Genomic DNA, 509,998 nt, shown 5'->3' with positions numbered 1-509,998 from the left:
CTTGCACCAGACTCTAGCATCATGCCAAGCTCAGAATAAGTCCCTGCTAATACTTTGTGAAATGAATGAATAAATGAATGGATGACAGGTTTTGGAAATACAAATTAAGCAATATATTCAGTGTTCAATGGCATTTGCCTGAGTTTGCTTGCTTGAAAGAATTCTGTGGACCATGTTTAAAAACCACCATCTCTATCATCATCTAAGTTAATGTGACATATTACACAATACAAATCTTTTGAATGTTTTATTAATCAATAATGTTTTTTGCAAAAATACCCTTCAGAACTGTTATTCCTCTATGACAATGTTTTATGAGGTAATGTTGATTTTGACTGGTATAATTGAAAATGAAAATGCTCAACTTGGCAGTATTTATTGGAGATGCAGTACCCAGTTTATTAATAAAAATGCAATAAATAAATAATTGTGTTTACAATAATATGCTTTAGATGCTCTTTAGCATGACATCTTTTTTTGTTAGCCATGACTAGAGGCATGCAGGATCTTAGTTTCCGGCCAGGATGGAACCTGCGCCCCCTGCAGTGGAAGTCTTAACTGCTGGACCTCCAAGGAAGTCCCTAGTGTGACTTAAAATTGAAGTGCACATCTCCTATGCACTTTCTAGTTATTGGTTGGCTTTTATTTGTCTTGGAGGTAATTACCACATACCTGAAATGATAAAATGGTAATCCTCTCATTTATGGGTTTAAAACTGAGACCAGCATAGTTAAATGACTTATCCATGGCCATGAATTAAGCCAGAGCAGAGGCTAGAGCCTAATTCTCTTATCTCAGTCTCCAAAATGTGTCATTTTCAAATTAAAAATATTTTAGGTAAGAGGTTTTGAGGGCAGTGGTGATGGTCAAGACAATCCCAGCTTTGGGATTTGGGAATTCCATGGCGGTCCAGTGGTTACGACTCCACGCTTCCAGGGCAGGGAGCACTGGGTTGGACCCCTGATGTTCACTTCCCAACCCCACCTCCCACCCCCCCCGCCGAAGAAAAAGACAGTTACCACTAAAAACAGGACAAAGGCTTCTGTGCTGAACTGTGCTAGGAGCCACCCACCCACACGAGGACAGAGGAAGCATGGCGTCCTTTCCTCTCATCTCATGGAGTCCAGCTGCCCAGTGGAACAGGGGTGTCTCCCAAACTAGAAAGTTGACTTCATTCTAAACAGCTCTGGGCAGAATTGGGAAGTAGCTGGTTTCCTCTTCTGCTTTCCTTGATCACCCATTCATGCGCTTTCCTTCCTTCCTTCCCCTTCCTAGACAAGCTTCCTTAGAGGTGGTTCCTCCCATCAGATGCCAGAGCCCTGGCACTGAGGCTAACACATACCCAGTTCAGTTATTTCCTTTATTCCCATTGATGAGAACGCAATTGATTAGTTAAATTTGATTTGCATCCGCAGACACTTTTGGTTATAACTAGCTTCCACTTTCAAAAGAATTAAAGAGCTGTAGCCAGAGCAACAGAGCTGCTTCCTTTGGGCTTTGCACTCTCTTTTTCACGCCTAGGAAGAGGCAGTGATAAGGATTCCTGGGAAGTCTGTGCTCCTGACACAGCTGGTGGCGATGGGAAGAGAATGGCCCTTAATGCTTGCCCTGGGTTTGTTTAGTAACGGTCGTGCATTATGACTGTACTCTCAGGATATTAAACCACTTTTGTTTTAACTGCAGAAATTAATATTGACTTCCTTGTTGCAGTTCAGAAAGTCTCAAACTCATTTTCTCACAGTGAAATGACTGTTTTTAAAATTTGTCTTTCCAAAACTTGGAAGTTTCTTAGATACAACTATGATGACTCAGCAAAACACATAGTCCCCATGCTACTTCCCCGTTCTCTCTTTTTCCTTCTTTCTTCCTAATGAGCCCAGATTTTGCTGTCAGCAGATCTGGATTCTGTTGCTTACATAGTGTGTGACTTTAAGTACCTTACTTCTTTCATCCCCAGTTTCCTGAACTGCAAAAGGGATAAAAATACCCTCTGCATGGGTTTGTTGTGTGGGTTAAACTAGTTAGTGAGCTTGTAGGACTTAGCAGAATAAGCACTCAGGAAATATTAGTATAATTCTTGTTTCAGCCTTGAGTCAAAATGAGGTTGTCCTTGTGAGGAGGCTTCCCTGGAGGCTCAGTTGGTAAAGAATCTGTCTGCAATGCGGGAGACCTGGATTCAATCCCTGGGTCAGGAAGATCCCCTGGAGAAGGGCGTGGCAACCCACTCTGGTATTCTTGCCTGCAGAATCCCAAGGACAGAGGAGCCTGGCGGGCTACAGTCCGCAGGGTCGCAAAGAGTCGGACACGACTGAAGCAACTTCCTTTCATGTTGCAGTAGCTCAGAGCGCAGCTAAGAGGCAGGTCATGTGGCAAGAGAATGTTGCCTGCCCTTCCATTGAACAAGGAATGTTGCCACCATCAAGCCAGCAGCTGCTGCTCCCCACCACTCAGAGGTGCACCCTGAGGGGAATTCAGGATGGGGAACAACAGGAAGCAGTCTATGCTCTGGACACTGACCCGAGATAGTTAAGACACATATCTAAGGAATAATTTCAATGAGCCCAGACTGTTTTTAAAAAATTATTTATTGACTTATGGCCGGGCTGGGTCCTCACTGCTGTGCGAGCTCTTTTCTGGTTGTGGTGTGCAGGCTTCTCACTGCCGTGGCTGCTCTCCTTGCAGAGCGTGGGCTCCAGATGCTCGGGTCCCAGCAGTTGTGGTGCATGGGCTTAGTTGCTCTATGCCATGTGAAATCTTCCTGGGCCAGGGATCAAACCTGTGAACCCTGCGTTGGCAGGCGGATTCTCAATCATTGGACCACCAGGGAAGTCCAAGACCCAATTCATGCATTTTCCCATATATAGAAAAGCACTAAAATCATTAACTTAAGATGTCTGGTATTTGTGATTAGCAGTCATCTCCCCACCCCCTCAGTAATCTTTTGATGTTTAACTACACTTTTTCCAGCAAAACCTCATATATATCCTTGTTAAAAAACTCAAGCCCAGTTGCTTGCCACTCAAAAAATCAATACTTGAGGGGCACATGTTGGGAGAAAGGAAAGTTGTTTTTAATAAAAAAGCCGGCAACCTGGGGAGAAGGCAGACTCATATCTCCTCAAAAAACCAGCTCTGAAGATTCTGCTGAGCCATGAAAGTTTTTAAAGGGGAAAGTGAAGTGAAAGTGAAGGTGTGAGTCGCTCAGCCACGTCAGGCTCTTTGTGACCCAGTGAACTATAGCCTGCCAGGTTCCTCTGTCCATGAAATTCTCCAGGCAAGAATACTCGAGTGGCTTGCCATTTCCTCCTCCAGGGAATCTTCCTGACTCAGGGATTGAACCTGGGTCTCCTGAACTGCATGAATCACCAGAGAAACCCTTTTAAGCCCTTTTAAAGGGGAAGTAATCTTGATCACCAAGGTAGGGGATCAAGTGAAATGATTGTAGTCATCTCTCACTGCATGCTGGCTTGTGGATTTATGATCTTTAGATGCTATCTTGTTCCCACAATCTTTCTGAGAGATTACTGAAGGGGTAGCTAGGGGAGAGAACTGGTCATCTGTTAATTACTTATTCTTCATTTCTATTTCTTTGATCTACTGAAGGAACCAACAGGTTAGGCAAGTATTGTATGATCAAAAGATTTGAAAAGTGTGCTTAGGCTAGAGATGAGCAGAGCCCGGGGGTGCCTGGCTTAAGGTTAGTTATAGTATAGCTGTGGACTTAAAAAAAAAAAAATACTCAAAACCTAAACATTGAGAGTTATGTTTTATTCAGTGGGAAGTTTTAGGACATCAAGCCCCGGTGATAGCATCTTAAGTGACTTTGAGATTACCACCCTGAGAAGGTGAGGGGAAGAGAAAGGTTATACAGAAGTTTTACAACAAAGGCTGGTAGTCTAACATCAAAAGATTATTGTTAATTAAAAATATCAGATATCCCAAGTAAAGGAATTTAGCTCTTTCCTAGGTATGGGGAGATGGAATATTCTGGGCTCACTGAAATTTCATATACATCTCAGGTATCGGGGCCAGTATCCTGTGTTTTTTACATTCTGAGCTCCCGTGAGGCTCACTGTAGGGAGTGGCTACAGTCTCCTGGCTCCTAGATGGCAGGTATTCTCCTTCCTGAGTACCCTGAGGGCTCACCAGCTCACCGGTTCAGTTCAGTCGCTCAGTCATGTCCGACTCTTTGTGACCCCATGGACCACAGCATGCCAGACTTCCCTGTCCATCACCAACTCCCAGAGCTTACTCAAACTCATGTCCATCTAGTCGGTGATACCATCCAATCATCTCATCCTCTGTCGTCCCCTTCTCCTCCTGCTTTCAATCTTTCCCAGCAGCAGGGTCTTTTCCATTGAGTCAGTTCTTCACATCAGGTAGCTAAAGTATTGGAGTTTCAACTTCAGCATCTGTCCTTCTAGTGAATATTCAGGACTAATTTCCTTTAGGTTGGACTGGCTGGATCTCCTTGCTGTCCAAGGGACTCTCAAGAGTCTTCTCCAACACCACAGTTCAAAAGCATCAATTCTTTAGCGCTCAGCTTTCTTTATAGTCCAACTCTCACATCTACACATGACTACTGGAAAAAACATAGCTTTGACTAGCTGGACCTTTGTTGGCAAAGTAATATCTCTGCTTTTTAATATGCCATCTAAGTTGGTCAAAGCTTTTCTTTCAAGGAGCAAGCGCCTTTTAATTTCTTGGCTGAAGTCACCATCTGCAGTGATTTTGCAATTGTTAATGACTGTGACATCCTTGTTTACTGATATGGCAGGAAATATTCCATTTCTCATAGCGTTGTTGAAGTGACAAGAAAAGGGTTTCCTGTTGAGGGCTGCTGCTGCTGCTGCTGCTGCTGCTGCTAAGTTGCTTCAGTCGTGTCCAACTCTGTGCGACCCCATAGACGGCAGCCCATCAGGCTCCCCTGTCCCTGGAATTCTCCAGGCAAGAACACTGGAGTGGGTTGCCATTTCCTTCTCCAGTGCATGAAAGTGAAAAGTGAAAGTGAAGTTGCTCAGTTGTGTCCGACTCTTCACGACCCCATGGACTGCAGCCTACCAGGCTCCTCCGCCCATGGGATTTTCCAGACAAGAGTACTGGAGTGGGTTGCCATTGCCTTCTCCGTCCTGTTGAGGGCAGTTTCCTGCAAAAAGCTGCTTGCAAATCCCCCCTGTCAGATATCATTCTGTTTCTATAGAATCAGGGAGGAAGGTCAGTCTTCTGTAATTTCTTCATGCTGAGAAAGGGCATTGAGGTCTTAGAGTGAATGATACAGACATGGATTTGAAGCATCTCTTTGCTGACACTTTTAGTTGCCTGCTTGCTTACATACATGGGAAGAACAAGCTATAATTATTTTGATTTTCACAAAGATATCGATTATTATGAGCAACAATGTTAATCTCACTCTCTTGAGGCCAGTTCTTGGAATTTTGTTAGCCATAGACTCAGTTCTGCTTAACATGGAACAGTTTATGTCATGGATACAGTCTGGTTATCATGTAGTTAGTTTTTCCTCTATGGTGGCAGTTATAGGATCTGTAAAACAACACGGAGTCTGTGACTCTGTGATCCTAATCATTAACTGCTTGAGCCTGCTTTTTTGTGAGTCAAGGAAGCATGCAAGTTTTCAGCTTTTCTATAAATAAGAGGTAGGGGACAGGGAGGGCCTTTGTACTTTGGTGGGGGAGGAGCACAGGGGTCTGCTTGGTTCCATGCCGGCCCCTCCCTTACCTCATTGGAGCCATTCTTTGGATCTATCTGAGCTGTCTCCCAGGCTATAGTCCTCAGCAAGGTCTCCCAATAAAACTTAACTCACAACTTTTTGGTTGTGCATTTTTCTTCAGTTGGCAGTCGGCTAATGTGAAGCTAATGTGGGGATATGAAACTCTCAGAAGTAACGTGAACAAGATGAAAACACATGATGGTCACCTACCATACATGTTGGAGGATGGAAAAAGTGGAGAATAGCGTGGATCCCAGAGTCAGCCTGGGTCCAGCACACGGGTATACCATTTCCCACTGTATGAGTTAAATGAGGTTAAAGTGAATCTCAAAGGTGGCCTTGAAAATAAACAGCAAAAAGGGGTTAAACAGGTGCTTTTCCAGTCACAATAAGTGTATGAAGCCTTCATCTTGTGCCCAACACTGGGCACTGTTACAGGCACTGAGGACACAAGTCCCTGCTCCCTTAGAACTGACAATCTGCAGAGGGTGGAAAGAAATGATAAACTACGAATAAGGATACAAGTCAGGTGCTTTAGCAAGTCCTTGAAGGGAAATCAAGCCAGACAAGGGTATACGGAGAGGAGGGAGAGGTTATTTTATAGAAGAAGGCTTTTCTTTGGTGTTAGGATAGCTGACAATACATATGTAAATGTTTGGGTTTTTTATTTGTTTTGGCTGGTAGGCTAATTGGTTGGTTTTAATTTTTGTTTCATTGTGACTATGTCATTTCTCTCTCGACACTGTTTGGAAGACACAATCCATGTATAATAAAAGGAGTAGTGTCCAGAATTGAAGATTTAATAGGAATCTGATTCCTAGGATCTGAGCAGGCAGGAAGGAGTGGGAGGTAACGGTGGGAAGATGCTGGAGGTTGGTGAAGCTGCACAGATAGAACGGAGGCACCGGCAGCCAGGGTTGGGTCACAGCAGAGACTGTTTGCTCTGGATCCTGTAGAAGACTGCTGGTTCAGTTTGGGTAGCCCTGATTCCCCAAATCACTGCAGATGGTGACTGCAGCCATGCAATTAAAAGATGCTTGCTCTTTGGAAGCAAAGTCATGAACAACCTAGACAGCATATTAAAAAGCAGCGACATTACTTTGTCAACAAAGATCCAGCTAGTCAAAGCCATGGTTTTTCCAGTAGTCATGTGTAGATGTGAGAGTTGCACTATAAAGAAAGCTGAGGGCCAAAGAATTAATGCTTTTGAACTGTGGTGTTGGAGAAGACTCTTGAGAGTCCCTTGGACAGCAAGGAGATCCAACCAGTCCATCCCGAAGGAAATCAGTCCTGAATATTCATTGGAAGGACTGATGCTGAAGCTGAAACTCCAATACTTTGGCTACCTGATGTGAAGAACTAACTCATTGGAAAAGACCCTGCTGCTGGGAAAGCTTGAAAGCAGGAGGAGAAGGGGACAACAGAGAATGAGATGGTTGGATGGTATCACCGACTAGATGGACATGAGTTTGAGTAAGCTCTGGGAGTTGGTGATGGACAGGGAAGCCTGGTGTGCTGCAGTCCATGGGGTCACAAAGAGTCGAACTGAACTGAACTGACTCCCAGAGGATGGTTTGGACAGGAGATTGAAGTCAGGGTAGTGATGGTAGGATTGGCCAACCAGTTGGCTTGCCAAATGGGTTCCCAGCCTCCAGGATCACCAGTGTCCCCTAAAACTTTACCCTAGGATGTCGCCTGACTTTCTGACCTCTTGCGGACAGACTCGGATGTGAATGCTCAGATGTGTATTTATGCTCAGTGACTGGGCACGAAGTTGACAGCAGTGGGGGTAGGAGTAGTTGGGTGGTGGGACTTTCTTGGTGGTCCAGCGGCTGAGACTCCAAGCTCCCAATGCAGGGGGGCGCACCCGGGTCAGGGAGCTAGATCCCACAAATGCCACAACTGAGAGCTTACATGCCGTAGCTGAAGATCCTGCGTGCTGTGATGAAGATTTGAAGATCCACAACTGAGACTTGGCGCGGTCAAACAAATAAATAAATATATTTTTTCCTTTTTTAAAAAAGAAATAGTTGGGTGGCAAAGGACATTTTGCTGGTTCATGTGTCATTGCTCAAGTCGAAGACTATGCCGTTACTTTTAAAGACTGAGTCCCACTTAACATGCTAGCGCGCTCGCGCACACACACACACACACACACACACACACACACACACACTTCTATATTCCTTCTTTGTGAGAGGCAAGTCTAGTGACAGTGGTTGAGAGACACAAGTGCAAGACATTTGCCACTGCTGCCCTGATTTGGAGCTGGGTACTGTGGATTACAGCCTCTGTCTCTTAGAGTTCTGTCCTTTCCCATATTTTGATCAAGAAGACTGCGTGCTGCTGAGGCCTGAATGGTAAGCAGATGACCCTGGGCTTCGATAGTCCTTGGAGTGAAATTTATTTCTGCGGCTCACTAGATGTGTGAATATGAGCAGATTATTTAACCTTGATTCTGAATTTTCTCATTTATACTGATAATACCCTGAAGCTTTCTTAGAAGATTCTGTGAAATGGTTACCAATAACTACGCATTTGGTGAGCTTTATTCCTAGGTGTCAGTTTCTTATTGCAGATCTCAGATCTACAACAAATGTCCTAAAATGCTGGCCCACAATGATTACAGCCGTTTTATAGCTCACAACCAGTATCTTTTTTTTTTTTTTTTAATCCTCTGGGATTTCTGTCTCCTTTCCCTTCCTAGTCATTCATTTCTTTCTTCAACATCCTCTTTCTTCATCCTCACTGGGTTTCATTTAGTCACGTGATATAGTGAATCTCTTCCCTAATGCGTCTAGCATCTTTACCCTAGTTTCTCAAAACTTTTACAGGCACCACAGCAAGTTTTCTGCTTATTTAGATCATTAAAGCTTCGATTAAGTCAGAAAATGTCAAAGCGCAAAATATTCTGTAAGTAAATAAATGCACAGAAACTCACAATTCCTGTAAAGATAAGCTCTGCATTAATTTCAAAATGTATAACCAGTTTAATGTTATACTTTGTAGAAATGGAGGTGTTCCAAACTTAATTATTTTTAAATATTAAATAAAGGACTGTTGAGAAACACATCTAGTTCTCATAAACTCGCTATCTGCCAGTTACCTGTCCATGTCAACATCTATAAAGTAACGATGTGGTTTTCAGGGGACAATTGTCAGGTCATTGACTAGAGTAATGGCCATAAGGGACCTGACCCAGTGGGTGGCACACAGTAGGTGTTCAAGAAGCAGTGGCTCTTTTTAGAGCTAGTTTGGTCTGTTAGCTTCTTTTTATTTCATTCACAAATCATTCGTTGAGAGCTATGTCCAAAGAGCCATGGTAGATAAGCTCAAAGTCATGAAAAAAAGCATTTGGTGCTCCCCTAGAATTTGAAATACCACAAGGATACATCACAAGAAATATTGCCAATGCTACCAAACTCTGAGGCCCTAATACAGTCCCGACTGTCTATTTGGTCTTTGACTTTTTGACAAAAGTCCTTTACTCCTTCCTAGAAAGAAAACTCGCATGCGATTGCCATGAGAACTACTAGGAGAAATGCTTGTGTTTTAGAGAACCTGTGGTTTCAGAAGTAGAAGCAGGGGAGAAGTTGTGAAAAGCAGAACAATTTAGGGGAGTCAGTCAAAGACACACTGCTCCGACCTCAAACCCCAACACACTCACGCCAGGGCTGGTGTGCTTCGCAATCACCTCCTGCCTTAGTTGTCTGCCTCTGGGACAATGAGACTAACTCAGCATATTTTTTGAAAATGTAATTTTTTGGAGAGGGGATTTGGAGAAGGCAATGGCACCCCACTCCAGTACTTTTGCCTGGAGAATCCCATGGATGGAGGAGCCCGGTGGGCTGCAGCTCATGGGGTCGAGAAGAGTCAGACACGCCTGAGCGACTTCACTTTCACTTTTCACTTTCATGCACTGGAGAAGGAAATGGCAACCCACTCCAGTGTTCTTGCCTGGAGAATCCCAGGGACGGGGGAGCCTGGTAGGCCGCCATCTATGGGGTTGCACAGAGTCAGACACGACTGAAGCAACTTAGTAGCAGCAGCAGCAGGAGAGGGGATTAAAGAATTATTGGTAACTTGTGTAAAACCAACCTGATACATATTCAGTAGATAGAATTCATTTAAATGAAGGGGAAGTGAACACTTTTGTAACGCAGATACTAACTGTGTTAGAAATCAGATACCTGTACTCTGAGCAGGACTAGATCACCTAAAACAGGGATCCAAGTTCTTTCTCAGTGGGCAATGTTATCAGGCTTGGCTACATAATTTACAGGCCCAAGATCAAAAGGAAAATGTTCAAAAATGATTAAGGGGCTTCTCTGGTGGTCCAATGGAGAAGGCAATGGCACCCCATTCCAGTACTCTTGCCCTGGAAAATCCCATGGACGGAGGAGCCTGGTAGGCTGCAGTCCATGGGGTTGCAAAGAGTTGGACATGACTAAGCGACTTCTTTCACTTTTCACTTTCATGCATTGGAGAAGGAAGTGGCAACCCACTCCAGTGTTCTTGCCTGGAGAATCCCAGGGACGGCGGAGCCTGGTGGGCTGCCATCTCTGGGGTCGCACAGGGTCGGACACGACTGAAGTGACTTAGCAGCAGCAGCAGCAGCAGCTGGTGGTCCAATGGTTGAGAATCTGCCTTGCAATGTAGAGTGTTAGTCCATCAGTCATGTCCGACTCTGCAATCCCGTGGACTGTAGCCCACCAGGCTCCTCTGTCCGAAGGATTCTCCAGGCAAGAATACTGGAGTGGGTTGCATTACCTTCTCCAGATAGCATATGATTCAACCGTAAAAAAGAAGGAAACCCTGACATTTGCAACAATGTGGATGAACTTGGAAGATACTGTAAGATGTTACAGAAAAACCTGAATGAATTTTTTGGTCAATCCAATACTATGTAAAATATGTCAGATACAGAAAGACAAATATTGTATGATCTCACTTACATGTGGGATCTAACAAAGTTGAACTCATAGAATAATAGAGTAGAATGGTGGCTGCAAGGGGCTGAGGAGACAGAGGGTGAAGAATTGGGAAATGTTTTAGTTTTAAGATGAATATGTTCTTGTGATCTAATGTACAGAATGGTGACTATAGTTAATGATACTGTTTTGTATACTTGAAATTTGCTAATAGAGTAGATCACAAGTATTCTGATGACACACACAAAAATGGCAACTATGTGAGGTGATGTGTTAATTAACATAGTGTTAATACACAATGTGTACATATATTAAATCATTATGTTGTACATCCTAAATGCAAATATTTCCTATTTGTCAATTATATCTTAATAAAGCTGGATAATATTTTTAATTTAAAAATAAAGCTGAAAAGAGAGTAGATATCTCAAAAGAAGCACAGGGTAAATAATATCAGAAAATTTAGGACAGATTTAAAAGATAAATGGGACATGATCAAAAAGAGAGTAGAGAAATGGAGAGCAATTGATATTAGGAGTGAAAATCACAAGCATGGTCCAAATTGATAAAGACATCAATCCACAGATTCAAGTAACTCAGCATCCCCTAAGCAAAGTAAATACACTGAATATTTAGTGTAATGAGCTACATTATGGTCTAAAATCCAAAGATAACAAGATAGACTTCAGAGACTACAGAGGGCAAGTAAGCAAGACAATGGCTGATAGCTAAGTTCTCAATATAAACAAGACAGGTATCAGTGCAGTGCCATTTTTAAAGTGGTAAAGAAAGCTCCTGTTGAAACAGAATTCAGTACCCAGCAGCAATACTTATAGTATTTCCATTTTAACTATTTTTACTTGTACAGTGTCATCAATTACATTCACATGCTGCACCACAATCTCGGGTGTTTACAAAACTCTTTCGAAACCCCAAATAGAAATTTGGTACCCATTAAGCAATCTCCCCACATTTTCTCTCCCCTTCAGTCCCTTGTAAATGCTTATCCACGTTCTGTCTCTATAAATTTGGCTATTCTAGATATTTTGTATAAGTGCAGTTATACAATATTTGTGCTTTTGTGACTGGCTTATTTTACTCAGCATAATATTTTAAAGGTCTTCCCAGGTTATAGTATGTATGAGAATTTCATTCTTTTGTATGGTTGGATAGCATTGTATTGTATGTATATACCACCGTATCATTCCACTTTATATTTAGAATATACAGTGGATGCAGCTGCAGAACAATAAATATAGTTCTACAAGGATTGGTTTTTTGTTTTTTTTTTTTTGGCTTTTAAAAACACGAACTGTGTCAGCATGCAAAAGTGCATATAATATATATGCACATTTTAAATTAAAATATTTTAAAAACTTTAAGAGTTATGGAAATGGAGGATGATGGTGGTGGTTGTACAACAACGTAAAAGCATTTAATAGCACTGAACTGTACAATTAAAAATGGTTAAGACAGACTTCCCTGGTGGTTCAGTGGTTAAAACTCCATGCTCCCAATCCAGGGGGCCCAGGTTAGGTCCCTGGTCAGGGAACTAAGATCCCGCATGTAGCAATGAAAATCCCACACATAGCAACACAGATCCCCAGTGCTGCAACTAAGATCTGGTGCAGCCAAATAAATGAATATTTTAAAAATGGTTAAGAGAGCTAATCCTGTGTTTTGTGTATTTTACCACAATTAAAAAAAGAAAATAAAAAAATGTTTAAAAGCTAGCACCATGCAGCTTAAGAACAGAGGGTTTGCAGCTCCTCTGAAGCTATATGCTTCATTCCAAGTACATCCTCTGCTTTCGTTTCTGGAGTGATCACTCTCCTCAATTTTGTAAAAACATGTGTACTTTTTCTGCCTTACCCTATGTAGATATCTCTAAGCAATGTATTGTTTAGTTTTGCCTGATTTTTATATTTTAAATGAGTGAAATATAGGTTTTCTAATGTGACTTTGGTTTTTAACATGTTTTTGAGATTCGTTCATAGCTATATTTTATTCATTTTCACTACTATATAGTATCCCATTGAATATACACCACGATGTACTTGTTAACTTTACTGTGAATGGATGAGGTTTGTCTCTAGTTTTTGCAATAATACACAGTACTATTTTGAAGTTGTAGGTATATATATATGCTTAGGCCTGGTACTATTGGGTCACAGAATATTCATGTTTTCAATTTTACCAGAAACTATCAGTTTTTTCCCCAAAAGAATTGTTTAAGAGTTCTTATTGTTTCTGACACTTAGTATTGTCCAGTTACTTGATTTTTGTCAATCTGATAGGTATAATACAGTATCAGTTCAGTCACTTGGTTAGGTCCGACTCTTTGCAACCCCATGGACTGCAGCACACCAGGCTTCCCTGTCCATCATCAACTCCCAGAACTTGCTCAAACTCATGTCCATTGAGTCAGTGATGCCATCTAACCATCTCATCCTCTGTTGTCGCCTTCTCTTCCTGCCCTCAATCTTTCCCAGCATCAGGGTCTTTTCCAAGGGTCAGTTCTTCATATCAGGTGGCCAGAGTATTGGAGTTTCAGCTTCAGCATAAGTCCTTCAGCCTCAGACCTGAGTCCAGTGAATACTCAGGACTGATTTCCTTCAGGATATAACACAGTATATCACTGTGCTTTTAATTTTTCCCTAGTTCCAATCAGGATAAATATGTTTTTTGTTTGTTTGGGGGCCATTCATATTTTCTTTTCTGCGAAATTCTTGTTTATATCTTTTGCCCATTTTTCTGCTGGGATATTCGCTTATTTCTGACTGATTCAAAGGAGATCTTTTTTATTCTGGGAATCATGTCTTTGTCAACCATTCATGTTACAGATATCATCCCAAGATGGGCTTGTCTCTCTCTATCATACCTATGGGTGAATAAAAGTTCTTAATTTTAGTGTTCTTCAATTACTGTTTTATTCATTTACAGCTTATGATTTTTATGTCTTGTTTGAGGAATTCTTTCTTTTTCTGAGGTCATAACGTGTATGACCTCAGTTTTAAAGTTTTGCCTCTCACATTTATATCTGCCAGGGTAGTCTATGGTCTGCTCTAATAACAAATAAGCACCAATATTTTAGCCATATACCACAATAAAACTTTATATATTATTGCTCACACAAAACTCAGTGTGGAGCTCCTGACTGAGCAGTTCTCTAAGGCTTATCTGCTCCAAGTGTGACTCAGGGACCCAGATTGCTTTTACATTGTCGACTAAAAAGATGCGCAACATGAGAGCCGTGAGTTGAGTTTTATTTGGGGTAAAATGAGGGCTGCAGCCCGGGAGACAGCACCTCAGAGAGCTCTGAGAGACTGCTCTAAAGAGGCAATGGGAGAAGGTCAATTTATAAGATTTTGGTGAAAAAGGAGTTCAAAGCAATCAAGTGCGGACTTTACAAAAGGTTTTCTGCTAGTCATGAGGAGCTGATGGCACCATGAAGGGATTTAGGGCCTTTCTAGGTGTGAAGAGATGCAAGGATTGGGATCATGAAATCAGTTCCTGAAAATATCTAACTATCTAAAAGCCCACCTAGAGCCAGACATCCTAGAATGCAAAGTCAAGTGGGCCTTAGGAAGCATCACTACAAACAAAGCCAGTGGAGGTGATGGAATTCCATTTGAGCTATATCAAATATTAAAAGATGCAGCTGCTAAAGTGCTGCACTCAATATGCCAGCAAATCTGGAAAACTCAACAGTGGCCACAGGACTGGAAAAGGTCAGTCTTCATTCCAGTCCCAAAGAAAGGCAATGCCAAGAATGTTCAAACTACTGCACAATTGCACTCATCTCATAAGCCAGCAAAGTAATGCTCAAAATTCTCCAAGTCAGGCTTCAACAGTATGTGAACTGTGAACTTCCAGATGTTCAAGCTGGATTTAGAAAAGGCAGAGGAACCAGAGATCAAATTGAAACACCCACTGAATTATAGAAAAAGCAAGAGAGTTACAGAAAAATGTCTACTTCTGCTTTATTGACTATGCTAAAGCCTTTGATTCTGTGGATCACAAAAATTTGTGGACAATTCTTTAAGAGATGGGAATACCAGAACACCTTACCTGCCTCCTGAGAAATCTGTAGGCAGGTCAAGAAGCAACAGTAAGAACTGGACATGGAACAACAGACTGGTTCCAAATTGGGAAAGGAGTACATCAAGGCTGCATATTGTCACCCTGCTTATTTAACTTATATGCAGAGTACATCATGAGAAATGCCAGACTGGATGAAGCACAAGCTGGAATCAAGATTGCCCAGCTTCAAGACCAAAGAAAGAGCACAGAGTCAGCAAGAGACGTCAGTGGTCTAGTGGATGGGGGATCTTACGCGTTTGAAGTAGGTCCTGGAGTGACATCCCAATGTGTGCAGATCACGGCAGGCAGGACACGGCTGCAAGCAATCTTTGAAGGGGGGTGGGAATGGGAGGAGGGGAAGTTACCAGTTACAGGGGAAATGGACATCAAGTTGGCTCATTAGTGGCTGCCCCGGTGGCTCAGATGGTAAAGATTCTGCCTATAATGCAGGAGACCTGGGTTTGATCCTTGGGTTGGGAAGATCCCCAGGAGAAGGAAATGGCAATCCACTCTAGTGTTTCTTGCCTGGGGAATTCCTGGACAAAGGAGCCAGTCCATGGAGTTACAAAGAGTCGGACACGACTGAGTGTCTGATACACTGGCTCAATATTTACCAGGGAAACCAGTCCCTTATCCCCCCTCCCACCTTCGATAAGCTATCATAGTGGAGATATTCTGATCCAAAGCTAGAACAATCATTAGCTGGGGCCTGGAGCAAGTTTATAAGAAGTTTAGTCATGTGAGTAGGGTGTAAGTGAAGCAGGCACCAGTTGAGCAGGGGCATGAACAGAAAACCAGAAAACAGCTCTCCTTAGTGGCTTGACCATACAAGGAGGCAAGAGGGGACAGTGGAACATAGTTGGAACAACTGTAAAGGAACCCGATTGAAAAGGCTGTTTAATCCCTAAAGATATTCTCATGTGTAGGTGATTATTAACAGCATTTTTGCAAACACTGTACCAGTGCAGAAGCCAAAGAGGATGTTTTGTTTTAGATTAACATATGAAGGCAATTGGGTCCAAAAATGTAGCTGTCCCAGTTTTCAGATCATCCAAATGTTCTCTTGCCATGACAATTCTGAGCTAAAATTTCTGAAAGAAAATAAATATTTGGTAATAATTCAAATCATCCACTTCCGACTACATCAAAACAACGTGTTGGTGTGGTTGCTGCCAGCTACCATTTTTTACTTGATTTTAAGATTATTTAGTGGGATTGGTGGTTTCGTTTGCTTTATAGTTCAAAAAAGGAGATTGGTGGGTATTTAGACAGAAACTTTAGGATGTTTTTCTTTATTTTTCCCACTAAAAATCACATAGCCAAGATTATACCCATGGAATAATGTTTCACAATTGCATTTCACTCCACAATTATCAAATATTTTGGAGAGTTTGAGTAACTGCTACATCTGTTGAAGATAAGTGACTCAGTAACCTAGGGCATATGCAGAAATGGAGAAATGAAAATAAAGAGACAGAAAATCTCTAGATGATGGATTTACCACACTGAGCAGAAAAGGAAGCCAAGAGAAAGAGACATTTGTTTTCTTCTTCGGAAAATGATGAATAGTTATAGAGTAGCTCAATTTTAGGCCAATACTGTTTTGGCTGCTTATCTGTCTTCATAACCTGATGAAAAGATATAAACATGCCTTTATTAATTTTGTGTGTGTAGAGTTCCAATAAAATGTCCAAATCACAGATTTCAACTCACAGGCGGCCAGTGAGATGAGTGTTTCTTACTGCAGACACTTGATAGTATTATCCCAATACCAGGCCTACAGCCAGGAAGAACTGATTAGGTGCTAAAATAGGACAAATAGGACTTTTCTTACATACCTGCCACGGAGTCTGGTGGAGGGCAGACACTCGATAAGGCTTTGCTGATCCACCGAATGCATATGTAAATGAATGCATGAAAGGTAAGCTAGGATACCATGAACATATATTTAGATAATAAGGTCTACTACAGAGGCTGTAAACTGAATAAAAATTTTATTCAGAGAAACACTGAGTAAAGTGGAGTGAACTAAGCTTCATTTACTTCATCAGGTTAGAAAATCAGATTTATTAAAAATTCTGTCGTTTCCATCTTTCAATTGGTATCATGACTTCTGTTGTGAGTAGTCGGAGACAATGCATTCTAGCACCTCTATCTCTCATAAACCATGAGAAAAATTGTATCAAGAGTCCCCCACATCTAGGATTCCTTGGTGGTCAGTGGCTAAGACTCCACACTCCCAGTGCAGAGGGCCTGAGTTCAATCCCTGGTCAGGGAACTAGATCCCGCATGCTGCAACTAAAGCTCCTACATGCTGCAAATAAAGCTCCTACATGCTGCAAATAAAGATCCCATGTGCTGCAACTGAGACCCGATACAGACAAACAAATAAATAAATATTATTACAAAAGTATAGTCTCCTTATATGTCTGCCAAGTGGAAGTAGCTGCTGCCTGTCTCCACACTCTGGGAACCCACATGAAGGCAGGAAGAGGGGCAAGGCTCAGAACAGCAGGTGTATATTGGTTTTTAGAAACTCAACTCTGAAGGCACAGTGAGCATGGTTAGAGAGGGTAGAAGAAAAAATAAGAGAGACAAGACCAATTGGTTGTTGTTGTTCAATAGCTAAGTCATGTCTGACTCTGCGACCTTATGGACTGCAGCACGCACCAGGCGTCCCTGTCCTTCATCATCTCCTGGAGTTTGCTCCATGTCCACTGAGTTGGTGATGCCATCCAACCGTCTTCTCCTCTGCCATCCCTTTCTCCTCCTGCCTTCAGTCTTTCCCAGCATCAGGGTCTTTTCCAATGAGTTGGCTTTTCACATCAGGTGGCCGAAGTATTGGAGCTTCAGCTTTAGCATCAGTTCTTTCGGTGAATATTCAAATCACACTGGGAGAATCAGGAAACAGTCCCAGCGAGAGACAATAAGCACCTGCATCAGGATGGGAGCCAGCGGGACAGAGGGGAGGGACATTTGAGATGGTAGAGCTTGGTGACTGATTGGTTCTACGGAGTGAGATGGAGGGAGGGTCAGTGATGAAGCCCAGTTTCCTGGTGTGGGTGATTAGGTGGGCTCCCCTATACAGAAGAGGCAGGCAGTGAAAAGCATGAGGGAGGTGGGTGGGGAAATTGGTGCAGAGCTCGCAGGCAACTGAATGAGGTCACAGAACCCTGCTACTATGACTCATGGTCTCTAAATCTCACCAAAGATTTGCTGATGAACTTGTAATTTGTTCATAAGGAAAAACATATTATATTTGTTGTTTATAAACATAGCTGTGTCAAATGTTTGTCTTCTTAAAAAAGTGCTTTGCAACACCTAGCTCCCGGTCCTGTTACTGGGATACCCCCCACCATAGATCGTTTTGGTGGGACTCAGAGCACTGCTTCCCACTGTAGGAGTGAACCTGAGTTCCCTCCTTCCCCACACTCTGGCTGCCAGGACTCTGGTACATGGCCTGGGTTCAACCAGTTGGATGCCGTGATGGTTAATTGTACACATCAGCTTGGCTAGGGACCTCCCTGGTGGCTCAGCAGTAAAGAATTCACTTGCCAAAGCAGGAGACATGGGTATGATCGCTGGGTCAGGAAGATCCCCGGGTCAGGAAGATCCCCTGGAGAAGGACATGGCAACCCACTCCAATATTCTTGCCTGGAGAATTCCATGGACAGAGGAGCCTGATGGGCTATATAGTTCATGGGGTTGCCAAGAGTTGGAGAAGATTTAGCAATTAAACCACAACCACTTGGCTTGGCCACAGTACCCAGATATTTGGTTAAACACTAGTCTAGATGTTGCTGTGAAGGTATTTTTAGGTTAGATTAACATTTAAACCGGCAGACTTTGTGTACAGCAGATTACCCTCCATAATGTTGATGGGCCTCATGTAATCAGTTGAAAACCTTAAGAGGAAAAAAAAAAATACTGATGTCCCTCTGAAGCAGAGAGAATTCTGCTGGCTGCAATGTCAAGTTTTACCTGGGTTTCCAGCCTGCCTACTTGCCTTCCAAATTGAAGAAAGCCAAAGTCAGTTTCTGTTGCTTGCAATAATCAGCCTTGCCTAATATAGTAATACATGTTCATTGTTGCCAAATTCAAACACCAGAAAAGAACAAAGAAATGGAAGAAATTCAGATATACCCTGATGCAACTAATTTAAACATTCTTTCATTTTCCTTCTAGATTTTTCTATACATATTTTACACAGTTGCATTCATTTGTGTGAGCATTTTAGCCAGTTTGTTCCCTTAACATTCTATTATAAAACGTTTTGACATGTCATTAACGATATCTTAATAATATTAACATTAATGATATTAATATTAACAACATTAGCAATATTCTTTGTGCTTTTTCAGTCCTCTTGATATATGTTCTCTGTTCCTTATGCTCCCTTATTTTCTTTGTTTGCAACTCTTGTCATCTGGGACCTATACTGTATTTTATTTGCTTTCATATCTTAAAGTGATTTGGAAGTAGACAACCCGTTTAAAGCTGTTTGAGGTTATAGGTTTAAGAGCCACATGGTTAAAATCAATTTCTATGGCTATTAAAGTTAAAAACAACATTTGCTATTATGTACAGATCTCCTTTCTTCAGCCCCCCTCCCTGTTTTTTTGTGTTATAGTTTAACATATGTTAAGCATTTGCTCATATAAACATTTTTAAAGGGTTGTTTTTTGCTTAGTCAATTTTGAAACCATGTCCCCCACCGCTTCCAAAATATTAAGTGTACATTCAATTAGTTTCAAGGGTTTCCCAGATGGTGCTAGTGGTAAAGAACCAGCCTACCAATGCAGGAGACATAAGATATGTGGGTTCCATCCTGGGGTTGGGAAGATCCCCTGGCGAAGGAAATGGCAACCCATTCCAGTATTCTTGCCTGGAGAATCCCATGGACAGAGGAGCCTGGTGGGCTACTTTAGGGTCCATAGGGTCACAGAGCCGGACACGACTGAAGCAACTTAGCAGGCACGCACACCTTAGTTTCCATACTTACTGCATGGTGTTCTTATTCTTTGAATGACATTTACAGGAAGCTATACGATGGTGTGTTTTCTGAGCCCTTGCCTTAAGAACATCTTTGTCATTTTCACAGATGAATGACAAGCTGGCTTGCTCAGAGAGGTGTTCTCAAGTTAGTAATGGTAACTCCTAATGGAGGTGAGTCAGACCTCTCAAGTTTTCCCCCAGCCATCCATTACTGTGCTAGTTTACAGAACACAGAGGTATGATCAAAGGATAATTTTCAACCCAACCTCATCCATTTGGAAGATACTGGAAAGTCCCCTACATTCTGGCCCTTGGTTTTCTCTCACAGTGTCCAGTGGTGTTGACAGGTCACATATTTTTGAGTACTTATTTATTCATAAATGTTCTAGTGGGAAGTTCAGAGAGGGTCTCACAAGTAAGAACTGAGATCTGCCTCTGTATTGCCCCCCAATGCTGGCCCTGTGTTAGTCAGCTCTTCTGAATTTCTTAGCCATATTTTCAGAGACTATTTTAGGTTCTTAGACTTTCTTGATCTGTATTAGTCAAGCTTCTTTGGCTGCAGATAACTGAAACTAACTTACAGCATAAATAGAAAAAGTAACTATCACAGAATACAGGAAAATTTCATGGAACCCAAGAGTAAAAAGGAAAGTGGGCTTTAATAGGGAAGGGAAGAGCTCTTAGGACTCACCATTTCTCATCTCTGTTTCTTGATGCTGTGCTGTGCGGTTCTTAGTCGCTCAGTTTGTGTCCAACTCTTTCGACCCAATGGACCATAGCCCGCCAGGCTCCTCTGTCCATGGGGATTCTCCAGGCAATAATACTTGAGTGGGTTGCCATGCCCTCCTCCAGGGGAACTTCCCAACCCAGGGGTCAAACCCAGGTCTCCTGCATGGTAGGAGAATTCTTTACCACCTGAGCCAGCAGGGAAGTCCATTTCTTGATGCAGTGATTCATAAAGATTAATAGCATTCATTGATGTCTGCTGATTATTTAGTCTATGCTATGAAAGCTCTTGGAGAAAGGTTTTTTTTTTTAAACTCATCTGCACTAGATCTACCGAAAGAAAAAACTGCCAAAGAATGTTCAAACTACCACACAATTGCACTCATCTCACATGCCAGCAAAGTAATGCTCAAAATTCTCCAAGCTAGGCTTCAACAGTATGTGAACCAAGAACTTCCAGATGTTCAAGCTGGATTTAGAAATGGCAGAGGAACCAGAGATCAAATTGCCAACATCTGTTGAATCATACAAAAAGCAAGAAAATTCCAGAAAAACATCTACTTGAGCTTTATTGACTTGCCAAAGCCTTTGACTGTGCGGATTACAACAAACTGTGGAAAATTCTTAAAAAGATGGGAATACCAGACCACCTTACCTGCTTCCTGAGAAATCTGTATGCAGGTCAAGAAGCAACAGTTAGAACCAGACATGGAACAATGGAACTGGTTCCAAATTGGGAAAGGAGTCCATCAAGGCTGTATATTGTCATCCTGTTTATTTATCTTATATGCAGAGTATATTGTGCAAAATCCATTCCAGACTGGAATGAAGCACAAGATGGAATCAAGATTGAAGGGAGACATATCAATAACCCCAGATATGCAGATGACACCACCCTTATAGCAGAAAGTGAAGAGGAACTAAAGAGCCTTTTCATGAAAGTGAAAGAGGAGAGTAGAAACATTGGCTTAAAACTCAACATTCAAAAAATGAAGATCATGGCATCTAGTCCCATCACTTCATGGCAAATAGATGGGGAAACAATGGAAACAGAGACAGACTTTATTTTGAGGGGCTCCATAATTACTGCAGATGGTGGCTGCTGCCATGAACTTAAAAGATGCCTGCTCCTTGGAAGAAAAGCTGTGACAAACTTAGACAGCATATTAAAAAGCAGACATTACTTTGCAAGCAAAGGTCTGTCTAGTCCAAGCTATGGTTTTTCCAGTAGTCATGTATGTGAGAGTTGGACTATAAAGAAAGCTGAGGGCCGAAGAATTGGTGCTTTTGAACTGTGGTGTTGGAGAAGACTCTTGAGAGTCCCGTGGTCTGCAAGGAGATCCAACCAGTCCAACCTAAAGGAAATCAGTCCTGAATATTCATTGGAAGGACTGATGCTGAAGCTGCAACTCCAATAATTTGGCCACCTGATGCAGAGAATGGACTCATTGAAAAAGACCCTGATGCTGGGAAAGATTGAAGGCAGGAGGCAAAGGGGATGACAGAGGATGAGATGGTTGGATGGCATCACCAACTAGATGGACATGAGTTTGAGCAAGCTTTGGGAGCTGGTAATGGACTGGAAAGCCTGGCGTGCTGCAGTCCATGGGGTTGCAAAGAGTCAGACATGGCTGAGCAACTGAACTGAGCTGCACTAGACCTACGAGGAAACGGAGACAGAAATCAAGTTGCCGTACTGGGCTTCCCTGGTGGCTCAGAGGTTAAAGCGGCTGCCCGCAATGCGGAAGACCTGGGTTCGATCCCTGGGTCGGGAAGATCCCCTGGAGAGGGAAATGGCAACCCACTCCAGTATTCTTGCCTGGAGAATCCCATGGACGGAGGAGCCTGGTGGGCTACAGTCCACGGGGTCGCAAAGAGTCGGACACAACTGAGCAACTTCACTTGCCCTTGCCCTTACTGTCATCCTGTTTGGACGGTAAGTGAAGAAGAGCCAAAGAGCCTCTTGATTAAAGTGAAAGAGGAGAGTGAAAAAGTTAACTTAGAGGTCAACATTCAGAAAACAAAGATCATGGCATCCAGTCCCATCGCTTCATGGTAAATAGATGGAGAAACAGTGGAAACAGTGGCAGACTTTCTCTTTGGGGGCTCCAAAATCACTGCAGATGGTGATTGCAGCCATGAAATTAAAAGATGCTTATTCCTTGGGAGAAAAGTTATGACCAACCTAGACAGCATATTAAAAAGCAGAGATGTTATTTTGCCAACAAAGGTCCGTCTAGTCAAGGCTATGGTTTTTCCAGCAGTTATGTGAGAGTTGGACTGTGAAGAAAGCTGAGCACCGAAGAATTGATGCTTTTGAACTGCGGTGTTGGAGAAGACTCTAGAGAGTCCCTTGGACTGTAAGGAGATCCAACCAGTCAATCCTAAAGGAAATTAGTCTGGAATATTCATTGGAAGGACTGATGTTGAAGCTGAAACTCCAATATTTGGCCTCCTGATGCAAAGAGCTGACTCATTTGAAAAGACCCTGATGCTGGGAAAGATTGAAGACAGAAGGAGAAGGAGAAGACAGGATGAGGTGGTTGGATGGCATCACTAACTCAATGGACATGAGTTTGAGTAAACTCCAGGAGTTGGTGATGGACAGGGAGGCCTGGCGTGTTGCAGTTCATGGGGTCACAACGAGTCGGACATGACTGACCGACTGAACTCAACTGAACACTCTGTTTGGAGGTTGCAGTTACAGAATAAAAAGTATATACATGTACACATACACATATAGATGAACGTCTATGCAGCTACCTACTCACATAACTAAAGCAAATGTCCTAACTATAAAATTCAGAAGGAATAAGAGGAAAGTAATATATGAAAAAATAATATGTGCTCAGGCACAGCTACATTAGAAGACATAATTTAAAAATTATTTGTACCTGTTTATAATAACGCTGGGCTGGAAGAAGCACAAGCTGGAATCAAGATTGCCGGGAGAAATATCAATAACCTCAGATATGCAGATAACACCACCCTTATGGCAGAAAGTGAAGAGGACTAAAATGCCTTTTGAAGAAAGTGAAAGAAGAGAGTGAAAAAGTTGGCTTAAAGCTCAACATTTAGAAAATGAAGATCATGGAATCTGGTCTCATCACTTCATGGGAAATAGATGGGGAAATAGTGTCAGACTTTATTTTTGGGGGCTCCAAAATCACTGCAGATGGTGACTGCAGCCATGAAATTAAAAGACACTTACTCCTTGGAAGGAAAGTTATAACCAACCTAGATAGCATATTGAAAAGCAGAGACATTACTTTGTCAACAAAGGTCCATCTAGTCAAGGCTATGGTTTTTCCTGTGGTCATGTATGGATGTGAGAGTTGGACTGTGAAGAAAGCTGAGTGCTGAAGAATTGATTGATGCTTTTGAACTGTGGTGTTGGAGAAGACTCGAGAGTCCCTTGGACTGCAAGGAGATCCAACCAGTCCATTCTAAAGGAGATCAGTCCTGGGTGTTCTTTGGACGGACTAATGCTGAAGCTGAAACTCCAATACTTTGGCCACCTGATGGGAAGAGTTGACTCATTGGAAAAGACCCTGATGCTGGGAGGGATTGGGGGCAGGAGGAGAAGTGGACGACAGAGATGGCTGGATGGCATCACTGACTCAATGGACAGGAGTTTGAGTAAACTCTGGGAGTTGGTGATGGACAGGGAGGCCTGGCGTGCTGCAGTTCATGGGGTCGGAAAGAGTCAGACATGACTGACCAACTGAACTGAGCTGAACTGAATTGATATAAATGTTAGGGCTTGCCTGGTGGCTCAGATGGTAAAGTGTCTGCCTGCAGTGCAGGAGACCCGGGTTCAATCCCTGGGTTGGGAAGATCCCCTGGAGAAGGAAATGGAACCCCACTCCAGTACTCTTGCCTGGAAAATTCCATGGACTGAGGAGCCTGGTGGGCTACAGTCCATGGGGTTGCAAAAAGTTGGACATGACTGAGCAACTTCACTTCACTATAATAAATGCTTGTATTCACAAGAAGTGAGATTAGAAGGCCCTCTGCAGAACAAGTACAGAAAATGAAAAAGTAAAAGTATAAAAATGCACTGGACAAATAAAGGCCAAAATTATTTACATACAATGAAAAAAAGGGAAGAGCCTTATTTAGAGTCATGATATGTGCCATCAGTTCAGTTCAGTTCATTTCAGTTCAGTGGCTCAGTCGTGTCCGACTCTTTGTGACCCCATGAATCACAGCACACCAGGACTCCATGTCCATCACCAACTCCCAGAGTTCACCCAGAATCATGTCCATCGAGTCGGTGATGCCATCCAGCCATCTCATCCTCTGTCACCCAGCATCAGAGTCTTTTCCAATAAGTCAAATCTTCGCATGAGGTGGCCAAAGTACTGGAGTTTCAGCTTTAGAATCATTCCTTCCAAAGAACACCCAGGACTGATCTCCTTTAGAATGGACTCGTTGGATCTCCTTGCAGTCCAAGGGACTCTCAAGAGTCTTCTCCAACACCACAGTTCAAAAGCATCAATTCTTCAGCACTCAGCCTTCTTCACAGTCCAACTCTCACATCCATACATGACCACAGGAAAAACCATAGCCTTGACTAGACGGACCTTTGTTGGCAAAGTAATGTCTCTGCTTTTGAATATGCTATCTAGGTTGGTCAAAACTTTCCTTCCAAGGAGTCAGCGTCTTTTAATTTCATGGCTGCAGTCACCATCTGCAGTGATTCTGGAGCCCCCAAAAATAAAGTCTGACACTGTTTCTACTGTTTCCCCATCTATTTCCCATGAAATGATGGGACCAGATGCCATGATCTTCATTTTCTGAATGTTGAGCTTTAAGCCAACTTTTTCACTCTCTTCTTTCACTTTCATCAAGAGGCTTTTTAGCTCCTCTTCACTTTCTGCCATAAGGGTGGTGTCATCTGCATATCTGAGGTTATTGATATTTCTCCCGGCAATCTTGATTCCAGCTTGTGCTTCTTCCAGCCCAGAGTTTCTCATAATGTACTCTGCATATAAGTTGAATAAGCAGGGTGACAATATACAGCCTTGACGTACTCCTTTCCCGATTTGGAACCAGTCTGTTGTTCCATGTCCAGTTCTAACTGTTGCTTCCTGACCTGCATACAGGTTTCTCAAGAGGCAGGTCAGGTGGTCCGGTATTCCCATCTCTTGAAGAATTTTCCAGTTTATTGTGATCCACACAGTCAAAGGCTTTGGCATAGTCAATAAAGCAGAAATAGATGTTTTTCTGGAACTCTCTTGCTTTTTCCATGATCCAGCGGATGTTGGCAATTTGATCTCTTGTTCCTCAAATTATAAGTGGATGAAAATGAGGAAGTATGATATTCTCACAGGCAAACTGTGAATTCGCCTCTAAGGGTACTCTTAAAATAATTTGCTGCCTTTTGACATAGGAGAGTGAACTGCAAAAACATATCTCCTATTTTGATCTCCTTAAATTCACTCTGGAGAACACAGGAAAGAAAACTATGGTTACTAAAGGGGAAAGGAGTTGGGGAGGGATAATTTGGAGCTTGGGATTAACAGATATATCAGTTCAGTTCAGTTGAGTCTCTAAGTCATGTCCGACTCTTTGCGACCCCATGAATCGCAGCACACCAGGCCTCCCTGTCCATCACCAACTCCCGGAGTTCACTCAGACTCACGTCCATTGAGTCCGTGATGCCATCCAGCCATCTCATCCTGGGTCGTCCCCTTCTCCTCCTGCCCCCAATCCCTCCCAGCATCAGAGTCTTTTCCAATGAGTCAACTCTTCGCATGAGGTAGCCAGAGTACTGGAGCTTCAACTTTAGCATCATTCCTTCCAAAGAAATCCCAGGGTTGATCTCCTTCAGAATAGACTGGTTGGATCTCCTTGCAGTCCAAGGGACTCTCAAGAGTCTTCTCCAACACCACAGTTCAAAAGCATCAATTCTTCAGCACTCAGCCTTCTTCACAGTCCAACTCTCACATCCATACATGACCACAGGAAAAACCATAGCCTTGACTAGACGGACCTTAGTCGGCAAAGTAATGTCTCTGCTTTTGAATATACTATCTAGGTTGGTCATAACTTTTCTTCCAAGGAGTAAGTGTCTTTTAATTTCATGGCTGCAGTCACCATCTGCAGTGATTTTGGAGCCCCCGAAAATAAAGTCTGACACTGTTTCTACTGTTTCCCCATCTATTTCCTATGAATTGATGGGACCAGATGCCATGATCTTCATTTTCTGAATGTTGAGCTTTAAGCCAACTTTTTCGCTCTCCTCTTTCACTTTCATCAAGAGGCTTTTTAGCTCCTCTTCACTTTCTGCCATAAGGGTGGTGTTATCTGCATATGTGAGGTTATTGATATTTCTCCCGGCAATCTTGATTCCAGCTTGTGCTTCTTCCAGTCCAGAGTTTCTCATGATGTACTCTGCATATAAGTTAAATAAGCAGGGTGACGATATATAGCCTTGATGTACTCCTTTTCCTATTTGGAACCAATCTGTTGTTCCATGTCCAGTTCTAACTGTTGCTTCCTGACCTGCATACAGATTTCTCAAGAGTCAGATTAGGTGGTCTGGTGTTCCCATCTCTTTCAGAATTTTCCACAGTTTATTGTGATCCACACAGTCAAAGGCTTTGGCATAGTCAATAAAGCAGAAATAGATGTTTTTCTGGAACTCTCTTGCTTTTTCCATGATCCAGTGGATGTTGGCAATTTGATCTCTAGTTCCTCTGTCTTTTCTAAAACCAACTTGAACATCAGGGAGTTCACGGTTCACATATCGCTGAAGCCTGGCTTGGAGAATTTTGAGCATTACTTGACTAGCCTGTGAGATGAGTGCAATTGTGCGGTAGTTTGAGCATTCTTTGGCATTGCCTTTCTTTGGAATTGGAATGGAAACTGACCTTTTCCAGTCCTGTGGCCACTGCTGAGTTTTCCAAATTTGCTGTCATACTGAGTGCAGCACTTTCACAGCATCATCTTTCGGGATCTGAAACAGCTCAACTGGAATTCCATCTTCTTTATAAAAATGAGATAAATAACAAGGTCCTACTGTATAGCACAGGGAATAATAGTCACTATCTTGTAATAACCTATAATGGAAAAGAACTTGATAAAGAATATATGTATAGATATAGATACAACTGAATCCCTTTGCTGTACACCTGAAACTAGTACAACAGTATGAATCAACTACACTCCAATAAAAATTCACTGTTTAGTAACTGAACCTTGGAGAACTCGGGCTTCAGCAGTAACGGGTGGGGACACTGGGTTGTAAAGAGAAGCAGTAGGGTGCAGAGAGCATCTGCAGGAGGCCTCTGGGGACAGTTAGGGATGGAGACTAAAAAATTACAGGCTTCCCAGGTGGCGCAGTGGTAAAGTATCTGCCTGCCAATGCAGGAGACCCAGGTTCGATCCCTGGGTCAGGAAGATCCCCTGGAGCAGAAAACGGCCACTCACTCCAATATTCTCGCCTGTGAAATCCCACGGACAGAGGAGCCTGATGGGCTACAGTGCATGGGGTCATAAGGAGTTGGACACCACTGACTGAGCATAAGACAAAGAATAAATAATCTCAACATGCAAATTCACAAAGTGTTTCTCAACATTGAATGAAAAATTCAGTATACCTGTGATAACAATCATATGAAATATTTTGTTTTTAAAATTTATTTTTAATTGGAGAATACTTGCTTTACAATGTTGTGTTGGTTTCTGCTCTACTACAGCATGAACCAGCTGTAAGTATACAGATATCCCTTCCTTGAGTCTCCTTCCCCCTCCACCCACATGAAATATTTTAAAGGAATCATTTTAAAGAAATTAAACTAGATCTTTATATTCATATCTCTCCACTAATTTGATAATTTGGGGGTTGTAAAGCAGTTAAAAGAAGAATTCCACCAGCCCAGTGACATAGTTATATAATACATGAAAATTGCAAAAATGGAGTGACGGAGGTGTGTATATCGGCTACTCCAATTCCACAGGCAGGCGGTTTTGCCATTGGTGACCTCATTTTCCCCAAATAGTTAGCAGCTTCTTGGTAAAGTCTCAAATAAAACAAAGTAGAGTCTTCTTAATTTACACGGTAGTTGCATTCTTGGAAAATTCAGTGAATATGGAAACTGCGGGGAAAAAGTACTTTGTATTTATGTGCAAATGGAGTTCTAGGCTCAGAGAGTTATAAAAAGCTTTTTTCACCTTGCGAACATCTGGTGAGACATCTGAGATACACAGCAACATGGGGGCAATTCTTTATCTCCAGGTACAGCCCCCACAAGCAGGAAGTCCAGCATCTCCAGCTGAATTCATCTCCTGAATTCTGGTCGTGTACTCCTTCCCCAGGAATAGTGACAATAGAAGAAAAACGTTCCCACAAAATTCCAGAAGACCCTCAAGGTGATGCTGCCCCAAGGATGCCCACTGTGTAGGGTAATTGATTTAATTTCCTTTTGCAGGACACAGGAAGTGCCAGCCTGATCAAATCCCTCTCCACACATGGGTGCAATTTTGGTGTACAGGACAAAAATAGCTTCCAATGTGTGTCCCGAGCAGTCATTTCTTTCTCTATTCTTCGTTTTCCATTTTTCCTAGTTTTTAAAGAAACGTATCATAAAGTGTATCATAAAGTCCCTAGTTTGGGGACTTCTCTGGTGGTCCAGTGGCTAAGACTTCACACTCCCAAAGCAGGGGGCCCACATTCCATCCCTGGTCAGAGAACTAGATCCCAGTGCCACAACTAAAGATCCTGCGTGTTGCAAGGAAGACCAGACACAGCCAAATAAATAAATATAAATAAATATTGAAAAACTTACTAGTTTTGAGTGTACAGTTCAGCGGCATTAAGGACATTCACGTTATGCAACCATCACCAGCACTTGGCTTCTAGCCTTTTTATATATGGAATTTACTTAAATTTAGAGCAAGGTTGTAAAAATGGCACAAAGAACTTTTTCTCCTGAACCATTTAAGAGTAAGTTAAGTAAGTTGCTGCTATAATATCTTACCCCTGAATATTTTGGTATGAAATTCTGAAGAACAGGGACATTCTCCTAAATAGCCCCAGGAGAGTCATCAAAATCAGGAGACTGACTCTGCAATGTTCCACCATCTAGTCCTCGGACCCCATACGGGCTTCACCAGTGGTTTCAATAATGTTCTTTAGAGGAAAAGGTCCAGTCTAGGATGAGTCACTGCGGTTAGCTGGGCAGGGAGAGTGCAAGATGGACCTGGGACATAGTGCCAGAAAGCAGGAAAGGGCAACTTTCTCATCTGTCTGTTTAATCTTGCTCAATCAGTTTCTCAGTTTATCTTTGACTTCTGGGATCTTGACATTTTCACAGATCACAAGCCAGTTACTTTCTAAAATGTCCCTCAATTTGTTTGTCTGGGGTTGCCTCCCAATGAAATTTCAGTTCAGTTCAGTTCAGTCGCTCAGTTGTGTCCAACTCTTTGCAACCCCATGAATCGCAGCACTCCAGGCCTCCCTGTCCATGACCATCTCCCAGAGTTCACTCAAACTCATGTCCATCAAGTCGGTGATACCATCCAACCATGTCATCCTCTGTCGTCCCCTAGAGATAATTTCTTTATTCTAGATAATACAAAATAGAAGGGGAAAAGGGGGAAAGGTGGAAGCAGTGACAGATTGCCTCTTCTTGGGCTCTAAAAACACTGTGGATGGTGACTGCAGCCATGAAATTAGAAGGCAATTGGTTCTTGGTAGGAAAACTATGACAAACCTAGACAGTGTGTTAAAAAGCAAAGACATCACTTTACTGACAAAGGTCCATATAGTCAAGGCTATGGTCTTTCCAATAATCATGTATGGATGTGAGAGATGGACAATAAAGAAGGCAGAGTGCTGAAGAATTTATGTTTTCCAACTGTGGTGCTGGAGAAGACTCTTGAGAGTCCCTTCGAGAGCAAGGAGATCAAACCAGTCAATCTTACAGGAAGTCAACTCTGAATACTCTTTTGAAGGACTGATGCTGAAGCAGAAGCTCCAATACTTTGGCTACCTGATTCGAAGAGCCCACTCATTGGAAAAGACCCCGATGCTGCGAAAGATTGAGGGCAGTAGGAGAAGAGGCAACGGAGGATAAGATGGCTGGGTGGTATCACTGACTCAATGGACATGAACTTGGGCAAACTCTGGGAGATGGTAAGGGACACGGAAGCCTGGCATGCTGCAGGCCACGGGGTTGAGAAGAGTTGAATGCGATTTGGCAACTGAACAACAACAATAAAAATACAATATAAATCATGAGTTCATATGAATACTTCCAATTCCAGATCCAACACCCCAGGATTCATTCTAGTTTATTTTCTATATTTGTAACTTCCTACTTTGACAGTGTGAAGCCTGGCTCCCATTTTCTTCAAGATGTTTACTTATCACATGTTCTCTGTAAGTGACCAACTTGCTGCCCTCATCTTTCCTGGGCTCCGACACCCTGTACCCACAGTTCCTGGACGTGGGGGGGCGCTGCCTTGCTGGACCTCCACTTGGTGACTTTCAAACCAAGTCATGCAGGAAGGAAAGCTGGAATGAAACAGAAAAGGCTTCTTCACAAATTAAATTCCATTCTTTTGATTATTTTAACTTATTTCACTTTAATTAGAAATTACGTATGTGCTTCACACTACCGAGCACCTGCTGTGTGCCAGATACTGTGTGCACTTTAGAGGCATCAGCTCATCTAATCCTTGTAACAATTCTCTGAGGTACATGATATTGCTCTTTTGTTCATTTTACAAAGGAGATGATGGAGGCTTGGAGAGTTTCATGGTGGGAGGCACTGCTAGGAGAGAATCTAGTGTGTGGCACCCCAAAGGTCACTGTCAATATTAATGTGTGAAAGGTTAAGTATTTTCAATCTATAACACCTTCTAGGTATGTCGTGAAACACATTTTTAAAAAATCTCTGTTCTTTGAGTTTATATTCTGGTATCAATTAAAAAAAAAAAGAGCTTACGATCGTCTCAAGATAACAGAGCTCCGTTTGGAGTGCAGTCATTTAATGAAGTCTCTGGAAATCACCAATGCCTAGCATGGTGCCTGCACATAGCAGGTATTCAGGCAATAGTCTTTGCCTGGGTGGATGAACTATCTTTACGTCTACGAAGCACGCAGTGATAATGAGGCAGAAACAGTGTTCACCAAAACAGGGCCTCTTTTCCTTTGAGGACCTCTAGAAAGCCACCCTTTCCTGCCTCCTTGGAATCTCGTGACCTGTTCTGGTGAAAGCAATGTGAGCAGAAGTGATTGGTGAAAAGCCCTTGGGGTTTGCCCTGGTCACTCTCATCTTGCAGAGGCCAAGCTCCAGATGTGGCAGCTTCAGGGTGGGAAAGGTTCAGGTACCCAGTCTCTCTCCCCTTTGCCCCTCAAGTGCTTTGCTGACCCACAGGAGATCTTTTGTGAGAAATGAAGTTTTGAAGCCATTGAAATTTTTCTGCAGCATAACCTACCCTATCCTGACTTATAACTCTCTTTCCTAGTCTCAGAGTTACAAATTAAAAAAAAATTTTTAAATCTATTTTTAATTGAAGGATAATTGCTTTCCAATGGTGTGTTGGTTTCTGCCACGTAACAATGTGATTCAGCCATAACTGTACGTACATTTCCTCCATCTCAAGCCTCCCTCTCACCTCTCCAGCAGAGATACAATTTAAATAGAAAAAAATATTGTATCCCCAACAAATAGTTCAAACACAATTGAGGTGTCAGTGTAAGCAAATGCTAGTTGTGAGATATAGTAGTAGAGACACTGTTACAAGGATATTCAAGTGAAAAGGAAGCATTGAGGAACAAAGAAACGTTGGCTAAAAAAAAAAGAGCACCCAAATTCTTGAAATTCAAGGTGTACCAACAGAGCTGCTTGCCTTGAATCTCCTGTGAATCATTTCTGAGTGACTTCAGATCTAATTTCCTTTATTCCTACAGTACCAATTCTCTGCATCACATGTCCTCTTTAAAGAAAATACTGATTTTGTTCATAGTTTTATTTTTGTTGTTGCTGTTTTAAGTTCTAACGTCTCTTCCACTGAAAGGAAGGTAAGAAGTACGACGTTTGTCCAGCAACCAGGTAGCTTAGGACTTCCACATCAAAGATATTTTTCCAGTTATGCTAATATCAAGAGTTGTCCCAACACTGAAATAGTATTTAAGGCTGAGTTAGGAAGGCTATTTTCTTCATCTAATGTTCTTTTAAACATTATTCATATAAAAATTATTATAACAATTTTATGTGTAAAAGTAGAGAGAATAACAAATCCTCATAAAACTGTCATTTTGATTTTATAATTAACATTTTGTCATACTTGCTTTATTTTTTCCTTTTGCTAAAGTAGTTTGAAACTAGTCTCCCCCCCCCCAGAAAAAAAGAAAACTTTTTTGTTCCCCTAATATTTCACCCTGAAATACTTCACTGCACATTTCTTAAAAATGAGGATGCTTTCTTACATGACCATAATGTTACCCAACAATAAACCCCTTCATATTATCCAACAGCCAGCCCAAATTCAAATGATCCCAAATGTACCCAAGCTATATTTTGATATTTCATTTTACATTTAGTTTGACTTGTGGTCTAAACTGTGTCACATATTATATTTGATTGTTCAGTTTCTAATCTCTGCTCATCAACTTACTTTCCTTAAAAATCCATCGTTGGACTTGCCTAGTGGTCCAGTGGGTAGGGCTCCCAGCTTCCACTGTGGAGGGGTGGGTTTGATCTCTGGCTGGGGAACTAAGATCCCGCATGCTGAGTAGTGTAGCCAGAAAAAGAAAGTTATCTTGATTTGTTTCCTTTTACTTTTCTTCTATTTTTAAAATTCTACTTTATTTATTTTTTTGGTGGGGGAAGTTTGAGCAAGACAGTATTCTCATCTTGAGTGTGGGGCAATCTAATTCCTTGTTTATGTATCTCAATATCCCTGGTCTTTATATATGTATCAGTTCAGTCAGCTCAGTCGCTCAGTAGCGTAGGACTCTTTACGACCCCATGAATTGCAGCACGCCAGGCCTCCCTGTCCATCACCAACTCCCGGAGTTCACTCAAACTCACATCCATCGAGTCGATGATGCCATCCAACCATCTCAGCCTCTGTCGTCCCCTTCTCCTCCTGCCCCCAATCCCTCCCAGCATCAGAGTCTTTTCCAATGAGTCAACTCTTCGCATGTTATATATATATATAAATGTGTGAGTGTGTGTGTATATTAGCCAAACACTATTTTTCTAAAGTATATCTTTGAAAATAGCTACTAAGGAGCTAGGGATTAAAAGCAAAACTTTGGGGATGTATTACTTAGTTTTATATTTTTCATGTTTGCAAAATTCATCTGAGTCAGAAAAAGAAGCTCTTTTATCATAAATATTTAATTGTAAGGGCCCTCTCTCAGAATTAAGACTTTTCTCATTCATTCCTCAAAGAAGTTTTCTTGTTAAAAAAAAAAGAGAGAGAAAATCATATTGTTTGTTTTTAGCACTTTCTAGAGGCAATGTGATACAATAGTAGGAAGGAAAAATATTGGCAGAGATTTAGAATTAGAAGACTGAGGTTTGGTTCTACCTTTAAGATGAACTAATGATTTGAATAAGTACTATAAGTTGCCCGAGCCATGGTTAATTCATAAGAAAGTTTGTCTTGGTTGATAGACAATATATACAGGTAACATTATATAATTTTACAATAAAATGTGACTGAAAACAACAAAGCCTTTTGTCCCTCTGACAAATATCCCAGGTCTTAGGCTTCCCAGTGAGGACTGTCTTCAAAGCAGGCTCTTTGCAGCCATGAACTATTTCCCCCGATGCTGCCACACCACAAACATGTCTGTAACTATTTGCAGAATCAGTTTACAAGCCGCACAATAACTCTGCTATAAGTGCTTCTAGCACAATAAACACTACTTCCTGAGACACCGGTAAGTGGGCCAAGAAGTGACAGTTAGAACCAGACATGAAACAATTGACTGGTTCAAAATCAGGAAAGGAGCACATCAAGGTTGTATACTGTCACCCTGCTTATTTAACTTATATGCAGAGTACTTCATGTGAAATGCTGGGCTGGATGAATCCCAAGCTGGAGTCAAGATTGCTGAGAGAAATATCAACAACCTCAGATATGCAGATGACACCACCCTAATGGCAGAAAGTGAAGAGGAACTAACGAGGAGCCTCATCTCTTGATGAGGATGAAAGGAGAGTGAACAAGCTGCCTTGAATCTCAACATTTAAAAAACTGGGGTCATGGCATCTGGGTGCATCTCCTCATGGCAAATAGGAAGGAGAAAAGGGGAAGCAATGACAGACTTTATTTTCTTGGGCTCTGAAATCATTGCAGATGGTGACTGCAGCCATGGAATGAAAAGATGTTTGCTCCTTGGAAGAAAAGCTATGGTGAACCTAGATGGCATATTACAAAGCAGAGACATTACCTTGCTGACAAAGGTCCATCTAGTCAAAGATATGGTTTTTCCAGTAGTCATGTATGGTTGTGAGAGTTGGACCATAGAGAAGGCTGAGCGTCGAAGAACTGATGCTTTTAAATTGTGGTGCTGGAGAAGACTCCTGAGAATCCTTGGACAGCAAGGAGATCAAACCAGTCAATCCTAAAGGAAATCAACACTGAATATTCATTGAAGGGACTGATGCTGAAGCTGAAGCTCCAATACTTTGGCCACCTGATGCGAAGAGCTGACTCACTGGAAAAGATCTGGGAAAGATTGTGGGCGGCAGAGGATGAGATGGTTGGATGGCATCACCGACTCAACGGACATGAATTTGAGCAAACTTCAGGAGATAGTGAAGGACAGGGAGCCTGGTGTGCTGCAGTTCATGGGGTTGCAAAGAGTTGGATACGACTTAGTGACTGAATGACGACAAAAAGCTAACGGCCGTATTTTCTCTTTTATTTAGTGAACATTAATTGCAGATTTGCTGCTTACACAAAGAGCTCACCTGGGTGCTGGAGTTGCCAAGGAAGGGTGGGGACTAAGGTGAATAAAAGTTCCTGCCTGTTAAGTAACCAGCCATCTGGTTGTGGGGTCTGGGGGAGACGCAAGCACAAAACGATCAAAAGGAGTAAATGAGAACTTTAGGGAATGGAATTATCTCCACAACAGCATTAATATCCCCAAAGCCAAGATCCATGGGTTTGAAAAATGGACCTCTTTGGTGTATGGAGACCATAACTTATATTTTGAGACTGATAAAGCAACTCTTTGATATTAATCAAAAGTGATTTCTGTGTCATCAGTTTAGCGCTGGGTGGAGACATGAACAACAGCTGGAAGTTAAAACTTCAGAGCATCATTTTGGCAAGGTTGAAACCAAAGCAAACACATTTCACACTCAACTGTTGTTGTTCAGTTGCTGAGTCTGACTCTTTGCCACCCCATGGACTGCAGCATGCCAGGCTTCCCTGTCCTTCACCACCTCCCAGAGTTTGCTCAGACTCATTTCCGTTGAGTCGGTGATGCCGTCCAACCATCTCATCCTCTGTCACCTCCTTTTCCTCTTGCCCTCACTCTTTCCCAGCATCAGGGTCTTTTCAAATGAGTGAGCCCTTCACATCAGGTGGCCAAAGTACTGGAGTTCCAGCTTCAGCATCAGTCCTTCCAATGAATATTCAGGACTGATTTCCTTTAGGATGGACTGGTTGGATTGCCTTGCAGTCCAAGGGACTCTCAAGAGTCTCCTCCAACACCACAGTTCAAAAGCATCAATTCTTTGGCCCTCAGCTTTCTTTATAGTCCAACTCTCACATCCATACATTACCACTGGAAAAACCATAGCTTTGACTAGACAGACCTTTGTTGACAAAGTAATGTCTCTGCTTTTCAATATGCTGTCTAGGTTGGTCATAACTTTCCTTCCAAGGAGTAAGCGTCTTTTAATTTCATGACTGCAATCACTGTCTACAATGATTTTAGAGCCCAGAAAAATAAAGTCAGCCACTGTTTCCACTGTTTTTCCCCATCTATTTGCCAAGAAGTGATGGGACTAGATGCCATGATCTTAGTTTTCTGAATGTTGAGCTTTAAGCCAACTTTTTCACTCTCCACTTTCACTTTAATCAAGAGACTCTTTCCTTCTTCTTCACTTTCTGCCATAAGGGTGCTGTCATCTGCATATCTGAGGTTATTGATATTTCTCCCGGCAATTTTGATTCTAGCTTGTGCTTCCTCCAGCCCAGCATTTCTCATGATGTACTCTGCATATAAGTTAAATAAGCAGGGTAACAATATACAGCCTTGATGTTCTCCTTTCCCTATTTGGAACCAGGCTGTGGTTCCATGTCCAGTTCTAACTGTTGCTTCCTGACCTGCATACAGGCTTCTCAAGAGGCAGGTCAGGTGGTCTGGTATTCCCATCTCTTTCAGAATTGTCCACAGTTTATTGTGATCCACACAGTCAAAGGCTTTGGCATAGTTAATAAATCAGAAATAGATGTTTTTCTGGAACTCTCTTGAGTTTTTGATGACCCAGCAGATGTTGGCAATTTGATCTCTGGTTCCTCTGTCTTTTCTAAAACCAGCTTGAACATCTGGAAGTTCACGGTTCACGTATTGCTGAAGCCTGGCTTGGAAAATTTTGAGCATTACTTTACTAGCGTGTGAGATGAATATAGTTATGTGGTAGTTTGAGCATTCTTTGGCATTGCCTTTCTTTGGGATTGGAATGAAAACTGACCTTTTCCAGTCCCGTGGCCACTGTTGAGTTTTCCAAATTTGCTGGCATATTGAGTGCAGCCCTTTCACAGCATTATCTTTTAGGATTTGAAATAGCTCAACTGGAATTCTATCATTTCCACTAGTTTTGTTCGTAGTGATGCTTTCTAAGGCCCGTTTGCCTTCACATTCCAGGATGTCTGGCTCTAGGTGAGTGATCACACCATCATGATTATCTGGGTCGTGTGTCAGTAATAATTTTTTTTAAAAATTAGTAAATGCTCTTTTATGAATCAGGGACACTGAAGGGTTAATATTTAACCCAAATGAAATAACCTAGTTTCAGTTTTTTCGGTGGTGCTAGATATTTGCTGGTTTGTTTTTTCCTAAACCTTCTGTTAAATGATTCCTTCACAGTCATCTCAATAAATATCTTTTATGTTGACTAGAAATTTCTTTAAGTAGTTACTTAATGATGTTACTTGGTGCTGACTCCAAGCTAAGAAATGGGTAAGAGAAAAGCCATCACTACCTTATGCAGTGCAGGAGCTTGTCCTGCCGGTCACATCAAGTGCTCCCCTCAAGTGGGTTAATTAGTGATGGTTGTGGACTGATGCCCAGCTTGTCACCTTACTGATGTATCACCACAGTTTGTGCCAAGAGGAGAGGTGTTAAGCTGCCAAGTGTTGGAGAAATATTTTTTGAGGAAGACCGGCACAGCTTTTCAAAAGCGTTAGTAAGCATAATCATGATTCTCATTTATTTCCTCAAAAAGTTATTGAAAACCTACCAGGGACCAGGCCTAAGGGCTACGGTTTATGGTTATTTCAGGCATTTTCAGTCAATCCAAACAGGAGACGGACTGCACGGTCCCAGAGTGGACCAGCTGACATTCAAAGACAGAGGCTAAATTTATTCTCTGCTTCACGACTGGGGAAACTAATTACCATTGTGTGTATTAAGACTCATTTCTTCTCTGTAGAACAGACACTGGTCCTCTGAGATCCCAGTGTGTCCGACCCTCCGGGTCAACTGCACAACGAGCAGACTTACATGAACGAAATCCAAGAAACCACCTGGGCGACCTTACTCTGACTCTTCCTTTATTGGCCGTGCTCTGCTTGTTTCAAATTTCCCTTTCTTTCTCCATCAGCCACCCTTTTACAATGGCCGTTAGGACACTTTGCTAAATTAGGTGGTTTGATTTTAATTTAGCAGGTTTTGGAAAGCACTGCTGTGTTAGAGACTGCTGGTTTTCCCCATACCTCTTTTTTTCTCCTTGGTAATAGAACTCCTAGGGGAAACCCAGAGTCATGACTACACTTCCCAGCACCCCTTGCAGCTCCCTGTGGCCCTGAGACTAAGTCCCGGTCAATGGGAAATAAGTGGCAGGTTTGTGCAGCAACTTTTGGGAGGATCTCAACGGGAGAGAGCATCCCTTCCTCCCTGCCCTCATGCCTCTGCTGGTGGGAATGTGGAACACTGGCAAGATGCTAAAACTCAAGCACCAGCTGGGACCAGATGTTGATGCTGGTGAAGCAATAAGATTAAAAGAGCCTGGGGTCCTACCAGTAATGGAGCTCCTCTAGCGACTCTACCGTAACTGACCTGAGGGCCAAATAAGGTCTCTCTTATTCCAGCATTTGCCATTTTGGGTTTTCTGTTACTCAGACCTAAGCCCAACTGATACATGCGGTGTAACTGGATTTAAGTTAAAATAGCAGATAACGTTGTTTGAATACTTAGTCTGTTCCAGGTAGGGTTTTAAGAGTTTTAGGTTTATTAACTCATTTAATACAACAACCCTGTAAGAAGTACTATTATTGGATGGCATCACGGACTCAATGGACGTGAGTCTGAAGCAAGCTCCAGGAGATGGTGAAGGACAGGGAAGCCTGGTGTGCTGCAGTCCATGGGGTCGCAAAGAGTCAGACACAACTGAGCAACTGCACAACAATATAAGTACTATTTTTATTCTCATCCTATGGATGAGAGAACACTGTGAGGCTAAGTTACTTGCTCTGGGTCACACAGCTAGTGAATGGCAATGTTAGAACTTGAACCCAGGCAGTATGACTCCCAAGCATGTTCAATCTCATTTTCTACAACAGAAGTTGGTGAACTTCAGCCTGTGGTCAAATCCAGCCTGATATCTCATTATAAATACATTTATTAATTAGAACACAGACACGCACATCATGCACACACACACACACACACACACACACACACACACACGGTTGTACTGTTGATATCTATTGGGTTGGCCAAACAGTTTATTCAGGTTTTTCCATAAGATCATATCTATCTATCTCTATCTATGTTTCTATCTGTATAATATTATACGTTAACATAAACCCCCAATAACAGATATTTGTGATCCTTTGAAGGCAGGAGTTGATGACTGTGATGTCTAAATATTATGGTCCTGAGATGTTGCTACCAAAACACTCTGAACTCTAGGGTCTATAGCTGTATTTAGTCAAAACAAACAAACAAATTAATTAAAATAAGATGCTCAGTCAAATTTGAGTTTCAAACAAACATACTTTTTCTTTTAGTATAAGTGTTTTGCTTCTCTCACAACGATTGCATGAAGCATACTTATACTAAGAAAGTTATTTGCCATTGACCTGAAATTTAAGTGTACCTGGGAGTCCTGGCAAATTTAACTGCCAGCTCCTCGGTCCCCATTCAGTGCTGCCAAGGAGGACAGAATTCTGGGGAAACTGGCATCCAGTTGGATGTTCACAATCCTGTTCCTGGGAGGAAGAAGCACACCCAGCTGGGAGGCCAAGTTCATGAGCCACCCAGAGAGTCACCAGCAGGACATTAGTAAATAAAATATTCCTTTTGAGAGCTCCTATGAAAATAGTATTTAGCCTTATCAAAAGCTTTATATAGGAGGGCACTCTATAATTACTCATTTGTTAATTGACACAACATCCTGTTGTAGTTGGTAGATAATGCTGCTGTCCTCATTTTGCAATGAAGTCAGCAGGGGTAGAGGAGGAGGTGGCTGACTCACAGGGTAGCCCAGCCAGGCTGGAGAGGCCAGGCAGGGAGCTCAGGCGGGGGCCTGCAGTCCCAAGCTGTGGGTTCTCAGGTGGGGTCGCCCAGGGCCGGCCCTAGCGACAGGAAAGCCCCCCCAAAATCAGAGAAGAGTAAGAAAATAGATGCTCTGAAACCCGTGAAAATGCCACATTCTAAACAGCCCTATTGTTGTTAAATAAAACAGACCAGAACAAAAAAAAATATAGAAAGAGAACTGTCCAAGGCAGATTTTTTTTCCCCTAGAGGAGGAATAGTCTGCTGACCCTTTGTTTCTCCCCAAGCAACGGTGAATTCTCTTGTCAGTGCCTGGAAAAAAGACCATAAGAGAAGCAAAATTGTCCCACCTGTAAAACCTATGGGCATTAACTGAGTACCTCCTATATTGGGCAGTTTCATATTTGACTGAATCTTTGCAACAAGTCTGCATTTCCCCACTTTATGGATGTGTTATTCACTCAATCATGTCCACCTCTTTGCAATCCCACGGACAGTAGCCTACCAGACTCCTCTATCCATGAAATTCTCCAAGCAAGAATACTGGAATGGGGAGTCATTCCTTTCTCCAGGGGATCTTCCGGACCCAGGGATCAAACTCAGGTCTTCTGCATTGCAGGCAGATTCTTTACCATCTGAGCCACCAGGAGAGCCCGCTTTATGGATGGGAAGGTTTAGGTTCAGAGAGCCCAAGAGCCTTTAGAGACACACACTGCTGTGAAGCAGAGGGGCTGAGATTCAAGCCTAGGTCTTGCCTGACTGGAGTGCATGTACCATTTTCTGCGTAGATCTTTCCACCCAGATACGGGAAAAAAAATCAGCATTTTTTTCTGACCCACCCAAATCTAATTAAATTGTCTTTTCTAATACTGTTTAAATTACCTTTTGCCTGTTTGTCTCATGAATTCTAAAGCAATCGTAGGACAAGGGCCAGGCACAGCCACTCAGAGAGTTGTTCCAAGGCTCCAGGCTCTGTAATAATGCTCCCCCAAACACTATCCTGGCAGGTCTCCCCCACAAAATCAGCAAACAGAAGTAAGGGATTTTCCTGATATAAGGACCAAAGGTGGGACTAGAACATATCTTTCAACTCTTGCCATGTCCTTGCAAAAGGCTGAGAAAATTACAGTAATCATTCCTAATCTGCAACTTGATTAATGCCATTTTTCTTTATATGTTTTCTATGTCCTGTCCCACGACAGCTGGGGAGAAGACTCCCTGCAAATTCCCTTATAAGGGCTCTTTTGTTCTAGAGACTCTAGGTGTGATGTGGAATCCCCCCACCATTCTCCTCTGACCCACCCACCCAGCCTCCTTCCCTCCCTTCCCTTTAGGAACCTGCCCATTCAGGCCAGACAGGTGGTGTTCCTGCCCCGCAGGATGCCCACCTGACCACCTCCACACTATAGGGTAAGGGAGTTAGAGAAGGCGAGGTTCGGAAAAAGAACGAGACCAGCACTTTACAGGAACAGATCACCTTTCATGAGGCGAGAAGGGGTAGCAGTCAGATCAGTGTAAGAGTAAGTATATATAGGCATATATGTGGAAATCTACTGTCTTAGGGGGCCTGTTCTTCTCCAAGGTTGTTCTGGTTAGTTATCTCTTAAACGGGTGGGGCAAGGAATTCTGGAGATCTGGCCAGAGGCTGGGGGCTAGGCATAATCAACCTTAAAGTCCATTTTTTTTCTTTGGGTGAGAGAGTTCTTTGTTTTGCATAGAATGGTGGGGAGGACCTGGAGGGGAGTTTTAACTCCAGGTTATTTTGAACTGTGTAACCTTCCTTCACACACTCCCACCCTGCTGGTTCCTCCCAGGTGCTGGTACAGGGCAGTGGATGTGGCTTGAAGCCAGATTGCTTTTGTATTGCTTGGACCTGGATTCCAACTTTATTTACCACTGCCCAACTGTGTGACTTTGGGAAAGACACTACATCTGGAGAGTCCATTTTCTAATTCTAATTAATAGACCTCCGAACTGGGGGGTGAAACACGAGTGTGATCCCGACAGCTGGGTCCATCAGCACCTCCTCGGCTCCTAACCACTCTTGAGCCGGCCTTGGGAGCCCCTACTTCCGGAGGAGACACGGCATCGGCCCCCGAGTGCAGACTCAGAGGGGAGCGGGCCCAAGCCTCAGGACATTGGCCTGGCCTGGAGGAAGGAAGAACGGGGCCAGGGAAAGCCCGCTCTGGGTCCTGAGTTTTAAAAATGTCCAAGGTGCTGCATGAAGACACGGAGAGAAAGGCCCACCACAGGAAAGACTGTGTGACAAGGAAGGCTGGGATGGGAGGGGTATATCTAAAGGGCAAGAAGCACCAGAGGCTGGGAGAGCGACACGGGCCTCTAGAGAGGCCCAACTCTGCCGCTACCCCGGCTTCAGCCTTCCGGCCTCCAGAACCACGCAAGAATACATTGCTGCTGCTGTAAAGCCTGTAGTTTGGATCCCGTGCTGCAGAAACTCCAAGGCACCAATACAGGTGCTGAACTGGGCTTCCCAGTTGGCCCAGGGGTAAAGAATCCACCAGGAGATGCAAGAGACGGGGGTTTGATCCCCCGACCTGGAAGATCCCCTGGAGAAGGGAATGGCAACCCATTCCAGCATTCTTGCCTACAGAATCCTGTTGACAGAGGAGCCTGGTGGGCTACTGTCTATGGGTCACAAGGAGTTGGATATTACTGAGCAGCATACACCAATAGTATCACTTTATCTGTGGGGGTACACTTAGGGAAATACTGGCTGACATCAAAGAGTGGTCCCTAGAGACCCGCGGGCAGTCTGCTTCTCTGGATGCATCCTGGGCTGCTTCCTCCACGTGAACCCCTCAGAGTGTCCCAGCTCACTGACTCCTCTCTCTTCCCCACTTACCCTACCTCCGTCCCTCTCTAAACTTCAAACATCTGCCTACAGTGCGGTAGACCAGGTTCAATCCCTGGGTTGGGAAGATCTCCTGGAGAAGGGAATGGCAACCCACTCCAGTACTCTTGCCTGGAAAATTCCATGGATGGAGGAGCCTGGCAGGCTACAGTCCGTGGGGTCGCAAAGAGTCGGACACGACTGAGCGACTTCACTTTCACTTTCTTTTAATCTTGGTCATAGGCAGGGCAGTGTAGCCAACTCTTCTTAGCCCCCAGTCCTCAGAGTTACTTGAGTGACTTATCAGAAGAATAAAAGCTGTTTTTAAGGAAATACATGAAGACTCACACAGATAATCCTCTGTTAACAGCTGCTTACAAAAATACATATTGTTGAATGATTACAACATGTAAATTACAAACAGCAAGTAGGGATTAGCTTCATTTACATCTGGGGAAACTGAGGCTCCAGCAGGTTAAACAACTTGCCCAAGACAGATCTGAGGTTTAAACTGAAACTGTCTGACGGGCTACGGTCCATAGGGTCACAAAGGGTCGGACACAGCTGAGCGACTGAACACAACGACAACAATATGACTTCCAAGCCCTTCCTTTTAAGCACATAACTAAGTTGGTTTCAACAGATGTAGCCTTGTAAACATCTGGAGGGGCTTGCCAAATTTTCCCTATTTTTTTCTATAATATTAGTATTTTATAGACGCTTGCTGCTATAAGTGAATATAAGAAACTCATAACGGTGATCTGCAGCTCAGTTATTCTTAATAGTTTATTTTCTCATTTAATAGTGAAAGTAATAATTATTATTTTGTCCTGAGCCTACAAACCTGCATAACAATTCTGTCTGCTGATGGTTCCTTGAATAATCAGTTACAGGAGTTGTTATACCTTAGCTTTTGTAAAGGACAGTCTTTTTCTTTTTCCCGAAGTTCAAACATAGGAGTTTTCACAAATTTTCTTTTAAATCCTTACAATAATAATTTCCTTTCAAGTGAAAATTTTGTGTAACCTGAGATTTTTTAGCCAAATAAAATAATAAAGCACTGATTAAAATATATATATATTTTCTGCCAAATGGTATGCCCATTTGTGTGCTGTGCTAAGTTACTTCAGTCGTGTCCGACTCTGTGCAACCCTATGGACTGTAGCCCGCCAGGCTCCTGTGTCCATGGGATTCTCCAGCAAGAATACTGGAGTGGGTTTCCATGCCCTCCTCCAGGGAATTTTCTGACCCAGGGATCAAACCCACATCTCTTAGGTTTAACTTGCATTGGCAGGTGGGTTCTTTACCACTAGCGCCACCTGGGATACCCAATTACTAAACTAAATGAAACTTGGGTGAGGGAAATTCCTGTTTTACTCAAGTAACAAACTTAGAGCTAATGTTATTAAGATGCCCTCAATCTACTGACTGCCTCCAAGGCTCGTACACCGTAAATCTCTTGTCTTCTTCTTGCTCTCGGGAACTTTAATCACAGACCTTCCTTGATGCACTCACAGACACAAACTGTACTGACCAGAGCCCACTCAGCCTTCTTTAGACTCGCATCCTGCCTGACAGGGTAAATCAAGGATCACAAGGCCATGGATAGAGTCCATGAGCAAAGTTTCTGCATAAAAATGCAGCAGACAGTTGCATGTTCCTAGGGATGTAATTTGGGTTTCCCTTGTGGCTCAGCTGGTAAAGAATCGGCCTGCCATGCGGGAGACCTGGGTTGCATCCCTGGGTTGGGAAGATCCCCTGGAGAAGGGAAAGGCTACCCACTCCAGTATTCTGGCCTGGAGAATTCCATGGACTTTATAGTCCACGGGGGTCTCAAAAAGTCAGACAGGACTGAGTGACTTTCACGCAATTTGCAAGATGGAAAGGCAGGGGCCCGTGGTCAAAAATTGTTAAGTATTTCAAGACAGTGACAGCAGAGCCTTCAACCAAGCCCTGGACCCTTCCGAGCACATGCTTGTGCCACTGCACAGACCCCATGCCTAGAAGCTGGCCCTGCCCTGGGGGTCATCCTTCCAGCTTTCAGACTCCTCCTTCTGCAACCACTCTGGGGCCCTCACCACCATTCATTCAGTCACCAAGTTCCACTGGTCCTGTCACCTAGATCCTTGCAAACACACCCACGTTCCCATCTCCCTCTCCAGACGTCTCTCCCCTCCAGTTCCTCCCTTCTGAAGCGGCCTCCCCCACCGCCCCCCAACCTGCTCTCTGCTGCCCTCCCAGCTCATGGCAGGGGGCTTGTCCTGCGCCCGTGGACCAGCCTGGGGCAGCTTCTCATGGCTTTTGGTGGAAGCCCACAGACCAGAACAGGGACCTCCAGACCACGCCCTTTCTGTGCCCTGCACCCTTCCCCAGCATCCTTGGCTCCTGCCTCGCCCTCCCTGACCCCGGCTATTTTCATCACCTGACCCTCTCTCTGCTGCCCTTCAAAGAGGATGCTCCCACCTCCACGCCTTCCCCCGGGACGCTGCTTCTGCTTCCTTCCTGTGTCTCCACCTGCCTCACTTGTAGCCATCAGCAGGCTTTGGCTTAGGTATCACATCCTCCCCACTCAGTATTCTTGCCTGGAGAATCCCATGGACGGAGGAGCCTGGCGGGCTACAGTCCATGGGGTCGCAAAGAGTCGGACACGGCTGAAGTGACAGCATGGATGCACATAACTTCCTTAGGAGGCTTTCCCTGCCTCTCAGACAAGCATAGGTCCCCTGGCGAGCCACTCACCCAGCACGCTCTCTGTCAGGCAGTGTAACCCATTACACCTGCTGAGTGCATTTTTGTCCGTGAAGGTGGGGTCCTCCCTGGCCTTGTTCCCAGGGTACCTGCACCGTGGTAGAAACTTTACAGGTGTTTGTTGGTGGATGGGTTGGTTGAGTCAAGGCTCTCACAGATTCAGTATCCTGGAGGAGGAAGACAGTGTACTGTCATTTAGTCATGAGGGAAACGGGCTTGCCATTGCTGCTACTGTGTAAAAGCAGTGGGGTGGAGAGTGTTCTGAGAGCGGGTGGCTCTGCTTAGTGACAGTGTGACCCGTCCGAACAAGCCCTGCTAATTGAAGATGCCCACTGTTTGTGTTCAGTGTGTTTTCAAAGGTAGCTTTCTGGGATTATGTGTGACTGTGGTTTTTTTTTTTTTTTTTTAATTCCCCTCTATTTTTCTAGTTAGTGACAATATGCATGTATTATCAATACTTTGACAATCGTGATGAATCACCCCCCCCTAGCAAATTTTGCTTAAAAAAAAAAAAGTACCAGGCAAGAGGAATTTCCTTTGGGGTTTCATTTTCTTTGCAAATATGCTTCCTCTGGCTGGAAAGAGGAAACGTCCTTCCTCCTCTGCTCCACACACCACCAAAGAAATAGTCTGAAGAGGAAGTTAGCGCTAGTGTCAATGCTGCCAAGTAATAATCTTTTAACACGTGCATGCATGCTAAGTCATTTCAGTCGTGTCTGACTCTTTGCGACCCTATGGACTGTAGCCCACCAGGCTCCTCTGTCCATGGGATCCGCCAGGCAAGAATACAGGAGTGGGTTGCTGTGCCCTCCTCCAGGGAATCTTCCTGACCCAGGGACTGAGCCCATGTCTCTTACGTCTCCTGCATTGGCAGGCAGGTTCTTTACTTGGGAGGCCCGATATTCTTTTAACAAAGTTATCTAAAAGGAAGAAAGCAAACACAGCCATAAAGCTGGACCCTGAGCAGTGCTGATCCCCAGGGATGGTGTTTACTGCTTCTGAGGTTCTAAACTGAGAGAAAATTGAGGGCAGTCTCCTTCCAGTCCAAGGTCATGGCTGTATAAGCAATGGTTAATAGCCTTGCTGATAGTTGTCCTCAAACACAAACCCCCTGTCCTGTTATGTTTGTCTTCTGCTCTATAGATAAGAAAAGGAATATATATTTTAAAAAGTCTATGGAGTTGATTAGGCAGGGATCAGAAAGTCTAGGAACGCTTAAGGATTAGGTGCACATGGGGCAGGTCAGAGCAGCACCTGATGGGCTGACCCAGGACTAAGGAGTTATCTGACCCTGGCATTAAAGCTGAGGCGGTCTGGACCAAGCAGGGTGAGTTGATCACCCTGCCTGCCATCTGATGGTCTGTGGTTCCAGCAGCATCTCTCCCAGGCCCAGCCCCCAGCATGATGTCCCCACTGTGAAGCCACACGGCTCAGCATTTCTCCCCAGTCTTCATCTGAGCATGGCCATTTCCCAGGGCCTTTTTGCGAATCAACTCTGGCCGGAAGTGGGCAACCCAGACCACAATTTGATCTGCGGCATGCTATTTACTCTTTACTTTCTAGAATGAAACCCCTTTAACTTTGTCTCAAAATGTTTTGTGATTAAAGAGAAAACAGGATCCTGGTGTGAACTGAGCTTCTGATACATTTGAGCTGTCAAATCATTTCCTTTAAGTTGCGCTGAATGCAAATTTCAGTTCCTAAAACATCCGAATAATGCAACACGTCTTAAGGGAAGGAGGTTTGGTTTATCTCTTTTCCTAAAATGATGACCCAGTAGGAAAATTGCTGAAAAACATTTTGGGGGTTCCTGCCCAACACAGAGCCATACTGGCTGCCAGGATGATTTTGCTTTTTCCGTTGCAGGGAGTGGAAGACAGGAAAGTTCGGCTAAGTTCTAAGTGAGGACTGTTCAAAAACAATTTGTGTGAAGCAACACTTCATACCTACTACCTCCAATGTTTCCAGGGTTCCAAGAGTAGATGACATTGTCATCCTGGTTCTAGTGAGAAAAATCTCAGACTTAAGCGGCCCGAGGACAGGCGTCCAGGCTTGGTTGTATCCAGAGTCAGCAGTATTCCCACTATTGCCAGGCCAAAGCTCCTCTTCCTGAGAGCGGAAAGCATGTTTTCTTCCCATTTTCTAGCTCTCGTGCTAGATCACCCAATCAGAACTCGGAAGTTATGTTCAGTTCAGTTGCTCAGTCGTGTCCGACTCTTTGTGACCCCATGAATTGCGGCACACCAGGCCTCCCTGTCCGTCACCACCAGAGAGCTAAACACCACTGGCTGAGTATGAGAGTGTGTCAGGAACTGCTTTTTATTTCTCAAGAAAGATTCTCTAAATATATCCATTCTTTAGAGAATTGTTTTCTGTAGACTGCAGAGAACTTTTACATTTGTTGGGAAGAGGAAGATGAACAGGAGCACTAATAACAGTAACAGCGATAATAATAAAAGTGCCTGTTACATAGGGCTTGTAACGCATCAGGTGCATTTACCTTAATCTTTTTTCTAACTTTTAAAACAATCCAATGAGGACACCGAGGCTCCAAGAAGTGACAGAGCTGGGACTTTAATCCGAGAGTAACCCCAAAGTTCAAGTCTTCCCTGGTGACTCAGTGGTAAAGAATCCCACCTGCCAGTTCAGGAGATGTGGGTTCAATCCTTGGGTTGGGAAGATCCCCTTAAGAAGGAAATGGCAACACACTCCAGTGTTCTTGCCTGGGGAATCCTATTGTCGGAGGATCCTGGTGGGCTACAGTCCATGGGGTTGCAAAGGAGCTGGACATGACTTAGCAACTCAACAGCAACAACCCCAAAGTTCACGTTTTTTGTTTATCACACTATCGATCTTTAGTTCAGTTCAGTTCAGTTGCTCAGTCATGTCCGACTCTGTGACCCAATGAATTGCAGCACACCAGGCCTCCCTGTCCGTCACCAACTCCTGAAGTTCACTCAAACTCTCGTCCATCGAGCCAGCGATGCCATCCAGCCATCTCATCCTCTGTCATTAGTTTCCCTCATTTTACAGTTGAGGAAACTAAGATGCATTGAGGCTAAAAGACTTGCTGAGTTCACATCCTTAGAGGGAACAGGATCAGACCTCACACCTAAGTTGCCAGAAGCTTCTCCATAGGGAACTGAGTACCAGTGCCTGTGAGATGCTGCAAGGTTTTAGACGCAAATGTGCCTGGAGCCCAAAGCCCCATGGAAAGATGCGATTCTCAGGTAGGAGCTTGTTCCAGGTAGGCATCCTTTGGTTGTGTGGGACAAAAGTCCCCCAGAGTTAAACAAGCAGGAGAAATGCAAGCTTTCAGGAGTGTCACAGACAGGAATGGGCCTTGGGGAGGGGCCAGACACAATAAATCGGGGAAGAAATCAGGGCTTTCTCTCTGTTTTTTTGTAGACCAAAATCCCCTGCTCCTCAGTGCTAGGATGGGACAAGGTCCCTGGCTGCCTTTAGGTTTCTACATTTTTAAGTACAGCTAATGGGAAAGGTTTGTTTCATTTTCCAGAAGGGCCTGTGAGTGTGTAAGCCTGTGTGGGGAGGGTACCCCTAGTCACACTGCTGTGGACAGGAGGCAGGGGACACAGGACAAACAGGGCCAGCCCAACCCCTTGGAGGACGGGGACAAGAAATGGGCATCATTGTAAGCTGGATGGATGATCCAGAATGTGTCCAGGTGTCAGAATCCAAACTAAGTTAGGATGAAGCGTTATAATGAATCTAAATATTTACCATGGCACACTTGAACAGTGCCTGAATTAGAGAAAAGATACTTAACCAACTATTTATTTCATGCAAATCTTCCAGAAAATATGTATATAACGTGAATATTGTCTTTATTGTTGCTGTGAGCTGTTTCTAAAATTCCAGAAATTTTTGTATTGCTAACATAGTGGGCAAATGTGCTAAAGTAACTGGCAGCTGACTACAATGAGGGCCCAAGACCCTTTGTGAGTTTCTTGGTACAAAGGCATCTGGCACCATAGACCTCCTTTGATAATATCTGACTTGTTTCCAGATCTCTCTTGTGAATAAATATTATGGTCTTTTTGCAAGAGAATCAGGATGAAAGATGAACAGATGTGAAATTTTTGGCTTCTGATGGTGGATTATGAACTATCTACCTCAGATCTTTTCCCTCCAGGAAATTACCAAACTACATTCAAATGATAAATAAATTAAAAAGACAAACACCTCAAAGTCCCCCTCCCCCTCATTGTAGCTGTGCACCTCAGTTCATTTCTGCAATGGTGGGGCTAGGAATATGAGCAAAAATACTTGCCCTTAAGGATTTCAGATCTAATCCTTTGTGGAGAGCAGGGTCAGAGTCAGGCAGTCTCCTTCAGATCCGAAAAGGCTTATTAGCTCTTGGCTTGACTCTTGGTCCCTCTCAGAGAATCTCTGTCACAGGTTTAGAGTCAGCCTTAGTTACTATTTTGAGTTGAGTTGGGTCACGTCCATGCAAACTCTGAAAGCGCTGGTATCTGTAATGATATTTTGCAAGAGGTATTAGGCCCTGCCAGCACGTTGTACAGTTTAGTGTTGCAAGGCAGGAGTTGTAACTTTTGGACACATGGTTATTTAACTCCATACAGTACAGAGAAAGAGCCTTAGTCACGTTTGGCCTCCACAAGGAGGTGCCAGGGCCACTCCACTCCAGCAACATCACTGCTCCGCCAGGCACATTTATTCTCATTTTGTGTCTGCCTCGTGATGGCCCCACCGATGCCAACAAATGATTCACTGTCAGCTCGAAGGGAAAAACAGACTGTGTAGGAAAGTGCCATATGGTGATACATTGGGGTTTTTTCTGCTGTCTTTGCTGGGGAACCCTGACCTTATTATCACACATTTGAGGTGGAAATGTGACGTAATTAAACTGATTTACAAAAGCCACATACAGAAACCAGTGTCATGTTTTTTTAGCTTTAGTGTGGTTAAGGCTTCCTTCCTCTACACAATCATAGAGAAGGGTTTTAGGACATGGCTGGGGGAGAGAAGCAGGCTCCGATAGAAGGTCTGTTTTCTGGTTCCTGCTTCTGGAATTTATACTTTCCCCTTGGTACTACCCAGGAAAAGGCCTTCTTCACCTCAGTTAAATGTGAAGGCTGTGTTGCTCTGCCATCCACCAGCCATTCCTTAGGTTGAAAGCCAATGAGCATGAGCAAAATAATGGTTAGGAAATTGATTCAAAGAGGACCCAGGGATGGGAAATACCACAGCAGACCATGTTTGATCCAGGATATCAGAATTAAAACTGTCTTGATTCAGTGAAGCAACTGGCTCAAAAATAGACCCCAAGATGGACACACAAAGCAAGTATAAATTTGCATCATATACACACGGAGCTTTAAAAGGCAGCCTGGACACGTCAGTGTGTCAGTTTTTAGAAAGGGACTAGGGTGAGGTTAATGACCCTTGACATCTACTTTGCCTTCATCATCTGCTGTAAAAATCCTGCCCGGTGAGATTCTGGCGAGATTCTGGCATGCTGCACAGATACTGTATTTGGAGAACAAGAAGCAGCATGGCTGGGTGGTTTGCGTCTGCTCATCTGGATTTGCTAGTAATTAATTGGGATACTTGGTCATGTTTCTTAGTCTAAGTTTCCCAGGATAGAATTTCATACTACTCACCTCGGTGTTTTGAGGAATTGCCAGCAAGACAGAGTGTCAGGCCTGTGGGGAATGTAAGCTGTTAATTGGCACGGGGAGTTGGGCCACTGGCATCAGGCAGGTGTACAGAAAGAGGGGGTGACTCATGGAGAAGGCAGCTTCCACAGGGGAGGGAAGCTTACCTAGTGTCTCTCCAGGTAGGAAAAATGAGTCACTAGTGTCGGGGAGAGGAATGCCCCTTCTTCCCTCTTGAATTCTTGTGGCTGGACTAATAATAAAACTGACACAAGAAGGATTAACAGGAGAAAAAGGAAATAATTTAAATCACATACAAGGAGGTCTCAGAGAAATGAGCCCTAAGGGAACTCCCTGGCAATCCAGTGGTTAAGACTCGGTGCTTTCACTGCTGGGCCTGGGTTCAATCCCTGGTCAGGGAACTAAGATCCTGCAAGCTACGCAGCGAGGCAAAAAAAGCCCAAAAAACGGCGGGGGTGGGGGTGGGGGAGAGAAAAGACAAGACACGGGACCTAAGAAGTAACCAGAATAGGCAGTGTGCAGCTTTCATACTTTTCAGACAAACAATACATTTGTGAGTAATTGACATGAAAGAAAGAAATTTGGGCTTGGGGTGCTCAATCAAGGATCTAAACAGAGTTTGGGCTTGGGGTAGTAAATTAAAGAAGTAATTTACTTATTTCTACAGGCTTCTTGGCTGGATTTCTGGTCTTTGGTGACAAAGATGTCCTCTACCTCCAGAGGCAAGGAGAGCACCTTTCGCATGAGAGATTTATTTCCTGCTTTCAGGGCGACAGGAAAGGACAGCCAGAGCACCCCTCTTGGTTGGCCACGTCTTAAGTAACTCTAAGTAATCAATATGCTAAGGAGGCACTTTTGGGGGCTGCCTGCCCTGGACCTGGATTCACGGCTCCCTGCCTGCCTTGTTCCCAGGTGAGCCATCGGAACCCCAGGACCATCTCAAAGGCTAGTTTCTTCAAATCTGATTCATTCTGCTCCCTTCTCACCCTGTTTGTTAACCGCTCCTTAGGAAGGAGCAAGGGGCGTCCCAGGTGGCTCAGTGGTAAAGATGCTGCCTGCCAATGCAGGAGACACAGGTGATGTGGGTTCGATCCCTGAGTTGGGAAGATCCCCTGGAGAAGGAAATAGCAACCCACTCAAGTCTCCTTGCCTGGAAAATTCCATGGACAAAGAAGCCTGGCGGGCTACGGTCCATGGGGTCGCAAAGAGTCAGACACCATGTCACATGAGCTTGAGACGGGGGAGAGGGCCCTTTTCCATCTTTCCCTTTGCTTATTTAAATTCCACGGGAAAGTATTGGAACTGCATGTGGAAAGTTCTTTCACGCTGGGACGGTCTGGCCTGGGAGCCTGGGCAGCCTCCCCAGCCCTCTTCCTTCCCTGCCCTGTGACTAAAGACTAAAGACTCAGCATCAAAGAAGGCTGATGGACCGAGAGGAGTGGCCGTACATCGTCCGTCATCGGCGTGCCGATATCAGCGCCCTCTGGAAGTAACCGTCCACCCACTTTCAGGCAGGAAAGAAAAAGTCTGTGGTTTACTTTGCAGCACATAATCTGTGTAGAAGGAGCTGAAAAGAGGCCATGGGGCATTTTGTCTGTTTTCTTTTCCATTTGATTTGGGTGATTCAGTGGGGTTCATAGGATTTTTATAATCCTCCTTTATACAAGAAACATCCAGTCTTCAAAAATGCGGCCAAGAAGAGAGGAGAAGAGGCTTCTGGTTCATGTTGGACCTGCCCGTTGGCAATGGTGTTGGCACTGCTGCCAGAGCCGCCTCTGGAACCGACTTTTCCTTCCAGAATGGACATCACAGCTCGGAGTGGGTGGGGGTGCTGACCTACCACGTGATCGCAGCTGCCTCAGATCCTTTTCACTTTGTTCCCCGAGGTGAGCCCCACTCTGGCAGAGCCCCGACCTGGCTTCTTGCCCCACCGAGCTGTTTTCCCAGTTTCCGAGTTCCAGTTTTCACTTTGATGTTCCCAGACATGTCAGAGCACGCTGGGGTCTGCAGTGGAAATCAAAGTTCCAGGTGTAAAGGGCATTTAGTCTCCTCAGATTCACTTGCTCTGGGCTCCATGCCCCACTCTTCCTGGATTCTGAGGAACTGGTCCCAGGAAGAAGCTGGTTGAAAGTGGTTAGCCCCATTGTCTTTACAGTTGGGGAAACTGAGACTCAGGGCAATTGAGTAGAATACGTCTAGGGTCACACAACTGAAGTGCAACAGAACTTGCTTCTAGGCCAAACCTTCCACATCCTGTGTGCTTAGGTCTTTTTTTAAAAAACCTTTCTGATGCTTAAAACCCCTTTCTGCTCCACAGGGCACAGTGCTAGAATAATAGGAAAGTGGTGATTCATAACCAACTTCTGACTTATTTTTTTGCACATACAAGGCTCTTGTTTTGTATACCAATTCTTCCAAAGAATGTATTACATCTTTACAGATGCTCTTAATCTCTAACTGTAGCTGATAGCACCTCAGGGACTCTTGATACAGGAATGGAAAAACAAGACCTGCCCCCAGTACTCTAAAAATAAGTGATTCTATGAAACTAACAGTGCAAAAAGGAACTAAATACGTGTGTGTCAGCTGTTCTAATACAATCAACTGATTACCTAGAATGTTCTCAAAAATACACATGTGCTAGAGGGTGGCAGTGAGAGGAGTCTGCCCCGAAGGAGATGTATTTTATCACTGCTGTGGTTTAGAATTGCCACATCCGGTGATAATAAAAAGCGGGCTCATTAGCTTATTTCCCTTTTATTTGTTCATTCTCTACAGACAGTGCACCCCAGCTCCAACGCCCCCTCACCTTCCAGTACACCACCAAGTGTAACCAGTGATTCATTGCACCCATCAGATCAGATTGTTTTGGAATTATTTTAATTGGTCTCTCTCTTTTTTTTTTTTTTTTCTCTCCTAAATAAATACATCTCATTTCCCCCTGCTAGGTTGACAAATCCTGCCCTCTGTGGTCTGGTTTTCCCCAGCTGCCTGCAGGTTTTTGTCAGCCAGGCCTGAGGCACTGAACCCCCTTCCCCCCAGTTAGGGACTAGTGGCTGGGGTCATCCACACCTGAGCACAGTGTGGTGACCAGTTCACCATGTTGACCTCTGCCCTGAAATCCAGCTCTGAGTGTTGGGCCAGGCCACTGGTACCCCAGTCCCTGTTCCTGCCACCTATTTCCTCCCTGTCCCCAAATCCTCTGAATCCTCACTGGCTGGCCCTGACATCAACCTGGGGGCTTCCCTGGTGGCTCAGCAGTAAAGAATCTGTCAATGCAGGAGACATGGGTTTGATCCCTGGGTCGGGAAGATCCCCTGGAGGAGGAAATGGCAACCCACCCGAGTATTCTTGCTTAGGAAATCCCATGGACAGAGGAGCCTGGCGGGCTGCAGTCCAAAGGGTTGCAAAGAGTTGGACATGACTGAGCAACTTAACAGCGACATCATCAACCTGGAGAGAACTTTTTAGAAAAGTGACCTGAGCATCCCCCTGAAGCGAAGAACTATCCTTGTCTAATTCTTTCACAGTCAGCCCCTCTGCTTGGATCACTTGGATCCACAGTGGCTGTGCGGCGCTGGAGCAGCCAGAGGCTGAGAGGAGGTACCCTACATCCAAGGTCAGGAGCAGCAGCTATGCTTTCCTGGAGCAGCCGTGAAAAGATACCCCACATCCAAGATAAGAGAAACCGCACTAAGACAGTAGGTGCTGAGAGAGGGCATCAGAGGGCAGACAGACTGACACCACAATCACAGAAAACTAGCCAATATGATCACAGGGACCACAGCCGTGTCTTACTCAGTGAAACGAAGCCATGCCTGTGGGGCCACCCAAGACAGACGGGTCATGGTGGAGAGGTCTGACAGAATGTGGTCCACTGGAGAAGAGAATGGCAAACCACTTCAGTATTCTTGCCTTGAGAACCCCATGAACAGTATGAAAAGGCAGAAAGATAGAACACTGAAAGAGGGACTCCCCGGGTCGGTAGGTGCCCAATATGCTACTGGAGATCAGTGGAGAAATAACTCCAGAAAGAATGAAGGGATGGAGCCAAAGCAAAAACAATACACAGTTGTGGATGTGACTGGTGAGAGAAGCAAGGTCCGATGCTATAAAGAGTAATAACTGCATAGGAACCTGGAATGTTAGGTCCATGAGTCAAGGCAAATTGGAAGTGGTCAAACAGGAGATGGCAAGAGTGAACATTGACATTCTAGGAATCAGTGAACTAAAATGGACTGGAATGGGTGAATTTAACTCAGATAACTATTACATCTACTACTGTGGGCAGGAATTCCTTAGAAGAAATGGAGTAGCCATCATGGTCAACAAAAGAGTCTGAAATGCAGTACTTGCATGCAGTTTCAAAAACAACAGAATGATCTTGTTCGTTTCCAAGTCAGTTCAGTTGCTCAGTCTTTGCAACCCCATGAATCACAGCACGCCAGGCCTCCCTGTCCATCACCAACTCCCGGAGTTCACCCAGACTCACGTCCATCGAGTCTGTGATGCCATCCAGCCATCTCATCCTCTGTCGTCCCCTTCTCCTCCTGCCCCCAATCCCTCCCAGCATCAGAGTCTTTTCCAATGAGTCAACTCTTCGCATGAGGTGGCCAAAGTACTGGAGTTTCAGCTTTAGCATCATTCCTTCCAAAGAAATCCCAGAGTTGATCTCCTTCAGAATGGATTGGTTGGATCCTTGCAGTCCAAGGGACTCTCAAGAGTCTTCTCCAGCACCACAGTTCAAAAGCATCAATTCTTCGGTGCTCAGTCTTCTTCACAGTCCAACTCTCACATCCATACATGACCACAGGAAAAACCATAGCCTTGACTAGACGGACCTTAGTCAGCAAAGTAATGTCTCTGCCCTTGAATATGCTATCTAGGTTGGTCATAACTTTTCTTCCAAGGAGTAAGCGTCTTTTAATTTCATGGCTGCAGTCACCATCTGCAGTGATTCTGGAGCCCCAAGAAATAAAGTCTGACACCATTTCCACTGTTTCCCCATCTATTTCCCATGAAGTGATGGGACCGGATGCCATGATCTTCGTTTTCTGAATGTTGAGCTTTAGGCCAACTTTTTCACTCTCCTCTTTAGCTTTCAAGAGGCTTTTTAGCTCCTCTTCACTTTCTGCCATAAGGGTGGTGTCATCTGCATGTCTGAGGTGATTGATATTTCTCCCGGCAATCTTGATTCCAGCTTGTGCTTCTTCCAGTCCAGTGTTTCTCATCATGTACTCTGCATATAAGTTAAATAAGCAGAGTGACAATATACAGCCTTGATGTACTCCTTTTCCTATTGGGAACCAGTCTGTTGTTCCATGTCCAGTTCTAACTGTTGCTTCCTGACCTGCATACAGATTTCTCAAGAGGCAGGTCAGGTGGTCTGGTATTCCCATCTCTTGAAGAATTTTCCACAGTTTATTGTGATCCACACAGTCAAAGGATTTGGCATGGTCAATAAAGCAGAAGTAGATGTTTTTCTGGAACTCTCTTGCTTTTTCAATGATCCAGCGGATGTTGGCAATTTGATCTCTGGTTCCTCTGCCTTTTCTAAAACCAGCTTGAACATCAGGGAGTTCACGGTTCACGTATTGCTGAAGTCTGGCTTGGAGAATTTTGAGCATTCCTTTACTAGCATGTGAGATGAGTGCAATTGTGCGGTAGTTTGAGCATTCTTTGGCATTGCCTTTCTTTGGAATTGGAAGGAAAACTGACTTTTCCAAGTCAAACCATTCTATATCACTGTAATCCAAGTCTATGCCCCAACCAGTAATGCTGAAGAAGCTGAAGTTGAATGGTTCTATCAAGACCTACAAGACCTTCTAGAACTAACACTCAAAAAAGATGCCCTTTTCATTATAGGGGACTGAAATGTAAAAGTAGGAAGTTAAACACCTGGAGTAACAGGCAAATTTGGCCTTAGAGTACAGAATGAAGCAGGGCAAAGGCTAACAGGGTTTTGTCAGGAGAACGCACTGGTCATAGCAAACACCCTCTTCCAACAACACAAGAGAAGACTGTACACATGGACATCACTAGATAGCCAACACCAAAATCAGATTGATTATATTCTTTGTAGCCAAAGATGGAGGAGCTCTATACAGTCAGGAAAACAAGACCGGGAGCTGACTGTGGCTCAGATCATGAACTCCTTTATTGCCAAATGCAGACTTAAATTGAAGAAAGTAGGAAAACCACTAGACCATTCAGGTATGACCTAAATCAAATCCCTTACAACTATACAGTGGAAGTGAGAAATAGATTTAAGGGACTAGATCTGATAGACAGAGTGCCTGATGAACTATGGACTGGGGTTCATGACATTGTACAGGAGACAGGGATCAAGACTGTCCCCAAGAAAAATAAATTCAAAAAGGCAAAATGGTCATCTGAGGAGGCCTTACAAATAGATGTGAAAAGAAGAGAAGCAAAAAGCAAAGGAGAAAATGAAAGATATACCCATTTGAAGGCAGAGTTCCAAAGAATAGCAAGCAGAGATAAGAAAGCCTTCCTCAGTGATCAGTGCAAAGAAATAAAGGAAAACAACAGAATGGGAAAGACTAGACATTTCTTCAAGAAAATTAGAGATGCCAAGGGAACATTTCATGCAAAGATGGGCTCAATAAATGACAGAAATGGTATGGACATAACAGAAGCAGAAGATATTAAGAAGAGGTGGCAAGAAGACACAGGAGAACTGTACAGAAAATATCTTCACGACCCAGATAATCACAATGGTGCTATCACTCACCTAGAGCCAGACATCCTGGAATGTGAAGTCAAGTGGGCCTTAGGAAGCATCACTACGAACAAAGCTAGTGGAGGTGATGGAATTCCAGTTGAGCTGTTTCAAATCCTAAAAGACGATGCTGTGAAAGTGCTGCACTCAATATGCCAGCAAATTGGGAAAACTCAGCAGTGGCCACAGGACTGGGAAAGCTTAGTTTCCATTCCAATCCCAAAGAAAGGCAATGCCAAAGAATGCTCAAACTACTGCACAATTGCACTCATCTCACATGCTAGTAAAGTAATGCTCAAAATTCTCCAAGCCAGACTTCAGCAATATGTGAACCGTGAACTTCCAGATGTTCAAGCTGGTTTTAGAAAAGACAGAGGAACCAGAGATCAAATTGCCAACATCTGCTGGATCATTGAAAAAGCAAGAGAATTCCAGAAAAACATCTATTTCTGCTTTATTGACCATGCCAAATCCTTTGACTGTGTGGATCACAATAAACTATGGAAAATTCTTCAAGAGATGGGAATACAGACCACCTGACCTGCCTCTTGAGAAACCTATATGCAGGTCAGGAAGCAACAGTTAGAAACAACAGACTGGTTCCCATTAGGAAAAGGAGTACGTCAAGGCTGTATATTGTCACCCTCCTTATTTAACTTATATGCAGAGTACATCATGAGAAACACTGGGCTGGAGGAAGCACAAGCTGGAGTCAAGATTGCTGGAAGAAATATCAATAACCTCAGATATGCAGATGACACCACCCTTAAGGCAGAAAGTGAAGAGGAACTAAAAAGCCTCTTGATAAAAGTGAAAGAATAGAGTGAAAAAGTTGCCTTAAAGCTCAACGTTCAGAAAACCAAGATCCTGGCATCTAGTCCCATCACTTCATGGGAAATAGATCGGGAAACAGTGGAAACAGTGTCAGATTTTATTTTTGGGGGCTCCAGAATCACTGCAGATGGTGACTGCAACCATGAAATTAAAAGATGCTTACTCCTTGGAAGAAAAGTTATAACCAACCTAGACAGTATATTCGAAAGCAGAGACATTACTTTGGCAACAAAGGTCTGCCTAGTGAAGGCTATGATTTTTTCAGTAGTCATGTATGGATGTGAGAGTTGGACTGTGAAGAAGGCTGAGCACTGAAGAATTCATGCTTTTGAACTGTGGTGTTGGAGAAGACTCTTGAGAGTCCCTTGGTCTGCAAGGAGATCCAACCAGTCCATCCTAAGGGAAATCAGTCCTGGGTGTTCATTGGAAGGACTGATGCTGAAGCTGAAATTCTAATACTTTGGCCACCTATGGGAAGAGCTGACTCATTTGAAAAAACCCTGATGCTGGGAAAGTCTGAAGGTAGGAGAAGGGGACGACAGAGGATGAGATGGTTGGATGGCATCACCGACTCCAGACTCGACTTAGGGATTAAACAAGAGCCCTGACACATAACATTTGCACCTGGTATAAATACTCCCACTGTGGCCAGTTTCAGTCCATCACCCCGATGGCCCTGGATGTGGGGGTGGGAAGAGATCTCCAGTAGCACAGGGTTATAGAATATTTCTGCCACACAGAGAGATAATAGATGTTAACAACCTCGACAGCTGAGGATACACTAAAAAGTAAATAGGAAGTGAGTTGTAGGTGTTTATAACTGTTGTTCTTTGTATAATATATTCAAATTTTCACATTTATATAATAATTTATTTTTTAATAATGGCTACGTTGAACATCAGCTCTTAGAATTCCTGAAAGTGTAACAGTTGGTTCACTTGCTCCTCCCTGGGGCTGGCTCTGGCACAGCACTGCCCGGGATATCTCTCAGCCCCTCCCTTCCCACAGCTTCAGCTGTGTTTCATTTCGCCCCGCCAGCGGTCTGCAGGATCTCAGCGTTTCTTCTAGCCAGGGCCGTATGACTTCTGTTCCCTTGGTTGCTAAATTCAGTGCATAAATTCCAGCCTTTATTCTCCTTGGCCTTTCAGGGGCTTGTGACACCCCACCCGTCTTGAAACTCTGCAACACCATTCTTTCCTTTCTTGCCATTATTTTATTTTATTTTCTGGCCGTGCAGTGTGGGATCCCTGTTCCCCAGCCAGGGATTGAACCTGCACCCCCTGCAGTAGAACAGCAGAGCTTTAACCACTGGACCACCAGGAAAGGCCCTTCTGTTATTATTATTAATTTTTTTAAAATATCTTTAGTTTCTGCATGGGAACTCTTCGTTGCAGCATATGGGATCTAATTCTCTGACCAGGAATCAGTGCAGGCTCTCTGCATTGGGAGCTCGGAGTCTTAGCCATTGGATCACTGGGGAAGTCCCCTGCCTTTACTTTTGAACCTTTTCTGAGGGCTCCTGTTCCTCTGCTGGCCCTTTAACTGTGGATGCGCCCCAGGATCTGACCATGGTTTCTTTGGTCTTCCATCTCCTTCTTTTGAACGTGAATGTTTCCCACATCCATACCTTTGGTGACCCCATGGACTATAGAGCCTGTCAGACTCCTCTGTCCATGGGATTGCCCAGGCGAGAATACTGGAGTGGGTTGCCATTTCCTTCTCCAGGGGATCTTCCTGACCCAGGGATCAAATCCAGGTCTCCCACATTGCAGGCAGACTCTTTACCATCTGAGCCACCAGGGAAGCCACCTTTGGCTCAGATCTCTGCTTTGACCTCCAGACCTACAGGTGTGACTGTCTTCAGTACATCTTTATCTGACCATTTCATAAGCATCTCACACTCAACATGTACCATCATTCCAATCCCACCCCCAACCTCTTGTTCTTCCTTTATATTCCTCACCCAGGCATTCATGCCATCGTTCGTTCCATAAATATGTCCTGAACACCTACAACATCCTAGTCACCATGCCACGTGCTAATTAAGCCACAGTCCTCATGGAACTGACTCACAGGAAATGGCATCACCTCCACCCAGTGACCTAGGCCAGAACCCTGGAGTCATCTTTGAGCCCTGCCTCTCCCGCATGACTTATTTATAATCATTTGGTCAGTAAACTTGTCCCCCTCTACTTCCTAAACAAGCCTGGAACCTATCTTCCTCTTCCACCCCCCCCATGGCTGTCTTCTCAGGTCTTTATCATTTTCCTCCTGGATTATGCAGGAGGCCCTCCACTCTTTCCATCCAGAGACTCGCTGCATTGGAATCCATTCTCTACAATGCTGGTCTGACAATATTTCTGAAACCACATTTATGATACAGCCACATTCTGAAACCACATTTATGATACAGCCATCGATTGCCCAGTATAACATCCTCCCCGACTCCCTCTTAGTCTGCAGAATGAAACATTGCTCCTTGGCTTCATGGAAAGACCTTCTATGTGATCCGGGCCCTGTCCGCCTCTTGGTCTGCTTGTCCTCATTCCCCTTGGGACTACTCTCAGGCGATTCCTTCTGTCTAGAATCCCTTTGCTGGCCCGCACTACCCCATCCCCATTCCCTTCTTTGCCTGTCTGCTCCTCCCACTCATCCTTCAAAACTTGTCCTGCTGCGGAGGCTTCCCTGGTGGTCCAGGGGTTAAGACCTCGCCTTCCAATGGAGGGGTTGCAGGTCTGATCCTCTGGTTGGGGAACTAACACCCCACACGCTTCAGGGCCGAAAATCCAAACATAAACTACAAGCAACGTTGTAACAAATTCAATGAAGGCTTTTAAAATGGTCCACGTGAAAACATCTTTAAAACAAACCAAAAAATCTCGTGCTGATGCAAGTTTGCCACTGTGGCTGTGCCATAGGGCTGTCCCTGTCATGAACTCCTGGAGGTGGCTGCTGGCCCTCTCAGGCTGCCCTTAGGTGACTTGTCTCTCTGTCCAAGCGGTGTCATGCTATACAGCACTCATCTGCTTATCAGTCTCCGTGCAAGGTGGCGCAGTTGGTAGAGAATCCGCCTGCCAAAGCAGGAGACTCAAGAAACATGGGTTCAATCCCTGGGTCAGGAAGATCCCCTGGAATAGGAAACGGCAACCCACTCCAGTATTCTGGCCTGGAGAATCCCATGGACGGAGGAGCCTGGTTGGCTATAGTCCATGGGGTCACAAAGAGTTGGACACGACTGACAAGTAGGCGTTAATCATGCTTCTTTGGAAAACGAGCTTGTAAAGGAGGAGACTGTGTCTTTTATCCCTGACCACAAGGAGTGTGCAGGGCCCCAGAAAGCAGTCAATAAACTCTTGTTGAATGAATGATTGTGTCAGTGGTGGCCAGCTGAGGGGGGCCAAGGGCACCGGACCCCAAGTGAACCCTGGGGCTCCATGTAGAGTCGTGGGGCAACCACGCTGCACAAAGTCGCTACTTTAGACCATGAGTGCGTGACTTAGAGAGTGAAGTGGTGGCCAAGCTCTCCACACATAGGTCATAAGTGGTAACTATGGTAACGACTGAATATTTTTAGGCACTTAAAGTAGTTTCCATGTTGTGCTTCACAGATTACTTTTCTGGACTCCCTTCGTTAACATGATCATTACTATCTTAATCTTCCTGATTGTCACTAGGAAGGGGCGTAATTCTGATGGTATAGGTATTTGGGGGGCTTCCCAGGTGGCTCAGTGATAAAGAATCTGCCTGCCAACGCAGGAGATGCAGTTTCAATCCCTGCGTCAGGAAGATCTCCTGGAGGAGGAAAGGGCAAGCCACTCCAGTGTTCTTGCCTGAAAAATCCCATGGACAGAGGAGCCTGGCAGGCTACAGTTCACACGGTCACAAAGAGTCGGACCCGACTAAGCACAGATGGTATTACAGGTATTTCTAACTGCTGGCTCTTAGGATGTGGATGGGATGGCGGTGTGGATATGTGTGTGTGTGTAGGGGTGATTGGGTATAAAAGATCGAAGATTGTGGATCTTGTGTGGGGTAATGTGGCACACTTGCACACTCACCCTCCCCCCACCCCCGGCACACACAATAGCTAAAATCTGAGGGAAATCCTGTCAAACCACCTGAATGATTTGATTGTTCCCAAGCTTTAGGGCTAGGAGCCTGGCCTCATTTGCATATTGGCTCCAGTTCTCTGTTGCTGAGATGCTCAGCTTCGTTGCCACTGCCCTCTGCTGTCTGCAGCCAGACCTTCTCAATTCATTTGACTCTATTGCCAGGAGGAATCAGGTCCAAGTTTCCATAAATATTTCCTCACTGGCTGGAGTATCTCCTACCTGTGCGCTGTTAGAACCTGCGGGGATTGCATCCTGTCTTTAAGGAACGATGTCCATGTTCAGAGAGCTAGAAACTGATAACGTGGGAAAAGCATAACTCAGGACTGAAAACTGAAAGAACCTACCATACAATTAAGTTATTGTACCAAGTCAGAGATTGCATGAACCACACAAGGAATCATATTTATGTACAACTTTATAGTTAACAGAAAGAGTGAAAGAAAACAAAGTGAAAATGAGTCTCTCAGTCATGTCTGATTCTTTGAGACCCCATGGACTATACAGTCCACGGAATTCTCCAGGTCGGAATACTGGAGTGGGTAGCTGCTCCCTTCTCCAGGGGATCTTCTCGATCCAGGGATTGAACCCAGGTCTCCCACGTTGCAGGCAGATTCTTTACCAGCTGAGCCACAAGACCTGCAGCATACATTTTCTCATTTAAACCTGTCAACCGATACTAATAAGGATGATATTGATAAAATATCATAGACTGACATGTGGGCATCAGATATGGCTATTGACCACTGTCTTGTCAGTCAGCTGATGTTATGTCTCATCCCAAAGGTCACACATGAAACAAAGTCTAGCTTCAGAGGGGAAAAAAAAAAATCCCATGAGTATAACTCACCAGCGTTATCTCTCAGTAGCACCTGATCTTTCTATCCCAGCTCTACCAATAAACTCTGAGAAGATCAAAGCGTGGGATAGACAGATGCAATTACTGGAAAGGTTTCCTGGGGGTGGTGTTCAATTTCTGCTTTGCAACCAAGATTCTAGAAGTTATGAAAAGGGCTTTTTCAGGATGAAAAGCATTTAGCTTTGTTTTTCCCTAGGAATGAAAAATTAAGATCATCCTGAAGTTTTTGTTTTTTTTTTTAAGATGTGGCACAAACTTTTTCAAGCAAGTACTTTTGAATTCCTCACATTCAAGCTTAAATCACAGTGACATTCGTCATATTATTATCTATTTAAGTGAGTTAAATTGAATAATGGGAAAGGGTCCGTTCTTCCTTTAATCTTGGATGAAAAAGGGCAAACTCCAAAATTATGCCTGTCTATTTGTAGTCTCCAGTGCTCCACACATTCAGAGAGAAAGTTCTACAAACTCTGAGCTGGTGTTTTTCTTTCCCAAATGCACTCTCTTCCCCACCAGGAATGACTAACATTCAGGAATATGGTGCCAAGGAAGGCCCCTAGGAAAGAGAGAAAATAGAATGTTTCCTTGGATATTGTGAAATAGTTTTTTCCCTGGAGCCCCCAGTTTCCCTTACATCTCAGTGGTTAGGGCTGGGTCATATGTCTATCTCGTGTCTATTGCTAAACTACCCAGTAGTAGCCTGGGGAAATGGGTTACCATGAGCAGTTTGGACAATTCTTTTGGGGTAGAATCGATATTGGGGAGTTAACCACAATTTTGGATACTGTGTATGGAAACAGTGGTAGCCAGATCAGATGTTTTTTGTTTTTAGGCAGATCAAAGGGCTTGAAGGTCTTTGGGGATTAAGTGAAAGCCAAAAAAGAGAGACGTGATTACATTTGTACTCCAAATTTGAAGAGCAGGGCACATCTGTTATGTACTTGTGGACAATTCATGGTCTCATGGCTAAAATCTTCAATGCCAGGACTCTAAAAAAAAAATTTTTTTTTTATTTAGGCTGTGCCATGTCTTAATTGGGGGTTTCCCTGGTGACTCAAATGGTAAAAGAGTCCGCCTGCCATGTAGGAGACCCAGGTTCAATCCCTGGGTCAAAAATCCCCTGGAGAAGGGGAAAGATCCTCTTTGGGTTTCTGAGTGGCCCCTGGGGTTAATAATGACATTGTCTGAATAACTTCTTTAACTCAGATTTCAATTTACTTTTAGCCAAAATAAAAGTCCTCTGATGTGGGACCAGAAGCACCTTAGACGTAAAACGAAACTTTTGACCTTACTTTCCAAGGGGCAGCCACCGAATGCAGGACAATTGGAGTTTGTTTTCTCCAGGATCCATTTGCCTCATGAGACCAGCAGGGTCCCTGTGGTTCAGAAGAATCAGACCTAGGACAGCATTTCCTTTCCCTGAGAGTTTTCCCCTTTCTGGAGATGCCTTAGCTTCCTGAAATAGTTTCCCGGAAGTTGTAACTAAAGAACAGTCAGACCAGTGGAGGGCCAAAGTGAGGCTTGTCAGGAGTCTAGTTGGGAGATGGGGAAGAGATCCCCTGGGTCTTGCCTCTGGATCCTTTCAGTTCTGCTGGTCTTGGGTTTCAGTCTATCAAGGGATGAGCCTTTAAACCAGGTCTCTAGCAGTATGTCTATCTTCTCAGCTATGTCTCTGTTTGTCCCCTTGCACTCTTGTTCTGACTACAGCATTTGAAGTTTTGAGGTTCTGATGGCAGAGTTCTCATTTCGAAATTTTGCTACAGAAATTCAAAGGCATAGAGCAGAGTTACAACGTGCTAATGTCTAGGTATTTGCATGCCCATTTCACACAATGTGATGTATATATAGGCCTTGTTTCAAGAAAGCATTCCAGAAAAACATCTACTTCTGCTTCATTGATTACGCTAAAGCCTTTGACTGTGTGGAGCACAACAAACTGTGGAAAATTCTTAAAAGAGAGGGGAATACCAGACCACCTTACCTGCCTCCTTTGAAACCTATATGCAGGTCAAGAAGCAACAGTTAGAACTGGACATGGAATAACAGACTGGGAAAGAAGTACATCAAGGCTGTATATTGTCATCCTTCTTATTTATCTTATATGCAGAGTACATCATGTGAAATGGCAGGCTGGATGAAGCACAAACTGGAATCAAGATTGCTGGGAGAAATATCAATAACCTCAGATATGCAGATGACACCATCCTTATGGCAGAAAGCAAAAAAGAACTAAAAAGCCTCTTGATGAACGTGAAAGAGGAGAGTGAAAAAGTTGGCTTAAAACTCAGCATTCAAAAAATGAAGATCACAGTATCTGATCCCCTCACTTCATGGCAAATAGATGGGGAAACAATGGAAATAGTGACAGACTTTATTTTCTTGGGCTCCAAAATCATTGCAGATGGTGACTGTAGCCATGAAATTAAAAGAAAAGCTGTGACCAACAGCATGTTAAAAAGCAGAGACATTATTTTGTCAACAAAGGTCCATATAGTCAAAGCTATGGTTTTTCCAGTTGTCATGTATGAATGTGAGAGTTGGACCATAAAGAATGCTGAGCGCCGAAGGTCTAATGCTTTTGAACTGTGGTGTTGAAGAAGACTCTTGAGAGTCCCTTGGATTGCAAGGAGATCAAATCAGTCCAGCCTAAAGGAAATCAATCCTGAATATTCACTGGAAGGCCTGAAGCCGCAGCACCAATACTCTGGCCACCTGATGTGAAGAGCCGACTCATTTGAAAGAACCCTGATGCTGGGAAAGATTGAAGGCAGGAGGAGAAGGGGATGACAGAGAATGAGATGGTTGGGTGGCTTCACGGACTCAATGGACATGAGTTTGAGCAGGTTCTAGGAGATGGTGAAGGACAGGGAGGCCTGGCATGCTGCAGTCCATGGGGTTTCAAAAAGTTGGACATAACTGAGCCACTGAACAACAACAACAAGAAGAAAGCATTTTTAGGCTTCAAGTCTTAGTAGGCACCCAGTAAGTGCAGACGTTGTTAGCAAGTATCCTACCCAACTGCCAACCCGACTTCCTCCTTGCCAACAGAACTCTGATGTGTCCAGGTCTCTGTCCTTTGTTTCCCATTTCCAGCCCTAGAAGCAGCATCTTGATGACTCTGGGAGAATTGCAGTGATCTCAGTGACTGGGTTAGAGTGACTCTATGACCCGTTCTGGCAAGTGAGACATGGGGCAAAATCTGGAGGCTTTTGGGAAATGTTTCTTTGTTTCTTAAAAAATAGTCATAGAAAGAGATGGCTTCTCATCCTCTTCTGAATTTTGTCACACATCGGTTCTTTGTAATCTTAGGATGCGGCAATTGTCTGGTGAAGATAAAGGGAACCAGCCCGAGGGCAGAACCTATGAAATTTATATTTGGATATGAATTTATATTCAAATATAAGTCACTTGGATCCTTGAGAATTTTGAGTTGCTGAATTAACCAAGCAGTTCTACCTCTGAACCTCTTGTCATATGAGACTGTATCTCCTTGCTGAGACCAAATTGAGCTAAATCTGAAAGCATCTTAAAGTAATATTCATAACTAGCTCTCGTCTCTACTCATGGATTACTGTGTCCCTCTGCCCCATATCGGTTCTTCCACCCTCCACCTCAGCAGGAGTTCATGTAAGATGTTGGGGGGGGGGGGGTCTCGATGTCTGAAGCTCACCCTGAAGAACAGAAATACACATGGGCACAGTTATCACCACTGATGGTAACTACCCCCATTTCTTTAGCATATCCTTGGTGTGAGGCCAGCACCAAGCCCTTTGTACACACTATCTTTTTAAAATTAATTAATTAATTTTAATTGGAGGCTAATTACTTTACAATATTGTAGTGGTTTTTGACATACATTGACATGAATCAGCCGTGGGTGTGTACCCACTATCTTAATTATTGAAAGGGCTCCATGTTAGTAACTGTAAGGTAGGGACATAGTAGGGACTATAACTATTCTCATGTGATTGATGAGAAAACTGAAGGTCACAAAAGCTAAGTAGTTTTCTCCAGGTCTCAAAGCTAGTAAGTGGCAAAGTTAAGGGTCAAACCAGACTGGCCACATCCTAGTGCATCAACTCTGACCTCTCCCCACTCACTAATTGTGGGGACAGAAGACTCGCTGAGGGCAGGGACCTCTGCACCCAGTGGTTTCTTAGGATCAATACACAAGTTCCCCGAGAGATATGAAATCTAATTAGACTCTAAAGGTAACTGAGTAGACTTCACTGTTTCACCCATGTTCTCTTGTGAGTTTTATTTAACCTGTCTATAATTTAGAGCCTCTAATTTGTGAGGTTGTGACAGAGACTTTCCACTGCCTACTTCCCCAGGATATGAGAAGATAAATGTGATAGCATTTTATCTAAAAGCATTTTGTGATATTGAGAGGAAAAGTACTATGGAAAGTCAGGCCACTGTTAATGGGATTTTAATAGCTCCTCCCAACTCTTAGGCTATTCATAGTGTAATGGAACATCTTAATTTGTTGAAAATTTTCCATATGGCTCCTTAAACTCTCAAGAGAAAAGGCTCTGTGAAAATGAAAATGAGAAAGCAGATGTATTTTCAGCTTCTGGTCAAATATTCTTTAATGAATAAGATTTTGCACTGGACAGAAGATGAGGTTTGTGAGAAGAGGCCATTGTTCCTCTTGTACAGAGGTATTTGTAAAACAGGCAAAGGATGGACCCTTTCTTAGAGGAAATAGTTCTTACAGATATCCTATATCTGCACAAATTATTTTTATTATATTACTTAAATATGAGCAAAGTTACCCTAGGTACAGAGTCCTTATGCTGGAAGATCTAATATAAAACAGATAAATTTACAAATTAGATAAAAACAAAAAGGCCAAACCAAAAAACTTAGACTAATACCATTAATTTAATAGTTGGACAGTGTGTTTTGTTGAAATAAAAGAAGCTGGATTTGACAAAGGAAAACTCTTGTTTGATTCTAGAAGTTTCAGAGTTCTGGTTCTAGACTCAGACTGGGTTTAAATCTCAACTTTGCTTCTTAACAGCTGTGTGACTCTGGGTAAGTTATTTAATCTCCCCAAGACTCTGTCCCTTAACAGAAAAATGGAGATAATAGCAGTCATCTAAGAAAGACCCAATTTCCCCCCCGGTCAGTCTCTCCCATCAGGAAGCTTCCATAAGCCTCTTATCCTTCTCCATCAGAGGGCAGACAGACTGAAAACCATAATCACAGAAAACTAACCAATCTGATCACATGGATAACAGCCTTGTCTAACTCAATGAAACTTTGAGCAATGCCAGGTAGGGCCACACCAAGACAGATGGGTCATAGTGGAGAGTTCTGACAAAACATGGTCCACTAGAGAAGGGAATGGCAAGCCACTTCAGTATTCTTGCCTTGAGAACCCCATGAACAGTATGAAAAGGCAAAATGATAGGATACTGAAAGAGGAACTCCCCAGGTGAGTAGGTGCCCAATATGCTACTGGAGATCAGTGGAGAAATAACTCCAGAAAGAATGAAGAGCAAAAACACCACCCAGTTTTGGATGTGACTGGTGATAGAAGTTAAGTCCAATGCTATAAAGAGCAATATTGCATAGGAACCTGGAATATTAAGTCCATGAATCAAGGCAAATTGGAAGTGGTCAAACAGGAGAAGGCAAGAGTGAACATCGACATTCTAGAAATCAGCGAACTAAAATGGACTGGAATGGGTGAGTTTAACTTAGGTGACCATTCTATCTACTACTGTGGGCAAGAATCCCTTAGAAGAAATGGAGTAGCCATCATAGTCAACAAAAGAGTTTGAAATGCAGTTCTTGGATACAGTCTCAAAAATGACAGAATGATCTCTGTTCATTTCCAAGGTAAACTATTCATTTCACAGTAACCCAAGTCTATGCTCTGACCAGTAATGCTGAAGAAGCTGAAGTTGAATGGTTCTATGAAGACCTACAAGACCTTCTAGAACTAACACCCCCAAAAGATGTCCTTTTCATTATAGGAGACTGGAATGCAAAAATAGGAAGTCAAGAAATACCTGGAATAACAGCCAAATTTGGCTTTGGAGTACAGAATGAAGCAGGGCAAAGGCTAACAGGGTTTTGCCAAGAGAACACACTGTTAATAGCAAACACCCTCTTCCAACAACATGAGAGAAGACTCTACACATGGACATCACCAGATGGTCAACACAGAAATCAGATTGATTATATTCTTTGCAGCCAAAGATGAAAAAGCTCTATACGGTCAGCCAAAACAAGACCAGGAGCTGACTGTGGCTCAGATCCTGAACTCCTTATTGCCAAATTCAGAATAAAATTGAAGAAAGTAGGGAAAACCACTAGACCATTCAGGTATGAACTAAATCAAATCCCTCACGATTATACAGAGAAAGTGAGAAATAGATTAAAGGGATTAGATCTGATAGAGTGCCTGAAGAACTATGGACGGGGGTTCGTGACATTGTACAGGAGGCAGTGATCAAGACCATCCCCAAGAAAAACAAATTCAAAAAGGCAAAATGGTTGTCTGAGGAGGTCTTACAAAGAGCTATGGAAAGAAGAGGAGTGAACAGCAAAGGAGAAAATGAAAGATTTACCCATTTGAAGGCAGAGTTCCAAAGAAAAGCAAGAAGAGATAAGAAAGCCTTCCTCAGCAATCAGTGCAAAGAAATAGAGGAAAATAATAGCATGGGAAAGACTAGAGATCCCTTCAAGAAAATTAGAGATAACAAGGGAATATTTCATGCAAAGATGGGCTCAATAAAGAACAGAAATGGTATGGACAAAACAGAAGCAGAAGCTATCAAGAAGAGGTGGCAAAAATACACAGAAGAACTATACAAAAAAGATCTTCATGACCCAGATAATCATGATGGGGTGATCACTCACCTAGAGCCAGACATCCTGGAATGTGAAGTCAAGTGGGCCTTAGGAAGCATCACTACGAACAAAGCTAGCAGAGGTGATGGAATTCCAGTTGAGCTATTTCAAATCCTGAAAGATGATGCTGTGAAAGTGCCGCACTCAAGGTCGGTTTTCATTCTAATCCCAAAGAAAGGCAATGCCAAAGAATGCTCAAACTACCGCACAATTGCACTCATCTCACACGCTAGTAAAGGAATGCTCAAAATTCTCCAAGCCAGGCTTCAACAGTACGTGAACTATGAACTTCCAGATAGTCAAGATGGATTTAGAAAAGGCAGAGGAACCAGAGATCAAATTGCCAACATCCATTCGATCATTAAAACAGTAAGATAATTCCAGAAAAATATCTACTTCTACTTTATTGACTATGCCAAAGACTTTGACTGTGTGGATTACAACAAACTGTGGAAAATTCTTCAAGAGATGGGAATACCAGACCACCTGACCTGCCTCCTGAGAAATCTGTATGCAGGTCAAGAAGCAACAGTTAGAACTGGACATGGAACAACAGACTGGTTCCAAATCGGGAAAGGAATATGTCAAGGCTGTATATTGTCACCCTGCTTATTTAACTTCTATGCAGAGTACATCATGAGAAACGCTGGACTGGATGAAGCAGAAGCTGGAATCAAGATTGCCGGGAGAAATATCAATAACCTCAGATATGCAGATGACACCACCCTTATGGCAGAAAGTGAAGAAGTAAAGAGCCTCTTAATGAAAGTGAAAGTGGAGAGTGAAAAAGTTGGCTTAAAGCTCAACATTCAGAAAACTAAGATCATGGCATCCAGTCCCATCACTTCATGGCAAATAGATGCAGAAACAGTGGAAACAGTGACAGACTTTATTTTCGGGGGCTCCAAAATCACTACAGATGGTGACTGCAGCCATGAAATTGAAAAACGCTTGCTCCTTGGAAGAAAAGTTTTGACCAACCTAGACAGCTTATTAAAAAACAGAGACATTACTTTGTCAGTAAAGGTCCATCTAGTCAAAGCTATGTTTTTTCCAGTAGTCAGGTATGGATGTGAGAGTTGGACTATAAAGAAAGATGAGCATTGAAGAATTGATGCTTTTGAACTATGGTGTTGGAGAAGACTCTTGAGAGTCCCTTGGACTGCAAGGAGATCCAACCAGTTCATCCTAAAGAAAATCAGTCCTGAATATTCATTGGAAGGACTGATGCTAAAGCTGAAACTCCAGTATTCTGGCCACCTAATGCGAAGAGCTGACTCATTGGAAAAGACCCTGATATTGTGAAAGATTGAAGGCAGAAGGAGAAGGGGATGACAGAGGATGGCATCAGGATGACAGAGGATGAGATGGTTGGATGGCATCACCGACTCAATGGACATGAGTTTGAGTAAACTCCGGGAGTTGGTGATGGACAGGGAGGCCTGGCGTGCTATAGTCCATGGGGCGCAAAGAGTCGGACCCAACTGAGCAACTGAAATGAACTGAACTGAACTGAAGAAAGGTCTAGTGAAGATGAAAGACGATAATGTCGGGGAGGGGAAATTTCCCTCTTTATCCTTCTTGAGTTCTGTGGTTAGACTAAGAATAAAATAGACATCAGACTGATAACAGGAGAAAAAGAAACAAATGTTAATTTACACACACAGAGGTCTCACAGAAATGGAACTGCAGGAGTGACCAAAGCAGGCAGCTATTATAATTTTTAGACAAAGAAACAGTAAGTTTGAGAGGAACTGACCAGACAAAGAAGTTGAGTTTGGATGCTTAATTAGTAAAGAATTTAAGAAAATTTTGGGCTTGGGTAGAAAATTAGTAAAGAAGAAACAAGGTTTGTTTATACGGCGTTCCCAGCTTTAAATTCCCTATCTCTGTTAATAAGGATGTCTTTCTACCTCCTGGTACAGGGAGGGCACCTTTCATGTGGGACAAATACACGCTATTGAGGCATATTTGGGGTGTGCCTGCACTGGGCCCTAACAGTAAATCAATTACTTAGCACAGTGCCTAGTAAATAATAGGGGCTCAGTAAATGTTAGCTGTTATTATTACTAATGTTACTTGTTTTACTTCATTAATGCGAGTTAAGGAGGTTCCTATTTTCCATAAGTGTGCTTTGTATAGAGTTAATAACTTTGAGACTTTTCAAATTCAAGATGATCAGCTCTGATATTCAAGCAAGCTTTGTTAGCAAATGACCCTTGGATGCAAGTGCTAATGCTACTGCTGCTGTTGCTAAGTCGCTTCAGTCGTGTCTGACTCTGTGCGACCCCATAACGGCAGCCCACCAGGCTCCCCCATCCCTGGGATTCTCCAGGCAAGAACACTGGAGCGGGTTGCCATTTCCTTCTCCAATGCAGGAAAGTGAAAAGGGAAAGTGAAGTCGCTCAGTCGTGTCCGACTCTGTGCGACCCCATGGACTGCAGCCCACCAGGCTCCTCCGTCCATAGGATTTTCCAGGCAAGAGTACTGGAGTGAGGCGTCATCGCCTTCTCCAAGTGCTAATGAGGTGTCACTCAATAACAATATAAAACAGCCTTATCACTTGAAAATAAGCTGAAGTTGCTGCTGTATTGGGCTTCCCTGGTGGCTCAGACGGTATTAAAATTTGCCTCACCTGAGTAGTTAATATAGTTATTTCTGAAATGAATGAATGAAAAACTTTTCATTACCTAATTACTCTTGAACTTAGCGTAAGCTGATAAAAGAAGATGGAATGAAAAAAACCCCTTGGCTACTTTCAAGGTTAGGGGTACCAAGCACTGAATTCTACCCTGTGCTTATGAAGGCTCAATTTGTTGACCACTCTTTTAAAAAATGTGAACTATTCCTAAAAGGCATTATTTGGTCAGGTATGGCTAAGAAATAGATGCTTTTGTTAGGTAAAAGCATGTGTGTAGGTGTGTGTGCGTTTTGTCCAGTTCCCTCAGATGTTTTCTGTTCTGTGCTGGGACATCACTTTTTTGCAGGTTGGTCTTTATTTTGTGTTTTGGAGAATGTGCTTTCTCAGAGTTCAAATGTCAAGTGACGGTCTTTATCTGATCGCCAAGAAGCCTTTGGTTCCCTCCAGAAGCTCCATAGAAACGCTTGCTACTGTTAGGGGTCTACCTGGAAAGGCTCCCTTGTCTCACTCTTGAGTTTCACTCTGGGCCCGGGATGGCAGGGTGTTTTGCTGTTCTCCGTTTGGCAGGAAGAGTAGCTTCCTGAAAACAGGTTATCCCAATGGGCAGAAACACAGCCCCTGGGTATTCAATATTTGAGGACAATATTCTGCCTGAAGACAGAAGCCCAGGAGGGTGACTGTTAACTAGTTTATGCTGGAAATCTGTATGCAGGCAACTTAACTACCACAAATCACCTGTTTTACATACTAGCATCTCTAATACTTTCTTGTAGAAAGAGAAACAACCTGTGCCATAAATATATGCAAGTTCAATCTTAGAATACTTCAATTTGAGGTGAAATGCTCCTCACAGCTTTCAGGGTTTTACAGGCTTATGAGGAAAAAAAACCACACACATACAAGTAATTACAAATTAAAAAGTAACTCCTGGTACACTGAATTTCTGGATCCCATTTGTTAATTCTGACTTTGGTGTATTTTTTATTGATTCCTGTTTGGAATTCTGTATCTATGTTTTTGTGCTCATGTGTACAGGAAAACCAATATTCCAGGGCTAGTGGGTTTTCACAAAGAATAACGAAGTATTTATGTAGTGGTATATTTAAGCAGCAAGATTGAAAATTCTTCTCTAAATTGATTTCTGTTTCCATGCTTTCAAAGGCATAATTGAAGAAAGAAAAAGCAATTTTGGATGCAAATGGCAGCCCACTCCAGTACTCTTGCCTGGAAAATCCCATGGACGGAGGAGCCTGGTGGGTTGCACTCCATGGGGTCACTAGGAGTTGGATACAACTGAGTGACTTCACTTTCACTTTTCACTTTCATGCATTGGAGAAGGAAATGGCAACCCACTCCAGTATTTTTGCCTGGAGAATCCCAAGGACTGGGGAGCCTGGTGGGCTTCTGTCTATGGGGTCGCACAGAGTTGGACACGACTGAAGCGACTTAGCAGCAGCAGCAGCAGCAGCAGTACTTGAGAAACTGGTTAGGTTGGAATGGTTCAAAATGTAAAAACCCTTACTTACAATCCACCCAAGATATGCATCCGACCTGAGATACGCTCTCTCTCATACATTTGCTGCCCCCACTCTCTCCTCCTTGTAAGTAAATCTTTCATATTCTTGTTGAAAAGAAGAAAAACACGTGTTCTCTCAGGGACTTGCCCTTCCTCAGCTCAGGCAAGCAAAACGTCAGCTAAAACCACCGCAGGCAGAATGGAAATGCCAAACTTGCAAGTCAACTTTTCCAGAGTTAAAAATCAAGGGGCTGTGAAGGATTAAGTCCTCTTTTCTTGGCTCAGAGAATCCTAGAGGAATTAACATCAATGCCACTTAATGGCAAGGGGTCTCTGCCTGCAGAGTTTACTAGGTTTGCATGAGAGAGAAGAAAAGGAAGAAAAGATTCTGAAGCCAAAGATAAAAATCCAGGACTTTCAGGTTAGCCAAAAATGGCCTTTTTCACCTCTAGTGCCACAGCGTTCATTGGCATCTGGCTGTGCTGTAATAATTGCTGCCATTAGCTGAGCACTAACTGTATGCCAGGCTTTTGACATGTATAATTTCGCCTCCCCACAATAACCCAGCAAAAAAGGTAAAGTGAAAGTCGCTCAGTCGTGTCCAACTCTTTGTGCCCCCATGAACGATACAGTCCATGGAATTCTCCAGGCCAGAATACTGGAGTGGGTAGCCTTTCCCTTCTCCAGGGGATCTATCTTCCCAACCCAGGGATCCAACCCAAGTCTCCCGCATTGCAGGCAGATTCTTTACCAGCTGAGCCACAGGGAAGCCCAGCAAGAAAGGTAATCTTATCCTGATTTCATAGATGAAGGAAACAGAGGGTCAGAGAAGCTTGAAACTTGTCTAAGTCACATACCCAGTAAATAGTGAAATTGGGCTTTGACCTTAGCTCTGCTTGACTCAAAACTTGTTCTCTTTCTATTTTCTGCTCCATATTTGCTTATTGCAGAGACAGAGCCCAGATGGTGCCCAGAGAGTGACACTGGTACCAGGTAGTAAAGAAACTCTAAGAGGGTAGGCTAGAACGCAGCTTTCTCTGTGACACCACCCAGAAGAACATGGAGTCCGTGACCCTGGAGAGATGATATCAGTACTAATAACCTGCTGTTTACTGGACATCTCTCCAAGGCTGTCTCTTGGGACCTAAGTTGTTTAGTCGCTCAGTCGTGTCTGACTCCTTGTGATCCTATGGATTGCAGCACACCAGGCTTCCCTGTCCTTCACCATCTCCCGGAGTTTGCTCAAACTCATGTCCATCGAGTCAGGGATGCCAGCCAACCATCTCATCCTCTGTCATCCCCTTCTCTTCCTGCCCTCAGTCTTTCCCAGCATCAGGGTCTTTTCCAGTAAGTTGATTCTTTGCATCAGGTGGCCAAAGTATTGGAGCTTCAATTTCACCATCAGTTTTGCTAATGAGTAGGTCACCGATTCAGAACTCATGCTGCCTTCTGCCTGAGGGTGCCCTTTCTCTCAGGAGGACTCAGCTCGGGGAGAGTCTGACGTCTCTTCTGACCCCCTTACAGAGAATTTGACAATGCCCTCCTATATTCCCTCACACTGTCCCCTGTCCAGAGTCCTACCACCCGTATCTCATCCCTATCCAAGAAAGGGACAATATATCTCTCAAGTCGTGTTTTCTGCTTCCATTTCATCTTATTCTGTGTGTCTTGGTTAGATAGTAAGTTTCTTTCTAACAAACCTTCAGTCGTGCATGCCAATAGTTACAGATCCCATGAAATCAATGCCTGTTGTGAACATTCTATGACATGCTTTGAAAATATAATGAATCAATAGATGCTGGCCAAAACCACTTGTTCAGTGAGCTCCATCTGTTACTGCTTTCACTGAGTCTTGACCTCCTCCATTTTCAGGCCTATCTTTTGCCCAGGCTGTAGGCCTCTGATACCAACTCCCCCGAGTCTTGTGCAATATAGAAAGTAATAGCTGTCCAAGGAGGCATGTGTGCTCAGAAGCCATCTAGTGTATCCTCCTCGGGCAATGGAAAGAGTATGGAGTTCGGAATCACAAGATCTAGCTTAGTGGCCATGTGATTGTAGAGAAGTCACTTTGTGTGGTTTATCTCATCTCTAAAGCAGTATTACCTCATGGAGTTTTTGTTGGCTCATTAGACACTGCTGGAACAGGACCTAGGACTCAAACAGAGGCCCTTCAAAAGTAATTATCTGGCCCAGATAATTAGGCACAAATTATAAAAATAAAGTTTCAAAATGAAATTTAATAAGAAAACAACTAAACACCTAAAAAGATATAACATTAGATCCATTTTTTTAAGTAGTTTAGTGTTTTTGAAGCTCTCACTACATTAGAAAATTAGTTGTGCGTTAATTTTTTTTTTTTTTACTTTGCAAAAATTCCTGAGAATCTAGATGATCTCCAAGGAATGATTGCTGACCCTAAATTATATAACTTGAGCAAAGCAAGCAATTTTAAATTACTACGATAAAATTCTATTTAAAGTGAGTTATGGGTACATTTCAGTATGTTTGTTATGATGCAGGAAGCTCCAAAACTCAGTCTGAGGACCCAGGGTGATCTTCAAATAATGTGAGTTATGAGGCTTAAGGGCTTTACATACGTGTTTAGTGAACAGGCTTCCCAGGTGGCTCACTGGTAAAGAATCCGTCTGCCAATGTAGGAGACACAAGAGACATGAGTTTGATCTCTGGGTAGGGAAGATCCCCTGGAACAGGAAATGGCAACCCACTCCAGTATTCTTGCCTGGAAAATCCCATGGACAGAGGATCCTAGGGGGTGGGGATAGGGATGTGGGGGTTGGGGGGGCGCGGGTACAGTCCATAGGGTCACAAAGACTTGGACATGACTCAGCATGCATACATTTACCATCTGCATTTATCACCTGGAAAGGTCTACAGAAGAAGTGTCATTGCCCCCAAAGTCCTCCAGCCAGGAACCTCTGGGAGCCATTAACCCAGTGGTTCTCAAATCTACCCGATTATTCAAAACTACCCGATTATTCAAAACTGGAAGGGAGTCCGGGTGATGCCTGGGGATGGGTGTTTTAACCAGCACTGCAGATGATTCTAACAGACCGGATTTGGGAATGACTGGACTTTAATCAGAGTTCCTCCCGCATCTCAGTTCATTTCATTTTGTCCTAGGTTTGCCCTTTTGGAAAAGAACAGCTGATTGCTCTCATCTTCATGAACTTGACTGCTGCCAAGTCTTTCTCAGCCAGGCAGGATGAGCCCAATGCCGTTCATGACCCAGTGAAACATGGCTTTGTCTCCAGCCCTTTTCGACCTCAAGCCCTCCCAGTCCCTAATAACTTACTTCCCTAGGTGCCCTTCCCCTTCCAAATCTCATGCTTTGCACTGTCCTTAAATTTCCTCTACTCTCAGATGCTGGCTGGCCTGTCTCTACTCTTCCCTGCAATATGTCTTCTCTTCTCATTTTGCAATAATGGGCCGTAGCACAGACTTCGGGGTAAGAGCTCTATTGTTGTTGGAGGTCAAGAGAGTGGAAATAGGAAAGAAGCAGTGGTATATCCTGAGACTCAGCAGGGCCAGAGTTGCCGCGGGTGTGGGGATGGGAAGAGAGGGAGGGAGAGGTTGATCTTTGCCCTTACCAGGACTTTCCCCTTCCTGGGGCAGGAAGTGAATTGGACAACAGAATTTTAGAGCCGGGTGGGGCCTGACTCTACTAATCCAGACCAGAGTTTGGAAGGAGGTTGTCTGCTGGAAATGAGATGTTTGGTAATTTTAGTAAGAGTTTTATTTTGGCTGCAAAGGTCGAGGTGGTTGCCCTTCTCCCCTGGGAGAGGCCTTCCGTCCTTGAGGTCCCTGCGCACAGTTGATATGTGCAAGAAGAACACCACCAGAATTATTCAGCAGTTACCTACAGGCCCAGGGCATACCTCAAAAACTGCAGATTTAATTATTTTTAATGGGATGCAGCTAATTTAATGGCAGTATAGATAGATAATTAAAATTAAGATAAATTTTCTTATTGCATTAGCTCCTCAGCATGCTCAGATTTTGCCTTATAACTGTGCAGATAACACCACCAGCAACTGCTGTGTGCCAGTGATTCATTTACATCAGAATCCCCACCCCCGCCCCGGGGGAGGGTTCGGTGGGTTGCGGAAAATGCAGATTCCTGGGCCCAGGTGCCTGAAGTCAGAATATCTGAGGTGTGAGGCCCAGGATTCTGCATGCTTAGATAGACTTTCAGGTGACCCTTAAGAATTGCAGAGACTTCCCTGGCAGTCCAGTGGTTAAGACTTCACCTTCCAATGCAGGAGGTGTGGGTTTGATCCCTGGTCAGGCAGCCAAGATCCCACTTGCTGCATGGCCTAAAAATCAAAGCAGTGTTGTAACAGATTCAATAAAAACTTTAAAAATGGTCCAAAAGAAAATCTTGAAAAAAAAAAAAAAGAATTCCAAAGAGGCCTTTAATGAGTATCTATTATGGGTTAGAGACATTATCTTACTAGAAAAAAATTTTCTCAACCATCTTGTAAGGCTCAGTTCAGTTCAGTCGCTCAGTCGTGTCTAACTCTTTGCAACCCCATGAACTGCAGCACACCAGGCCTCCCTGTCCATCACCAACTCCCGGAGTCCACCCAAACCCATGTCCATTGAGTCGGTGATGCCATCCAGCCATCTCATCCTCTGTCGTCCCCTTCTCCTCATGCCTTCAATCTTTCCTAGCATCAGGGTTTTTTCAAATGAGTCAGCTCTTCACATCAGGTGGCCAAAGTATTGGAGTTTCAGCTTCAACATCAGTCCTACCAATGAACACCCAGGACTGGTCTCCATTAGGATGGACTGGTTGGATCTCCTTGCAGTCTAAGGGACTCTCAAGAGTCTTCTCCAACACCACAGTTCAAAAGCATCAATTCTTTGGCACTCAGCCTTCTTCACAGTCCAACTCTCACATCCATACATGACCACAGGAAAAACCATAGGCTTGACTAGACGGACCTTAGTAGGCAAAGTAATGTCTCTGCTTTTGAATATACTATCTAGGTTGGTCGTAACTTTTCTTCCAAGGAGTAAGTGTCTTTTAATTTCATGGCTGCAGTCACCATCTGCAGTGATTTTGGAGCCCCCCAAAATAAAGTCTGACACTGTCTCTACTGTTTTCCCAACTGTTTCCCATGAAGTGATGGGACCAGATGCCATGATCTTCGTTTTCTGAATGTTGGGCTTTAAGCCAACTTTTTCGCTCTCCTCTTTCACTTTCATCAAGAGGCTTTTTAGCTCCTCTTCACTTTCTGCCATAAGGGTGGTGTCATCTGCATATCTGAGGTTATTGAGATTTCTCCCTGCAATCTTGATTCCAGCTTGTGTTTCTTCCAGTCCAGCGTTTCTCATGATGTACTCTGCATAGAAGTTAAATAAGCAGGGTAACAATATACAGCCTTGACATACTCCTTTTCCTGTTTGGAACCAGTCTGTTGTTCCATGTCCAGTTCTAACTGTTGCTTCCTGACCTGCATACAGATTTCTCAAGAGGCAGATTAGGTGGTCTGGTATTCCCATCTGGGGTCACAAAGAGTCGGACATGACTGAGCGACTGAACTGAAAACATCTAAAGACCTGTCTCACCAGATTGCCTGGAGCACAGAGTGCCTTACTCCACCCTGAAATCCCTCAGGGGGTGTTGAAGGTCAACAGCTTTGACAGTGAAGGGTTTAGTCTCCACAGAGGAAAATGGCAAATGGCAAATGCCCTTGTTGTTCAGTCGCTGGCAACCATCTTGGCACGTGCCAATTTGTAGTTGACAAAACCAAAGCTTGGAAAATTGAATAATATCTCTAAAATCAAATAGCTAGTAAATGGCAAGGCCAAGATTCAAAGAAAGGTCCACCTAATTCTAAATTTCTGTCCCCTTTGCAAATTGCCTCCATATTCCGACAGAGGTCTCAGGGTGGCCAGGCCTTGGAAGATGCCCATATATCATCATGGAGACAGTAGGAATAGGGGCAGGACAGTCTCCCACCTTTGTGAGAGGTGGATGGCAATTGTGACCTCTCCCTTATATTATTTCGTATTTATCCTCCTTTTAACCATGGCGGGGGTCTCACACCTCTGGGGAGTCCATGCTCCCTACTGGACAGGGCACTTTAGCTGACCCTGGCACCCATCTTTTAGAAAATTCTGATGAGAAGCAATGGTGTGAGAGGCTGTTCGGAACCACCCAACCCCCATCTGCCCCCCTCCCAGGGCCGGAGGACTGTGTGCTGGCCAGAGGGACTGGGTCCCGCCACCCCCCGGGTGTGTGACTGCTCCTAATTAGCTCAATTATACTGGGAATGCCATCCTGCTTGTCAGTGATTCAGCCGTGGGCAAGTGACCCAGCTCTTGTTGATGAGAGAGAGAAAACCCCCCCGGCAGGTTCCTGAGAGGGATTTCTGGGGGTTCCCTTGCCAAGAGCCATCCCAGCAGCTCCCTCGGAAGAGGCTGGGCTGTCGCACAACACTAGCGGGGGCCAGCACACAGGCTTCTAGGTGGACAGAGCCCCTCGGGAAGGTGGGAAGGCTGCTACTGTTCAGGCCGAAAGGCGGGGAAGGGCGCCTCCCCCACCCCGCCCCCAGAGTCGGGAGCCTTGGCTGTGTACGGAGAGTGGGATTTCCTGAACCAGGGCACCGCCTGGTACCACCAGCCCCAGGTTTACTCGCTAGCACCAACCAAAAACAGATTTGGAAACACTGAACTGCCTAGGCACAGTCAGCAGGCTTTCTGGTTAAACTCCGCTGCTCTTTTTATTTAACAAAAGCCCGATTCTGGAGCCTCCTCTAGTTAGTTTAGTCCTGGTTAGTCCAACCAGTCCATCCTAAAGGAAATCAGTCCTGAATATTCATTGGAAGGACTGATGATAAAGCTGAAACTCCAATACTTTGGCCATCTGATGCGAAGAACTGACTCATTGGAAAAGACCCTGATGTTGGGAAAGATTGAAGGCAGGAGGAGAAGGGCACCCCACTCCAGTACTCTTGCCTGGAAAATCCCATAGATGGAGGAGCCTGGTGGTCTGCAGTCCATGGGGTCGTATAGAGTCGGACACGACTGAGCGACTTCACTTTCACTTTTCACTTTCATGCATTGGAGAAGGAAATGGCAACCCACTCCAGTGTTCTTGCCTGGAGAATCCCAGGGACGGGGGAGCCTGGTGGGCTGCCATCTATCGTGTTGCACAGAGTCGGACATGACTGAAGCGACTTAGCAGCAGCAGCAGCAGCAGCACGAGAAGGGGATGACAGAGGATGAGATGGTTGGATGGCATCACTGATGCAATGGACGTGAGTCTGAGCAAGCTCCCGGAGCTGGTGGTGGACAGGGAAGCCTGGCGTGCTGCAGTCCATGGGGTCGCAAAGAGTTGGACACGACTGAGCGGCTAAACTGAATTGAAGTTAGTTTACCCTGAAGCTCTCCTGAGAGGATAAACCTTGTAGGTTTGGAATCTTTGGGAGGATCGATCAGGCAGGACCTTGGCTGCCCAGAGAGGAGCAGTTTCAGCTGCAAGGCCCCAAGAGAGAGGCAGGGCCCAGATAATCGAGCCCCTGCTAGCAGCAAACTCGGCTCCCGCCCGCCCCCCAATCCCACCCCCACCCCTGGTCTTGCAAAGCCAAGGCTCCGAGCTTTCATTTCCCCTGGGCCTTTAACTGTCCGCTTCCTCAGGATGCTTGTCTGTCTAGAAACTTCCTGGTCTGACCTGAGTTCTGCTAGTCTCTGTCCCTCCACTTCGAGAACCTTCCCTGACCCCTGACCCTCCACTTCCTGGCAGGCCTCTGCCAAACTGCTCAGCTTGAATCCATGGTAGAAATTCTTTGCAAAATGCTGGTTGTTTTCCTTGAACATCTTACAATGGAGTAAATGATGTTTCAGTGGTTTTTAAAAATACAGACTTCCTCTCCCATGAGTGCAATTACCCATGCTCAGTACAGAGAACAAGCAGATCTTCAAAGAGGTCACACACTGCAAAGCAAGTCCCAAACAGAAGCAATCTTGACACCCAGAGGAGAGGGCGGCTGAGTGTTCATTTATTTTCCATCTCCTCGGTTTAATATTTTATCACCGTTAAAACTGTTACCACCTACGTCATGATGATCACATGACTGTTATTGCTGTTATTCATCATTATTTTTATTCTTGTTGTTCTTGTCATAGATGATAAAGTTGTTGTTATGCCACATTAGGCAGAGTTTCCCTGTGCCAAATTGGTATCTGATTTAACAAAGATGGCTAGGAGGGTTCACCTAAGATGTAGCTACATATTGCTCTACTGGCTGGTGTCTCTTTGAAAGCTGAGACTCCTCAAATATTCCAGATCCCTCTGGAGACAGGGACTATCTCGTGCTTACAGAAGAGACTTGGTGGATGCTCTGTCCCTTTCGGAACCTATGAACAAATTTAGAAGCACCCCTCCAGCTTTGTTCATGATCCTAGCTACTGTACTGTCAAACAACAACAGAAAACATTGGACCCGAATGGTATCGCTTGTGCTAAAACCCGTGACACCAAGCCTAGATTTAATATCTAACCCAACTGCAGTTTTGACCATCACCAGAAATGTCATCAGCTGGTCTGGAATTTTCTGGTCAGCACTGATAGAGGGAGAAGAGGCAAGTGTATGGTAAAATCCTCAATTTCCCCACCAATCCCCTCTGCCCCCCACCATCCTGAGCTAAAAACAATCCTTTTCCTTCAACAACAGCTCCCCTGCTCCTCCCTTCTTCCCATAAAAACCTTCCATTTTGTACAATCCCTTGGAGAGCCTTCTAGTTGCTAGATGGGATGACGTCCAATTGATTCATGAATCACCCTAATAAAGCCAATTAGAGCTTCAATTTTACTCGGTTGAATTTTTTTTTTTTTTTAACAGAATACACAGGGCCTCCCTGGTGGCTCAGTGGTAAAGAATCCGCCTGCCAATGCAGGAGACACAGGTTCCATCCCTGGTCCGGGAAGGTCCCACACGCTGCGGAGCAACCAGGCCCATATGCCACAGCTATTGAACCTGTGCTCTCGAGCCAGTAACCGCAACGCCTGAGCCCACGGGCCGCAACTAGTGAAGCCCAGGCACCCGAGAGCCGGTGCTCCGCAGAGAGAAGCCACCACACTGAGAGGGCCACTCGTTACAACTAGAGAAAGCCTGTGTGCAACGGTGAAGACCCAGTGAAACCAGAAATAAATAAAATTATAAAACAGAATATGCAGGCTTACAAGCCAAAGTGAGGGCCTCTAAAACGCAGAGACATTACTTTGTCAACAAAGGTCCATCTAGTCAAGGCTATGGTTTTTCCAGTGGTCATGTATGGATGTGAGAGTTGGACTATAAAGAAAGCTGAGTGCCGAAGAATTGATGCTTTTGAACTGTGGTGTTGGAGAAGACTCTTGAGAGTCCCTTGGACTGCAAGGAGATCCAACCAGTCCATTCAAAAGGAGATCAGTCCTGGGTATTCATTGGTAGGACTGATGTTGAAGCTGAAACTCCAATACTTTGGCCACCTGATGTGAAGAGCTGACTCATTTGAAAAAACCCTGATGCTGGGAAAGATTGAGGGCAGGAGGAGAAGGGGACGACAGAGGATGAGATGGTTGGATGGCATCACCGACTCAACGGACACGGGTTTGGGTGGACTCCGGGAGTTGGTGATGGACAGGGAGGCCTGGTGTGCTGTGGTTCATGGGGTTGCAAAGAGTCAGACACAACTGAGCCACTGAACTGAACTGAACTTGGGACAGATCTTCCCAACACAGATTTCCTAAGTGCACTGGACCTGCTGCCAAAGCTTTGGAGGGGGTGCCCTGAGCATGTTTATTTTGTAGCTAAGTAAGCCTGGCATAAGGAATATTACCCTTTGGCAGAGCCTTCAAATGTTTTTCCAAGTCAACTTAGAAGCCTGGGAGCAGTCATTGCCTGCAAAGGTGCACGGAGGCTGTCTGAAGACAACTTTGTCTTGGGAAACTTCCTAAGTCCCCTCAGGGGGCCACACAGGGCTGGAGCTGAACAAGGCAGAGGGAGGGCATTGCCCACTTGCCCAATCTCAGAATTTTTTAAGTCCTGGAATTTTAAAAATGTTTTATTTTTTAATTGGAGGATAATTGCTTTCCAATATTGTGATGATTTCTGCCATACATTGACATGAATCATGTCCCCTCCCTTTTAAACCTCCCTCCCACCTCCCCCTGCACCCCACCCCCCTAGGTTTTCAGCACCGCATTTGGGCAGCAAGGCCCTGACCCCCTCCTCTAGGAAGTAAGAGCCTCAGGCAAGCAGGTGGCGCAGGCCTACAGCCACTGACGGCGCTGTAAAGACAGTGCAGTATAGAATCTTCGGGGCTTCCCAGGTGGCCTGAAGTGCAGGAGCCTCAGGAGACGCCAGTTCAATCCCTGCGTTGGAAAGATCCCTCGGAAGAAGGCATGGCAACCCACTCCTGTATTCTTTCCTGGAGAATCCCATGGACAGAGGAGCCTGGTGGGCTACAGTCCATGGGGTCGCAAAGAGTCAGACACGACTGAGTGACTTAGCACACATACACAGAATCTTGGAAGGTGCTAAATGCTGTGAGAACTCCTTTGGGAAGTCTTCCTCGCTGCTAAAAGGAACTGGTGACCTGCAGCTGGTGAGTATGTGTTGCTTTCATAGCAATCTGACTTCAGTGCTGGAACTTCTAAGTGACCTCCCTCTCTCCCTGCCCTCCCTTGCCTCCAGGCTCACCTGACACCAATCCAACTCTCTACTCAGGAGTCAAGGAGGTCTTCTCAAACATAAACAGGATGTCTCTGCCTGAGACTCTTTGGGAGGGCCCTTCTAGTCTGGTTGACAAAGAATGACGTCCACATGTTCCCTTTGGTGCTTGCAGTTTTTGGTGATTGGGTTTCTGCCTCCCTAACCTGCTGTCTCCACCACACCATGAGTTCCTTGAGGATAAGGATCACAGCTGATTAGATTTCCACCCACAGGACCGAGGTTTCCACTAAGAAACCTAGTTGGGCTCCCAGCCAGAAGGGCCCAGGTAAACAGTGGGCAAAGGGAGCAAATAATCTCTGTGAGGGAAGGATATCCTTTCTAGAATTTAATAACAGATTGAGTAAAACCTTACACTTAGAAGCAGGGGAGGATTTTGCATTGTGTCTTCTGTGCTGGGATTCGAAACTATGTCCTACTTCAGCATTAAGGCGGCGAGAGGTACAGCTCCCTTGACTTTGTAGATTTTTCAAGGCTCAGTGAACACTGGAGTAACTGAACATTTTAACCTCAGGCCTCTCATAGAGCCTTGTAAAGAAATCAACTTTGGAAGAGGTGTGAAGATTAGTAGGCAAGAGGAGATGGCCTCAACACCCTTCATCTTTACCAGGGAAAATAACCAACCAGTTGAAAATGTGTTCCCAAGATCACTGAATGACAGGCAGGAAGGTCTTTAAAACCTGCCTGAAGCCCCGTATCAGCTGTCTTCCTTAGAGCAAGGGGCTGTGGGGAAGGTAAGGGAGATAGATCCCTTTTAGAAGAAACCATTCTGCCCTCTATAAACAGCCATGCAACATTCTCAGCGAATCCAAGAGTCGGACTGGAGTGAGGAATCACAGGAACAATCTAACCTTGTGGGGGAAAAGGTAATATTGCTGAGCAGATATCATACTTGCTGTGGAGAACAGATAACATCGTGAATTTATGTACTGTGAATGCTGGGAAACAGCTATTCTCAGGGCAGAAGCAAAGGCAAAGGCAGAATGTAGTTCAGACAGAAATTCAGGCAGCCAGACCATGTCACAGCGACAAACTCTGCTTTGAGCTTTGACCACTCCTTGTTGATGCCAGTAATTTGAGAATTAATTATGTTTAACTTACAGGTCAACTGGAAATGACTTTGTCCGTAAGGGTTTGCGTGAAATTGACTTGTACTTCCCATCACGTACTTGGAGACCTAGTAACCCTTTCAGGCTTTTTGAGGAATTCACAGGGTGAGGGCTGTAAGTATTATATTTCCCCTGGTCACCCTCCAACTTTGAGATCTCAATTCCACAAAATCAATTCAGTTTATGAAACATCTCTTCATTCCAACTTGCACCTCACTGCCTTAACTGGCCATGATTTGGGCAATTTTGTTTTTCAAAATGCCATTGACCAAGGCTGTATGTGTAGCTGACTTTTGCTGACAGTTTGAGGTCATTGAGAGGTTTATATCAGCCTTGAGGGTTTTATATCAGCATCTGAATCTGAGTCTGAAGTCAAATCTGAATTAAATCTCAGTTCAGTTCAGTTCAGTCGCTCAGTCGTGTCCAACTCTTTGCAACCCCATGAATCGCAGCATGCCAGGCCTCCCTGTCCATCACCATCTCCCGGAGTTCACTCAGACTCACGTCCATCGAGTCTGTGATGCCATCCAGCCATCTTATCCTGGGTCGTCCCCTTCTCCTCCTGCCCCCAATCCCTCCCAGCATCAGAGTCTTTTCCAATGAGTCAGCTCTTCGCATGAGGTGTCCAAAGTACTGGAGCTTCAGCTTTAGCATCATTCCTTCCAAAGAAATCCCAGGGTTGATCTCCTTGCAGTCCAAGGGACTCTCAAGAGTCTTCTCCAACACCACAGTTCAAAAGCATCAATTCTTCGGCACTCAGTCTTCTTCACAGTCCAACTCTCACATCCATACATGACCACAGGAAAAACCATAGCCTTGACTAGACGGACCTTAGTCAGCAAAGTAATGTTTCTGCTTTTGAATATACTATCTAGGTTGGTCATAACTTTTCTTCCAAGGGGTAAGCGTCTTTTAATTTCATGGCTGCAGTCACCATCTGCAGTGATTTTGGAGCCCTAAGAAATAAAGTCTGACACTGTCTCTACTGTTTCCCCAACTGTTTCCCATGAAGTGATGGGACCAGATGCCATGATCTTCGTTTTCTGAATATTGAGCTTTAGGCCAACTTTTTCACTCTCCTCTTTCACTTTCATCAAGAGGCTTTTTAGCTCCTCTTCACTTTCTGCCATAAAGGTGGTGTCATCTGCATATCTGAGGTGATTGATATTTCTCCCGGCAATCTTGATTCCAGCTTGTGTTTCTTCCAGTCCAGTGTTTCTCATCATGTGCTCTGCATATAAGTTAAATAAGCAGGGTGACAATATACAGCCTTGATGTACTCCTTTTCCTATTGGGAACCAGTCTGTTGTTCCATGTCCAGTTCTAACTGTTGCTTCCTGACCTGCATACAGATTTCTCAAGAGGCAGGTTAGGTGGTCTGGTATTCCCATCTCTTGAAGAATTTTCCACAGTTTATTGTGATCCACACAGTCAAAGGCTTTGGCATAGTTAATAAAGCAGAAATAGATGTTTTTCTGGAACTCTCTTGCTTTTTCCATGATCCAGCAGATATTGGCAATTTGATCTCTGGTTCCTCTGCCTTTTCTAACATCAGGGAGTTCACGGTTCACGTATTGCTGAAGTCTGGCTTGGAGAATTTTGAGCATTCCTTTACTAGCATGTGAGATGAGTGCAATTGTGCGGTAGTTTGAGCATTCTTTGGCATTGCCTTTCTTTGGGATTGGAATGAAAACTGACCTTTTCCAGTCCTGTGGCCACTGCTGAGTTTTCCAAACTTGCTGGCATTGGACATCCCAGCACTTGTATTTTGTCTGGTTCATCAAGAGTTCTATGGGCTGTCTTACCACCCTTATTTCTCCCCACTTCTGTGCCCTCACCCCTTTCTGACCTGTTGTTGCTTAGTCACGAAGTCGTGTCTGACTCTTTGCTACCCCATGGACTGTAGCCCGCCAGGCTCCTCTGTCCACGGGATTTCCTGGGCAAGAACACTGCAGTGGGTTCCCATTTCCTCCTCCAGGGGATCTTCCCGACCCAGGGATCAAACCCATGTCTCCGGTGTCTCCTGCATTGAAGGTGGGTTCTTTACCACTGAGCTACCTGGAAAGCCCTCCCTGACCTTTTCTCTGTGCTCAATTCAATTCTCTCCACTTTACCCAAATTTCCCCTAACCTCTTATACACAGCATTTTTGCTGTTTCTTTACACTGCCTCTTCCAGACAAACAACTGAAGCCTCACTTCCCAACTAGAGAAACCTATCAAAGTATTTTTTTAAAACAAAGGCAGTTTTTTTTTTTTCTGAGCCGAACACTGGTGTTAGTGGGTAAATATTGTTTTATTTTGGATACATGGACAATTCCTGGTGACAGCAACTTTATGGTATTTCTGAATTTTATTTAACTCCTGTGTTATATTTTTAAAAATATGGTAGTTAAACAGTGAGGTGGGGCCAGGAATATCATGTTGCTGTGAATGATAAAGAGATGAAACTTGTCTTCATAAAGCTGACAGTCCAGGGGGGCCAGAAGCGTGACAGTGATTATACGTCGCAGTACTGTATCATCAGTTTAAAGTTGGATGATAAAAAGCTCTGGCTGCGTCTGCCCCAACTTCTTTTGTCCCTGTTGCCTGATTATCCAACTACTGATTAAAAAATTCGAGGCAGCACTGCCGAGAATTGATGGGACGCAATGTGTATGGCATCTAAGACCAGCTGGAGACTGTCAGCATCCTGGCAGCATCCAGGGCTTTGATCAGTCAGGCAGGGACCTGGACCCTGTCCCCAAGGGGGATGTCCAATGGACACTTGTCCCTGATGAGGTCTGAGCCTCCTGAAGGCCACAGAAGTCCTTGCTATTGGTTTGTATTGGGAGTTAAATCTCCTTTCTCCATCGACTTTGAGTCCTTGGGCTCAGGGTATATAAGATGCTCAGAGGTTTTGTATGAAATATTCATTCAAACGCAAACAGGAATAGCCTGCCTGGCTCCCGGCAGCCTCTGGGAGGCTGGTTTTCTCGGTTCCTGGAGGACAACTGCCAGGCTGAACTGAATGAAAGATGAGGCTCGGGGGTGGGAATCCAGAGTGTGAGGAAATGAAATGACAAGAAACCAGGTTTGCTGCACAGCCGACCTGAAGTTAGGAGCTCACAGGGAGAGTTTCTCTCTCCTGGGGATTTTGTGAAAATGTGATTCTGAACCACTCTTTTAAGAGAATGTGGTTTTGTAAGATTAAGGAAACTTTTAATATTAAGGGAAAAAAGAATTTTTATCATTTATGCCCTGTCGACTTTAAAAAGGGTTTTTTGAGGTGGCTTAAAATATTAAAGCCAGTCTAAAGTAGGGCAGTGGAAGTAGAGATAAGAAGCAGCTCAGAAACCCGGGGCTAAGGGCGACGTGGATAAATTTAGTGCTTGTTCTAGAAGCTTCTAACTCAGGACATAAAGGTGGTCGTGACAGGTTGTGCAGTTCATGTAGCCTGGTTAGAGAAAACCTTCTAAAGAAATGGATATCTTTCCAGGTACTGAATTTTTCTGAGGTTATTCTTCACGTGTGTGTGTGTGTGTGTGTGTGTGTGTGTGTGTGTGTGTGCTAAGTCACTTCGGTCATGTCTGACTCTTTGTGATCCCATAGACTGTAGCCCACCAGGCTCCTCTGTCCATGGGGTTTCCCAGGCAAGAACAGGGGAGTAGGGTGCCATTTCCTCCTCCAGGGGATCTTCTAGAACCAGGGATCGACCCGGCATCTCTCACATCTCCTGCATTGGAAGGCGGGTTCTTTGCCACTAGCACCACCTGGGAAGCCCATTATTCCTCATAGGAGGGGCACTGGAGAGTAACTTGAATAATCTCTTTGCAGTGATTTGGTAAAAGGTATAAAACCAACAGGGCTTCCCTGGTGGCTCAGCAGTAAAGAATCTGCCTGCAATGCAGGAGACCTGGGTTTGGTCCCTGGGTTGGGAAGATCCCCTGGAGGAGGGCATGGCAACCCACTCCAGTATTCTTGCCTAGAGAATCCTGTGGACTTAGGAGCCTGGCGGGCTGCAGTCCATGGGGTTGCACAGAGTGGGACACGACCAAGCAGCAGCAGCAGCGTAAAAGCAACAATAAAGAGAAAAGACCAAGAAAACGTGAGTAAGGCTTGGTGTTCATTTGTAGGATGACCAGATTCTTGCCTTCTCTCCCCCCACCTGCCAATCTCACTAGGTAACTAAAGACAAAGAGAAAGCCTTTGCTAAAATTGCTGGAGGAGAGCAAAAAGACAAAAAAGGGGGCCATAGGAGGAGCTGCCGGTAACCGCTGGAGTTAAGAGAACAAGAAGAGAAGAGTGAATTTGCAACAAAAATAATTACAGAGGATGTGAAACCCTGTTACTCACAGAATACAGATTTAAGAAGGCGACCCCAGACTCAGGCAAGACTTCAAAGTCTTTGTCTAGAGCACCAATGCGGATTTCTCTAAAGGAATCCCGGTTAGGGAGCTCATTAGCCAACGGAGGTAACAAAAGAAATGATTTTACCTTCAGTTACACCAGCCAAAAATAGGAGGTAATTATTGGAGAAAGAGATTTGACCTTTGGATAAGGAAAAGTAGAAGAAAAAAATTGCCTCTTTGCAGCTTAGGTTATAGGAAGAAAACATCACGATACTTTAACTCTTGAGCCTCAAGCATCGCATCAGTTTGGATGGTTGTAAAGGATTTCCACTAGCACCCTGGTCGCTGCAGGTGAGGCTTTGAAAGTGTGCGCTTGTGGGCACTGCTTTCTGGGAGAGCGCCTGCAAATCTCAGCACCCAGAGTCACAGCCGTGATTGGGGAGAGCTGGTCTGTCCTCCTGGAGAACTCGGAAAGGCTCTGCTGACCAGGGCAAGGACCACTTTGAACTCTGAAGGTGAGTCTTTCAGGATTTCTGCCACTGCCTCAGTCTTTGCATTCCTGCTGCTGCTGCTGCTGCTGCTGCTAAGTCGCTTCAGTCGTGTCCGACTCTGTGCGACCCCATAGATGGCAGCCCACCAGGCTCCCCTGTGCCTGGGATTCTCCAGGCAAGAACACTGGAGTGGGTTGCCATTGCCTTCTCCAATGCATGAAAGTGAAAAGTGAAAGTGAAATCGCTCAGTCGTGTTCGACTCTTCGAGACCCCATGGTCTGCAGCCTACCAGGCTCCTCCATCCATGGGATTTTCCAGGCAAGTACTGGAGTGGGGTGCCATCACCTTCTCTGCTTTGCATTCCTAGGACTCCTTAATTCAATCAACACGTGTGTTTTGAGTAGCTCTTAGAGGCCAGCCATCGCTCAAGGGGCTTGCATCACACCAAGAACAGGAACAGACACATCCCTGCTCTCTGTAATGAAGTGAAGAGCCAAGAGAGGCACTAGAAAGGGTAAGAACGGTGTCCGCCAGGGTCTACAACAGAGGAACCTGAACTGGCTGGGCTGGGGCAGAGGCTGGAGGGTGATGGGCGGACTGCCCTAGGGATGAGGTGCTGGAGCAGGAGGGTGGCTGGTAAGTCAAGGGCAGGTGAGGGAGGGAGGGATGGCACTTCCTGCAGAGCAGAGGATGGAGCTGAAAGAGGCCCCACAGGCTCTAAGTCTTCATCCCAAGAGGAATGGGACACTGTAATAGTGTTGTAAGTCGGGAAGGGCATTGAGGGGATCACTTTGGCTAAGGCCTGGTGGCTCAGATGGTAAAGAATCTGCCTGCAGTGCAGGAGACCGGGTTTGATCCCTGGGTCGGGAAGATCCCCTGGAAGAGGGCATGGCAACCCACTCCAGTATTCTTGCCTGGAGAATCCCATGGACAGAGGAGTCTGGCCGGCTACAATCCATGGGGTCATAGTCGGACACGACTGAGTGACTAACTTGGAGGATGAATTAGAGAAGAGCCTGAGTCAAGTAGCTTTATTCCTTTGAATAACTCTTATTTTACTTCTTCAAGCTTAGGTGATTTATGTGGATAATGCTACAGCTTGGATTAGTTAAGGTTACAGGGACCCTGCATCCCAGTTTGCCTGGAGCAGCCCTCATTTAGATCTATGGTCCTGACATGATTATTAATAGTGCCCATCCACTCTCAAAAGTGGCTGAGTTTGGGCAACGAATTATACGCTTGCTTTTGCTAGAATATCTTTACTCGCTGTCACAGAACACCCAACAGACTGGCTTGTGGGCAAGGGTGACTCCTGACTGTCCTTCTGAGAGAGGCCAGAGTGAGGGCAGCCTCAGGGTTGGCTGTTTATCTGGTGCAGGGTGTCTTTACCAGCCTTGTTCTCTACTCGGCCTCCCAGGGTGTCAGCCCTGCCACAGCCTGGCTTCACACCGTGCAGAGAGACGTTCTCTTCCAGCAAGTCTCTGCTTGTGTCTCATTCGCCCAGACTGGGTCACAGGCCACCAGGGACCTGACGCCACGGCTGGCTGAATGCCGCTCTGCGCCTGAACCCACAACTGCAGGGCACGAGATAGAATTAGCCCCTTTTCTGTCTTAGACTGATCCAGGGCCTCCTGATTTGGGAGTCCACCTCCCCGCAAAGTCCATGGGCTGCATGAAGTAGGGGAGGGGACTTAGGTGAAAATCTGAATTCCTTTGGGAAAGCAACAAGGGAGGATGGATTCCAGATGCGGTGAATGAAGGTGGACAACACAGGACGCGAGGACAGGAGGATTCCTCTGTTGTTGAGGGGTGTCGGGGAGCTGTTTGGCAGTTCTAGCATATACCCTTCCCCCTCTTTGGGGGAAGATTGTCTTCTTCGACTGAGTGCTCAGCCTCAGGAGGAAGCACCTGGAGCAGTGGGGGAGCGAGGGGATCTGCTAACCAGCCAGTTCAGGGGACCCAAGCCTGGCGACCAACAGGGTGGCAGATGTGGTCAGATCACCCTCCAACCACTGTAACCTTTTAGAAGGGGAGAGACCTTTGCCTTTAAGGGACAACAAAATTCCTCACGACATACCTCAGTAGCAAATCTGCGACCGGACACACTCAAGGGAATTCGAGAACATCCAAGAAACCAGGAGACTTAAGAACTGACTCTTTCAGATTCATTTGGAAGCTGAAATTCACTTCTGTGTTTTCCTTTCTATTCGTTTTGGTGTCACTGAGCTCCTGATATGGTATATTATATACTTTATCCCTAGTACTGACTCAGCCTTCACAACTTTATCTTCCACAAATTACTTTTTCTCAGTCCCAGGAGTCACTGAGACTGGGTCAGGAAAAGACAAACCGGAATCAGCATCTGAATGTGTTTACCTCTGACTTGGAATCCTTAATTCAAATCTTTGAATTAAAATGTAAGCACTTTAAAACTGACCATTATTTTGTATTTTCTGACTTTTGGTGCTTGTGCATTAATACAGTAGCTAATGTCGTAATCTGGGGGACGACTTAGATGATTTTATCCTGAGCTTGGAGAAGAGTGAAGTTGATCTTTTTCTCTTGATCCTGGAGCCACTTCTGGAAAGCCAGGTCTAATCCTTCCAGCCATGCCCGCCTGACATGAACCGTGGAGGAGAGGTCAGCGATGGGGTCACTGCTCTCTAGCCAGTAGGTGAGCATTTTTGTTGGGTCAAGGGATACCAGGGGAGAGGCAGCCAGACGTGGGCCCTTTGGCTGTTGCCTCCCAAAGCTGGAAGCTGCAGGATGTGCCCTGGGGGTGGGGTCTGAGTGGGCCCCCCTGTGGGCCCGCGGGTGAGGAGGCCCTGAGGACAGAGGGAGCACCGTCTCCCAGTGGTACCAACAGTCAAGGTGGGTTGGGGGGCATGATGGCACCTCTGTTTCCTTCCCTTCACAGCACGTTGGAAGAAGACGGGCAAGGCAGGCAGGATGGAGAGAGTCAGCCCTGCCCGTCCTCACCTTGAATCTCTGAAGCGAGGGCCTTGTCATTGCTGGCAAAAGAGCAGGTGGTTGGCCGTGTACCCGACTCCTTGGCTATTACTGGTCAGTCTATAAAAACACACGGATGGGCCATGGGAGTGCTGAGCAAAATCACAAAGATATTGGACACTGACTGAGCTTTGTGTTGATGTTCTTTTTTTTCTCTCCTTCCAAAAAGAGGCAATAATGGAAGCATGGCATAAATCACTTACGGGCAAAACGAGATAAATTTCTAAAATGGGCGGCAGCACACAACCAATTTCACATCGAAAGCCGCTCCTTCTAAATGCTGAAAAGCTATAAATCAACAAGCTGAATGGATTTCGTCCGGTCTCTGCAGGATCTTCGAGGACATTGACTTGAAAAGGTAATACATCAGCCAGGGAAATCCCTCCCGCAAAGTGCACAAGCTTGAATATTTTTGAAGCAAAATGCTCCAAACTGAAAGCTCTCCTTCCTTCTCTTCAGGGGACCTTGAGAGGCTGGCTGGCCTCTCCACCAGACGCAGAGCTCACTTCCAAGTGTGGCGGAAAGGACACTCTTGGACCCAGCTCTGTCCCTCTGGCTGTGGGACCTCAGGCAAATAATACCAATTACGGAGCCTCAGTTTTCTCATCTGTTCAATGGACACATACAGTGCAATTGTGATTAGAAATGAGAAACCATTACAAAGGACTGAAAATAGCCCTTGCCTGAAAACTTGACAGCCAGCATTGAAGGAAAGTTACACAGCTCAAAATAACCTGGAGTTAAAACTCCCCTCCAGGTCCTCCCCACCATTCTATGCAAAACAAATAACTCACTCACCTTAAGAAGAGAAAAAAAAAGGACATTAAGGTTGATTACACCCAGTTCCCAGCTGGTCCACCCTCTGGCTTATCTCCAGAATTCCTTGCCTCAGCCGTTTAAGAGATAACTACTCCAAACAATCTTGGAGAACAGGCCCCCTTAAGACAGTAGATTCCCACATATATGCCTATACATACTTCCTCTTTTCTTGGGTTAGTACAGCAGCTCACTAATCTGACTGCTGCCCCTTCTTGCCTCATTAAAGGTGACCTGTTCCTCTAACGTGCTGGTCTCGTTCTTTTCCCTAACCTCGCCTTCTCTAACTCCTTTACCCTACAAGCATGATGCTTGTGGGGTGTTTTTTGGATAGTAAATAACCTGTTTACTCTTACCTTTGCCTGTGAACAATTTACTCTCGAAAGTACATTTAGTAGGAAACGAACAAACAATGCTTCTACAGCTTATGTGTTTTCTTTTGCAATAATGAACTTTAGAAAAAAGCAAAGCGCTATTATGCTGTTCTTTAGGCAAAATTCAGGAGTTTAGAAGCCAGTTGGTTTTTTTCCCCCCAGTTTTTACATGTAGTACTTGTTTTTGCCTTGAGGTCAAAGATGTATAGGTGTCAAGGAGAAAAATAACATTTTAGGGCAATAAAGTGATTACTGACTGACTGGTAATTTGTTGATCAATTTCGTCAAAGCACCAAGCTTATTTTTCCTCTTCCGGGGGAGTTTCCGAATATTTTCTGATGGTTTTCTCCTCCTTCCCTGCCATGACGGTTGTTTTAATTTTTTTTTAATTTTTATAATTTTATTTATTTTTGGCTGTGCTGGGATCTTCGTTGCTGTGTGTGAGCTGCTCATTGCATTTGTTGTTCCCACTGGGGAGCAGAGGCTCTAGGGCACACAGGCTTCAGTAACCGTGGCGTGTGGGCTCCGCAGTTGCAGTTCCTGGGCTCTAGAGCACAGACTCAGTAGCTGTGCTACACAGGCTTCGTTGTGCCTCTGCATGTGGGATCTTCCCGCACCAGGGATCGAACCTGTGTCTCCCGCATTGGCGAGTGGATTCTTTACCACTAAGCCACCAGGGCAGCCCCAAGAGTTGTTTTTAAATTTAGATTCCCTGTTTCCTTACCTGCTGCTCCCCTGACCTGGCTGAGACAACGGGGTGGACATGCTGCCTTACTCTCACCTTGCCTTCCCTCCTCTCTGTGAGAGGGGCAAAACCCATGAAGGAGTGTCTCTGCTTCATTAAATAACAAGACACATGATGACTTCCTGTCATTTGAGGAGATGTTCCTGGTGGGTGGGGTCCACTTCGCTCTGGTTTCAGTTAAGCTTTGGACAGGGGATGGGTTCCCAGCATTCCACTTTCCTTTTTTGGGAATAGCTGCCTGTTCCCCCTGCTGGGTGGGGTTACGGGTCGGGGCTGAGACAGCAGAGGTCAGCCCTTTGCTGCCCAGAGCCCAGGGTTCTCCCCCAAGTGCCTGGGGGCAGGTCAGCCAGGATTCCAGGGCCTGGGCCAGTTTGGTCATGAGGGTTGTTCTAATTCACAGTTTGGAAACTCAACTCTGGAAAACAAAGCTATGTTGCAAAATTTCTTCATTCCTTGGTCGCACACCATCAAGTTACTCATAAATTTAATGTAATTGGAGTTTTTCTCCGAGATGAGTCACATGGCAAGAACACATAAGAGTTGATCAAAACCGGCCAGGAGGCTTGTTTTTCAGACTATCTTTTTTTTTTTTTTCTGTATGTGGGTCATTTATCCCATAACCTTGACAAAGGAGGATAATAAAAACAGACACAGACAGGGTTGTTTTATATGGCAGTCGTACCTTAGGGCTTAGAAAGAGGTTTAATGCAGAAAAGCACTGGATGCAGACACTGAGCAGGAGAAAAGCATAGAAAAGTATGAGAAAAGAAAAGTTCTCTCCACTGCCCCAGTTCCTTCAGTTTGGGCCAGAGCGGTTTCAGCGGAAGCCTCCATCCAGCTATGACAGGATCACCCATTTCCTTTACCTTAGAATGTACAGTGAGGCCCACTGAGGGTGGCAGGCTAGACTAGGCATATCAGGTTCATGGTAAATACATTGTTCCTATGCTTTGCTCGCGGCACGCAGCCCTCTTCAGCCCTCTTCCTTGTGCAGCCTCAGCATCCTTCTCAACCTGATGCTCTGGACTGTCACCAACAATCTTTCCATGTAGACATCAGGGGTGAGTTTTAGTCACCATGCTGAAGGTCAGACCATCATGTGAATTTGGATTGATGAGATGTTTCAGCTACCTTGGGGTAGACAATGACCTATTCTCTTCCAAAACATAAACCACTGGCTGCTTCTCACATAGTAGTTGACCCAGAAAACCATTTTAGAGAGATGAGTCAATGAAATTGTTTTCTGAAGTTATGTATTCCCAATTAGTTAGGCCATGATAATTCCAAAGATAATGCAATCAAAGCAAGGCTCGTTCAGGTAAGAAGCAGGCATCTGCTGTCATTTGGGATGATGGTAGTTCAAGGCTCCCACATGTGGACACCTCTGTCCCCGGCACCTTTTTTTAGACTGAGTGGGATCTGATGGAGCCCTTGGCAGGCAGAAGTTCTCTTCTAGGGCTGAGCTATTGAAAGCAGTAAGAGGTGAAGAGGAGGTTAGAGGGGGCCTCGAGGATGAGAGACGGGGAAAGGTGAGCAGGTCCAGGGCACATCTGATTCTGTGCTCCTCCTGGCACACTAAGGATTTTGCACAGTGCAGGTGGTGATGAGCTTAGTCCCAAGAGCCTGCCAAACCAGTTCCTGATCTTGACATTGCATTCCCCACCATGAGTACAAATAACCCGGACCTGACTGCACTTCTGCATCCGGACCACCCTAGCACAAGGGGTCTCTTCTGGACACTACAAACCCCTGCCCATGGCAGGCAACTCCCTTCAGCTTTGAAGCGGCTTCCTTGATTGGGTGACAGACACTGTCATTTAATCTGCCCAGCAGCCAGGATCCCTCCCTCCTTCTTAACAGAATCCTGCCTTAGAGGAGGATTTTGATAGGCCTAACCAATCATGGTAACTCCAGCTGCTTGTCAGTGATTGGTTTATCAATCCATTAAGCCAATCAGAGTGCACCATCCAGTCCGATGCTCCTCTAGGGAAGGGATGGTTTCAGTTCAGTTGCTCACCCATGTCCGACTCTTTACGACCTCGTGGACTGCAGCATGCCAGGCTTTCCTGTCCATTACCAACTCCCAGAGCTTGCTCAAACTTATTTCCATTGAGTTGGTGATGCCATCCAACCATCTTATTCTCTGTCAAACCCCTTCTCCTCCTGCCTTCAATCTTCCCCAGCATCAGGGTCTTTTCCAATAAGTCAGTTTTTCACATCAGTTGCCCAAAGTATTGGAGCTTGGGCATCAGTTCTTCTCATGAACATTCAGGACTGATATCCTCTAGGATTTACTGGTTTGGTCTCCTTCCAGTCCAAGGGACTTTCAAGAGTCTTCTCCAACACTTTAGTTCAAAAACATCAATTCTTCGGTGCTCAGCTATACATCACTACTAGAAAAACCATAGCTTTGACTAGATGGAACTTTGCTGGTGAAGTAATGTCTCTGCTTTTTAATATGCTGGCTAGGTTGGTCAGAGCTTTTCTTCCAAGGAGGAAGCATCTTTTAATTTCTTGGCTGCAGTCACCATCTGCAGTGATTTTGGAGCCCAAGAAAATACAGTCTGTCACTATTTCCATTGTCTCCCCATCTATTTGCCATGAAGTGACAGTACTGGATGCAATTATCTTAGTTTTTTGAATGTTGAGTTTTAAGCCAGCTTTTCACTCTCCTCTTCGCTTTCTGCAGATGGTATCATCTGCATATCTGAGGTTATTGATATTTCTCCTGGCAATCTTGATTCCAGCCTGTGCTTCATCTCCCCAGCGTGTCTCATGATGTGCTCTGCATAGAAGTTAAATAAGCAGGGTGACAATACACAGCCTTGAGGTATTCCTTTTCCAATTTGAAACCAGTCTGTTATTCCATGTCCAGTTCAAACTGCTGCTTCCCGACCTGCATACAGATTTCTTGGGAAGCAGGTAAGGTGGTCTGGTATACCCGTCTCTTGAATTTTCCACAGTTTGTGGTGATCCACACAGTCAAAAGCTTTGCCATAGTCAATAAAGCAGAAGTAGATGTTTTTTTGGAATTTGGGGTGAGCTATTTTGAACAAGTTTTCCCCAATATGCCTGATACTTGCTTTGTCTTTCTTTCCCTCTCCATCAACGAGCAAGAAATGAATGGCCACTAGACAACCTCTTTCTGGTTGCCATGCTATGGGTAACCCCTTCTTGAAAGGTTGTTGCTGAATTAAAAGTCCCTGGGAGTCTCGGCCTCCGGAGGAGAAGAATTCAACCCAAGTTTAGAGACAAGGCTTGATCGCTCAGAGCTTTGTGTAATAAAGTTTTATTAAAGTATAAAGGAGATCGAGAAAGCTTCTGACATAAGCATCAGAAGGGGGCAGAAAGAGTACCCCCCTGCTAGCCTTCAGCTGGATATTATATAGTCACTAACAGTCTGGTAATGAAAGAAAGGAATGTCTTAAAACTCAGAATGGCACCAGAATGGCCCCTCACCCATAAGATGCATTTTGGGATAATCTTGGCACCAGACAATTCATCCTGGGCCGTAAAATGATTAACTTGAATCTTGTAGGACAGATTACCATACAAATAGTTTTGTTTACATAGATTAGGGAAACAATACCTGAGTATAACATACTGGTTTGTCAAGTATGTTCTGAGCCATTAGGCAGAACCGACTTGAAGACAGAGTCTGGGGTAAATGCATAGCACATAAGCATGCTCAGTTGCTTCAGTCGTGTCTGACTCTGTGCGACCCCATAGATGGCAGCCCACCAGGCTCCCCCGTCCCTGGGATTCTCCAGGCAAGAACACTGGAGTGGGTTGCCATGTCCTCCTCCAGGGGATCTTCCTGACCCAGGGATCAAACCTGCATCTCATGTCTCCTACATTGGCAGACGGGTTCTTTACCATTAGCACCACCTGGGAAGCCCCAGAGGTTTCTTTAGTCTTTTAACTCTAAAGTCATTAAGGAGAAATTGTGGAGCCCAGCAGAGGTCGAGAAGGGGTGAGTAAAAGAAACACCTCCTTACCTGGGTTACACCTCATGCACAACTGCTTGTTCTCTGGTGAGGAATCAGCAAAGGAACATTATGATGCTGAAAATTTCCATCTTCCCACTGAGGGAAACATACTAACCACAAAAGGGAAACCTTATCACAGAAGGGAAAGTCAGTGAGTTGCCTTGTTGACCTGTTCTGAGTCTGTGATCAGGAATCTCAGGATGAGGGTCCTCTGTTGGAGAGGACGCCATCCACAGGGGCTAGGAGATGCCAGCTCAGAGCGGCTATGGACCGGGCGTGCTGGTCCTCCTCTCTAGCCTGAAATCCTGCAGCATTCCCAGGGACCAGGCTTTAGTTATTTTCACACCTGGCAGCCAACCTTCTTATGAGATCACCTTTCTCTACTGATAAGCCTGAACATCAAATGCCTGGACCGCTCAGGTGAGTGTTATTCTACCTAGAAGGAGACACACAAAGCCTGGATGCTTCACCTGCCCCCAGGTGTTAGCTTTCAAGGGAATGCACGAAAAGTGCAATGATTTTTGCTATGAACTTAATTGTGTTCTTCAGATTCATATGTTGAAACCCCAAACCCCAATATGATAGCATTTGGAGAAAGGACCTTGAAGGAGGTAATCAAGGTTAAAAGAGGTCATCACGGCGGGCCTTAAACCTGTAGGACTGGTGTCCTTAGAAGAGAGAAAGATACCAGCTAGTTCCTATCTGTCTGTCTTTCACAACTTTGCACACACACAGAAGAGGCCATGTGAAGACACAGCAAGAAAGCAGCCATCTACATACCAGCCAAAGAGATCTTACCAGAAACCAGCCCAGGTGCCACCTTGATCTTGGACTTCTAGCCTCCAGAACTCTGAGAAAAGAAGTCTCTGTTCAGGCCGCCCAGCATTGTGGCACCGCAGCCTGAGCAGACTAATGCAGTTTTCTTTAGAGCCCCTCAAAACCTACATTCCAACACAGTGCTGGGGCTAGAGCACAGGCTCTGCAGTCAGGGCATCTGAGTTTCAGCTTGGCTTCCTATTTAGCAGGGACCTGGGTTTCACTGTACTTCCATGAGCCTGTTTCATATGATGGCTATGATATTTCACTGAGAAAAATGCATAGAAAATGCTTATCATGACGGATGGAACACATAGGGATATGATATTGTCCTTAAGAGGTTAACCTTAGTGGAGAGGAGCTATAGGTGTTATTTTTTTATTGGTCAAGGGATGTTTGGGTTGAATTGCTCTGGGTCTTTCCAGCTGTAGTCCATTGGTTCCCAAGTATGTGTTTCTCGACTCTAGGGCATCATTTGTGTAAATCCGCAGGAGGCCATGGCTTATTTTCAACATATCACAAAGTTTGTGGGAAATTACCTTCTTGCTCACAACCACGCCACACACGCTAACACGTGTTTTGTTTTTGGCTAGAATTAAACAAGCTCACTGTGGAAACACTGCTTCATGCTGGAAGCAAGATCTGTAGATACACACTTCCTTGATTTATAAGAAAATAGGAACATGAAATAATTATGATCTCATTATGGATCCCCACAGGATCCCTGGAGAGAAAATTAAGTAAAGCAGTCTTAGTGGGTGAAAAGGTGAGGGACCCTTGCTGAAACTGCTGCAGTAGTTTTGGGTACCTTCCCCAGACATTTTATAGCAATATTGTACTGCTGGATTGAGGGCACGTTTGCTCTTTAGTTACTAAATATGATTTAAATATATAATATTCTGTTGCTACACTGTTCAGATTGATCTAAACTCAAGGCACGTAAAGAACCCATGCAAGCCCCGAACACAGTCCTCATGGCTGCCACAGGCAGTCAGTCACACCTGGGCTCAAGGTCTGGTGTGGACACCACCTCTCACTCTCCAAGTGCTGACTCTGCCCTTCAAAGCTGAGCGCTGAAGAATTGATGGTTTCCAACTGTGGTGCTGGAGAAGACTCTTGAGAGTCCCTTGGACTGCAAGGAGGTCAAACCTGTCAATCCTAAAGGAAATCAACCCTGAGTATTCATTAGAAGGACTGATGCTGAATCTGAAGTTCCAATACTTTGGCCACCTGATGGGAAGAGCTGTCTCATTGGAAAAGCCCCTGATGCTGGGAAAGACCAAAGGCAAAAGGAGAAAAGGGCAGCGGAGGATGAGATGGTTTGATGGCATCACTGACTCAGTGGACATGAGTCTGAGCAAACTCTGGGAGATAGTGAAGGACAGGGAAGCCTGGCGTGTTGCAGTCCATGGGGTCACAAAGAGTCAGAGATGACTGACCGACTGAAGCACAGATGATGTAAACAGGGCCCTCAGATCAAGCTGGGGTGATGCTAGATAATCCTTGTGAAGCAGTAAAGCTTTTCATTTTGCTTAAGCAACTTTGACTTTGGTTTCTGTCATTTGCAACCAATGAGTCTTAACGTCCTGGTTAATGTGCTTACCTTGCTGGGTACTTGTACTCATAACTGGAGAAAGGAATTGAACATTCTGGAGCCACGGGGCTCCAGAATGCTCTTTCAGGTTCTTTCCCATCCCTCTGGTTGCCTCCTGCCCAGCCCTGGGGAAGGCGGGGTCCATCTTAAGGAATTTGCTAGAATGACAGTTCACTTTGTCGAGGCCTTGTTTCTTCCTCACAATTTTTCTGTTACTCTGCACAATCATTTAACCTTCTTTTGAAGTCAGAGACACTGAATTGGAAATTGAGGCACACAGAATGAACATCCCTCCACACTTGTGGGTGGTGGTGAACGCAAGGCTGGAACCCGGTGCCTGAGCCCCGCTCTGAGCGTGGTCTTTTCACCCTGCCTCCACCTCTGAGAAGCAGAGACTTTTAGGTAACGACGAGGGGAGCCCAGAGCACCCTAGGAAGTCTTACTCCCTTGCAGGGTCTTGGGAAAATCCAGTCGTTTGTAGAAGAGAATGCATGTTGGTAACTACAGAGGTTCTAGAAAAACTCTCATAAGGAGGTGAAAATTGCAAAGGGGCAGGAAGACACTCATTTCCTCAAAGTCTTCGGAGGTCAGCACACACATGGCTGAAGCCTCGGCTGAGTTCCTTCTTCCTCTCGCATCAGTAGAATCATTCTGTTTTTTCACACATTTCCTCTTAGGATGCCCTTAAGATCAGGCAGTTGGACGTGCGCAGGGCTGAACAGAGCTTTTACTCTGCAAAGGAAGCCAAGTGCCAGAGAGGGAGCCTAAAATAGCCTCAACCAGGGAAATCCTGAGCCGATTCTGCTGACTGCCGCTTATACTGCGAACACTCCCGGCTTCCCAGAGAGACAGATGGACTTCCACATCCCATCCAGCGTCCCGGCCAGGGAGGAGGGGCTGACCCATGCCAAAGCCAAGGGCATCTCATGGGACCCTCGTACCTGCTGTGACCTTGCCTGGAGGGACACTTGGGAATGTCCTCTGTTGATTTCATAATTTATCTACTACGCGTATATTTTCTTTGATCATTAGGATTCTATCATTATTTCCTTGAAGATACGGTCAGTGTTTATCCTTTGCATGTGTGTGTGTGTGTGTTTTTAATTACTAGACTGATTTTTAGAGGGCTTTTCAATTCATAGCCCAACTGAACAGAAAATACCGAAAGTTCTTGCATCCTTCCCCCCTTCCTCCCCGTTATCAACAGCTGCACTACGTGCTACCTTTGTTACAGCACGTGAATCTACACACTGCGTGCCTGAGAGCTCAGTCAAGTCTGACTCTTTGCGACCCCATGGACTGTATCCCGCCAGACTCCTCTAGCCATGGAATTCTCCAGGCAAGAATACTGGAGTGAGCTGCCATTTCCTTCTCCAGGGGATGTTCCTGACCCAGAGTCGAACCCTTGTCTCCTGCATCTCCTGCTTTGGCAGGCGGGTTCTTTACCTCTCTGCCACCGGGTAATTAATAACATCCAAAATCCATAGTTACCTTAGGGTTCATTCTTTGTGTTGTACCCTATGGGTTTGTACAAATGTATAATGTCACGAATCCATCATTATAATATTGTACAGAGTATTTTCACTGTGGGGACTTCCTTGGTTGTCCAGGGCTTAAGAATCCTCCTGCCAATGCAGAGGACACAGGTTCAGTCCCTGCCCAGGGAAGATGCCACGTGTCAGGGTATAACAGCTACTGAAACCTGCGCCCTAGAGCCTGTGTTCTGCAGCAAGAGAAGACTGCATGATGAGAAGCCCGTGCCCCACAGCTAGAGAGTCGCCCCTGCTTATCGCAACTAAGGAAAGCCCGCACGCAGCAGCGAGAACTCGGCACAGCCCATGATAAACAATCAAAATTTATAAAAATTAAAAAAAAAAAACCCCTCTGTGTTCTCCCTATTTATCCCTTCCTCTCTCAAACCCTTGGCAATCACTGATTTTTTTATTGTCTCCATAGTTTTGCCTTTTCCAGAACGTCATGTAGTTGAAATCATACAGCCTTTTCAGGTTAGCTTCTTTGGCTTAATGTGCATTGAAATTTCCTCTTTGTTTTTCATGGCTTGAGAGCTCGTGTGTTTTTAGTGCCAAATAACAATTTGGCAGGTGTGGATAAAGATGCTATCAGTGTATGTGTAAAGGTTTTTCTGCGGATGTAAGTTGTAAATTCATTCCTTGGTAAATCCCGAGGAGCGTAGTTGCTGAAATCCCATGGTAAGAGTATGTTTAGTTTTGTAAGAAATCACCAGACTGTCTCCGAGAGTGGCTGTACCATTTCGGCTTCTATCAGCGATGAACAAGAGTTCCTATTGTTCCACACCCTTTCCAGCCCTTGTTGGTGTCAGTGTTTTGGATATTGGCTATCTTAATAGGTATGAAGGGGAAGCCAGCGTTTCCTCTTAGTTACATTTGGGGCGATATTTCAAGTTCTGACTTTGGAGGCTGTAGTTAGATCCTCTTGAATAAAAGTGTAAGAGAACCAACTCAGACATTCTTCATTCATTTACTACTCAAATGTGGGAGTTTTTTTGTTGTTGCTGTTTTTTTTCTGTTTGTTTACCATATGTGTTGTTGCTTTTCAGACCTTAAGTTGTGTCTGACTCTTTGTGACCCCATGCACTGCAGCACGCCAGGCTTGCCTGTCCTTCACTATCTGCCGAAGTTTGCTCAGACTCATGTCCATTGAACCAGTGATGCCATCCAACCAACTCATCCTCTGTCGTCCCCTTCTCCTTTTGCTTTCAATCTTTCCCAGCATCAGGGCCTTTTCCAAAGAGTCAGCTCTTCACTTCAGGTGGCAAAGTATTGGAGATTCAGCTTCAGCCTCAGTCTTTGCAGTGAATATTCAGGTCTGATTTCCTTTAGGATTGACTGGTTTGATCTCCTTGCTGTCCCAGGGACTCTCAAGGGTCTTCTCCAGCACCACAATTTTTACTGTATAGATGTTACTAAAATCATTCTTTTAGAAAAATTTTTATTGTAGTTGCTTTATAATGTTATTTTTGGCTGTACATCAAAGCGAATCAGCTACACATGTACATATATTCCCTCTGTTTTGGGTTTTCTTCCCACTTAGGTCACCACAGAGTCCTGAGTAGAGTTCCCTGCGCCACCGAGCAGGTTCTCATTAGTCATCTACTTTACACAAAGAAGTGCATGTATATCAGTCTCCAGATCCCAGTTCATCCCAACGCCCCCTTCTCCCCTTGGTGTCCATACGTTTGTTCTCTGAGTCTGTGTCTGTTTTTGGCATGGGAATCCTCAAATAAAGGATGCTTTCTGGGTCCTCAAGGAGCTCACAGCCCAGTGGGGTAGAAAGACCAGAATGGAGTGACAGTTAGCACCTGAGAGGTATGTGGCATAGGGTGCTGTGCTGGAGGGAAGCCTCAAAAAGGGGCTGCAAGCTAAGATGGAGAGGGGATGGGCAGGCCGGCCCAGAAGGCGACCTAGAGCCTCGTCAGAGGGTAGGGGTTAGAGGCTAGAGGTTGCAGTTTGCTATTTCAGGGCTGTTGGAGTTTCCGCTTCAAGGATGAGGAAGCAAACAGGCAAGGGATGCGACGGGGTCTGCTTTTCCCGGGCCAGCAGGCAGGGAACTGCAAATGTGGGGGTGGGGTCTGCAGATCTCCACTGGCTGGTGTTCCTGCTCCAAATGCTTACGAAGCAGTGGTTCCTGCCCTGGGAGGGCCTCAGGTCTAGCAGCAAATTATCCAAACCCTGGCTTTAGGGAGAGTTTAGACCTCTCCTCTACTCCTCAGAGCGGGGCCCAGAGCTGCTGACAAGCTATTTCGGAAGAGGCTGGGTTCAGGTTATTGATTCCTCTCTGCTTGACTCACGCTCAGGTGGAGGCTCAATGAGTCATGAAATGGCCAGAAGCAGACGTCAGGTGGGACCCACACATGCTGCCACTGCCCTTGAGTCCCTTGAAGACAGCTGTTGTCACCCCCGGCTCTCTCCCCTGCCCACCCTAACCGCAGAACATCTCCCAGCTCAGCATCTCCATGAGTGTCTATGCAAAGTTCACCGACTGGGAGGCAAGGACGATGGGGGAAGCTTCGTCCTGCTTTAGGATAGGAGATGGCCCCCACAGCCTCCTTGTTTTTGTCTTTTAAACTAAAACCAGCAGCACTCACACACCATTAATCCCACCAATTAGGACGACTGTGCTAAAAATCCATAAAGGAGAGAAATGTAAAATCTTTTCCACAAATGCAGGATATTGGTATTTCTGAAGTCAGTAGGGGAATCACACTCCTTCTGAAGTCAGAGCCAAGGCCTGCAGAAAACACAGCAAGTGCAGCTTCTAAAGGACAGGCTTTTGGGGGTGGGGTGTGCTCCTGTGGCTGTGACGTGGAGTTTCCTCTGCGTGAAGACCCTTCATCCATTTAAAAACACTGAGTGCCTACTATGCATTAGGCACTACTCCAGGCAGTAGGTACACAGTAATGGGCAGGACAGTGCATGCTCAGTTGCTCAGCTGTGTCCGACTCCTTGTGACCCCATGGACTGTAGCCCACCAGGCTCCTCTGCCCATGGGATTTTCCAGGCAAGGATACTGGAGTGGGTTGCCATTTCCACTTCCAAGGGATCTTCCCAACTCAGGGATCAAACCTGTGTCTCCCCTGTCTTCTGCCTTGCAAGCAGATTCTTTGCTGCTGAGCCACCTGGGAAGCCTGTTTTTATGGAATTTATGTTCTATTGAGGGAAACAGGATGTAAACAACTTCAACATCACATATAATGTAATTTCAGGAAGCAAAAGCAGTGAAAAATTTATAGCAGGCTAAGGAGCTGGAGGTGGATGGAGGGGGTGAGTGTTTTAGAGACAGTGATTCGAACTATTGGAGTGGGGTTCCGAGCCCAGGGACCAAGCTTGGGAAACAGCGTGTGTGAAGGGCAGAGACTGGCATCACGGAAAACAACCAGGAGGCAGGGGGTGTGGATAGAGGGCCAATTCCATCCTGGGTTGCCCTGGAGACCAGTGAGGCAGACACTCCACGTGGGTGGGAAACCAAGCACCTGTCTGTGGTGGTACAAAAGCCACAGTCACACACCAGAGTGTAAAAGAGTGAATTTCTGACTTGAGCGCCCTCCCCCCACACCACCAGCTACAAAACTAAAAGCACTTGGGTCTTCTCTACAGCCCGCCTGGTTTCAGTCGAGGCGTCCTTTGGGACCAAGCTTCTGGTCCTGGATCATGCCTCAGAGCAGAGATGTGACCCCCTCTTGAGGTGTCTTCTGGGTCTCCATCAGCAGCAGTAAGGCTGTAGCTCTGGCGTCCAGCCACATCCACTCACGGCCATCCACCTGACTACATGGAGCACCACTCCAGCCTAGTGCCATTTTCACACCATAAACATGACAGATCTGCATGTTTGCTTAGAAAAATCTGTGGCATATGGTGGTAAAGTGCTGTCTTCCTATGATACCCAGGTTCTCAGGAATTCCCCCAACAGATGGAAGTCATGGGTCTTGAGGTCCTTTCCCTCGTCCATGCACAGGTGTTCCATCTGGCTGGGGGCGCTGGACACACCTGGCTGATCCAGTCTGCTCTTGTGGGGCTAGGGGGTGAGGGGATGGGCATTCTCTCTATCTTGCTGCTTTTACAGACCCACTGCTGAAGCTGAAACTCCAATACTTTGGCCAACTGATGTGAAAAACCGACTCATTGGAAAAGAGCATGATGCTAGGAAAGATTGAAGGTGGGAGGAGAAGGGGATGACAGAGGATGAGATGGTCAGATGGTATCACCGACGTGATGGACATGAGTTTGAGCAAGCTCTGGGAGTTGGTGATGGACAGGGAGGCCTGGCGTGCTGCAGACCATGGGGTCACAAAGAGTCAGACACAAGTGAGCGATTGAAACGAACTGGGATTTCTGCTCACTGCTCTAATGCCGGCTGGCAGAGACCAACTCTGTCCTTAGATGTGACCCGAAGAGCGAGGTCTCGTCACCTCTGCCCTCAGATTTCCTCCAAAAGCCACGGGCTGGGGCAAGCTTTCCATGCTGAGACCCCACCAAGGGTTGTCCTCCACTGCTCAAAAATCTCCTGCCTTTAGTCCAGACAGAATTCTAAACTCTTTTCATTGTGGTGGAAGAAAGTAGCCAGTTGATATCCTCCCAAACCTTTGTTTACACCCAGACTCACTTTTTCTTCAAGTGATTGTCTCTGCCTGGCCTTACAAAAGTCTGTGTAGAAGCTCCAGGGTAAGGTTTGACTTCTGTCTTCTGGGCTCTTCCAGGACCCCCTTAAGGGGCCACGGACTCAAGGTGTGGAGGGCGCTGGCACCACAAAGAATCAACAGGAAACCACTTTGTTTTCCACCCTGTAGATCATCTTTGATGTGGCTGTGAATTCTTCCCGGAATGAGTGGGGCACAAAGATGTGACTGCAAAGTCCTGCTCACCCAGCACGTGTTGATGCCTGATCCCTGAAGACGCCGTCTCAGCAAAGTGGCCCCTTGCTGGAAATTGCTTGGTGGTGGCTGTGAGTGCCGTAGGAGCCCGGCCTCTTTGGTCCCTTCTCTCCGGTGGACTCTTCATCACTCTGATTCCTGGCATCCCTCTCCCCTTCCCCAGAAACAGACCAACCAGCCAGACTTTTGCATCATGGTTCTAAAAGTGTGATCCTGAATCAGGGCATCAACATCACCTGGAAATTTACTGGAAATGCACAGCCTCCGGCCCCACACCAGACCCACTGAGTCGGAAACTCTGCAGTGGAGCCCAGCAAAATGTGTTCTTCCCAGCCCTCCAGGTGATTCTAGTGCTTCCGGAAATTTGAGATGTGTCTCTTTAAAAGGGCTCGAGCACCTAGACCATCAAGAAGCCCGAGGGCCAAAGAATTGATGTTTTTGAATGGTGGTGCTGAAGAAGATTCTTGAGAACCCCTTGGACATTAGGAGATCAAACCAGTCAATCCTAAAGGAAATCAACCCTGAATATTCATTGGCAGGACTGATGCTGAAACTCCAATACTTTGGCCACCTGATGTGAAAAGCCAACTCATTGGAAAAGATCCTGATGCTGGGAAAGATTGAGGGCAGGAGGAGAAGGGGATGACAGAGGACGAGATGGTTGGATGGCATCACTGACTCAGTGGACATGAGTTTGAGCAAATTCTGGAAGATAGTGAAGGACAGGGAGACCTGGTGTGCTGCAGTCCATGGAGTCGCAGAGAGTTGGACACAACTGAGCGACTGAACAACGGCAGCAGCATCTCTGGCTCGGCTGGCTGCCATTAGGGTTGGGCAGAGGGATGACGGGAGGCGGTTATACTGAACCAAGCTGAAGGAGGCTGCTTCCTCTCCTTCGTGGGGAGTTCCGAAAATGCCCGGTGCATTCCTGCCTCACCTGCCTTTACGCTCTGGGTGTCTCCTGTTCCTTGTTGGCAATGTGACCTTTATGACAGAAGTTTTCAGTTCTCAAAGGAGATCTTCAGAATTAGAGCAGTCCCCTATGGGAGCAGACCACACAGGTGACACATAGGTCTTCTCCACGTGCGTCCTGCGAGGTTCTGAGTCATCATCTACTGAGTGTGGCCCAGCCATAAGTTCACAGCCAAGCAAGCCGCCATGTTTCAGCAGCAGGAGGAAGACGGGTGTGATTCTCAAAAAAATGGCATCAAGGGAACCGACACGGGGCCCTGACTGCAGAGACTCCCTCTGCCCAAGCTCAGGGTCTGCCCGGATCCAGGCTCCTCTGCTTCTTCGTCTCAGCTGACATCTTAAAATGCCAAGGCCTGCAACACCTCTTGATATTTTAAGCAACAATTTTTTAAAGAGGATTTTTATTATTTACTTTAGAAAACTGGGAGAAAAAAACCCTAAATTACTGCCTTTATCTCCCCTTATCTTTATTCCTAAGTATGTTAAGCTTGACAGTTATTAAGAGCAAAACAAGGTGTATGTAATGTTTTTCTGCATGTTTTTTAACCTAACAAATTAGCCTAGCTGTATAAAGGCTTGTAGAGTCAGCATTATGCTATTTACATTTGCTCCAGATTTATTTATTAAATGTTTCCCTTCTGAAAACTCCCAAATCCCTAACACCTTATACCTCCAAAACAGTTTATCTTGCCAGGTTTTTCTGACTAAAACTTCCTTGCCCTCAGCATCTTGTTCTTTGCCAGTTAACGTAATTTAATGAAAGGTTTGCTAAAATGTCTGTGATCCCTATCATGGTCATAATTTTAATAGGTTCGCTCCATGAGAAAGGCCTTCAGTGTCCGCAACACAGACTTTGAGGTGCTGTGACCTGCGGGTGGGAGAGGTGGGGGATTTGCGGAGTCTTTATGGGGCCAATGGTAAGAAAATATTTATATCAATGTATAGACCCAGATCCAGTACAGTGTCTATTCTTGTTATAGGCAAAGCAATTTGACACTTCCTAGTCTACCCTTCTGGTCTCGTCTGTTCTACCTAAAAAGAACCTGAGTCTGGATCTCTTATTGAACCAGGTTTGTTTTGCCCCACCCACAGCAAGCTAAACCCCTGAGATGCCAAGGTTTGCCGCGAAGAGAGGGTTTATTCAAACGGCAGCCAAGTGCAGAGACAGGAAACAGACCTCAGATGAATGTCTCTGAAGACAAAGGGACGGGGATATTTATGTGATGGAGCATAAAGCAGCAGGGTGGTCTGAGGCGTGGGGAAGGTGGGGAGCGTTGGGAAAGCTGATTGGAAAAACATGCAGTAATTGTCATCCTGTGCAGGGGTGACCAATCTACGGGACCTCTGACGTCACAAGGTTATCAAGCGGACACTCGCGCATGCCCATTTGGAGGGTGGGTGGTCCTAACCAATCCTAACCAGCTCAGCTCGAACTAGACACAGCTGACTCCAAGTAACTGGGAAAGGACTCAGGCAAACATTATGTTGTTTAGGACCACGTGCTACTTGAAGAACATGCAAGCACATCTTTTGTAGCAACAATTGAAGTGACCTTGATCAGTGCAGGCAGGATACAGTTCGAATGGATTTTCCTAAGGCTTACCCACAGTTTCAGATCCACTAAACTTATTCCGTGACCTGCTCGTGGACCCCAACCTGCGGCGAGAAACACTCTGTTAGGTGGCTTTTAAAGTGACTTCCTGCCACCACAGGAACCTTTAACAAGATTCCCCTGAGTCTGAGCCTGGGACTGAGTGAGCCGAGAAGAAAGAAAGGGCTTCCTGGGGTGCAGCTGGGAAGTTCTGAGGACTAAGATGCTCATAGCCAATTACAAGCATTCTATGACCACACTGCTTGGGCATCTTTTTCCTTTATGCCTTACCTTAGAACAAAAGTTAAAAACCCAAATATTCATATGAGAGTTTTACTGCTCATCACCATGGTATGTGTGTCAGGGATGTCCCAGTTCTGTGAATTGAGAGAAACTGTCAACACTTAATTCTCTCCAAGTGTGCACCCGAGTTTCACTTAGAAAAGGGTTTTAAACTTGGGATGACTTGAGGCCCAGTCCTTGCTTTGTAGGTAACCCAGTCCCCTCAAATGCATTTTCTTCCTTCCTCACCACTGCAGATCATCTCAGAATCGAGTCTACTGTCAAATGACTTCTGACGGCTTCTTGTGGATTATCTGTATGCTCAATGGATTTTCTATAAAACACTGAGAATTGAATATAGTTCATCTGGTTACTGTGGATTACAAAAACATAGACTCTGTGTTTTTTCTTTTTTAAAGTTTTAGAAAAGAAAAAGATCTGCTCTCCTTTTAGAATAAAGCACTACTCTTCTACTCAGCTCAAAGTGGTTGGGTCTCCTTCCTGGCAGGGAAACGGTGCTCAGAAAAGGGTTTAAGGAATTTTTCTCAGCAACAGGTACCACCTGATACTGAACACATAAGGGCATGTTTGGCAGAAATGTATACCAGCCCCTTCCTTTGATGATATGGAACCTTAAAATGATCAGTTACAGAAGGTAGAAGTTTACAGGTGAATTCCTGCAAATGATAGAGGTCCACTGGCCACAAGGAGGGGCCAAGTCACAGGGAGCTGGAGTGTCCAGAGGTGACCAGGTCTGTTTTATGAGGCCTCTAGTTTATATCCTGTACGTGACAGATTCAAGTTGGTGTCCTTGTGAAGAGGAGAGGGCATGCGGGGAGCTTCAACCGGTATAACAGGTAAAGTTGCAGTGGTTCTGGGTTTCATAAATGGGCTCTCCCTTGAGTGTCTTTTAAACTTCAAATCTCTAGCCTAGACAAACTGAGAGTGGTAAAATGGGAGAATAGTGTATGCCTAGCCTGTAGCTTGATCATGAAAGAAACTACGAAACTAAACTTTCAGAAGGTCATTGCCATCCATAACATTGACCCCAGGAATGGGATGGGACTCCCTTGGTGGTCCAGCAGTTAAGATTCTGAGCTTCCACGGCAAGGGGTACAGGTTCAATCTCAGATCAGGAAACTAAGATCCCACATGCCATGCGGCAAATAATAATAATAATAAATTAAAACAAACCAAAATTTAGAAAAAGAGTGAGATGGAAGGATCTTACATTTCTAGTTACCTTCTATCATGTTCTAATTTAGGTTTTATAGTAGGAAGTTAATTTTTACTGAGGTCTTAGAAAGCTGACTTGCCTCAGGCAAGACATCCAGGATTTCAGGAAATAATAGAGCATCAGAGCACAGGCCCTTTCTGTGGCCTCAATACAGCTGATCCAAGGCTGTTATTTAGGGACATGGAGAACCCCTTTTGGCATTCCCATGAGAACAGTGGGTTTGGGCTCTGAAGCCATCTGTTTTCATTATCCCCAGAAATTGTGTTTTCCAGTGAAGCTTCCAGACTGACCTAACAAATGAATTACATTTAATTTTCAGACTAGATATCAATCAGAAAACACAGATGCCGCCAACAGATATGTTTTCTGGCCAGATTTCTCCAAAAAGGACATTAAGAAGAATTTTTGCATCTCCTTTGTACCTTTCCAGAGTGTGTTGATTAGGTCAAGGAAACCTTTTTAAAAGGCTTTACAAAATAATGTCTTTTTAAACATGATTTCAGTGTCAGCTAGACATTCCTCAAAGAACATTGTATGTTTTGATTCAGGATATCAGCAAAAAAATAAATTCTCAATCTCCGTGAGTTGTCCATGTTTGGTCAAGTTGGATTTAGCTAGAATTTTTGCCAGAAAATCATCTCAGCTGAAATTCCTGAAGGCTTTAAAGAAAAAGAAACAGCTTATTTTCAAGAGATACCTTGATGCATAACTTGTGAAGGTGAATTGAACTTTTTTGAATCTCTGGAAATAGAAAACTTAAGGATTTCTTCCAGTTTTTTAGGTTTGAGTTGCAATTTTTAAAGAAATCCAGCGAGTTCCCTTAAAATGGATTTGGATCTACTTGGTAGAAAGAGCAGCAGAGGGGAGTCCAGTCTCCAGGGGTGGGCAGGGTTCCCAGGGTTGTGGAGCCAGGCTCAGGGGCCAGAACTTGGAGAAGTTTGGGGTTCATAAGTGCCTTGGGGAGATTAGACTCTAGGATAGTCATTTGTATGACTTCAGATCAATTATGGACTGTTTCGTGGACTGACTGGGGGCCTAAATACTCTTTTAAAATTTTGTTTCCATGAAAAAATATATTCGGAGTTTCAAGCCAATTTATGGAATGACTTTTAACTCTATTGGTAAAAAGTGTATATGATATGTATTATAAGAAAAGTAGTATACACCAAAATGCATTAGTCTAGACAGCGTATTTAAAAGCAGAGACATCACTTGACCAACAAAGGTCCATCTAGTCAAAGCTATGACTTTTCCAGTAGTCATGTATGTATGTGAGAGCATAAATGAGGCTGAGCACTGAAGAATTGATGCTTTTGAACTGTGGTGCTGGAGAAGACTCTTGAGAGTCCCTTGGACATCAAGGAGATCAAACCAGTCCATCCTAAAGGAAATCAACCCTGATTATTCATTGGAAGGACTGATGCTGAAACTGAAACTTCAATACTTTGGCTACCTGATGTGAAGAGCCGACTCACTGGAAAAGACCCTGACGCTGGGAAAGACAGAGGGCAGGAGCAGAAGCGGGTAATGATAGTTGGATGGCATCACTAACTCAATGGACAAGAGTTCGAGCAAACTCTGGGAGATAGTGAAGGACAGGGAAGGCGTGCTGCAGTCCACGGGGTGGCAAAGAGTCAGACTCGACTTAGCCACCGAACATCACAGCACAGAAAGCGATGAGCACTGGTCAATGACTCACACTGCTGTGTGTCCAGTAAGTGTCAACAGAACTGGTTCATGGATTTTTATTTTAAAACTTTTTTTTAGAAATCATGCAATCCACAAATAATCCAAGTTAGTTTCCTATTGATCACAGATTTTATATTTTCAAAGTCCTTTCATTTTTTTCTGTTGGAATTATTTGAGACAATTGACTTAAGGCACCAATTTTATCCCAAATTAGAATAAATGCCTTGCTACAAAACATGAAGTAGGGGCCTTGGGTGTACTTGTGGAGGGGAGCTGGCGGTCTTCTGAGCACCCAGCAGGACTTGCTCCTAGTTCAAGCTGATCTCTGCGCAGGAACTTGCATTTTCCAACAATTCATTTCCTTACCACGGGGACACATAAGAGGGTAAAAAGGCAAAATGACTTTTCTCTGAGGCCCTCACATCTTAGGTTGGGGTCCCCTTAGGAGTTTGGTCTTCGTTTCTTGAACTGTTGTCACGTGTCCTCATCATTTCCACCTCTGCCTTCCTGAGCCTTCGAGTGCCACCTCGGGCTGAGGTATCCTGCCTGGAAAGGCCCCCATGTTTTACTGGGAGAGAGGACATTCACGTGAAAATAGAAATACCAGGAGGTCTGGAAGGAGCATCAAATATGTGATGGAAATGTGGAATTCATGGTGATGGTAGGAATGTACTTCCAAGTATACTTGAGACCCCCACATGAATTTCTCAAAGGATGCGTTCACGGTATGTGAGCTGTATCTCAGTTAAAGAAAATACGTGACAGACCTAGTATTTGAGGAATACAGAGGAATTCAGGAAAACAGGGGATCCCTCCAGCGGCCAGCTGTCTCATGGAGGTGTTGGTCCCTGAGCACAGCCTTGAAAGGAAGGAGTGAGGGAAGAGGAGAGATTCAGGAGGAGCAGAGTGAAGGTGGGGTGGGGGGAAGCACATGGGTCCTGCTAGAAGAGGAAGAGGCCAGGCGGTCAGAGAGGGACACCCAGGAAGGGAGGGACAGAAGGCAGGAACACCAATTGGGGCTAGATTACAGAGATCAAGCAGCATATGGGCAAGAAAAGCCTTGTAATCTTACACCTGGGATCTGACACACGCCTAGCAGTGGCTTGGGAAGATTAATTTCCCTGGGTTGTATGGGATGGACAAGCATAGGAAAAGATTTAAGAGGAGGAGATCTTGGCAGCCGTCACAACATTCTGGAGGTAGTCAGCAAAGGTGGCAATGCAGTGGGGGATGGATAGCAAAGGTAGCAATGCAGATTTGATGGATACTGTATGAGAAGAGCCAACAGGACTTGATACTTGACTGGATGGAGAAGGAAGCTCAAAGGCCACTCTAGAGTCTTCAGCTTAGGACTCCACGAGAAGAGCAGCAACTAAAATGAGCACTGGTTTGGGGCAAGGATGTTGAATTCAATCTTAGGCATGCTGGGTTTGGGGTGATGATGGGACGTGAAGAGGACATTGAGCCAGCAGTGACGTGATGACCCCAGAAGCAGCTCATTCACGGGCACAGAAACTGGGTGCAGAGACTCTCACCTTTGCCTGAGGTTACAGAGCATGCTGTTGACAAGCTGGAGCCAGAATCCTGGGTTCTGAGGTTCTTCCTCCTACCAGGCAGCTGTCAGATGTGGGGCTAGTGCTTGGAGAGGTGAGGAGACAAGGAGTTCAAATCCACAGGAGAGGTGAGAGTAGAAGGCGTGGGAATAGGGAAGGTTTTGCAGGGGGATGATAGGAGAAGAGCAAAGGGCAGAGGGCAAGGACCGAGCCTTGCCACGTGTCCTCGTGTAGGGGACACGCGAAGAAGCAGAGAGCAAGGAGATGCCAACTGAAATAACAGAGTCCTGCTACCAAGTGGGAGCCCCTTGGAAAAGCACAGAGGGCTTGTGAGAGAAGGACCCTCAGGACCACCCCCACCCCGTGTGCCTGCCTTTCTCCTGCTGTTCATCCCACTGATGGCCGCACCACAGTTCAGGGGCCTCTGAGGTGCTAGAGAACGCAGACTGAGGCCACTGGGTTTGACCACTGAAGACCCTGGAGAGACCATCCTAGAAATGTGCCAGGTGGGGAAACTGGGCATGAGGGACAAGGAAGAGCTTCTTGGGTGTTTTCATTTGTTTTAAAAAGGAGATGATTTTTTTTAAGGAAATTATTTGATGGCATAGAAAAAGCAACTAATGGAAAGACAAAAATAGAAGATGCAAGACAGAAGGGCCTGGATCCTAGAGGTCGTGGGAGAGAGGGGTCAAGCCTACTTTAGGAAATAGGAACTTTCTAAAGGGAGAGCAAAGTGGATAAAAGCAGAGCTTTGTTGTTGTTGTTGTTGTTTTTTGGTGGAGAAGGGTTGAGAGAGCTCATAAGAAGGAGGTGAAGTTATCTATTGTGATTATTTAGCAAATACTCATTTCCCCTTCTTCCATACTAATAGAACCCCGATATTATTTGGGACAGCAAAGTGCCCCACTGAAACACCGCATTCCCCAGCCTCTTTTGCACCCAGGGGTGGTCATGTGACTCAACTTTGGCCATGAAGAAATCAGAGTGAGTTTCTAGTAAAGTTCTCTAGAAGGAGCCATCTAAATTCTCATGTGTCCATCTTATTCCTCCCACTCTCTCCTTTCCAGCATCGAGGGCTGGAGCTGCAGCAGAAATTCTGACCATGAAGTGACCTTGAGGATGAAAGCCAGTGCTAGGAATGGCAAGACAGAAAGAGAAAGAAGTCTGAACATTGATGACCTTGTGGACTCTGGATTGCCTGTCTCTGGACTTACTTTGCATGACAGCAAAGACATCCTCTGGTCTAAGGCACTGTTTTGTTTTGGGGGGGAGGGGGTGTTGTTCCTAGTAGCCAAACACGATTCCTATATGGTGAGATTGCAAGTTGGTGTGCGTGTCTGTGTGTTAGAAAGTGGAACACAGAACAAGTGGATTAGGGGGGTTTGAAGTTCTGCGTTGTTCTAAAGCCTCCCGCATCGCAGGCAGGGCTTCCCATGTGGCGCTAATGGTAAGAATCTGCCTGTCACTGAAGGAGATGTATGCGATGCGTGTTTGATCCCTGGGTCAGGAAGAACCCCTGGAGGAGGGCGTGGCAACCCACTCCAGTATTCTTGCCTGGAGAATTCCATGGACAGAGGAGCCTAGTGGGCTGTGTTCCTTGGGGGTCACATAGAGTCGGACATAACTGAGCTACTAACACTTCCACTTCCCACTTCTTTACCATCTGAGCCACCAAGGAAGCTCTAAAGTCATTAGTAAACATAAAAAGTTAAGAATCGAAGCAGCAAGAAACCAGTCAGGCTATCCATGGTCGGAAAACCCTGTTATTATCCAGATGGGTATCTCCACAGTGCAAATTCAGTACTGCAAGTCACTTCTCCTCTCCTGTACACTTTTTAAAGAATATCATTCTGTTTATTTATTTTTGACTGTGCGAGGTCTTTGCTGCTGCTCGGGCTTTTCTCTAGTTACGGGGCACGGACTTCTCATTGCAGTGGCTTCTCTTGTTGCAGAACACGGTCTCCAGGGCCCACAGGCTTCTGTAGTCATAGCTCCCGGGCTCTAGAGCACAGGCTTAATTGTTGTGATGCACAGGCTTAGCTGCTCCATGGCATGTGGGATCTTCCTGGATCCGGGATCAAACCCATGTCTCCTGCATAGGTAGGTGGATTCTTTATCACTGAGCCACTAGGAAAGCCCCTGAACACCTTTTGAATTACCCAGTGTCTAGCCTATGAAGACTGAGCTTTATATTTGATGCCATTTGCATTTTTTATTAAAGGAGGAAAATACTTTCTTGTTTCATTTCAGATTTAAGATCAATTCTGCAAATATTGAGTAAAACATGAAAGGCATATAAATAAGCATAATTTCTCTGAAAACGTGCAATGCTATGTGTTGTTTGATCACCATGGTTCAGAGGTAGGGCTTTGAAACCTCTTAAATTTAAAATGCTTTTTTCCCCTTCTATGCCAAAATGTTTGACTATTGTGAAATACTAACCCAGGATGCCCCGCACAGTCAGCAAGGCTTCAACATTTTTCTCTTTTTTTTTTTTTTTTTTAGCTGCAGGCCAAAACTATCTCCATTCATGTAAACCTAGAAAATAGGTCTCTGGATATGCCATACAGCCTCTTGGTTTAACAATCCACCTTAAAAGACCAAGGGCAATTAGAGTTTTTCATTTACATCTTCAGAAGCAATACCAAGTATCTTTTTAAAAAATCAGCAATTGATGGAGGAAAAGTCTTTGCATTAGCACAAGATGCTCATTTCCAATCTATTCTGTATGTAATTCCTGGGGTTTTTGAGATTGAAAAAATAATTTCAGTGGAGGCCGTTTATTTAGTTTTGTGGCAGCTGCAAATTCGGTTGCTCCAGAAACAATCCACTCTCTGACCTCCCTATTATTTTGAATGGCTGGATTAATGTACTAACTACTTGTATTTGAAAATCCATCTTGGCTGTATTATCAGGACCACATACAAAGGGCAAGTAGACAGGATTTACTGATTTACGAAACTGTTAGCATCTTTGACATTTATTTGCAAGAAAACGGCGCTTCGGCTTATTTAATATTTCAATGATAACTTAATCTTGTAAGACAGAGTGAGACACATTTCAAGAGAACAAATGAGAGGCAGTTTCTTTTTTTTTTAAACGAGGTAACATGGGAAACAACATTCAGTGACACGTGCACGTCTCCGGGGCAGGTGCAGGGGCCAGAAGGATTAAGAATTCTTCTGAAAGGCTCTCTCCTTTGACACATGCAAGACAAATAGGTACTTAATACAAAATGTAAACATTGATTTGATTTCGGCTCAGCTTCAAAACAGTGGTAAGGCATTAATCAGAAATGTATATTTAACATTTATTCCCTTTATCCTCATCTCTTGCCTGTCAAGAACCAAGTGGGCTTAACCAGTGTGGAAAAATGAAAGGCAACTAACTTTGGAAATATCCTGTATACTATTATCCCCAACCCCTGATGCCTTTCAGCTAACTTAAAAAACTGTAAGCCAAGGCAGAGAAACACAGGGTTCCAGGTGAAGAGGGTGGTTTGTGGGCTGAGCTCTGGAACGGGGCAGTGATGTTACAGAGAATCATTTGTGGGGTGGAGGGCTGGGAGGCTCTGAGACCCACAGAGGGGCAGGTCACCAGCTCTGTACCCCCAAAAGGCTGCGCCAGGGACCCCAAGTAGCTTGAGTTCCAGTGCTTCCCTGGAGATGCCATCACCCACCTCAGCATCAAGGGCACCACTGCCAGTGTTGGCAAACCCATTTTTCTTGGGGTTGAATCAGGGCATGAAGAGTTAAGGTGCTTTCCAAGCCACAGAAAGGGCTTGAGCCACTCATGCCTCCTAACATGGGGTTTGCCTCTCGTTTTGAACCCCAGTCAGCATCCTAAATGCAGCAGGGGAAGATGGCAGTGCACTTGGAGGAGCTGGGAAGAGCTCTGAGGACATCCTTCCTTGGTGCTATTCCGGACCAGAACAGGTATCTGGCTTTTTTGCTGGCTCAGGGTGAGAATGTGCCATCCTTCCCACAGGCTGAAATGATTACATCTGAAAGCTGGAATGAGCATTTTTGAGTGAGCACAGCACAAGCACTGGGCTGATTCTCCCCAGGCACAGAGTGACATGTCACCATGCCCTTTCAGTTGCAGGCTGTTAGCTGCCCTGGTATTCCATCCCACGGCCTTCCTGGGAACGAGGGCATTCAGGCTAAATCCAGCCTTCACATGCCTGAGAAAGCCTGAAGCACCTGAGCCCTCCTGGAAGGATGGAAGCAGATGAATTTTTAAACAACAAAATGAGTGTGTACGTGAGTGTTTTTGAGAACGGTCCAAGCTTTAATAGCATGGTAAAATATTTATCCTATATTTTATAGCTAGTATGCAATCAATCCATAACCCACTGACAGACTGTAGAAAGATCAAGGTCTGTTCAGCCACAACTAGATGGAACTACTCAATATTAAATAGATTTATATGCAATCAGGTGATGGGAAATGCAGACCCATAACCGGGGAAATCAGTCTGCTAAAGATCAACCCTCCACCCACAGGGAAGAAGGCAGCTCCTGGGAGCACAACTGTTCAACCTGTAGACACTCCATTCTTTTTCAAGCCACAGAGTGAAGGACTAAGGGGATCCCTCTGGTTTGGGGGTTTAAGAGGTTAATTGTCTTAGCAAATCGGCCCACTCAAGTTCATCTTCCTCTTGGACCCTGAAGATCCTAGCTGGGTGTCACCAATACCCCCAATCCCCTCTTTGATAAGCGGTATCAAGCGTGTATAGGGGATGGACTTGAAGGTGGGATGGAGGATTGACATTAAATATTAAGCAAACATGCCTTATGTAGAGAAAAGTGAGTAAGGATCCTTGCTCCGTGGACTTTTTCCCAGTGAGGTGGGAAGAGGACTGGTCATGGGAAATTGCAATCACTGAATCAGAGGATGTTAGAGATAGACAGGCCATTGTATTTTCCTCCAGGTGAAGAAGCCGAGAATGGACTTGTCCACACAGGGAGCAGTGAGAACTGAGCCACCTTTCTCTTCTCACCTGGTCCAACTCTCTTCCGGGTCTCTGGGGAGCAGACAGAAGGAGGCAAGGAACAGAGAGAATTTGGGAAGTCAAGGAAGACACTTTGAGGGGCTGCCACGTTTTGCTCACAAGCAGCGTTTGCAAGGAGAATTTTGTGTGTGTATATGACAGTGGGTATGTGTGGCTGCGTAAGGAAGGACTCTCTCCCTGTGAGTATAAATTCCGACTGTGAAGTATAAATTCACAAGTGAAGCGGCCCAGAAAATAAAAAATGGCTGCACATAATTTACCTTTCCCACTGTCTATTCATGTACAGAGTATGAAACATAAGGGTGGTTCAAAGATTCGCTGCAGAAAATTACCGCTTCATTCGGGCTCATGTATCATCTAGAAGGGAACTCACTGACTGCAGCTATTTTCAGCACAGATTATTTTTTTACCTACGAACAAATGACCTTATTCCAAAGAAGACTTGAAATTGTGTTCTCTATTTCTTTCTTCTTTTCTGCTTTTCATCTATAAAAGGGCAACTCTTTCTCAGGAGAAACAGCCCTTTTCGATCAGTGCAAATCATTCAGGGCTTCTGGTGTCACCGACCAGTGCACCTTGCTTTCATGTGGCTGTGAGGAGCAAGCGCACAGCTTTGAACTTGAGTGGGTCTGCTTGCTGGGTTTATCATCTGGAAAGGACAGAAGGGGGTTTAGTCCCTGCAGCTGCCTCCAAAGTGGCTTCCCTCCTAAATGCAGAGCTGGTGAGTTCCCTTTTAGATGATACACAAACCTGAGTGAAGCGGTAATTTTCTTAATTCCATTCTGATTACTGTCTGGATAAGAATGGCAATCTACATGATCCCCGCCTAAAATAAGCCAGTTTCTCCTCCTCTCTGTTGACACCTTTACCAGGATCTCAAGTGACCCTTGAGCTCTGGCAACAGTCAAACACAGCCCAAGGCAGAGCAGACGCCCCCAGCCCACCTTCTCCCTGAGCCCTCTCCCCACAACTGGCCACAGATCCGCAATCATGGCCCAATCTGTAAAAAGGGAACAAAGTCCACTACAGCGTTAGTCACTCAGTCGTGTCCAACTCTTTGTGACCCCAACAACTGTAGCCCGCCAGGCTCCTCTGTCCATGGAATTCTCCAGGCAAGAATACTGGAGTGGGTTGCCATTTCCTCCTCCAGGGGATCTTTTCAACCCAGGGATCAAATCCAGGTATCCCTCATTGCAGGCAGATTCTTTACTGTCTGAGCCACCAGGGAAGCCCCATCATCCCATGAATCCCCCACAATTCAAAGAGCTGGTGTTTTGACTGGGGACCATTCTTCACTAGAGCTGCTTCAGTAAAACCGAACTCTCTGCAGGCCGTCTGGGTGGTGGTGGTGTCATGTCAGCTGAGAAGGATAACTGTACACAGATCTGAAACAACAGAGGACGTCATTTTATTGGCTGTCCACAGGAATTTGGTCACACAAGGAGGTGAAGATTGAGGCGATGGGTGTGTGCAACACACCACCTCAGGTTAACTACTAAACAGAAGGTTAACTGATACTGGATAGGATAAAACCCGCCCTTCCGCAGCCCAAGCGCCACCTACTCGTGTAGAATTAAGCTGAAGAAGCTGGCGAGGATGGCAAGGTCCGTTAGCCTTGGTCTGTTGCACCGTCTTCCCATAAAACAGCATTGAGAATTCACAAAATTTAAAAAAAAGAAGAAAGAAAAGCAGCAGCAGTTCCTTTCCAATACCATCACCACCGTGCACAGACTGGAGCGCGGCATGCAGTCCACATCTGGTTGTGTTTTTTTCCCTTTTTTAAATTAACAAATGGAATGGCATGTCTATTTCAAATATTAGTAGCGTAACACTTAAGTGCAACCTCAGTCCAGCCACAAGGGTCCTAAACCTTCTGTTACCTGGTCCAGAGCAGCAAGAGGAGCCCCCCAGGTGGCCCCCTCTCCTCCCAGATTCTGCTGGGGGGCCTCCCGAGGCTGTCTCCCTCCCCCACGGCCCACCCTTCATATTCCAAACACCTGAAAATAGTCGGGTCTCTATTTTCATTGTTAGCAAAGCCGGTCAGGGTGGGGAAGAAAATTCAAATGAAACCAAGCTGTCAGCCTTTGAGGTCCTGCCCGTCTGGGCCCTCCGATTTCTCTCCCAAGGAAGGGTCTTCCTACCCCAGGGTTTAGAGCTGTGCTGGCCACCCGCGCATGGGTCACACGGCGGGGGATCGAGGTGAGGGCACTGCGCCTGCCGCTCCCACGGTGGGCCGCACCCCCTGGGCGGGCCGGGGCCCCGCGATCACACGGAGCTGAGCTTCACCAGGCCACGCACCGAGTCCTCGTGCAGGGAGTCCTGGCTGGCGAGGCCCAGCACGTGCATGGTGCGGCTGTGAGCCAGCGGGCTGCCTGCTAGCATCGTGGGCGGTGAGGGCGCCTCATCTGGGGTCAGGAACTGGTGGCCCACGTGCTCGTCTTTCAGGGGCAGGATGTCCGTGAGCGCGGCCTCGGCGGCGAGGTTGGGCATGGAGGAGGGTGGCGTGGGCGGCCCGAGCGTCAGGCTGGCGCAGGGCGTGCCCAGGCCCGGTTTTCCGGGCAGGTGCAGCTCGTCACTGGTGAGGCTGGGCTCGCTCTGCAGCAGGGGCGTGGCCGCGGCCTGCAAAACGAATTTGGTGCTCTGAATGCACTGGTCTTGGTCGCACTGGAGAGTGGCAGGGAGCCAGCAAAGAGGAGGCGAGAGATGGCAAGGGGGTTGGCGGGAGGGGCGGGTAGGAAAGGGGACACAGAGGGCAGGAAGGGGCGGGATGCGAGAGAGAGAGAAACCCGTTAGTGACATCTGGGTCAGACAGGGTGGAGAGCGTGCGCGGTAGCCCAGCTCCACTTGGAGACACCTGGAGTCTGAATAGCTGCTCAAACTAACAGTCACCCATGGGGACCTGGGGTGGAGGGTCCCGGCCGCCGTAGGCTGGATGCTCCGGCCCCTGTTTGCAGACAGGCCTCAACTTAAAAACAATCCCGGGGACAGAGGCACAGGCTTTGGCACCTGCCCTGGGCAGAGGTCGATGCGGCTCCTGTGCTGAAAACCACGTTTACCCACACTATTTTACAAATACAGGCACCTGGGACTTCCCTCGTGGTCCAGTGCTTAAGACTCTGTGCTCGCTCACAATGTAGGGGGGGGCCTAGGTTCTATCCCTGGTCAGGAAACTAGATCCGGCATGCTGCAGTTAAACCCCAGCACAGCAAAAAAACAAACAAACCCAAAATAAAACACCAAAACACAACAGCAAAAAACCAAAAAACACAACAGTTAAAAAAAACAAAACCAAAACCAACCCCACCTGCCCCCGGGGCGTGTACACCCATGTTCCCAGCAGCATTATTCACAGTAGCCAAAAGGCGGAAGTAAGCATCCATCGACTGACCAACTGATACAGACATTTATCTGTAAAAAGGAAGGACATCCTGACACACGCTGTGACGTGGATGAACCTTGAAGACATCATGCTCAGTGACAAAAGCCAGACACAAAGGAAAACTACTGTATGAATCCACTTATAGGAGGCACCTCGAGGATTCCAGTAGGATGGGGGCTTCTGGGGTCCACAGGGAAAGGGTTGGGGAGTTACCCCTTGATGTATGGAGTGTTGCTTTGCAAGAAGAAAAGTGTTCTGGAGATGAATGGTAGTGAGGGTTGGGTAACAATGTGAATGTGCTTGATGCTGTGAATCGCACTTAAACGTGGTTAAAATGGTACATTTTATGTATGTGGGTTTCAGAAGTTCAAAGACCTCACTTCCAGACAAGAATAGGGCTCACGATGGAGCTTTAAGAATGGAAAGCAAATCTCAGGGAAGATCCTGGCATTTCTATCATGGCTTCATCCCAGCCAAGGGAACTTTCAGAAGAGGGGTGGAGGAGCCACTTGAATGAGACAGAAATACCACTAAAAAGTGCTAGAAAGGGGCTATCAGGCGTTGGGTCCTTTAGTGTCTGCATTTTCCAAATCATCACCTGAACCTTTTGCCACAGCAGTGCTTATGCAGTGGGTGCAGCTTTCTCCGCTCCTGCAGGGAGCTGCAGCTCGGAGCAGGGACCCTGGCCGCTGGGGAGTGCTGAGCCGTGGGGCTACTGAGGGAGGCAGGCAGCTCAGGGACCCTCACGGTCTCCAACACAGTCAGTTCTGTTCAGCACCTGGGCTCAGTCTTGACAGAACAGAGGTGGGGAAGGGCAACCTTCTTTATTTAACATTCATCTCCTGGAAACTATGCCAGGGTTCTGGATATATTGTGGTTTGCAAAGAACATGTTATGAAAATCCAATTAGTGTCCTGGCTGATGGTGGCTCAACTTCCGTGCTGCTTTCATTTCCTAGAGTTCAAACTTAGCCTCTGAGCTGGCCTGCGACCCCCGGGCTGAGATGCTGCTCGAGTCAGGCCACTTTCTGGATGATGAAATCTGGTTCTCAACTTTTCTTTCTGGAAAGCCCTCGTTCATCCTAAAACCTCTGTCCCCACAATACCCCCAATCTTGAGAAAGATGAAATTCCAACTAGATTTGCTCGTCTCTGCGGACCTGAAGAAAGCCTCTTATTAAAACATTGAAAACTGATTGGCAAATTCTGTTTTAGGGATCAGCCGAAGTACTTGTGACTACCTCTTCCAAACTCACAGGAAAATGTCAGAGGTCTGAGCTGGAGGAAATTTCCAAGGTCAAGTGGCACAAGGGGAGAAGATGGCTCCCCAATCTCTTTATCTCTTCCTTCCTGTCTCTCCCATCAGGCACCTTTTCCCTTCCCTGTTCATGCCTTTCCAGACATGCCGTGCAACAGAGCTCAGGGACATCCATCAGAAAACCCTGGGATAAAAGGGCTGCCAACCGTGGTCTATTAAGTTCTGGAGAGTTCATATGCACTGGGAAGTTGATGTGAAGTTTGAGGGGTCCTCTGAGAGTTTAACTAAAGCACCCCTGTGCTGACTTAGACGAGACACCTATGAAACAGCACCAACTTAAACTGGTTTTGCCTGCTTAGATTGTTGATTTAATCAAGGAAAATATTTACAGAGACAGCACTGTGCATATGCAAGATGGGAATCCATGTCTCCGGGATGACCCTGGAACCAGGAATCTTCAGTTTATGGAACCCACAGAAGTGTTGGCACTGGAGCCCTACAGGAATCGAGAAGTCCTTCAATAAGGAAAACCTGGTTTCTGGCAGCACTCGTGGTTTGTATGGGCTGACTCAAGACCAGTCGACCAGCTTCCAAGTTTGAAATTCCCCCAACCCCTTTCATTTTAGCCCCAAAACTGGATGGAGGAGACAGTTGAGTCCTGTCTCCTTGAGGGTCAACCTTTCAATAAAGTTCTTTCTTGCTTCAAAAACCGATGCTGCAGTCTTGGCTTCTTTCGTACCTTGGGCAGCGATCCCTTGCTAGGCAACGCCTGGAGGTGGTTTACTCCGAAGCTATGAGCTTAAGTTCAGGGCCTCTTGCTTGCTTGTTTTCCAAGGCCTTACTTGCTTTGTTTTGCAAGTTGGTTTCTTTTTCTTCCAAAGAGCTTCCGATTGCATGACTCAGGTACCTCCAAACCTGGGTCCCTTCCTGCATATGTCTATCGATGCTTTCCTGTGGCCAGACCCACAACATGCTACAGCTGTAGCCAGTCTGTGCTCAGCCTCATGCTGAACGTGCTCTCTGATTTCCCAGGGGTGAAGCTTAAGGACTTAAATATGTGAAAGAAAACATGTAGCCTAAACCATTTAATTTCTTTCAAAAATGAAAATGTTACAAGTCTTTTCAAAATGACTGTTTTGAATGCCGACATATTATCTGACATGATCATCTCTTCTACAGGGATTTCTTTAAATATTTTAAAAGATGACTGTCTCTCGGAGCCTGGCTGTGGCTACTTCCCTTGCTATGGGGACTGCTTTCATGTTGATGATGAACTTACCCTCTGGCCGCTCCCCCAGTTTCCCTTGTGGCCAGCTTCTATCAGTGAGCACACACACTCATTGCTGGGACCAGCTTGAACCTTAGTGTCTAAATCCTGCTGTAACCCATGACTTTGAAAACCGTTTGCCACATTCAAACTGATTTCTGTTTAGAAGACCAGCTCCCATTTGGGGATGCCCAGGGACCAGGCTTTCTTCCACAGGATATTGTCCTTAAAAATTTCCTACCAGCATGGAACAGGATACTAATGTGGGTTCCAACCAAGGAGAGCGTGATGCCTCTCCCCAGTGGAATTCATAATTCTCATGATATTAACTTTGCATGTTTTGAGTATCTTCTTAGAAGAAACTGGATGACTAGGGGATATCTGATTGAAAAAGGAAAAAGTCCAGCCTTTTCCTCATTTTGCACAGTGCTAGAATTCCAAGGAGAGTGGGCTGGTAAACCTTCCTGGCTGTAATTCCTGTGTGAGAACTTCCAGGGAGAAAATGGCCAATATTTTTAGGGTTATTGTGAAGATGACCCATGAAAAAATGTCCTTACACCTCTGCCTTTTTAAACCTTTGTTTAAAATTTGTTTTTAAATCCTTTGTTTAAATCCTTCTAATCCTTCTAATCCTTATTGGCCCATTTCTTGTTGATTTTTCTATTTAATTTTCTTTCTCTCTGATTTCACCAACTCTCTTCCTCCTCTTTCCTTCTCCATTTTTCCTTTGTTGACTTTCCTCCCACTTTATTCCCCCTCTTCTCTCTTTCTTCTGTTTTTCTTCCCCTCCCTCTGGCATTACCAACTGAACGGACATGAGTTTGAGCAAGCTCCAGGAGTTGGCTATGGACAGGGAGGCCTGGCATGCTGCAGTCCACGGGGTCACAAAGAATGGGACACGGCTGAGCCACTGAACTCAACAACCCTTCTCTGACCTTTTTACTCCACCAACCTGCCTTGCTGGCTGTTTATCTGAGGACTCTTATCCTCAACCAGTAGAGGGAGCCATCCCTGCTCACTTAGTTCTCTCACTCCTCGGAGAAGGGCTGATAGTCCAGCATTAACACCAAGAAGCCAGGAGGTATATTTCAATGTATCTAACCAGTTATATAATCTTAAGGAAAAACAACCAAGCAGCCAGAGATTGGACAGTGAGAATCCATCACTGAGAAGAGGAAATTGAGAAACTCCTGCTTTCATTCCAAAACAACATTTATGAAATACGAGGTTGAACCCTATGAAATCGCCTTTTTATTTTAGGCCAAAAATCATCCAAACGCTGACTACTAATAGATTAGAAACTGGACTGCTTGTGAGAATGTCTATGGGCAGACCCTTCTGTCGGCACCATAAAACTAATCCTGTCTGGAGTGCTGGAACATTTGCGGTGGTTGCAGGAAGTCCCTGACAGCTGGCTGACTTACTGTCTAAAGGAAGTGCTGGCATTTAACTTGCAAAGAACTGTATCATTTCAGATGTTCGGATGTCACACACATTATCACTTAATGTTACAGTTTAAAATGCCATAGAGATAAGTTATTTTTGTTTCTGCAGATTTTCAAATAAAATTGTTCTTGCTGGCATACATGTTATTTTTTTTTTCTTGTCTGAAATAAACCTAGCAAACAGATTAAATGCTGCCAAACCCAAAGCCAGAAGTTTTCTAGATGGTCTCCTATATGAATTAAGAATAAAGGAAATTATTTACTTCTTTTGCTCCAATTCTGTCAAAAGTATTAGCATCAGGCACTGGTTATCTCTGCTTGTCTGTGAAGCTGTGTTCTGGGGTCTTATGAATGCTCATTTACTTTAATAAAAACACTATCGGTTTCTAAAATTCACCTAAAATGTAGGTTAGAAGGCGTTCTTTGTTTTTATTCTCTTTTAAAACATTATCATTTAAGTTTGCTCAAGTTATTTTTCTCTATCATATTTGAACTTTCAGACTTTGCATGGAGAGGACTCCTGTGAGACCAGTTTAATAAATCTTGCAACTGCCAGCTTTAATTTGTTTTTCTATTGGATGGAGGGGATTTAACAATGACGTTAATTATGGCTGATTCATGCTGAGGTTTGACAGAAAAACAACAAAATTCTGTAAAGCAATTATCCTTCAATTAAAAAATAAATAAATTCATTTTAAAAAAATGAGTTTAAGTAAATATAGCAAATGATTTAAAAAAAAAAAGGCCCAACAGTTATGTACTGTTTCTATCTTCGTGTTTAGCACATGATCTGAAAGGATCTTTGTAGCTACACGAGCCAGCTTTAAACAAGCTATGACCCTGATGTAACACAGAACTTAAATTATTTGACAATCAAATGAGATATGCATAGTAAAATACGGTAATAATAAATGCCAATAATAAGGAAAGTAGGAATAATGAAAATATGATCTTCAGTTGGCCCTGGGGTTATGTGCACGAAATTCTAGTGTGGGCTCCTCAGAAATTCATAGGTATTTATACGACAAGGGCTATACTTGGGTCACATACATCATTTTAATACTTTTGATGTCACTTCATTACTTCTCTAATGTTTCTTCCTTGGGAATCTGTGGTAGAGGGAAGATCATTTAGGTACTAACTAACCATCTCCATTCCCCAATTATGTGAGATGGTAAGTTAACAGTGAATTGTCCCATTTTTGAGATGCTAAGTAAGACCTCAGTGGGTACTTTGATGACAGCTATCTATTAATATTTACCTGATTCTCTGGCCCTACAATATCAGTATGTTTTTCTAAGACTTAAAGCCTTTACCTTCACCTTCTGAAATAGTGCAACTTCCCTAGGAGCACTTTTCCTATCATTTGCGAAATGCCTTTCTGATCTAGACTTTAATCATAAAACAGCTGGCAAAAATTTGGCCTGAGATACCTAGACTCTCTCTGCAAAGGAACATGCCAAGTCTGGTGCTAAATATAAAGTCTCCAAATGTTCCTCCTTTCTAGGTGAGCACTAGAAATACTTCTAGGTCAGAGGAATCATGTTCCACAGCTAAATCAGTATTTACTGTTGATGGAGTGGGCAGCAAAATTGTGTGTCTGAGGAATATGGCAGTGTTGGTTGCAAAGTGTCCTCTGATCACAAAGATAAGGCTTCTATTCCCAGGAATGGTAACCTCTACTGGACTAGTATTCCCTCTGTGTACAGGACGTATACAAAACTGGCCAAAATATGTGAGGCAAACATTTTTAAATAGGGCACAACAGACAATGCAAGGCTGCGATCCCTGAAAGGGAAGAAACTCACAGGTGAGCCCCGTAGTCAAGCAGTCCTTTCCTTGGGGAGAATTTCCCCACCGTGGTATAGGCTGAACAGAATACAGAAGTTTTTCTGAGTAGAGAAAGCAGAGATCAGAGGATCAGAAGCTTAAGCGGCTGGATCTGTAGGGCAGGGCATTGCAGAAGAGGACGCTATGTAGAGAAGGGGGCCAGAGATCCTAATGAGGGCCAACGCCCCAAGTCTGTAGCCAACAGCTGTGCTGCCAACGTGCAGGATGAGTCCCCTCTCCTGTCCCCCTTCCCCTGAAGCCAATGAGACGGCAGCTGTAATAAGGCTGAGAGAGGCACACAGACAGTGGAAGTTGAGAAAAAGAGTGTTAGGGACGACTGATCACATTAACATCCCCCAAACCTTGTCAACATGCTTCTCATCCAGCTAGGGCATTCAGAAGGCTGAACCTTAGAGGAAAGACTCATGCCCTAAATGGAGACCCAGGACCACCCCTAATGATGGAGAAGTCAAACCCTGACCACGTATTTGGAAGAGACAGAATTTGGAGGCTGAGCTCCCTCAAACTAGAGGGCCTGAGAAACATCTTGGACTGCCCATAAATCTGCATTAACAAAATATAAATCACACCTGTACAAGTTCAAGATGATTAGCCACTAATTGAACTGCCTGCTAAAACAAGGATCAACACTCTTTAGAAGATAACAAAATCTAGTCTCTACAAATATACTATCCAAAATGTATTTAATAAAATATCAATACACATATAAATAAATACAAAAAAGTAATCTAGAGTTAAGGGGAAAAGTGGACACCAAACCCAAGGTAGCCTAGATATGTTTAGCAGATATAGACTTCAAGCAGTATAATAATGTTCAAATACTATACAAAAATATGGCTTCAATGAGTAAACAGATAAGGAATCTCAGTACAGAAATAAAATTCAGCAGAGAAATTAAAAGAACCAAAAGAAAATTCTAGAACTAAAAAGCATACTAACCAAAGTGAAAAATTCTCTGCATTCACTTAATAGTAGTTGGAGGGGGCAGGAAAAAGAATCAGTGAACATGAAGATAGATCAAAAGAAATGATCTAATTTGAAGAAATGAGATAGAAAGTTTGAAGAAAAATGCACAGAGCCTCAGGGACTTATCCTTTGGGGCAATGTCATCAAATGGTTTAACATACGAGTAATTGGAGTCCCAGGAGGAGAGAAAATGAGATATGGAAAAATAAATAAATTAATAAATTGAAGACATAATAGGCAAAATGTCCCAGTTTGATGAAAAACGGTAACTTTCAGATCCAAGAAACTGAATGAACTCTGAGCAGTTTAACAGTGGAGATCACCCTTGGACTAGGTCAATAACTCATTTGGTACTGATGTTTCTACCTGGACAAACCGTCAACACTTATACTAAAGTGCTGTGAAATGGTTCGTGCTTAGGGGAGCAAGTGAAGAGGGAAAAAAGAGCTAATGTGTCATTGGTTAAGACTCATTGTAACAGAGGAGAGGCTGAAGCTTCATAGATTTTTGCTTGGTCAAGGTTAGATTATGGAGAGGTTGCCTTCAGTCCCCCGCTGGTTTTGTGACAGACCACAGCAGATTTATCATCCTTCTGCACAGAAGGCCTGGGCGGAGTGGTTTCCCTGCCCTGGGAGAAGACTTCATGTCACTCTGTCCCATAAGACCACGCACCTGGGATACTTTGGAACACAGTTAAGAAGAGTACTTTCCTTAGAGTCGGACTTCTAAGGACGAAATAGTAGCTTAGCCACTGGTTAGCTATTTCACGAACTTAGCATCCCCGAATCTCAGTCTCTTCAAAGGGGCGATTAGAATACTCACATCAGGTGACTCTGTAAGGATTCAATGAGATGATAATGCATTGCAAAGCATTTAACCCAGTGCCTGGCACATAGCAATCCATCTCTCTCTCACTTTCCTTCTCTCATGTAACCAACACTTCTGAATTCAACTACCATAGGAACTAGTCTAGACAATGGGGATATAGCACTGAACAAACAGTATTAAACATTCAGTTATTATTATTGCTTGAAATGCTTTTAGTAAGTAAGTGTTTGTCGCTCAGTTGTATCCAACTCTTTGCAATCCCATGAATGGTAGCCTGCCAGGTTCCTCTGTCCATGGAATTCTCCAGGCAAGAATACTGGAGTGGGTTGCCATTCCCTTCTCCAGGGGATCTTCTTGACCCAGGGATCAAACCTGGGTCTCCTGCAGGCAGATTCTTTACTGTCTGAGCCACCAGGGAAGTCTATTAAAATGCTTTTGATAGAGGACAAAATCTTTCATCCACAATTAGAATTCATATATCCCTGAAAATTTGTCTTAAATTCCCTTCAATGCATAGATGATTGAAAAGAGATCTTTTCCTAGGAGTAGATATTGACAGAGGAGAGAGGGTGAGGGTAATGGGATGTGGAGAGGGTAAGCATATGGGGAGCATGAACTGTTGGGGTCAAAGTGTGGCGTCTGAATTGGGCAAGTTTACCGAAGTCCTCTGTGCCTCTGTTTATTGGTCTGTAAAATGGGGATAAAATCAGTAGTAGTCTCGGAGGGCCAGCGTGAGTTATATAAAAGCCTTGGAAGGGCGCATGGTAATACTCCGTGCCGCTGAGGTGTGCGGTTCGGTACACACTATGCCGTGTGAACATGAAGGAACTGGAGGGAGGAGGGCGGGGCAGAGACTCGTCAGCCTTCGTGTTCTGCTTGGTGCCAGCCCTGCCCATTCAGAGCTGTCTCCTCTCCCCTTACTCCCGTTAACACGGTCCATACACCACAGAAGCCATAAAGAAGAACGGAAATAATAAAAAGACTCATGCTCTAGTGCCTAAATGGCCTATAAATGCACAGAGGAATGGAAGGTTATCTGGCACAGTGAATGGCGGCAGCCGGGACGACAGGCTCTGCACCGGAAGGAACCCTGAGCCCTTCCACCAACGCTGAGTCCTCTGTTTCCCACCGCGGGGGTGTTGACTGCCCCAGCCTGAGCGCCTCCGGGGGGGGGGGGGTGTGCGGGGGTCCCTCCCGCCGGGAGCTCTGGGTGTTGGGCATTTCCCTCTTGGGCTAAGCACAGGTTGCCTCCTGGCCCACCTTCCGGTCCCAGTTTCCAACCTGTGGGGCCATGAACAGCATGTCTCATCTTAGTCCCCTAAAGACCTTTCAGATCCAGCCTCCCCCTGAACATGTTCTGACATACTGGGGGCACTCCCTGCAGCGGGTAGGAGCCTTAGGGGCCAAAAAGACTTCTCCCAGCCTTAAGCCCAGTGGAAGCCTGGGTTTCTCCGAACACAGGCGCCATGGAGAGACAGGAAGTGCAGGGGGCCCCAAGGCAGTTAATATTTAAATATATCTGTCTATAAGCAACTCGCTCTATAATTGGTAATGATTTCTCTGTAATTACATGTGTGCTGGGGAATTCTTATGAAGTGAGAAAAACCCAACCTACAAATCATTTCTAAGAGGTAATGAAATTTTAATGAAAGCTAGATTTAACAATTAATGAAGTTGACATATTCATGGGTCTTGCAGACATTAAACATTTATTAATTTTGATTTTGCTGTTTTCATGTTTCGGAGCTTATAAGTTCTTTCAGGTCTTAAGACTCTTCATAGTCCTCAGAGAAGTACACAGGTGCTTTGCTTACAGTGTCTAGTGGGCAAAATGCGCCTGTCCTGTCTCTTGGCCCTGTGGGTTACTTTGAGCCTACCGAAGCCATCACTGCATGAAGCCGTGTGGCCATGTCACGGCACCAAAGGGAACTCCTTTTCTCTTAGTTCCTGCTTCCACATTCTGGGTGGAGCCTTTTCTAGATATGATGGAATCGAGGGAAGGAAGGAATGAGGAAAAGAAGACAGGAAGAAACTAAATATTTGTTTAGAACTTCCCTTAAAGCAATCCCCTGCAGGGGAATGTTTAACCAGCCCCAACCTACTGCGTGCCAGGCCCTTTGTTATAAAGTGGTGATAGGAGGGAGGTGAACATCATTACCCGCCTCTTCATTGTATGGTTTGCTAACTTAAGGCTCTCTGGATAAATCGACTCACTGACATCACGCAGCCCTGACTCAGTCTCTGTGACCCCGGCTCTCTGATCCTACACCCCACACTCTTGCCTTTTCCCGCCGTGTCCAGTATTATTTAAATCTGCCTGTTTGCAAAGTTTTTCCTTCCACTGTCTTTCAGAATCATCCTATTCTATTATCCCCCCACCCCCGTGGTTATTTTTTTATAATTAAATTTATTTATTTTTTAATTGAAGGATAACTGTTTTTACAATATTGTGTTGGTTTCTGGGAAACTACTCTCTTATTCTATTAGATCAAGAAACTTGATTTGATCTGGTGGGGCCAGAATTGGCAGGGGCAGGTAGAGAGAAAGTTAGCAAAGGATAATAAATGTTGATTTAAAAAAATAATCTTCTAGTCTGTGAGATGAAATCAGATTAATAGCCTGATGATAAACATGGACACGTTATAATATTTTTTTCTCTTTAAATGTCAGATGGAGTACTTCTAGGATAAATAAAATAAAGTTGATTCACATTTCCACTACTTCAAAGTGAATTTCTACAAACCACGTCATTTCTTCCTAAGTATGGGGGAGCAGACCTCCCCCGAGCTTTCTGTACAGATGCCTGCAGGACAGCCCCCCTACCCCCAAGAATCCAAGGGGACCCCAAGTCCACATACTGACATCAGAGTTCCCCTAACTGGCACCTCCTTTGATATTTCCCACTGGGGACTTGTATGGTCATCTTGTCCCCAAGCTGACAGGCAGGGGGCATTCCTGGCTCCCCACTCCCAGGCCTCACATGGACTCCATGCCCAAGTCCTGGAGGGTCACTGCCTCTTTTCTGAACACACATCTGCGGTCCCAGTCTGTTTTCATGGCCTCTGTTGTGGGTGATTCAGGTCTACAGACAGCGCTGGGGGCCACACTGGGTCCCTTCCAGAAACACTTCTTTAGAGAGGTTTGCTCCTGATGGAGAGGCCGTGCCTGCCAGACCACTGAGGAATGTGAAGGCCCTGAGGGTCAAGACCACCAGGCTGTGAGTTCAGGTGCCCGTGGAAAGACCCACCCCAGCCCCACCTCCCAGGTGCAGATTGAAAACAAAGCATCCGTCCCCACCTTCACAGATGCATGACACGGGGACCTCTCCGGAGACCAGCCCAGTCTGTTTTTTGCTGTCAATGCCTGAACAGCTTGTCTGATTTTCTGCACTAAGGCGTGCAGGGCTGATTAAGATTTGGGCTGCAAGTGGGGAGAACTGGTGGCCAAGTACCCCCCCACCCAGCTGCACACTTAAAGAGGGGGTGGGGAAGTGGGTACAGACTGTGGCAAGGGGACAGCAGGGGACTCAGGGACTCTCCAGAGGTCCATCCTGCTTGGGCAGCTCTGTCTCGCTCTGGACAGCAGCCTGGTTCTGGCTGAGGGGGCTTTCCAGTCCAAGATGTTTCTGGAGGCAATGTTGTGTGAGTAGTCCTCCCACACAGCCCTGAACAAAATGACCCACCACCCACCCCTGTTGCAGGTGGGCTAACCCTTCAATGGACAAGGCCTTCACTTCAAGCTTCCCTTCCCTCCCTGAGCCATGCGCGTCCTAGGAAGCTAGGCGATTGGTTGTTACGGGTCAGTGAACACCGATGCGGGAAAGAGCCCTCGTGGGGCGCCCCGGGTCCTACCATGTCACTCTGGGACTGTGTGGCCCCATATGCGGCCATCCCGTTGGAGGGCGCGGCTGGCTGCGGGGTGTCGGGCTGAATGTACCCTCTTCGGTCGATAAGGCTACAAGAGAACACAGAACAACGCAGGAGACGAGTGGATCAAAAGCTGAAAATGCCAACAACACTCTTAATTTCCATCCCTGGGGGGTCCCCCTCTCTGTGATGCCCCCCGATCCTGAGCCCCTTTGAAAACACCTCTGCTCACCTTCACATATGGTCAGCCTCCAGAGTCGGAGACTTCTGTCCTTAAAAATGCCTGGAGCATCTGACTCCTCCCTGCCACCTGCTGTGACCCGCCCCCCCCCCACCGCTGTCCAGTCCCATCCTGATCTCATCATCCCTCCTGGCTGCACGGCCTCCATCACCTGCCAGCAGAGCCCAGACCCCTGTGCTTGGCCTTCCGGCTGCCCACAGCCTGTCCCCAGCCTTCCTCTCCAGGCTTAAATCCAGATCTTATTGCACACCGCATTCCCAGCGTCATTCCATAATCAGCGCGTCTGAGCATCGCTGTGCCCGCGTGGCCCAGACTAGAAACCACGCATCCACTGTGTGCTATCTGCTTCGCTGTCTCTGCATTTTTTTGTGCAGCCTCTGGCTTTTAACTGCCCAGACCCTCCACTCCCCTGCCCATCTGTGTTGGTCTTTAGAGGCCCCCAGCCTCGCTCCTGATGTTTTATCCACTTTCTTCCCACCTGGCTCCTCTCAGCCCTGCCTGCGACCCTCCCGATGGCCCACGTCACTATTGGCTGGGGTCACAGGGATCTCCACCCATGTCTTCTCCATCGAGCAGTCTGCAAGCTCCCGAGGGAGGGCAGGCTTCATCTTGTCTGCCCCAGGGCGCCCGCCCCAGAGCATCGGCCCCTCTCCTGCAGCCTCGGGCACCCTGGGCATCATACCACTGCACGCTGGCTCTGCCTGTGCCCATGTGCCTGCCATGCAGCGCAGGCTCTGCCACCAGTTCCGAGCAGACACTTGCTGATTGAACAGATAACACCGGGTCCTCGGTCTCCAGCAGACAAGTTTCCTGGGCAATGTCTGTCTTTACTCTATGGCCCAGTTGCCCAGGTGGGACGTAAGGGCGAAGGTTACTTTGCCATCAAAAGGGTTGCCTGTTTCTCTCCCTGACTGAAGACTCTGAGATGACCTTGGGTCTAAGGGCAGAACTGAAAAGGGCCACAGGCAGTTTGGTCAGTAAGTGGGGCTCCCGCTGAGGCCTCCCACGGTGTAGGGGGCACACTCCCGGCAGCCTCTGAGAGACGTCCCGAGCACACCCAGGTGCCCACCTACTCCCCTTCGTGGGGTAGGGGCTGGGCGGCTGAAAGCTGCTCCAGGTGGCAGGTCTACTCTCAGAAGACAGGGGTTGTTGTCACAGCCACCACCTCAGGTCAAGTGACAGACTAATGACCCCTTAAAAGATACCTGTGGCAGAATCTCAACTGGGATTCTGATCCAGTTTCAGTCAAATCCCCCGAAGGTTTAGAAAAAAAAATAAGAGGCAACAAGAACCTCCATCTGCCAAATGAGAGGTGCTGGACCCCACACAGGACCATCAGAGGGGTTCTCGTAGCAAGTGTGCAGCCATCTTCAAGGGTATCAAAGATCAAAGGTGAAAGGGCACAGAAGGACGTCTTGGGGAGAGGGGTCCCCAGCTCCTGCCAGTGATGAGTTCCAGGGTAGAGGCTGGTGAGGTGAGGGCAAGGGCTGGGCACAGCTCCTGGGGGAGAGCTGGTGGGAGGTGGCTGGAAGGGGCGTGTTGGGGGTCAAATTGTCTGCCCCCCAAAAGATATGTTGGAATCTCGCTGGCTCTGGTAGGGAGGAAGGGGAAGAAAGTGTTAACTCTCAGGGAACTTTGAAGTTCTGATTCACTGAAATGACACTATTTTGGAGGAAATGAAAGTGCCCTGAGTCCTTTTTTTTTTTTTTTCTCCAACTGACAGGAGAAATTAAAGGACATGCAGGGGATTTCATCCAGGAGAAGAAAAAGAACTAGGTCATCAAGAGAGTCAGAAGGGACGGGAGGGATTATAGAAAAAGTGGTTCTGGGCCCCCCTCTTGTGTGTTCAGCCTGTTTCAAGGCCCAGCCATGCCCCCAGGACTGTGACACTGCCCGCCCCCACCCCCAAGTCTCCTCCTGGGCCTCAGAAAGCCCTGAGAGCTTCCCTAAACTCATCTCATCTCTCTCTTTTCTAAAAGTTTGTTTTATTTATTTATTTTTGGCTGTGCTGGGTCTTTATTGCCACGGGGGTGTTCTCTAGTTGCGGCAAGGAGAGGCTACTCTTTGGGGTAGTGTGAGGGGGCTTCAGTGGTGGGTGTGGTGCTCGGGCTTAGCTGCTCCCTGGAATGTGGGAATCTTCCCAGACCAGGATCAGAGATCGAACTTGTGCCCCCTGCGTTGGCAGGTGGATTCTTAACCCCTGGGCCACCAGGGCAGTCCCTCATCTCATCTCTTGCCTTGCTTGCCCCCCGGGACCGCCCCCCCTCCCCATCACTCCCTCAGTTCCTCCTCTGACAAGCCGGGCTCTCCCCTCACCTGTGGGCCTTTGCACATGCCGCCCCCACTCTCCTCCCGTGATTCCTTTCCCCCAGCTCCTCCTGCTCCTTTAGCTCGCACCTTACAACCCCTCCTCTGGGAAGCCCTCCCACTTGTCCCAGGGGCCTGCACCCCGACCCCATCACAGCCCCTCCCACTGCTCAGACTTGTCCTTGATGGACCTTTATGTTGACATTCTCTAGAGGATATCCCCAGCCCAGGAACAGTGGCCAAGAGAATTCTTACAACCAACTGACCCACAGCACCAGCCTGTAGGGCCTGACCCTGAACACATCTTGGGACTTTCTGCTTTTCCAGTCTTCCATTCTTCCTGCGGTTACGAGAATCCCCTCCCCCAAACCTGGCTGTCTCCACCCTTCTGCCCCCACCTCCCCGGAGGCTCTGCAAGGAACCGATCGTGGGTCTTTGTCCTCGTGGTCTCTGGCTCTTGTGGGGAAACTTGAAGACACACTCTTCCTCCCTCGTGAGCACATTGTTGCACTGAGAATGCTTTAGAGACATCTGTCTGAGGATGCTGGGCACACGGGGGATCCTGGGCCCCTGTCTGAGGCAAGGATGCTGGGCACACGGGGGGTCCTGGGCCCCTGTCTGAGGCAAGGATGCTGGGCACATGGGGAGTCCTGGGCCCCTGTCTGAGGCAAGGATGCTGGGCACACGGGGGGTCCTGGGCCCCTGTCTGAGGCAAGGATGCTGGGCACACGGGGGGTCCTGGGCCCCTGTCTGAGGCAAGGATGCTGGGCACATGGGGAGTCCTGGGCTCCTGTCTGAGACAAGGATGCTGGGCACACGGGGGGGTCCTGGACCCCCGTCTGAGGTGAGGGACTCTGCTCATTCTACAGGCTTCTCGGGGATGCCAGTGAGATGCCCTGGCGCTCTTTGGGGCCCAGGGTTGGGTGAGGCAGGGCAGAGAGAAGCAAGGCCCACGGGAGGGAGCAGTGAAGACAAGCAGCACCCCCTCCTTTCATCAATGCCAGCTCTGGGAGCCCAGGGACCTGGGACAGAGGGCAATACCCAGCTTTCTGCACAGACCCTAGAGCGGCCAAGCTCTTCCGAGTGGAGGGCCAGTGCTGAGAAATGCCCCGCTCCAGAGGGGCTTGGAGTGTGGAAAGAATTCAGTCCCAACTCGGCCAAACCAGCAAATTTAATCCAGTTGTGGGAGTAATAATTTCAGCTACAACAAGATTTGATCTATAAACAACACAAAGCAGTGCCTGCCAAGTGCAAATCGAAGACTTGGGAACCAGAAAAGAGATCTGGATAAAACGGGAGACCTTTGAATTCTTCTCCTGGATGCGGATGTCTACTTTAGAGACGACGGGAGGTGCTTGTCCAGGTCTCTTTGGCCTCTTCTACCCTGTGTTTCACGGCCTATCCCCAGTGTCCACAAATAAACACACACCAGGAGGAAACAGTTCAACTGTGAAAATCCAAGCATCTCCGGAGGGTTTTTCTGGCCTGGAGAGCCCCAAGAGGGATTCCTGGGTGAGTCTAGTGCTCGCTTGGAGAGGGTGCCCTCCGGGCATGCCTGACTCTCTGGCCTGGGGCGGCCCTTCCATCTGAGCCCTTGGCTGTTCCTTCTGCCGTCACTCCCCAGAGGAGGCCTCGGAGGGACATGTTGGGGGGCTCCCTGACACCCCCAAATTCAGGTCAAGTGTGGCAAACTGGGCTCTCAGCTTTCTAGACACAAACTGGAAAATGGCCAATTTCCAATTACCCAATGACACCAGGAACTATAAGGTAGTGCCAATTAACAAGTGGCCTTGGAATCTATGCTTGATATTCTTTGGGGGGTGGGGTGGGGTGAGGATCACTCTTCCTTCCCTAATGAAGTTTCCCTGACGATCAAACCCAGTTTGCAATCCATGAGCACATGTCAGTGATGACTGGCCATGGAGCTATAGAGAAAAGTGAAAGTGAAAGTCGCTCCGTTGTGTCTGACTCTTTGCAATCCCATGGGCCATACAGTCATGGAATTCTCCAGGCCAGAATACTGGAGTAGGTAGCCTTTCCCTTCTCCATGGGATCTTTCCAACTCAGGTCTCCCATATCGCAGGCAGATTCTTTACCAGCTGAGCCACACAGGAAGCCCAAGAATACTGGAGTGGGTAGCCTATCCCTTCTCCAGCAGATCTTCCTGACCCAGGAATCGAACCAGGGTCTCCTGCATTGCAGGCGGATTCTTTACCAACTGAGCTATCAGGGAAGCCCAAAGTTGAGACAAACCAGCAGCTTTGTGGTTTCTCTCCATTTACACAGTTAGAGGTCAAAAGAGAGGAAGGCTTGGAAACTCACCCTAGAAACCTGGAAAACGTGCTCAGTAAATACTGTTGATGATTGTTTGGCTAATCAGTTGGAAATAGTCTATATACGTGGGTGTAACTCATGAAAAGTCTAGAGCTGACTGTGTTCTGCATGGTTCTGACTTGGAGGCAGCAGGTACTAGCTAACACACACAGGTTCTGATGTCAGATGCCTAGGTCTGGGTCCTGATGAGTCAGGACTTACTAGCTGTGTGATCTTGGGCGTGTTATTTAACCTCTCTGTGCTTCGGTTTCCTCTTCCATATAACGGGATGTAATAGTACCTCATAAGTACAGAAGGGCTTCCCAGGTGGTGCTAGTGATAAAGAATCTGCCTGCCAATGCAGGAGACTTAAGAGACACCACTTGGATCCCTGGGTTGGGAAGATCCCCTGGAGAAGGAAATGGCAACCAACTGTAGTATTCTTGCCTGGAGAATCCGATGGACAGAGAAGCCTGGAAGTTTACAGGGTTGCAGAGTCAGACACAACTGAAGCGACTTAGCACGTAAGTACAGAGTGAGGTTTTAAAAGTTCACCCATGTAAAGCACTTAGAGCATAATGCTCTTCTACAAACGTCAGCCACAGCCATTATTAATATGACTGCTGTCTTGCCATCACCAGAGTCTCAGCTCCTTCAGGCCACACGACTGCTCCCTCTGAACTATTCTAGCATGTCTATTCCGTACGACTCAGCTCTCACCACTTACCTCTACAGGCATTCTAATCACTTCCTCCACTGTGTCCCAGGCCCCGCCCTACAGTCCCCTGCGCATCACAGACATTCAACATCTTATAGTAATTCATGGGGGTCCCGTGCCTCAGTTTCCCTATTTTGATCTTGAGGGGATTTTCCCAAACTTGACACAAATTCAGTGGAATGTTATGCCAAGCATAACACAATAAGCATAACACAAGTCACATCTCTATTTCTTTAAGGCTGTGTCTCTGTAGTATGAGCAGAGAGCTGACTGGGCTGGCAGTCTCCACAGTGGCTGCCTCCTGCTGCTCCTGCTAAGTTGCGTCAGTTGTGTCCGACTCTGTGTGACCCTATAGATGGCAGCCCACCAGGCTCCCCCATCCCTGGGATTCTCCAGGCAGGCACACTGGAGTGGGTACAGTGGCCGCCTGAGCCCTCTGCTAATACACGAGGCTGTGCACTTCCCTGGGTCGACCCTGATGCTGGGAAAGATTGAAGGCAGGAGGAGAAAGGGATGACAGAGGATGAGATGGCTGGATGGCATCACCGACGCAGTGGACACAGTGAAAGTGAAAGTTGCTTAGTCGTGTCTGACTCTTTGCGACCCCATGAATTATACAGTCCATGGGACTCTCCAGGACAGAAGACTGGAGTGGGTAGTCATTCCCTTCTCCAGGGGAATCTTCCCAATCTAGAGCCTGAACCCAGATCTCCCGCATTGCAGGTGGATTCTTTACCAGCTGAGCCATGAGGGAAGCACATAAGTTTGAGCAAGCTCTGGGAGATGGTGAAGGACAGGGAAGCCCGGAGTGCTGAAGTCTATGGGGGTCACAAAGAGTCGGACACGACTGAGTGGCTGAACAATAACAAAAGCTGTCTGAATCTTACCTTGGAGAGATTGGTCCACACAGCGCGACACAGCAGTTTGTAAAGATGTTTCCGTAGCTGTAGGGGTTGTAATTTTCTTTACCTCTTTTATTTGACCAAGATCCTTTAATCTGAAAGAAAAGGGCAGTCAGTGACACAGTCTGCCTCGCACCAATGCCCCAGGTTGGGTCAATCGGACCATGAGAAGTCCATAAAGAGTGTGATGGTCTTTACTCATTTCTTCAGCAAGAAACCGAGGAACTTTTCTCAAGGACAACTTGCATTTAAACTTGGAAATATCCCCAAACAGCAGGTCAGACCAGGGGGAGAAGTATCATTCTCTGGGGAAAATAATCTCTTATTTCCACAACCTGGTATTAAAGGCCAGTTCACATAAGCCAGTGGAGATCTTTTTCTTTTAAACACCGTTTTTAAAGTCTTTATTGAATTTGTTACCATAGTGCTTCTGTTTTACGTTTTGTTTTTTTTGGCCATGAGGCTTATGGGATCTCAGCTCCCTGCGCAGGGTTCGAACCTGCATCCCTTGCATTGGAAGATGAAGTCCTAGCCACTGGACCACCAGGGATGTCCTACCAGTGGAGGATGTTTTCATACCACATTTAATGTGATAAATAGTAATGGAATTAATGGAGTAACGTGCCTCCTCCAATTGCCCATTGATAGCCTGGATTCAGCTCCTAAATACTCCTGCAGAGTACTTCTGATGTTTTTAGTTACCAACCATAAGTAACTGTCTTAATAGTCTCTGAACTCATGCATCTCATCAGCACTGATTTTTCAAGTCTTTAAGGCAACCTGACTAATTCTGAGACATTTAGTTCATGTACTGACAGAGACTTCTGTCAGAATCCAAATATTCGGAGCAAAAGGGACCAGAGTCATGACAAAACATTTTCCAACATTAGGTTTTCTGGTTTTATATCTCCTCTCTGTCATCATTAAATACAGGCAGATAATCCTAGATAAAATGTTAAACTTGGGGTCAAGGAAGTTGCCTCCCAAAATATGATGGAATCATTATCTGCGAGAAGCCAGCCTGCACTGTCTCTCTTCAGTGGGGCAGGGTGGCAAGTTGCTCCCAAAACATTGCAAAGGAACAGAGCAGAAGCCCACCTCAGGCCTCGAATTAGGGGTCAGCCGGCCGACCTGAGTATCTAAGTGGTATGGTCAGGACAATGTGATGATTTGCAATAGAGAAATTGGAGATGGGCGTCGGAAAATGCTTCTCCCGCAGGCTCTTTTCTCCCAGGGGCTCACATTTGGAAAGGGAACTCGGAAGACCTGGCGGCCTCCACCTCTTCTTTCTCTATTTCCCTCCAAAGAACACGCCCGTGCCCCACCCCACAGGAACTTACGTCTTCATTCGTGGTCTGGTTGGAGCTTATCAGGTAGGTGTGGAAACCCGAGAGCCCCACGATGGACCAGACGGAGAAGAAGCAGACCACGGCCTCCAGCACGGTGCCCGGAGTCAAGGAGGTGAACTGGCAGGACCGTGACATTCTCAGGGCCCCAGGGGAGACGGATGAATGAGATTTGGACAGGAGCCACCCGCAGGCCCTCACTCAGGCCCTGGCGTCCACCTAGCCTGGCGTCGGTGGTCTCCCAGCCAGGGAAGACCCTCCGGGGCAGACACGAAGGCCACATCCTCCTTCACGGTGCAGCGTTTATGCTCAGCAGGGGGTTGGTGGGCTTGCTGAACAGGCCTTGTTCCTTTCTCACGCCTGACCTTGGCACTTTCCTCGTGACCCACCGTGCAGCCACAGGCAGTGGCAGCAAAACCAGGGAGCATGCTGGTTGGCGTGGGCAGCGGCCTGGGTCTTCAATGAATGGACTCAATATTGAATCTCACTTCAATTGCCGCCTCTACCCTTGGCTTCTGAAAGCTGGGCTGGAGCACTGACAAGTTTCTCTCCCGACCTGATTTGAGGCTGTGACAGCCACTTGCAGGGCTGACCACAGGCGACTGGAACCCAGGCAGAGTTTATCTTCCTGGCTGTCTCCCTCCCTGGATGGCCCTTCTCCCCATGGGATGCCCACTCCCATTGTGGATGGGCTTCTGACACTGCGGGGGCATTTCTCAATGTGGCATCAGGGTGAGTGGGGTTTTTTCTTAGGGGACCTTATCCCAGCCCCTCAGCCAACCCTGACACATAGGGCTGTCCTCAGCTATTTGACAGGCAACTAGGAAACTTGGATCCACACCAGACATTGAGTGATGTGGAGCTGTGAGTTCCACAAGATATGCTAAAACCAAAGGGAAAAAAAAGCCTGGCATTCTTCAACAGATGAGATAAATCAACCAAGAGTGTGGCCATTTGAAAAGACTAGAGAATTTTTCTGTCCCACAAATATTGATAAGATTCTGTTTACAAGATACAGATGGATCTCAGGGAAAAAAAATTGTCAGAAGTCTGGGAGTTTAAATATACATCATGCATTTGCCATTGATAAATGACAGGCCAGAGAAAGTAAAATACTTGTGCTTTCCTCATGGTGCCAAGGACGGAAGCTAAGATCATGCTGTAATATATCACCATTGATTTTTTTCAGGTTTGGATATAATTTCTCTTTGGACCAGAGAAATGAATATATCAGCCAGGGCAATGCCACCATCTGCCATGTCATGATTAACAAATGCCACTGTCCGGCTGCACATGAAACGGGAGGCGTGAATGGGCTCCCGCCTGTTGACTGACATTCAACATCAGAATAAACCACTGGGTCTGCTCTTGGAAAAGTGGAAACATGCTTTGCTTTTCTTTCTAAGGTTTAAATTTCTAGAAACTGCAAGGTCTCAGAAGAGTCCTACTCAGAAATTAAAAGGACATTTCAAGAGAACAATGCCCAGCTGGCCAAGGTGCCAACAGTGTGAGCAGTTGGGCTCTTACGGATCCAACACACAGAGCTCCAGGGGTCCCACCCGGTCCTCACGGAGGAAGGAGGTGAATGGGATGGAGGAGGAGCTGCACATCCCAAGAAGAAGTCTATGGTGGATTCTGGAAAAGTGGGTAAGGACAGAGGGGTAGGGAGGATTGGAGTGAGAAGAGAGAGATGGAGAGAAGCAGACCCCTGCCACCAACCTGGGCAACCCTCTGATTTCTGCCAGGGTTACAGGGAAATGGTTACAGTGGAGGTCTCGCTGCACATGGGGGCATGGGGACGTTGGCTCAGATAGCAGATGATCCTGTTCTCAACTGCCTGCCTGCAGGTCAGGGCTCACAGACGCCCCTCCTCCCAGCCTCATCTCCCCACCCAAAAGGGCACAGATGGAGGGAGGCAGCAACACGGGAGCCTGGCTGGGAAACAGAGATGAAGTGCAGCCCAGGGCAACTGACAAGGAAGCCTGAGTTGGGAGAACTGGGTGGTGTGAGAGAAGCTGACGCTGGCACGGAGCTTGTGCAGGCGGGAAGGGAAAATCGAGAGGGCAGAGAGGTCAAAGAGGAAGTGACAAACGGAATGGAAACAGGGTAGGAAAGAGAATGAAGAATGAACCAAAAGATCTATTTACTGAATCGCACACAAAGAGCCTGGAATGGCACCCAACTCCAGTCTTCTTGCCTGGAGAATTCCACGGACAGAGGCATCTGGCTAGCTGCAGCCCATGGGATCGCAGAGTCAGAAACTACTGAGTGACTCACACACATACACGCACACACACACACACACACACACGAAGAGCCCATCTACGGTCTCAGAAATACTTATGCGTCATGAACAGTTTACAATCCAGGCAGAACGATGGGCCTGTCAAAACATATGTAATATCCATCTGTGAACATATGAAAGCTAGCATGTGAAGGTGGAAGGGGGTCATAGCACGTAGTGTGGCTACGGCTCGCTCCACAGCTGCTGTTCCTTTCGCAATGCCACTGACGGGATTACCTCCAAAAGGAGGCAGTGTTACCAGCAGACGCGGCGTTTTAAAGGTTTATAGCCACCCCTCCCCCAACAAATACGCAGTGTTCTATGTTAATGTCTCATGTGCTTTGGAAACATTTTACAAATAACAGAATGCAGCTCCACTGTTTGCTCACAGCTGGGTCAAAACGACACAGACTCCAGGTAGCATGCGAGATGCAGCCCCCTCTGACTACCCCCCTATAGCTGCCCCATCACCCACAGGACGTCTGGGGAAACAGTCATTGCCATTCCTAACAATGCTGGCATCACAGGCTGTGTGTCAGGCCCTGCTCCAAAGGCTTCACATGGAATAAGAGAACAACGCGGTGAGAAGTCTGATTCCCACTGGACCTGTAGGGAAACCGAGGCAGGAAGCAGTTACGCAATTTGCATAGGAAACAGCAGAGCAGGGATTTGAACCTTGAAAGTGTGGAAGGCTGGGTCCTTTCCTGATTCTTGCTGAGGGACAGGCAGCTCTAGGCTGTTCCCAACCTCGGCTGGGGGACATGGGGACCCTCTTCATCAGGGATTCTCAAATCCATGGCACCTTAAAGACTGCGCTCCCCTCAAATTCACTCTCAGACTGAATATCTGAAGAATGCATCCTCTCACTGACCCGACAGCTTCATGTTGAAAACATCTACACCATAATAAGATTAAGAAACATAAATTCTGCTTTAATGTATCAAAACCCATTTACTGATTAAAAAAAAAAAAAAGACATGAGTGGAAATAGGCCAACAGCAGTAGGAGCCAATTTAATAAGCAGCTGGATGTTTACTGCCTCAAAGATGTTTCAAAGCACAGCAGTGACCTCTGTCAGCCTCCATGTGTCTTCCCCAGCCCCCAGGAAGACAAGTGCCTCCTCTGTGGCCAAGAGTATGGTTTCAAATGCCCCTCAACCCCAGCTCAACCTGCTGCACGCCGAGGTGCTAGGGAATTGAAAAAGACTAAAAATGCCGGTGGGTGGGTGTCCCTCCTCGGGTTTCCACACGATCCCAGAAATGCCTGCTCTGTGCCTTTTGGGGCACCCAGCCCTGCACTCAGGACAGTGGGGGAAGGTAAGCTCCCCACCCTCAGGGAATAGGGGTCTGCTTGCCCGTGGGAAGGTAAATAAGAAGAGGCGGCCTGGCAAAGATGCAGAAATATTGCCGGGCACAATGGTGAGGGCACCTCAGTATTCGGGGAATTGTAAAAGGTGAGAGGTCATGGAACCAAAGGTTTTTAACCTTCATTTCAGTTCAGTTCAGTTCAGTCGTTCAGTCATGTCCGACTCTTTGAGACCCCGTGGACTGCAGCATACCAGGCCTCCCTGTCCATCTCCAACTCCCGGAGATTACTCAAAATCACATCCATTGAGTCGGTGATGCCATCCAACCACCTCATCCTGTCATCCCCTTCTCCTCCTGCCTTCACCGTTTCCCAGCATCAGGGTCTTTTCAAATGAATCGTTCTTTACTTCTGGTGGCCAAAGTGTTGGAGTTTCAGCTTCAGCATCAGTCCTTCCAAAGAATATTCAGGACTGATTTCCTTTAGGATGGACTGGTTGGATCTCCTTGCAGTCCAAGGGACTCTCAAGACTCTTCTCCAACACCACAGTTCAGAAGCATCAAATCTTTGGCACTCAGCTTTCTTTATGGTCCAACTCTCATATCCATACATGACTACTGGAAAAATCCTAGCTTTGACTAGACAGATCTTTGTTGGCAAAGTAAAAAAATGTCCACACAGACACTTTTTTTCCCTTAAATTTCAGGAGGCTTAAAAACGCCCCTGATGCCTCTCCATGGATAGTCATGAACTTTAAGTAAAGATGTCCTGATTTATTCTAATCCTTTCATTTGACAAAATAGTTATTTGTAAAATGAAGAGCTAAGGCCCAGAGAAGTCAAGCCACTTATAAAAACTCAGACAGCAATTTACAGCAGAACAGAACATGGTCTCCAGACTTGCAGGAGAGAAAGAGCTTCCTGAGGCCCCAGGCCATGGAGCATCCCATGACAGGCCCTAACTCTGAGGCCTCAGAGCTCCGACAGCACGGCTGAGACTGCCCACGATATCACACCCCGTTCACCAGTCCCGCAGCCTTAGCACCGCCCCGGGGGAAGAACTTGTCTCTGCTGACATGTCATCGCCCAGTTCCTCACATTCCAGCTGCCAGGCTGGCCACGGGATTTTTTTTTGCCAAGTGCCAAATCCAGATAACAGTTTATTTTGAAAAGCCTGTATTTCATGTGAATTTCCTCATTGACCAAAATCCCCAGATTCCAGAACGGCCAGGGAATGCTTGCCTTGGACCCTTTCTGCTCTGAGCACCCGTATGTGACTGGGGTGCCACTTAGTGCCAGGTGGCCTTTCTCAGTGGGCACTGGCCACCCACCCCTGGGTCTTCCTGTATCTTTTTCTGCTTCAGGTCTCTGTCTGAGGTTCTGATACTTAAAATACAAGGAACAGATGATATGGGTAATCTTTTTGTCCTTTAGTTTTTCTACAAATGATGGTAAGATAGGCCATGCTCACTTACAGGAAGGGCTGATGGATGAGCAGACATCAACAACAGACCCCTTTGTTCTCCAGATGGAATGGCTACATCAGCCTTTAATGCTCTTAGATATTTAGGTTCAGGAACTTGTCAGCCTATTTTTCTCATCAGTTAGATGATTCTCGAATCCTTAGACAGAGATAAGAAACTACAGCTTGTGTTCCTGTCACTTGAGGGCCTGTCACTGAGTCTGGGGTTGGGGGTGCTGACTTTCTGATGATTTACACGACAGACACATTGAAGATCAAGTTACCAGGACCCTTCAGACTGGATCACTGGGCCATCGTCTTTCCATCTTTCCAACTCTTTCTCTTAAATGCTTATATGCTGCTGCTGCCGCTGCTAAGTCGCGTCAGTTGTGTCTGACTCTGTGCGACCCCATAGATGGCAGCCCACCAGGCCTCCCCCCGCCATCCCTGGGATTCTCCAGGCAAGAGTACTGGGGTGGGGTGCCATTGCCTTCTCCGAAATGCTTATATAGAGGTGCATAAAAGTGAAAGTGAAGTAACTTAGTCGTGTCTGACTCCTTGTGACCCCATGGACTGCAGCCCACCAGGCTCCTCCATCCATGAGATTCTCCAGGCAAAAACATTGGAGTGGGTTGCCATTTTCTTCTCCATAGAGGTGCATGCTGCTGCTGCTGCTGCTGCTAAGTCGCTTCAGTCGTGTTTGACTCTGTGTGACCCCATAGACGGCAGCCCACCAGGCTCCCCCGTCCCTAGGATTCTCCAGGCAAGAACACTGGAGTGGGTTGCCATTTCCTTTTCCAGTGCATGAAAGTGAAAAGTGAAAGTTAAGTCGCTCAGTCGTGTCTGACTCTTAGCGACCCCATGGACTGCAGCCCGCCAGGCTCCTCCATCCATGGAATTTTCCAGGCAAGAGGACTGGAGTGGGTCGCCATGCCCTCCTCCAGGGGGTCTTCCCAACCCAGGGATCGAGCTCAAGTCCTTGCACTGGCAGGTGGGGTCTTCGCCACTGAGTCACCAGGGAAGCCCAGGAGCCATGTAGGATGAGATTTATAGATAAAACTTGTTAATAAATTATACTTTTGGGTTAAAAAGTTAAGTTAAAAGGCAGGTGACAGGTCGGGAGAAAAATATTGGGAAAAGCTAGTTATAAAATTATTACTGAGAATATACAAAAAACACGCTAATAGGAAAAGAACAAACAACGGAAATACGTTCAAAGAGTTTGAACTGGCACCAAGGTGAGAAAAAGGGTCAACAATCATGGAAATATGTGCAAGCTGAAACAACGATTTTTTTTCCCTTCCCATCAAATTGGCAAAATCACGGTCCTGACGAGATTGTCACCGACATGGGTGAAGGTGGGGAGAAATGGAGCACGAGCTGGCACACTCTCTTCAGGGGACAATATTCCCCAGTGGCTCAGTTGGTAAAGAATCTGCCTGCAGTGCAGGAGACTCAGGTTTGATCCCTGGGTCAGGAAGATCCCTTGGAGAGGGCAATGGTAACCCACTCCAGTATTCTTGCCTGGAAAAATCCCATGGACTGAGGAGCCTGGCGGGCCACAGTCCATGGAGTCACAAAGAGTTGGCCATGACTGAGCGACTCCACCACCACAAACAATATTTAAACTATGTTAGCTTCTAACCCAGTGACTCTACATCTAGTTGTCAATCCTAGAGAAATACTAACACTTGTGCACAAAGAGATACAAGAAAATCCACTATCTCATTTTCTGAGTAATAAAAAAAAGTCTAAACAGTCATTTATAGAAGAATACACTATGGTTCATCTATACTCTGGAATTCTATTAAGCAGTTGAAAGAAGAATGCCATCTTTGTGTTGACATGCCTTCAGAAAATATTTGAAAATCAAATTGTAGAACAATTCAAAGGGTACATATGATTCCCTTCAGGTAAAGCAGTCCCCCCCATCTGCTGTGTATGAACGCACACGTACAGTATACGTATTTGAACTCTGAGAAGATCGTACGGAAAGACTCACAAAACCCCACAAGCCCTCTACAGAATGATGAGGGGTCAAGGGCAAAACTTCCTTTTTATCCTGATGACTAAAATTCATTCTGTGAGAATATGTTCCTGTATCAGTTGGGTGGTTTAAAAAACCCAAAACTTCATGCCCGCTCTGCAATCTTCTGAGACATAATCTGTGCTTCTTCACAGAACTCCCTCCATCCGCCTGGTCACAGCAGCAGAGGAGAGTCTCAGTTCCCTGGGTGGAGGGGGCTGAGCTCTAGTTCTGGAAATGCCACTGAGCTTAAATGGGGGGTGGCCGGGAGCCACCACGGGAGATCCCACCCATGACAAAGGTCATGTGGAAGAGAACTGTTAAGCAAGGCTTCAGCACTCAAGGGGCTCCCTAGGCTTTCTCGAGCATCTACGCCAAAACCAGAATCTGTCTGTTTTACTATTTCATGACTTTCACCAACTCCTCTGACATTAACAGGGGGCTATCCCTGACCACCTTTCTCTGGAGAAAATTAACTTAAGGCTATAGCTAATAAGTGTCCTGGACATGAGAGGAATATTTCAAATCAAAACCCCTCTGTTAGCATTCTAGCTTGCTTGGCAGGTATATCCAGACTCTTGCAACTACACATACGATTATTTACAGCCTCCGAACTGTGAGACGCTCGGAAAGCCTAAAACATAGAGCCTTTCAAAGAGTTAAAAGTTATTAGAGTAGTGCTGGCGTAGGATTTCATTATTGGGCCAATGCTTGTTGCTAAGTTCCCATATCTCTTATCCACTGTGCACCTGGGAATGCATTAGTTAACATAGTTGAAAAGTAAGAAAAACAAGTGTAGCCTTGAAATTAACCACATCAGACTTTGAGCTAATTGGTTCTTTCTTGTAACTCACTGCAGCTTTGCTTCGTGCGAATGTAACTCTGTTTGTTATTTTATGAGGCTGACATAGATTAGAAATATAAGAAAAAACATTTCAAGGGAAAATAAGTTTTCTGGTTGAACAGCCTTTATCAAAAGAGGGTCATAAGATGTTCACAGGCCTCCAAGGCCAGAAGATAATGTACACAATATTGTTTATGGGAAAGGTTTACAGAAAAAATCCTGGTTTCGATAAAGACAAAACAGATGTAATGTTTGGGCTGACTCTGTATGACTTTGCATCTTTCATTTCCCTCTATGTATAAGACAAGGTATAAAAGTACCTTTAAATATAAAGCTATTTGGCCTCGCTCAAAGAAGCTTGGTCACCCCGTGTTTTTATTTTTTTCTCTTTTTTTTTTTTCTCGCTTACTTTCTTTTTCAGGCTGATCCCTTGGAGCATAGAGGCTCCCTGCTTTCACTTATCTGCCTGGGTTTCTAAGACCTGAACGGGAAGACGTTCTGCGTCTTTGCTCCCTCGGTAGACCGGGAAGGCACCTGTGGCCTCCGTGAACAGGGCAAACTTCATGTCTCAAAGTTTTATTGGCTTTCTATGTAAACCAAGGAATATCAGCCTCTTTCTCGCCTCTGTTTTCTTATCTACAATATTCTTTCCTTATCTCTTTCTAAATCATCCACCGACGCCGTTTTTCCTTCAGGTTCCCCTGGATCCTGTAGGGGCTGGACCCCGGCAATTAACCTCCCCATGAGATCCTGCTGGGAGACCTCAGGCACCTGTCCTATCTTTTCCTGGGCCCCGTGAGCAGCATCAGACTCTAGGATGGATGGGCCCTGAAAGCTGGGTGAGTGAAGACTGTCCTGCCTTCAAAGGTCCATCTAGTCAAAGCTATGGTTTTTCCAGTAGTCATGTATGCATGTGAGAGTTAGATCATAAAGAAAGCTGAGCACCGAAGAATTGATGCTTTTGAACTGTGGTGTTGGAGAAGACTCTTGAGAGTCCCTTGGACTGCAAGGAGATCCAACCAGTCCATCCTAAAGGAGATCAGTCCTGGGTGTTCATTGGAAGAACTGATGTTGAAGCTGAAACTCCAATACTTTGGCCACCTGATGCAAAGAACTAACTCATTGGAAAAGATTCTGAAGCTGGGAAAGATTGAAGGTCGGAGGAAAAGGGGACAACAGAGGATGAGATGGCTGGATGGCATCACCGACTTGATGGACATGAGTTTGAGTGAGCTCCTGGAGTTGGTGATGGTCAGGGAAGCCTGGCGTGCTGCAGTCCATGGGGTCGCAAAGAGTCAGACACGACAGCAACTGAACTGAACTGTCCTGCCTTCACAAATTTTCCATTGGCCCCAGGTGCCCCCTTTCTGACAGCCCCTGGGCCAACTCGAAGCCTTCCACCAAATTCCACTAAAATAGAATGGTGCCCATCAGGCCATGGATGCCTGTCAGACGGTGCTGTGAAATAAGCGCAATCTGGGCCCCCAGGCAGGGCTCAGCCATCACGGTGCCCTCCCCCAGCCCCACCGTGTGTGTGTGTGTGTGTGTGTGTGTGTGTGTGTGTGTGTGTGTGTGTGTCCATCTGTGAGAGCATCTGGGTGCTGACACTATTAGGGCTCCCAGCGCCCGCTTTGCTAACCGTGCTGAGTGAAGGAGTGAACCCAAGCCCGGCCCCAGCCCTGCAGACAGCCTCCTGCCTCCCCTACTCGCCCCACACTCATCCTGGTCAGAATTGCACCTTCTGTAGCCCTGTGCTCATGACACCTGCTGAAGCCTCTTGACTTCCCTGCAGGAGGTGCAGGCTCCTTCTGGAACTTCCCCCTCCTCTGGGCACACTCTGGCATTTTTATGCCACTGAAGACTTCCTCTGCTTTTCAGAAACCAGAGTCAGAGCTCAGATCTTGGCATCCGCAGACGTTCGTTGAGAAGAATGAGTCCCTCTGCCGCCCATGGCTGCTCTGGCCTCTGGTCGATGTGCCTCGAGGCTCAGGGCTGTCGGATTGTTCTAGACTTTATCACCCTGGCAGATGCTGCATGTGGTGGGTGTTCAGCACAATGACCGTGAAGGACGCAGATACAGGGAGGGCCTCCTTTCCCGTACCCACCTGGCTGGGGGGACTGAAGACCACTGCCCTGGAGATTCTCCTTTCGTCTCTTCCCCCAGGGGAGGTGGGGAAGGGGGCGCTGAAAGTCCGGGCAGCCGCCGCATGCCCGTGCTTCTCTGATGCAGACACCAAAGGGAGAAAATGGTCACAGGGAGCCAGGACAGGTAACGGGAGGTGGAGAGGGAGGAGGAAGAGGAGGACAGGGGATGCTCCAGGCTGGACGTGCTCCTACCAAGGGTGATTCTGGTGGTCCCTCCCTCCACACTGGCAGGGCAAGGTGCAGTCAGGGAAGGGCCTGTGCAGTGCCGGCCAATGAGTCAGAGCCAGGCACTCTTGCCCCAGCCACTGATGACGCTCCCTCTCTCTTTGCCCGTTTCTCACCTGCATCCCCTGCCCGCCTCCTTTCGGGCTTTGCACCCCTCTGGAACCAGACCCCACCCCCCGGACACCGGGCTCACTTCCTGAACAAGCTGGCTGATGCTCTTCTCCCAAAGGCCTTACCGGTTCCACGTGGGCCCGATGACAAGCTTTTAGTTTATCCACGTTCCCATCATTCATAGCAGTATTTTTCGAGTCCTGGCTACCTCGCCGTTTTGGTTTCTAATCTCTCGCTTCATCAATGACACTGTTTTGAGTTGGCTGTTTTGCAGATGACACCCACAGTGAGAAACCTTTGCCTGGTTTGTATCATGGTCAGGAGATCAGACCAGAGGCTACTGAAATGTTTTAAATTATTGCCTGAGATCACTTCTGCAGAGGTCACTTGCAGAGGCTGCCCTGGACACTCCTGGGTTGGGGCAGTTTAGCCGGAAAACCTCCTCTTGTTTAAGAACTTGGTGTTTTGCAGATTCCTATTCACACACAGACTGCAGGTCCGGTGAGGACACGCCGTGGGCAGTGCCGCTGTCATCAGAAGACAGCTTTTGTGGGCGTGAAACTTCACACATCAGTCTCACCCATCATAAATCAACCACCTCAAAAGAGACTCCCAAACTAGCGCCTCAGCAGAGGGAGGGAGCTAGAGCCACGGAGTTTAACATCTATCTGATGCTGGAATCTCCAAGCACCCTGATCAGCAGGATGCATCCTCTTTTTGAGGACCTCTGTCCCTGTGACCTGTCCTCCCCAGGCCATGCCATTCCTGAGCAGCCCTGGTGGTTTACGCGGCTTTCTCTGCACTAAAAGCTGCCCTTAGAAGCTTCCACCCAGCCACCTCCAGGCTGCTTCCAAAGTCATACAGGTGTCCAGAGGAACGGCAGGAGCCAGAAATACTGAACAAGCCACCTGAGGGGCTCCAGCTTTACTTATTACTCATGTTGTTCAGTTGCTAAGTCATGTCTGACTCTTTGCAACCCCATGGACTGTAGCCCGCCAGGCTCCTCTGTCCATGGGATTCTCCAGGCAGGATTACTGGAGTGGATTGCCATGCCCTCCTCCAGGGGATCTTCCTGACCCAGGGATTGAGCCACGTCTCCTGCATTGGCAGGTGGATTCTTTACCGCTGAGCCGCCAGGGAAGACATTTATCCCTTATAACCAGAGGTGTTTGTTTTTGTTTTTTCAAAAATACATCATAACCCAGTAAGACCCAAAGCATACTTTTTCTTCTGGAATATGAGTTTATGATAAAACATCAGAACTCAGCACTTCTTAAGAGACTCACTCAATTAGAGGAACTCTCCTTCAAAACATGTATTTCAAACAGCAAGTACCTGGTCAAGACAGAGCATTGATTGGGGAGGAGTGTGAGAGGCACACCTAAAAAGTGTCTGTGCTTTGTGAAGAAGAAACACCTCACTTTGACGTATGGATATGTCTGACATTCCCCAAATGCTCCACTACTTTTGAAAAAAATAAAGAAGATCCGGGTTGGGGGTGTTGCCCAGGCCTCTCAAGTCCCCTCCCTGCTCCTCCCTCCCTACTGGGCAGCTTTGCTTCACATTCCTCCTCAGCCTTGCTGTTGGTTCTGCTTTTCCCTGAGAGAGAAATGGAGTGGTTTGATTAGAGGGTCTGTAGCTTGGCTGGGCAGCTCCCTGGGATATTCAGGCTTCAGCTTTAGGTCGTCTTTCTCCAGGCAGGAGCCCAGAGTGACAGTGGGTCAGGAGGTCCCACAAAACCAAGTGGGGACCAAGTCAGTGGGAGTCAAGTTAGACAATAGTGGTCCCCACGCCCTGGGAAGGGCTGGCTAATTCAATGAGGACCTCCTGAGGCATTCTACTAACATTTTCAACCTGAACTCAGGGTGGAGATACATATGTGTGTGTGTGTACGGATTCTTCTATGTGTGTGTATACACACACACATGCACATATATACACAGGTATGTATATGTGTGTTAAATCATTTCAGTCGTGTCTGATTCTTTGCGATCCCATGGACCATAGCTCGCCAGGATCCTCACCAGGATTCTCCAGGCAAGAATACTAGAGCGGGTCGCCATGCCCTCTTCCGGGGGATCTTCCCAACCCAGGAATGCAACCTACATCTCTTATGTCTCCTGCATTGGCAGATGGGTTCTTTACCACTAGCCCCACCTGGCTTCCCTCACATATACACATATATACACATATGTGCATATATGTGAGTACAGATTTACATATGTATAAATGTATATATATTTATGTATGTATAATATATATATAAATTTTCAAAAGCCATTTTTGTCTCCCATCGCCTCTCTCCTAGATTAACAGAAGGACAGAAAAGGAAGGGAAGGAAGACACAGAAGTGACCTGGTGGGGACTTCCCTGGTGGTCCAGTGGCGAGGACTCTGGACCAGTGCAGGATGCCCAGGTTCAATCCCCGGCTGGGGAACCAAGATCCCACCTGCCACAGCTAAGAGTTCGCATGCCACATCTAAGGATTCTGCATGCTGCAACTAAGACTTGGAGCAACTAAATAAATAAATATTAAAAAGAAAAAAAGTGACTTGGTGACTTCTAGTGAGCTTCCCAAATGGGTTCAGAGAAAAATCCTCTCAAATCCACCTGCACATGAGTGCCTGATTCCTGGGGTACCCCTTACCTGAGGGCTTGTGGGGTAGACAGGATAGTGGCCTCCCCAAAGATGCCCTAATCCCTGGTATCTGTGAATACTTTATGCACATGGCAAAGGGGAGTTTGCAGACTGAAGGCCGCGAACCTAGAGACAGGGAGATTTTCCTGAGTGATCTGGGTGCGTCCTCTCCTTAAAACCAGATAGTCTTTCTGGCTGAGGTCAGAGACGCGAGTGGACGAGGCAGGAGAGATGCAGAGTGTGAGCTCCCCCGTTACTGGCCTTGAAGACAGAGGGAGTCTGGAGTCAGGGGACAGAGCCAGGAAAGGAGCCTCAGTCCTACACCGCATGATTTTAGTCAAGTACCCGAATGAGCCAGAAGAGGATGCTCCCCTGAGACCTCAGATCAGCATCCAGGCCAGCCTCATGGTGGTTTCAGCCTTGGATCTAGGGTACCAATCAGCCAAGCCTTCTGAACTTCTGGTCTGCAGAACTAGGCGATGGTACATTTCCGTTGCTTTAAGTCTCTACATTTGTGGCCATTTGTTACACAGCAGCTGGGAGCTGATAGAGCTGGCATGTGCAAGAGCAGGCCCCAGCCTGGATGTGCCAGGGGGCCTTGGACCTGTGTCTGGAGGCCAGAAGGGGTCGGTCATGCACTCAGAGCCCTTGTGCTATCACAGCTGTGGCTGCCAAGCTCCCGAATGTGGAGGACATGCCTGGGGAGCACCCACAAAAGGGGAATATGCCCGGTTGTTGCTGGAGAGGGTCAGCCCTGGATACGGCAATGCAGTTTGGAAAGTCAGTGGTTGAGATTTTCATGAGTTTTCTGGGCCACAGGAGAAACTCTTTACCTCTACCTGAGAATGATATTTCAAAGGAAAATCAGCTAAAATTTGCTCTAAACCAAATAAGAGCATTTCTCCCCTTCCTCCCCTTTCCATATGAACAGCGTGCCACTCAAATACACTGTTGCTCCTCTCGGCACCATTTTTCTGCTCCCCTTGCTGGGGAACACGGTGCTCTTGATGACACAGATGACAGGCACAGTCAACCATGAGAACAAGCAGACATGTGTGCTCTAGGAGGATGTTCCGGCAGAGCCTGCCCGTCGCAGACAGTGCCTGCCCGTCGCAGACAGTGCCACTGAAAGAAGCCTCTCTGAAACCACTCCTGCCTTGCACGGAAGCATTGCTCTGGCCTTCAGCATTCTCCCTTATGTTCCATGTCATTGCATTTGTCAGCTTAGCAGTGCTAAGTTCAGGGCAGTTCACGATTACAGGCCAAACAACAGATACAGAAGAGTTAAAAGAAAGGACCCCAGACCTTATTAATTGTGGCAGAGCGGAAATTAAAAGGCTTTTACTCCAGACTAGGACTTGCTTGCCTGTCTTTTGTGACTCCTTCTCTGGGATTATGATCTGAGTGAGGAGGTCTGGAGCAGATACCAGGAAGACTCAGCAACAACAAACCCAATCACCCAGCGCCTCTCTGCTCCAGCGGGAATTGCGGGACCCAAAGGAGAACGAACAGCTGAAATGCCCCAGGCTCGGGTCAGCCCTTCTCCACCCTCCCCGCTGAGAAAGGGAAAGTGTTAGTCGCTCAGTCGTGTCCGACTCTTTGCAACCCCACGTGGACTGTAGCCTGCCAGGCTCCTCTGTCCATGGGATTTTCCAGACAAGAATACTGGAGTGTGTAGCCGTTTCCTTCTCCAGGGGATCTTCCTGACCCAGGGACTGAACCCAGGTCTCCTGCATTGCAGGCAGATTCTTTACCATCTGAGCCACCAGGGAAACCCCACGGAGAGGAGTCCCTTCATTGACCGCTGCCATGGCCTGAAATGTTTCCTGGGCATCCAGCACAGACCCACGGTCTCAGGAGAGACACAGGGAGGGGAGGTGGCTGAGGCTGCCACGCTCCCGAGGCTTCAGGAGGCATTCCAGCTGACAGCCTAAAACATCAAGTCCGGTTCCGAGTTGCATTTATTAAACTTAACAAGACCAGCATGTTTTCATAACGGAACTGATTTCCTGAAAGACCGAGACGAGCCTCTTCTTCAGGAAAGAAAAGGCAAGGCTTGGCTATAAGATTTGCCAAAGCAATGTGCCTTGAAAACCAAAGGACACAGAGGGGTGATGATGGAGGAGGATGATCACCCCTGGCAGGGTTGGGGAGAGAAACAAAGATGGCATTTCCCAAAGGACCTGCTTTTAGCAGCCACAGAGGTCAAGAATTTCATTCTCAGCAGAACCTTGACTTCTGGCCAACTTCTAGCTAACTCTACCTTCTCAGATCATTAACAGAAGACAGGACAAACCTGTGAGATGTACTCGCCAAGAGCCTTCATATATCTTCATATGCCCCTGTCCCCTTTCTAAGAGACTAGCAACTGACTAGAGAGTCTGCACTCACTGCCAACATTCTGTGCTGCCCATAAACACAGAGATGCCAGAAAGGAGACACTTTGTACCATCTAAGTACACACACACACACACACACATACACACACAGAGGACATACAGATTTAACTAAATACCACCACCTCCACTACTGCTATTACCACACACATACATGCACACAACCAGCTTCTAGGCACACAAGCTGGTTCACCTTAACAGCTAAATGATGGTCATGACAGGTACATTTTAGCAGAGTTCTTCATTCTTTAAGAATTCTCTGCCACATGATGAAGCTTACTCCCAGGGGTAGCTTCTCAGTCACGTCCGACTCTTTACGACCCCATGACTATAGCCTGCCAGGCTCCTCTGTCCAGGAGATTATCCCAGCAAGAATACTGGAGTGGGTTGCCATTCTCTTCTCCAGAGGACTTTCCCAACCCAGGGATTGTACAGGTCTCCCATATCGCAGGCAGATCCTTCACCATCTGAGCCACTAGAGAGGCCCAAATCCAGTCTAACTGGTTATATGAAAAAGACAGACAGCTGGGTCTCAGATGGAGCCAGGTCAGTGCGTCCAGCTGGCTGACTCTACACCAATTAGTGTCAAACCCAGGAGGGCAGGGGAGGCTGTGGGAGACCATTCAAGCACTTCAGGGGTGAACGTTTTTCTTTCAAGCAGTTCAAAATACTATGCTACGTGCTTGTGTACACTGTTTGGGAGGATGGGATGACTCCAGATGACTTGAGACTGCCCATCTCTACTCAGGGCTATGAACGGATGTTCAGTTTCGAGAAGTAATTGCAGGGTTATCCATACTGCCCAGACACCAAACTGAACCCCTAAACAGAACCTACAGAGGGCCAGAGAATCTCCATGTGATTGCAACAAGAAGGGCCCCACACAGGGGTGCCCATAAATATTCTGCAGGGACCACCTGCTGATCAAAATGAAGTTAGCTGGAACTCAGCCTGGCTACTCCGTAAACCAATGTGACTTAACACAAATCAGTGTGGGTTTCTGGAGGTGGGCAAGAATTCACGCTTAGTTTCCCAGCGAAAGAGCACTTCAGTTTCAACGAGGCTAAATGAGTCACTTCAAGGTTTAAGCAATTCAAAGGCTGTTACTCACGCAGGTGAATATCAAGGAGCTCTTTGGATGCTTCACAGAAGGAGAAGGAATATGATTTATGAGAAGGAAAGCCAAGGCCCAAGATGAAGTTACTGAGGAGAAGGCCAATCCAATACTTAACATGTTAACGTGGTGAAAAACCACAGCCTGGAAAGGATATCTTGCAGGACTGTCCTTAAGAGCGTTGAGGAATCCCGCCTGCTGTGAACCTGGGGGAATGAAACAGAATTTAGTAACCAGACATCACTTCCAAGAAACAGCCTTCATGCTGAAAGCCCTCTCATCTACACAAAAATAATCGGTGCCTCGAGATCAATAAAATTACATTTGGTAGAGCTCCGATACTGATTGGACAGTGAGATTCCACCAAAGTTATTCAATAAGAAAATGGCAGATTTCATAAGCAGACCCAACATCTGGAGGATATTTGTTCAGTAAAAGCAGATGGATGTCTGCATACATTCCCATAAGTTACAGTTCTGATTACTCCTTTGTTTTCCTCATTTTAATAGGGAAATAGAATACTGTATGCTATTTTCTCTCTTCTTTTACCAAAGACTGTTTCCCCGAAGTTGGTTAACGTTTGACCCTGGGCATCCTGTAAACTAGACTAAGTATCAAAGACGCCTTTCTCTACACCCAGAGTAAACAAACTCATAAACCTGAAGTCTATATTGCCGACTGCTTTGGGGTTTGAGACATGTGAATACAGACTGTGCAAGAAAACATTTCTTCAGGGGCCGGAGGGACGATGCATCTGACAAAAAGCGGTTTTTATTTTGTGTATTGGCGTTAGAGGCTTATGAGAAAGAAAAGCCCATTTGGAGGAGCTCTTAGTGGCCCCACCTTGGGTTGGCAAGGCTGGGTCCCCGTGTTCTGGGGACATAAACTGGCCCTGGCTCGGCAGTGAAGTGACCAAACAGGACAGACGCCTCGGGACTGGTTCTAGCGCATCTCCCTGGCGTCGTCTGTTCCAGACCCTCGGTGGAACCGGAAGCCAGGCTGGCTGGGGGGAGGCTAATGGTGTGATGGCTCCAGTTCTTCCCCGAGTTCCCACCCCCTCTTGTCCACTGGCCACCTTGGAGCCCCGAGAATGTGCCGTGTGCTCTAAGGACGCCAACTGATTGAAGAACTGATGAGGAAAGCTTGAGGTGTTCCCGTCCCTCCCTGCTAGGCCGGGGTGGCGTGGACGTGCTGTGGGTCTTGGAGCAAATGCAATCTTGAGGCACAAGGAGGGACAAGAAGGGATGGTTTCTCTTTTCCTGCTTAACTCAGACCATATCGCTTTCTCAAGCTCTGCTTCCTCTAAGAGGAAATCCAGACGTCACCTTCCCGGTGATCTCTGGATGACAGGCTTCCTCCCTGGCCACCCCTGGCTATCCGGTGTCCCCTCTCAGAGTCCACTTCCTGACAGGGAGGACTCGGGGCACGGTCCTCAGCTGCTCTCAAACAGCCCTCTGTCTTTGCCAAGGCTTTCAGAATCATAGGGGGGATCACGGAGTCACGTAAAGCTTCTGCCCTTCTTGAGCACAAATCGGGGGTAGGGGTGGGGTTGTGGTGGGGGCTGGAGAACTGGGAGAGGAAAACCTCTATTTGCTTTTGTCCAAAATATTGCAGTAACTTGCAGGCGTTTTTTGGGAGGCTGGTGGTGGAAGATTGGGTTAACAATATATCAGAATAAGCTAGAGCAAACTCCATTTTGCTGAAACCAGAATGAGCAAAAATTTGTCGTTCAGTCATGTCTAACTCTTTTATGACCCCATGGACTGCAGCGGAAATGAAAATGCCAGTGTGGTGGAAAGTGACGGGCTTCACGGTGTGTGTGAGAGTGCCTGTGTGTTACCAGAGTTAATGTGTGAGGTAAAAACTGCCTGATACCCAGAATGTAGGGGCAAGGCCATAAATACAGTGTGATTATATATTATATATATGTGTAGGCATTTTGAAGTTGCTAAAGATGATATAAGAGGTAATGTTTAAAGACTATTTTTCAGTATCATAAATATGCTGGAATATCAGTACTTCTTCCTTCTCTAGTTGTATAAATAACTGCTTCTTCTGTCTGCTAATATATACATTTTCTTTGGAAGGACTGATGCTGAAGCTGAAACTCCAATACTTTGGCCACATGATGCGAAGAACTGACTCATTTGAAAAGATCCTGATGCTGGGAAAGATTGAAGGCGGGAAGAGAAGCGGACAACCGAGGATGAGATAGATGGTTGGATGGCATCACTGACTCAATGGACATGAGTTTGAACAAGCTCCAGGAGTTGGTGATGGACAGGGGGGCCTGGCATGCTGCAGTCCATGGGGCTGCAAAGAGTCGGACATGACTGAGCGACTGAACTGAACTGAACTGAGGACCCTAGTTACATTGTTGCCACTTTGAGACTCTGAAAATAAAACAGGTGCCCCAGAGAGCCCTCAGACCATCCTTCCCAGGTGGTGAGGAAGGGTAAAGGGGTCTCTGACCGGTGACAATCCTCTTCCTGTTGTCCCAGCAAGTTATGGCTCTCATACATATATTACAAATTTGTGTTACATTTAGATGAAAAGACTGGGAAGGAATGAATGGAAACTAGCATTTAAAATGCCTGTGAAAATTTGGAATAGTCCATGAAGGTCCAAAGTAAAAAACTAATATGAAACTTCCAATACCACCTGCTCCCCCCAACCCCCATTCAAACCCCACCAAGAGAGCAAGTAGAGAACGTGTCTATCTAAATTTGGTCTTAGCAGGCTGCAGTCTAATCGGTCTAACCACTGCTTCAGGGAAGAAAGTGAGGCGTGTGTCTAGATACTTCCAGAAACATTCCAGAGAGAGGCTCTGGACTTGCTAATGGATGGTTGTACTTCAGGAATATGGACAGAGGCGATGCTGGTCTTTAATGTTGCTAATGGAGCTGTAATGGAAGTTTAAAGGCTCACCTTTACAGGTCAAAGCCAAGTGGCTTCCTTCTCATCACACCCCTATTATAGGAAAGTGAGTTCAAAGTTATGACCTTTGAAAAGGGAGTGAAAAATGCCATCTGTTAAGGCAAATACATATTAAAATCACCTATATCCCAATTTCATTTTTAATAAAGTTGCTTCCTTCATAGCTTGCCAATGTTCTGGCAGATAATTAAACATCTTATCAAATGTGTATCTCACATTTATAGATTTGTGTGTAAGAAAGCTCAGTCTTTATCCCCCATTTTTTTTTTTTTTAGGGAGGGTAACAATTCCTGCTTAAGTAGATTCACATTTTAAAAAAAGGTTCTGTTTTTCAGTGGGTATCATGACAACACATTATCCTCTGGGAAAATGTGGGGATGGTTCCTCCTGGGGATCCCTCAAGTGGAAGAGAAAGTGAAGTTACAAGGTTGGAACAGGGACCACGTGTCAAGGAGAAAGTCTTGTAAGTGAAAGAGTCTGATCCCTTAGGAAGATGGGGGTAGGAGGGAAGGGGAGGGAGGGGAGAAACGGAAAGGGGGGGGGCGGCTGGAAGGGAGGAGGGGGCAGGGAGAAGGACAAAGAAAAGAGAGAGCCTGGAATGACCAAAAATCTTAAATCAAAATTAAATCAGAAAACTGAAGTCAGGTAAATGGTTACATACGTAATCTGATTTCGCCAGCATACTTACGAAGGATGACGTGGGTGATAACGAATGCAAATATAAAGACTGTCAGAAAAGACAGAGATAAAATAAACATATAAAAAAATCTGTAGTTTCTTTTCCCCACACAGTTGCCTACCCAGGGACAGTGGTGATCAAATCGTTCTGAAATGAGAGGCAGAAAGAAAAAAAACAAACAGAAAATCAATTAATAGAATGTTTTTTGACTTGAGGGAGCTCCCCCTCCCATTCTCTGATAACATAATAAAGCATTCTCTGCTTGTATTTCCAAATGCACTGCTCAGAGAAACGCGCAACGTTAAGACACATCAAGAAAGCAATAATTCTTTCAACGGAACTTAGCTGTTTTGAAAAAACAAAGGATGTGCATTCTATTTTTATTACAATAGAAAACTCAAAGATTTCCCTCTTTTGTACAAGAAAGCTCTTTGGTTCATAGAATAATCTTCCTTTAAGATGGTAACAACACTTCTGATGGTAACTGCTGGGCTGCGTGGGGCTGGGGCTCTGCCTTTCACGGTGTGTGGTGCTGAGCGACCATCTCTTATGGTAAGTGGCCGAGAGAGAGGTCACTAGGAGCCTAGGACAGGACAGAGGGACAATCCCGGTTCTCCCATTCCAGCTACTGCTGTTTTCCAAGAAATGTCTCTGCCATTTCACTAGTCATAAAAAAATTTATATCTATGATCTTCAAATAATGTAATACACCTGATCTTGTAGTCCCACAACTCCCGGCTTCCTTACCTGTCAAACAAGGATACCATATAGAGTCCTCTGGGGCCAAATACTCTCTGGGAAAGCATTTTTAAAAGAACCAGCATGTGGTGCTTTATAGCTTGTGAAGAGATGTCACATACACCCATCCATTTGACCCTGAAACATTCCTATGAGGATAATGATGCTGCTACCCTATTTTACAGATGAGCAAACTGCGGTTTAGGAGGGAAGCTGCCTGCAGGGTCTGTACAGCCCAGAGGCAGTGGAACTAGGGTTGAGGTCAGGTCTTTTTCAGGACTCATCCCGTCTTGCCAATGCCCAAGCTGCATCGAGCATTTGGAAAAGAGCGCTGCTTTGGGCGTTTTTATCCTGTTATCCCAAACCTGTGTCCTCCCACCTTGGGGATTTCACCAGTCTGTAAGGCGTTTTCGATTCGCTCTTCCTCTTCTAAATAATGGCTGAGTGCTGCTCTACTTTTCAGCTGATCTTCTACTCAAAAGGCCTATCCAGGGTGTCTGACGCAGCCACTCGCAGCAGACCACCTGCCACGGGAAAAATGCTAAGCTTTTCACTTGGACTCTTATCCAAGCTTAGCTTTTACCCAAATCTCACACCTCTCTACGTGTACTTTGAAAAGATACAGAGAAGGCTGTGAGGTGGGACTATGTAAATTAACATTATAAAGTTATGCGAGGCAGGGTTTCCTTCCTTTCCGGTCACCTATCATAAATCACTCATCTCATATTTTATGTTCAGTGCAAGCCTGTGTGTGTTAGTCACTCAATCCTGTCTGACTCTTTGCAACCCCACAGACTGTCTGTCTGTAGGATTTCCCAGGCAAGAATAGTGGAGTGGGTTGCCCTTCCCTTCTCCAGGGGATCTTCCCAACCCAGGGATCGAACCTGGGTCTCCTGCACTGCAGGCAGATTCTTTACTGCTGCGCCACCTGGGAAGCCCAGTGCAAGCTTACTTCTTGAAAAGGTCATGAAGATGCTTGGAGACCATGGTGGCAGAGGAACGGTAAGAGTCATCGTTGTCTGCACGCAAAAAAAGCAAGCAGCAGCTGGTCACCCCGAGAGAAATCTCAAAGCTCACCAGCCTGGTGACAACTCAATGGCCTGTAAGATGCTGACACTGAAAGGAAAGCAACTCCTACGGTGTGTCTGTGTGAGTCACAGGTCAACATGTAGTCAACCCCACACAGCTGGAAAAGTTACAGTGAAAAGTGAAAGTCACTCAATCATGTCCGACTCTTTGCAACCCCATGAAGTATATATGGTTCATGGAATTCTCCAGGACAGAAAACTGGAATGGGCAGCCTTTCCCTTCTCCAGGGGATCTTCCCAACCCAGGGATCAAACCCAGGTCTCCCGCATTGCAGGAAGATTCTTTACCAGCTGAGCCACAACGGAAGCCCAAACCTTGCATAAAACAACCTCATTTCCCCAAGTCAGTGATCTACATGGGCTATACACTGGAAAAGTCTATACAGAACATGCAGAAAGAGAAAAGAAATTGGGATCAACCAAATTTTCCTAAGACTCTGAGGCTGTCATTTGAGAAACCTCTTTTCTGCTTAATACACACCTATGGAAGATGAAACTAAGACGTGGAGGCTGGGGACACAGAAGGCCAGGTCAGGGTGGGACCTCTGGTTCCAGCTGTGAAAGCTGATCTCCAGATGCCAAGTGAGTGGTGGACGAGCCTGCCCACTATATCGAGAGTTGCCCACCAGCAGAGGAGACATCAGAGCTGGGGAGGCAGAATTAACACGATGGATGCCCCCACTCCAAGTACCAAGGTCTTAATGGGGCACCGTGATCATTTCTATGGGGGCAGGGGGTAGGTGTATTCTTAGCTTAGAAAGCTCACCGTGAGCTAAGCTAACGCACTTTCCTGAGGGAGGCAGAGCTGCTAGGGGAGGAAAGCAACAGATGATGCACACGAAACCCCTGGGCACCGGGTCTGGGGGCTTCGGAGGAGACGAGCAATCTCTCAGGGTGGGTGTGGCTCTCCAGCAGCCCTCAGTGGAAGCAATTTCCATTTGGAAACTTGCCTTATTGAAAACCCTTTTCTTGGCTGACAAAATCCTGCTAACAGTGTAGGCTTGCTGAGAAAGACTTTGATTTAATGCTTTTCATGGTCCCCTTTGTGACTGTTGGATACCTGGTGGTAAGCGAGCCTGGTGGGTCAGTCAGTAAAGCGTCTGCCTGCAAAGCGGGAGACTCGGGTTCCATCCCTGAGTCGGGAAGATCCCCTGGAGAAGGCAATGGCAACCCACTCCAGTGTTCTTGCCTGGAGAATTCCATGGACAGAGGAGCCTGGGTGGGCTACAATGCATGGGGTCACAAAGAGTCAGACACGACCGAGTGATGCACACACACACACACAAATGAGCCTGAGAGCTGGGCGTGCATCTCTGTGGAAGGAGGATGCTCAGAACCCAGGGCCACCTCCCAGTATCCTCTAACCCCGAACTCTGGTGCCCTCCTCCCTCCTCTTGATTTCAAGGGTGTCAGAGCCTCCCTCACCCCAGGCTATGCCTGCACCTCTTCTTTTCTTGCAGACTCTCTGTCTCACCCAGTAATCTCTTTATTCCCCCCCAGGTTCAAATGTCAGCTCTACACCGATGATGCCAAAACAGCCACTGCCGCCTTCACCCACCTTATCTAAAAATCACCTTATTTATTTTTACTTGCTTTTGTCCGCTGACTCTACTCTGAGCCTTTAGTAAATGTTTTTCAAGGACTGACTAAGCCCCCACGCTACCCCAAGGACATCCCCATGAGCAAGCACACTGCCCAGGGTGGCAGGGCTATCGGCAGCCAGGCTGGCGGGCTCTAGCTGCGTCCAGAACCCTCGCCCGCCAGCCCCCACTGCCTGGGGGAAGTGTCCCCGCGAGCCCCGCACTGTATCAGGCAACCTACAACAGCGTATCCAACACGCCCTGGCTTCTAGGGGTTCCTTGTCTCATTGGTGAGGATGCTTCAGCACCCAGACCCCAAGAACGAATGTCTAACAGAGGGACATCGAATACGGTGATTTCCGTCTGCTCGCGACGCTGGCCGCACACAGCATCCTTCCTGAGGGGCTGAGGGCAAGAAATGGAGCGGCAGGAGCTCAGCCTGGGTGGGCCGACACACGCTGACTCCCAGGGCCTGAGTGAGGCAGGGCTGGCCGGGCCAGGACACCTGGGGAGGGGGCACTGCTGGCAACGTGGTGGCGTGCAGCCACAGCATCTGAGACTCCTCAAGCAACCATCATTAGAGGGCAGACTGCCATTTTCCGTGTGGGAAGACTGACTGGTGTCCTATGCCCTGGGGGTGAGGTGGGCGTGTGTGATGTCCTAACCCATCGTGCCCGACTCTTTGCGACCCCATGGACAGTGGCCCGCCAGCCTCCTTTGTCCATTGGATTTCCCAGGCAAGAATAGGGGAGTGGGTTGCCATGCCCTTCTCCAGGGGATCTTCCCCCCCAGGGATCGAACTCGCATCTCCTTCATCTCCAGCACTGGCAGGTGGCTTCTTTACCCCTGAGCCACCAGGGCAGCTCCGTGGATGAGATGAAGGCTCTTTTTTTTATTTAAAAAACCAAAACAAAACAAAACAAAAAAAACACTTTAAATTTGTTACTCTGAGGTCTGGATCCTGCCAGAAGGGTGTGGTTTCTGCCCTTGCAGCCTCTCTGGAGGGTTCCCTTAATCGAATGAGGAGCCCTTCCCGAAGCCAGGCTGTTGCGGGTGGTGGGGGGTGTCTGTGCTCGGCTGTGCTGAATGGAGGGACAGAGCCTCAGGGCAAGAGGAAAGGAACATGGAGCACAGGGTGGCGTGGGCCAAACCTAGAAATTTCTCTAAAATAACGTGAGGTTGGAGGCAGCCAGCTGGAGCACCCTGCGCACACCTCAGTGGGCATCACGCTCCCTGGCGTGGTTTCTGGGCTTCTTTCCTCTCCTTTCCCAGGTGAAGCCTTGAGGTGAGAAGCCATGTCTAGTCCCCTAACAGCTCCAGTACCTGAGTGCCTGGCATGAAGCACACACCCGACAGACACGCGCTGAGCACAGGAAGAAATACCTTTAACTGCCTTTGGCAGTTTCCTCTGTGATCACTATTTCTGGCCGCCAGGTGCAGAGACTGGAATATTCTGATGGAAGATGAGATTTCCAGGTGGTGCCAGTAGTAGAGAATCCACCTGCCAATGCAGGAGCCTCAGGAGACCCAAGTTCGATCCCTGGGTGGGAAAGATCCCCTGGAGAAGGGAATGACAACCCACTCCAGTATTCTTGCCTGAAGAATCCCATGGACAGAGGAGCCTGGTGGGCTACAGTCCATGGGGTCGCAAAGAGTTGGACACGGCTAAGCACACATGCACACAGGCAACCACAGGAAAGGGCAGGGGACTAGGAAATCTGAAGATGTTCAGAGAAGTCTGAGAGCTGGAAGATGCTGATGGAAGCAGAAAAGAACTGATGGGACGGTTATTAGTGTGAATAAGCTCTCGCAGAAGCAGGCTCTGTCCGGTCTGGCAATGGTGGGAAGCAGAGGTGAGTTTATTAGAAACCTCTGTAGGGTGCTTGGGGCTATTGGGAGACTCTGAGGCTTCAGCTAGAATTCTAAGTCAGGAGGAATTCCAGGCAACTTCAGAGTTACCAGATCCTAAGTGGAGAAAGGAGATTCCATTAAAATGGCCAGTGGGAACATAGCTCAGGTGGAATTATGATCCTATCTTGGGAACCCCAAACTCTAAATACTAATACTAATGAACAGAACATTATCAATGATGATTAACCCTACCATTCACTGAGTGCCATTCATTTATCCAGCCCCACGAGGTAGGTGCTATCCCCACACTTTTCAGAGGAGGGCGCTATTGAGCCAACTGAGGACCAGCAGGGGCTGAGCTGAGGGACTAGGCCACTCTGACTAAAGGAAGATTTGATTTTCCAAAGAGATGGAACATGGAAAAGAGGCCTTAAAAATAAGGAGAAATGGAGACATATTAAAACTGGACAGAGGTAGAAAAATGCACTGAAGTATTAAGGGAAGCATATTTGCAAAAGCTGTGTTTGAAGGTTGCCAGTAAAAGGAATAAAAGTGTTTGAAAATGTTAAGAATTTGGAATCGCCCAGAAGTCAGGCCCCCAAGAGATAAATAAAGTCATATCCTCAGGCCAAGCAGTTCTGAGTTTTCCATAGTAGCGGTCCTGGGCTCCATGGACCGCATCTCGAGAATAGTCCTCCCAACTTCTCTCTCTGAGGGTGTCTTGAGAATCATGTGAAACCTGCGATGTAAAACTTCTCATTTAAATGTCAATTACATTTAAATTAAGTTAAATGTTTTTAAAGGTACGAAGTGGAAAATTACTTTTCCTTGAAACCTAGGATTTTTTTTTCCCTCCATAATTAGAAAAATGTTGTCTCATGAGGTACCTTTTTGGTCTTTTGTCTCATGAGGTATGCTTTTTGCATGATGAATGCTGAGATCTAGTGGTACATATTATTACCAGGCCTTTACGGTTCCCAGGTAATTCAAAGAATTATATAATAGAAACAGAAGGTAAAGTATTAGAGGAACACATTCTTAGACACGAAATAATTCACGCTGTTCTAAGTCTTTTGGTAAAATCTAATAATAGCCTTGCCACTGTGTTTAATGACTGGTGAGTTTTCTGGAAAGCAACCTCACCTGCTTACCCCATCTCCTCCTCCTCCTCTCACTTTTATCCAAACTTTCTTGAGTCCTTGCTACCTGCCAGGCACTGTGTTAAGTATTTCCCATGTATAGCATCACTTAATTCTCACAAAACCTGGTGAGGTCAGTTCTATTGTGCCCGTCGTACAGAAGAGGAACGTGCAGACGGAGGAGCTGGCGTGGGAACCCAGGTGAACACTTAACCACCTGTTCCTGCCTCCCATGCCAGTTCTCTGCGGGTCACTGTGCCAGGTGGGCCTGAGGACCCGGCCCCTTCCTCCTGGGGCAGCCCACTTGGGCCCCTGCAGCTCCAGGCACCGAACATCGGCAGGAATGCGAACACAAGTGGACCGCAGGCACGCCAGGACTGGTAGTTGTGCCAGGGGCCCCGTGGTCTTCTGGTTCAGGGCATCTATGCTTTGGGGGACATAAAGACCTAGCTCATATCTGGGGGGCCCACTCTCAACCGAGAAGTGCTCTAACGTGTGAAAAAATGACCTCATTCTCAGCAAATCGAACATCAGAAGAACTGAACTTCTTATGGAGATGTCCAGATTTGACAAACCTACTTGGCAAACATTGTTTATTGAGATGGTGGCCCTTGGGTGCTATCTGGGGCAAAGCGATGTATCAGGGAAGATTTCTTACCTCCTTCCCTCTCACTGCTTCTCAGCCCCTTTCCTGAAAACGAGTTCTATCTGTTTAACTTTACAGAGGAATAAAATCAAGGAATCATATTAGCTGCAACTTCTCACCAGCTATCCGTTATACACACGCACGCTCAGTCACTTCAGTTGTGCTCAACTCTTGGCAACCCTATGGAGTGCAGCCCGCCAGGCTCCTCTGTCTATGGGATTCTCCAGGCGTGAATACTTGAGTGCCCGCCTTCAGGGGATCATCCCAACCCAGGGATCTTTGGTCTCTTGCTTTGGCAGGCAGATCCTTTTCCACGAGCACCACCCAGGAAGCCCCATGCATTTCACATGAGGTCGTGTACACATATGGATGCGACCTCTTCCATTTGTCCCGCTCTTTCCCTCTCCACCGTGTCCACAAGTCCACCCTCTACACCTTCATCTCCATTGCTTCCCTGGGCCTCTGTGATGACCTAGAGAGGTGGGAGGAAGAAGCCTCATGAGGGAGGGGATGTAATTATGGTTGATTCGAGCTGTTGTACAGCAGAAAGCAACATGACATTGTAAAAATTAAAAAACAAGCAGATGAAAAAAAAAAGAAATTTTATTAACTAACTCTGTGGGGCTGAATGTATTAATACATCTCTTGTACATGAGGACTTAAGTTTCTTTACATGTAAAAAGTTGGATGAAATAAACTTCAAGACCCCTTTGAGATGTAAAATTAAATGTAAAGGGACTGTGTTTTATCTGTACCTGTATGGATTCTTCTGGTCCTGAGTCCTTACCAATGTCCCACAAATTAAGATTCTGCAGCTTTTAGCTCCATTTGTTTTTTTTTTTTAAAAAAAACCTCTAACTTTTCAGTGTAAAACCAGTTAGTAACTGCATAACTGTTGTAACCTTTACATTACAATTTAACATAACCTTGGACTGTACCCCCCCGCCCCATCCCAACCCACATGGTTTCATTTGCCTCCGCCCTGGCTTTGCCACAACCTGGCACAGTGCTGAGCATCTTTGGGCATCAAAAGAGGGGGCTTGACCAACAGACAATGCCTCAAAAGGGCAACTTTATACATTTACTTCCTCAAAATGTCTAGGTTTGTTTAACATGTGTTTTCAGCTCCTGCTTCCAGTGTCGAGGAAATTCTGGACTTCTAGGAAGAGAGACGAGCAGGCATGGGAGATGCACTTTGAAGCAACTTATACCCTGAGATAGATCTGCTGATCAGAAGACCCTCAGGTGCCCAGCCCTCCCAGAGTCAAGGATTCCTGCGGCTCAGGCTGGCTCTCTGTGGACAAGCTCTGGCTTCCCCACTGTGGATACAGAACAGAAGCTAGAGAGAACAGAGCTAGACACAGATGGGCAGAAGGGGAGTGTGATGCTCAGAAGTCATCCGTAGGGCTTTCCCAAACCCTTGGAGCAGGGTGACTCTGCCCAGGCCTTCCACCCTCTGGAATACCTGCTTCTCCAGCTGCCTGGGGGGCAATTCGGGACATGTGTCTGGGATTCCACAATCCCCGTGTCCTTTCGGTTCAAGCTTTGGTGATCCGCTGCACACATCCAGGTGTGGCAGGGCGCGGCTGGGAGTGGATAAACCCCAGTCCTTCCTCGAGCACACGGGCACTAGCTGAGGGTGCACCCTGGCGCCTTTACGCTTCTCACTGACGTATTTTCCGTGAGTGAGTTCACACCCTTTCCAGCTGCCCGCTGGACATTTCCACCTAATCGTCCATAGGCACCTCTCACTCAGCGGGCCCTCAGCTGTGTTCATTAAGCCTCCCTGCTCCTTGCTAACCAGCCTTTTCTTAGTAATCGGCGGCCCCATGCATCCAGCTGCCCAAGGTAGACAACGCATTCATTTCCGCCCTTGGCTCGCACCCCTCGCATCCGGCTGGTCAACAAGATAGTTCATTTTATCGTGTTATTCCTGCCACGTTTTCTGTGCTTCTGCTCCCTGACTCTGAAGGCCACTGCAGCCGTAGGCCCCGTCGCCTCTTTCATGAGCCACTGTGAAACCTTCCTGGGCCGCCCAGTCTGTCTGTCCTCCACGCTGCTGCTGGAGGGACCGCCAAGCAAATAAGATCAGGGCAGCCCTCTGCCTGTGTTCCAGGGCGGCTCCTGCAGCCCCAGGGGGCTGACGCATCTCCTAATTCAGCTCCTGGGTGCTGGGAGGTCCACCTTTCCTTCCCCTTCAACTAGAGCAGAGAGACCTGTATCGTATCTGCTTTCTGTATTGGCTTCCTCATTATATTCTATTTTCTTTTTACAAAATGTATTTGTTTTAATTGGAGGCTGATTACTTTATTGTGGTGGTTTCTGCCATACAGTGACATGAATCAGCCATGGGTGTACATGCGTCCCCATCCTGAACCCCCTCCCACCTCCCTCCCCATCCCACCCCTCTGGGCTGTCCCAGTGCGCTGGCTTTGAGTGTCCTGTTAAAACGTTCATTTATTATTTATTTATTTGGCTGCACTGGGTCTTAGTTGCAGCAGGTGAGATCTTAGTTCCCTGACCAGGCGTTGAACCCGGGCACCCTGTATTGGGAGCCACAGGACCCCCAGGGAAGTCCTCCATTTTCTAAAATGATCCACTATTTACAACCACTAAAAAAAAAAAAAAAGTAACAATCAGCTAGCAAATGGTTACTGAGTTGTTCTAAGCAGTCCCAAGTTAAGTTTCCAGTATTCCTGATATTGTATTCCAGGCCTCATGGTATCGTGCTGTTGGTGGTGTGCTGTGGAAAAGACATGGGATTCTTAAGCTAATGGACCTGAAACCCAGGCAGGTTTCTGGGCCTCTGCCATCAGATATGCCATTAAAGGTTCTTTTCCACTCAAACATTAGGGTTGTGTGGCTAAATAAAACCTGTCAAGAACTGAAGTCAGTTGTGCCCACTCTACACAAAATTAGGACATGCTGGCAGGCCTCTGCAGTAGAAACTCTACATGTAATTCATAAGAACTGGCCCTCTTATAGACCCAGCTTAGGCCCAGAGCTGACCGGTGACCCTACAACACTCAGAGACTTCGGAGTACCACATAATCACCCCCACCACCAGAACTGGGTCAGCAGACTTCTTAGACTCTAAATATTGTGCTGTTTTCTTGTTTGTTGCGGTTGTTTGTATAAACCATGCCAGCCCTTTACTGAGTCACCACCCTCTAGTCAGCGGGTCCTTAATTACCTTTCTAAACACAGGCACGCAAAAGAACAGGTCAAAGAGTCTAACTGCCAGGACTGGCTGTGGGGGTCCACTGCAACAGGAACTATAAGGCATTTTGTTGAAAAATTACTCAGAATTTCAAGACGGCAAGAGCAGAACATGAAATCCGCTTTGGATCCCCATACCAACCTGTTAACTATTAATATTTATGGCCTGGAAATGTGGCTTTTCTAATTTGTGACAGATGACTGTCTAGAGATTCCACTGGGTTGCCCGAAAGGACTTAGAGAGGGCTGCTAAGAGCCAAGTTCAGGGAGGAAGTTGTGATTAATGAGGAGTTAATGGACCTCCCTGGTGGTCCAGTGGTTAAGAATCCGCCTGCCAATGCAGGGGACACAGGTTCAATGCCTGCTCCAGGAAGCTCCCACCTGGGCCCATGTGCCACAGCTACTAAGCCTACACACAGAGCCTGCACTCCCCAACAAGAGAGAAGAGCAAGAAAGAAATTGAGAAAGTGAAGTCGCTCAGTCGTGTCTGACTCTTTGCGACCCCATGGACTGTAGCCTACCAGGCTCCTCCATCCGTATGATTTTCCAGGCAAGAGTACTGGAGTGGGGTGCCATGTCCTTCTCCAGGGGCTCTTCCCGAGCCAGGAATCGAGCCCAGGTCTCCTGCGCTGCAGGCGGACGCTTTACCGTCTGAGCTACGAGGGAAGCCCAACAAGAGGAGCCCCCACAATGAGAAGGCCAAGCGCCGCAACTGGAAGAGCAGCCCCTACTTGCTGCAACTCGAGAAAACCTTCGTGCATGAAGGAAGGCCCAGCACAGCCAAAAACAAAACAGAAAAACTTTAAATTAGGAGTCAAGCTTAGCAATAGGCTAATATCTCCGTTCCACATAGAGAAACGTAGGGGCAAGCAGCAAAAGCCTCCTGGCTGATACTCGCTAGAGCTACCAAGCTCCCATCCCCTGGTGGGGCGGGGAGGGGGCTCACAGTGTTCTGCCAGCCCGGGGGAGGTGCGATGGGATGAGACTGAGGAAGGGGGACCATGTGAAGGAGCACGCGTGGTGCGGAGCAGCAAGTGTTAACCCTGCCCATCCTCGCGTGTGCTGTCCCTCACAAATACCAGGAGCTCTGTTTTTAACCTCGAGAGCACCAATTCTTCTATTTTTTTATTTCCTAATGCTTTGAAAGATCTAATGAAAACCAGGGTCCCTGCCACCCTCATGGACTCACAGCCAGCCTTTTACATACAACTTCCTGCAGCCTATTCTTAGTTAATAGTGGACCTATTGGTTTAGTTTGCTGAGACTGAAGTGACTCATTTTGACAATCGATTTTCTAAGTTCAGTTGTTCTAAGAAGGCGGACAGGCAGGTACCTACCTTTGACTGGCTTTGCTAAAAGTGCCATTCTCAGGTCCTGAAGGGACACACCCAAAACCCCAGCCCTCTTGGGGATGGCACTCAGCTAGCCCCGGATAAGCACCACAGGCCATCGGGCACAGTTCAAGAGCTGCTTTACGTACAGGAAAGGCCTATGTTTATTTGGGGTTTTCCAAGCTAAGGGCTGTGATCAAGTAGTGGGTCATAACATTAATGCAGTTGGTCTAAATTTTTTTTAGCAATGAAAAAAGAATAAAACAGAAAATATCAAGGCATTTCATATACTCAAGTTCTGTTTCATTAAACTATCTGAGTATTTGTGTACATTGAGTTCCCATGTAAAATGCATTCCTCACTGTGAGTTGCAGGGGGTAACAAGTTTGAAAACTATTGATTTATTCAAATTTGTAGCTGGCACCTAACAGGCCCTCAAACATTTGTTGAGTAAATAAACACATATGTGTATTATACCACTTCCCTTGTGTGGCTCAGCTGGTAAAGAATCCGCCTGCAACATGGGAGACCTGAGTTCGATCCCTGGGTTGGGAAGATCTCTGGGAGAAGGGAAGGGCTACCCACTCCGGTATTCTGGCCTGGAGAATTCTATGGACTGTAGAGTCCACGGGGTCGCAGAGAGTCTGACATGACGGCGCCTTTCACTTCACTTCATATGTTATACCTGTAACGGAGCCTAAATACATCGCGAGTCATTTAAAACTGTCATTTCCACCCTCCCACAGGGGTATCAGGGTCCCTGATCGGACTTACATCTCTTTTTTCTTGGTGTTTAAAATTTTTCGTTTGTACTGCTGGGAGGTCTTGAGGGTATAAGAAATGAGTTTTGTTTAGCTTAGACTTGGGAGAAAGAAACTTTCTTGTTTCAGTGGAGAACAGTAGCCTAGTCATTGAGCTAAAAAAGTAACAGGCTTTTCTCTTTTTAAAGAGAGAATGGTACTGTGGAGAGGTGAAGCAGAAGGCAGGGGAGTATCCAGCTTTCCTTTCCTCCTTCCTCCCTCCCTTTTATCCTTCCCTCCTTCCTTCAGTTCGGTTCAATTCAGTTCAGTCCCTCAGTCATGGCTGACTCTTTGTGACCCGTGGACTGCGGCACACCAGGCTTCTCCGAGAGCTTGCTCAAATTCATGTCCCTCAAGTTGGTGATGCCATCCAACCATCTCATCCCTCTGTTGTCCCCTTCTCCTCCTGTCTTCAATCTTTCCCAGCATCAGGGTCTTTTCAAATGAGTCAGTTCTTTGCATCAGGTGGGCAAAGGATTGGAGCTTCAGCTTGAGCATCAGTCCTTCCAAAGAACATTTAGGACTGATTTCCTCTAGGATGGACTGGCTGGATCTCCTTGCAGTCCAAGGGATTCTGAAGAGTCTTCTTCAACACCAGTTCAAAAGCATCAATTCTTCAGTGCTCAGCTTTCTTTATGGTCCAACTCTCACATCCATACATGACTAGTGGAAAAACCATAGTTGACTAGATGGACCTTTGTTGGCAAAGGAATGTCTCTGCTTTTTAATATGCTATCTAGGTTGGTCATAGCTTTTCTTCCAAGGAGCATGTGTCTTTTAATTTCATGGCTGCAGTCACCATCTGCAGTGATTTTGGAGCCCAAGAAAATAACGTCTCTCACTGTTTCCATTGTTTCCCCATCTATTTGCCATGAAGTGACAGGACTGGATACCATGATCTTCGTTTTTTGAATGTTGAGTATGAAGCCAGCTTTTTCACTCTTCTCTTTTAGCTTCATCAAGAGGCTCTTTAGTTCTCCTTCACTTTCTGCCATAAGGGTGGTGTCATCTGCCTATCTGAGGTTATTGAGATTTCCTCCCAGCAATCTTGATTCCAGCTTGTGCTTTATCCAGCCCAGCATTTCTCATGATGTACTCTGCATAGAAGTTAAATAAGCAGGGTGACAATGTACAGCCTTGTTTTACTCCTTTCCCAATTTGGAACCAGTCCTTTGTTCCATGTTTGGTTCTAACTGTTGCTTCTTGACCTGCATACAGGTTTCGAAGGAGGCAGGTAAGGTGGTCTGGTATTCCCATCTCTTTAAGAACGTTCCACAGTTTGTTGTGATCCACACAGTCAAAGGCTTTGGCCTAGTCAATAAAGCAGAAGTAGGTGTTTTTCTGGAACTCTCTTGCTTTTTCTATGATCCAACAGATGCTGGCAACTTGATCTCTGGTTCCTCTGCCTTTTCTAAATCCATGTTGAATGTCAAGAAGTTCTGGGTTCATGTACTGTTGAAGCCTAGCTTGGAGAATTTTGAGCATTAGTTTGCTGGCATGTGAGATGAGTGCAATTGTGTGGTAGTTTGAACATTCTTTGGCATTGCCTTTCTTTGGGGTTGGAATAAAAACCCACCTTTTCCAGTCTTGTGGCCACTGCTGAGTTTTCCAAATTTGCTGGCATATTGAATGCAGCACATTCATAGCATCTTTTAGGATTTGAAATAGCTCAAATGGAATTCCATCACCTCCACTAGCTTTGTTCGTAGTGATGCTTCCTAAGCTCCACTTGACTTGTGTTCCAGGATATCTAGCTCTAGGTGAGTGATCACACGATCATGATTATCTGGGTCATGAAGATCTTTTTTGTACAGTTCTCCTGTGTATTTTTGCCACCTCTTCTTAATATCTTCTGCTTCTCTTAGGTCCATATCATTTCTGTCCTTTAGTGTCCATCTTTGCATGAAAAGTTCCCTTGGTATCTCTAATTTTCTTGAAGAGATCTCTAGTGTTTCCTGTTCTATTGTTTTCCTCTATTTCTTTGCATTGATCACTGAGGAAGGGTTTTTTTTTTTTTTTTTTAATCTCTTCTTGCTATTCTTTGGAACTCTGCATTCAGATGGATATATCTTTCCTTTTTTCCTTTGCCTTTTGCCTCTCTTTTCACAGCTATTTGTAAGGCCTCTTCAGACAACCATTTTGCCATTTTGCATTCCTTTTTCTTGGAGATAGTTTTAATCACCACCATACAATGTCACAAACCTCCACCCATAGTTCTTCAGGCACTCTGTCTATCAGATCTAATCCCTTGAATCTATTTGTCATGTCCACTGTAAGGGATTTGATTTAGGTCATACCTGAATGGTCTAGTGGTTTTCCCTACTTTCTTCAATTTCAGTCTGAATTTGGCAATAAGGAGTTCAGGATCTGAGCCACAGTCAGCTCCCGGTCTTATTTTTGCTGACTGTATAGAGCTTCTCCATCTTTGGCTGCAAAGAATATAATCAATCTGATTTCAGTATTGACCATCTGGTGATGTCCATAGTCATCTCTTATGTCGTTGGAAGAGGGTGTTTGCTATGACCAGTGCATTCTCTTGACAAAACTCTTAGCCTTTGACCTGCTTCGTTTTGTACTCCAAGGCCAAACTTGCCTGTTACTCCAAGCGTCTCCTGACCTCCTACTTTCGCATTCCAGTCCCCATATGATGAAAAGGACATATTTTTTGGCGTTAGTTAGGTCTTTATAGAACTGTTCAACTTCAGCTTCTTTGGCATTAGTGGTTGGCGCATATACTTCAATTACCGTGATATTGAATGGTTTGCCTTGGAAACAAACAGAGATCATACTGTCGTTTTTGAGATTGCATCCAAGTACTGCATTTCAGACTTTTTTGTTGATTATGAGAGCTACTCCATTTCTTCTAAGGATTCTTGCCCACAGTAGCAGATATAATGGTCATCTGAATTAAATTCACCCATTCCGATCCATTTTAGTTCACTGATTCCTAAAATGTCAATGTTCACTCTTACCATAGCCTGTTTAACCACTTCCATTTTACCTTGATTCACGGGCCTAACATTCCAGGTTCCTATGCATCATTGTTCCTATGTAAAACTGGAGAAGGGAATGGCAACCCACTTTAATATTCTTGTCTTGAGAACTCCTTCCTTCAGCAAATGTTAACTGAGCAGCCGCAGGCCAGGGATACACAGGTCGCTGAGAACTCTTGGTGGGGAACAGGCAGAGCTACGCTTAGGGAGCTTACTCATCTCCTGGGGGCAGAAGTGAAGTGAAATCGCTCAGTTGGGTCCAACTCTGCGACCCCATGGACTGTAGTCTACCAGGCTTCTTCGTCCATGGGATTTTCCAAGCAAGAGTACTGGAGTGGGTTACCATCTCCTTCTCCTGGGGGCAGAGACCATCAGAAATAACCAATCAGAGTGTTAAAGGAGCACAGAAAGCCCAGGGAGGAGTGCCTCCCTGGGAACCACCTCAAGCCCACCGTGAGGGGTGGCCAGGAGTCCACAGAGAGGATGTGGCTTTTTGCAGGAACTGAGAGGAGGCCCTTGAGGCTGGAGACCAGGCCGTGAGGCATGAGGCGGGCAGGCTCGGATCTGTGGGCCAGACAAAAAGGATGTTGGCTTCCTGCCTATGAGCCACCAGCAGCGGCTCTTCTAAGGAGAGAGGTGGTGTGATCAGATTCTGTTGGGGACGGGAGCAGGTGGACTGGATAGTGAGAGGAGTGGTTGGTGGGGGTCCACTAGGAGACCCCCGTCCAGGTGAGGTGAGAAGGTAGCTTGTGGTTGGCCCCACCAGTGGAGATGCATCCACCTAGGAAGAAACAGGGTGTGTTTGCCTTGTGCAACCAATGGCGGTGTGGGGACTCAGAGAGGTGGGGGTCCTGGGGGATGCTCATTTGGGGTGTCTCTAAACTCCCCAAGTGCCTGGGAAAGAGATGCATCTGCAAGTCTGAGGCTCTGAAGAGAGGTCTGAGCTGGAGACCCGAGAGCAAGACACAGCCTTCAGGAAGGCAAAAGGCAGCAAACGTGAGGTCAGAGATGAGCTCATGGACCCCCCAGAGACATGAAGCCAGGGGCCACACACAAACGGGCTCACAGGCACACGCATGGGGAGAGAGACCAACAGAAACAGGCTTGCCTGGAGTAACTGCTTGTGGCTTTTCCGGGTATCGAAGAAAAGTATTTTTAAAGCCGAGTTGCAGTTTGACAATTACGGGCAGAAATGAGGTGAGCATTCTTGGTCAGATAAAAATAAAACATGGCCCAAGATCCTCGCCTCTGGGTTAGGTCCAGTTTACCTTTGCATTAGAAGTAGACCCGAGTGCCGCTCAGAGGCCCTGTGGTTGAATTCCATGGCAGGGACCCAAGACAGGCTAAAAATATGCCCGAGTGCCCCAGAGGGCCTGCTGTTGAGACTTGCCTGTAGGTGAAGGACACATTTTCCAAAACATGGCACTGGACATACAGTCTCTTTCTTTTGTTGAAAACAGTTTTAAAATACATAAACAGATGCACAGAATAAGAAAAGACATGTTTTAAGATTTACTTTTAAATGCATTATTTAACATTACTACAGTCTTCTAGCAAAGCATTTTTCTAAAGTATACATGGACTTACAAGACAGAACCTGACCCAAAAACCCAGAAAGCACCCCCAGGACTAGCCCTGCAGGTTCTACTTCCCATGAGGGTTGTATTTCTCATCCTACAGGTACAAGTTAGCCTCTGACTATGACCTGGCTGCCCCTGTAGTCTGACCAGTCACAGAGTCATGTGCTGAAGATGAACACGTGGGCAACCTTGCTTCGCAGGTTCAGAGTGACAGCTTGGCTAATGGGGCCTTTCCCAAAGGGTGGCTCTGAACCTGAGAGGCCAGCAAGCCAGGACCCAACCCTGCAAAGAGCAGAGCTGCTCTGCAACGGCTCTGCGGGTGGCCCCTGCTTGCCAGGGTGTGAACCAACCTTGCCTGCTGTTTCTCCTTTGTGTCTGCGGACTTTCTCCCCATCTCTGCCTCCTGGGGCTGGTTATGAGGTTCCCATGGTGACAAGCATGCGCAAAATGAGCCTCTGAGAACCTCACGGGGGCAGGCAATTTACTTGATGGTGCCCACTCTAGGTCTGGATTCTTGACTCAGACAGGATCCACCCAGTTCAGCTGCCTACGAACAACATGAACGGAGGCGGGTGGGGTCATGCCTTGGGCCTCTATGATGCCAGTGAAGGACTCTGTCGGGAATGTCTGAAGCCTCCTCTGGTATGAGCACTTGAGGACTCATCCTACCAAGTCATGGGCAAGACTCCTACACACACCTGTTAGGGTGTTATCTGTGAGTCTTTCTCTCCAAGGAAATGCTGAAGACTTTCAGCCAGCCACTCAAGGAGACTGGACCGGCCCAGCCTGGATGCACCTCTGGGGTCCCCTTGCTCATTCCGACACCTTGAGGCTCTTCTTCCTCCAGGCTCGCTAAAGCACTCGCCCCAGACCCAGACTTTGTCCACAGATGTCCCTTGTTTTGTTATCTGTGGGCTCTTGCAGGGCTTGCTGCTGCTTCTCAACATTGCTTCCACCCTTTCTGTTCTCTGACCTGAGGCCCCAGGATAGGGGAGGAGACACTTTCTGCTTAGAGCAGGATTGACAATGGACTTATGAGCCGGAGACCAAACATCACGCACCACAAAGCTGACACTGCTCTTCACGACATCACTGTGTAAACAGCTGGACAGAAGGGAGAAGCGGTCACTGTGGCAGTGAGGGGCATTATGGATGACAGGGTTGAGTTCCTGTGAGTCTGCCCTGTGGGCACAGCAGGCAGCCTGGGCAGCTCTGGGCCAGCCCTGTGAGAGGTGAGGGACATCTCCCTCCCACATCTCCGCCCCAGATGGATGGCTCTGATTCAGCACCTTCATCGCCACATCCGTCTCACAAGGTTTCACTTCCTCTCCACGTTTGCCTCTCTTGCCCCCTCCCTTTTGTATTTCTCTTCCTACTACTTTCTAGCACTTCTTTTTCCCCCTCTCCCCACCCCTCTTTGTTTTACTTCTCTGTGTTTGACTTCAGACACCAGCCAACCACTCACAGCTGGACACACACAGTGCCCAGTTCCCTGAGGCTGACGTTGCTGACTCTGGGACCTCGTGTTTAAGTTTCTGCAGATCCCGTTCTGGATCGAGAGCCAGAGGATTCTGGTGCTTAAAGCGAGTTATGCACTCCTTGAAAGAAAAGCTACGACAAACCTAGAAAGAGTATTAAAAGGCAGAGACATCGCTTTGCTGACAAAGGTCTGTATAGTCGAAGCTATGGCTTTTCCAGTAGTCAAGTACAGATATATGAGTTGGATCATAAAGAAGGCTGAGCACTGAAGAATTGATGCTTTTGAACTATGGTGTTGGAGAAGACTCCTGAGAGTCCCTTGGTCTGCAAGGAGATCAAACCAGTCAATCCAAAAGGAAATCAACCCTGAATATTCACTGGAAGAACTGATGCTAAAGCTGAAGCTCCAATAATCTGGCTATCTTATGTGAAGAGCCAACTCACTGGAAAAGCCCTTGTTGCTGGGAAAGAATGAAGGTGGGAGAAGAAGGGGGTGACAGAGGATGAGATGGTTGGTTGGCATCACTGCCTCAATGGGCATGAGTTTGCGCTAACTCCAGAAGACGGTGAAGGACACGGAAACTTGGAGTCCATGGGGTCGCAAAGAGTCGGACACAACTTAGCAACTAAACAGCAGCAGCAACAACAGCAACAAAGTTCTTTATAGACTCAGGTCACTGTGTCATGATTCCCTGAAAATACGCGAACTCGATTTTTCTTTCAAAGCATTAATTCTCTAACATAGGGAGATAATCACATACTCAGGAGACAGAGGATCAAACACTCTTTTTTGCCCCAACTCCATGAGTTTAATGAAGCACCGAGTCCCATGGCTTTTTCCAGTATTCCTGGAATCCATCCATGACTGCGACCCTCGTGACAGGGTAGCAGCAGCCCTCATACCTGTCCTTGGCCTTATCACCAACCAGTACACTCTCTGCAATGGAGACAGAAGGCACTTTCTGGAACATGTGGCTGATACACCCACTCCACCTTGGGATAAGATTGAAACTCCTCAGCACGACCGGGAAGGCCAGTGCTCACGTCCTGCCCCTCCGCCTGCAGTCTCCACCTTCTCTAGTCCCTCTAGTCTTTTGCCGCCTGCTGCTCTGGATCTCCGCACAGCTCGTCCTCTTCTGATGTGTCCATCAGACGGGAGGAGCCTCTGAGGCTCCCACAGGTGTGCAGGCATGACCGTGTACCACAGGTGTTTGTGAATCTGCCCGGGTTCCCCAGTAGGGAAGCTCTGCAGGCAGGACTGGGCTGATCACTGTCACCATCGTCTCCCCAAAGCCTGCCTAGACAAAGCCTGGCACGCCAGCAACAGTCAAAAGATGCTCCTTCAGCAGGAGAGTGAAGGAAGTGCTGGCATGGCCCTGTGTACAGCTCTGAAGGACCATTAGCCTAGAAGTTCCCTGCCTCCCCGAGCACAGCATTATAGTAATTCCAGGCACACATGCTGGTGATTTCCTGTCCTCCAGCAAATATTCAGCATGATTAAAGATGGAAAAATGCATTTTTGGTTCATCAGACTGAAAAACAAACCCATAAATCAGTTAGTAATAGCCAACAGTTTTTTAGGCACAAACAGCTTGGTTAGAAAACTGGTTACTTCTATCACAGGATGAACGGCACAAGGGCAAGCCCTGCTACTGTGATGTTGTTGCGAACTGAATGTGTAAGAGCCAAGAGTCAACCCTGTAACACTTATTTTTGCTAACTTCCAGTGAAAAGGCATACGATCCAAACCATGACAAAACCCTTGTGGGACTTAGAAACAATCTTGGCTTCAAGTTTTAAGACAATATTATATTATCTTTTGTGGGAAAATTTAAATTTCTTTAACTATACCAAGGGTTCTTATCTTCCCAGTATTTCTCAGTAGCATAAAAGGCTTGAGGCAAGAACAATGGAAGGAATAAATTCTCAACAATTTTAAAGAAGGGGTCTATTGGCCTGAGAGTGCAGAGATGGGGAGGAAGGGTCCGGGAGGGGTCAGTGGCACAGCCCTTGTCCTGCCTGACCTCTCTGTGCTCCACTTTGTAACAAAAGGGTGACACAGATGTCCCCCCAAAACAACCAAGACTCTAGAGCAGGCGGGACACCAGGGCTGGCAGGAACCCTGGGTGGGTGGCCCAGGCCTGCCTGCCCAGTGCAGGAAGCTCTGTGTGTGTGTGTGTGTGTGTGTGTGTGTGTGTGTGTCTGCGTGTGTGTGTGCTGCACACCTGGGTTTGGGTTGAGAGTGAAAGAGGAAGAAAGAGAGGAAGGAAGAACAAGCCCAGTATAGTTATTCTTTTTTTTAAAAAAAGCAGCTTTTAAAAATGGTGGGACTTCCAGAATGGCTTCCACTGGACTTCCCTGGTGGTCCAGTGGCTAGAACTCCATGCTCCCAACACAGGGATCCCGGGTTCGACCCCTGGTCAGGGAGCTAGATCCCACGTGTGGCAACTAAAGATTCCACATGCCGCATCTAAGACCCAGTGCAGCCAAATGAATAAATAAATATTTGGGGGAAAACGGCACTCTTGAAATAAATGTTGCTGCCTACTACTTGAGAAAAATCAACAGCAATCCTCTGGGGTGGGGAGATACTACCTGCCACCTGAAGGAGTCTGTTTTCTAACAACTGCAGAATCGACACAAGATTTAACCTAGGTTCTTAACTTAGTTTGTGCACCATGAACCCTGTCAGCATCTCATGAAGCCACAGGCCTGTCTAAGAATGTTGATGGAATACATACGGTAACAAAAGAAACCAGTAAGAAACACCATTTTCAAAATAGTTTAAAAGTTGTGACACAGTAGAATACATGCTTGTTTATTCCGATATCAAATTACAAGAGCTACAGTTTATCAACGACTGTGGTTTCAAAGTAGGAGCAAATGTGAATGATCTATCGTCCGTGTCCGCAGTGTCATACGAAAATGTCTGTGGCTTCTAGGGGTCACTAAAACGACTGACGTGGTTGGTTATGCCTGTGTTCACCACAGGAGGAAATGGTAGATCTCCTTTAGATTTCAGTAAGATGGAAGACGTCAGTGTTTCTCCATCCAAGCTCGTGGACTCCCAGAGTCTCATCCATAGTGCCCAGAGCTGGGATCTCTGCTCTAAGTACCTGGAGAACCAAGAGTATCAGCCACTGCTCAGGTCCGTCCTTGGAAGGAGTTGGGTCCAGCAAGTGGCTGCACTTCTGCATAAGGCCTCTGCATAAGGCCACAGTCCCACTGTCTGTCCTCAGGGCATCTCACTCGGGGCCCCGCTTGGGGCCTTTTGGGGAACTTGTTCTGTCCAGGCCCCGGGGTAGATCAGTGCACTCTCCTCAGGTTTGGGGCTCACTGCTTCCACTCAAGTTGCTGTGTTCCCATCAGCTTTGCTTTATCTGATGATCTATTAAACTCTCCCCCGGGATCGTAAAGGACTCACAGGAACCCTGGGGAGGAGAAGGCCCGACTGGAGGCACAGAGAGCCTCTGTCATATAAAAACTAGGATACTCAGGCGGTAAAATTGTGGGAAGAGAGTATAATCTTCATATGCATCTGAGAGGTTTTTAAAAATCTGAAGTACTTCTGCACATATCTTGTCCTGATAACCCAATAATCCCAGGAAACAACTGGCATGCGGAGCTTACTTATGATTTTGCTCAGGCCCAACGAGGTTGTGCCAGACACCTGCCTTCCCTCCGCTGGTGACCATGTGTGATTCAGCTGGCCTATCTCACCCTGCAAGCGGCCCCAGCCCTGTATCCACAGAGCCTCACTCATGGCGGACACAAACTGCTGGATGACCAGCGTTGCTCCCAGGCTGGGGCAGAAATGATCACCTTTTCTCACCTGTTTAGGTCTTACTTGTCCACCTGCTGTGGACTTTCAGGCCCAGCTGGGTTTCTCTCTGCTCTACGTCTGTGGTTTATGAACTTTCACACAAGGGTCAGGAGGCTGTCTTCCGGTCCCAGCTGCTAGAGTCTTGCTGTGTGACCGTGGACAGTTCCTGCCCTCTCTGAATTTGAGTTCTGTCGCAAATGGGGGTGATACTTTCTCACTTGACGGAGGCCTAGGCTGCTTGTGAGCAGTGAAGAAGATAACGTAGTACATAGAACTTCCTCCAAAAGTCAAAAACCCAACATAAACACATGATGGCATCATAAAATGCAAGTTATTTTAGTATAATTGTTTCTATGTGTCCATTTCACTTCTTTAATCAAAAAAGATAATTACATTTTCATAGGTACTAGATGGATACCACTCTAATGCCACAGAGAGAAGAGAAACTAAAGAGCCTCTTGATGAGGGTGAAAGAGGAGAGTAAAAAAAAAGCTAGATTAAAACTCAACATTCAAAAAACCAAGATCATAGCACCCAGCCCCGTCACTTTGCCATCACTTCACGGCAAATAGAAGGGGAAAAGTGGAAGCAGTGATAGATTTTATTTTCTTGGGCTCCAAGATCACTGCAGATGGTAACTGCAGCCACGAAATTAAAAGACACTTGCTCCTTGGAAGAAAAGCTATTACAAATCTTGACAGCATATGAAAAAGCAGAGACACCACTTTGCTGACAAAGGTTCATATAGTCAAAGCTATGCTTTTTCCAGAAGTCATGTATGGATGTGAGAGTTGTACCATAAAGAAGGCTGAGTGCTGAAGAATTGATGCTTTTGAATTGTGGTGCTGGAGAAGACTCTTGAGAGTCCCTTGGACTGCAAGGAGATGAATCCAGTTAATCCTAAAGAAAATCAGCCCTAAATATTCATTGGAAGGGCTGATGCTGAAGCTGAAGCCCCAATACTTTGGCCACCTGATGCAAAGAGTCGACTCATTGGAAAAGACCCTGGTGCTGGGAAAGATTGAAGGCAAAAGGAGAAGGTGGCGGCAGAGGATGAGATGGTTAGACAGCATCACCGAATAAATGGACATGAACTTGAGTAAATTCTGGGAGATGGTGGAGGACAGAGGGGCCTGGCATGCTGTAGTCCATGGGGTTGCAAAGAGTTGGACATGACTTACCAACTGAACAACAAGGTACTAGGTTCTAAGGAAATGATTCTTCTTCCTTTATTCCAAATTTCAATTAGTCCTTTATTTAAAGTATTTTCAACCTTTAAAAAAATAAAACTTAATCTGTTCCAACAAACCAAATTATTTGTATAGCTTTTTAAAAACAATGTCCAAACATGTATTAAGCTTTCAAAACTAAGGCACACAGGTTATTTTTCACTATTCATTCTCCAGGCTTTTAACAGTTCAGTCCTGCCCAACTCCCACAAACAGTGGGTGGAATTTGGTGAAACATTTATTGTTTAACACCCAACAGAGAGCAGCTGGATCAGCTGCTTCCACAAATATCTTGAAAGAAGAAACTTCAGGGCTGGTAAAGTATGCTTCATCCTTAACCTCCCTAACTCCCAAATCTGTTGCTAGAGGCCAGTTTCAAGTCTAGTCAACTCAAGTAAACAACTGATTGTTGGGCATCTACTGGAAGGCACCGTCTGCTTTAAAGAGATGAATTAAGACACACAACTGCTGCTTAGGAGGTAATTGATCTTTGGCCTTCAAGTCTCCCTGCATGTGACAGACTGGGTAATTTCAGCAAATACGCACTGCTCCCTGTCCTGAGGGGCTGTATCCTTCCCTGCCCCATTGATGGTCATGGTCACGTGCCTTGTTAGGCTAGAGGCTCGGCAGATGTACTGGAAGCAGAAGCTGTAAGAGATATTGCTTATTTGCTCCCCCATCATATAGTCCAGTGACTCCCCATGAGGAAAACATGCCTGGCAGCTGCAGGCCCTTCCACCAGGGTCCCGGAATCAAATCTGAGAAGATGAACCTGAGCGATGCCTGGAGCTAAACCCAGAACTGACCTACAGACACGTGAGGAAAAGAAATGCTGCTGGTTCAAAGCCACTGGGATTCTGGAGGGTGTTTGCTATACTGTATCACTGGCCAAGAGTCAGCGAAGACATCTCTGCAATCCTGCATCTCCGCTTTACACTGATGTGTGAGATCAGACTGTCTCAGGGCCCTGCCCAAACCTGGCACATAGGAGCTCAGTCTAGACCCTCTTTCTCCACAGATATCCAAGAGCTTCAGGGTGGCTGCCCCTGAATTCTTCCAGCCTTTCCTCCCATTTCACCCTCCTAAAGTCAGATTAGATATCCTGAGTGCTACAACCTGGTCAATTTTTTTTCTTTCCTTCTTTTTTTGGGGGGGTGCACACTGTGTGGGATCTCAGTTTCTTGAGCTGGGATTGAACCTGGGCCACAAGAGTGAAAGCCTGGGATCCTAACTATGAGGCCACCAGGGAATTCCTTCAAATATTTCTTTATGGTGTTAGTTCACTTGTTGTGAGTCGGCAGAAAACTCATCAAGGGCAGGAAGCCCACTTTACACTTCTTTGCATTCTACTTACACATGGCAGCCAATGAAGAAATCCTTTTGGATTAGTTGCAAATGCTTGCTTTACAAAGCCTTCTGCAGACATGGCCTGATTCTCCCTCTTGACTCTCAACATCCACCCCTGGGCCCTGCTCCGGCCACTGAGCTTGGTGGACTTCTACCCATGTTGTCAGACCATGTTAGTGTCCACCTCAGACACCCGGAGGACTATGGCCCTAAGGTGAGTTAGAGAAGAAATACTAACACTGATAAATTTTCATCTGTAAAATTATACTTACAATGCATGGCTTCCAATAGGCCTCAAAAGATGGTAGATATTTTACTAATACTGGTTTTTCAAGGTTGCAAGTCAGCCACACCTCCCATGGGAGGCCTCACTGTTGACCGCTGATCTTGCAAGAGACGAGCAATTCCCAGAGCACCCAGGTGGCCTAACCTCAGTGGTGGAACCCAGGGTGAGTCAGCGAGAGTCTGTTCCCATGGCTCTCAACCTTGCCCATGCGTACGATCCCCTCCTCCTTCTACTCCCCAGGCCTGGGTACTCCATCTTGAGGAATTTACATCTACTTACATATTCTTACATCCTTAACAAACATGTTACGAAGGAACTTCTTCTGAAAGCTAAGAGACTTTGTAGAATTTTATTTTATTTTGGTTATTGCCTCAAACGTACCTCCATGCTTTCTCAATTTTAATTTTTTTGGAAGGAACTCTTGGTGGCACAATACAGCGGGTCCTATTGCAGGAAAGGCATGTCGAGAACGAGGTGGCCAGAGAAAGGACCAGCTTGTCTAGATGCAACAAAAGAGCGTCCCCAGCTACAGCAGGAAGACTCCGTGGAGGATGAGCGGAGCCAAGAGAAGAACAGGGGGGGAAGGCCGGGAAGAGGTCACGGAGGGGCCAACAGAAGAGCTACTGGCTCCTACAGGATGGGAACGAACAGGGAAATACAGGAAATGTGAACTGGTCGGAAGAGACAGGAAAAACCCAACGTACTGACAACCAGGAACAGTCTTAATCTGACATAAGAGGAGATGAAAAGTCTTCCAGGAAAGAATGTCATCTTATGGTCAAGTGAGTTAGGAAGGTTACTTGGAATTCTGCCATCTGTCACTTGAGCTGTAACAATGAATCATTGATAATAAGTGACTTAATTAAAGCTCCTCACTTTCTGAGAAGGACTTGAGTGGCTCAAAAGAAAACCGGGAATAAGTTAATACCAAAAATACACACCCCAAAGTTTCATTTACATTGTTTAGAGCTGGCTACATCTGGCTCTGCGTTTCCGTCTAACCAATGAATAAGACCTTTTATGAACAAACGGCAGTCTTCCCCACGGCCATGAAATGGACCCCGGTTTCTCTACACTCTCACACAGCGTGAGTTACATGACAATGACGGTAATATGCCTTGAAGTTATCCGTCATTTTGCAAGTTTCTTTAAACCCTTGGTACACTGCAATAGATTATCCGTGAAAAGAAAAACCTCCTAGTTTGTTTTCAGCCAAAAGATCTCACATCTATATTTATTCATTTCAAGTTAAGAGTTGGAGACACAATTAGTGGCAAACGAAGCTCTCCAGAGAGGTCAGTGGATGGGAGAGGGTGAAAATATGATTAACAACTTGAATCCAAAAGTACTAATTAAGGTGGATGAACTTACAGCCTGTTACACAGAGTGAAGTAAGTCAGAAAGAGAAAAATAAATATCATTAATGCATATATATGGAATCTAGAAAAACGGTACTGATGAATCGATTTGCAGGGCAGGAATAGAGATGCAGACGTAGAGAACGGACTTGTGGGCACAGTGGGGGAAGAAGAGGGTAGGCCGAATTGAGAAAGTAGCATTAACATATAAGCACTATCATGTGTAAAATAGACAGCCAGTGGGAAGCTGCTATATAACATAGGGAGCCCAGCCTCACACTCTGTGAATGACATAGAGGGGTGGGATGGAGGAGGGAAGGGGGCTCAAAAGGGAGGGGATACAATAATGACTGATTCGCACTGTTGTACAGCAGAAATCAACACAAAATTGTAAAACAATTATCACCCAATTTTTTAAAGAAAGCACTAATTAGGTTGCTTGACACACTTTTCAGTTACAGGACCTGTTGCTTATACCAAAAAGGATAAAACTCCAGACCCTAGGAAAAAAGAAACTGAAATAAAGGTTAACACAAAGGGACAGGAAACCCTCAGGAACAGAACAAAACCCATGTGCCACTACAGAAAGCTTAGGGGCAGCCCCAAAGTGAACGTAGAGATTATACAGTTTCCAATAATCAGGCAGGAGGAGGAGATGAGATGGTTGGATGGCATCATCGACTCAATGGACATGAGTCTGAGCAAACTCCGGGAGACGGTGAAGGACAGGGAAGCCTGGTGTGCTGCAGTTCATGGGATTGCAAAGAGTCAGACATGACTGATGGACTAAACATCAGCTTTTTCTGAAACGGTATTGGTAATCAAACTGGACATGTTCTACTTGTCTCCTCCCTCAAACTGCATTTAATTTATACCTACGTTTGTGGAGAGAATGTCTCATTTGAATCTGTTATTTCCACTTCATTGCTACCAGAAGTCTATCTTTTGGCTGTTTATTTGCCAAAGAATTAGATCTGGTACTGTTTTTATTTTTCTGTTCTCTAGGTCATTAATGGTTTCCTTCCTGTTTTTCTAAAGTTTGTTTTGCTATTCTTTTTTTCTGTCTTCTTGAGATGGCCGCTTTGTTCCTTCACTGGCTTCTAAATCCAGTTTTGTCTTGTACTAGACTTTCCTAAACTTTCCATTTCATTGGCCATCCGACATCCAAGTAAACTTCCTGTTTGTAGAGAATCCCAGAATAGATGGGAGGTGAGCCCCACCCCTGGGAGGGTGGAGCAGCTACCTCTTCCTCTCACTGGTCACCCAAGTGTGGAAACGAATCAGGTCCAGGCGCTCCCTCCCACCCCGATCTCTGCCTCCAGAGCCCACGCTTGCTGCAGACAAGTCCCCGGCTCCAAGTCAATGGCAGCAGCAGAGTCAGAATCAGTGGTGGCTCCGCAGACGTCCTGCTTGTAGAGCCTGCGCCTCCTGGGACCATCCTATCGCAGGTGTGACTCGCGGCGCTCAGCCACCCAGCCTCCCCTGGCTCCTCCGGGCTGCCGCGCCTGGTTCTGCAGCCTCCAACTTCATTTCAACAAGCTACCTGATAGCTTTCCAAACCATTCCTTCTCATGGAGTTCTATTTTGCATTATTTTTATTGTCGCTTTCCAACTATTCCACCCTTGCCATTTTGGAATCTCTGTCACCCACGAGCTAATGAAAAGGTTCTTAAAAAAAAACAATGCAATTCGGGACTTCCCTGGTGGTCCAGTGGTTCAGAACCTGCCTTGCAATGCAGGGAATGTGGGTTTGATTCCTGGTTGGGGAACTAAGATCCCACATGTCATGGGGGCAACCGAGCCTGTGTGCTTAAACTACAGAAACTGCATGCTACAACAAAAGAGCCCACTTGTCACAACCAAGACTCAGTGCAGTCAGATAAATAAAAATTACTCCTGAAAAAACCATTACAATTGGTTAGGTTTGTGTATTTTTATTTTTTGTGGTTGATTTCTATTGTGTCATTAGATGACACACTGTGAAGTACCTAGTAGCTTTCAGGAGGTTAGGGATTTTTGTGCAGCTACTCTGATTAATTTTGCAAATGCTCCACAATCAGTTAAAAAATATCAGCATACTTTGCCAAAACAGTTCAACATGTATTTCTTAACTGTATATTGATATCTTTTATTTTCTTACTTTTATTTTGCTTACCTGAGCCAACAAAGCCAGAGGTATTGTTTCTCACTAGCATGATGTTTATACCAAACTTTCCTTGCATTTTGTAACAATGTTTACCTTAGGTATGTTGATGCAATATTTTTTGATGTATATAACTGATGACTGAATTTTTAAATAACCTCTTCACACATGTAAAATTACTCTTTTTGATCCATGTAATGTGATAAACACAATACCTTCTGTGCTGAATTCTCTTTGGTCTGTTCTTAATAGTGATTCTTGCATAGTGATCTTGAATAGTGATTCTTAATAGTGATTTGAAGCATCTAGATACTAGTACAGTGCCTGACGCATAGAAGCTCATTACATGTCAGTAAAAAGCAAGGATACTGGAAACCAGGAGGGTCACCATAAATCCCTGGGTTCTTTTGGTCCCTAAGAAGATGAAAATGCTAGCTTGCTGCATTCTCTTCAAATGATCTGTTTTCCTACGGAAAACGAATACCCTCTCAGCATACCCAAACAGTTAAAAAGTTCCAGAGTGCTGCCCTACATCAGAAGGTAGCTAGGATTCTAGCTCTCAAATATACCAGATGTCTTAACATTGAGTACAGCTGTGAAGCAGTGACTGGGCTCAGCAGAGTGTGCCGAGCAGACAAGACATCTGCAGTTCCGACTCAGAGATCCGCATCACAGAGGAAGCATCTGGTCGGACAGGAGGGGACACTGCAGTCAGAAGGGAGAGCAGAGTAGAGAGCCCAGGGGAGAAAGAGCGAGCATTTAAAGACGGCCATGAAGGCGCTTCCCTGGTGGTCCACTGGTTAAGACTGCCTTCCAGTGTTGGGGGTGCGGGTTCCATATTTGGTCTGGAAAATGGGACTCCATCTGCCTCTTGGTCAAAAGGCCAAAAAAAAAAAAAAAAAGAAGAAGAAGAAGAAGAAACACTGTAACAAACTCAATAAGACTTTAAAAATGGTCCACACCAAAAAAAAAAAAAAAGCAAGAACAATTAAACTCTTCCAAAACAAAAATTGCTGGGCACGAGCCCCAGCAGAGGGTGTCTGGAGGCTCTCTGTGCTATCCACATCAGAAGGGACAGAAGGGGAAGGGAGAAAAAGGGGCCAGGGCATCTGCTGTGAAAGGGAAGAGACCTGCAGGGCTGACAACACGAGGGCTTCCTGCACCACCTCCTCTGCCCTCACGGCACCTCCAGATGTGGCGTCTCGGAGAAAGACGGGCTCCCCTCTGCCCAGAGGAGGTAGAAAGTTGGGGATCCAGGTTCTGCTGCTTTCATGCTGAGCTGGTCAAAATCAGACAGGCTCTCGTAGAGCAGGCTTGCAATGATCCTTCCCGGTGTTTGGTAAACTTAATTTAGTTCACAGTGTGTGAATAAATTACTTTCAAGTCAGTCCTTTTTTTATTACAGGTTTAGGTTGTGTTAAGAAACAAATACCCAATTCCAGGGAAAGCTGCTGGCTACTCTGACACTGGCCCAGAGTCCACCAAAGGGCAGACTTCCCTGAAAGGGTCCACCCTGGCCGACACCGGGGTGGTGGGGGCTCACTTGGGGCTGGAACATACAGAGTGAGTCTGAGAAGACCTCCCTGGGCAGTTTTTGCTTTCCAACTCCATCTGTTATTCTCCTTTAAATGACCTGAGGGCTCCTACGGGTCTGAGCAAACAGAGATGACCCCTTCGCCCCAGCTGTCAGTTGTATAAAAATGTTTTATAACATCAAAAATTGCCTGGATAAACAAACGAACCCAAACATTCTGTTTCAAATGTGCAGAAGCAATTTGATGGCAATACAAGGAGACAACGGGAGAGAAACAGAGATAAAAAGAGACAAAGTCAGAGAGAGAGAGACAATGTATTCATTCCTGCAGCTGCAGCTCATGGAAAGCCTCCCAGATTACAGGAAAACAAGTGGGCTCCCATCGCTCTGTGATAACAATCTCATTCTACAGTTACCTGGGAGCATTGTGGCAGGCCTGCTCCCATTACGCACGGTAACAACACTTCACTGGCAGGCTCTTTGTGAGTCCTCGGAGGGCACCAGGTCGGTGCGTGCTGGGCACTGTCTCGCTTCATCCTTAGAAGAAACCTACAAGGCAGTACTGGGATCATCCCATCTTACAGATGTGGAAACAGTTGAGGGTAACCTGCCCAGGTTCCCATATTATCCAAGGGCACGACCAGGACCTAGTCCTGGGCATCTGTCCTTAGAGCCGTGTCCCAACCCCCTGGCTCTGCTAACCTGTTCTATGTTGGCAACAGAGTGTGCTCCCCAAAAAGCTTTTCCCTCAGCCCTCGACTCAAACTACAGAGCCCCTACGACTTTGCTCTCATTCCAAACTTACTTAACAAAGAAAAATATACTTCGAAAGCTGCATTTTCCTCTCTCCTCTACCAGTGCAAAGTGACATTGATTTGCACGCCTAGGAAGGACCAACCTGAGCCCATTCATTACCATGGAAGGGAAGCCACATGTTTGAATGCTGGCTTTCAGCACATCATTGTACTGGCTGCAAAAAGTAGAATTCAATAAAAACTTGCCATCTAAAAATAAAGTAGTGGCAAACTCTGCAATTATACTTCTCCATTGGAGACAACTGCTTTCCAGTTTATTTCCCCAAATGGACAAGGTCCAATTTGTTGGTTAGCTAATGGGTCACACCCAAGGCCCAAATGTAGTGTAATGAACTCGAAAGCCAAAACGATGTAGGTCTGAGTCGCTGTGTGGTTGTTCCCCGAGTGCAGCAAGTACATTTACTTTCCATCAGCTGTGTGCTATTCCCCTCACCTGTCCCCCACAGAGCGGGCCCTGATTACAGTTTGCCCACTTTCAGCCCAAGGACCGTCAAACGGAGCTTAGAGGCAGATACTGGCAATGTGCTCCTTGCCTAGTTCTCTCCTCTGAGCCCACCCCAAACCTTCCCCCTTCCTCTCCTTTCCCTTTGCGGCTCTGCATCCTCTCGTTGGACAGCATCAGGCTTGCTTGTGGAATTCTGGGTTACCATGCTGACTTGGAGTTACCAGAAAGGTTGCTCAGAACCTATCAGAAGGGCTCTTGGACACTACGGACTGATGGCTCTTACTGTCTCACTGGGCGTTTCTAGTAGCTCAGTTGGTAAAGAATCTGCCTGCAATGCTGGAGACTGGGTTCGATTCCTGGATTGGGAAGATCCCCTGGAGAAGGAAATGGTAACCCACTCCAGTATTCTTCCCTGAAGAATCCCATGGGCAGAGGAGTTTGTCAGGCTACTGTCCATGGGGTCGCAAGAGTTGGACATGATTTAGCAACTAAACCACCATAGAAGTATACAATTAACTAGATGAATAATTCTGGTAAGAGGATTTTATACCTAATACATCAGGGTTCTTAAACCTACGGTGGAGGGAACAAACGAGAGAATTTGATGAATTTTCAGAAAGTGTTTTATGATATAATTGAAGAGAATTTTAAAACACTATGAGACAGAAAGGAACATTTTATCATGATTAGCCATCTACCCTACAGATGGAATATAAATGAACAAATAGAAACAGCCAGTTATCTAGCAATGGGTAAACACATTTATAAATGATTTTAAAAAAAAATAAAGAGATGTCCTGTAAACTCTTCAGGTCTGTAGGTAACCACTCCCTCCCTGTAAATGCCAAATGGAACAAGTCATTAGACCTCCAGGAGAAGATATGCAAAATAACAGAAGATTTTTAGGTGAAAGAGTGTAAGTTACATATTATCCTATCATATAATATTCCATCATATAATCCCAAAATTACAACCCAAGAAAGGATCCTGTGAATCCCTATGGATTGTTTCCCTGAAGATATTTAAGCCACCGGGCTGCTTTGGCTTGAGTGTCCTCAAGATGGGCATGGGATGGTCACTGGGGTTGGAGTCACCCGGAAGGGTATCAGAAATCACACAAAGGCTGTCTCATGACCTTGTAAACCCTGGTATGTGTCCTCACATACAGGAGCAGGGACGGGTTTGGTCATCACACCTGCAGAGGGCTACAGTAGACCCAGACATTGGTCCGAGAAAGCCAATCAGAAGTGTCAAGGGAGCAGAAGCAGTAACAGAATAACAGCTAACAACCACAGAGAATTTACCAAAAGCCAGGCACTAGGCTGAGTGCTTTGCACACTTTAACTCATTTGCTCTTTCAATCGTCCGGAGAGGTAGGCACTGCAACTGACTTCATTATAAAGATGAGAAAATCAAGGCATACAGAGTTGAGGTAGCATGCCTAAATCATGAAGCTAGTATTTGTACCCAGGTCACTGGGTGCCAGATTTCAGGCTCTTAACTGCTTCTCACTACACAAGAAAGACCACAAAATTCCATGATGTTTTGCTGGGGAGGCAAAGGCTAACAGTAATTTTTCCAAGTGAATAAAACTAAGAAAAGGTCTGAGAGGGAAGACATGAACTTCCTACCAAACTGTAGATTAAAAGTTATAGTAAATTTCAGGCCACTAAACAAAAAAGCTTTGCACAGCAGGAAACACATTATATAATTTTTTTTTTTCTGAAGAAGAATCGAGACCACGAATTCTAATAGGCTCGGAAAATGTTAGCAGTCGACTGTGTGTTACTAAGTGGAACAGGTGTGTTCTGAGGTGTTCTGCCTTTTCAGGTGTGAGGTTAACAGGACTTCCATGCCTGTTTTTCCAGGAAAGCCCCTGGTTATTTCTGTTAAAGGCGGACAGGTCTTCCCTGTGGGTCTTCCCCCACATGGCAAAGCTGTGGTCCCTTTCTCATTACCCTTTCTGTCACTTGGGGCTTCCACCGTCTCCTTGCCAACCTCATCTCTGAGACGCTCCATCCCCAGGCAGAGTAATGGTCTGCAAGTGTGGGTAACATCTCTCGGTGTCATGGGATGAGCTTGCCAAGTAGTCCCCAGGGGCTGGGACCCATATAGAGGCAGAAATGCTGTGCTGCGATGCTGGCAGCTGAGCAGCAGGGCTAAGCCTTGCAGCTGAGGCCCTCTGTGCTCCACCATGTTTCCTCTGCCCGTTTCCTAGCCTGTCCTGGAGGAAGCAAGCTGACAGCGAGGCCAAGTCTTGGTGGTCTCTGGGGCCTCTTAACAACATAACTGTGGGCCCAGCGGTCTCTGGGCCTTTGCCCCTTTCCCTCTCCTTGGGCTTCCATGACGTCCAGCTCCCCAAGCAGAATACCTTCTGAAGAGCTGGGAGAATCCGCTACACACGTGGCCAGCTCCTCCGGCAATGGAGGGTCTACGGGTGTCATGGTTTTATTTCAGTGTCTGCCGATCTGAAACCTCCAGGGAACACGAACCCCCACTCTGGCGTGTGTGGTCCCTGGAAAGAGAAGACCTGGGGCATTGTGCTGTCATAGGGATGTGTTGTAGGATGTAAAAAGAAAAAAGATATCCTGCGATGCTAGGCTTGGTGAACGGGATCAGCGGCAGACCGTTGATCAGATCAGAGGCAACAGGACTGAAATAACTATTACCCAGTTGCTTAGTTTTGAAAGTTTAAAGAGACACACATGCTGGCTGTCGTTAAGTACAAGGTCTGGTCAAAGGAAATCAGGCTACTCCATCAGCTGCAGACATTTTAGCACAAGCCTTAAATGGAACAGAGGCAATTTTGGCTTTGACTCACCTACGCAGTTATCGCAAAGGCTACAGTGAGAGGCACGAGGGGGCCGGAAAATCTTGCAGGTGAAACAATATTTAAGTTTCACAGTCTGGCCATTGATGATGACTTCTTTGGTTCTGGGAGGTGGGCGGTACCCCCCTGAACTGGTGCCGTTTGCGATATCTGGAGAAAAGAAAAGAAAAAAAAAAAAGAGCACAGGCGCTTAACACAGCAGGTGAACTCTGCAGGATCCTGCCCCCAGGCGGCCTGGAGTCTGCACTTCCAAGTGCAAGGCCCACAGGCACCTGACCCCTGACACACAAATGCGGGAGAACACAGAGCGCCGGCTGTCCCACGGCATTTACGCTCCTTTGGAGCCTGGAACTGCAATCAGGAATCCAAGCACGAGGGAGAGACCACGTGACTGAGCTCTGGCCAATGGGGTGCTGCACATGTGGCCCCGCCCAGCCGATGGGAGCCTCCCCTGAGCCACACCCACTCTTCCCCCATCCATCCCGGGTCACTTTGGAGATACAAACTTGAGGCCCTGAATGACTATGCCCCGGTGACTGCCTCACTGGGCCATACTGTTGTGCACCAAAATCCTTCCCCAGTTAGCATTGTCCTAATAAACATTGTTGCTCAGTCCCTTCCCTGGAGAAGGAAATGGCAATGCACTCCAGTATTCTTGCCTGGAGAATTCCATAGACAGAGGTGCCTGATGGGCTATAGTCCATGGGGCCACAAAGAGTTGGACACGACTTGAGTGTCCAACTGTGTTGGACACTTTCAGTCCCTAAGTCTCCGACCCTTTGTGACCCCATGGACTATAGCCCACCAGGCTCCTCTGTCCCTGAGATTCTCCAGGCAAGAATACTGGAGTGGGTTGCCATTTCCTTCTCCAATGCATGAAAGTGAAAAGTGAAAGTGAAGTTGCTCAGTCCTGTCCGATTCTTCGTGACCCCATGGACTGTAGCCTACCAGGCTCCTCCGTCCATGGGATTTTCCAGGCAAGAGTACTGGAGTGGGTTGCCATTTCCTTCTCCACCTCCATTAGCAGGCAGGTTCTTTACTACGTAGCGCCACCTGGAAAGCCCCAACTAAATCATTCAATGTACATTAAAAAAAATAATTTTTGTAGTTTATTGTCTGACCAGCATCTTTAATAATTTTAGAACTAGTTTTCAAAATGTTGAAGAAAATACTATTTTTTAAAGTTTCTTTTAATCTTATAACCTCCCCGAGTTCACATGAGAATCACTCAGGAAGCTTCTCAAACTCCCCTAGCACAGAGACCTGCCCCAGATCCAATAAATCAGAATCGCCCCTGGTGACTGTAATGTGCTGTAGGGCTGAGAGCCCCTGCTCCACAAGAAGCTAAAACACTCTTTTAATCTAGACCCCTCACAGCCATAAAGAATTGAGGGCAGCTAGCAGTGGGAACAGGAGGCCACAGGTCAGTGGAGAAGAGAGAGAATATCCGTGAGGGCTTCAGCTGAGACTCCGCGGCTGATAAACAGGTGGAGCAGAGCCTGGTGGGTAGAGGGAATCTTGGGAAACTTTACGGTGTTCTTCAAAAACAGAGATGGAAACACTAAAGGTAGCTGTTCATTTAACTCAGAAACTGTCAGACAGTGACAGCTGCAATATACTTTTGGTAAATTTCCAAAGTGACAGGAAGGAGTCCCACGATCCACTCAGCTCTCCCCCACCCTCCACCCCACAAACTCAACCTGGGCAGGAATTGCATGGAGAGCTTTCAAAACCGCTGATGCTACTGACCCACCCTCAGTTATATGTATGTTCTGATGTCCTTGGAGGGGTGCAGCCTGCCATCAGAGGTTTCAAGAGCTCCTCATGTATGGAAATTTACAGCCAAAGCTGAGAACCTCCATTGCAGGGCCTGGTCACTGCGGTCCACACAGAATTCACACTGACTGAGAGCTTGTCAGAGATGTGAGCTCTCTCTCAGTCCCGCCTATAGCTACCGAGGTCACTGTGCCCCCTCCCCACCAGGGGGGAGGGTGTCACACATCTTGAAGTTTGAGAACCTAGCTCCGGGATGCCTGTAAACACTGCCCATCCACACATCATGTGCACCTCTGAACCTCACATGCCTCTTTCTTCTGTACCCCTATACACTCATGTACGTGGTAGAGAGCTAAACTCACAGAACATAGAAACCTAGAAAAACTTTGTGGGCAGGAGGGGCCGCTTCACACAGCACAGTCAGCGCCCCAAGCATTTTCACACGGAGAACCTGGTGACCAGGAACAGCCAATGGTCTCTGCAGAGCGGCACCCTCGGTGCCTCCAGGCTGCTCTCACTCACAGAATTCACAAGTCATGATTTCAGGAGGTGCCCCATTTACCGCAATCTTCTTTTTAATTCCCTTCTCCTAACTATCCAAGACCTTATCGTGCTCTTTGCATCTTCAGTTCAGTTCAGTCGCTCAGTCGTGTCCAACTCTTTGAGACCCCATGAACCGCAGCACGCCAGGCCTCCCTGCCCATCACCAACTCCCAGAGTTTAACCCAAACTCATGTCCATTGAGTTGGTGATGCCATCCAACCATCTCATCCTCTGTTGTCCCCTTCTCCTCCCGCCTTCGATCTTTCCCAGCATCAGGGTCTTTTCCAATGAGTCACTGCTTTGCGTCAGGTGGCCAAAGTATTGGAGCTTCAGCATCAATACTTCCAATGAATACTCAGGACTGATTTCCTTTAGGACTGACTGGCTTGATCTCCTTGATCTCTTTGAATCTTAGACAATTCTTACAAAAAATTTTTTTAATTCTTATAGTGAATGGGTAAATGGCACGGAACAGGGACAGGGAGAGAGTGAGGAACAGCCCTTCTACTTTACCTCTCCACTGAGGACAGTCATTCTACTTGGAATAATGAAACAGCAGGACTGTTATAATAAACCAAGGACTCTCGGTGGCCTTGCCAGGCAGGACACCCTCTCTTGGCATGTCCCCCACCTGCCTGGCAGCCCAGGTGGCTGCCCCATGAAACAACAGAGTTCAGCAGGCACCAGAGAAGCACCAGCTTCCAAAGCATGTATAATGGGAAGAGGGTGGCATCCCAACTGATTCCGTGATGAGAAAATAAAGAGGCAACGGGGCTGTGTACTTCCTGCAGCATCAGGGTAAAAATAACTGGCTTTGAACACATCGAAGATAAGGTCAGAGCTCTTCCAGTGCAAACGGAATGCCACTGAGGTCTAAATTAATTATGACTTTAATTGTGACATATGACTAGCCTTATGTCAGCTGTGAAATCTACTGTATCTCTTTAGCTCTTGCAAACATGGAAAACTAGAAAAACTAGGAAAACCAGAGAGTCAGATAGAGGTTTAAAAGTAACAACCCAATCAATAACACTTGTGTTACTTTAACCAGAAAAGTTTAAAAACTGCTTTGCCAAGAAAAATATTTTAAGAAGCATTTATTCACACTAGAATGACTCCTAAAAAAACCCAGTTTTAAGTAGCAAGTGTGCTAAATCTCTTTAGTCGTGTCTGACTCTTTGCTAGCCCATGGACTGTAGTCCTCCAGACTTCTCTGTCCATGGGATTCTCCAGGCAAGAACACTGAAGTGGGCTGCCATTCCCTTCTCCAGGGGGTTTTCCCGACCCAGGGATGGAACTTGCGTTTCAAAAGTCTGCTGCACGGGCAGGAGGGTTCTTTACCACTGGCGCCACCTGGGAAGCTGAATAGGTTTACCGTTATAAATTATTCCCTATTTAATATATGCAAACTACTGCACCAGAGGCAATGGAGGACCCTTAAACAACAGAGATGTCGTGTGAACAGCGGTGAGCTAGGGGTCCTGCTAGACTGTTTGATGAGCCGTGAGTCCCCGGCCACCCCTGGTCTGCTGTCCTCCTAGCCTTCAGAGCATGCCTCCTACGTGCACATCTGGTGATGGAGACACCCCAGCCTCTGGTGAGGCACCAAGGTCGTCCGTGCGGGCTGGTCCTCCTCTCCCTGCCGCACAATCTCACCCGAGTCCAGGGCTGTGGCCTCCTTGGGCCCCGGAACAGGCCCTGCTGTTCAGGCTCCCAGCATCTCTTCTCTGCTCGGGCCGTCCTGGCTTCTGGATGTGCCTCGTCCTAGAAGGTCCACTTAAGCCTCTCCTGTGCAAACGCGCTGAGGGCACTTGCTTCCTAGGGCTCTCACTGCACTTGACTGCGTGTTTATCCAGCCAGCAGATCTGTGTCGTGCTCGTAGGTGCCAGCCGGGTGCTGGGAGCTGGGGATGTTGCAGGAACTTAACAGCTGGAGAGGCTCGCAGGCCCTAGGGGAGACCCTCTACCAGGGGGGTGACCATGAGGGTTTATCTCTGAGTCTTCCCTCAGACGTGGTGCCGGGAGGGGGACGAGGCCTGACTGCTTTCGTGTTCCCGCTGTCCTGCAGAGGGTCCAGCACACAGTAGGTCCCCAGGAACTGCCTGCCAAATGGAAGGCCGGTTGTCCTGGCCGGCCTGGAGGAAGGATGCAGGAAGCACGGGATCGATGTCCCAAGTCCTGCACGCCCACCAGTCAGAGTCACATAGCTTGGGGACTCGCCCTGCCCCAGAAGCGCCTCTCTCAAGCTCCTTTTGAGGCTGTTGCTCTTTACTGGTCCTCTCTCTCTTTCTAAAAACATTTGACTGCTTCAGGTCTTAACTGTGGCAGGATCTCTTTAGTTTCTCCGAGGCATGTGGGATCATAGTTACCCAGCCAGGGATTGAACCTACATTCCCTGCATTGCAAGGCAGATTCTTAACAACTGGACCAGCAGGGAAGTCCCTTTACATGTCCTCCTTACATCTTTTGCTGGTCCAGAGACCCATTTAGTCATTGCCACCTGGAAGGGGCGGGCAACATGGGTAGCTGTGTATCTCAGTTCAGTTCAGTTCAGTCTCTCGTGTCCAACTCTTTGCGACCGCATGGACTTCAGCACGCCAGGCTTCCCCATCCATCACCAACTCCTGGAGTTTCCTCAAACTCATGTCCATCGAGTCGGTGATGCCATCCAACCATCTCCTCCTCTGTCATCCCCTTCTCCTCCTGCCTTCAATCTTTCCCAGCATCAGGGTCTTTTCCAATGAGTCAGTTCTTTGCATCAAGCGGACAAAGTATTGGAGCTTCTGCTTCAGCATCAGTCCTTCCAATGAATATTCAGGACTGATTTCATTTAGGATGAACTGGTTGGATCTCCTTGCTGTCCAAGGGACTCTCAAGAGTTTTCTCCAACACCACAGTTCAAAAGCATCAGTTCTTCGGTGCTCAGCTTTCTTTACAGTCCAATTCTCATATCCCTACATGACTACTGGAAAAACCATAGCTTTGACCAGACGGAACTTTGTTGGCAAAATGATGTCTCTGCTTTTTAATATGCTGTCTAGATTGGTCATAGCTTTCCTTCCAAGGAGTAAGCATCTTTTAATTTCATGGCTGCAGTCACCATCTGCAGTGATTTTGGAGCCCCCCAAAGTAAAGTCTGTCACTATTTCCATTCTTTCCCCATCTATTTTCCAAGAAGTGATGGGACTGAATGCCATGATCTTAGTTTTCCGAATGTTGAGTTTAAGCCAACTTTTTCACTCTTCTCTTTCACTTTCATCAAGAGGCTCTTTAGTTCTTCTTCTCATTGTATTTCAGGGTACCTCCAAATTGTTGTTTCTTTCACATAATACATTCAACTGTTGCCCCAGACCAGTGGCTTCCTAGCGTGCCCAAATTAAGGGCAGATGGGATAATGGAGCCTTGAAACCCAAGGCTTCAAACACCCACCTGAGGACAAAATACATGCTCCTTCGACATTCACACTGGCCGGAGGGGCCGGTCATGACCTGCTCCTCAGCTGGAAGGATGGCAAACACCCGGGGCTGCATCTCAGGGCCCAGTGGGGGAGTTCCCGATCTAATCCTCAGTTACTCTGTGGTTTGGGTTTTGGCTTTTACTGTTGACCACAGTGGTGCCTCTGCTTCTTAGACCTGCTCTTTGTGGTTTACAATGCAGCTGTTGAAAAAGAATAGTCAAAGTCTGCAACAGCTAATGGGTAAAGAACACTAGAATTTGGGGGGAAAAAACCTCTAACAGTTCTGCAAGTTTATATGAGTCAGTATTTTTCAAGGACGTTTTTATACACTAGCATTTTGAAAAAAAAACTTAAAAGGTTGAAATGGTCTTCTGCTTCATAAAGTCCTTGCCCCCACCACCCCTCCAAATGGCTGGGAGTTGTTGGCACAGGGGCAGAAACAGTCACGGAATTTCTGTCTAGTATTAACCTCGAAGTCAGCCTACAGGCAAAGAATTAGGAGAGCTGGGGAGAGGGGATGGGAGGCCGATGTGTTCAGGGACACAAAATGGCCTGCTCACTAAGCTTATCACTCACAGAGAAATCCTGGGCTTCCAGAGGTCTTAAGTAAGTTGTTTGTTAATATATGCCTATTTCAAAGCCACTCTCCAAAAAGCAAGCCATCTTTTCTTGGGAGGAATCAGAGTGCTAACATGCTGAGAGACCCATTTGTCTGCCGTCTGATTTAATCTCGCCCCAAATTCAGGGGGAAAATGGATGAGCTTTAAAAGTTGCTGAAATCCACCATGAAAAGTAACGCAACTCCACTTTTTTTTTTTTTTTTTTTGCCCACAGTGTGCAGCATGTGGGATCTAGTTCCCTGACTAGGGATTGAACCCATGCCCCCTACAATGGAAGCATGGAATCTTAACCACTGGACCACCAGGGCAGTCCCTGAAACTCCACTTTTTAAAAATGCATATGGGAAAAAAAAATCCCAATTTGCAAAAAAATGTAGATTAAGATTCTTTTCCTTTATCAAAAAGATGCAGAACGCATCATACCCTGACGTATGGGTGTTTTACAGACCATTCACTAGCTGATACCCTGTCTGCCAGACTGGGAAGAATGAAGATAAAGCATCTCTGCATTAGGATACAGTCACAGGAACCGTATGACTTGCTTCATACGCAAGCCTCCGTGACTATACCAGTTGCATGTGCTGGAGGACAGCTGTTGGATCTAACGAACCTGCAGTTTTCATAAGGCTCATTTCACTGACGCTCTGAAGCATCTGGGACACAAACTACCCAACCTTGGAATGGTTGATCTATCACAGAATGGCTATTTTTAGAGCCATTTAAAGCAATCTCTTAGCTAACAGTTTGTAAACTTCCAAGTTTACAGAAAAATATTAACCATGACGATGTCAGACAAGTCAACCTCTTATTATTTTAAGTGCTTGGGAGAAAAGGCAGAAGAAATGCTGGTCTGTCTACAGAGTTGGTCAGGTTTCCACTCGAGAGAGTAAAAATGTGGAGTTTTTCTCACAAGTATTTTGGGTGGCAGCATCTTTGCTTCCACACATATTTAAATACAAAAGTGCATATGAGGGTTCATGGAGGGTGACAGTCCTCTTCCTCCAGTTAAAAGCTTTGCCAAGTCCAGCCCGGACGGGAGGGGGCTTGTGGGGAAAATGGATACATGAATGTATGGCTGAGTCCCTTCGCTGTTCACCTGAAGCTACCACAACATGGTTTGTTAATCGGCTATACCCCAATGCGAAATAAAAAGTTAAAAAAAAATAAAAGCTTTGTAAGTCACTTTGTCTTAAACGTTTGCCTTCAAGGACTGAAGCTGATGCCTGAGTTAAGGCTCAGGCAGACAGAGTTTCAAAGCTGAACCACATGTCAGGCAGTCAGGGGGGTGTCCTCTCCTTAGGGGGTCTCATCCCAAGGAGGAGCAGTGTCTGCAAAGCCAGACCTAGAGAACAAGGGAAGCCGACGTTGGGGGGGGGGGGTGCGGCCAGAGGCAAGGGCAGGCCCTGCGTCGCCCGAATGAGTGCTGCAAGAAATGGAAGACACGTGACATCCAAGGCCAGGTATGCTTTCCAGAGAGTTCACTCACTCTCTCAACACCCACGAGAGTTGGAGGCACCCTGGCGGGCAACACAGACCGTCAAGGAGATCTGGTCCCTGCCTTCAAAGAGTTTGCAGTCTAGTGGAGGAGACAGATATGAATTATAATCACACGACTGAATGCTCGTCATGCACAGATGAGTCAGAGTAGCAGGGAAGGCTGCCTGGTGTGGGGCCTCTTCCCGGAAGAGGTGGCATTGGAACCAGGATCTGAAGGACCACTGAGCTGGGCTTCCCTAGGCAACGTGTGTGTGTCGGGCGGTGGGGATGGGGGTGGGGCTACTTGGTTGTGTATGTATGTACGTGTGTATGAGCGTGCATGCACACTGGGAGTGGGAGCAGGGCGTTTTGGGTGAGAGAGTAAGTAACTTGTTTCTAGTCCTGAGACTGGAGGCAGGTGGTATATCTGGAATCCAAGGGAGGCCAGTGTGACCAGGATCAGAACAACCAGGGGACAGTTCCAGGGGAGGAGGTTGGGGCTAGATGGCTCAGAACGCTGTAGTCAGATTTGGGGTGTTGGCCTTCAGCCTAAATGCAAAAGGAAGCTTGACTGTTAGTTTCACGTCAGCTTGGCTAAGCTCTGTGTTCATTAAACATCAGTCTAGGTGTCACTCTGCAGGTAATTTTAGGTGAGATGAGCATTTAAATTGGTAGACTTTGAGTAAAGCGGATTGTGGGCCTCAGCCAATCAGTTGCAGGCCTTAAGAACAAAGATGGAGTTTCCCCAACACAGAAGAAATTCTCCTCGAGATGGCAATGGAAGAAACTTCCTCTGGGTTTCCAGCCTGCTGCCCAGAGTAATTTGGACTCAAGACTACAACTCTTGCCCGACTTTTCAGCTTACCCAACAAATTTCAAACTTGCCAGCCCCTACAAGTGCATGAGCCAATTCCTTAAAAATAAATCTATGGATTTATTTTTCTATAACTCCTGTTATCTATAGCTCCTGTTGGTTCTTTTTCTCCAGACAGAGAACGCTAACATAGTAGCCAAGGAGAGTTCTATGCTGTGTAGGAATTAAAAATATCACACTGACTGCAATTTCAAAGATGGATTGGGTGGGGGGAGGGAGAAGCAAGATGGATTTAGGACCAGTTAGAAGGGATTTGAAATATAAGCTAGAGATGAAAACGTTCTGCAACATGGTGGTGCTGTGACGATGGAGAGAAATAAATGGATTAAAGAAATATTGAAATGGTAACATCAGTTATCTCCTTGCAAGGAGATCAAAGCAGTCAATCCTGGAGGAAATCAGTCCTGAATATTCATTGGAAGGACCGATGCTGAAGCTGAAACTCCAATACTTTGGCCACCTGATGCAAAGAACTGACTCATTAGAAAAGACCGTGATGCTTGGAAAGATGGAAGACAGGAGAAGAAGGGGACAACAGAGGATGAGATGGTTGGATGGCATCACCGACTCAATGGACATGAGTTTGAGTGAGCTCCAGGAGTTGGTGATGGACCGAGAAGCCTGGTGTGCTGCAGTCCATGGGGTCACAGAGTCGGACATGACTGAGTGACTGAACTGAACTGAACATCAGTTATTAACGGATGTGGTAAACAAGTGACCAGGATGAGCTTCAGGATTTGCAGGAAGGTCCAGTGAGGATGGGGGATCACCTCCTGGTATTAAGCAGGAGGAATCACCATACGGGCAGGTGTGTGTACAGACCGGGACCTCAGAGGAAGGGCCAAGGCTGGAGATAAATGTCCAACAGTGACACGGGGGAGGAAGGTAACGTCAGAAGGTGTGGGAAGGTGAGAGGGCCAAGGGCTGAGCCTTGAGGTGCTCATGCCTATGTTTGAAAGCAAGGAGTGCCCAGCGGGTGGAAGGAGAGCACAGTGTGGCTGCATCCCTTAGTGTGTGCCATCCGCTCTCAGGAAAACCCAAATCCTGGGTTCCCTTTGGGAGACTGAGCATCAGCACAGCAAAGACGCTGGAAAGGAAGCGCAGGCTTTCCCCAGCGTGCTTAGCTCTCCTGCCATCCGAGGACACCCTTGTTCTGCAGTGTGGGGCAGGGAGCCGATGTGCCGTTTGGCACACCAGCAGAGGAAATGAGATGCAAGAGACGGGAGCTGGTGGGGACCTTAGGGAAAAGAGGGTGAGGCTGTGAGAGACGAGTGGATGCCAAGGTGGAGCGGGAAGCAACTGCACCCCCTTGGGGCTGGACTGAGAGCCTTGGAAACAAACCAGATTGCTGGCTGGTGAGAGGGGATTAACCATCATGCCCATGTGCACGGAGATGGCAAGAGCCTGGGGCTGGCCACCATAAGAGACCACAGACTTGCCCTCAAATGGAGAAGAGTCATCTAAAGATGCAGAGAGGAATTCCCAAGCAGGGATGAAGGTACCTACGACAAATTCCTGGGGATGGGGAGCTGCAAGGGGACCCGGCATCTTCCATAAGAGACTGGCCTGCCTGCTGGAGGTGCGGGTGATGGTGGTGCTGGGTACCAACTTTATTCCACTGAGGCTCAACCCTGTTCTGGTGGTCCTGCTTTCAGGAGCACAGCAGGGCCAGCACAGCTGGCTGCGGGGACCATGGCTGCCTAGGAAGTCCTCAGTGATCAGAACTGAACAGGGCAGGAGCCACGCTCTCTGGCTCTGAGTGGGAGGGACGTCAAGCCCCTCACCTGCATAAATTGAGAAGTCAGAAGTGGTGGGAATGCTTACATTGTGAGCTCTGACAGGCAAAGAAGGGAGAAATGATGAGTGTAAAGGGCAAACCCACATTTCATAAAGAGGCTTGGGCTTGACCTTGCCTCCCCTGCATGCGGTTTTGAGTTGCAAAATTACACTTAGAAACCACACAGGAGTGGGGCTTCTTCTAGACTGGGTCATCAGAAGGCTTGTAGGCTGGATCTCCTTTCGAGGAGAACTTTGTCAAGAAAAGAACATTTGTCAGATGAGAACCTTAACAGGCATTTCTTAGGCCCATGAGAACTTGACTACTTAGGACTTTAACAAGACACTGAGAAAAACACAATAGAAGTATTTGTAGAGAGTTGGGCAAAGCAAACTTTTTCTGTCTACTTCATAGGAGACAGAAAGGGTAGCCTCAAAGAATGAGCTTCAGGTGCTACTCAGTGCTGGTTTCATTTATTCACCCATTTGAATATGTATTAGGTACTTCAGTTCAGTTCAGTTCAGTTGTTCAGTCGTGTCCGACTCTTTGAGACCCCATGAACCGCAGCACGCCAGGCCTCCCTGTCCATCACCAACTCCTGGAGTCCACCCAAACCCATGTCCATCGAGTTGGTGATGCCATCAACCATCTCATCCTCCATCGTCCCCTTCTCCTCCTGCCCTCAATCTTTCCCAGCATCAGAGTCTTTTCAAATGAGTCAGCTCTTCACATCAGGTGGCCAAAGTACTGAAGTTTCAGCTTCAAAATCAGTCCTACAAATGAACACTCAGGACTGATCTCCTTTAGGATGGACTGGTTGGATCTCCTTGTAGTCCAAGGGACTCTCAAGAGTCTTCTCCAATACCACAGTTCAAAAGCATCAATTCTTCAGTGCCCAGCTTTCTTTAGAGTCCAACTCTCACATCCATACATGACCACTGGAAAAACCATCGCCTTGACTAGACGGACCTTTGTTGGCAAAGTAATGTCTCTGCTTTTTAACATGCTGTCTAGGTTGGTCATAACTTTCCTTCCAAGGAGTAAGCGTCTTTTAATTTCATGGCTGCAATCACCATCTGCAGTGATTTTGGAGCCCAGAAAAATAAAGTCAGCCACTGTTTCCCCATCTATTTGCCATGAAGTGATGGGCCCATATGCCATGATCTTCATTTTCTGAAGTTGAGCTTTAAGCCAACTTTTTCACTCTCCTCTTCACTTTCATCAAGAGTCTCTTTAGTTCCTCTTCACTTTCTGCCATAAGGGTGGTGTCATCTGCATATCTGAGGTTATTGATATTTCTCCCAGCAATCTTGAGTCCAGCTTGTGCTTCCTCCAGCCCAGTGTTTCTCATGATGTACTCTGCATATAAGTTAAATAAGCAGGGTGACAATATACAGCCTTGACGTACTCCTTTTCCTATTTGATCCCTGGTCAGGGAAATAGATTCCCCATGCTGCAATTAAGATCCAGCATGCCACAGCGAGGATCCAAGATCCTGTGTACTGCAACTAAGACCCAGGACAGCCAAATAAATAAATATTTTTTAAAAATCAACCAAACAAAAAACAAATAACTTTTAATAATAGATCTTAAACTTGGCTGATGATCAAGATCGCCTGGAGCAGTGATTCTCAACCTACTTGTCTTGTGTTGCGGTTCCAAGAAGCACAGATAGAAAAATACCATGAGAGATAATAGCTGTGGTCTGGAGTGGAAGCCAAGTTCAGGTAAGGAAGGCCCATTAAATTAAACTTCATTAAAGGGGAGGCTTGGTCCCGTGTGTGTGCTCTCATACAGTTCAGGAGACGACTATGACGATGAACTTTGTGACTGTGAGCGGCAAACATCAGCCTTCATTCTATTGCAAAAATAATTCCACGAGTATAAATCCAATATTCTTTAAGATAGTTCTGAAAGCATACATTCCTGAAAATAGGAACATTGAATGGCACTGACGAAGAGAGTCTTTTTTTTTTTTAATTGATCCAATGGAGAAAATAGGCCTTAGTTGAAACTATGACAATTTGGGTGCCTGTAGTTCAGGGCATTGTATTTCATGAAAAGACCCTGAACTGTCAAATGCTACTATGTTGATAATTATCATAATTTCTTTTGGGGAGGGTCTGTCCAAATCCTATAGGGCAAAATTATCTCTACCTAATCTATCTATCTATCTATGTGTAACACACACACACATACATACACATCACTAATTATCGAAATTAAAGGAAGGAGAAAAAGAAAGTGTTTAGTAGCTATGATCTTTTTAAACTGAGTTAATTCAAAACATGATCAAAGCAAAATGAAAATTAATGACTATCTTTTTTTTTTTGCCATACTGTTTCTTTCCCCACATGGATGGCAAAGACTTACCCTTAAACAAACACAAAATAAAGATGGCTTTGTGCTTGCAAAGTTTTAATTTCCCTCAAATTTGGTCAAAGTTCTCTGAACACACACAGAAAACTGCTGTGCTGCATAAATGAAAATCAATTCCTCTATTGAAGGCCAGAGCGAGAAATATTTGTGTGTGTTTTTACTCCATGGGGCACAGTTTCTGCATTGTCAGAAGCTACTAAATATTGTACAATGATAGAGATCAATTCGGGTTGTCAGTGTTTGCAATATTATAAGACAAGCAGATGAGAACAAAGGTAAAAACAGGGCACTAGAAATCATGCGAGGGCAGGGCAGTGCGTCACCACTATCACCAGGAAAATCTGATCAGCTTTTATTGAAATTTGAATGGCATTAATACGAGGGCAGTAGCAAGGATGCAAGAACCAGCTTCTATCTCATTCTGTACAATAATAAGATTTTATCTTTAGCACTGAGGAAAAGAAAATTAAGGGTGGAAGTACAGAACTAGTGGATACTATTTATAAATATACTGTACTTTAATAAAAAATGCTCATCCACTATGATCATATACTCTTTTCTTTTTAGTCAACACAGGATGGTTAAAATGAATAAGAATCTTGAGTAAGCTGACTATTATAAACCTATCTATCTATCAACACATTTCAGAAGGTTTAGAATATATCATATTAGCAACAACCATTTGGAAACTATAAGGGGGATAGAATCCTATTTACAACAGAAAAAACAGTCACAAAATTCTAGGAATAAACCTAACCCCCCCAAAATAGTAGGGAGATCTCATGAAGAGAACTATAAAACACATATAGAGACTTGGAAGGATATTTTTAAAAACATGGAGAGACATTCTCTGCCTAGCCTACTTCATGTATCTATTACACTGCCAAGCAAAGTCTCAATATAATCTGGGGAAATTTTGACAACCTGGAAAAAAATGATTCTAAGTTCCATCTGGAAGAATACACAGGTGACAATATTTGCAAAAATAAAATAATGAGGGGAAATAATTGTCCTGGGCGGGGGCGGGGCAGGGGGAGAATGAAAACATTGAAACAAAATAGAGCATTCCCAAATAGATGCAAATTCTATGAGATTTTGTGTCTGATATAGAATTTCAAATCAGTACGGTAGGCATGGATTATCCAATAAATGGAATCAGGATAAACCATCTTTTAGGGGGAAAAAAATCTAAAGTTGGAGCCATACCTCGAATCTTATACCAAGGATTTAAATGTAAAAAAATAAAAAGATACAAGAACTAGAAAAATATACATAAACTTAAGATTTGGGGGTTGGGGAAACCCTTTCTAAATATATGACAAGGTAGCATACATAAGGAAAAGATGTCTTGATTAAAGTTTTAAAATCTGTATGTCAAAAAACTCCATAAAATGCAAATTATAAATTACAAATATATTTGTTTTCATATGTAACAAAGGGGTATCTTTAAAGAGCTCTTGCAAATGATTAGGAAAAAGGCAAATATTCCAATTTTAAAAAATGGGCAAAAAGAATGAACAGGCAACACACACACACACACACAAAAGGAAAAGGGGCAGTAAACACATTTAAGAAGTTCGTGGTTTGCTCCTCCCAGTTTCAAACAAATGGTTTGTTTCTCCCAGTTTCAAAGAAATGAAGTCAAAGTTTAGTTTCATTCATTTTAATTTGTCTGCACTGGGGTCTTACTGATCTTCTCTGCCTTGTGTGGGCTCTTTAGTTGAAGCATGAGAGATTTAGCTCCCTGACCAGGAACTGAACCTGGGCCCCTGAACTAGGGGTACAGAGTCTTAACCACCAAACAACCAGACAAGTACCCAGAAATTAGTTTTAAATGATAACATTTAGCATCAGTGAGAGAAAGGAGAACAGACATCTCATTACTTTTTGTGTGAATATAAATTAATATTACCTCCTGCGGAATAAGTTGGCTACATATCGCATAACCTTAACAATGTAATATATTCTTTGGCCCAGCACACTTAGGCCTTTTGACCTAAGGGAAACTTTCAGCAATACTGACTGCATCACTGCTTTTGATTATTAAAAACTGAGAACAACATCAATGTCAATAGAGGACATTGGTTAAAAGAGTTATGACATAGGATCATACAGTGGACTACTATACACCCATTATATATGGAGGCGAATGGTTCATAGCACATTAAGAGAGAGAAAAAGATCCGTTTCAAAATAGTAATGCACAATGTGAGCCCATGTTTGTGTAAAAATACATTACTCAGAGAAGCAAAACTAGGATACATCAGATCTTAACCATGGATATACCTGATTCGTAGGATGAATGAAATACATTTAAATCTATGTAAGTTAAAATCTATTTTTCCTTTTATGCTTATCAAGGTTTCCACAATCAACATATATTATTACTTTGTGAAGAAAAATAATTTTACTTTTAAAACAGTTTGGAAAGAGGCATAGAATATTTGTGAAGGGGTTGAGAAGACTTTGGCTCCCTATGTGTCATAAATGAGATGTCAATGGATGTATACTGCTTTGAAAAACAGTTTTGAATTCACAAATTTATTCAGTAATTTTAAAAAGATGTCCTCTCTACATCTTCTAAAGATGGGTTGTGAGATATTTTTTAGATTTTTTCCCTCATTCCTGAAACTCTGCAGAAGGAGGTTATTTGACTCGTCGGGGGCCATGTGTAGCTCATAGAATTTTAATTCTCCTTCTGATCTTCTGGCAGTCACAGATTACGACATGGGGCCAAGTCACAAAATTAGCTCACTTACTTAACATAGATTACCTCAGCATAGTATTTCTCTCATGCTACTGGGCAGAGCATGCTTTCAGCTGCCAAAATAACTGTTCAGATTTGTGCCATGAGGAAGCAAGAGGAAAAGTGCTTTTTCCTGGGAGTCGAGACACCAAGTTACATCTTCCACGCCCTGCCATCTCTGAGTGACTTAACTCTCCTAGGTTACTCCAGTCTGTATAACAGGGGACTGGAGAGATGACCAGTGAGTTTCCTAACTGTTCTGAGGCATAGGGCTCATGTTCTCCAACTTTCTGATTCCACTTTGCTTTGTGCTTTTCCATATGCATGTGACTAAGTTTGAATAATGCTAAATAACTTGCCTATGTTCTCCGTGAACTCATTCTTGTATTCCTGCTTTAGTCCCACAAGCAGATGGTAAATGGGTTGAAGACACACCATAGGTAAGCACTTAATAAATGCTTGTTCATCTGGATCACTATTAAACCAATAACCTCAAATCACCACCTTTCCACTTACCGCGATTAAAATAAAATTATTCAAATCCTCTTACTCTGGGTTGTGTCCCTGAGGAAGTGATGTGATTCCTTTACTAAAAATAGCAGCACCAAGAGCTCGCCCACCGATCTCTAGCATCTCACCCTCACCATGAGGGGCCCACAGCAGTTCTCAGAGGCCCAAACCTGTGAGTTCTCCAGGGCCAGGTCTGAAAAATGATCAAGGCTGTGGAAAATCAGGCAAGAAGAGCTGCATCTACCTTTGCCCCTAAGATTAGCAGTAGTGACTTTGTCTGCCCTTACTGGTGCTCAACGTGACTTCAATAAAGAACTATGCGTGTGTGCGTGCTAAGTCACTTTAGTCGTGTCCGACTCTCTGTGACCCTATGGACTATGTAGCCCACCAGGTTTCTCTGTCCGTGGGATTATCCAGGCAAGAATACTGGAGTGAGTTTCCATGCCCTCCTCCAGGGGGATCTTCCCGACCCAGGGATTGAACCTGTGTCTCCTGCACGGCAGGCAGTTTCTTTACCGCTGAGCCACTCCGGGGAAGCCAACAAAGGACTATAAGCACCGGGAAATAAAAATGTGTGAGTGGAACAGAATTCAGGCAATTTATTTATGAGTAAGAATCTTGCAGTCAATGGCAGCATAGTCTGGATTTTGACAAAAAGAAAACCAACAATGTCATTTTTCTTTGTTTTCTTTCCGAAGCGCACAACGTGACTTGCAGTCAAAGTCAAGGCTCACTGAACATCTTTTGGACAAGAAGGGAATTCAGCATCCAATTCTAAAGACTAGCATGTACTAGTCAGTCAATAATAAAATATATATTATTTTAAAAATACACATGCACCCTATGAAAGTTTCTAGAGGCCAACAATTTTCCAGCCATATAGACATATCAATGCCTCTGAACGTGATGATGGTTTTTTCCCTCCCTCTGGCACATCACTTGACTCGCTCAGGTCCCCAGCTTGGCTGGCATGAAGAGTGAGTTAGAGTCTGACACATAATGCCTTTTGCCTCTGATTATCCAAGGGAAGCCCCGCCCCCCCCCCATTTCCCAATAGTAAGCAGACGCCAGCTGAGACCACTGCCAAACAACAGTTTCAACTCTCAAGAATGTGATGCTTGATATATTTTTTAAATTATCTGGTCAGCAGGGTAGGAATTTCTTAATTCTTTTGTCAACTGGAAAGAAATAGGACAGAGAAATTCTTCGAGGTTCAGCCTAATTTCATTTCTGCGGGGGCCCTGATGGTCCCAGAGGGAAGCATGACCTGGTCTGTTCTGCGCCCTCGAGCTGGCCTGGACACTAAGGCCTCCTCCCCGGGACAGAGCTGCTCAGAAGGGCCCCTCAGGGTGACTGCACACCTGGAGCCCATTAACTGACCAGAGTATCTTGTGTTTCAATTTTAATCAGGCTTCTAGAAAAGTCCCAGAATTGCAGTGCAGCCCCACAAACTGGAAGAGCCCAGAAGTTTGGCTTTCAGAGGCCCTCAGCTGCTTGTCTTTGAAACAGAAGGGGTGGACAACCCCCATCCCCCATTTGCTGCCCATACCAGTTCCTGCATAGCTGGACCACAGGAGCACCAGGCTGAGTCTCTGGCTCCCCCAGCACTCAGTCCTGGACAGGCCAGCCAGGCGGCCCCTGCCCGCTTCCATCTTTTTTGCATCCAATAAAAAGAAATGGCCAAATTCGTTCTGGACACCCAGGTGACGCTAGTAGTAAAGAACCCACCTGCTAATGTAGGAGACAAGAGATGCAGGTTTGATCCCTGGATAGGGAAGATCCCCTGGAGGAGGGCGTGGCAACCCACTCCAGTATTCTTGCCTAGAGCATCCCAGGGACAGAGGAGCCTGGAGGGCTACAGCCCATAGGGTCACAAAGAGTCAGACCTGACTGAAGTGACTCAGCACGCACACACGAAGAGTGTTAATAAATGGAGCTGCCTGGCCTGTACAGTTCCTCGCAGGGTGTCTACTAGGCATCTCTCAAGAACCAGGAACTGGAAATAAGGCAAGAGCACATGTTTCTCCCTTTATGCAAAGAAATTCCGCTGGGGGTGGGGGATGGCGAGGATACTTCCTCTCCCATCCACGTGGTCAGAGCCGGGCAATGGAAGAGCCCACCACTCGTGGGTGCGCTCACCCAGACCTGCCCTGGCTCCTCTTCCAGCGCGGAGCTGGGGGAAGAGGCAGGTTCCTTCCCAGCCCAGCTGAGCCTGGGTAAGGTCTTTCCAAAAAGTACTCCCGGATGCTGCCACGTCGTTCTCTGCGGGTCAGGCGTTCCTCTGTCCAGGCCTTGGGTCAACTCTCTCCTTCCCTTCCAGATTCCAGACTTATATCTGGGCAAGCACTCTATCCTACTCTCCTAGAAATCCCAGGGGGTGCTCCAGTGCCTGGTATCTGGGAGACACTCTGTGGGTCCTGAGATGACAGATGTTCATGTGTGAGTGGTCCAGGCATTAGCCAGCCTGCCTCTCTCTCTTTCACCTCCTGGGCAGCCACCTGCCAGGAACCCAGAAGTTTCTGAGGGGTCCTGGTCTCTTCCCTGACTTGAGAGGTGTGGAGTGTAGGGGGAGGTAGGAGGTGGTGAGGGGACGATGGGTGGGGTCCTCACTCAGTGGCTTCCTGGCTTGTGTGTCCTCCATCCTGAGATCAGCATCACGTCCCCCAGTGCTGTCTAAGCCTCACACGTGGGAGATGCTCCATACGCACTGCTGATACTTAAAGGTAGTGACACTGGATACCCGAGTGGCACTAGCTGTAAATAACCCGCCTGCCAGTGCAGGAGACGTTAAGAGATGTAGATTCGATCCCTGGGTCAGAAAGATTCCCCTGGAGGAGGGCACGGCAACCCACTCCAGTATTCTTGCCTGGAGAACCCCATGGACAGAGGAGCCTGGAGGGCTACAGTCCATACAGTCACAAAGAATTGGACATGACTGAAGTGACTTGGCACGAAAGCACACAAAGGCAGTGGGCCTCAAGCATTACTTTGTAAAAGGCTAGCCTGGAGGGTGTGCTAGAAGCAGACCCCCAGGCCATAATCTCCTAGATGCTCTGATCTGCAGGTTCAGGAGGAGGCCTAGGAATCTGCTTTCTAATGAGCAGTTTAGGTGAGACACCCAGGGGGTTCTGCAGACTCAGGGTGACAGACAGCAGTTCAGACTCCCCTCTCCCGCTGTGTGTGATATGTCAAGGTCAGGCAAGCAGTCTAGTAAATATTGGTTGCAATGACACCAGCTAGAGTTTATGTAATGACATTTACTTTTTTTTTCCTGATTATGAAAGTAGTATATGCTCATCATAGAGAATTTGGAATATCAGAAATACATGAAGAAAAAAATGAAAACTTACTTTAAGATAATTTTGGGGAATTTGGGATTCCTGGGCTGTCCACTGATTAGGACTCTGTGCTATCATTGCCAAGGGAATGGGTTCAATCCCTGGTCAGGGAACTAACATCCCACAAGTTGCTCGATGTGGCCAAGAAAAACAGAGACTTCCGTGGTGGTCCATGATTAAGACTCGGCTCCCAATGCAGGGGGCCTGGGTTCAATCCCTGGTCGGAGAACAAAGATCCTGCATGCCACACAGAAAGGCCAAAAATAAAAAATAGAAAAATAAAATAGTCTAATCCAAGGTAAAGATAAATATCTTTTTTAAAAAAATTATGGTCAATCCAACTGCAAAAACTCCTGTTTATATTTCTTACCAGTAATTTTGCTATGCTTCTGTACATATTAACATTCCACAGGACACACAGTTTTATATTCTGTGTACCTTAATTTCACATTGTGTTAGGATCTTTTCCATAGTCATTATATATTTTTGAAATTAGTGTTTTAATGGCTTCCTTCATAGCAGTCATCACAGAAGCATACAATAATTCATTTATCCATTTTTTTACTGGTGTACGTTTAAGCTCCAAATGCTTTTTGTGTTTTGTCGCTTAGTCATGTCCGACTCTTTGTGACCCCATGGACTGTAGCCCGACAGGCTCCTCTGTCCTTGGGATTTTCCAGGCCAGAATACTGGAGTGGGTTGCCATTTCCTTCTCCAGGGGATCTTCCCAGCCCAGGGATGGAACCCAAGTTTCCTGCATTAGCAGGTGAATTCCTTACCACTGAGCCACCAGGGAAGCCTAATTCTTTACACTGTCATAAATAACTCTACAGTGAGTGTCCTCATATTTATTTTTCATGTAAGGTTTAAATTTTGCTCCCTTAAGTTCCATGAAGTGGGCTCTATTTTAATTTCCTTTCAGATTGTATTCCTTCTATCATCTTGTTATTTTGGTTCTCACATTCATCTCTAAAACCTTTAACAATGAGGAGAGACACCTCCTAAAGCTCCTATGAATTCCAGGCCTTTAAAAACTTTTTTTCCAGACTCCTTTCTGGGTAAAACTTGTATAACTGGTAGCCTGCAAAATAGTACTCATGTGAGGAGGACCTGGGGCTTGAAATGAGGGAACACAGAACAGTGAAATTAGTGATCTGAATATTACTTTGAGAATTGAGAGGGGCTTCCCAGGTGGTGCTAGTTGTAAAGAATCCCCTTGCCAAGGCAGGAGACACAGGAAACATGGGTTCGATCCCTGGGTGGGGAAGATCCCCTGGAGGAGGACAGGCAACCCATGCCAGTATTCCTGCCTGGAAAATTTCATGGACAGAGAAGCCTCGTGGTCTACAGTCCATGGGGTCGTAAAGAGTTGGACAGGACTGAGCGACTGAGCACACACATATTGAGAAATGAGAAGCACACGTGGAAGACGACAGCACTTTTCTTCCAAGAGCAGAGAGCATCTGAGGGGGGAGGCGGCCAGCTAACCACTCTGCACCGAAGCCATGGGCACCGCGGTTTCAGGCGGTGGCCAGGCAGCCAGGAGCCGGGGCTGAACCCTGCTTGTCACTTCTGACGGCCAAGTGTGTACCGTGAATCACCTCCGAGATCTGCTTCTGTGATCACCATCAGCCTCTCTGCATCCGTAATTGCCCAACTGTGCAAATACGTATTCAAATATTGATGAGAGAAAACCAACAGCCGTTTATCAGCCCGGAAGAGCAGTTGTTCACGGCTTTTATCTCAGGAGGGCTTTATGGGAAGCCCCAGGAAGCGCTCACCCGTCACACTGTGTTTTGAGTGGCAGTGACTCTGAAGTATGATTCCAATCAGAAGGGCTTCCTCTGCGTTCTTGCTGAGAGCTGGAGGGGAACCCGGGCTCCAGAGGACGGGGGCTGGGCTGCCCTCTCCCTCTCCGCAGGTCACATTTCCAGATGTTTTCTCTTCCAGCCAGCTCTTCCTCCCTCCCCTCTGTGCCAGGAAAAAAAAACGAGCCTCCCGCGGGGAAGAGAAATCCCCATTCCACATGCTTTGCACTCTGTTATATTGTTTTATACCCCCAAAGTTCTCTTGGTGATTTTTGCGAAATGTCAAACCAGTAATTATTATTTTAGTATTGACTCCCCTAGAACCCCCCTGTGCACCGTTGAGCGGAAAAATGGAATCACAAGGACCTGAAAGGAGGATCTCAGCCAGGAGAGATGAAACCAGGGACACAATTCTGTCTTCTGTTGCTTTGGGCTGAAAGCAATCTTTCTTTATTAATGGGCTGTTGCCTTTCTTATACTAGGAATTCCTCCTTCTCACAAGCTTGCGTTCCATTTTGGCACCGAAGTTACTAGTTTTGTTTTTCTCTGGAGTTGGTAATGGCCTGGATGGGCCGCCCCAGTCACTAAACGGCCCATCTGGGGTGCTCTGGTGGGGGGATGGCTCTGACACCGTCTCACTCTGGCGATGCAAACTAGATGAGGTGGGAAATGAACCACAAACCTGCACTCCTGTACATAGGCGTCAGTCAAATGGGAGCCAGGGTGACGCTGATGCCATCAAGCTCAGAGTTGATCACCAGCCTGTTTCTGGACAGGCAGCGTGCAGCTGGGGAGTGTGGGCCTCGCTCTCCAGCGCACTGGCCTCTGCCATTGTGGCTGTTGGGCACTAAAAGTGTGGCTCATGTCACTGAGATGTGTAAAACACACCCTCGATTTGGAAGATTTAGGATAAAAGTAAAATGTCTCAATGCTCTCTAAATGTTGATTCCCGCTTCATATGATAATACGGTGAAGAATTGACTGAAATAGAATATATTGCTAAAATTAATCTCATCTGTTTCTTTTTACCACTTTATAAAGTGGCCACCAGAGAATTTAAAATGATACGTGTGGGCTTGCATTTGCAGCTCACAGTATAGTTCCATTGGACAGTGCTGGTTTAGAGGCAGTTTAAACATTCATTCCATTCTGAAGGAGATCAACCCTGGGATTTCTTTGGAAGGAATGATGCTAAAGCTGAAACTCCAGTACTTTGGCCACCTCATGCGAAGAGTTGACTCATTGGAAAAGACTCTGATGCTGGGAGGGATTGGGGGGCAGGAGGAGAAGGGGACAACAGAGGATGAGATGGCTGGATGGCATCACTGACTCGATGGACATGAGTCTGAATGAACTCCAGGAGATGGTGATGGACAGGGAGGCCTGGTGTGCTGCGATTCATGGGGTCGCAAAGAGTCAGATATGACTAAGCGGCTGAACTGAACTGAACTGAAACATTCATCGGAGGGACTTCCTTGGAGGTCCAGTAGCTAACACTTCACGTAGAGGGTGTGGGTTAAATCCCTGGTCGGGCAACTGAGATCCCACAGGCTATGTAGTGTGGCAAAAAAGTTTTTTAAATAAAATTCTTTGGAAATCAGTGAAAAATCTCTATTTATATTTATTTTTAGGTGTCAATGGGGAGGGCATTCCGTGATACTCTGCCCAGGTCTGCACGGCACGGCACGAGGCCTCATACTGGGGCACGGCCTTCAGCTCTTCTCCTGTCTGTCAGCCCGCGGAATCATCTGCTGTTCACGCTGTTTTCTCAGTGGCGAGGGAATGAAATTGGGAAGTTTGCAGACGGGGATGTGCCCGGATCACAAGAGGCACCACAAGCCCTTTGAAGGGTCTGGAGGCTGAAGTTCTTTTTACAACTAAATTCACAAATGAGAACAACCGAAGTCCTGCCCCTGGAATAAAAATCCGCTTTGATCTCATTCTTCAACCTAACACAACACTGCACATAACCACCCAACCAGGTACCTCCACCAAGCGTGAACATCAGCCCTTCGCTGAGGCTCAATTTCTGTCCATTTAGATAAAGACTGTTACGGACTGGCTGACCCATAGGAGAAAAGAAGGCCAACACAGCGGAAGCCAAGCTTCTTTCCTCTCCTACCAGAACAGCACCTGCAAACTCCAACAGCCCCGTGGTTCTCTCCCAGAGCCGCTGCCCCCACCAGAGCCTCCCCCCGTTATTGCCACTTGATGGCGCCCTCAGGCTTGTCCCCCTCCAGCTGACATTATCCTTAGGGTACCTCTCTCGGCAGGCTGTGTGTGGGGTTCCCTGGTGGCTCAGCCGTAAAGAATCACCCTGTACCTATGGCTGATTCTTGTTGATGTATGACAGAAAACCACAAAATTCTGTAAAGCAATTCGGTTCAGCTCAGTTCACTCCGTCATGTCCGACTCTTAGTGACCCCATGGACTGCAGCATGCCAGGCCTCCCTGTCCATCACCAACCCCCGGAGCTTGCTCAAACTCATGTCCATTGACTCAGTGATGCCATCCAACCATCTCATCCTCTGTCCTCCCCTTCTCCTCCTGCCCTCAATCTTTCCCAGAATCAGGGTCTTTTCCAATGAGTCAGTTCTTCACATCCAGTGGCCAAAGTACTGGAGTTTCAGCTTCAGCATCAGTCCTTCCAACGAATATTCAGGACTGATTTCCTTTAGGATGGACTGGTTGGATCTCCTTGCAGTCCAAGGGACTCTCAAGAGTCTCCTCCTTTAATTAAATCTTTAAAAAAAAGAAAAAAAGAAAAAAACCCTCCTGTCAAGGCTGGAGACATAGGACAAGTGGGCTCAATCCTTGGGTTGGGAAGACCCCTTGGAGGAGGGCATGGCAACCCACTCCAGTATTCCTGCCTGGAGAATCCCCGTGGACAGAGGAGCCTGGTGGCTATAGTCCATGGGGTGACAAAGAATCAGACATGACTGATGTGACTGAGCACGCACGCCCATGTGGATCTGTACTAGGCCCCACATGTACAGCATCTCATTCAACTGTTTCAATGACCTAACAGACAGGTTCAAGAGGACAGCCCCCACTACACTGGGCCCCCAGGTTGGAGGGCTGAGCAAAGGGCCCAGACCACATGAATGGAGCTGCCAGGGTCCAGGCTGCCTCCTCCCACCTGCCGTTCCACCACGTGGCCTGTCTCACGGAGCGTCCCTCTGCACCCGTGTTCCCCCCAGCAGGCCCAGACTCAGCTCCAGGCCAACCTCCGTCTGCCCCAACCTTCCCTTCTGGTTACCCCCACCTCTGGCTTGCTTCAGCTGCTGCTGCTGTTGCTAAGTCGCCTCAGTCGAGTCTGACTCTGTGCGACCCCATAGACAGCAGCCCACCAGGCTCCCCTGTCCCTGGGATTCTCCATGCAAGAACACTGGAGTGGGTTGCCATTTCCTTCTCCAATGCATGAAAGTGAAAAGTGAAAGAGAAGTTACTCAGTCATGTCTGACTCTTCGTGACCCCATGGACTGCAGCCTACCAGGCTCCTCCGTCCATGGGATTTTCTAGGCAAGAGTACTGGAGTGGGGTGTCATTGCCTTCTCTGGGCTTGCTTCAGCAGCAGAGTCCAAACTCTGCCTCAGCTCAGCTGAGACCCACCTGTGCCCATTCATGGCCTACCTGCCACCCTCTCCCAAGCCCAGGCCTCCCGTCTTTCCTGCTCAAAGCCCCAGCTCCAGGGTTCACCTTCTACCCCTCATCCTGACTCCTAGGCTGATGGATCCGAGCTGTCCGTTTGACTCCTCTTCCCTCGCTTCCTCTACAGTCTGAGCGTCTATTTGACTCTTCCAACACATTCCTGACGTTTTTGTAAACTGGAGTTTTTTTTTATTCCTTTCAACCCCCGCTTTGTCCACCTGGGTTCCATCCTGACTCTTGTTGACAATGCCGGAACCCGGGAAACCACCTGGACTAACCCCTGCCCTGAGCATGGGCTTAGTGTCTGGACAGTGGGGTAAGTCCAGGGCTCTGCCATGTACTGGTTGAGACTTTTGGAGGTGACTCATCCTTTCCATGCCTCAGTTTCTCCGGCTGTAAAACAGGAATAACAACAGCACCTGCCTCCTCGAGGGGCTGAGAGGATGAAGTGAACATCCTTGACACAAGAAGACAGCACTCGGCCTACAGCGTGCACTGCTAGACCGTGAGTCATTTGCATCCTTGCCTGGTTGTTTTCTAGCCTGTTGAATCTGCACCGAGTGGCTGTGACCTGCCTCACACGCCAGCCAGATCCGTGAGCTATTGCCCCTACTATTACATACCACCCGTGCTAGCGGAGAAATGTCGTTTGGGTGCCTAGACTGCCCTTTTCAGTCCCTGCTTTCTAAAAGTGTCCCCTTTCTCCTGTTCTCTGCCCACCTCCACCCCCAGGAACATCGCCTGGGGCAATTCTCATCCCCTTGTCTTTGGAGAGCCAGCTCGGATCTGCTTTCTCCCGACAATCCCCTCCGCCCATTAATTTCTCTTGGTTCCTGGTTCCCTTGAGTCTCACAAATTTAATTTCTCAGTCCAGGGTGATTCTACCACCCAGGGGACAGTGGGCACTGTCAAGAGACACTTCTCTTGTCACGGCTGGGGCAGGGGTGGGGTACGCATCTGGTGGGTAGGGGGGAGGTCGCTGCTGCACAGGATGGCCCCCACCACGAAGAGTCTCTGCCTCAAGCGGTCCACAGTGTGATGACTGTAGACCCTGCATTATGACCACCTGCCTTTGATGACCTTCTTTTTGTTTGTTTGTTTTAAAAAGCCTTCTCACCCAGGAGAGATGCCTCAGGAGAAATCAAACCTGCCAACACCTTGATCTGGGACATCTAGTCTCCAGAACTGTGAAAAAAAAAAATGCATTTTTTTTTTAAAAGCCTTTCAGTGTTTTCAGTGAACTTCCCTGGTGGCTCAGATGGTAAAGCGTCTGTCTACAATGTGGGAGACCCGGGTTCAATCCCTGGGTTGGGACGATCCCTTGGAGGAGGGCATGGCAACTCACGCCAGTATTACTGCCTGGAGAATCCCCATGGACAGAGGAGCCTCGTAGGTGACAGTCCATGAGGTTGCACAGAGTCGGTCACGACTGAGCGACTTCACTTTCACTTTTCAGTGTTTTCAGCTAGACTTCTTTTGATTCTTCCATAGTACTTAAGATAGTGCTGTGCTTAAAATAGATGAACTGATAATGATTCATTTTCTAACTAAACAGGCAGCCAGGAATATTTTTCATTAAGTGTCTGGGATATGTCATCACAAGATAAAAAATAGTCACATAAATGTTTGAAGCATCCTGTGCCCATGGAGAGAAAAATTCGGTCATCTCTCTGTCGTCACCGTGTGGAAGTCTGTCCAACAACAAACGGCTTCTTCTCAACCCCAGCCACAGTCACACACACGACCTGTTCTCAACCGCTTTCATTTCTGAGTTCTTCTCTTAGAACTTGACATTTTTGTTGGCATTTGTGCAATAAATATCATATACGACAGCAAAACTTTCTCATCTGCATCTAAGAGAAGATGTGTCTTTCTTTTTTTGCAGAGCAGCGGAGGCGATTCGGAAAGTGTCTCCAGCTAAATCTGATGTCGAGTGGATGAAGGCACAGGTGAACGACATGGAGGGAAATGAAACACCCGGCCACTGTCTCCTGGTCTGCCACAGAGATGATAATGGGGCAGAAGAGACCATCACTTGCTCCCCTGGTGGCAGCACCCATAACTGGCTGAGGGCTTGGATAAAACCACAGGAAGTTTTAGCCTATTTCTGTCCTATTGATTTCTATAGAGCGCAAGGAGTAACCCAATCCATTCACTCACTCAAGGACCCTTGGACTTCAAGTTTCCACCCTTAAAGGAAAGTAAAGAGATCTTGTGGAGCACACACTCCAGGTTCTGATGGCATGCAATGTGGCGTTCACCCACTCGGGTTTCCGTTTTCTCTTAGAAAGTGTTAATCTACAGTGTCCAAATAAATGGTCTTCACTTCTGACCACTTACGTAAGCTAATTTATTTTCCTACAGGAGCCTTGGAAGATAAATTCGGATACATGAAAAATGTTAGGGATTTTCTCCTTACCTCCTACTGTGGTGGCAGGAAGAGCCACTGGAGGAGCCCACTGTTCTTCCGGACGGAACCATCTCAAGCCTTCTCTGCCCTCTTTCACGTGACTTGCAGCCTCTGAGTGCTAATGTCCATCACAAATCTGGACCACAGAGCAGCCAGGAGTCTACTCATATTCTTAGGCAACAGATCTTAGCCTCAGAACTCATCAACAAGAAACACAACAGTTGATCTATCTCTCATAGCTTACATTTGAGTTTTCGAGAACACAGGAAGGGAGAGAGATATTACTACCCCTCCTCAAACCAGCTGTAAATCCCTACATTGCAGTCCTAAATTCCAAAGGAGGAGGAAGAAATTTCACTTGGAAAACAACAGTGAGTTGGGTGGGTGATATCAGAATTTCAGAGGGTGATGACTGTGACATAGTTTCATTGACCTTCCCACCCCCACCCCTGCCAAGGTAACATGTCAACAAAGTTCGACTTTCCCAGAGTATAAAAAAAGCGAAAGTGTCGTGTTGACTCTTTGCGACCCCATGGACTGTAGCCCGCCAGGCTCCTCTGTCCATGGAATTTTCCAGGCCAGAATACTGGAAAGGGTAGCCATTCCCTTTTCCAGGGGATCTGCCCAACCCAGGGATCAAACCTGGGTATCCAGCATAGCAGGCGGATCCTTTCCTATCTGAGCCACCAAAAAAGCCCATGGGAGAGCATAAATGACACACGGGCATCTGGCGGGTGAGGGATGAGCACAGACACTACAGAAGGGGCTGCTGACAAGCGGCCCTCAGTTAAGTTGGATCCCTAAGTTTAGGGATTCCCTGGTGGCTCAGATGGTAAAGAAATCCTCCTGCAATTCGGGAGACCTGGGTTCGATCCCTGAGTTGGGAAGATCCCCTGGAGAAGGAAATGGCTACCCACTCCAGCATCCTGGCCTGGAGAATCCCCATGGACAGAGGAGCCTGGCGGGCTACAGTCCATGGGGTCATAAAGACTCGGACACGACTGAGCGACTTTCACACTAAGTTTAGACTCAACAGCAGATGTTACCAAGCAACAAGTGGGATGGCTCCCTGGGTTGTTAAAAGAAGAAATAAAAAAGCTCCTCCCAAGAAAACTTCAAGGCAGACCTCTTGCCTTTCTGACCACAGCGTCCGCTGCTCAGCGTGGCGCGTAATCCTTCCGGGACCCGCACCTGTTCATCGGCCTCTCGGTCTCCTCCCACCTAAGCCCCTGCCCCACCTCCTCCCCACCTCCTCGCCCATCCATTTCCTCTCTTCTCCCGGAACCTTTGTTTCCTTTTATTCCTCACTGCCTTTCATGCTGCTCTATACTTGTAATAAGAAAATGCCTCCCACTCCCCAGCACAAAGAGCCTGCCCACTCTTCTGATTAACCTCCTCCTCTGGGGGGATCTCTCTCCTGAAAGGCTGTTCTTACCTCCCTCCTCCTCCTGCCCAGCACACGCACTGGTGCGGCCAGATCCCTGCTCCAGAGCCCATTCTGCCCAAAAGGCCCTGCCTGGAGAAGTGCCTTAGCTTTGCTGTTGCTGCTGCTAAGTCGCTTCACTCATGTCCGACTCTGTGCAACCCCACAGATGGCAGCCCACCAGGCTCCTCTGTCACTGGGATTCTCCAGGCAAGAACACTGGAGTGGGTCACCATTTCCTTCTCCAATGCATGCATGCATGCATGCTAAGCTGCTTCAGTCATGTCTGACTCTGTGCGACCCCATGGACAGCAGCCCACCAGGCTCCTCCGTCCACAGGCTTCTCCAGGCAAGAATACTGGAGTGGGTTGCCATTTCCTCCTCCAGCCTTAGCTTTGACTTCCCTCTAAAACCTAGTGACTAGCTGACTCATTCCTTCACTCTCAAGAGCTACTGTTTCATCATCTTGCTTTATCCTCCCCCAAGGATACCAGTTAAAGTAATAATGATAGTAATATTCCAGTGAGTCACATAAATATCTCGCTTCATAGCAACTACAGTTTACTTGCTGGATTTACATGGGTGTGCATGTAGCTTTGCATTCTAAAATTATTAACAGAATATGTCAACTCCTATTTAAGTCACTGAATAAGCTTCATAACCTTCTAAAGCATCTAGGTCCCCAGATTTCCATGGTCAAGCAAAGGAGGAAAAAGGGTTTAAGAACCATGGAATAACAACACTAGCATGGAACTTTGCACTTAGTGTATCTGTTTTATACGGGTCAGAATCAAGGCCCAGAGAAGTTAAAACACTTCTCAGGGTTACACATCAAGTGGAACAGCTGGGGCTCAGTCAACTTAGTGACAGAGCCGGGTCTCATAGTGGTTTGTTGATGATAAAAACATAGAGGAACTTTGAACTCTGCAAAGCACTATCCAAAGAGAAAGTATTTATTGATATGTGTGTTAGTTGCTCAGTTGTGTCCGACTTTTTGTGACCCTATAGACTGTAGCCTGCCAGGCTCCTCTGCCTCTGGGATTCTCCAGGCAAGAACACTGGAGTGGGTTGCCATTTCCTCCTCCAGGGGATCTTCCTGACCCAAGGATCAAACCCAGGTCTCCTGCATTGCAGGCAGATTCTTGACCTTCTGAGCCATTGATACAGTTGTTATTAACAAGTAATATTTTTTTACCTTTTTAAAAATTTTACTTGGAGGCTAATTACTTTACAGTATTGTGGTGGTTTTGCCATACATTCACACGAACCAGCCATGGGTGTACTAGTTGTTATTAACAAGTAATATTAAAGAATGTGAAGCCACCTACTCAGAAAGGCTACAGGGCGGGGTGATCACACTGAACGCTCAAGGTAAATGAAGTTGAGTGAGCCAAACTCCTGAAAATACAATGGCTTGGAGTTTATCAGGAGAGGAAGCAAACGCTGCCTGCTGGAGAGATGGTCATGGGATTGGGCACTGGTCTCGGGGTGGGCGGTGGAAGGCTTTAGGGGGCGGGGCTATTGCACTTTCTCGTGAATCACCTGCAGACGTCTGCCTTAAACCATAGATTCTGCTTCAGTAGGTGAGCTTGGGGCTGAGGTCCTAGGGGTCTACGCAGCTCCTAGGTGATGTTGATGTTGCTCTTCCATGGACTCACTTTGAGTAGCAAGGATTTAGGGATGCAGTTGCAGAAGCAAAAATGTCAAAGAGGAGATATAGTATCTGGCCGTGGCACCAGGACCTCAGGGCTGGAGTCCCAGGGCTGGAGTCCCGGGTCTGTTGCACTGTGTGAGCATGGGCAGAGTTGTACCTGTCTCTCTCTGGGCTTGGGTTTACTCATCTCGGTAAACCAGGGGAGTTGTTTTGGATGGTTTCCACGATTGCTGAGGTCCCTTTCAGAGGGGGTGTCCTATGACTCAGAGCATTGCAGCACGCCAGGCTACCTGCAGTCAGGGAGGTGGGTTCAGAAGCTCTTGTATTAGAGATCCATGAGTCAGCAGTTTCCTAACTGCTGGGTGGCGGGGCGGGGGTTCTAATTCCCATTAACTCGCTCCAGACCCCTGCTCTTTCCTTCAGCCATAGTCTTGAACCACGTGGTCCCAATTTTCCCATCCCTTTCATGCCACTTGATCCTTCACTTCCCCTCCTTGCAGCATCTGGCTTCCTCTGCTCCCTTGAAGCTGACCTTTTCCTCGCCCTGGTTCTTTCATCATCCTTTCCCCTTTTGTGGCTTCCTATATGAGAAATGATTACAATTACTGTACTTTCTTTTTTTAAGTAAAGCATGACAATATTGCTCTATGCCATCACTTTGCTGATTTAAAAAGATTCTCTTTTTTAATGTGGACCATTTTCAAAGTCTTTACTGAATTTGTTACAATACTGTTTCTATTTTATGTTGGTCATGAGGCATGTGGGATCATAGCTCCCTGACTGGGGATCGAACCTGCACCCCCTGCATTGGAAGGCAACGTTTTAACCACTGGGCCACCAGGGAAGTCCCCATTTTGCTGATTTAACACAAACTCTTTAAAGACTGTGACACAGTGAGAGACAGGGGGAGAGAGAGAGATTTGCCCTTATCTGAAATGAAGTGATAGTACTGGTTTTAGGGCGCTCACCAATTCTACAGAAGAGCTTCCAATCTGTACGTATGTGAAAGGGAAAGTAAAGTGAAAGTGTTAGTTGCTCAGTCGTGTCAGACTCTTGGTGACCCCACGAACTGTTCAGTCCGTGGAATTCTCCAGGCCAGAATACTGGAGTGGGTAGCCTTTCCCTTCTCCAGGGGATCTTCCCAACCCAGGGATTGAACTCAGGTCTCCCACACTGCAGCTGGATTCTTTACCAGTCGAGCCACCAGAGAACCCCAACATATGTACATATATATAAGCCAAATCTTCACTGTGTTAAGAGACACCCAATAGATTCAGGATAGGGAATATAGAGGTAGGTCACTAAATTACCTATGTAGATTTAGGAATTTAGGCTCAGTGCAATGGGGGCACGAGAGTGTGATCTCAATGAATTAAATAGCAGCCCCCCCCAACCTTGCCTCAATTTCCTTTCCTATAAGAAGAAGAAGAAGAAAAAAAATACCACTTGCCACACACAACAATATCGGGAGGAGATCGAAGACAATTCTGTACAGGGTCTCCACCAGAAGAGAGGATGATAATTCTTCACAACAACCATCACACAGTAAAATGTCCTTACTCACAAACAAGGAAACAGGTTTGCATGAGAAACCAGCCTCAGTTCCAGCATAGTACATTCCCCAAAGTTCGGATTTCTACAGGAAGAAGAAATAACCTAGGCTTCACTGAACATCCTGGATGAAACACACCCATCCTTCCAAAACCTTGGGACAAACAAAATCTCCAGCTCCTTCCTTCCCTCAGAGCCAGAGCCTTCAGAACCTTGTGGTATTTCCTCAAATACCAAGATTCTGAATTGTGACATCTGGTTCCCAGCTCTCCCAGGCTGGGACTTGCTTTTAAAGAGACAATCAGGGATTCTGACATCATAAGCACCCACCGAGTTTCTCACTGCCTTCCCTTCCCCTGGCATGAGTACACACTTGACGATTCTGGCGTTTTCCCCCAAACAAGGAATCTGCTATTTTTATTACTAGGATGTCATTTTCTTCACAACTCTTCATCTCTTCCTCTTTTGAAAGCCATTTCAGATGCAGTAGGGCACCCTGCCCCCTCTTCCCATAAGTCCTCCACTAGCAGCAGGGAACATCCAGACTTCAGCGAGGCAGCTCCAACAGGCTGTCCGATTGTCCAGTGTTTCCCTGTAGTCCTTCTTCTCCTCCCACTTGGGCTCAGGATGTGAGACCGGGGCCCACTAGCCACAGTGGGCTAGACACAGCTCTTTATTTCTGAGCCGCGGCAATGATGGGGAGACCCAGCCAATGGGGACAGGGAAGTTGGAGGGCCAGATGATACTGACAATCTGGGGGAGAGAGAATGTAACTTACAGAGAAGGGATGTGCTACCCACTCCAGGTGTTCCAGAAATATCCCCTCAGGCCAGCAGGTGGACAGTAGCAAGCAAGGGTTAAAGGCATAGGGTGTCACGGCAGATGAACCTGCATTTGACTCCCAGCTCTGGTGGCTCACACAGTGAAGAATCTGCCTGCAATGCAAGAGCCCCGGGTTCACTCCCTGGGTCGGAAAGATCCCCTGGAGAAGGGAATGGCAACCCACTCCAGTATTCTTGCCTGGGAAATCCCATGGACAGAGGAGCCTGATGGGTTACAGTCCATGGGGTCGCAAAGAGTTGGACATGACTGAGCGACTAACACTTAAGGTATGGTCAAACGATCTTCAGCAAATCACCTTCTTTTCTGAGTACCGGCTTTCTCCCACATAAAATAGGAACATGAATAGTATCTAAACATTATGGAGTTGTGAGTCTTAAATGAGATCATACATAGAAAGAGCTTAGCATAATGCCTGGCACAAGAGAGAAACTTAATGAAAATAGCTATTAATACTATCCTACCTGACATCACAGACCAATAAGCCAATTGCTTCACAGGACAGAGCAGAGACTATTTTATTTCAGTGGACACAGGTGAATGCTGAGGTTGGTACTTAAAAGAGAGTCCGACAGCTATTGAAGTATCGTAACCCTGGCACAAACAGGGCAGAAAGCAGGTGGCAGGGGGCAGGGAATAGCAAAGGCAGGAAGGACCCCCACAGAGGCAGGTGCAGTTCAGTTCTGGGCAGAGTTCTTGGTTTGGCAGAATGCTCCTGAGGTCCTGAAATGACCACACTGCAAATAAGAGTTACACAAAGGATAAACTGTGGTAATTTTGGAGGTGAGACTGTTTGCTACCCTATGGACCGTAGCCCGCCAGGCTCCTCTATCCACGGGATTTCCCAGGCAAGGATACTGGACTGGGTCACCAGTTCCTCCTCCAGGGAGGGGATCTTCCTGGCCCAGGGATCAAACACATGTCTCCGGCATCAGCAGGCAGATTCTTTACTACTGAGCCACCAGGGACGCCTTGGACGTGAGGAGGGAGATGCAAGTAACCTAGGGGGTGGGATAGGGTGGGAGGTGGGAAGGAAGTTCAAGAGGGAGGGGACACACATACACACCTATGGCCGATTCACGTTGACGTATGGCACAAACCAACACAACACTGTAAAGCGTTTATCCTCCAGTTAAAAAGAAACAAACTGAAGGAACTGGAGAAACGATCAGAAAATGTCACCTTCTGAAAAGAAAACTGGCAAAACCAGTTGCAGCAACCCTTTTTGATGCCCTTTTTCTCTTGCGTATTCGAGGCTGGCTGTCTAGCATGCAGCACACAGAGCGCCTGCAAAGTCTGTGGGAGAGGCCGTCACAGACTAAGCACCGCTAAGAGACTCATTCATTATGACGCAAAACAATAAATGAAACCATCAACTTAAAAAGCGATTTTATGGTGAATATTACCAGTAGAAATAACTAACATGAAAATGAACCAATCATGGCTTAAAATTTTCACATAGTAAAAAACTAAAGCACAGGGAAAATCTGTCATATTGGACTAATAGTTCTATAACAAAATTCATAATGGCAACTTTCATAATATAAAAACCAATCAATAAAAAATCTTAGTTATAAATTTTATGCAGAAATCACTCCAATAAAAAGAATTTTGGCAGAATAAAAATTGCCAAAATGGGAAAAATTGGAAATAGTGTAGGTTTACAATAGAGAATATTGATTAAGGTCTTAAACTGGCTTAAGAATGTCCTCCTCAGAAAGTATTTTCTTCAATGAAAATCCACCAGTGTTATTTAAATTCCAGTTATTGGGTTGGCCTCAAAGTTTGTTCAGATTGTTCTGTAAGAGGTAATGGAAACCCAAGTGAACTTTCTGAAGAACTAAATAAAATGTTTCCACACTTAAACACAGGGCTTCCCTGGTGGCTCAGATGGTAAAGATTCCACCTGCAAAGCAGGAGACCTGGGTTCGATCCCAGGGTGGGGAAGATCCCCTGGAGGAGGGCATGGCAACCCACTCCAGTATTCTTGCCTGGAGAATCCTATGGACAGAGGAGCCTGGCAGGCTACAGTCCATGGGGTCGCAAAGAGTTAAAATGTCTTTGGAAAAAAAAACTAGCAAGTCAAATAGATGGTGAACATATCTTGTTTCCCAGGAACACTTCCCAGGAACCGCGCTCCCTGGGATGGTATAGACCCAGGCTGCTGACAAGGCCAGTGCCTCCCCAGGGGCAAGATGCTGCCTGCCTGCTTCCTAGACGGCTCCTCCAGACGACTCCTGGCCCAAGGGTACTTTAGGAGGAAATGAAAGACAGACTCCTGTCTTGGAAAAGGTGACTGGTTCTGTGTACTACAAGGAAAACTCTTGGATGATGAGAATTTGACCAACAGTGTTGAAGAGTGAGAGAGAGAAAGAAGAGGAAGGAAGGAGGGGGAGGAGGAGGGAAGAAGAGAGAGGGGAGGAGGGAGGGAAGAGGAGAGGGGAGGAAGGAGGGAAGAAAGGGGAGGAGGGAGGGAAGAAAGGGGAGGAGGGAGGGGAGGGGGGAGGAGGGAAGAGGAGGGAGGGGAGGGGGGAGGAGGGAAGAGGAGAGAGGGAGGAGGGAGGAAGAAAGGGGAGGAGGGAGGGAGGGGAGGAGGAGGGAGGAGGGAAGAAAGGGGAGGAGGAGGGGGAAGGAGGGAGGAGGAGGATAGAAAGGGAAGGAGGTAGGGGAGGAAGAGAGGAGGGAAGAGACAGGAGGGGGGAGGAGGAGAAGAGAGGATGGGGGAGGAGGAAGGAAGAAAAGGGAGGAGGAGGGAGGAGGGGGAGGAGGGAGGGGGAGAGGAGGGGGAGGAGGAGGGAGAGGAGGGGGAAAAGAGAGGGAAGGAGGGGAGGGAAAGAGACTCAGGGAGTCAGAATAGATAGAAGGGAGGCACGTAGATGGGTGCTGCCCAGCAGACATTCTAGCCGCCCAGTCAAAGGTTCAGAGTGGAGGCAATAAATCTTAAGATTCTACCGCAGCCCAGGTGATTTTAAAGGCCAACCAGCTTCCTTTGATCTCATTCCACCCTCAGCAAGCCGCCATGAGATCACTTGCTGATGTCAGGGTTACCGTGACACAGGGCGAGAGTTACCTCAATAACTAGCCTCGTTTTTGGAGCCCAACGGGAGGACTGCACGTTTGAGTTCACGACTGCCTCCCCTGATCCTCAGGATGCTGGAGGGGATGGGGCGAGATGCACACAGAACGGAAGACGGGAGGGAGAGCAGCCCTTTCCCCCATTTTGAATCCCTGGAAAGGTAATTGAAGTGAAAAGCTTGGAGCCTGTGCATGCGGTATCATCATTTTTTTCTAGCCCCCAAATCAGTTGCTTAGTATATGATCAATCCTGAGTGGAATGAAAGAGCAGTTTCCCAAACTGTAAAGCTGCCAAGCAGGACTTCAATGACCCCACTGCCTGGACCCCTTCACTGTCTTTTCAGTGACAGCATGAGTTATTGGGAAAGCTCTTTCAGAAGAAAGAAGCGTAAGGCGTTTCCAGACTTGGAACAGACAGACACACAGCCTCTGCCTTGCCACCCACTCCCCTCCAGAAATCTGAGGACGGGAACGTTGTTCAGATTCTTGGCAAATCTTCAATCAGTTCCTCAGATGGCTGGTTTCAAGGGACTATTCTGGGCTTCTACACTCAGAGGAATACAATGGATAATTGGAATTAATAGCTCTAATAATAAAAAGTTTCCAAATCTCGTGTTTTGCTTCTTTAGAGAGCATGAAATAAACGTGCTAAGATTTCATTGAAACATCATCTTATTTTCCACAGCCAAGTGATATATGGGAGGAATGCTGATAAAGCATTAGACTAGCTCTGCTATTTATTTCCATCACAAAGCAGGTCGTTTTTTTACGAGAATCTATGTTTGTAGAAGGTGATGAGAGATCCGACTGGGGAAAGAGGAGAATTTTTCTTAAAAGATTCTAGCATTTAATGAGCCAATCCTGACAAGAACCTCACAGGCTATGGGTTCTTATTCCCATGTTAAGGGGCTTCCCAGGTGGCGCTACTGGTAAAGAACCTGCCTGCCAATGCAGGAGACATAAGAGACATGGATTTGATCCCTGGGTCAGAAAGATTCCCTGGAGAAGGGAATGGCAACCCACTCCAGTATTCTTGTATGGAGAATTCCATGGACAGAGGAGCCTGGTGGGCTACAGTTCATGGGGAAGCAAAGAGTCGGACTCGACTGAGCAACTAACATTTAACATTTCCATGTTAAAGTTAAGAATATGGTAGGATGAGGTTTAAAAAGTGTACAGCTAGCCTTAAGTCACACACCCAGAGGATGGGAGAGCCTTCTTCCTTTTCCTCCACCCTCCTCCTCCTCTCTCCTTTCCTCTCTTCTTCCCTTTTATTTTAGACAGCCTTATTGCAGTATAAGCTACCTTACACAACAGTTATCCACTGTAAGTGTACAATACAATAATCATTAGTCAATTTATTAGATTATGCAACCATCACCACAATCCAGTTTTGGACCATTTTCATCCTCCCCTGACAAATTCTCTCAACAAGTCCGTGTGTGGTCAGCCCTCAGTCCTATCCCCAGCCCGGGCAATCCTTGATCTGCTGTCTCTAAAAGTTTGCCCTTTCTGGACACTTCATCTAACTGGAATCACAAAATCTACAGTCTTCGGATTTGGTTTCTTTCACTTACTGTCATAGTATTTTTAAGGTTTATCCAAGTCGGAGCCTGTGTCGACACTTTGCTCTATTTCACTGCTTAATAATATCCTATTATGTGGACTGACCACATATTGCTCATCAGTTTACCCGCCAACGGACATCTGGGTTATTTCCAGGTTTAGGCTACTAGATAAAATGCGCATACAAGGACACGTGTTTCATTTCTCTTGGATATATATGTAGGATAGAACTGCTGGGTCATATGGTGACTTTAACTTCTTGAGGGATTTTGAGGAAGTATTTTCCAAAGTGGTGGCACCATTTTACACCCCCACCTGTACTGCATGAGGGTTCCAATTTCTCCATATCCTCACCAACAGCGGCAGTCTCTCTTGGTTGGAACCATTTTAGAGGGTGTCAAGTGGTATATCTTTGTGGCTTTGATTCGCATTTCCCTCATAATTAAAGATGCTGAGGATCTTTTCATGGGCTTATTGGTCATCCACACATCTCCTTTGGCAAAATGTCTGTTGGATTCTTTACCCACTTGTATCTGGGTTGTTTGTCTCCTTATTATGTTGTAAGAGATCTTAATATGTTCTAGATACAGTATAAGATATTTTATCAGATATATGATTCATGACTATTTTCTCCCAATCTGTATGTAGCTTGTCTTTTCATTTTCTTAATGGTAGCTTTTGAAACACAAAAGTTTCCAATTTGATGAAATTCAACCTGTCACCTTTTGGAAATTACAGATCCTGCTTTTGGTGTCCTATCTAAGCACTCTGCCTAATACAAGGTCAGGCAAATTTCCTCTACATTTCCTTCAGAAGTTTATCATTTTAGCTCTTATATTTAGGTCTATGATCCATTTCAAATTAAAATTTTGTGTATAACATAAAGGAAGGACTCAAATTAATCCTTGGATTCAAATGAATCCAAATATGGCTAAGCAGTTTCTTAACTTGCTATGTGGTGTGTTGGTTTTTTTTTTCAGATTTTTTTTCTAGAGTTTTTTTTTTTTTTTTTTTTTGGTAACTGTGGCTTTCTAAGAATTTGTCCATTCATCTAAACTGTCTAAATTTGTAGCATAAAATCAAAATCCTCTTAATTTTTGTAGGTTTAATGGTGACACCTCTGCTTTTTATCCCTAATTTTGGTAACTCATATCTTCTCTCTTGCTCCTTGTCTTCTTTTTGGAGTGGGGAGTCAGGGAAGTATAGCTGAAGTTTTGTCAATTTTGTTGATCTTCTCAAAGGACTAATTTTGGGGCTCACTGATTTCCTCTGTTGTTTTGTGTGTTCTGTTTCACTGATTTCTACTCTCAGCTTTACCATTTCCTTCCTACTAATTGCTTTGAGCTTGGTTTGCTCTGCCTTTTCTAGTTCTTAAGGTGGAAGTTTCCATTTCTAGGTTTTTTTCCATGCATGCGTCACCTCAGTTGTGTCCAACTCTTTGTGACCCCGTTGACTGTAACCTGCTAAGCTCCTCTGTCCATGGGATTCTCCAGGAGAGAATACTGGAGTGGGTGGTCATTTCCTCTTCCATGGGATCTTTCCGACCCGGGGAATGAACCCAAGTCTCTTACATCTCCGGCTCTGGCAGGCGGGTTCTTTACCACTAGCACCACCTGGAAATTCATATGCTCCACTTCGAACAGAGTCAGCCCCTCAGACAAGGACACTGCAGGGCGCGTGGTGTCCACATAGAGCTTCCTCACCTTCAGAACGCAGGCTGGGGATGACAGCGGTCCCAGAGAGACTGTCACTGACTCCCACTGTTCTGCCCCAAAGTTCATCAGTTTTTCATGAATACCTGCTCCTTAATACAGCTGGGTTCTAGAGCCATGAAATGACTATTTCTGACTACTTTGTCTCATCTTATCTATAATGTTTCATCTAATTGCCTTTGGGGAAGGATGTATCGGGCTACTAATTTCTGCCACTCCAAAGCTCTGTCTCTGAAGCTCCTTTCCTCTCCTTCACAGGAAACGAAATCTGGTTTCATCTCTCACACAATCTGTGTTTCTGGGGGGAAGGGGCATGCAGCCAGAGCTGGGTTTTAAAAATGGCTTATGTGGAAAAGTATGTTGAAAAATACTGCTCTGAGGTTATCGACTTTAAGAAAACAAAACAACAAGAAAATTGCATTTTAATGAATCATTCAACTTCTTCAATATTAATAATGGAAACGCAATGCCTCTTAGAATCTGCATTTATAATAGAGAATTTCAATGGCACTCTTATATTATCCGCTTTGTAAGAAAGGCAAAAAAAAAAAAAAAAAATCCTGATCTTGCTGCTTCTTCAGATGCTCCCAGCACTAATGGGGAGGGGGGAGAGAAAACAGGATCACAGCAGGAAAATGGGTAACAGCCAGTGTAGGAACTGGGCTCTCTGCCTACTGCACCAGTAGGAGTTTTAAGCTCATGCAGAAGTGACGTGGGCATAGACTATGCACTGTCTACAGGCTCCAGCCTAGTCCCTGCAGGAAACTGGGCCCTGGCCTCTTTCTCTTCCTTATGACATGAACTAAAGAACTACGACTGAGATCCAAGGGACCTGGGTTGAAGAGTCTGGCTCTGCTATCTTCTTCCATCTAACCCCTTGGGGTTTTCTTATTTGTAAAATGGGTGCAATGATAAAAGTCTTCCTCACAAAATTGCTGGGATGTGATCAAATTCAATGATCGTCATGGGTGGCCTTTACAAATTATTGATGAGCTATATAAATGCAGCCTCTTCATGAGGGTGAAAAAGGAGAGTGAAAAAGCTGGCCTGAAATTCAACATTACAAAAACTAAGATCATGGCACCCACTCCCATCATGTCATGGCAAATATTAATAGAAGTGGAAAAAGTGGAAGCAGTGACAGATTTTATCCTCTTGGGCTCCAAAGGCTTTCAGTTCAGTTCAGTTCAGTTCAGTTCAGTTCAGTCACTGAGTCATGTCCGACTCTTTGCGACCCCATGAATCGCAGCACGGCAGGCCTCCCTGTCCGTCACCGACTCCCGGAGTTCACTCAGACTCACGTCCATCGAGTCCGTGATGACATCCGGCCATCTCATCCTCTGTTGTCCCCTTCTCCTCCTGCCCCCAACCCCTCCCAGCATCAGAGTCTTTTCCAATGGGTCAACTCTTCACATGAGGTGGCCAAAATACTGCAGTTTCAGCTTCAGCATCATTCCCTCCAAATAAATCCCAGGACTGATCTTTAGGATGGACTGGTTGGATCTCCTTGCAGTACAAGGGACTCTCAAGAGTCTTCTCCAACACCACAGTTCAAAAGAATCAATTCTTTGGCAGTCAGCTTTCTTCACAGTCCAACTCTCACATCCATACATGACCACAGGAAAAACCATAGCCTTGACTTGCTTTTGAATATGCTATCTAGGTTGGTCATAACTTTCCTTCCAGGGAGTAAGCGTCTTTTAATTTCATGGCTGCAGTCACCATCTGCAGTGATTCTGGAGCCCAAAAAGATAAAGTCTGACACTGTTTCCATTGTTTCCCCATCTATTTGCTATGAAGTGATGGGACCAGATGCCATGATCTTCGTTTTCTGAATGTTGAGCTTTAAGCCAACTCTTTCACTCTCCACTTTCATCAAGAGGCTTTTTAGTTCCTCTTCATTTTCTGCCATAAGGGTGGTGTCATCTGCATATCTGAGCTTATTGATATTTCTCCTGGCAATCTTGATTCCAGCTTATGCTTCTTCCAGCCCAGCGTTTCTCATGATGTACTCTGCATATAAGTTAAATAAGCAGGGTGACAATATACAGCCTTGACGTACTCCTTTTCCTATTTGGAACCAGTCTGTTGTTCCATGTCGAGTTCTAACTGTTGCTTCCTGACCTGCATATAGGTTTCTCAAGAGGCAGGTCAGGTGGTCTGTATTCCCATCTCTTTCAGAATTGTTCAGTTTATTGTGATCCACACAGTCAAAGGCCTTGGCATAGTCAATAAAGCAGAAATAGATGTTTTTCTGGACCTCTCTTGCTTTTTCGATGATCCAGCGGATGTTGGAAATTTGATCTCTGTTTCTTCTGCCTTTTCTAAAACCAGCTTGAACATCTGGAAGGTCACGGTCCACGTATTGCTGAAGCCTGGCTTGGAGAATTTTGAGCATTACTTTACTAGCATGTGAGATGAGTGCAATTGTGTGGTAGTCTGAGCATTCTTTGGCATTGCCTTTCTTTGGGATTGGAATGAAAACTGACCTTTTCCAGTCCTGTGGCCACTTCTGAGTTTTCCAAATTTGCTGCTCCGTGTCCGAGGTCAGGGGTGGCGGCCAAGAGTGCCAGGCTGCGACAGTGCAGGAGCAGCCGAGAGGAGATACCCCCGCCCGAGGCCAGGGGCGGCGGCCAGGAGGAGCGACCCCACGTCCAAGGAGTGGTGGCTGCGCAGGCGCAGGAGGGCTGAGAGGAGCTATTCCACATTCAAGGTCGGGAGGGGTGGCGGTGAGGAGATACCCCTCATTCAACGTAAGGAGCAGCAGCTGTGCTTTGCTGGAGCAGCCATGAAGAGATACCCCACGTACAAGGTAAGAGAAACCCAAGTAAGATGGTAGGTGTTGCAAGAGGGCAGACAAACTGAAACCATAATCACAGAAAGTTTTAACTCAGTGAAACTAAGCCATGCCCTGTGGGGCCACCTAAGATGGCGCGGGGTAGGGGGGCATGGTGGAGAGGTCTGACACAGTGTGGTCCACTGGAGAAGGGAATGGCAAACCAAAGGCTTTACACTATAGATTATTGCTCTGTGTTCAAATCTCAATATATGGTGGGTAAGAGATTGTCTCCCTACTTCCCTACCTCAGGACACAAGAAGGCTGCAGCCCAGCAGACAACTCACACACACTCCCATTATTGACCCCTTTACTGCTCCCCTCCCAGGGATGAAGGATGAAGGCAGATGCTCAGAGAAGGACATGACTGTACTTCAGCATCTGGGGAAGTGAACCAAAGCAGGCACTGTTTTTCAAGACTCACACTTGTACCTCTTTATACAGTGGAAAGTGAGGGTCTTTCAGCCGAGTGGGCTGGGAAGGGAAGCCCACTGGGAGAGAACTATTTCTGTCAAATGATTTTTCATACCTATCCTTCACATTCACACTGAGACACCACAGTACCACTGCCATGCTTGTGAAATGATTGTTGCACCACGGCAAAGCTATACATTCACAAAGGCAAACTTTTAAGAGCAAGCGGGAGCTCTCTTTTTAATTAAAAAAGAGATTTTAAGGGTTCTTTGTATGAGGGATAGGGATTGGTTTTTTAATATTTTTAAAATGGATTGCGGTAAGTTTTTAATCCCAGGCTTTCCAATATCTAAGGAAAAATAAAGCCATTCATCTCAATATATATCAGAAACATATTATCTTTGTCAAACCTTAATAAAGAAATGCTGGAGCCTAGGCTGGATAAATAGGACAGAGTCTAAGGTGTAACCTTTCCTGATTGATATTCTAGAAAGCAGAGGAAAGAGCAGCCACCGAGAACCACAGCTTTCACAGCAGTGCCTTCGCAGGCGCCTTCTCAGAGCGGACTCAGACACCCGGATTCCAGAGAGCCTGGCTGGTGGCGGCCTGCCTGCCAGTACCACCAGCCCACCTCCAGCGCACCAGTCTGTCGGCCTTACCTCCAACCACTTTCCATCCCACCTCCTACTCAGGTCATCCTCGGGCCAAGTGAATGAAGACATCGGGACTCCTCCCTAGGGACTCAGCCCCTCCTCCAAGGGCTCCTCGCCCGTCCTCCCGCACTGGGGCTGAGCACAGGTGGGTAGTGACCACAGACAGGCTAAGGGCGGACCTTCAGGGTTACCTATTTGCCTTTCCAGGTCGGCGGCTTCATCAGGTGTGGCTCGTGGAAGAACGCCGGGGTCACTGAAGCTTGTGCGCAGCAGGGTCCCCATCACAAAGAAGAACAAAATGCCACCGACCACCGGGATGGCAGGAGTGATTTTCACTGCTAGGTACGGGCAGCTGCCAACAGGTGGGGGAAGCAGGAAGGGAGGGGAGAAAGAAAAGAAATACAATGTCAGTAATAACAGTAAGCAGTCTGTGTTTTCCAAGAATCTACAGGCTCTTTTTTTCTTTGGAGAAGCAAAATTGATTTCCATTAAAAATTCATCTGTGTTAAATATCTACATTTGAGGAGGTCTGCAGTTCTCTCTCATGGACAGTTTAACCCTCCCTTCTTAGCTAAGATAAACCTTGGCTGCTCGGAAAAACACTGGCAGAAAAATGAAAATAATCCTGCTTGTATAATTGATGTAAGATGCACAGAGTTTGCACCCTTTGTGTTGGAAACACGGCACATGAATTACGTGATTCTCCACCCAGTCCTGGAATCATATTAACACAGGAGACACTGGCTTAGAACCAGTTTTCATTAGACCCGGCCTTTCCTCCCTGGGTCAGGCAGCTCAGGGCACAGAACTCAGAGAACTGCAAGCCACCCTCAAAAGGCAAGAAAGTGTTTTTTTCAATATTTTGGACCTAATCTATCCAAAAGAGGTTAATGAGATATGGGAACATACTGGTGGACCAGTTTCCCAAAAGGACTAAAAGGATGTAGGCAGGCAGAAAGCTATGACCAACCTAGACAGCATATTAAAAAGCAGAGACATTGCTTTGCTAACAAAGGTCCATCTAGTCAAAGCTATGGTTTTTCCGGTAGTCATGTATGGAGGTGAGAGTTGGATTGTGAAGAAAGCTGAGCGCCGGAGAATTGATGCTTTTGAACTGTGGTGTTGGAGAAGACTCTTGAGAGTCCCCTGGACTGCAAGGAGATCCAACCAGTCCATCCTAAAGGAGATCAGTCCTGGATGTTCATTGGTAGGACTGATGTTGAAGCTGAAACTCCAATACTTTGGCCATCTGATTCGAAGAACTAACTCATTGGAAAAGACCCTGATGCTGGGAAAGATTGAAAATAGGAGAAGGGGATGACAGAGTATGAGATGGTTGGATGGCATCACCAACTCAATGGACATGAGTTTGGGTAAACTATAGGAGTTGGTGATGGACAAGGGAGGACTGGTGAGCTGCAGTCCATAGGGTCACAGAGTCGGACACAACTGAGCGAATGAACTGAACTGAACATGCACTTCCAGAAGAAGATGAGCTACCAACGGATAAACACGGCCCAAGTTGACTCTCAAACCCCCTTCACTGTCCCCAGTGAATGCACTGACACGCAGCAGGGTCTTGATGAGTCGGGGAGAGGTGCCCTTGCGACAGACGGACATCTATGCCAGCCGGCTCCGGGGACCCAGGAGCCAAGGCAGCTTTAAGCACTGCCCTGACCCACCGTCATTGCCCCCTCACTCTGCAGAGGTGGTGAGAGGCAGAGTGAAGACCAGCCTGGTGCCTGGAGCCCAGTGAAGGATGGGCCTCGCAGGGACCACGGTCAGTCTGTTGTCACATTTAGGGACATGGTGGGCATCAAGGAACACCTCATGGACTCACAAAGTCATAACGCCCAGAGCGCAAAGTAACACCCAGAGTGCAAAGTAAAGCCCAGAGCGCAAAGTAACGCCCAGAGTGCAAAGTGCCTCCCAGATGGTCTGCCTCACCAGGGGAGGATCCTCAGACACTCAACCCCAAACAAAGAGAGGGAGCTGGAAGAGAAAGGGTTGGAAAGCTTTGCTTAAGAGATGAGCAGGGGGCTCAGTCCTGCAGAATTGTCATCAAATGACCATCTTCCCTTCAGATATTAAATATAAAGTGACAATCATTTAATACTGCACTGAAACCTTCACACAGGACTGTGGCCCAGCTCTGGGATATGGTGCAGTGCCGTGGGCTACAGAAATAAACACCTTCTCAGGGCACGTCCATTAAAGTAAATGCGGACTCCGACATGGAGCGTCTGTGAAGAGCTGGTGATAAATATCAACTGCTGCAAGGCTATTGATTAAATCTCTGACTGTGATGTCAATCAAGTTAATAGCAAGGAACTCAGGCTCTAAAGATCATTAAAAAGCGTTTGTGTCATAAAATATGGCATTATCTTTGTTCCTCTTATTGTCATATAAAAAGCCACCTGAAGTTGTATTAAGCCTTGAAAATGTGCTGCTACTGCTGCTGCTAAGTCGCTTCAGTCGTGTCCTACTCTGTGCGACCCCATAGACGGCAGCCCACCAGGCTAGTGTACCACAATCAGAAATCAACACAGTTCAGGGAGGGGAGTTTGGGGGAGAAAGGATACATGTACATGCATGGCTGAGTCCCTTCACTGTTCACCTGAAACTACCACAAGATTATTAATTGGCTATCCGGCAATATAAAATAAAAGGATTGTTTTAGAAAAGAAATAAACACAATACGTAACTGAAGGCATAAAACTGACCCTGATACTAATACATTTTGGTTTATATAGATTAGTCAAAAACGTTTTTAGTCTAAAGAACCTACTCTAGGTGTACCTCTTTTTTTTTAATAAAATGGTTAGAAAAATGATCAGTTGTGTTGAGAGAATTTTTCTAGAATTTAAATTCAGAATTCAACAGACGAATGGCTGTTTGAATAAGGGCAGAGAACACAACAGGCCAGCTTTCTCCTCTTCTCATTATTGATGAGTTTGAATAAGAAGCAACTGGAACAGTTGTTCAGCAGCTGCAGCCGGGTCATAGCTGGACAACGTGACCTGGATGACCAGTCCACAGGATGGGATCCACCTTGAGTGTTTAGGGATGGAGTTTATTTAGCTCCATTGGCCTCTCCAAGGATGGAGACCTGGGTGCTGTCGGAACCCTCCCGTGAAGGAGATTTAGTGGATCTTCAGTGTTTTCGTTTTTCCCTTTTGGTTCTGAAATGTAACTTGGTTGACCTCAGAGGTTGCCTGCTCACAGTCGTAAAGGTATGCCTTCCCAGAGCAAGATGTCATTAACGAGTTAGTCACGTCAAAGTCAAAACGTTAAGTCGCTTTGCGACCCTGTGGACTGTAGCCTGCCAGGCTCCTCTGTCCATGGGATTTTCCAAGCCAGAATACTGGAGTGGGTTGCCATTTCCTCCTCCAGAGGCTCTTACCAACCCAGGGATCAAACCCAGGTGTCCTGCACTGAGGTAGATTTCTTACCCTGAGCCACCAGGGAAGCCCTGTTAGTGAGTAAGACATGTCCTAAATGGTTTCTCGTTGTCCCAAGTGCACTGGACGCAGGGCCACCCAGCCACGTCTCCAGGTTGATGACTCTGGAGGCCTCCCGTTGTCTCCACCTTCCCAGACAGGGGCCCGTGACCCAGCCCTGGGGTCTGGAGCACCCCCACCCCCATCTCACCTTGTTAAAGCCTCCCCAACTTTCAAGTTTCCATAAAGACCTGGTGACAAGATTTTCTTGGCTCACCCCCAAGCCAAAGAGCTGGTTTCTTTTTCTAAACTTCCCTAGTATCTTTGTTTGCTTCTCTCGATGGTACTTGTGGCTGTTTGTGGACATGCCTCATTAACCTCACTGGACTGGAAGTCCCGAGGGTGTGACTGGGCCCTGGTTACCATGTGCCCTTCATAGCACCGGGCATGACGCCTCACATAGGGTAGGTATTTGTTAAGTATTTGTTGAGTAGTTGAATGAATGGGACCTATTCACTGAATTTTACAGTAATAGAGGAAACTACAGGGAAGTCAAGTCAGCCATACCATCAAGATCACAATGTACTCTGTCCAGAACTTGCTTCTCTCTCTTCCAAGCTTGTTAGAACCTCCTTCAAACAGGTGCTAAGGATCTGTCCTATCTAGGATGCTTCTGCCCATGAGAAAAGGCAAGACTGCACCTGAGCTGAGTGTGTGCAACACTCTCTAAAGTTCTAGCAGATGAAACACCATATGTTCATAGCAGGCGCTCTCTGTATTTCAAAGGACAACGTTCGGTTACTCACTGAAGTCTTGGGCATGAGTTTGTATAAAAGGATTCAGATCCCCAAGCAAACAAGGAGATCAGGGCTACACTGACACCTTCAAGCTGCTGCTCAGAAAAAGCTGAGAGCATCTGCAGTCCTGCTGGTGAAGACTCAGGAATAAGCAGACCCAGCTCAGGAAGGTGATTGCCAAACCCCCAGGAGGAGCCAAGACCGATGGGAAAATCTCAGCCAACCCATAGCCACTGGTGCGACCTAATAGCTGAACCACTGTGAGCGGCAAAGAAAATTCTTAGCTCGAGCTCAGACAACTTGAAAATGGCCCTTCACATTTCTGAGCAACTGTGGCTGGGATCTCCAATTCTGAGAGCCATCTGTGATGAGGAAGACGCCTTCCCCCGAGGGCCTGGATCTGATACAAGACGAGGGTGCAGCTGCCAAAGATATAAACACCAAATGGAGTCCTCTCTTTCGGTCTGAAGAATTGTGACCTACATACAACCCAGAGCCGGGTGGGTAACTGGCTACAAGCATCTTTGTCTTCATAAAGCTCAATGAGAAAGTGGCAGGAGGGAAAAAAAAGAATCTGAAAGCATGCATTTTCATAACATAAAAGAAATGAGTTAATTTAGCACCAGACAAAACAAAGGCTATCATGATGAAAAGTTTGTATAATAATCCCGCTCCTGTGATATACATCAGTGAGCTGTTTGCCTTTAGATACGATGGTTAAATATCTACTACAAACTGTCAACTCACTCTACATCAGAGGTAAAGAAGGGTCCTTCCAGGTGATAACTAGACCATACAGCACTGGAAAAAGGTTACAGGGAGTTTTTTCAGTTCTAATAGCAATCTTCTAAAATCTTTAAGAAAAAGAATTATTTGTATTTTGATGTCTATACATGAAGGATAGAGCCATTTTCTAGGTGCTATATTATCAGAGACTATGCAATTAATGTATTTCCTAGTGGTTCAGATGGTAAAGAATCTGCCTGCAATGCAGGAGACCTGGGTTTGATCTCTGGGTAGGGAAGAGGCCCTAGAAAAGGGCATGGCAACCCACTCCAGTATTCTTGCCTGAAGAATCCCATAGATAGAGGAGCCTGGAGGCCTACAATCCATAGGGTCACGGAGAGTTCAACATGACTGAAGCTACTTAGCACACATGACAAAATTATTTTACCACCAGATTCTGACCTTTCCAGAATCAATACTCTCATTAATTCTATATTTCTATTTAGAGAATGGCTCTCAGGTTAGAATTTACTGGTGGTTAAAATTGATACTTTGTGTTACAATCCTGGAACTAAACTAATGTCTTAAACATTTCACATAGAAAATCTGGAGTTCATTATTGGGTGTTTAGGGCTCTCTGTTTCCTCACAGGACATTCTTTGGGAGATTAGCTTTACTTGAAAACAAAAATAAAACAAAATGAAACAATATTAACAAGATGTAACAGAGACATTAAGATCATGTGGCCTTTGGAAAATCTTTTGCAATTGATAATAGACCTAGAATCTACTTGTCAATGTGAATGGCCCTTTGAAATATAGGAAGGTAAGCAGAAAGACACAATGAACATGTAATATTAATAATATTACATAACAATAACAACAAAAAAGTAGAGAATTTTTTCCCATAGCAAAACAATTTGAGTCATCTTTTAATATTTTGCTGGCAAATGGATACACATACAAAAAAAAATTCCCGTTAACTGTAGCTCATGACCCCCCTACATTTGACATTTTTGTTCTGTCCTGTACATATGAAAGCATAAACACAAGAATAACTATTCTTGCCTCTTGAGAAATCTGTATGCAGGTCAGGAAGCAACGGTGAGAACTGGACATGGAACAACAGACTGGTTCCAAATAGGAAAAGGCTGTATATTGTCACCCTGCTTATTTAACTTCTATGCAGAGTACCTCATGAGAAATGCTGGGCTGGAAGAAACACAAGCTGGAATCAAGATTGCCGGGAGAAATATCAATAAGCTCAGATATGCAGATGACACCACCCTTATGGCAGAAAGTGAGGAGGAACTAAAAACCTCTTGATGAAAGTGAAAGAGGAGAGTGAAAAAGTTGGCTTAAAGCTCAGCATTCAGAAAACGAAGATCATGGCATCTGGTCCCATCACTTCATAGCAAATAGATGGGGAAACAGTGGAAACAGTGTCAGACTTTATTTTAGGGGGCTAGAAAATCACTGCAGATGGTGACTGCAGCCATGAAATTAAAAGATGCTTACTCCTTGGAAGGAAAGTTATGACCAACCTAGGTAGTATATTCAAAAGCAGAGACATTACTTTGCCAACAAAATCCTTCTAGTCAAGGCTATGGTTTTTCCAGTGGTCATGTATGAATGTGAGAGTTGGACTGTGAAGAAAGCTGAGCACTGAAGAATTGATGCTTTTGAACTGTGGTGTTGGAGAAGACTCTTGAGAGTCCCTTGGTCTGCAAGGAGATCCAACCAGTCCATCCTGAAGGAGATCAGTCCTGGGTGTGCATTGGAAGTACTGATGCTGAAGCTGAAACTCCAGTCCTTTGGCCACCTCATGCAAAGAGCTGACTCATTGGAAAAGACCCTGATGCTGGGAGGGATTGGGGGCAGGAGGAGAAGGGGACGACAGAAGATGAGATGGTTGGACGGCATCACCGACTCAATGGACATGAGTCTGAGTGAACTCCAGGAGTTGGTGATGGACAGGGAGGCCTGGCGGGCTGCGATTCGTGGGGTCACAAAGAGTCCGACACAACTGAGCGACTGAACTGAACTGAACTGAACTGATACGCAGAAATGAGGCACACAATTAAAACTGATACCAAGGAGGGCGTGGCCTTGCTTTATTGATGTTGCATTCTCATGAAGGAAGTCTCCATATTTTAGAAATCACAAAGTTCAGCGATTATTTTAAATGTCAGACTTTAGATTGCAATGCATTTCAGTAATAAATAGCTAAGGCAAGTGATCACAAAATGAAATAATCTGAGCCAGTGACTCACATGTCTAAAGTAATAACAGAGCAGCATTATGAGGGTGGTAATAAAAACGATCTTTCTCCCTTTCGTATGAGTCATTCTAAAATAAATGTTATTTTTCATTTATAGGCAGGGACATAAACACCATTACTTTTATAATTTGTTCCTTAATCACGTATTTAGAAATAAATGTAGCACTACAGGGCAAAGATAAGCACATTAGTTGGAAACAAATAGAGAAAAGAAGTGGTCTCAGAAATAACATCCATTCACACCCTAGAATGGAAAAAAAGAGATGATTTTATACAGTGCAAAAGATCCTGATGCTGGGAAAGACTGAAGTCAAAAGGAGAAGGGGATGGCCAAGGACGAGACGGTTAGATAGCATCCCTGACTCAATGGACAGGAGTTTGAGCAAACTCCGGGAGATAGTGGAGGACAGAGGAGTCTGGCGTGCTGCAGTCCACGGGGTCGAAAGAGTCGGTTGAGACTGAAAACAACAACCCCCTTCAAGACACCCCACGGCTGCACCCATTGTTTGAAGCCCTTTCTCACCAGCTGCACGTAGTGATGAATCTACCAATGCTATACGAAGGAGGGAGTTGAAATAAATGGACGCGGGACCAAGGGAAAAAACAGAAACCAAAGAGATTGGAAGGGAAAGCTTAAACCCCGAGAGGAAGAATGGGGAGAGGAGAACTCCAGGCAGAAATGCGAGGATGACTCCCGGTGTCATCAGAGACTCGTGGACCATCTCTGTGTTAGGCTGCGGCTCCCTCCTCATCAGAAGCAGCAGTTTCCAGGCTCATTAAGGGAAGAGGTGGTAAAGCTCTCTCTCCCGAGGAGAGGACAGTCACTAAGGACTCTGCTTTCTCCCCAGGCCTCCCGGCCACATGTGGTTCCAACAGGCAAGGTTCTGTACAGCACAGTCTCGCCTGAAGCCTGTGGAGCGCCCGTGTGACAAAAGCAGTGTCATTATTCTTAATTCAGGGCCTCGCAGACCACCCAGACAGGTCTATTTATAGACACAGAACCCGAGGGAGCCTTAGTTTAAAAATACAGGCTTCAAATCCCAGTGTGTAAACAGCCCCCTTTCCCCGTCTACTATTGAGAATGTACAAGGGATGGTTAGGGGAAATTGTGGCGTTTCCAACTTTTTTGGTTAAATGATTTTGCATTTGATTCAAAATTCCGGGGAGCCAAAGGCTTCTGTGTGGATCACGGAGAAGAAAGTCAGTATCTCTCTGTCCCCAAACTGGTTCTTTAATGACCTAACGGGGTTGCCTAGGCATGGCAACCATACATCCATTGGAGTCCTCACTCACACGGCTGTTGGTGTCATTTTCAGAGGGAGTATGTCCACAGTAACGCCATCATCTTGTTTTCGGTGCCTCCCAGAACCCATAAGAAATCAGCAGGTCAGGAACTTCCCTGGAATCTGCTTGCCGATTCAGGGGACACAGGTTCAACACTTTTCCCCGTGGAAAACAAGGTCATACTTTAGGGTATATTCTTCCAGTTATGAATAAAAATGTATGCTTGAAACAAACACAGGATCGTCCCGAGTCTACTTCCTATTATCCTGTGTTTTCAGTTCATTCAACAGATACTTATTCAGAGACTGTGTGGTGGAGCCAGCTCCAGGCACCCATAGGTTACATCTTTGGGCTTTCTCTAGTTGCGGCGAGGGGGGCCACTCTCTAGCTGCGGTGTGCGGGTTCCTCACTGCAGTGGTTTCTCTTGTGGCCAAGAAATTTATATTTCTTAATCAAACAGGGCTTGTTTTTGCAGTGGAAAAATGTATGATTAAAAGCAAGTGTATAGGGCTTCCCTAGTGGCTCAGTGGTTAAAAAAAAAAAAAAATCTACCTGCCAATGCGGAGACACGGGTTCGATCCCCGATCCAAGAAGATCCCACATGCTGTGAAGCTACTAAGCCGTGTGCATCACAACTATTGAGCCTGTGCTCGAGAGCCCGGGAGCCGCGACTACTGAGCCCACGTGCTGCAACTACTGAAGCCCGTGGCCCTAGGAGCCTGTGCTCCACAATAAGAGAAGCTACTGCAATGGGAAGCCTGAGCATCGCAACAGAGAGCAGCCCCCGCTCACCCCAACTGGAGAAAAATTCTTGTAGCAATGAAGACCCAGGGCTACCAAAAAAAAATTTTTTTAATGTAAGTGTATAAATACTCATGGAACTGAAAAAGAAGGGGAGGTTTAACAAAATATTAAAATCTACCTGTGATTTTAAAAAACCAATGATCAATAGAAAAGATGCTCGACAATAAGGCATGGTCTAGGTTAGATCAAAGCCTCAAAAGGCTAAAGTCCTTGATTTCTGCAGGTTGCCTCTTGTCAGATTGGCGTGTTGTGAGGTATGGGGTATCATACATTCAAGAACAGGAAACTCAAGTTATCTCCCATCTCAGCGCTAGTCTGTAGGCAGTTTCTTACAGGAGTGTGACTGCGAAGTTCTTCCACCATCCTTGTAGATTTCTACCTTACACTGCATATTTACAGATGAAAGGAAGAGACACTGCACCCTGGTGTTCCTATGTCGCAGGAACAAGAAGAAAAATGACCTCAGAGACGCAGTTGAGAGAAGCCTGAGAGGCAGGAACACAGGCGTCAGTCACAGGTGCCCAGCAAACCCTCTGCAGATCCAGAGCTTCAGACTCAGCGAAGGCTTTTCCTTTTCTCTTTCCTTGGGTCGGGGTGGGTCCAAGGGGAGCAGGAAGCGGAAGGGGGCCTTGGGGAAGGAGAGGGAATGAAAAGCTATGCAAATTCAACCCCTGAACACCCAGTGTTCTTGGAGTTGCATCCAAAGGCTGGATATCTCAGTTATAAGCATTGTTGGGGAACGGATAATTCAACATAGGAACATTTTCAACTAACTTCAAACTAGTTTAATCATCATGTGTTCAAGGAAACCTATGTGGGATGAAGAAGCCCTGTCCTCTTTTGAGACTGCACGGTGAACATCAGAGAGCCTTCTCCTCCTGTCCTGAGACCCTTGGGGCATCAGGCACTCTCCTGGGATGTGACCCAGGGATGCCTCGGGTGCGATGCTGCGGGACCACTCGGCGTATCATTGCAGTTTGTGCAGCCTGTTTTCTCCTCCCTCATACTAGCAGGGAATAGCCCTGCTACTCCCAGGGCTTCAGCTCTGAGGAGCTCCACCCCTAGAGCATCGGTCGCCCTCCCAAGTTTGGTAAAGCAGAGAACAAGGTTTTATGCATTTCTGAGGCCTCTGCCATGACCGTCACACTGGGCCAAGTCCTCTCCCTCCAGCGTCCAGAAGTTACTGCCGTGGAAAATGGTCTTGGGTGTTATAAAGTAGTACTAAGTCAGAATACGTTGGCCTTTGTGTGAGTTTTGGAAAGTTTCTACAAAGATGTGTGTGTGCTATGTTGCTTCAGTCGTGCCCGACTCTTGGTGACTCCATGGACGCTGGCCCTGCAGGCTCCTCTGTCCACGGGATTCTCCAGGCAAGAATTCTAGAGTGGGTTGCCATGTCCTCCTCCAGGGGATCTTCCAGACCCAGAGACTGAACCCATGTCTCTAATGCCTCCTGCATTAGCAGACAGATTCTTTACCACTAGCGCCACTGGGGAAGCTATCTACAAAGACAGAGAGTGTTGATGTTTGGCAGAAGTGTTGATGTTTGGCAGAAACCAACATAATTCTGTAAAGCAATTATCCTTCAGTTAAAAAACAAATTAATTTTTTTAAAAGATAGAAAGCAAGAACCACGGATACAGTGGGTATCCCATGTCCCTGAGCGTTATTCGCTCCTTTACTCAGTCACTTCACACACTTTTATTGAGGACCCGCTACACGCCAACACTCTGGACTGAATGCCAGGAATGGACGCAGATCAAGGCCAGAGCCCTGATCTCAAGCTGCTCACTCTCCAGTAAGACAGACAGACCCCAAGTGAGTCAACTACAAACAAAACAGCAAGTTAGGTGAGAGATAACAGAGCACACTGAGGGAAAGTGAAGGGGACCAGTGCAGTGGGCCTGGATGGACTCGGAGAAGGTTTCTGCATGGGGTGTTGATGGCTAAGTAGGAATTAGATCGCCAAATAGGAAGGACATCAACAAGGACATGGAGCCCCCAAACCCGTCACTGTGTATATAGTTTCCAGGCCTTCCATGGGTTTCCCTAGTGGCTCAGCTTTAAAGGAGCCACCCCGCAATACAGGAGGTACAAGAAACACAGGTTCAAACTCCGGGTTGGTAGGATTCCCAGGAGCAGGAAATGGCAACCCACTCCAGCCTGAAAGATTCCATGCACAGAGGAGCCTGCTGGGCTATAGTCCATGGGGTCGCAAAGAGTCAGGCACGACCAAGCACGAAGCAACTACGTTGAAAATGGCTGACTGACATGGGGTGAGATGAAGCCTTCTCAGACCTGCCCAGATTGGACCCCATTACAGGGGCAACCTCTCAGGAGGGGTCTTTGCAGGTTGTTTAGCCACTGCCGTATCCCCAGCCCCCAGACACTTGTTGCTGCAGAGTAGCCACTCTGCAAACATTTGCTGAGTTGAATTTGATATAATCATCAGAGCAGACCTGAGAGACCTGGATCCATGCTGTGGGTGGTGAACTGCAAGGCAATCTGTAGCAAAGATTGCTGTGCGGTTGAAAAGTTAAAGAAATCTTCCATGGAGCCGAGCAGGCACTCATTTCCGTGTGCTCCCACTCCTCCTCTGCTAAAGCTCTCTTCACCCAGATGTCATGGTTAATTTCCCCCCATCACCAGAACAGAAAGAGGGCACCTTCCTCCTTTTGCAAAGGAAGGTGAATTACCAAGTAAATCTTCCTTTTTAATATTTTCCTAAGGTTGCAGAGGAACCAAAGAGTGGTTTTTAACATACCCATCATCACAAACCTCTTAGAAGCAGATAATAGAGGATAAATACAGGTTAGAAGCAGCCAACCATTTAGACAGAGATGTGTGTGAGTTTGGATGGTTAAGCTATTTCACTCGTAAACTCAAAAAACAATGTCATTTTCAATGGCAGAGAAACCATAATTTGAAAAATAGTACGTAATACTTCTATAAAATGGAACTACGGTTCTTTTGAGTGGAGAAGCAAAATGCTGCATATGTGTTTAAGAAAAAAAGCCCCACCACCACCACCGCCCCGCCCCCCCCACCGAAGAAGAGAAATGAACACAAAATAAGGTGAACATATTAACAAGCCCATGAACATTTTGACACCAAGCTGGGGGCCATGAGGCAGAGACAGCTTTAGGTGCCTATGTTTAGTAGGATAGAGAGCAATGTGGAATTCACTGGGTTTTTGCTATTGGGGGCTGCGGATTTAATCTTCCCCTGGTCTAAAGGGGCAACACTTCGTGTTCATTGACAGACAAGGCCTGTTTCCACCACCAAAATGCTGCCTGCAGTATTGACTATGCTCCTTTGTAAAGAGAATGCTTTTGCACTAGAAGAAAAAAAAACAAATGCATGTCTCTTCACCAGTGGTGGGGAGGACTCCCACCATGTAATTATCCAGCCCATCAGAAGACAAGGTCAGAACAGACTGATAAAGTCGGAAGGTCTGCTCTTGCTAGACACACAGACGTGGTTGCACAGCTTTTACAGTAACAAGCAGCAGGACAGGGAGACTGCAGGGAGAGGATGAAAATTTACCTTTTTTGATCAAGTATCTACACTTCAAACCTTTTTTGATCAAGTATCTACACTTCAAACAGCTTCACTTTAAATTTCGTGTACACTCTACAAAAAAGACTCTGACCTTGGTATTACTGAGACCATTTTACAGATGAGGAAACTAAGCCCTAAGAGCATCACTAATGTTACCAAGGCCGTCCAGCTAGGAGCATCCCAGGTGGTGCAGTGGTAAAGAGTCCGCCTGCCAATGGAGGAGACACAGGTTTGATCCCTGGGTCAGGAAGATCCCCTGGAGAAGGGAATAGCAACCCACGCCAATATTCTTGCCTGGAGAATTCCATGGTCAGAGGATCCTGGCAGGCTACAGTCCATGGGGTCGCAAAATAGTTGGACACTACTGAGTGCGCACACACACACACACACACACACACACACATACACACAACTGAAGTTTCAGAACCAGCATTCAAATCAGATGTTGCTGTCTTTAAATCCTGTGCATGACAACCCATCATCTCAATTAACCCCCAATGAGGTCTGTATCTCTGATTTGTACCCTCCACATTTTCTTGGTAGTGAAAGTGTTAAGTCACTCAGTCACGTCCGACTCTTTGCAAGCTCATAGACTGTAACCTACCAGGCTCTTCTGTCCATGAGATTCTCCAGCCAAGAATTCTGGAGTGGGTTGCCGTTCTCTTCTCCAGGGCATCTTCCTAACCCAGGGACTGAACTCAGGTCTCCTGCATTGCAGGTGGATTCTTTACCATCTAAGCCATAAGGGAATACAGTTTTTAAAAGATTCCACCTTTTTATAATGATCTCAGTTGCCCTCATTCTATAAAATTAAGATGCCTAGAAAACCTGAAACTTGATTCAGCTGGAAGGTGCCCTGCCCAGTTTGGGGTGAATGGAGGCTCAGGAGTCATGGGCAACGGTACCTGTCTGTGATGGATTGTCACCAGATGGGCAGGAAAGGAAACGATTCGCTGTCCTGCCAAAAAGATAGCTAAGCACAGGATCCTGGCTGCTGTGAGCAGAGGATGGAGCCCCAACACGTGGGGCGTGAGCAGTGGGAAGTGGCCACTCCATCCAAGGAAAGGTGTGGGCGGCTGAGAGGGGTGTGGGACCAGGTCCACGCACGTGCAGGACACAAGGGCAGGGGCCAGAGCCCACCTGTTGGTTTCTGCGCTTCTAGGCACTCACAGGTCCCTACATGGCTCAGGACACTCCCTGAGCTTCAGTGAAATGAATGGGGGACTAACACCTTAGCGCCCCAAGGTCAAGAACCTGGGCTCTGCTTCCCGATTCCAGTTGCTAAATAACCAGCTCCATAGTTTCTACACAGACCAGAGCTTGTGTTCCCGGAGTCCCTGTTAATCAAGCTTTGACCGCAAATGCTTAAGACTGTTCTGGCTATTTCAAAATACCCTATGCCACACAGAGATAGTACTAGTTAGTTTTGCTTCAGTATTATGTAAAATTGTGGATTTTGCATGGATATAATGGATATATCCATTATATATAATGGGGGGGTAGATTCTGACAGTTATAATGCTAAATTTTCATTTATGAAAAAAAGAGAATCTTCCTAAAATTGCCAGGTTATGCTCAAGAAGTAACTTGCTTCCTGTGAGAAGAGGGTGGTGTGCAGAAAGCCCAAAGCCCCCCACTTACAAGAAGCCCAGTGCGGAACTGAACATACTGTAACACACACTCCTGTCAAGACAGTGAGACAGAGGACCTCAGAAGATACAGGTGCCAGGTAACACCTGGAAGTCTGCCTACTACTAAGTCCCATGATACTCTCTTTCTGAAACTCTTGGAACTCACTAGAAAAAAAGACAAGCAGAAAAATACCATGTTGCTGTTGGCCAGCTAATGCCTCAACCGCCATCTAACTGTGCCTTTCCAATGACACTCTTTTGGGGTTAGACTTTCATGTTGTCTCTTGTTTTCTTTTAAGCCACGCACTTCTGAGATAAAAATCTTTTCAGTTCATTTTAAAATAGAACAGGTTCCTGAGGACTGCCCAGGGGCAAACATGGCTATTAGATAAGTTTTTAAAAGAGGGGGTCAAAAGGCAGAATGAAGTTCATTAGTTCTGGGGGAAATCGTGGAGACAACCTTAAGGGAGACGGCGGAGACACATCTGGGAAAAAAGTATTTAATAAAAGAGTCCCTAACAGGAATTCAGGCAAAGGAAACCATGCCTGGCTCTCCTGATGGAATTTTTGGAGGATGTTTACTGTCATGAACGGTACAATAAATTAAGTGACGGCGGCCGCATTCCTTGAGTTCTTTTTTTTTGCGCCCAGCAGATGGCAAAGCTGGAGGGTCAACCGGGGAGCTGGAGAGTGAGACAAGGGGGAGGGGAGAAGATCAGACGCCAACATCTCCCACTGGACCAGGTCTTCATCATCCAGACTTTGGGCCCTACATCGTCCAGGGGGGTTAAACTTGTCAGTAGAATTAGCAGAGCCCAAAAGAACTGTCAGGTTCTGGGGATGGTCTTCTAGATTTCCAGAGACACCCGCCTGACAGTGCTGTCTGCACGTGACTGCCAAATAGAAGGCCATAGCTTCACATCTTAAGTGCCCCTGAGACTTTATGATGTCGAACAGCAGAGCTCCCCAAGCAGGGACACCGAAAAGATTCTAGACGCTCTGGCTGTGCCTGCGTGTCCAGGGACAAAAATCTCCTGGCAGTCAGCTTATTCTGGCCCGTTTCTTGAAGTTTCCATTGGTGTTTGCCTCCTCTTCTTCCCTGAGTGGGATGTAAGTGGCTGAGCAAGATGGAAGGATCTTAATGTGGTCTCAATGCAATAGCAGGCTTTGCCAAGATGCTGTGTTCTTGAACAGGATGTCTGGGATGAAACTAGGCAAACAGGTAAAGTGAGCAAAGAAATCTTAGTAGAGGCTGTTCTGCCAACAAGCTGATAGCTCAGCCCCTCCTGGGTGCGGGAAGCAGCGTGGGGGTCAGGAGGACCGCGGGTCTGGGAGGAGGTGGGGGCCCCAGGCAGCTGCCCTGGTGATGGGGATTGATGCTCAGCCCAGGCGCCCGGCAGCAGAAGAAGAGGCTGAGCCTTTACTCGGGCCATAGATTCGTCAAAGGATTCGTGACCCCAAAGTCTTATGAACGGCTCTGCTCCTCTTCGGGAGGGAGGTACACGTGCACCCATCTCCTTACACAGGAGTGCACACCCCAGCCTGCAAACAAAGTGAATGCCTGCCTCGCTGGGGGCCTCCAGTGGTTGTTGGCTAACTCGGCCGTGAGGTCTGCCCACAGGTCTTAGGAAGTGGAACCAGCCTCCTCAGTGGAGCGCTGGTGCATACACATGGGTCCAACCCAAGGCTGGGCTCACAGAATCCTGAGGGAGGGGCAGGCATGAAGCCCCTTCCTTGTCCATGCTGAGCCTGAGGGTGGGCAAGACGCCTGGATGTTGAAAGGCCTCCTGTGTGTGAAGAAGGAAAAGAGCCCTGAGGTGAACCTGAAAGAGCAAAGAAGGTTCTGGAGGAAACTGAGGAGGGCACCATCCCCTCCCCACAGCCTTGCCTGGAGCCTGAGAACTTCACCTTGGTGAGACCGAGCAGACTCACGGTTCAGACAAGACCGTGACCCACTTCCACCTGGGAACCAGCAGTCAGGTCCAGAGGGCCGCCGGGAAAAGCCCCGCAGGGTTGTGGGAAGGCCTTGGGCCTGGAATTGGACCGACTGGCTTCTGCTCTTAAGTCTGGAAGTTACTGTGTCAACCTGACCAAGGGACTTCTTCTCTGGGGTCTCAGTTTCCTTAGGGGTTAAACTGGAATAACGCAAACAACAGGGGATGACAGGCCCTGGTAGTGCTTGTGTGAGAGAGGAGGAGTCACTGTGTGGAAGACCCTTAGCAGAGCCTCCGGCTTTATACTGTGGGTGTATGCGTGTTAAGTCACTTCAGTCGTGTCCAACTCTGCGACCCCAGGGACAAGGCTCCCTGTCCATGGATAGGGGCAAGAATACTGGAGTGGGTGCCATTTCCTCCTTCAGGGGATCTTCCCAACCCAGGCATCAAACCGGCGTCTCTTGAGTCTCCTGCATGGCAGGCCAATTCTGGACCTCTCCCTCAATATTATCCCCTTCTTCCTAGGAGAGCTAGCCTTGCCCTTGTGTGCATTTCTGTAATTTCCACACTTTGCCGCTGTTCCTCATTTTGGTTTAGTCCAGCTGGCTTCCATGCAGTTTACCGTAAAAGCCCCTGACAGCTGTCCATTTGCTTCAGAGGCCAGGGGGGCTGGGAAGAAGAAGGTTGGGGCTTCCAAGCTCAAAGAGGAATTCAAACAGAGAAGTGACTGGTGGCCACTGCAAGCATGGGTGAGTGGGCCAGTCGGCCAGTTCCTCAGGAGTCTGTGAGAGAGAGATGTGTGTGGGGACAGTCTGAAAGCAGTCACTAACCCTGTGGCTTTAACTGGCAGGAAAGTCCCTTCCCCCACATCCAGAAACAGCGGTGGGACTAGAGGGGGCAATACTTTCATGCCTTCTGATGCCCAGAATCGTAATTGAAACTCCACAGAGAGAAGTCCTTACATGGCAAGGAGGGAAGGCTCCAGAGATCCCTGCCTCTCGTATTCACGCTCCCCTTGACTTGGGGGTGGCCATAGTGACTTCTAGAAATAACAAGTGGTGGGGTATCACTTTCAAGATGAAGTTACAAAACAGACAGCAACTCCCCCGCTTGCTCACTGTCTCTTGCTGACTCTCTCTGAGGGAGGCCTGGAATCATGCTGTGAGCTGTCCCATGGAGAGGCTCATGGGGTCAAGGTCATGAGGGTGGCCGCTGGCCAAGAAGCACAAAGTGAGTCTGGGAGCAGACACTCCCCTCCAAGTAGCGTGGAGACAAAGGCGGCTCTAGTCCTGCCCCAGACGATGCAGCTAACTGGATTTCTGACTCAGAAACTATAAGATAATAAATGTCTGTTGTTTTAAGCTACTAAATTCTGGGGTCGTTTGTTACACACCACTAGCTCATGAACACACACGGGTCTGTCAGGCACAGACTAGATTTGGAAGTTACCTATGCCAAATAAAATGGAATATTCTTCTTTCTACAGTCATAGAGCAGCATCAATGCATGAAATAAATCCTGAACATTCTTTCTACCTGTGACTTCCCCCAACTAAAAAAGTAGTATACAGAGATTCTTCTGGCTGAAAGGAAAACTTATGAACTATTTGTTTGGGTTCTGTTACTACTTAACTAAAACTTCAGCTACTTCTCTGTGGTCTAAAGACTGTGCTCAAGGAGACGTGAGAATCTTACAGGAACAATGACCAGAAAATGCAATTTTTTCATGTGTAAAAAAAGACACATATAAGGAACTAATATGGAAAAAGAAAACAGTTTATGCACAACCATATGCCGGAGAAGAGCCATTAAAATTAAACCGGGGAGCTAGAAAACACTGCCTATTAAAACACTGCAAATAGAAGTGAAGTTAATAATGAAGTGAATATCAATAAGTCATTCTGGCATTTCCTACAGATAGTCTTAAATCTCTTTATTTCCCCACAGTAGTTCTTTAATCCTGCGCTAGATACCACCAAACATGTAATTTCCTCCCCTCTTTTAATTTCCCAAGAAAATATTTCCATCTTTTATGCAAAATAATAAGAAAGAAACATTTACCAGTGAGCCTTTGTCTTTTAATGACTTAACAGAATAGTCTTTCTGGAATCAGGCAATGCCAACTTTTATGCCCCGGGGTTTGAGGTTATCGCGAGTGGCATTAAAAAGTCAAGTCTTCATGGTGGGGCTTGCATAGGAGTGGGCTAAACAAGTCTGATACTTTCTTCCCAGCCTCCCATTAGAACCCTCATAATGACACAGAAAGAAAAAAATGTCAATAGCAATGAAGGCTGAAGATAAGAGCACACCACAGGCCAAAGTCCAGGGGGTTTCCATTAATACATGGTTGATGTGGCGGTGGGAGGGGTGGGGTGTGCAGGAAGCTGAGAAAGCCATGTTTGGATCACACATCTCAAAGTTCAGAAGCTATAAAACAGGACAAAGCAGATGCCCACCCCCACCCCTCCACCAAGGGCAGGAAAGGACCTTAACTCAGAAGGAGAAAGTAAAATGGCCATCAACCTCCCTAGTAATCCAAGAAATGGAAATTAAAAATGCCATTTGTAGATTCCCATTGACAAATGCCCCTAAGGCTTGAGAAAAGGAGGAAGCCGGCGGCAGACAAAGAGAGTGCGTGGCAGTGTGGACAGCAAGGCAGGCTCTTAGAGGGCACTCTGGAAATAAGAGCCCAGAGCCTGACTGTTTAAGGCCTCTTCTTTTTTAAACCCTTTCTTTGTGGAAGGAAGGAAAGGGGATGGGAGGGTGGTGGAGAGAAAGAGAAGAGAAAAATTACAGAGTGTAGACTCCTAAAAATAATTTTTAAATTACTTAAAAATTACTTTTTAAATAAGAAAAAAATATTAAAAATGGTCTTGGTAGCTTTTTGAGATCAGAAAAGAAATAATTTCCTTAAAATCCATAGCATTAAAAATAATACTGAACTTCCTTTTCTACGCCTATATTTCCTAAATTAGTTACTTCTCTAAGATCACAGAAGCAGAAAATGGGGAAAAACAACACAAGAGGGCCCCAAACAAGATCGTGTGCCCCATACGTAATGAAAGAGCTGATATGAAAACCAGGGACACGGTGTCAAGTCCATTCCTGTTCAGGATTTATCAGCTTCTCACAGGCATCTGAATTTAATTGGAAATTGGGCATCAAGTCTACACTCTAATTATCTGATGGTAGAATTTCTCAATTTTAGTCGTCAAAGCCATTTTATCTGCTTGGCATTTGACATAATATTTGTGTCTATAAAGGCAGGAACTAACATTTTTCACGAATAGGCTTAGGGACCTGAAACAAAGATGCATTTAATTTTCACAGCATCCTATGAGTGGGTGCTGTGATTGATGACTAAACAGTGCCTAAGCACACTGTCAAAGGCCATCTAGGTAGAAGTGAAAAGGGCAACTCCAGGACCACCATACGCCAAAGCTGGTGAAGCCCCACTTGGTGACTTAGAAAAAAAAAAATACATTATCAACACATACTTCAGCAATTTTCAGGTAATTAGGTTAATGCAACCATCACAAATGTCTTCCCTCTATGATGTGGCCTTAGTTTCTAAACCAAGCATTCCTCGATACAGATGGGAAGCCTCAATCAGTCAACCGTCAGTGGAGGAATCACAGTCGCTCTCTGTGCTCCCAGTAGGGGAGACGTGTGGCCAGTGGTCCAACCAGGAATCCACGGTCAGCGCCTCCTTCCTCTTCACTCCAGGAAACAGAGGAGACTCTCCCCACACCCAAGACTTCTCCTGCCCTAAAGCTTAAGGTTCAGAGTAGACACCATAAGAACCCCTTACTCAAGGCGGCTCTCCAGAATTTCCTGAGCCTGTACTCTGCAACAGGAATGGTGCTGGATTACTAGATCTTCAAACTTTGCTAACATGCCTGACTTTACACCACGAAGCAAAATGAGAAAGGCCTGACACTGTGTGGGTCCCTGCGGCTCATCTATGAATGGAGTTGGACGGACTGCCCACGCCGTGAGCCCTTGAGTCTCAACATTCTACGGCTGCAAATATATATCTGCATGTACATTTTGTCTTTCCCTTCTTCCCCAGTTCAGTTACCCACTGGCAAACAGAATACATTTTATGTGGTTTTAAATTTGATGTGAATTTGAAAGGTGTACCATTGTAAAGAGGTTTATAATAAAGTTTCACTTTATGTGTGAAAATCCAAATTCCTCTAAATTAAAACAAAATTGTCAAGAGCCATATCATTTGGGGGACTTCCCTGGTGGGCCATTGGTGACAATGCCGTGCTCCCAACGCAGGAGGCCCGGTTTGATTCCTGGTCGGGGAACAAGAGCCAACATGCTGCAGTGAACACCCAGCACAGCCAGATAAGCAGATAAGAACCATATCACTGCAAGGTTGGCAGGAAGTGAACTGTCAGCTCTGTTACACTCCTGCCCCAAACCTGTTTAAGTACTTGCACTAACCAGACCAGGATAGGGCTGGGATGGAACCCTGGAAACCCAACGCCTCAGGCAGACTCAACATTTCAGATGGGAAGTGACCTTGTCCTGCAAATGCCCTTCCCTTCAACTCAGCTGAAGTGTTGTCCACTCAAAGAAGTCTTTTCTGAGCGACACTCTCAGCTCCCCAGTGTCCACCCTGGACTATCAACATCCCCAGTGCACCCTAAGTGCTGATTTTATTTCCTTTCTCATCAGGAGCCCATGAGTTCCCTGGGAGTAGGGACCAGTTGGTTAGCTTTTCATCCCCACGATCTAGCAAAGAGACAGGCTCGGGTGGGTGTCCTATAGATGTCTGATCAATCAAAGAGCAGAATCTTTTCCATTTACAGAGGAAGATCTGAGAGGAGAGGGCCTTTCTTGGACCACACGTTCCCAATGACGGGAGCTGAGACTAATCCCAAATCTCCTGGCTCCAAGACCTTCACCTGCTGGTCACCTGGGACGCGATGGTTCTGAACCTTCACTAGATCAGTTAAAGTCGCCTCCAGAACTGATGCAAAGGCAATTCATGTCTAGAGCAACCAAGATAGGGCCTTTGAGAAAATTCTCTCTTCTCAAAGAGCCCATCCCTCTGGCCAAGCAGATAAACTCGACACATGCATTCTTAGCACTTAATGTAAGGACTCCGTCTCTTTTTTCCTTGCAATGTCCTACTTGTCTTGGTGTTTTTAAAAATCAGACATTGTTTCCTATGATTGTTTCAAAGCAAAATTTGTCTCTCTGCTTCTAATTGGAGGTAGAGACATTACCATGGTTTTAAGATCAGGAATGGAAAAACACAACATAGAAAATAGGACTGAAACTTAGTTGCTCATTTGCCCACAAACTTCAGGGAAAAGGAGAGAACTCCACCTCCGCCCACATGCCTGAGCTGCTGGGGCTCCTGTTGCCTAGCAGAGCAGGTTCATCATGAGTCAGCCCACAGAGCACTGGTTAACTCAGGGGAGGTGCTGGGCACTGGGGCTCAGCGGGCAACAATGACAGAGTGATGCTCACGTAGCTTCTGTCACATGCAGACGTGCTCACACCGGCTGCTGGGCGGCGTGTAGCCCTCCTCCTGCTCTGTGTCTCCCCCAAACCACAAATCACACGGTACCAACACTACCCTGGTCTCGAGCCTTGTGATCATTTCACTGTGCAAATCATCCCCAAGACCAGGACGCGGAGGTAGGGAGAGGTCTACAAACACAAGGGCTCTTGGCTTAAATCCAGGTTCCAGAAGACGCATTTTGAGATGGCTTCTGAAAACCGAAGCAGCAAAAAGACTGAGTGGGAGGGACAGAGAGGAGGTCTGGGAACAGGAGGAGCTGCCCGGCCATACCCAAGAGCCCCTCTGGTGCCCATAAGTGACTGCTGTTAGGTACCACTTGCTGGAATCCCACATGTAACCACTCATGGTAAACCCATCGCCTTGGCTTAAGGAAGGTCAAGCAGGAGCCAATTCTTTCACCCAAGCAGGACTAGACTCAGGGCCTCGGTGGAGATAAAAAAGGAAAGAAAAGCAATGGCAGGTGGGTGGTCTTTGTTCTAGCAGGCCTCCCACCTGGCAAGGGAACCTCAAACTCCAAGAAAATAAACAAAGCTGCAAGCAGCCTGCTGTGTGTGCAGAAGCAGCAAGGTCACTGATCCCCACCCGCCTGCCCCACAGCTTCCTGCAGGCGGTGTGCCCACAACCATGAGTGCTCGGGTGTGTGTACACATGCATATACACGCGTGCACACACACATGCATGAGGGTGCGCACGCACACACACATACACACACGTACACAGACACCTTTTCAAGTTGTCACAGGTGACGGCTTTTCATACTGACCCAGTGGTGCTCACCTGTCAGCTCACACTGTGGCCAGTATGAGGGCTTTGATGACAAACACAGGCATTGCTCACAGCAGCCTTTAAAAAAACAACTCTCTCCTCTCGAGGTGATGACATTATCTTCTTGAAAAATAAAAAAGGAAAATCAAATACCAGCACTGCTTCTGAAATGTACTAAGTGCCAAGGCTGTAGGCGGCTCTGTGGCTGAAGGATGTAGGGTGAGGTACCACAGGTGCCCCCAACCCCTGAATGGACTCTTGGTTCAGGTCTGAGCTGGGCTGATGTCCTTAGGGTCAGAAGTCACTGTTTTGGGTGTATCTGGCTGAGTTTCAAGATGCACCATACGGCTGACTGCTCTGGGGGTCCTTTAGGGGAAGACGGGCCTTTGGGGTGCAACCCTCCCCTATCACATTGGCTGGAAAGTCGCCAGTCCCCTGCTTTGGGGGAACTGTTCTTGGCTCACGGTTTCCTGAGGAAGGGCTCAGTGACATGGTGTTCGAGGCGACGAGGATCCCTGTGATGCATGAGGCCTTGCCTGGGCCCCACGGTCATGTCGCTGCTTCCTGGCTGCAAATGACCCCTGTGCCCTCCACGCGGGTCTGTGGGTGTGCACTCTCACAACATTGCTGGAGCTTTCAGAAAGGAAAGCAAAGGAAGCCCTGCCACCCCCGTCCTGCCCAGCACCACCATCTTCTGGTCTGTGTTGGGCAGATGGGGTGGGCGTGGGGCGCAGGTTTCTTCTGGAGGATGATGTTGCACCTGCAGGGGCTGAGACATTTATCAGCTCCACGCATCTTCCTGTGTCTGGTGACTCACATGCTCCCAGGACGGCCCATAGAGCCTCTGCATCTGCTAGCCTCTCAGTCCTCTTGCCCTGTTGCACTTCAGACCTGACCTTTTTTCTCCCTGATTCCGCCTTTCTTGCACCCTTCCTGTTGCTGGTGGAATGTGGCAATGGTCAAACACAAATGTGTTGATCGCTCAGTCATGTCTGACTCTTTGCAGCCCCAGGGACTGTAGCCTGCTGGGCTCCTCTGTCCATGGGATTCTCTAGGCAAGAATACCGGAGTGGGTTGCCATGCCCTCCTCCAGGGGATCTTTCCGATCCAGGGATTGAACTCAGGGATCAAACCCAGGTCTCCTGCATTGCAGGTGGATTCTTTACCGTCTGCGCCCCCAGGAAAGACCAAAGCCTTAATTTTCATTTTTTATGGCAGCCCAGTATTTTAGGTCCCATTCTCTCATCAAAACATTCATTTAACTAATAATTATGGATTGGGGCTTTCCTGGTGGTCCAATGGCTAAGACTCTCTCCACCTTCCAAAGCAGGGGGTAAGGGTTCCATCCCTGGTGGGGGAACTAAGATCCTGCATGTCACACAGCACAGCCAAAAAATAAATAAATATGTAAATAAACAAAATCACATCATAAAACAAAAATTTTTTAAATAATTACGAATTACTTAGTACATGGATTAATAGTCTGGGCGGAGAAGATAGGCCAGGTCCACATTTGGCACCATGGTACGGCAGAGATGAGCACTCAGGGTACTGTCGCCTGTCCACAGGGGTGACGGGAACATGCTCCCAGAACTCGGACAAAATTATTTTAAGAGCAAACTTAGATAGATTCAAAATATCGTTGATCTGTGCCAGAAGCCTGCACAAAATGTTCACAGCAACACTACAAGCACATCCATAGCAGGATGTATTCATAAGTTATATATCACTGTACAGTAAGGATATCAATGTACCCAATGCAACACACGGACATAATCACAATATGATGCTGGGCAAAAAGAGTACACTGGGAGTTTCCTTTATAGGAAGCTCAAAACAAGCAAAATTAAACCTATGATTTATTAGAGGGCAGGACAGTTGTTGGAGAAGGAAATGGCTACCCACTTCAGTACTCTTGCCTGGAGAATCTCATGGACAGAGGAGCCTGGTGGGCTACAGTCCATGGGGTCGCAAAGGGTCAGACAAGACTGAAGCAACCTAGTGTGCCCACAGGACAGCAGTCCCTCTTGAGAACACAGTGGCTTAGGGGGACAGGAAGGGGGCTTGTGGGATGCCGACAGTTTTCTTCTTGCTCTGAGTGCTGCTCTAGGACCCCATAACTTTTACTGAGCTGTGCTTATAATTTTGTACACTTTCCTGCCTGTATTTTGATCAAATGTTTACGTCAAAATGCATACTACTACTACTACTACTAAGTCACTTCAGTCGTGTCCGACTCTGTGCGACTCCATAGCCGGCAGCCCACCAGGCTCCCCCATCCCTGGGATTCTCCGGGCAAGAACACTGGAGTGGGTTGCCATTTCCTTCTCCATCATGCATATGTACATCTATTCGTACACGCAGTTGGTGCTAGCAGGCAACTCTGGAAGTCACTCCGGAGACTGTCTGAAAAAGGACAGCTAAGAAGCTTGGGGTGCTCTCCGTTCTGTGTGTGATTTGGCCCGAAGCTCAGAAAAGAAAGCCTAACTGAGATTATAATCACGTCAGCCAGAGTGCACTCAGTGCTCGGCTCAAAAAAACAGTGAAAGAGGGGCGGAGAGGAAGTTTGCAGTGTTTGTGCCTCTTGGTCCATCAGGAGGCTGGCAATATTCTGGTCAGCAGAGCTGTGTTCAATGGAGGGGGTCATCGGGCCTCGCCATTCTCGGACGACATGTCAAATAAGGTCATCTCTCCCTTCACTCTCACTGCTCACTTGCCCAACTGCCTTCCAACCATCCATTCAGTGTCCCTAGCCTGGGACACACTGGAGAGGTGAGAAGGACATTCTGTCCTTATAAAATGGTCACACTAAATCAACAGGCATCTTTCTGATACCACAGACACCTGAGAGGACCCGGATGCAAATGCTGCTGAAAACAGTGACAACGGGGAGCTCCTGGACCTGCCAGGCTCAAGAACCAGACCCTGGACAGTGGAGACGTCACCAGAGCACAGAGCCCTGCCCCGACACTCCATCCTCCTGGAACTGGAGACTCAAGGCGTGTGTCCAGTGCTTGGATCCCAGGTGGCCACTCCCCACTGCCCCTCGGGAGCAGAGGCTGGTCAGCCTTCCCAAGGTCAGGTCCAGGGAGACTTTTCAGTGGTCAAGAGGCTTCAGGACTCAAACAGCCAGAGTCAGGGGGCTGTGCCTAGCCTCAGGGGTTCCTTCGAGTAGTGTGACATTTGTCACAGATCGCTCCTCGGTTCCCCTATCCACTAACACACAGAGAGACTAAGTATCACACTGGGGTCCTGGTATCCTTTCCAGTCCAACCTCTCAGTGAGATCTGAATATTAAACAACAGGCTCATCCAGGGATATTTCTGCTGTGTTGTCATTATTGTTCGGTCACTAAGTCGTGTCCAACTCTTTGCAACCCATGGACGGCAGCATGCCAGGCTCCTCTGTCCTCCACTATCTCCTGGAGCTTGCTCAAATTTATGTCCATTGAGTAAGTGATGCCACCCAACCATCTCATCCTCTGTCATCCCCTTCTCCTCCTGCCTTCAATCTTTCCCAGCATCAGGGTCTTTTCCAATGAGTCAGCTCTTGACATCAGGTGGCCAAAGTATTGGAGCTTCAGCTTCAGCAACAAGTTCTTCCAATGAATATTCAGGGTTGATTTCCTTTAGGATTGACTGGTTTGATCTCCTTGCAGTCTGAGGGACTCTCAACAGTCTTGTCCAGCATCACAGTTCGAAAGCATCAATACTTTATGATCCAACTCTCATATCTGTACATGACTACTGGAAAAACTATAACTTTGATTATACAGAGCTGTCCTATCCCGTAAAACAAAGCCCTTCCACCCCTTCCTCCCCCTCCAGGAAGACCAAAGCCACAGCAGCCACAGCAGGGAATCCAGGGTCTGCTCTTTGCACAGCTCACTGTAAGCACAGGTGAAAGTGACCAGAGGTGCGGAAAGAGGAAAGTCATGTCATGCCAGCATTCTGACCATAGAGATGGAAACCCCTGCAGAGGGAGCAGGGAGACCTCCTTACATAGGGGCAGTGACTCCCCGCTGGACCCCGAGAGGGGAAGGCAGCCGCAGCCAGCGCCAGCCTAACAGCCATGGGCTCCCAGAGGAAGAGCCCAGAATCCACTTACGCTCGCTTGCCTTCAATATGCCACATCCCAGTTGTTGTTTTTTTCTTTTAATCTCTGAAGCTATATTTTCTGCACTTCCCAATGAAAACTCAACTCCTTTTGTTCCTGCAGACACAGCCAGTTCTGGAGAAGCAAACTCAGTTAGGAAGACTGATGGGAGTCATCAGCCGCCGTCAGAGAAGGGCAAGGACTGTGACATCAAGTGACACAGTGGAAAGGGTGTGGGGTCTTACAACACTTACACGAGCGAGACCCTGGGCACATCGCTCTTCTCTGAGCCACGAGTGCTCGTCCATAAAATGAGGGGCTGGAAACTGACGCTTCTGAGTTCTCTTCCAGATGTATGATGGGTGGGTAAGGAGCCAATTTCAGATCAGAGAAGGCCTAGATTCTGAGCTCGTATTTCATCACTAGCTGTGTGACTATCGCAAGTTGCCTAAACGCTCTGAACCTCAGGTTCTTAATTTGTAAAACAAAAGCAATAGTGATTATATATAATGATAACACAGTATATAATATACAAATACTATGATGCTACAATAGTAATAATGAAGACTGGATGAAGTTAATATGTATGGCATTTAGTGAGGTACCCAGCACAGTGTAAATAATAAATGTGCGTGCTAAGTCACTTCAGTTGTGTCCAAGTCTGTGCGACACTGTGGACTGTAGCCCGCCAGGCTCCTCTGTCCATGGGGTTCTCCAGGCAAGAATACTGGCGTGGGTTGCCATGCCCTCCTTCAGGGGATCTTCCTGACGCAGGGATCAAACCCACAATCTCTTATGTCTCCTGCATTGGCAGATGGGTTCTTAACCACTAGCGCCACCTGGGAAGCCACTAAATAATAAACAGCAAAAGGCAAAACGAGCCGTGAGTGCTTTCACTGACAAAATCTCAAATGGGACACAGATTGTAATTGGGAGCAATAACAGCTAAGGTAATGGTGTGAACATTCAGAAAGGGCTGAATTACCATCAGATCTGACCCTGACTCTTTAAATGACCGACGCTGGCTTTACTGGCAGCTGTGAGACATCTTTTCTATAGGCGGTTCCTGAGACTTTAGTGCGCATTCACGGAAGCTAATGGTAGACACTAAGAGAAGGCGAATGGTGCTGAACAGTCAATTTTGTTTTCATCTTACAGAGAGCAGTAAGCTATTAAGAGCAATCTGTGCTTAACAGCAAGATGTAACAGACAAGGGGGGCCAGCTCCCCTGGTGTCCTCCACTAAAGAATCTCCTTAAGAATAACAGCATCAACTATGCCTGATTTAGAAGCGGATACATTATTTAATGACGGGCTGTATAAGCTTTATTTCAGAAAATAAAACATCAGTGTTATGACAGTTACACACATGCCTTGTTCCGTGTGCCGAATACTAGGATTTTGTCTCTCTTCTGGGTTCTTTTGAGCTTTCTGTCTTGACAGTGAAATACTAACTGTATATAAAGGCAGAAACACAGGCATTTCCTGGGGTTAGGACAAGTATTTAACTGTAATATGTAAAATGCGTAACTCCTCAATAATGACGACAATATGGCTTGAAAAATATTTAGCGTTGTTGAATCCTCTGTTCTCTGTTTTGTTTTTTTTTTTTGCCTCTCGGCTTGCAGGATCTTAATTCCCTGACATTGAAACTGTGTCCCCTGCAGTGAAAGCACAGAGGCCTAACCACTGGACTCCCAGGGAACTCCCGAACCCTGGACTCTGATGAGTGCAGAAATCAGAAAATACGCATGCTGAAAGACAGATGTATTTTGATCTGTCCCAACAAGTTCACCCACATCAAAATAAGCTACGTATTTATTACCGCTCTTTCCCAAAAGCAGCCCATGGTGTGTGTCTGAATGTGTTTGAAGCCACAGACTATCTTCTACGTGGTACAGAAATGTCGTGCCAGGATGAACTGTAAAAATCCTGAGGAAACAGCCAAAACCCAGAGCAGAACTGCAAGGCTGCATAGGTCCAGGCGGCCACAGGCTAAGGAGGGGCTCTTGGGTGGGCAAGCCAGCCTGGCAGGGAGCCCCCTGGCGGCCGGGTGGCCAGGGGCGTGGACCCTGGTTCAGGGCGGTGTTTAGTCACTCAGTTGTGCCTGACTCTTTGCAACCCCATGGACCACAGCCCGCCAGGCTCCTCTGTCCCTAGGATTTCCCACCCGAGAATACCAGAGTGGGTTTCCATTTCCTTCTCCAGGGGATCTTCCTGACCCAGGGATCAAACCTGTGTCTTCTGCATTGGCAGGCAGGTTCTTTACCGCTGAGCCAACAGGGAAGCCTCCTGCATCAGGGTAACTGTGCTAAATCCCGGCTCCACACTTACTTGCTGCTGCTGCTGCTGCTAAGTCGCTCCAGTCATGTCCAACTCTGTGAGACCCCATAAATGGCAGCCCACCAGGCTCCCCTGTCCCTGGGATTCTCCAGGCAAGAACACTGCAGTGGGTTGCCATTTCCTTCTCCAATGCGTGAAAATGAAGTCGCTCAGTCATGTCCGACTCTTTTCGACCCCATGGACTGCAGCCTACCAGGCTCCTTCATCCATGGGGTTTTCCAGGCAAGAGTGCTGGAGTGGGGTGCCATTGCCTTCTCCAGCTTACTTGGTGTGTGACTTCAAGTTGCCTAGCCTCCCTCTGCTTGAGTTACATCAATTCTAAAATGAAGATAAGTGTCAGACCTATGCAGGAGGGTATTGTGCAATGTCTAATACAAATAATGCGCTTACGGTAGTGCTGATCACTGTCCTCCTCAATGCAGGTTATTACCACCTTTGAATCGCTCCTGTTCATCACCTCCACACCTAGAGCACATGGTGTGTGCATCCGCATCTAATAAACCAAGACCACTAACAGGTACAACAAACACCTCGTCTACCAGTTACTATGAATACAATCAACTGCACAAACATTACCAAAGTAGCATTTGCTTACGGCATTGTTCTGGGCTTCCCCAGTGGCTCAGCAGTAAAGAATCCATCTGCAGTGCCGGAGACCCAGGTGACACCTGTTTGATCCTTGGGTCGGGAAGATCCCCTGGAAGATAGCATGGTAACGAACTCCAGTATTCTTGCCTGGAGAATCCCACGGACAGAGGAGCCTGGCAGGCTTATAGTCCATGGGGTGGCAAAGAGCTGGACAAGACTGAAGTGACTTAGCAAGCACGCATGGCACTGTACTAGGTGCTACACTGAACACACGTACACGGGTCCTCTAGAACATCACAGGATGTAAAGAAGTTAGGACATGCAACACGTGTGCTGAACAAACATGGAAATGAAATCTGCTGGACATTTACCGTACTTGCTAGCGGATGTCCTGGCACGTGAAATTTCTCTTCCCCTCTACTCACTAGGGCTTCCCTGATAGCTCAGTTGGTAAAGAATCCACCTGCAGTGCAGGAGACCTGGATTCGATCCCTGGGTTGGGAAGATCCACTGGAGAAGGGATAGGCTACCCATTCCAGTACCCTTGGGCTTCCTTTGTGGCTCAGCTGGTAAAGAATCTGCCTGCAATGCAGGAGACCTGGATTCGATCCTGGGTTGGGAAGATCCACTGGAGAAGGGATAGGCTACCCATTCCAGTACCCTTGGGCTTCCTTTGTGGCTCAGCTGGTAAAGAATCTGCCTGCAATGCAGGAGACCTGGATTCGATCCCTGGGTTGGGAAGATCCACTGGAGAAGGGATAGGCTACCCATTCCAGTACCCTTGGGCTTCCTTTGTGGCTCAGCTGGTAAAGAATCTGCCTGCAATGCAGGAGACCTGGATTCGATCCCTGGGTTGGGAAGATCCCCTGGAGAAGGGAAAGGCTACCCACTCCAGGATTCTGGCCTGGAGAATTCCATAGACTGTATTAGTCCGTGGGATTAAAAAGAATCAGACAAGACTGAGCAACTCTTGCTTTCTACTCACTAACCATTTATTTTACTCCACCCCACCACTCCATTCCAAGCAGAATGATTTGTTCTGTATCATAGAAAACGACACCAGGAAGCAAATATATTAAGAGAGAAATACCTGGCGCAGGGTGATTTAAGGTACTTTATACCTTAAAATTCCATCCGACCTCAGCAGTAAAGGGAACCACCAACCAGAAAGAAATGTGAAGTGAGCAATCAAGGCTGTTTTGTCCCCACAGTGTGACTCTGGGACTCACTCACAAAAAAGATCTGAACTTTACAAGTAGATTTAGACGACACTGAGGCCTCGGCTCTGAGATGAAGACTGGGGTTGGCAAAGGTGGAGCTGCAGCCAGTTACTTTCCACAACTTGATTTCTAGATCACAAAGGTAAGTTCTGACTACACTTTTACAATCATTTATATCATTAATTTTTCAATCCTAAAAAGAGGGGGGAAAATCAAAAGGAAAATGGCAAAATCATAGGCAGAACACGTAAAGCTGAAGCCACTGAAGGGCCAGTTGTTTCCGAGGAGGAGGGGCGTTGCTGGAAACTGGGGCCCGAGGGCCGTACGTGGCTGCTGGGCAGGGCGCTGGGTCACACAGCAGCCGTGCCCGCTGCGGTTTGCACAAGCCTATTGTCCCCGGTGACCCTCTGCTTCCTGCTACACCCATCTGCCCATATGTGCTTCTTCTTCGGCAGACTGCAGAGCAGGCCAGTGGCAGAGCCCTAGAAACAGTGAACTTTGGAAGACAGGCCAAGAAAGAACAGTGACTATGAAAGAGTGTTCAGAAAATAAAAGAAGAACCCGAGAGAGCAGCAGCAGCGGAAAGCCTAGAGGAGAAAGTTCCGGAAGAGGTGAGATCGTCAAGCACTGAGGGGCCACGTTACACGTGGGTGAAGGAAGAGAGCTCACCAGCAAGCTGACACGAGCTGGTGTGGCCATCCAAGCCTCAAGTCTGCGGGACTGTGGACACCGAGGACAGGAAGCTCAGGACAAGCCAGCCCTCTGCTGTCCTAGGTGCCTCCTTCCCTCTGGTGGACAGACAGCTGTCTGGGGGGCCTTGTGGAAGCACAGTGGTGTCTACTACCCGATACCCTGAAGGATTATTTTCCTTTGCTGCCGACAGTGGCTCACACTGACATACCCCTGGACCCCAGTAGAACTCATCCATTGATAAGTTTCACATAGTGAGCAGATGAAGGCCCCCTAAAGTTGATGGGCTTGTTCACGCCTCCATCTAAGTTCTATATCTAATATAAATCTGGAAAAGATTTTGCAAAGATCGGGCTTGTCATTGCTACGTTTACTATCATCGCGTGGTTCAGGGAGAGGGACCTGGAATATTAGCTAAAACGAATGAGAAATAATGTTTGCAGGGAATGACAGAGGTCTGCGTTATCGGAAGCACAAAGGGCAGGGGCAGAACAAGTGGACATCAACTTAGTGTTGACTCTGGGAGAGGCGGGGCGCTGGGGACATGTGGCCCTTGACACAGAGATTCCCAGAGTCACAGAAGCTTGGATTTCCAAGTGACCTCAGAACTCATCTAGTTTGGGAGTTTCTCAGTTTTTCTTGGTCTCTCCATTTACACGTTATTAAACTTCGATTTTTTTCTAAGAAAAAAAGACGTCATCTAGTTCAACCTTCTCCTTTTACTCATGGGGACATTGAGAGAAAGGTTGATAAAAAACACGCTTGTCCAATGGAGACACTCGTGGTTAGACTTTGTGTTGAGGGAGATGAAGGCAGTTGCTAGAGGGAGATGGAAAGACTGTACTGAATCAAGTGAATGACATCAAAAGACCCGCCCTCACAAGAAACAGAACCTGTTATTTAACCACTGAGAGAGTCTAGGACAGGATATTCTCTGAGGCTAAGTTGGCAAAAGCCATTCACCACAAGAGTGACAGTGTCTTCTCACCGAACATTGACACCCCGGGGAGAACTGAACGAGAAGTGGAAATGAGCTGTCTGAACGAAAGCTCACCTGCTCTATTTTGGAGCCACACAGGCCCTAGTCTTGAGTTTAAATTTCACTCGCTCAGGGTTTTCCCAGGCTGTACTCAGTACCCCCTCTATCCAAAGGATTCTCCTGCCTGTACATCACTCCTTCAAATCAATCGTTAAAAATATCTTACAAGGTGGGACTTTACTGGCTGTCTGGTGGTCAAGATTCCATGCTTCTTACGCAAGGGATGCAGGTTCGATCCCAGGTCAGGAAACCAAGATCCCACATGCCATCTGGCATGGCCAAAAAAAAGTCTTATATGGCAAAGGTTGACTGGCCACCACAGAGGAAGGCTTGTTTACTCCTCCTTTCTAAAAAAAAAATGCCTTTATTTATTTTTCACTTCTGATCCCTGCCTCCCTAACTGTGAGTAAATATTTCCCCAACCTACAATGATGTCGGGGTTTCAATAACTTTATATACCTTGACTTATGATAGTCTTCAACCAAAGGCTTTTCCAAATAGATGACAGCTGCTGGTTTCCCCAGCCATACGATGGCTCGTTCCCTCATGGAACATTAATTGATTCATCAGATGTGGCCTCCTTTTACAAGAATCATGTTACTTTGCCACTCTTCTGCAACCAATCACATTTGCTTAAGTGCTCAGGAGCTTATATGTTTAAAATTATTATGTAATAGTTGACATGTAGAAATATAGAGAGATGGATAGAAAGAAAGTTATGAGATAACCAACAAAGACCTAACTATATAGCACAGGGAAATATATGTAATATCTTGTAATAAACTATAATGGAAATGAATCTAAAAATGAATCAGTTTCCTATACACCTGAAGCTAACACAACATTGTAAATCAGCTATATCTCAAAAAAAAAAAAATCTTCAGTTCAGTTCAGTTCAGTCGCTCAGTCGTGTCCGACTCTTTGCGACCCCATGAATTGCAGCATGCCAGGCCTCCCTGTCCATCACCAACTCCCGGAGTTCACTCAGACTCACGTCCATCGAGTCAGTGATGCCATCCAGCCATCTCATCCTCTGTTGTCCCCTTCTCCTCCTGCCCCCAATCCCTCCCAGCATCAGAGTCTTTTCCAATGAGTCAACTCTTCGTACGAGGTGGCCAAAGTACTGGAGTTTCAGCTTTAGCATCATTCCTTCCAAAGAACTCCCAGGGTTGATCTCCTTCAGAATGGACTGGTTGGATCTCCTTGCAGTCCAAGGGACTCTCAAGAGTCTTCTCCAACACCACAGTTCAAAAGCATCAATTCTTCGGCGCTCAGCCTTCTTCACAGTCCAACTCTCACATCCATAGTTATGAAGCCCCAAATAAACACCCCAGTTTCTGTCAATAGACTAAAGATCAGCTCTCATTATCAGCGCCACTGGAGGTCAACTTTGTGTTCTGCCTGCATCTCACCTTCACAACTACCCCTCCTTAGAGAACAACCCTTGCTCTCCAACATAGTTTCACCACATATGGATATATCCTAACAATGTACTGCTTAAATCTACTTGCTCTTGAGTTTGCTAAGCACAGTATTTCACTGTAGGTAATCTTTGGCAACTTGCTTTTTTAAATTAAATATTAAGCTTTTAAGATATATCCATGTTGCTAAATGCAGCTGTAGTTTCTTCATTTTCCACTGCTGTATAATAATCCTTTGTGTGAACATACCACAGTTGCATTTTGTTGTTCTGTTCTGGGACATTGAGATTGGTTTCAAGTTTTGTTTTTTTTTTTTTGCTATTACAACCAGTATTGTAATGAACATTCTCAAACATGTCTCTTGGAGGAATTGCACATTTTTTCCTGGTATATACACCTATTTCTGCTTTATATGCCAAAGCCTTTGACTGTGTGGATCACAATAAACTGTGGAAAATTCTTCAAGAGATGGGAATACCAGACCACCTGAACTGCCTCTTGAGAAACCTGTATGCAGGTCAGGAAGCAACAATTAGAACTGGACATGGAGCAACAGACTGGTTCCAAATAGGAAAAGGTGTACGTCAAGGCTGTATATTGTCACCCTGCTTATTTAACTTATATGCAGAGTACATCATGAGAAATGCTCGGCTGGAAGAAACACAGGCTGGAATCAAGATTGCCGGGAGAAATATCAATAAGCTCAGATATGCAGATGACACCACCCTATGGCAGAAAGTGAAGAGGAACTAAAAAGCCTCTTGATGAAAGTGAAAGAGGAGAGGGAAAAAGTTGGCTTAAAGCTCAACATTCAGAAAACCAAGATCATGGCATCTGGTCCCATCACTTCATGGCAAATAGATGGGGAAACAGTGGAAATAGTGTCAGACTTTATCTTTTTGGGCTCCAAAATCACCGCAGATGGTGACTGCAGCCATAAAATTAAAAGACGCTTACTCCTTGGAAGAAAAGTTATGACCAACCTAGATAGCATGTTGAAAAGCAGAGACATTACTTTGCCAACAAAGGTCAGCGTAGTCAAGGCTATGGTTAATCCTGTGGTCATGTATGGATGGGAGAGTTGGACTGTGAAGAAAGCTGAGTGCCAAAGAATTGATGCTTTTGAATTCTTGAGAAGACTCTTGAGAGTCCCTTGGACTGCAAGGAGATCCAACCAGTCCATTCTAAAGCCTTTCCTGATGCGAAGAGTTCACTCATTGGAAAAGACTCTGATGCTGGGAGGGATTGGGGGCAGGAGGAGAAGGGGACAACAGAGGATGAGATGGCTGGATGGCATCACTGACTCGATGGACGTGAGTCTGAGTGAACTCCAGGAGATGGTGATGGACAGGGAGGCCTGGCGTGCTGCAATTCATGGGGTGGCAAAGAGTCGGACACGACTGAGCGACTGAACTGAACTGAACTGACACCTATAAATGTGTATTTCCCTTTGTTAAGTCAAACGGTACATGTGTGTTTCACTTTACAGGACAGTACAATCTCCTCTCCCAGAGTGATGATGGTGCCAGATGACACTTCCACCAGGAGGACATGAAGGGCCCAGTTCCCACACACACATCATCGCCAACACTTCACATTCTCGTGGGAGTAAAGAAGTATGTCACTGTGATCCTAATTTACATTTCCTGGATTGCTAATGAGGCTGAGCAAGTTTTGATGTTTTTGTCTACCACCTGGCTCCTAATAACTTTAGGCAATGCATTTTGTAGCAGTGCCTATCAAACTATTCATCAGCCCCAAATCTTGCCTGGAAGGATGGGAAACAGGACACATCAGAAAGCTCTGGCGGCTCTGAGTCTTTGTGTAAAATGGACCCTGTTGCTGACGCAGCAGTCATTCAACTTATTGCTGCTCGGTTAGCAGCAGTCTGTGGCTTCGGGATTTAAGCTCAGCTCAAAAGGTAGCCACGCACCATGTATGGGACTCCCACCCCTCTTGCATTGATTGGTTCAGGAATGGAGACAAGAAACTGGTCTAAGGAGATACAAAGAGAGGACTACTGGAGACTTCTGGGAAAACCCACCTGCTTCCCGCAGCCATCCTGCACTCACAAGGAGAACCAATCAAGAATAAAGTGGTCTGTGCGGCAGCAGAGCAGACAGATGGAAAAAACCTGGGTCTCTGATAGCGTTGCTGAAACTGCCAGATGAATCAACACTGAATCACTCTATCTTTAGGAGCCAAGTTATATAAACCAATGTGCTTCCCTGTTGCTTAAGCCAATTCAAACCTGGCTTTCTACTACCTTAACTAAAAGAATCCTGATACGAGTTATGTGGTTTAAAACGAACAAACAAAACCAACAAAACTCAATGAGCCACGAATGGCGTTTCTGACACTTGTAGCGAGCAGGCCAAGAGCAAAAGGTGGAGTCGGGTAGATGAACTGATACCCCTGACTGTCACCACATTAGTGGACTGGTGACTGACGGGAGGGGGGGACCAGGTGCAGGGATGACAGTCAGCAACCTGGGATTGCAGAGCACAAGCTTCGAAACCTCCTAAAAAGGACCATTTAGAATAGCTGTTATCAACTAAACTCCACTCGAGGTATCTCCTGGAAGAGCTGACTAACGCCACCAAAGTCTGATGGCTCCCTTATCCTCTGTCTCTCAGCATTCAGGCGAAGTGGGCAACTCACACTCAGTCATGGTGCCCTGGCTTACATAGACTTGTCTTCTTGAAGCTTCAACAATTACCTTCTTGGTCTTCCCTTCCAGGGTGTATATATCCTAAAGGAAAAGCATTACGCTGGCTCCGACTGCAGTCTCCTTTCCACCCAGTGTGGACTCTAGTCCTGCTGACAATTCCCATGGCCCCTGAGAGAGCCATTCATTCTCTGGGAGTCTCATTTTCTCTCTCTGCCACCAGAAGAATATTGTAAGACTGTTGGGTGGATTTACAGCATCACATACTAAATGGTCAATGAATAAGAGCCGTGCTTTGTTAATGACTGATGCTGATAAGGGCCCGTGTTCTTGAACACGTGTAGTCAACAGCTGAGTCTTAGTCTCAGAATTCCTTTCAGCCCAGAATAGAATCCTGTGTCCCTAAGGAGTCTGGAAATACTTTTCCTCTTTGAGAAAAGTAAAGCCTCATTAAATGATATTCTCAACAACCAAGGAGACTCTGAGCAACATATGCAAGCCGAAGAACGATGATCTTGTTATCAAACCAGATTCATCATAAAACCAACCACTGATAGACTGCGACCAGTGCTACAAACCAGTGAACAGCTAAATCCATGATCCACAGATGAGGACACCAGTCGCAGAGGTGGTCTTGACTGTGCATCTCCAGGTAAAACAATATTGGCTTTGGGCACCAAGGAGCACTCTGAACACGAACACACTCTTTCTAACTCCACGTGTTTGTGGATCCAGAACAAGAGCCAACTCAGGTTTAATATCAGCACTTAAAGACTGTATTTCACTGGCAGTCCAGTGGTTAAGACTTCACCCTCCAAAGCAAGGGGTGCAGTTTCAATCCTTGCATATGCCTCCAGCCAAACAAAACACAGAAAAGAAGCAATGCTATAACAAACTCAATAAAGATGTTAAAAACGGTCCACATCAAAAAAATCTTAAAAAAATATATAGAGATATATAACTATTGCATTTCATTAGTGCAATGAAATGTATCTAATTGCAGGCTATCAATGTAATCTTAAAGAACAAAAAATATTCAAGGATACAGCTAATTTAGAATAGAATAGATTCCCAGGATGGTTATTTATTCAGAAAAAGATCAAGAAATGGTTAATATCTCCCAAATCACATTATTTCAATTTTACACATTTTTTTTTACAAAAGTTTCCTAAAGCAATAACATAGTTGTCTTAGAAATATTTGGAAACCATATAATGTATGTTGAATTATTTTTTGCAGTGGGAAAAAACATCTGATAATCAGCCTTGGAGGAAGGAAGGAATAACAACAGAACAAAAGGAAACAGGAAATCCAAAATGAGTCCACCCAACACTGAGTTGAGATTTAAAATTTCAAATGCTAGAACTGAGGAAAGAAAAATCTGAATTTTCATTATTTGCTTTCTTTTCACCATTAGCTGTCCTGATTCTGTCTAGGATTCTTACCCAGCAGAAGAAACTGTAAATTAAACTCAGCCTTCCCAATACACTAAATAATGAACTTCTTAATGAGCCCACCGTAATGGGTCTCTTCTTCCTGGAAACCGCAATTTACTTTATTTTTCTAAGAAACATCTGCTGTGGTTTTGAAAGGTTGCTAAGGAAAGGTTTTTTAAAAGGTGATACAAAGCAAGCAAAGTCTTTATTCTATTCTTCACGGAAAACATATTTAAAATGTAAACTTTTATTTAAAATTTCAAAAGCCGTTTAAGGCTTGATCATTCTCCAGCTTTATGTAGGGACCATGGGCTCAGCTACCGGGGATCACAGTCACTCTAGGGCGATGGGGTGGGGGCTAGTGACTGTGGCCTGTGGGCATCACTAATTGGAGAATACGAGTAAAGCTGTTTCCCAGGTAACCGCACCCCACATTCCTCCACCAATAAATCCTGTCAACCATCGAAATACTCCTCATCCCAACTACCCCTCATCTCCTCCATCACCAGCCCCCATCAAGGCCGCCCTCCTCTGTCCTCCGGACTCTTGTAGTAGCTTCTGCGTTTCCCCGTTTCCCCTCCTGCTCCCCTACACTCCACTCTCCACACAGCTGCTAGGGTGATTTCTTTTTAATGACTTCCCATTATACTCAGAACAAAACCTAATATCCTCACCACGGTCCATAAGGCTCTCCCTGATCTGGCCTCTGGTTATCACTCTGGCGTCATCTTTATCACTTTCCCCTTCATTCAAAGCACTCTGATCACAATGACCTTCTTCCATTCCCAAACAGGCCAAGTTCATCCCACTCAGGGTCTTTGTTCTCCCTGTCCCCTCTCCCTAGGATGCCCTTCCCTCACATCCTCTAGTCTGAATCCCACACTTCTTCCCTACAGCTGCTCAGTGTCACCTCTTCAAAGACGCTTTCCCCAGCAATTTCTCCGAAACAGCCTAATCTGCCCCAAGTCATGGTCTGTTGTCTTCCCCTCTGGAATTTTCTCCCAACAGTTGTGATATTGCATTACACCTCTATTTGTGGATGTGCGGTCTGTGACCCCTACTAGACCTTAAGCCCACTGAAAGCAGAGACTGTGTCGTCTTCATTGCTAGCACGTGGTCCTAGAACAATGCCCAGTCCTCACTGAATATTTGTCGAAGGAATAAATGGATCGGTGTGTGTGTCTGTGTGCGTGCGTGCGCTCAGTTGCACCTAACTCTTTGCAACCCCATGGACTCTAACCCACCAGGCTCCTCTGTCCATGGGATTTCAGGCAAGAATATTGGAGTGGGTTGCCATTTCCTCCTCCATGGAAGCTTCCCAATCCAGGGGTTGAACCTGTGTTCCCAATGTCTCCTGCATTGGCAAGTGGGTTCTTTACCACTGAGCCACCTGGAAAGCCCTTGAATGAAGCTACTGGTGTCCTAAAAACCGCAGACTTACAAGTTGCAAAATTCAAATAAATCTGTATTTCTTCAATATTATATCACACCAACATCATAAGCAGGTGGTCACTTGTATGCTTAGGATGATCTGTGAGGAAAAGCCAGTCCATCATGCAACACGGCACACAGCATTTTATGCCACTCTTATCCTGTGAGCCTCCCTCAAGACCCCCATCAGTAACCCAAGCCTCTGGAGAGCTCAGCCCTGACTGACTAAATGCTCTTTGGCCAAGGATCCCGTAGCAGTGCCCACACACCAAATGTTTTTGATCCCCAGGGAAAGTTTAGCTGCAAGAGCTTTTTTTTTAATGAGGAGCAGGAGGGCAAAAGGGATTAAAACTGGGCAGGTTGTCAGCATTTTCTGTTTTGTTTTTTTTTCTTCAAGTTTTCAGAACTGAATGCATCATCTAGCCACAGACAAAAACAGAGTCATACACAGTTCCATTTTAGCAAAGCAGTTAAGAACCCATGCGAATCGAATTAACATTGAGCGGACGGGGTCAAAACCTGCCCGGCCAGCTGTCCCTGCCTAATAGCCATTGAAGTCAACTCAAAGTAAACACAGATAAAAGTGATGGGTACCTTTAATCTATTAATAAAATCCTAGGTTTAAATTAACAGATGTTTTGGCACTGTTTTTTGCATATACTACCACCTTTATTTGAATTTTCTACTTTTTATTTTGATGTTTTATACATGTAAAAGAAATAAACAGAGGAGGACAAGAATGAGGATGGATAAAGTGCTAACATCTGTTTCAGTAATGTATTTTTTCTCCATGCTCAGCGGGGCAGACATTTGTTAAGAGATTCCAGAGATAATGTGCCTTAAAGACCTTGCACAAATAAAAAATAATCATCTGTGCAATGGTGATATCTATAATGGTGCTTTTCCGCCTCAAGTCCCTCAAGTGGCTTTGACTTAAACTTGACCTCAACTACTGGCTGGAAGAGGAATGGTGACTCCCCATCCCAGTCAGACTGATGAACTGATCCAAATACTCCCCAGTTTACACTTTTCCGACTCTGCTCATGGTCTTTCATCCTTGGCACCCGCCTCAGTCCCAGATGTCTTCTGTCAAAACTACCCATTACCAATGCTGCATTCAGTCCGCCTCTTCAAGTCTACACCAATTCCTCACTTCTCTGAACATTCATTGCTAATAATACTTCTCCAACAGCAGTGCATTTTATAACTCTCAAAGCTTTCTCATATCACTAGCTCGGGACACAAGACAAATATTATGATTCCAGGATATAGATAGGAAATAGGCAAGCTTCCTGAGTTTTCTGGTGTAAAGGGTCACTTGCCTTCTATTGAGCTGCTGTTGAGTTTGTCTTCACCACACAAACTCTGGGAGACTGGCTTTGTCCCTTGGATGAGGTTCTAGGTTAGGAAAAGAAGAAAGTATATCTCCCAGTACTGGCCACGTTGCAATTACTTTAAAAAGTTTGTTGACTGGGATGGTGGAAAGAGCCATAAAAACTGGATTCTGATTCTGACTCACTATCACCGGTATAACTGGCAGCAAGACACCAAGACACAGATTCCTCATCTGCCCAAATGAGGGGGAACATTTGGGAAATGAAAGCTGGCACTGACTCTCTGATCCCATAATTCATGAGCCACATGCTCACAGACTCTGCTTGTCTTTGGCTGAGGCCTTCTGCCAGTGCTATCAGGAGAGCCTCGCAAATCTCAAATGGTCAAATCCCCAAATTCAAGAACTCCTGTAAATGTGATGAAGTCTTCCCTGGGCCCACTGGAACCTAATCCTCTGACTTCTCCCTCCTGGGATTCCCATGCACAACATGAATTATGCCCATAATGCTGACCATACCACACGTGAGGGAGTGGAAACAGACCCATCATCAGTTAGTCTATTCATAGATATTTTTCGGGGAATCCTCACAGGGCAGTAAAAACTCATTCATAATCCGTGAATGCCTAAATCCCATCATCTTCTCAAATCCACACCTTTCAGGCTCTCTACAACTACTGAACTTCCGGAGACCTAAGAACTCCACCCTTTCCAATTCCTGAAGTTAATGAGTTGGCAACAGAACTCACAATTGTTCCTAAAATGGAAATTCCTTCCCACTTTTCTCATTAGTGTCATCATACTCCCTCTCCAGAGCCAGGAATCATTTTTCAAAGCCAGAGAGTCTTGAAGTTCAAAGTCATGAAGTTATTCTGTATTTTGCCCTCTGTCTCCTTCTTAATGGGCTTCTGTGATGACTCAGCAATAAAGAAACCGCCTGCAATGCAGGAAACACGGGTTAGATCCCTGGGCCGGGAAGATCCCTTGGAGAAGGAAATGGCAACCCACTCGAGTATTCTTGCCTGGGAAATCCCATAGACAGAGGAGCCTGGCGAGCTACAGTCCATAAGATCACAAAGAGTCGGACATGACCTAGTGACTAAACAATAACTCCTTCTCTCTCCAAGTCTATTCTGAGCAGACTCTGGCTTCTTTCCATGCCTACTTGGCCTGACCCTGACCGTCCAAGGCCCCTGGTGTCTGGTCTCTCTTATGGCGGCAGACTCCCAGCAACTCTTCTCCACTTACCAGCCTACCCACAGCAGGGAGAATAACCATGGGTTTCTGCTTGGCTAGACCGCCCTACCTCTATACCCACAAAACATTTTATGTCACTGTGTTCACAAGAAGGGCAGATAAAGAGGATAATGAGTCTGGTGTCTGTGATCTGCATCAAAGGAAGCCCTTTGAAGGCTTGTGCAAGTTGGCATGTGTATTCATTTCCTAGGGCTGCCATAAGGAAGTACAACAACCCAGGTGACTTAAAACATCAGAATTGTATTATCGGGGGTGGGAGGACTTGGGAGATTGGGACTGACCCATGGATATATGCTATTGATACTATATGCAAAATAGATAACTAATGAGAACATACTGTATCGCACAGGAAACAGTCCAAAAGGGAGGGGATGTGCGTATGTTTATGGCTGATCCATTTTGCTGTGCAGCAGAAACTAACACAAGTTTGTGAAGCAGCTATTGTCGTTAAGCCACTAAGTCGTGTCTGACTCTTTTGCAGCCTCATGGACTGTAGCCTGCCACCTCCTCTGTCCATGTAATTTCCCAGACAAGAATACTGGAATGGGAAGCCACTTCCTTCTCCAGGGGATCTTCCCATCGCAGGCATTGAACCCACATCTCCTGCATTGGCAGGCGGATTCTCTACCACTAAGCCACCAGGGACGCCCCATGAAAGGTACAGACTTGATAGAATGGAGACACAGAGAGGGGCTTTGGGAGCAAGAAGACCACAGGCGCTTTTCGATGCGGCCTTGTCTTTGGGCTGGTAGAAGTGTTTGTCGCAGCCCCTCCTGGCTACACCAGCTCCAGTTCAATAAGCATCATGGTGATCCGTGCATTTTCTTCCCTCTCACAGGCACTCTCTGTCGTGAGTGGGAATGTTTAAAACACCCTCCACCCACACGCTGCCTGACTGGTGAGAAGCCATCAGGCATTTCATTCTTTTATCTTGTACTGAGAGAGTGAAGAGAGAGAAAAAAAGAAGGCAAGATGAAAGCCCAAACTTGTTTTGTCTTCTCAAAGGACAGCCTTTACTGGCATAAGAATGTTATAGACGTTAAATAAAAAGAATGTTAGTGTAGTTTGAGTTCACACAAGTTTGCTGAATAATGTTGATAAATGCAGTTTGTTCTTAAAGCAAATCTCATATTAAGATGTTCAGTAAACACCTATTGCACACCCACCTGCCACACTCAAATAAAAATGAAACCGTGTAAACACTAGTGGGTTACTACAGAATGTTTATAACAATAACGCAGACTTAGAGCTCACCCTGAGAAAAACATTTTTAACGATTCTCTGATCCCGTAAGAATAACAGTGGAAAGAAACATTAGCTTATACTTGTCTGAGGACATTTCAGAGTTACACACACACAGCAGCGATACACAAAATGTTGACTCCCTGCAAGCATGTCTACAAAAATGACTATGGAGAACTCAAGCATTTTAAATTTAATTCAAGATGTATTTCGAGCTTTAGGATGAGAAAATGTAGAAGTCTAACTCATCATCATTAGATGCATTTTTGAGTACATGGTGCATAATGAATAGCAAGGATTCAGGCTTCTTTGTTTGTGTTTTGTGTTGAAACCGCCTTTGGGTTTTTTTTTCCCCCCTAGTGAAAACACTGCTTTAAAATTATAGAACACTGTTTTCAGAAAAGCTTATCTAGTTTAGCAATCCGTAAGCCCATCCACCACCTAACATGCTATAGACTTCATGTATATCTGCCCTCAAAGTTCATGTGTTGAAACCTAAACCCCAGTGTGATGGTATCTGGCGGTCGTTCCTTTGGGAGGTGATTAAGTCATGAGGATGGAGCCCTCACAAATGGGGTCAGTGCCCTTATAAAAGAGAATCCAGACAGCTCTCACCTCTTTTGCTGTGTGAGGTCAGAGCAAAAAGAACCAGGAAGCAGATGCTGGCCAGACACCAAATCTGCTGGAGCCTTGATCTTGCGTTACTTAGCCTTCAGAACTGTAAGCAATAGATTTCTGTATCTAAGTTACCATTCTACGGTACGGCTCAGACGGTAAAGAATCTGCCTGCAATGCGGGAGACCCAGGTTTCACCCCTGGGTCAGGAAGATCCCCTGGGGAAGGGAATGGCAACCTACTCCAGTATTCTTGCCTGGAGAATTCCATAGACAGAGGAATCTGGCAGGCTACATACAGTCCATGGGGTTACAAAGGGTCAGACACGATTGAGCAACTAACACATTCAACAATATTTTTGTTATAGCAGCCTGATCAGACTGAGACACAACATAAGGACGATGGTGCTAGAGGCCAGCACCTTGGGAGGTGCTCCCTGTCCACCCACCCCCACCAGAACCTCCACTCTGCCTGCATCACCACTCTGCAGATGCACCAAGCATTGAATCAGAAGCGAGCTGGATGCAACACTGGGAGCCCAGCGCCCCTGTGGGAAGCGTGGGAGCAGGGGCCAGCGGCCTGAAGGGGGCCCCTATCCTAGGAGGCCCGTGGGTTAGTGAACACACTGTTGACATCTACAGCCTCGAGTCTGCGTGCTGGACCAGGCCTGTGCCTTGCAGTGTCCTCCCTGCTCCCCCGACCTTGCAGCCCTGCTGCTCACCGACCGTCCCACCCTCTCCTTGCCCACATTTCCCCTCCCTCATCTCATCTCTTCTCAGCCACACTCCTCGTTGCTGAAGCTCGACAGCCCCTGCTAGCTGGGTCAGCTGAGTCCCACAGCCCCTCTCCCTCTCCCTCAGGGCTGCTCCAGGCAGCAGAGAACTCATGGCCTGGGCAAGGTTCAGGCTTCAGAGCAACACACACGCTGGATGTTATTCCCCTATTGGGATTCCCAGGTGGCTCAGTAGTAAAGAATCCATCTGCCAATGCAGGAGACATAGGAGACTCAGGTTTGATTCCTGAGTTGGGAAGATCCTCTGGAGGAGGGCATGGCAACTGACTCCAGTATTCTTGCCTGGAAAACTCCATGGACAGAGGAGCATGGCAGGCTACAGTCCATGGGGTTGCAAAGAGTCAACAAGACTGAGTGTGCACACAAATATTATTCTAAAACCTCCAACTGCTCCCTGCTGTTGGGGAGAGCACAGACACCTTGGCTTCCCTTATACCCCAACCTGCTTTCCAGGATTATCCCCTATAACTAAGCTACAATCATTAACCCAGACTCTTCAACATTTCCCCAAAATGCCTGCACTGTCCTCCTATACCTTTATTAATGCCATTCTTTCCTGCCTCTTTCTCCTGCTAAAATCCTGCATCCCCCAAAGGGCACCTCCACTACGCCTCCTTCTCCAAACACCTCAGTGCTCACGCATCATGAACATCTGTTAAGCAAATGAAACAGGAAAAAACATCTATTGTATTCCAATTTTAGAAAAAAAAAATCATAGTTACTTATGACAACAAAATTAGAGCTATTTAAATACTGTAAAATATATAAGACTGCATCTCATTGGTGTTTGGCAAGAAATCTACAAATGGAAGTTTGCACAGGATGGTGGGGGCGGGGGTTGCAAAAACTTTCAATCTCTGTGGGGTACACTTTTCCCACATGCATTTTTTAAAGTTAGTTTACTTGGCTGCACTAAAGGAGATCAGCCCTAGATGTTCTTTGGAAGGAATGATACTAAAGCTGAAACTCCAGTACTTTGGCCACCTCATGCGAAGAGTTGACTCATTGGAAAAGACTCTGATGCTGGGAGGGATTGGGGGCAGGAGGAGAAGGGGACAACAGAGGATGAGATGGCTGGATGGCATCACCGACTCGATGGACGTGAGTTTAAGTGAACTCCAGGAGTTGGTGATGGACAGGGAGGCCTGGCGTGCTGCAGTTAAAGAGTCGAACACGACTGAGCGACTGAACTGAACTGAAGTAAACTTCAGTTTACTGACTCTTTTAGTCGCAAGCAAACTCTTTTTAGTTGCAGCATGTGGGATCTAGCTCCCTGACCAGGGGTCGAACCCAGACCTCCTAAATTGGCAGGCAGAGTCTTAGCCACTGGATCACCAGGGAAATCCCTCCCACATCCATTTTTCAAAGGAAAGAAAAACAAAGCCGAAGAGGCCTTCTAGGAGGCCCTAGCCTTATTTAATCATGTAATATAACTAGAGAGAAAAGCTGAGATATCAGTTCCAACGTATGTTATTTCTAGGGAAACATGAAATAGGAAAACACAGTCTTTTTGTGGGCAGGAAGAACCTTTCCAGTTGTCAATGAGCATATTATCACTTGCCTATTGGTTTGGCTGTCCCTGGTTATTATTTAAAAGCAGGATATGTAGTCAGAATATAAAACACATTTGAGATTGTACATTCAGGAAATGAAATATATTTGAGGCCCTACAGCCGACAAAATGCAATTCAACATTCTTTCTCTTCAAATTTATTGGATTTTTAAAAAAAGTTATTTCCTTTTGAACTTCCTTAATGAAACAAAGCAAACTGCATTGCAATGAGAGATTTTACGGGAATCAGTGTTCCCAAAGGGGCTGAGATCTACAAGGAAAATAAGTTATGTTCTTCTTTATAAAGATCTGCCTCCAGTAGCAGACCTCTTGCATGGATTTGGGAAGAACTTCAGAAGCCTGGGATTAAAGTCCACGTGTTGTATCCTGGCTGCCCTCTCTCAATTTCATGTCATCATCTTTCAAATGGAAATAATAACAAATGCCCTGCCTGTCCCTCTGGATTGAAAGATTCATAGAGGATGGATATTATTGTTGTCACTGCCATCGGATGTCTGCACAGAGGCCTGCAGAGCCTCCAAGGAGGGTGGGGCCAGAGGGTGGCTGGCGGAGAGGGCTCAGGAGAGGCCAGGGAAGAGACAGACATCCTGGGACCTTGTGTCTCCTGCCTTCTGGGCAACAGTTGGTAGGCAGAGCCCAGCACTTCACAGAGAGCATGAGGGTGACCACTCATAGTCTCTGGCCCTTCAAAATTAAGGGACTTTATAAAGTTCCTTCCCAGGGAGCACTAATGGTAAAGAATTTGCCTGTCAATGCAGGGGTCTAAGAGATGTGGGTTCGATTCCTGGGTCGGGAAGATCCCCTGGAGGAGGGCACAGCAACCCATTCCAGTATTCTTGCCTGGAGAATCCTGGGGACAGAGGAGCCTGGTGGGCTACAGTCCATGGAGTCCCTAAGTCGGACACGACTGAAACGACTTAGCATACACACGCAAAAGTACCTTAGAAATGATGAGGCCCAACTGACTTGTGTTACAGCTGAGCAACTGGGGAATGTCCACAGCCTCTGAAGAGTCAGCACCTGCTGGGTTCTGGTGTAGACCACACAGCTTCACAAACAAGGGCACGCAGGACCAGGTGAAAATACACTGCCTGGTTCTGCTCTTTCTCAGGCACTGATGCTTTGATACCTAAGTGTGCTGCTGCTGCAGTTTGAAGATATAGAACGGGGCTGCACTTGAATAGGAAGAGCCGCGGAAGCCGCCTAGGGGCGGGACAGCTTCTGAAGGCTCAGGTCTAGGCATCTTACCATGGCCAGCCCATCGCCCAGACCTGCGGACACCGAGGGGCCACCTCCCAGGAGAGGCTTCTGCACCCCAAACTCCCAGGATCCCCAGCACAGCATCACTGAGCAGGACAAGAAGCTCCCTGGCAGAACCCCACGAGTCTCCAGAGTTGTGCTGGCTCAGAACTTCTCCTGGGGGTGCCCCGGGCCCCAGGGTCATATCCAAGCTCAACTTTTCTCTCACAGCAGCCAGTCCATGCAGGAAGGGCTTTTATATGGGTGACTATTCTCCCCAGGGGGGCTTCCCTGGTGGCTCAGACAGTAAAGCGTCTGCCCGGGTTCGATCCCTGGGTCGGGAAGATCCCCTGGAGAAGGAAATGGCAACGCACTCCAGTATTCCTGCCTGGAAAATCCCATGGACAGAGGAGCCTGGTAGGCTACAGTCCGTGGGGTGGCAAAGAGTCAGACATGACTGAACGACTTCACTTTCCTTTTTCCTTATTCTCCCCAGAAAACACATTTGATTGGCACACTGCAGGGAGTTCTGAATCCATCAGCTGCAGGAGAGGAAGGTGTCACTAAGGCATGGGAACAAAGCTCCCTCTTCTGTGTGTCCCGGTGGCTGCTGTAGGACCGCACTCCAGGCTCGTGGGCCGGACTTCCTTTCTCTCTTAACCTGAGCAGGCCCCACGGGGCCCCCGGTAGGAGGCGGATGCAGTTACTCAGCATTGCACTGGTCCTCACCCCAGGGCCTGCCCATTTCCCTGTCTCTCGTGGGGCTGTAACCTGACCCTGAGCCCCACCACCTTCCACAGGACCCTCATGGACAGTGGCTTCTATTTCCCCCAGGGGGTCACTGGAGGAGGAGAAAGAGGAGACACCACTGCACCGAGGCCTCAGAAGACCACCTTCTGTCCCCGACATGGTGGCTGCTCAGAGAGAACAGAGCAAAGGGGACAGAAGTTTCCGAGAGTGTGTCCGAAACCCAAACACGGCTGGAGGGTCTAAGCCAGGCTGCAGCCCCGGTGGGACATAGGGCCCATTCGGCATATTTCCTCAACCAAGGGAAAAGCCACACATCACAGGGTGACATACGACAACAAACAGACCCATCCAGAGGGGTCATTAGGTGCTCCAGAAGGTAACACTTGAGGGTGGGGGGAGCCAGAAGGGAGGGAGGGAGGGAGAGGAGAGGAGAGGCGGACAGAGAACAGGTGCTCACCTTGGCGAGAGGATCCAAAGCAACCAGCAGAGGCCAGCTCACACCCGTCCGTTTGGAAATCTCACTGCCAATGCTGTCCCTGCAGCCACGGAGGGCACGTGAAGTAGGGAGAAGAGCTCCTTGGGGAGAACAGTGGTGTCAAAGGAGGCTCACCACCGACGTGATGTGGGCAATTTCGGAACCTCTCTAAGCCCCTTTCATCTATTCATTCAGTCAAGCATTTGTTGCAAGCCTACTATGTACCAAACCCTGTGCCAGGCTCCAGAGATATAAAGCCAGGTGCTGAGGGGGAAGGGGGCCAAGGAGGAGGGATGGGGTGGGGTGGAGGAAGGGGATGGGGGAGTTGGAGGGAGAGAGGAGGGGTGAAGGGGGAGGAGAAGGGGAGGAGAAGGAGGAAGAGAGCAAGTTAACCATATACACGGAATCTAGAAGGATAGCACTGACGAGTGTGTTAGCAGGGCAGCAGTGGAGACGCAGACACAGAGAAGGACCTATGGACCAGGGCGGGGGAGAAGAGGGAGGGGTGGGAGGAAAGGATAGGCTAGCGCGGATGCATATACCTGCTTATTTAACTTACATGTAGAGTACATCATGCAAAATGCCGGGCTGGATGAAGCACAAGCTGGAATCAAGATTTCCGGGAGAAATATCAATAACCTCAGATACGCAGATGATACCACCCTTACGGCAGAACATGAAGAGGAACTAAAAAGCCTCTTGATGAAAGTGAAAGAGGAGAGTGAAAAAGCTGTTGAGTAAAACTCAACATTCAAAAAATTAAGATCTTGGCATCTGGTCCCATCACTTCATGGCAAGTAGATGGGGAAACAATGAAAACAGTGACAGACTTTATTTTCTTGGGCTCCAAAATCACTGCAGATGGTGACTGCAGCCATGAGATTAAAAGATGCTTACTCCTTGGAAGGAAAGCTATGACCAACAGCATACTAAACAGCAGAGACAGTACTTTGCCAACAAAGGGCCGTATAGTCAAAGTTTTGATTTTTCCAATGGTCATGTGTGGATGCGAGAGTTGGACCATAAAGAAAGCTGAGTGCCAAAGAATTCATGCTTTTGAACTGTAGTGTTGGAGAAGACTCTTGAGAGTCCCTTGGACTGCAAGGAGATCCAACCAGTCTGAAGGAAATCAGTCCTGAATATTCATTGGAAGGACTGATGCTGAAGCTGAAGCTTCAATCCTTTGGCCACCTGATGTGAAGAGCTGATCCATTGGAAAAGCCCCTGATGATGGGAAAGATTGAAGGCGGGAGGAGAAGGGGATGACAGAGATGAGATGGTTGGATGGCATCACCGAGCTGATGGATGTAAGTTTGAGTAAACTCCAGGAGTTGGTGATGGACAGGGAGGCCTGGCGTGCTGCAGTCCATGGGGTCACAAAGAGTTGGACACGACTGAGCGAGTGAACTGATGTAAACACATTGCCAATGGGAATTTGCTCTATGACTCAGGGAACTCAGACTGGGGCTCTGTAACAACCTAGAGGGGTGGGAAAGAGTGGGAGGTGGGAGGGAGATTCAAGAGGGAGGGGACATGTACATTACAGTTAATTCATGTTGATGTGTGACAAAAGTCAAACCAATATTGGAAAGCAATCACCAATCAATTTAAAAAATAAATATTAAAAAAAGGAGGAAGAGGAGAGGAGGGGGAGGAATGGGATGGGAGGAAGGGGGAGAGGATGTGGGAGGGAGCAGTGTGGAGAAGAGGGGGAAGGAACAGGGAAAGGGTGGGTGGGGCGGCAGGCAGCAGCTCCACTGGCTTTGCAGAGACTCAGCAGAGCTGTCACACTAATTAACAGATGAGCTAAGGGCCTGAGGAAAGGGGTCTTTCTTTCAGTGTGAAACCAAGGGAGGGACCCAGACTGGAGGCATACGGCTGAGCATCTTCTCTGAGGAGGTGCATTTCACAGGTGAAAGATCACAAGGAAAGGCCCCGAGTAAATGCCCCATCGAATCTTGGAGTCACTCCCGTCCTTGACTCCTTTCACACTCACATCCAATCCCTCAGCAAAGCCTGTGGCTCCACCTCAAGCCACATTTTACACGGGACCGTGTCCCCCAAAGGGGCCTTGTCTGAGCTCCGCCATCTTTGCCTGGACCACTGCAGGAGCACCTCCATAGTCTCCCTGCCTCTGCCCTTGCAAGAGCCAGGGGAAACTTTAAAACCTACGTGGCAACTCCTCTGCTTAAAACCCTCCATTGGCTTCCCATCCCACTCAGCATAAACCCACTCTGACCCCCAGGAAGCTATTCTGCCATCATGTCCCGTGTCCTTTCCTTGCCCCCTTCTGCCTTCTCACCGCTCCAAGAGCGCGGCAGGCCTTGGCTGTTTGCCTTGCCCCCCTCATTCCACAGGGGCCCCTATGCAAGGCCTCCTCCAGGCCTTCTCCAGGCCATCTTGGCTGAAATGCCCCTCTCCTGACCCCCTGCTCGATCGCACCTCTCCTGCTTAATGTTCTTTCGCTCTCAGAACCTGCCTGTCCTGTCCTGAATTTATTTCTCAGTTGTCCTAGGCTGTAAGGTCCACAAGAAGGTCTTCACTGGGGTCACAGTGACATTACCAGCAGCTAGAGCAGGGACTGACATGTCACAGGTACCACAGGACTTAAACGGGCGAAGAACAGCACTTCCCTCCATGCGTCAGCCCAAGGCACATGAGAGCAGAGTCTGCCCTCAAGCCTCATCCCACCACCACCACCGTTCCAGAACTGGCTGTGCCTCCTTGGGAAGGGTGGGCTGGGACAGGGCAGGGAACAGGCGTACAGGCAGTCGGAACCCCAGAGTGGGGAGCAGCACCAAGGTTTCTGGAATAAGAGACAGGCAGGGTGGCTGGACAGTGAAAAAGCTGGCTTAAAACTCAACATTGGAAAAACTTAAGATCACGGCATCTGGTCCCATCACCTCATGGCAAATAGATGGGGCAAAAATGGCAACAGTGACAAACTTTATTTTTGGTGACTCCAAGATCACTGCAGGCTGTGACTTCAGCCACGAAATTAAAAAATGCTTGCTCCTTGGAAGAAAAGCTATGACAAACCTAGACAGCGTATTAAAAGCAGAGATATCACTTTTGCTGACAAACGTCTGTATAGTTAAAGCTATGGTTTTTCCAGTAGTCATGTATGGATGTGAGAGTTGGACCATAAAGAAAGCTTAGTGTTGAAAAATTATTGCTTTCGAACTGTAGTGTTGGAGAAGACTCTTGAGAGTCCTTTGGACAGCAAGGAGATCAAACCAGTCAATCCTAAAGGAAATCAGCTGTGAATATTCACTGGAAGGACTGATGCTGAAGCTGAAGCTCCAAATCTTTGGCAACCTGATGCGAAGAGATGACTCACTGGAAAAGCGCCTGATTCTGGGAAAGATTGAGGGCAAGAGTAGAAGGGAGTAACAGAGGATGAGACGGTTGGATGGTGTCACTGACTTAGTAGACATGAGTTTGAGCAAACCGTGGGAGATAGTGAAGGACAGGGAAGCCCGGTATGCTGCAGTCCATGGGGTCGCCAAGAGTTGGATACAACTGAGCAATTGAACAACAAGGGTGGCTGGAACTCAAGAGGGAGGGCAGTGGGAGGCAGGATGAACCAGAGGAGCTATCCAGATGGGACCCAGTACTTGCCATGAAGGAGCCACTCGCGCTAGTTCTGAGCAGGGAGGTGACAGAGGGGGTGTGACTATGGAAGGACTCACCTGGCTCCAGAGTGGAGGTGGGGAGACCTGTATGTAAGAAGGAGGTGCTGGTGGTTTTAGACTACGGTGCTGGGAGAAGAGATAAGTGAGGGACTGGCTTTCTTCCCCTGTGAAGTGGAGCCTGCCTGGAAGGCTGCTCCCTGGAATAAATGAGGAGACGCTCACTGCAGAGCTGTCACAGCCGGCGGTTGCTGTTACAGTTAAGGGGAAGATGGTGCTGGCAGGGAGGGGTAGCTTGGCTTCTGTGAGCCAATCCCTGTGATAGAAACTGGGGGGCCCACACAGTTGAAGTGGGTGAGCTCTGAGTGCTTCTGAAAACGGCAAATCAGCACGAGGGCTAATGCGATAATCAAAATAATGATTACAGGATTACAATGAAGGCGCTTGCCACTTACAGATGCAATCAATCATTACAGCCGCTTTCCTCCGAGCCCACGTCCATTCCAATCCCCTTTCATTTGTGGGTTTGTGGAGCCAGAGCTGTCAGGAAGGGTGACAGCCAAGGCCACCTGTCAATAAAGCGCCTGCCTGGTTTTAGACTCGAGCCAGATGGAGGGGCCTGAGGACTGGGGACTCTCCACCCAAATGGCTGCTTTGCGCCTTCGATTTCTGAGTTAAGCAAATTATATTTTAATACAGAAATTCACATCCGGCTCATTCACAGAAGTCGGTTTAAAAAAGTAAACGCAGTCATCAAGTCCCACGGTTTTTCCATTTATAAAGCCTTACCATCCTCTCCTTTCTTTCCGTTTCCAGGGACACTGACCTAGACTGATCAATCACTCCATAAATATTGATTGAGTACCCACTACCTGCAAGGGCTCCCCTTTGGCAGTAGTGGTATAGAACCCACCTGCCACTGCAGGAGACATAAGAGACGTGGGTTCGATCCCTGGGTCGGGAAGATCCCCTGGAGGAGGAAATGGCAACCCGCCCCAGTATCCTTGCCTGGAGAATCCCATAGACAGAGGAGCCTGGCGGGCTACAGTCCAGGGGCTACAAAGAGTCGGGCAAGACTTAGCACGCACGGCACGCAAGGTGGTGCGCCAGGTGCTGGGGCGACAGAAGCGAAGGGCAATCGTGGCTCCTGCCCTGACTCTGAGAAGAACACAGAAAAAAGCCCCAAGTGTGGGCTCTAGCTCCAGCAACAGGGAAAACCCCAACCAGAAGAGAAAGTGATGGGGCCTCCTCGCACCTGTCCCCCCACCTGCGGCAGGTGGGCACACACCCCTGAAGGTGGCCGTGTAGCCCGAGGTGGCAGGTGGGGGTGTGGCCTGCTGATGACATGCAGAGAGGGAGGCAGCCCCTCATCAGGACCACAGCTGTGGCCAGGGCCCCTGGACCCTCAGGACATGCCCTCAGGGGGCCCTGCCCCCTCCCTGGCTCCCCATTGCTCTACTTCTCCTTCCGCCCGTGCTGCCCCCAGCTCTGACCACTCATGGACCTACTGACCTCACACATCCCTGGCCTCTGCCACCCCATCCATCTCTTCACAAGGCAGGTTCAGGCAGGAAGTGGTGAAAGACCTAACGGAAGTAGGGCATGGGTCCCCCTTTCCCAGGTTCAGGGCAGGTTCTGGGGAGGTGGATGGCAGGGAGGAGGTTCAGGTGGGAGAGAGGAGAATCAGCCCTGGCAGGCCAGCAGCATGGACATGGCTTCAGGGCCATTAAGGGGGCCCTGAAGGATCTGGCAAAAGCGGGGTGACATTACTGCGCACTGCCGCATGCAGGATCCGTGCTGGAGGCTGAGGACGGGAGGGCAGGTGGGCAGAGCCCTGCAGGAACCGGGCAGACACGGTGAGAACAGTGGATGAGACCAAGAAGGGGGCCGCGCTGTCTGTGCTGCTCAGGAACTGATGCTTTCAGTGCTGGCCAGGCATTCAGAATGTTTGGGCATTTCTATTACAGACATTGCTTCCCTTGTGGCTCGCTGGTAAAGAATCTGCCTGCAATGCAGACCTGGGTTCCATCCCTGGGTTGGGAAGATCCCCTAGAGAAGGGAAAGGCTACCTACTCCAGTATTCTGGCCTGGAGAATTCCATGGACTGTATAGTCCATGGGGTTGCAAAGAGTCGGATACAACTGAGCGACTTTCACTTTCACTATTATAAACAATAGGGGTATAAATAATACTTCAGTGAAAAGCCTCATCCATATCTCATGCTTACCTGAATTACAGAATTTTCTTGGGATAAATCCCTAGAATGGGACATCAGGGTCAAGGATATCCGTCTGTTTCTTTTACCTGTTGATAGACATTGCTGCATGCTCACCAAAACAGCTGCACAGTGAATCTACCCAGGACAGCGCCCGTGCCCCCACCTGTCCCCTGTGGTTGCCATTACAGGGCCACCTGTGAAAGATGACTTCCCTGGTGGCTCAGATGGGAAAGCGTCTGTCTACAATGCAGGTAGACCTAGGTTCGATCCCTGGGTCAGGAAGTTCCCTGGAGAAGGAAAAGGCAACCCACTCCAGTACTCTTGCCTAGAAAATCCCATGGATGGAGGAGCCTGGTGTCCATGGGGTCGCAAAGAGTCGGACACGACTGAGCAACTTTGCTTACTTTACTGTGAAAGATGCACTCTGCTTTTCATTTCTTTGATTACTAAAGGGGTGAGTCCCTTTCTCTCATGTTTGTTAGCCATTTGTGTTTCTTTTGTGTGTGCACCGGCCTGTTTTCTTACTGCTGCGCTGTGCTTAGTCGCGCAGCCGTGTCTGACTCTTTAAGACCCCACGGACTGTAGCCTGCCAGGCTCCTCTGTCGATGGGATTCTGCTGCTGCTGCTAAGTCACTTCAGTTGTGTCCGATTCTGTGCGACCCCAGAGACGGCAGCCCACCAGGCTCCCCCGTCCCTGGGATTCTCCAGGCAAGAACACTGGAGTGGAGTGCCATGCCCTCCTCCAGGGGACCTTCCCAACCCAGGGATCGAACTCAGGTCTTACTAAGTGAATGCTTTTGTCTTATTGGTCTCAGGATATTAGTCTTTTGTGTAACGAATATCTTGCAAATACTTGTCCAGCTTTGTCGTCCTTAAACTTAAGAGGGTTTGTTTTTACAGAAATTTTAAACTCCCTGGAGTAAAATTTACCAAACTTTTCTGGCTTTCACGGAGTACTTGCTTTCTTCACATCCCTGCGTGTCTGACTCTTTGCGACCCTATGGTCTATAGCCTGCCAGGCTCCTCTGTCCATGAGATTTCCCAGGCAAGAGTACTGGAGTAGATTGACATTTCCTTCTCCAGGGGATCTTCCAGCCTAGGGATTGAATCTGCATCTCCTATGTCTCCTACATTGGCAGGTGAGTTCTTTACCACTGTACTACCTGGACCCAATATTATATAAATAGTCATTGCTATTTTCTACTGCATTTATATATGATCTCATTTCTTTAAAAAATTTTTAATCTGTCTCAAACTGATGTAAAGTTTATCATAAACCTATCTGAGTTTATAACAGATTAAATTCTTACATATTCTTAGGTCTTATTCTGTGCCATTTTTCTGACGCTCCTGAAAGCAGAAACACACAGCTTTAATTAGAATTAAATTAATAATTTAATTGTTTTAAAACAAAAAATGCCCACATTCTCCATCCATCATTATTTACTTTTCAGAACCATTCCACATACGCTCATAGCTTTTCTTTCTTTCAGATGAACTCAAGAATTACTTTTTAAATCCTCCCCTAACCATTGGTGGCGCTAGAATCCACTTGCGCTAGGCAAAGAATCATAAGAGGCTCGAGCCCAGGGTCAGGAAGATCCCCTGCAGGAGGAAAGGGCAACTCACTCCAGTATTATTGCCAGAAGAATCAGTCCCATGGACAGAGGACCTTGGAGGGCTATAGGCCACGGGGTCGCAAAGAGCTGGACACCACTGAGCATCTGAGCAGTCAAAATCATGCTGTAATTCAACTAGAATTCTTTAAAATGTATAGATTAATTTTGGGGGAGAACTGACATCTTTGCTATATTCAACATTCTATCTAGATACTTAAAATAATTCTTCATTTATTTAAATATGCATTTATATCCCTCAGTAGGTTTTATACTTTTTTCCCTAGAAGTACTGAACTAATATTTTTCCTAGGTATAAATTACTAAGATATTGGGTTAAATTTTTGAATGATTTTTATATTTTTCATTGGTCATATATTAAGGGAGCATTTTTTAAAAGTCTGTAACTAGCCATCTGAGGTATCTCTTATATCATTTCTAACTGCTTTGGTTCTCTTGAGTTTTCATTCTCTTCATCTTTGGCAAATAATGATAATTTTGCTCTTTCTTTCCCCTACGTTACACCTTTTATTTCTTTATCTAATTGAACTGGCAGTCTCTTCCAGAAGAGCGTTAAATGACGGCACTCGAGGGAACATCCTTGTCTTGCCCTTAACTTCCCTGAGAGTGTTTCGACATTCTACGATGACCGGTGTGATCATCCAGCCTGTATTTTTACCACTTTTATCCATATGGATGGTATTGGCCATGGGGTTATTTGGTTTATTGTGCTGCTTTAGAAACCAGGAGTATTTGAACCACTCGATGAATTGACTTCAAACTCAAATCTCCTCCAACTGGCTCTTAGGGAGCCCAGTGATGGGCCTGCTGCCCCGTCCTTGTGCATGGGTACCACATTAACCTCCTCCTTGCACGTCCCACCATGGGCCCCTCTTCTCATCAGGAAGGAATGAAATCCCAAAGGAGTAAGGCTAGAATCCTCACTGTACAAATCACCAATTACACAACCCCATGCAATGTATATCTTGAAGGCTTATTTTTCGTATATGTAAAAGAGGGACACGTTGCAGTATTACTTTAAGATTTAAGTGAGATCATTGTATAGCTCCCACCAAAGTGTTTGGTATTTGAGGGTACTCACTAACTAGTCAAGGCTATGGTTTTTCCAGTGGTCATGTATGGATGTGAGAGTTGGACTATAGAAAGCTGAGCGCTGAAGAATGGATGCTTTTGAACTGTGGTGTTGGAGAAGACTCTTAAGACTCCCCTGGACTGCAAGGAGATTCAACCAGTCCATCCTAAGGGAAATCAGTCCTGAATATTCATTGGGAGGACTGATGCTGAAGCTAAAACTCCAATACTTTGGCCACCTGATGAGAAGAGCTGACTCATTTGAAAAGGCCCTGATGCTGGGAAAGATTGAGGGTGGGAGAAGAAGGGGACGACAGAGGATGAGATGGTTGGATGGCATCACCAACTCAATGGACATGAGTTTGAGTAAATTCTGGGATTTGGTGATGGACAGGGAGGCCTGGCGTGCTGCAGTCCATGGGGTCACAAAGAGTCGGGCACGACTGAACTGAACTAACTGATAGTTATTACTATCATTCTCATCGCTGTTCCCCTCCTCTGTGGCTTTATTCAGGCACCTTCCACACACCTCACCAAGAGCCTTAACTTCCTTGTCCACCATACGAGGCAACAGCCAACATGTCCTTCAAAGTCCAATTCATGACTCAACTGCTCCAAGACCCCCTAGTTGTCTTAATGAATGTGTCCCAAACTCTCCTGTGTGTGTGTATTTTCTCAACATTTTAAATCCAGTCCGTCCTACACCATGCACTTGATCACGTGTTGCCTTTAGAACTTTCTAGGTAATTACAAGTGGAAATTACCTGTTGGTTTTCATGTATCCTTTCTAATTAGATTAAAAGCTTTCTAAGGCCAAGGATCACATCTGCTGCTTCTTGATTGCTCACAGACCCTGGGCCTTGAACAGGGCTGTGCATCCAGATGAGAAGATACAAAAGTTTAATTACTTTTTACATTTATTAAGTGGATAAAAGGACCCAAGTAATTTTCCTAATTCAAATTCAAGCATGTAAAGCAGAACTGGAAAACCGTGAGTACACAATGACCTCTGTCCTTATAGACACGGAAAGTAATTTCTGAGACCCTCATAAACCTTCATCTCCCCCCGACTTCACCCACAAATGATCTCTTTCTGCTCCTCCACCAACTTCCTCATTTCAGTAAACAGCACAACTACCCGCTCTGTTTCTCTGTTTTGAAACCTATGAGACACCCTCGATCCCTCCTTTTCTTTCACTTCCATCCATCCCACTGAAGTCCGAAGACAGGTTCAACCTCCCAATCTGTCCTCTTCTATCCACTCACTTCCCTGCCAGCATCCCGTTCAGGTTCAGGTCCGCGTCAGCCCTCTCTTGACGTTTACAGCAGCTTGGTAATGTCCCCTTCTGGCCCTCTTCCCACCCAACCTGCTCCTCACCCAACAGCCAGACCAAGCTTTCAAAGCAACACCTCTGACCTTATCACTCATAGAAACAGTGGCTTCCCATCCCCTAGGAGGAAATCCCACATTCTGAGCTCTGCACGCTGGCCCCAGCCCCAACTACGTTGCCATCCCAGTCACCATCTTGCTGGCCCCAGCTCCTCCTACAGGCCTTTCCTATCGATTACCTGAGGTCACTCCCCATCCCACCCTGAAATATTTGTCTTGATCTCAGAGCTTCCTTCTCACAGTCTCACAACAAGTGTTGTCTTGCTTCAGTCTGTTTCTCTTCGGACTGTGAGCTCTATGGGGGAGTGGGTCACGGGGGTCTTACTCCTATTAAGCCCCCAGGAAGCCGTCAGTAAATCTCAGTTGAGTGTATGAAGACGCCCAAGTTGTGAAAGCTCCTTCCCATGGATCAGGGAAGCTCGCAGGGCATTGAGACAGCCAGGCTCCTCAGGCCCATCTTCTTTCCAGGCATAGGTCTCGGCGCACAAAATGCTCAATGAACCTTTGCGGAATGAACGTAAGAGCGCAGGCCCATCCAAGCCCTGTAACTGATTGGATTTGGAGGTTTGAGAAAACCACCTGGCCACTTTGAGCTGCAGATTCACACACAGAAACAGAGGACCTACTCTGACCACCTCCCAAGGATGTCGTAGGACTGAGCAAAAACTGTTTTCAAATACATGTGGCCTTAAAAGGGCAGAGTGTTCTGTCCTGATCCTGGGCATTTTCAGACTTGCCCCCATGTACCGGCCTGGGTCTGGTGCAGCTCAGGCGGGGCTTTGGATTCTAGTTCTACCAAATCCAGCCCCTTCCCCAAGAATAACCACCACCCCCATGTCCAAATCTAGGTGCCACTAACATCGGAATAGCTTGGCAAGATTTACATTCTACCCTCAACACGCTTTTAATATTTGAAACATCTAGGGACCTCCCTGGTGGTCCAATGGTTAAGAATCTGCCTTCCAATGAAGGGACACAGGTTCAATCCCTGGTCAGGGAACTAGATCCCATGTGCCCCAACGAAGACCCAATGCAACCAAATAAAATAAAATTTAAGATGTCTAAGAAATGAAATAATGTCACAACATTATTATAGCATTCAATGAAAACAATTGAAAAAATGTGTTTAAAAACATCTGTCCATTTTTTTCTTGCAAATTTCAGAAACTAACATTCCCTGTCAGGGGATTTTCTTTGGTGCCACTTTAGGGTATTACAGCAATTCCCTGGTAGCTCAGATGGTAAAGAATCCGCCTGCAATGCAGGAGACCCGGGTTCAATACCTAGGTCAGGAAGAGCCCTGGGAGGAGGGCATGGCAACCCACTCCAGTATTCTTGCCTGGAGAATCCCCACGGACAGAGGAGCCTGGCGGGCTACAGTCCATGGGGTCACAAAGAGTCGGACATGACTGAGCGACTAACACTTTCCCTTTAAGGTATGACAACTTACATGAAAAAAGCAGCTACACATGAGTTTGCCTGTATATCAGGTTAACATGACAATTTAAGTCTCCAGCGATGTTTTCATTTGCTAAAAAATTTCAACTCTAAACAGTCTTCTTTGAGAAAAGCAAGAATAAAACTAAAATGAGCAACCTGAGAGTCCCTCTCCGTTTTCAGAATTAGCTGTGAACCAAATAAGCAGGCTGCTTTTACTCTTCAGGAGACGGACTTCAGCTGACAGACACCCCCCAACACCACCCCCCACCCATGGACTTGTACCGAACCCCATCAAGCGACGAGTATAAACACAGCACAGTGTCAGGTTAGCCTGAAAATCCATTAAAATGAGTAACAACTCTTTCCCAAGCTCACAAGACACAGACGCTCCATTCATTTATGAAAATTAAATAGGTGGCATGACCGCTGCTCAGAATGCAAACTCCTGGGAGGGGAGAGGCTGCCCTGGGCCTGGCAGCCACGCCTGTCCAGGCCAACGCCTGTGCTATTCTTTAGCACAACCCACGTAAGCAAAGAAACGCCAAGATGCTTAACCAGGCCCTCAGCCTTGCGGACAGCTACGCTCTACCAACCCGAAGACGGATAACCGCTACACAGTAGTGAATGCTGCAGTGACATGGCGTGACCCCGGGGCCCTTCACAGGAGGAGGGCCCAGGAAGACGTGGCTCTCCCCTGCAAAGCCAGGCTACACGCTGCAACGGAAGAAGTGACTGCTTGGGATGTGACATGTAAGCTCGTTCAGTTCAGTCGCTCAGTCGTGTCCGACTCTTTGCGACCCCACGAACTGCAGCACGCCAGCCCTCCCTGTCCATCACCAACTGCTAGAGTCCACCCAAACCCATGTTATAAATACCCCTAAAACAGGTATGCATTGCAGATTCAAGTTTTCAACTTTCTCTACGAGATGACTACACCTATTAAATAAACACGAGTTCCACAACATCTCCTAGAACATACCCCCAATTCAGAGCTGGGGTGGGGGGCACAGGGGAAGTGGACTTAAGATGCCAAGAGAGAACACCCTGAAATGCCTGCGCCCAAGTCAAGGAGCGGCCTGGCTCCCTGGGCTCCAAGAGAGAGGTTTCCCTGGGCCTGAACCCCGGTCACAGAGGAGGAAAGAAGCACAGCAAACACTTGCTCCAAACCAAACCCTCCTTCACATTCCTCTCCTCAGAAATGAAGATACAAGTCAGCTGCCAAAGGCCAGGTGAGGGCTGACCAGGAAGAGGGAACCGTGTGCTGGGGACGCCCAGAGGGTGGAGGGGTGGAACGCAGGGGGGCTGGTGGTGGTTCCCCCAGGAAGGGGTGGTGTGGGCCTCAGACCCCACGAGGGCTGTGAGTGGGGACAGCCCACTCCTGATACGTCCACTTCTAGCAGGAGGCAGGGGGACGCTTCTCCAGCATGTGGCTCCCAGCCCCGGGCATCTTCTAGCTGCAAGGACAGGAAAGGCTGAGGGAGCCTCTGAGGCCTGGATGCAAGGGGGAGAAAGCTGCCCCAGCATGCCTGCCTAGGGTGGGAGAGGGACCCAGGGGAAGAGAAAGCCCCTGGCTGGCCGTCATGAGGCTGCCAGCCTGGGTTCCACCCTCTCCCTTCAGCTCTTGCCTGGTTCTCCATCTCTGTCTAATAATAATGAATCATAATAAACAACTCGGATCATACTGATAGAAGCTCTAACTCTCAACCATGCACTGGACCCCATGCTTCTAGAAGGCAGTAGGCATGGAGGTTAAAGGCTTTCAGTTCAGTTCAGTTCAGTCACTCAGTGTCCAACTCTTTGCGACCCCATGGACTGCAGCATGCCAGGCCTCCCTGTCCATCACCAGCTCCTAGAGTTTACCCAAACTCATGTCCATTGAATCGGTGATGCCATCCAACCACCTCATCCGCTGTCGTCCCCTTCTCCCTCTGCCCTCAATCTTTCCCAGCATCAAGGTCTTTTCAAGTGAGTCAGCTCTTCATATCAGGTGGCCAAAATATTGGAGTTTCAGCTTCAACATCAGTCCTTCCAGTGAACACCCAGGACTGATCTCCTTTAGGATGGACTGGTTGGATCTCCTTGCAGTCCAAGGGACTCTCAGGAGTCTGCTCCAACACCACAGTACAAAAGCATCAATTCTTCGGCACTCAGCTTTCTTTATGTCCAACTCTCACATCCATACATAAGTACTGGAAAAACCATAGCTCTGACTAGATGGACTTTTATTGGCAAAGTAATGTCTCTGCTTTTTAATATGCTGTCTAGGTTCTCATCCGGGTTTAATCCCAGCTCCACCATTTACACTGTGTGGTCTTGGGCAAGTCAGCGAGTATACGCTGGGGATGCTCATTGTTTCTCTCTCATAGGGTTGTTATGAGGATTAATTGGCATAATGCTCAGCAAAGGCTCAATAACTACCTGGTGATATGATCAATATTTTTTTTATTTCCTTTGGATTTTTGTTCACCCTTACAGATTCGCAGAGAAACTGAGGTCTGAGGTCACAAGAAAGGCTGATGGTGGGCAGGAGACAGAAGACCAGGTCTGTGGGACCCTAAACACCACTCAGCACTCACCACTCAGCAATGCTCTCTCCAGCACTGCTGGAACAGAGTCCACTCTGGCAGGACGGGCCAGCCGACCCAGATCACCTGCCACTTTCCCACCAAACTTTCTACTCTGTTGTTCCCCATCCTCCTTTCTGACGTCCTTCTGAGATCCAGGGTGAAACCCACCTTCCCAGCAGGGCAGTCAGGGCCAGGAGCAAAGAGGGGTTATCGTCATCTCTGATGATTTCCCCCGTCAGAGACAGAGGGGTGGGGTGGGGGACATAGAGATGCCCACCCCAGGAAAGGGGTTGAGGTTTGGTCTCACAAAGACCCAAATTCAGATCCGGCTCTTTTAACCATGACGTTTGTGTCCTTCTGGAAGTTCCTCAACCTTTCTAAGTCTCAGCATCCTAACTTGCAAAATGATGTTCACCTGGCCTGTTTAGCTGAGCGGAGGCACGCAGTAACCAGCACACCGTCACGCTGAAGCCCAGCCCTACTCCTGCCATGCTCCCAAGGTCACCTCACCCTGACGTGGAAGGGCAGCACCCCAGTCCACATCCTCTCTCCCGAGCCTCATCCATCCATTCCATCTGGCCCTGCTTCTCTACCCGGTTCAATCGTATTTCTCTTTCAAGATTCCCAGGCAGCACTGCGTCCTCTGGAAAGGGTTTCCCTCCAGGCCCAGAGGCTGGTTCTGTTCCTGTCTCCTCCACTGTACTGTGTTCCTTGAGAGCACAATGGCCTCTCCTGCCCCTGGACCCCAGTCTTCCTAGCATTTCGTAGGCACTCTTTATGTGCTTGTTGAAATGAGACGGAAATTTTATATAAATGGTTCAAGATCTCACTTGGAGAACTAAATGCACAGAAAGAGGAGCAAGAATCAGGACGGTCGAATCTCACAGCCGGAAGGAATACACACAGTCATCCTGTCCAGGGCTTTCATTTTATGGGAAGCTTGGTCAACTAGAGTTTGCCAGCTTCGGAAGATAATAAAGGTAGGAGATGCTCGACCTGCCAAGAGTACTCCAGTACCAGCTGAGTATCACCCCGTGACGGGCTTAGGAGGATGCACTTAGTGACGTCACTGGCTGTGATGACACAATGGCTCCTACACAAGAGAGGAGTCCCCCAGAACACCCTGGGAGACAGTTATGCAGTTATGCAGCTGACAGCGTCAAATGATAAATAGCACCAGCTGAAAAACAAGTGCAATCACTTCATTTCCTAAGTGTCAAGACAGAAAAAAAAAAAAAACTGAAGAGATACAGATATGGATTTTAAATTACAGGTTTTTAAAAGGTTTAGCTTTTTTTTAAGATGTAGCCACTGGAACTCTGCACATCACAGACAAGACGCACAAAATCAGTGTGGGAAAATTATGTTTTTCAGCCCAGAGCAGCCCAGGGAGAGCCAGAAAAGCAGAACAAAAAACAAAAACAAAACCCAACCGCATAAACAAATGGGAATAGTCTAGAAGAAACAACATTTTGGCTAAGGCTCAGGAAGGAACATTTTAAATACAGAAACACACCGGCAGGACAAGGGAAATGATGTTATAAACTTTCTTGCTCCTATACTTTCTCGTAGAAACCTCTCTACAAACAAAACTGCCGCCCTGGGGTGGGTCTGGGGAGTTTTACCGGTAAGTGAAGCCCCCTCGCACCCCGACCCGAAGAAAGCAGATCTTGCTCCAGCAATACTCCAGCACCACACTCTGCCCCAGGTCCAAACCTCCCCACCTGTCAAAGGAGTCCTAACTGGGAGGGTGGGGTGGGGGGTAGGGCTCAAGTTCATTTCTAGGTCTGAGGGTCCATACTCTAACATCAGCATTATTTTGTAAGGAGCAAATCTTCCCATTTCTATCAACTTCACTTATCTCTGATTATAACACTGTGAGGAATTTTCAAAGGGAGGATTCCTGGCCGCAGTTTTGTTCAGCTGTGTCTGTGCCCCCCAAATCCTTGGATACCTTTGCATTTTTCATCACACAGGGAGGTTTTTAGCAAATAATAGAGATAAAGAGGACACTAAGGCATGGCAACCCACTCCAGTATTCTTGACTGGAGAATCCCCATGGACAGAGGAGCCTGGTGGGCTGCAGTCCATGGGGTTGCAAAGAGTCGGACACGACTGAAGCAGACTTAGCATGCAGGCGAAGACAGTATCTCAAAGGCCTCCAAATAAAGCAGCCCGCCCTCCTCTGGCTTCCCAGGTGGCTCAGTCGTAAAGAACCTGCCTGCCAATGCAGCAGGAGGCGCAGGTTCAACCCCTGGGTTGGGACGATCTCCTGGAGGGAAGAAATGGCAAACCCACTCCAGTATTCTTGTCTGGAGAATTCCCTAGACAGAGGAGCCTGATGGGCTACAGTCCATGGGGTCACAAAGAGTCGGACTCGACTGAGTGAGCTCGCACGCATGCCCTCCTCTGTGGAGTGAGTGTGTCCACACACACACCTCGGGGAAGCAAAGCGGGGTGCACAGAGCCCCATCCACAGTCCCCCTCCCTGACCTGCTCCTCCCATACTCCCAGCAGGAACAGTAATCACCACCCTCCCACAGACGGGATTCTAGGAATTAGTTGCTGATGATCATGATATGGTTAAGGGATGGTATTACATCTCAGTCGAGGCCAGTCATTACTATTAATATTATTCCTGTGAGCCCACATCACTTGGACATCTTCCCGCTGTGATTTTGTATAAAAGAAATTCACTCGCCAATTCATCCAATATTAACGGCTGTTCTCTTACAAAGATGAACTTCACAGACAAATAATGCACTGCTCAAGGCTCCCAGTCAGACTCCTTGTACCAGAACTGCTGTTTTGTTAGGCATAACCCCCTGCAAAGAACAAGGCTAGTACTGAAATGCTTACTGAGTGTCAGCAGGTAGGAAACCCAAATTTCTAAAATGGAGTTGATTAGGGAAGGGCTGGGATGGTGGGGTTTGCCTTTGCTTCCGTGCAAAAAAACACAGTTTCAGGACAGTCTGGATGCCCCGTGAGAGGATGCGGCTGGAAGGGCTGCTGGAGCAAAGAGTGTGACTGCAAAGGCACTCGGCACGCTGGCAGCAGCCTTTCACACACACTCCACTCCAGCCTGCCTGGATGCGCTTTGAGGACCATTAGATGTCATCAAATCCAGACTTGAGAATGAAGCACACCGTTCACACCGAGAGCAACAACTCAGGCCAAATAAGTTGGGGTGCTGACGGGCTGTGAAGCGAGTTTTGATCAGCTTGAGCGTAGGCAGAGTATCTGGGGGGAGAGGGTAAACAGCACGTGGAACATGGACATTAGAATGTTCTACAGGCTTGTGAAGTGCCCTCACCCTGCTTCAGGCATTCGAGCCAAACATTTCCAACCAGCTACAATCAGAAGCCAAGTTTATATTTCAGCATCATTTCCCAGAAAGCCTCAACTCCCAAAATACAAAGATGGTGAATCACTTTTTTGTGTGAGTGTTTTCTATGTGAAATAGTATCCGTGGGAAGGTCACCTGCCAAAAACTGATCAAGCTACAAAACACAAAAGGCCTCGCTTCATCAGTTTATCCTCTGAACTCTTCTCTGCCCACACACATCCTAATACCTGATCAAGGGGTATTGGTGATATTGGTGATGGTGTGGTGGAAATGTAGCAGTCACTACCAAATGCGGTTTCCCCGGCGCCTCTCCACAATGCCCTCCACGGCCAGCACCCCCACCGCCAGACGAAACCTTCACCGCAGTCTGACGGTGTGAGCATGACAGGAAAGAAGAGCTCGACTCCCATTAGGAAAATGCTTCGTGGCCAACACGTGTACATTTAATCTGTTAGTGTTGACTGAGCCCCAACAACGTGTCGGGCACAGTTCTAAGGGCTGGCATTGAAGCAATGACAGAAAAGGTCTTTGCCCTCACAGGCTCTTAGAAATAAGCAATGAACCTAGAGTCATTGGATTATTTCAATTATAATGATGGGAATTATTGAGGATAACTAATGTCTGCAAGGCGAAATTTAAAGGGCAGGAAGACAGCACCTTGACATGGCCGTTCTAACCTGTACAAGTCACACATACCTGAGGCAGAACCATAAACATAATTCTTTGCACTCTGATTCCTAAACAATGAGATAAATTTAAAGCAGCTTGAATGGCCCCATCAAGACAATACCATGCTGAAAGACACATCAACATAACAAAGAGCTTCGGGGCCTTCAGAGGTGTGTGGTCCTCTAGGGAACCCTGGCACCAAGCTCAAGGGCAGAGAACTCCCAAAACGGAGAGACACGTGCCGTGACGCAGCATAAGAAGAGGAGGTGGCTCGGCTGGAACTCAAGATTAGGAAACTAAACAAAGTCCCAAAGTCCCACCGCCTGTCCTGGAGACACAGTCACCTCTGTGCTGGTGGCCACTGTCATTCCGCAACAAGCCACAATCAGGCTTCAGAATGTACCCCCAGCCCAGCTTCTCTCACTGCATCTCCACTGTCCCTACCCCGCCACAAGCTGCCACCATCTCCCACCTGGGATTTTGAAACCTGATTTCCTTTCTGCCTCTCCTGTCCCCACCCATGGCTCAGGATCCCAAGAGGAAGCATCTGGCACTCAGAAAGGGGTTCTGGGGACAGTTTAACAAAGGGGCTCTTAACCAGCATGTTGGCAGAATTAGGGAACCAACTAGAGAAGGTGAGGGGCCCCAGGGCTGACAATAAGAAGCAGTCGTTCCCAGCCCTGGGCCGGAAGGAAAGCGGACAACAGACATCCAGGGACGGGAGACCCAGGAAGGGCCACCTGTCGGGCTGGGACAGTGGCAGACGCTCAACCACCCCCCAGCTGCTGCCCACGGGATGGGATGCAGAAATAACACCCCCGGGTCCTCTTTCTTCCCGTGTCCAGTGGACTAGCAGTGCTTCCCACAGCCCATCCTCCCCGCAAAGGACCGACAGGCCTGGTGAGAGGGTCACAGAGGCCAGTACAGTGGACCAGAGTCAGCGTGACTCTGGAGAGACAGACAGAAGATGGCCAGCACACCCGCCTGTGGATTTGTTCCCCACAGGAGCCATGACGGTCCTCTCAAAACATCAGGCGGCTTTTCATCCTACTTCAGATAAAATCCACGCTCCCCAGCACAGCCCACGAGGCCTTCCCTGTGGGCATCTTCTCCCGCGGCCACCCCAGGGCTCTGTGCTCCAGCCACGGTCCCTCTCATCCCTGCCTGTCCAGGGGGCGTGCAGCCCCCACCTCCATACTCTCAGCTCCACTCCGCCTTCACAGCCCAGCTTAAAGGACGTCACCTCTCCAGGAGGGCTTCAGAAACTGTAAGGCCCTGTCGCCCAAGACGTTCTCTTACAGCGTCTTGTTACACTTCTCAGTGACTATTTCTTCTCTTCTTTTCTTGGCCACTCCACTTGGCATTCGGGATCCTATCCTGAATCGAACTTGAGCCCCCTGCATTGGGAGTGTGGAGTTGTAACCACTAAACCACCAGGGAAGTTCCCTTGGTGACTTTTATGAGAACTATGGATGGAGGTTTGTGACATTGTACAGGAGGCTGTGATCAAAACCATTCTCAAGAAAAAGAAATGCAGAAAATCAAAATGTGTGTCTGAGGAGGCCTTACAAATAGCTGAGAAAAGAAGAGAAGCTAAAGGCAAAAGAGAAAAGGAAAGATACACCCATCTGAATGCAGATTCCAACAAATAGGAAGGAGAGATAAGAAAGCCTTCCTCAGTGATCAGTGCAAAGAAATAGTGGAAAACAACAGAATGGGAAAGACTAGAGATCTCGTCAAGAAGATTAGAGATATCAAGGGAACATTTCATGCAAAGATGGGCTCAATAAAGGACAGAAACAGTATGGACCTAAGAGAAGCAGAAGATATTAAGAAGAGGTGGCAAGAATACACAGAAGAACTGTACAAAAGATCTTCACGACCTAGATAACCACGATGGTGTAATCACTCACCTAGAGCCAGACATCCTGGAATGCAAAGTCAAGTGGGCCTTAGGAAGCATCACTACGAACAAAGCTAGTGGAGGTGATGGAATTCCAGTTGAGCTATTCCAAATCCTAAAAGATGATGCTGTGAAAGTGCTGCACCCAATATGCCAGCAAATTTGGAAAACTCAGCAGTGGACTGAAAAAGGTCCACAGGACTGAAATAGGTCCGTTTTCATTCCAATCCCAAAGAAAGGCAATGACAAAGAATGTTCAAACTATCACACAATTGCAATCATCTCACATGCCAGCAAAGTAATGCTCTAAATTCTTCAAGCCAGGCTTCAACAGTATGTGAACTGGGAATTTCCAAATGTTCAAGCTGGATTTAGAAAGGGCAGAGGAACCAGAGGTCAAATTGCCAACATCTGTTGGATCATACAAAAAGCAAGGGAATTTCAGAAAAACATCTACTTTTGTTTCATGGACTATGCCAAAGTCTTTGACTGTGTGGATCAAAACAAATTGTGGAGGATTCTTAAAGAGATGGGAATACCAGACCTTACCTGCCTCCTGAGAAATCTGTATGCAGGTCAAGAAGCAACAGTTAGAGCCGGACATAAAACAAAGGACTGGTTCCAAATTGGGAAAGGAGTACGTCAAGACTGTATATTGTCACCTTGCTTATTTAACTTATATGCAGAGTATATCATGCAAAATGCTGGGCTGGATGAAGCATAAGCTGGAATCAAGATTGCCGGGAGAAATATCAACAACCTCAGATGTGCTGATGACACCACCCTTGCGGCAGAAAGTGAAGAACAAAAGAGCCTCTTGATGAAAGTGAAAGAGGAGAGTGAAAAAGTTTGCTTAAACCTCAACATTCAAAAAACTAAGATCATGGCATCCAGTCCTGTCACTTCATGGCAAATAGATGGGGAAACAATGGAAATAGTTAACAGACTATTTTCTTGTGCCCAAAATCACTGCAGATGGTGACTGCAGCCATGAGATTAAAAGATGTTTGCTCCTTGGAAGAAAAGCTATGACCAACCTAGACAGCATATTAAAAAGCAGAGACATTACTTTGCCAACAAAGGTCTGTATAGTCATAGCTATGGTTTTTCCAGTAGTCATGTATGGATGTGAGAGTTGGACTATAAAGAAAGCTGAGCGCCAAAGAACTGATCCTTTTGAACTGTGATATTGGAGAAGACTCTTGAGAGTCCCTTGGAGTGCAAGATCAAACAAGCCAATGCTAAAGGAAATCAGTCCTGAATATTCATTCGAAGCACTGATGCTGAAGCTGAAACTCTAATACTTTGGCCACCTGATGCAAACGACTCATTTGAAAAGACCCTAATGCTGGGAAAGATTGAAGGCAGGTGGAGAAGGGGACGACAGAGGATGAGATGGTTGGATGGCATCACTGACTCAATGGACATGAGTTTGAGCAAGCTCTGGGAGTTGATGATGGACAGGGAAGCCTGGTGTGCTGCAATCCAGGGGGTCGCAAAGAGTTGGACACAACTGAGCAACTGAACTGACTGACTGACTGATCTATAAATGCGTATATGGATATGTTGTATATGCCTCAAATACAGCTGAAACAATACAAATCATTAGAAACTAAAAAAAAAAAAAATCTATTTCTTCCTTGACAAGGCGACTCAGGGCTATATCTGTAACCTGAGGACTAGTCAGGTATCCTCGTGATGATGAGTCATAGTCACGAGAACCTAAGACACATCTCAGAAATGAACATGCTTGTCCAGCTGAATACATGTAACAGTGGAGCTGAGACCAGCTAGGATCCGTCGGTCACCAGGAACCATGCTCCTGACCTCTGGAAAGCCCAGCCACTCCAGAGAGCAAAGAGCTGGAGGCCAAGCCCAGGAGCCCATCCCCTCATCCACAGCAGAAGCAGCCGCCTGGTAGCTGAGAGGCAGGCCTATGGGTGGAGGGGGGCCCTGGCTGGCCCCAGGGGAATCTGCAACACCCCGACCTGCCGCAGCTGAAAAGCCACTGAGGCTGATAGTGGCTGGGAACACACCACTCACCCTGGCTTCTTCCTCCCCCTGAGTGCAGCTCCCAACACAGCCCGGCTGGCCCCCCTGCCTGTGGACTGTGGGCTCTGCCTGCCTGTCCCCAGGGTAGCTACAGACTCCGATGCTTTTACCGAGGATTATAAGCCAAAGTGGAGACCTAGGTTCGATCCTTGGGTCGGGAAAATCCCCTGGAGAAGGAAATGGCAACCCACTCCAGTATTCTAGCCTGGGAAATCGCATGGACAGAGGAAACTTGTGGGCTACAGTTCATTGGGTCGCAAAGCGTCAGACACGACTGAGCGACTTCACTTTCATTTTTCATAAGCCAGGGCAACTCCCTGCAGACATCCAGACTGCACGCCTACCTCTGGCCACAGCCCAGTCTCAGCCCCACCCTCTGACCTCAGCCCTACTCTTGAATCAAGGACATCTGTCTTTAGGACCACACTGTGTACCTTGAGTTGCTTAAGATCTAATAAGAGAGAGTTAGTCAGTTCAGTCGCTCAGTCGTGTCCGACTCTTTGCTACCCCAAGAATCGAAGCACGCCAGGCCTCCCTGTCCATCAACGACTCCCGGAGTTCACTCAGACTCACATCCATTGAGTTAGTGATGCCATCCAGCCATCTCATCCTCTGTTGTCCCCTTCGCCTCCTGCCCCTAATCCCTCCCAGCATCAGGGTCTTTTCCAGTGAGTCAACTCTTTGCATGAGGTGGCCAAAGTACTGGAGTTTCAGCTTCAGCATCATTCCCTTCAAAGAAATCCCAGGGCTGATCTCCTTCAGAATGGACTGGTTGGATCTCCCTGCAGTCCAAGGGACTCTCAAGAGTCTTCTCCAACACCACAGTTCAAACACTTCGGCGCTCAGCTTTCTTCACAGTCCAACTCTCACATCCATACATGACCACTGGAAGAACCATAGTCTTGACTAGATGGACCTTTGATGACAAAGTAATGTCTCTGCTTTTCAATATGCTATCTAGGTTGGTTATAACTTTTCTTCCAAGGAGAAATTTCATGGCTGCAATCACCATCTGCAGTGATTTTGGAGCCCCCAAAAATAAAGTCTGACACTGTTTCCACTGTTTCCCCATCTATTTCCCATGAAGTGATGGGACCAGAGAGAGAGTAATGATTGACAAATGACAGACAGTTGATGTTTGATCGATAGATAGATGACTAATTGATGGATAGATGTAGACGGACGATAGATTGATTACAGCAGTTCCAAGCATGGGTACCATCAACACTAGGACTGGTGCCAAAAGCAGGTAATGAAGCAGTATCAGGAATTAATACTCAGTTCCCTTTGGAGTAAAAAGGGAAGACTTCCTGGAGGAAGTGACATTTTTCTGTTAGGTATAATTACTAGAGGGAAATTTCTGCAAGTGCATGTGGTGGGGTTTGGGCAGGAAGAGGAAAGGAAATTGATGGGGAAAATGATTCTATGTATAAGAACAACGTTAACTATGTGGGAAGGGGCCAGTGTCCACTGCTTGGTGACTAGAGCAGCTCCTCAAAGCAGAGGGTCTGTGGGGTGCGGGAGGCGAGGCCAGGATGATGGGGAGGAGACTTGCTGTGGACTGTTCACTGAGCAGCTGGTTCCTGCATGTGGACGCAATCTGCATTCTCATGACTCCTCAACCTCTCCTTAGTTAATTGTCCATTTTCTGTGTAGACTTTAAGAGAAAAGGAAGAAAAGAATAAGATAAAACCACTACCAAGTTCTTCATCTACAGAAAGTATTACCTCACATTTCTAGAGATTATTGAGATGAAATACAATAAAATATCAACTCTCTTCATTCCGCATTTCACATGGGAAAAATTGGTGGGAGTGTTAAAATGTATACACAAAATCTTAGCACTGAGAGGACTCTGTAGCCGACAGAGGTTAGCTCCAGGCTAGAACAGAAAACCACGCTTTCAATTGAATAGTCTGCTGTCAGAGGTTTTCACCAGCCTGTTTCAGCCTACACAGACAATCTTATGACTCCCTCATAACAAAATAACATAAAAATAAACACTGCAAAGCAAATTTTATTTAAAACTCCTATAAAATTATTTTCAAGGTTGGAGAATAAGGAGTATGTAATACTTACACCTTTTTGCATGTAATATGAAAATTGTCTATTTTATTATATAAAAATGATGGAAGCCTGTTCAAACATGTAACATCCGCATCAGAGCATCTAACACAGAGTAAGGAACAGCAAGTGAGTGCTATTTACACTCTGAAGAAGGCTGAGGAGGCTGAGCGCTGAAGAATTGGTGCTTTTGAAGTGTGGTGCTGGAGAAGACTTTTGAGAGTCCCTTGGTCTGCAAGATCAAACCAGTCAATCCTAAAGGAGATCAACCCTAAATATTCATTGGAAAGACTGATGCTGAAGCTGAAGCTCAATTCTTTGGTCACCTGCCGCAAAGAGCCAACTCATTGGAAAAGATCCTGATGCTTGGTAAGGTTTAGGGCAAAAGAAGAAGGGGGCAACAGGATGAGATGGTTGGATGACATCACTGACTCAATGGACATGAATTTGAGCAAACTCAGGGAGATGGTAAAGGACAGGGAAGCCTAGTGTGCTGCCATCCATGGGGTCACAAAGAGACGGACAGGACTTGGCGACTAAACAACAACATAGTGAAGAGGTCTAATGTGCCCAGTGATAGTACCACTACCCTCAGAGAGTGGTGGTGGTGGTGTAGTTGCTAAACTGTGTCCAACTCTTGGGACCTCATGGACTGTAGCCTGCCAGGCTCCTCTGTCCATGGGATTCTCCAGGCAAGAATACTGGAGTGGGTTGCCATTTCCTTCTCCAGGGGATCTTCCTGACCCAGGAATCGAACCCAGGTCTCTTGCATTGCAGGCAGATTCTTTACCAACTGAGCTACAAGGGAAGCCCCAGAGAGGGTTTTTCTTAAAACCATTTTCCTCAGGAAGTGGAAGTATTAGTTGCTCAGTTGGGTCTGACTCTTTGCGACCCCATGATCAGTGGGTTGCCAGGCTCCTCTGTCCATGGAATTCTCCAGGCAAGAATACTGGAGTGGGTAGCCAATCCCTTCTCCAGGGGATCTTCCTGACCTAGGGACCAAACCCGGGTCTCCTGTACCGCAGGCAGATTCTTTACCATCTTAGTCAGCCCTTCAAGAACATCCGATCCAGAGACACTTTGGGTAGCAGAGTAGAAGCAGTGAGCCTGGTGTAGCCATAGCAGGCTCACCACCAACGAGGAATCTAAGGTCAATCTCTGCTGCCTGGCGCTGCCACAGGCAGACGATTTGAGAGAGCATCAGTGACAGAATTCTTCCCAGCCTCAGGACCGCTCCAAAGCCCACAGCTGCGACACCAGGGAACGCAACAGCCCATTGCTCTTAAAATAGTTCATCTGCTATTCCAGCAGCGCCTGTGCCAGAGGCAGAAAAGGAGTCATCAGATGAATCTCCTGTTGATGAAGCGTCTTGTCTCTGTCTGGGCCTGTGTGCATGCTCAGTCGAGCCCGACTCCGTGCAATCGCATGGACTGTAGCCCGCCAGGCTCCTCTGTCCATGGGATCCTCCGGGCAAGAATACTGGAGTGGGTTGCCATTTCCTCCTCCAGGGGATCTTGCCGACCCAGGAATCCAACCCGCATTTCTTGAGTCTTCCTGCACTGGCAGGCAGACTTTTTTTTTTTTAACCACCGCACCACCTGGGAAGCATCGCTACAGAATGCTTCCTCCAGATTCCAAAGCGAGTGTAGGAGGCTCCTGCCCTTACTTTTTATGCCTCTTCTGAGGTGCTGCCTTTCTGAGGTCAAGTGCAGCCATGCTCCCAGGAGCAAGGGGACCAGCAGAGTCAGCACGCACTCTGGGCGGCCTTCCCCCTCCACCGCTCCCTGCCCCCAGGAGTCACACTGCTCCTGTGCACCTGGCCCTCCGCAGCTGTCAGCGAACCAAGCCCCCTCCTCGGCCCCTGGAGAATACACTGGCTGCTTCTTTTGTGAGCACTGTCTAACTTGATAAGGGTCTGTCTACTTCGACTCCCAGAGGTAGAAAGCCTGTGCTTTATCAGATTCATGTTGAAATCACAGAAACTACTCCTTAAGATTGCAGGGCTCCTCTGTGATAGGGAGGGGACAGCAAAGTGTCTCATGAGGCTTCCCGGTGCAACCCCAATGCAGTGGGTAAAGAAACCATCTGCAACGTAGGAGACGCAGGTTCGATCCCTGGGTCGGGAACACAGCAACCCACTCCAGTATTCTTGCCTGGAGGATCCCATGGACAGAGGAGCCTGGTGGGCTGCAGGCCAGGGGGTCGCAAAGAGTCGGACACACCTGAGCGACTGAGCACGAGCGTGAACACCGAGTGTGACCCCACTTAACACACGTTTGGGACCAAGTGAAGCCTCTCCTAGACATATCCGTCCTCATAATAACATGCTCAGGTTCAAAGGTAAACATCTCCCAGCCACTTCTGTTTACACCTTCAAGAAAGAAAACCAACCTCCTGTGATCTCAGAAGCCTCAGGCAAAGGCAGTGGCTGAAAATCTATTTAAGCTCTGAGAGACTCTTCTGTGAAAGGGCCTGAGGGACACTTGGAAAGGGCAGGGGAAGAGACAGATAAATGCCAAGGCCTGGAGTCCACCGGGAGGGCCCTCCTGGAGCCCTGAGCAAGGCCACCGGGGGTACCTGAGAGGAAGAACCCCTCCACTCGCCCTGCTGTGAGGAACCAACTTCCCAAAGACAGGTGATGGCCAGCAAACACTCTGAACACCACAGACAACGTCTCTAGGCCCAGAAAGTAATAGCAAGTCCTTACACTACACTTATGATGTATCCATCGCAGGTCTAAGAGCTGTGTGTAACTGTACTCATTTAATCCCCCAAACATCCCTATGAGGTCAGTACTATAGCCCCATCTCCCATGAGAGGAAAATGGAGGCACAGAGAAGTTAAGTAACTTACCTACGGTCACACAGCTGATTAGCAACTGAGCTAGGACCCTGAACCAAGGAAGCTGGACTCCAGGGTTCTAATCCCATCATCATGCTGCCTTTCTGACTGAGAGACTAGAGAGTGATTACAGGAGGAGAGGGCTGCACCTCAATGCAGTCTCCCCATGGACCACTCCCTGGTGCCCCTGGGTTTAAAGAGGGATGGGTTTGACTCACTTGTAGACCCTTCATAATCCACAGTTTATAAAAACATATGAAAGCGAAAGTGCAAGTTGCTCATCCTGTCCAACTCTTTGTGACTCCATGGACTGTATAGTCCATGGACTTCTCCAGGCCAGAATCCTGGAGTGGGTAGCCTTTCCCTTCTCCAGGGGATCTTCCCAACCCAGGGATCGAACCCAGGTCTCCTGCATTGCAGGCGGACTCTTTACCAGCTGAGCCACCAGGGAAGCCCATTAAAACAACAACAACAACTCATATATACAGTATATACAGGCTTCCGTGGTGCCTCAGTGGTAAAGGATCCACCTGCCAATCAGCAGATACGGGTTCCATCCCTGGGTCAGGAAGATCCCTTGGAGAAGGAACAGCAACCTACTCCAGTATTCTTGCCTGGGAAATCCCGTGGACAGAGGAGCCTGGTGGGCTATGGTCCATGAGGTTGCGAAGAGTCAGACACAACTCAGCAACTGAACAACAATGATAACAGTACATATTCATTTGACTTCGCATGCCCAAACTGATCTTATATGAAATGGTATTGAAACAGTCTTCTACCCAATTTTTTTCTATGACCATTTATTAAATTATCCAATACAATGGACATTTGCTGAGCCTTTACTAAGTCCCAGGCACTATTCTAAGTGTTAGGGATACAAAGATAAATTTTCTAGTGCTTCTGATACTCAGAGAGTTACTAACAGCAGATTTAAGAAATAGGACCTTCACTGCAGGAAATCGTGTGCTTCATGGAAACTCTCTAGAAATAATTAGGGTACCATTCTTTGTCCATCACATGTGTGTACAAGGACAGTAAAAACCCATGATCAAGGTGTATATCATCCACTTCATGGAAAGTCACCTTCAGCAAAATGATTCAGAAGGAGAAGTGAAAACAGGTCTCAAATTTGAATCTACAGTTTCCTTCTTTTAAAAAAGTAAAATAAAATTAGCCTTGTGTTAACATTTGGGCAAAGTTAGAGAGTCTAAGGTTGTGAGATTGTTGTGAGAGAAGCACAGCATGGTGGTAGACCAGATGGTGGACTTAGGAGTGTTCATTTTATCTCTTGGCTTCGTAACTTACGTATATGCTATCAAGTAATACATAATAATAATAATAATTTTAAAAACCTCTGTGATTTGAATCATGCTTGCTACAAAGACAATATATTGCAAGCTCCTGAGCAAAGTTCTCCAAATTTTATCCAAAGTCTGATGATGTGCTCCTAAACTAGAACCCTTTCATTAATCCAGGATGGGGCACTGATTTAATTACCTAGGTGCTCTGTGTTACAGTCAAATTGATGTAAATAGACAGATACATTAACTGAACAGCAAAGGGTATTTAATTAAAGTCTAGGAGGATAAAAGTCACAGCATTAAAACACAATAGGAACTGCTAATTATTTTGCCTGTGTCAAAGGAAATGTAACATCACTTGTAGAACAATTTAATAAAACTCCTAACACATTAATGTAGAGGGTGGGAAACGCCCTTCTTCTTCCTATTTTGTAACAGCAATGTAAAGAAATGACAAAGATCCCAGAGCCACAAGACAGTGTCACAACTTCCTGAAAGTAAATAAACAACGCAGCTTTGCAATCTAGAGCTATGCCATGGTTCAGATAGGCTAAAAATAGAGGGAAAAAATTCAAACAATTATTTGGAATTTTATCTTTACTGTAATCCACCTTTGCCAGCATCTGCCTAATATGGACCAGTGAGCCAAAAGAGTTTTTTCTTACAAGTTTAAAAGAAAAAAAATATATGCATAAAAACTATAAAAACTTCCCCAGTGGAGGACAAAGAAAACGAAGCTCATAGTCTGGGGGAGTGTCTACATTTATAAGTTCTTGAGACTATATTGAGAACTCAAAAATGAATACAGGCCTTAAGATGAGCCAGATTTTCAAAAGCACGAGTGGTTTCATTGTCTTTGCTTTTCAAGGCACAAAATGTTCATTTTAATTCAGAAAAGCAACTCAGCATGACACGGTCCAGCACAGCACCTCTGATCAACGCTACTGTAAACCTGGCACTTGTTTTTGTCTGCACCTGGTTCAATAAATGCTGGAAAACTTGAGAAGTCCCTAGGAGCCAAGCTGCCCTTTTATATACCTATAAGGACCATGGAAGTGGCTCTCCCATTAGCCCCTTCACCAGGCGGTCTGCACCTGCAGGAATCCCACTTGTGTCCTCTGATCAGAAAAACAACAGCAGCGTGGTGACCTTCGTGGTGACCACGGAGTGGTGGTGAAATAGCACGGAGGTGCTATAGCATTTCATTCGACCCAGGAGGGAGGCCCCGGTGAGGCCCGTTTTTGTTTTGTTGTTGTTTAGTTGCTCGGTGGTGTCCAACTCTTTGTGTCCTCATAGACTGTAGCCTGCCAGGCTCCTCTGTCCGAGGGATTCTCCAGGCAAGAATACTGGGATGGGCTGCCATTCCTTCTGTGGGGGATCTTCCCCACCCAATGTATCCTGCCCTACAGGTCGGTTCTTCACCATCGAGCCACCTGGGAAGCCCAAGGTCCATTTCACGGGTGAGAAAACAGACACACACGACCTCTGAGCGTCTCTGAGATAGCTCTTCTGTGTCTGACCAGCAAGTGTGCATGGTGCTGGCTCCAAGGGCTCTTTCCCAAGGCTGAAATGATTAAACTTTTGTTTCCTTCCCTGTCCTACCACGTTCAAGACCATCGGCTGCCCCCAGGTGCTTTATAACCACTGGGTTCAACAAAACAGATTCAGCTTCCTGCACAAAATCAGCCATTTCCCCAGCTATTTCGAGTCCTCAAACTCTTAATTTTGAATAGCTTCCTCCTGGGATAATTTCTCCCTTCTCATATGAGACAGTTTTAACCAGCACAAACCCACTTCTGTGGGTCTGCTGGAATCTCTCTGTGGGGGCCTGTCGCACAGTGTAAAATAAACCCTGTGTCCCCTGGGATCTCCAGGGGAGAAGCAGGTGTGTTTGGGGGGTGGGTTCCGCAGGAAGAGGGGGCTTGGAGGCCAGTGGCCCAGTAGACACAGAAATCACCAGGAAAATGCAAGAACCATAGACCCACAGACTGTATTTTAAAGCTAAATTCCTGGGACTTCCCTGGTGGTCAAGGTTAAGCATCTGCCTTCCAGTGCAGGGGACTTGGGTTCCATCCCTGGTCAGGAAACTTAGATCCCTACATGCCATGCAGCAGCTAAGCCCATGAGCTGCTACTAGAGAAAGCCCAAGAGCTACTACAAGACAAGACTGTACGCTGCAAGGAAGACTCAGTGCAGCCCAGAAAAATTTTTTAAAAGCCAAATTCCTCACAAGTCTTATTAAGTTTGTTCGTCTTAGCAATACATCATAGAGGATTTCCTGCTGTATACAAGCTACAGAGACCACAGAATCAGGTTCCCAGACCCTACTGCAGACTTTCCAAGTCAAAATTCTGGGTGTGGGGACACACAGATCTAAGCTTTAAATTAGACCCTGGGAGCCTGTGAGGACCATAGAGCTAGCCTGTGGCAGGGGCCGGAACAGACCCGAGAAGCACAGAAATGAAAAGGACACATTTCTCACACACACAAGGCTTTCATGTCTCTGGGGGAAACCCACATGATGACTCAATGATAATTACCAAAGGCGAGTGATGCCTTTGGTCCGTCTAGTCAAGACTATGGTTTTTCCAGCAATCACGTATGGATATGAGAGTTGGACTATAAAGAAAGCTGAGCACTGAAGAATTGATGCTTTTGAACTGTGGTGTTGGAGAAGACTCTTGAGAGTCCCTTGGACTGCAAGGAGATCCAACCAGTCCATCCTAAAGTCCTGAATATTCATTCATTGGAAGGACTGATGTTGAAGCTGAAACTCCAGTACTTTGGCCATCTCATGCGTAGAGCTGACTCATTTGAAAAGACCCTGATGCTGGGAAAGATTGAAAGCAGGAAGAGAAGGGGATTACAGAGGATGAGATGGTTGGATGGCATCACTGACTCAATGGATGTGAGTTTGAGTAAGCTCCGGGAGTTGGTGAAGGACAGGGAGGCCTGGCGTGCTGCAGTCCATGGGGTCGCAAAGAGTTAGACATGACTGAGCAACTGAACTGAACTGAACTGAGTGATGCCTGCTAACCCAGCTCCCCAGGCAAGGTCTGAAAAGCTTTCCTCCTAAAGAATGTTTCAGGTTGCAAAACTTCACCAGCCCTACTCACATTTGGAAGTCATCATAATCTGTGTGCACACACGCAGATGATGCTCTGTTATTTTTGCTTCCTAGAAGCATTTTCTTTTATTTCTGGTCCAATTTCTTCCACTGGGTTCATTAACAGGTGAAAACCTATGTAGCACCAGTCTACTGTGATATCAATGTATCTCACTTCCAATTTAAATTCTCTTAATATTTTCCCAGTGGCTCAATAAATGTATTTAGGATGCTTTCCCAAAGTTTTTCTATCTGTAATAGCCACTGCACAGCTCTCACCAATTATTGCCCAACAGTCCCAGTGTGGCCAGGTTTTCAGGTTTTCTTCAGAAAAAGCCAATCTTGAGTTTTAGTTGAAATTTTTTGTATTTCGATTTTTGTAACTAGTTCAATATATTTAAAATCCACAGATGTGACTTCTGCCTTTTGCTGCTTATTAAGCAGATGCTGTCTGGATGGCTAATGTGTGCCGGGCACAGGGCCAGGAATATACCCGATCTGGGACCTTAAGGAATGGGTTCTCTGTCTATGGGGACAATGCTACCACGGACCAGATGCCTGGCAAACTGAGGCCCTGGGTTGTCATGGGAACCAGAATCACTGGTAGACACGTTCCTGTAGGCAGATGGGAAAGAGTTGGACACGAAGTCAGACACATGTCCTCAAAGAGCTGGACACGACTGAGCAACTGAACAACAATCGCTGGCAGACACGTTCCCATAGGTAGAGGTGGCAGCCCAGAGGCTGCAGAAGGCCCTGCCCGGATCTCCCTCTGAGAGCTCTGAGTGGGCTCAGAGGTGGCTATGGACCACGTCAGGGCAGAACGAGCCTGCGTGCCCAACTCAGACTTTTGGATAAATACTGAGGAACAGAAGCTGGCCTGCCCTCGGGAAGGCCTCAGTACATTACTTTTTTCTTAAAAAAAAAAAAAAAATTTATTGAGGTATGATTGACATACACAAAGCTGTTCATTTAGCATAAACAATTTGATGAGTTTGAAATTATATATACACCTCTAAGTGAATTCCCTGGTGGCTCAGATGGTAAACAATCTGCCTGCAGTGCAGGAGACCCAGGTTCAGTCCCTGGGTCGGGAAGATCCCCTGGAGGTGGAAATGGCAACCACAGTATTCTTGCCTGGAAAATCCCAAGGACAGAGGAGCCTGGTGGGCTGCAGACCATGGGGTCACCAAAGAGTCAGACCCAACTGAGCACAGAGGCCTGTACAGTCTTCTCAAGAGCTGGGAATGATTCCAACCAACCTCTAAGAAGCTCAGAACTTCCAGAAGAAGGAAAGATTTCCAACATATGTGTGTGGCTGTAATGACGAAATATTTAAGCATGGACTGAATTTCTATTACTGCTTTGGAAAAAAAATATTTGTTTACTGTGATTTTTAACGTTTTATCATCAGTGTAATGTTCTTTTTTTTTTTTAATCAGAGCAATAGTGGGTTGGGGGAGAAGACAGAGCTCCAGCAACATCTGCTCGGCTTGAGAATTATTTTACGTCTAAGAGTCTATCAATCCAAATAGCTGTCTTCATCTGGAAGAATCTAGAGCTGGAAGACTGACCAATCCATTGGGTTATTTTCTTTTTGAGTGATTCTCCTTCTAGGTTCAATAACTATGTCTCCTGGTGAGGTGTTAGGTAGGAGTTAGGAGGATAATTTCGTAAAACATCACTATCAATATTCCCTGGTGCCTCAGACGTAAAGAATCTGCCCGCAATGCAGGAAGTCTGGGTTCAATCCCTGGTTTGGGAAGATCCCCTGGAGAAGGGAATGGCACTCTAATCCAGTTCATGCCTGAGATTTCCATGGACAGAGGAGCCTGGTGGGCTACAGTCCATAGGGTCACAAAGTGTTGCACACAATTGAGTGACTAACACGCACACACATACACTATCAACACTTAGCAGTGTAAGATCAAGGTTGTGGGCTTGACAAACAATTTTCAGTGGTTGACATTCCTACTTAATGCCGTATTCCAAACACCAAAGAGACAACAGAGGGCTGTGACATTCTCCTGTTTTCTTCTCATCTCAGGTATCCACATTTCAAATTGAGCGTTTCCCACCAAAGGATCTAGTTTCCGACGATTTCACACGCTCCTGTGTGTCTGCATATCTAATGACTAATACGATAATGTTCTCTATGTCGTGTGCATCCACCTATGAGAACTCAGCTTCCACATGACCTGCTCTGAAATAGATGATGCTCCTCGGCATCAACTGTTGCAATGGGATTTCAGGAAATTGAACCTTTTCTTCTTAGTAATTGTGTGAGGATCACAATTAAACAACTAAATCTGTCATGCGTCATGTGTACACACATCTGGCACCTCACAGCGACTGAAAGTCAAAGTGTTAGTCTCTCAGTCATGCCTGACTCTTGGCGATCCTGTGGACTGTAGCCCACCAGGCTCCTCTGTCCATGGGATTTTCCAGGTAAGAATACTGGAGTGGGCTTCCATTTCCACCTCCAGGGGATCTTCCCAACCTAGGGATCGAACCCGGGTCTCCAGCATTGCAAACAGATTCTTTAGCACTGAGCCACTAGGGACAGTGGGTGATTCAGCTCAAATCTGGGAGCTCATTCCTGGAAAACAGAGCCAGGCTACAGGATACCCTGGCAGGCACTGCAAACAACAGACATCTAGAGGCAGAGTTATAAACATAATCAATTATTTCTGAAAATTCTATTGTACTGCAAAGCAAGAATATGCTTAATCTTCTAAAGAGGTTCTAACAGAGAGCTTTAGAAGCCAGAGAATATACAAAACTACAGTGAGGTATCACTTCACACTGGTCAGACTGGCCGTCATCAAAAAGTCTACAAACAATAAATGCAGGAGAGAGTGTGGAGAAAAAGCAACCCTTCTACACTATTGGTGGGAACGCAAGTTGGTGCAGCCACCATGGAGATTCCTTAAAAAACTAAAAACATATGACCCTGCAATCCACTTCTGGACACAGCTGGGAAATACAATAACTCTTAATTCAAAAAGATATATGCACCCCAATGTTCACAGCAGCACTGTTTACAATGGCCAAGACATGGAAGTGACCTAAGTGTCCCTCAACAGAGGGATGGATAAAGCAGATGGGGTCCATTTATGCAAGGGGCTATCAGAGCAGGCAGTGGCACCCCACTCCAGCACCCGTGCCTAGAGAATCCCAGGGACGGAGGAGCCTGGTGGGCCGCAGTCCAAGGGGTCGCACAGAGTTGGACACGACTGAAGTGTCCGACTCTGTGCGACCCCATAGACGGCAGCCCACCAGGCTCCCCCATCCCTGGGGATTCTCCAGGCAAGAACGCTGGAGTGAGTTGCCATTTCCTTCTCCAATGCATGAAAGTGAAAAGTGAAAGGGAAGTCGCTCAGTCATGTCTGAGTCTTCGTGACCCCATGGACTGCAGCCCACCAGGTTCCTCCATCCATGGGATTCTCCAGGCAAGAGTACTGGAGTTGGGTGCCATTGCCTTCTCCGAGCAGCAACATTAGTCAGCCATTAAAAAAGAATGAAGTAATGCCATTTTCAGCAACACAGATGACATACAGAATATGATACTAAGTGAAGTAAGTCATCAAGAAAGATAAATATTATATGGTATCACTTACATGTGGAATCTAAAAAAATGAATTTATAAAACAGAAATAGACTCTCAGACATAGAAAAACTTATGGTTACCAAAAAGGAAGTGCAGGGAGGGGTAATAAGGAGTATGGTGTTAACAGATACACATTACTATAAGTAAAATAAACAACAAGGATTTAATGTATAGCATAAGGAAGTATATTCAATATCTTGTAATAACCTATAATGGAAGATAGTCTGAAAAAAAATAACTAAATCACCTTGCTGTACATCTGAAACTAACAAAATATTGTAAATCAACTATATTTCAATAAAAAAAGAAAACAAGAGAGAACATAAAATTTCTCTCCCTAACCAAAAAGAGCCAGACATTTGTCAAAAGTCCCTGGAATGTGCACCATGTCAGTTAAAAACTCAGAGAACAAGAGACCTTCTTTTCCCTGGTGTGGTAGAAGACAGTAACAGCAGCAAAGAGAAAGAAAAATGCAGTCTTCCCTGTACGTCAGAACATGATACAGGCTTACAGCTTTGAGGTAATTTTGCTGCTGAAATTCTCAAACAATCCACAACTGTACACGTAACATTAGAGGCCATCTCATGAGAAGGCAATGGCGCCCCACTCCAGTCCTCCTGCCTGGAGAATCCCATGGACGGAGGAGCCTGGTGGGCTGCAGTCCATGGGGTCGCGAAGACTCAGACATGACTGAGCGACTTCCCTTTCACTTTTCACTTTCATGCATTGGAGAAGGAAATGGCAACCCACTCCAGTGTTCTTGCCTGGAGAATCCCAGGGACGGGGGAGCCTGGTGGGCTGCCGTCTATGGGGTCGCACAGAGTGCGACTGAAGCGACTTAGCAGCGGCGGCAGCAGCATGAAAAGCAACAGTCCACACCAGTAGAAAATACAGTAGGAAAAGCACAGAAAAGATGAACAGGGCATTTCATCTCCTTCTTCTCTACCTCTGAAATCACAAACCGAAAGAGACCACTTTGAAGTGAAGGAGGCAAATTTAAGATAAGTAAAAGAGCTGACTTTACATGGCGGTGGAAAAGCCAAGAAACTCACTGTATAGGAGACTGAAGAGGCAGATGCTATACATAAGCTCAGAGAAGATTTAACATCATGGGTCAGGAATTCCCGGGTGATCCAGCGGTCAGGACTCGGCATTTCCACTGTCATGGCACAGGTTAAACCCCTGGTCAGAAAACTAAGATCATACGAGCTGTCTGGTACAGCCAAAAAAAAAAAAAAAAATCATGGATTTACAGTGAGTTGTATCTTTTTAACTTGTTTTTGTGGTTTTGGCTTTGTTGTTTTTTTTTTAAATCGTGGCAAGAACACTAACATGAGACCTATTCTCTTAGCACATTTTAAGTGCAGGACACGGAGTATAACACAGCACAATGTTGTCCAATAGAGCTCCACAATTTATTCATCTTACGTAACTGAAACTTCACAGCAATGCATATAAAGTTTTATGCCCATTTCCACCTCCTCCCAGCCCCTGGCAACCACTATTCTACCCTCTGCTTCTACGAGTTATTTCTCATATAATTGGAACCCTGCAATGTTTGTCCTTCTGTGTCCAGCTTATTTCACTTAGCATAAAGTCCTCCAGGTTCATCCGTGGTGTTGCATATGGCAGGAGTTCCTTCTTTAAGGCTGAATAATATTCCATCACGTGTATATACCACATTGAAAATTCATTCATCCATCAGTGGACATTTAGGTTGTGTTCAGGTCTTAGCAACTGTAAGCAGGGCTGTGACGAAGGTGGGTATTGTACCAAGGGAAAGCGGGCTGCCCAAGGGCCACCCCGCCCCCAAAGCTGCCCTTGGTGCCTTGTCACCTGCTAGACCAGGATCTAACACAACACGGCTTTTAAAGTTTTTTCTAAAGCATGGAAAATTATCCTAATTATCCTGCTGCTGCTGCTGCTGCCGCTAAGTCGCTTCAGTCGTGTCCGACTCTGTGTGACCCCACAGACTAAATTACCCCAAACTCTTCTCCTCCCTCTTCTCTCCTTATCCACCAGGAAGGTGTCCAGCTGTGGTCAGCATCTGCATGCTCTGCTGTCAGATCTTGGGAAAGCACGGCCATCGGTACTCACATCCCCAAACTTCAACAGATAACTCTGCATTTTTATTTCATACAGAAGGAAAATGTCTCTGTAAGGGTGAGGAAGGGGGGCTTCTGATTTGAAGACCCTTAGCCAAAATAAGGAGAAGAAATGGCAACCCACTCCAATGTTCTTGCCTGGAGAATCCCAGGGATGGGGGAGCCTGGTGGGCTGCCATCTCTGGGATCTCACAGAGTCGGACATGACTGAAGCGACCTAGCACTTAGCAGCAGCCAAAATATAGCTGCTTAACAACTGGAAATCAGGAGGCATGGCTGGGGCTTCCCAGGTGGTGCTAGCAGTAAAGAATCCACTTGCAGGAGATGTAAAAAGATCCCTGATTTGGGAAGATCCCCTGGAGAGGGGAATGGCAACCCACTCCAGTATTCTTGCCTGGAGAATCCCATGGACAGAGGAGCCTGGCGACCGTAGCGTCGCAAAGAGTCAGACATGACTGAAGTGACTTAGCACGCACACAGGAAGCATGACTGGGGAACATTCAATTCAAATGCCTCTGCCTTTGGGGATGCTGTGAGCCATGAGACTGCCAGCTGGTAATAAAATGTATGTACCTTGAGTTCAGGGAAGCAAAATTTCAAGACCTACAGTGATCGACCTGATTTCCGTTTTGCTGATGTACCCTGAGGTCACTTTTAAGGATATTTTTAGTAACAGTCATTATTCAACAAGGAGGAAGAGAAACTTATATTAAATGTATTCACAGAGGCCCAGAAGACTCTGTCCACTGCTGGCGTCTCTCCCCAGATGTCCCCACGTAGGTGATAAGCTGGACCCACTACCACAGCCTAATGAGATTCAATGAGAGAGTGTTCAGGGCGGTGGCCACCTGGGAATTTCCCAGGCCCTGGAATGCGTGTGTTATTTCAGACTCCAAAAACAAAAGTGCACAGCCATGATATCACATTCTCCACTTCAAACTGCATGTGCCTTTTAGCCGGCCCTTAACTTGGCTCCTTGCTAAGCCAATGGCTGTGGCTGGTAATCAGGAAAAGTAGCTTTCTTGAGCACATGCACATTTGATTCATTGTCCAAACAGGAAAAAATAGATACAGGAAATACTCGCCTACCTCCTGTTGTTACCAATCTCTGCTGACAGAGAAACATAACTGAGCAGAAAACCATGGTCCGAAGGCACACGGCCACTTCTCTGCATGATACTGTGGACACGGGTCACTCTTCTTTAAAACTCTTTCCCTCAGCTTTTCTGACACCTCTCCAGTCATAAGCAAGTGGAGTATGTTTACATACAGATCCAGTGTCAGTCACGTTATTTCCTGCCTCTGTGTGACTCACGTGTGCAAGTAACAACTGGCACTCTTGATTCCAGTTGATCCAGAACTCAAGATTCCAGACCTCTAGGAAGGTTCCAGGCTTCTAGGAAGCCTTTGTATAGAAGCATTTCTGTACAGGGAGGGAAATTAGATCGAATGATGTTGATGCCTTCCTGATTCAGAGTTGTTTTTTTTTTTTTTTTCTATTCCTCAAGCAGCAAGCTTCATCATAGGAATTTGCGAATTGCTGCGTGGGTGTTGACAACGACCTTTGGAGAAGCAGATACCGGAAGATGTCTTTTTAAAAGACATCTCAGCTCTGTGCTGATGGACTGATGCAGAGGAATGACGAAGTGGGGGCCTCGCCCATTAACTGTGCCCCACTCCTGGCCACCATTTAGGGGCATCCCATTCAGGGACACACAGGCCACCCTCCCCTGCCAGGCTCTCAAGCGTGCTCATTCCGGAGATTCCCACACCAAGCTTCCCTCCAGTTACCTCTGCTCCGGTCTCCCCACAAACCTCAACCCCGCCCACATCATGGGCAGTGTTCCTTAGCAAGTGACTCCAAGGCATGGCAGAAGCTTGGTCAAGCGTGGGTGCTAAGTTGCTTCCTAGAAGCCTGGAACCTTCCTAGAGGTCTGGAATCTTGAGTTCTGGATCAACTGGAATCAAGAGTGCCAGTTGTTACTTGCACACGTGAGTCACACAGAGGCAGAAAATAACGTGACTTAACCTAGATCTGTATGTAAACATACTCCATGTTTCTTATTTTCCTATAATCCCCACTGCCCCTTCAGTGAAGTGGAAACAAAGAACTGTCTCCCTCCTAATGCTTGGGAAAACCTTAAAGCCTGTAGGGAAGGGGAAACAGGGAGATGCCAAGGAGAGACCAACTCAAGCTGTTTCTAAGGCTTGGGCCGCCACCCCACGCTAACGCAGAGTGCTGCCGGGATGGCAGGGGCTGTAAAGCACCTTTTCTGCATTATGCGTGCATGGATGCTAAGTTGCTTCAGTTGTGTCTGAGTCTCTACGACCCTTTGGACTGCAGCCCTCCAGGAGGCTCCTCTGTCTATGGGATTCTCCAGGCAAGAATACTGGAGTGGGTTGCCATGCCCGCCTCTTTCTACATTATAATGAATGGCAACTATTTTCCGGAAAGTTCTTTCCATAGACACTTTTGGAGAAATATCTTTATCCTATATATCTCTAAGTTCACATATGGATCTATGCTACTCTGGTAAGTAGCTCAGAATAGGGGCTCCTGACCATTTCAAGGATAGGGACTGTTTTTTAATGTTAAAAAAGTCTGTACCTCCATATGGTAGCAGTTGTATTTTATATTTTTTGATTATTAAGAAAATACACAATTATAGAGGGCTATCGTCAATCCACTAATATTTTTAACTTGAACTTGCTTTCTTAGTCACAGTAGGCTCTACATGCACTTGCATGCATACATACGGTGTCTAAGTATTGCTTACAGCCAACACTGGATCTTTTCTCCTTGCAGTAACCCCACCATTCCAAGCATCGCCCAGGCTAAAGCCTATATACTGAGAACCTCTATGACCTATCTAGTTTTATGAATTCCAAAACCCAGAATTTTACTAGCTGATCCTAAAGGAATTCTGGATTGACATTTTCAAGAGGAAAAGAAGCAAAATCAGTTACTATTTAATCTTTTTTCCTTTTATGGCGCCCTCCTATTCTTGTTATGATATTAAGCAACATAACAGATATCAACAGAATAGATTTCCTACCATTTTATGTAACTGCCAACAAATATTAAATAAAAGAAGATACTAACGAATCACAACACTCTGCTCCTAGGGACTATTAAAATCTAATTAAAACCCGGAAGATCAATGCTGCACTGAACAAAAAAAATCACCATGGGAACTATGAAGAGGAAAAAAGACTTTTGTTAGCAATCTCACAGAATTACCCTGAATAACACTCCTTCCACCTATTCCCCTACAAAAACACTCCGAGGCTTAAACATAAATAAATGTCAATAACCAGACTCTCATACACACTGACTGTGGAAAGAGGAGAAAGAGCCCCAGGTGATGGGGGGCGGCGGGGAGACAGACACCAGCTGTTTATTCATCTCTCCTGCAAAGCCAGTCTAAGCAGACGTACTCACGAGTGTTTTGTGACTTGGTTTCTTTGGTCTTGTGTTTTAACGTGTTCAGATTTGCCCTTCTCTGTCTCCATGACAGAGACAACCCCAAGTCCCCAACTGTAAAACCTCCACATGGACGTTCAAGCTCTGTCACTGGGTCCTTTTCTCAATGGTGCATTTGGCTGGGATGGTGCTGGGGGACCAGGTAGCAGGGACTCTGGATGAGACCCCCTCAGAACAACTAAAACAGAGAGCACAGAATCTACGTGGAATCAGACCCCAAAGAGATCCCAGGGCCAAGGGCAATTTCATTTCCAGGCACAATCCTTGATGTGAATATCACCTACTAGCAGTTTATAGAAAAATCGCATTTTTATAATTTCGGGTTTATTTTTTTTAAAAAGCAAGACATAGCATGTCAAGGATTGGTAAGGATTCCAGCTGAATACTATGCTATCTTTACTTGATTCCTCGTATTCTTGCTTGCTGACAAAGGCAAAGGCTAAAGAGAGAACAGTACAAGTTTTATTTCTAGTTTAAAACATTAAAGGATAAAGTTCTCCTCTAGAATTCTTAAAGCAAATTGCTAAGCTCATATTCTGATTACAGAAAATATCCTTCCCAAATGGACCTTGACCAAACTACAAAACAGATTTTATGACACCAACTAATATTCCTGCTCTGAGTTCCAAGAACGGCCTGAATTCCCTTTATGTTCCATGTGGTCCAAGAAGCCTGGGCCTAGCCCCTCCATCACTGGACACCATGACCACTGGACACCTTGACCACTCAGGTGGCCAACTCAGCTGCCAACCAAACGATGATGACAACTCAGTTGGTTTTCTTTTACCAGCATGTGTAACAGAATTAGTCATGACAATGTTATAACATTTCACAGTAATTTCAAGCAGAGGTGATAGTGAAAGTGAAGTCGCTCAGTCGTGTCCGACTCTTTGTGACCCCATGGACAGTAGCCTGCACCAGGCTCTTCTGTCCACGGGATTTTCTAGGCAATTGTACTGGACTGGGTTGCCATTTCCTTCCCCAGGGAATCTTCCCGACCCAGGGATCGAACCCAGGTCTCCAGCACTGTAGACAGACGCTTTACCATCTTAGCCACCAGGGAAGTCCCTTCAAGCAGAGGTGGACAGAACCAAAAGGGTTAAATGAATTCTCCAAATAATGGTAAAACAAAAAAAGAAAAGAAAACAACTCTTCCTAACCCTCCTTCTTCCTTGGCAAATTTCCAAACTTAAAAAACAGTGAGGGGCTTCCCTAGCAGTCCAGTGGTTAAGATTTCACCTTCCAATGCAGGATGTCCTGGGTTTAATCCCTGGTTGGGGACCTAAGACTCCCACATGTCTCCTGGCCAAAAAAAAACCAAAAACATAGAGGCTATATTTTAACAAATTCAATGAAGTCTTTAAAAATGGTCCGCATCAAAACTAAATAAATTTCTGCAAGTGATTAAAGGGCAGGATGACTGGATGCGTTCCCTCCTCTCTCCATCCCTGCACTCCAAAGAAGTGCAGATGGCCGAGATGGGGATGCCCATGCTTTCTCTCTCTTTAATTCTTGACGATTTCAAAAGTGTTCTCAGACAAGTTACGTCATGGCATGCCCCTAGCAACACCAGGTGCTGCCCTGGCCACCGGTCATCCTTCCCACTTTGCAGAAACCAACTTCCATGGCTTAGGGGACTCACCCACAGTTACCCGGCACCAACTCAGAGAGCCCAGGCCTCCAGCCAGGTCTCACTGCCCCACCCAGTGCTTTCAAACACAACGATACAAGCAGAGGGCCGCCTGGACCACAAACTGCAAAAACAGCACCTGTATTAAAGCGAATCAACTGAAAATATCAAGAGAGTACTTTTAGGCCCTCGAGATAGACTGCAAACTCGAAAGTCTACCAGCATCAACACATGACTAGACCGGTCTTTGCTTGAGCCCTAACCCGGCACCTCCACTCAGAATCTAGGGCTACAGGCCTGCAAGGCTTCCTTGGGATGCAGAAAGCAGGAAAAGCTGCCCGCCAGCAGCAGCAGGCCTCCTCCTGAAGCAGAAGAGAATGTGATTTCACAACAGCGGCAGCAATCTGCAAACATCAGTGAGCCCTCATGAAACCCAGGCATCACCAAGACAGCAAAACTCCCATTTCCTCTGTTTCTTCTCTCAGGCCTGCAGTTAATTCTTTTCTCAACCCTCCCCTACCTTCCTCCCAGAGTCAGATTAAGGGGATGGGGACTGGTACCCAGTAGCTATCAAAGAATGTCATCTGACACTGAGCTAAGCGCCGGGGAGAGCTCTGCTCAGATGCACAACGGGCCAGCATGTTTCTCTGATTACCCGTCTAAAACTAACTGCTTTATCTGAGTGAAAAGGCTGTGTTCCACAGTCATTTTCCTTCTAACAAGAGCCGCTTGTATCCCCAGCTGACTATAAGAAAGATTACATTCTGTTCCTCACGAAGAAAATCACAATGGTCGGTATGTGGCCCAAGTCCTGAAGATGAGCGCAGCCGGCCAGCGGGGCAGCCATGGGGCAGGGTCCCCTGCCGAGGACGCCACTATCCTACCTGCTGAGAAAACAAAACAAAACCAAACAAAAGCCAGCATCACAGGGGCCTCCGGATTGAGAAGCAGCCTTTGAGGAAAACTAGTCTCCACAAAAAGCTTCGTGGGGATTCCACATGATTCTCCTGCTTCATTTAGGGGAGCAGGGCGGTAATAAAAAGGGACGACAGCTCAACATGAGCCTCTCTCACCCCCACAACCCCCCGAGGCCCAAATGCCTTCTTCCTTGCCTTCGTCCCTTTTTGTTCCTGAGTAATCCTCCCCTTAGACAGGGGCACGGGTCACCCCGCTCTGCCTACAACGTCTCTGGCACACCTCCGCTGCCCGAGTAGACGGTGCAGCTTCGGAAAGATCAACACTGTCTGCATCGAGGGGCATCAGAACTCCTGTGGCCGTCCTGCAACCTGCCAGTTCAGACTGTGAAATCCTTCGAGAACTTCGGAAGAAAGTGATACTGTGGTGAATAGCCAGCTCACTTCGCTTCTAAAAGCTTTCTGCTGCCTTTCAGAGTGGCCTGGCATCGTCTCCCAGGAAACATTAGGCAATAGACGTGCAGTAAGAAAGACGGCCTGGGCAAAGCTCTTCAATTTGCGATAAATGAGATTTTTAAGATGGGTAGCACCTAAACTGAAGGCTGTTTTCAGCCCAACGGCCTTGTTTCCAGGGCTGTCAAAGACACTCACGAAAGGATGCTTTCTGATCCGACTGAAATCAATATTGTGCTTATGCTGTCGTTTAGGTAGCATTTAAACCTGATGTCAGTACCAAATATAGCATTAGCAAAAGAAAACACCAGCTTGGCCTGCAGTTGCCATCAAATAACTCTTTGAATAATATGGAGAAAACTATCAAAACTTTTGGAGACATTTTAATATGCTGGAAGAAAAATGGGAGCACTCATTTCTAGTATCTACTTTTAGTTTTGTTAGCTAGTGTTTAAAGATATATTAGAAACATTAAAAAATTTAATAATATTATGTTGCATTTTTCTTTCTTCTTTGGGTAAACATATTTCATATCCAAGGATCTTCTAGAGTTAAAGAGTGTGACCTGTTACAGGATTTAGAGAGATGACTTTGATATTAGAAGAAAAGTACATTCACAAGTAGCAAAGATTGAGAATGTGGCAGGGAAATTGGCTGATGCATACACTTTAACCTTATTTCTTTGACCCTTCACCTTTTGGGTGGCTAAAATGCAGACGTGATGACTGGAGCTGAAGTAACTGTCTTGCACTAGGAGGGAATCTTGGAAAGGAAAGCCAGATGCAGCTATCAACAAGGAATCTGTGGCCTTGAGGACTTTGCAAAGCAAATGACATTTTCCCTACTGTTCACAACTCTCAACCTAAGTTATACATCCCATACTTAAAACCCTTGAGATACGCATAAAGTTTGGAACAACACCTGTCAACTAATAAGGAAGGTTATTTTCAGAGCCAGAATTGAAAAGAACACATTGGCCACCAGAAGTAAATGGCAAATATGTGGGTCAACAACTGTTCGAAACCAAAATAAAGCAAACAAATGAAAAAACACAATGGTCTTTGAATGAAATCTAGTAGAAGTTCAGGCGGGCTGGCTAGTCTTCCATCTGGTCTTTGAAGGAAAGATGCTGCACGTCTACCATCTAACACTATGTCTGGTACACAGTAGGTGCTCAATAAATACCTACTGAAAGAATGGAGTTGAAACCAAGGATAGTTAGTCAAACTAAAATCTAAGCCCAGGGGACCAATTATTAGAATATCCCTTTCAGTACAGAACAAAATAATAAAACTTCAAACTCTCAATTTTGTGTAAAAATGTGCCTTAGAATCAAAGCCCTTCAGTGGTTCAAGAGTCCCCACAGAGTGTCAAGAGAAAATAAAGTTAACAGGTAGTAAGGATTTACAGCTTTATTCTGAGGGATCTGAGAATAGTCAATCTAGAATCTTTAGGGTTTCTATGTATGGATACACTGTCATTCTGATTTCATAAAGCTTAGAAATAAAGGATCAACACTCAGACAGTGTCTGTCTGAATCTAAAGGACACAGATGAAAAGCACAGATCCCTTTGGAATTCCTGCCTCAAGAACATGCCCCTCAGAACCTGAGGATAACCAACATCAACAACATCTGCTGTTATTCTAAATAAACCCAGCTCATAAGAGAAACTCCATAGAACGGAAGATTTCTATCATACAAAAAAGCTAATTATAATAGGTAACAGGGCAGGGGCAAGGAGAACAAGGATACTGAGTTTCTTACCCTCCTCTAAGGATCAACTGCACTTTCTGTATTCAAAAGAACACTTCCTATGTTTTAGCAATCTTTCATGAGATTTGTTAAACATCTAACTTAGGTTATAAAATCTAAGTCTATTTCCTTGACAGTACATAAAATTAAGAAATTCATAGGCTCTATGAAAAGCAAAGACTGAAATTATAGCGTTTAGAGCATGGGGGTATTGTATTTTTAAATAAGCATAAGACACTGAATCTTTTAAAAAAAAATCCATAATTGTGTTAGGCAAGTTCCATATGAGATCATTGGAGAAGGAAATGGCGACCCACTCCAGTACTCTTGCCTGGAAAACCCCATGGACGGAGGAGCCTTGCGGGCTGCCGTCTATGGGGTCACAGACTCAGACACGACTGAAGCGACAGCATATGAGATCGTATGCAACACACGCGCACACACACACACACACAAGAATCCTACATCAGAGATATTGCTTAGAGAGAAAGGAGTTTCAGCAATGGTGGTGTATTTCAGGTTGAGGCTGAGTAAGCCAGTGTTTCCCAAAGGGTGACTCATAAAGCAGATGGTTTAAGTGGTTCTTGGACAAACTTAAGTCCTTTCCAGTGAATCCATTTACAGGGAAATACTAAGAGCATTAGGAAATTAGTAGCACACGCAGTAGGTAGGCAGTTTAGAAATATCAGTAAAACATAAGTCAGAGGCTGGTAATCTGTCCAGTCCAAGGTCAGATGCAGGTGCAGGGAGGGGCCGATGGAGGGCCATGACCTCAGCCTCAGAACACACTGACCAGGTATCATCATAGCGCTGACTTAGCCAGCACCACCAGGGGCATCCAACTTTCTGACCCACTCACAAGAGTTCCCAGGACCCAAGAACCATCAGATCCTCTGTGACCCCCACAGTTCTGAAGACCCTCATTCACCCCTGGGGACTCCAGCAGACACCTTCTGTCCCCTTACTCTGCTTTCTCACTTCTCCTCAAAAGTATATGCCATCTTCAATAACCTACAGCCAAGAACCAAGGCTTCCAGAAAATAACCTGAGTATCAGAATTCTTTGTTTAATTTCTCTGAAATGCTTCTTCCATTACAATAAAGAAATGAGCTTGGTTTAACCTGAACCAAATGCTCTCTTACATAATATTTTTTTTAACTGTAGTCCAACAACATGGTGGTGGTGGTTTAGTCACTAAGTCCTGTCTGACTCTTGCAACCCCATGGACTGTAGCCCTCCAGGCTCCTCTGTCCATGGGATTCTTCAGGTAAGAACACTGGAGTAGGTTGCCATTTCCTTCTCCAGGGGATCTTCCCTACCCAGGGATCGAACCCGTGTCTCCTGCATTGCAGGCAGATTCCATGCTGTTGAGCCAGTGGAGAAGCCCAGTACAGCAATAGATAAATTTATTAGTTCATTGTTCCATGCATTCCCTTATTAGTAAAGGTTCACTGAAGAAAGACATATTTATCAAAACAATGTTTATGGAATAGAGAGCCTACTATGTGCCAGGAATGGTGTGGGGACTTGCAAATACACTGGCCTTGTGGCGCTCACAGTCCAACTCATAGAATGACTCTGCTTTCTGCTCAGGAGCAGGTGTGAACTTCAGCTTTCTTCATCTAGACAACACGTGACAGGGGAAATGGCCAAGGTCATTGCTACTTCTCCAAATACCTCAGAAATTGTTATTTCTGATATTGATTTGTGCTAAATTTATCAAAGGAAGATGCACCAAGGATTAGCATTTCCAAGCTCTGATGAAGGTCAAGATCACAGCAAAGGTTAATTGGTTTCTTTGGAAATCATAAGCGTAGGCATTCCAGTTCATCATCTCAAAATTCCATCCTGATGGGAGGGTCAGATCACACAGGAAAGAAGGGCAGGATCAGCCTCCAGAGACATGCAAAATGGAAGAGCAGATTTTTGACATCAAAGTCCCTCCCACAGTTGACAATAATTATGAAATAAAAACACTAGCAGGTTTGGGCATGTAGAGATCCATAGTATTGTAAGAAGTCAAAATCTGGGTAAAATTAAGTGCTGATCACAGACACGTGCCTTGAGGAAACATGACTCAAGAATCTTCATGGATAATATTTATGGAAGCACAGCTGCCTTCTACTTTATTGCGATCTGCACACCTGCATTAGCTGACCTGAGTCATGCAAGGAGTGGGTGTCTAAATCCAATTATTAAGATGCACAAACAGATTTGCAGTAAATATATGACTTCTTAAGAAACTGGTTTTTTTTTTTTTTTTAATTTATCTCTTGAAGTGATAAAGTTGATCCATTCATGGGCTGGTTAGTTTCAGGCCCTTCAGTTCACAAAGAAAACTGTCTACAAAAAAATGAAAGGAGGAGACTATTGAGAGTTCAGGAATTCCTGAAGTTCATGAAACAAGTTGGTGATTTACTTCTTCCTTTCATTCTGAACTCAGTGCACTTCATGGACTCAGAACTATTACTCTTCGAATGATTTTATTTGCTAACATTTATAAATATTTATTGAAGTTGTTACCATGTATCTTGAAAACATCATCAGATAAGGCTCATGATCAGTTATGGAAAAGTCTGCAAATTCGTTTGGCTTGAGAAATACTGTAAACGGGTCATTTCCTTAACCTCACCTCATCAGAGGCCTCTGATGAGACAAAAAGCAGATGTAAAGGCTCTGTCTAAATGCTCGTTGTTATGTGTTAATTCTTATGATGTGCCACGTTGTGCTAAGTGCTTTACACATGGAATCTCATTGTGCTCTCAAAACAATCCTCTGCAGTATATACTGCTATTATCCCCACTTTAGAGGTGAAAACACCACGGCCCAGAGAAATTAAACCTGCTCAAGACCCCATGGTTACAAAGTGGAAAAGCTGCAGTTCAAACTGTAAATCTGCCTGACAACGAAGTCCATCAATGTACATGAGAAAATTCAGAGTAGAGGTTTGCCCGGGGTCCCTGAAGCTTCAGAATGAATTTTCCCATCAGTAAGAAATCAGAAGGCATCTAGGAGCTTTCTGATTCCTCAGGAGAGTAAAGCACAGGTCATGTGCCCCGAGGACGAAGAGTGAAAGTATAAACAATGAAAAGTGGGCCCAAAGAAAGTAAAAGAAGCCAGATGCAGAAGACTACATCTGGTATGATTCCATTTACATGACATTCTAGAAAAGGAAAGCTGTAGTGAATCTGTGGCTGCCAGGGGCCAGGGGAGGGACTGACTTCAAAACAGCACCAGAGACGCCCGATGGATGAACCTTCATTATTATGTGGGATGCCTTCACGACTGAACCTATTTGTCCAACTCACCTAACAGTACACTTAAATGTGTGAATTCTATTTTATGTAAATTATACCTCAAACCTGATTTTTTTAAAGCAGGCCTAAAAGGAAATTGAATAATACTCACATAATATACTATATATATATCTATTATTCCTTTTAAATCTAATCTTCAATTAAACCTATGTTTGGTGGGGAAGTCTTGAATACATTTGAAGAACTGCAGTCTTTCAGGGTTTGAAGCTTCTTATTTCTTTATGAACCTAACCACCCCACAGGAAATTTATCTTTCTCTGACACGTTTGTGCTTGTTTATAAGATTGTAATCCTGGGTGCCTGGGAGATGCCAGGTACGTGCAAAGAGGCCTGCACTCAAAGTCAAATGACTTTCACTCTTGACTCATAGCTGTGTGACCTTGGGCAAGTCACCCAACTTCTCAGAGCCTAAATTTTCTGTTTTATAAAATGAAGATAACAGTGTCTCCCTTTAAGGGTTTATTGGCTAATTATAAATAAAAGCCTTTTCTTTTTTACTATTTTAATATGTTAATAAGTTCTTACACTTAAAAAGATAGGAAGGTAATCTCTTTAAGAAACTGACACTCCATGATAGTACCAACAGTTGGAAGCCATAAAAATACAAAGTTTTATTAAACTTCTTTCACTGTTCCAAGCACAGGACTAGAATCTGAGAGGGACCTTGTGTATTGTTCACTCGGCCTGGTCACGATTCCTGTGTAATTAACAATAAAAGATGACAATAGGAGGGGGCAGGATAGGATCAGTATATGTCAGTAGAGGTGAATGCAACAGAGATGGAAAAAAGAGTGTTTGTTGAAGTATATATATTATATATATGTTGAGCAAAATGATTTTTTATGATTAGTTGTGAAGTTGCTGTATTCAACACAGTCATTGAATAGATACAGTAAATTTTATCTCCCCACCACACATACTCCAGACAGGAAAAAACCCTCAGTTGGTAGAAAGATAAGCTTCGTGGTAGGACAAAGTTTCCCTATATTGCCTTCCAGATACTCCAAGTCAGAACTAAGCACCACAATTAAAAAAAGTAAAATAAAAATATTTTTCAACACTGCTGGAAGGAGCTTCTAAGTGTGGCTTAGTGGAGGAAAGCCCCGACATCCGTGGTGTCATAGATAAGTACAGGGGACCCATTCGCCCTGTACCTAATACGCAAACGTTATGAATCAAGGTAAAAATGCGAATGAAAAAGGGAGGATCCTCTCTTCGCGACAAACGTCCTCCACATGAACCTGGAAGGCCGAGTTCCGATTCACGATGCTTCAACTCCTGAGCGTTCCTGGCCCAGCTCCCAGCCTGGCCTTCCTACCTCCCCACCCCACCCTCGTGGCCCCGTTCCTTGTCCCTTGCATGGGGACAGCCCACCTAACATGTCCAAGCACCATTGACCCTCCCGCCCTCCCCTAGACCTACCCTGGCCCCCCTGGTTCCACAGTGACACTCCTGAGTGTGGAGAAGAGCCTGCTCGGCCTCTGAAAGTGGGTTCAAGGTCACTTGGATAAGGAATTCCAGGTCCTGAGTACCCAAAGCATGGTCTATAAGGAGGTAGAGGTGTGTCCATCTGGCCCTGGGGCTCCTGACCCCATGGGGAGACACACGGCAACAGAAAGCTCTGAGTGGAGACCCACTCATCCCAGAACAGAGGCTTCTGGAGACTAAATACACAAATAAACCTTCAGCAGATATAACAGTATTATATTCAGACTATATATTTATAAATGTCTGTATGCATGTGTATGCTCTATATGCGTGATTATTAATATACTGTTGTTGTTTAGTTGCTGTGTCTGACTCTTTGTGACCCCATGGACTGTAGCAATCCAGGCTCCTTTGTCCATGGGATTTTGCAGGCAAAGACACTGTATCAAGTTGCCATTTCCTCCTCCAGGGGATCTTTACAACTGAGATCAAACCCGTGTCTCCTACTTAACAGGTGGATTCTTTAGCACTGAGCCACCAGGGAAGCCTACACACACATAATTATATTGGTATGTAATTCTGATAAAGCAAGTCACGTGATGCAGACAATACATCAGGGAGTTAGAAAAGGAAGAGCTATGTGTCAACTGAAGGGTCAAGAAAGACATTTGGGATGAGATAGGGAAACAGTGGAAATAGTGAGAGACTATTTTGGGGGGCTCCAAAATCATTGCAGACGGTGACTGCAGCCATGAAATTAAAAGACACTTACTCCTTGGAAGGAAAGTTATGACCAACCTAGATAGCATATTCAAAAGCAGAGACATTACTTTGCCAACAAAGGTCCGTCTAGTCAAGGCTATGGTTTTTCCAGTAGTCATGTATGGATGTCAGAGTTGGACTATAAAGAAAGCTGAACACCAAAAAACTGATGCTTTTGAACTGTGGTGTTGGAGCAGACTCTTGAGAGTCCCTTGGACTGCAAGGAGATCCAACCAGATCATCCTAAAGAAGATCAGTCTTGGGTGTTCACTGGAAGGTCTGATGTTGAAGCTGAAACTCCAATACTTCAGCCACCTAATGGGAAGAGCTGACTCATTGGAAAAGACCCTGATGCTGGGAAAGACTGAGGGCAGGAAGAGAAGGTGACGACAGAGGATAGATGGTTGCATGGCATCACTGACTCAATGGACATGAGTTTGGGTGGGCTCCGGGAGTTAGTGTTAGACAGGGAGGCCTGGCGTGCTACAGCTCATGGGGTCACAAAGAGTTAGACACGACTGAGCGACTGAACTGAACTGAGCTGAGGGATTGAGCTGGCTTCCCTGGTGGATCAGTGGTAAAGAATCTACCTGCAAAGCAGGAGGTGCAGGAGCTGTGGGTTTGATCCCTGGGTTGGGAAGATCCCCTGGAAGAAGGCATGGCAACCCACGCCAGTATTCTTGCCTGGAGAATCCTACAGACAGAGGAACCTGGAAGGCTGCAGTCCATAGAGTCATAAAGAGTTGGACACAACAGAAGTGACTCAGCGTAGCACAGCAGAGGGCCTGAACTGAGTTTTAGGAATGGAGAGAACGTGGCTGTGGACAGGCTAGAGTGTGTCAGTGGTAACTGCAAAGCTGAGTGTGAACACAGCATGTGCATTAGGGAATAAAGGATAGGTTTCTGGAGTTGGCATCTAGATGACCCAGAACCTGGATCCTGATAAGGGCTCAGATGGGTGCCAAGTATTCCTAACATGATGGATATGACCACATTCAGACTTGGTTGCAGGAAGTCAAAGGGAAGAAGTATGGCCACTCCAAATTGTTTTTGGAGTAAGGTTATAAACAGAGACGTATGATCAAGTTGAAAGGTAATCGCTAAGACATGCAATGGTCCTCATGAATTCCACGCCACCCACGGACTCAGTCTTTTGGGTCAGCACTGCGCACGAAGCCAGCGGAGCTGGGGAAGGGGCGTGGGCCCCGGAGATGGCTTTGTGCTGGAGTAATTGCTGGGAGAAGGAGATTAAGTTTGACGTCTTACTTTCATAACTACTTAACTCTAGGCATTTGGAAGCTTTTAGTCTTACACCCTAACCCCACCCTCAACCCCTCTTAACCAGGCTTTTTCCAAACTAAAACCATCTTGCCTCAGTTAATTATTTTTTCTGCATCTAAATATAGTTTTAAAAAAAATTAAAGGGTTGGGATCAAAAAGTAGAAGAGAGATGTTTCACTTTCAGACCAGACTCTTTTTAATAGACTTCCCAAATAATTTCTCTAGGACGTCAGGCTTAAAAGAACTCACCTCCACCCCACACCTGGTGCCTTGCACTCGTGTGGCCTGTTTACCCCGAGGTGGCAGAAACTGAGAAAGGACACTGGCCCAAAGTGAGTCACTGTACCCCAAGCACACCCGCGCTGGCCTGTCTAACCCAAGCCCCAAAGCATCCTCTGCTGCTTTAAAAATAGAAACTGTTTTGGCCAGACAACCGCATGAAATGGAGATGTCACAGGAAGAAGACGAGGCAAGACGAATGAACCAAGGTTTTGTCTATTTCTGGCCCAACTTGATTTTGTTTATTTTTAATAAACTGTGATGGCCTTGTCTAATCAAAAATGCTGTAAGAAGCTGGCAGAGGCTAAAGTAACTATTAGAATCTCTCATCCCTCTGGGCAATTTCTCTCCAGTAATTCAGAGCCATTGTTTTCAATGGTTTTAGGTGTATATAAACTATACATAGGGGCTTTCCTGGTGGCTCAGATAGTAAAGAATCTGCCTACAATGCAGGAGACCTGGGCTCCATCCCTGGGTCGGGAAGATCTGCTGGAGAAGGAAATCGCAACCCACTCCAGAATTCTTGCCTGGAAAATCCCGTGGGCAGAGTAGCCTGGAGGGCTATGGTCCATGCGATTGCAAAGAGCTGGACATGACTGAGTGACTCACACACACAAACTGTATATACATAAGCTCTGTATACACATGGATGCACATGTGTGCTCTCTTTGCTAGGAGTCACTGGGAGTGTTCCCTGGTTCCTGTCCCAGGCCCAAGCTCTGTCAATCTGCTCAGAATCACTGCCCCCAACTCCCGTTTCCGCAGGGACCCTTCCCACTGGGCTCCTTGTTCCTGACAAGTGTTGACGCCAACTTCCGGCTCCCTGTTCCCTTCAGATTTGCCTGGGTCATTGCATCGGGTCCTCCTGCCCGGCCCTTCCCTGACCACCAGCCCCTCCTCCACCTGTTTGGTCTCATTCTTGTAGGACCTTCCAGATGCTGGAGGAAAACCTTCGGTGGGGAAATGCCGGCCCACGAAGGCCTTTTTACCAAAGGCTGCCCCCAAAATGTCTTCTGCAATTGAGGTGGGAAAATACTCACTGACTCTCCTGGATTTAGCAAGCAGCATGTCCTCTAACTGTAGTGTTATCTCAGAGCCTTTTTCATCCTCAGAACTGCTTGACTCGTCACTGGCTCCTGGTGATAACAAATCTGCCATCCCACCGTGTGCATGTGTGCAAAGTCGTTTCAGTTGTGTCTGACTCGTGTGTGACCCCACGGACTGTAGCCCACCAGGCTTTCCTGTCCATGGGATTCTCCAGGCAAGAATACTGGAGTGGGTTTCCATTTCCTCCACCAGGGCATCTTCCCGACCCCAGGGATCAAACCTGTATCTCTTACGTCTCCTGAACTGGCAGGTGGGTTCTTTACCACTCATGGCACCTGGGAAGCCCATCCCATTACAAATATGGATGTGGAGACTCACATCCTGAGACGCTGCTGGCAGCCAGGTCGTGCTCGCTAAGCGTTTCACTGTGGATGTAGAGACTGCCCATAAAATCATATTCTGGAAGCATGGAATATGGAGTCAGAAAGACAAATTAAAACTTTCCCTCTGCCATTTATTCACTGTTTGACTTTGGGCCAGTTCCTTGATCTCCTGATTCTCGTTTGCTTCACTTATGTAAAAAAATTAAGTTCATGAGATCATTGTGAGGACTAAAGTATTATGTAAAGATTGCACAAAGCCTGGCACACAGAAGACGTTCATCAATGTTAGCTGACTCCAAAACATAATAAAATAATATTTATTTATTCACGCATGCATGGGTTCACTCAGTATGTCCAATATGCCAGGCGCTGTTCTGAAAGTTTTACCTATGTTAAGACATCTAATTTCTAACATAACCGAAAAAGGCAGATACCTGCACTTTATATTGATTAAAAGAAGAAAAACTTGAGACCCAGAAAGGTCAGGGTGTTACCCAGTCGGTCACATAGCCAGTAAGAAGAGAACTCGGTTTCTAACACTAGCCATCTGGGCAGTGTTATGAGATCATCAGGAGCCATAAATAACCACAAGCGGCTCATTCACCTGCCTGGTTGGGCTGGAAAAGCCAATCATTCATGGCAAACCTGGGTGTGGGTGGCTCCTCTCCACACGGATGGTTTCACCATCACTGGGAGCAGCCATTCGGGTCAGTGAGCAGTCCCAGCGGTTCCCTGGCTGCTGTTCTGGTCTTGCTCAAAGTCCACAACCTGATTTCTTTCTTCTGTTTAAATATTTATTTATTGGGCTGCGCCAGGTCTTCATTGCAGCACGTGGGATCCAGTTCCCTGACCAGGGATGGAACCCCGGGGCCCCCCGCATCAGGAGTGTGGCGTCTTGGCCATTGGACCAGCAGGGAAGTCCCACAGCCTGGTTTCCTTTAAGTCCGTGTTCCTCTCCCTCACATGAACGCCAAGGTTGAGACTGGAGGGGCAGGAGAGGAGCAGGGTTGGGGGGTGGTGAGACACAGGCTCCGCAGGGCTCCCCCTAACTCCGGCAGGGGGACCCTAACCTGTCTGACCTGTAGACAGTTACCTACGTCAGCCTCAAACTAGTAACAGGGTAAATGACTCCTTCACGTTTGCCCAGTGATGTTTTTTGACCAAGTTCTGGGTCAATCCTCCTTGAAAAAGTCTTAGAATTATTGCTCTAAAAAAAAAAAACCAACGAGCCTTGCCAGGGGCAGCGGATGCCTCTAAGAGGGCAGCTGCTGAGGACTAGCCAGAGGAGGGGAGCGAAGGTCTCCCCCCAGCTGCACCTGACCAGAGGGCTGGGGCTGGGCGGCTGCAGGCATCTCTGCAGGGGCAGCAAAGGCGTATTACTTGGTGCCCGCCCGGGAACGCTTTCTACACCCGCATAAAAGAGCCCTGGGCAAAGTGCCAGGGAAATGATGTATTGCAAACATTCTTTTTTTTCTTTTTAGTTAATGGAAATAATATTTACTTGGCCATCGACAAACAGGCAAGCTGGAGAAATAGGTTTAGGAACCTGTGAGGAGCTTTGAAGGCAGAGGAAAGAGGGCTGTTATGTTCCATTTCTAATCTACTCATCTCCTTTCTACCAAACGAATTCTCTGATAACAGCCATAGTTCCTACAGTAATTAGTGTAGCATGTGGACGTTTTTCCAGTAACTTCACGCATATTATGCGTGCCTTCAACAGAGCATGGCTTCTACTCTTCTGAGGCTGGATAAAAAGTATTACTCCATCAATTCTGTAGTTACTAAAGCTGAGGCTTTTGGTTGAATGGCATCACTGACTCAATGGACATGAACTTGGGTGAACTCCAGGAGATGGGGAGGGACAGGGAGGCCTGGTGTGCTGCAGTCCATGGGGTCGCAGAGAGTCAGACATGACTGAGAAACTGAATAATAACAATCAAAGCCAAGGCACCCAGAGGATAAAGGATTTGTGTCCCGAGTTAACCGTAATGCTGATGCTAAACTCAAGCAGCCTCAGGGCTGGGACAGGTATTATCTCTTTTTATAAACATTGTTTTCTTACATTATTTAACTGGAGAGCAAAGGCTTATATTGACACAAAATACTTTTCCTATAGTATGTGCGTACATGCTAAGTCACTTCTATCGTCTCTGACTCTTTGGGATGCCATGGACTACAGCCCGCCAGGCTCCTCTGTCCATGGGATTTCCCATGGACAAGAATACCGGAGTGGCTTGCCACGCCCTCCTCCAGGGGACCTTCCTGACTCAGGGATCAGACTCGAGTCTCTTACGTCTCCTGCACTGGCAGGCAGGTTTCTTACCACTAGTGGCACCTGGGAAGGCCTTCCTATAGTATATTGAGTAATAAAATCTTTATACTGAGAAACAATCAGGTTCAGAGGTAACACCTGTTGAAAGATCCAACATAATATATGTAGCACAATTCATTTGTATGTAATTTTTGTTCTGTAGGAAGTTTTCTCAGCAACAAAGAATATGTCTTATGTACACACACAAAGGGTCTCTGGAAGGACAGATACATAAGAAACTAATAATGGTTTCACGAATGAGTGGAACTGAAGGAAGTTGGGAGACAGGGAGAGACTTTACACGGAAAATACTTTTGTCCTTTTTTGATTTCTGAGCCTTGTGAATAAATGAATTAATAATGCTATTTATTTTTTAAAATAAGAAGTTGACTCCAGAAAGCTCTGAAAAATTTATCTGAGGTTAAACAGGAATGTGCTTTATGGCTTTATTCCCAAAGAAGTTTGTATCACAGATCCATACACCAAAGCTGCAATTTCCAGCACGAGCTCACTTTCCACCCTCCCTATTGAACCCTCAGGCTACTACTTGACCTTATTAACTCCAATACCCTGACTGTGACCTGGAGGTCCTATGTTATGGGCTCTGCAGCCACCAGCTGCCCTCCAGGCCAGCACCCACAGAGTCCCACTGACCCACTGCCTCCTCCCTTCCCAGGCACTGGCTCTCTTAGTCCAGGGCCACGTGATGCCCCAGCATGTTGTGAGCACACACTTATCCAAACACTTGGATCCTGGGATTTCCATTGCAGTCCAGCAGTTAAGACTCTGTGCTTCCACCACAGGGGGACGTGGGTTCAATCCCTAAGCAGAGAGCTCAGATCCCGCATGCTGCGTCTAGCAGCCAAAAAACAAAGAGAACCGAAGCTTGGGCCCCAAGTATTCTGAAAGCCACGGTCACACATCTCAAGACAGAGCTTCTTACACCAGAGACTGGAGAATCCATCACCCTGCTCTTTCCTACCATTCCCAAGTTCAGTTCAGTTCAGTTCAGTTCAGTTCAGTCACTCAGTTGTGTCTGACTCTTTGCGACCCCATGAATCGCAGCACACCAGGCCTCCCTGTCCATCACCAACTCCCCAAGTTCACTTAAACTCACGTCCATCGAGTCGGTGATGCCATTCAGCCATTTCATCCTCAGTCGTCCCCTTCTCCTCCTGCCCCCAATCTTCCCCAGCATCAGAGTCTTTCCCAATGAGTCAACTCTTCGCATCAGGTGGCCAAAGTACTGGAGCTTCAGCTTTAGCATCATTCCTTCCAAAGAACTCCCAGGGTTGATCTCCTTCAGAATGGACTGGTTGGATCTCCTTGCAGTCCAAGGCACTCTCAAGAGTCTTCTCCAACACCACAGTTCAAAAGCATCAATTCTTCGCTGCTCAGCTTTCTTCACAGTCCAACTCTCACATCCATACATGATCACTGGAAAAACCATAGCCTTGACTAGACGGAACTTAGTCGGCAAAGTAATGTCTCTGCTTTTGAATATGCTATCTAGGTTGCTCATAACTTTCCTTCCAAGGAGTAAGCGTCTTTTAATTTCATGGCTGCAGTCACCATCTGCAGTGATTTTGGAGCCCCCCAAAATAAAGTCTGACACTGTTTCCACTGTTTTCCCATCTATTTCCCATGAAGTGATGGGACCAGATGCCATGATCTTCGTTTTCTGAATGTTGAGCTTTAAGCCAACTTTTTCACTCTCCTCTTTCACTTTCATCAAGAGGCTTTTGAGTTCCTCTTCACTTTCTGCCATAAGGGTGGTGTTATCTGCATATCTGAGCTTATTGATATTTCTCCCGGCAATCTTGCTTCCAGCTTGTGCTTCTTCCAGCCCAGCGTTTCTCATGATGTACTCTGCATAGAAGTTAAATAAGCAGGGTGACAATATACAGCCTTGACGCACTCCTTTTCCTATTTGGAACCAGTCTGTTGTTCCATGTCCAGTTCTAACTGTTGCTTCCTGACCTGCATATAGGTTTCTCAAGAGTCAGGTCGGGTGGTCTGGTATTCCCATCTCTTTCAGAATTTTCCACAGTTTATTGTGATCCACACAGTCAAAGGCTTTGGCATAGTCAATAAAGCAGAAATAGATGTTTTTCTGGAACTCTCCTGCTTCTTTGATGATCCAGCGGATGTTGGCAATTTGATCTCTGGTTCCTCTGACTTTTCTAAAACCAGCGTGAACATCTGGAAGTTCACGGTTCACATATTGCTGAAGCCTGGCTTGGAGAATTTTTAGCCTTACTTTACTAGCATGTTGGAGAAGGAAATGGCAACCCACTCCAGTATTCTTGCCCAGAGAATCCCATGGATGGAGGAACCTGGTGGGCTACAGTCCACAGGGTCGCAAAGAGTCGGACACGAATGAGCGACTTCACTTTAACTTTCACTTACTAGCGTGTGAGATGAGTGCAATTGTGCAGTAGTTTGAGCATTCTTTGGCATTCCCTTTTTTTGGGATTGGAATGAAAACTGACCTTTTCCAGTCCTGTGGTCACTGCTGAGTTTTCCAAATTTGCTGGCATATTGAGTGCAGCACTTTCATAGCATCACCTTTCAGAATTTGAAATAGGTCAACTGGAATTCCATCACCTCCACTAGCTTTGTTCGTAGTGATGCTTTCTAAGGCTCACTTGACTTCACATTCCAGGATGTCTGGCTCTAGGTGAATGATCACACCATCGTGATTATCTTGGTCGTGAAGATCTTTTTTGTACCATTCTTCTGTGTATTCTTGCCACCTCTTCTTAATATCTTCTGCTTCTGTTAGGTCCATACCATTTCTGTCCTTTATCGAGCCCATCTTTGCATGAAATGTTCCCTTGGTATCCCTAATTTTCTTGAAGAGATCTCTAGTCTTTCCCATTCTTTTGTTTTCCTCTATTTCTTTGCATTGATCGCTGAGGAAGGCTTTCTTATCTCTTCTTGCTATTCTTTGGAACTCTGCCTTCAGATACTTATATCTTTCCTTTTCTCCTTTGCTTTTTGCTTCTCTTCTTTTCACAGCTATTTGTAAGGCCTCCTCAGACAGCCATTTTGCTTTTTTGCATTTCTTTTCCATGGCGATGGTCTTGATCCCTATCTCCTGTACAATGTCACAAACCTCCGTCCATAATTCATCAGGCACTCTATCTATCAGATCTAGTCCCTTAAATCTGTGGCTCAGATCATGAACTCCTTATTACCCAATTCAGACTTAAATTGAAAAAAGCAGGGAAAACCAGTAGACCATTCAGGTATGACCATTCCCAAAGCAGTTCCCAAAGAGAGTTCAGATACTGGAAGTGAGAGCAATGAACTGTGAACTTAGTTGCCCTGAGCATATTTATAAATCAAGATTGATTACCTAAACCACAGTGGTGACGGCATGCAGACTTCCCCCTGACACAGGCAGAGATAAGGTGCTGACTGCCAGCTTCTCCAGCATAGACCATGTCTCCCGCTGTCTTCATCCCCAAGAAGACTGCACACCACAAGCCTTTGTCACATGACCTGCAATGCATCCTGGTAGCCAGGCTATAGCTCCAGCTCCACTGGCCAGACTAGCCATGGAGTTTGTTGCAGTAGACAGAATGCACATAAACGTGCCACCAGCCAGCTTAGAGGAAACGCTTTAACGTCATGCCAGGGGTCCTTGCGGCACCCTGCTTCTGCCTAGGCCATAGAGACAAATGCTGCTCCTGGAATGAGAAAACCCATGCAGGAACCTGCAGTCTGAAGGGCAGCCCTGTGTGACATGAACAAGAAATAAACATTTGCTCCTGAAAGCCAGTGACCTTTTGGAACCGTGTGCTACAGTAGCAAAGCTGACATATACATTGGCCCAGACTTCCCTGGTGGTCCGATGGTTGGGAATCTGCCAGCCAGTGAAGGGGACGCTGGTATGATCCCTGGTCCAGGAAGATGCACATGCTGTGCAAGCAAGTAAGCCCGTGTGCACAACAGTTAGTACAGAGTCCACACTCTGGTTGCAGGGAGGCGTGGCTAGTTGCTAAGCTGTGTTCAACTCTTGCGACCCCATGGACTGTAGCCCTCCAGGCTCCTCTGTCCATGGGATTCACCAGGCAAGAATACTGGAGTGGGTTGTCATTTCCTACTCCAGGGGATGTTCCTGACCCAAGAATCGAACCCGGGTCTCCTGCACTGCAGGCAGAGTCTTTACCAACTGAGCTACGAGGGAAGTCCCCACACTCTAGAGCTTGTGCTGAAACAAGAGAATCCACCGCAATGAAAAGCCTGCGTATTGCGACTAGAGAAAGCCCACGTGCAGCAACAAACACCCAGCACAGCCAAAGTAAAACATAAATCCATACATACATTGGCCTAAGTCATCAGAGCCACTTCACTAGTGAGTTTGATCTTCATCTGCCTCGCTCACTAGAAGAGCCCAGGGGACCAACAGCGATACGCAACATGCTTGAGCTATTTTCAATCACACAGAAAACTGCATGGTTACCAGAACAAATGATTATCAATAATTGATGGCACTGATTATTAGACAGCTGGATTTGAAAAATTCCTTACAAGTGCAGTGCTGGACTGTGTGGGCCAGTTTGCGCTAAGGAGAACTGAATTCTCTAAACTGCCTTTCTTGTGTAATCTCGACCTTCTGGTGTTCACCGTTACTGAAGCTTGTTCATGCCAAAATTCATCCCGTGAGTATTTACTAGGCACCACTGTATGCCAGAGGTGTTAAGTACAGAATACTTTTCGCATTACCATGCCCCTTTCCCTGGGTTCCAGGGAAGCAGTGTAGGGCAAGAAGTACGAACACAGGCTCTGAAGTCAGAGACCAGCTTTGACCTTGTGGTGCTGCTACTCAGGGGCTGAACGACCTTGAACAAAGACCTCTCCAAGCCTCAGTTTCTACATCTGTAAGAGCATCTACCTCACTGACTTTTTGTGAGGAATAAATAAGAAAAGCATACAAATTGCCAGGAAGGGATCCTGGCTCTAAATAAGAATTCAACACATATTACTGACTTTAATTCTGTACCAATGGTCCTCAAGTAGAGCTACTTTGTCTTATTATTTTTCTCTTAACAATTTTACTTCTCCCAGTGTTCTCCATTAATAAACCACTGTAGCTGAGATATTGAAGGACCTTCTCTCCTGGTTAAATCCTGTGTATGAGAAAGAAGTGCATACATGTTTTGAACATAGGTTTCCATAAAATATGGGATCTTTTCCATATGGAAATAACACACATACAAGACTGGAAACTTTTCTCTTTTATTCTTCTTTTATTGTTTACTTTTTTATATCAGAGGCTGTGTTTTGCACGTGTTTGTCGAAGAGAAATTAACATAGGAAATTTTCCTTCCTTCCTCCCACACGGCACATCTGCCAATCTAACACTTGCAAGCAGTAAGCGATGGGGAGGCTACAGCCTCAGAGAACAAATAATAACCAAATTAACAGAGATTTGGAAATAAGAACAAGTATTTGGTGTCTGCTTGGAAACTTCCAGCTGAAGAGCTCTCTTCTCAAAGATCAGAAACCTGCTGGGACTGAATACAGGATTTGCAAAGCCCAGAAAGATCCAAGCCACAGCGATCTTTTCAGACAAAATGCTACATCTATTTTTCCACCTCTGCCATGGTCTCCATCTCCTAAAAGATCACTAGGCCCCTCTTTTCAGCTTCCCCTAATAACTTATTTAAAGACACAGAATTATTACAGACACAAAGAAAGGGGCAGAAACAGAAATCTGGGGGCTGGCAGGTTCACTCTAGGCTGGCACTGAAATGGTCAAAAACCCTGGAACAAGATAAGACTCTAATAAGTCGATGGCCCAGTTCTCTCCCTGCGAACAGGTCAGCTTCCCAACCTGGAGACTCTCTGCCCTGTTTGCAGGTTGAAGGTAAAAGTGTTAGTTGCTCAGTCGTGTCTCTTTGTGACCCCATGGACTGTACCCCACCAGGTAGGTTGAAGGTACCTAATACTTATTGAGGGCATACTGCGTGCCAGGCATCACGTCAAGTCCTGAAGGGGATACAAAAATGTGTGCATATCATTAATTATCCATGAAGCTGCTTTCAGGGGACTTACACTGATTATGAACCATATTACTCACTATTTCTTCAACAAATATCTATATTAAGTATCGGGGCCCTATTCTTGATACTGAAGATTCCATAGAGACTAAAAGAAATGTTTAAAACTGCCCTTGAGAAGCATACATTTTAATGGAAGAGGTCATAAACAAGACTTTTTAAAAAGTAAGGCATACATTATATTAGCGATCAGAACAAAGGAATCAAAATAAGGAAGGAAGGGAGCTAAGAAGTATAGGGGGGTTTCCTACTTCAGGTAGGGCAGTTAAGGGGTATGGGGTACAATAGGAGGTGCACCCTATCTGATCTCTTTGGGAAAAAAAATTGAAGTAAAATCAGGTAGGCAAGAGGAGGTTGACTGAACCCCTGAAGGAAGACAGGGAGTAAGCCATGTGTGCATCTGAGGGGAAAGACTTCCCAAAGGAAGAAATAGGAAGAGCGTAGACCCGGAAAGACAGGGCCAGGGTGACGGGGGGCAGCCTAGCAGCCAGGGTGGCTGGAGCGCGTGGGGGTGGGAGAGTGTGGAGGCTGAGGCTGCCCAGGGCAATTCAAACAGGCAAGCTTGCGGAGACTTCCCGGCCACCAAGGCCTCTGGCAGTTCTGAGCAGAGGCGAGGCAGGATCGGACTTCTGTTTAAGACTACTCCTGTCGCTGTGTTGAGAACAGGGTTGGAGTTGATGTTGAGAGATTGGGGAGACCTTCAGGAGGTTAAGGATGTGGGGCGGGGGGGCGGCGGTGTTGGGTGCAAGGCAGCCGTGGAGGCGGTGATGACGTCTAGTCGCGTTCACCTGCATGTTCTCCAAAGCAGGATGGCGCATGAAAGCCCCGGGGGGACTGCCAAGGGCCATCACGCCCTGGGTCGGGAATGGAGGGTGTCTCAGTGTTTAATTACTGTGGAGAAGGGGAGTCTGCCTGGAGAGTGCCTGAGATCCCATATCCACATTTATAATATAAAACACGGGCATAACAACAGTGATCAGATCCGATGATGACCATAGACAGTGATGAACACCAGGGAGACCACTATAAAAGACTCCCTAAGATGACCCACGTAGTCCACACACAGGGCAGCCCGTTGAACAGCTGAGAATCGAGCAGGCTCTTTCTAGTACAAACTTCAAGGTGATTGTAACTCAGCAATAAGATGCTCTTTAAAGTAAAACGGGAGCTGCTAACCAGAAAAGAAGACACCCTTACACACCTTGAGTCGGAGCAGGCCCATGGGTCACTGTCTCTTAGTTTCCCTGTTGCCATGGCTACCCCAATCGCTTTTATTGCTCTTCTCTGGACAATTTCACGTTACCCTTGAAACTGAGCAAGGAAACTCAACATCGTATTCTGAAAAGAGCCTGATAATGCCGGAGGGAAGATAACTCCCTGAGCTGGCCTTGCCATGCTGCTATTAATATACCGAGGACATTTGATTCAAGGAAACCCCGCAGCGCCCCAGTGGCATCCAGGGAGATGGCCAGCCCTCTTGGAGCGTATCTATGACCGTGCCAGTCTCTCCCTTCCCATGCAGCAATTATATTTCAACTGGTCTCTGTCAAGCCTCTGCTGTTTTGATGGCTATTTCCTAATACATTGTTTGCAAGGCCGCTGTGAACTCTATTCTCATCTTTCATGATGCTAACAAATCCACCATGGTGGTGTATGTAAGTGTTATAAACTTGCCTGGGCTTCCGTGATGGCTCTGTTGGTAAAGAATCTGCCTGCAAGGCAGGAGAGCCAGGTTCGATCCCTGAGTTGGGAAGATCCCCTGGAGAAGGAAATGGCAACCCACTCCAATACTCCTGCCTGGAGAATCCCACAGACAGAGGAGCCTGGTGGGCTACAGTCAATGGGGTCACAAAAGAGTCAGACACGACTGAGCGACTAATCCATAAACATGTGCACCTCTACTTCATCCAGGCTGCCAAAAATATATTAAGTAACACTAGCCACAAGTGCACTCTCAAATCCGAGGGCTCTCTTCCCCTGCATGAATCACAGACGAAAGAGGCGCCCATAGCTTCTGAGACAGAGGGCTCCCAGAGCTCCACCACCAACAGAAGACGGGAGAGGCACGCAGCGTGGCAGCATAACCCCAGCTCCCAGCCAACCACCAGCTCCGCCACTCATTTCAAGGGGACCTAGGAAGTGGTCCAAGGGAAGTGACCCACTCTTCGCTTGACTCAGATTCCCTCTGAGCAAAATGGGGGTAACCCCAGGATCTACATATTGGGGTGATCAGAGGATGAAATAAGTGAATACACACAAAATATTTGGCAGAGTACATCTGAGCTCAATAAATTAATCTGCATACTCAATAAATTTCTTTGCACTTGTGGACCAAGAGCAATGCTTTGCATGCTTTTCTATTTTTTAAGTTTTTATTTCGAAACAGATTCATAGGAAGTTGCAAAAACAGTCCACTGAGGTCCCATGTCCTCTTCACCCAGTTTCCCCCAAAGGTAACATCTTACAGAAGGTTTTTTTCAACTTTTATGAGGTAAACATCATTATCAGCCTCTTTCGCAGATAAGGAAACTAAGGCTTAGGGAAGTCAGATAACGTGCCCTGGGTCACACAGCTGTTAATCAGGAAAATGCTAGAAACGAGGCTGACCCACCCAGCACATCACATGGCCCATGGGTGAGGAAGGGATGGAGCACCATCTCCCTGACTAACTGCTCAGACAAACTCCTCCTTCGAGCAAATCTGAGGCACGAAGAGCTATCCCTCAGGAAATAAAGTAATCAAGATTTGGCAAATGCGGCGTTTGAGGAAGGTGAATCCTCTGTAAATACTCATGTTGAAATTTCAGAACCCTCAGAGCGATCGCCATTCTCTTAGGGCCCTTCATTCCACTTGGCACAAGCTTTGCAGAGTTTCCCTGGGAGAAGCACCTAGACGCTGCAGGTCAAGCTAAACCCACCCTAGCAATAGGGACCCTAGGCACGAAGTCAGGCTTTCATGAAGAACACGATGAGGTTACAGAGAAATAAACATAGCAAATATTTATATACCATATACTGTGAACCAGGCACTTCACATTTACTGTCTCACTTAATCCCTCAGCATCCCTCTCACCTGGGTTCCAATCATTATCCCCATTTTAAAGACCGAGAACTGAGGCCCTGAAAGGTTAAGTAGTTCACACAGCTGCTAAGTGGCAAGGCTGGGATTTGAACCCAGCCAGCCTGGCTAGAGAGCTCATGCTCTGAACCACTGCTCATCTCTCTCTGCAAACTAAAAAAAAATAAAAAACACCTAGTGAACCCCAAGCAGCTGGCTGCTTCTCCCCTTCACACACAGCTCTGTTGGATTGCAAGGAGTTTAGCTTTCATTATTCTATTGTTCACTGGGAGGAGCGACGCTAAAGCTGAAGCTCCAATACTTTGGCCACCTGATGTGAAGAGCCAAGTTACTGGAAAAGACCCTGATGCTGGGAAAGATCGAGGGCAGGAGGAGAAGGGGATGACAGAGAATGAGATGACTGGATGGCATCACTGACTGAATGGACAAGTGTGAGCAAACTCCAAGAGATAACGAAGGACAGGGAAGCTGGGCATGCTGGAGTTCATGGGATCGCAAAGTGTTGGACGCAACTATCGACTGAACAACAAAAATAATTCTATTGTTCATGCACGATTACCTTGTCCTCTAAAACTGCTCTGTGTGTGGACTAGGAAAGACTCCTGCTTTCCCTGGCCCTTCCACAGGCCTTAGTCCAGTGAGGAGCACTTTCTGAGTGGAGAACCTCCCATGTCCCTCCTACAGAGACGCTTGGTTAGGCCAGCATCCTCTCCTCTTCCTGGAGTCCAGGTGGTGAGACTCAGGACCCTGGGACTTCTCAGCACCTGTTTGCAGATGGCTTACACATCTAATTTGTACATGTATGTAAAGTTAGGGGCTTCCCAGGTGGCTCAGTGGTAAATATCCTGCCTGCCAATACAGGAGACCCAGGTTTGATCCCTGGGTCAGGAAGTTCCCCTGGAGAAGCAAATGGCAACCCACTCTAGTATTCTTGCCTGGAAAATCCCACGGACAGAGGATCCTGGCGGGCTACAGTCCATAGGGTCACAGTATTGGACATGATTTAATGACTAAACAACAACAGCAAGAGCCAGTAAAGTTAAACCATAAATCAATCTCCATGAAGAGTTATTTTCTTGTTAGAAAGAGATACCTTAGAATCAGTCCTTCTCCAACCTTTACAAAACTTCACATATCTCCTACAATTTCTTAAAAATAATTCTAGTACTCTACAACTATAGTTGCCATTTTCTTAAGGGCTCTAAAGATGTTTTTCGAATGCAGAAAGGAAAAATAGGAAACTTAGAATGTAAATGCCTACACTAAAATGGGGGAAATGACAATTTCTTTAGATGGGGAACTGTGCCAACCCTACGCGACAGGGTGTTAAGGAAAAGTCATTCCGTGACCCTCACAATTTACTGCAATGAAGGCCCTCTGTTGGCAATACGATTCTTTGAGCAGTGAAGCAGCTCACTCAGCATGAATGCCCAGTTCTAGACGAATTCAGCTCCTGGAACTCACCACAGACTGTACAATATCTCGAATTTATCACATAAAACACATTTGTCCAAAGCTTTCCCTACTCTCCGCGTTCGCCAAACACATCCACAAATTCTATAATTTTGGCTCGAACTGCTATTGGAAATAAGATCCCAGCTTCCGGATACCAACACCAATCTTTTGATTGCTTCTAACATGACATTCAGACTTTGGGATTTCAAAAACAAAGCCTGGGAGAAGGGAAACTATCCTGTGGTAGAGTCAAAGGGAAAATATTATTTTATTCCCCGAGAAAGCCCTTTCATAAAGGCACAGCATCTTTTACTAACAACGTTAAAATGTAAAGTTTAATATAGATGTTACTATGGTGATCCCCACATTTGCAAATCTACATGGGATTTTAGCATTGTGCTGTACTGTGGAAAAATGTGAAGATAACTTGTTAACTTCAGCTGATGAAAAATACAGAGATTTCTCTATAGTTGACATTTGTTTTCAAGTGTCTCACTGATTTTCCGTACTTCCAAAAGCAACTCAAAGTCCAGACTTTAATTTTATAATCTCTAAAATTCTCTTCATTTGGACACCTTAGAGATTTCCCTACTTCACTTGCAAAATAAAAATAATCATTACATATAAAAAAAATCCAACCTCAAGAATCTGAGAAGTCTCATTAAGCATTTTTGCTTGCTTTCTTCTTGCTCAGGGAAGCCTAAACTTGTGACACCTTAGCATTCAGTTCAAGAAGTATATTTTTCCAAGTCTTCCCTGGTGGTGCAGTGGTTAAGATTCCATGCTCCAAATGCAGGGGACCTGGGGGTTCAATCCCTGCTCAGGGAACTAGATCTTGGATACTGCAACTAAGACTCGTGCAACCAAATACATTTAACAAGAAAAAGTATATTTTTCTGGGCAAATATCTTCCTACACTCTTTTCCACTTTTTCATACCTTTTTGGAGATTTAGAAATTAATTACAATTGTACGTGACCCTTCTGAACTGTATACTTTAAAATGGCTAAAATGGTAAATTTTATGTTACATATATTCTACTTCAAAAAAATTAGACAATAGTTCAGTACATGTAACTTCTAACTAGCTTAATCCCTATTCAGAAAATCAAATAATTTATAAAATAAAGAGAAAGTAAATCTGGCTGTATTTTTTACCCCACCATTCCATACAGACACTGAGGTCTATTAATTTGTCCAACTTGCTCTTTCTTTATTCTGCAGAAATGTGGCCTTCATGACCCCATAATTTCACATGAGGAAGGATGAATTATAGCATTCACAGGACTATTTTTCCCAGTTTTCAATGTACAAATTTATTATCCTACTATCGTCAACAATATGGGATTCCCAGGTGGTTCACTGGTAAAGAATCCACCTGCAATGTGGGATGCCTGGGTTGGATCCCTGGGTTGGGAAGATCCCCTGAAGGAGGGCTTGGCAACCCACTCCAGTATTCTTGCTGGAGAATCTCATGGACAGAGGAGACTGGCGGGCTCAAAGAGTCGGACACAACTGAGGGACAAAGCACACAGATACATACCCTGACATAGAAGGTCTTTACTAGCAACAAGGAAATGCTGAGACTGGGCCTTTAAGGGAAAGATTTTCTTTTTAATTTATTTATTTGGCTGTGCTGGGTCTTCACTGACGCCTGGGCTTTTCTCTAGTTGCAGAGAGCAGGGCTACTCTCTAGACGCAGTGTTCAGGCTTCTCGTCGTGGTGGCTTCTCCTGGTGCAGAACACAGGCTCTAGAGCGTTCGGGCTTCAGTAGTTTCGGCTCCTGGGCTCCAGAGCACAAGCCCAGTAGTTGCAGCTCACGAACTCCGTTGCTCCATGACACGTGGGATCTTCCTGGACCAGGGATTGAACCTGTGTCTCTTGCACCGGCAGACGGATTTTTTTATCCCTGAGTCACCAGGGAAGCCCTGGGAAGGATTCTTAAACTGGGGTCTCCAGCGGATCCGTGAGACCCTGGATTGACCCAAGTGCTGTACAGAGGCACAAACAGGAATTTTTTGGGGCACGAGGGGGCTCATTACTTCCTTTTAAAAAATATTAAGAACCTGAATCTCACTGCAAAACAAACCCATTCCAGCCTGGGGCAAGGAGGCCCGCGAGCTGCTCAGTGCACATGAAGCCTCTATAAAGGGAATCTGGGTACCCTCTTGGGGGACATGGCCTCCTTAAGGAAGAAGGACACGTCCATTAACCTAGTTTGGTGTCCCGCATGGCCAATGTGGGTGCCATCCGAACGTGAAAATGTGCTGTCCAGTGTGAAGCTTCGTATGACCAGAAAATAATGACCTTGCAGCAAAAGGCAACCGGTGGAGGTCCCCGACGCAGCACCCCAGGCTCCCAGCCCTCGTTTAGGCCACACCAATTGGGAGAGGCCTGAGGTGCGCTGCGGAGACCGGTGGACATAGGTTGGGGCCAGGTAAGCAGGGCTCATTGTTATCACCATGTCACAAGCAGGACCACGCCCCTCCACCCCTTTTCAGCTTCTTCAGCTACCCTGCCACCTGCCACTCCAGCCCCTTCTCAGTAGCTCAGGCCTGTCCTCAGCCCCTCTATCTGGTGGGCTGTACAGATGACCTCCCCATGGACTCACCTGCCTGACCTCGCTCCAGAGTTCTAGAAAGGATCTCCTAACTCACCAGAACCTCTAGATCTGGGAATCCCAGGGGACCACGGAGCCAACACAACCCAAACAGCACATAAGCTTTGCAAGATGCACCCGCTTGGAGCTCTTCCTGTCATGAACAGGATTGTTACTCCCCTGGGGACTCAGGGTCCCACCTTCACTTTCCCTTGAGTGAGTCACCAGGTCCTGCAGACTCAGCCTCCGTGAGATCTCTGGCCCCTGCGCCCACCACTACATTCTTCCCAGAACCTCCAACTCAAGTCCTTGTGACCCCCCACCGGGACCTGCTACTCAACCGCCTACTAACTCATTTTGACTCCCGTGAGGTCTCTGCCGGCATTCCAGACCTTCCTACTGCTGCTGCCAGGTGGCGCGCTCACGCTCAGTCACTCAGTCGCATCTGAGTCTTCATGACCCCATGGACTGTAGCCCATCAGGCTCCTCGGTCCATGGGATTTTCCAGGCAAGAATATTGGAGTGGGTTGCCATTTCCTTCTCCATGGGATCTCCCCCACCCAGGGATCGAACCCGTGTCTCTTACCTTGATTGCTGCCAGATTAATCTTCCTAAAAGCCCAATCACATCTCTTCCTCCAAGAAAGCAACACTTCTCTGATGGCTTGTGAGTGAAGAACAGCAGTCATAGCCCACTGCTCATCAAGCAGGTACTTATCATGGGTCAGTATGTGCTAAACACTTGCCAGAACTTACATGACTAATCTTTTAATCTCAAGAGGTTCCACCTTCAGTGTCTCCATTTTACGACTAAGGAAGAAGCAGAGGACTTCTTTCACAGCTGACCTCTGGCAGGACTCTGGGGACTGGCCTCAAAAGAGTCTTTAACTAGACTTCCAAAGGCTCCCCCAGTGTGACGTCCACCCACTTGTCCTATCTCATCAGCAACTCCTCGCACCCTCTCCTTGCCCAGGAGATCAAAACAAACCAGACAGAGTGCAGTTCTTCACACCCGTGCTCTTCTCCCTAAGACACCCTCCACGTTCACACCCATTCGAACGACCCAGCTGCACATGGACCACACACACCCACGTGTGCTGGGCTCTCCCCAACTCCGCCAGGCCTTGAGATACAACACAGAGAAAAAAAAGAATTGGGGGGGTTCCCTACTGAGCTCACAGTCTAATGCCAGAGACACACACGCTGGCCAAGTAAGCACAGACCTGTCTACATGCCTGCCTCTCCTCATGTTTCATCCCAATGTCACCGACTCCGTAAGAGCTTTCCAGAACACCCCCTTCCCGCACTCTCTCACATCTCCACACGTGCTAGCATCTTTTTCATTGATTTACACACTTACCAAATCTCCTTGGAGATCAGGTCACACACTAGACCTTCCCACCTGGTGCCGTCACAGATCCTCAGTTTCCCCATCTGTGAGGCTCTTACCGCCGGTATGAGAATGAAGAGGGCTGAACGTGTGTACCACCTGGAGGACCTAACAGGGCAATGCACCGACTTCTACAAGCACCAGGGCAGACAGCCTCGGCTCGGTGATGGCAGAACAACTGCATCATGTCCTTGCGCCAAGGTCAATGCAAATGAGCCGAGGGAGAGACCCAGGCAGCTCACGCTCTGAAGGCTCTGCGGGCAGACAGGAATGGAAACCCTGAGCAGGCGCCCTCTCCCAAGACTGCAGCCAGCCCTTCGTGGCACAAGGGTTCTCTCCGGTGTGGAGCGGGTCCAGTTTCATTAAGCAAATGGCTCCACGGGACTATAAATGAAGGGAAAAGGCCAGGTGTGCCTTTTTTTTTCTTTTCTTTTTTTTGGTAACCTTGCTCGTAAAGCTTGTTGAGCATGCATCTTCATGAGGCTTGACCCACAGGGACCAAATTTGAGAAACTGAATAAAACTGGGTGAAAGATCCATTTGGAAAGTACCCAGGGGATAGGAAAAGAAGGCCCTGTGGCAGCTATTGCGGTGGCCTGGATGATTCACAGACGTGTACTTTCAGAGACGCACATATGACGGTTAAGGGCGCCTAGGAGCATCACAAGATGAGTGGGCGGGAAGTGACCACCAAGCTGAAATCATTTCATCAGATAGCATCCTCAAGCTGAAATCATTTAATCAGGCAGAGTCCTCTTGGGGACTTACAGAGCAGAAGAAAGAATACTTTCTTCTACCCTGGCCATGGTTTGGGCTGATAAGAACTGCCCAGTGTAAGTAGGCCTCAGTTTCTGGCAGGGTCCTCACCTGGGTGGGTGGGAAAGAGACTCTGTCCTCCCCCAACATCAGTCTTTTCAGAGCATCAGAATCATTCATGACCTGAACTCAAAATATAACAGAGCTATCAGATATAAGTATATATTTTAAAAGCTAGCTTCTCTTAACACTGAAATGATCGGCATGCAATTATGTTAGAACACGATACTGCTTTCCTTTCTTAGCTTCTTTTCGTTGTTGGAGGTTCTCTAATTTTGCAGGTGGGTTTTTCCAAAATCCTTTAGCACATCTTTACACAGTGTCAAAAACCCCATCCTGAGGCTCCGTCTCCGGCATCACGCAGGCTTGACACTGTTGATGATGTGTTCACTTGGCGCAGTCACACACTGACACGATAACCGGGAACCGAGTGAGAGCGTGGAGGGAATGGACCTCTTCTTTTTTGTTTTTTGTTTTCCTCCCCTCCTGGTGGCTGCTACTTCCTTTCCCCACAAGTCCAGCGCACCCTCAGGGAAGATGCAAGCCAGCCAACTGGAAGCCATCCAAGCATCCTCCATTTTCATGGCACATGTCATGTCACAGCTCGTTAATGTCTCCATCCGAAAGGACACTGGTCAAGGCCACCGCATCACAAGCGGGTGCATCTGTGCACGTTTGCACACGCCACTCTGCCCTGCTGTTGGTACCAACAGCCGCCCTTCGCAGCAGCCCAGTTATGCAACCTGAGAGTCATCAGAAGCAGAAGAGACCCTGTGTCTACCCCACCGCCACTGTTAAGCCGGGCAAAACAGTGCCGTGGGGGTTAAGTGGTTTGTCCAGCAAAGTGGTGCTGATGAACCTGTTTGCAGGGCAGGAACTGAGATTCAGATGCAGAGAACAGACTTATGCACACAGTGGGGGCAGGAGAGGGTGGGATGAATTGAGAGAGTAGCACTGAAATATATGCATTACCATATGTAAAAGAGAAAGGTGATGGGAAGTTGCCGTACAACACACAGGGAGCTCAGCCTGGTACTCTGTGACAACTAGAGGGGTGGGATACGGTGAGAGGTGAGAGGGAGGTTCACAGGGAGGGGACATACATAAACCCATGGCTGATTCATGTTGATGCATGGCAGAAACCAACACATTGTAAAGCATTCATCCTCCAATTAAATATAAATAATGGTTTTTGGTTTTGTTTTTGTTTTAAAAAAAGGAAGTTAGCTGTAGTTAGACACCTGTTCTCGAATATCTCGCCCCAGGCCAGCCTCAGAGTGCCCTAAGTCTCTGGCTTTGTCTTAGTCATGACTTTTGCAATTTTCTTCTTCCATTATTCAGAGAATATCTATGAGTTTCTCTGTGCAGGCAAATAAAAATCATTATTCAAGAACAGGCTATAATTACTCTAAGGAAAGTACCCTCTTTTCATGATCAGGAAAGACACACAGTGGCATTTGGCATTTAGCTTGCAAACGTGTGCCCACATGAAATTAAAATAATTAGGTATAAGGGCCAACTTAATTCAATTATAAATTCTTATTACCCAAATAAGTCTCAAGAAATAGAGCGACCGTGCCAGCAGCGTGCTAGATTTCAAGCCCAAATGCAAACTAGCCATCTGCTGAGGCACATGACAAGGTTTTCAAAGAAAAGTGACCGCAGGCCATTGAAAATCTTCATTAGAAACAGACCCACTGCATGTTGGGAGGTGAGGCGCTGCAGTCCCTTGACGACAGCGGGACTGCCCTCCAAGTAGATTTTCATGCAGAAGGAAAACTTATTTCTTTGCTTCCCACTTGATCAGCAGGGACAGTGCTCCTTTTGGAACAACCATCTGGATTCAGAAACACAAAAATGGTCCCAGAAAATTGCACATGCTTAAATGTCAAGAGTATGTGGCAACATTAAGAAGCATGGAAAAGATGCTTCTCCTATTACATTTTTCTACATTAATTTAGCAGCCACCATAGGTGGAAACACTTGGCTCATGTCAGTGGCTTAAGCAGCAAGAAAGCCATTTTGCCGCTCACAAATTATGCGGAAACAGCTTTGGTTGGTCTGTCTCCACGCAATCTTAAACCTTTCCTACCTTGTGATTTGACATGACGTGACATGATGTGTGTGCTCAGTCATGTCCAACTCTTTGTGACCCCATGGACAGCAGCCCGCCGGGCTCCTCTGTTCATGGGATTTTCCAGACAAGAATACTGGAGTGGGTTGTCCTCCTCCAGGGGCTCTTCCCGACCCAGGGATCGAATCCGCGTCTCATGGGTTTTCCTGGATTCTTTACCACTGCACCACCTGGGAAACCCCTTTATTCTATCTCAAAGAAAGTCAAATTTTAAGTTAAATTATAATGGAAATTATCCAAGAAACCACCTCCTTTTGGAAGGCCACCCAACAAAGAAACTTAATTGTTCAGGAAAGCAGCAGTGCCTACAAATCTCAGCTGACTTATGAACTCTTCCATCATAAGCTTTCCACCTTCTATACAACTAACAGCCCTAGGAAAAGCACTGGGCACACGCATCTGTGAGACAGGAAGCACCTTGAAGTAAGGCCTCCACCCTGCTCTCTTTTGTCCCCCACAGCCTCTTATTCATATGATATTTTATCCAAGAAAGGAATTAGTAATATGACCATTCATTCAACACAGTTGTCGAGCATCCATTCTGACAAGTACTGGAGGTACAAAGATGAGTAAGCCAAAGTTCTTTTGTTTGCCTGAACTGTTTTTTATTTATTTTAAAAATCAAATATATACAAGCACAAGAAGCCTCAAACTGCACCTGAACACAAATTTCGCCACAAACAGAAACTGCAAGTGAACTCTGCTTCTTCCCACGGCTTCCTACGAGGCCAACCAGTGAGCCCCTTCGGTAGATTGCTATTGGCTGAGCATTTCCAAGGGGGGGAAACTAAAGGAGCATTTCTTGTTTTACCCCTTCTGTTTTGGTCGCACCATGCAGCATGCCGGATCTTAGTTCCCCATCCAGGGATCGAATCTGCACTCCCTGCATTGTAAGCAGGGAGCTTTAAATGCTGCCAGGGAAGTCCCTAAAGGAACATTTCTTCAAAAAGCCAAAGGGAAAATGTTAGGTAACTGGTCTAGTTTGCTGTGGCCCCCAGTTCAGACTAAATTTCCTAAGGAGGTGGAGTAACCCTGGATACTCTCAACAGTTAAGAGATTTCAACATCAGCCATACTAGTCAGTCAGTTAGTTCAGTCGCTCAGTCGTGTCCGACTCTTTGCAACCCCATGAATTGCAGCACGCCAGGCCTCCGGGTCCATCACCAACTGACGTAGAAACTTGCTCCTTAACCTTCATCAGATACACTAAGGTCACCAATCCTTAGTCATCAAAGCAGAATTCCCATCCACAGCAGCTTCCCCGTCATTGACCCATCACCTTGTACTGGATATAGATGCTGGTACTGTCATCCCCTCTCTAGAGGGGGAAACCTCCATACACAGTTGACCCAACAAAGAAACATTCCTGTCCAGGGCTAGGAGCCAGGCATTCATCTGCCCTCTTGATGGTTCCCAAGAGGAGAATGTTAGAGTTGGAATCCAGCCCTGCCACTTAAACCAGCTGGATGAACTACTCATCCTCCTGAGCCCTGCCTACCTCTTGTCTAGATACGGAGAGTAATGCACCAACCTCAAGACAGCTGTTCTGAAGACTGAAGTCAAATGACACGGCCCAGTGCCTGATGCAGGCACTCAGTCACTACTACCCGTACTCACCCCTTTCACCCTGTGTTCCACACACAATCCGGCAGACGGGGGTAGGTGAGCCAGATGAACACGGTTGCTATTTACCGCGATCAGCCTCACCAAGTGAATCAGCAATACCACAACAGCTCTATGAAAGTACCACACGAGAGCATCCCCAAACCTAGCTGTACAATTAACGGAGCCAAAGCCAGCTGTCAGATCAGCCTTTCCCCTGGGACAGCTACCCCACTCTGTATGAATGGAGCTATTTATCACATCCATGACATGCTCATGGCACATATGCCCAGCCTGACTGTGCACCACATAAACACAAAGGCTCTGGCAGGGGTCACCACTGATTGGCAATCTTAGAATGGACCACACGCAGCAGGCAGAAAGATGGCCCCTACAAGATGTCTCCGTGCTAATGCCCGAAACCTGTGAATATGTTAGATTACACGGCAAAGCACGATTAAGGCTGCAGGCGGAATGAAGGCTGCCAATCAGCTGATATTAAGACAGAGAGATTAGCCTGTCTAGTTCCATCCTAGATATAAACTCGGGGGTCTTTAAAAGTGGAAGAGAAAATTGGGACTGAATACGGGAGAGGAGACAGCATGAGAGGGACTCAGTCCAATATTGCTGGCTTAGGAAACAGAGGCAGGAGCCACAAGCCAAGGAACGTGGCGGCCTGCAGACCCTGGAAAAAGCAACGAAACAGTGATTCCCTCTTGTCTGCTGACACCTTGACTGTAGCCCAGTAAGACCCACTTTGGACTTCCGACCTCTAGAACTATAAGATAATCAACGTGTGCTGTTTTAAGTCACCAAATTTGTGGAAATTTGTTCCAGCAGCAGTAGAAACTTAATGGACCGTTTACCCAATCAAGGTCCCTTGAGCAGAGATTACACAAACTCCAGGAACTTTTTCTGAGACATTTCCTTCATCCCTGATGATCCTGACCTTCAGCTGTCTGGTTTGGAGCTGGTTCCCCCTACCCATCCTTATGAGAGCCTTCACTGAGTCACCTTTCAGATCACCCAGGAAGATGTTTTGAAAAAAGAAAAGAGCTCCCGGCAGGCGCTTGAAGACTGAAAGTCTGATCCGCAGATCTGCCCCTTATTCCAGCCCTTCGGGGCTATGAAGTCAGAGCTTTCTCTCCTCTCCTCCATTGTCCTTCCTCTGTGTTCCTTTCTTCCTTTTTCTTCTCTTCCCTTCTTTCCTCCCTTTCTTTCGCTCACAAGTAGCTATCTACAGATGTGCCTAATATATGCTACATGTAGCTAGAGGCAAGGGAATACAAAAATGGAGAAATAATCCTCAATCCTTATCCAAAGAGCTCATTAAAGACAACCATCCATCCAGAGCAGTGCTTTTTTACACTTTAGGGCCCATTAACCATAGCAATAAATGCATTTTTATATCATAGTCTAAAACACACACACACATACAAACTGAAATAAAATTTTACAAAATAATCCTTACCCTTACCAAGGGAGATATACTCTATTTTCTATTCTTTTTTTTAAACAAAAATCGGGATATAGCTGCTTTACAGTGTTGTGTTAGCTTCTGGCATGCAACGAAGTGGATCAGCATTATGCATAAATACATCCCCTCCCTCTTGAGGGCCCCCCACTCCCCATCCCACCCCTCTAGGTCATCACAGAACACCAAGCGAAGCTCCCTGTGCTCCACAGCAGCTCCCACTGAGTATCTTTTCTACACACGGTCATGTATATATGACAGTCCCAGTCTCCCAGTTCACCCCACCCCCTCTTCCCTCCCGTGTCCAATTGTCTCTTCTCTGCGTCTGCATCTTTATTCCTGCCCTGCGAATAGGGTCATCTGTACCATCTTCTGTTCTCTTCTATTCCATTCTTAATTCTGACCAGGAACCTATTAAATTGATTTCATGACCCAGTTTGGGATTCCACCTCTCAGCTGGAAGAGCATGACCCAGAAGTCTTGATACCAGTATCCAGGTGCCCTGTATCCAGATGCTGGCAAGGCAACCTCAGGAAGCTCCTCCAGGCCTCCACCCCAGACCACTCCCCTCCCTGCCCACCACCGCCAACCCCGGGCGGGATGACTCAGACCCCCGCCTGGATCCCAGTCATTGGACTGTGGCCGTCACCCACCTCTCCCCACCCACACACACAATCTCGTCACCCCTGAAGGGGAGGAAGTAAAGGTCCTGGGTGTGGGAAACTGTGACTCACTGTTCCTGTCACCCAGGTACACGACCATGAACGTCACTCAAGCGCGATCGAAGCGAGAGGCAGGAACAATGATGAACAACAGTGCCAGCGCTGGGCGCGGAGACCTCAGACTGCCAAAACCCAAGGGCGTCAAGAGCCAACAAGGCCCACCAAGGCCAGGGGATGGGACGTGACACAGGGAGAAACACTGCATGTCTGCCAGAACCCTGAATGACAAAAGGCGTGCTGTGGTTAACTTCTGGAAGGCCCCAGCACCAGCGGGAAGGGCACCAGTGAACATGCCACAGGTCCATTCTCTGTCCACATCCTCCCAGGCCTGAGCTGAAGGCGGCAGGAGAAAGAAGGGCCCCCTCCCCGGTGCTCCCCCACTGGGTACTGGGTGCCCGCCAGCCCGCAGCTTCAGGGAGCCCACTGGAAAGAGCAGCTGGGAAAAGTCCCCCCACTCTTCTTTTACGTAAGCGGGCCTGATATGCATAGAGATTTTTTTTAAGTGGGAAATTTCACCCTCAATTACTTGTCATTCCACCTAATGATACATGCTAGAGCTTATCTTTTCACAGGCTAATTTTAGATGGACACCAGTTCACAGATCACTGGTTTAGAAAACACTACCCTGCTCTGCAAAGCCAGCCCCCTTTCCTGGGTAGATTGCCATGACCGAAGAGCTGGCCAGGCCCGGCACTGCAGAGGGTGGGAGCAGTCCCCATCCTAACCCACCACAGACGAGTCCCCAGTCCTGCCCCTCCCTCAGCTCCAGACCCACAGATCCAGGGACCCGGCGTTCTCCTCCCCTCGGGTGCCCTCCAGGCCCCTCCAACCCAGCAGGCTCACAGCTCTGTGCCTGTTGCGTCACGTGGAAAAAAAAGAGAGCCTGGTGCAGCGCCCAGCACACCAAAGCCAGACCGTCCATGATCGCTGGATGACTGTCTGAACCGAATTCACCCCCATTTCTCTCAAAGCTGCTCCTGTTTGTGAAATCCCCATCTCAGTGCGTGGCATCATCAAATCACACAAGAGGTGACCTCAGGGCACCCTAGATGTCCCTTTCCTGTCCCCCACCTCTGCCTGAATTCAGTGGACGAGCTGTAGAGGATTTATTTCCAAAATACCTCCCAGGTCGGTTCCTCCTTCCCAGCCCAGGACCACCGCTTGACACTCAGCTCTCGTCATCAGAACTTGAACCAGCTTGAGGGCCTTCTCCCAACCTCCCAGCCCCTGGTCTGGCCACCTGGAACTCACTGTGCCAGGCACCTCGTGACCTGACTCTGGCTCTCTACTGGGTGGGAATCCAGTCTGAGACAAGCTCAGAAAGATGGTGGGAGCTGTTCAAGCAAAGGCCCTGGGGTGGGAGGCAGAGTGGTACCCCTACAGCAGAGGAAACAGGTGTCCAAGGGTCCTAACTTTAGAAGAGGCCCAGCATTCCCTAGAAGCACCAGATGAGGCTCGGGAGGACCAGGCGATGAACACAGGTGAGAAAGCTTCCTCTTCAGAGCAATGAAAGGCACCAGAGTGATGCAATCAGGTCAGAATTTTTTAAATCGCTCAGTAAAAATGCTTCAGTAAAGAAGATTCAGTTCAGTCACTCAGTCGCGTCCAACTTTTTACAACCCCATGGACTGCAGCACACCAGGCCTCCCTGTCCATCACCAACTCCCGGAGTTTACTCAAACTCATGTCCATTGCGGAGAAGGCAATGGCACCCCACTCCAGTACTCTTGCCTGGAAAATCCCATGGATGGAGGAGCCTGGTAGGCTGCAGTCCATGGGGTCGCTAGGAGTCGGACACGACTGAGCGATTTCACTCTCAGTTTTCACTTTCATGCACTGGAGAAGGAAATGGCAGCCCACTCCAGTGTTCTTGCCTAGAGAATCCCAGGGACGGGGGAGCCTGGTGGGCTGCCGTCTATGGGGTCGCACAGAGTCAGACACGACTGAAGCGACTTAGCAGCAGCAGCATGTCCACTGAATCGGTGATGCCATCCCGCCATTTCACCCTCTGTTGTCCCCTTCTCCTCCTGCCTTCAATCTTTACCAGCATTGGTAATGAAGAAATGATGGATAATTCCCTAACATGAGAAAATACAGCTATCTTGACCTGAAAGTCAGCAGGTAGCATGGGAACACTAACAGCATTTCACTACTCAGGAGTAAGACAGAATGTCCACTATCATTGGTCACTGAGGAGCTGGCCAACACACCTGAGTGAGAGAAAGAAATCAGAGATTTAAAGATTGGGAAAAAAGAGATAAGCTTATCACTATGTGCATGTGATCTTCTGGTATAGCTAAAAACCCCAAAAGAATCCACTAAGAAACTATGCTAACCACGAGAGAGTTCAGGGAGAACAAAACTTTGTATACAAACAATGACCAGTTTGAAGAGGTATTGAAAGCACAGGCCTCTGATTATAATAGGAACAAAAGAGGGAAATTCTTAAGAATAAATGTAACAAGATTGGACAAGATCTATATGAAGAGAATTTAAATTAACCTGGAAGACACAGAAGAAGACAAAAAGTCTATTCCTAGACTGAAAGATTCAGTAACATAACTATGTTGATTCTTCCTAAATTAATCTAGAAATGTAAAATGCAATCCCAATAAAAATAATGGTTTCTTTTTTTAAAATTAGAACAATGTGATTTTGGAGTTTATGTGAAAAGATCCCTCCAGCTAGTGTGCATGCACGTGTGCCCAGTCGCTCACTTGTATCCAAGTCTTTGTGATCCCATGGACTGTAGCCCACTAGGCTCCTCTGTCCATGGGATTCTCCAGGCAAGAATACTGGAGCGGGTTGCCATTTCCTCCTCCAGGGGATCTTCCCGACCCAGGGATCAAACCCGTGTCTCCTGCATCTCCTGCATTGGCAGGCAGACTCTTTACCACTGCGCCACCCGGGAAGCCTTCTGGCTAGTGTGGCTGGACCTTAAAGAGTGAAGTGGAGGGTGCAGGCGGGATGGACGGGGGTGAGCTCGACCTTGTAGTGGTCCCAGTGAGAGCTGCAGAGAGCTGGGCCTGGGCCTGTGGAATGCAGAGAAGGCGTGTATCTGGAAGATATTTATCAGTACTTGGTAAAATTCACAGGACCTGGTGATCAATTGGACATGGGAGGTACAAGAGAGATGGCCAACGATGACTCCTGATTTGGAGTTTGTATATTTAATAATTAACCAAATCTCTTACCAACGTACCACCTCTTCACTAAAATCACTGTTTGGGGCGGTATTTCTGGGCCTCAGGCCTAGAACAGACTTAACAAGGCCCCGCAGAAAGGCTTTGTAACTGGTTGTTTGTCCACAGTAAAGTGAAGCACCGATTTTGTTTTCTGACTCTGTTAATTAGGCGTTCGGTGCAGATCATGAGTGGACAGAATGGTCTCAGCCTCAGAAAACCTGCTGATCTTGTTTGTTCTCTGTCTGCCGTTTTCCCCCTTGTAATTCAAAATTGTGCTAGGGAAAAAAAAAAAAATAGGGCAGTGATTATGAGTTTGACCTCATCAGACTCAATGCTACTTTTGCTGGGGCTGTACACCATCACCACCAGATCTCTACTCTTTCTGCTTAATAAACAATAAATCCTTAATCTTCAACAAAAATCCTCATGTCCACTGTCTGTCATTCTGTCAGCAGCAGTCTGCCTTGACGGTTTGCTTTTTCCCCCTGTTCATAACTCTTTCCAACACATTTGCAAACAGAACAATGTGAGTTTAAATATATCACACAGTGGTTGCCTCTCAAACATCTACGGAAATCATTTCAGTGAATGTGTTGCTTGATAGGAAGGAGGATTGTACTTGTTTTCAGCACAAGGCTGTGTCTGTTAAAATGCAGGTGAAAGAAGCCTGTGCCTTGGAGGAGACAAGTTCAAACCCAGCTGAACTCGAAGTTCAAACCCAACTGACCTCGAAGGTCAGCCAGGTCGGCTTGCTTCCGAGTAGACATAGGGCACTGATGGGGTGTCAGGTCAGCTTGCTTCCGAGTGGACATAGGGCACTGATGGGGTGTCTGGGCCGTGCTCTGAAACCTGACCTGAACGCAGATCCCGCAGATCACTGGGCGAGTGGGGGGAGGGGGCTTAGTAAATGCAGATTCCTAATCTACAGCTCAGGGTGGGGGCTGGGATTCTGCATGTCTAATGAGCTCCTAGTTGACGCCTTCCTGCAAATCCCAAAATGGCACTTGAAGCACCTAGAGTTTAGCCGGGTTCAACAACTTGGAAGCTGCATTTTTTAAAAGTTAACCTCGAGGACTCCCGTGGCAGTCAGTGGTTGACTCCAAGCTTATAATGCAGGGGGCACAGGTTAGATCCTCAGTCAGAGAACTAGGATCCCAAATGCCACGAGGCCAAAAAAAAAAATTTATTTTTTTTAACTTTAAGGAAAAAAAGTTAACCTGTTGATTGGAAGTCATTCTCCCAATTTACATAATGGAGACTTTACCACTCTCCTATGTCAAAGAGCCTCAGATATAACAAGTGAAAGCTTGAAAGTCTCTTCAGACTTCCACCAATATCTGCAAGTCAGAATACTCCATCCCAATCTAACCTAGATGTTATATTTGCTAAAAAGAATCATACTCAGGAAATCCTGCAATACTCAGCAAAGCCTCACCCACTTGAATGAAAGAGAAGCTTCAATTTAGTATTTTAAAAATACAGTCAGACTTCTTACTTTCAATTTCAAGGGGTAAACAAATTTCAGGAGTTGGAAAAACAGTTTGCTCTTTTAAATATTTCATATATCTTCCTCTGGATGTTTGCCCTATTTCATTTACAATCTACAAAAAAGTAAAATATCTCAGCCTTTCCAGGTATTATATGAATTATCACAAATTCTAAATAAAAGGAAATAGAATTTCAAAAGTGCTCCTGCACATAAAATAAAAAGACTCTAACACATAAATATCAGTGCCAGTTCCGTCATTAGAAACCTGTCCATTGGCTTCATTTTACCCGTTTTTGAGGTGGAAAAACTAAGGCCTATTGTCACAGGAGAGATGACTAGAATCCAAGGTCAATACTATTTTCAGGACCTTATTAAGCTAAGGAATGCCAGTGGCATTAAACTCTACCCACTCAAGTACCAGCTGTCTTGAGGGAAGGTATGTGTGTCTCTTGACAGACAATCTCACAGTCTAGTTGTCTGGCCTTGAGAAACAGAAACATTTCCTTATCAACTGAAAAGAGGAATGCATAAGAAAGTAAATCAACTGCTTTTTAAAAAGAGGGAAGTGAAGTAACTGAAATGCATACATTTAAGCTGTTTTGCTTTTTTCTGAAAACTACACAGATCCTTACTCTTGCATACAAAAGGCCAGCAGGGTAGTCAGATTATGAAAGAGTCACTCTATCTCACAAAGAAATGTGCAAAAGAATAAAAAGGTACAAAATATAAAAATCCAAACTCAAAAAAAAAGCACAGAATAGGTCTATCCAAATGCCTCACATAGCTCTTCCTCCTCCTGGTCATCAGAGTTCACCGTGCCTGCTCTGATAATGGGGGCCGAGGCGGGCTAGTGCTTAAAAACATGAGACATCTTTAAAAATCATTAAATAAAAATAGACCACACAGTATGCTCAAATAATAATGACCCATGAGAAGTTTTTAATTAACTTGGGTTTTATTAAGACTAGTAACCTTCCGCTGAACACCTTCCCACCATATAATCAGAGCTAATTGCTTCCCTTGGTAACATCACGCCACAGGCTGAGTTTACCTTCACAGGAGTGAACTGGTCTCCTGCTATTCACTTAAATCTGGGAAGGGTGGGATGGAGGTGCAAAATCCAGAAGTGGAGATGCAGATTTGTTTTTTTCTTTTTTAAAAATAAATCCTGGAACATTCATTAGACAGGTATGGGAAACGTCTAGCAATGAGTAAAGAGTCGGCATTGCTTCTCCAACAGTAACACTTGGACAGATGTCCACATTCATCTTAACGACATGGAGAGTTTTCTGACATTCTGCCCTCAACCCACTCTCCTCTGCTGCTGCAGTCCCCTTAAATAAGATCGCTGAGCCAACAGCATCCTGAGAAATGTCTCCAGCTGCCTGAAAAATGGCTTTTCCCACCAGGCTGAAGTGCGGCCTGTTGAAAAGGGCTCTGTACTGAGAATCAGATGCCTGGGTTCAAGTTACTCCTCCATCTCATCCATTTTCTCACCTGCGCAGTGGAGATAAATTACCCCCAATCTGGGGAGCTGCTAAAAGGCTCTCCTGAAACCTAGAAGGGCTTCAGAAAATGCTGAATGAATGCATGAGTTTTTGGGTGAGATAATTATGCAAAACACAACCCAAATGTGAGTTATTATTTTTCTTTTTTAACACTTTTCTATCAAGCTCTCAAAGCTCATAATATTCCAATAACCCACAATCAGCAGGCAGTGTGTTGGTACTCTGGTTTACAGAAAACTTCTAGACTCCAAGTTCTTTGTAAAAAGTCTTCTTAACTTCTCTTCCAGGCTCCACAATACCAGCAACACTGATAATAGATTGATACTAGAACTAAAGGTGCTTGAACATTATACATTTGTCAAAACCCATACCACACTTCAACACAAAGAATGAACCCTAATATAAACTATGGACTTCAGTTAATGTGTCAGTATAGGTTGATCAGGTGATTCATTGTAATAAATGTACCGCACTATCATCATCATAGACCAAAGACTGGAGGGACAACCCAAGAGGAAGAAGCCAGAAAATTTAAGCTCATTTTTGCCCATCTGGGGAGCCCACGGCTCATGAACGGCCAGCCCTATTTCAAGTCCCACAAGATGGGCTCCAAGCCCTTGAGAGCATTTTAAATTGAGTACAAGGATGGCATTCTAGAATTTCAGAGTTCAATCACTCTGACTCTTCAATAGTCCAGTGCAGTGATCTAATCACTAAAGTGCCCTCACTAGCACCCCCGCCCCCCGCGCCCCCCACCACACACCCTACTCAATTCAGTGCTCTTATCTCAGAGCACACATGTGGGGCTCCGACTGACAGGGCAACAAACGCCTGGTGAATTATTCAAAACGGCTATCTTTGAAGACCCCACTACCATGTTTCTTGAATACTGACTGGAGATGGAGAGAGTGGAGGAGAGCAGGATGGGTGGAGGAGTCTCGTTTTCATTGTGCATTAAAAAGGCACTCAAAGCCGTGGGGTATTTCATCTATCAATAATTTAAAGGCCTCTTTCTGCCCCTGAAGTACTAACAGGTCTTGTCCACCCACCTGTCCAACCCTACAGTTTTTAAACTGTCATTCTCCCCCACTGCTTTTGCCATCCTTTCTAAAGGGCACACACACCTGACAATGGACAGTTAAATAAAAACATGTCACATTTCCTAGACAGGCTCCAAAAAGCAAAGTTCACTCCAAAAAGCACTGATCACTTCCTGAACAACTGCCTGACCCTGATTTATGCCTGCTGCTACGTCGCTTCAGTCGTGTCTAACTCTGTGTGACCCCATAGAGCCCACCAGGCTTCCCCATCCCTGGGATTCTCCAGGCAAGAACACTTGAGTGGGTTGCCATTTCCTTCTTCAGTGCATGAAAGTGAAAAGTCAAAGTGAAGTCGCTCGGGCGTGTCCGACTCTGTGCGACCCCATGCACTGCAGCTTACCAGGCTCCTCCGTCCATGGGATTTTCCAGGCAAGAGTACTGGAGTGGGGTGCCATTGCCTTCTACAGAAGTATAAACTGGGGCCACATCTTCCTAAAGCAGTTTAGGAAATTTTTAAATTTAGCATTAAAATTGCTAATCCGGTAATCCCTCTTGTGGGACTTTATCTTTTTAACGAGTATAAAAGTTGATCTCTCAACACGTATTTCCCTCAGAAGTTGGTGAGCGGTATAAGACTGGATAATGGGACCAGCTGGGGCTTCCCAAGTGGTGCAGTGGTAAAGAATCCTTTTGCCACTGGAGGAGATGCAAGAGAGGCAGGTTCGATCCCTGGGTTCAGAAGAGCCCCTGGAGTAGGAAATGGCGATACTGGTCCAGTAGTCTTGCCTGGGAAATTCCAAGGACAGAGTAGTCTGCCGGGCTACGGTCCATGGGGTTACAAAGAGTCAGACATGACTGAGTGATCTTCTAGGAAAGGCCTCCTCATCCTGGGAAGGACACACTGGAAGCAGTGGTCTCACCACTTTATATCAGTTCAAGTCATTATTTTCTGAAACAGTTAGCATCCTTTTATTCAGTCCCATAGACAAAGTCACATATATGTGCCATTGTGTAAGTACAGGAATGTTTACTGCAGCCTAGTTAACAACAGCCTTAAAAACTTGGAAACTTAGAAGTCCTTTCTGGCTAAGTAAATTATGGTCCATCTCTACTATAGGATGCTATGCAGACCCTAAAAAGAGATAGAGGCTCTCTATCTCTTATATGGTAATAGGGAAATATACCCAAGATATGTGATTAGCTGACAAAAACCATTTGCATAGTAAACATATATATGCATATATTCTGTCCATAGAATATTCCAGGCAAGAATACTGGAGTCATTCCCTTCTCCAGGGGATCTTCCTGACCTAGGGATCAAACCCAGGTCTCCCGCATTGCAGGCAGATTCTTTACCATCTGAGCCACCAGGGAAGTCCCCATACATATATACACATACACATATATGCACACACACACACACACACACACTTGCGTGTGCATTTCTGGAAGGACACGATAAAACTGCTAGGAGTTACAAATAGAGGAGAAGCACCAAAGAGGAGGTGAACTAGTTTTCATTTGATAGCCTCTGGACTATTTGAATTTTTTAATGTAGGAAGTACTTATCACAATTTCTTAAATCAAGATGAAAAGTGCTTTCATTCAGGCCAAAGGCCTCCAGCAATCCACAGAAACTCACATGGAAAACATACATATAAAAAAACAGTGCCTAAAAGTTCATCCACATAAGACTCTATGTATACATTCTAAGATTAGCCAAAAGAAAGTATTCATTTTTTTTAGTTCTTTTCACTCCCTGTCCTCAAAAACCTTATCATCTTTCTAGCTACCTGCTGTCAGTGTGAACTGGGGAACAAGCTAATTTTCACCTTGCCTACCCAGAACAAAACTTAAAAGACACAGCCCAAATGCACACAAAGTCCAAAATCAAACAAGACTTACACCAATGATCCACACCACTATCACCCTCTGAGAAACTAGAGCTGCCAATAATACTTTAAGAATAATTTTAAGATAATCCAGGTTTTACATAGTTTTCCAGATTCACTCTTCAGTTCAGTTTCTCAGTTGTGTCTGACTCTTTGCAACCCCATGAACCGCAGCACACTAGGCCTCCCTGTCCATCACCAACTCCCAGAGTTCACCCAAACTCATGTCCATTGAGTCGATGATGCCATCCAACCATCTCATCCTCTGTCATCCCCTTCTCCTTCTGCCCCCAATCTTTCCCAGCATCAGGGTCTTTTCCAATGAATCAGCTCTTTGCATCAGGTGGCCAAAGTATTGGAGTTTCAGCTCCAGCATCAGTCCTTCCAGTGAACACCCAGGACTGATCTCCTTTAGGATGGACTGGTTGGATGTCCTTGCAGTCCAAGGAACTCTCAAGAATCTTCTCCAACACCACAGTTCAAAAGCATCAGTTCTTCGGCACTCAGCTTTCTTCACAGTCCAACTCTCACATCCATACATGACTATTGGAAAAACCATAGCTTTTACTAGACGGGCCTTTGTTGGCAAAGTAATGTCTCTGCTTTTTAATATGCTATCTAGGTTGCTTATAACTTTCCTTCCAAGGAGTAAGCATCTTTTTATTTCATGGCTGCAGTCACCATCTGCAGTGATTTTGGAGCCCCCAAAAAAAAAAAGTCTGACACTGTTTCCCCATCTATTTCCCATGAAGTGATGGGACCGGATCTTAGTTTTCTGAATGTTGGACTTTAAGCCAACTTTCTCACTCTCCTCTTTCACTTTCATCAAGAGGCTCTTTAGCTCTTCTTCACTTTCTGCCATAAGGGTGGTGTTATCTGCATATCTGAGATTACTGATATTTCTCCCGGCAATCTTGATTCTAGCTTGTGCTTCCTCCAGCCCAGCGTTTCTCATGATGTCTTCTGCATATAAGTTAAATAAGCAGGGTGACATGATCTCTGTTCATTTCCAAGGCACACTATTCAATATCATGGGAATCCAAGTCTATGCCCCGACCAGTAATGCTGAAGAAACTGAAGTTGAATGGTTCTATGAAGACCCATTAGCTTTTTTCAAAGATAATTTTATCTACTTATTTACCACTGAGCTGCCAGGGAAACCCCCAGATGACTTTGGAGGAGCTCCTTGATGACTCTGAGCTAGGGTGGCCTACATGCCAAAGGGAAGTCATCATATATTCACAGTTGGTCCCCAGGGTGGTGGGAGCAGTACTAAAGGCAATAACGAAGATAAAAACAGCTGCCCGGCGGATAAACTGGTCTGAAGAGCCTTGTTCTCTTGCACAGCTGGGCTCAACTATCCCACTCCAGCCAGCGGTTCCATCACATCAACACGAAGTTCAGGCTGAAGAGTTCTTAAACAGACAGTCCTGGCCACATGAAGGCAACTCTGACCCACTGTTCACCCACACTAAATGCCAAACATGGGGATGTCTGCAGAGCTCTAGTCTCAGCCATCCAAAGCAGTGTTTCTTCAAAAGGGTTTGGCTTCTCTTTCATCAGTTTTACACTTAAAATCCTGGCTGGCAAGAACTTTTCTCTAGCCTTCATCGAAGAACTGTGCTCCAGCCTTGAAGAAACTCATTCAAAAGCTGAAGGATATCTTTCCTGCGAACCCTGCCCTTTTCCTATCACATCACGTTCCACCTAAGTGAAATTATTTAATGTCCTCCTGTAATGCAGGAGACACAGGAGACGCAGGTTCCATCCCTGGGTTGGGAAGATCCCCTGGAGGAAGGCATGGCAACCAAGCCACTCCAGTGTTCTTGCCTAGAGAGTCTCATGGACAGAGGAGCCTGGCGAGCTACAGTCCATAGGGTCCCAAAGAGTCAGACGCACTGAAGTGACTGAAGCACACACACTACATAAAATCTTAGGGACAGAAGAACCAGTCCTTGAGAACTCCACCCGGGTGCTTCTAGATCAATTATTTCCACAGCGGAGAAGAGGCAGGCAGAGCTGTACCCGATATGCAAGTGTGACCTACTTTACGGCTTTATATAGGTTCACCGTACAAAGAGCTGACCTGCCTCCTCGGTGCGCCTTTGAAGGATCCAAGAAAAATAAACAGTTTGGAAACATTGAAAATGTGTGCCTGATTATATGCAGAGGAAAAAAAAAATCTCCCAAGGAAACAAGCCTCATTCGAATGTTTCAGACGGGAAGAGGAACTACAGATTGAAAAGAAATAGCAAGATGCACACTTTTTAAAAAACTTCAATGTCATCTGCTTCTAGGAGCCCTGCACTCAAGGCTCCACCTCCTGAGACCCAGGGCTGCCAACTGTCCTGGCTCATCATCAGAATCACCAAGGCACTGAACACATTCTCTTTGGTATTTTTTCAGGTTAGAAAATTATACCTCCCGTGGAGGTCTTTGGACCACCAACCTCTAATCCATCTTTCTAAAGTCTTTCAGGATTTTACAAAATGGATGTCAGATTTCTGACAAGTTCTTTTCTGATAAGCTTTTCTCCCATGAAGCACATCCTACCTGTTCTATAAAAGCCCTAATATGACCCAGTTACCACTCTTTATTCAATAAGCAGGGCTTTCCTGATAGCTCAGCTGGTAAAGAATCTGCCTGCAATGCAGGAGACCCCGGTTCGATTCCTGGGTCAGGACGATCCCCTGGAGAAGGGATAGGCTACCCACTCCAGTATTTGTTGCAGGGATCTGTTCATTCTTTATTTACTACTCTCCTCCCCTTCCCGCCTCTATAAATTCATCTGAGTGGTGTTTTTTTTTTTTAATACTTTCCGATCTCGTGCAAGGTTCTTTGATACACTGGCAATAAATACAATATCAATAATTTGTCTTGACAACAGTGGAGGCCATTCAGTCATTTTTCCAGAGGAGGAAGTCAAAGCCCAGAGCGGGGAAGGGAGCTGGCCACGGACACACAGGCGGTAGCATCAGGGCTGGCACTGTCTCTGTGACCCTCTTATGTCTAAGGTCGCTTTAGATTTTATTCTTACAGAAACAAGCTCAACACTCAACGTTCCCTGCCCAGCGCCTGACGTCCCAATGTATGAAGCAATCTCTAGACCTTTTCCTTTATCTTATTAAAGTATGGTCGATTTACAATGCTGTGCTAATTTTCTGCTGTACGGCAGTGACTCAGTTATACACCTACATATATATTCTTTTTCATATTCCTTCCCGTTATGGTTTATCTCAGAAGACTGAATATGGTTCCCTGTGCTCTACAGTAGGACCTTGTGCTTATCCTTTCTAAATGGAATAGTTCGCTTCTACTAACCCCCAACTCCGGCTCCATCCCTCCCCTCCCTCCCCGCTCCTGGCAACCACAAGTCTCTTCTGTGTCTGAGTCTGCCTCTGTCTGGCAGCAACATGGGTGCAACTAGAGATGATCACCCTCCCTTTTGAAAGAACAAGAAGCACAGCTCAAACTTCTGTCACGTTAAGAAGCCCAGGTCCTCGGTTCCTGGAAATGGATGGGCTGATCAAGGTGGCTGGAAGTTTCTATCGCAGGTGATGACTTTTCCTCACCTGGCCAAGTCAGCCCAGGCAAACAAGAGAACTGGCTCAGTTTCCACTAAGAAGACCATTGCCCAAAGCATTTAGGGTTGGCTAGCTGCCTCTCTGCAGAACCTGCAGGGAATTCAGTCACCACAGAAGCTTCCAGCAGGTGTGAGGGCCATTCAGCTACGGCCCCAGGTTCGTTTAAAGTGAACCTCACCCCCACCCCTACCGCCTAAACCCGGCTGGTGGGCAACTGAGTTTTAAAAAAACCATTGCGTGAAAGCAGATGTCTTCAGCAGGTTTCTGCTCTCTGCTTTGCTCAGTCTGAAATGGTCCACCACATTCTTCTTTTTTTTCTTAGCCCCCTGCCCCTTCCTTGGTAAACACTATTAGCATTTAGTACTAAAGATATAGCTGTAGAGTTTAATTTTGTCCACCGCATCATCACCAATGTTAAAAGCTACAGGAAATACTGCCCCCAAAAAGCACTGGATAATTTCCTCATATGTAGTTGGGTCTAGGTACTAAATGTGAAACACTGTTATCATTCAGGCTAAAGTCCAAGGTAAATGTGCCCGGTCAGGGAGGCACATGAGAACGTCATGGGGATTTTAAAGTAAACCTTTGGCCACTGCCAGCGCCATATTTAGAATCTGTCTTCCTCCAAGTCTCCTCTCTCTGACTACACAGAGAAGTGTCCCTCTTCCCAAGACCAAGCCCTCCACCCGGGCTTTGACCCACCCGTCCTGCCCTCTCGGGGAACCCTGCACTGCCAAGTAAACCGACCCTTCCTCTGAGAGTTAACTGGGTTCTTGTAAATGTACTTCAGTCTCTCCTGTTTGAAAAAAGGAGGAGAAAAAGGCTCTCAGCCCCATTCCCCTTTCAGCTGCTGTTGTTTTTGTTGTTGTTAGTTGCTCAGTCCAACTAACAGCATCCAACTCTTATTGCAACCTGATGGACTGTAGCTTGCCAGGGGGGTTTATCCGGCAAGAATATTGGAGTGGGTGGCCATTTCCTTCTCCAGGGATCTTCCCGACCCAGGGATGGAACCTCTGTCTCCTGCCTTGGCAGGTGGGTTCTCTACCACTGAGCCACCAGGAAAGCCCATTTCCAGCTGCTGACCTCCTGCTAGTCTTCCCTTTGTGGCCAAGATCTTCCTGACCCAGGGATTGAACCTCTGTCTCCTGCGATGGCAGGTGGGTTCTTTCCCACTGAGCCACCAGGAAAGCCCATTTCCAGCTGCTGACCTCCTGCTAGTCTTCCCTTCGTGGCCAAACTTTTAAAGAGATGGTTGCTCCCTGTCTCCTACTGATTCCTCAGCCCACTCCAGTCTGGACCATCTGTCCATCACAACAGTCTTTGTGAAGGTCACCTCCATGCTACCCAAGGCAGCGATCCTTTTCAGCACGGCATTCAATTCTGCTGACCACCCCCTCTTCAAAACACTCTCCTCCCCCGCTCCTGTCCCACACCAGCCCCTCCTATCCTCCGCCTCCCTCTCTGCCACTTCTCAGTAACTGTGACATCTTCCCCGGCTCGACCTCTCAAATCCCAGGGGGCCTCGCTCTCATTTTAAACTTTCTCCCTAGATACATCACTACCTGCAAGACACAGGTGACTCACAGGTTAGACAAGAGCATCCCAAGCTCAACAAGTCCAAACACTCTCTCTTCATCTCTCCCCCTGCCCCCTCCACCCCTCCCTATGCACCTGATGCTGCAAAGCAGGAAGCTGGGAGTCATTCACAACCCCCACCCCCACATCCAATCTAAGCACAGCCCACCCTCCCTTCTCCAAGGGGTCCTCACCCCTCGCCACCTCCTCTGCCCCACCTGGTCCACGCCCCACCAGGTTATCCTCGACAGCCTTCTAACTCTCTCCCCCGCCCACTCCTGCTCCTCTCAGCAACTCCCACACTCAGACCACAGCCATCATCACAAAGTGCCCCAAAGAGAGCTGCCCCTCCCCAACTTTCCCAGTTAACTCCTCCGGATTCTTCAGACCGCAGCTCCCTGGGGAAGCCTGCCCTGGCCTGGTTCCCTCTCCCTAGCCCCACTTCCCAACAGGTTAGACAGCCCCATGGCACTCTCCTAACACCATATACTTGGCTTTTGTCGGAGTTCATCACGGCTCTAATGTTACATTTTTTCGTGTGTTTTTGTTAATATCTTTGCCCTTTCCACGGCAGCCTTGAGAAGGGAGTGTCATGGACTAAGGAGAGCCTAGCTGCTGTCCTTGGACATCCATCTCTGGGTGTGCATGCTGGGGCCACGACTCCCAGGGACCGCCCCAATCACTGACTGATAGCAGAGGAAATACTAAGACACACCATTTCCTGGGAGACCTGGGACCCCCTGTCTTCTGATTCTGACTCAAAGACTCTCCAGCAGCTTTGCCAAACCTCTCTAGACCACACAGGATGCTCCTACACACGTTTCTCTCCTTGTCGCCTTCACTGGGGTCAGACCTGCAGGTCCAAAGACTCTCCCACACTTCTGGCTTCTTCCCTGTTTCCCGCCCCCGCCCCCCATTAGGGCATTTCTCCTAATACAGTCAGACACTGGTGATCCCTTTGCCTCCACTTCTCCAAGGATGCAGACTAACACAATCCTCGAACTGGAAGCCCCGTGAGTGTAAGAACTTTGCCTGTTTCAGTTGCTAGTTAATTTCCAATGCCTCATGCAATAACTGGAGAAGGAAATGGCAACCCGCACTGGTGTTCTTGCCTTGAGAATCCTATGGACAGAGGAGCCCATGGGGTTGCAAAGAGTCGGACACAACTGAGCAGCTAACACGTGCAATAACACATAATGCATACATAAAACACATATATGTGGGGGCTCCTAGAATCCAAGCATCCAAAGCCACTGGTTGCCTTTATACCCTCGACTTAGTGCCGCATGTATCTACATAAAACCCTGAGTACTTGCGAGGCAGTCACTGAGTCAGGGCAAGTTCCCACATCACCTGCAGTGGAACCCAATCCGTCTGTCTCCTGGCAACGGGAACGGTTCGTGAATCTCTACCAACAGTAGAGAAGCACAGAAAGAAATGCATTGGGAAACCTTCACCATGTCTTCCACGCTCTGGCACTCCTTTGCCTTTCCTGAGAGCAAGGCATACAATGGCATCTAATAGAAAACTTATAGACCAGAGGGAGTGGACTGTCCGTAAGAAGCCACCACTGGCAGAACCCTGAATTCAGGCACCTTTCTGGAGAAAGAAAAGAGATTTGTGGGTAGAGAAGAGTTCTGAGGTTCCACAGAGATGTGCTTTAGCCAGAAAAAAGACATTTTAGAAAATGCGGTGTAGAAGGCGCTCCATCACCCACACTTTCTTCCCACTAAGTATCTGAATGTGAGAAGTTTTTTGGCTGCCTTCTGACTTTAAAGAAATGCTCCAAAAGAGAGACACCTTAAGAAGAATTTTTTTAAAACATCATTCTGAAAGAACATTGTCCATTTCAGGTAATTTTAAAGCTATGAAATAATACCTCTCCCTCCTCAGGCCAAGTGCCTAAGGCAGTGACTTCACACCAGTGAGTACTGGTAACAGTGAATTAGAGAAACTGTAACTGCAAGCCCCCATGTCAATGCTAAAGGAACTCGAACACTCATTGGAAGGACTGATGCTGATGCTGGAGCTCCAAAAGTCTGGCCACCTTATGTGAAGAGCTGACTCATTGGAAAAGACCCTGATGCTGGGAAAGACTGAGGGCAAGGAAGGGCGGTGACGGAGGATGGCATCACCGACTCAATGGACATGAGCGTGAGCAAGCTCCGGGAGACAGTGAAGGACAGGGCAGCCTGGCATGCTGCAGTCCATGGGGTTGCAAGGAGTCAGACACAACTTAGTGACTGAACAATAGCAACAAAGTACCCATGAGACGCAGGTGATGAGATGTGAAGGGGAGGGTGTCCATCCACGCTCTCTCTACACATACATCTTTGGCAGCTTCTCATCTGTATTTTAGAGAGGTGTCTCCGAGGTGTTAGATGTCGTGAGGACAAAGTCCTGACCTGACGGGCAGTTACCTGGCTGCCTCTCCCCTCCCAGTGGGATCCCATAGCCATCACGTCTACAAAGACTTACTGAGTCTCACTCTATCCCAGGCGCCACCCTTGGCATTTAAACGTTTCACAGAAGGGAGTTCTCTTCCTCCCTCATGCACCCTCACCCTTACTTCCAAGACTTTATTCCTGAAGCCTCACTTCAATCTGTCGCTCAGAAGTGTCAGCTAACCTTTTCACTTTGCTGACAATCCCAAACAGCTAACCCGCTGGCACTCTAAAGCCTATAGATCTAGAAGCTATCATATCTGTAAGCTCTGGGGCAAAAAAAAAAAAAAAAAAAATCTCATTTTGGTACCTTTTTTCCAAGACCTTCCTTTCCAAGTCTTTATGCTCACTGCTGCTCTCCTTCAAACTGACTCCTAGAGCTTCATGATTCTGCTTAGATTCCAACCTGTGTTACGAATTGGACTCTTTCCCCTTGCAGGTGATCTTGTTCTTATGACCCTTCATTCTCCAGTTGACCAAAATCACTTAGTTGTATCATCACTTTCACCTGAATTTCGAACCCAATGATCACTTCAAGCTAAGACACTTCCCACTGCAAAGTGTATCCTATCAAGCAGCCATTGACAACACAGTCAACAAACTTCAGCTCCAAGGCTGATCTTCCTGCCCCCGTCACTTTTACCCGAATCCACCCCTAGCCAACAAGGGCACACACACCCAGTGACTGTGGGCCCTCAACCAGCCTTTGCACATCAGAGGCACCTGGAAAGTTCTTAACTTCTTATTTTGAAATAGTTATAGACTCACAAGAAGTTGTAAAAATAGTGCAGAATACTCAACCTCTTCATTTCTCCTCTTCCTCTTCTTGTTCTCCTAAGCTACTTCTCTCAGATCACATTTTCTATGTAAGAAAGTACTCATCACCCCACCTGCCCCGTTAGTGACATCTTACAGGGCTGAAGGAGGGTGGTTGGCACAGCACTGTGAACTGGACTATGAGCTCTACTCAGACTGCACCATTTTTGCATGTACTCGTTTATTTGGTGTGTCTTTGCATATAATTTTATGACATTTATCTCCTGTATAATATACCAAGATACAGAACTGTCCTGGAAACACAAGGAAACCCCTGCTATGGCCTGTCACAGTCACCGCCTCCCACCCCATCCCTAACCCCCAGCCTGCTCACTGCTACAGTGCTGTCATCTCAAGAATATGACGGAAATGGCATCATAAAATATATACAACCTCTTGAGACTTTGGAGATAATTCTTCTACCTACTGATAGCTTTGAATAAATAACATCTCCCGAGTCTTATCGCTGCTCTCACTATATCAACCCAAGCCCTAGGATACTGATTCACTAGGTCCAAGGCAAGAGGCAAAAGATGGCATTTAAAAAGCTTCCCATATACACGCTAAAATTGGAGGAGGAAATGGCAACCCACTCCAGTAGTCTTGCCTGGAGAATTCCATGGACAGAAGAGCCTAGTGGGCCACAGTCCATGCGGTCAGAAAGAGTTGGACACGCCTGACTGACTAACACACATATATAAAATAGACAACTAATAAAGACCTACTGTATGGCACAGGGAACTCCATTCAATACTCTGTAATGATCTACATGGGAAAAGAATCTAAACAAGAGCATATCTATGTATGTGCATGCATCCTAAGTCACTTCAATCGAGTTTGACTCTATGGACTGTAGCCCACCAGGCTCCTCTCTCCTACATATAACTAAATCACTTTGTTGTACACCTGAAACTAACATAACACTGTAAATCAACTATATTCTAATAAAAATTAATTTCTAAAAAAGAACAAACTCTGCTCACATTTCCATGGTCAAAACAAGTCTTAAGTTCTGACTTCGGAGGTGTCACAAAATATAATCCTCTCCCAGGAGGGAAAACAGATTTTTGGTAAAGAAAAATGAAATTCACCAGGATTGCCAAGTCAGAATCTAAGAGAAAATAAACATTTAAGTTTCTCCTGGATAAAGACTATCTTTGAAGAAAGCTGAAAAGGCGTGGTCAAAAATATAAGTGGAAAATACAGAAGAAAAAAAAAAAATTTCCCAGGAATTTTTATCAACCGTGGTTCTATGAGCCACTGGCCTGGACTATTTCTCGTTGCTCATGGTGTTAAAGAAGGAGTCAAGTATCCTGCTAAAGGCAGGTAACACTCCATCCATCGCTTCCTTCACTTGCCACACCACACCGCACTTCCAAGAGAACTAGACTCGTCTGATGGGCTACTTCCCTACTCAACTGTTTCTTCAGGGCCTGTTCTTTGTAAAGTGAAGTGAAAGTCAAAGTGTCTGGCTCTGCGACCTCATGGACTGTTGCCTGCCAGGCTCCTCTGTCCTCGGAATTCTCCAGGCTAGAATGCTGGAGTGGGTTGCCATTTCCTTCTCCAGGGGATCGTCCTGGGTCTCCCACATTGCAGGCAGATTCTTTACCATCTGAGCCACCAGGGAAGCCTTTCTAGAAAACCAGCCAGTTTCTTTCTTGCTTTCTTGTCTAGAAAACCAGCCAGTTTTCCTAGACAAGTATTCCCCACGCCCGAATAACACTAAAATGATGTGGTACACTCTACCCTCAGTGTTTTCCCACCTTCAGTGGGAGGTGATTACACCGTAAGCACAACATATTTCTTGACTGCAGCTTGGCTGACCTTTGGGACCCAGAGGATCCCAAACCAGAAATGAAAACCAGATGCCATCGGGCTGGGCAGGCTCCCAGCCACAAACAGAAGCCGCTGGGGACGTGCTGACAAGCCAGGCCCGCTCCCAGGAGGCACTGGCCACCTCTTAGGACAGCGGCCAGGCGAGGAGGAGAAAACCTGTCCACCAGGAGGCCACCACACCCGTAGAGGCATCAGGAACCACAGAACACTCTCCTAGGATGAGGGTGGCAGTGAAGAGAAAGAAGAAACGCGCAGGCTGAGGGTGATTCATTTGCTTGACCACTTCTGTGGATTCTGGAGTCTCGCCACCAGCCAGAGGCATGGTGTCTTCTGTCACCGGCTGTGTTCTAGCGCTGGGCTATCCACACTGGGAAGAGCAGAGGGCAGCCACAGGGGAGGGTGACCTGGCCCCCAGGAGGCAGCATCTAATCAGAGCTTCCAAAACTAGAAGGCTGAGGAGCTGCGGCATCAAGGCCCCAGAGGGCCCGCCTCCTGTCCCACCCAGTCCGGCCTCAGAAGATACCACCCACTGCCACCCTGTGAATTCAACACAGCCACTTCCCCAGACACAGAGGCAGGAAGAACAGTTTGCCCCTTCTTCCTCAGTCACAGAAGGTCAAGCAGGCTTGCAGAAGCTCAGATCTGACTCATTTCCCAATTGCCTTTGCATGTAGGTAGGACCTGACGACCAGGACGTGGCAGATGGAATGCAAGGGGGGAGGCCACAGTTGGGGGTCCCTCTTGGCCCCTTCTTCTTCTTCTCTTTTCCATCCTGGTGCCTGGAACTCAGATGCAATTGCTGGAGCCCTGGCTGCCATCTTGATCACAGGAACAAAGGTCACATCCCAGGAAATAAGGAAAGGATAAGAGGAAGGAGCCTGGGTCTCTGGAGACCTTGAGGGACAGAGCTGCCTGGCCTGCACTGCTGACCTCTAACATTTTATATGGGAGAAAAATAAACGTTTATCTTGATTAAGTCAGTTACTTGGGGGTGTTTTTTTATTATCCACAACAAGCCTAATCCTAGCTGAAAATGGATGTATAAAACAGACATATCCCCTACATATCAGATCCAGCCAACAAAATGACCCCTTAAAGATTTATCATCATTAATATATCTGGCTCCTTCTTGGGCCCAGTTCTACCTTCGGCCTTTATCATTTCTTGAGGAAAGACTCTCATATTTCCTAGCTGCATGACAACAATACTTACAAGAGCACAGAGCACTCACAGAAAAACAACCTGCTTCCTAATTATTTGATTTCTGAGAAGTAGATGGTGAGTTTACTTAGCCAAGCAATCCATCCAATCAAAGTTTATTTACTTCCAAGTTCACATGCCATCCTAATCAACTCGAAATAAATACAGAACATGGAGCCAGGCAAACAAGAAGTGCTTGTCCCATCAGACTAATTAAATGAACATGTAGGCACCCAGGTCTGCCCTTCTTGAAAGTACACCAATTTTATTATAATCATGTGGCCAAAGCACCCAGAGTTCGTTTTTTTTTTGTTTTTGTTTTTTTGCTTTTACTTTGAGGCTGAGATAGCTTCAGTGTCCTCTCCAGTGAAAAGTGTCTTGGTCTAAGCAGTCTAAAACAATTATTTGGAGAATTTAATTTCATAATGGGAAGAATATTAAGAGTGAGTTTTCCTTCTAAGGGATAGATGGGAAGTTTTCTTGCAGCCAATAAATTTTGGCTGAACAAAGGGAAATCAGGCCAGCAAAACCTTGGGAGAATATGACATGCCTGGGACCTTCACCCAAATGACAACCGTACCATGGGGCGGAGGGTTCCCCATCCGGACGTCATCTCTGCGATGCTGCTTGTACTCGACTTAGCGACTGAGCATGCACACATCCAAATTCCTGGCCCATCATGGGTACCTCTTATATTTATGGAAATATTATTCTATATCCAGGGCATTCGCAATCCAAGGTTTGAAAATGGTGCTGCTTCAATGAAAAGCCAGTGCATACACTATCGGCGGATACCTGGATGTTCGAAAGCAGGACTCTATCTTCCTTTTCCCTGCCTCCCTTTCTGACCTGCAGTTAGGCACAGGCTTTTCTGCACTTCAGGCTGGTAGGTCAGTGAGGACTCAAATGGAAGAAGAGGAAGACTAGGGAAAAAAGAAGGAGGGCTGCCTGTTCAGTTGTACAGCTTGGGCTCTGGACAAAAGCATCACAATTAAGGGGCGCTATTTACACTGTAGACATCACAGAGTTATAGCTTTATTTTCATAATTTTCCAGCATAGACATGTCTTTGTTTTAATAATAAATATTTACATAGTGATAATTTTCTGACAGCTGGAAACAAATCACCTTAAAGGAATGACTTTCTCCAGTTTACACAAAGGTACCATGTAAGTGACGGAGCAATCAGGATGCTGTTTGGGAAACCTCTGGCTTAAACAGATACTCCTCCTGAGTCTAGGACTACGCCCTCTACTAACTCAACAAGCCAAATTCCATCCAATTTCTGGAGCTAAACTGCTCTGAAATCATACTCAACCAAAGGCATATCAATTCAATGTCCTGGTCTAGCAACATCATAAACTCAACATAATCATCATGACCCCATTTACAGCAAAACCTGTGAACCCATCACAGGGTCAGGAAAAGCCAAACAGACACACGGGCCCCTGTGACTCTGGCTGGAATCCTTTCAAGCTACTTCCTCTTCCTTTGTGCTTCTCAGGGCCCCTCCCTCCTGAGTCAAATGACACCATCCCTCACCATCCCCCAAAGTAGCTTCCTATTCAGAGCCCAGGCCTGGTAAGAAAGTGACAAGTGAACACACACTCTGGAGGTGGTGTAATACAAACTTAACTATTACCTCCCCTTGGGAATTAATATTTAAAAGAGTGTTCCCTCAAAAGGACAAGACTTAATTCAACAAATGATGCCAAGGGTGGCATGTTCCAAATAGAAAAGGGAACAAAGAGGAAAAGACTGAGGTCACAGCAGGTGGGCTGGGGAATAATTACCCAGAATTCTCAGTTGATACCCCATTCTGAATTATTACAAAATCATGACAAAATTTCTTTTAACAATGCTTTATTTTTTCAGATCAATCATTATGTCTATAAACACTGAACCACAGCCTCACTTGTAAAGTGAAACCATTGCTAGGCTGTTATGATTAAAAAAAAATTTCTATTTGAGTAAATCGTTGCTTCAAATTCAGTTCCTTACGCAAATATGTAGTGGAGTTATTAAAAACACAACATACTTCTTAAATCATGATACATACACTTGGTCAGGTTTATTGGTCAAATTTCCACACCCCAGATGAGGAAAGAACATTAAAAACCTTTTTTGAACCTACTTAGGTGTTACACAGGATCTTGGAGATACAAAAATGTTCCCAGATGGGTGTCTCTCCTTGTTTCACATTTCTGGAGTCAGACCTTGAGATAAAATGTTCCTGAGCTACTTGGAATATATTTTTTTAATTAACCAGGAAAATAAATGAAACAGAGGAGAGAAAGCTTTGCTGCTCTTCACACACCAAAGTTGAACTTCACCACCTCTGAAGGCATGCGGGGAAGAGTGTACGGCATGGGCTGACTTGGGAGAACTGTTTTTTTCACCCACTGTTTCTAATGTACTTGTGTATATCTTTTTTCCTGAAATGCCAGAAGTGCATAAAGAATTTACTCATGCACTCTTAACACCCAAGGAGAAAAATCTATCAATGGCTAAAGAGCATACGAGGAAGAGGCGAAATATGAACAAGCAAATTAAAAAGTTACCTATTTTCACAATTTTTCTGTAATTCTAAAAGCACACTAAAATTAAAAGTTTATTTTAAAACAAGTCATCTGTGGCAGTGAGTTAAGCACAGTGCTTAAAAGCTCCAGAAATGTTTTCTCCACCATTCACCGCCAGAGGCTATTACTATATCATGTTTAGAAGAAAAAACTGAGGTTTCAGACAGCTGTGGCTTTTTTTTTTTTCTTAATCTTTTGGCAGCACCTGTGGGATCTCAGTTCCACCACCAGGGACTGAACCCTCATCCCCGTGTTGACAGTGCAGAGTCTTAACCACTGAACCACCAGGGAAGTCCCAAACAGCTGCACTTTGGAAGAAATGCAGAAAGAGACCCTCCATAAAGCAGCTCAGAGCATCTACTCATAGTCTGCTTCTGTCAGTAGCAGGATGTCTTCAGAAAGCAAAGAATATTGAATCATTGCTAGACTAAAGCAGATCAGGACACAAACTCCCCGGCCCTATACCTCGGCCCAAAACAGCCATCTGCCACTTTTAGCAAATGCTGTTTTATGGACAACAGATTCCAATGACCGGTGACTGAATCTGTTTTCTCATCTGTAAAACAGGACTGATAACAGCAGCTAGCGTCCAGGTCGTGTGAGGATCAAGCAAGATAAAGCACGAAAGCCCTTCATAGGCACCTGGCACTGACAGGCACTGTCCCCATGCCACGCTGGGTACCAGTCTCGGGCTGTGTGCCTGGGCAGTGCCCCCGCCCCGCACTGGGCACCCATCTGGGCACAGGTTGCCACTGGTCTAGCAGGAGCCCCGGGGCCTGCAGCCTCGCAGTGGGGGAGCTGCCTCCCTTGGCCGCCTCGCCTTCTCCTCGACCCACAGTGAGCATGTGTGTTATGATATCACGTTAGCTAATGAGATCATACTTGCTAAACTAAGCTAAGCTAATGAGCTCTGCTTAGCTAATCAGCTCCTGAGAAAAGAGCTTTCTTTTCTGGTGAATAGGCAGCACCCAAAGCTAATTCCTACGTCGGGAGTTTGAAAGTGGGGATGCGTTCTCAGAGAAATAACGTGATAAACGAAGGCAGGGTTCTCAGGCCAGCCCTTTGGAATGCTTAAGGGAACAATAGTGCAGGAGTTTTGGGTCCTGGGAGCCTTGAGTCCATTGGTCAGGGAAGAAAGAAACAGACTTCTTCACAGGCTGCATGGGCGCCACGTGGCTTTAGTCGTGTCCGACTCTTTGACACCCTGGAGAGTGTAGCCCGCCAGGCTCCTCTGTCCATGGGGATTCTCCAGGCAAGAATAGTGGAGTGGGCTGCCATGCCCTCCTCCAGGGGATCTTCCTTACCCAGGGATCGAACCCACGTTTCCTGAGTCTCCTGCACGGGCAGGTGGGTTCTTTACCACTAGTGCCACCTGGGAAGGCCCCTTCATAGGCTGCTGCTGCTAAGTCGCTTCAGTCGTGTCTGACTCTGTGTGACCCCATAGACATCAGGCCACCAGGCTCCTCTGTCCCTGGGATTCTCCAGGCAAGAATACTGGAGTGGGTTGCCATTTCCTTCACAGGCTGGTAAGGCAGGGATGATCCAGAGAGATGATATGGAGTGGGAGGTGGGAGGGGGGTTCAGGATTGGGAACTCATGTACACCCGTGGCTGATTCATGTCAATGTATGGCAAAACCAATACAGTATTGAAAAGCAAAATAAAGTAAAAATAAAATTTTTTTTTAATGGAAGAAAAAACAAAGGAACACCAATGACTATTTCATTCTAATCCAACTAAATGACCACAAGTTTCACAAAATGTAGTCTTTGGTTCATTACCTAGAAGATTATTTACTTTCATCATAGATGGTGAAACAGCAAAATGGTATTTGCTGGAAGGGACAAGACAAAGAAATTTTGTTAAAAACCCATCTCCCATCCAAGCGTGCTTATTAGGAACTGCATTTGCATTTTCTTGCATGTGCTTAGACTTTAATGAAAGCAGGTGCTCTAAAATAAAGCCAACTCTATGAACTCAGGTGAAGATGAACATAATTTTTTATTGTGAAATGCAACAGATACAGTTCAGAATGCAATAGTATGTACCGGTCTGAGAATGAGGGATGAAATAGTGGCTCACTCATCACTTTTCCCAGTGAAGAAATACAAGCTTAAAGCAAGAAATTTTCAGGACTTCACTGGCGATCCAGTGGTTAAGACTTCACCTTCCAAGGCAGGGAGTGCGGCTTCACACCCCAGTCAGGGAGCTAAGATTCCAACATGCCTCATGGCCAAAAACACCAAAACATAAAACAGAAGCAATATTGTAATAAATTAAATAAAGACTTTTAAAATTTTTTAATTTTCAAAGGGATTTCACCTTGAAGACAAGATCTGTTGACAGTTACAAGGACGAAGAAAAATCACACTTCCTCTCACTACCTCCCTTACCTCAAGAAGGGATGATGGGCAGGGGAGGCCTAGGTCGGCAATCAGAAGACATATATTCTCACCCTGCCTCTGCTGTTAGGCCTCTGTGTTACCTTGAATGAGTCATCTAGTCTACCAGGCCTTAGTTTTCTCATCTGCAAAATGGGGAGATTAAAAAAAAAAAAAAAAACAGTTCTACTATTACAAAATCAGAAGTAAAAGAAAAGGATTCCCAGATGCAGCGAGTAAAATTCTAGAATACAGTTTGCCAAGAGATTGACCAGAGTCAACATGAATCATGGGAAAAGCATTATTTTGAAAAGTACTTATGTTTACATATTTCTGTGCTTCTAAAAATAGTTTTTAGAAGTCCATTACTTGAAACACCAGCGTTTCTGTCTTTGACCTCTACGTCTAAATGCTGGGTCATTGGTGTTCCTGCAATGAATCTTGCAGAAAGGCTTCAGCGTCTGACACATCAATAATGAAGGCGGTTGACGCCAACACTCCACGCCTGGATGGGAACCTGGAAACAGATGTCAGAACCTTGGAAAGGCAGGTTTCAGCTGGCCTGTCCACCCAAGGGCATTATTGTTTTCATGCAGCTCTGGAGGCACTGACTTGGTGCCTGCCTGTGCCTCCCAGCAGTCCAGAGGCACGGGAACAGAGGGACTGCCATCGGGCCAGGTTGAGTGCTCATCCCACTCACGGCCCTCGGAGAGGAAGGGAGCACCTTGCCTGCCAGACATGTGGGAAGAATCACCATCCGGGGCATCGGGAAGGCCTGGGGAGGCACGCGGGCAGGAGTAAGAGCAGGAAAGATGGGTTGCGGGCAGCCTCACCCAGGCAAGGTTGCAAGTGGGAGGAGGTCAAATGGAGAGCACAGCAGGGGGTGAAGACAGGAGGCCTGGGGACAGCATGTGGAGGGTGCTAGGCTATGGGTCATGAAATCTATTCAGTGGGTCAAGAGGCATTTTTAAGTGAAATATCCTAGAATAAAACAATAGGGTAGAATAGAATAAGGCTCCCTGCACATGGTTAGAGAAGGGCAGCTTTGTACAATTTTCATCTCTTTTAGGACTGTGTCCTGGATCTCAGGGATGGAGTGCTGGCTGTAGGTCACTCTCCTAAAGTCTGAAAAAGCCGCAGTTTTGGAATGTCGGGTGCAGAGGGAACACTCAGGCCCCCACCCCCACCCCCGAGGTGGGTGGGCACACGGCGGGGGTCAGCAGAACAGAAGACAAGGAGCTGGGGAGCCCAGGGAGGCTCCGCCCCACCACTCTCCAGGGCGAGGCTCTCTCCAGAAAATCACACAGGTTTCTTAAGTGTCGTTATGTTAATCAGTGTATCAGACCAGACACTTCAAGTAAAGCCATTTTTTTCTCTGGAGCCTGAATTAACCTGTGGATACTGAGAAAGTGAGCAGGCTATTTGTCAAACCTGCACTTATTTTAATCACACAGACACACAGGCAAAGCTTTGCCTCTCTTCCCTGGTGCTGGTCCATGGAGATGCAAACAGCGGCCGTATTGACAATGGAATCACTCTAACTACAAAATGCCTTTCTCTAAACAAATAGAAAAAAAAATGGAAAATAAATAAGAATGGCGATATTTGTTCTAAAGAAGAAATAGTTTCACTGGATACAATGTACTGTGTTCCTATAAAATAATCCACAGTCTTCCTGACTCAGAACAGATAGTACTTCTTCCCAATCTTTTTCTAGAGCATCACTAATTACCCCCATTATCCTGTCTTAGGTAGACCGAGGGGAGGAAAACAATGGAATATTTAAAAATCTTCTTTGGGGGAGACAGGTCTTTAATGCACTGAGAAAGAAATTGAGTTATAAGTTCAGCCTGGTTTCCAGCATCATTATTCTTTTCTACCCCCAAACCCAGGCTGGCCCTTAGACGAAAACCCAGAGGGGTCAGAGCAGAAGCCCCGCCTTTGGGGGCTCTCCCCTCTGCCAAGAGGCTGCGACTCTACTCTGACACCATGTCCAGTCCTAGAAACACATCCCTACCTTGGTCTTGTCTCAAGAACAAGAGCCTCTCCTGGCACTTAGAGCCCCACCTAGCCCCCCAGGCACCAAACTTCTCACTTAACCTCAGCCTTGAGCCTGAGACCCTGCCCTCCCCTGACACACCTCTCTGTCTCCAAACAAGACTGAATCTCTGGGCCACCCTGAGCCTGCCTTCTGCCTGTTGGGCTGCTGTTCCTGCTAAGTCACTTCAATCGTGTCCGACTCTGTGCAACTCCATAGACAGCAGCCTACTAGGCGCCCCTTCCCTGGGATTCTCCAGGCAAGAACACTGGAGTGGGTTGCCATTTCCTTCTCCAATGCATGAAAGTGAAAAGTGAAAGTGAAGTCGCTCAGTCGTCTCCAACTCTTAGCGACCCCATGGACTGCAGCCTACCAGGTTCCTCTGTCCATGGGATTTTCTTTTTCTTTCTTTCTTTCTTTCTTTTTTTTTTTTTTGTCCATGGGATTTTCCAGGCAAGAGTACTGGAGTGGGTTGCCATTGTCTTCTCCACCTGTTAGGCTGGATTCCCTCTTTCTCCCTGCGGCTGGTTTGTCCACAAAGCCTGGGTCATCTCTCCGGGCAGCTGAGCTATCTGCAGGACTCAGTTGTGCCTAACTGTACTGGATGCTGTCATCAGGCAGACAGATAATCGTCCTCCCCTCCCGGTCCCACCCCACCACCTATTCTTTCAGGAGAGAAGTACCCATGCCCCCAGCTGCTGAGGATGTTGGCATCTGCCAGCTTTAAGAGAGTCTATCTCAGGAAGCCACTGGAGGTCATGTCCCCTTCCTGGGGCAGTCAACATCTAACACTGGTTAATTGTTGTTCAGTCACTCAGTCGTGTCCAGCTCTTTGAGACCCCATGGACTGCAGCAGGCCAGGCTTCCCTGTCCTTCACTATCTCCCAGAGTTTGCTCAAACTCATGTCCATTGAGTCGGTGATGCCATCCCACCATCTCATCCTCTGCCGTCCCCTTCTCCTGCCTTCAATGCAGGGGTATAAAAGCCTCTTCCCTCGGCCAGAAAGATGGTCCACAGACAGACTCTGTCTAGCCGGTGCGGCTCCCTTTGCCCCCTTACAGGTGCTGATCCGAGAGTGCTCCCTGCTAAGTGCTCTACAGGCAAATCTGTCTCAGCGTCGGCTTCCCCGGGGACCCTACCTGTGACGTTAACCAGGTGAGTCAACTTCAGTCCATCCCTGAGATACTCTGCCTCATCTCATTTGGAATACCTTGGAATTCTGCAAATAAGGCGTCTACCCATTTTATGATGTCTAATTAACAAGTCCTTCTTTGAGGGTATATAAAAGTCTTCAGCATTTCAAGTCCAGTTTAATATGGAAATGATAAGGGTTGGGGGTGTAGCAGACAGAATAACAGCCACCCAAAGACCTCCATGTCCTAACCTTGGTACTTGCAAATGTGTTACCTAACATTACCAAAGGGACTGCTGCTGTGATTAAAGGCTTCGAGTTGGGGCATTATACTGGGTGTGGGCCCAATCTAATCACATGAGTTCTTCTTTTTACTATTAATTAATTAATTGGCTGTATCAGATCTTTATTGTGGCATGGGGGATCTTTTAGTTGCAGCATGTGAGATCTAGTTACCGGACCAGGGATCAAAGCCAGGTCTGCACTGGGAGTGCGGAGACAGCCACTGGACCACCAGGGAAGTCTCCTCCTAAAAGTGGAGGGCCTTTCCTGGCTGTGGTCAGAGGAAGGTGTGATTACAGAAGGAAAGCAGCCAGAGAGAGAACACTGATGGCTCTACAGGCAGAGAGGGGCTTGCACGTTAGCTCCAGAAGCCGGAAAAGGCGCCAGTGTGGACATCACCCGAGGACTTCCAGAAGAGAATGCCCTGCGGACGCTTAGACTTCAGTCCAGGGGGCCTGTGTTGGACTTCTAACCCACAAAATTGTTGGATAATAAATCTGGGTCATTTTAAGCCACTGAGTGTGTGGTGATTTGCTGCGACAGATAGCAAGAGAAAACTCATACAGGAGAAAGAGAGACTCAGGAGAAAGGAAAAGGCGTCTTCACTTGTTTCCACACTGCAGCTCTCCCCTCGTGTGCTGATTCGGGCTCCCGCTCAGGAACGTTTCATATTTTTCTTGAAAATAACTAGGGTCAACACTGGGTGGCAGGAACAAACCCATACCACAGTCTGAAATCAACAACCTCACACCTTCTTTAGAAAGAAGAATACTATTCTCATGTTCTAGGAGACGACATTAGCCCGAGCCATCAATCCTAACTATCCATAGCCAAGAGGCGGAAGAGTTTAGTTATAAATGAGTGGGACTCTGTTTGGCTGTCACTTCAACTTCTAAATGAAAACAGAATGCAGGGGGTGTGTGTTCAGTCCCTTGGTGGAGGAGGTAAGGTCCTACATGCCTCAAGGTCAAAACACCAGAATATAAACCACAGAAGCAATATTGCGACAAATTCAATAAAAACTTTAAAAATGGCCCACATTTGAAAATATACATATGCAAATATATATAGTGGTAATAGCTTCCTACTTCCATAAAGGCATAATTAATAATTCTAAGTAATAGTTTTTACCATTTTTTTTAATTTTGAGCCAAAGAAGAGGTTCTTTTTACACAATGTTATTCAGTGTTAATCCTGACTAAATAATAATTTTGTGACAGTTATCTTTCAGTATCTATTTATTTTTTAAAAGAAAAGAGCATACCTTTTGAAATATTCTGTGCAAAATATGCTTAAAGCTAATGGAATAGGTGCATAAACATGAACTAGCAGCTCTCCTAAACAGAGTAGAAATCATCATTTGAACGTGTGTGTGGGGACCATTCTGGAGTTTAATTTGCATGGCTCACTATCTTAAAAAGGAGCAGAGAAATTTATATCAAGTTGATAGGTGTGAGATAACCTGAATACAGAATTCTTCTCCCTGGGTAGAAAGACAGACTATATAGAGTTGGAGAATTTAACCTCACTTTGGCTTTTATGTTCAAGTATGCCCTTATCTGCCATCAAGAAGGGATGGATGGGAAATTCATGGCATTAAAACCCCCAAAACAGTACCATTCAAGACAATAAGTGGCATTGATTATATAACCTGAATGATCAGATCACTGGGCTTCCCTGGTGGCTCAGTGGTAAAGAATCCGCCTGCCAATGCGGGAGACGCAGATTCCATCCCTGATCCGGGAAGATGCCACGTGCCAACTGAGCCCTCTTGCCATAACTATTGAGGTTGTGCTCCAGAGTCCAGGAGCTGCAACTGCTGAGCCCACAGCAGCAACTACTGAAGCCTGCACGCCCTAGACACGCCTGTGCTTCACAATAAGAGAACCTCTGCGATGAAGCCCACGCCCCTCAGTTAGAGAAAAGCCCATGCAGCCCGCAGACCCAGCCCAGCCAAAGTAAATTTAAAAAGTTAAAAAAGAAAAAAAAAGGAGAGAGAGAAAAAAAATAGTCAAATGCTCTTATACCACTGAGAGAAAAGGAAAAAGAAAAACTGACCAGGCCGGGGGAGGGGGGCATGGGGAGGAAGGACGCTGGATTTTGTCAAGGAAGCAGCCAGGAACACACACTGTTGGGGACCCAACCTCTTTCTGCTGTCTGTACAAGGAGACACAGTAATTTTCCATCACAGTAAGTGGGACTAACGCCTCTCACAGACTCCAGTGTTTTGTGTTAAAATAAGCTATTCCTCTGTTTTCATCAGAAGCACCTGAAAGCTACCAAAAGAGAGCAGACTCTAAAGCTTAAGCTCTTTCCCAAATAAGTGGGACGGCCAGCCACTCCCCCACTGATAAGACTATCTCCAGGCAGACCACATACAGCCCCTGAGACCGTTGGCTACACCCTCCTCTATCAGCCACCCTGCCCAGCCTGGTCACCTTCTGGTGGTTCTCAGAAGAAAGACCAGGCAGTTGGCCTCTGAAGTCGGAAGTTCTGAAAGCCCAGTTTGAAGATGTATGGAAATTCACATTTCTTAATAGTTGGTTCTGTTCAAATATGTTTAAAATGTTCTAAAAGAAAACAGTCTCCCTTGAAGGCAGTTCTACTTCCAAACTCTCTAGGGGCCATGGGGAAGTCCATTCGAATGGCAGGACAGCTCTCAGAGGAAGGGTCAAGGAGGAAGGGATCAAAACAAGCCTAAATGAAGCATAGGACAACCTCTAGCGACTGGAGAAATGCAGTCCAGAGAAAAGGAGACACAGACACACACGGACACACACACACACACACACACACACACACGGATGCACGCGCGCGCGCACACACACACACACAGCTGTCACGTTTCCCTTCATTCTGGGCCGATCACGAAAGGGGAAGAGATTTTTCTCTCTCAAGTAGAGCAGGGAGACCAAAGAGTCTATAAGAGCAGGGAGGGCTGGCAGATTCAGTCAGAAATCCTTCTATCAGGACTGTCAAAGAAAAGCAGCTACATGAGAAGAGGTCAATAACAGAATCTTAACTACAGGTCCTCTGAGGGGCTGTGTCTAAGTCAGGCATGAGATCAGGGAAGAGCTTCCAAACCTAGAGTGCTGTCAATGAGGGGGGAAAAGCTAAAGCTTTCTCTTAAAATCTATTAAAAACTAGCATCAAACTATGACGATGAAGATAAAATCTGTGATAAAGTACCTCACTCATCATATACGTGTAGACTCAATTGTATCTGACTCTTTGCAACCCCATGGACTGCAGTGCACCAGGCTCTTCTGTCCATGGAATTTTCCAGGCAAAAATACTGGGTAGCCATTTCCTACACTAGGGGATCTTCCCAGCCCAGGGATTGAACCCACCTCTTTTGTGTCTCCTGCATTGGCAGGCAGATTCTTCACCACTGCACTACTTAGGTCAAATAGTAAGGATGTATATTTCTTTAAACCTTGCTCTTAATTGTATACAACTTCAATGGTGATGATTTGTTACTTTTATAAATATATTAATATCATCATGCAGAAGCATAACAGAATGCATCCCATGCTAAACTCTCTGTTACCCAGACCTAAGCATTTGGGTCTAGATATCACAGGCAGTGCCAGGACACCCTTCAGAAGAAATCAAAGCCTATGCGGAGGCAGTCTTGCATATTCTGTAAAGTGAAAGTAAATGCCAAGAACCAGTGAGAAGTCAAAGAAATATTAGAAAGAGTATGATGAATAAATTGAGCATATGTATATAAACCAAATATTTAAGCAATAAAAACTAATTACATAGATGTACAACAACATAAATGAATCTGAGAAACACAACATTAAGTTAAAAAAAAATCACAAGTTGAAAGTTATAAGAGCAATCACTCCCACTCTGTCAATGAGAGTAAGCCAGATTAGCTACAAAAGCACAGTTTTTAAAATATATCAGGGAGCTGAGGATGCAAAGAAGTATAAACGTGTCAAGCCCATCCCCAGAGAAAAAAAAGGCCAAGAGTAGCTTTCATTCCTACCAAAATGGCAGGGAGAACAGGAATCTACCATGAACAGGATTTAAGGAAAAACTAGCAAAATTTTAACCAGGCTAATGGCCACATGTGGACTGCTATATGGATTCGAATTCCCCGGAGACTCAGCCACAGAGTAGATCTGTACCACCAGCCAACTCTTCCCTGTGGATCGTCACCAAATACAGGCAAGAATACACCAAAAGCTTGGGATGGGGCAGGACACTTAAGAAAGACCTGCCCTGACACTTCTGGGACCTTTCCCAAGGATAGGGCAGGGGTCACAGCATAGAAAAATGAGAATTTCTCTCAGGCACTTCAAGCCTTTACGCAGGGCACTGCAGCAGCCATCCAAAAGCTGAGAGCAAACAGCTGGGCAGAAAGAGATGTCCTAGGTATAGATGCAGGGACAAGACTGCAAAGAAAGCTCTCCAGTATCCCCAAAAGCTGGCATTTTGCCTGAAAAGCAAATCTCCCACAGCTCAGTAAGCTGGTGCTGAGCTGTGGAGCATTAAGAGTTTTTATCAGGATTCAGATCCCAGTCCCTGCTAAAGGGAAAGTTCTCATTCTTCCCTCAAAATATCTGAAGTCAGTGATTAAATGAATGTAACTAAAGCTTCACCAAAGGTCACACCCATTTCAATTACAAATGAGATTGACTCAGCCCACACACTACTGGCCTGAAAGAAGTCCATGCCCTTTTAAGTTACTGAAGCCTCTGCAATTCTTTTACACACAATATCTAGCTTGCAATCAAAAATTATGAGGAACACAAAGAAGGTAGAAACTGTAAGCCCCAGTCAAGAGAAGAAATAGCCAAAAGAAGTGGGTCCAGAGATGATATACTGCCATCGTAAGGCAAGGACTCTGAAATAACTACCAAAAAAGAATGTGTTAAAGGATCCAATAAAAATTATGGACACAAACAGAAATTTTCAGCAGAAGAATGGAGACTATTTTTCTTAACTCATGTTTAAAAACTAGTTTTTCAAACACAGGAATGCTCAGAACAAAAAGTAAGGTATCAAAGAGGGCTCGTCATAGATAGGACACAGCAGAGAAAAAGATCAGTAAACTTGCAGACAGACCAGCAGGAATTATTTAAACTGAAACACAAAGAGAAAAAAAAAGTGAAACAATTTTAAAAATCCAAGATGTATGGGACTATATTCCTTCATCCCGGGACCATGTCTGCAAGATGAGGAGAGGGGGTTGCGGCTGCGCCACCGTGTTAGACATTACTGACACTATATAATATGGTATCATGCATAAATTAATGAAGTTCCAGGCAAGGAAAGAGAATAGGACAAAAGATTTTTGAAGAAACAATGGATGGAAAGTTACCAAAACTTCAAGATATCAATCTACAGATCCAAGAAGCTTTAGTAAATCTAAAGCAGGATCCCTATAAGAAAAATTACACCTCAGTATGTCTTCATTCAAGTGTTGAAAAAAAAAAAAAAAGAAAGTCAGCTGGAAAAAAAAAAATCACCCATTACATACAGGGGGAAATAGAAAATGTAAGAACTAACTTATCTTAGAAATTCAAGAGGCCAGAAGACAATGGGCCAACATCTTCAAAGTTCTGGCAGGATAAAAAGAAACTGTCAAACTAGAATTCTCTATCCAGTGAAAATATCCTTTAAAAATGAAGGCAGAAACAAATACTGTCAAAACAAAAACTAAGAACTTGTCACCAGCAGACCTGCATACGAGAAATGCTAAAAAGTACTTTGGCCAAGAGAAATAATGCATATTAAAGAAATAAATAGTACTATAAATGGTAAATATATGAGAATAAATACAAAATTCTATTTTAAATTATTGCTTTTTCATATATGTACAAGTGTATGTGTCTTTTAGATTTTATATATGTGTACAGGTTTTGTTTTAAAGTATATTCATTTTATATATATATATACATAGTTACATTTGTTTCCTTTAAATACTACTGACCACTTTTAAATAATAACATTACTGGATTTGTATCATACACAGATATAAACTATATGAGAATAAGAGTCAAAGGGTAAAAGAAGTGGGACTATAATATTATAAGTTTCTCATATTAGTTTTGAAGTTCAACATTACTATTTGGAAGCAGACTATTAAAGAGTAAAGATGCATATTCTAATTTCTCAAACAACTACTTAAAAAAAAAAAACAAGGAAATATAGCCCACATTTTTTAAAGGAAATAAATTAGAATGCTAAAAATAGGCAATTCATCTAAAAGGAGGCAAGAAGGAAGAAAAGAGAAAAAAACAGATAAATAGAAAACAAATACCATGATGATAAACTTTAACCCACTGGTCCTAGGATAGAGGCAAAATTTGAATGTGGACTATCGTACCCATGTTAAATTTCCTGAAACGGATACTAATACTGTGTGTGTATAACAGAATAACCTTTCTTGTAAGAACTACATGCAGAAAAATATGGATATAAAGAGCATGACATCTGAAACTTACTCTTCAACAGGTCAGAAAAGGGAAGGAGAGAGGAGGGAGGGAGAGCTTTTCTAAATAAAAGATTTTCATTACTTTTTTATATATAAGAAAATTTTATTTATATGTATTTTTTAAATGTTTATATTTATTTATTTGGCTGTGCCAGGTCTTAGTTGCAGCATTCAGGATCTTTAGTTGTAGCATGCTAACTCTAAGTTGCAACATGCGAATCTAGTTCCCTGATCAGGGATTGAACCTGGGCCCCCTGCACTGGGACCATGGCGCCTTAGCCACCAGACCACCAGGGGAGTCCCTTCACATTTTTATATAGAAAAATAAGCCAAACTAAAAGCAGGCCAGGAGCCACAGTCAGAACTGGACATGGAACAACAGGCTGGTTCCAGATAGGAAAAGGAGTACGTCAAGGCTGTATATTGTCACCCTGCTTATTTAACTTATATGTAGAGTACATCACACAAGCTGGAATCAAGATTGCCGGAAGAAATATCAATAACCTCATATATGCAGATGACACCACCCTTATGGCAGAAAGCGAAGAGGAACTAAAAAGCCTCTTGATGAAAGTGAAAGTGGAGAGTGAAAAAGTTGGCTTAAAGCTCAACATTCAGAAAACAAAGATCATGGCATCTGGTCCCATCACTTCATGGGAAATAGATGGGGAAACAGTGGAAACAGTGTCAGACTTTATATTGGGGGACTCCAAAATCACTGCAGATGGTGACTGCAGCCATGAAATTAAAAGACTTACTCCTTGGAAGGAAAGTTATAATCAACCTAGACAGCATATTCAAAAGCAAAGACAATACTCTGCCAGCAAAGGTCCGTCTAGTCAAGGCTATGGTTTTCCAGTGGTCATGTATGGATGTGAGAGTTGGACTGTGAAGAAAGCTGAGGGCCGAAGAATTGATGCTTTTCAACTGTGGTGTTGGAGAAGACTCTTGAGAGTCTCTTGGACTGCAAGGAGATCCAACCAGTCCATTCTGAAGGAGATCAGTCCTGGGTGTTCTTTGGAAGGACTGATGCTAAAGCTGAAACTCCAGTACTTTGGCCACCTGATGCAAAGAGGTGACTCCTTGGAAAAGACCCTGATTCTAGGAGGGATTGGGGGCAGGAGAAGAAGGGGACGACAGAGGATGAGATGGCTGGATGGCATCACCAACTCGATGGGCGTGAGTTTGAGTGAACTCCAGGAGTTAGTGATGGACAGGGAGGCCTGGCGTGCTATAATTCATGGGGTTGCAAAGAGTCGGACAGGACTGAGCAACTGAACTGAACTGAACTGAACTGAACTGAAACAACGTATTATTGGGGAATGCATACATTCAACAAGCTTGAGGGTAAAAAGGCAAGGCATTAATAATGACTAGCTCAGGTACTGATGACCTCAGGGAGTGGCAGGAAGATGGCCCAGGGCTGAAACCCAGAGGATGTAATACTCAGAAGCCCTGATATTAATGTGGTTCTTGAGTGAGTGGCAGTTTCATGGGTGCTCTTTATAATATTTTATTTCAAATTTGCACGTGTGTTACATAAATCTTCTGTATCAATCTAATACTACATTTTTTAAATAGGGGGTAAACAGAAGAAACAGATCATCCAATTTATAAAAACTAGCTTGAATTCAGACCAACTTTTATATTTAGTGAAGAACTAAACAAAAGCATTAAGAGGGTCCCCAGCTCTTACTTGAACCAACTAACGCTTTATCAGATTCAAATTTCTGGGTGTATCTAATTAAAGCATCTACTGATTTGGGTCCCAGTCATGTCCAACTCTTTGTAACCCGATGAACTATATAGCCCACAAGGCTCCTCTGTTCATAGGATTTTCCAGGCAATAATACTGGAATGAGTTGCCATTTCTTCCTCCAGGGGATCTTCCTGACCCAGGGATCGAACCCGAACCTCCTGTGTCTCCTGCATTAGCAGGTGGATTCTTTTCCACTGAGCCACCAAGGAAGACCATAAGCATCTATTGACCACCACCATTTTCCCTTTCCTGACAACCTCATCTACAAAGCAAGGAGCACATGTCCTTGAAACCCTTAATTTAAGTTCTCTTGCTAAGAAATAAAAACTCTGCTTTGAATAAATTATGTGCAGCATTGTACTGCAAAAGAAAAATCTCCAGGTTATGTAGCTACGGGCTTCCCTGATGGCTCAGCAGAGAAAAGGAGCCACTTGCAATGCAGGGGACACAGGAGATGCCGTGGGTTTGACCCCTGGGTTGGGAAGATCTCCTGAAGGAGGAAAATGACGACCCACTCCACTATTCTTGCCTGGAAAATCCCATGGACAGAGGAGCCTGGTGGGCTACAGTCCACGGGGTCACAAGAGTCGTACACAACTGAGCAAGCAAACACGCACATAGATACAGTCCATTAAATAACTGACCATCATCACCCTATTATAGGAACCTACAGGAGTCCTTTTTGCATAACGTGATGTCACTAAGCTAATAGCAAACAGTGAAATATAAGTAGTCAATAGAATTCTTAAGAATCCTATTATATAAATTCAAGTATCCAAAGTCAAGACAGTATAAAACGTAAAATTATTCTAGGCGCCGGTGGTTGTTGGGTAACCTTGATATATATCACAGAGTGCTTTGTTTGTTTAAAGCATTTAGTTAAAAAATACAGAAAAAAAAAAAAAAAGAAATATTGGTTGGTGAAGAGAACATCCCAACTCTATCATTAGTTTTCTAAGTAACCAAGAAAATCTTTGATTTCTTCTGTTTCAACTGATGCATTTGAAAAAGGATGATATTTGATTCTGAATTACATTATAATCAATGTTTCTAAGGCAAATGTTCTATAAGATATTATTAATTCCACATTTTATTAAAGTTCCCAACTTTACAAAATGAAAAAGCAAAGCACATAGAAGTTTTTTTTCAGTGTGTTTCAGTTTTACCAGTATTTCATTAAATGATAAATATTTACTGAGAGCCTGCTATGCACAAGGTACTACTATAAATGCTGGGGGAATATGAGTGAACAAAACAGAGTCCCTATCCCCAGGGAATTTATACGTGTTGCCTGCGTGCTCAGTCACTTCAGTCGTGTCCGACTCTCTGCGACCCCATGGACCATGGCCCGCCAGGCTCCTCCGTCCATGGGATTCTCCAGGCAACAGTACTGGAGTGCGTTGCCATTTCCTTCTCTATGTGTTAATCACACATAAATGAATGGGTTATCTTTATGTATTATAAGGCAGTACCCTCTACTAGATAATATAGGATTTCCAATCTAAAAGGGAGACATTATTACTGGAAATCACACTTTTGTTTATGGAGGACAGTCTCTCGTTCCAGCTTCAAGGCAAACAGGACTCCAGTTCCAATGACTACCAATTATTTATCAGTTATTTCAGAGGGGAGGAGCCAAGGTAAGAAAAAAAAGGAGGAGAAGGAGGAAGAGGAAGTAATAAAGGGCAGGAAGGCAAGGGGACGACAAGAGAGAAGAAAACAGGACTTTTTTTTAAAGAATCGCCAATGGACTTCTCAGCAGGGAGAAATTTAAGAACGGTACCGCAATCTCAGCTTCAGCTCTAGTAACGTCTCCAAACTGTCTGTGGTGACAGCACAGGAGCAAGGGACGGTCAACTCCAAGATCTGAGCATCGCTCCCCCGGCCTCAGGGGGTGCTCCTGGAAACAAGAACGTCATGTGCACCCCAGTTCATCTCCTTCTTTCTGCCCTGGTGATCAAGAGACTATGAAAGTTCAATACTTTAGGACCAAGACTTTTGCTTTTTTTCCCCTCAAATTTTCAACTCTACAGTGGGCTCTGTGTGTGTGTATGTCAGAGAGAAAGAAATTGATAATGTTCACTGATTTTTTCCGGAGAAGGCAATGACACCCCACTCCAGTACTTTTTCCTGGAAAATCCCATGGACGGAGGAGCCTGGTGGGCTGCAGTCCATGGCGTCTCGAAGAGTCACACACAACTGAGCGACTTCACTTTCACTTTTCACTTTCATGCATTGGAGAAGGACATGGCAACCCACTCCAGTGTTCTTGCCTGGAGAATCCCAGGGATGGGGGAGCCTGGTGGGCTGCCATCTATGGGCTCGCACAGAGTCGGACACGACTGAAGTGACTTAGCAGACGGATCTTTTCAAATGACTATTCTGGGGTGTGAGTCTAAAGACACTGCAGAGAGTCTCTGACGAGCCAGCCCTCAATAAGTACAAGGAGTAGCGAGACATCTCAATGGCACTGCAACCAACCTCCTCTCTTCCCTCTTAAACACCCATGGAATGGACCAGCCCTCTATAGGTTGAATAAAAGATGCCCAAAGGTAAACAGCCCCGCCCTAACTGGCAAAGACTGGAGAGCTGCTTTAGGTGGACTTCTAGTTGCTTTCTTTCTGTCTTCTCCATTCTGAGATGGTAGCTCCAAAAATGGAAATGAAATCCAGTCCCTGCTTCTTGGAGGTTTCCCCTGTTCTTGCTCAGGGTCTGGATAAAAGGGGCGGGGGCAAAGCTGCTCCTCTGTTTCAACCGCTGGCTGTACAGTTCCACATTTTTTCAGCCCTAATATGCTATCCCTGTCATGCTTGCTTCATAACCCCCATACTCCCTCCTTCACAGGTTCTCAGAAAGGGGGACCAGTGTCCCTGGGAGGCTATTGCTCTAATAACGCATGCTAAGTTGCTTCAGTCATGTCAGACTCTTTCTGAATCTATGGACTGTAGCCCACCAGGATCCTCTGTCCATGGGATTCTCCAGGCAAGAACACTGGAGCGGATTGCCATGTCTTCCTCCAAGGGATCTTCCCCAGGGATCAAACAGACATCTCTTACGTCTCCTGAATTGGCAGATGGGTTCTTTACCACTAATGTCACCTGGGAAGCCCTTCTCTAATAATAGGTACCATCTAATGAGTAGATGGTACTCATCCGATGTTGTACTAAATATATTTCTTTTAATCTTCACAACACTTAACGGTCGATATTATTAATCCCATTTAACAGACTGGGAAACTAAGGCTTAGAAGAGTCAAATTATGCGTCTAGGGTTATACTTCTGGGCAGAATCTTGGGATCTGTCTTGCCAAAATGCACACACACCTGTGACCACTATTCTACACGTGGAGGAGGAGCAACCTAGACCATCAGAAGGGTCACAGGCTTTGCTGCCTGAAGCCCCATCACTAATTAGTGTGTGATGTTAGGTGGTTGCTTTCCAAGCCTCTGTCACTTCATCTTCAAGTTGGGAATAACTGTTCTACCCGGCCTTTCTTCCAGGGTTGAAGACAGTATCAATACCTATTGCTGCATCCCAGGAAGTCCACTTCCCTGTCCATCTGCTCAAGGTCAGAAAGGAGACGTGGGGTGGAGAAGAGCTCCAGTAAAGGAGGTCTAAAACTGAGTTTAGAAGTTATTATGTCTTATTTTCGAATTTCGTATTTGCCTTCGTGTGACAGAATGGAGAAGCAGAGTCTAATGTTTAAAAATGGAACTCTGCTAATATTAAAGTTATCCAGACATGAAATTTACCCAAACAGACAACCACATAGTATATGCTCAATAAATAACGGAGGAATGGCAGCAGGAGGGCAGACAATGAGCAAAACAAAGCTGGCGTTCTGTCTTGATCTCTGTTAGTCTACTGGCATTTCATTTCCCAAGCATGTAACTAATTGGTTCTCTGAGACTCAGTCAAATTAATTTCACTCTGGCATTACCAACGGTAATGAACTTAAAAGCAATACAGGGACAAATATTCTTGCCAAAGCATAATATTCTATAGTTTGAATGGCCCTATGATTTTTTGCAACTGAGGTTTCGTGCTGCGATGAGCCTTCTTTCCTTGAAATCTGAAATCACCTAATTGAAGTGACGCTCACGGACACCAAAGATACATGTACACGTAGAGCCGATCTAAAAATGAAGCTGCCGACAGTAGCTAACAAAATCCCAGAGCACATGTTTATTCCTACAGCCATCCATTAACACTGACGCAGAAAAAAAAAAAAAAATCCCTAACAACCTGCTAGTGAGGACTTCGGGGAACTCTTGGAAGAAACACACACAGAGATGAAGAAGTAGAAATGAATTTATGATGGTTTAGTAAAAAGCAATGTTTGAAAAGAAGAAAATAAAAGATGGTAAGTAATAACTGGAGGGGACCCCTAACCATCCAGTGGGGATTTGTGTTAAAGAAGCTGAAATATTCATGATTCTACATGTAACACACTTGTGGCTGAAGCTGTGCAATGCAATCACAAAGTTAATCCACTTTCTCCACTCTTAACCTTGCTAAAAAGAGCAAAGATGGCAATACGGATCCACTGAAAACTTTGTTAACGTTAGGAACATAGTGAACACTGACTAGGGGACCCCCTGTCATGAAAGCCACCATTAGAAGAATGGCATTTCTGTTCAGCCACATGGAATCATCAAGTCAGCGCACAGTTACGACTGTGCTGCAAACTCTGGCCCCTTGCTCCAGTTCCCCAGGTCCGTAAGGACCAGAGGATGACTCTGGATGAAGGCAAGGAGAACGGAAGCAGCAACAACAGGGCATTTATTGGGTCATTCCGAAAGCCTCTCCACACCCTGACCCTCCAGCCCTCTGTCCCCTCGACAGACTCCACCAACTAGTCTCAAAGGTGCACCAAAGTTAAAACCTCTGGGAGAGACCTGAGCATTTTGCATAGTCAGAAATGGAGGGGCTGTCTGAAAGAAAGGCTGGGGGAGGCAGGGGCTTATATCTGAGATCTCTCTCCTCACCTGTTCTAATTCAATCCTGTTAAAATTGTTCATCATGGCACAATGTTCAGATGCAAAATGCTTCCCCTCAGAGTCAGAGGGCTTTAAGTGAATAGTATTACACTGTCATCCATTTCTGACTGAGTCAGCATTTGGAATATCAAACATCAGGCACAAAATCAGAGCCTATTAATACTTATCAGAGACAAAAGTAAATATACACAGAAAGTTTTAATGAACCCTACCCAACAGAAGCAGGAAGCGTTATCATGCCCCATAATAACCAGGATACAGCAAAAGCAAAGAACCCCCAATAAATATATTGCTTTTTTTTTTAATGGTGGTGGGGAGTAGTAGCTACAAGTTTCATTGAGCATCAGATACCAAGAATTACATAAGAAGTTGCATTGCAAATGTTGGACCTAATAAGAGCAATTGAAATTGATTCCGGAATGTGGTTAAACTACTTTATCTAATACTATTAATCAGTAAGAAGATCCCTCATTAGTTGGCAGGAGGATAGCTGCTACCAGCCAATCTGATTTTCCTGAAAACAGAAGACATGCATGTACTTTGTTTTTCCAGTTAAAGCTCTAAAGTCCCCAAGTATTGTTTCTGGAGTCAGAAGTTACCAAGCAGTGTCATACTCTTCCTGAAAATAGGCCTACAGTCTCCTTTTTAACCTGTTTCCAAATATCAGGAAGGGGTGGGAGAAGTGTTTGCTTGGAACATTTTTTTATTGAAACTTTTTTTAAAACAGTGAAGCGTTTAGACACCTGATAGTAAATCAGAAACTGTTGACCAAGAGTGAACATCTAAAGGGGAATGAAAAATGAAATTATCCTTCCAGGCCACATGGGGTGGCCTACACTCTGAGACCTCAACCAACCAAGATTTCTTGATATTCAGCAAAGACGCGTAGAAGATTTCGGAAGCCGAGCTTAACATGATGCCCTTACAGCTCTTGAATAGGAAAGGAGGCCAACTCTGTGGATCCCCTCTGTGATCTACCTCCTTCCCGCTTCCTACAGAAGGCTACATCTGGGCTGGACTGCTATTCCCCAAACTCTAGGAGTCGGGCCAGCACCAAGAATCAGCCACCTGCCAAAGTGCCACTCAACAAGGCGGGTACACCTTCCAAGTGTCCCCCTCTGCCCTGTCCTCCACTCCTAGAGTCCGACCCAAAACTGCATTATCTCTGGGGACGGACCAGCAAACAGACCTTTGAAAGAAAAAAAAAAAAAAAAAAAAAAGGTGGTGGTGGTGGGGCGTCTGTATTATATAACGATATACAACAGATAAAGCTTCTAGAAAACGAAAGTATCGAGGGGAGGGTCAGGGATCGAGGGGGTGCAGGCGTCGGGGAAGCTTTCGCCGCCACTTACTCGAAGGCGAAGAAGAGTCCGCTAGTGACCAGGATGAGGACGAGGGTCAGGTAGAAGACGCCCGTCTGCCGGGCCATCATGATCCTCCCGTTGCAGAAGAACTTGTTTCTTCCCGGGAAAACCTCCCATTTCCTCCGGGCCGCGATTTTCTTCTTCTTGTGGGGCGACTCCATGGGGGAGGAGCTGTGGGTGCTGATCTGACTGTACTCGCAGTCTTTCATGGGCCCGCCGCCGCCGGGAGGCATCCACGAGGGCAGCCGGCTGGGGGCGCACACCCCCAGCAGCCCCCCGGCCGCGCGGGCCCCGCCGAGCCACGACCGCCGCCGGCCGCCCGGCCGCCCCCCGAGCCTCGGTGCCGCGGCCCCTACACGGGCTCCCGGCTCGGCGACAACTTTGCCGAGGACACCCAGGTTAACCCTTTGGGGCGCCCAGCTGTCATAGCCCGATCCCCTGCCGAGAGGGACGGGGCTCGCCCGCAGCCCGCGGCGGCGGTCCTCGCTCGCGTCCAGCCCGCGTGCCGGGGCTCGGGGCCCCCGCGGGGTGCAGGGGGCTGCCTGGCCGCCCCCTGGTGGGCCGCGCGCCCGCCCCCTCGCGCGGCTGCTCGCTCCGCCCCGCTGCCCCCGGCCCGCGGGCCGCGCCTGGGCTCCGGCCCGCCGACCCCCGAGCGCTGCGCCCCGAGGGGACACGAGGCGGCGGCCCCCGCGCCGGCTTCCCCGGGAGCCACTTCTGCGCTGCGGTTCAGGTTTATTCTAATCCTTCCTCCCGGCGGCGGATCCTCCCCAGGAGAGAGCGATGGAAACTGGGAGGCCGCTCGCGGCCCCGGCAACCCCTCCCAGGGGTGGGTGGGGAAACCAAGCACGTTATTCTGTCGGGAGCGGGCTCGGCGACAGCCTGGGCGCCGCTGATCGCGCGGCGACCCCGCGCCGGCGCGCCCGCCAGCCGAGCCGAGTCCGCGGCCCCCGCGTGAAGCTGCCGGGGCCGCCCGGCCCGAGGGTCGCGGCGGCGGCGGCGGGTGGCAGACTGCGCGCCCACGGGCTCGCTGGATCGGTCCTGCCCCATAGGAGCCAGGCCCGGCACAAGGAGGGCCGCCGGGGGCGGCGAAGCGCTAGTGTCCGGGCCGCGGGGCGAGCGCCACAGACACTTGTTTGCAAGGCTGAGCCCCGGCGCGCGCGCCGAGCTCCGAGCGGGTCCGCCTCCTCCTCCCCGCCCGGTGGGCGGTGGCCCGCGCCTCGCCCGCCGGGCTCCTCCTCCGGCCCCTCCTTCTCGCCCCTCGAAGTCCGCACGGGCACTGCCGCGCCCCCGCCCCGGTCCCCACCGGCGGTCCGGGCGAGGCCAGTGTCCGGGCGGGGGTGGGCACTAGGTTCCCTCCAGCATCGCCCCGGGGCCGCTCCAGCCGGGTACCCGCTGATCGCTCTCCCGCAGATTTCTGTCCGCTTCCCCGCTTCTCCTCCTGGTTTATTCCCGCGGTCGCAGCCGCCTTGGGGACACCCATTCACGCGGCAACACGCAAACCCATTCTTGCGAGTCCCGGGGGCCCGAGGAACCGGCGCGGAGGCGTGACCCTCCCAGGCGGGGCGCGTGGTCGGGTCGCGGTGTTGAGGGGCGGGGGTTCTCTAATGCTGCCCGGGAAGGCGATGGGGGCGCCCGGGCGACAGGGTGGGTAGGGGCGTGCCGAGGCGGGCCAGAATCCAGGATGGGAGCTGCTGGCGGGGGAGGATCTCCGCCTCCCGGCCGGCTTCCAGGCCGGGTTTCCAGGTTTCTGCGGGAAGGAGGGGGCAGCGAAATCGGTCTCGGTCACCCTCCGGCCTCCGACTCCCTTTCGGAGGACAAGCCCCCGGTGGCAGCCGGTTCTGCGTGGGTTGCTGCCTCCCCTGCCCTTTCTCACTTCTTCTCTCCCATGGGCGCCCACAATTTGCTCGCTTTATTTCTCTCCCCCCGACCCCCGCGCGCTCCCACGGCGGCAGGGCCAGTTCTGGTCTCCCGCCCAAGCCGGGCGGTCCCCGCGGATCGGCGCCAGCGCTCGGCCCCAGGTTTGCCGCGGGGTCTGAGCCCTCCCGCCGCAGGCACAGCCGGTGGGCCGCAGGAGCGAAGCCTGCCGGGCGGGGACGCTCGGTTTTCCGCGCCCCACTTTCCTTTCACGGCCCAATGGGATGTGTAGTTCTTCCTCTCACGCCGCTGCTCCGAGAGAAACCGGAACTAGGGGACCAAAAAACTACAAATCCCTGCATGCTCCGCAACGAGGGCGGGAGAGGCGCGGTATTGAGCGTGCTGGTGCTCTCCGTTGGAGATGGAAACCAACAAAGGGAACGGTGTGGACTGCTGCCCCTTTCCTGTGCTGGGGCACTTCCCGCATGACACATGTTCTTTATCTAATCTTCACGACAACCCTGCGAGACACTGTTGTATCCGGCTTAAGAGAACGCACAGCTACTTGCCAGAAGTCACGAAGCGCCGGGTGGTAGAGATGGGATCGAACCCAGAGCCCTGAGAATTTGCCTTCTTAAACACTGCCTAGGTGAGCAGTTTTCAAAGGGAGGTGAGATTTGATTTAATCAAGAGAGAAAAAGAACTGGGGCCATTTGGGAAGAGCTTCCTGTAATGAGGAAAAAGTGGCGGGAATGGCAGTTAGAATATGAAATGAAATTAGAAGGAGCCATGAATAAAAAATATTTACAAGGGTCCATTCTAAATCAGATTGGAGGATGGGTAGGATCTTGATTAGAAATAGGTTCGAATGGTTTGACCAATGAGCACATTAAAGAGAGTACTCTGAGGCTGTACTATTTTAAAGAAACAGATCCAAGCCTCAGACATTTCAAATGAAAACTCTCCCATGCTTTCCTTTCCTTTAGCTCATGGGATCAACGGGATGTTATTCGACTTACTGCAAACGCATTTTCTCCAGGTGCCCAGTTAGTATACTAAATCCATTGACTTTGTGGCTTTAAAATAAGATGACTATTCTTGTTCTCAATTAAGATCTAATTTTTTTTTTTTGGAGTCTTGGTTATACTTTTTAATTTTTAGTTATTGTTTAGTTGGAGGATAACAAACTCTGTCTTTAAAAATTATCTCTAAATTTCCCATTGCAAGCAAGTTTCTAGATAAGTTGATATGATTGTTTGCAGTTGTCTTCCTAAGAATTCCTTGCTTCTTCCCATTCCATATTTGCTCAAACTTATGGGATAGATTGAAGGCAGGAGAAAAAGGGGACGCAGAGGATGAGATGGTTGGACGGCATCAGGGTTTCAACGGACATGACTTTGAGCAAACTCTGGGAGACAGTGAAGGATAGAGAAGCCTTGTGTGCTACAGTCCAAAGAATCAGACACAACCGAGTGACTGAATAACAACAATGGCAACTAAACCACCACCATGGCTATTAATTGGTCTTCCCAGGTGGCATTAGTGCTGGAGAACCCTCCTGCCAATGCAGGTGACAGGAGCCTTGGGTTCCATCCCTGGAGGAGGGCATGACAATCCACTCCAGTAGTCTTGCCTGGAGAATCCCATGGACAGAAGAGCCTGGCAGGCTGCATACAGTCTGTGGGGTCGCGAAGAATTGGACATGACTGAAGCAACCTAACGCTCATGGCACACCCTTTCCTTTCACGTGATGGGGGCCCCCAAACTCCCCACCTTTGCTGCAAAGCCAGGTCAGGGTCAGGGCTGAGGTTGGGGCAGGGAGGCAGGCATGACTGAAGCTACTTAGCACCCACACACAAATGTAACATCTTACAGTTCTGAAGGCTAAATCAACTATGGTTCAATATAATAAAAATTTAAAAATAATATATAGATTCCATATTTTAATGCTATAAAGACCCAGTACATCTGGAATTATAGACCAAAACATTTGTTTTGAGTGTGAGAAGATTGAGGTCCAGAAAAGGCGTCACCTGCAAAAAATTCCTTAAAAATGCCTCAGAATAGCAATTTATAAATGAACTTTGAATTGAAAGAGTGCGTTATTTGATTTAAAGCTTTAGAAAATTGATGCTGCTGCTGCTAAGTCACTTCAGTCGTGTCCGACTCTGTGCGACCCTATGGACAGCAGCCCACCAGGCTCCTTCATCCACAGGACTCTCCAGGCAAGAATACTGGAGTGGGTTGCCATTTGATAACTAGTGATTATTTAGTGCCTGTCACTTGCAAGACAGTATGATAAAAGAAGCTGAATATGGCAGAGAAGCTATCGTCTGGTTGGGAAAACAAGATGCAGACACGTGAGAAAGTAAGTAATGAAAGAAAATTACATAATAAAATCACTATTATTTCTGGAATACCTTCTTGTATTAGGCAGTGTCTTGGTTCGCTATACATTTAGCTTATCAAATCAAGAGACAATTCCCTCATAGCTCAGTTGGTAAAGAATCCGCCTGCAATGCAGGAGACCCCGGTTTGATTTCTGGATCAGGAAGACCTGCTGGAGAAGGGATAGGCTACCCACTCCAGGGCTCTTGGGCTTCCCTGGTGGTTCAGCTGGTAAAGAATCTGCCCACAATGAGGCAGACCTGGGTTCGATCCCTGGATTGGGAAGATCCTCTGGAGAAGGGAAAGGCTACCCTCTCCAGTATTCTGGCCTGGAGAATTCCATGGACTGTATTATTCCCTGGGGTTGCAAAGAGTCAGACATGACTGAATGACTTTCACTTTCAACCTGATGAGGTAAGGATTATTATCTTTCTTTCCCAGAGGATAATACCAAAGATCAGAGAAGTTAGGTGATTGGTCCAAGGTTTCACAGCTGGTAAATAACAGAGTCAGGATTGGTGGCTAGGTTTGCATGTCTGATTCCACTACACAATGGAAGAGTATACATGTCTGACTGCCAACTGAGGAGGGAAGAATATCTTGATGTCAGCAGGAGAGATCTCTGCTAGACTGTAGCAAAGTGGGACCCCAGGACTCAGAATTTGATAGGCAGGACTAAAGGGTCAGGCTCCCAAGGAAATGGGAAGGGTGGGAAAACACATGATGTTTCCAATTAGAAATTGGCAAGGATTCAAGGGCAAGTAGTTTACTTGGGAGAAGATTCCAGATAACACTGCTGAGATAATCGGGAAGTGAGCTAGGGAAGGAGGAGCCTGTGAGGCTCGCCCCCAGAAGCTACCACTGTGGGCAGCTGGAGCTCAGACCCTCCAGGCCACTGTGGGAAGTGGCACAGAACCTGCCTCCCTGCTTCTCCTCCTGAAGGGTGAGGAAGCTGAACTGTGTTATCAGCTGAGAACTCCCGGGAGCATTCACTCTTCATCTTGGTTACATGGGACCGCCCTCCTAGAGCTACCATGGCCAACACCGCCCTGAGCCCCGAGGGCTCCGAGCTGGCCCTCCCTGGTATGCTGGCGCATCTTTAATTCAGAGGCTCTTTCCCTTGTCTCATCTGCCTCAGTGAGTCTACTGACAACACGGGTTGTGTTACTCACAAAATTAGAGCTTTGTTACTTGCATCTGAGCAGCTCAAAGTGTGTTAGTTGCTCAGTCGTGTCTGGTTCTTAGCGACCCCATGGACTGTAGCCCGCTCGGCTCCTCTATTCGTGGAACTTTCCAGGCAAGCATACTGGACTGGGTGGCCAGTCCTGCTCAAAGCAGTCCACAAACCCACGTCAGTCATTCTTAGAATCCCTCCAGTCAGGAGAAGGTGTGGTCTCCACAGTGAAGAGGGAGGACATTGGGATCCCCCAGCAATGATTTGTATACCTTTGGAGGACAGGATGAGTGCACCTGGGTGGTGAAAGTGCCCAAGTCAAAGGGACCAGGTCCTTGAAGAACTTTGAGCATGCCAGAGGATTTCTTCTGAGAGTTCAGGGCCGGCAGGAAGTAACTGGTGGCTCAGATGGTAAAGAATCTGCCTGCAATGCAGGAAATCTGGGTTCAAGAAGATCTCTCCCCTGGGTCAGGAAGATCCCCTGGAGAAGGAAATAGCAACCCACTCCAACATTCTTGCCTGGAGAATCCCATGGACAGAGGAGCCTGGCAGGCTACAGTCCATGGGGTCACAAAGAGTCGGACATGACTGAGCGACTGACGTTTAGCTTAGGAAGTGATTGCTGAAGCTCCTATACCAAACAAAATTCCTCAGAAAATCAATCAGGCAACCTAACTCCTTCCAAGCCAGAGAGTTTGCTCAGATTTTTACATGTACTCTGCACATCTGGGAACATCTTGTGTCAAAACATGTAAGATGTTTAATAAACTCGGCACCACAAGAGAAAATTGGATGAGACAGAAAAAATTTAATCCAAAATGTTCTTATAATTTCCCCAGTGACTTTTTGTTGGCGCTTCTAATGCTAAAAAATTACTTTTTTGTATTTCAATAAAAGCAATAAACATGCATTGGAAACCATTGTGTTAAAAAACATTATCTTACACATAAATACGAAAAATGTAAAAGTTGCTCAAATTCCCATCACCTTAAGATAACAGTCATTAAGGCTTTGTTGACCATCCTTATGAAATTCATGCTATGCACACAGATACATGTATCTATCACTTAACAAAAATGGAATCAAGTCACGCGTGCTATTCATCCTTTCTGCTTTTTTGAAGTGTGGTATTTTTCCCTTTCATCCTCAATCCCCGCTCTTTCCCAAGTAACCAATGTTAACAACTTAGTATATATCTTTCTTGAGGTTCATATAATTATAGGCAAACATATATGGGGCTTCCCAAGTGGCTCTAGTGGTAAAGAACCTGCCTGCCAATGCAGGTAGGTGTTAAGAGATGCGGGTTCAATCCCTGGGTCAGGAAGATCTGGAGGAGAGCATGGCAACCCACTCCAGTAATCTTGCCTGGAGAATCCCATGGACAGAGGAGCCTGGCGGGCTGCAGTCCATAGAGTCTCACAGAGTCGGACACGACTGAAGTGACATAGCATGCAACATGTATACACACATATATGCAGTCCATAATCCAATTCATCAAATGTCTGAATGATGCTCTTTATAGTTGATCTTCCCTAGTTCGAGATCCAGCCCAGGTTCATATCTAGCAGTTACTCCTTCAGTATGAAACAGTTCTACCTCCTTTTAATTTCTTGATCTTGACGTTTTGGGATTCCCTCATAGCTCAGTCAGTAAAGAATTTGCTTGCAGTGTAGGTAGACCTGGGTTCAATTCCTGAGTCGGGAAGCTCCCCTGGAGAAGGAAATGGCAACCCACTCCAGTATTCTTGCCTGAGAAATACCATGGATATAGGGGCCTGGTAGGCTATAGGATCGCAGAGTCAGACACAACTTAGCAACTAAACCACAACCAGACCACTAATTTTGTATGATGTCAGTCCATTTGGGGTTTGTCTGGCGTTTCTTCACAGTATAATACACGTCGGGGCGCTCATCAGATTTCAGCCACGGGCATGAAGGTGATGTTGCGAAACTACAAGATATCTGTCTAGGTGACATCTGCTGCTGCTTCTGGGCCTGCAGTTCCTCGCAGAATTTCAAAGAAACATGTTCATACTGCTTTCAGCTGCAGGTGCAGGATAAAGCCAAATGTGCCTCCAGCCCAAGGCTAAACTGACACCCCAAAGTACAGGCACTTATTAATTGAGAGGCAAAAATGTATGGACTCAGCAGTTTTAAAGAAGCAAAAAATTATGAAGTACAAATTTTCCAAAACGATTTTGTTGGTTACTTATAAAATATACAAAAGAACAGTAACCAGTAATATAATGGGGAAAAAAGAAGCTTCCTCAGGGCAATGAGAAACAGTTCTCCCACGTCTCAGATTTAGCCCTCACAGGAAGACAGGGACGACTAAAGCTCCTGAGTTCTGCAACTCTGGTTACAATGGTGAGAGCCCAGCCTGGTTTTCAAAACACCTACCTCTGGACAGTCGATACCCATTTGCTCCTCAAAGGATGTGAGCAGAACAAAGAAACACTTTCTTAACTAGAAATGCTACTTAGAAAGAATTTCAAAAGAATCCAAAGTAGATTTCAAAAATGTCTTGTCTCCTCTGTAAAGAATGGCTTTTGAGAAATGTTTAATGCTATTTCTGAACTAAAGCTAGTCAGTAAAACGGCTTCTTTGACTTCTGTTTATTTTCTGAATACATGGAAACCAAGTCCAAGGACAAATTTTCTTGGCATCCTTGGCATTTGTGGGAAATAAAAACCTCATCGGAATGAATAACTAAAATCAGCCCACCTCAAGTGTTGTTGTGAGATCAAAAAAATACCTGAAAGTGCTCATCAGTAGTAAGTTCACAAGCAAGTATTACTTGTATTCTTATTATTTTTCCTTTTCTCATTAGTTTTCACTATTTCTATCATTTTCTTTCAAAAGGAAGTTGAGACTTATATACATATGTCCGCTCACTCACAAGGATTTCTTTGCGGTATCGTTAACCTGATTGCTAATTCAGAAAACCGGTGGGTCCTTATTCTTCTACAGACATGTGCATAACTATACACTAATGAAATCTGAAGGTTATCCCTGCTTTGGATATAAAATATCCAGGATAGTCTTACTTATAGCTGATCTAATATATTTTCAGGAAGTTTTCATTTTTATAACTTTCTATTGTTCCTATAGTTATATTTCATCTTCAGAAACAGTTTAATTTATTCTAGTACAGGCTTATTTCTGGGTTTAAAATTATTTCGAACTGTTAACTTTATCTTACATCCTTTCTGGAATGACATAGGTTCCAAGGTTTTTGTGTTTGTGTATGTGTGTTTTAATAAGCTAGGATTGTTTTTCACCTTTTATTTCCTCACCAGCATTGGTACTGTTTCACTGAAACGTTGTTGTTGCTGTTAATAGTAAAAAAAAAATTAAAACTTAGAAGAACTGTATGTCCACTAGTAGAAAGTCAAAGCGTTAGTTGCTCAGTCCTGTCTGACTCTGCAACCCCATGGACTGTAGCCCCCCAGGCTCTTCTGTCCATGGAATTTCCCCAGCAAGAATACTGGAACTGGTTGCCATTTCCTCATTCAGGGAATCTTCCCAACATAGCGATCAAACCCACGTCTCCTGCATTATATGTGGATTCTTTACCACTGAGCCACCTAGAAAACCTGTATGATTCTAAGAGGGAGTTTTTATATCTTTAATGTATTATTATCTAAACTTTTTATATTCCTACAGTATTTCTTAACATTTTTTGGAAGAACAGAGATTACCTTTGTATTTCCATACCCCAATTTGTTTTGCAATGAATAAAAGAATTTGCAAACAATATGTTTTCTCAATTAAAAATCTACCCTCCAGAAACCACCAAAGGTAAGGGACTTTCTATTTTGACATTGCCTATTCTGTTGTTAGTGAGTGTCTTTCTGGCTTTGTGGGATATCCAGATACTCAGATACAGAGCAACGCTTTATTAGCAAGGTTGATTGTTGATATTTAGGCAAAATATGGGTGTTTTGTAAGAAGGAATACCTGGAACAGAAGAAAAGACATGTTTAGTTTAGTAGAAAAATGAAAATAGGTTAAAGTGCTAAGTTGAACATGAATATTGTCAAGCCCCCATGATGACTCTGTCCACGTGGAAATCTGTCACCACAAGAAAAGCTTACCATGATCTCAACAAGCTTTTGTCTGATAAACATTTATCACCCCTCTGGCAAATGGGAAAGTAGGTAACAAAAGTTCCATTTTGTTAAGTTTTGGTATCTCGCAGATGTTCAGTGAGCTTATATAGCAAAGCTTTGAAAAATCTCTTGTAGGCTAAAAAAAAAAGACTATAGAAGAGGAGAACGGAGAAGAAAAAGGAGACAAGAGGAGTCTAACTGATATGAAACATTTAAGGTCTGAACTTTAAAAGCTTTGGGCTCCCAAGATAAATTTGAGTAATGTTGATGAACTGTGTCTTATCCATCAGAGTCCCAAGCATGTGCTGCAGACTGTGGGACTGCAGAGACAAGTGAGATGCAGTCTCTGGCATTAACTGTCGCATCCAGAAGGCAACTAAGGACACTCTCAACAGTGATTGTGCACACAATAGAGCAAGGGGCCACAGGTGAATACTGTGACTAACATGGGATCTGACATTCACTCTGGATCTGTACTCACCCTGAATCAGAGGCAAAAAAAGAAAATTCCAAAATCAAGGAAGAAAGACAACTCTCCTGATGCTACAGGGGCCACCACCGCAAGCCCACCTTCTCCTGTGTGACCTCGGGTGCCCTTGAATTAATGCTGTGAAGGCCACAGGAAAGGCACAGCTACACCATTTGCAGAAAGAGCTCAGTCACAGGGAGCTCCAGGAGATACTGAAGTTGGGGCTGCTGCTGCTGCTAAGTCACTTCAGTCATGTCCGACTCTGTGCGATCCCGTAGACGGCAGCCCACCAGGCTCCCCCATCCCTGGGATTCTCTAGGCAAGAACACTGGAGTGGGTTGCCATTTCCTTCTCCAATGCATGAAAGTGAAAAGTGAAAGTGAAGTCGCTCAGTCGTGTCCAACTCTGTGTGACCCCATGGACTGCAGCCCTCCAGGCTCCTCCGTCCATGGGATTTTCCAGGCAAGAGTACTGGAGTGGGTTGCCATTGCCTTCTCCAGAACACATGCATAGAGTGATCCAACTCTGATAAAAACGCTGCAACTATAATGCTTAAATATAGTTTGACAGGTGACAATCGTTGTCTCTAAAGTTTTGTGTTAATTTTTTTTTTTTTTACTTTCTCCATTAGGCTTTTCTGCACTGGTTCATTATTTTAATAAGCATGTGAGTGATGGATTCATTTGGGAATAAATATATAGAGCAAGGAGAGAATGTAGCTCAGGGCAGAACCTTGGGGAATGCTGATATTTAAGGGACAGAAGATGAGAGCGAGCAAGGCAACAAAGAAGGCTTGTCCAGAGAAGAAAAAATCTTGGAGGATAATTCTGAAGAAGCCAATGAAGGGCAGACTTCTAGAAGGAACAGGGCGCTACTCAGTGTGAAATGCCACAGAGAAAGGCTGCCCAGTCTAGCAGGAGGATGTTGCATGTGGAAATTAGAAAGTCACTCTGGCTTCTGAGAATGCTTTGAAGAAGTTGTGGGCCAGTTTGTGGAAAGAATGGGCAGTGCAGTGAGGAAGGAACACAGCAGAGTCGTGAAGAGGTATTAAAAATTACAGATCTTTAGGGACTGCAGCAGACTGTCATCATCATCATACTAGGAATAGCCTGAATCCAGACCCAGGGATGTTGAGATGCCTGTTACCCTAGAAACCCAGAGACGAGTACCTTAGCAACATGTACCAAACCGCTCTATCCTGCATGGCACCTGAGATGTTTATGGACCCATTCTCATGTGTATTGTGTCAGTTAGCCTGTGCTTTCTGATGAATAGGAAAGATGTTTCTATAAACCAAAGGCCTTGACAATGAGATCACTTTGTAGTCTCTCTAGAATGGCACAGGGGCTGATAGCAAGCAGCAAGGTCTGTTATTAGAAAGACTCCATGATGTCACAAGAAAGTGTTTATAACCTTACGTGACTACCAGGGGACATGGTTTCTTGTCTAGTTTCCCTATCTATTAGCCAGGTTCCCTTGGGATGAAGACACGATTAAACTCAATAGACCGGGGTTTCCCTGATGGCTCAGTGGTGAAGAATCCACCTGCCAATGCAGGAGATACAGGTCTGATCCGTGTTCTGGGAAGATCCTACATGCCGTGGAACCACTAAGCCCTTGAACCACAACTATTGCGCCCGTGCTTAGAGCCCACAGACCGCAACTGCTGGAGTCCTCGAGCCCTAGAGCCAGTGCATCGCAACAAGAGAAGGCACTGCAATGAGAAGCCCGTGCACCACAACTCGAGAGCGGCCCCTGCTCGCCGCAACTAGAGAAAAATCCTCACGGCGGTGAAGGCCCAGCACAGCCAAAACTAATAAATATAGAAATAAAATTATTTTTAAAAGTGAAGCTTATTAATTTAAAAGAAGCTAAATAGACTAAAAGAGGAGAGAGATAGAGGGAGAGGGTATGTGTTTAGAAAGTGTGCCAGGCACGGCTCTTTCTCCTTTCATTTTAGCCAGGTGGTCCTGGAATGGCATATCATCAATGCATGGCAATCATACATGTTTGATTACATATATAACATAATACATATAAAACAATACACGTACCTGAGAATCATGCACCAAGAAGCATATTACACACATTACTTAATTTTTTATTTAATTTTTATGCAATCCCCAAATTTCAGTTGGGTGAATACTTAATTTCCCTTTTCATTAGGGGTAACTAATATCAGAGGAAACTGAGATGAAGAAGGTAAGGTAAGGTAAAGTAGCTCAGTCGTGTACGACTCTTTGCGACCCCGTGGACTGTAATCTACTAGGCTTCTCTGTCCGTGGGATTCTCCAGGCAAGAATACTGGAGTGGATTGCCATTTCCTTCTCCAGGGGATCTTCCCGACCCAGGGATCAAACGCGGGTCTCCCGCATTGGAGGCAGACGCTTTAACCTCTGAGCCACCAGGGAGGTCCCTGAGATGAAGAAAAGCTATGTTATTTGCTTGAGATTACACAGATTACTTGATTTAAGGTCATTTCTGGGTCTCCAAAGGGCACAAAGTGAGCTCATTTTTTAAAAAATTTAATATAATTTAGTTTGGCTGCACCATATCCTAGTTGCCGCATACAGGATCTTTCTTCAGTTGCATGCTAACTCTTAGTGGCAGCATGTGGGATCTAGTTCCCGGATCAGGAATTGAACCCAAGCTCCATCCACTGGGAGCACAGGGTCTTAGCCAATGGACTATCCAGAAGTCCCAGAGAGTGCACGAAGATTTTCCTTTTTTTTCTAGCCACGCTGCAGGGCGTGCAGGATCTTAGTTCCCTGACCCTTTGATTCCAGGGTCAGTTTTATATTTTTGACCTGCAGGAAAGGCTGAAGATGTTTCAGTACCTCTTTCAAGCGTATGTTGTTATAGGGAATGACCTCTTCTCCATCTCTTCAGAGGAATTTAATTTGGAAAACAGTGAAGATTACATAATTTGAAAAAAATCCTTATTTATAAATTATGATTATAAAATAAGACATTAAAAAGATTGCAACTTTAACTGTCCCTAAGAGTGGGGTAAACCACCACCCACTCACAACCCTCATTTCCAGCATCCCCAGAATGCATTACATGAATCCTGGATTACCATCCAATTTGTGGTTCCAGGTAATGTAATCTAAAGAGTACAGCAAGGATGCTGTAAAACCAAAATAGCTTAATCTTCAAACATTTCCTCTGTTTTTCTGTGTTATTTTAAAATCTGGATGCCAAAGTGTCATTTCTTCTCAGTTTAAAAATAATGCTATTTTTATTATTGTTTCCTATGGAAACCGTTTCCCTCAACGCAGCAACAGCCATATCTTAATAGGGAATTATTTATTTAAGCCAGTTGCCCTTGTTAAATTTTGGGTGACATGAACTCATATTTTATCCCCATAGATTTTGCAAGGACCACCCCTACCCACTCTTGAAGGAACATCTAACTCTCCAGAGTCACTCTCCCAGCCACAGAAGCCAGTCTGTTCCCTAGAGATCAGTTTGGGGAACTTCAGGTCCCCAGTGGCTAATGGAAATTTACAAAAGCTGTGACCAAATTGTCAGAACTCTTCCAGATCTGCTTGAGGCCAAATGTCAAGTAATGCAATCAGGCTCAGAAGACACACAAGCATCTCAAGAAGGCTCACACGGGAGCGAAAGAACTGAGTGATGTTTGCACAAGGGCAACATAACTTTCCCTTTGCATAATACTTTTTTAAATATTAAGGAATGAGAAACTTATCACATCTATAAATGAGTAGCTTGTAACAAACTAACTCGTGTGTGTGTGAGTGTGTGTGTGTGTGTGTGTGCATGCGCGCGCATGCACTTGCTCAGTAGCTCAGTCCTGTCCAACTTTTGCGACCCCATGGCCTGTAGCCCACTAGGCTTCTCTGTGCATGGGATTTCCCAACAAGAATACTGGAGTGGGTTGCCATTTCCTTCTGCAGGGAATCTTCCCAGTCCAGAAATCAAACCCACGTCTCCTTCACTGGCAGGTGGATTCTTTACCACTGTGCCACCTGGGAAGTCCAACTCTCTCATTAAAGCAGCTATAAAAAACACCCCCTCCAAATAAAAACAAACTATTAAAACAACAGAGAATAACCAAAGCTTGCCAGAACTGAAGAGGTCAAGATCTTCAGTTCAGTTTAGTCATTCAGTCGTATCCAACTCTTCACAATCCCATGGACCACAACATGCCAGGCCTCTCTGTCCATCACCAACTCCCAGAGCCTACTCAAACTCATCTTCATTGAATCAGTGATGCCATCCAACCACCTCATCCTCTGTCGTCCCCTTCTCCTCCTGCCCTCAATCTTTCTCAGCATCAGGGTCTTTTCCAATGAGTCAGTTCTTCGCATCAGGTGGACAAAGTATTGGAGCTTCAGCTTCAACATCAGTCCTTCCAATGAACACCCAGGACTGATCTCCTTTAGGATGGACTGGTTTGATCTCCTTGCAGTCCAAGGGACTCTCAAGAGTCTTCTCCAACACCACAGTTCAAAAGCATCAATTCTTCGGCCCTCAGCTTTCTTTATGGTCCAACTCTCATATCCATACATGACTATTGGAAAAACCATAGCTTTGACTAGACAGACCTTTGTTGGCAAAGTAATGTCTCTGCTTTTTAATATGCTATCTAGGTTGGTCATAACTTTCCTTCCAAGGAGTAAGCATCATCTTGGAGAGAGAGAGAAAAAAAAAGAACATTGTGGTGAGTCAGATAGATGTCACTATGCTTTTCCTCAGGGAATTTGCTGAGGTGTAGAGAATAGATAGATAATCCAGTGCTGCAGGAGCCTCACTGGGCTGGGGAGAAAAAAAGTGGAAGTCAGGGGTATCAAACTGAAAGGATCTGAGGAGACAGCATTCTAGAGAAGTGCTCTCCTCTTTCCCTTGCATTTTTCCTCAGGCTTTGACCTATTCCCAAAAAAGCAGGCACAGTCCAAGAAGAAAAACCCAAGAAACCACCCAACAGACAGCTTCTCAGGCTAAAAGAATCATTATAGTCTAAGTGGTTTGCTGGTGCTAGGAAAACAAGACCTGTAATTCAGAACCCTCCAAAAACGAAGGCACATACTCTATAAACTTTCAGTTCAGACCCCTGAAGAGTCCTACCCTGAGAGGAAGGGTATGGTAACTGAGAGATAAAAACAGCCCTTACAAAACCTGAAACTCACCTCCTGTCAGCTCAGACCAGACCAAGGTGATGTGCTTGTCAACTTAAAGTAAATCTTCTCTGTGGAAAGGTAATCAGCATCTAGAGTCTCTATGTTGTTTATACATAATGTGCATCATTCAATCCAAACTATCAGACATGCCAGAAAATATGATGAATAAGCAAAATTCAAGAGAAAAAAGAAAAAAATGATAGAGAATCACGTGTGATCCAGACATTGAGGTTCTCAGGCCCAGGCTTGAAAATAACTATGATTGAAATAGTCATGGAAACTTATTAAAAATACAGAGAGTTTCACCAAGAACTGGAGTCTATTAAAAAAGTATTAAATGGCAGTTCAAGAACTGAAAAATACAGTAACTTAATTGAGAATTCAAAAACTAGATTTAATTATAGATTAAAAGCAGAAGAAGGAATTCACAAACTGGCAGATAGGTCAGTTCAAAAATCCAGACTGAAGCAACAGAGAAGAAGGGAAAAAAAAGACAGGAAAATAGTGAGTAGAGTGTGAGAGATGCATGGGACATGGTGGAAAATTCTGACATACATGTAATTAAAATTCCAGGAGAGGGGAAGGAATGGGGCAGAAACTATTTCCCTTAACCGACAAAAGACAGCAAGCCACAGATTCGAGAAGCTCTGTGACCTCTAAGCCAGAAAATACAAAAGCAAACGCACTTAGGCACATCATAGTAAGATTGCTGGGGTTGAAAGAGAAAAAAATCCTAAATAGGGAAAATAGAGGGAAAAAATACAAAAGAAGCAGCAATAAAACAGTTTTGAGGGAAACACTCTATTTCAATGCCCTTATAACAGCAAAAATCATCAAATTGATAGAAATAAATCAAATGCACAAGGTTTCTTCACTGAACACTACAAAACATTCCTAAGAGAATTGTAAATAGACCTAAATAAATGAAAGAATATATCAAATTCGAAGATTAGAAGACTCATTTTTAAGGGTTAATTCTATCCAAAGCAATCAATATTGCAATCAATCATTGTAACCCCCCAAAAAAAATGCCTGTAGATGACTGAGAAGTTGAAAATTGGCAAATTGATTTTAAAATTTATATGGAAATGCAAAGGACCAAGAAAAGTGGAAACATGTTGATGAAGAAAGAAAACTTGGAAGCCTTCCACTACCAGACATCAAGATTTATTAGAAAGCTAAATTCAATAACTGTGGTATTGGTGAAAGGAAATAAAATAGGTCACTGGAATAAACCAGAGAGCTCAGAAAAAAAATAAGTAGTCTTTTCAACAAATGGTGGTGGATCAATATGGGAAAAGATTAACCTTAATCCTCTGCATGCACCCCCAAATCAATTCCAGGTGGATCATAGATCTAACTGGGAAAGGTAAAATAATACAGCTTTTAGAAAATAACAATATCCTCATCGCTTGGTTAGGCAAATAGTTCTTAAATAGGACCCCAAAAACTAAATGTAAAGTAGGAGATGAAAATTGGACTTTATTAAAAAGAACTTCTATTTATCAGAAGTACCATTAAAATAAAGAAAAGGCAAGCAACAAGCTGTGAGAATACATAAATCATGAATATATATGTCTGTATATGTGTGAGTCCTATAAATAGTTGAGAAGACAGATAATTCCATTAAAAATGGACCAAAGACTTGAATAGGTTCTTCCCAAAAAAGTATATTCAAGTAGATAATCAGCACATGAAAGGTGTTTGATAGCCTTTGTCACCAGGAAAGTGGAAATTAAAAACACAATAAGATGCCACCACCCACCCAGCAGAATGGCTAAAATGAAAAAGATTGGTAAAACCAGGATTGGTGAGGACACGGTAATTGACCTCTCATCACTGCTGGTAGGGGTGTGAATTGGAACAAATCCTGTCGCAGATTTTTAAATGGCCACAATCTTTCCCGTCTGTGTGTGCATTTGCAGTCGACACACAATTTGCAACTGACTTTGCTGTTTATGCCTCCAAAAGGTCTATGAAGTTTCCTTGAAACAGGGCCTGGCCGTGGGACATGCTTTGGCTGATGGGATCACCAAATGTGATACCAGAAGAGGCTTGAAAAGAGCTGGTGTGTTGGAGTTTGCTCTCTTCCGCTGCTCTTGGCGACTCTGCTACCACCACCCAGTGAATGAGCCCAGGGTGGCTTGCTGGATGACGGGTGACTCACTGTCCAGTTAGCTCCGCCCCTCCTACAGACAACCAGCCAGAGAGGGGTCTGAGGCCAGTGGCTGACTGCTAATGCAGTACTGCTTCCAGAAGACACATAGAGAGCACGAACAAGCCATCTCGGGTGAGTTCATTCCATTACGCTGATGCAAAGAACAATGAGCTATTAAGTCACTACATTTCCAGGTGGTCTGTGATGCAGCAAAAGTTAACTAAAAAAGCCACATTGGAAAATCGTTTGGCAAAATACCCTGCTCCTCAGCATTTCCACTCCTAGTTATATACCCAACAGAAATGCATCAGAAGACGTGTACAAGAAGAATGTTTTTGGTAAAGCTATTCACAATAGCCCAAACTGAAAATAACACAAACACCCAGCAAGAGTAGAATGCATAAATATATTATGGGATAGGCATGCAATGGAATACAACATGGCAACAAAAATTAACAAACTATTGGTAAATGTTCAGCATGGATGAATCCCACAAATGTTATGTCGAGTTAAAAAAAAATGCAAATACAAGAGAATACATACTACATGAAAGTGTTAGTCACTCAGTCGTGTTCAACTCCTTGCAATCAACCCCATGGACTGTAGTCCACCAGGCTCCTCCAACTCCTTGAGATTTTTCCAGGCAAGAATACTGAAGTGGTTTGCTATTTCCTTCTCCAGGGGATCTTCCCAACCCAGGGATCGAAGCTAGGTCTCCTGCTTTGGAGGAAGACTCTTTACCGCCTGATCCACCAGGGAAGCTACATACTGCATGATTTCATTTATAAAACTCAGAAGCAAGGAAAAAATATGCAGTGATAGCAATCAGAATAACGATTACCTTTGGAAGGATTTTGGGCTGGCAGGAAGCACAAGGGAGGTTTCTGGGCGACAGTAATGGTTTATATCTTTATTTGTTCAATTTTGTTTACTCTGTCAAAATTCCTGAATTGAGTACCCAAGATGTGTGCCCTTTTTGTTATACTTCTATTTTAAGCAAACTTTTTTTTTTTTTTTTTACCATACCACACGCCTTACAAGATCTTAGTTCCCTGACCAAAGACTGAACTAAGGATTGAACCTGTGCTGTAGCAATGAAAGCTCCAAGCTCCAGTGAAAGCTCCCACTGGACCACGAGGGGATGCCCTGTTTTAAAAGTATAAAAACATAAAACTATAAAGAACTATTCTTGGTTCTTTTCTCTACAATGTTTTCTGCAAGGAGTTTATCTATCGTTACACACTTTCAGTTACTGGATTTTTGCTGATGACTTAAATCTCTGTCCCCAGGGCCTGTCACTCTCCAGTCCTTCCGTAGCCATCTGTCCTTCCTGGTCCATTAATGTGATGAAAGCAGAGTCTAAGACGGAACAAGCCTCACCTCCCGCATGTATGTGGTTAACAAGGCTCCTCATTTCCAAGTACCTTCTCAGGCACCTCTCTGCCTTCTCTCCACTTCACGTCAAGTCCTATCAATAATTCCTTTGGATTTTCCTTCAGTTGTCTCCTTTTCTCCTTTCCACTGTGTCAGAGTTCAGAGCCAGGAGACAGAAACCACTCCAGTTATCTTCAGGAGGAAAAGATGCAATACAAGGAACTTGGGCTTAAAGAGTTGTTGAGAGGTAAGGCTTCCTTACCTCTTATCTCTCAGTTATCCAAGTCTATGCCCCAACCAGTAATGCTGAAGAAACCGAAGTTGAATGCGTTTATGAAGACCTACAAGATCTTTTAGAACTAACACCCAAAAAAGATGTCCTTTTCATTATAGGGGACTGGAATGCAAAAGTAGGAAGTCAAGAAACACCTGGAGTAACAGGCAGATTTGGCCTTGGAATGCAGAATGAAGCAGGGCAAAGACTAGTAGAGTTTTGCCAAGAAAATGCACTGGTCATAGCAAACACCCTCTTCCAACAACACAAGAGAAGACTCTACACATGGACATCACCAGATGGTCAACACCGAAATCAGATTGATTATATTCTTTGCAGCCAAAGATGGAGAAGCTCTATACAGTCAACAAAAACAAGACCAGGAGCTGACTGTGGCTCAGATCATGAACTCCTTATTGCCAAATTCAGACTTAAATTGAAGAAAGTAGGGAAAACCGCTAGACCATTCAGGTATGACCTAACTCAATCCCTTATGATTATACAGTGGAAGTGAGAAATAGATTTAAGGGCCTAGATCTGATAGATAGAGTACTTCATGAACTATGGAATGAGGTTCGTGACATTGTAGAGGAGACAGAGATCAAGACCATCCCCATGGAAAAGAAATGCAAAAAAGCAAAATGGCTGTCTGGGGAGGCCTTACAAATAGCTATGGAAAGAAGAGAGGCAAAAAGCAAAGGAGAAAAGGAAAGATATAAGCATCTGAATGCAGAGTTCCAAAGAATAGCAAGAAGAGATAAGAAAGCCTTCTTCCACAATCAGTGCAAAGAAATAGAGGCAAACAACAGAATGGGAAAGACTAGAGATCTCTTCAAGAAAATTAGAGATACCAAGGGAACATTTCATGCAAAGATGGGCTCGATAAAGGACAGAAATGGTATGGACCTAACAGAAGCAGAAGATATTAAGAAGTGGCAAGAATACACAGAAGAACTGTACAAAAAGATCTTCACAACCCAGATAATCATGATGATGTGATCACTAATCTAGAGCCAGACATCTTGGAATGTGAAGTCAAGTGGGCCTTAGAAAGCATCACTACGAACAAAGCTAGTGGAGGTGTTGGAATTCCAGTTGAGCTGTTTCAAATCCTGAAAGATGATGCTGTGAAAGTGCTGCACTCAATATGCCAGCAAAGTTGGAAAACTCAGCAGTGGCCACAGGACTGGAAAAGGTCAGTTTTCATTCCAATCCCAAAGAAAGGTAATGCTAAAGAATGCTCAAACTACTGCACAATTGCACTCATCTCACATGTTAGTAAAGTAATGCTCAAAATTCTCCAAGCCAGACTTCAGCAACACGTGAATCGTGAACTCCCTGATGTTCAAGCTGGTTTTAGAAAAGGCAGAGAAACCAGAGATCAAATTGCCAACATCCGCTGGATCATGGAAAAAGCAAGAGAGTTCCAGAAAAACATCTATTGCTGCTTTATTGAATATGCCAAAGCCTTTCACTGTGTGGATCACAATAAACTGTGGAAAATTCTGAAAGAGATGGGAACACCAGACCACCTAACCTGCTTTCTGAGAAATCTGTATGCAGGTCAGGAAGCAACAGTTAGAACTGGACATGGAACAACAGACTGGTTCCAAATAGGAAAAGGAGTACATCAAGGCTGTCTATTGTCACCCTGCTTATTTAACTTCTATGCAGAGTGCCTCATGAGAAACGCTGGACTGGAAGAAACACAAGCTGGAATCAAGATTGCTGGGAGAAATATCAATAACCTCATATATGCAGATGACACCACCTTATGGCAGAAAGTGAAGAGGAGCTAAAAAGCCTCTTGATGAAAGTGAAAGTGTAGAGTTAAAAAGTTGGCTTAAAGCTCAACATTCAGAAAACGAAGATCATGTCATCTGGTCCCATCACTTCATGGGAAATAGATGGGGAAACAGGGGAAACAGTGTCAGACTTTATTTTTGGGGGCTCCAGAATCACTGCAGATGGTGACTGCAGCCATGAAATTAAAAGAGGCTTACTCCTTGGAAGAAAAGTTATGACCAACCTAGATAGTATATTCAAAAGCAGAGACATTACTTTGCCGACTAAGGTCCGTCTAGTCAAGGCTATGGTTTTTCCTGTGGTCATGCATGGATGTGAGAGTTGGACTGTGAAGAAAGCTGAGAGCCGAAGAATTGATGCTTTTGAACTGTGGTGTTGGAGAAGACTCTTGAGAGTCTCTTGGACTACAAGGAGATCCAACCAGTCCATTCTGAAGGAGATCAACCCTGGGATTTCTTTGGAAGGAATGATGCTAAAGCTGAAACTCCAGTACTTTGGACACCTGATACAAAGAGTTGACTCATTGGAAAAGACTCTGATGCTGGGAGGAATTGGGGGCAGGAGGAGAAGGGGACGACAGGATGAGATGGCTGGATGGCATCACGGACTCGATGGATGTGAGTCTGAGTGAACTCTGGGAGTTGGTGATGGACAGGGAGGCCTGGCGTGCTGCGATTCATGGGGTCGCAAACAGTTGGACACGACTGAGCGACTGAACTGAACTGAACTGAACTGAAGGCTTCCTTGGTGGTGCAGTGCTTAAAACTCCACACTTTCAATGCAGGAAATACAGGTTCAATCCCTGGTAAGGGAACTAAGATCCCACGTGCCCCACAGTGCGGCCAAATAATTTTTAAAAACAGAAGAATTATTGAAAGGATGGAGGAGCTTTCTTCAGGCTGACCTCCAGGAATGACCCTCCCCAAAGCAAGACCAACAAAGTGGGTCTCCTGGAGAGTTCTACCTCAGCCACGATCAGGCAAGTAAACTGCAGGAGGCCATCAAGGAAGTGCTGAGTTCAGAAATATCCCATCGCAGTGGCAATCCAGATATCCGGAAGCCAGCCAGCCATCTCATGAAAATACTCAAAACTTGTAACACTAGTGACTGGACATTTCAGAATAAATTAAATCTATGCATAATTTCAGAGAAGGCAACGGCAACCCGATCCAGTACTCTTGCCTGGAAAATCCCATGGGTGGAGGAGCCTGGTAGGCTGCAGTCCATGGGGTAGCGAAGTCGGACACAACTGAGCGACTTCACTTTCGCTTTTCACTTTCATGCATTGGAGAAGGACATGGCAACCCACTCCAGTGTTCTCGCCTGGAGAATCCCAGGGACGGGGGAGCCTGGTGGGCTGCCGTCTGTGGTGTCTCACAGAGTCAGACACGACTGAAGTGACTTAGCAGCAGCAGCAGCAGCAGTATGCATAATTTTGCTTGCCAGCAGCAACAGCCAACATGGGAGAGATGGCCCCCTTTCACTTTCCCATCAAGGAAATTGCATCTGATAGATGGAAAAGATAGTCTTACCAATAGATTCTCTTGATTGCCTTGGAAAATTACAGATATGTTCTATATCAGTTACAGCAAGATAGTGCTTCTAAAGGATGTTAGCATGTCTTAGTAAGCCTATTCAGATGCATATCAATTATACCACTTCAATTTGGGGTCTAAAATAAATTATCAGTTTTGGTGGAGAAAAGTACCTTTACTGTTAGTAGAGAAACTTATCTTTTACTAAGTCCCTGTTTTAACTGGAATCCACATAATTTAGATTTTATCTTAACTGAAACTTGCTTTATCACAACCATCTATGAGACCCTAGATGTAACTCCTGTGTGTCCAACCTTGTCAATAGGTTTTTATCTGGTACCCATCACATTGACGTCATCCTTGTCCTTCTCTGACTCATGGTGTATATTTGGGGATGATGCTGCATATTTATGTACCCAGGTGTGAGTGTTAGCTGGAGATTTCAGTGAATGACTCAGATATAACTGGTGTGTCAGTCTTACAGTACCAACTCTTTCCTTTGGGGGCTGTTTAATTCCTTGGCTCAAAATATGTCACTCTGTTTCTAATTGCTGCCAGTCAGATGAGTGTTCAGTTCAGTTCAGTCGCTCAGTCATGTCCGACTCTTTGTGACCCCATGAATCGTAGCACGCCAGGCCTCCCTGTCCATCACCAACTCCCGGAGTTCACTCAGACTCACGTCCACCGAGTCAGTGATGCCATCCAGCCATCTCATCCTCTGTTGTCCCCCTCTCCTCCTGCCCCCAACCCCTCCCAGCATCAGAGTCTTTTCCAATGAGTCAACTCTTCAGATGAGTGTACCTTCTGCTATATCGTGTCAGGCCACAGATCTATGCCGTATTAAAAGCTGAGTAATATTCATTGTCTTTAAAATACAAATTGTAATTCCTTTAGACCAGCTACCAAATGAACTTGAGGCAGAGGTAAGCAGCGACAGTGTCTGGACAAATAGTAATAGCTACTATTTCTCGAGGGCTAGAGTTCTGATCTAGGCAAAAGTGTCAAGTATAGACTTCCCTGGTGGACCAGTGACTAAGGCTCCAGGCTCCCAATGCAGGGAGCCTGGATTCGATCCCTGGTTAGGGAACTAGATCCCACATGCTGCAGCTAAAACCCAGCACAGTCACATAAATATATATTTTTTAAAAGTATAAAGTGGGTACGTGTGGGGTGGGTGAGGTGTCCTGCGCTCTCTCAGCGGTAGTCTGCTGTAGCCCGTGCAGGCCCCTGTCTCTGAGATTTCTTTTAGGAACAGTAACTGGGGCTTTCTCAAGTGCATTTCCCCAGAGACAAAGCCTGATCTCCTTCTGGCCTTGTAAGCAGTATAAGTCCCCGGTCCCTTCAGGAGAGGTGACTGCACATCTCACTGCCTGGGCAGCCTCTCCACTAATCTCATAAAGCCTCATAAAGCCACAGGGACTCCCAGCCTCTTGGACAAAGATGTGAGGGGCTTGGAAAGGAGGAAGCCGTGCCCGAATTTCACACTGAGTTTTCCTTGCACCTCCAAGTTCAAATTACAACTCTTGGGCTATTTATACATCTAGTAAAACAAGAATAATTAATTTCACTTTTTCTTTCACTGATGACCAATTATATTAAGTTAAAGAGACGAAACTTTTAAAAATCACTCTCATCTACATCTTGGTTAATTAAATTCCTTCAAATATGTAAAACTGCAGTTATAAATTTAATGTATTCCATTTTCTTTTGAACTGCTTTAAACGCCTATCCTAAACAGCAAAGCCTTTCAAAGTACTTAAAACAACTGTAATAAATCTAATAAATTAAACCTATAAATACTGTGATTCTCAGTTCACTTAAACATTCCAATACTGTTTATAAATTTAATCAAATTTTTGTACTTAATTTAAATCACAAGTCTAAAATCAATTACTTAATTACACATTTAAAATTGAAGTCACAAGGCTAGCCTGTCTTTGTGTTCACCCATCCAATTCCCTCATTACCGTCCAAGCCAGGCACAAGGGAAGTTCCTCGGGGATTTTAAACGTATTCCTAAACTACAAAAAAGTATGAATGTGATGTTTTGATTGACTTTAACAACTCCATACTTAATTTTAAACTTTCCTAGGACTAGAAATACAGTTCACCCATTGAGGGAACAATTTCATCATTCCCCCAAACCTGGGTCGTACTCTCAAGGTGTTGAAATCACTTATTGTCTTCCCTGGTGGCTCAGCAGTAAAAAAAAAAAAAAAAAAAAATTCACCTGCCAATGCAGGAGACGTGGGTTCAACCCCTGGGTCAGGAAGATCCACTGGAGAAGGAAATGGCACCCCACTCCAGTACTCTTGCCTGGAGAATCCCATGAACAGAGGAGCCTGTTGGGCTACAGTCCACAGGGTCGCAAAGAGTCAGATACGACTGAGCGACTAACTACACTGCAACTATTGTCCCGGCAGTGAGTCCCAGAGGAGCCTACATTTGTCAGAGCCTGCATTTGCCCGAGACAATGGTGCACCTGTGAGCTTTTGTAATCAGACACTGAGGGACTTCAAGTCCTTTACTCGCAGGGGATGTTGATCTTGAAGATCTGGCCAGCCTGGGCTCAAGGAGTAGCATAATCTAATCTTCCAAATCTTCATTCAGCATGACTGCCTGATGGGGTGATGGAGACCTGCATCTGCCTTAAGGTTTCAGTTAACCTTCTCTAACTCCTCATTGCCTGTTGGAATTTGAATTCTTTTGATTCCCCGCTGTGGCCAGGCCACACCTCTTCCAGACATTGAAATTACATCTGGTTGGTTTTGCTGAGGTCCTGCTGCCACCTGCCTCTGTTATCATGCGAACGATGCTGGCCCCACTGCACCTTGTCCTGGCGGGGCCATCTAGTGGGCTACTGACCTGAGTAATCCAGACCAAAAGTGGCAACCTTTCTCTGTGTTCAAACACACCTCCAAACTACTGAGCTAAAAACATTTAGGTAGACTTCCTGTTGATTAAAGGGACCACGAGGTGACTGGGTGAAAGAATGTCACTGATTCACGCCGGTGCTGGTCATGTATTAGATTGATTAGAGCAGCTCTTGTGTGCTTGGGGGCTTCCCTGGTGGCTCAATCGGTAAAGAATCTCTCTGTAAGGAAGGAGACCCACGTTCATTCCCTGGGTCAGGAAGATCCCCTGGAGAAGGAAATGGCAACCGACTCCAGTATTCTTGCCTGAGAAATCCCATGGACAGAGGAGCCTGGTGGGCTGCAGTCCATAGGGTCAAAAGGAGTCGGACACCACTAAGCGACTAAACCACCAGCACCATGGTGTGCTAGGGAGCGTGGAGCTGGTGATGGACCGACCCTACCAGAACTCCCCAGTGGTCCCTCAGATGCACACAGCTTCCTGTGGCTGAGAACCACTACACGCACCCCCACACCCTGGGCACTTTGGCACAGTGGGATGTGCTGTTTTTTTGACAGCACCTGCTCTGGTTCCAACAGTCTGCCCTCCCGTGATAGAAGCTTCCACTCTGGCTAGCTGCATGATCTGGAGCAAGAGAGGAGAAATTCCTTAGACAACAGTTTCTTCCTATGTCAAATGGGGATTAAAGGAGCTCATTCAGGCAAAGCACTTGGCAGTGCCTGGCACTGAGCATGTGCTTGATAAACGATAGCTATGACTATCTTCAGTGCTTGCTTGGTGGCTCAGCAGTAAAGAATCTGCCTGCCAATGCAAGAGATGTGGGTTCAATCCCCAGGTCAGGAAGATCCCCTGGAGGAGGAAATGGCAACCCATTCCAGTATTCTTGCTAGGAAACCCCATGGACAGAGGAATCTGTCTGGTGGGGACAGTCCATGGGGTCACAAAAGAGTTCATGATTGAACAACCTAGCAACCACCATCTTCAATAGTTGCATTTTTCGTTTTAGATATGTATCTTCCTTAGTTCAGGTTGCTATGATGGAATGCCACGGTTTAACATCAGAAAATTAGTTCTCACTGTTCCGGGGGTCTGGAGGTCTCAGATCAACGTGCCAGCCTGGTTGGGCTCTGATGTGGACTCTCCCCCTGGCTTGCAGACAGCCATCCTCTCACTGTGTCCCCACATGCAGAGAGAGAGCGCGTTTTGGTCTTGGCCTCTTCTTACAAGGACATTAGTCCCATGAGTCCCGTTCTCAGGATCTCATCCAAACCTAATGATCTTCCAGAAGCTTTACCTCCAAGTAGCCTCACGCAGGAGGTTAGGGTTCCAACCTATGAATTTGGGCGGTTGGGAAGGAAGGGGGATACAAACTCACAGTCCGTAACAGTGTATTTGTCTGAGACTCTGGTGGGCTGGATTATTTTTTAAGAATCTCTTGCAAATGACACATTTTTGGAAACATACCTAGATAAAACTTGAGGAAGCATAACTGAGCATGGCCAAAGTTGTCCTTGCTGCATTGTCTCCTGTAAAGAACAGAACGTCCTTTAAGGTGGGAGAAGGTCCTTCTCTGCTTGTGCCCTCCAATCCCTTCCATACCCTTCCTGCCCTTCTCCACACTCCGAGGAGCTCTCATGGGGTCCCTTTTGGCGGGTTTCTGATAGGATGGCATCACCAACTCGATGGACATGGGTTTGGGTAGGCTCCGGGAGTTGGTGATGGATAGGGAGGCCTGGCGTGCTGTGGTTCATGGGGTTGCAAAGAGTCGGACACGACTGAGCGACTGAAATGAACTGAACTGATAGGATCTGGCAGTGGGAGGCACCAGAGGGCAATGAAGGCAGGAAGTAGGCAGTGTTCCCCGTTCCCTTCACGCTTCATTGTCTGGCTCAGCAAGTGGCAACGTGTCCCTGTAACACACCTTCTGCCAGGGTGAGCACCTCCCGTCTGAGTCCAGCTCTCACCAGGCCCCCCATTTCCCACCAAGCCAGGGTCTGTAACAGCTTCCCACTGTTTTCATTTCTGGCGCTCCGAACTCTCTTAACCTGCCCACTCCACTGTCCAGTCCCTTCATTAAGGAATCTTTTGCTGAACCACCTAAGAGGTTTTCTATCTCCTCTGGGACCCTGGTTGATATATGCAATTACAATAAATTTCAATATTTTCTCATGCAACCTACTTCCCTATCAGTCATGCTCTTAGTTTAATAAAATATTTTCCATCATTAAAAAAGAAATTCTGGAGAATTTCCAACTGGCACATGCAGCTTTTGCAAGGTCATGATGATAATTGCCTTAAGGGAAATAGTCATTTTTAGTATTGCTTGGAAACGAGATTGAGAAATACAGTCAAGGAAATACAATCTATGCTCATGGCTTGATGTCTTAAGAGATGTGATAAATGGGAAATTAGAAGTCAGAACAGGAATTCACAGAATTGAGTTATCAAAAGATCATTTGATCATTTCTCATTTGCATTCCCACTTTAAAGCAAAGTACTAATTATCTTTGTATAGGATTCCAATATCTATCCCTCAGCTAATATTTAGGGGCTACCCCATGAGGCTTACCCTCATTTCCCCTCCCCCAAATCTTGGAACAGGGAAATAAGATTACTTTCAGAGAGTTCAATTTTTTTTTTAATTTAATTTTATATTGGGTACAGCTGATTAACAATGTGGTGATAGTTTCAGATGGAGAACAAAGGGACTCAGTCATAAATACACACATATCCACCCTCCCATTCAGGCTACCACATAACATTGAGCAGAGTTCCCTGTGCTACACAGTAGGTCCTTGTTGGTTATCCATTTTAAATATAGCAGTGTGTACATGTTGATCCAAAACTCCCTATCTAACCTCCAACCTTCCCCCAAGACAACCACAAGTTCACTCTCTAAGTCTGTCTGTTTCTGTTTTGGAAATAAGTTCATTTGTATCATTTCTTTTTAGACTCTGCATATCAAAGAATTCAACTTTAACTCCCTTGGATTGGGTCAGAAACGAGAAAGGAAGTTACTTTAAAAGCAGAAAGACCCTTAGGCTCTTCCTTCACAAATGCTTTTTTTCCCAGTCATTTGTTTTTGGCTGCTCTGGGTCTCCGCTGATGCACGGGCTTTTCTCTAGTTGCCATAAGCAGGAGCTCCTCTCTAGGGATGCATGGCCTCCTCATTGCGGTGGCTTCCGCTGTTGAGGAGCATAGGCTGTAGTGTCCACAGGCTTCAGTAGCACGTGGGCTCAGTAATTGTGGCTCCAATCGTTATGGTGCACGGGCTTGGATGTTCTGTGGCTTCTGGGATCTGCCTGGACCAGGGATTGAACCCAAGTCTCCTGCATTGGCAGGCAGATTCCTTTTCCACTGAGCCACCAGAGAAGCCCCTCAAATTCATTTTGCTTATGTGACATGGTGAACAACATATTACCTACTAAGAAATATAGATAGCTGCTTTAATAGCAATTAAATATAACTCCCACCCTAAGGGTGAGGGGTCCCCAGAATAGAGAGAAACATCCTGGTGCAGAGTGATAATGAGAGAGAAAAATAAAAAAATAAAAGCAGAAGGACCCTTAGACCTATATGGCTTAGCTTGCTGCTAAGTCACTTCAGTCGTGTCTGACTCTGTGCGACCCCAGAGACTGCAGCCCACCAGGCTCCCCTTTCCCAGGGATTCTCCAGGCAAGAACACTGGAGTGGGTAGCCATTTCCTTCTCCAGTGCATGAAAGTGAAAAGTGAAAGTGAAGTCGCTCAGTTGTGTCTGACTCTTAGCGACCCCATGGACTGCAGCCTACCAGGCTCCTCCGTCCATGGGATTTTCCAGGCAAGAGTACTGGAGTGGGTTGCCATTGCCTTAGCTGGCCTGAAAACATTAAATGATCTGAAGCCAGGTCAGTCAAAGGAGAAGCACAGAAACAAACATCAGTTCAGTTCAGTCCCTCAGTCGTGTTTGACTCTTTGCAACCCCATGAATCGCAGCTCGCCAGGCCTCCCTGTCCATCACCAACTCCCAGAGTCCACCCAAACCCATCTCCATCGAGTTGATGATGCCATCCAGCCATCTCATCGTCTGTCGTCCCCTTCTCCTCCTGCCCTCAATCTTTCCCAGCATCAGGGTCTTTTCCAATGAGTCAGCTCTTCGCATCAGGTGGCCAAAGTATTGGAGTTTCAGCCTCAACATCAGTCCTTCCAATGAACACCCAGGACTGATCTCCTTTAGGATGGACTGGTTGGATCTCCTTGCAGTCCAAGGGACTCTCAAGAGTCTTCTCCAACACTACAGTTCAAAAGCATCAGCTGTGTCCAACGAATTACTTTGCAGGGGAAGAAGCTTGAATAACTCAAAATGTTCCGATAGCCTTATAATGAGACAAACACCTCAGTTAATCTCAGCCAGATACCATTAAATAATCAATCCTAAATCCCTGTGTTTCAACTCTGTGCTCACCAAGAAATATTCTTACATTAATGATTTTCTTATTTCAAAAGCAGTACATGTTTATTAGGGAAATAATCTGAAAATGTGGGCCAAACCCAGGGATAATGTTAATGTCTCAATACATTTTCCTCCATGCCGTTTTCACACACATAAATACACAGACATACATATTGATAAACATAGAAATCTTTCACCCTTATTGAGGTGTTTTTCAACTTGCTCTTCACTTAATAATGAATAATGAACATTTTTGTGTGTCAACAAATATACCTCTAATACAGCAGGTTATATGGATACATAATTTTTAAGATAGGCAATTCTATAATTTACTTATCCAGAGCTGTGTTATTGCACAGTTTTGCCATTTCCATCATTTTGAAATTACCAACAGAACTGCAGCAAACATGGCAAATCTTTGGACCTCTTTAGACATTTCTCTGCAGTTTCCCAAAGGGCATGGGCATTCCAAGACATTTGATATATTTTGACAGATTGCTTTCCAGAAAACATTATAATTGTTCCAGTGTTCACCAATTTTTATAGATGATAAATCATTAGGTTACTATTTTAACATATTTTTCTGATTACTAGTGAAGTTGAATTTTTCATTAATTTATTAGACATTTGAACTTTTTAATGTCCCTTTTCATATTCTTTTCCATTTTTCATTCATCTCATTTATTATAGAGCTCTTTATAGCAATAGGAATATTAACTTTTAGACATATATTACAGATACTTTTCCCAGTTTGCTATTTGACTTTTACTGAAATATGGTATTTTGCCTTAAGCTCAGACTCAGGAATGAATTTTAAGTAGCAAAGAAACCAACTCCACTGGTTTAAACAAAGACTTATTCTCTCACATAACAAGCACCGTATAGAGAGCAAGCTGTTGGAACTGGTTCAAAGGGTTGATAATGTGAGGGTTCACATCTCTGCCCTGTTTTGACCTCCTCCTGCTTGTCATCTTATGGTCACTAAATGGCTGCTGCAGCTGCTGCTGCTAAGTCGCTTCAGTCGTGTCCGACTCTGTGCCACCCCACAGATGGCAGCCCACCAGGCTCCCCCATCCCTGGGATTCTCCAGGCAAGAACTCTGGAGTGGGTAGCCATTTCCTTCTTCAATGCATGAAAGTGAAAAGTGAAAGTGAAGTCGCTCAGTCGTGTCCGACTCTTCTCAACCCTATGGACTGCAGCCCACCAGGCTCCTCCGTCCATGGGATTCTCCAGGCAGGAGGACTGGAGTGGGGTGCCATTGCCATCAAGTTTCTGTTTCAGGCAGAGGAAAAAGGGCAGAGGAAGAGACACTACTGGCTGACTCTTACTTATGCCCATTGGACAGAACTGGTCTCATGGGTACTGCCAGCAGCAAAAACAAAGAGGAGATGGGATTAAGCAAGCACGTTTGCACTCTCTACTATAGAGCAGTTTTAAGACACAAATAGTCAAATTGGTCTGTATCTATTTCTTTGGTTTCACACTTAGAAAGTTCTTCTCCAACTCAAGGACGCATTCCAGTAGATAGTCATCTATATTTTCTTTCATAATACTTTTATAGTTTCATTGTAACATGCAATAGAAATTAAACTTTTTTTTTTCCCCAGATAATCAGCCAGTTGTCCCAAAACCATTTTTTGGACTTTCTCCACTGATGTGAAATATCTTCATTGTTTAGTAAGCTATTAATACACTCTATTTAGTTCCACAGATCTAGTTAGTTACCCCTGTATTGTTGGTACTTTAATTAAATTTATTACCATGCATTTTAACATTTCAGGGCAAGTTCCCTTGTGATATTGCTTTTTCAAAAATGTCTTGGCCCTTCTTGAATGTTTATTATTCAGATGAATTTTGAATCATTTTGTCAAGTTTTAAGAATTGACAGCTCGTTACAGGTAAGTTTTTTGAACCAGAAATCTGGTGTATTCCAGGTCTCTTGTGTGGTAAAGTTTTGTGAGCAACACAGAGTGGAATCTTTTTTCTCTGGCTTGTATTTTAATCAGCTGTACTATATATATACATGTACTGTATATATGTATATATACTGTAATATATGCTGCTGCTGCTGCTGCTAAGTCGCCTCAGTCGTGTCCGACCCTGTGCGACCCCATAGACGGCAGCCCACCAGGCTCCCCCATCCCTGGGATTCTCCAGGCAAGAACACTGGAGTGGGTTGCCATGTCCTTCTCCAATGCATCAAAGTGAAAAGTGAAAGTGAAGTCGCTCAGTCAAGTCTGACTCTTTGCCACCCCATGGACTGCAGCCCACCAGGCTCCTCCGTCCATGGGATTTTCCAGGCAAGAGTGCTAGAGTGGGGTGTCATTGCCTTCTCCACGTAATATATAGGAAAGATAAAAGATTTTTCTAAGATTGACTTTACTGCCATCCACCTTACTGAACCCCCATTTCTTTCTAAAAGTTTTCCTCACCTTGTTTTTTGGCTCCTTGATCCGCCACGGCCTGGAAAAGGGGGGTGGTGTCAACACAACCTTCTGATTCTTATCTGCCTTCCTGTTATGGTTTTTATCATATTTCTCATTACACTGTATTAAGTTGGCATTTGGACTCAGGAGCCTGATTAATGTGATTCTTCCCTGAGAGATAAATCTGTTCTTTCTCTGCTGACAAAACCAAGCTGCAGAGACAAGCAGAGCTGAGCTGGCCCGTGTCCTGTGACATAAGCCTTCTGGGATATTCTAACCTGTCACGAGGGCAAGAATTTCTTCTAGCTCATTGCCATCAGATATTAATCCTACTTCTGCTCAGAAAGCCCTAGGGACAGGAAACAGTATAATTCAAGGCCCCTAAATCCATTTAGGGGATGTTTCACATTTTCAGAAGATTCTTACTTACAGTGAAGAAACCTAATCTACGTGGTCTCCCTTTTCCCCATGTTTCCTGGGATAGTACCCCTCCTCCTTTAGCACTTTCCCTGAACTCTTTTTTGTTAGATGACATGGTTAAGCTTTCCCTTCATCCCAGTTACATCCCCTACATCTGCCCTACTCTCTGAGGATGTTCCCACAGAGATGGACCAGAGACGCCAGAGCTGACGGGCAGACCCCTCACAAGCAGGCACCCGCCTTCACTGCTTCAGCATCACTGCAGGCCCATGTCTTTTTCACAGGAAATGCTTTATGCCAAAACTCCCATGCTGTACTTCTGTATTTTTCTGAAAATTTGATTGTTTTTGACATTAGTTCTAATCTGCCTGGGGCTTCCTGGTGGCTCAGTTGGTGAAGAATCTGCCTGTAATGCATGAGACCTGGGTTCAATCCCTGGGTCTGGAAGATCCCCTGGAGAAGGGAATGGCAACCTATTCCAGCATTCCTGCCTCCAGAATTCCATGAACAGAGGAGGCTGGTGGCCTACAGTCCATGGAGTCGCAAAGAGTTGGATACGACTGAACGACGAACACTTTCACTAATCTGCCTAAGCAATTCTGAGACATTTCTCTCACTCACTGAATCATGAAACCTCCCTGTTGTGTGCCTTCTGTAAAATGTAACAAGCATGCCCTCTAGGTCTAGGCCCAAGTTATCTACAAATACAATGAAACAGCCAGAGCCAAGGAGAGAGATCCACAGTGTGGCTTCAGGTGTTTCCTTCCAGGGAAAGGAAAGGAAAGGAAAGTGAGTCGCATAGTTGTGTCCGACTTTTTGCTATCCCATGGACTGTAGCCCACCAAGTCCTCTGTCCATGGAATTCTCCAAGCAAGAGTACTAGAGTGGGTTGCCATTCCCTTCTCCAGGGGATCTTCCCAACCCAGGAAACAAACCCAGGTCTCCCGCATTGTAGGCAGATTCTTTACCAACTGAGCTACTAGGGAACCCCTGTTTCCTTCCAAGTGGAACATAAATCAGTACTCTCTGGGAATTGGTGCTCACCAGCTTCAAATACGACCAACCTGACTGGGACTTCCCTAGTGGTCAGTGGCTAAGACTCCACGCTCCCAATGCAGGGGGCCCTGGGTTCGACCCCTGGTTAGGGAACTAGATCCCATCTGCCACGACTAAAGATCCCACATACTGCAACGAAGCTCAAAGGTCCTAATCGGCACAATTAAGACTCAATGCAGCCAAATAAAATACAAAAACCAACAAACAAAAAATTTTAAAATACAAGCAACCTTATTGATAGGATTATGGAAGAAAGGACTTTGTCAAAAGTCTACTGAAGTAAAACAGTATACTAGTAATCCACAGTGATTAATGATCCCCTTTGACTCATCCGTGATGTGCTTCAGTGGAACACAGCACACAGGGAGAAAGCCAGGGCCTGGAATAAGATGTGACTCCTGGAGGGACACCACAATGGACTGAAGGTAGAGTGTGGGGTACGAGAACCCACTGCTGGTAATAATCAGAAACACAGCAAGCCACTCAGCTCCTGGCAGCTTTGTGGGCCCTGGCTTCCAGAGGGTGTGTTGAGTGGGGAAGCGTGGGGCACAGGTGTGCAGCTCTTCAATGATATACTGATGCAAAACAATTTTATGTTAGAGAGGGGTGCGTTTTCCCAATTTTAGCAAAGAGGCCGTAAGAGCTAGGGACAGCATCACACATGAGCAGATGGTGGCTGCCAGAGGAAGAGGAGCTGAATAGGAGACCCTGGGGGACAGCTTCAGGACTTGAGGACAGAGACCCACAGGGTTTCAGGAGCGGGGAGTAGTTGGATCATGGCTTTCATACGTGTTGCAGATCCAGGGAACCATGCAATAAACGGGGCTCCTATGGGGCAGAGTTGCTGGCCTACAGATGACATGGTCTTTGGGTCTGGTGGTGATCCTGGTCCAGTTTGCTTTGGCTAGAGCAACTGGGTCACATGATTGTGTGACAGGAAACCTATAAACCTCTGCAAGTGTCGCGCAGAAGCTGAGGTTGTGATCAGCCCATAACAACACACCATTGGATTTTTCCAGTATGTGCCACTCCTATAACTGCAGCACACGGTGTTCCTTTAAGAGAAATTATGTAGAATGTAGAACGGGTCTGAGCCAACTGGTTGCTCTACAACCAGGAGTCAAGATGGACCTGCTGCTGTAATTAGGAGAATTTCAGTAAAATCCTTCCTGGATATAAGATAGCCCACCCCGTGATCTCATAAGGTCACTCCTATTTTCATAGTCATGAAACTCCATGAAATGCAACCAAATAAGGATAAATATATAGCAGGGCTTGAAATAGTAAATCTAATTCTACTGTAAGTCAGTCTATTTTGGTTTCTCAACTGTACGAATTCAGAATGTGCTTTGGGGACTGTATTTTTCTTCCTAATTGATTGGAACGATAGATTATTCATGACCTTTTTGGATTTCCCCTTCCCCCGACCCCCCCTCCCCCAACAAACAGTTCTATTTCTTCTCTCTTAGAATGTGAAGCATAGCTCTAAACTTGACATGGGAAAGTGAGATGTTATTTTTGGCTCAAGTAGAATTAAAACTTCCACCCCTGAGTGAAATCTGGTCTTTACTAACCCGACCACCCTTTGGGTTCAGACTAACTGAAGGGTGGACACATTACATTTTAGATCTGACCTTGAGCTGTACGAAGGGGAAGCATTGCTCTCTGCTCCCTGAACGGAAGAGCCTCGTGTCTCCAAACCTTACTACAATCATAAAGTTCGGAGGGAGACAGCAGAAACAATCCTCGTGATCAATTAGTTCACAGTTTCTCAAACTATAAAGTGTACAGGATGCTCCCTAACAAAGGGTTCCATGGTCAGATTCCCTACAGAATGTCTGCCTACTGCCTTCTCCACTTGAAGACTCTGGAACGTGGTAAAGCAAAGCAATGGGTTACATTTTGTTTGCCAGTCTTATCTGAACACATCCCCCCTTTTTGTCTAGATAGAAAGTAACAGCTTTGGGAACTGACATGACATGGAACACACTTTAAATAGTGCTGATCTATTCACAGAGGAGGACAATGAGGCCCGAATGAAAAGACATAGAGACAGTTATCCCCCATGCCTGGCAGGGCTGGGAAATTGACCCTGGTTTCCAGACAACTAGTCCAGGCTCTTTCTCTCACCTTGAAAGAGGTGTCATTAATGGTGGTAGCTTTGATGTATCCCCTAGTACATTTTCATTGTCTGGAATTTGAGGTGGTATTTATTTATAGTGCACTCAGCAATGAATCCATCAAATGCTCTGAATGTTTCTAAAAGGGCATTGGGCCCTGTACAGCTGACCTGGATAAAACATTCTCTTTTAAATTGCATATAATTTACTATATAGTGAAATATTTTATCATGCTATATATCCCATTCTAGAAGGTTATTAATTTAAATAAAAGAGTAAATCAGAAAGACATCTCAGTAAAATATGTCACTAAAATGAAAACATATGGCCCAGTGAGAAGTAATCATAGACTGTTCTTTTAAATACAGAGTGCAATAGTTGGTGAACCAAAATTATACAAAGTTGTCCAAAGGTCACATGTATATTTTTTCAAATTGTGCAAATTCAAGTAGTTTGAGCATTCTTTGGAAGCAACCTTTTTGTGACTTACTTTCTGAAAATGCATTTTGAATTTATATGCATTTTTTAACAATACTTATTTCCCATTTATTTGTGATTTTTGCAGGGGTTCAAACCAGTTAATAAAAATAAGTTTTCTTTTCACAAAGAACTTGATTTCTACTATTATTTTCAGAATCATTGTGATGAAAACCTTACCTGGAAAGAGTAATACAAAAGAGAACTCGAAGTTCTCAAAAGGTCGTGCAAAATCAATAGCAATCCTCATTAAAATCAAACAAGCCACCGAAGGTTCCGATATTTGGCTTCTGATCTCTCTTAAGACAGTGGTTTTCAAGGTCTGGTGTTTGTCAAAATCACCTGGAGAACTAACAGAGACTCAGAAGCCCAGAATTGTTTCATAGGGAAGGCCTGGGTCTCTGCATCTTCACCTCATTCTCCAGCAATGGTCTCCAAACCAGGCTGATCAGAGTTATCTGGAAAGTTTTGAAAAGCAAGAACCCCCCCCCCCCCAAATATGTATAAATTCACACATTTTTGTGAATCTATATGCATTTTAGCACTTCTCGAGTCATGCAATTATTTATGCGATCTAGTTCTGGATACTTTGAAATCTTTCTTGAGATTTTTTTTTTTTATTCTGCCTGAATACACTTAAGGTATTTGCCACTTCTAGCATGCATGTTAGTCACTTAGTCATGTCCAACTCTTTGGGACCCCATGGAGTGTAGCCCACCAGGCTTCTCTTCTTTGCCAACAAAAGTCCATCTGGTCAAAGCTATGGTTTTTCCAGTAGTCATGTATGGATGTGAGAGTTGGACTATAAGGAAAGCTGAGCACCGAAGAACTGATACTTTTGAACTGTGGTGTTGGAGAAGACTCTTGAGAGTCCCTTGGACTGCAAGGAGATCCAACCAGTCCATCCTAAAGGAAATCAGTCCTGAATATTCATTGAAAGGGCTTATGCTAAAGCTGAAACTCCAATACTTTGGCCCCCTGATGCAAAGAACTGACTCATTGGAAAAGACCCTGATGCTGGGAAAGATTGAAGGCAGAAGAGGACGACAGAGGATGAAATGGTTGGATGGCATCACCAACTCAATGGATGTGAGTTTGAGTAAGCTCTGGGAGTTGGCGATGGACAGGGAGGCCTGGTGTGCTGCAGTCTATGGGGTCAAAAGAGTCGGACACGACTGAGCAACTGAACTGATACTTGAGGTAGAGCTTCCCAAGTGGCACTAGTGGTAAAGAACACACCTGCCAATGCAGGAGGCGTAAGAGACAAGCATTCAATCCCTGGGTCAGGAAGATCCGCTGGAGAAGGAAATGGCAACCCATTCCAGTATTCTTGTTTGGGAAATCCCATGGAGAGAAGCCTGGAGGGCTACAGTCCATGGGGTTGCAAAGAGTCGGACACGACTGAAATGACTTAGCTTGCACACACACACTTCAGGTAAGGGATATACCCCAATCAGGAGGGATATTTTAAATTGGTTCCTAGCTTCTGAAAATCAAGTTTTCAAATATGTTTCCAAAGCCAGTCCTGACTCCTGTGATACTGTTTCATGAACCAGAGAAAGCACCCCTTCCTGGGGGCAACTGTAGCCCTGCCTGAGGGCACCAGTCTTGATGAGTGAACTGCAGACTGAACTGCAGTCCCACCTGACCCCTGGATGGAGGCCCTCCTGAAAATGAACAAGTTGAACAAATAAAGCAGAGGTCTTATCTGCTTCCCTTCCTCTCCTCTAGCCTTCCACGCCAGACCTGACCTGACCTGACCTGACCTGACCTGACCACACCACCCAGGCCTTCACCCTGACCTGATCAGGTTCTGTCTACACGTTATGGGCCTCTCAACTCATCTTGTGACTGACAGAGTCCTGCTAATGCTCAGGGCTCAGGATCTGACAACGGGCCTCCTGACCACGGGCTCTTTTTAAAAACGCCCTTGCTCTTTTAACTGGATCTGTGCCTTGCAATGATCAGTCACCATCTCCAGGTCTTTCGTTCTGCCCAAGGTCAGGACTTCTCCATGAGCAGATGTCTTGCTGATGCCAACCTTCTTGTCTGAATTTCTGACTCTCTCCCCTGCCCTGCATCTCATGATGCCATACTAATGACTTAGAATTCCTCCTGCTTCATCTCGCAACTAGACCGCCTAGTTCCTGGAGAGTGAAGACGTCTCTTCCCATGACCCCTTAGCCATGTTCTTTGTCCCCCAGAACAAGCCTGCTTGCTTCTGAATCATTTGTTGGGGTCTTAGTTGCTGAGCATATTTCTAGGAGGCAGCCCATTCTCCACAAGCCCTGCTCTGAATTCCAAGATCCCAGCACAGGCTTAGTAGTAAAAGCTGCCTGCCAATGCAGAAGACATAAGAGAAACAGGTTCAATCCCTGAGTTGGGAGGATACCCTGGAGGAGGGCATGGCAACCAGTATTTAATCCAGTATTCTTGCCTGGAGAATCCCATGGACGGAGGAGCCTGGCGGGCTACAATTCATAGGGTCACAAAGAGCTGGACACCACTGAAGCGACTTAGGATGCACGCTCACACAGTCCAGGACAGATGGTGACCAATCTTCTAGGCTCTCTATAACCACATGTGCAATGATAGTTACTATTTAAAGGGGTGATTTCTAGCAGTGCGGATTTCAAAAGCAAGAAATAAAAATTTCCGTTCAGTCCATATTTTACTTTTTGAGGCATAACATAGAAAAAAATACAGCTAGAAAGAATATCAATCACAAAAGTTGAAGCAAAAAAGTGCTTTGACGAAATTCTCACTTACTTAGAAAAGCAGGGGCCGTGGAACTATAAGCTCCAATGAACCAAGGGCTGTGCCTTTTGACTCCATCACAGTAAAGCCAGGGCCAAGACCATAATAGGTGCTCAGTTAATACTTGCTGAATGAGTGAAAACTAAATTCAGTCTAAACATCTCACTTAGTCAAGAAAGTTTTCTTGTTCTAGTTCATGTAGTCACTCTTTTATCATACATGTGAGAACTTGTTTTTCAGTCATTTTGTAGTTTATTACCTTTAATATATCAGAATAAGAGGGATAGTTGATAAAAATAAACACAATACACATAATAAGCACGAATGATACTAGTGGGGCTTCCCAGGCGGCTCAGTGGTAAAGAATCCATCTATCAATGCAGGAAACGCAGGTCGGATCCTTGGGTCACAAAGTTCCCCCGGAGGAGGAAATGGAAACCCACTCCAGTATTCTTGCCTGGAAAATTCCATGGACAGAGGAGCCTGGTGGGCTATAGTCCCTGGGGTTGCAAAGAGGCAGACACCACTGAGTGACTGAGCACAGCACAGCAACTGGTTGTCAACAAGCCCTTTCAGGGGATTCCAGTTATCAGCCTCAAGCTTGAGGATCCCTCCACACTGGATAAGGACTTGATGAAGCTGCTTTAAAATCCTGGCTCTGTCACTTCACAGGTGTGCATTGAGAAACTCAGTTTCTCAGTGTTTATGGTGTCAATTGAAAAAACGCCTAACCTAAAAGTTGAATTCTGTCTTATTTGAGGACCTTACAATGACCCTACTGGTTGATATCATGGATCTTAGTAAACATGAAGGAAACATGGGGCTATATGTGAAATATTAGGTTGGTGCAAAAGTAATTGCTGTTTGGCATTGCTGAACTTTGCATTTGATACTGGAATACATTCTACTGCACATTTCTCACTTTATTTATTTTTTGCTAATGACATTACTTGCTGTTTACATTTATCTTTGACTATGGAAATGATGTTAGACAAAAAGCAAATTCGAGCGTTTTTCTTATTCTAGTTCAAAATGGGTTGTGAAGCAGTGAATAATGTTGGCATAAATGGAAAGCTATTTTACTTTTGGCAATGTTAGAGGGTTTTCTATGACTGGGATACACACACGGGACTAAAAATAATCCTGCTTCATGTTGCCAGACTACTTGACAATTTACAAAATGCTTGAACAAATGTGATCATATTTGATCCTCACAAGGAAGTCGAGGAACACAGTTGAAATTATATGCATGACTCTTTCATAGGAAAATATCTAGTGGAGGCTGAAATATAAGAGCTTTCAAAAAGATTTCTGGTCCATCATTAACAATAATAACTCAACTGATAGCAGAGAAAAAAGATAGAAAGGATACTCTCTGTAATAAACAATGAAAGGAAAGAACCTATAATGGCAACTTTCATTTACTGTGATGAAGACAGACATGTTACTTAACAGTTACGAACTGTGGTTATAGACTACAATTCTAAGAGACAAAGGAAAGAGATGCCCAAAGTGAGTAATGAGACTCAGACTTTGGAAGTCTGGTTTCAGCTCACTGAAGAGGAATTATTACCATACTTATCGTTTATATCACATGATATTGATTGCCATGCCCTTCCAAACAGCTGTAATTTTGGGAATCCAGAGCAGGTACTGGGAAGAGTTTAAGAGGCTCTGGTAGTTCACTGTAGGATGCAGATTCTAGGCAGGGTTCCCAGCTAGCCTAGAGTCTCCTTCTGACACATGCTTCTCACTCTTGCTTCCATGATTTTCAAGAGAGTTGTCACTTGATAGCCCACTGCAGAGTCTGGTGAGTTACTCTGGAAGCCTACATAACATTTCTACTTAAACAGAAAATTCATCTTTTAAACAGGTGATCTGTTTTAAAACATTTTTACTGTTTTCTTTCCTTTTTTTCCCTTTCCATAAAAGTAATAGGTCCCTTGTTGAAAATAGTTTAACATTATAGAAATATGTAAAAATGTTGATTCCCGGGGGCTTCCCTGGTGGCTCAGACGGTAAAGAATCTGCCTGCAAGGCAAGAGACCTGGGTTCAATCCATGGATTGGGAAGATCCCCTGGAGAAGAGAACAGCTACCCACTCCAGTATTATTGCCCAGAGAATTCCACAGATAGAAAAACCTGGCAGGCTATAGTGCTTGGGGTTGCAAAGAATCAAAGGTGACTGAGAGACTTTCAGTTTCACTTTAGTCATTTTACTTATTAAGGTAGAAAGTGGAAGACATACAATTAAAAAGTTTCCACCCCTCTTTCCTCAAGGTAAGCTCCATAATAGATTTGTGTAAGATCCAATGGATCTTTTCTTCTGTGCACTGTGTTCAGCCACTCAGTTGTGCCTGACTCTTTGTGACCCCATAGACTGTAGTCTACTAGACTGCTCTGTCCATGAAATTTTCCAGGCAAGAATACTGGAGTAGATGGCCATTTCCTACTTCAGGGGATGATTAAACCTGCGTCTCTTGTGTCTTCTGCGTTGGCAGGCAGGTTCTTTACCACTGCACCATCTGGGAATGCAGACACTTAGGCAATTTTTAAAGATCTCTGTACTACATTTTTGACAGCTACCTTAAGAAGCAGTGAGAAGCATGGCCAATATGTGATCCTTATCAGATTTTTAAAAGAATTCAACCTCATACTTTAAATAGGGTGAAACTAAAGTTCTCAAGAAATATTTATTTTAAATAGTTGGAGGGGAAAGCCCATCAGTGTTTGGAACTAGCTAGAGCTAGGGCTACCCAGATTCTGGGAACTGCAATGCTAACAGGTTCCTAGCTGTCAAATTTTGAAATAGAACCTACAGGGGCCAAAAGGTTTGAAATAAGAATGTGGTGAGAGGCATCACTGGTATGGACTCTGAGCTGACTAAAAACTAACACCAAAATAGCAACAGAGCCTGTCTTGGATGAACTTGTTTTCCCAGCAGCCTCTTTTGCTTGCCAGACCGTTCTATTACATTTTGCTGAAAGGGACTCATACTTCCGTTGAAAAGGCAGCCCCGCTTGAATTGCATGGTGCATCATTTAGGAACTTTCTGATCACTGGTTTCCACTTGGAAATGCTCTGTCTGGCTCTTTTAGAACTAGTGTCCCTGTCTTACAAACACATTATGCTCCAGATGTTTGCAAGTCTCCTGTTTGGAGCTTGTATCCTGCATTTCCATAGAAACCAGTCTAGATGAGATTTCAGGGATCCTAGAACAGACCAATTATTCAGATTGCACTTGAAATACCCAGTTGTGGGCACAGTAGAAATATGAGACCTTGGGTAATACTGTCTTTAAGACTTCTAACTTGGGGTGCCTGGGATGCCTAATCTCTGGGCCAGGGACTTTCCATTCTTTTATCAGGCACGTTTGCCAGGCCTGGGAGAGAACAAGGGACAGGAAGCTGGGGCCAATGAGGAATGGGGTTGTAATTCCCTCGAAAGCTCGCCTTGTCCAAGTAGGTCTCAGTCCCTCCTCTCCAAAGCGTGTGTCTGACAAGAATCGTCAAAATGCAAATTGCTTTCTAAGGCAGAGTATCTGTCCGTTTGCTTGAATTGCCCCTCCACCTTCTCTTTACCAGGAAAACGAGCTTTCATGTAGGAAGGAGGAAAGTTGTCCTTTACTTTTAGGAATTAGAAAGAAGGGAGAAGTTTGTGAACCGCGTCCTCAGAAATAAGGACAGACAGATGCCCACAGGGTCTGAGATTGCCGTCTCAAACTAGACACAGGCTCCAGAGCCCTGGCCGCTGTAACTTTTAAAGATGTTTTACCTGTCTTCTGTTTATTACAGTAAATAGTAATATAATCCTTAAAATAAAAAAACAATTTCTGTGCTTTTGGTGGGGGGACATCAAAGAATGGGGAGAGTTGAGAAACCAGGACTTTTCCTCTCTAAATAGTCTTGCGAGAAGAGAATTTCAAGTGTTAAAGCAGTCCTGCATCCTAATCTATGGATTTTAGGAAGATCCCCTAATGTAGGAAATGACAACCTGTTCCAGTATTCTTGCCTGGAAAATTCCATGGACAGAGGAACCTGGTGGGCTACATTCCATGGGGTCACAAAGACTCCAATGCAACTGAGCGACTGAGTACAGCCCAGCATGGCAATTAGTTGTCATCAAGCCCTTCCAGGTGCTTCCAGTTATCAGCCTCAAGCTTGAGGGCCCCTTGGCAGTGGATAAAGACTTAATACGGCTGCTTTAAAATCCTGGCTCTGCCGCTTAACAGCTGTATGCATTGAGCAAGTTAGTTTTTCAAAGCTTATGATGTTGACTGAAAACACATAACCGAAAAGTTGAATTAAGTCTTAAGGACCTTGCTGCTGCTGCTAAGTCGCTTCAGTTGTGTCCGACTCTGTGCGACCCCATAGACTGCAGCCCACCAGGCTCCCCATCCCTGGGATTCTCCAGGCAAGAACACAGGAGTGGGTTGCCATTTCCTTCTCCAATGCATGAAAGTGAAAAGTGAAAATGAAGTCGCTCAGTCCTGTCCGACTCTTTTCGACCCCATGGACTACAACCTACCAGGCTCCTCCATCCATGGGATTTTTTTCAGGCAAGAGTACTGGAGTGGGGTGCCATTGCCTTCTCCGCTTAAGCACCTTACTGAGGACTAAATAGCCTGGAAGTCAGCCTTTTAGATAGCTGTGAGGAACTGTTAGAAAAGAAGGGAGGAGCCAGGATATTGAGGAGCTTTTGCTGAAAAACAAACAAGTAGTGGAACATCAAAAGATTACTGCTAATCACAAAAAAGCAAGACATCTCAAGTTGATTTTAGTGTTTTTCTTTGTATGAGAAGACACAGGAGACTGGCTCATTGAAACCATCCCTTTGATATGCACCTTAACTATCTCGGGCTAGTATCCTGTTTCTCTTCATCCAAATTTCACCTCAGGGTGCCCCGCTGGGGCAGCTTCAGTGGCTGATAGCTGGATGGAGGGCAATATTCTTTGCTTATTGAAACAGCAGGCATTATTTTTTGTGGGGGTCCACAATGGAGAAGATCAAATGAGATAATTCATTTGAGGCACTCAGGGCAATGTCAGAGGCACAGAAAACACTAAATAAATGTTATTAATAGCTGCTATGGTCGCTGTGTATAAGGGGAAGCCCTTCTTCTGTGTGGGTTTGTTGACAGCCAATTGCCAGTGCCCAATCCCAGAGTTTTCGACCTTAAACAAATTAGCTTAGCATTTGCCAACTTAAAGAGCTCTTTCAGATTCTGATGCTGTGCTTCCAAAGAATCCAGTTTAAATTCTTTGAGATTTCTCCCAGTCAGAAACTTAAACACAGCAGTAGTGCTCAACCTGGCTCATTGTCAGAAGCCCTGTTGAGCTTGTAATCTGTCCTGCTTGGACCTTCAGAGCCACCATCTTCAGTGATAGGACCTGGGCATCAATGCTGCAAACAGCTACTGGAATTGAGGGGGATGATAACTAGACCTAAGATATGCTGACTGTCTGGGTCAGGCACTATGCTAACTCCTTTACCTACCTTGCTTCATTTAATTCTTATAGCAATACTGTGAGGTGGGTACTATCGGTTTCTATATTTTGCAGGTGGGGAAACTGAGGTACCTGAGCCTCAATCAAGTTCTCAGAGCTTAGAAGCGATTGAGGACCTAATGTTTGGGCTATTAGTTGCATTTTAACTGACGCATTCCCTTACTCATTCACCCAAAATTTATTTTACATAACCAGGTAATAACCCTAAGAGCCGGGGCATGTAAAAATGAACAGATATCTCCATTCCCATCCTCAAGAAGTTCATGGCTTTTGTTGTTGCTCAGAACTAACAGGAATGACAGATTGCCTTATTTTTCCAAGGATGACCTCAGGTGTCTGTGTTTGAGAGGTTGAAAAGATTTTCTATGGCTACCAGCTTCCTCCTCTCAGTGGCCATTTAATGAACCCACCAGTGTCTGCAAACCAGCCACCGAGTCTGAAGATCGGGTCTGTCTGCTGGCCACAGATGGTGAGCGTTCTAGGGCTGCCTTGAAGTTCCCAGTTAGCAACTCCTTAGGGTGGTCCTTTGCTCTCCCAGCTGGGGTTATGCCATTCACTTCAGTTAGCATCCAATCCCCTCGGATGGCCGATCAACCAAACCTTTAGGGTAGGAAGCGCATCACCACCGGGCTGGCTGGCAGTCTTACAAGCATAAAACTTGTCAGGTCAGTTCATTTCAGTCACTCAGCGGTGTCCGACTCTTTGCGACCCCATGGACTGCAGCGCGCCAGGCCTCCCGGTCCATCACCAACTCCCAGAGTTTATTCAAACTCATGTCCATTGAGTCAGTGATGCCATCCAACCATGTCATCCTCTGTCGTCCCCTTCTCCTCCTGCCCTCAATCTTTCCCAGCATCAAGGTCTTTTCAAATGAGTCAGTTCTTATAAAACTAAGTATATGTCTATTCTCTGACTCAGCAATTCCACCTCTAGGTATTTTCCCCAAAGAAATGAAAGCATATATTCACCCTGTCACTTACATCTAAAGTGACAGCTTTACGGTTACGAAATTTCCCAGCAAAGTACGGAGGAAAGACTAAGCCAACTCCCTGGACACCGTATGAAGCCGATCGGGAAACCGAGCTGCGGGGTCTCTAACCAGGCTGAGACTAAGTTCCTGGCGCAATCTACGACGCCTCACTGCCTCCTAGAGTCAGAGCCGAGCAGTGCTTCAAGTAGGTATGGTATTGAAGCGCAGCGATCATCACCTTGGAGCGGGCAAATGATCCTCCCGGGTTAGACAGTCGTGGAAGACACTGTCCCCCAGGGTGCAAGCCACAGCATCTTCTCCGCCCGGGCCCCGAGGGCAGCAGAGGTTTGCATGCAGAGGTCGTTCTTCGGACGGATATTCGGGTTGCACAGAGGGAGGTGGCAGCGGAACCTTTCTCTTCAATCTCGCTCTCGTTTCCACCCGGGTCCAGTTGGCTCCGGACGCAGTAGCGAAGGCTCAGAAACATGGAGGCGGGGGACGCGGGGACTGCTGGACCGTCCTCTCGGCCGGAGGCCTCGGTGTCTGCCGATGACCGGCTTTTCCTGGTTAAAGGTGTGGTGGGGCGAGGTGCGGGTGTCAGGTCAGGGTCACCCGGGGCGCTAGCCTGCGCTGGAGCGGGCGTCCCCACGCACAACGCTGCCGGGGCGGACCTTGGTTTGAGTGCCCTGAGTCCAGTGGACTGGTCCCGCGAGCTGTTCTGTATAGGCTGCGTTTACCCCGTTCCCTCTGCAGTTTCTGTCTGTCTCCCCCCGCACCTCCCCTTTCTAACTCCCAGTGTCTCTTTTTTCGTCCCCGGGAGAAAGAGGAGACCCTGTGCCTATTCTGTGCTCTTGGGACACTTACACTGGAATGGCCTCAGGAACCAGAGGTCGTGCGGCCACGCAGGTTTCACAGCCGCCATCATTTACCTTTGCCAGGAGCTTCTTAGCTATCGTTTCTCGAATTCCCAAATTGATTTTTAAATAGTATCTGAAACTTATTTGTGTCCATCTTTTTAACTTCAGGTTTTTTTGTTTTTTCTTCCTTCTCCCCACCCTCTATTTCCTTCCTCCCAAACTCTTGACAGGTGGAATTTTCCTTGGTTCTGTTGCTGCAGCAGGAATGCTAGCTGGATTTGCCACAACATTGTCTTTGGCTAAAAAGAAAAGTCCTGAGTGGTTCAATAAGGTTTGTGACATAGAAATCCGTTGGTAGCACAATTACTGTTTATAAATCAGTGGCAGCTGTTTTGAATAGAAAGTGTTGATGGCCTTTCCTATTACTCTAAGAAGTAAACCAGTGTGGACTTTGAGATTCAAAAGGGTACAATTAATCAACTGTCTTTATTTTCATTTAAAGAAGTAATTATGTGCTTTTTAAACTGTTAGCAGAACAAGACTTTGAAAGCTCGTCCAATACATTTCCTATTCACAACATGACCTTAAATCTCAACCTAGGTAAATTATTCTCAGTTGTAAGAGGCCCCATATTGTATGTAGCACACACACAAAAGTGCCAGTTAAATTCTTGAGAGCACTGCAGTAGCCATTTCTGGCTCAGAGATGTTAAAATGTTGAAATATAGTGCATCTTAGTATAGATGAAAAACACAGGCCAACTTTTTGAACCTGGAAACCGTGCATGTTTGTGCAGTACAGCAGCCCCGCTCCCTAGAAAATTGTCTGGCACGGAGTGGTTGTTTAGTCACGTAAGTTGTGTGCAACTCTTTTGCCACCCCGTGGACTGTAGCCCATCAGGCTCTATCCATTGGATCTCCCAGTCAAGAATACTAGAGTGCATTGCCATTTCTTCCTTCACAGATCTGCCCCGCCCAGGGATCGAACCCACTTCTGTGTTGGCAGGTGGATTCTTTACCACTGAGCCACCAGGGAAGCCCTTAGCTCGTAGTAGGTGTTCAATAAATTTTGGTTGAATGAGCCTAACCAGCTGAGGGCAGAAAATCTAATTCCATGAGCAAGTTTGAGCAGTCGCCTGTCATGGACAAGTTGAGTAATTTTCTTCCCATTGTGGTGGTTTTTCTGCATTGTCCTGTCTCTACCCTACCTACATCTTATGGTTTATTTATCCATTAACTTATTTCTTCAATAAATAATTTAAATGTTTAATAAAATAAATGTTTATTTAGGATCTTTTATGTGCAGGCACTGTGCTAGCTAGGTGTAAGAGATACAAAAATGAACAGAACATGTGCCCCTCAGGAAGCTAGGTCTGGTGTGGGAGACAAATGTTATATAGCTAATCACACAAGTATCAATATAATTACAATTTGATATTTTCTTTGGAAAAAGTGTTAGGTGAAAAATCATAAACCAGTTGAATTCCTTTTTGACTTGTATTTATCTTTAATAATCTTACAATTATATTTAAGCCTTAAGAATGGTGGGAGACCACATTAAAGTGCATTTGGTTTCCCCTCTGAATATATTCAGGATTCATAGGGAGTTTTCCGAATCACTGTTAGGAACTTCATGGTCATTTCCTCCCTATGTTACAGAATATTTTCAGAGCAGAAATATGTATCTTGAGGCAGAAATCAGTGAAACCTGAGTGATAGTGATGCTTTAATAGTGGAGTTTTGGTTGATTTCTAAATCCAAGTTAACATGATAACCTTTGGTTTACAGATCTTTTGAGAATCTGATGAAAGCTAGCAATTCTCTTTCAAAAAAAAAGAAACACACGTTCACAACTTTGCATGCTATTTTGCAGTTATAAGATTTGATTCCACATATGGCCTTTGTGATCTAACACAGTGATTTTCAACCTGAGGCCCACAGAACCCTGGGGATTCTTGAGACCCTTTGGGGGGTCTGTAAAGTCAGTTACTATGGTGATCCTGCTAAGACGCTTGCGCTAGTGGTACAGAAGCAGTAAAGCACAAAGTGCTGTGTCGTGCTGTGTGTGTGTAGTTGAGGCAGTGGCCCCAGGCCTGCTAGCAGGCATTGTGGTCCTCTACACGCACCTGTGGTTAATGCCATCTTTGCAGAAGAATATCCTTGTTGAAGTAGTAAAATTATTTTTAATATCTTGGCCCTTGAACATAACCTCTTTGTGAAGTCTGTGTGAAGAAATGGGAAGTACGCATAAAGCATTTTGCATTATACCAAAGTAATATGTTTTTCTCAAGATAAAGCACTTGTGTGATTGAGTTACAGTCTGAACTAGCCACTTTTTTTTCATGATATATTGTTTTCACTTGAAAGAGCAACTGACAAACGATAGTTATTCAGAAGTATGTAGACATTTTCTTCAAAATGAACAAAATGAACCTTCTCTTCAAGCAAGCAATTGTTAGTATGTGTCGCTGATAATAAAATTCCACCCTTTATAGGTAAAAATTGAATTTAGAAAACTTGTGTCTGCCATTGTGAGCTTGCCAGCTGCTTAAACACTTGAAGCTTTTTTCTGAGATTGGTAGTGATATTAATGATGTGATTTTAATATTTAATAAATGATGTCAGGAGTTTGAAAGATAACTTCTTTCGGCAAGTCAGTATTTTCTGAGTGATCATGATGCATGGATGAAAGTTCCATTCAAAATGCAAAATAGACCAGTGGATTTTAATGTAACAAAGTACAATTTATTGATACGATTTTTTATTCCATATTGCAAATCATTTTTAAGAAACTGTTTGTCGAGTTTGGGTATATATCAAAGAAGGGAGGCTATTAAAATACTCCTTTTCTGACCACATACCTGTGTGAGGATAGATTTTATTTGTAGTTAAAAAAAAAAAGTGAAAGTGTTAGTCGCTCAGTTGTGTCTGATTGTTTGTGACCCCATGGACTGTACCCTGCCAAGTCTTCTGTCCATGGAATTCTCCAGGCAAGAAGATTGGAGGAGGGTAGCCATTCCCTTCTCCAGGGGATCTTCCCAACCTGAGGATTGAACCTGGGTCTCCTGCATTGCAGGCGGATTCTTTACTGTCTTGAGTATTTGTATACTCCAACCAAAAAACATTGCAACGGATGGAATATAGATGCATGTGTGAAAATAAAGCTCTTTTGTTAAACCAGACATTTAAAAGATTAGCAAAAATGTAAAACATTGCTTCTTTTTGTGCTAAATGTTTTGTAGGATGGTTATTTTAATTCACATAATCAGAAATCTTTGGGATCCAAGTATAAATGGATCCTGAGACCAGGAAATTTGAGCACATCCTCTTTTGGAAGTTAAATATTCTTCAAATAACTGAGTTATTTCAAGACCCATTTAGGAAATGAACAGACAGAAAGGGTGAGTCATCATCTTTCTGATACAGCTATAACTTCTGAGAAATTATAAGAACAAATCTTTACTTTGGTATAATGCAACACAGCTCTTTCTATGATGTAAAGAATATAACAAAATATATCAGCTAAGAATGCTGTGTGGGGGAAATCGCTAGATTGAACATTCTTTTTAAATATCAGAATTTGATTTATATCAGATTTATCCCAAGATTAAACTGAAAAAGAAAAAAACTGAAAACATGAACCTTATTCTTAGGGAAGCAGTTGACTTTCTGACAAACCGAAAAATTTGTTTTGATAGTTTCTGTACCTGTGAATAATAGATTAAATCTTCCTAAGAATATATAGAATATAAAAGGCACCATGTATTTCAGCATAAGAGGTATTATAAATACAAAATAATGGAAAACAATTATTCTGTTTTAGATTTTAAGTATCATAACTGCATTGTGATTTGCTAAGATCAACTTCCATGCACACACGCCTTCATTTTAATTTAAATGAAAAGAATAAACAATGTGCTGAAGAAAAATACAGCTTTGATTTATGCATGTGTAGTTATATCTAAAGAGCAACATTGTTGTTTGGCAAGTCAGTCTTTGCTGCTGTCAGTCCTTGAGCGTTCATTTTTAAAACTTCGAGCAGGCTGTATAAAGGCCATGTGACATATAACTCCAGTGGATAAAGCTTGATGACTAGACTTTTAAAAACTTAAGAACAAATCAGTTTTTAACATCATTTTGACTAAAATTAGTTTTAGAGTATATAGACAGTAGCTGATAATAACTCACTTCCCTCACAGTCAGTTTCTGAGACTGACAGACGAATACAGCATGTACCTTTTTTTAAAAAAAATCTGAAAGTTTAGCAAACTTAAGATTTTGTTGGAAGTATTGCTGTGTTATTAAGGGTTGTATTTATAACCCATTGTTACCTTTTTTACTTAGCAAAACATGGATTTCTGTATATCTATAACATACAGTTTTTGTCCTCAGGGAAATATGAAATTTTTAATTTAAGTTTCAAAAATAAAACTTAAGCCAGAGCACCTAAACTGAGCCTGGTGTAATAATATTTGGTTAATGATACTGCTTCTGGATGGAAATAAGCCAGTTAGAAGTTGGTGTATTTATGTGAGGTCTGTAGTGTCTAGGGAACCGCTGAAATTATAGCAGCCTGAGAGAAGGAATAAAATAAGAGAGTAGTTTTCATCATAGAAAATGGCTAAGGAAAATCTCTTGAGAATCTGGTCGGGACCAGGCTATTTCTGCAAAAAGTATGCCTTTAGATAGGATCTGTTAGGTTTTAGGTGTGGGGATACAGATAAACAAAATGTTTCTATGTACTGTGAATAGTATTCTCAATCACAAATACATGCCTAAAAAAAATACAAAACCTTTATTAAGAATGGGTTGAATAAAAAATAAATGGGTTGAGCAATATAAAGACAATTTTCTAAAAAAGAAAAAAAAGACGAGTAAATGAAAATATATTTCTAGATGAAAGACAGGATGTTACAGATTTTCTCTTATCAGTTAGCTAATGTTTGATGTTATTCTAATGAAAATGTCAATGAATGGGGTGAGTGGGAGTTGGAAGGACTCTTGACAAAATGTTCTAGGGTTTTTCTGGAAGAATGAATAGGTAAAAACTTAAGAAATAATTGATAAAGTGGAAACAGTGTCAGACTTTATTTTTGGGGGCTCCAAAATCACTGCAGATGGTGATTGCAGCCATGAAATTAAAAGACGCTTATTCCTTGGAAGAAAAGTTATGACCAACCTAGATTATGACCAACCTAGACAGTATATTCAAAAGCAGAGACATTACTTTGCTGACTAAGGTCTGTCTAGTCAAGGCTATGGTTTTTCCTGTGGTCATGTATGGATGTGAAAGTTAGACTGTGAAGAAGGCAGAGCGCTGAAGAATTGATGCTTTTGAACTGTGGTGTTGGAGAAGACTCTTGAGAGTCTCTTGGACTGCAAGGAGATCCAACCAGTCCATTCTGAAGGAGATCAGCCCCGGGATTTCTTTGGAAGGAATGATGCTAAAGCTGAAACTCCAGTACTTTGGCCACCTCATGCGAAGAGTTGACTCATTGGAAAAGACTCTGATGCTGGGAGGGATTAGGGGCAAGAGGAGAAGGGGATGACAGAGGATGAGATGGCTGGATGGCATCACTGACTCCATGGACGTGAGTCTGAGTGAACTCCTGGAGTTGGTGATGGACAGGGAGGCCTGGCGTGCTGCAATTCATGGAGTTGCAAAGAGTCGCACACGACTGAGCGACTGAACTTAACTGAATGTGTATGATGTAAATACTTTCTGAATATTCAGACTTCTGATTCTGTAATTACATCTATGTGATTCTGGTATAAAATTCATAGTATGAAGTTAGCTTAGAAACCTCTATATAATTTTCTCAAAAAAGTTTGAGAGGAGAAGGATTAATTCATAGAATGGTGTTGGGGCAGTTGCTAAACTGTTGGGGGAAGTGAACTCCCTTTAGTTACCAGCTTCTAACAGGACTAAAGTAAATATCAGATGAATAAAAAAGCTAGGGGTAAAGACGTTTTTTAAACAAAAGTATAGCTAGAAGGAAAGAGAAATGACTGTGACTTAGATGTGGGCAGGTAGCTTAAAATCTTCAGAATGCATCCTTGACCAAAAACAAACAAGCAAAATAAAAAGATTAACCTGGGACTTCTCTGAGAGTCCAGTGGTTGAGACTGCGCCTCCACTACAGGGGCGGTGGGTTCCGTCCTTGGTCAAGAAAGTAAGAGCCCATCATAAACAAGCAAGCAAGCTAGGGGAATAATACAGCACATGTGATAGGGCTTCAGAGTACATTAATACAGAAAGAATATACAATTTAGAAGACTCTAAGTATATAACATGAATGTGCAATTCAAAAGGCGTAAACGTTGGCTCATAACTTGGACAAATACGCATTCTCAGTAACAGTAGAAATATAAATAGTCTTATGTAAATTTCAGAGGTTTCTTTTTTGTGTTTTTAGTTTACCTGAGACCATCTGATGCTGGCTAGCTTGAAATGGTCCTCATAAAACAGCATTGTGACTTAGTAAAACGTTTTGAAAAACACTTTGTATGTCTATCAGCTTATAAAATATTCATGATTCCTTCACTTAGTAATTCTGTTTTGAGGAATTTCCCCCAAGGACTTTATCAGAAATGTGGATAATTGTTTAGGCACAAGGAAGTTTTTAATACAAAAAAATTAATATAAAAACCTGAAGCTAGTGTATATTAATAACGAATGGCTAAGTAAATTATGATGTCAGTGCAGTGTAACCTTTAAAAATATTTGAGTTCTTGACACTGTGAGAAGATGAAAGTTGAAGATTAAAAACATTTTAGTGGTGTTAAGTTGTTTTTAAAATGTCAAAATATTTACCATGGTTTACTGGATAATATGGAAGTTTTTTTTATTTCATCGTATTTTTTATACATACCAAATTTTCCTCAGTGATTGTATAATCAGAAAAAAGTAAGATTCAGCTTTTGAGGAAGTTAAAATTTTTATTTTTGTTTGTTGATGTTTAATGTGTTTTAGCAGACAGGCCCATGGAGAAAAATAATAAATTCTTAAGATTTCCTAAATTCTACAGTTTCCTTTAAGATTTTTCCAAAGGATAAATTATATTTCATATTCAGTTCAAACTGTGGGAATAAGTGACTGTCCCATAGTTGGTTTCAAGTAGAACCATAAGTATTATCACACCTTTGTCTATTTCAGCAGTGTGAATATTTGAATTACCCTAAGTAATGATGGTTTTTATTCTAATTTACACTGTGGATTTGTTTCCACTTAAAAAGATACTTTCATTTACATTTTGTGTTGTGTTGTATTTAGAATCAGAACTGAGAAATGACTGAATGGCAAATTCCTGTTAGTCTATAAAGCGAGACTGCTGAAGTGCTCTAGCTTTTATAAGTTGTGAAGCCTTGAACAAGTCTATTTAATCTCTCTCTGCCTTAGTTTGGTCTTTAGTGAAAGGAGGATCATAGTACCTGTCTCACAGAGTGAGGCTGAGTGAATTAATACATGCAAAATGCTTTAAACAGTGCTTGTCATATAGTAAGGGCGCAATATAAGCCATATATACATATATCTGCCTGCCTATATATATATATATGTATATAAAGCTATATATAATTATCGGGGCTTTCCTGGTAGCTCAGATGGCAAAGAATCTGATGCAGTGCAAGAGACCTGGGTTTGATCCCTGAGTCAGCAAGATCCCCTAGACAAGGGAATGGCAACCCATTCCATCATTCTTGCCTGGAGAATTCCACGGACAGAGGAGTATGGCGGGCTGTAGTCCACGAAGTCTCAAAGAGGCGGAGACAACTGAGCAACTAACACTCTTCACTTTTCTTTTCATATATAATTATTAACTGTTATGTAGTATTTGGAAATACAGGATCCCTGGGAGATTGCAGTCCTGCAATCTTATAAAAAATTAATCTCATTTAGAAATAGGATTCATGGTCATTTAACGGCATAAGGAAAAGTGTGGCTTTGGTCCTTCTGATCAGTCTAATTTAATCATTAGTATCAGTAGTGAAAAGAAGCGTTTAGTGTGTGGATACCACTTGTGCAGCTTATTCATAAACCAGGAGATGTGGAAGAGCGGCTAACCACATTCAGTAGAGCGTCCCTTTGCTGCGAGTGGATCCGGTGGCCCCTTCCTCTGGGTCCATAATGGCCTGTCCATACATGCTGTGCTGTTGCCCTTTCCATTTCGGTCATAACTTCTCGGTGGCTGTGTCCCCCAGTCCCACCCCAGGACCGAAGTATTTGGTCAGAAAGAAGTTGCTCTGTGTACCTAGCCTGGCTTCTGGCACAGTGCCTTGCACACTCAGATGTTTTTCAGAGAAATTGTGATTTAAGTTATGCAGTTGTTAAGTAGCAGAGCTGGAATTTGAACTTGGATTGGTCCAATGTTCCAGTTATCATGGTGCTTACCAGAGAGTCGTTAATTGCAAACGCTCTCCAAATATTTATTCTTTCAAAGTGATGATTTTTACCTCAGCCTTTCTGTCTTCATTGCAGGGAAGTATGGCCACAGCTGCCTTACCAGAGAGCGGGTCTTCCCTGGCCTTGCGAGCCCTGGGCTGGGGCTCACTTTATGCCTGGTGTGGGGTCGGTGTGATCAGCTTCGCAGTGTGGAAGGCTTTAGGAGTGCACAGTGTAAGTAACTACAGTCTTACAGTTGGTATCTGGATTCTGTTTTGTCCTGCCTAAATCGTCCAGATTTTGAAATTTGTATATCGTTTATTTACTGTCTTAGGAAGTGATGACAGAGAATTGACTGAATTCTTGCTAATAACTAGGCGGCTTGTCATTACTAGTAAATCATATAAATAATTTAAATATTTGAAGGTGGTAAAACTTCAAATATAATTAAAGTAATGACTAATTCATAGCAAATGGTCTTTCTGTATAAATTGGCAAGAGCTACTTGTTCAGGAAAATTTAATTTGGAATAGCTTTCTATGCTGTTTGACATCCATATTTATAAACATCATTGTAAAATAGTTAAAGCATTTTAAAATTGTTATTTCAATTATTAATGTGTTTACACATTATTGGGAAAAGACTTAGTGCCTGTGTGTGTGTAATTTATACTCCAAGCTGAAGAGCTGTGCATTCAGAATAATGGGAAGTTCTGTGGACCAGGCTCTTTGTGACAGATGGGAGTTGGTAGTGGTTTAGAATGGGTGGCTGCAGTAGAGTTGATGAAAAGAAGTTCCAGTTATATCAGTGTTTCAAAGGTAGGGGCAATAAGGATTTGTTATAAATTGAATGTCAGAGGTGAAAGTCAAGTCAAGGATGTCTCCAGGGTTTGGTCTGAGCAACTGGGAAATCAACGGGATCAGTGTGAGTGGAACAGATATTAGGGGATCATGTGAGGAGCCCAGTCCGGGGCTTGTGAGTTTGGGAGAGCTTTTAGATAGCCAGGAGCCAGGTGGAGAGTCAAGTAAGCAGTTAGATATAGATGGGTGGAATTCAGGGGAGAGGTCAGGTGAAGGTATAAATTGGAGACTCCTCAGTATGTGGGTACTATTGAGTTGGCCAAAAAGTTCGTTGGGATGTTTCTGTAGCATGAGATCAGATGAGCTCACAAAGCAGAGCAGAAAGAGGAAATCTGAGGAAGGAGCTCTTGGGCGTTTCTAAGGTTTCGAGGTTAAGGAATATCGAGGAGGTTTCCCTACCAAAGAGGAAGAGAAACCCAGGAGAATGGCGACCTGGATCCAGTGAAAACAGGTGGATGCTGGGTACACGTCGCGTTAGAATGAGAACCTATCCTTTGCTGAGCTGGCGACGCGGAGTCGTGGTGGATAAAGCCTGAGTGGAGTGGATGTGAAGGAGACGGAGGAGAGAGATTGGAGGCTGTGTGTGGGCAAGTCTTGAGTTTGGCTCTAAAGGGAAAGGAAGAAATGGGGTCGTAGCTACAAGGGGGAATGGGATCAAGAGAGTGTGTGTTTTTTAAATTGGTTGAGTTAACAGCATGTGTGTGTGCTGATAAAGTGAAGTCGTTCAGTCGTGTCTGACTCTGTGACTCCATGGACTGTAGCCCACCAGGCTCCTCCATCCGTGGAATTTTCTTGGCAAGAGTACTGGAGTGGGTTGCCATTTCCTTCTCCAGGGGATCTTCCCAACCCAGGGATCGAACCCAGGTCTCCCGCATTGCGGGTTGACAATAGTGTGTGCTGATAGGTGTGGAGAAATTAATGCAAGGGTTGGGGGGGGGGGGGTTGTTGGAGTAACAGGTGTTATTATTAAATTGTTCACATTTGGCTTAATCATAACTACATAGGCATTAGTGTACTTTTCACTTAAAATATATTGACAGACTGCTTTTTTCCTAGTCTAATCTTTATATTTAAAGTAACTGCCCAATAGTCACTGTAACAATAAAATAGGGATTGATTGAAAAAGTTAGAGAACTTGTGGCTGAAGATTTTTTGATGAGTTTTAGACACCTCAGTTTTCCTTTTGACCAATGTAAAATCTCTTCATTTCAGGCGTTGTACCAGACATTTTAGACATAGCAGATTATTTAGTCCTCTCAATAACTATGAAGCAGGTATTAATATCTCCCGTGTTATAAATTAGGAAATGAGGACTCAGGTCAGTCACTTGCCCAAGATCACGCAGCATGTAATTGGCAGAGTCAAGATTTGAAGGCATATCTGATGATCTGCAGAACCTAGCCTGTTTCCAGTTTTACCTCCCTTGGCTAAGATGGACAATAAAGGAATAGGTCCAAGGGGCCAGGGCAGGGGCACGGAGCGAGTGAATTTGGTTTTGATTGTGGCATGATCCACAGTCTTGATAACTTGACAGATTTTACTGGGTATCTTCAATGTGAACCTCATCTCCTAACAGAATTGACCTCAGTCTGGTATAGGATGGGCTGTTCTTTCCTCCTATAATATGAGAGCCGTTATTTGAAAACAAATGGAAAAGGTTGGGAGGAAATATGTCTGGTGATAATATGTGAATGAATTATGGGTGTGTGGGTCAATTTCTTATTTTACTTTTCTTTGTAACTCTTAAATATGTATTGCTTTAACAGTAATACTGCTTTAAAAAAATAGTCCTAGGTTTTATTTTTATTAATTTATGCTGACTATAAAGCACAACTGCTGGGGAGTTCACAAAGCCTCCTTGACCACATATGAACTCTGTGTCGGGGTTGAGGGGGATGCGAGTAAGAGTCAAGTTATTAAGTTTTTGATTTCTATAAAAATGGCAGTCTGTTAGCACATCACATTGAGTGCACAGAATTGATAATGTTTCTAGAGTTCAGCATAGGTCATAAATCAAGTAGTGAAGTTTTAAGGTATTTACAAATATGAACAGTCTGATTTAGAAGAGTCATAATGAATCCAGATTTTCATAGACCAACAAAATTAGGCTCTACATTATATGCTTGAGAACTTGGGCTTTATGGGCTAGACTGTGCTATTTTTAAAAAATTTATTTATTTTAATTGGAGGCTAATTACAATATTGTGGGTTTTGCCATATATTGACATGGATCAGCCACTGGTGTACATGTGTCCCCTAGCTGTGCTATTTTAGTTTCTAGGATGTGAACTTTTTGTTTTATGGCACTGATTAGAGATTATTACCTAAATAAAATATCTGAGGGGCCGAATTCTTTTCTGATTGGCACTATTGATTCTTTAGATTGGCACTTTTGCCATGTCTGAGAAGTCTCACAGAAAAATGAACCCACTGGTAATTTTTTAGGATACATCTCTTAAAAGCTGCAGTGTTTATCAATTTGTTTATTCAAACGACAAATGTGGGTCTTCCCTCAGCCTGGCACTGAGCTAAGACAGAGCTCCCTGGTGGACAGTATGGGTGATTTTCCAAAGAAATTCTTGTTAGATGACTCTGCTCTGAGGCTTCTGGAGAGCAATGTGGTATATATTTCAGTTCTGCATTTAGAGTTTTGATGATAACCATGAGGTTGCCCTGATTCCAGGGATGAACTTTTATTACTATTTACTGCCTCTTACTAGGAAATTATGAACAACCTAAATAACATATTAAGGAGCAGAGATATTACTTTACCAACAAAGGTCCATCTAGTCAAGTCTATGGTTTTTCCAGGGGTCATGAATGGGTGTGAGAGTTGGACTGTGAAGAAAGCTGAGCGCCGAAGAATTGATGCTTTTGCACTGTGGAGTTGGAGAAGACTCTTGAGAGTCCCATGGACTGCAAGGAGATCCAATCAGTCCATCCTAAAGGAGAGCAGTCCTGGGTGTTCATTGGAAAGACTGATGCTGAAGCTGAGACTCCAGTACTTTGGCCACCTCATGCAAAGAGTTGACTCATTGGAAAAGACTCTGATGCTGGGAGGGATTGGGGGTAGGAGGAGAAGGGGACGACAGAGGATGAGATGGCTGGATGGCATCACCGACTCAATGCATATGAGTTTGGGTGAACTCTGGGAGTTGGTGATGGACAGGGAGGCCTGGCGTGCTGTGATTCATGGGGTCGCAAAGAGTCGGACACAACTGAGTGCCTAAACTGAACTAGGAAATATCATTCTTCTGTGAGGAAGGAAAAGTTTTAGTCAAAAAATGTTGAGCAAAAATGGTCCCAGCCTTTGCATTCACATAGTATTGAGATGGACATTCTAGATAAACACATGTAAATCAGAATCAATTCCTGCTTCAGATAGTTAAATTGTAAATAAATCTCTGGTATAAACCAGTTCCATGAAAAAGGGTGCCCTCTAGTGGCTGACCTAGAGCAGCTCGCGTTCCCTGTTTTAATTCACAGCTCCATCTGCTGGCCTAAAAGGGACCATGTTGAAAATGCTTAAAGCAAAGCTTTTTTTTTTTTTTCCCCACTTATTTTATTTTGGGCTGTGCTGGTCTTGGTTGCTGCGTGGGCCTTTCTGTGGTTTCGGTGAGCGGGGGCTGCTCTCTGGCTGTGGTGCGCTGCCTTCCCGGTACAGAGGCTTCTCACTGTGGCGGCTTCTCTAGTGGGGAGCTCGGGCTCTACGACGTGCAGACCTCAGTAGTTGCGGCACGTGGGCTCCGTAATTGTGGCCCCGGGGCTTAGCTGATCCACGGCCTCTGGGATCTTCCTGGGTCTGGGGTCGAACCCAGTGTCTCCTGCGTTGGCAGGTGGATTCTTTACCACTGAGTGGCCAGGGAAGCCCTAAAGCAAAGCTCTTCAGTTTCTTAGAAATATTTTGGATTTACTCGTTGTTTATTCAGAGTTAGTGTAGAAGTTCATTTCACATGGAACATGTTTAATGTATCAGATATAAAGAAAAAATTTTAATTTACACAATGGTGGATCATTTAAGAAGAGATTCCAGAAAAGGAGAGAGCTAGTGGAAGCTGTCTTGTCAGCCAGCTGAAGCAGATCAGGGTGCCCAGGGTTTAAAGTGGGACCCCTGCCTACCTTCGAGTCAGAATCAGTGCAGGTCCAGCCTGGCATCACCACACCAGCTCCACCCTGCTCACCAGCTGTGGGCATGGCCTCATTGCTCAGAATGGGCTCATCAATTACTTTGAATTATGGTATTTTATCATGTGACTATTTTATCACAGCATCTGAACTGTGGAAAGAATGAACATTTAGTATGGGTTCATGTTAAGTTTAGAGACTTGTGGAGAGCAAATGCTTTTCAAGCAGGTAATAAGGGCATTAGTGATATTAACTGGTGACCCCTCAATTGTCAAAAGGAAAACTGTGCCACCTACAGTTGTTTAAACGGTAACTTCTTTACCTTTTATTGTTTGTAGTCGATATAGACTGAGAGGTTGAGCATATTTATGGTTAGACTGTCTTGGTCTTTTTTTCCTTCCCTTTGAAGGAAAAGCATTTGGTGTATAAAAAATTCCTGATTAATATGATAGAAATCATTATAGCTTTTCATGCCTAATGGACCTGTGTTCTACATTTGTTTGAGGTGAGGTTATCTCAAAATACTGGTCAGAATCACCCACTGCTAACATTTACTGTAGTTTGTATAGAATATATTCATGGTACTTGGTATAGTTAAAATTTACAAGTCACTTACAGTTGTCTTCACAGGAGCTAAAACCTTGATAGTAATAAAACCATGAATGGAAACATTTTCATTTATTGTGAAATACTTAAGTTGTCCCAAGATTTTAATTTAAAAATGAATTTATAAATGGTTTTTTTTTAAAACCATGGGATAAGAGGTATTTGTTTTTATTTATATATATTGGTATTTATTTTTAAAGAAAAATATTTAGGACCTATCTTTTGTTAAACAAAGATGATTTTGTGTTTTGTAAAAAAATATGTACCTATTGCTTAAAAAGTCAATGCAGAAAAGTTAAAAAAAAATCACCAGAAATCTCTGAGTTGTAATCACTTGTTAGAGTAGAAACATCCATTTAGACCTTGTATAGGCATGTTCGTATAATTGTAAAATATTTTTTTATTGTACTACTCTAGAACTTTTTTCACTGAATAGTCGCAGGAACATCTTTGCACCGTAGAGTGCCTCAGTCTCCGTTGCTTTTAATGGCTGTGTGGTGCTCAGCTGTGAGTTGTGATTTACCTGGGCAGCCGGCGGCGTTTGGATTGTGATTTTCTGCTCTCAGGCGCCATGGTGAACCTCTGTGGGCACACGTCTTTCTGTACTGTGTTTTGTCAAGAAATGTGTTCTAAAGACAAGATGTTGTTGTTGAATCAAAGTGTATTTTTTAAAAAATGTTTCTGATATCTGTTGTTAAAATTTCCCCACAGGAAAATGTATAAAATTTAGAAGATGTCAGCAATGTATACAAGTTGCCTAGCCTCCTTGCCATTAGTGGCTTTCGTTACTCTGAAGTTTTGCCAGTCTGACATATGGAAAATGTCTCCTTTTACCTGTCTCTCTGAAGACCCTGCTGCTGTACAGGCTTTTATGGGAATGATCTGCGATTACAGCCCCAATCTTCTTCATTTAATATAGGTTGCTTTTTTCTCAAAAGCCCAGACCTCTTTTTCTTTAAAAAACTAAAAGTTAAACATGTGAAGACAAACATATTTTAAACATCTCTCCAAAAGTTGTCATTTGACTTTTCCTGTTGTAAGTGAAAGTGAAACTCACTTGGTCATGTCCGACTCTTTGCAACCCCATGGATTATTACAGTCCATGGGATTCTCCAGGCCAGAATACTGGAGGGGGTAGCCTTTCCCTTCTCCAGGGGATCTTCCCAACCCAGGAATCGAACCCAGATCTCCTGCACTGCAGGCGGATTCTTTACCAGCTGAGCCACCAGGAAAGCCCTTTCCTGGTCTAAGGAAGATCTTATTTAATAAGTTCTTTTCCATTATGGCTTATTACAGGATATTGAATGTAGTTCCCTGTGCCCTACAATAGGACCTTGTTTATCCATTCTCTGTATATTAGTTTGCACCTGCTAGTCCCAGATTCCCAAGCCAGCCCTCCCTGCCCCCTGCAGCTGCAAGTCGGCTCCCTTTGTCTGTTCTGTAGGTAAGTCCTGTGTGTCATGGTTTAGATTCTGCATAGAAGTGAGATCCTTTGGTATTTGTCTTTCTCTTTCTGACTTCCTTCACTTAGTATCAATATGATAACCTGTAGATCTATCCATGTTGCTGCCAGTGGCATTGTTTTGTTCTTTTTTCTGGCTGAGTAATATTCCATTGTGTACGTGTGTACCGTATCTTTATGCACGCATCTGTTGCTGGGTGTTTAGGTTGTCTCCATGTCTTGGTGGTTGTAAATAGTGCTGTTGTGAATATAGGGGTGCGTGTCTCTTTCTGAGCTACAGTTTTCTGTTAATATATTCCCAGGAGTGAGATTACTGGATCATAATGGCAACTCTGTTTTTTAGTTTTAGTTTTTTGAGGACCCTCCATACTGTTCTCCATAGTGGCTGGACCAGCATTGCCACCAGCAGTGTGGGAGAGTTCCCTTTTCTCCACACCCTCTCCAGCATTTGTTATTTGTAGACTTTTTGATGATGGCCATTCTGACTGGTGTGAGGTGGTACCTCATTGTAGTTTTAATTTGCATTTCTTTAGTAATGAGCGGTGTTGAGCACCTTTTCATGTGCCTGTGGGCCATCTGAATGTATTCTAAGAAAGATCTTTTACAGGAAGGACTGTTACACCTCATCTCTGAGACAATATGGGATGTACTCTAATAAAACTTACTTTCTCCAGTCTCTCTTTGGTAGCTGTTGCTAGGAATACTTTTATATTAATATTTAGGCCCACTTCTTAATTACCTTATGACCAGCTTGAGGGCTTTTGCTAGTTACAGTCAGATCTCTTGACTTTTTGCTAATTTCGGTTTTTACCAACATTCTGGTGTATCTCATATTAAGTGCATTTATTCTTTCACTATGTTTCAGATGAAAGCAGCATTGTAGGGTGAATGCTCAAATGCCATATGTAAAATAAAACTAAGGGAAAGCTTTAGAGTTTTCCACTTCTAAGATATCTGAGAAGGAAGCAGACTTCTTGCTATATACTATTCATTGGTTTAGGTTAAAGATTAAAAACAAATTGGAGTCTCCTGGCAAATGGTTTCTTGGTAGCCACTTCTGAGTGGTCTGCAGGGGAAGTCTGAAAAGAGGCTGAAACATTTTTCTGTGTCCTCGCCTAGTCTAGCTTAAGTGCTTCCAGAGATTTCTGCCAGCTTCTGCCTCAAGGAAGAGAGCTTCAGTTTCTTATGCTGCTTACCGCCTGTCAGCAGCCCCAGCCTGGCTTCCTCTTCCTGATGGTACCTCCTTGACAACTCAGAACACGTCATCATGACCTTGCAGAAATGGCTCCATTTGTCAAGCTCTCGGGCCTTCAAACAGCTTAAGTGTTGAGAAATGTTTTTCCTAGAATCGTTTTTAAATTAATTGGAAGTGGCACTGTGTACCGGTTAAATTCAGGTCTGAGGTGACAAGAACATCTCTATACCCCTTCCTTCCCATTCCAGGGCAGCTCTGATGGGCTGGGCCTCCCAGTGGTGAGAGGCACTCTGTGAGTGTGGAGAAGCAATTCGGTGACAGGGAGACCGAGTCAAAGGGGCTTGCTCTGCTTAAAATGGGAGATAATGATTGATGCACTTTCTTTTTTCTTTTTCTTTTTTAAAGCCAAGGGAGGAGGGAAGAAGGGATTCAGCTGTTCTGGCATATTGGCAAGATTCCTCTTTTAAAAACCCATCAGTTTCCTTCTATAAGTAAAATAGGGCCCCCAGCATATTACAGTAAGAATGTGCAACAGTTACCAGGGAAGACAAGCCCTGCCTCAGAAGCCTTCTCGTTCCGGGCCTGACCCAAATCAGGCCTGAGTACCTGAAGAGTGTTCTCAGTCTTAACGCCGCTGGAGGGCTGGCAGCCTCGGTGTCGCGTGTTCTCCTTTCCTTTGTCCTTACTTTCTTCCCTGAGCGTAGAAAACTGGGCTCACGTGAGCTGATCTCTGGCCAGAGTGCTCTGGGGTGAAGACCTGAGAGCGCACGCTTTCCCCTTAAGCTTTCTATTCAGAGGCACCTACTCCTTCACCTCTGACCCTCGGCGACCCCATGGTCTGTAGCCCACCAGGCTGCTCTGTCCATGGGATTCTCCAGCCAGGAACACTGGAGTGGGTTGCCATTTCCTGCTCCAACCTCTTATTGGTTAGTCCCTTACAAATATCTAAAACTATGGAAAAAAATATATCAATTGGGCTTCCCTGGTGGCTCAGACAGTGAAGAATCTGCTTGTGACGCAGGAGATCTGGGTTTGGTCCCTGGGTTGGGGAGATCCCCTGGGGAAGGAAATGGCAACCCACTCCAGTATTCTTGCCTGGAAAATGCCATGGACAGAGGAGCCTGGTGGGCTGTAGTCCGTGGGGTCACAAAGAGCCGGACACGACTGAGCAGCAGACACTTTAACTTTCAGTTTATCAATCAGAATATGAAATATTCTCTGTAGTTTTCCTGACTGAAATACTTCTAACAATTTTAAGCAATGTTAGCTGTGACAAGACTCAGGGCTTTCAAAGCTCTTGTTGTTTTTGTACTTTTTCATGACCCTGCTTTGGCTGTTGTTTTTCGCTTCCCACCCCCCTGTTTACTGTAGTTTCCTCCTCTGCCCTTGTATTTTCTCCATGGTTCTGTTCATTCCAGTGGCTTCCTCCTCATGCAGACAACTGCCAGGACCGCATCTCCAGCCAGACCCCTGAACTCCTAGCTCGTGGGCGCATTTGACTGGACACTGATCTTGGATGTCCTGCTGGGGTTGTGTGTGGTTCCACTTGAATTGTCATTTACTTCCCGTTTCAGCCTCCAGCCTACTCCCAGCATCACTTGCGTGAATGGCAGCAGCATCCACCATCCAGCAGTGCTGCCTAGACTGAAAAGCTGGATTTTATTCATGACCACACGCTTTCTCCCCGCCTCAGTCTGATGTGTCACCAAGTCCTGCTGCTACTCGGCCCCCACAGCCCTGTGGCTGGGGGCACCTTCCTGCCCCACACGTCTTATCATAGCTAACGCTGGTTCTGCCTGCCTCCCACCTGGCCCTGCTGTAGTCTTTCTCCACACGCGGCTAGGACACACTGGGCTTCATCTTCCCCACACCTGCCTGCAGCTGAGGTAGGCTGTACCAATCACCTCTGCCTACAGCCATACCATGGATATGGTGGGCCTTTTGACATGCCTGTGAGACCCAAGAGATGCTACTACCAAAGCCTCACCCCCATGAGGGCATTCGACCTCCTCCCACCTGCCTCTGCCCGAGGACCTCGCTCCCGTAATTATCCCCAGCCTTTGCTGATCAATGGCCTTCCCTCTGCTGCAGTGTGTAGAGACGTGCTCTAGTCTCTCCCACCTAGAAGTCTTGTCTTCTCCAGCTACCAGCCCATTTGCCTGCTTCCTGTCATAGAAGAGATTCTGAAAGAGTTGCCTGTGATCCCTGTCTCTACTTCCTCCCCCGTTTATCCTCAGTCCAGCTTCTTTCCCAGCACCCCTGAAACTGCTGGTGTCAGGGCTCTGGTGCCCTGCGTGTTGCCGGGTCCAGGTCTGGTCTTTACTCTTCTGTTACTTGATCTCTCAGCAACGTTTGACACAAGTGAGCCTTCCCTCCATGGACGCTGTCTCTCGGCTCCTGTGCCTTTCACTTTGCCCTTTGTGTGTGTCTCCTTTGCCAGCTCACCCCCTGCAGACCCTGAAGCATTGGCGTGTCAGGTGGCTGCATACTTGGACCCCTGTTCTCCATCTGAACTCAGTCCTTGGTGCCGGCGATTAAAAGCAATCTACAGTCTGACAGTGTCCACATATACAGTTCCAGCCTGACCTTCAGATTTGCCTTGAAACCACTCGTGGTCCATCTCTTGTGTCTCACGGCATGTCAAAGCCCCAGCTCCTAACCAGAACTCTTGGGTTTCCTTACCTTCTCCCCAACTTGCTCCTCCCTCAGTCTCCTCCATTTCAGTGAGTGCCACACCCATCTCCCCAATCGTTCAAGCCAAAAACCCAGCAGAGAATCATCTTAGATTTTCTCATTTCCCATCTTTCCCTTCATCTAAACCATGAGTGCTTGTTAGCTCTGCTGCTAAACATAGCCCAGCTCTTTCATCTCTCTCCACCTCCATTTTTGCCTGGTGTATTGAAATGGTTTCTTATCTAGTATCTCAGCTTCACTTTCCCTAGAATTTTTTCCCAGACAGATATGTTTTAAATGTAAGTCATATCACGTCACTCCTTTATCTAGAAACCCTTCAGCATCTCCTGTTGAGGAAATCTTATAGGATGTAGCCCCACCAACCTCCCTGACCTCACCTGAGCCCCGACAAGGACCCCTCCCATCCCCTGCACTAACCTGGCCCTGGACCTTCTTGTTCCTTCAGCACACCTGCCTTATTTCTGCACAGAGCCTTTCTAGCTTTGCCCAGGACACTGCTTCCCTGGGTCTTTGCACGGCTGGTTCCACGTGGCCATCTGGGGTTTCAGCCCAGATTTATTTCCCCTCCTCAGAGACACTTCCCCAGACTATCTGATTAATTGTCCAAATGCAAGAGCCTCTTCACTCCCTCCACTCAGTTCCTCTTTGGTGTTGCCCGATTTTCTTTTCCTCATAATGCTTGTTGCAAAATGAAGTTACACTAACCACTTAAAAACTGTTTCTGTCTTTGCGAGAAGAACCTAAATTCTAAGAAGGTGGCACCGTCATTTCCCTCATTCCCTGCTGTGTCCTCAGCACCCACCAGAGCCTCGAACGGAGGAGGTGCTCTGCGGGGTGAAATCTGATCACGCCGCTGTGTTGTTTCAGTGGCTCCTTCTTCCCTTGAGAGTACATTCCAGATTCCCTGATACGGTTTATGAGTCCCTCTGTGGCCCGGCCCCTGCTTATGCTTTAACTCGTTGATTCTCAGCTGGGGTGGGGGAAGTGTGGGGGGCGGTTTTGCTGGGTCCCACCCCCAGCCACGAGAGAGAGCTGGCAGTGTCTGGAGGTCCTCTCGGCCGTCATAACTGCAGGGGGGCATCTAACGGATGGAGGTCAGTGGTGGTTTAGTTGCAAGTCCTGTCCGACTCTTGGGACCCCATGGACTGTACCCACCAGGCTCCTCTGTCCATGGGATTTCTCAGACAAGAGTACTGGAGTGGGGTGCCATTTCCTCTTCCAGGGGATCTTCCTGACCCCGGGATCGAACCCCCGTCTCCTGCATTGCAGGCTGCTGCTAAACATCCCACAGTGCATAGGACAGGCCACAAAGAATAGTCTATTCCGAAATGTCAGGAGTGCCACCGTTGAGAGTCTAGCTGTTCCTCTCATCCTTTGTCATGGTCAGAGGTCTACGCCTGCTGAAAGGTCGTGTTCTTTCTAGCAACAGAGCCTTGTCCTTTCGCCCGCCTGGGACACTCCTTCCCCTCTTTACTGTTCCCAGCTGCTGTTGACCCTGTTCATGGCCTTGATGGAGGCAAATTAAGCTTTAACCTTTACAACATGAAATTAAATCTGTTTTAGCAGTTTGGAGTTTTTTTAAATAAAGATAACTTAAGTTTCTACCTCAAATTGAAAGTAACTTCCATACACAAACATTCTTCTTTTTTTTTTTTTTGGATGGGTAAGGCTGTTGTAACTGAGGACTACAGTAGTATATGTATTATTAGTCCAGTTGCAGAGAATAAATGAGCTGACTTAGTAAACAGCACCTATGCAGTTAGTTTAATTTTTCGACCATAGGCTCTTTCTCACTCTTTAGATACGATTTAGTGTGTTTAAACACACATTAATGAATTTTAGTTTCTTTGTGCCATGTTTTCATGTTTTCCTTTTTAATGATTAATACGAGCAGCTTCCCAGTTGATGTTACAGTATTTGAATATGCCATGAGTAGGAAGGTGGCCCCTGGGTTTTTTTGAATTGACGTTCTGCCTTTGTTCTACTCACAGAGCAGAGCTTTGTGGCCCTGCTTTTGTCCTTCCCCGAGCAGTCCCACTATTGCTGATGAAAGAAAATGCTTTCAGGTTCTGTGATTTCTAAAGACCCCCACATGAGGATTACAAAGTTAGATAGAGCGTGTATTTATGAGCAATAGAATCACAGCCCACTAATTTTTTAAAAACTACAATTTGCATGGTACGATTTTTAAATCACAAGATTTAAAAAAATAATTGTGTTTATATAATGCTCTGCTTGCTGCTTGTAATATTAACACAACCCTCATTGCATCTTTTTTTTTTCTTTTTCAAATCCATTTGCACATGGATTATTTTTTCTAAAACTTTCCATAGAAAAAAATATTTTAAATAACTTCCAAGGATAAAAATATTCCTTCTGCCTTTGCATATTTATTTTACTGTGTTTCTAGCACTGTATACTCTTTTTTAATTTTATGTTCTAACTTGGTAAAGGTAGATACTAGTTTTGAAAGGGATTAAGAAATCTTTTAGTTTACTCATAGCTTTATCTGAAACTTATTGTATCAACCTTGCTAAAAAACCCCCAATAGGCACCATTTTCCTTACCCCTTTATTCAAAACTCCACACCAGGTGGATTCTCCAGCCCTGTATTTCCATCTCATTCTCACTTGTTAGCTCCCAGAGCCTTACTTGACTCAGTTCTGTAGTTATTTCCTCATTGTTTTCTACCATGAACAGTGACTGAATCCCTGATCATGTACCAAGCTCTGTGCTAGAGGATAAAGATATGCTGTTAAATAAAAGGTGTTCCTTTTGGAGTGACAATTTCTTAAGTAATTACGTTTGTGTGTGATAAATCCTGTAATGGAGAGAGGTACACAGTGGTGGCAGATTTTTAAAAAGACTTCTCCTTGAGAGATTGTAAAAGACTTAAGAGAGGGTAGAATATTTGAACTGGATTCCTAGAGAGAAAAAGGGCATTGAGAGCTAGGGATGGAAGTCCAGGTGACTTAGTTTACAACCAGTGTTGGTTCAGCTGCTCACTGGTCATCTTTATTTTCTGCTTCCTCCCTCCTAAGTGCTGTAACCAATAGTAGTATGGCATAATCCTGCCTTCAGCTGTAATATTAAAGTGAATTTGGAATAGATAATTTGAGTTAGATTTTCCATTCAAAAGGAATAATGAGCCACCTAAGATAGAAGGTCATTAGGGAGCTGGCTAACTGTAGCTGACTTTCTCCATTTTGGGGGAGTCTGTCCCTTGGACTGCAAGGAGATCCAACCAGTCCATTCTAAAGGAAATCAGTCCTGAGTGTTCATTGGAAGGACTGATGCTAAAGCTGAAACTCCAGTACTTTGGCCACCTCATGTGAAGGAAGAGTTGACTCACTGGAAAAGACTCTGATGCTGGGAGGGATTGGGGGCAGGAGGAGAAGGGAATGACAGAGGATGAGACGGCTGGATGGCATCACTGACTCGATGGACATGAGTTTGAGTGAACTCTGAGAGTTGGTGATGGACAGGGAGGCCTGGCGTGCTGCAATTCATGTGGTTGCAAAGAGTCGGACACGACTGAGAGACTGAACTGAACTGAAGTCATCTCATCTTTTTTAGTTCTTTCCTTCTTATCGCAAGACTTATTATAAATAAAAGGCTGTGTTTGAGATACTTTTATAGAGTGTTATTTTTTTCAAAATTGATTTAGTTGTGGCTAAGGGGAAAAACTGAAGAGGCAGCTGTCATAGTGATTGTATTTCTGCACAGGTTCAAACTCTAGGAAGAAAATTAATATAGAAAGAAGCCATCTAACTAAGTCTTTATGTCCTTGAATTTCATCCTCAAGAACACTTATAAGGAAAATGACTGGTGAAAGGAGTCATTATAGGGAGAAGGTGGGAGCAGGCATCAGGTTAAAACATTTTAAGCTATGACTCAGGTAAAAGAAACAGTAGGTATCAGAAGTTGGTGTTTTAAGGGGATTCCTCTAAGATGTCAGCCACCGTTAAATAAAGATCATTTAAAGGATTCCATTTTTTAATTTGATAAATGGTTACCATGTATCTGACCACCAGGGTGAAGCGAATTCATATATATGGTGCTGTTCCAATTTATGTATCACGGAGCTTGTGCTGTGCCATCTAAACAGGGTGCCAGCAAGTCATCCGGAAACAGGATGCAGGAGCTCTGCTAATCACCACACTTTGCTCACCCTCACCAACTCCCTTGCTTGTTGTTCCTCTCCTCCTGGACTGCAGCTCAGTGGCAGGAAGAGTGAGAATAGCTTTTCAAGTCTGAATATAAAATATTCATTTTGTCAAGATTTAGTATTCTAAAATGGAATATATGTATATTTCAGTTCAGTTCAGTTCAGTCGCTCAGTGTGTCCGACTCTTTGCGACCCCATGAACCGCAGCACGCCAGGCCTCCCTGTCCATCACCAGCTCCCGGAGTTCACTCAGACTCATGTCCGTCGAGTTGGTGATGCCATCCAGCCGGCTCATCAAACACAGTATTTTTTTGTACATATACACAGGTGTTCCCCCCCCCCCGACCCCGCGAGGAGCCTGCATATCCAAGAGCTCCATTTGATGTTGCTGTTTAGTTGCTCAGTGTGTCCACCTCTTTTGTGACCCCCATGGACAGCAACTCGCCAGGCTCCTCTGTCCATGGGATTTCCCAGGCAAAGAATACTTGAGTGGGTTGCCATTTCCTTCTCCAGAGAGTCTTCCCAACCCAGGGATTGAACCCACATCTTCTGCTTGGCTGGTGGATTCTTTACCACTGAGCCACCAGGGAAGCCCAAGAGCTCCATTAGGGGAGAGCATACCACTTTCTTATATGAGAAGAAAGCTTTGAGAAATCATTACATGGTCAGACTTCTGTTTATATAAGTGAGGAGAAAGTACCATTAATTTTATTTGGACTTACATAGTTTATTGGGTTTAAGGGTGTGTGTGTGTGTGTGTGTGTGTGTGTGTGTGTGTGTGTGTGTGTGTATACAAATATATGTACATCATTTCATCAAATGTAAATTTTTTATTTTGTTAGAAATTTGAAAGGAAGTTCATAAGACTGACCAGAGATATGCAGAGGAATGCAAGATATAATTACATAATTAAGTAAGAATTACATCTCATATAAGATGCCATGTTGTACAAACTACTTTAATCAGCAATTTGATTTGTGCCTGGGTCAAAATTTGCCATTTTAAAGACATTTAAGATATAGTATCGTCATCTTTTTACATGAGAAGTCATTTGTAATCAGGACTCTTGACCAGGAGCTTTCCTTTTCATGAGAGATATTCCAGGAAAACATCTATTTCTGCTTTATTGACGATGCCAAAGCCTTTGACTATGTGGATCACAATAAACTGTGGAAAATTTTGAAAGAGATGGGAATACAGACCACCTGACCTGCCTCTTGAGAAATCTGTATGCAGGTCAGGAAGCAACAGTTAGAACTGGACATGGAACAACAGACTGGTTCCAAATAGGAAAAGGAGTACGTCAAAGCTGTTATACTGTCACCCTGCTTATTAACTTATATGCAGAGTACATCATGAGAAACGCTGGACTGGCAGAAACACAAGCTGGAGTCAAGATGGCCGGGAGAAATATCAATAACCTCAGATATGCAGATGACACCGCCCTTATGGCAGAAAGTGAAGAGGAACTCAAAAGCCTCTTGATGAAAGTGAAAGAGGAGAGTGAAAAAGTTGGCTTAAAGCTCAACATTCAGAAAATGAAGATCATGGCATCAGGTCCCATCACTTCATGGGAAATAGATGGGAAAACAGGGGAAACAGTGTCAGACTTTATTTTTTGGGCTCCAAAATCACCGCAGATGGTGACTACAGCCATGAAATTAAAAGACGCTTACTCCTTGGAAGAAAAGTTATGACCAACCTAGATAGTATATTCAAAAGCAGAGACATTACTTTGCTGACTAAGGTCCGTCTAGTCAAGGCTATGGTTTTTCCTGTGGTCATGTATGGATGTGAGAGTTGGACTGTGAAGAAGGCTGAGCGCTGAAGAATTGATGCTTTTGAACTGTGGTGTTGAAGAAGACTCTTGAGAATCCGTTGGACTGCAAGGAGATCCAACCAGTCCATTCTGAAGGAGATCAGCCCTGGAATTTCTTTGAAAGGAATGATGCTAAAGCTGAAACTCCAGTTCTTTGGCCACCTGATGTGAAGAGGTGACTCACTGGAAAAGACTCTGATGCTGGGAGGGATTGGGGGCAGGAGGAGAAGGGGACAACAGAGGATGAGATGGCTGGATGGCATCACCGACCCGATGGACGTGAGTCTGAGTGAACTCCGGGAGTTGGTGATGGACAGGGAGGCCTGGCGTGCTGCGATTCATGGGGTCGCAAAGAGTCAGACTTGACTGAGCAACTGAACTGAACTGAAGTAACCCTCTGAGTTCTTACTGTGTGGCTCACAGTGGGCTCCTTCCCTCTGTCGTCAGGATCCTGCAACTCCCCCACAGTTACGGTCCTAATAGGCATAAAGGCAGCGGAAGTTTTTCCAAATAGAAGGTTCTTGAAATGGGTACAACGGGAAACAGAAGGCCTGCTTTTCCCACAGATGCAGGAAAATGGTGCAGGAGGCCATTGGGAGACAAAGGATTCGCACCTGGTTGATCATTCTTGGCAGGAATATCGTTAAGAACATTTAACCGTATTTTCATGTGTATTTAATGGAAATATTTTTATTGGCATATGTCATAAAAACAGAAAATAAGCAATCCCAAGGATCTGGGTTGGCTCATTACACATCTAAGTATGTGTAATTCTCTCTCCAATGCATTAGAGAATTAGTAAGTTTCTAAAACTTTTAACTCCAGAATTCATTTGCTAGAAGTAGCCTCCCCTCTTGATACTTCATAGAGGCTCTTTAGAGGCCACGTGAGCTGAGCCCGCCTTGCGCAGCCGCAGTAGCGGGCAGGAGGGGCTGTCGCGAGACCTCGGCCTTGCGCAGCCGCAGTAGCTGGCTGGAGGGGCTGGAGGAGCTGTCGCGAGGCCCCGGCTTTACGCAGCCGCATTGAGGGCTGAGAACCGGCCAACGGTCACAGCTCTTTCCTTTGGAGCTTCTAGGGGTGCCTGTTGCTTTCTGCCTTCACCTCTCAAGTGAGTAGCCATGAGCTGGACTGTGGGAATCCTGCGGGCCAGCCAGAGAGCGGGCACTGTGAGGGCAAATTTCCTATGCCTGGGAATGGCCCCAAGCCCCCGCCCGCCGGCAGCCTTGCCCCTTGGGGGCGCCTGGGCCATGGCCCCTGCGTCCAAGATGGCGACCGTCAAGTGTGAGCTGATGAAGAATTGCACTTCGGAGGAGCCTGTTCGCAACAGTAAGATCTCCATCGTAGGAACTGGATCGGTTGGCATGGCCTGTGCTATCAGCATCCTCTTAAAAGGCTTGAGCGATGAACTCGCCCTGGTGGATGTTGATGAAGGCCGACTGAAGGGTGAGACCATGGATCTTCAGCACGGCAGCCCTTTTGTGAAAATGCCAAATATTGTTTCCAGCAGAGATTATTTTGTCACTGCAAACTCCAGCCTCGTGATTATCACGGCAGGTGCACGCCAGGAAAAAGGAGAAACACGCCTTAATTTAGTTCAGCGAAATGTGGCCATCTTTAAGCTAATGATGTCCAGTATCGTTCAGTACAGTCCCCGCTGCAAACTGATTGTGGTTTCCAATCCGGTGGATATCTTGACGTACGTAGCCTGGAAGTTGAGTGCGTTTCCCCAAAACCGTGTTATTGGAAGTGGTTGTAATCTGGACACTGCCCGTTTCCGTTTCTTGATTGGGCAAAGGCTTAGTATCCATTCTGAAAGCTGTCATGGGTGGATCCTTGGAGAGCATGGAGACTCAAGTGTTCCTGTGTGGAGTGGAGTGAACATCGCCGGTGTCCCTCTGAAGGAACTGAACTTAGATATAGGAACTGATAAAGATCCCGAGCAGTGGAAAAATGTTCACAAAGATGTGGTTGCTAGTGCCTATGAGATTATTAAAATGAAAGGTTATACTTCTTGGGCCATTGGCCTCTCTGTAGCTGACCTAACAGAAAGTATTTTGAAGAATCTTAGGAGAGTGCATCCAGTTTCCACCAGAATTAAGGGTCTCTATGGAATAAATGAAGATGTATTCCTCAGTGTTCCTTGTATCCTGGGGGAGAGTGGTATTACTGACCTTATAAAAGTAAAATTGGCCCCTGAAGAAGAGGCTCGTCTGCAGAAGAGTGCAAAAACACTTTGGGATATTCAAAAGGAGCTTAAGTTTTAAAGTTGTTTAAAACTACCTACCATTCTGAGGTTACTTAAGAAAGATAGTGGTTATGGTCCTGTGTATGTCTAGTTTTTGAATAAACTTGAATTCCTAAAACTTGGAAAGAGAAGGGAGTAGAGTGACTCCCCTGTTTATTTAGCCTCCCCTCCCTTTTATTTAGCATCCAGATGCTAGGTTATACTTTTTAACAGTTCCTAAGTGACTGCATCAAATAAGGTGCCAATGATTGTACTAGCTGTATCAATCATTATACCAGTGATTTACCAGTCCTTACTTTTTGTGTGTATGTGCATGTAGAGTTGCCAGTTGTTAAAAAAAAATGTGGGATGCAGGTATTTGTTGTGTTACAGAAATTGATTCTTTTCATTAAGTACATGTTTGTTCTTTTATTCTGAGTGCCTTATACCTATGTTCATTTATAAGTAACTTCCTATACAGTGTGAAAATAAACGTATACATGGAAGCTTTGTTATTGAGCCATCAGTATCTTCATTCCCCTGTGACAATCTATCAGCCAGGCTTAAAAAAAAGCATCATAAAATGGGCGTGCAAGCAGGTCCTGTGTGTTCTGTGTTTGTACATGCTCATGTATGTGTGCCAGTGAAGCAGGATCATTAGGTAAAATATGAAAATGATAGTGATTTGGTTGGTAACTATTACAAAGTTTTTCTTTATATATTATTGAAGTATAGTTGACAGTGTATCAGGTGTACAGCAAGGTCATTCAGTTAAATGTATATATATGTTATTTTTCAGATTATCTGTTATAGGTTATTACAAGATACTGTAGTTCCCTGTACTATACAATAAATCTTTGTTGCTTGCTGCATATCTTTTAAAATTAAAAATCTAGCGTTCTAATCATATGAAGTCAAACAAGTCGAGTCGAAATGTCATAAATTTTTTATTATTTAGTGCAGTAAAATATAAAGCTGTTAGGAAGAGGCCTGACAGTCATAGGTGGTTCAGTTACTAAAAATAAGGCTGATTGAAATAGTTTTAGAACTGCTGCCGAGAACCTGACCTGTTAGCACCTTAAATCAAGAAGCATGTTATAAATTGTTCTTATTGGGCTGAGTCTTAGCTGCAGAGCATGCCCTGGCCCTAAGACACTCTAGGGTCATCCCTGTTGCTCAGTTTACTGTGCATTAACAGAAAGCTTTTGCTTTTGAATTGTGCCCTGTTAATCATTGTCATAATTATTGGCCATTTTTTAATGAGTATTCAGGGATTGTATTGCTCGGAAAGTTACATGTTCACTTTTTATTCCTAAATCAATTGACATTTCTACAAATTCTAGGCTGTATGGATGTGATACAGTGAAGGTTTAGGAGAAAGATGCTTGTCTGACCTTCACCTAAATAGTGGGACTAATAGAAAGCGAGAATCTTAGCCTTCCTAATGCAAATGAATATGAAATAAATTACATGGTATGTTCAGACATTCTTAGATTTATGTGGGTATCAACAGGCCTAATCAAAAATTGAAATAGACCAGCAGCTACTCTCTAAATTAAGCCTAGTCTTGGTTAGTCCAGTTTTACTACATAGACATAGGACTATAATCCACCCCCAAAAAACTGACTCTACTTAACCAAGCTGATCAAGAGTTCCCACACTAGTTCATTGAAAATATCAAAATGTTCTGATTTCCTCGGAGGCTGTGTCATATAATGGGATTAATCAAAGTGCTGAGCTCCCTGAAGGGAAGAGTGGTGGTTTGGTTTTTCCAGGTGATTCTAAAACCTATTTAAGCTTAATTAACACCAAGTTTCTCTTCCCCTTTGTCCAACCCTTAAGTTTTTATTTTTCCATGTTTTAGCCAAATTTAGCATAATAGTGTAGGATATCAGAGCCTGCCTTAGGTCTGTTCTGTGATTTCTCTTCACCAGCTATGTCAGTCAGGATAGGCTGGGTTATACTACAGTAAAAGAATAATCTCCAACTGTGTGGCTTCAAGGTTTCTTTCTTTCCTAAAATTCACTGGGTTTATGCAACTCTCTAGGGAACCGGACCTCCACAGGATGGCTTCATACCTCAAGTTTCTTTCATCTTGAGGCACCACTGCAGCAAACAGGCTTCTGTGATTGCTACGGAAAGGGAAGAGGGGCCTGGAGGCTGGAACAGTTGCAATAATATGTTTCACCTTGGAAGTGACACAGATTTCTTTTACTCATTTCATTAGCCAGAATGAGTCACATAGTTGCCTAACTTCAAGAGCTTAGGGAAGTATTGTTCACTCCCTCAGTCGTGTCTGACTCTTTGAGACCACAGGGACTGCAGCATGCCAGCCTTCCCTGTCCTTCACTGTCTCCCAAAATTTGCTCAAATTCATGTCCATTGAGTCGGTGATGCCATCCAGCCATTCTCATCCTCTGTTGACCTCTTCTCCTGCCCTCAACCTTTCCCAGCATCAGGATCTTTTCCAATGAGTTGGCTCTTCACATCAAATGGTCACAGTATTGGAACTTCAGCTTCAGTTCTTCCAATGAATATTCAGGATTGATTTCCTTTAGGATTGACTGGTTTGATCTCCTTGCAGTCCAAGGGACTCTCAAGAGTTTTCTCCAGCACCACAGTTCAAAAGCGTCAATTCTTCGGCATTCAGCTTTCTTTATGGCCCCACTCTCACATCCATACATGACTACTGGAAAACCCATAGCTTTGATGACAGACCTTTGTCAGCAAAGTGATGTCTCTGCTTTTTAATATGGTGTCTAGGTTTATCATAGCCTTTCTTCCAAGGAGCAAGCGTCTTTTAGTTTCATGGTTGTAGTCACCATCTGCAGTGATTTTCGAGCCTCCCCCAAAAAAGTCTGCTACTGTTTCCACTGTTTCCTCATCTGTTTGCCATGAAGTGATGGGACCAGATGCCATGCATGATCTTAGTGTTTTGAATGTTGAGTTTTAAGCCAGCTTTTTCACTCTCCTCTTTCACTTTCATCATGAGGCTTTTTAGTTCCTCTTCATTTTCTCTCATTATCGTGGTGTCATCTGCATATCTGAGGTTACTAATATTTCTCCCAGCAATCTTGATTCCTTTCAGCTTGTGATTCATCCATCCAAGCATTCTGAATGATGTACTCTACATGTAAATTAAACAAGCAGGGTGACAATATACACCCTTGACATACTCCTTTCCCAATTTTAAACCAGTCCATTGTTCCATGTCTGGTTCTGACTGTTGCTTCTTGACCTGCATACAGGTTTTTCAGGAGGTAGGTAAGGTGATCTGGTATTCCCATCTCTTTAAGAATTTTCCACAGTTTGTTGTGATCCACACAGTCAAAGGTTTACTGTAATCAATGAAGCAGATGTTTTTTCTGGAATTCCTTTATTTTTTGATCCAGCGGATGTTGGCAATTTGATCTCTGGTTCCTCTGCCCTTTTTTTCTTTTTTGAAAAAATGCCACGGAAATTTTTATTAACACCAAAAACATTATGTATTGGGGTACAGCCAGGTAACAATGTTGTGATGATTTCAGGTGAACAGTGAAGGGACTTAGCCATACATACACATGTATCCAGTCTCCCCCAAACTCCCCTCCCATCCAGTTTTCTGTCTCTTTAAATCCAGCTTGTAAGTCTTGAAGTTCTTAATTTATGTACTGCTGAAGCCTAGTTTGACGGATTTTGAGCGTTACCTTGCTAGCATGTAAAATAAGTGCAATTGTGTGGTAGTTTGAACATTCTTTGGTATTGCCCTTCTTTGGGATGTGAATAAAAACTGACCTTTTCCAGTCCTGTGACCACTGCTGAGTTTTCCAAATTTGCTGGCATATTGAGTGCAGCACTTTCACAGCATCATCTTTCAGGATTTGAAATAGCTTAACTGGAATTCTTATCACCTCCACTAGCTTTGTTTGTAGTAATTCCTAAGGCCCACTTGACTTCACACTCCACGATGTCTGGCTCTAGGTGAGGGATCACACCATTGTGGTTATCTGGGTCATTAAGACCTTTTTTGTACAGTTCTGTGTATTCTTGCCACCTTTTAATCCTTCTTCTTCCGTTAGGTCCTTACCATTTCTGTCCTTTATTGTGCCCATCTTGGCATGAAATGTTCCTTGGTATCTCTAATTTTCTTGAAGAGATCTCCAGTCTTTCCCATTCTATTGTTTTCCTCTACTTCTTTGCACTGTTCACTTCAGAAGGCTTCATCTCTCCCTTATAGAGAGAAGTATTACCCCCTGTGTCCAGAAGCAGATGAGTACTGGCTGTCAGTAAACACTGGCATTAATAAAAACTGACCTTTTCCAGTCCTGTGGCCACTGCTGAGTTTTCCAAATTTGCTGGCATATTGAGTGCAGCACTTTCACAGCATCACCTTAGCATTCTGTATAACATGGTCACTACTGCAAGAAGTACATATTTCAAGCTAAGTCATTTTTAGGGAAAGCGGGCACATGAGTAGAAGTTGTAGAGGTCTTTCTAGGTCGTAGAACCAGAGTGGTGTGGGGCAAGAGCCTGGATGTCAGTGAGGCAGTTGTGATCTTACAAATCAGATCACCATGGGTGGGTTAACCTCTTTGACCTCTGGTTTCTCATATATAAAGTGGTGGTCTTCATTTCCGCCAGAATTGTGAAGGCTACATAAAAGTCTACTGCTTGGTGAGTCTGGCACATAGGTGATCTTAAATGGCAGACATTATTCTTGTTCAGGAAACATTTACAGTCTTACTCGGTTTTATGAAGAAGCTGAATTTCCAGGTTCTTCAAAATTCCTGTTGGCACTGTAATTATTGATATATCCAAAGGCTTTGTCATCAGTTGGTCCTATAAAGCTTTCATTATTCTAACCTCAGCACCGAGGCTGGCAGCCATCCTGTACCTGCAAGTGAGAAAATTGAAGCTAAATGAGCTATACAATGGCAAAGACTTTTTAAAATTTGGAGCGCTCAATTCCACCAGCTGTCTGTTTATTAGATGCTATAAGGGTTTTCTCAAATTCATTAAATTGAGGACATAGCTTCAGCTTTTAAGTAATTTTTCAGCACACTATATATAACACCAAAAATTTCATGTTGTTCTTTTCCTTGCCAAGACAGACACAGTAAATGTGTAGTAATATCCCATGGTCACTCCTGGCATACTGGCTACATCGCCCTTCTGTTGCTGTTGCGGTGTGAATGTGAGTAGTAACGTTATTGGAGGCATAATCTTGAATCTATTCTAAACCTAGAATATCAATCAGAAAATCTATATTAGTGACAAATTACTTGTAATCATTTTCCTATTGTCAATAATACTCTGAGAACTGCTGCCTTAGAGACTGCTCAGTTCAGTTCAGTCGCTTAGTCATGTCTGAGTCTTTGCAACCCCATGGACTGCAGCATGCCAGGCCTCCCTGTCCATCATCAACTTCTGGAGTTACTTAAGCTCATGTCCATTGAGTTAGTGATACCATCCAACCATCTCATCCTCTCTCGTCCCCTTCTCCTGCTTTCAATCTTTCCCAGCATCCGTTTTTAACAGTGAGTCAGTTGTTCATATCAGGTGGCCAAAGTATTAGAGTTTCAGCTTCAGCATCAGTCCTTCCAATGAATATTCAGGACTGATCTCCTTTGGGGTGGACTGATTGGATCTCCTTGCAGTCCAAGGGACTCTCAAGAGTCTTCTCCAACACCACAGTTCAAAAGCATCAATTGTTTGGCGCTCAGCTTTCTTTATAATCCAACTCTCACATCCATACATAACTACTGGAAAAACCGTAGATTTGACTAGATAGACCTTTGTTGGTAAAGTAATGTCTCTGCTTTTTGATATGTTGTCTAGGTTGGTCATAGCTTTTCTTCCAAGGAGCAAGCATCTTTTAATTTCATGGCTGCAATCACAATCTGCAGTGATTTTGGAGCCTAAGAAAATAAAGTCTCTCACTGTTTCCATTGTTTCTCCATCTGTTTGCCATGATGGGACCAGATGCCAAGATCTTAGTTTTCTAAATGTTGGGTTTTAACCCAACTTTTTCACTCTCCTCTTTCACTTTCATCAAGGGGCTCTCTATTCCTCTTTGCTTTCTGCCTTAAGAGTGGTGTTATCTGCATATCTGAGATTATTGATATTTCTCCCAGCAATCTTGATTCCAGCTTGTGCTTCATCCAGCCCAGCATTTCTCATGATGTACTCTGCATAAAAGTTAAATAAGCAGGGTGACAATATACAGCCTTGATGTACTCTTTTCCCTATTTGGAACCAGTCTGTTGTTCCATTTCCAGTTCTAACTGTTGCTTCCTGACCTGCATACAGATTTTTCAGGAGACAGGTTGGGTGGTCTGGTATTCCCATCTCTTTTAGAATTTTCCAGAGTTTGTTGTGGTCCATGCAGTCAAAGGCTTTGGCATAGTTAATAAAGCAGACATAAATGTTTTTCTGGAACTCTCTTGCTTTTTCCATGATCCAACAGATGTTGGCAATTTGATCTCTGGTTCCTCTGCCTTTTCTAAATCCAGCTTGAACATCTGGAAGTTCACAGTTCACGTACTGTTGAAGAGACTGCTACTTTCTGATAGTATTACAGCCCAGCACTGTTGGACACAAACATTCGGACTCAAGGATGAGGTTCTTGGAGGAGTGGGCTCACTGCCTAGGAGTGCCGTTTGTGTCCCAGTCTTTGAGGAGAGCATCCTGGAGTGGGGCAGTATGCAGTGGCCCTGTTTAGAAGGGTAGGCTTGTCGTCTGTAACCACAGAGAAATTCTTCTTGGTCAGAGAGGAAGAGGGATAAGGAGGACTGCAGGGAAGAATCCCAGAGTCCAGAAAATGCTTCAGAGTGAGACTTGAGTTGCTGGATGGACACTCAGGTCCCCAACATGCCCTGTCTTCACTGGACTTCTCTGGTGTTAGGGTAGGGGGATGCTTTTGTGGCAATAGTTGTAATTATTATCTTGGAACTCAGTATATTTACTTCATAATTTGCTTAAATGTGCTCAGTCCCTAAGTCTTTTCTCAGGCACATTTTTAAGCAGAGGAATGTTCTGTTGAACTGTGATAGAGTATCACTGAGAGGACCGACACCTCTGATCTGCGTATCAGAAATTGAAACAGGCGGGAAAAAACTAAAGGTCTTCATTTAACTATCCATGTAGTATGAATAGTACAAGCTTAGAAACTTTCTGTGAGCCTTTCTGCTGAAAGCAACTGGAGGCCCTGATTATAAGGAGATGCTGGGTTTCCATTTCCACAGCTGTAAAATTTAAAAGGCTTTTTCAGTGAAGTATAGGTGATATACCATATTATGTAAGTAACAGGTGTACAAAATAATGGTCCATAATTTGAAAAGTTATACTCCATTTAGTTATAAAATATTGACCATATACCCTGTGTTGTACAGTATATCCTTGTAGCTTATTTTATACCAGTGGTTTGTACGTCTTAATCCCTTACCCTTATATTGCCCCCCCCCCTTCCTTTATCCCAGCGGTAACCACTGGTTTGTTCTCTGCATCTTTGAGTCTGGTGTTGTTGTTGTTATATTCACTAGCCTGGTGTGTATTTTTAGATCCCACATATAACTGAGATCATACAGTATTTGTCTTTCCCTGTGGGATTTATTTCACTTAGCGTAATGCCCCCAAGTCCGTCCACGTTGTTGCAAGTGGCAGGATTTCATTCCTTTTTACGGCTGATTAGTATCACAGTGTATACATACCGCATTGTCTTCATCCGTTCATCTGTTGACGGAGACTTAGGTTGCTTCCATATCTTGGCAATCATAAATAATGCTGCTAAATGAGCATTGGGCTGTCTGTATCTTTTGAATCAGTGTTGTTTGGATATATTTCCAGGAGTGGACTGGCTGGGTCTGTGGTAGTTCTGGTCTCCGTTTTCTGAGAAGCCTCCATACTGTTTTCCACAGTGCCTACACCAATTTGCCAAATTACACCAGTACTGTACAGGTGTTCCCTTTTCTCCACACTCTCGCCAGCACTGGTTATTTGCGTTCTTTTTGCAGACAGCCATTCTGACAGGTGTGAGGTGTTATCTCAGTGTAGTTTTGATCTGCATTTCCCTGATGATCAGGGATCTTGAGCATCTTTTCATGAGCCTGTTGGCCATCTGCATGTCCTCTCTGAAAACATGTCTATTCATGTCATCTGCCCATGTTTAATTGGGTTGTTTGATTTTTTAAATTATGAGCCGTATGAGCTGTTTATACTTGTTGGATATTAACCCTGCATCAGTCATATCATTTGCAAATATCCTCTCCCATTCAGTAGGTTGCCTTTTTACTTTGTTGATGGTTTCCTTTGTTGTACAAAACCTTTTAAGTTTAATTAGGTCTCATTTATTTTTGCTTTCATTTCCTTTAGGAGACAGATCCAAAAATATATTGCTGTGATTTATGTCAAATAATGTTCTGCCTATGTTTTCCTCTAGGAGTTTTATAGTTTCCAATCTTACATTTAGGTCTTTAACCCATTTTTAAATTTTTGTGTATGGTGTTAGAGAACGTTCTGATTTCATCCTTTCGCTTGTCCAGTTTTCCCAGCGGCACTTACTGAAGAGGCTGTCTTTTCTCCATTATGTGTTTTTGCCTCCTGTGTCGCAGATTAAGTGACCGTAAGTGCGTGGGTTTATCTCTAGGCTCTGTTCTGTCCCACTGATTGCGTGTCTGTTTTTGTGTCAGTACCGTACTGTTTTGGTTGGCCTCTGGTCCAGTTGGTTGCCAGACCCTTGTGTGGAAGCTGCCAGCTGCTGGACCGGGTCACAAGGCAGCTGAATGCAGAACCTCAGGGGCCCTGGGGCTAGTACTGGCGTGTGGAGTCAGAGTCTAAAAGATTCTGGGGCTGCTGTCTGCCCACTGCAGGGTGAGACCAGGTCCTGGACTCAGTGCTCACACTGCTGGCAGGCGGAGCTGGCCCCGGGGTCTGGTTACCGGCCCAGGATCTCAGGGCTGCTGTTGGGTCCCTGGGCAGGGGTCAGGGGATGGGGGGTGGGGGAAGCGGGGGAGTGGTTCCTGACTCAGTGTTTGCACTGCTGGCAGGCAGAGCTGGCCCCAGGGGCTGCTGTTGGGTCCCTGGCGGGGGCGGGGGGGGGGGGGTAGGGGGGGGGGGGGGGGGGAGGCGGAGGAGACGGTTCCTGACTCAGTTGGGCTGGCCTGGTGCTGGGGAGACGGGCTCCGTAGGCTGTGCGACTGTAGTGTTCCTGCATCTGGTGCCTGCCCCTGGTGGAGGCGGCTGGTCTGGAGGCGAGAGCAGGCTTCCTGGAGGGCAGGGCCCGGGCCCAGGGGACTCTGGGGCCGGTGCCTGCCCACTGATGGGTGGAGCGGGGTCCTGTGTCTAAATGAGGCGACTGGGCTCCAGAGGTCTTTGGCAGCCTGCCTACTAGGGGGTGGGACTTGCTTGGCCTGAGGTACCCCAGCGGGGGGCCAGGTCTTGACACCGAGGAGCTATAGGGAGGATCCCACGCTGGCGCCACCAGCACCAGTGCCAAGTGGTAGAGGGAGCTCCCAAGAACGGCTGCCCCGTTTCTGTGCTCCACTGTGAGCCGCAGTGGCCGCCTAGCTCTCCAGCAGACGCTCCAAGAGCAGCAGCTAGGCTGACCCCGGCTCCTGTCGAATGACTGCCTCTGTCCTGGACCCTGGTGTCTGTGAGATGCTGTGCGCACCCTTTAGGAGTGAACTCTATTGCCCCAGTCCTCTTGGACTCCTGAAATGAAGCCCCACTGGCCTTCAAAGCCAGATTCCCTGGGGGCTTGCCGTCCAGTACAGGACCCCCAGGCTACAGAACCTGGAGTGGGGCCGGAACTTCCGCTTCTCTGGGAGAGCCTGTGCAGAGTACTGGTTCTGTGGGTCACCCGCCTGGGGATGTGGGGCTTAACCGTATTGCCGGTCCACCATTCCCCCGTGTCCTGTTGGGGGTCCTTTTTCACATCTCTTGTGGTAACAGCTCTTCTCGGGCAGGTTCTAGTCATTTCATCGGTGGTGGTAGTTGTGACGCTGGTGTGCTCCTGGGAGTGAGCTCAGGTCTTTCTGCTCTGCCGTGTTGGCTGGACGCCTCCACAGCTGTAAATAAATAAAGGGCCACGCGATGCTCTGTATCCCACGTGTCTCCCTCCCTTCACTGGGCTCGGAAGCCTGTCTGTTCCTACTTAGCTGTTTTTCAGATATGATTCCTTCTAATGGTTCAGTTACTCACTTATGACCCTGGGAACAAGTAAACCATCCTTAGGAAATTAGAGCAAAGGAAAAAAGTGGGCCAAGAAGAGGAAATGGGAGCACAACCCCCATCCCCGGCCCGAGGAGAGCAGCCATTCTGCACGCTGCCTCCAGGCCTCATCCGCATTCCTGCCTCCACCTTCGCAATGACCGACCTCCTTCCGTCTCCCCGAGAAGGTGGGACGGTAGATGATTCTTTTCATGTCCTGGTAGCTGATACCCCACCAGGAAACCCTGTCATTAGGCTCAGCAGTAACAGATGTTCCATCCGAGAGGCAACCGGGAAGAACCAAGCAGCGCATTGCAAACCCTGGCCAGAGGCGCCTTTCAGCTGAGAAAGTCTGCAAGGCCCTTCAAGGGGGCATTCTTGGGCATTTTGGACAAGGCAGCTTTTTTTGTGGGCCATCCTAGACAGTTAGCATCCCTGCCCCCAGTGCCAACAGTGATCCCCTGTGACTGACAGCCCGGCTCTCAGGACTCTCTATTTAGAGAGCTTCTGCTTAGAACTGCATTCCCAGTCATCCCCCCGACCGCCAGGGACAGAGTACTGCCTTTAGCTGGAAACCTTTCATGAAGGGTTCATCACAGTACAAATTAGAGGGCTGCATGGAAGAGGGGGTTGCGGGGAGACATAAATACCCTGGGGGTGTGTGTGTCAAGACTGGTGTCTGGGACCCAGACGTTGAGAGGGTGGTCCTGGACCTACAGACCTCTTACGATGGATAACTTTGTGTGTCTTCAGTTATCAGAATATTTAAACCAAAATGATGTGACTGTAAATTAATGCTTTTGACAAACATGCCATAATACTTATATCCACACGAGCTTTGTTCCTGGAACATGGTATTTTGAAGCCACTGTAGTGACAACAGCTGACGTATACTGAGCACTGCCAGGAGCGGGGCTTCCACGCGCGTTGCCTCAGTCCTCAACTCTGTAAGCAGGCGTCATCTCCATGCTGCACACATGAACTCTGCCCCTAGTGAGAGTAACCAGGCTCCCCAGGCACGTGAGTTGGCCTTTGAACAGAGAAGGCCTACTTGATACCAGGGTCTGTGCTAACGGCGGTGCTACCATGACTGGAGTAAATGCCTCGGAACTGACAAGTCCCAAAGGGGGTGCGCCTCCTGAACTGGGAAACAGCACAGGGGTCCAGCTTCTGATTGAAATTAAGCATCAACATAAACAAACAAAAAAAATACTAGCTGACTCTCAGTCACTGCAAGAAATGACTTATATGTTGCTGTGATTCCAGGGTGCTTCACAGTTTGACTGAGGAGATCTGTATCCTTGAGAAATAATGGTTGAGTTGTTGTTCAGTCGTGTCTGACTCTTTGTGACCCCATGGACTGTAGCATGCCACGCTTCTCTGTCCATGGGGTCCTCCAGGCAAGAATACTGGAGTGGATAGCCATTTTCTTCTCCAGGGGATCTTCCTGACCCAGAGATTGAAATAGAGTCTCTTGCATTGCAGGCAGAATCTTTGCTGCCTAGCCATCGGGGAGGCCCGGTTGGGGTGTGGCCAACAGGAAGACCGAAGCACTGTGCTGTGGTGCTTCTGGAGTAGTGGCTTCAGAACAGGGCCATCTAGGTGTGAAGAATGAATCGGTGTGCAGCTAGCGTCACCTACACTAAAGACTATCCACCTCCTGTAAATTAGTGTCCCTGCCCTCGGGGCCGTGTGCAGAGGTGGACTTGACCCTGCACGTCAGGATCCGCCAAACTCCTGTTCCAGGCCCGCAATTCCAGATCACTGTCTGCCAGGAACACCTTTACGTAGATTCCTCAACACTGTCGGTGCCTAAGAACATTCTCTGCCATTCATTGATTCCTCCTTAACCCTTATGGCAGAAAGTGAAGAGGAACTAAAAGCCTCTTGATGAAAGTGAAAGAGGAGAGTGAAAAAGTTGGCTTAAAGCTCAACATTCAGAAAACGAAAATCATGGCCATCTCGTCCCATCACTTCATGGGAAATAGATGGGAAAACAGTGGAAACAGTGGCAGACTTTATTTTGGGGGGCTCCAAAATCACTGCAGTTGGTGATTGCAGCCATGAGATTAAAAGACGCTTACTCCTTGGAAGGAAAGTTATGACCAACTTAGACAGCATATTAAAAAGCAGAGGCATTACTTTGCCAACAAAGGTCTGTCTGGTCAAGGCTATGGTTTTTCCTGTGGTCATGTATGGATGTGAGAGTTGGACTGTGAAGAAAGCTGAGCGCCGAAGAATTGATGCTTTTGCACTGTGGTGTTGGAGGAGACTCTTGAGTCCCTTGGAGATCTAGCCAGTCCACCAGATCTAAAGGAGATCAGCCCTGGGATTTCTTTGGAAGGACTGATGTTGAAGCAGAAACTCCAATACTTTGGCCACCTCATGCGAAGAGGTGACTCATTGGAAAAGATTCTGATGCTGGGAGGGATTGGGGGCAGGAGGAGAAGGGGACAACGGAGGATGAGATGATTGGATGGCATCACCGACTCAGTGGGCATGAGTTTGGGTGAACTGGAGTTGGTGATGGACAGAGAGGGCTGGCGTGCTGCGATTCATGGGATCACAAAGAGTCAGACACGACTGAGCAACTGAACTGAAGTTTCTTCTCCCCACTCCTTCCTTCTGGCCCCCAAATTCTTAGCCTCAGCAGATTCATTTATTTAGATAGACATCCCATTCTCAACTGCATCTTTACATATGAAGGCCAACAACATAGGCTGTCTTCTGGTAGGAAATACATGTCATGGAGGGTTGACGATATAGAGCATGTTGCCTTTCAGATTTAGAGTTTTAGGTTACTTAAGGCCCAGTAGACTTTTACTAGGAAGAAGAAACGAGGTCTGTCTTGCTGTCTTCCAAGGCAGCAAGGACAGTCTTTCCTTTTGTTGGTCTTCCTTTGTTTGGTACCCACAGCAATGGCGTATCAGTCAGTCAGTAACGGGGTCCATCTCTAATTTTGGCTCTTTTCCCCATCTTTTAACATTTGATGACTGATTTTTTTCATCTTTCAGATGAAAGACTTTCGAAATAAAATGCAGTCAATATTTCCAGCAATTCCCAAGAACTCTGAGTCAGCTGTTGAGTGGGAGGAAGCACTGAGATCCAAATGAGAGGAGCACAGTGGATGAAGTCTGGACGAGTGCTACGGGGAAGGCTGGCTTTGGGGCTCTCGCAGCCCCGAAGGGACTCAAGTGAGTTCTCCTCAGGAACACACGCAGTTGCTGACTGAGCCTCTGGGACGGACGGCGTTCAGTGTCCTCACAGAGGCCTGCCGTCATGACTGGGCGCTGCTCCTTTACAGCTGATCTGGTGACGTTCACAGGAGGGGGAGGGGGTTAGGGTTAGCAAAGTTTGAAAAGTTAGGAAGACTGTTTCAAAATAATTACATGGGTATCTTCTCTAGGTAAAGGAAATCCCAGGGGAAATACTTTTATGACTGTAAAAGTTGAAAGCCAAGTTTTCTACCTGAAAATAATAATGTATGATGGAAAATCTTTATAAACAGACAGTGGTACCTCAGTGTGTCCAGTTAAATAAGTTTTAGCAGCCTTGCTTGTGAGTGTGTGGCTGTCAGAGCGCGGAGGACTCGCTCCTGGAAGTGAGTCCTGCCCGTCAGGCAGTGGAGTCGTGCTGCTGCCCCGAACGCGCTCTGTGGTGTGTGTGCTAGGTATCTCTTTCAGTTCAGATCAGTTCAGTCGCTCAGTCGTGTCCGACTCTTTGTGACCCCATGAATCACAGCACGCCAGGCCTCCCTGTCCATCACCAACTCCCGGAGTTCACCCAGACTCACGTCCATCGAGTCCGTGATGCCATCCAGCCATCTCATCCTCAGTCGTCCCCTTCTCCTCCTGCCCCCAATCCCTCCCAGCATCAGTTTTTTCCAGTGAGTCAACTCTTTGCATGAGGTGGCCAAAGTACTGGAGTTTCAGCTTTAGCATCAGTCCTTCCAAAGAAATCCCAGGGCCGATCTCCTTCAGAATGGACTGGTTGGGTCTCCTTGCAGTCCAAGGGACTCTCAAGAGTCTTCTCTAACACCACAGTTCAAAAGCATCAATTCTTCGGCGCTCAGCCTTCTTCACAGTCCAACTCTCACATCCATGCATGACCACAGGAAAAACCATAGCCTTGACTAGACGGATCTTAGTCGGCAAAGTAATGTCTCTGCTTTTGAATATGCTATCTAGGTTGGTCATAACTTTTCTTCCAAGGAGTAAGCGTCTTTTAATTTCATGGCTGCAGTCACCATCCACAGTGATTCTGGAGCCCAAAAACATAAAGTCTGCCACTGTTTCCACCGTTTCCCCCTCTATTTCCCATGGAGTGATGGGACCAGATGCCATGAAAGGCCCTGTAAACCTGTACATTCTTAGATAAGAAGCCAGTAACAGACTGAGATGACCTGAAAGGATATCATGCAAAAGCAATGATATTGTGGGTATAAAATGTACTTTTTTGACAAGTTGATTCTGAGTCCCTAAACATTGCCTGACAGTTTGTAGTTTTATCTCAGTTGTCAATATTAAAATAGACTGCTCTCTTTCTCTCCCGCGTGCGTGCCCTCTTTCTCTCTCTCTCTCTCCCTCCCCCGCGCTCCTCCACTCTCTTCTCTTCGAGTCTTTGGGTTGGCATGCCCTCACGCTTCGAGCATGGATTCTTCTGCTATCCTCTAAATAAAATAGAGCTGTAACACTGATTTGCCTAAGAGCTATAACACGGTTTGTCCAAGACCCAAGAGCTGTGATGCGCCAAGGGCTTTAATGTCTGTCGCTCCAAATCTTTGCTGTGGAGACAGAACTGAGGAACATACACTCACGTGACATCTATGGTGCCATGACTCGGGTTTAACCTGGCTGAAACAACCTCCCCGTGGAAGAGGCCAAGCACAGCAGGAGCCCAACTCAGCGAAGCTCCCGCGCTAGAAGCAGAAGGCGAAGAAACCCAGCGCAGGGGAAGGCCCATCGTGCTGGAAACCAGGACAGCAAAAAACAAACTCAGCAGAAAGGTCACAGCCCAGTCTCAGATCCCAGAAGACCTCCGGTTAAGGTAAGAAGTCCTCACTCCTCTGGCTGGAGGGACATGCCTGACGAAATCTTAATTCCTTTACAATCTCTCATTTCTTGTTCCCTCGAACAGGCGGGTGGCAGGCAGCACAATTAAGGGACTCTGGAGAGGCTACTCCTCAGCATGTCCCAAAGGTGCTATCTGCTGAGCCCCAGTAGCTGTTACACAAGCCGGTGGGGGTTCTTCTGTCCTTTTTCTTCTCTGTGGCAAGGATCAGACCAATGAAATTGTGAGCACCGGTCAGATATTTAGCAAATTTTCCAGTGGGCTATGAAGGGGATTCCTTGGCACATTTTTCCCACTGCTTTTTCCTCCTGTCCTTCAGCTCTCTCCCGGGACTCAAAAATTCATTGAGAAAATAGAGCTGTAACACTGAAAAAATAAATAAATAAATAAATAAATAGATCAATTATCACCTATCTTAACAAGTGTTTCTAACCAGAAATGTACCTGCCTAAGTATTGAGTCTCCAGGTGAATTAAAAATTTTTAAAGACACATTTACTATGTCAGTATGTCCAGAAAAATAACCTCTGGTTGAATATCATTGTGTATTTTCTTTATAATTGCTTAGGCTCTAATTAGCAATTAGTTTAATAAAGTACATTTGAAATTTATCTCTTATAATGAAACCTTTTAGTTTTAAGAAAAAGTTTTAAATGAAATGTCAAGTGCATAATTAACATTTTTCTCTGGACTATTTTACCCTGTTAAAATTGCGGTATTGTTAATTAAACAGGTGTAATCAGCGTCTGGGATTCATATGTAACCTGTTTAAAATCCAAGGCTTTTTAAAAAAGGATTGTGAAATTTATCAGGTTATGTAAAGTAGCAAAAACTCTTCACCCACCTTTCATTTTTAACTAAATCTCTGCAACAAAATATCTCTAGTTTTTGAATGAAATGAAGGAAGCAAAGGCAGGAGGAAAACTGAGCAGGTTTTGTCCCTTTCAAGAGTCTCAGCCTGGGTGGCTGGTGGGTGCGCTGGTGGGTGCACGCGGAGGCCTAAAGGAACGGATATTTACATGCCTGATGTTTACAAAGCCCTTTCCATACTCTTGTCCTTGAAGGGTGGCGGGGGACTCCCATAGGTGATGATGGATCACCTGCTGCAGAAAGGTTGATGGGGACAGGCACCAACAGAGGCTCCAGCTGCATCTTCAGAGCAAAAAATAAAGTGACAGAGACAAAAGTTAAAGGAAAAGGAAGCAGTATGAGTAAAGTGGTTTTCTCCTGCAGTCAGAACTCAGATATCAGAAGATGTAGTCATTTGTCTATTCCATTTATACCAGAGGCATATTGTTAAATTGGTTAATGGAAAGGAAAAATGTCTAACAGATAATGTTATTCTTTATGTGAAGTACCATCTGTGTACTGAGTTCTGACTGTTCCTGGATATGGAAGAGAGGCAATGTTACGGAATTTCAAGTCTGCCTCCTCTGCTGTCTTTATCTTGGGTAGAGTGTGACAAACATAGTCACATTTATCTCCTGGAGCATAAAGAGTTTTAATCACCCTATTAACCAGGATGACATTTTTCACAGACTTAAAAAGGAATAGAACAGACATTATCTCCCCATAAGCAATCCATTTCATGGAGGCTGAGCACTAGAAATTCTTTAGAGGATGGATAACACAAGCCATTTCCATTTCATGTGCAAGCCAACATTAAGGCGGCTCCCGTTAAGAGTGCTGCTCACCCTGGTTGAGCGTTAAGCTTTACATTTAGACCCTGCGCACCAAAAGAGCTATTAGAGAAAGCAGTGTCGAACATACAGAGACAAACGTGACGGGCAGGGAGGGGCGGCTTCCAAGACCTCAGGATTCATGCCAGGATTAAAAAAAAAAAAAAAAACATGTATTCTGGTAAGTTCTAGCTGCCTTGTAAAGACATATCCATGGGCCGCTGTTATTTTCAGAGTCAAGAAAATATGGTTTGTGAACAAACTGGGAATGAAAAATAGGTCATGGGACCTGCCTCCCAGGCTGCCCAGTGGCTGGTCTATAAGAAACATGGATGCTAACGACAGCAGAGCGAGTGAGCCGCCGTCTGGGCCCCACGGAGCTGAAGCGTGACTGCAGGTGACCCCCATTCCATCCGCGCCAACGCGGGCCGACACTGGGAAAAAAACCCACCTCAGCCGCTCAGTCAAAGGGCGGCCCCCGATCACCTCGCCTGTCGTACATTCTGCTTGATCTCATGGATAGTGTGGGACCCGGCTTGCAAATTAATCCTTGCAACCTACAGGGAACGTCTGAGAAATGAAGCGGGGTGGGGAAAGCCCAGGGGGACAGAAGTAATTAAAATCCACTGAATTTAGTGATTTCACTGGGGGCAAAATTTAATCTCTCCTAAGTTCGGTTCCGTATGGCCTTCAAAACAAACATTTAAGTCCAAATGAAAATCAGCCAGGGAAAATACAAATTTTCTCCCAAGAAAGCCAGCAAAATACACATTTTCATAGTATTTTACCATGTTCAAGTGAGACGTTTTTCCTTTCTGCTGAGTCACTTTAGTACGATGTCAGGTACGTCGGTCTCTGTGTTGGTGTTATCAGGATTAATTATCAAAGCTGTGCTTTTGTGAGTCTGGAAGGGAAGGCAGCATCTCCCACAAGCAGTGACATTAATCTGTAACAGCAAGTGAGGCTGCTGGCAGATTTCATCTGCAGGCAGATAACTCAGTTTTGGAGAAAATTATAATAGTACAGTTACCAGGATGCACAGAGTTCAACTTTTCTGCCCAAGTATCAGTGGAGTGATTCAGGACCTTAATTTATATTTTTTACATAAGCTAGGTGACACCTTTTGCCTTTGGTGAGGCAAGATCACTTAACTAAAAAAACCATAGTAAAAAAAAAAAAGATTCTATATAAATGTTCTTTGACAGAAGGTTTAAAAGCCATTTTTAATAAGACTCCTCTAAGAACCTAAATCAGGCTGACGGAGGAAGCTTGACATATTTGTAGAACACTTCCTACCCGCTCACCTGAAAACCCTCCAAATTCACCTTCATGCCGCCCAATGCCGGGGCTGAGGGGGAACGTAGGTCTGCAGCCTGACAGAGAACACAAGGCACAGCCAGGGCACTGCCGGGAACTCCAGCACGAGGGCCCGCCGTCTGAGAACAAGTGGACAGAACTGAGTGTGCAGCTTGGGGTTACCCTCCTCTGCCAAACTCTGCAGAGCCCCTTGGCTCTGCCAACCTGAGTGATGGGAGGTGTCTACTTCTGTCACTACTGGGTGCCTTCTCCAGCTGTCCCTGTTGTCGGGTGTTTCCCTCTGCTTGCTACGCTAAGGGAAACCCAAAGGGTGGACAGCCTCACCTGGACCACCTGGGCACCACTTAGCAGGGCTAGGCCATCACCGCCTCCACCTTTGCCTGCATCCTTTCACCACCCTTCAGTTGCAGTGGCCACAGCTAATGAGAGATCCTTTGGCTGGGATAGAGGTTAAAAAACTAAATTCTAGTAGTAAATCTCATGCAAAGTGAAAAATAAGACCTTGTCAAAAAAGAATTACAACCCTATGGACTGTAGCCCGCCAGGCTCCTCTGGGGATTCTCCAGGTACGGATACCAGAGTGGGTTGCCATTTCCTTCTCCAGGGGATCTTCCTGACCAGGGATCAAAGCCAGATCTCCTGCCTTGCAGGCATTCTCTGCCATCTGAGCCACTAGGGAAGCCCAAATTCTAGTAGTAAATCTCATACAAAGGTAAAATCAGACCTTGTCAAAAAATAAGTGAGGAAACCCTGCACTCTGAGCTTGCTCTTACGCCAGCCATGATTCTCTTTCGTAGATTCTCACTACACATGATGGCAGTGAAGTATCTGTGGAAACAGCACTTTAGCAAGTCTTCCAACTCCTTGTTTAAAGGGAGACTTTTCTTCTACACTAAAGGATGAGACAGGCTCCACCATGGTGGCTGAGAACGCAGGGCAGGCAGGATCCCTGTGTTGGCGTCACCAGGATTAATTACCAAAGGCCGTGCTTTTGTGAGTCTAGAAGGAAGCACCCCACAAGCTTTATTTGGGCTCATCCGGAGTTGAAGGCGGGTGGCATGTCACCCTGCAGGACGGGCTCTGACTCAACAGAGCCCAGGTTCCCCGGTGCCTCTGCACGTACCTCGTGCAGAAGGATTCCCAAGGGACCTGTCTGGGTGTGACGTCTCTGATACATCTGCTGACAGTGAGTTGTGGGCAGCACCCAGAATCTTCGCAGGAGAGCATCTGCTTCAACTTCTCAACAGTCCAGGTTATGACCAAAGGAGCAGGGAAGGAAAGGCCTGGAGAGAGATTTGTATCCCTGATAGCAAGGCAGGTATTCATCCTTGTGGAGTTTCTTTAGGTTTAGGGTTAAGCCCTTAGTGAATACAGGAAGGGAGGGAAGGAGGAAGTGGGAGAAAGGAAACAGGAAGGAAGTGGGGGAAAGATGGAGGCCAGGATGAAGCAGAGAGAGAAGCGGGAGGAGGAGGCCTTCCTCACCCGGAAGGGGGCCCACAAGTCCAGGGTCTACACGTTCAGCTCCCAAAGAAGTGGCTTCTCATCCACATTTACTCTGCCACTGACACGAGGAAAGACGAGCATCTCAGAAACTGACGAACAACTAGTTTCTGAAGCAGATCCTGGGCCCTTGCTGGGGTTTCCAACTCCCAGTTCTAGGACGAGACACTCCAGAGATGAAAAACCAAGCAGCAAGATCCTAATGTCTCCACCAGCTCTGAGTTGCAGGAAGGGACAGAGGAAGAAAGGCCTAGAAGCCCAGGTGTCACTCGGGGTGACCTCGTGTCCAGTCTGGCTGGGTAGCACCTGGTCAGCACCCAGAGCTGTGACTGGAGAGCATTCTCCCTGAAGACAAACCATCTCAAAAGGAAGATGCCTGCTCCTCCTCACTTCACTTTGGAAGCCTCACTCTTCCCGTTCTCTGGCAACACCGTCTAGAAACAAGGCGCCTTCCTCCTCTTGGGCAGAGAATTTTATTTTGCAGCCAGAGCGCGAGAGGAAGTTCTGAGAGTCCTGAGAGCAGGAAGGGTGCAGGGCACCGTGGGCTTGGACCCTGGAGCGCAGCACTGCCCACTGAAGAAGTCGGGCAGAAACCAGCCCACTGCCCACCTCCCTGTGGACCTGGTGTGCCCTGGAAAGGACTCCAGTAATTCTCCCTAATCCACCCAATTTGCGCCTCTGATTTAAGCTTCGGTAGTTCACCTGACTTTTACACTAGTCGCTAAATCATTCTGAGCCGCAGGCCATCACATGCTAATTACCCAGCATGACAAGCCCGAGAGTCAGCTGGTCTCCCTGGGTTGTGTGTGACAGAGGTGCGGGGCGTGTTAGACAGGTTCCGGCTGGCAGGTTAATATCAGCCCTTCCGGCATCAGTGTGTCATGCTGCACTCCGTGCCTGGGCTTTAAGGACTGAGATTAAAAACCGTTCTCTCAAATCCACCACAGGCTGACAGTCTTATGGGCCCTGAACTGTCCTGGCCGCGTGCAGTGACTTCTCTGTGGCTCCAAACTTCTAAATCACCCGCTGTTAGTACCCCAGGAACTGTGCCACCCACTCTGGTCATCGGTCATGTCCAGTAGTGGTCAGTGACAGGGCAGGCCCAGGGCTGGGCAGCAGCATCCCTGAGCTAAGTGGAGGCAAGGCTTCCCTGGGGGTCCAGTGGTTAAGAACCCGCCTGCCAATGCAGGCAACACAGGTTCGATCCCTGGTCCGGGAAGATCCCACGTGCCTTGGAGTAACTCAGCCCGTGTGCCGCAGCTACTGAGCCCACTCGCCCAGAGCTCGTGCCCCAAGACAAAAGGAGTCACTGCAATGAAAAGCCCGCACGCAGGAACGAGAGCAGCTCCTGCTCCCTGCCGCAACTAGAGATTATGTTCAGTCGTTCACTCGTGCCCGACTCTTTGTGACCCCGTGGATTGTAGATGGCCAGGCTCATCTGGCCACGGGATTCTCTAGGCAAGAGTGCTGGAGTGGCCATGCCCTTCTCCAGGGGATCTTCCCCACCCAGGGATTGAACCCAGGTCTCCCGCGTTGCAGGCGGCTTCTTTACTGTCTGAGCCACCAGGGAAGCCCTAAGCAACTAGTGTTCAAATGCTCACTGAATTAACAACATGAAGGCTCTTCAGATACTGCATACAATCACCTAACAACCAATAAATGTAACGAACTGGGTTGTGGAGTTACCCATCAGTGCTCTGCTGGAGCTGGCCTGCAAAGTGAGGCTGGTGGGTGTGTCTCTCTAACTCCAAAGTTTAATGAACATCAGACTGGTAGCTGAAATCAGCCATGGTGAGAGTATAAATATCACAAGTATCAGTCAGCACTACACAACAGGGCACTTTTTCAAGAGAGAAAAGCATTCACCAGCACAATATGTGACCAGCACATTTGGTCGTATATTCATTTGTTCAGATATACCACTAGAGAAAGCCTGAGCCAAGCAATGCAGACGCAGTGCAGCCGAAAGCAAACAAACAGGAGGAGGAGGCAGGGAGCTCCGAGCGCCCTTGTGTGTCTGGCCTGCCTCAGGAGACATTCCTAAACACCACCCGGTAACGTCAGGTGCACCCGATAAAGAGGAAGCGCCTCCAGCTCTGCGGCAGCGCCCGAGCCACCCCTCCTCCAACCCCAGTCCCTCTCCATTTTATTCCCTCTTGGCCCTGCCTCTCCTGACGCCCCGACACCTCCAGCTCCTGGCCTTCCAGGTCTTCCTCCCCCAAACTCCTGGAGGAGCAAGATGCTGTCGGTAAGCAGAGGAGCACTCCAACCGGGGGAGTCCTCCTCACCTCGTGGCTGGCAGAAGGTCAAGGCTGGGGGGAGTGTCCCCAGTTCCTGGGGGTTCTGAGGAAGTTTCCCTGGGTGCTTCGCCCTCGACCTGCCTTGGAGCCAGCCCGGTTCTCCCGGGGAGACTCGGCGAGCTTCCCAGGCACTGCACACCAGCCCCAGCCCTTTCTTCTCCCCGAGCAAGGGCCTGTGGACCAGGGATCTGCTGGGCTGTCACTTCTCAAGTGGCGCCTATAACAGTGTGCCAGCACCTTCTCTTCTGTCTGAAGAGGACTTGATCTGTCCTCAGCACGTGTGAGGCCATGAGCTCTGTCCTGCGCCCTTTCCCCAGCTGCGAGTGGCCTTCCTGGCCTGGGGGTCAGTTCCCAACCCGAGTCCCTGTGCAGGGTCGGTTAGTGAGCTTGTCTGCAATACCGTGACGGGCCAGCGAACATCTCTGCAGCTAAACGCCTTTAGACAAACCTCATTATAAACCTTTACAGAAGTCTTCACATCGCACTCAGAGCGGGAAGGGGAGGTCTGAGTCCCTTCCTTCTCCTCCCCACCCTCCCAGGCTCCCCCGGACTCCCTGGCCTTAACCCCAAACCCAGGCCCTCCACTGACAGCTGGGATGAGTGTAGGCAAATGACACGTAGAGGCCCGCTGTCTCCATCTCTAAAGCGGGTAGAGAAACTCCCCCTGTCCCTGTTGGGAGGGTTAAATGCTTGAGGCGGCAATCAAGCCCTGAGCTCCCTGCCCATGCTGTGGAGGCAGCCAGCGGATCTGTCAGTAGTGAGCTCTGCCTCTCTGCTCCCTGCACACCCCTCTGCACCCCGCCATCTGCAGGCTCCTCCTGAGCCTTGGGCCTCCTGACCCTGCGCACCTCGTGGGGACCTTGCGGGGCCCCTCAGGCCTGGCCTTTGGAGGCCACACCTGCTGGTGAGCCAGACACTGCAGGGGATGGTCCCCTTCACCCCAGTGCACCCCTAAGTGCTCAGACCACCAGGCCTCTAAGTGGGGGACAGAGGAGACGCAACGCCCCAGGTTCACCCCAGGGACCCTGCCGAAAGGAGGGCTCCTGCCCCTCAGAGCTCTGCGGGCACCCTGGTTCTCAAACCTCCATCAGCCCCGAACAAGAAGCACCTGGATCACTGAGAAACCACGGGTCGGGTGTCCATGGCCGGTGAGGGGTGGGCGGAGAATCTGCCTTTTCTAACAAGCTGACCCCGCTGGTTTGGGGACCACCAGCTGAGAACCGGGGCCCTGTTAGCATCTACCTTTGAGGATGGCGCTGGGGACAGAAGGTGTCACAGAACATCATCTTTGCTAAACAGCCTTCTCAGGCACCCCAACTCGCCTTTCACTGACTGAGAAAAACCTCACCCTCTGAGGCCCACCCTGCGTCTCCCCGCCTCTCTTGTCACCACCGATTCACTTCCCAGGCAGGACCTTGACTCTCACCCAGGCAGCTGGCGTGGGATGGGCACCTCCACTCCCTGCCCCTGGGGGACACAGACCCCCACAGATGCAAGGGAGTCATTCAGAAATGGGTAGTGGGCACCTAGACATGTCTGACCCGTCTCAGCCCCCAAGCTGGTTCTCAGGAAGGTAGACAAGGTCACAGTGATGTCAGCCTGACCCGAGTCCTTCCCCACAGACCTGGGAGAACAGCTTAGAAGGGGTCGGGGGTGCTGTAAGCTGGGTGAGGAGGACCCAGGAAGGCAGGCTTGGGGAAGGCCTGGCTGAGAGAAGGGAGTCTGCTTATAAAAGGCCTTGCCTGACCCCTGGGAAGCTGGGATACCACCTCTAAGCAATGGGGTGTCCTTGGGGGTTTTCGGAGTTTGGGACGTTCTGAAACTGGCATTTCCTTTCAATCATTCGTTCACGTGAAGTGCAATCATTAAGTGCCTGGTAGGTCCCGGGGGACACGACGGTGATTAAATAGAGCCCCACCTTTGAGCACCACCGGTTTACTTGCGGGACGGGTGGTGGTGGAGGAGATGGCTCTTTCGACTGTGGAGGATGGATGGAGGAAGAGACCGTGGCCTGACCCAGGGTGGCTCCTGCTCCCCACTCAGCCCCGGCCCCACCTTGCACTGCCAGGGCCTTGCTCACAAACGCGTGTGGACAACCAGACAACACCCGGCACCTTACTAGCCCCAGGGGCATGAATACCTGTGGGGCAGGCTTCTCTGGGAAGACCCAGGGAAAGAGCCAGGGCCAGGTGGGCCCCTCTCCAATCCAGGCCCTCCTGGAGGCGAGCACTGAAGTCGCCCTCTGCCCTCAGGCTGCAGAGGCCCTTGTCTCTGTCACCAAATGAACACAGTACTGGAATGCTATTGTGTCCCTTTGAGAACTAATATACTGACTGTGACTTTATTTTCTCCACTCAATGAAACTTCTGTCAGGCCGCGTGTTTCCATCTTCGCTTTAGCTGCCAGGATGCTCAGCACCAAGTTTAACCTTGAGTCATAG

General features: G+C 45.9%; 3 protein-coding genes and 1 long non-coding RNA gene across 11 annotated transcripts; 3 read left to right on the top strand and 1 right to left on the bottom strand.

The window, feature by feature from the left end:
• Positions 1 to 123,136: 123,136 nt before the first annotated feature.
• ZDHHC14 (zinc finger DHHC-type palmitoyltransferase 14) lies at positions 123,137 to 412,179 on the bottom strand. Of its 8 annotated transcripts, none has more exons than XM_027972616.2 (9): positions 411,785 to 412,179; positions 242,122 to 242,294; positions 198,846 to 199,004; positions 164,610 to 164,747; positions 161,142 to 161,190; positions 144,430 to 144,532; positions 143,075 to 143,184; positions 136,594 to 136,696; positions 123,137 to 124,414 (listed from the first exon to the last, which is right to left on the bottom strand). In XM_027972616.2, the coding sequence occupies exons 1-9, from the start codon at positions 412,027 to 412,029 to the stop codon at positions 124,016 to 124,018; spliced, it is 1,479 nt and encodes a 492-aa protein (XP_027828417.1). In that variant the 5' UTR covers positions 412,030 to 412,179; the 3' UTR covers positions 123,137 to 124,015. The 8 variants fall into 8 exon arrangements, with proteins under 8 accessions (XP_027828417.1, XP_027828419.1, XP_027828418.1 ...); XM_027972618.2 differs by having other exon boundaries at positions 123,137 to 124,369; XM_027972617.2 differs by having other exon boundaries at positions 242,134 to 242,294.
• Positions 412,180 to 414,064: 1,885 nt separating this feature from the next.
• On the top strand, positions 414,065 to 422,369 carry LOC132660261 (uncharacterized). The gene is made up of 2 exons (XR_009601681.1): positions 414,065 to 414,299; positions 415,768 to 422,369. It is a non-coding gene; the product is annotated as an uncharacterized LOC132660261 (long non-coding RNA).
• A 35,214-nt stretch (positions 422,370 to 457,583) lies between these two features.
• TMEM242 (transmembrane protein 242) lies at positions 457,584 to 500,237 on the top strand. The gene is made up of 4 exons (XM_004011428.5): positions 457,584 to 457,693; positions 458,208 to 458,308; positions 466,452 to 466,589; positions 498,708 to 500,237. Exons 1-4 carry the CDS (start codon positions 457,606 to 457,608, stop codon positions 498,804 to 498,806), a joined length of 426 nt encoding a protein of 141 aa, XP_004011477.1. The 5' UTR covers positions 457,584 to 457,605; the 3' UTR covers positions 498,807 to 500,237.
• On the top strand, positions 476,310 to 498,503 carry LDHAL6B (lactate dehydrogenase A like 6B). The gene has a single exon (XM_060419870.1). The coding sequence runs from the start codon at positions 484,403 to 484,405 to the stop codon at positions 485,546 to 485,548; it is 1,146 nt and encodes a 381-aa protein (XP_060275853.1). The 5' UTR covers positions 476,310 to 484,402; the 3' UTR covers positions 485,549 to 498,503.
• Positions 500,238 to 509,998: the final 9,761 nt, after the last annotated feature.

Source organism: Ovis aries, chromosome 8 (genome assembly GCF_016772045.2).
Source record: "Ovis aries strain OAR_USU_Benz2616 breed Rambouillet chromosome 8, ARS-UI_Ramb_v3.0, whole genome shotgun sequence".
Classification (NCBI taxonomy): domain Eukaryota; kingdom Metazoa; phylum Chordata; class Mammalia; order Artiodactyla; family Bovidae; genus Ovis; species Ovis aries.
This window is presented reverse-complemented; position numbering and strand designations above follow the sequence as displayed.

Bases quoted from the DNA above. Each gene is read 5' to 3' on its own strand.
- ZDHHC14 (XM_027972616.2), bottom strand. From the start codon at position 412,029: ATGCCTCCCGGCGGCGGCGGGCCCATGAAAGACTGCGAGTACAGTCAG. The intron at 164,748-198,845 runs GTGAGTCAAAGC...CTCTCATTTCAG, and splicing joins CCTTTGCGATAACTGCGTAG to AACGATTTGATCACCACTGT. The intron at 124,415-136,593 runs GTAGGACCCGGG...GCCACTCTCCAG, and splicing joins CACAGTCCCAGAGTGACATG to TGCGACCAAGACCAGTGCAT.
- TMEM242 (XM_004011428.5), top strand. From the start codon at position 457,606: ATGGAGGCGGGGGACGCGGGGACTGCTGGACCGTCCTCTCGGCCGGAG. The intron at 457,694-458,207 runs GTGTGGTGGGGC...AACTCTTGACAG, and splicing joins CCGGCTTTTCCTGGTTAAAG to GTGGAATTTTCCTTGGTTCT. The intron at 466,590-498,707 runs GTAAGTAACTAC...TTCATCTTTCAG, and splicing joins AGGCTTTAGGAGTGCACAGT to ATGAAAGACTTTCGAAATAA.
- LDHAL6B (XM_060419870.1), top strand. From the start codon at position 484,403: ATGAGCTGGACTGTGGGAATCCTGCGGGCCAGCCAGAGAGCGGGCACT.